Source organism: Homo sapiens, chromosome 17, assembly GCF_000001405.40.
Source record: "Homo sapiens chromosome 17, GRCh38.p14 Primary Assembly".
Lineage (NCBI taxonomy): Eukaryota > Metazoa > Chordata > Mammalia > Primates > Hominidae > Homo > Homo sapiens.
In genome coordinates, this window is record NC_000017.11 from 59,556,404 (window position 1) to 60,119,730 (window position 563,327).

General features: G+C 41.7%; 8 protein-coding genes, 3 long non-coding RNA genes, 2 other non-coding genes and 9 pseudogenes across 70 annotated transcripts, besides 51 other annotated features; 10 read left to right on the plus strand and 12 right to left on the minus strand.

Annotated features, from left to right (window-relative positions):
• Nucleotides 8,888-9,430: an enhancer, noted in NCBI's record as "H3K27ac hESC enhancer chr17:57642652-57643194 (GRCh37/hg19 assembly coordinates)". NCBI's record gives its function as "activates a minimal SCP1, AML or CMV promoter by ChIP-STARR-seq in naive H9 embryonic stem cells {active_cell/tissue: H9 hESC(naive)}" and the evidence as "EXISTENCE:reporter gene assay evidence [ECO:0000049][PMID:30033119]".
• Nucleotides 9,046-9,305: an enhancer, noted in NCBI's record as "active region_12509". NCBI's record gives its function as "activates an Ori minimal core promoter by ATAC-STARR-seq in GM12878 lymphoblastoid cells {active_cell/tissue: GM12878}" and the evidence as "EXISTENCE:reporter gene assay evidence [ECO:0000049][PMID:35858748]".
• On the plus strand, nt 9,207-51,942 carry DHX40 (DEAH-box helicase 40). Of its 6 annotated transcripts, NM_024612.5 has the most exons (18): nt 9,207-9,380; nt 10,224-10,391; nt 14,115-14,260; nt 16,713-16,832; nt 17,337-17,564; nt 17,785-17,851; nt 18,937-19,068; nt 20,863-20,962; nt 23,069-23,155; nt 23,294-23,476; nt 29,750-29,830; nt 31,493-31,650; nt 42,334-42,448; nt 42,972-43,080; nt 46,119-46,213; nt 48,712-48,781; nt 49,043-49,271; nt 50,630-51,942. In NM_024612.5, the coding sequence occupies exons 1-18, from the start codon at nt 9,269-9,271 to the stop codon at nt 50,767-50,769; spliced, it is 2,340 nt and encodes a 779-aa protein (NP_078888.4). In that variant the 5' UTR covers nt 9,207-9,268; the 3' UTR covers nt 50,770-51,942. The 6 variants fall into 6 exon arrangements, with proteins under 6 accessions (NP_078888.4, XP_006722146.1, XP_011523555.1 ...); XM_006722083.4 differs by lacking the exon at nt 29,750-29,830; XM_011525253.4 differs by lacking the exon at nt 23,294-23,476.
• Nucleotides 9,716-9,845: a silencer, noted in NCBI's record as "silent region_8781". NCBI's record gives its function as "represses an Ori minimal core promoter by ATAC-STARR-seq in GM12878 lymphoblastoid cells {active_cell/tissue: GM12878}" and the evidence as "EXISTENCE:reporter gene assay evidence [ECO:0000049][PMID:35858748]".
• Nucleotides 61,926-62,738: an enhancer, noted in NCBI's record as "NANOG-H3K27ac-H3K4me1 hESC enhancer chr17:57695690-57696502 (GRCh37/hg19 assembly coordinates)". NCBI's record gives its function as "activates a minimal SCP1, AML or CMV promoter by ChIP-STARR-seq in naive H9 embryonic stem cells {active_cell/tissue: H9 hESC(naive)}" and the evidence as "EXISTENCE:reporter gene assay evidence [ECO:0000049][PMID:30033119]".
• Nucleotides 61,926-62,755: a biological region, named in NCBI's record as "NANOG-H3K27ac-H3K4me1 hESC enhancer GRCh37_chr17:57695690-57696502".
• Nucleotides 62,576-62,625: an enhancer, noted in NCBI's record as "active region_12510". NCBI's record gives its function as "activates an Ori minimal core promoter by ATAC-STARR-seq in GM12878 lymphoblastoid cells {active_cell/tissue: GM12878}" and the evidence as "EXISTENCE:reporter gene assay evidence [ECO:0000049][PMID:35858748]".
• Nucleotides 62,636-62,755: an enhancer, noted in NCBI's record as "active region_12511". NCBI's record gives its function as "activates an Ori minimal core promoter by ATAC-STARR-seq in GM12878 lymphoblastoid cells {active_cell/tissue: GM12878}" and the evidence as "EXISTENCE:reporter gene assay evidence [ECO:0000049][PMID:35858748]".
• Nucleotides 63,206-63,555: an enhancer, noted in NCBI's record as "active region_12512". NCBI's record gives its function as "activates an Ori minimal core promoter by ATAC-STARR-seq in GM12878 lymphoblastoid cells {active_cell/tissue: GM12878}" and the evidence as "EXISTENCE:reporter gene assay evidence [ECO:0000049][PMID:35858748]".
• Nucleotides 63,206-63,579: a biological region, named in NCBI's record as "Sharpr-MPRA regulatory region 22".
• Nucleotides 63,285-63,579: an enhancer, noted in NCBI's record as "tiled region #22; HepG2 Activating DNase unmatched - State 1:Tss, and K562 Activating non-DNase unmatched - State 1:Tss". NCBI's record gives its function as "activates a minimal TATA promoter and a strong SV40 promoter by Sharpr-MPRA in HepG2 and K562 cells {active_cell/tissue: HepG2 | K562}" and the evidence as "EXISTENCE:reporter gene assay evidence [ECO:0000049][PMID:27701403]".
• CLTC (clathrin heavy chain) lies at nt 63,492-140,553 on the plus strand. Of its 2 annotated transcripts, none has more exons than NM_001288653.2 (32): nt 63,492-63,770; nt 87,873-88,092; nt 90,995-91,263; nt 91,837-91,998; nt 94,800-94,913; nt 99,451-99,624; nt 103,988-104,185; nt 105,040-105,240; nt 107,439-107,591; nt 108,384-108,506; nt 109,700-109,837; nt 110,077-110,241; nt 110,394-110,574; nt 112,374-112,537; nt 117,244-117,369; nt 118,298-118,440; nt 120,551-120,785; nt 122,994-123,116; nt 124,509-124,654; nt 124,892-125,075; nt 125,244-125,436; nt 125,868-126,025; nt 126,226-126,390; nt 126,504-126,611; nt 126,692-126,859; nt 126,984-127,133; nt 127,222-127,353; nt 127,472-127,582; nt 128,653-128,823; nt 129,184-129,405; nt 134,233-134,308; nt 137,325-140,553. In NM_001288653.2, exons 1-32 carry the CDS (start codon nt 63,729-63,731, stop codon nt 137,447-137,449), a joined length of 5,040 nt encoding a protein of 1,679 aa, NP_001275582.1. In that variant the 5' UTR covers nt 63,492-63,728; the 3' UTR covers nt 137,450-140,553. The 2 variants fall into 2 exon arrangements, with proteins under 2 accessions (NP_001275582.1, NP_004850.1); NM_004859.4 differs by having other exon boundaries at nt 87,873-88,080.
• Nucleotides 85,859-85,938: a silencer, noted in NCBI's record as "silent region_8782". NCBI's record gives its function as "represses an Ori minimal core promoter by ATAC-STARR-seq in GM12878 lymphoblastoid cells {active_cell/tissue: GM12878}" and the evidence as "EXISTENCE:reporter gene assay evidence [ECO:0000049][PMID:35858748]".
• Nucleotides 126,783-127,982: an enhancer, noted in NCBI's record as "CDK7 strongly-dependent group 2 enhancer chr17:57760547-57761746 (GRCh37/hg19 assembly coordinates)". NCBI's record gives its function as "activates an origin of replication core promoter dependent on BRD2, BRD4, P300/CBP, MED14 and CDK7 cofactors, with strong dependence on CDK7, by STARR-seq in HCT116 cells {active_cell/tissue: HCT116}" and the evidence as "EXISTENCE:reporter gene assay evidence [ECO:0000049][PMID:35650434]".
• Nucleotides 128,645-128,939: a silencer, noted in NCBI's record as "tiled region #12460; HepG2 Repressive non-DNase unmatched - State 17:Gen3', and K562 Repressive DNase matched - State 5:Enh". NCBI's record gives its function as "represses a minimal TATA promoter and a strong SV40 promoter by Sharpr-MPRA in HepG2 and K562 cells {active_cell/tissue: HepG2 | K562}" and the evidence as "EXISTENCE:reporter gene assay evidence [ECO:0000049][PMID:27701403]".
• Nucleotides 140,299-140,348: an enhancer, noted in NCBI's record as "active region_12513". NCBI's record gives its function as "activates an Ori minimal core promoter by ATAC-STARR-seq in GM12878 lymphoblastoid cells {active_cell/tissue: GM12878}" and the evidence as "EXISTENCE:reporter gene assay evidence [ECO:0000049][PMID:35858748]".
• PTRH2 (peptidyl-tRNA hydrolase 2) lies at nt 140,905-151,027 on the minus strand. Of its 3 annotated transcripts, NM_001015509.3 has the most exons (3): nt 150,968-151,027; nt 142,468-143,786; nt 140,905-141,575 (listed from the first exon to the last, which is right to left on the minus strand). In NM_001015509.3, exons 2-3 carry the CDS (start codon nt 142,468-142,470, stop codon nt 141,036-141,038), a joined length of 543 nt encoding a protein of 180 aa, NP_001015509.1. In that variant the 5' UTR covers nt 142,471-143,786; nt 150,968-151,027; the 3' UTR covers nt 140,905-141,035. The 3 variants fall into 3 exon arrangements, with proteins under 3 accessions (NP_001015509.1, XP_011523189.1, NP_057161.1); XM_011524887.3 differs by lacking the exon at nt 142,468-143,786 and having other exon boundaries at nt 150,977-151,027; NM_016077.5 differs by lacking the exon at nt 142,468-143,786.
• Nucleotides 146,878-147,382: an enhancer, noted in NCBI's record as "H3K4me1 hESC enhancer chr17:57780642-57781146 (GRCh37/hg19 assembly coordinates)". NCBI's record gives its function as "activates a minimal SCP1, AML or CMV promoter by ChIP-STARR-seq in naive H9 embryonic stem cells {active_cell/tissue: H9 hESC(naive)}" and the evidence as "EXISTENCE:reporter gene assay evidence [ECO:0000049][PMID:30033119]".
• Nucleotides 147,383-147,886: an enhancer, noted in NCBI's record as "H3K4me1 hESC enhancer chr17:57781147-57781650 (GRCh37/hg19 assembly coordinates)". NCBI's record gives its function as "activates a minimal SCP1, AML or CMV promoter by ChIP-STARR-seq in naive H9 embryonic stem cells {active_cell/tissue: H9 hESC(naive)}" and the evidence as "EXISTENCE:reporter gene assay evidence [ECO:0000049][PMID:30033119]".
• Nucleotides 150,841-151,496: an enhancer, noted in NCBI's record as "NANOG-H3K27ac-H3K4me1 hESC enhancer chr17:57784605-57785260 (GRCh37/hg19 assembly coordinates)". NCBI's record gives its function as "activates a minimal SCP1, AML or CMV promoter by ChIP-STARR-seq in primed H9 embryonic stem cells {active_cell/tissue: H9 hESC(primed)}" and the evidence as "EXISTENCE:reporter gene assay evidence [ECO:0000049][PMID:30033119]".
• Nucleotides 151,251-285,852, plus strand: VMP1 (vacuole membrane protein 1). 10 transcript variants are annotated; one of them, NM_001329395.2, is made up of 13 exons: nt 151,251-151,345; nt 175,018-175,119; nt 178,935-179,070; nt 181,050-181,140; nt 182,434-182,544; nt 208,568-208,735; nt 217,351-217,482; nt 252,393-252,473; nt 255,267-255,383; nt 261,309-261,370; nt 277,609-277,647; nt 281,892-281,994; nt 283,365-285,852. In NM_001329395.2, the coding sequence occupies exons 2-13, from the start codon at nt 175,044-175,046 to the stop codon at nt 283,506-283,508; spliced, it is 1,260 nt and encodes a 419-aa protein (NP_001316324.1). In that variant the 5' UTR covers nt 151,251-151,345; nt 175,018-175,043; the 3' UTR covers nt 283,509-285,852. The 10 variants fall into 10 exon arrangements, with proteins under 10 accessions (NP_001316324.1, NP_001316323.1, NP_112200.2 ...); NM_001329394.2 differs by lacking the exon at nt 277,609-277,647 and having other exon boundaries at nt 151,251-151,674; NM_030938.5 differs by lacking the exon at nt 277,609-277,647.
• Nucleotides 151,297-151,356: an enhancer, noted in NCBI's record as "active region_12514". NCBI's record gives its function as "activates an Ori minimal core promoter by ATAC-STARR-seq in GM12878 lymphoblastoid cells {active_cell/tissue: GM12878}" and the evidence as "EXISTENCE:reporter gene assay evidence [ECO:0000049][PMID:35858748]".
• Nucleotides 160,783-161,282: an enhancer, noted in NCBI's record as "H3K4me1 hESC enhancer chr17:57794547-57795046 (GRCh37/hg19 assembly coordinates)". NCBI's record gives its function as "activates a minimal SCP1, AML or CMV promoter by ChIP-STARR-seq in naive H9 embryonic stem cells {active_cell/tissue: H9 hESC(naive)}" and the evidence as "EXISTENCE:reporter gene assay evidence [ECO:0000049][PMID:30033119]".
• Nucleotides 197,807-199,006: an enhancer, noted in NCBI's record as "MED14-independent group 3 enhancer chr17:57831571-57832770 (GRCh37/hg19 assembly coordinates)". NCBI's record gives its function as "activates an origin of replication core promoter dependent on BRD2, BRD4, P300/CBP and CDK7 cofactors, and independent of MED14, by STARR-seq in HCT116 cells {active_cell/tissue: HCT116}" and the evidence as "EXISTENCE:reporter gene assay evidence [ECO:0000049][PMID:35650434]".
• Nucleotides 197,850-198,692: an enhancer, noted in NCBI's record as "amplified fragment containing the chr17:57831888-57832338 (GRCh37) CAGE region". NCBI's record gives its function as "low expression transcribed enhancer in HepG2 cells {active_cell/tissue: HepG2}" and the evidence as "EXISTENCE:reporter gene assay evidence [ECO:0000049][PMID:24670763]".
• Nucleotides 198,124-198,574: a CAGE cluster, noted in NCBI's record as "CAGE cluster; bidirectional CAGE region". NCBI's record gives the evidence for it as "EXISTENCE:cap analysis of gene expression evidence [ECO:0000309][PMID:24670763]".
• Nucleotides 211,913-212,414: an enhancer, noted in NCBI's record as "H3K27ac hESC enhancer chr17:57845677-57846178 (GRCh37/hg19 assembly coordinates)". NCBI's record gives its function as "activates a minimal SCP1, AML or CMV promoter by ChIP-STARR-seq in naive H9 embryonic stem cells {active_cell/tissue: H9 hESC(naive)}" and the evidence as "EXISTENCE:reporter gene assay evidence [ECO:0000049][PMID:30033119]".
• Nucleotides 226,949-227,762: an enhancer, noted in NCBI's record as "H3K27ac-H3K4me1 hESC enhancer chr17:57860713-57861526 (GRCh37/hg19 assembly coordinates)". NCBI's record gives its function as "activates a minimal SCP1, AML or CMV promoter by ChIP-STARR-seq in primed H9 embryonic stem cells {active_cell/tissue: H9 hESC(primed)}" and the evidence as "EXISTENCE:reporter gene assay evidence [ECO:0000049][PMID:30033119]".
• Nucleotides 230,038-230,517: an enhancer, noted in NCBI's record as "active region_12515". NCBI's record gives its function as "activates an Ori minimal core promoter by ATAC-STARR-seq in GM12878 lymphoblastoid cells {active_cell/tissue: GM12878}" and the evidence as "EXISTENCE:reporter gene assay evidence [ECO:0000049][PMID:35858748]".
• Nucleotides 273,376-273,565: an enhancer, noted in NCBI's record as "active region_12516". NCBI's record gives its function as "activates an Ori minimal core promoter by ATAC-STARR-seq in GM12878 lymphoblastoid cells {active_cell/tissue: GM12878}" and the evidence as "EXISTENCE:reporter gene assay evidence [ECO:0000049][PMID:35858748]".
• Nucleotides 278,207-278,706: an enhancer, noted in NCBI's record as "H3K27ac hESC enhancer chr17:57911971-57912470 (GRCh37/hg19 assembly coordinates)". NCBI's record gives its function as "activates a minimal SCP1, AML or CMV promoter by ChIP-STARR-seq in naive H9 embryonic stem cells {active_cell/tissue: H9 hESC(naive)}" and the evidence as "EXISTENCE:reporter gene assay evidence [ECO:0000049][PMID:30033119]".
• Nucleotides 280,807-281,266: an enhancer, noted in NCBI's record as "active region_12517". NCBI's record gives its function as "activates an Ori minimal core promoter by ATAC-STARR-seq in GM12878 lymphoblastoid cells {active_cell/tissue: GM12878}" and the evidence as "EXISTENCE:reporter gene assay evidence [ECO:0000049][PMID:35858748]".
• Nucleotides 280,807-283,185: a biological region, named in NCBI's record as "VISTA enhancer hs1656".
• Nucleotides 280,848-283,185: an enhancer, noted in NCBI's record as "VISTA enhancer hs1656". NCBI's record gives its function as "enhancer in: heart[6/8]" and the evidence as "EXISTENCE:transgenic organism evidence [ECO:0001131][PMID:17130149]".
• Nucleotides 281,012-282,211: an enhancer, noted in NCBI's record as "BRD4-independent group 4 enhancer chr17:57914776-57915975 (GRCh37/hg19 assembly coordinates)". NCBI's record gives its function as "activates an origin of replication core promoter dependent on BRD2, P300/CBP, MED14 and CDK7 cofactors, and independent of BRD4, by STARR-seq in HCT116 cells {active_cell/tissue: HCT116}" and the evidence as "EXISTENCE:reporter gene assay evidence [ECO:0000049][PMID:35650434]".
• Nucleotides 281,717-282,446: an enhancer, noted in NCBI's record as "H3K27ac hESC enhancer chr17:57915481-57916210 (GRCh37/hg19 assembly coordinates)". NCBI's record gives its function as "activates a minimal SCP1, AML or CMV promoter by ChIP-STARR-seq in primed H9 embryonic stem cells {active_cell/tissue: H9 hESC(primed)}" and the evidence as "EXISTENCE:reporter gene assay evidence [ECO:0000049][PMID:30033119]".
• Nucleotides 283,909-284,638: an enhancer, noted in NCBI's record as "OCT4-NANOG-H3K27ac hESC enhancer chr17:57917673-57918402 (GRCh37/hg19 assembly coordinates)". NCBI's record gives its function as "activates a minimal SCP1, AML or CMV promoter by ChIP-STARR-seq in naive H9 embryonic stem cells {active_cell/tissue: H9 hESC(naive)}" and the evidence as "EXISTENCE:reporter gene assay evidence [ECO:0000049][PMID:30033119]".
• MIR21 (microRNA 21) lies at nt 284,863-284,934 on the plus strand. Its single transcript, NR_029493.1, has one exon. It is a non-coding gene; the product is annotated as a microRNA 21 (primary transcript).
• Nucleotides 285,924-286,118: a silencer, noted in NCBI's record as "fragment chr17:57919688-57919882 (GRCh37/hg19 assembly coordinates)". NCBI's record gives its function as "represses an EF-1alpha promoter that drives an FKBP-Casp9 reporter gene in an ReSE screen in K562 erythroleukemia cells {active_cell/tissue: K562}" and the evidence as "EXISTENCE:reporter gene assay evidence [ECO:0000049][PMID:32094911]".
• Nucleotides 290,136-291,124: an enhancer, noted in NCBI's record as "H3K27ac-H3K4me1 hESC enhancer chr17:57923900-57924888 (GRCh37/hg19 assembly coordinates)". NCBI's record gives its function as "activates a minimal SCP1, AML or CMV promoter by ChIP-STARR-seq in naive H9 embryonic stem cells {active_cell/tissue: H9 hESC(naive)}" and the evidence as "EXISTENCE:reporter gene assay evidence [ECO:0000049][PMID:30033119]".
• Nucleotides 291,035-291,141, minus strand: RNU6-450P (RNA, U6 small nuclear 450, pseudogene; annotated as a pseudogene).
• Nucleotides 291,163-291,262: a silencer, noted in NCBI's record as "silent region_8783". NCBI's record gives its function as "represses an Ori minimal core promoter by ATAC-STARR-seq in GM12878 lymphoblastoid cells {active_cell/tissue: GM12878}" and the evidence as "EXISTENCE:reporter gene assay evidence [ECO:0000049][PMID:35858748]".
• Nucleotides 292,665-292,984: an enhancer, noted in NCBI's record as "active region_12518". NCBI's record gives its function as "activates an Ori minimal core promoter by ATAC-STARR-seq in GM12878 lymphoblastoid cells {active_cell/tissue: GM12878}" and the evidence as "EXISTENCE:reporter gene assay evidence [ECO:0000049][PMID:35858748]".
• Nucleotides 296,875-296,924: an enhancer, noted in NCBI's record as "active region_12519". NCBI's record gives its function as "activates an Ori minimal core promoter by ATAC-STARR-seq in GM12878 lymphoblastoid cells {active_cell/tissue: GM12878}" and the evidence as "EXISTENCE:reporter gene assay evidence [ECO:0000049][PMID:35858748]".
• Nucleotides 297,913-298,527: an enhancer, noted in NCBI's record as "H3K27ac-H3K4me1 hESC enhancer chr17:57931677-57932291 (GRCh37/hg19 assembly coordinates)". NCBI's record gives its function as "activates a minimal SCP1, AML or CMV promoter by ChIP-STARR-seq in primed H9 embryonic stem cells {active_cell/tissue: H9 hESC(primed)}" and the evidence as "EXISTENCE:reporter gene assay evidence [ECO:0000049][PMID:30033119]".
• On the minus strand, nt 303,076-336,540 carry TUBD1 (tubulin delta 1). Of its 11 annotated transcripts, none has more exons than NM_016261.4 (9): nt 336,294-336,540; nt 334,428-334,638; nt 329,680-329,827; nt 324,491-324,707; nt 321,700-321,931; nt 318,136-318,300; nt 310,206-310,346; nt 307,261-307,444; nt 303,076-304,021 (listed from the first exon to the last, which is right to left on the minus strand). In NM_016261.4, the coding sequence occupies exons 2-9, from the start codon at nt 334,597-334,599 to the stop codon at nt 303,919-303,921; spliced, it is 1,362 nt and encodes a 453-aa protein (NP_057345.2). In that variant the 5' UTR covers nt 334,600-334,638; nt 336,294-336,540; the 3' UTR covers nt 303,076-303,918. The 11 variants fall into 11 exon arrangements, with proteins under 11 accessions (NP_057345.2, NP_001180541.1, NP_001180538.1 ...); NM_001193612.2 differs by lacking the exon at nt 318,136-318,300 and adding an exon at nt 328,258-328,353; NM_001193609.2 differs by lacking the exon at nt 318,136-318,300.
• Nucleotides 328,595-329,246, plus strand: NDUFB8P2 (NADH:ubiquinone oxidoreductase subunit B8 pseudogene 2; annotated as a pseudogene).
• Nucleotides 336,466-336,745: an enhancer, noted in NCBI's record as "active region_12520". NCBI's record gives its function as "activates an Ori minimal core promoter by ATAC-STARR-seq in GM12878 lymphoblastoid cells {active_cell/tissue: GM12878}" and the evidence as "EXISTENCE:reporter gene assay evidence [ECO:0000049][PMID:35858748]".
• On the plus strand, nt 336,718-394,171 carry RPS6KB1 (ribosomal protein S6 kinase B1). 25 transcript variants are annotated; one of them, NM_001369673.1, is made up of 17 exons: nt 336,718-336,922; nt 337,393-337,521; nt 354,159-354,208; nt 356,281-356,401; nt 358,232-358,300; nt 370,032-370,179; nt 373,714-373,771; nt 373,955-374,029; nt 375,219-375,319; nt 377,767-377,857; nt 378,031-378,121; nt 378,790-378,897; nt 379,812-379,874; nt 380,061-380,138; nt 384,433-384,540; nt 389,003-389,115; nt 390,148-394,171. In NM_001369673.1, exons 3-8 carry the CDS (start codon nt 354,177-354,179, stop codon nt 373,989-373,991), a joined length of 465 nt encoding a protein of 154 aa, NP_001356602.1. In that variant the 5' UTR covers nt 336,718-336,922; nt 337,393-337,521; nt 354,159-354,176; the 3' UTR covers nt 373,992-374,029; nt 375,219-375,319; nt 377,767-377,857; nt 378,031-378,121; nt 378,790-378,897; nt 379,812-379,874; nt 380,061-380,138; nt 384,433-384,540; nt 389,003-389,115; nt 390,148-394,171. The 25 variants fall into 24 exon arrangements, 17 of the variants coding, with proteins under 17 accessions (NP_001356602.1, NP_001356608.1, NP_001356606.1 ...); NM_001369679.1 differs by lacking the exon at nt 337,393-337,521 and adding an exon at nt 374,397-374,649 and having other exon boundaries at nt 378,031-378,125; NM_001369677.1 differs by lacking the exon at nt 337,393-337,521 and adding an exon at nt 374,397-374,649.
• Nucleotides 336,936-337,135: a silencer, noted in NCBI's record as "silent region_8784". NCBI's record gives its function as "represses an Ori minimal core promoter by ATAC-STARR-seq in GM12878 lymphoblastoid cells {active_cell/tissue: GM12878}" and the evidence as "EXISTENCE:reporter gene assay evidence [ECO:0000049][PMID:35858748]".
• RPS29P21 (ribosomal protein S29 pseudogene 21) lies at nt 355,764-356,044 on the plus strand (annotated as a pseudogene).
• Nucleotides 395,837-408,337, minus strand: RNFT1 (ring finger protein, transmembrane 1). The gene is made up of 9 exons (NM_016125.4): nt 408,205-408,337; nt 406,424-406,881; nt 406,137-406,213; nt 403,665-403,765; nt 401,888-402,041; nt 400,821-400,979; nt 400,085-400,150; nt 397,642-397,743; nt 395,837-396,708 (listed from the first exon to the last, which is right to left on the minus strand). The coding sequence occupies exons 1-9, from the start codon at nt 408,258-408,260 to the stop codon at nt 396,574-396,576; spliced, it is 1,308 nt and encodes a 435-aa protein (NP_057209.3). The 5' UTR covers nt 408,261-408,337; the 3' UTR covers nt 395,837-396,573.
• TBC1D3P1-DHX40P1 (TBC1D3P1-DHX40P1 readthrough, transcribed pseudogene) lies at nt 405,960-462,649 on the minus strand (annotated as a pseudogene). The gene is made up of 14 exons (NR_002924.3): nt 462,539-462,649; nt 461,024-461,096; nt 457,897-458,006; nt 445,845-445,964; nt 445,267-445,341; nt 444,827-444,893; nt 441,735-441,834; nt 439,550-439,636; nt 432,861-432,941; nt 431,044-431,201; nt 420,253-420,367; nt 419,621-419,729; nt 406,424-406,881; nt 405,960-406,213 (listed from the first exon to the last, which is right to left on the minus strand). The product of NR_002924.3 is annotated as a TBC1D3P1-DHX40P1 readthrough, transcribed pseudogene (transcript).
• Nucleotides 408,278-408,407: a silencer, noted in NCBI's record as "silent region_8785". NCBI's record gives its function as "represses an Ori minimal core promoter by ATAC-STARR-seq in GM12878 lymphoblastoid cells {active_cell/tissue: GM12878}" and the evidence as "EXISTENCE:reporter gene assay evidence [ECO:0000049][PMID:35858748]".
• Nucleotides 408,438-408,707: an enhancer, noted in NCBI's record as "active region_12521". NCBI's record gives its function as "activates an Ori minimal core promoter by ATAC-STARR-seq in GM12878 lymphoblastoid cells {active_cell/tissue: GM12878}" and the evidence as "EXISTENCE:reporter gene assay evidence [ECO:0000049][PMID:35858748]".
• Nucleotides 408,693-440,569, plus strand: RNFT1-DT (RNFT1 divergent transcript). Of its 2 annotated transcripts, NR_110815.1 has the most exons (4): nt 408,693-408,785; nt 410,000-410,064; nt 436,485-436,576; nt 439,217-440,569. It is a non-coding gene; the product is annotated as an RNFT1 divergent transcript (long non-coding RNA). The 2 variants fall into 2 exon arrangements; NR_110816.1 differs by lacking the exons at nt 436,485-436,576; nt 439,217-440,569 and adding an exon at nt 416,432-416,698.
• Nucleotides 419,612-445,964, minus strand: DHX40P1 (DEAH-box helicase 40 pseudogene 1; annotated as a pseudogene).
• On the minus strand, nt 451,536-462,649 carry TBC1D3P1 (TBC1 domain family member 3 pseudogene 1; annotated as a pseudogene).
• Nucleotides 454,155-454,654: an enhancer, noted in NCBI's record as "H3K4me1 hESC enhancer chr17:58087919-58088418 (GRCh37/hg19 assembly coordinates)". NCBI's record gives its function as "activates a minimal SCP1, AML or CMV promoter by ChIP-STARR-seq in naive H9 embryonic stem cells {active_cell/tissue: H9 hESC(naive)}" and the evidence as "EXISTENCE:reporter gene assay evidence [ECO:0000049][PMID:30033119]".
• LOC105371848 (uncharacterized) lies at nt 462,743-463,608 on the plus strand. 3 transcript variants are annotated; one of them, XR_007065868.1, is made up of 2 exons: nt 462,743-462,820; nt 463,278-463,608. It is a non-coding gene; the product is annotated as an uncharacterized LOC105371848 (long non-coding RNA). The 3 variants fall into 3 exon arrangements; XR_007065869.1 differs by having other exon boundaries at nt 462,784-462,824; XR_001752958.2 differs by having other exon boundaries at nt 462,800-463,116.
• Nucleotides 480,618-480,747: an enhancer, noted in NCBI's record as "active region_12522". NCBI's record gives its function as "activates an Ori minimal core promoter by ATAC-STARR-seq in GM12878 lymphoblastoid cells {active_cell/tissue: GM12878}" and the evidence as "EXISTENCE:reporter gene assay evidence [ECO:0000049][PMID:35858748]".
• Nucleotides 483,465-483,759: an enhancer, noted in NCBI's record as "tiled region #13687; K562 Activating DNase matched - State 23:Low". NCBI's record gives its function as "activates a minimal TATA promoter and a strong SV40 promoter by Sharpr-MPRA in K562 cells {active_cell/tissue: K562}" and the evidence as "EXISTENCE:reporter gene assay evidence [ECO:0000049][PMID:27701403]".
• HEATR6 (HEAT repeat containing 6) lies at nt 484,605-522,518 on the minus strand. The gene is made up of 20 exons (NM_022070.5): nt 522,293-522,518; nt 519,727-519,834; nt 517,343-517,483; nt 516,761-516,876; nt 515,812-515,926; nt 514,303-514,404; nt 513,308-513,445; nt 511,031-511,329; nt 509,806-509,983; nt 503,487-503,693; nt 503,019-503,118; nt 500,645-501,000; nt 499,712-499,834; nt 499,112-499,198; nt 494,440-494,574; nt 493,177-493,299; nt 491,861-491,985; nt 490,906-491,002; nt 489,622-489,826; nt 484,605-487,731 (listed from the first exon to the last, which is right to left on the minus strand). Exons 1-20 carry the CDS (start codon nt 522,509-522,511, stop codon nt 487,160-487,162), a joined length of 3,546 nt encoding a protein of 1,181 aa, NP_071353.4. The 5' UTR covers nt 522,512-522,518; the 3' UTR covers nt 484,605-487,159.
• On the minus strand, nt 486,622-486,702 carry MIR4737 (microRNA 4737). Its single transcript, NR_039890.1, has one exon. It is a non-coding gene; the product is annotated as a microRNA 4737 (primary transcript).
• On the minus strand, nt 506,601-507,606 carry LOC100422693 (polypeptide N-acetylgalactosaminyltransferase 1 pseudogene; annotated as a pseudogene).
• Nucleotides 522,175-522,304: a silencer, noted in NCBI's record as "silent region_8786". NCBI's record gives its function as "represses an Ori minimal core promoter by ATAC-STARR-seq in GM12878 lymphoblastoid cells {active_cell/tissue: GM12878}" and the evidence as "EXISTENCE:reporter gene assay evidence [ECO:0000049][PMID:35858748]".
• Nucleotides 522,519-522,905: 387 nt separating the features above from the next.
• On the plus strand, nt 522,906-532,292 carry HEATR6-DT (HEATR6 divergent transcript). The gene is made up of 2 exons (NR_135648.1): nt 522,906-523,069; nt 531,758-532,292. It is a non-coding gene; the product is annotated as an HEATR6 divergent transcript (long non-coding RNA).
• WFDC21P (WAP four-disulfide core domain 21, pseudogene) lies at nt 527,163-532,064 on the minus strand (annotated as a pseudogene). Its single transcript, NR_030732.1, has 3 exons — nt 531,794-532,064; nt 528,652-528,800; nt 527,163-527,363 (listed from the first exon to the last, which is right to left on the minus strand). The product of NR_030732.1 is annotated as a WAP four-disulfide core domain 21, pseudogene (transcript).
• Nucleotides 532,679-532,748: an enhancer, noted in NCBI's record as "active region_12523". NCBI's record gives its function as "activates an Ori minimal core promoter by ATAC-STARR-seq in GM12878 lymphoblastoid cells {active_cell/tissue: GM12878}" and the evidence as "EXISTENCE:reporter gene assay evidence [ECO:0000049][PMID:35858748]".
• Nucleotides 532,939-533,148: an enhancer, noted in NCBI's record as "active region_12524". NCBI's record gives its function as "activates an Ori minimal core promoter by ATAC-STARR-seq in GM12878 lymphoblastoid cells {active_cell/tissue: GM12878}" and the evidence as "EXISTENCE:reporter gene assay evidence [ECO:0000049][PMID:35858748]".
• Nucleotides 545,357-546,516, minus strand: LOC653653 (adaptor related protein complex 1 subunit sigma 2 pseudogene; annotated as a pseudogene). Its single transcript, NR_027408.2, has one exon. The product of NR_027408.2 is annotated as an adaptor related protein complex 1 subunit sigma 2 pseudogene (transcript).
• Nucleotides 556,712-557,660: an enhancer, noted in NCBI's record as "H3K4me1 hESC enhancer chr17:58190476-58191424 (GRCh37/hg19 assembly coordinates)". NCBI's record gives its function as "activates a minimal SCP1, AML or CMV promoter by ChIP-STARR-seq in primed H9 embryonic stem cells {active_cell/tissue: H9 hESC(primed)}" and the evidence as "EXISTENCE:reporter gene assay evidence [ECO:0000049][PMID:30033119]".
• Nucleotides 557,661-558,607: an enhancer, noted in NCBI's record as "H3K4me1 hESC enhancer chr17:58191425-58192371 (GRCh37/hg19 assembly coordinates)". NCBI's record gives its function as "activates a minimal SCP1, AML or CMV promoter by ChIP-STARR-seq in primed H9 embryonic stem cells {active_cell/tissue: H9 hESC(primed)}" and the evidence as "EXISTENCE:reporter gene assay evidence [ECO:0000049][PMID:30033119]".

Below are 563,327 nucleotides of genomic sequence, written 5' to 3' on the forward strand. Positions count from 1 at the left end.
TGCTAAACTATACAGACAGAAAACAAATTAGTGGTTTTGAGGGCCTGGAGGTAAAGGAAGGAGCGGACCATAAAGGGGTACAAGGGAATTTGTTAAAGTTATGAAACCATTTTTTATCTTATATTTATAGTGGTGGTTACACAACCATATGCACTTGTCAAAACTGGTAAAACTCAAAAAACTGTAACCCTTTTCCAGGGTTTTCCTTTTCCAGAACACATTATGAAAAAGCACCCAGTTGTGCCGGGCGCGGTGGCTCATGCCTGTAATCCCAGCACTTTGGGAGGCCAATCACAAGATTAGGAGATCGAGACCATCCTGGCTAACATGGTGAAACCCCGTCTCTACTAAAAATACAAAAAATTAGCCGGGCGTGGCGGCGGGCGCCTGTAGTCCCAGCTACTCGGGAGGCTGAGGCAGGAGAATGGCGTGAACCCGGGAGGCGGAGCTTGCAGTGAGCAGAGATCGGGCCACTGCACTCCAGCCTGGGCGACAGAGCGAGACTCCGTCTCAAAAAAAAAAAAAAAAAAAAAGATAAAGAAAAAGAAAAAGCACCCAGTTGTAACTGCTGGAGTTTTTATTGTTTCAGAAAAGTTCAAGGGACCGGGCGCGGTGGCTCAGGCCTGTAATCCCAGCACTTTGGGAGGCCAAGGCGGGCAGATCACAAAGTCAAGAGATCGAGCCCATCCTGGCCAACATGGTGAAACCCCATCTCTACTAAAAATACAAAAGTTAGCTGGGCATGGTGGCGCGCGCCTGTAATCCCAGCCACTGAAGTGGCTGAGGCAGGAGAATCGCTTGAACCCGGGAGCTGAGATCGCCCCACCGCACTCCAGCCTGGGCGACAGAGGGAGACTCCATCTCCAAAAAAAAAAAAAAAAAAAAAAAGTTCAAGGAAGAAACCCAGCCACAGCAAAACAAAAACCAGTTGGATCCAGAGATGCCTGAGTTGGAGATGAACTTTGGAGATTTCTCCTCATTAGCATACTAAAAATCCACCCAGGAAGGAGCTATTCTCCATTTGTATGTAGAGGCGTGATCGCAGACTGGGCCTGAGCTGGCTCTACTCCACCTCTACATATGATAACTCAGCTAACCTGCCTAATAAAAGCCTTTTTATCACCTTTGTTTAGGGAGACACTGCTTTGGGGATTTATCCCCGATATCCTCCTTACTTATTGTAAGTAATAAAATCCCCTTGTTAAATCTTCCTTGGTTGTGGTATTGGACTGTCACTGGCTAAGTGATCAAACCCACCCATTGTGTGGGTAACAAAACTATACACTAAAACTATAACATTTGGAAATTATGCCCCAATAACCTGACCGCCCCCTCAAAAGCCTTCTCACAATGCTTTTCACAGATTTTTTTTTTTTGAGATGGAGTCTCGCACTTTCGCCCGGCTGGAGTGCAGTGCTGAGATCTTGGGGCTTTGCAACCTCTGCCTCTGGGGTTCAAGCGATTCTCATGCTTCAGCCTCCTGAATAGCGGGGATTACAGGCGCGCGACACATGCACAGCTAATTTTTGCATTTTTTTAGTAAAGACGGGGTTTCACCATATTGGTCAGGCTGGTTTGGAACTCCTGACCTCAGATGATCTACCTGCCTCAGCCTCCCAAAGTGGTGCTGGGATTATAGGTGCCAACCACCGCTGCTGGTCTTTCCTCAGATTTTAATGGTAATACTTGACAGAGCAGGAACATTGCCATCTTGGACAAGCACTGCTATTCTAAAGTTCCCCTTGATCAAAAACTGCCTAATCCAAAAGGCATCAGCCTAATGGCTAAGGTCAGCATGACCATAAACCGCAAATGACATCTCTGACCGGAAACCTTCCAACCATAAGATAAACCCCTCCCCGACTGGAGAGATGTCAGCCCCAAGATAACCTTCCCTCCAACCAGAGACATTCCAACCCCGCAATAAACTTCTCCCCGACACAGAAATATTACAAGCCTGTGATAAATTCTCTTGCCCTGAACTCTTAAATAATCTTAGTCTGTAAGAGAGGGCCCCTGACTGAAATCGGCCAAAAGCCCCTCTCAGGCTTATTCTCTAAAATAAACCTGTCTTTGACTGTTGAGCCGCTTTTAATGTTTCTTTCCTCTTTCTTTAATTCTTACAATACTTAAATATGTAAGCTCCTTTTTTTTCCTATGAAAAAATTGTATCATAACTGAGAAATCAATAAGGACAATAAAAATTAAGATATTAAAATAAGGCCAGGTGTGGTGGCTCACACCTGTAATCCCAGCACTTTGGGAGGCTGAGGCAGGTAGATCACTTGAGGTCAAGAGTTCCAGACCAACCTGGACAACATGACAAAACCCTGTCTCCACAAAAAATACAAAAATTAGCCGGGCCTGTTGGTGTACGCCTGTAGTCCCAGCTACTGGGGAGGCTGAGGCAGAAGAATTGCTTGAACCTGGGAGGTGGAGGTTGCAATTAGCCGAGATCTCACCACTGCATTCCAGCCTGGGTGACAGAGTGAGACTCCATCTCAAAAATAAATAAATAAATAAATAAATAAATATAAATAAAATGGAAAGAATTTGCAATACAAAATCTATGTGCCTTAAGGTAAGTCCTACTAAAGACATGCAGTAAATGTTTATTTATGTTTCAATCTGTTTCACTTTTTGATTTTATGAGTTAAATGTCAATGAAAAATTTTTTTCAGAGAAATAGTACTGTTTCATTTTTCTTTTAAATAATGTTGATCTGAAATTTCTCAAGTAAACCCAGCTTGCCACCTTCAGGTCACTGAAAGATTTACAGAGACTATAGTCAGAACACTAATACTGCATCTTTCTCAATAATCCATAATTAATAATATCTTGATCACTCTATTGTGCCTTTGTCAAATGCACTCTATCTAGAATCTTTCCCTAGCATTTACTGGAATCTTCCCAACTTTCAAAGCTCAGTTCAAATGTCACTAACTCCTAGAAGCCTTCACTGATCACTCTAGCTAGTTTTTCCTCCTCTAAATATTTTATTTCCTTGATTACTTGTAATCTCACTGAAGGTAATAACCATGTCCTACACATATTTTATGCCTCTGCGTGGCTATTAAAAAAGGTGCATATAAGAATTGTGCATTCTAGCTGGACGCGGTGGCTCATGCCTGTAATCCCAGCACTTTGGGAGGCGGAGGCAGGCGGATCACCTGAGGTCAGGAGTTTGAGACCAGCATGGCCAACATGGTGAAACCCCGTCTCTACTCAAAATAAAAAAATTAGCCAGGTGTGGTGGCAAGCGCCTGTAATCCCAGCTACTCAGGAGGTTGAGGCAGGAGAATTGCTTGAACCCGGGAGGCGGAGATTGCAGTGAGCTGAGATCATGCCATTGCACTCCAGCCTGGGTAACAAAGTGAGACTTTGTCTCAAAAAAAAAAAAAAAAAAAAAAAGAATTGTGCATTATAATATTTACTGAATGAACACATGAATGAATAAATAGGAAGCTAGAGTAAACATTGAGCTTTCACTTGGAAGAGGTCCCATTTTACTAGTAAATTAACGGGAATTCTACACATTTATTAAAGACTATATGCATACATATAAAAGCACAATTTTCATTGACAACTAGCAGTGTCTCAATCTCTATTAAGCTCTCAAACAATATTGTTGATGAATGATTTAATGACTATTTGGTGACTGGCTTTGTGATAACTACTCAAATCTTAATATCTAGACATTTAAAGAGAAGAAAGTGTGATGATATCTTTTACTTTTTTTTTTTTTTTGAGACAGTCTCACTCTGTCACCCAGGCTGGAGTGCAGTGGCATGATCTCAGCTCACTGCAACCTCTGCCTCCTGGGTTCAAGTGATTATCATGCCTCAGCCTCCTGAGTAAGCTGGGATCACCGGCGAGCGCCGCCACGGCTGGCTAACTTTTGTATTTTTTTGTAGAGATGGGGTTTTACCATGTCGGTCAGGCTTGTCTTGAACTCCTGGCCTCAGGCGATCTGCCCGCCTCGGCCTCCTAAAGTGCTGGGATTACAGGTGTGAGCCATAGCACCTGGCTGCTATTTTTTACTTTTGGACTGAACGTGAGATATTTCTCTTGTTTTGTGATATGGCCATACCATCTAATTATTTTCCTCTAAACCCCCAAGTTGCTAATATACTATAAGCTTATTAATAAAATATGTAACCGTGGCATGTAGTCCACCAATACATGACTCAGAAAAATTCCCAAATTTTTTGTCTAGTTCCATTTAGTTTAGGGCATGAGGTTTTCTTTCATGTTTACATTCTCTCTAGAATGAAGTTCCCCTCTCTCTCTTTCAAGGTCTACATGTATCCAGGACTACTAGATGAAAAACTGGTCATAGATGTTTGTTTCTGGTTTTTTAATGGAGAAGGGAATGGTCCACACTTGAGAATGGTTTATCTCCTTGAATTCCTTCCATTAGAATTTTCTTTCTTTCTTTTTTCTTTCTTTCCTTTTTTCTGAAACAGGGTCTCACTCTGTCACCCAGGCTGGTGTGCAGTGGCACCATCACAGCTCACACTGCAGTCTTGTCCTCCTGGGCTCAAGTGATCCCCCTGCCTCAGCCTCCCAAGTAGCTGGGAATACAGGCATGCACCTCCATGCCTGGCTAATTTTTGTATTTTTTGTAGAGATGAGTCTTGAGATGGGGTCTCACTATGTTGCGCAGGCTGGTCTCAAACTCCTGGTGTCAAGTAATCCTTCTGCCTTGGCCTCCCATCGTGTTGGGATTACAGGCATGAACCACCACATCTGGCCCCATTAGAACTTTCTAACAAAAGATGATCTTTCTCCTGCCCCCTAGAGGGCTGTTTATCCCTTCTGTCAGTCCTTCCTTTCTCATTATATCCTCTCCACTCTCTGCCCTCTGCCTAGGCCCAGCCTTATCCATCTGAGAGAGGAAGTAACCAGTAATTTGAGCATGCACAGAAGGCTCTGATTTGGGACCTCATGTCAGCAGTGTCTTTGGATTTTTGTTTCTGCTTTGTTGAGGGCTGAACAGGAAGATAGGCCCATGGGTTACCAGTGAGATAGAAAAAGGGGAGGAAAATACAGAGAAACAATCGGATTCACATTTTGGGATACAAATCCACCACAAATGCAAGTTTATAATACCTATGTGGGCTAAAAGTTTGTTCTCTCTCCTCCAGTCCTTTATCTTTCCTCAAAATGTGAACTTGGTATTTCTCCCTCATCAGTATCAGTTTCAACTCTCCTAAACAAATCTTCTAATTGTACCCCAATACTTTCATTGACCAAGTCTTCTCTTAATCACCACATACACACTGTAGTAGCGGCATCTTTTTCCAGCTATTCTTTTCTCTCCCTTTCATTTACCCTAGTTGATTCTAACCAGCCATCCCCAAGTGTATTAGGTACATTTTCAGTTTGCTCGCGAATTCTCATTTACTCACAATATGGCTTCTGTCTGCTTCCCTTTACCAAGACAAGTCTTGTTTTGGTCCAATTAATGAGCTTTTAAAAAATCCATGTAGCTTGATACCATTGCTCACTCCTTCTGTGAACAATTAGGTTCTGTTATTAATTAGGTTTGTACATATCACCATTTTTCTAGCATTTTAAACTTTCTGGTTCTGACTGTAATAATATCTTTGATAATTTTCCTTTTTTTTTTTTTTTGCTTTATTTACTCCTTTTAACCATCACAACAGTGGTCCTATACTTTTCTTTCTTTCCTGAAGATGATTTTAAAATTCCATTCCATTTTTGTAAATCTGTAATGTTGAGTCTCTTTTGGATGCTCTGAAACAGGTTGCTTGGATTGTGGAATATTTTGAAAGACTGCTTATGAGGCAATAGCAGCAGGGTGCAATTCAGACTTCTCACACTTCTTTAAATACCAGTTCTTTCAGGAGTTTTTTTTTTTTTTTGAGACAGAGTCTCACTCTGTTGTCCAGGCTGGAGTGCAGTGGTGAGATCTTGGCTCACTGCAACCACCACCTCCCGGGTTCAAGAGATTCTCCTCCATCAGCCTCCTAAGTAGCCGGGATTACAGGTGGCTACTACCACCCTAGGCTAATTTTTTGTATTTTTAGTAGAGATGGGGTTTCACCATGTTGGCCAGGCTGGTCTCAAACTCTCAACCTCAGGTGATCTGGCCACCTCAGTCTCCCAAAGTCCTGGGATTACAGGCCTGGTCTCAGGTTTTTAATGTAACCCAAAGATAAGAAATAGATTCAATGTCGTTAGGGACACTGACCTTTCTTCCCAGATTCAACCCATTTATTTTCTATTTTTACTCTGTACTTGAGTTTTGTTTGTCATTGTAATTTGTAAACTCACTGGGTAGGAAATAATTGTTGATCTTCTAATTTAGAATAGCCCCAAGCACATGGTTATCATGGTAACATGCTTTAAATGTCCTTGGTTATAAAATGAACAATGTTAAACATCACTTGAATTTTTCACTTTTATTTTTCTTCATTCTTTGCTTGCAGGTTTTATATTCTATACTCTCAATAGGTGGTTCTCATACAAGAATGGGGTCAGTTCTATTAGAGTTACAAACATTGGAAGAAAATACATTATTTTGGTACCAAAATCTAAATACTTCCATCTCCCAATGCAGTTTAGTGGTTATTAGTGTGACTTTGAATCTTGGCCCTCTTAGTTCTTTGTTTTGTCACCACAGGCAAGTTTCTAACACAAAAATTAGGGATAGTAATAACCTAACTGTATGAGTTTTTGTGAAAAATAGAGGAAATAATTTACAGTTGAAACCTGAACAAGGTGGGGTTAGGAGCACGAGCCTTTTGCACTGTAAAAATCTGCATATAACTCTTTTCTTTTTTTTTCTTGGAGACAGAGTCTCGCTGTCACCCAGGCTGGAGTGCAGTGGCGCGATCTTGGCTCACCCCAACTTCCGCCTCCCAGGTTCAAGTGGTTCTTCTGCCTCAGCCTCCCGAATAGCTAGGACTACAGGCACGCACCACCACACCCAGCTAATTTTTTTGTATTTTTAGGAGAGATGGGGTTTTGCCATGTTGCCCAGGCTGGTCTTGAACTCCTGAACTCAGGCAATCTGCCCACCTTGGCCTCCCAAAGTGCTAGGATTACAGGTGTGAGCCACTGCATTGGGCCAAAATCTGTATTACTTGACTCCCCAGAGCTTAACTGTTAATACCAACTATTGCCTGGAAGCCTTACCAATAACATAAACAGTTAATTAATACGTATTTTGTATATGTATTATATACTGTATTCTTAAAGCAAGCTAGAGAAAATAAAACATTAAGAAAATCATAAGAGAAAATATATTTACTATTCATTAAGTTTAAGTGGATCATCATAAAGGTTTCCATCCTGTTCAGTAGGCTGAAGAGAAGGAGGAGGAAGACAAAGGGTTGATCTTGCTATCTCCAGCTTAGCAGGTGCAGAAGAAAAAATCTGCCTACAAGTGGACCTGCGAAGTTCAAACCAGTATTGTTCAAGGGTCAACTGTATCAGAAAGATTTGACTACTATGAGCTAAGTGGTAATCATCATTGGTCTGAAATGATGATTTTTAGAAAGTGACTTTATTATATCACTGATAGAGATGCCCTATACTGAAATACTGAGATTACCAATACCTTGCCTGTACCACAAATGTATTTTTGCCATTTTGCTTTCTGTTTCTATAATATTTTGAATTCCTAACATGATCCAGAAGGCTGGGAGATGCTCCTAATGAAAGAGAGAAACCTGGAATGTTCTCCTATTTACCAGATTGCTTCCTCTCATACCCAGGTTTTGAGATATAAAGTTGTTACAAAGTTCCAACTTATTTGGTATCATTCAAAATCTGATGAGCTTGCATTTTAAGAAGTGTTGATCAGTTCCATTTAAAAGCAGTTGGTATGAGTTCACTTTATTTTTTGAGGTGGAATCTCGCTCTGTTGCCCAGGCTGGAGTGCAGTGGCATGATCTTGGCTCACTGCAACCCCTGCCTCCTAGGTTCAAGCGATTCTCCTGCCTCAGCCTCCCGAGTAGCTGGGATTATAGGCGCGTGCTACCACACCCGGCTAATTTTTTTTATTTTTTTATTTTTAATAGAGACGGGGTTTCACCATATTGGCCAGGCCGGTCTCGAACTCCTGATCTCAAGTGATTCATCTGTCCTGGCCCCCCAAGGTGCTGGCATTACAGGCATGAGCCACCATGCATGGCCATGACTTCACTTCAAATGAGCACAGAAAAATCTGGGGGCCCAACAACCTTATGGTACATCTTTTGAAGCCTGGTCAGACAAGAGGGTCTTTAGGTGATGGTGAAGTGACAGTTTTGAGTTGTCTTCTTTGGTAGTAAGTGTTGGCTAATTCTAACAGCAGGAACAATTGAGGAGTCCAACAAACAATCTTGTTCACATTGCAATGATTTTGTTACAGTTGACACTAATTTAAAAATTGGCAGGCTCTAGACCAGAAAGACCTGCCCCCAAAGTACCTTTTCTGAAAAAGTTGCCCTGCCTCAGATGCTGTGTATCTGTTGAACTTTTCAGCTACTGTGGTTTCCAAGGAATGCACCTCTATCAAAAATGAGCTTAATTCCTAAGGAAGTCAATTATTATTCCTCCATTCCAGCAAAGTCAACAAATATTGACAGCCCACCTTGAATCACTGTGCTGGGCCCTGGATGTAGCAGTGTTTTAATATTTCGACTCTTGTGGGGGGGGGCTTTACAATCTAGCTGGGCAGAAGAGGAAACATGCAAATAAATTAAAATGCAGGGTCCTATGAGGGAAATGAACAGCCTTGGTGACCTAAGTTTTGATAATAACATAACTAAAAGTTCGGCTCCACAACTCAGTAGCTGTGTGCCTTGGACAGGTCATATCAGATTAGGAAAGGTGAGAATGAGTTGAGGAACGCAGCACTCTGGGATCATGGTTCCAGCTCCGGGCAGAGGGTTACATCGTGTCAAGTGTGTGAAGGCAGAATAGCCTGCAGAGACCACTGTGGCGTTGAAAAGAGGTGTCGTCGCGACCTTCGGCGCCGGAGAGGCGAAACAAGAGGGGGTCTTCGGGCCCTCAGGTATGGCTCAGCCGCCCAAGGCGAAGCGCACGTGGCAGTTGGCGGGAAATCCCTGGGGGGTGGAGCCTCGGCTCGAGGTCCGGCCGCCCCGTACCACGTCATCGAGCAGCTCCCCCTCCCCTTGCTACAAGTCGCACGCGCGGAAGTAAACACCTCTACGTCATCAGGGCGCGTCCTCGTCTTTCCCCTCCCATCTCCTCAGATCGGTGGACGTGCTCGCCTCCACTCGGGGCCAGGTCTATGTCCCGGTTTCCCGCAGTCGCGGGCAGGGCGCCAAGGCGGCAGGAGGAGGGTGAGCGGTCAAGAGACCTCCAGGAAGAGCGGCTCTCGGCTGTTTGCATCGCCGATAGAGGTGCGGTCCGCGGGACGGTACGGAAGCCAGCGGGAGTTACGGCGTGGGGGTTTTGGTGGGGGGATGAAAGTACGCCTTTGGCAGGCTGAGAAGAGTAGTGAGGAAGCCGTGGCGTTCTCCTGGCTTTCCAAGCCCGAGGCGAACTTTGCGTCCAATGAGCACTTTGCCTTAGAGGGGGGCGGTCCCAGATTCAAGTTAGGCGAAAACCTTACTGGGGGGCGAAAAAGTGAACCCCAACGCCCGAAATGCATTCTGTTCTTAAACAGGCTCATAGACCCTTTGTTCTCTACCCATTCATCCCCCCCACCCTTCGTCGGGCCGCCAGCCTGCCTTTGGGTACAGTATGAAGGGAGCCAGTTTCCAGGAGCCAGTTTCCATGGTTACCCACCACTTGGCCTTCTGGGATATCAGTCGCTCTGAACAGGGACCTAACTTGAACCATGAATCAGAAGCAAACACAGGTGGCTTCTAATCCAGCTGAGAATTTTCTGCTGTGTTCCAGTTTTTGGTCTATTGTTAAATAAAATTGAGTTTTGTGCTTCTGTGTAAGTATGCATGTGTATACGTTGCCTTGAGCTATACTTGCTTTGAAAAGTACTTTGAGTTATGCGTGAACAAATGCTCAAGTTGCTGGATTTCACCAAAAAGTTGTTCTGGGCTCATTAACCCTCACTTACAAATTGCGCTCATTAACGCTCACTTACATGAGCGATTTAACTGAGAAGTCATGGATGATCCCGTCCAGCCCTAAAATTCTATTGCCTTTCTGGTTTTAGTCATGAGAAATTGAGTCAGAGATATCTTTACAAGTCTTTTAATTGACTTGTTTTTCTGTTATTACAGAAGAGAAAGGATGCACGTCCCAGGAGGGAGGAACTACTCCAACTTTTCCTATTCAGAAACAAAGAAAAAAGATTATTCAAGCTGTGAGGGACAATTCATTCCTTATTGTTACTGGAAATACAGGAAGTGGTAAAACAACTCAACTCCCAAAATATCTATATGAAGCAGGTGATTTTTTTCTGTTGTAATAATTGGAAATATTTTAAAAATATCCTCTTTTTAAAGGCCAGTAGGACTTCTGTACTCCATGATTGCCCAGTATTTGCTTTATAGTCCCGCTTCTCTTGGCACACCCCCTTCCCCTATGTCTCCTTTGCTTCTTTATGGTCTATTTCAGGTTCAAGAATTAGTTGGGATGGCAAATTTTCCCATTTTTAATTACCATAATAATCTCAAATAGAATTACATCTAGATATTCCATTTTATAGAATAAAGTTGTCTAGCAGTAGACTATTAACCATTGGATACTGAAATAATTTTGAGGGGTAAGAGATATGTGATATCTGTTGCTGCCATTAGTACTTCTTGGTTCTTTCTCTAGAGCATTATCAGGTAAATATTTATCCCCTGACTTTGCCAGCGCAAGCCAACTAACAAATTACCTTTAAAATACGTTAAGTAAAGTTAATAGGAGGCCTTTGGTTTGGACTGATCCCCCGCACTAGACCCAACAGACCAAACCAAAATGGAGTTACTCATACTGAAGTTCCACGCCACCAAGTCTAGAAACTAAATTTTTCATCTACTGAGAAATCAGGAGAAAGAGATAATAGCCAAATCCCCAAACAGACCAGTTTTAGGAGCATCAAGAAGTTTCCTCTGCTTTAACTTTGACAAGAAAAGTAACTTTGAAATGAGCAATCTGCTTTTTGTTTTCTGTTTCTGCTTTCCTCAGCCCTTTTCTGTCTATACAATCAGCCTCCTCTGCTCAGCTCATTGGAACACTGATTCTATTTTATGAGACGATGGGTTGATGTGATTCCAGAGTTAGAATCACAAAAGCCAATTAAAAAGTTTTGGCTGGGCACAGTGGCTCACGCCTGTAATCCCAGCACTTTGGGAGCCCGAGGTGGGCGGATCATGAGGTCAGGAGATCGGGACCATCATGGCTAACACAGTGAAACCCTGTCTCTACTAAAAATAGAAAAAAAAAAAATTCGCCGGGCGTGGTGGTGGGCGCTTGTAGTCCCAGCTACTCGGGAGGCTGAGGCAGGAGAATGGCATGAATCTGGGAGGCGGAGCTTGCAGTGAGCCGAGATCGTGCCACTGTACTCCAGCCTGGGAGACAGAGTGAGACTCCGTCTCCAAAAAAAAAAAAATTTTTTAGGCCGGGCGCAGTGGCTCAAGCCTGTAATCCCAGCACTTTGGGAGGCCAGGGCAGGTGGATCATGAGGTCAGCAGTTCGAGACCAGCCTGGCCAACATGGTGAAACCCGTCTATACTAAAAATACAAAAATTAGGCGTGGTGGCGGGCGCCTATAATCCCAGCTACTTGGGAGGCTGAGGCGGGAGAATCACTTGAACCCAGGAGGCAGAGGTTGCAGTGAGCTGAGACCGTGCTGTTGCACTCCAGTCTGGGCAACAGAGTGAGACTCTGTGTCAAAAAAAATAAATAAAAATAAAATAAATTTGTTGTAATTTTGTTTTTTGACAAGTGTCATTCAGTATGACAGAACTTTCTGTCATAAGGTTTGTAAAGAGCAGTATTATATTGGATATGATTTGCCTTAAAAAATAACAAATGTATTATTCTAATGCTTCAATCTAAGGTGCCATCTATTAAGATATATCACTATTTTATGTGCAGTAATCCCTTCTTATCCTTGGGAGATGCCTTCTAAGACCACTCAATGCCTGAAACTGCCAATAATACCAAACCCTGCATATACTATGTGTTTTCCTATACATACATACATACTTTTGATAAAGTTTAGTTTATAAATTAGGCATAGTAAGAAATTAACAACAACAACAATAAAATAGAGCAGTTATGACAATATACTGTAGTAAAACTTTTGTAAATGTGGTCTCTCTCTGTCTCTCAAAGTACTGTAACATTTTTGGACCTCCACTGACTGTAGGTAACTGAAAAATTGGAAAGCAAAACCAAAGGTAAAGAGGGACTACTGTATTAGTAAGAATGGAAATGCGCCATCGATTTTAAGATGCAGCTCCATTCCCAAATATATTAAAATGGTATATGGAAGGTGCATATATATATATATATAAATATAGATATATATATTTATTTATTTTTTTGAGATGAGATCTTACTATGTCGCCCAGGCTGATCTCAAACTCCTGAGTTCAAGCAATCCTCCTACCTCAACCTTCTGAGTAGCCAGGCTCCTGAGTAGCTGGGATTACAGGTGTGTACCACTGCTCCCAGCAGAAAGGTGGCATATTTAAGTCCAGTTTTAGGCTGGGTGCAGTGGCTCATGCCTGTGATCCCAGCACATTGGGAGGCTGAGGCAGATGGATCACTTGAGGTCAGAAGTTTGCGACCAGCCTGGCCAACATGGTGAAACCCCATCTCTACTAAAAATACAAAATTAGCTGGGTGTGGTGGCGCGCACCTGTAATCCCAGTTACTCAGGCGGCTGAGGCAGGAGAATTGCTTGAACCCAGGAGGTAGAGGTTGCAGTGAGCCGAGATTGTGCCACTGCACTCCCGCCTGGGCAACAGAGCAAGACTCTATCTCAAAAATAAATAAATAAATAAATAAATAAATAAATAAATAAATCCAGTTTTACTCTTGTGGCAAAAGTAAATTTATTTTGGGAAGTGTGTGGAATTTTATGAATTCTTATGTTTCAAAATTCTTGGCTTACCTTTAGAGTAGATTTTTAGACAGAAAAAAACAGACAAAGCCTGAATTCTAATTTAAAAAATATATTTTTTACAAAAAAATTAGCTGGGCCTGGTGGCAAGCGCCTGTAATCCCAGCTGCTCAGGTGGCTGAGGCAGGAGAATCGCTTGAACCCAGGAAGTGAAAGTTGCAGTGAGCCGAGATCGCGCCACTGCATTCCAGCCTGGGCAACAGAGCAATACTCCGTCTCAAAAAAGAAAAAAATATATATATATCTATATATATATATAGATATATATATAATTTTTTCTTTCTTTTTTTTTGTTTTGGCTGGGCGTGGTGTCTCAAGCCTATAATCCCAGTACTTTGGGAGGCAGAGGCAAGTGGATCACCTGAGGTTGGGAGTACAAGACCAGCCTGACCAACAGGGAAAAAACCCGTCTCTGCTAAAATACAAAATTAGCCCGGCATGGTGGCACATGCCTGTTATCCCAGCTACTCGGGAGGCTGAGGCAGGAGAGTTGCTTGAACCTGGGACGCAGAGGTTGCGGTGAGCCGAGATTGCGCCATTGCACTACAGCCTAGGCAACAAGAGCAAAACTCTGTCTAAATATATATAATATACATTATATTATAATGTATATTTATATATAATATATAGTATATATTATAATATATTATAATGTATATTTATATATAATATATTATAAATTATATAATACATATAATATGTTATATATTAATATATATAATATATAATATATTATAATATATATTATATATTAAATATATATTAGTATATAATATATATAATATATAAATATATATAATATAAACTGGATTTATATTATATATATTTATATATTATATATATAATATATTTTTGCATGGTTATTAATATGTATTATTTTAAATTAATATTTAAATTTCCATGATGCAAACATAGCAGTGTGTTTTTAATTTGCGAGATATTCTTTTGGAAACATTCAAGCAGTTTTGTGTTGATTGGCCAAAAACAATTTAGCTCTAATAGGAAGACAATTGCTAACATTGTTGTGTTTCTTTATCTCTGGTTTTGATAGGGTTTTCACAACATGGTATGATTGGTGTAACTCAACCACGAAAAGTAGCTGCTATATCAGTTGCTCAGAGAGTAGCTGAAGAAATGAAATGCACTTTGGGATCCAAAGTAGGATACCAAGTTCGTTTTGATGATTGCAGTTCTAAGGTACAAAAGTCTTGTTGGTATTTGTTTCTTTTCTTTTATGGGACAGGGTCTTGCTCTGTCGCCCAGCCTGGAGTGCGTGGCGCAATCATGGCTCTCTGTAGCCTCTACCTTCTGGGCTCAAGTGATCTCCTACCTCAGCCCCTTGGGTAGCTGGGACTACAGGAGCATGCCACCATGCCCAGCTAATGTTATAAACTTAACAGAAAGAGTGGAGAGAGTTCTGAAAGATTTTTAACTTCAAAGTTCAATATATATTTTAAAGAATTTATTTTTGTTGTTCATTGTTAATGCTTTAGCTCTCAAGTGTCTGATGTTCATCCCATTTTCTCCTTCCTTAGTTTATAAATGACAGTTTATTTTCTTAGGATTCTCTTATTTATGTTTTTTAACTGTAAGGATTCTTGACATGTAGGTTTTTAAAATGTTTTATTGTAGTAAAATATATATAACTTAAAATCGACCATTTTACTATTTTGGTATACAATTCAGTGCCATTAAGTATGTTCACAATGGGCTGGGCTCGATGGCTCACGTCTGTAATCCCATCACTTTGGGAGGCCGAGGCGGGTGGATCACCTGAGGTCAGGAGTTCGAGACCAGCCTGACCAACATGGAGAAACCCTGTCTCTTTTAAAAATACAAAATTAGCTGGGCACGGTGGTGCATGCCTGTAATCCCAGCTACTCAGGAGGCTGAGGCAGGAAAATGGCTTGAACCCGGGAGGCGGAGGTTGCGGTGAGCTGAGATCGCGCCACTGCACTCCAGCCTGGGCAACAAGAGCAAAACTCCACCTCAAAAAAAAAAAAAAAATGTGTTCACAATGTTGGGTAACCATCACCATTTCTACTTTCAGAACTTTTTTTATCATCCCAAACAGAAACTCTTATAGATTAAAACCCCCATTTCTCCCTCCCCCTAGCCTCTGGTAACTTCTTTTTTTTTTTTGAGACGAAGTCTCACACCATTGCCCGGGCTGGAGTGCAGTGGCGCAACCTCCACTCCCTGCAACCTCTGCCTCCCAGGTTCTAGTGATTCTCCTGCCTCAGCCTCCCAAGTAGCTGGGTTTACAGGCTCCTGCCACCACGCCCAGCTAATTTTTTGTATTTTTAGTAGAGATGGGGTTGGTCTCAAATTCCTGACCTTGTGATCTGCCCACCTCGGCCTCCCAAAGTGCTGGGATTACAGGGTAAACCACCGCGCCCTGCTGTATCTTCTGTTCTACTTTCTGTCTCTACAAATTTGCCTACTCCGGGTACCTCATTCAAGTGGAATCACACAATATTTTGTACTTCGTGTCACTCTTATTTCACTGAGCATGTTTTCAGGTTGATTTATTTTATGTGTTTGTATTCTTGAAGTCAATGGAAAGCTGAATTAACAAAATCAGCCAATTAACAAAATCAGCAAGTGTTAAAGCATCTTCTATATTCATGGCACCAACAAATTTAAAATTTTCTTTTTAATAGTGAATATTATAATTTACATTCCCTGTGGATTTCTTAATCCTGTCCAGCTACAAAACGATCCCTGGTTTACATATGTTCCCTAATGGGAATGGCCATCAAATGTGGCACAAGATGACTCCCCAAAATACTATCTTTTTGCCTTCCTAGTGGTCACTGTTTTTTCTTTCTTCTTTCCCTTGTTTTATGGATGTCGTTGCTGTTATTCCTACCCTTTGGACCTTTTTCTCACCCTGTTTTAATGCTTGTTGAGTAACACATTTTTATTTGGAGATAGTGTCTTACTAAGTCACCCAGGCTGGAGTGCAATGGCGTGATCTCAGCTCACTGCAATCTCCGCCTCTCAGGCTCAAGCAGTCCTCCCGTCTCAGCCTCCCAAGTAGCTGGGACTACAGGCGTGACCCACCACACCTGGCTAATTTTTATATGTTTATTAGAGATGTGGTTTTGCTATGTTGTCCAGGCTGGTCTCGAACTCCTGGACTCAAGTGATCCGCCCACCTCAGCAACCCAAAGTGCTGGGATTACAGGCGTGAGCTACCGTGTCTGACCTAAGTAACACATTTTTTAATAGAGAAGAGGAGAGAGTGGGTGGAAAGTATGCACCTACCATTTTCTCATTTCCCCCGAATCCTCTAAAATAGGGGCTGAGTCAGAAAGATAAATCTCATTTCACTGTTGTTTCCCACAACTTGCTTACCCAATGCCATTGCATCATCTTGCCACTTTCCTCTGACTTTATTGTATTTCCTTATTGGTGATTTTTGTTGCTTTGTCCAAGAATACCCAAGTGAGTTATTTGTCCCTTTTTCTGTATAGACAGCATGTTTTGTAACTTACCATCATTTTGTATACATAAGTTAGACTATTTTTATGTACCCTTTTGTTTAGTCAGAGTGGTTTGATCACTTAATGTTTGTACCTCTTGAGGAAAAATTTAGTTGGGAAAATAGTGGTGAATTCCTGTGACACTGCTGTTTGAACATTAGGAGACAGCAATCAAATATATGACTGATGGATGTTTACTGAAACATATTCTGGGAGACCCAAATCTTACCAAATTCAGTGTCATTATTTTGGATGAAGCCCATGAAAGAACTCTAACTACAGTGAGTATTTTAATTTATTATTATTTTTTTATTAGCAAGTAGTTTGTTTGGGTAGCTTTTTATTGTGTAGAGAATTGCCTCCTCTTACTTTTTAATTTAATTTAATTTTTTAGAGATGGAGTCTTGCTCCATCACCCAGGCTGGAGAGCAGTGGCACGATCATAGCTCACTGCACCCTTGAACTCCTGGGCTCAAGTGATCCTCCCATCTCAACCTCCTGAGTTGCTGGTACTGCAGACGTGCATCACCATGTCTGGCTAATTTTTAAGAATATTTTTTGTAGAGACAGTGTCTCGTTTTGTTTCCCTGGCAGGTCTCGACCTCCTGGCCTCCGACCTTGGCCTCCCAAAGTGCTGGGATTACAGGTGTGAGCCACTGCACCTGGCTCCTACTTATATTTTAATGTATTAAAATAGGAATTCCTTGGTTAGAATAGCAGTGTATCTAAAATAGTTTGGCTGTTAAGTGTACTTGTGACTTACTAGAAATTTACTTTTCTTTCAGGATATCTTATTTGGTTTATTGAAGAAGCTATTTCAGGAGAAGTCTCCTAATAGGAAGGAGCATTTAAAAGTGGTGGTAATGTCAGCAACTATGGAATTAGCCAAGCTCTCTGCATTCTTTGGAAATTGTCCAATATTTGATATACCTGGAAGGCTTTATCCAGTCAGAGAGAAATTCTGCAATTTGATTGGTCCACGAGACAGAGAAAATACTGCGTATATTCAAGCGGTATTACTTGGCATTCATTTAATGTCTTTTTTAAATATCTATGATTCTTACTAATTGGGTGGTTTGATAATTCATTTGTTCACTACTATTTTAATGACAGTCCTCACAGGTCCTAGAACTTTTAAGAACCAAATTTAATTTTTCTGTGGGGCAAGGGAAGTGGTGGTAAGGGAATGACTGTATTTCCACTAGCATATTATGCCTGCATTTCTTGCTTTAGATTGTGAAAGTCACCATGGATATCCATTTGAATGAAATGGCTGGAGACATCTTGGTTTTTCTGACTGGTGAGCATTCAGTATCAAGTTAAAAAACTTAAGTATTTGTAAGTAAGGAATGTGGCACCCAGATAGAGTGCTACCTCTGTTGGGAATTCTGTGCCCTTCTCAAGTGTTGCCCTAGCTTTTTCTGATTATCTGAATAATTTTAGGTAAAAGATAGATAAAAATTGTAAGCTAGCTGCCAAAGAGGATTATATATATTTATGTCAAAGACATATGTTTATGTCAAAGACATAATAGTATGTATATATATTTTATGTCAAAGACATAGTAGTATATGTCAAAGACGTAATAGTGTATATGTATATATACACACACATATATGTCAAATGTCAAAGACATCAGGCTCATTAGTAAATATATGTAAAACACACTGACCTTTTAATAGAAAGAAATTAAATAGTGAAATATTGTTTTTGTTGGTCTGTCTTAGATAGAAATGTAACCTGACTAAACAGACCTGAGTTAATTCCATTATTTCAAAGGACATTTCACCAGGTTCTTCTTTGGGTGGTGGCATTGTACTGTGTGATAACAACACATAAGGTGTAGAATCTATGTGTCGTAGACAAGCATGTGGCATTTTTGGAGATCAAAAATAAAATAGTTAAATCCCAAACTAGTGGCATAACTTTTCAAATAGCAGCACCCTCCTAATAGGAATTAGTAGTTTCCTTGTTTACCTTTTTCCTCTGCCTTGTACTAATGTCAGAAGTGAGGGATTGTCACAATCTTTGCCTTTTTGGAGATTACTTAAGTATTTTGAAATTTAACCAAATGCAATAGCACCTGGACTAGCTTTTCTCCTTTGTTAACAATTTGGTGAGTCTTCTCAAATACAGGGTGAAAAGCTTGACGATGATAAATATTTTTATTCCTTTAGAGATTTAGGTTTCTTAGAAACTGATGTTTCTTCTACTTCGAATTTTATTGTTGAAATATGGTACAGCTTATGTGTTCATCTCCTTTACATTAAATGAGAGATTTACAATAACTTTTAGGCAAAATTAATTTTAATCTTGACATTTTCTTTATTTTTAAATTAATTTTTCTGTTCAGTTGCTGAAGTTATTTTTTTCTTCCCATTTTAGGCCAGTTTGAAATAGAAAAAAGTTGTGAGTTACTTTTTCAGATGGCAGAGTCTGTTGATTATGATTATGATGTTCAAGATACCACCCTCGATGGCTTGTTAATATTGCCGTGTTATGGATCAATGACAACAGGTAATTTCTCATTAGAATAGAAAATTTGATTTTTTAAAAAAACTTTTTATTGAATAATCGTGTTTACAGAAAAGCAGTCAGATCTTAAGTGCTTAGGTAAGTTTCACAAACCAGTCTCACCTTTGTAACCCACATCCAGATCATGAAACAAATCAGTGAGAACCAGCATTCCTTGACAGTAGTGATTTTTGCCTGAAGTCTTTTTACATTCACTTTTTTGAGAGTCGTGGATATCCCCCTTATTATCGTTTAGAGTATTGTTTCTCCCAGCAAAACAAAACTATTGGTGAGAATTCTTTGAAATGAGGACAGTAGTTTCTTGCTGGTATTACTGTAAGTCAAAACCTAATTTGCCATTGCCACAGAATTTTTAGAAATTGTGTATATCCAGCTATATCTAAGTCTAAACACAGTGGATTGTTTTGTTTTTTTTTTGTGATGGAGTCTCGTTCTTGTCATCCAGGCTGGAGTGCAGTGGCGCAATCTCAGCCCACTGCAACCGCCACCTCCTGGGTTCAAGCGATTCTCCTTCCTCAGCCTCCCAAGTAGCTGGGATTGCAGGCGCTCGCCACCACACCTGGCTAAGTTTTGTATTTTTTTTTTTTTTTTTTTAGCAGAGATGGGATTTTGCCATGTTGGCCAGGCTGGTTTCAAACTCCTGACCTCAGGTCATCTGCCTGCCTTGGCCTCCAGAATTGCTGGGATTACAGATGTGAGCCACCATGCCTGGCTGTGGATCATTTTCCTTTTAAAGTAGCCATGCCTTAGTCTGCTTTTCAAGAATGATCCTGTTCTTTGGTGAATTCCAAGAGCAAATGCAAACTCTTGATTTGACATTTTGGTTATAGTAAATATTGTTGAATGAGGTTTAGAATTTGTTTTATAAAACTTTTATTATGGAATTTAACTTGTAAAGTTAAAGGGAAATTAACCTTAGCCTCCTATTTGGAGTTGGAATTAGCATTTGAATGTTTTTATATTTTACATGTATGCGTATTAACAGCTTTTGTTGATTGGGTGATTCTTATCCCTATATTAACAAAGTTTTGGAATATATGTGTCAGTAAAGAACATAGATGTGCTATTTTGGAAATCTTTTTTATGATGATATTAGCTTCTTACTCTCTATTGAAGCATAGATATCTATTTTAGATTTTGTCATCTTCAGGGAAATTCTTAGGATCATTGTTTAAGGTTCTCATTGTTTTCTCAAGATTTGGTTCACCGATGCTTTTATAATTTACATTGAAACTGATAAAAACCCATTATGTTTGGTTTGTTATTAATCATTAACTAAATATGTACATAGACATATATTATTCTATACAGAGTAAATAATTTCATTCTTTTTTACTGCTACATTGAAAATAATGTTCTGGATTTTCTCTTGCCTCTGTTTTTTTTTTTTTGTTTTTTGAGATGGAGTCTCGCTCTGTCGCCCAGGCTGGAGTGCAGTGGCGCGATCTTGGCTCACTGCAACCTCTGCCTCCCAGATTCAAGCAATTCTCCTGCCTCAGCCTCCCGAGTAGCTGGGACTACAGGGGCGCGCCCCCACGCCCTGCTAATTTTTTGTATTTTTCTTAGAGACAGGGTCTCACCATGTTAGCCAGGATGGTCTCGATATCCTGACCTTGTGATCCTCCCGCCTCAGCCTCCCAAAGTGCTGGGATTACAGGCGTGAGTCACCACGCCCGGCCTAGAAACATGACTTGTAATGAAAAATTAAGTTCTTCAAAACTCGAGTTTGACACATGCATGTTGTAAATTGGTATTTTCTTTTTATATATACTTCAGATCAACAGAGGAGGATATTTTTGCCACCACCACCTGGAATTAGAAAATGTGTCATATCCACCAATATTTCTGCAACGTCTTTGACAATAGATGGAATCAGGTAAAACTTTTGAACTTTCTCTTAAAGTCAAGGAAGCCTATCGTTACTAAACATTAGCTAAACATTACTGAGTTTGCTTTTCTGTGCCCTCCACTAATTCCCTTCTCTCCTACTTTTTGATGTTCTTAACATGTAATCACCTATTTTGTTTTGTAATTATTGATTGCTTTGAGCAGGAAATGGAGTAGGAGGTACATACTATATTCCTATTCACACTTTTTGTTTTTTTAGAGACAGGGTCTCATTATGTTGCTGAGGCTGGAATATAGTGACTATTCACAGGCGTGCAGTCATAGCACACTACAGCCTTGTATGGAGATCAGCCAATCCTCCCGCCTCAGTCTCCTGGGTAGCTGGGACCACAGGCATGTGTCACCGTACTTGGCTGTTCACACTTTTTAACTACTTGGCAACTTGAAGCTTCTTTTCAAATTTAAGATTATGTATAATGCTTTATGGGTTTCACTAAATAGGAAGCCAAACCTATTTTTCTGTACTCCCATTATAAGCATATACCTTAGATGATTTGATATTTCCTTCTACCTTGCAGCCTCACTCGGTAGAGTTAGTTTGTATATCCAGTGTTTATCTGGATGTATTGTCTCTGACTTTTTACCTTTTTGTGAAAATTAACTATGATTCAGGTCCCTTATCTTTTCTGGATGTAGTAAATAGTGCTATCAAATTTTTGGGTAAATTTAGTAAGGAAACACTAAGAAATTTTAAGTCTGGACTGACAACTAATGCAAAGTTCTTTAAGACTGGGTTATTTATCATTTACCGAATATATTTTATTTCTTTAGCTAAGTCTGATTGTCTGTCTCCGGAAGGCTGAACCTGAATCTCAAAGATCCTGTGTGTTTCTTCTGGGTAAAATGATCACCCAGGTCTGAGAGGAAGTCTAATTTCCTCTGCTTTTCTTCGTTACTTTAAAAATAATGGTTTCACTAAGGGATTAAGGGAGTGCTCTCCTGGGTAAATTAACCTCTGTAATTTTCTGTTTCCTGCACAGGCAAAAGCCATTAAATAGCATGTTTCAGAATGTTGTCTTGTTACTGCTATCCTACTTTGGTTCCTTACCTGACTTGTTCACCATTTAATTGGCTTAGAATGGCATGTTAAGGGCTAGTTGAAATTAGATTCTGAATCTGTTTAAATGGTCTGAAGCTGACTTTCAAGTTTGTGTATTTTTGTATTGAGGCAAAATTCACATAAAATTAATCATTTAAAATGAAAAATTAAGTAGTACTTAGTACATTTACAGTATTGCGCAACCACTGCTTCTGCTTAGTTCTAAAATATTTCAACACCTCAAAATAAAACCCCATACCCATTAAGCAGGTACTCCACATTCCCCTCTTGACCCCAGCCCTTGGCAACTACCAGTCTTACTTTTTGTTTGTACGTATTTTCTTTTTTAAAAAATTCTTTAGATGTGTCAGCAGGAAGCAGTAGGTATTTTCTATTCTGGATATTTCATACAAATAGAATCATATAATATGTGGCCTTCTGTGTTTGCTTTCTTTCACTTAGCATAATATTTTTGAGGTTCGTCCACATTGTAGCATGTATCAGTACTTCATTCTTTTTTGTGGCTGAATAATATTGCATAGTGTGTGTGTGTATATATATATATATATATTCCATTGTGTGTGTATATATGCGTGTGTATATATACTACATACATATATGCAAAGCAATTTGTTCATCCCTTCTTCCATTAATGGTTAATGGACATTTAGGTTGTTTTTACCTTATGGCTGTGATTCATAGTGCTGATATGAACATTGGTCTATAAGTATTTGTTTGAGTACTTGTTCTCAGTTCTTTTTGGTGTACACTTAGAAATGGAATTGCTGGATCATATGGTAATTTTGTGTTTAACTTCTTGAGGACCTCCGAACAATTTTCCACCTCGGCTGAACCATTTTACATTCCCACCAACAACATACGAGGGTTCCAATTTCTTGACTTTCAAGTTTTACACTTAACATAAAAGGCATTGTGTACCTGCTAGTTTGCTAGAAAAGGAGAAACCAAAGTGGTTAACAATTAACAAGTCTTCTTTTATTTTCCAGAAACTTAACTTGCTTTGATTCTTCTTAGATATGTGGTAGATGGTGGCTTCGTGAAGCAGTTAAATCACAACCCCAGATTAGGGTTGGACATCCTGGAGGTGGTTCCAATTTCAAAGTAAGTCTCTATGTCAAATCTTTTTATTCAAAGAACAACTGATTAGGTAATTTCTAGCTGTTTTGGGGAGACAAAGTAAATTACCTGAGAAACCCACAGAACATTTTGGGGAATTTTTGGGTTTTTTTCCTTTTGTAGGAGCGAGGCATTACAGCGAAGTGGCCGAGCTGGCAGGACTTCTTCAGGAAAATGCTTTCGGATCTATAGTAAAGATTTTTGGAACCAGTGTATGCCTGACCATGTGATCCCTGAAATTAAGAGAACTAGTTTGACATCTGTAGTTCTGACCTTAAAGTGCCTTGCCATACACGATGTCATAAGGTATGTAGACAACTAGAAAAAAAAGGAAAAACTTGTTAGCCTGGAACCAAGTTATTGGCTCAAAAATTATTTTGAAATATTTGACTGATACATCCCTGAGAGTTGAGGCTAACCTCTTTTACAGGTTGGTTTTTATATTGGTTGCTTTTCTTTTCTTTTTTTTTTTTTTTTTTTTTTTTTGAGATGGAGTCTTGTTCCGTTGCCCAGGCTGGAGAGCAGTGGCACGATCACGGCTCACTGCAACCTCCGCCTCCCGGGTTCAAGCAATTCTCCTGTCTCAGCCTCCCGAGTAGCTGGGACTACAGGTACCTGCCACCATGCCCAGCTAATTTTTGTATTTTTAGTAGAGATGGAGTTTCACCTTGTTGGTCAGGCTGGTCTCGAACTCCTGACCTCAGGCGATCCACCCACCTCGGCCTCCCAAAATGCTGGGATTACAGGTGTGAGCCACTGTGCCTGGCTCTATTGGTTGCTTTTCAACTAAACTAACACAGAAGACTTCCTTGCATTGCTTTAGTAGGATCTCTTGCTCATGTTTAACCTTGGCTTAATGGCGGGGTTAGGGGGTTGTGCTGATGTTTATGTGGATCACTTAGTGACCACTGTTTATTTGTAATGAAAGGTATATAATGAGCTGGGCATAACAGCTTATGCCTGTAATCTCAGCACTTTGGATGGCCAAGGTGGGAGGGTTGCTTGAGCCTAGGATTTCGAGACAAGCCTGGGCAACATAGTGAGACCTTGTCTCTACAATTAAAAAAAAAAAAAAGTCTGATATGGTGCATGCTTGAGTCCCAGATATTTGGAGGCTGAGACGGGAAGATTGCTGGAGCCGGGCAGGTAGAGGCTGCAGTGAGCCATGATTGCACCACTGCGGTCCAGCCTGGGCAACAGAGTGAGACCCTGTTTCAAAAGAAGGGGGCTGGGCGTGGTGGCTCACGTCTGTAATCCTAGCACTTTGGGAGGCCAAAGTGGGCGGATCCCTTGAGGCCAGGAGTTTGAGACCCGCCTGGCCATCCTGGCAAAACCCCGTAGCTACTGAAAATATAAAAATTAGCTGAGCTTGGTGGCACGTGATTGTAGTCCCAGCTACTCCGGAGGCTGAAGCACGAGAATCACTTGAACCCAGGAGGCAGAGACTGCAACGTGCCAAGATCACACCACTGCACTCCAGCCTGGTCAACAGAGCGAGATTCTGTCTCAAAAAAAACAAAACAAAACAAAAGGGTATACAGTTGGAAAGTGGAGTGTTTTTTTTGTATGGCCAGCATCATACTATATACCATGAAAGACAGAGTAATACTCTGTAGTTTTTTGCTTTCACTAAGCTTAAGTTATATTAGGAAAACAAGGTTCAGACACGTGAAATAAAGGAAGAACAGTTAAATTAGCCAAATATTAATATAATTTATTGGTATAAGATAGAATATTGTTATAGATAGAAATTTCTATCATACATGGTAGGGGAATTAATGGAGGAAAGTACTATCTTCTTTATTTTGGTCTTAATTGCCTTGGAATGTAAAACTGCTCAGGAATTTTGGGGGATGGTAACCGTGCAGTTTTTAAATTCATAGTAAGTGATTATTAGGTGCATCCAAATATGTATTGTAGGCCGGGTGCGGTGGCTCACGCCTGTAATCCCAGCACTTTGGGAGGCCGAGACGGGTGGATCACCTGAGGTCAACCTGGCCAACATGGTGTAACCCTGTCTCTATTAAAAATACAAAATTAGCCAGGATGGTGGTGCTCGTCTGTGATCCCAGCTACTTGAAAGCCTGAGGCAGGAGAATTACTTGAACCCGGGAGGCAGAGGTTGCAGTGAGCCGAGATTGCGCCATCGCACTCCAGCCTGGGCAACAAGAGCGAAACTCTGTCTCCAAAAAAAAAAAAAAACCAAAAAAAGCAAAAAAAAACCCCAAAACCCACAAATACTCATTGTATACTCTTGGAAAGCCAATTTGCCAATTTCAAAATGTTTTGATAGTTATCATTAGATTAGAGATTTTCTGAATGAGAATATGTAGATACTGGAAAGAGAAAAGCATGTAATAAATGAAATTCTGACTGTAGCAATAAATTATACCAATGAAAAGAAGGAAAGCGCCATTTAAAGAAATCCAAAGAGCCCAATAGAAAACTTTCAGATGAACCCAGATATTAAAATAATGTCTTGATTTTTTTCATTTGGGGAAAAAGGGCCATTTTTGGAAATAGCTGCTCAGTAAGTTTGACATTGACTCTTAGTATATTCACAAAGGATAGCAGAGCAGCCTCTAACCAAGAATGAGTATATATTAGAAAAATAGGAACAATAATTAATATCATCTGCATTGAATTATTTTTCCATCTTAAGTCTTAAAAGCCATAGTGTACTAAAAATCGCAAAATTATGTTTCAAAATGCTTGAAACAAAAAACAAAGACTTCCTTTTTAAAAAGTTGTATAAAGAATAAGGAGAGGTAGAGCCAGTGTTTGGGGTAGATGGTATAGGATTCATAGACGACAGAAAGAAAATGGATCTTCTCAATTATTATTTTGCTTTCCCTTTCTTTTCCATCAGGAAGAATAATTTTAAAGCTGAAAATGCAAGAACAGGTCTGAATAAGAAGGAATTGATGACTAAGGTGGAAGGAAATAATGAGGGAAAACCTACCACCATAAGTGATTTTGTCTTGAGCATTTAGACATTATTTCCGTGGTGTTAAAAGAACTTGCAGATTTAGCGTCAGAGTCACTGTAGGTCATCTATGAGAAATTATGCAGAATACGTTATCAGAAAATGGTGAGAAAGGCAAAAGTCTTAATTTTTTTCATTTGGTAAAAAGGGCGGGTTCTGGAAACAACTACCCAGTAAGCTTGACATTGATTACTAGCGAACTCTAGTACAGTTTATTGAAAAATGGTTTAAGGAAATTTAATGACGATTAATGAGTATGAATTTTAAAAGTTCACAATGAATATGTCATTTTTTGTTGTTGTTGTGTTTGGTTTTGGTTTTCTGAGGCAGGATCTCACTCTGTCACCCGGGCTGGAGTGCAGTGGCACAATCTCAGCTCACTGCAACCTCCACCTCCCAGGTTCAAGCGATTCTCGTGTCTCAGCCTTCTGAGTAGCTGGGATTACATGCGTGTGCCACCATGCCCGGCCAAATATGTCATTATAAGCCATTTCCTTTTCAGTTTGAGGACAGGACCGTCCACATAATGGGTGCTCCACAAGAATTTATTGAAATTTAACCTAATGTCTTTTATTTTCAGCACAGTATTTAACAATACTGCATTTGATATCTTGTGAATAAAAAAGTAGTCTGTAGATGACAGTACTGCTGAGTATAGTTGCCAGATAGCCCAGTCTAGAAAAGTATTAATTAATTGCTTAGTGTAGACTAGATGAAGTTTTTACTGGTATTGTGCTGAACTTAGTTTTTTCTTGATAAACATTTTTAATGATACTGAATAAAAATATTGAAGTTATGATTATATTTTTCTGGAAAATATCTTAATATCTAATAGGTAGATGACCAAGCTTTAAAATGACTTTAACAGATTAGAACCATGGGCAAAAATCAACAGGGTGTAAATTTGAAAGGATATATCTTATATCCTGTGTTTGGGATGTACAATAGCAAATACATGTGGTAGAGATCTGAAATTATCAGATCATCACAACCTTAATATTGGCTTATACGTATGGCTCTGTTTAAAAAATTTTTTTTAGGCCGGGTGCGGTGGCTCACGCCTGTAATCCCAGCACTTTGGGAGGCCACAGTGGGCGGATTGCGAGGTCAGGAGATGGAGATCATCCTGGCTAACACAGTGAAACCCCGTCTCTACTAAAAATACAAAAAATTAGCTGGGTGTGGTGGCAGACGCCTGTAGTCCCAGCTACTCGGGAGACTGAGGCAGGAGAATGGCGTGAACCCGGGAGGCGGAGCTTGCAGTGAGCCCAGATCGCACCACTGCACTCCAGCCTGGGCGACAGAGCAAGACTCTGTCTCAAAAAAAAAAATTTTTTTTTTAATTCCACTGGCATAGACTTTGGTTACATTAATAAACTAGGTGATGGGGAATTACAGCGTTCCTGTTATGTGTTGGTCACTCAACATTTGGAGTTCAGTTTTGGATATAATCAAGTTTTATGAGGAGTTTGACATACTAGTGTTTTTAGAGAATGGTACTTAGGTATGGTAGATCTCTTAGAAACCAAGTAACTTATAAGGAGTGGTTGACAGAATTGGTAATTGGAGGAATCAAGGGGGGAAATTAATTGCAATATTTTAGAATAAGTAGTTTTTCCTTTTATATAGAAGAAGCAGCTGACTGGTTTGGTATTGCTCTAGCACAAGGGTGGCAAACTGTGGTCTAATCTCACTGACTGTTTTTGTAAATAAAATGTTAGAATGCAGCCATACCCATTTGTTTATGTGTGGCTGCTTTCACTGTAATAGCATGGTTGAGTAATTGTGACAGAGACCATATGGCCTGCAAGCCTAAGCTATTTACTATCTGGCCCTTTACGGAAAATGTTTACCAATTCTTGCTGTAGAAGCTACCAGGACCTATTGGTACAAATTGTAGGAAAGCTGGCAGTAGAACAGTGTAAGAGATTATTGTTTGCTTATTATTTTTTCTTTTTATAAGAGATGGGATCTTGCTGTGTTGCCTAGGCTGTTGTCAAACTCCTGAGCTCAAGCAGTCCTCCTGCCTCAGCCTCCCAGAGTGCTGAAATTATAGGCGTGAGCTACCATCCTTGGCCTTGTTTTATTTATTTATTTTTAAATAGGGTTATCAATCCTGGAATGGACATTTTATATAAGGTATTGGACCTTTTGTCTTCTATTGGATTTTTTTCAAGGTGAGAAGTTGGAGTAGATGATTTTTCATATCCAGATTTAAGGTGGAAAAAATAACCCAGTGCAGATGATATCAAGTAATTATTTTTCCTGTTTTTAAAAAATATATATTCATGTTTGATGATGCTATCCCTTTTGAATATTATTGTTAATTGTTAATTTTATTATATTTATTAATAGCGCATTATGGTGATGTAAGAGAATGTCCTTATTTTCAGGAGATGCATGCCGAGATAGTTGTAAGTGTGCAATGGCATTGTATTTGCAACTTATTCTGAGATAGTTTGGCAGAAAATAAGTACATACACATGTACACATATGTGACACAAATATGGCTAAATTAATTGAATATATTTCCCCATTTATATGAAAGCATTTTGTCCGGCCGGGTGCGGTGGCTTACGCCCGTAATCCCAGCACTTTGGGAGGCTGAAGTGGGTGGATCACCTGAGGTCAGGAGTTTGAGACAAGCCTGACCAATATGGTGAAACCCCGCCTCTACTAAAAATACAAAAATTATCTGGGCATGGTGGCAGGTGCCTGTAATCCCAGCTACTCAGCAGGCTGAGGCAGGAGAATCACTTGAACCCAGGAGACGGAGGTTGTAGTGAGCCGAGATTGCCACACTGCACTCCAACCTGGGCAGCAGAGTGAGACTCCGTCTCAAAAAAAAAAAAAATTAAATTGTATTTAAGAAGCATTTTGAGGCTGGGTGCGGTGGCTCACGCCTGTAATCCTAGCACTTTGGGAGGCCGAGGCGGGCGGATTGCTTAAGCACAGGAGTTCAAGACCAGCCTGGGCAACATGGTGAAACCCTGTCTCTACTAAAATACAAAAAATTAGCTAGGCGTGGTGGCATGTGCCTGTAGTCCCAGCTACTCGGGAGGCTGAGGCAGGAGAATTGCTTGAACCTGGGAGATGGAGGTTGCAGTGATCAGAGATCGTGCCATTGCACTCCAGCCTGGGCAACAGAGCGAGACTCCATCTCCAAAAAAAAGCATTTTGAGGTACTATTGAACAATTTATAATTTTCAGTACTAATTAATATTTCTCTACTATTAATATTTCTCTACTATTTTTATAAAAGTTTGGAAAAAAATTATGGACTGCAGAAAAGAGTAGACTTGACAGGCTGTGAAGGATGGGTGGGGCAGGATTAGGATAAGTAGACTGGTGAGAGTATTTCAGCTAAGGGGAGTCAAAAAGAATCACTTCTTGAAGTAGAGGAGTGTGATTCAGAAAAAAATTATTTCCTCTTTTGCCAAATGCTGATCATGATCATATAATTTTTTTTTAGAAAAAGAAGATGACTTGAAAAATAGAAATAAAACCTTTTAAAGAAATTTTCGTCATGTCTATATAAAATCCTACCATGTTCAAGGAATGCCTCTCACTTCATATCTCATTTAAACACACAGGTTTCCCTATTTGGATCCACCTAATGAGAGACTTATTTTAGAAGCTCTTAAACAACTTTACCAGTGTGATGCTATTGACAGGTAAAAAAAAAAAAAAAAAATCACAATCAAAACAGATATTGATCTCTTTTTAAACAGGGCTCTAAATACCTTTCTCTAACAGTAGAAAATAATTTCTTTAAATTGAATGGATTGTTAGTCTTTCATCACAATTCTGATTGAAAAACCAGCCGGGCGCTGTGGCTCATACCTGTAATCCCAGCACTTTGGGAGGCCGAGGTCGGTGGATCATGAGGTCAGGAGATCGAGACCATCCTGGCTAACATGGTGAAGCCCCGTCTCTACTAAAAATACAAAAACAAAATTAGCTGGGCGTGGTGGTGGGCGCCTGTAGTCCCAGCTACTCGGGAGGCTGAGGCAGGAGAATGGTGTGATCCTGGGAGGCAGAGCTTGCAGTGAGCCAAGATCATGCCACTGCACTCCAGCCTGGGCAACAGAGCGAAACTCCATCTGAAAAAAAAAAAAAGGAGAAAGAAACTGCACGGTATAATCCCTTTTGTTTAATAAATATTGGTATTATTTAACAAGTAATTTCTGAGTACCATTTCAGTGCTAAGCATTATGCTGGATACATAAAAATGATAAGAGAGCCAGAGTCCTTGTTTTCATGTTTGTGTGATGGGGTGGTTAGGTTTGATATTAATAATTATTATTCTCTTGGATGTGCGTGGTGGCTCACGCCTGTAATTCCAGCACTTTGGGAGGCCAAGGCGAGCAGATTGCTTGAGCCCAGTTGTTCGAGACAAGCCTGAGAAACATAGTAAAACCCATCTCTACTGAAAATACAAAAATTAGCCGATGGTGTTGGCACATGCCAGTAGTCCCAGCTACTTGGGAAGCTGAGGTGGGAGGATCGTCTGAGCTTCGGAGGTGAGGGGTGCAGTGAGCTGAGGAGATTGCGCCATTGCACTCCAGCCTGGGAGACGGAGCAAGACCCTGTCTCCAAAAAAAAAAAAACGGTAAAATTGAAAAAATAAAATTATTATTCTCTCATGTCTTCAAAGACATCTTCTTTTTTTTTGTTTTTTGAGACGGAGTTTTACTCTTGTTGCCCAGACTGGAGTACAATGGTGCAATCTCACCTCACTGCAATCTCCACCTCCCAGGTTCAAGCAATTCTCCTGCCTCAGCCTCCCAGGTAGCTGGGATTATAGGCATGCACCACCATGCCCAGGTAATTTTTTTATATTTTGGTAGAGATAGGGTTTCACCATGTTGGTCAGGCTGGTCTCAAACTCCTGACCTGAAGTGATCTACCTGCCTCGGCCTCCCAAAGTGCTGGGATTACAGGTGTAATCCCCCTCAGCCTCCTTAGTAGCTTTGCAACCTTTGCCTCCCGGGTTTGAGTGATTCTCCTGCCTCAGCCTCCCAAGTAGCAGGGACTACAGGCGCATGCCACCACACCCAGCTAATTTTTGTGTTTTTAGTGGAAACGGGGTTTTGCCATGTTGGCCAGGCAGGTCTTGAACTCCTGACCTCAGGTGATCCACCTGCCTCAGCTTCCCAAAGTGCTAGGATTACAGGCATGAGCCACCACGCCTGGCCTAATTTTCTTAAATTGAATTGAACTTCTGGAGGTGATTGGAGGTAACGTAAATTATATCTGATTTATTCTGAATGATGAATGTTACATTTGTACTCTCCTAGTGTAGAAAGACTTACAAACTTTTTCTTTGTATTAAGGAGTGGCCATGTCACCAGATTGGGTTTGTCTATGGTGGAGTTTCCTTTGCCTCCACATCTGACATGTGCAGTAATAAAAGCTGCTTCCCTGGATTGTGAAGATCTACTACTTCCAATAGCAGCAATGTTGTCTGTGGAAAACGTCTTCATTAGACCTGGTAAGATGTTTATTTTAAGTTGTGTTTTTTAAAACTAATAGACTTGGCTGGGCACGGTGGCTCACGCCTGTAATCCCATCACTTTGGGAGGGCAAGGCAGGTGGATTGCTTGAGGTCAGAAGTTGGAAGACCAGCCTTACCAACATGGTAAAACCCCATCTCTACTAAAAAAAAAAAAAAAAAAAAAACCAAAAACAAAATTAATAGACTTTATTTTTTAGAGCATTTTTAAGTTTACAGAAAAATTTAGTAGGAAGTACAGAGGGTTGACATTCATCCCCTCAACCTCCCACAGCAATTTCTCCTATTAACATCTTTGATTTGTATGACATATAAGTTGCAATTGGTGAGCCAATATTGACACATTATTATTAACTAAAGGGATCACTCTTTGTGTTATATGGTTTTAGCTGGGATTATAGGCATGTGCCACCACGCCTGGCTAATTCTGTATTTTTAGTAGAGGCGCGGTTTCTCCATGTTGGCCAGGCTGGTCTCGAACTCCTGACCTCAGGTCATCTGCCCGCCTTGGCCTCCCAAAGTGCTGGGATTACAGGCGTGAGCCAGCACGCCCAGCCGGGTTGTTTTCTTATTGTTAAGAGGTCTTTGCATATTTTAAATAGTTATTTAACAGATAGATCTTTTGTAAATATTTTCTCCCAGTCTGTGGTTTATCTTCTAATTGTTTTGACATTGACTTTTGCAGAGCGGAAGTTTTTATTTTTGACGAAGTCTACCTTATCAATTATTTCTTTCATAGATTGTGTCTTTATTGTTGTATCTAAAAAAGTCATTGTCGTACCCAAAGTCATCTAGATTTTCTCTTCTATTGTCTTTTAGTATTTGGACGTACAGTTGTTGCGGTACCATTTGTTCAAAACACTGTCCTTTTTCTGTTGAAATGCCTTCGCTTCTTTGTTAAATATCAGCTGACTATTCTTATATGGGTCTGTTTCTGGGCTCTGTATCTTGTTCCATTTATCTGATTGTCTGTTTGTTCTTCCACCAATACCACACTGTCCTGGTTATTGGAGCTTTATAGTAACTCTTGAAGTTTTGTTCTTCCTCTTCAAAATTGTTTAGGCCATTCTGGGTCTTTTTCATATAAACTTTAGAACCAGTCTGTTGAAATCCACAAAATAACTTGCTGAACTTGCTGGGATTTTTTTTTTTTTTTTTTTTTTTTGAGATGGAGTCTTGCTCTGTCACCCGGGCTGGAGTGCAGTGGCCTGATCTCGGCTCACTACAAGCTCTGCCTCCCAGATTCGTGCCGTTCTCTCGCCTCAGCCTCCCGAGTAGCTGGGACTACAGGCGCCCGCCACAACGCCCGGCTAATTTTTTGCATTTTTAGTAGAGACAGGGTTTCACTGTGTTAGCCAGGATGGTCTCAATCTCCTGACCTTGTGATCCACCCGCCTCAGCCTCCCAAAGTGCTGGGATTACAGGCGTGAGCCACCGCGCCCGGCCCTTGCTGGGATTTTAATTGGGATTATGTTTTAATTAAGATAGATTAAGTTGCGAAGAAATGACATCTTGACAGTATTGTCTTCCTATCCATGTACATGGAATATCTCTTCATTTATTTAGATTGCCAGTAATTCATTGAGCATTTACTGAGGGTTTACCGTGCCTTAGCCCTAGGACAGAAAACTAAGGATAAACAAGTTTTGTTGTTGTTGTTTTTGAGATGGAGTTTCACTCTTGTTGCCCAGGCTGGAGTGCAATGGTGTGATCTGGACTCACTGCAACCTCCTCCTCCCAGGTTCAAGCGATTCTTCTGCCTCAGCCTCCCAGGTAGCTGGGATTACAGGCATGGGCCACCACGCCTGGCTAATTTTTGTATTTTTAGTAGAGATGGGGTTTCACCATGTTGGTCAGGCTGGTCTGGAACTCCTGACCTCAGGTGATCTGCCTACCTTGGCCTTGGGATTGCAGGCATGAGCCACCACGCCCAGCCCGGCGTTAATTTCCTTTCATTAGTAAAGGAAGATAGTGCTTTTATAGTACATTAGTAATTTACTAATTTTTTTTTTGTAGGATCAAAAGAAAAGGTAGTTTAGCCCTTGCATCCTTAGAGAATTCTTTTGAAGTTTCCAGGTCTTTAAACTTCTGCTTCTTTCTTTTCTTGGTGTGTCAGTATAGGACACAATTTAATTTGACATATGTTAGATTTGTTTTCATGCAGTGGAGTAATTTTTTCTTTCAAGGAGCTTCCAAGTGAACAGTATACCTTGTCTGCAGCCAGACAACAGAATGGGTTAGCTCACTGGCTTTATACCTTTGTAGGCTGGAAGTGTCGGGTCCAGATTAATTTATTATTGCCATGATTATAATGGAGGATACATTTTTCTATAAAAATACTCTAATCAATATACTGTTTCAAATAGTTTGCAGTCTTTTTTTTTTAATTTAAAAAATTTTTAAATTTTATTGAGACAAGGTCTCACTGTGTTGCCCAGGCTGGAATGCAGTGGCGTGATCTTGGCTCATTGCAACCTCTGCCTTCCAGGCTCAAGTGATCCTCCCATACCTCAGCCTCCCCAGCAGCTGGGACCACAGATGCTTGCTACTATGCCTGGCTAATTTTTTGTATTTTTATACAGATGGGGTTTCACTCTGTTGCCCAGGCTGGTCTCAAACTCCTGAGCTCAAGTGACCCACCAGCCTTGGCCTCTTAAAATGCTGGTATTACAGGCCTGAGCCATTGCACCCAGCAGTTGCAGTCTGAAATGTCAGAATTTTAATTCTGGTAATACCCCTAATTGCAATTTTTTGTTCTAATAAAATGCTGTATAAAAATAAGTAATGTTAACTGGTTTTCATGAGGCAGTATCAGAGCTAAAAATACCAGTGGGCACAGTGGTATCCCAGCTCCTTGGGAGACTGAGGTGGGATGATTGCTTGAGCCCACGAGATCAGGGCCAGCCTGGGCAACATAGCAAGACCCCATCTCTGATAAGAAATTAAAAAATAGGCCAGGTGTGGTGGCTCACACTTGTAATCCCAGCACTTTGGGAGGCTGAGGCAGGTGGGTCACCTGAGGTCAGGAGTTTAAGACCAGCCTGGCCGACATGGTGAAACCCTGTCTCTACTAAAAATATAAAAATTAGCCAGGCGTGGCGTGCACCTGTGTTGCCAGCTACTGGGGAGGCTGAGGCGGAGAATTGCTTGAATCCAGGAGGCGGAGGTTGCAGTGAGCTGAGATCGTGCCACTGCACTCCAGCCTGGGTGACAGAGTGAGACTCCATCCCCAAAAAGAAAAAAGAAAGAAAGAAATAAACAAGCTAAAATATTTCAAAACCTATTACAGAGTATTGAAGTAGGAGTTAAGAGTGCAGGGTTCTGTCCAGCTCCACTACTACCTAATTATCTGACCATGGCCCTAGTTTTTCTAGATTTCATTTTTCATTTGTAAAACCAAGAAGTTGGATTAAGGTGACCAACTCTAATAGTCTTTTAAGGCTAGAAAAAGAAAAATGTTTTTTCCATGTTGGAATATTTAAATAGATAAAATCAGTGTGGTGTTAGCCTTTTTTGGGTGACATTTATTCTTATATAATTTCAAATAAGAATAGCAAAGGAATTCCTTTATACCTTCTATGCAGTTTCCGCAATTTTTAACATTTTACCCCCTTTGCTTTATTACTCTGTCTCCCTCTATATATGTATATATAAATGGATTTTTTTCTTTTTCTGAATCATTTAAGAATAAATTGGAAGCATTGTGCTCCCTTACCACAAAATATTTACATCTGTATTAGGCAAGAACAAGGGCAATCTCTCATTTAACCATAGTACATTAATCAAAATTCGGAAATTGTTTTGTTTTGTTTGAGAGAGAGTCTCACTCTGTTGCCCAGGCAGTAGTGCAGTGGTGGGATCATGGCTCACCGCAGCCTTGACCTCCCGGGCTCAAGCAATTCTCCCACCTCAGCCTCCTTAGTAGCTGGGACCACATGCATATGCTACCATGCCTGACTAATTTTTAAAAATTTTTTGTAGAGATGAGGTCTCCCCATGTTGCCCAGGTTAGTCTCAAACTCCTAGGCTCAAGCAATCCTCCTGCTTTGGTCTCCCAAAGTGCTGGGTTTACAGGTGTAAGCCACTATGCCCGGCCTAAAGTTTGGAAATTTAACTTTGATACAATATTATTATCTAATCCAGAATCCATATTGAAATTGTCCATTTTCCCTAGAATCTACAGAAAGTAGTTTGAGAATTGGTAAGTTACAGTACTGTGAAAAACAACCCTATATAACTACAGTTTGATATTTGTTTACAGTTAATTTTAGGTAAAATTTACATATAGTGAAATGCATAAATTTTAGGTGTATAATTCAATGAATTCTGTAAAATGCTTATACCCATGTAACCCAAGCCCTGTCAATATATAGAACATTTTTATCACTAGCAAGTTCCCTCAGTGCCACTTCTTAGTCAGATATCACTCTACCTACCTTTGGTTAAACACTTTTCTTATTTTTTTCTGATTAGTTTGCCTCTTCTGAAACGTCATATAAATAGAATTTTTTTTTTTCTTTTGAGACAGAGTCTTGCTCTGTCATCCAGGGTGGAGTGCAGTGGCACAATCTCGGCTCACTGCAACCTTCACTTCCTGGGTTCAAGCAGTTGTCCTGCCTCAGCCTCTGGAGTAGCTGGGATTAGAGGTCCCCGACACCATGCCTAGCTAATTTTTGTATTTTCAGTAGAGACGGGGTTTTGCCATGTTGGCCAGGCTGGTCTCGAACCCATAACCTCAGGTGATCCATCAGCGTCGGCCTCAGCCTTCCAAAGTGCTGGGATTACAGGTGTGAGCCATTGTGCCCAGCCCAAAACTTCATATAAATAGAATTATACACTCTCCTTTCTTGTGTCTGGCTTCTTTCAGTCAACATAATGTATGTTAAGGTTTATTCATATTGTTGTATGTATGAATACTTTATTCTTTTTGTTGTTGACTAGTATTCCACTTTATGAACATACAGTTGTGCATTATCCTGTTGATGGACATTTGAATTGCTTCTTGTTTAGTTCTATTTTTGAGTAAAGTTGTTTTGAACATTCTTGCACAAAAATTTGAAGGTGTTTATTTTCATTTTTCTTAGATAAGGTAAATGCCTAAGAAAGAAATTTGCTGTGCCATCGAGTAGGTATATGTGAATCTTTAAGAAACTGCCAAACCTTTTCCCTGAACAGTTGTACCATTTAAAAATCACATCAGCAATGTTTGAGAGTACAGCTTGCACTAAACACCCCTCTCAACATTTGGTATTGCCAATCATTTTATTTTACACATTCTATTATGTACCTCTTTGTGGTTTTAATTTGCATTTTCCTGATGACTAATAATGTTGAGCACTTCTTCATGTGCTTATTGGCCATTTTTCTGTCTTCCTTTGTGATGTCTTTTAAAATATTTTGCCCATGTCTTTTTATTTTTGAGACGGAGTCTTGCTCTGTCGCCCAGGCTGGAGTGCAGTGGCATGATTTTGGCTCACTGCAACCTCCACCTCCTGGATTCAAGCAATTCTCCTTCCTCAGCCTCACAAGTAGCTAGGATTACAGGCTTGCATCACCATGCCTGGCTAATTTTTGTAATTTTAGTAGAGACGAGGTTTTGCCATGTTGGAGGCTGGTCTCAAACTCCTGACCTCCTGACCTCAGGTGATCCGCCCACCTTGGCCTCCCAAAGTGCTGGGATTACAGGAGTGAGCCACCATGCCCGGCCCCTTGTCTTAAATTAAAAAAAAAAACAAAAAAACTTTAATTCGTGGATTCTTTCTTCTGCCAGCCCAGATCTACTGTTGAGCCCCTCTATGGCAGTTTCCATTTTGTTTCTTGTCCTTGTCAACTCCAGCGGTCAGTCAGTGATTGGTCGGAGGTTGTACCTAGCTAAGCCTTTTAATTTAAGCCAGTGATGTTTTCACCTTTTACTGTTGAATCTGTGTTTCTGGTTAGGAGACTACTTTCATGGTTGAGGGAGTTGATGAATTTGTACTGTGTTCAGCCAAGGAGTCGAGGCTCAGACATTCCCTCTCTATTTACTTCTCAGAAGGCACAGCTTTGGGCATGAGAACAATCTTCTAGAACACCAGGAAGACTATGCTCTTAGCAGGTCTCTGTTTCCTTCATTGATTTCTTCATTGAATTTTTGGCTGGTCTGTCTCTATTGGTGTCACAGCAAGCTGTTAGTCTCCACTGATTGCTAGCTGCTGGCTCTGTTGTTTTTGACAGTGCCCAGAGCATAAATTGCTCCATAGTCTTGATCCAAATAAAGTTGGGCACCTCGGCAGGGGCAAGGTATTGCCCGTCTTTGATAATCCTTTCCCCATCCTTTCCTGGAAACAATCTCTGTGCTATGGAGCAGGAGTTGGAGAGGGTGGTGGTGGTAATGGGGGCCTGTTCTTCAGTGGCTCTCCTATCTGGGTCCTCCCTAAATAGCAGAAGCTTGGGGTTGGGGAGTTAGGAGCTGATACTGTGGCTCACTTTGCATCTTCCTCAGCACAAAGCCTTTTGAGATGCAATCTCTGGATGTTCACTAGTTGCAAACGTACAAACCTGGAATAGCTCTAGGAAACTGGGAGTAGTGGGAACTACCACTGAGCTGCTGAACCCATTGGAACAACTCTTCTGCAACACAGAGCTGTGGGGAATAGAGGACTGCGTAGGCTGTCATTATCTGTTATGCTTTGATCTTCCCTACCGAGTAGCATTTAGGAGTCAGGGAAAGGGTGCCGCTTTCAGGCTGCCTTGAAGGCTCTCGCATAGCCCTTCCACACACACAGCTGTTGAGAGTGGGGCATTCTTCCTACTGTCCTTACCGAATTCCATAGATTAGGCTTGTCTTAAGCATTTTAATCAATCTCCAGAGACTTTGAATGATTGTCTTTGGTAATTTTGACTAGTTTAATAGATGTCTCTCTAGAAAAGAAGTTTTACCTAACTCCTCACATCACCATTCCCAGTACAGTTGACCCTTGAACACACAGGTTTGAACTGTGCAGGTCTACTTATTTGTAGATTTTTTGTTTTTTGTTTTTTTTTTTTGAGACAGAATTTTGCTCTTGTTGCCCAGGTTGGAGTGCAGTGGCACAATCTCAACTCACCACAACCTCTACCTCCCAGGTTCAAGCAATTCTCCTGCCTCAGCCTCCCGAGTAGCTGAGATTACAGGCATGTGCCACCATGCCCAGCTAATTTTGTATTTTTAGTAGAGATGGGGTTTCTCCATGTTGGTCAGGCTGGTCTCGAACTCCCAACCTCAGGTGATCCTCCTGCCTCGGCCTCCCAACATGCTGGGATTACAGGCGTGAGCCATGCACTCGGCCAATTTTTTCAATAAATATATTGGAAAAGTTTTCGGAGATTTGTGACACTTTGAAAAAACTCACAGATGAACTCCGTAGCCTGGAAATACCAAAAAAATTAAGAAAAAGTATGTCATGAAAACATAAACTATGTGTAGGAAATGCTGCAGGATAATTAAGGAATCAGAGAGACCGAGGGGTTGAGGAGGAGTTATTTAATTATTTAGGTGCACCAACCCAGTTGGATTAACATCCAAAGGACTGAGCCCTGAACAAAGAGTCAAGCTACCTTTTAAGCATTTCGTGGGGCGGGGGGAGATCTGTGCAGGGGGAAGCATATTACAGAAGTGAGAAACAAAGACAGTTATTTAATTAAGACGTGCATTACATTATTTCTTACTTTTCAAGGAACAACATGTTTTACGACTTGAGATTATCTGTCTAGTGACCTTGAAGCTGCACAGCTCGAGAGTCTTCACAATGCCTGGGAAGGGGTGAGATAAGGCTCACTAGCCACAGAGAGAAAAACAGGCAGTTAATTTTAAAGGACTCCAGCTCTTTCTCTTCCTCGGGGAATTGGGTTTTCTTACATACAACTGAGTTTTTGCTTATACAGTCTTTAATTTCTTTTAATTCCTGTTCCAGTACTAGTCTGTTTTATAATTTACTACCATAAAATATACACAAATCTATTATAAAAAGTTAAAATTTATCAAAAATGCATGCAAACACAGACTGCATGGTGCCATGATTCTAGGGATTCCAGGAGGCACTGACTCACAGGTAGGCTTTTCTCCTGGTATTGCGAGCCAGGATGGGGTCGATGCTGGAGTCTAGGGCAATTTGACTTTTGGCATGATATCTTCTGGGGGATGGCAGTTAGGTGCTTGAAATGAAATATTTTGGGTTAAAAATTAGTATCCCTGGCTGGCGTGTTGGCTCAAGCCTGTAATCCCAGCACTCTGGGAGGCCAGGGCGGGCGGATCACCTGAGGTCAGGAGTTCAAGGCCAACCTGGCCAACATGGTGAAACCCCATCTCTACTAAAAAATGTAAAAATTATTTGGGTGTGGTGGTGTGTGCCTGTAGTCCCAGCTACTTGGAAGGCTGAGACAGGAGAGTCCCTTGAACTTGGGAGGTGGATGTTGCAGTGAGCCAAGATTGCACCACTGCACTCCAGCCTGGGCAGCAGAGCGAGACTGTCTCAAAAAACAAAACAAAAAACAAAATTAGTCTCCCGGAGCAGTTCAAGAAATGGAGATTAATAATCATTTATATCTTTTCCTTACCAGGGTCATTTGTATGTTTGTATGGTCTGAGATAAATCATATTCTTTTTTATTTTTTTGTCTCTAGCTGCTTCATTCAGTTGCTACCTAGGTAACATAGTTGGAAGCTACTTAAAGCATGGGATAGAAGACTTTATACCTTCATCAGTGTTTTCTTTAATCAAATTACTTTCCTCCTAGTAACAGGAACTGCTGCTTTGCAGATTCACATCGTATTCTATAGTAAATGCTGCTCCCTGGATTCAGGCAACATTGTGCCTCTGCTAGATCTAGCTGTGATAGGTATAGGGAATAGGAATTGTGATGTGACGTGTTAGATTGAAGGAAAGGATCCCTATGCAGTTTTGAAAAAATGGCACTCTGAAAGATTAGCCCTGGATAAAGTGCTGTATGGGGAATTTGGGCAATCAGAGAGCACATGAGTCCTGAATGGGATCAGGGGAAGTGGTATCGAAGTAATTAACAGATAAATCTCAAAAACGTAATGTTGAGCAAGAGAAAACAGACACATCAAGTACATACTATACGATTCATTTATACAAAGGTTAAAAATGGGCAAAACCCATCTGTAGGATTAGAAGTCAGGATATAGTTATTCTTGTGGAAGGGAATGGGTAGTTACTCGAAGGAGGGCATAAAAGGGGGCTGTTGAGATGCTGGTGATACTGTTTGTTGATCTGGGTACATTGGTATGTTGTGTTTGTGAATATTATATGAGCTACACACTTACGTCCTGTGTAATTTTCTGTATGCATATTATACTTCAATATTACATTAAAAAAGAAAATGTTCGTAGTAGGTCAGTTCTGCATATATGGAGATCATGTCTAATTGCCCATAATTGGGAATTGGATAAATAAGAACTGGTTAAATTGTGTTATGTTCCCCATACTCCTGGGGAATACCATATCATTGTTTTTTTCTTTAGACAAGGTTTCACTCTGTTGCCCAGGCCAAAGTGCAGTGATGCGATCACGGCTCACTGTAGCCTCAACCTCCTGGGCTTGGGCCGGGCACGGTGGCTTATGCCTGTAATCCCAGCACTTTGGGAGGCCGAGACGGGCAGATCACAAGGTCAGGAGATCGAGACCATCCTGGCTAACATGTGAAACCCCGTCTCTACTAAAAATACAAAAAATTAGCCGGGCGCGGTGGCGGGCGCCTGTAGTCCCAGCTACTCGGGAGGCTGAGGCAGGAGAATGGTGTGAACCCGGGAGGCGGAGCTTGCAGTGAGCCGAGATCGCGCCACTACACTCCAGTCTGGGCGATAGAGCGAGACTCCGTCTCAAAAAAAAAAAAAAAAAAACCTCCTGGGCTCAAGCGATCTTCCCACCTCAGCCTCCTGAGTAGCTGGGACTACAGGCATGCATCACCATGCCTGGCTAATTTTTGTATATTTTGTAGAGACAGGATCTTGCTTTGTTGCCTAGGCTTGTCTTGACCTCCTGGGCTCAATTGATCCACTTGCCTTGGCCTTTGAAATTGCTGGGATTACAGGTGTGAGCTACCACACCTGGCCCTATATTGCTATTTTTGAGAAAGAATAATTCTATATGTACTGATATGGAGTTGTTATTAAATAAACAAATTTTCAGATTATATATTCCATTTATAGAAAAATGAAACACTATGTACATATGCTTATATATACATAGAAATTACCTGGAAGGACACACACTAAATAATGAACAGTACTTTGTCTTGAGGATTGGTTTATGGGTAGTGTGACTGGGGAACATTGAACTTTTACATGATATTCTTTTATACCATTACATTTTTTTTTCTGTAAGCATGGATTACTCTTATAACAAAACTAATTTAAAAAGTAAATTACAAATACTATTTTTAAAAGGCAAATAGATTGGGAGAAGTAATGTTGCTATTCAGGTAAAATCTCCAAAGTGATATGAAAAGAAAAAAAGGAATTGTGGGAGAAATAGAGCTTCCTAAGAGAAGTTAAGAAGAGTTAATATAGTTCTACCTTACTTCACCCCAGAGGATGAGGCAGATTTTAATGAGTTTCTGAAAGCAAAGTGATTGTAGGCACTTAATGCAAAGTATAACTGAATTGCCTCTCCAATTCTTTTAGTTGATCCAGAGTACCAGAAGGAAGCAGAACAGAGACATCGAGAATTGGCAGCTAAAGCTGGAGGATTTAATGACTTTGCAACTTTAGCTGTCATCTTTGAACAATGCAAATCAAGGTATGTAAGGTAGTCCTTTGTCCTGAAAAATGTCAATTTGATGTATAGTTCCAATACGTACTTATGATGTGGCTTGTGACACTAACGTTCAGTGAAGATGATATTGACTTCAAGGTATTTTGAATTTCAGTGAAATTATCTATGTCAGATGACTATTGCTTAGTAGGCATTTATTATATAACATTGATTCTCTTCTTTTCTCCTCAAACCTTTACTGAAAATGACCTTATAGAATTTTGCTTCTATATAGGTAGCCTAGATTAAAAAATGATTGGATATTTGTTATTGCATATATAAGTAAAGAAATCCATTTACAAATTATTTTTTAATTTAGTCAGGGGCACATTCATTAATTTAAATGTTTTTTTCAAGTTTCCTAAAATTCTTTTTTAGTACTTGGACAGGTCTCCTGAAGGAACTGACAGTTGTTTATGGGTTTCCACTTTTGTAATAGAAATGAGAATTTTAGATTGTCTTTTACTTAGAGAAGATATTTTAAAGATACCAGTTTTTTGTTTTGCAGTGGAGCTCCAGCTTCATGGTGCCAAAAACACTGGATTCATTGGAGGTGCTTATTTTCTGCATTTCGTGTGGAAGCTCAACTTCGAGAACTAATCAGGAAGCTTAAACAGGTGATTGCCGTAATGTTTTTTTTCTTGAGTAGCATTTTGGACCTATATATTTCATATTGAAGTTTCATTGATGTACATTAGCACCCTTTCTATTCTACCACCCTTCCATTCTATTTGTTTCTATGACCTCCTTGACCCCATGAAACATTCCTAGTAGTGATAAAAGAATTGTCTTCACAGAAATGAAGATATTTAAAAATTGCTTTCCTGATATATAATTGACGTGTGATAACCTACACATATTTAATGTATACACTTTGATGAGTTTTGACATTTGCGTAAAACAACTATCAAGATAATGGTACATATCCATCATCTCCCAGTTTTCTCATCCTCCCCCCCACCTTTTTTTTTTTTTGAGATGGAGTCTCACTCTGTCACCCAGGCTGAAGTGCAGTGGCGTGATCTCGGCTCACTGCAATCTCCACCTCCCAGGTTTAAGCAATTCTTCTGCCTCAGCCTCCCAAGTAGCTGGGATTACAGGCTTGCGTCACCACACCCGGCTAATTTTTGTAGTTTTAGTAGAGATGGGGTTTTGCCGTGTTGGCCAGGCTGGTCTCAAACTCCTGACCTCAAGTGATCCACCTGCCTCGGCCTTCCAAAGTGCTGGAATTACAGGCATGAGCCACTGCACCTGTCCTCATTCCCTTTCATAATCCATTGTCTCACCTACTAGGCCCTCCTGCCCCACCAACCCAGGTAACCACTAATCTGCTTTCTGTCATGATACAGTAAGTCCTCACTTAATGTCATCAGTAGGTTCTTGGAAACTGTGAGTTTAAGCAAAATGATATACAGCAGGCCCTAGAAAAATATTGTTTTATTCACCATTGTTTTAACACTGATGAGAGAAAAAAAAAAATCTTAAAAATTTTGCTTAACTTTGCAGTTTTTAAGAACTTATCATTGACATTGAAGACTTACTGTATATAAGTTTGCATTTCCTAGCATTTTACATAAATGGAATCAAACAGTATATGCTCTTTTTTTTTTGGTCTGGCATCTTTTACTCCTCATGATTATTAGTTTTTCAATTTATATATCTTATTTTGGTAAAATAATTAATATAAAATTTACCTCTACTGGGCATTGATGATTAACCCCTGTAATCCCAATGCTTTGGGAGGACGAAGTGGGAGGACCACTTGAGGCCAGGAGTTCAAGACCAGCCTGAGAAACAGTGAGACCCTGTCTCTACAAAAAAATTAAAATAATTAGCTTGTTGTGTTGGCACACACCTGTAGTGCTAGCTACTCAGGAGGCTGAGGCAGAAGGATTACTTGAGTCCAGGAGTTTGAGGTTGCAGTGAGGTATGATGCCACTACACTCTAGCCTGGGCAACAGAGCAGCAGCACCCTGTCTCAAAAAAATTTTTTTTTTTTTTTTTTTTTACTGTTTTTATGCGTACAGGTCACTGCACACTTAAAACATTTACAATGTTGTGCAGCCCTTACCACTTCTCCATCTCCAGAACTTTTTTTTATCATCCCATACTATAATAAAACTCCATAACCATTCAACAATAACTCCCCATTCCCGACAGTGCATGGTAGCTCACGCCTATAATCCTAGCACTTTGGGAAGCCGTAGTGTGGGGATCACTTGAGCCCAGCAAGTTTGAGACCAGCCTGGGCAACACAGTGAGACCTTGTCTCTACTAAAAAAAAAAAAAAAAAATTAGCCAGGCGTTGTGGCACACACCTGTAGTGTCAGTTACTCAGCAGGGTGAGGTAGAGGATTGCTTGAGCCTAGGAGATCCAGGCTACAGTGAGCTGTGATCACACAACTTCACTGCAGCCTGGGTGACAGAGTAAGACCCTGACTCAAAACAAAAACAAAAAAACCTACCCATTATCTTCTTTCTCCAGCCTCTGGAAACCACTGTTATAATTTCTCTGTTTCGTTATGAGTGTTTTCTGTTTGCCTTATCTTAAAGTTCATTAATCTTTTCTCCTGCAGTGTCTAGTCTAATCTGCCATTAATCCCATCTAGTATATTTGTCATCTCAGGTGTTGTATTTTCATCTCTAGATGTTGGATTTCAGTCTTTAAATTTTTACATTTTATTTTTCAGGTCTCTACTTTTTGAACATATGTAATCCAGCTATACAGAAAATTATAATAAAATATAATTAGATCTGTGTCAGTTCTAGGTTGATTTTGATAGATGTCCTCATTATGGATTGTGTTTTTTTGCTTCTTTACATCATACCTGATAATTTTTCAGCGGATGCCAAACATTGTGAATTTCACCTTGTTGGGTGCTGGATATTTTTGTGTTCTAGTTACTTGGAAATGGTCTTTGGTCTTTCTTGTTGGGTCTTGCTTGCATGATTTGTTAGGTGGGATCAGAGCAGTGCTCAGTGCAGGGCTAGTTATTCCCCTCTACTGAGGCAAGGCCCATCTGAGTACTCTTCCTAACATCACATGAATTACTGTAGTGTAGTATTCTCATGTGGCTTATAGGAACAGGCGCCATTACTAGCCCTGTGAAAACACCATGCCCTTACTTATCCTTTTAAGAGGTTCTTTTCTTGGGCTGGTAGTTTCCTCACATTCATGTGCTAATCACTACTCAGCTCAACACTTGAGGAGGACCTTCTGCATCTCTCTGGAGTTGTGTCTTTGTGCACTTCTCTTCTCTCCTGAACTCTTGTCCTGTGAATTCTAGCCACCTTGGTCTTCCTGGACTCCCAGCTTTCTCTCCCTAACCCAGGGAGTTCTCTGAGTTCCATTTGGGCTTTACTTCCCTGTACCTTGGTCTGCAGTCTTTATCAAGGCTGAAGTTGGGGCAGTTGTTGGGCGTACTGCGTTTATTTCCTGTCTCTGTCCTTTATTGCCTGATATTACAGTGTTTTGGAAATCATTATTTCATGTATTTTTTCCATTTTTTTGGTTTCAGGTGGAAGGGTAAATCTGGTCTCTCTTAATCTATGTTGGCCAGAAACAGAGGTCTTTAGAAATGTGGATTTTTCAAAATAAAAGATTATTTCAAATTGTACTATGAGATTTACCACTCTCTACATATTCTTTTTATAGCAAAGTGATTTCCCAAAAGAGACCTTTGAAGGCCCTAAACATGAAGTACTACGAAGATGTCTTTGTGCGGGCTATTTCAAAAATGTAGCTCGAAGGTAAGCAATAAAGACTTGAGAGATGGATCAAGATATAATACTGTATTTGACTATAATATTGGACTATTTAATATTAAACATTGAAGATTTGATTTAAGCTCTGTGATGATTATGACATGAATTACAGTGACGAGGGAGAGCTACAGTGACGAGGGAGAGCTGCAGTGGCTCAGAATGTGGTATTAGAGCTCAAGTAGGGTAGGAGGGGTATGTTTGTAGGGTGGCTGTCCAGCATGGGTTATCTTCACTTAAGGCAAGTAACAAGAGTTTTCTTTCAGAGAGGTGGCCCTGTGTATAGTGTGAAAGCCAAGTAGGTTGAGCATAGCATCCCTGAGGAAGGGTAGCTTGGCATGGAGTGCTAGGGCTTGAGCAAGGTGGGGAGGGGTTATTTGGTTTGGGGCATCAGTCAGAGTGTAGTGAGGAAGGCATCTTTATAGAGAAAGGGGTAACAGTGATGGTGATGGAGATTCATTAAATACAGAGGAATTGAACACATAACTCTGTGAGTGATAATGGTGAAGGGAGTTAGAAATAGCGAAAGTGAGAAAATAGGAATGATCTCTGTGCTGTTGGATTGAAATTTCAGTGTATCATGATGAAGTTATGGGTTTCATTATAGATGGATGCATGGATGGACACTGGAATAAAAATAGATGTTAGTGTGTGTATATAGAATGTATTTGTATGTATGTAAATATTTATATGTATATATGCCCTAGCTCTGAGATAATAACAATGAATAGACATAGTGCCCAGATCTTGACTTGGGACATCCATCTGCCACTTAAAGGAGTCAGGGGTCTTTGGAGAAATGGGGCTGGGAAAATGCAAGATGAGCCCAGAATATCTTATTTTGCCAGCAAGTAAAGAAGTGATTAACAAAGGTTGAGGCCACGTCAGAAGAACATAGGAGCCAGCATGAAGAGGCCCCAAGTAATCAAATATGAGACACTTTAAGCATCAAAATAAGTAGTGATAGTAGCGGATTATTATGCACTTAATAAAATGTGAAATCGTGTCTATCGTGGTATAAATAAATGAGTAAAAGTTTATTGAGAAATGGAATTGTTTACAAGCACCTCTCCATAAAATTTTTGTTAATTACAAAAGCAAAAAGTAACTTTACAGTGGAGAATCCTGGCATATGTGACCTAAATCAAGCAATCAAAGTGAACATAATGAAATAAATAAAAATCATGTTCTTCCTGATAGGATACAATGAGAAAAACACAGCATTATGTCTGTGATATTCCTGCTAAAGATGCATAACCTGAATCTAATCATCCTGAAACAGACAAACTCAAACTGAGGGACATACCACACAGTAACTAGCCTTGACATCTTTAAAGGTGCCAAGATCATGAAAGTCAAAGACTGAGGAAGTATTCCAGAATGAAGGAGACCAAAGGGAAATGAAAAATAAAGGCAATGTATGATTCTGAATTACATCCTTTTGCTATAAAGGATATTATTAAGACAAATTGGTGAAATGTCAGTGGGGTCTGAGGATTAATTGTTAGTAATGTATCAGTGTTAATTTCCTGGTTTTGATGGTTATAGTCATGTCGGAGAATGTTCTTGATTGTTGATTGTAAGAAGTGCACAGTCGAGTATTTGAGGATGATGGGGTATTAGGTTGGCAGTTTGCTGTCAAATGATTCAGGTAAAAATTTTTTTACTCTCAACTTTTCTGTAAATTTAGATTGTTTCACACTTTTAAAAATATGGTATATCTTGGTTACCCTCTGTATGCCAAACACTGGGCAGGTACTAAAAATAGAAAAGTAGAGTAACATGAGTCCTTACATCATTCTTGATGATACCTGAGTCTAATGGAGGGTACAGATATGTAAGTGAATAATTACAGTGCAGTCTGATCTGGGTTATACTATGAATATATACAAAGTACTATAGGAAATAAATTATGACAAATGAACTAGGTTTATTTTTTTGACAAGTTTTTTGGAATGACATTTAGGTAGGGTAATGTAGAAGAAAATAAGGGCATGAATCGGAAAAATGATAGATTAATTGTCAAGTTTTAGAGTAGTGAAAAAATCATCCCTTTAAAAAGAGATGCAGCATAGTATAACATAAAGAAACCATATTTAAGTCAGAAGAACTGTTTAGGACTTGGTTTTACCATGCGTTAGCGCTGGTGATCTTGAGAAGTCTAGCTAATTTATTTGAATTTTAGTTTTGACTTTTTAATAAAGTTCCTGGCTCTCAAAGCTCATAGATTATTGTTAATATTTGTACTGATTCCTTATACCTAATTGTAGTGACTTATACCTAATTGTAGTGACTGTTTAACCTGTATAATTAATTTAAGATGAATTGGTAGAGAGCTTGTAGTGACAGTTGAATAAATGTAAACCTCTGCTTATAATGCTGTTTGTAGTAGAACATATTGTAATTGTTCATTGCTGAATGTAATGCTCCATTTACTTCATTGCTTTACTGTTGTAGTCTTTATCATTTTGTTTTTCTGTTTATAGATCTGTTGGGAGAACGTTTTGCACAATGGATGGTCGTGGAAGCCCAGTTCACATTCATCCTTCCTCAGCAGTAAGTACTTCATTTTTAATAAAGGGAAGAAATTTGTAAAGTTGTAGAAATAAGTAATATACAAATGTCTTCTACTTTTCACTTTGGAGTTAAATTTACATATATCTATATTACATAGATCTATAAGGGTATTGGTTGGCCTGTGCCTCCTGTTTGAAGAAGATAGGAATTAATTGAGAAGGATTTGGACTATTTGGTTGGTTTAATGTGGAATAGGGCAGGTTATTGAGTTACCATCATTAAAAGAAATGTTTTGTATAGCTTCATGAACAGGAAACCAAACTTGAATGGATCATTTTTCATGAGGTATTGGTTACCACCAAAGTCTACGCAAGAATTGTATGCCCAATCCGTTATGAATGGGTAAGAGACTTGTTACCCAAGTTGCATGAATTTAATGCACATGATTTGAGCAGTGTGGCCCGACGTGAAGTGAGAGAAGATGCAAGAAGGAGATGGACAAATAAGGAAAATGTAAAGCAGCTAAAGGGTGAGTAAATCATTTGTTCTACTCTTAACCACTATGCCATACTGCTTCCCAGTAGTACTTCACTATTTTTGTTTATAAAAATGTTGTGACCCACCTGGGCAATGTGGTGAGATCCCATCTCTAGCAAAATAAAAATAAAAATTAGCCAGGCATGTTGGTGTGCACCTGTAGTCCCAGTGACTTGGGAGGCTGATGCAGGAGGATCGCTTGAACCCAGGAGTTTGAGGCTGCAGTGAACTGTGATTTCACCAGTGCACTCCAGCCTGGGGGTGACAGAGTGAGACACTATCTCTAAAAAAAAAAAAGTGATGATTTATGCATTATTAACTCAGAATCCCCTTTGTTTCCAAGGGGCTTTTTCTTTCTTTCTTTCTTTTTCTTTCTTCTTTGAGACGGAGTTTTGCTCTTATTGCCCAGGCTGGAGTGTAATGGTGTGATTTTGGCTCACTGCAGCCTCTGCCTCCCGGTTCAAGCTATTCTCCTGCCTCAGCCTCCTGAGTAGCTGGATTACAGGCATGCACCACCACGCCTGGCTAAGTTTGTATATCCAAGGGGCTTTTTCTATGAAATAATTAGGACCCTGGTTGGGAGGCATAAATAGTTGTGGTACTGAAATAGGACAGAAAGTTTTTCAGCTCACATACACAGAAAACTTCTTAGTAAAGCTTTTTGAGGCTGAATGATGAAGCATATTGTATTTTCTTTATTTGACATCACTGCAAAATGGAATGGTGAAGAGTTTTGCCGAATAAATCATAGAAAAATCTTTAGAAATGTTAGCCACTAGGGAGGCCAGGCATGGTGGCTCACGCCTGTAATCCCAGCACTTTGGGAGACCAAGGCGGGCGGATCACGAGGTCAGGAGATCGAGACCATCCTGGCTAACACGGTGAAACCCCGTCTCTACTAAATATACAAAAAACTAGCTGGGTGTGGTGGCGGGCGCCTGTAGTCCCAGCTACTCGGGAGGCTGAGGCAGGAGAATGGCGTGAACCCAGGAGGCAGAGCTTGCAGTGAGCCGAGATTGCGCCACTGCACTCCAGCCTGGGCGACAGAGTGAGACTCCGTCTCAAAAAAAAAAAAAAAAAGAAAAGAAATCTTAGCCACTAGGTGTTCTATTACAGTGTAATAACACTGCCACATGCTTGAATTAGGGTCAGTTTTTCTGACTCATTGGCCTTGGTGCTCTTAATTTTGTAACCATAGACTACATTGCTTTTGAAAGGGCAAAATTTAATTTTTCTCTTTATTGTTTTTACTTTGTTAACACTGAAAAATCAGGGCTTCTCTTTCTCTTAACATTTCTAGTACTGAATCTCAAAGCTAAGTTTTATTGGATTAATTTGTAATGTTTTCAGATGGAATATCGAAAGACGTCTTAAAGAAAATGCAAAGAAGAAATGATGACAAATCCATATCTGATGCACGGGCTCGTTTCCTTGAGAGAAAGCAGCAGAGGACCCAGGACCACAGTGACACACGAAAGGAAACAGGCTAAGGTGGTGAACCCTCCAATTCAGGAAGTGGGAAAAGGAGCCAGGAAATGTGCTTCTACTTTGCCAGTTATTTCAGACAGCACTACCAAGAGGAGGTGGTCAGCACTTGTTATTGGCCTATGAACTAAAAGCAAATCAAAGCTCATAAATCAAAGCTCATCAGTTCCCATAAATGCAGTTGTCAAAGAAAAGATTTGGTTGCCATAGTCATAAGCAATGATACATGAAACCAATGAAAGACAGTACATGTAATAATATTTTCCTCAGTACAATTTTGCTGGCCTTAACTGGTATCAAACGCTGTCATTGAGATGTTTTCAAAGAACATTGAGTTGTATTTAATCAGCGTGTACTCCATTTGCATTGAAGCATTAAAAATTATTTTTCTTAAAATCTCTTTAAGGCCTTCTTGTTGCTGTTAGAATAGTGCTATATATCAGGTATGTGACCATTTATTTCAGAAGGCTGAACATAAGAGGTTTCTACTCAGCAATACTTAGATGTCTAACTGTTTAATTGCTACAGAGCTTTATAGATATTTAGAGAAAAGACTTAATCAATTAGTAAATAAAATTGCCTATGGCAGGATTCTTTCTTGAATTAATATTAATCCTTAAATTGATTTTTCTGGGATTATACAAATTCCTTTTTATATAAAAGTATATTGTTTAAAACAGTAGCTATAGCCATTAACCAAAGGACAGATGATATATATATATATGATATATATATATATATAAGTTCTTTTTTAGCTGTACCTACGTACTTATATCAGCACCATGTATGTAGGTGTGATAGTACTTTCAAACAGCGCCTCCACCTGGCCTACTCTGTTATTTCCACCTGTTTGGGTAGGGCCATTTAACTTCCATTATGCCAAACTTGGGATGGGATTTTCGAAGCAGACAACACTATTTCATCGTGTTTCAAATTGGAACCTTGAGGCTAGTTAGTATCACACTCAGGCCACACTCAGCACTTGCCCACTCTTGTTTACTGCCTTGTATTCTAGTTATTTGTGTATTTGTCTCCCTCACTAGATTATACGCTCCTTGTGGGCAGGGACTGTGTCTTTTTTCATCTTTGTATCTTTCATGCACCTAGCATAGTGCTTTGCACATAGTAGTCACTCAGTGTTTGTTAAATAAAGCTATTAGTGTCATTAAAATTCAAAAGACAGTATAATGTGTGTTTTTAGATATTTTGTGTAAAAATTAAGAATCTAAATTTTTTATCGGTAACTCTTCTAGTTATTTCCTTTGGAATCTAGTTTTATGTTCAATAATAGAAACTTGAAATCTTTATCAAAAATCACAAGGACCCAAATTCATGTATTTGTCCCTAAAGTAAGGTGAGTGATGATGGTTTCTCTAAACCTTTCCAGTGTTTTAATTTGTTAATTTTTTTTTTTTTTTTTTTGAGACGGAGTCTCACTTTGTCGCCCAGGCTGGAGTACGGTGGCATGATCTTGGCTCACTGCAAGCTCCGCCTCCCAGGTTCACGCCATTCTCCTGCCTCAGCCTCCCGAGTAGCTGGGACTACAGGCATCCACCACTATGCCTGGCTAATTTTTTGTATTTTTTAGTAGAGACGGGGTTTCACCGTGTTAGCCAGGATGGTCTTGATCTCCTGACCTCATGATGCGCCCGCCTCTGCCTCCCAGAGTGCTGGGATTACAGGCGTGAGTCACCGCGCCTGGCCTAATTTGTTCATTTTTATCTTTAGTGCTCTAGACACTGTTATTAGCACATATTAATCATTTAGTTCTGTCAGTTTCTCTTCTCAGGTGTATTGTATAAGGGCATATCCTCAGATGTGGTGGGAGTGTGTGGATTCTTGGAATGAGAGCTCTTCTAGTTTAGTAAATATTAAGCATATATTCTGAATCTACACCTCACACTCAAATTATATCTGTTGTTTCAGTAATGTCCTTTATGGCATTTTTCTGTAGTTCAAGATTTAGTCTAGGATCACGTATTGTATTTAGTCTCTTAATCTGGAAAAAGTCCTCAGTCCTTGTCTTTCACAACATTAACATTTTAAAATAATATAAGCTAGTTATTTTATAGAATGTTCTCAATTTGGGTTTCTCCAATGTTTCTTCATGGTTATGCATTTTTAACTGGAATACTGCATAAGTAATAGTGTCATGGTATCACGTCTGGAGGTACATGGCATTTTCCCCTTGCTGGTGTTATTAATGTTAATTACTTATTAGGGTGCTTTTTAAATTATATCAACCTGGTTATCCTTATAATTCATAAATAATTTGAGGGAGAGATACTTTGACATTATATAAAATATCTCGTTCCTCATAAAATATGACATTTTGTATTTACCATCAATTGATGATTCTTGCCTGAATCCATTTTATTCTTATGGCTGCAAAATGGTGATTTTTTTTTCTAATTCTTTTCTATATTTGTTGGTATTATATTGTAAGGAAGAGTTTTCCTTGAAGGATGAATGTCTGATAAACGGGTGGGTGCTAAGAAGAGCATGGATCAAGACAGAGAAGTATTTATAGAAAGCCCAGGGGGTGTTTGAGATGGTGGCAAACAGTTGAGTTTACTTGGTGCATAGAATATATATAGGAGAGTAGGTGGCTCAAACTGTTAAGGTCAGATTACAGAAGGCTTTGTAAACCAATCTATAGAATTTGGAATTATTTTATGGATTTGTTAGAAGGGAAGGACATCATTACAGTTTTGGGATAATTGTGATAGTGTTATTGATAAAAAATTTCTGTATCTCAGTTTGCATTGAGAGGACTGTGAGAGCAGTAGTATCAAGGGAATGCTGGATCTAGTTAAGGCAAGAACATGGAAGCAGCCTTGCAGGAAAGGTGGGTTTTATGGAGGAGTTTGTTCTTAGAAGAATGGGAATACACCTTCAAGTTACTAAATGAAACAAAACAGAATCAAAAACAAATTTTTTTTTGAGACGGAGTTTTGCTCTTGTTGCCCAGGCTGGAGTACAATGGTGCGATCTCGGCTCACCACAACCTCGGCCTGCCGGGTTCAAGCAGTTCTCCTGCCTCGGCCTCCCGAGTAGCTGGGATTACAGGTGCGTACCACCACGCCTGGCTAATTTTTTTGTGTTTTTAGTAGAGACGGGGTTTCACCAGGCTGGTCTTGAACTCCTGACCTCGTGATCTGCCCACCTCGGCCTCCCAAAGTGTTGGGATTACAGACATGAGCCACTGCATCCAGCTGACAAATGTTATAATAGAAAAATGGGCAAAGGACATGGTCGGTCCTTTTATAAAAGGGGAAACAGGAGGAAGGGTCAGTAAATAAAAGACAATGAACCTAACTTGTAATTAGGGAGACGGCATTCATTTCCATCAGATTAGCAATAATTAATACTCCTGAAAAGTGTTGGTGGTGAAGAATAAATTGCTTTTATTTAATTAATTAATTTTTCATACAGTTCTGTTGCCCAGGCTGGAGTACAGCATGATCATGGCTCACTACTTCTTTGATCTAGGCTCAAGCAGTCCTCCCACCTTAGTCTCCTGAGTAGCTGAGAGTACAGGTGTGTGCCAACACACCCGACTGGTTGTTTTAAAATTCATTTTTTGTATATATGGGGTGTCACTATGTTGCTTAGGCTGGGTCTCGAACTCCTGGGCTCAAATGATCCTCTTGCCTTGGCCTACCAAAATCCTGGGATTACAGACGTGAGCCACCATGCCCAGGCCAGCTCTTATTTTAGAGAACATTTTGGCAATATCTAGTAAAGTTGAAGCTGTGTACAACCTGATACCTAGTAAGTCCACCTCTAGACGTAGGTGGTCTTTGACTAGCGTATCACATCTGGAGGTACATGGCATTTGCCGCTTATTGGTGATACTAGTTTTGTTTACTTAGGGTGGACCCAGTAAGTCCACATTTAGACTTAGGGGTTTCTCTAGACTAGGAACTCTCAGACTATATACAATATTCTGTGCCTCATAAAATTGGACTCCTATAGATTTAGCGTTAATTGCTGATGATAAATACATTAAAAATGTTAAATACAGCATTCATTACAATGTGAAATACACCATTGTTGCTAATAGAAATCTGAAAACAGCACATATATATATAGCTATATCAGTAGGGAAAAGGTTTAATAAATTGTGATATGTTCTTACTGTTGAATCCTACAGCAGTGAAAGTGATTTCTGAGATTCCTGATGTGTACTCCTATTTAGCAGAACAGATGAACCAGTTCATATTCCAACCAGCAATATATGAAAATGCCAGTCTTACTACACCTCATAGTTCCTCAGTCTTCTAATTATTGACAAAAAGGTGCCTCATTATCTTAATTTACATATTTAGATATTTAATGCTTTTTCCATGTGTTCAAACTGTAGGGAATAATAAAATTATCTGATTTGAATTTGATAAGCCAGATAGTAAATATTTTAGGCTTTCTGGACATGTAATTTCTGTTGCAGCTACTCTGATGTTGTAGTATGAAAGCAACAACAGACAGTACATGAATGAATATCACTTTGTTCCAATAAAACTATGGAGAATGAAATTCAAATTTCACATGTCAGCAAATACAGTCAGCCCCCTGTATCTGGGGGCTCAGTATCTGGGGTTCCACAACCACAGATTCAACCAACCACAGATTTCAAATATTCCAAAGAAAATCCAATAAAAATAATACAATAATGAAAGATAAAGAAAAAAAGAGTATAACAACTATTTACATTGTATTAGATATTATAAATAATCTAGATATGATGTAAAGTATGCAGGAAAATGTGCATATATGCAGACACTACCCATTTTATATGAGAAACTTCAGCATCAACCAGATTTTGGTATCCTCAGGGGGAAGTCCTGGAACCAAACCCCAGCTGATACTAAGGAATGACTGGATTATTGTTTTGATTTCAGGTTTTTTTTCTTTGAGATGGAGTCTTACTCTGTCGCCCAGGCTGGAGCGCAGTGGCATGATCTCGGCTCACTGCAACCTCCGCCTCCCAGGTTCAAATGATTCTCCCGCCTCAGTGTCCTGAGTAGCTGGGATTACAGGCACGTGCCACCACACCCAGCTAATTTTTGTATTTTTAGTAGAGATGGGGTTTCCCATGTTGGCCAGGCTGGTCTCAAACTTCTGACCTCAAGTGATCCGCCTGCCTTGGCCTCCCAAAGTGCTGGGATTACAGGTGTGAGCCACCACGCCCACCAGTTTCAGTTTTTTACCACTTGTATTTGAATCTAGAAAAGCTACTTTTTAATATTCCCATTCTAACTTAAATGATCACTTCATTTGCAAGAAGAGGTCTTAATGAAATGTCAGATTTTTCTGGCTTTTACTTTTTCTTCATAGCAGAGTTGATGAGACTAAACATAATATCAAGGAATCAATAAATTTAAATAGTAATCTTTAATCACCCAAAGATTTTTAAAGTAATCCTTATTACTTGTTAGCTGTTCCTTTAAACTTAATACATGAATAATACAAAATTCCCTTGTGAAGCTGTTAAAGATTTTTCAAAGAAAATGATTAGTCACAGCTGGGCATGGTAGCTCACACCTGTAATCCCAGCACTTTGGGAGGCCGAGGTGGGCGGATCACGAGGTCAGGAGCTCCAGACCAGCCTGGCCAACATGGTGAAACCCCGTCTCTACTAAAGATACAAAAAATTAACTGAGTGCAGTGGTACGTGCCTGTAATCCTAGCTACTCAGGAGGCTGGGGCAGGAGAATCGCTTGAACCCATGAGGTGGAGGTTGCAGTGAGCCGAGATCGCACCACTGCACTCCAGCTTGGGCAACGGAGCAAGACTCTGTCTCAGAAAAAAACGACAATGATTAGTCACATTCTTTGTCCAGATAAAATCCACATATTTTTCCCACCTATTAATATTATTACTTGGTTCTCAGCTAAAATACAGGAAATGAGATGAGTGAACCCAAAATACAGCCTAGCACCCAGTTTGGTGCTTTGTATATGGGAGGTATTTATAAATGATTGTGCCAACTCCAGATGCGATTACTAACAACATAAAGTAGCCTAGGCTTCAAATTAAATGGGTCATGTAATCAATAAATGCTTTAATAGCTGGAGAAGTAAGGTAAATTGAATTTTTTTTTTTTTTTGAGACAGAGCCTCACTCTGTTGCCCAAGCTGGAGTGCAATGACGCCATCTTGGCTCACTGCAACTTCCGCCTCCCCGGTTCAAGCAATTCTCCTGGCTTAGCCTCCTGAGTAGCTGGGACTACAGGCGCCCGCCATCACACCCAGCTAATTTTTGTATTTTTAGCAGAGGCGGGGTTTCACCGTGTTGGCCAGGATGGTCTTGAACTCCTGACCTCAAGTGATCCACCCACCTCGGCTTCCCAAAGTGCTGGGATTATAGGCGTGAGGCACCGTGCCTTGCCGATAAATGGATTTTAAGCTGAGTCTTTGAGGGAAGAGTAGGACCTGCACTGAAACAAAAAGACAATTTGTGGGGTTGGGGAGAGGAACCAGATGTAAACAATGGAAAGGTTTTGGTGTCACTTTGAGAAGGATTTTTTGGAAGGGTTTTGCAATGTCCATTCTGTATCTTGGGTTAACACTAGTAAGTCAAATGGAGAATAATTTGAGTGTCACTCATTCCTACAGATAGAAAAATTTTAAAGTAGCTTGGGCCGGGATTTTCCTTTTATCATGTGCCATTGTGTACGTGTCTGCTACTTCATTTAGTTCCTTTTTTAAAAATGGAATTTTTATCACTTCTGTGCAAAGGTTAAATTTTTTTAATAAATTAATAATGGAATGTTTAAGCCTTCCTCAGTAATGAGTATAATCTTATCTCTCCATCTGATCTGATGGGTCAACTATATAGTAACTAAAATAGACTGTAACAGCTGTCTTCATCATTAGTTTTTATTTTCACCATGCATGTAGAATGCTTTATATTGTAGTCCCTTATTATCTGAGGTTTCATTTTCTGATGTTTCAGTTACCTGTGTTCAACTATGTCCAAAAATAGGTAACTACAATGATATTTTGAGAGACCACATTCACATATAACTTTTATTATAGTACATTGTTATAATTGTCCTATTTTCATTGTTAATATCGTACTGTGCCTAATTTATAAGTTAAACTTTATCATAGGTATATATGTATAGAAAAAACATAGTGTATACTGTATGGGGTTCAGTATTAGCTGTGGTTTCAGGCATCCTCTGTAGAGGTCTTGGAATATATCCCTTGTGGATAATGGAGGACTACATATTTGACTGGTTGGTGGAGTTAACCTAAGGAGACCTTTTCATGACTCTTTAAACTTTTAGGTTTAAAGGTTGACTCGGAAAAGAAAAACAATTTATATCAATAAATCTAAGGTAGGCTTATATGAATGCTGCATACTTTTCATCACTGCAGTGTTGTGGAATGAAAAGTAATTGTATGGATTTTATACTATACAACATTAAACTCATAGTTATTTGGAATATGAGCAACCAGGAAAAGAAAATAACCAGGTATTTTGTTTGATTTACATAGTAATCTACTTTTAGTAGTCATGACAGGATGAGGTATGGCATTTTAAAAAAAGTAATTCCTAGTATTGCCTAGGTTTGGTACTACTCAGATTAGGTTACATTTGCAGGAGTACTATACAACAACTGTTCACTTTGATGAATCTGAGGCCTTTAAGGTTCAGAACTGCTTTCCCTATATCAATTTTTTTTTTTCAAAAAAGGCTTTACAAAATAATTTAACATTGAGTATTTAATTTTACATTGCAGGTACTGGAAAATATTTGTTGAAGAAATTAATTATTCCTTAAAACTTTATTATTGAGTTAACCAAAACTTTACCAAATCTCAGTCCTTAGCTATTCTGTTGCGAAGAAGTGAGAGTTTACTACCATTAACAAGGCTGCAGATGTACACTGCTACTGGCAGAACTATCCCTAGAGTGGCAAAACTCTACATTTCCCAAGGGAACATATCTGTGGGTCATGTTTTGCTTTGGAGACAGTAGTAACTCTAGGAGGTGAACACAGAACGTTCTACATATTTAGAAATAGAAAAAAGAAATAGCCCTTAACAATTAATCCCACACTCTCACCCTCATTACCTCTTCATTCTATAGATGCTCTCAAGCTTCTTGTGACTTTTGTTGCAAGATGTTGTGACATGGCATCTGACTCCCTATTGATCAGCAGGGTTAAAATCCTCCTGGGTTTTCCTATCCACAATGTTCTGTGAATTGCTATATTTAAACTAGCTTTTTTTTTTGAGACGGAATCTTGCTCTGTTCCCAGGCTGGAGTGCAGTGGCACACTGTAGAGTGGCAAATGAAGACATATTTATCTGATCCTCTGATATGAAATCCCCTATTAATAAACACCTTTCTTAAAAGTGCTATATAAAAGTATGCTTATAATAGGAATGTTTCCTTTAATTTGTCTAGAATTGAAAGGGAAATAGGCAGGGGGGTTCAAAAAACAAAAGGGAAATTGAAGGCATCCAGAAACTTATTTTATTTTTGAGACCGAGTCTCGCTCTGTCACCCAGGCTGGAGTGCAATGGTGTGATCTCGGCTCACTGCAACCTCCACCTCCCAAGTTCAAGCGATTCTCCTGCCTCAGCCTCCCAAGTAGCTGGGATGACAGGCACCTGCCACGGTGCCTGGCTAATTTTTGTATATTTAGTAGAGGTGGGATTTCACCATGTTGGCCAGGCTGGTCTCAAACTCCTGACCTCAGGTAATCCGCCCGCCTCGGCCTCCCAAAGTGCTGGGATTACAGGCTGAGCCACCATGTCCTGCCTAAACCAACTTTTGTGAAATGGCTTTTTAAGGTAATGTCATGAACCACTTCATTCCTCTGCCAGGGTCTTATTTAACCCTTCAAAAACATGGGTGGGCCCTATATAATGTGACTTCATTCTACATTGGATCCCCACAAAGCTAGTCTTGGCTTTTCACTTGGAACATGCCCAATGCTGATACAAAGTAAAGATTCACTATAGATCTTATTGCTATCCATCGTACGTTATAAAACTTGTCTAAATATTTAAAGGTTTAAAACAAGCCTGCGCAGTGGATGTCAAGAGTAAAGTACGTTTCATAGTAAAATTAAAATGCCATTAAAATTTTGTTCTTGTGGGGCTGGGTGTGGTGGCTCATGCCTGTAATCCCAGCACTTGAGGAGGCTGAGGCAGGCAGATCACCTGAGGTCAGGAGTTCAAGACCAGCCTACCCAACATGGTGAAACCCCTGTCTCTACTAAAAATACAAAAATAAGCCAGGCATGGTGGCTGGTGCCTGTAATCCCAGCTCCTCGGGAGGCTGAGGCAGGAGAATTGCCTGAACCCAGGAGGCGGAGGTTGTGGTGGGCCGAGATCACACCATTGCAGTCTGGCCTGGGCGACAAGAGCAAGACTCCGTCTCAAAAAAAAAAAATTGTTCTTGCTTTGTAAATGCTGCTTTCTTTTCTTCATTTTGGAGCGGGGAGCCTTGCCGATAGTCAGTGACTTGTACATTTGTTTACTGGCATTTGATAGGCTGCTCCTTATCTTGCATGAAAAAATAAAGACCTAGCCAGTCTAATCCTGCTGGGATTCATATCAGTGGCCCCAGGGGGTTGAGATGCTTCAAAGCTACTGTTTAAATGGCAAAACCAAGTATCTTACTTGGATAATACTAAAGTATGTCCTTTATGGCTTTATTGGAATCTGAATTGTAAACATTTGGTACAGTGGATTAAAGTTCTGCTTTAAAATTAATTTCTGAGTATGTGAGATATGCCTTTTCTTTGTGACTTTTGCAGTGCAGTGAATTCAGGCTGTTTTTAAAAGGTCAAGTTTTTAAAAGGCAGGGGCATTAGTGCTAGGGCTGCTTGAAGATGAACAGCTAATGGAGAAATCCTACAGTGAAAGGGGTTGTTTTTTTTTTTGTTTTTTGTTTGTGTTTTGAGGTGTCATTCTATTGAGTGTTTATATATATATATATATATATATATATATATATGTATATATCTCCATCCTAATTGTTGGCATAACATTAAAATTAGTGACACAACACAGGTTTCTTGTATAGGTTTTCAGAAACTAGCAGTCCTCAAAATAACAGACCAAGCAATGTAGTTTTTGCTAATGGCACTTGCTGTGACTCATGATAGTCTACTGTTGATGAGCATTCCAACTAAAATAGCTTTCACTTCACCATTGATTAACATGGCTACCTTGCTAAAACATTTTCTGAAACCAAAAGCTAGAGTGATCATTCATAGCATTGTCTTATTAAAAGACTATGTCATACTGTATCGTAGAAAAAGCCATTCTGGGTAGTAGGATTTGCTTCCTGGTCTATTAGGTTATCTGTTCTCCCTTCTAACTTGAGGTAATGTCTGAAAACAGTGCCATTCAGGTATTGCTTAGGTAACTAAACCAGTGAAACCAGTGAAACTGCCTTTATACTGTTACCAAGAACAGCAGACTCCCATTAAAAAAAAAAAAAAACTCTTATTACCCTACTCAAATTATTCATCTTTAAAAAGGCATAGGGTTTTTTTTTAATGTTTATCATCTTGACTTTTTTTTTCTCTTGAAAATTTTTGGATTAATTTGAAGATCATTTCAAAATGACCCAGGATATCACGATCTATTTTTCCTCTTCCTAAATTATTTCTCAAAACAGTGTAATTTCTATGTGTGATGACGTAGCAGTCACTAACAACCTCAGCGCACTTTTTGGTTAGATATTCCACTCCAAATAGCTAAAATCAACTGCTTTTGGGATTCTAAATGTACTTAAAGTTACAGGGTCTGTATGAAAATGCCAGACACTAATTAAATTTTGGTGGCCCATTCATGATACGGCTCTTTTATCTCCGGATTCTGAGATTGAAAAGGTGACTTGATCAAGCTATTGAATTACTGTAATAAAACAATTACTCCCTTAGAATTTTAATTTAGAATTTGTCTACTTCCAAAAAGGGTTTAAAGCAGTTATTACTAGACTGGCATTAGGTTATTTCAAATGTTGCGGAACAGAGGATCTTCGTGTATTTAGCTTAACAATACAAAAAGAAATTTTGCAAGCATAAATATTCACTCTTACAACATGGTGGCAAGGCTTTTCTTTGCAGAACAATCTTTGCCCTCTTACCTGCCAGACTCTTCTCTCATGCTCAGTATGTGAGACAGTTAAGTAAAGGGAAAAACACTAAAAGCAACTAAAATGATTGGCAAACTTCTCACTGTAACCTAAACTGCTTAGCATACAAAACTATCGTCTACCCAATAGGGTTTTATGTCCTTTAACTGAAAAGGACACTAAAAATAATTATTGTGGACTTGAGCTTTTCTCTTTCGGCGGGGCGGGGGGTGGGGGGGGAGAATCACCTCTCTTACAAAGATAAAAGGCACAGAACTAACGTCTTTCATCCTTTATTGTATTGGTGCGATTATGAAATATTATTATGGCTTATACTTTAGCAAGAAAGTACCAGAAAGGTTATTATTAATCGACAATGAATGCCGTTGATACCTTCATGCTCTTTGAAGACAGGATGCTCCGGCTTTGAAGCGCTACATTTCTACATTGCTAACCTACAGGAACCTATGTTGAGGTGGTCCCACCGAAATACACGGCTAATAGTTCATCTCTTTCCTCCAGGAACCTTCAGGTTTTTTTTTGTTTGTTTTTTTTTTGAGACGGAGTCTCGCTCTGTCGCCCAGGTTGGAGTGCAGTGGCGCGATGGAACCTTCGGGTTTTACTAAGCATCCTTACCCTAATTATCTAAATCTTTGAGACGTAAATTATTTGATGTGGCTAAAAATCCTCCTGCTAGAATTTAGGTCCAATCCTTTAATGTTCGGATACTCAAATTCTTTAACGAAACTGATCACTGAGCTAGGCCGACACAAGTCCGCCAAAATGTCCGCAGAAACGTTAAGAAAAGCTGTCATAAGGCCAGCTTGAAAGACATCATAAAAGGCCTTCGCTGTCCTTTGAGTTAATTATCTAACACCCGAAGAGAGTGCCAGTTCTAGTTAGAATCCGCGCGTCAGGTTCTCCAACAGTCAGAAGGGCTTGTGTGAGGGCAGGGAAGATTTTAAACCCCGTTTCAGGCCCCCTCCCTAGGCTGTAGGAAACCACCCACTCTGAAGCCCGGCGGGGGAGGAGTGCTGCAGCCAGCTGCCGAGGGAGCGCTCTGCGGCGAGGCCGTTTCCCTGAGTCACGGAGAGGGCGGGAGGCTGCGCCCGTCTGCCCCCGCCACGTCCTCCTGTGAGGGGCTCAGTCGAAACAGGCAGCGGTCGCAGGGAAACGAAGCGGCACCCGTCATGCCTCAAGGTGGCCCAAAAGCCTCTTCACTCCCAGGAGACGCCGCATTTCCTTAAAACGAGCTCTCCATTTCTGGCAGCAATCAGCCGACCCTTCCCCATCAGTATCACGTGCACCTGGAAGTACGTGGGTGGGACCTAAAGCGCCCACGGAAGTGACGTCGGTCGCCCCGAGTCGCATGATGTGGCAAAATGAAAAAAAAAAAGTGGGGGGAGAAAGAGAAGACTGGCGAAAGTGATGAGTCTAAAAAAGTAGTCCCTCCGGTTCCTCTGTTTCCCCCCATGTGGCGTCAGGAAGCGAGGCACCGGGCGCACTGCGCCCCGAATTCCTGCGCCCGCCGCGCGCGGCGCTCCGTGGAGGGGTACATAAGGCGGAGGGGGTGAGGCGACTGGGCGGAGTTCTGTCGCCGGGATCCTTCCGCTGGGCTCAGCCGTTTCCGGAGTCTGCGCTGCGCCCGGTTCCGCCATTGCGGCTCTCCTGGCCCCTGGAGCCTCCGCCCCCGACCCGAGCTCTTTCGTCTGCCTGCCAGTTTCCTGCGTCCCCGGAGAGGATCCTGCTGAGCCCAGCCTCCCCCCTCCCCTTCTCCTCCTCTCCCTTGGAGAGCCCGGGCAGCCACTGCCCCGCAGCCCCAGTGACAGGAGGAGACCATAACCCCCGACAGCGCCATGGCCCAGATTCTGCCAATTCGTTTTCAGGAGCATCTCCAGGTGCGGCCGGGCCCGGGCTGGTGAGGGCTGTGGAGAAGGTGGTAGGAAGGATGGAAGACGCTGGAGTCTGGGCCCGAGCAGTATCGGAGCTGGAGGGGCGGGGGGGTTGTCGGTGATTGGGGTAGGTGGAGGAGGGGGCACTATCTTGGAAAGCTTAAAATATTAAATGATGTGGGGCTTGGATGGAAAGGACAGGAGTTGGGGTGCAAAGAGCTGCAAGGACCAGGCCTGGATCCAAAGGCCTCTCGATCTTGCTTCCTGGATGGCCAGAACTGCGCGTACAAACTCTCTCCCCATTTTATTCATTTCATTCATTTGGGTAGGGGAGTGGGAGGGGGATTCTCCCTTGTTTCTACCAGAGCAAGGATTCTTATCCCCTGGGCCAGTGCGGGGCTGTCACCTTCCATTGCTCTCCTCTTTCCCTCATCGTGTCTGCACCCAGGAGTTGTGGGGCGGGTGGGTTGGGGAGGAGCAACCTTTTTTTTCCCTCCCTCTGCGGCTCTCAACTGAGAAAGGCACCTTCTCCGGTGGTGGGGGTTGGGGGTGGTGGTGAGGCGGTGGCTTTTCTCTTGCCTTCCCTGAGGCAGTAGGGACAGAAGGTCACTGAAAGAACGGAACGAGGGTAGAATGGGAGAACGCATTTCTTAGAGCTATGTCAATCTCAGAGTGTGTGCGGTCAAACTCCCTAAGGAAACTCGCCTCCCCTTCCCCCTTTTTTTATTTCTCTGGGGATGTTGTGGCTCTTAACCCCTCTTTGGTTCTGGAAGGTAGGAAAGAGTGATACAGAGGTTATCTTTTAGTCTTCTCGAGTAGTAGCAGGTAGTTTTGAATATCTTCTTCAGGATCGCATGGAATTGAACAGAGCCCTGGGGACAGCACAGCTGCTCTGAGACCTGCAGGGCTATTTGGTCTGTGACTGGCTTCCCTTTAGTAAGTTCTAGAGTTCTTCCCCATGGTTCCTTATCCTGGAGGCAACATATTGTTATCTGGCAACATGCCAGTGGCGGGCCTAGGCAGGTGACCATTGGAAGGCTTCACTGAATTAAACCTCTTCAGAGCTTTTGATTTTCCTGTGTCACCAATCCTGTTTTTTACTGTAGCTTAAATAATTTATTCCTATTAATTTGCTTTCTTCCCAAATATCCCCTTAAAGAAACCTGCCTCAGCTCAGTCGTCTGAAGGGCTAATTCCATAATGACAGGGAATGCAGTGGTTTGACATGACACTGATATCAGTGACCTATTAGACACTTTACCATTGAAGACCATTTTTATTTACATTTCCCCATTGGCATAGCATACATAAAGGATTCTTGTTAATAAAAGGTTTTAACATTCAGGCTATAAGTAACATAATTTCATATTTCTTTGCAAGTATTACCATGTTTGCACTAGCAAGGACTTATTTTCCTTTAAGGCTTGAAATGTAAAGAATAATAAATTTTTACCCATAAAATGAGTTAAATAATGCACTTTCCTCAGTCATCTATAATTTTCAAATAACTCATCTGAAGTAATGGAATATACCTTGGCAATAAAAACACTTTTACAGAGGGTTAAAAATGTTAAATAACAAAATGGACATTTTTTTTTGATCAATCCAAGTTTAGTTGCTGTGGTTGCTTTTGTTAAAGTGGGGTGGCAAATGAATGTGGAGAGTTGAGGGGTGCTGTTCTTAAGTGTGAGGGGAAAACGCGGGCTTATTTTCATATTAAACTGCATCTGAAATATCTTTCTGCAGACAAATGTTTATAAACCACACAGAGAATCAAGTACAGCTGCTCTTTATTTTCCACGGCAGATGTGTAGCTCACTACTAAATCTTGTGGTGGTTGGAGTAATAGCTTTTCATTTCTTTTAAAGAGGAGACAAGAATTGTTAAATGATCCCAAAGATTCGAACCCAACCTTGTCACTTATTAAAGACAAATTTAATACATGTCTGTTTTGTAACTGGATCAAAGTTTCTGCAGATGCTTGAATGAAGCCATTTTCTTCTCAAATAATTTGAAGATTTTGAATATAAAGCGATTTGCAAATTGAAAAATTCAGTCCTCTGTGTTTTGGATTGCTATGTCATGCCTAAACTTAAGCTTGCTTAGCTAATATGACTGTGCTCCAGTTGATTAATTGTGGAGCCCAAATAACTACAGCCTCTTTCATGATAATATATCTCCTAACTTCATATCATTATCTCCTCCCTTTTTAAAAATTAATAAGCATTTTGTTTTTTTGAGGAGACAGGGTTTTTGCTGGAGGTCAGTGGCACCATCACAGCTCACTGCAGCCTTGACCTACTGGGCTCAAGCCATCCTCCCACCTCAGCATCCTGAGTAGCTGGGACTACAGCCATGAGCCACCACACCTGGCTAATTTTTGTATTTTTTGTAGAGATGGAGTTTCATGTTGCCCAGGCTAGTCTCGAATGCCTGGGCTCAAGCAATCCTTTGCCTTGACCTCCCAAAGTGCTGGGATAATAGGTGTGAACCACCGAGCCCAACTAATAAGGATTATTTTAATTGGCATCTTTGGTCTTTGACCTCTGAGCTTCTACCAGTTTGCTAAGTAGCAGAAAACTTTCTGAAACACGTAGGATAAAAACTGGAAACAAGAAATGGGGAACTTAAGTGTGAGTGTAGAGTTACCTTGTGAAACTGTAAATGAACTTATTTTTATACCCTTTAACTACATTGTCCAACTGAAGGATCTCTTGTCATCAAAGCTTGGACCTACAGCAAATGAATGTGAATATATGAAGATTTCTCTTTTCCTAGACTGTTTAGACTGATAGCAGTTAATAAATGAGTGCCTATTTGAGCAAGATACTGTTGGAATTGAAGATTCTATAAAAATCCTAGGCTACATATATAAAATATTGCCTGTGATTCTTAATTTTTTGGTGATTTTCAATTTTCTGGCACATTAAGTATCTTTAGGCCACTTGACACATTCCATTGTATTCCTAGATTCTTTGGGTCTTCAATTAAAAATCTCCCTACCCTGTTCTTTCCCCTTTGATCCATAGATGCAGGCATGGAATGTGTTGTTGAGTCAAATGTTAGGGGTTCTTGCTATAGTTAGTTCGGATTGTGAATAGAAAGCAATGCTAAGTACTGGGATTTACTACATGCTTAGTTGTACTCTCTGGAAGAGGTAGACTTCCTGGAATTATGCGGCAGTCTCCTGGGAATAGCTTCTAAGTTTAAAATGTATCATATTCTTCAGAATTTTCTTGATGGTCAGTTTACCCAGCTTAAAGTGTGTGGTTAATTTTAGTGAAAGTGCTTTCACTCTGATTAGGAAATAAGACACAGAATGGTGTGTATGTAGAACACAATCATTTTCATTTGAGTATTTAGGAAAATTCACATTTCAGGAACCATGGTAGTTGCTCTTGAACAATTGTTTCTGACCATAATTGGAATTTGTACCTTGCTTTTAAAAGATTCCATTTATATCGAATCCTCAGCTTCTTTGCAAAATTGTTTTTTCCATACATATGTTTATATGTTATTCAAATTATATTTAACAAGGTGTTTTCCCTGTCATTGTTACCGTTGTGGCTTTTTCTCTTTGAGTTATTGTCCAGTAGAACTTTCTTCAATGATGGAACTGTCTACCAGCTACATAGGGATATTGAGCACTTGAAATGTGGCTGATGTGACTGAAAAACTAAATTTTTGCTTTAATTTCTTTTTAATTTAAATGTAAATAGCCACATGTGACAATTGACTCCTACATTGGACTGCACAATTATAGGCCATGCTGATGTGTTTTGTAAGTTTGAAGATTTATCTCACCACTCATGTTTATGTATTTAGAATATTTCGTTAGCTAAAATTAAAACACTCATTGTTCAAAAGTTTTAACTGAATACTGTCTGTCTTGGAAAGTGGTGGTGATGAACAATGACTAGCAGCAGACTTCTTGAGACCTTATTATGTGCTGTAAATTTGGCTAGGTACTTTCAGATCTTCACTCAATCCCCCCAGACACCTTTCTAAAAAGTGAGACTCATAAAGTAGTGGGAATGCTGTCCGAATGGGATGTGTACCTGAGTCTTCTGACACAAAATATTTCAAAGAAATTGGATAATTGACCTTAAAAAAAGAAGTTATACAGTATCCTAGAGTGCTTTTTGTCTGTTGGACTTAGGCCCAGAGAGGTGAGTTCTCTCTACTTGTTTATAGATTAACAATGTGGTATAGTAGACAGAACAGGGAGGGCTTTAGGGGTTGTTGAAACAAATGCTGTCCAATAGAAAAATAATATGAGCCACATACTTTTTTTTTTTTTTTTTTTTTTTTTGAGACAGAGTCTCACTCTGTCCTCTGTCACCTAGACTAGTGTGCAGTGGTGCGATCTCGGCTCACAGCAACCTCCACCTGCCAGGTTCAAGTGATTCTCCTGCCTCAGCCTCCCAAGTAGCTGGGATTTTAGGTGTCTGCCACCATGCCTGGCTAATTTTTCCATTTTTAGTAGAGATGGGGTTTTACCATGTTGGCCAGGCTGGTCTTCAACTCCTGACTTCAAATGATCTGCCCACCTCGACCTCCCAAAGTGCTGGGATTATAGGCATGAGCTGCTGCTCCTGGCCTCATATAAATAATTTTTTAAGTTTTCTAGCAGCCATATTAAAAGTGAAAAAACATAAAATTAATTAATTTTGGGTTTTTTTGGTAGAGACAGAGTCTTGCTATATTGCTCAGGCTGGTCTCAAATTATTGGGCTCAAGTGATCTGCTCGCCTTGGCCTCCCAAAGTGCTGGGATTACAGGCGTGAGTCACCATGCCATGCCCAGATAAAATTAAATTTAATATATTTTATTTAACTTGGGATATGCAAAATATTATTTCAATATGTAATCAGTATAAAATTTACTAATGAGATACCTTACATTCTTTTTCATACTAAATTTTCTAAATCTAGTGTGTGTGGTTTTTTTTTCTTTTTTTTTGAGACAAAGTCTCACTCTGTCGCCAGGCTGGAGTGCAATGGTGGATCTCGGCTCATTGCAACCTCCGCCTTCCAGGTTCAAGTGATTCTTCTGCCTCTGCCTCCCGAGTCGCTGGGACTACAGGCGCGTGCTACCACGCCCAGCTATTTTTTTTTTATTTTTATTTTTTGGTATTTTTAGTAAAGATGGGGTTTCACCATGTTGGTCAGGATGGTCTCAATCTCTTGACCTCGTGAAATGCCTGCCTCGGCCTCCCGAAGTGTTAGGATTACAGGTGTGAGCCACCGTGCCCGGCTATGTATATTTTGTACTTAGAGCATATATCAATTCAGACCCTATTTTCTTTGGAAATCCTGGTCCGTATTTAGAGTTCATAAAATTTACAGTTAGAAAGGCAGATTTGGGGCTGGGGGTAGTGGCTCATGCCTGTAAACTCAGCACTTTGTGAGCCAAGGTAGGAGCATTGTTTGAGCCCAGGAATTCAAGACCAGCCTGGGTAACAGAGTTAAGACCTCGTCTCTATATTAAACAAACAAAAATGAAGAAAAAGGAAAGCAGATATGCAATACTTCAGTGATCCCAAACATACTTAAGTTTTCCAGTAATTGAATCACTTACTGGTTATTATTTAATTTTAATTACTTTAAAATTACGGTAACCACATTTCAAGTGCTCATTATGGTATGTAGGTTGTGACTTGTGGTTACCATATTGGACAACACAGGTTAAGTCTAACCTCTTGCTTTTTTTTCTCTGGGAAATGGGCATACTTATCTCACAAAGTTATTATGAGGATCTGAGATCATGTATGTGAAAGTACTTTACGTAGCATTTTAGGAGCATTAATTATTGGCTAAATAATTTTTGTCCAGTACATTTTATTCAGGTATCTCAACCAATGACACAATATTCATTTACAGATCCAGTGTTTTATGGTGTATAAGTATTTGGGGTTAACACATTTACCTAAGATTTGAGTACTTACTGCAGATGAGGAACTGTGTTAGACTCTAGGGACAAGGTGGTAAACAAGATGGACTACACCTTGCATTCATGCTTCCATTGATGAGTTGGCAAAGGCTGTACACTTGTTATTCCAACCATTGATGTTGTCTACTTGATTGTGGATCTTTTATGTGTTCGAACATTTGATATTGTGCACAGTTTAATACAAATATTGATATGATACAAAGTTGATTACACTCTGAAACTGCCCCCCAAAAAGAAACTTTTAAATAAATCTTTTATTATGTTCCACGAGTCTCATTGTGTGCCACTGGTACATTTTAAATTAGGGTTCCTTGAACAGACATATTTGAAAAAAAAACTTAATGAATCATATCGGATAAAATACCCATATGGAATGCCGGTCAGGCGATTGTTAGAGTTATTGTATGTGTTGTATGTGTCCTTTTTTAGGGTGGTAGTGTTGAAGTGAATCTTCTCACTTAGATGAGCAGTAGGTTCATGGCTGATATTTTAGTCCTGTATATTAGAATGAGGCTGTTTCTCTAAGTTCATGCACTATATGCCATGCCAAAACTACTTCATGAAATAAACCTGTCTTCTGAGCCACAGCAAAGTTTACAGCTCTGGGTGTCTTGTCTTTGCTTCTTGGTTAAGTGCCTATGGCTAATGCTCTTAACTCAAAAGATGGCTGAAAGCTTGGACCTAAATGTGTTATGCAAAACCCATCTGTCAGACTTTTGTGAGTCTCTTCTTTTGTATTATCTCCTTAAATTAAGACATAATTTAAGATATTTTTGTCCTACTTTTTTTGGGGGGTGGGGACAGGGTCTCACTCTGTTGCCCAGGCTGGAGTGCAGTGGCATGATCAAGGCTCACTGCAGCCTTGACCTCCCTGGGCTTAGGTAATCCTCCCACCTCTGCTCCCTAAATAGCTGGGACTACAGGCGTGCGCCACCAAACCCGGCTAATTTTTGTATTTTTTTTGTAGAGTCGGGGTTTTGCCATGTTTCCCAGGATGGTCTCAAAATCCCGGGCTCAAGCAGTCCACCTGCCACAGCCTCCCAAAGTGCTGAAATTACAAGTGTGAGACACCAAGCCTTGTCCTATTTTTGAGGCAGTAACTATTCAAATCTTAATTGTCCTGTAATCTAATCCATAAAATCAAAATACATGGGCCATTATAGTTGTTTGAGCACCTATTACGTGCCAAGAACTGTATTAAATATTTAATGTTTATTATCTCATTTAATTAGCAAGAGAACCCTTGTGCTTAGGTCAGATTAGCCTTATTGTAGAGATTGGGCAACTGAAGTTCATAGTAGGTAACTTTTAGAGTCACACAGCTAGTGAGCAGTCAGACTTTTAATATTTATTCTTTCATTTGGCTCATTGCCTCATTTGGTAAATGGTCTGTATCATTTGAATTGCAAAATGTACCACAATTGTTTATATCTATGCTGTGATGTTCTTTGATTCTAGTAGTACTGTCGTTTGTTTATCGTGAAATATTTTTTATATTATGAGAAAAGTAGGAGACAGCAAACTAACATCTGACTTTATGCCTTGAATGATTATTTAGCTGTATCTTTTTTAAGGACTTTATCCTGTTTCCTATTGGAAAATTGTGCAGGATGATTGGGATCCGGTTAACTTGTAACCAGGATTGTCTGCATCCCTCTCATAAGACTGAACTTGTCACACTTTTCTATAGACTTTTTCTTACTGAAAAGAATGAGTGTGTTCCAGTCTGAAGCCACTTGTGAAAGGAGGAAACTTCTGCTTTCTATTTTACTGTAAATTCATGTTTTTGTGTTTATGCCAAGAAATAGAAGCTTGAACTCAACGAAGGCAGTTGTGCATGAAAGGGATAGGAAATGAAGGTGACAATGGAATATATTTGCTCATTTTGAGTAGCATCATGGTAGAAAGGAAAATGGTTACAGACTTGTAGGGTTGTGCTTTGGAGGCAGACTGCCAGTACTGTTAATACTTCTTGTTCCTAATCCTTAGGTAAATAAGGATTTTCTTCAAGTTCTGAAGTAAGACGGTTTTAAAGATTATTGCTGAAAGAATAGGAACCAGATCCATTAAAGCCATATTTTGTCACATTAAAAAACTCTGCAGTGTGCTATTCTGGAAAATGTCTCAGATGTTTAATCTGGGCTTATCTATTGATTATGTCAGGTTTTCAACTTGTCTCAACTTCCTCATTTATTAAAACAATATTTCCTGGCAATTTTAAAGTTAGACTACAGTATGTTTTTGTATTTGTAGTATAATATTTAGCCCCTTAACCCCTTACAGGCACTCGAATATTAGTTCTTCCCCTCCACCCTGGAAGAGTTTCCCTTTGTCCACTTGAGTTGAATATATGTGCCGTACTAAAGGAGAAAAACTACCATCTACCCAGTTATTGAAGCCAAGATCTTGAAGTTACACCAGACTCTCTAATTTCTCATTTTCTGCATCCGTCGATTTCTGGAGTTCCTCAGTGATGCACACTGGGGGTCTCAGGGATGACAGTTTTTCATGACCCTAGGTTGAAACTGGGAGTCATAGAAGACGAAAAAACGAGAATTGGATTGGGAGTTGACTCTGTTGCCCAGGCTGGAGTACGGTGGTGCAATCTTGGTTCACTGCAACTTCCGCCTCCCAGGTTCAAGCAATTCTCCTGCCTCAGCCTCCTGAGTAGCTGGGACTACAGGGGCCCGCCACCAGGCCTGGCGAATTTTTTTTGTATTTTTAGTAGAGATGGGGTTTCACCATGTTGGCCAGGCTGGTCTCAAACTCCTGACCTCAAATAATCTACCCTCCTCAGCTTCCCAAAGTGCTGGGATTACAGGCGTGAGCCATCGTGCCTGGCCAACTTGCATTTATTTCTGATTAGCTGCTCATCTGAGAAAGGTGGCTTAAAAAAAACCACCAAAGTGGACAGACTGAAGCTAAAGACTGTCAGTATATATGCTCTGCTTGGCAAACAGCTGACTTTGGATAGATCTCATTATTTAAAGATGAATAATAAGGGGGAAAAACGTGTAGAGAGAACATGGTTTACAAAAACCCATCTCTTTCTCCAGTCTCTGCAATATTCTATATTTGGTCATATTGAACTATGAAAATCTAAGGCAGGTTTCTTTATTTTACCACAGATATCCTCAGGAAAGAGTCTCCTTATTAAAAGCCTTACTGAATCTCCATAGTATTGTGTCCTCTCACAGTTGCTTCTGTTCTGAGCACCAGAATGCTGTTTGGCAAAGGCTGCTGTAGGCTTGAAATCAACTGGATTAGTGAGAGACAAATTTTACACATCTAAAATTCTCCTGTGTATGGCCTCACAGTTGGAACTGTTGGATGTTATAAGCAGATGATTTAAATATCCCGTGAAAAGCAGTCCATTCGGGCATGTTTCTAGAGATCATAATTTTTTTTTTTTTTTTTTTTGAGATGGAGTCTTGCTCTGTCGCCCAGGCTGGAGTACAGTGGCATGATCTTGGCTCACTGCAACTTCTGCCTCCCGGGTTCAAGCGGTTCTTCTGCCTAAGCCTCCCAAGTAGCTGGGATTACAGGTGCCCGCCACCATGCCTGGCTGATTTTTGTAATTTTAGTACAGATGGGATTTCACCATGTTGTCCAGGTTGGTGTTGAACTCCTGACCTTGTGATCCGCCTGCTTTGGCCTCCCAAAGTGCTGGGATTACAGGCATGAGCCACCACACCCAGCCTAGAGATCATAATTTACATAGAAAGATAAGAGAAAAACAACTCTCCTGATAACGCAAATAGATTTGATGTTACAAAACTGCACCATTATGATTGCTCTGTAATGGATTTTTGAAAAGCATTGTGAAATGGAGATGACTTTCCAGTGCTGATGTCAAAAATGCATATGCAGAGTTTAAATATAATTTTGTGTGTTTTGTTTTTTGAGACAGGGTCTTGCTCTGTCTCAAGTGGAGTACAGTGGCGAGATCATGGCTTACCACAGCCTCAACTTCCCAGGCTCCAGCCATCCTCTCACCTCAGCCTCCCAAGTAGCTAGGACTACAGGCGTGTGCCACCACACCCAGCCAATTTTTGTATTTTTTTGTAGAAATGGGCTTTGGCCATGTTGCCCAGGCTGGCCTCGAACTCCTGAGCCCAAGCAATCTGCCTGCCTCGGCCTCCCAAAGTGCTGGGATTACAGGCAGGAGCCACTGTGCCTGGCCTAATTTTATAATTTTAAATGTCTGTAAAGTAAGCAAAATGACTAGTTGAATTGTACATTAAATATATCTAATCCCTAAGAGTTTATAATGAAAAGGGATCAAAACTTTTTCAATTGCGATAAAACTCACATAACAAAATTAACCATTTTAAAGTGAACAATTTAGTGGTATTTAGTGCATTCACAGTGTCGTGCAGCCAACACCTGTATCTAGTTCCAAGACATTTTCATCTCCCCAAAAGGAGACCCCATACACGTGAAGCAGTCCCTCTCCCATCCCCCTCCTCCCATCCGCTAGCAACTGCTAATTTGCTTTTTGTCTCTATGGATTTACCTGTTCTGGATATTTCACATAAATGGAATTATACAATAAAGGACCGTTTGTTTCTAACTTCTTTCACTAAGCATCCATGTTATAGCATATATCAGACTTCATTCCTTTATGACTGAATAATACTTTGCTGAATGGATATATCAGTGTTTTATTTGTCCTTTCATCAGTTGGTGGACATTTGGGTTCTTTCTACCTTTTGGCTATTGTGACTAGTGGTGTTGCAAACATTCATGTACAAGTTTTTGTTTGAATGCCTGTTGTCAGTTCTTCTAGATATATACTTAGAAGTGGAATTGCTGGGTCATATGGTAATTTCTCTGTTTCAACTTTTTGAGAGACCACGAAACCGTTTTCCACAGTGGTGGCACCATTTGACATGCCCACTAGAAATATATGAGAGTTCCATTTTCTTCACATCTTCTGACAGCTTTTTGGGGTGTTGGGATGATTCGTCTAATTGGGAAAATAAGTACCTTATTTGGGCCTATATGGTATTTTTAATTCTGTGTGTCTGCTCCCAAACTCTGTAGCCCTGCCCTCCCTTATATTGTGTATCCTGTTTCAGATTGTTTCCGTTTCTTCTGAGACACTGCATATACCCCTACATGTATCTGTGCTAGGCATACATCCCTGTAACTTCATGGCATTTTTGTAATTGCTGTGTACCTGTTACGTATACTGAGTGGGAGTGTCTCATTTGCTGTAGAACTCTCTGCATTAGTGTAGTGTCTGGCACACAGTAGCTGCTCAGGCATTTTTTAAGTATATGATTATTGGGAAAACTACAGAGCTAGGGAGAGATCTGAAGAAATACTAGAAATTTTTTTCTGCAAAGAAAACTTTAGAAAATTGTTGACATCATCTGTGGCATGCAGCAAAAGTTGATGTAAAAGGAACAGAAAGACCTATGGAGATAATGGGATGTAATAACAGAAAACATACATAAACAATTGGTTCTGAAATCAGTTAAGAGCAGAACTGGAATTCATACTCTGTGGAATGAATCAGCAATGTGGAAGGAGTAACAAGATTTTTTAAAAAGATTTTGAATTTAGGCTGGGTGCAGTGGCTCACGCCTGTAACCCCATCACTTTGGGAGGCCAGAGTAGGTGGATTGCTTCAACCCAGGCATTCGAGACTAGCCTGGACAGCATGGCAAAACCCTATCTCTACAAAAAATAAAAAATTAGCCAGGTGTGGTGGCATGCGCCTGTAGTCCCATCTACTTGGGAGGCTGAGGTGGATGGATCACCTGAGCCTGGGAAGTGGAGGTTGCAGTAGGCTGAAGTCATGCCACTGCACTCAAACCTGGCGGACAGAGTGAGACCCTATCTCAAAAAAAAAAAAAAAAGATTTTAGTTTAGAAGTAAATCCCAGAATTAAGTAAAAGTGGTGTGTGTGTGTTTGTGTGTGTGACAGAATAGGTTACAAATTTAAGAATTTTAGAAACCGGGCTGGGTGTGGTGGCTCACGCCTGTAATCCCAGCACTTTGGGAGGGTGAGGCGGGCGGATCACGAGGTCAGGAGATCGAGACCATCCTGGCTAACACGGTGAAACCCCGTCTCTACTAAAAATACAAAAAATTAGCTGGGCGCGGTGGCGGGTGCCTGTAGTCCCAGCTACTCGGGAGGCTGAGGCAGCAGAATGGCGTGAACCCAGGAGGCGGAGCTTGCAGTGAGCCAAGATAGCTCCACTGCACTCCAGCCTGGGCGAAAGAGCAAGAATCCATCTCAAAAAAAAAAAAAAAAGATTTTTAGAAACCAAAATAATTGGAATGGAAGCTCTTTTCAATGAAAGAAAACTTTTGTAATTTGAAAGAACCAAAATTAAAAGGGCTTAGTGTTTGGAACAGGCCTGAAGAAGTTGTAATACCATGAATTTAAAAAAACAAAACAAACTCGGGAGGCCAAGGCACAAGAATTGCTTGAACCCAGGAGCCGGAGGTTGCAGTGAGCCGAGATTGCGCCACTGCATGCCAGCCTATGCGACAGAGCGAGACTCTGTCTCAAAAACAAACAAAAAAATCCCTAAAACTATAAGCATCTAGGGCACATCCTCTTCCTGACCAAAAAAATCAAAGTAATACTAGTTTTTTAACCCTGAATTTTAGATAGTGAAGCAGTGTCTATAGTTTTTGAGATGGAAAGTGTCTTCACTTGTTTTTAGAAGACATGAATCACAATTTGAACCCCCAAAGAGCCTCTGAGAGCCTAAAACCTGTTTTTTCTCCTATAGGTTGTTTCCTCACTAGTAATGACAAAGTTATAATCTTAGCACAAAATAAGCAAAGGGGACAGTTTCACACAAAAATTGTACTTAAAATATTGAGTTTGTGTTAAGTTGCTAAATAATGGATGCTCAATATGTATTAATTGAAAGCAAATCATGGTGGTTGTCATTTTAATCATTTTAATGTCATTTTAATCATTTTAATGTCATTTTGAACTCCCTGAATTTGTTAATATTAAATCATTTTGAGATAATCTGTAACTCCTCATGCTGATTGTTAGTTAATTCATTCACTCATTTGAAAACAGTATTTGTGGCATTTAAGCTCACAGGAAAACACTCCAGGCTGGGTGCAGTGGCTCACTCCTGTAATCCCAATACTTTGGGAGGCCAAGGTGGGTGGATCACTTGAGATCAGGAGTTTGAGACCAGCCTGGCCAACATGGTGAAACCCCGTCTCTACTGAAAAAATACAAAAATTAGCTGGGCGTGGTGGTGCATGCCTGTAGTCCCAGCTACTCAGGAGGTTGAGGCAGGAGAATGGCTTGAACCCGGGAGGCAGAGGTTGTGGTGAGCTGAGATCATGCCATTGCACTCCAGCCTGGGCGACAGAGCGAGACTCCATCTCAAAAAAAGAAAAAAAAATACTCTAGTGACTCAATTGTAAAATAAAATGGTTCTAGTCTTATAACTTGTAGCACCTGGTAGACTGAGTATGCCTTAAATGATTGATCTAACTAGAATAATGTGGGATAGAGCATAATGTCTAATTTCCTGGCAGGTCCCTCAGTATAGGGTAGAAAGATAACATGAATATGTACAATAGTGATGGGGTTGACAGAATGTAACACTAGGCTCCCACTTAAATGTACATTTTGTGAAGTCGCTGGGAAGTTGTGTCATAGAATGAAGTTTATCAAGGATCTTTATAACTTGAATATTAAGGAGACTGTCCAGATGTTTTATTCATATCAGGAAACCAAGCCTTTAATGTCTCCCTGGTTACATTCATTTATAACATCCTTTATGCTAAGTCAGCAATAAGTATTATATATATTTTTTGAGATGGGGTCTTGCTCTGTCACCCAGGCTGAAGTGCAGGGGTGCAGTCACAGCTTGTTGCAGCCTCTGCCTCCTGGACTCAAACAATCTTCCCACCTCAGCCTGCCAACTAGCTAGAACTACAGGTGCACACCACCACGCCTGGACAGTTTTTTTATTTTTTGTAGGGACAGGGTCTCGCCATGTTGCCCAGGCTGGTCTTGAACACCTGGGCTCGAGAGGTCCTCCCACCTTGGCCTGCAAAAGTGCTGGGATTACAGGCATGAGCCACTATGCCTGGCCTTGAACCCTCAAAGTAAGCCCATTTGGTAGGTTTGGATATATTCTGCACAACTTCTCACCCCTGCCATTGAATGTAGCTGTGGTTGTTTTGTGCTGCTGAATTGCATTTATACGGGGGGCATAATCTTGGTAAGTCATATCCATCTCCAAGATTTGGGGCATAAAAACTCCTGTATTTCCCTGCAGCTTGGTTAACATTGGCCTAATTGATCTGATATCATCTAATTATTGGCTTATTTTTTAAGAATGCATTAAATATAAAGTTTTTGAAAATTTCCAATCAGCAGTTGATTACAAGTAGGAAAAATTCTTTGAGTCTCCTGGTAGTTTACCAAAGCTAATAATAGTCTGACAACCTCTCTCCAACTGTGGTTGCTTCCTGAATATATTGCTTAAATTTGGAGTTTGTGACCAGAATCAAAAATTCTAAGAGCCAGTGATTCTCTCAAAGGCTAACATGGAGTAGAAAAAAACTATATGTTTAAATGTGGGGACAGCAAGGGTTAAAGGCATTTTTATTTGTTGCTTGAAATCTGTGGAGCCTACAGAAAACAGTGGTTGGTATCCTGTTGATGGAAGAACTAAAGGAATGCTGCATTCTCAGCATTTCTTATTTCCTGTAGAATACAGCAACTGCAGTTTTTATTTGACATTCTGCTAGTTTCCAGGAAGGGCTCAATGAAGTGACTGCTGTCAGCATCTTTTTTCACCGCGACTGATACTAGAGAAGGTAGAGGATGTTTAGGAGCTTTTAAAGGAAATTATGTTTAGTGAAATACTTGGGTTAGGAAGTTAACCAAATCTTTAAGTACTGACTTAAAAATGCTTGTATTGAGAGATGAATGGTATCAGAATGACATACAAGTATCAGCAGGTCTCTCAGATTGTTGACCTATTAACTCTACAGTGGTAACACTTCTAAAGTCCTTGGTAAGATACAAGATTCATTTGCAGAAAATAGCTCCATCTGAAAAACAGTAGCTCATACATACTTCCTTTACATTTTCCCTATTCAGATGAAACAAGGAGGATCTGGAAAATGTGAAGCCAAGCAATAATTGTGAAACATAAGTCCTTAGTAATGCTGTCATAAACCAGTTTTCATGTAGTTTGATTTTCAGCTGATAAAGCTGGTAAATGAGTTATACTACAAATCTATGATTCATTAGGAAGCAAACTCCTTAGGTATACTTACAGAGAAGCCAATTTCCAATGAGTTTATTCTTAACTAATCAGATGTGAGAACTGCTGGTTGAAATTAGTAGGCTCAAAGCAAACCTATTACTCCTTTAATTATGTGGCGTCTGTAGGCACAAACAGATAGATTATGAATGATTGCTGAGAGTGTGCCTTGGTGCTAATGGAGAGTTGTCTTTAGATAGTTTAAGAATTGGGCCTTGAAAAAATTATGGTTTTATTTGGTTGTATGTCTTAAGCTAGCATTTTCTGCCCTTCTTAAGGTATATAGTATTGAATTAAATATATTAATAGGACCATGGCCTCTTTGGTCCTCTTAACAATATTTTCATAGTTTGATCACTAATATATTCTGTTAAGATGCTCATACAACACCATTAAGTTTCCTGATTCCTTGATGTATCAGGGTTTCCCCATTCTGTCTTTAGGAGCATGTGAACAAAGCGAATTGGCCCAGGTAAGGTTTGAGTATATAACAGTAGCATGATGCTAAAACCAGTCTGTTTAAGAACAATCTATATCGGCCAGGCGTGGTGGCTCATGCCTGTAATCCCAGCACTTTGGGAGGCCGAGGCAGGCAGACACCTGAGGTCGGGAGTTCGAGACCAGCCTGAGCTACTCCGGAGGCTGAGGCAGGAGAATGGCTTGAACCCGGGAGGTGGAGGTTGCTGTGAGCCGAGATCGTGCCATTGCACTCCAGCCTGGGCAACAAGAGCGAAACTACGTCTCAAAAAAAAAAAAAACAGTCTATATCATAATACCATAGTCCCAGAACTAGAAGTTCATCAAATAATGGAGTGCTCTGTGCTCCCACACTAAGTGCTTGATGTGTGTTAAATCACCTTAACCTTTCATGGAGCACCTAGGCATGCTGCTTTGCTCCCTCTCAAGTAAGGATGGATACTTTTTTTCCCTTTCCATTTTCCATATTTACAATCAAATGGAGTATATTTTTAAAACCAAGACAGGAAAAACAAAGTTTAAACCATTAAAAACTGATGAGCATTCAACGTAGATTTCTGAGTCTCATTGCTGATGTGTTTTTTATTTTTATTTTTTATTTTTTTGGAGACAGAGTCTTGCTCTGTCGCCCAGGCTGGAGTGCGGTGGCGCGATCTCAGCTCACTGCAACCTCTGCTTCCCTTGTTGCCCAGGCTGGTCTTGAACCGAACTCCTGGCCTCAAGCTATCCTCCCATCTCAACCTCCAAAGCACTGGGATTACAGGTGTGAACCACCATACCCAGTCTTGTATTTGCTTGTATTTGTTTCTTTTGCTTAAACATTTTAAATAAAGTCAGGCTATCATATTTTACCTGTAAACACTTCAGCTTGCATCTTTAGAAAATAAGGACATTTTCTTTCTTTTTCTTTTTGAGATGGAGTTTCACTCTTGTTGCCCAGGCTGGAGTGCAATGGCACGATCTTGGCTCACTGCAGCCTCTGCCTCCCGGGTTCAAGCGATTCTCCTGCCTCAGTCTCCCGAGTAGCTGGGATTACAGGTGCCCACCACCATGCCCGGCTAATTCTTTTTTTTTTTTTTTTTTTTTGTATTTTTAGTAGAGATGGGGTTTTGCCATGTTGGCCAGGCTGGTCTTGAACTCTTGACCTCAGGTAATCCACCCACCTTAGCCTCCCAAAGTGCTGGAATTACAGGAATGAGCCACCGTACCTGGCCAGGACATTTTCTTATAATCATAATATTATTTATAGCTCCCTGATATTTAAGAACAATATCAGAAAACCAGTCCATATTCATATTTTCCTCATTGTCCCTAAATGTTGTTTGGTTTAAATCAGAATCCAAGAAAGCTCATACTGCTTTCAGTTATGTCTCTGAAGTTTCTTTTCTTTTTTTTGAGACGGAGTCTTGCTCTGTCGCCCAGGCTGGAGTGCAGTGGCACAATCTCGGCTCACTGCAAGCTCCGCCTCCTGGGTTCACGCCATTCTCCTGCCTCAGCCTCCCGAGTAGCTGGGACTACAGGTGCCCGTCACCACACCTGGCTAATTTTTTGTATTTTTAGTAGAGACGGGGTTTCACTGTGTTAGCCAGGATAGTCTCAATCTCCTGACCTCATGATCCGCCCGCCTCGGCCTCCCAAAGTGCTGGGATTACAGGCATGAGCCACCGTGCCCAGCCTGAAGTTTCTTAAAAAAAAAAAAAAAATTTTTTTTTTAGCCGGGTACAGTGACTCATGCCTGTAATCCCAGCACTTTGGGAGGCTGAGGTGGGAGGATCCCTTAAGCCCAGGAGTTGGAGACCAGACTGGGAAACAAAGTGCTGCCTATCTCTACAAAAAAAAAAAAAAAAAATTAGCTGGGCATGGTGGCGTATGGGTGGTACCATCTATTTGGAAGGCTAATCTATTATCAGTAGTTAAAAGAAATTCACACCCAGAGTTTCAGCCAACCTATGGACAGCTGAATTAAGCAGCCCAGGAGGTTGAAGCTGCAGTGACCCATGATTGTGCCACTGAATTCCACCCTGGGCCACAGAGCAAGACCCTGTATGAGAAAAAAAAGAATTGGAAGTCCTAAAGTGTAATTTCCTTTTCTCCTCACTTCCCCAACAAAAACAAACTTTAAAAAAAAAAAGGCATTTCATAGTGTCTGAGGCAGTTAAGCACCCAGAGACCACTAATCTAGTATCAGTAGTTGAAAGAAATTCACACCCAGAGTTTCAGCCAACCTATGGACAGCTGAATTAAGCAGATAATAAAATGCAAATGCAAAAAAGCTAACCTTGAGCTGGCTTAAAGTACTGATATGTTGTATGTATTAATAGTTAATATCAGTGAGCTCTGGGTTGCTTGATCCCAGGAGTTTAAGGATACAGTGAGCTGTGATCACATCACTGCACTCCAGCTTGGGTGACAGAGCAAGACCCTATCTCTTGCACTCCAGCTTGGGTGACAGAGCAAGACCCTGTCTCTTAAAAAAAAACAGAAGGCAATATCTGTTGAGCTGTTAGATGTCAGGCATTGTTCTTTGCATTCACATTAAATCTTCACACCTCTGAGATAGATACTGTCATCTCAAATGTTTCATATGAGAAAACATAAACACAGCCTGTGTTCTCTAGATCAGTGGTCCACAACCTTTTTGGCGGCACCAGGGACCAGTTTTGTGGAAGAAAATTTTTCCACCGGTTGGGGGTGGGAGTGGGGGTGGGATGGTCTCAGATGAAATTGTTTCACCTCAGATCACAAGGCATTCGTTAGATTCTCATAAGGAGTGAGCAACCTAGATCCCTCGCTTGCACAGTTCACAATAGGGTTCGCGTGCCTATGAGAATCTAATGCCGTGGCTGAAATGACAGGAGGTAGAGCTCAGGCGGTGATGACTGCTCATTGGCTGCTCACCTTCTTCTGTGTGGCCCAGTTGCTAACGGAATACTGGTCTGCGGCCTGTGGTTCGGGATCCCTGCTCTAGATTATGGGGAAGCCGAAGTACTATTTTCTCATTATAAAAACAGAATCCTACCTTTTACTCCCCACCTCCCCCTGTTAATAGAAGTTGGAATGGAGAAGGAAGGAGATGCATTTTAAAATCATTTGTAACATGTAACTCCAGGGTACTTCAGAGTTTTAAAGAATAAATAGGGAATAAATTTGTTTAATTGCCTTTTTAGATCCAGGTTTAGGTGTCAAGTCCTAAAGTAGTGCCACTTGCAGACCAAAATCGAATCTGGAAACCAAATGAGTTACAAAGTTTGGGTGCTTTTCTGTAAAAACAAGGAAGCAGTTTATTTGTATACTTTTGTGTCTTGTGCCATTCTGTTGGAAAAGGGCGGAGGAAATACATACTTTCATATGCTACAGGATAACTCTGAAATGCAAAAGTATCTCTAATTGCTTAGGGGAGAAGGGTATTACTGGAAAGACGGGGTGGGTGACTTTTCATAGTATAACCTTTTGTAAGATTTTAGTGCTTTACTGTATGCACGTGATAACTATTCAAAAAAACAAGCCCCTTTTTTTGGACCCAGTTTATTGACTCCATATTCTTATAACAGCAAAATAAAAATTCTTTTAAGTTAAAAAAAACTTTATCATAGGAATTTCCAAGCATATGTTAAAATAGGATATCTCCAGCTTCAACACTAATGGCATTTTGCAGATTGAGAGGATAATAAAATGTAGCTGTAGTTTGGATACATGTATCCAGATATATTACATGTATTTCAGATATGTCCTCTGAAAATACCTGCAAGTTTATAGAGAATGTTGTATATGTCCTTTGACTTTATCCATGCTTAGTTCCATAGTGTATAATTCAGTTTATGGCTGGGTACAGTGGTTCATACCTGTAATCCCAACACTGGGAGGTCGAGCTGGGAGGATTACTTGAGCCCAGGAGTTCGAGACCAGCCTGGGTAACATAGGGAGAACCTGTCTCTTAAAAAAAAAAAAAAATTAGCCAGGCATGGTGGCGCCTGTAGTCTCAGGTACTGAGGAGGCTGAGGTAGGAAGATCACTTGAGCCTGGGAGGTCGAGGCTGCAGTGGTACCACTGCACTCCAGCCTGGGCAACAGGGCAAGACCCTGTCTCAATAAATAAAGAATAAAAATACAATTCAGTTTCTGTGGTATAGCTTATATGCCATCACACCTTTATAACTGACTGAGAATACTTTATGGTTACTATGTGCTGTTTTGAAAATAAAACCTGTTTAAAAATATGTTGCATTTTAAAAGTTTTAATCTATATTGATATTACTAGACATAGTTATATAGTTTGGCCACCCTGTTACATGCTCCTACTGTAAGGGTATACCTAAACCAGACTTGCAGTTAATAAGAGTGACTTGTCCTATTATTGTGTGCTTTGGCATATTTCTCTTTTGAGTATATAACAGGAAAATATGGGAAGAATTGCTGAGTGTTCTAGACATTCTCACTCAAAAGGAACATCAGTAAGGAAAACAATCTTACCTACCTTATTTGAAGAGGTGGAAGCAAATTTAACCTTCTCTTAGCCAATACGGTCACTTGAAGTTCTTTTTTTTTTTTTTGCCAAAGTCTTGCTCTGTCACTCAGGCTGGAGTGCAGTAGGGCGGTCTTGGCTCACTGCAACCTCCGCCTCCCGGGTACAAGCGATTCTCCTGCCTCAGCCTCTGGAGTAGCTGGGACTACAGGCGTGTGCCACCATGGGCCCGGCTAATATTTTGTATTTTTAGTAGAAACGGGGTTTCACTGTGTTAGCCAGGATGATCTCGATCTCCTGACCTCGTGATCCACGCCCCCTTGGCCTCCCAAAGTGCTGGGATTACAGGCATGAGCCACCACGCCCAGCCGAAGTTCCTGTCTTTTTTTCCTCACAATTAGGAAGGCTATATAGGAAGGAGCAGGGTCCTGTTCAGTTGTGTAAATGACCACCACTTAAGTGTGCTTTTTTAATATGTTTAAACATGTGCCATTATTAAGAATTTGACACGGCTGGACGCCGTGGCTCATGCCTGTATTCCCAGCACTTTGGGAGGCCAAGGCGGACGGAACATGAGGTCAAGAGATCGAGACCATTCTGGCCAACGTGGTCAAACCCCATCTGTACTAAAAATACAAAAATTAGCTGGACGTGGTGGTGCACGCCTGTAGTCCCAGCTACTTGGGAGGCTGAGGCAGGAGAATTGCTTGAACTGGGGAGGTAGAGGTTGCAGTAAGCCGAGATCATGCCACTGCATTCCAGCCTGGTGACAGAGCGAGACTCGGTTTCAAAAAAAAAAACAAAAAACTTGCAACTTCAGAATTATGTTCATGTTTGCTGGTGTTTTAACTCAAACTGGGACATAAATCCTAGGGAAGTAACCCATATCACTGTTGTTCTAATAACTGCATTCGTAGTAGAATAACACTACATTCACTAGTAGAGGCTGAGGGAGAGAGGAAAAGAAGGAATTACAGGTTACAGGCTACTTTTCTGTTCTTGTCTAGACTGAGGCTGACTGACTTGTCTAGACTGAGGCTGAGGCAGGTGGACCATGAGGTCAGGAGATCGAGACCATCCTGGCCAACATGGTGAAACTCCATTTCTACTAAAATACAAAAAATTAGCCGGGCATGTTGGCGCACTCCTGTAGTCCCAGCTACTCGGGAGGCTGAGGCAGGAGAATCACTTGAACCTAGGAGGCAGAGGTTGTAGTGAGCTGAGATCGAGCCACTGTACTCCAGCCTGGCTGGCGACAGAGCAAGACTCCATCTCAAAAAAAAAAAAAAAAAAAAAAAAGAGTTTGTCACTTGCCTCCTGTTTAATTTTGCATTTTTTAAATAAAGTATATCTATTCCACATGGACTATTTTGATTAGTACCAATACATTCCTGAAGGAGATCAAAGATATATATGCATAGCTCTCTTGGTAGCATATGTTTAATGAGAAAGTAATATAAGGATTACATAGATTAGGGTTGCAGGCAGTTCTGTCACTTTAAAGCCAGATCTTTTATTTACCTTATTTTTTAAAGTTTTTGCAGAGATGGGGTCTCATTATGTTGCCCAGGCTGGTATCAAACTCCTGGGCTCAAGTGATCCTCTCATCTCAGCCTCCCAAAGTGCTGGGATTATAGGTGTGAACCAAGGTGCCAGGCCAAATCTTTGTTGTTTTTTTTTTTTTTTTTTTTTTTTACAAGTAAAATACCCTGAGGCTGAAGGTCATTGCTAACTGATGCAGCGTGTTTTTCTTACTGCTTTTTTTCTGGGGATCTAACAAGGAATTGGAAACACAGGTTTTTGACTTTCCTTTTTCCTCCTCATTGTTTTCTGATAGTGTTTTCTTAAAGTCATCTTCCACCTGCCTCTGAAGTTGAGAAGTAGGAAGGAATCTGTTAGAATCACTTGGGGTTCAGTTAGTAGTGTCTGTGGTTTGCTTCCTTTTGTGGTTTTGAATTTAATTTCACTATTTGACTAACACTATTTTTACTCCGACTTCCTCAAACACTGTGGGACTTAAGCTGTGACAGGTGAAACTCAGTGCCTTAGATGAAGGCTTGGTAGAGACTTAGAAACATAGAATTCTTACAGGGTAGCTTAGGATTCTTACAGCATAACTTACTGCTTTTAGGTATATAGCTCTATGAACTTTATGAGCCCACTGGAATGTTTTCTCCAATTATCGGAAAGGATAATTATCAATTAAACTTAAGGAGTCTAAGGACCCTCTACTCAGAAAAATAGATGTGAGATCCTGTCTCAAAAGAAAAGTTAAAGTCAGGAAGAAGTTAAAATTAATGGTTTATAAGGCTTTACTATAACTAAATACATTATAAGTTACATACTTTAAAGCTAGTGTATTTGCCTTGCATTACAGCATATACTTGAGCTTGTAAAGCAGGTTAATCTACTTTATTACGATGTTTGTATTAATGGTTAGAGAGTTGTTTGACTTCTTGCCCCTATATTCAGTGACTGAGTTACTGTAACTACACTTTATAACTGAGTTATAACATTAATAACTTAATACCAGTAGTAATTGAGATAGAAGAGTGAAGAGAAAGTAAAATGTAGCCTTGTAGTCTTATGTTATATCTTATTCAGAGCCTGGCCTGGTTATGTTTAAGCACTATTAGCAGAAGAGTTTCAGAAGAGAATTTAAATAAAATACAGTTAACTTGGCTGGTTTAGTCCATAAGATAATAGTGACAGTGGTGGTGTTTGTGGAGGAAAACTGTATTGCTAGAGGACAAGGGTGACAGAAAGACTTGATTTTTTTTTTTCCATGCTTTTTCTTTTCTGGGGTGTGTGTGTGTGTGTGTGTGTGTGTGTGTGTGTGTATTTTGTACCATGCGAATTTATTATATTACCTTTGGAGGAAAGGGGGATAAAACTAGTCTGGCCAAGGCTAATAAAATAAAGCCTCCATGTAGCTTCTTTTAGTAGGACTTAATCTGTTACAACATAGTTAGTCACCCAGAGTATTAATAACCCACTATGGTAGAGATTTCTTCCTAGTAACAAGTGACTTTTGTTCTTACATACTTAATTGGTTTGCAAAGACCTACCATCTTTAGATCCACTATATTTGTTTAGCAGATACTTTAGTATTTTCTGAGTACACAAAGCAAATCTAATTCCATTATTTTCCTTGTTAAAATCCTTAAGTAGCTCCCTTCGCCTGTAGAATAAACTCAGGATTCTTACTGAGGTATGTTTAGCTTGTTGGTCTGGCCCTTGCTCATTTCTCTAACCTTAATTGTGTACTCCCTCAATCCTATAGTGTTACAAAAGTACTTGTAGTTCCCTTAGCCAACCACACTTTTACGTCTCTGTGCTTTACCACATGCTCTTTCTGTTGAGAATTCTCTCGCCTGCCTCCTTTGAACACATTGCTTTAGCTGTGTAGCCTTTGACAAGATCCCTCTTACATATCTTTGTTTTGGCACTTTTTGCACAGAATTAGAACTTGTTTGCTCTTGCTATTCAAGTTCCTTTATTTAGATCAAGAATTCTGTGACATTTTAGATCTTTTTATGCTTGTAACTTAATTTTTCAGCTTCTTGAAGCGTGAACAAATAACTGCTACATGTTAAGGGGGGTGAGAGAGGACTGGTCCAATAGTTCCAAGGTCTTAAAATAAATCAAGAAACTCAATTACCTCAAATCCCTTGAACCATGCATGCTACCTTGCAGATGTTGCTCTTTCCTTTAACTTCATCTGTATTTGTTCTGCCTCTTATTTGAAACAGTTGAATGGCATGTTTGTTTGAAGAAGAGAAGGTCCAATACTTGGCTATTAATAGTCTCTCTTTAATTAACATAATGTAGATGTTATTGTGACCTTGAAGCATTAATGTTAAGTGAGGATTTGTGTTGATGAGCATATATGAATGTCAAGTCTTTGGAATCCACTTGGTAACATGGTTTCTTATTATTTTTTCTAGCTCCAGAACCTGGGTATCAACCCAGCAAACATTGGCTTCAGTACCCTGACTATGGAGTCTGACAAATTCATCTGCATTAGAGAAAAAGTAGGAGAGCAGGCCCAGGTGGTAATCATTGATATGAATGACCCAAGTAATCCAATTCGAAGACCAATTTCAGCAGACAGCGCCATCATGAATCCAGCTAGCAAAGTAATTGCACTGAAAGGTATAAAAGAATGTGGGTTTTCCTTAAAACTCTTCCTATGTTTTTGTTTTTTTTTGTTTTTTTTTTGTTTGTTTGTTTGTTTTTGAGACGGAGTTTTACTCTTGTCACCCAGGCTGGAGTGCAATGGCACGATCTTGGCTCACTGCAATCTCCACCCCCCAGGTTCAAGCGATTCTCTTGCCTCAGCCTCCCGAGTTGCTGGAATTACAGGTGCCTGCCACCACAACCAGCTAGTTTTTTTGTATTTTTAGTAGAGATGGGGTTTCACTATGTTGGCCAGGCTGGTCTCGAACTCCTAACCTCATGATCCGCCTGCCTCGGCCTCCCAGAGTGCTGAGATTACAGGCGTGAGCCACCACGCCCAGCCAGCTCTTCCTATGTATTTATGCAAGTACAATAACTAGGGTTTACCTTTTTAAGTATATTGATTAAGTTTGGTTAAAGAAAATAGATCTGCTAATACCGAACTTGATTTAAACCACTTTAATTACTTTTACTTGGAATGTATCTGTGGAATGTCTTAACATATATCTACTTAGAATAATTTTAAGTTTTAGAATAAATGCATTTAAATTTTGTATCTGGTATAAAACTGTGCTAAACATATCTCTCTACAGAGGAAAGAAATTAGTGATTCATATTCTGGAATAGAACATACTTTACTAATATTAGCACCTAAACATTGCAGAATTTTGTTATGATGATAAACTTGCCTTTGATTCTGTGCTTTTTTTTTTATACTTCGGGCTTGTGTTTCACTTAGATTATTGGGTTCTAGAAATGGCTTGAATTTACAGTAATTGTTTAAAGTGTGTTTGTATTTAGGTGGATATTAAAGCTCTTGAGTGAAGGGTATTTGAGTTTATTCAGACTAACTTTTTAATTGTCCCAACAAGGGAACTGTGCAGCTTAAGTCTAAACAGAGTTCAAAGACTCTTAGACTGTCACGGAAGCTGTATTCCTTTGAACTTTAGAATGAGACTAATTGACCCTTTAAAACAGATGTTTTTAAGAGGGCTCGGTGACAAACTGACTCTTAAAAAGGCATTCGATTGCCTGCTTTGTTTTTCATTTTGATAGAAGAAAGAAGAGTTCAAGTTCGCAGTAATTTGTTGATAAATTTGTGACTAAGTTATTAGAGGTGCTGAACTTTGACTTTTCTTTACATGATTTAAACTTTGTATATAGTAATAATACTAGTTGGAGAGTGAATAGGGTTGGGTAGGACTAGGATATTCAAACAAATAAGTCACTATCACATATCTAAGATAGAAACTCATCTCATCTCGAGGAAAAATGGTCCAGCTTTCACATAGGACCAGATGTTTTGTGACAGTAAGTGTTTTACTTCTATTACTTCTATTTAGGGTATTAAGCTTCCTTCAGACTCTTTAAAGAATTTAAATTCAGGTCCTTAGCAATTCCCATGCCTCTCTATTAAAAGGCCATCATTTTAATTTTGCCAAAATTCTTTTCTATTTTTAATGTTATTGTTATCTTATCACATTTCTTAATGCTTTCTTATGTGTGCAGATGGTGAGTTATCTTAAATTAGATTGTATTAGTTATTGTCCTGTTCTATAAAAAGAATAAATTGAAAAGATTTTCGGAGCATTGTACAATAACATCATAGATTTGTCCCTATATGTCTGCACTATGGAGTCAAGCTGTCATCCCTTGTCCCCCTCCCCAAGACCACCCCACTTATGTATATATTCCAACCCCTAATAATCTGGGAGTTGAGGAAGGCAGCAAAGGAAAGTAAGTCATTCCAAAATACTGCTTCCCTCTGAAGCCAGTTTTGAACCCCTTGGCTTCTTTTTATAAACAGGACTGTAACTCTCACAATTTTTCAAGTCTGGTTGTGGTTTACATACTGTGTGGGATGGGAATAACATTCTTCATTTTATGAAAGAAATTTTTGCACATGTGTTACGGAGGGTTGTAGTACAAAGCTGTATGTTTTGCCCCCCTTCTTTGTCCCCCCAGCACCCGAATCTTAAAATTTTGGTCCTTCAGGAGCCAGATTCTCTGTGTCTCAGGAATGGTGTTTTTCTTAGTCTTTAAAGACTAATCTTGATAGCCTAGTGATAGTTGTAGGCTTTGGCCTCTATTAATTTATACCAAATCACATTTTGAACTGATGGATTTCAAACTACAAGTACAAGCCTTTGCATCTGACTCAGTGGACTCTTAACACTCAAGGCAAATTTCATCCTTTTTTAACTAAATGCTTGCTTTCTTAATTGGATGAAGCTTGCACTTTGTTCTTATCTCCAGTATATTAACAGCATCTGAAACTATCCTCTTCCTTTGTCTCCCTCTCCTTTCCTCCAGCACCTCTACCTTCCCTTTGTTATCTTAAGCCGGTTAAATGTAGCAGGCACTTCTCTTACGTGCTAGTGGCAACAAGACAGAATTGAAGCAGATCCTCTTTTTAAAAAGCAGTTTCCACAAGATTTATTTAGATGAGAGATGACTGCCTTTAAAAAAATACATTTTCTTTCCCCCATGTGTTTGTTATCAGAGTTGCTTTGTCTTGTGTACATGCAACTAAGTTTATGTGTAAAGTAAACATACTTAATTACAAGTATGAAGGTGACAGCTTTGTTTTCAATTATTGTTAAGAAAACTATTCATTAGGCTTATTTTCAGTTGGGATTTAGAATTCCATGGAAGTCATACTATCTGTTTAAAGTGTGTTTATTAGAGGTAATGTAGTTTTTGCTTAAAACGTAGATGTAGATTGTTTGCTTAGTCTTAGCTGTTACCTCTTTAATGGTTGCTGCTGTATCGATGCAACTCGTCTCGTAATAGAACTATTTTTGTTTGGAAGTGACAGAGCTAGTCTAGGTAGGTATTCATTCTAAACTTTACTCTTTTAATGATTTATAATTCTTGATTTTGTTTTTAGCTGGGAAAACTCTTCAGATTTTTAACATTGAAATGAAAAGTAAAATGAAGGCTCATACCATGACTGATGATGTCACCTTTTGGAAATGGATCTCTTTGAATACGGTTGCTCTTGTTACGGATAATGCAGTTTATCACTGGAGTATGGAAGGAGAGTCTCAGCCAGTGAAAATGTTTGATCGCCATTCTAGCCTTGCAGGGTGCCAGATTATCAATTACCGTACAGATGCAAAACAAAAGTGGTTACTTCTGACTGGTATATCTGCACAGGTAACATTTTAACTATTTTTTTATGAAGAAGAGGTTTAGAACACGGTTGTGCCCAGAATGCAGTTTGATTTTGAAATTAGGTCTTTCTATACTCAATCCTGTTGAATTTCACTTATTTTGGAAGACTTTTTTTTTCCTTCCTCCCATCCCTTCTCTTCTCCTTCCTCCCTCCCTTCTCTTCTTCCTCGCTCCCTTGCTATACTGACATATAATTTCAGAATGCTCTTACCAAGCGTTTTTAGCTCTTCTGTGGAGATTGAGTAGAAATTGAGTTTCTGTAAGAATGATTTGGGATTTATTATGGAGTATTTACTGCAGAATGAATGCTTCTATACCTTTTTGTTTAAGACGTATATGAGGCATATTTTAAACATTTATGTTAGGCTTTAACAAGATAATGTTTGGGGCTGATTTTAAGTTAAGAAGTATCAAATCTACAGTGAGAGATGAAGTGACAAATAATTATAAATCCTGCTAAAGATGACAAAGCATTCTAATTATTTCATTACTTGATGAATCTGAGAGTTTTTGATTTATGGGTCTTCAAACGTTATTCTCTTTGATCCTTTATAGCAAAATCGTGTGGTGGGAGCTATGCAGCTATATTCTGTAGATAGGAAAGTGTCTCAGCCCATTGAAGGACATGCAGCTAGCTTTGCACAGTTTAAGATGGAAGGAAATGCAGAAGAATCAACGTTATTTTGTTTTGCAGTTCGGGGCCAAGCTGGAGGGAAGGTAAGTTTTGGCTTTGGTAATTATTTTAATGAGAACTTGTATTTGGCTTTCTGCTATGAATTAGTCATCTAATTTCAAAATAGCCTTCTCCCTTCCTAAGTAATTTTAGTATTCACATTTGTGGTGACTTAATTTGTTCAAATTTTGCATCTAGTGATACTTGTCTAAAATGAATAATGTTCTTTCACAACTCGTTCTGTTGGCTGTTTATATTCTTTGATTGCTAAAGTGCACATTTATATGCTGTACATCTAGAGAGTTTGATTTAGTAGGTGTTGCCTATAATTTTTTTTGTTTATTTGTTGCTTTTTGAGACAGGGTGTCACTCTGTTGCCCAGGCTGGAGTGCAGTGGCGCAGTCATGGGCTCACTGCAGCCTCGACCTTCTGGGCTCAAGTGATCCCTCTGTCTCAGCCTCCCGAGTAGCTGGGACTACAGGCATGTGCCACCATGCCTGGCTAAATTTTGTATTTTTGTAGAGACAGGGTCTCACTATACTGCCCAGGCTGGTCTCAAACCTCTGGGTCCAAGTGATCCTCCCGCCTTGGTCTCCCAATATAATCTGCATTTTAAATACCTTATATGGCTTGATATAGAGGCAATGTAGACTACAGGTGAATAACACTGACTTAAGTTAGAGGTTTTCAACCATGACTACACATTGGAATCGCCTGGACAGATTGTAGTACTTTGTATATTAGACTTAGTTGCAGGTAATAGAAACAAGGTCTGGTTGATTAGAGCAATGGTCTGTTTAGTGAAGGATATTGGATAGTTTACAACAGCTGGGGAGGCTGTAAAACCAAGACTGGGAAATGAGGAGAAATAATGGAAAATGAGCAGTGGTCAGGGTCCCAGCCAACAACTATTCCACAGAACTCTGAGGACACTTCTGGATCCATGATTGCATTTCTGGATGCTTGGAAATTCGATTTGACTACTATTTCCACTACCAGAGTAGCATCTCTGAAATCCTAATACTTTTGTGTTCCTAGCTCCCTGTTCAAAGTCTAGTTTTAGGCAAGATCAGATGCCCACATCTTATGTCTGAGAGGTTTGGAAATAATTATTTGGTGTTTGGTGCTCCTAAAACAGAAGGCTGGTTCTACCACCAACAAAACTTGTAAAGAGTATCTTCCCTCTTGTTGTCCCATCAGGAAGAGGGTTTAGATTCTAGGCAGACCAAAAAATTTGAACTTCACTTTTGTTAGGACATGTGTCTCTCTCTTTGTAAGTAAGCAGTTTTTAAAAATTGAGATAGAGATTGCTTAAGATATCATCTGTAGCCTGTCAGGAGAGAGGAAACAGTAAGTAATGACATACAATTCTGCTTAAAATTTCACGATAGCCCCTGAATTGAGGATAATGCTACCAACACCTCAATGTGACAGTGGTAGAAAGCACTGATATTTAGATCTGAATAGATGAAATTTAAACAGAAAAAAACACATAGTTTTAGAAATTAGATATTATCCTTAAAACATAAGGCAGGACATTTATTGAAAAGTTCTACTAGAAAAAAGTTTCAATGTCATTTTGAACAGTATCTGGAAACCTGTTTATAGGTTATTGAGCCTATTATTTCATACATGGTGCTATCCTGTCTGCCATGGCTTTTGAAGGAAGATACCAAGTTTTTCAGTATGGCTAGTCATCCTAATGAAGGATGATGAGACCCTATAACATTCATATGGTATGTGTCTTGGAAACTGAATTTTTTTTTGTCTGAGTTCATTTCTGGCATGACTAAGGAAAATATATAGTACTTTTTCATTGAGATTATTTACTTTTCTCTTGCCTGGCTTATGTGCAGCATTGGATATTTTAAACCAAAATGTTCTCATTTAGTTTATGGGATGTTTGTGATTAGAGAGACAACTCAAATTAGGTATATACATTCATTCTGTTTTAGTGTATATGTATAGGTAGAGAAGAATTTAACAACTTAGGTTTCTATTTGGAAATACTAAATTAAAATTTAAAGCTAGGAGAAAAGTACCATTGTAGGTAATGTATTACCCTTCTATACCATTTATTTCAGGTAGATTATTTGAGGTATGATTATTTCAGATATTCAGATGACTTTTTTTTTTTTTTTTTTTTTTGAGATGGAGTCTTGCTCTGTTGCCCAGGCTGGAATGCAGTGGCACGATCCCGGTTCCCTGCAACCTCCACCTCCTGGGTTCAAGCGATTCTCCTGCCTCAGCCTCCCGAGTATCAGCTGACTTTTAAAAATGCATTTATCTTAAAATAATACAGATTTATAGGAAGCTGTAAAGACAGTACAGAACAGTCCCCTGTGTTCTTTACCCAGTTTCTCCCAATGGCTACATCTTACACAGCTGTAGTACAGTAGAAAAACCAGGAAATTGACATTGGTACAATTGTATAATTCTGTGTCATTTTATCATGAGTAGATAACTATTTTATCACCACAGTGATTTCCCTTATGACTGTAGCGTCACACCCACTCCCCCTCTCTCACACCATCCCTAGCTCCTGGCAACCACTAATTTATTCTCCATCTCTATAATTTTGTCACTTTAGAAATGTTACATAAATGGAATCATACAGTATGTGACCTTTTAAGATTGGCTTCTTTTTTTTCACTCACCATAATGTTCATGAAAGTTTGTTCCTTTTTATTACCAAGTATTCCATGGTATGGATGTAACCAAAACCATTTAACATTGATCTTCTGTAGAACATGTTGGTTGTTTCCATTTGGGGGCTACAAATAAAGCTGCTGTGATCAACTGCTAATGTATAGGTTTATATACATTTTGATTTTCTTTTGAACAGTTACATATTATTGAAGTTGGCACACCACCTACAGGGAACCAGCCCTTTCCAAAGAAGGCAGTGGATGTCTTCTTTCCTCCAGAAGCACAAAATGATTTTCCTGTTGCAATGCAGGTATTTTAAGCAAAATAAATGACTTTTTAAAAATCTCTCCTCTTAAAAGAAATTAACCCAAAGACTATTCATGGTAGATATAATTTAAGTGATGCTTAAAAGAATACTTTTTTAAAGTTTATTAGTGAAGCTTTGTAAAATAATACCTTGGCTTTTCATGTACAGGACTACCTTAGGCCTATTATGAGGTTTGGCTCCAGACCACCACAATAAAGTAAATACCACAACAAAGTGAGTCATAAGAATTCTTTGGTTTCCCAGTGCAGATCAAAGTTACACTTAACACTATGCTGTAGTCTACTGTAAAGTGTGAAATAGCATTGTCTAGAAAAACAGTATACATACTGTAATTTAAAAATACTTTATTGCTAAAAAATGTTAATGATTATTTGAGCCTTTAGTGAGTTGTAATCTTTTTGCTTGTGGAAAGTCTTTTCTCAATGTCGATGGCTGCTGAATAATCAGAGTGGTGGTTGCTGAAGGTTGAGGTGGCTGTGGCAGTTTCGTAAAATAAGACAGCAAAGAAGTTTGCTGCATCAATTGACTCTTTCACAAAAGATTTCTCTGTGCATTGCTGTTTGATAGCATTTTACCCACAGTAGATCTTTCAGAATTGGAGTCAGTTCTTTCAAACCCTGCCACTGCTTTATTAGCTAAGTTTCTGTAATAATCTAAATCCTTTGTTGTCATTCAGCAATGTTCACAGCACCTTTACCAGCAGTAGATTTTATCTCAAGAAACCTCTTTTCTTTGCCCATCCTTAAGAAGCAGCTCCTTTACTAGGAGATTACAGTAATTCAGTCACATTTTTAGGCTCTATTTCTAATTCTGGTTTTCTTGCTATTTCTACCACATCTCCACTTACTTGCTCCACTCAAGTCTTGAACTCCTCAGTCATCCATGAAGGTTGGAATCAGCCTCTTCCAAACTCCTTTTAATGTTGATATTTTGACTTCCTCCCATGAATCATCAGTGTTCTTAGTGGCATCTAGAATGATGAATCCTTTCCAGATTGACCGTTACTTAAATTTACTGTGGTGAATCCTTTCCAGATTCACTTAAATTTACTTTGCCCAGATCCATCAGATGAATCACTGTTCAGGGCAGCTGTGGTCTTATGAAATAATATTTCTTAAATAAGAAGACTTGTAAGTCAAAATTACTTCTTTGGTCCATAGGCTTCAGAGTGGATGCTGTCTTCGCAGACATGAAAGCAATATTAATCTCCTTGTATATCTCCATTAGAGCTCTTGGGTGACTATGTGCATTGTCGATGAGCAGTAACATTTTGAAAGGAATCTTTTTTTTTCTGAGCAGTAGGTCTCAACAGTAGGCATAAAAAGATTTAGTAAACCATGCTGTAAACAGATGTGCTGTCATCAGGGCTTTGCTGTTCCATTTCTATAGCATAGGCAAAGTAGATTTAGCATAATTCTTGAAGGTCCTAGGATTTTTGGAATAGCAGATGAGCATTGGCTTCACCTTAAAGTCACCAGCATCATTAGTTCCTAATAAGAGAGTCAGCCTGTCCATTAAAGCCAGGCATTGACTTCTCTGTAGAGAAAATCTGTTGTTTAGTGTAGCCACCTTCAATGATCTTAGCTAGATCTTCCATATAACTTGCTGCAGTTTCTACATCAGTACTTGGTTTTTCACCTTGCACTTTTATGTTATAGAGATGGTTTATTTGCTTAAACCTCATGAATCAACTTATGCTACCTTCAAATTTTTCTTCTGTTGCTTTCTCACCTCTCTGAGCCTTCACAGAATTGAGGAGAGTTAGGGCCTTAAACTAGATTAGGCTTTGGCTTAAGAGAATGTTGTAGCTGGTTGGATCTTTTATTTTATTTATTTGTTTATTTATTTATTTATTTATTTTATTTATTTTTTTTTTTGAGACAGAGTCTCTCTCTGTCGCCCAGGCTGGAGTGCAGTGGTGCGATCTCGGCTCACTGCAAGCTCCGCCTCCTGGGTTCACGCCATTCTCCTGCCTCAGCCTCCCGAGTAGCTGGGACTACAGGCACCCACCACCACCCTCGGCTAATTTTTTGTATTTTTAGTAGAGATGGGGTTTCACGGTGTTAGCCAGGATGGTCTCGATCTCCTGACCTCGTGATCCACCCACCTCGGCCTCCCAAAGTGGTGGGATTACAGGCATGAGCCACCACGCCCGGCCTCCTCTCCCTCTCCTTCTGCCTCTCCCTCTCCTCCTCTCTCCCCCTCTTTCTTTCCCTTTCCCTCTCCCTCTTTAAAGAGATAGGTTCTCCCTCTGTTGCCCAGGCTGGAAGGCAGTGCTGTGATCATAGCTCACTGCAGCCTTGGAACTCCTGGGCTCAACTGATCCTCTTGCCTCAGCCTCCAGAGTAGCTAAGAGTAGGTAGGACTACAGGTACATGCCAGTACGCCTGGCTACTTAAAAAATATTTTAGAGACAATGTCTCACTGTGTTGCCCTGGCTGGTCTTTTTTTTTTTTTTGACACTGAGTCTCTCTATTGCCCAGACTGAAGTGCAGTGGCGCAATCTCAGCTCACTGCAATCTCTGCCTCCTGGATTCAAGCGATTCTCATGCCTCAGCCTCCCGAGTAGCTGGGATTACAGGCACCCGCCACCACACCTGGCTAATTTTTGTATTTTTAGTAGAGTTGGGGTTTCGCCATGTTGGTCAGGCTGGTCTTGAACTCCTGACCTCAAATGATCTGCCCACCTTGGCCTCCCAAAGTGCTGGGATCACAGGCGTGAGCCACCATGCCCAGCCCAGGCTGGTCTTAAACTCCTGGCCTTAAGTGATCCTTCTGCCTCAGCCTCCTCTGTGGCTGGGATACAGACACATACCACTGCACCTGGCTAGTGTATAACATTTTTATTTGTATTTTTATTTGAGACGGTCTCGCTCTGTCACCCAGGCTGGAGTGCAGTGGCGCAATCTCAGCTCACTGCACCCTCCACGTCTCGGGTTCAAGTGATTATTGTGCCTCAGCCTCCCATGTAGCTGGGATTACAGGCGCGCACCACCCCACCTGGGTAATTTTTTTGTATTTTTAGTAGAGACAGGGCTTCACCGTGTTGGTCAGGCTGGTCTCGAACTCCTGACCTCAAGTGATCCACCTGCCTCAGCCTCCCAAAGTGCTGAGATTACAGGCATGAGCCACTGCACCCAGCTGTGTATAACATTTTTCTTTTAGAGACGGAATCTCACTCTGTCGCCCAGGCTGGAGTGCAGTGGCACCATCTCGGCTCACTGCAACCTCCGCCTCCGGGGTCAAGCAATTCTCCTGCCTCAGCCTCCCCAGTAGCTGGGACTACAGGTGCACACTGCCATGCCTGGCTAATTTCTTCCGTATTTAGTAGAGACAGGGTTTCACTGTTTTGCCCAGGGTGGTCTCGAACTCCTGAGCTCAGGCAATCCACCCACCTCGGCCTCCTAAAGTGCTAGGATTACAGGCATTAGCCACTGCACTTGGCCTATAACATTTTAAAAGAGAAAAAAACTGCTCATTTAGATAGTTACATAAATTCAAAAGTAGAATCGTTTTATTTCTCTTTGGCCTGCAAAACATTATCTCAATATGGCAAGTACCTAGAGTTTGACTTTGTCTGTGGTAGGTTTCTTAGATGTGAGAAAATGAGACTGGGATTACATTTGTAAGCCACTGCACCAGTGCACTTTCTGCATATCAGCAAGAAAGCTGTTAGGTTTTCTTATCATTCATGTGTTCACTGGAGTAGCACTTTAATTTCCTTCAAGAATTTTCCTTTGTATTCACAACTTGGCTAGGTCAAAAGGCCCACCATTCAGCCTATCTTGGCCTTGGACATGTCTTTTTCACTAAACTTAAAATTACTTCTAGCTTTCGATTTAAAAAGAGAGGTAGAACACATAGAGGCAATTGTAGTTATTATATTGGCCTAATATTGTTGTGTCTCAGGTAATAGGGAGGCCTGAGGAAAGGGAAAGAAACGGGAGAACAGCTGGTTGGTGGAGCAGTCAGAACACACACAATATTTATCAGTTCAGTTTGCTGTCTTATGTGGGTGCAATTCATCACACCCCAAAATAATAGTTACATCAAAGATGACTGGCCACAGATCAACATGACAGATACAATAATGAAAAGGTTTGAAATATTGTGAGAATTAATGAAAACGTGACACAGAGACACTGAAGAGAGCACATGCTGTTGGAAAATAGTGCCAATAGGCTTGCTCGATGCAGGGTTGCCATAAACCTTCCATTCGTAAAGATTCATCTGCACTGCAAAGTGCAGTAAAATGAGGTATCCCTGTAATACGTAAACTGTGCTATCTAAGTTTTGAATTGTCTTTCCTCTTATCAGTTTCATGTTATATAAGAGCTTGGGATATCCATATTTAAATGTGCTGTAGAAATGAAGGAAACTTTAAATATTAGCTTATAATTTTTCAAATAACCCTCTTGTTCTGGAATTTTACCATCTCTAAAATGGAATTAGACTGAATGTTTTTATTTTCTGTTTGTAGATTCATTATTTTACTAAAGTGTTGATTTTCTTTCTGTAGATCAGTGAAAAGCATGATGTGGTGTTCTTGATAACCAAGTATGGTTATATCCACCTCTATGATCTTGAGACTGGTACCTGCATCTACATGAATAGAATCAGTGGAGAAACAATTTTTGTTACTGCACCTCATGAAGCCACAGCTGGAATAATTGGAGTAAACAGAAAGGGACAAGTAAGGAAACCTTGAAACTTAAGCAATAAAATAAGATAACCTGATGAGTTGGGAACAATCCTGTCCTTTTGAGAAATTACTCCCCAAGATTAAAAAATAGAAAATAAACATATTACTGTTAGTTTTTTTCCAAAAAGTAAATAGTAACTTTGGATATTAGAAAATAATATATATCAAAGCACGATGTAAGCTGATAAAAAAGAAAATAATATATACCTAAAAATAGAGATGTGTATGAATACAAAGTCTCTCTTTAATCCTGTCTCAGAGAAACTGGTTTATAGCCATCTAGGACTGTATAGATGCATTACTGTCAAAAGAAGTGATTCCCCATGCAAAGAAACAATTTAGGGTCATATTTGACAGACTATTTTTTTAAGGAATTTTCTGTTATCTCCAAGGCAGAGCAATTATCAACTACAGGGAAAAGAATTCTACCTACATCCCTTTTCCTAGCTCCTTAATTAAGCATTACTATTACATGTTAGAAGGTGATATGTTTCAGTACCTCTTGTGGGATGCCTGGAAAGCTAATCAGTTTGGTAGGAAAAATATTATCCGTTCTAAATTTGTCATTTTTGAAAAACCTCTTCATACCATCTAGCAAGTGATTCTTTATCTGTCATCTTATTATTTTAATTTTTTTTTTTTTTTTTTTTTTCTTGAGATGGAGTCTTGCTCTGTCACCCAGGTTAGAGTGCAGTGGCATGATCTCAGCTCACTACAACCTCCACTTCCCGGGTTTAAGCAATTCTCTTGCCTCATCCTCCCAAGTAGCTGCAATTACAGATGTGAGTCACTGCACCCGGCTAATTTCTGTATTTTTAGTAGAGGCGGGCTTTCACCATTTTGGCCAGGCTGGTCTCAAACTCCTGACCTTGTGATCCACCCGCCCCAGCCTCCCAAAGTGCTGGGATTACAGGCGTGAGTCACGGCGCACAGCCTATTTTAATATTAATAAGAATATTTTACCAGGAGCTATGTTAATTTTCTGAAAAATGGCTAAACATTTTAAAAATACTGTTACTGGTCTTGCCTTTTACTCATTTTCTTCCAAATTAGTATTTTTCCCAGATAATAAGCAAAGGAAGTAGATAGATTTTGTTTCTCCTTCATTCAGTTAATTTTTGAAAAATGTTATGTATATGAAGAGACAATTCCTCTAGGGAAAGGGAGTGCATCCCTACCTACCCATGCCCCACCTTAACTCCAGACCTGGTTAGGTGCTTTTGCTCTGTACTCCTAGAACTTAGGGCTTTCTCCTCATAACATTTACCATACTTATTAAAATTGCTCGCTAAGCTGTTGCAGTCACTATTCATCATTAGAAAAAGGGATTGTCTTTAGTAAATTATATTTCTAGCACCAGTCAGTGTCTGGGACAAAAGCAGTTTTAAAAATTCAGTAGCTTTCAGATATTCAGTTATGAGTGTCTTGCTTAGAAAAATCAAGAATAAGGCTAGGCTCAGTGGCTCATACCTGTAATCCCAGCACTTTGGGAGGCCGATGCGGGCAGATTGCCTGAGCTCAGGAGTTCAAGACCAGCCTGGCCAACATGGTGAAACCCTGTCTCTACTAAAAATACAAAAAGTTAGCCGGCTGTGGTGGTGCATGCCTGTAATGCTAGCTACTCGGGAGGCTGAGGCAAAAGAATCACTTGAACCTGGGAGGCGGAGGTTTCTATGAGCTGAGATCGCGCCACTGTACTCTAGCCTGGATGACAGAGCAAGACTCTGTCTCAAAAAAAAAAAAAAAAAGAAGGAAAATCAAGAATATATTGGTCTTTTGGTGAACTAGATTAGTGATAATTTAATAATCATGAAGTTGTGAAGCCAGGGGCTTTTTTTTTTAAACTCTTAATTAATTAAAAAAATAAAAAAAAAGACAGGGGCTGGGCACAGTGTCTCACGCCTGTAATCCCAGTACTTTGAGAGGCTGAGGTGGGTGGATCACCTGGGGTCAGGAGTTTGAGACCAGCCTGACCAATATGGTGAAACCTCGTCTCTACTAAAAATACGAAAAAAAATTAGCTGGGTGTGGTGGCAGGTGCCTGTCGTCCTAGCTACTTGGGAGGCTGAGACAGGAGAATTGCTTGAACCCATGAGGCAGAGGTTGCTGTGAGCCAATATTGTGCCATTGCACTCCAGCCTGGGTAACAGAGCGAGACTCCGTCTCAAAAAAAAAAAGAGAGAGAGCGCCAGGGTCTTGCTATGTTGCCTAGGCTGGTCTTGAACTCCTGGGCTCAAGCGATCCTCCTGCCTTGGCCTCCCAAAGTGCTAGGATTACAGGCATGAGCCACCACGCCTCGCCACTTTTTGTTTCTGCTGTTGTGCTGTTTTAAGATAGCGCTTAACCTTAAATAATTTCATGACACATTCTTGGTGTTCATAACTCTAATTCTGGGAACTTGTTGATTGTTACTTTCCCTTCCTCCCAAATTTTATGTGCCAGCTACTTTGAGTAAAGAGATGAGTATTTACAGTAACCTTAGGGCTTTCTTCTACTCTTTGCTAAAGTCTACCAACTTGGCATATTCCCTGAAGGAATGAGTAAGTGGCTTCTATGGGTTGAAAAAGCAAAATCAATTAAAGTGATATTATAGTCAACATCTGACTTAAATTCTTAATTTGATAGAACTGAGTACTTTAGAAGACACTGGAGCCTTTTCTGTTTCCTGTAGCAGATCTTACTAAGGACTGGTTGCTAGAAATCTGCTAGAACAGTCTTTAAGTATGATAACGATAAAACTGTGGATTCAGTATGTGGGGAAACCTAAGGTAAGATTTGAGTTAAGGTTGGGGCTCAGGAATGCAAATAACTATAAAGAAAGTAATTATTACTTCCTTTAAATAAGCCTTGAGGATGGAGGTCGGACCTATAGAAGTAAAATCTTGGAGGTTGAAATTTCTTCATTTTCCCTGAAAGGAGTAGTAGAATTGGCAGGGCAGACTGTTACCTATCTATCTATTTGGTTCACTGAGTTCTCAAGTATTTTTCAATTCTTACTGATTTGGGGACAGAAATTTCCTATATTCATTTATTCAACAAATTAAATACGTTTTATGCTATACTAATTGCATATTGCTAGTAATACAGTTAAACAAAGACAAACCCCCTTTCCTCATGTGAACAGTAACTGAGAAAAAATTATACAATTATATTAGGTTGAGAAGTGCTGTTGGGGTAATATGAGTAGTTTATAAGCTAGGGCATATGACTAGTTCTGCACTGGGGAATGGGATGGATGGGTAGAGAAGGACTCCCTTTCTCTATGGCAGTTGACAGTAGTTCAGCTTTTGGGGCAAGCCAGAAAATATTCTGTGGCATTGAGAGGTTTGAGGGTAGGTAATTTTCCAAACAAGCAATTAGAAATTGGCCTTTACTGATATTATTATTATTTTATTTTTATTTTTTATTTTTAATTAATTTTTTTTTTTTTTTGAGACAGAGTCTCCCTCTGTTGCCCAGGCTGGAGTGCAGTCGTGCCATCTTGGCTTACTGAAACCTCTGCCTCCTGGGTTCAAGCGATTCTCCTGCTTCATCCTCCCTAGTGACTACAGGCGCGTGCCACCATGCCCGGCTAATTTTTATATTTTTTTTTTAGTAGAGGTGGGGTTTCACCATGTTGGTCAGGCTGGTCTTGAACTCCTGACCTCATGATCCACCTGCCTTGGCCTCCCAAAGTGCTGGGATTACAGGCGTGAGCCACTGCACCCGGCCTATTTTTTCAAGCACCTACCATGTTCCTTGTATTATGTTAGCTGCTTGAGGATTCAGTGGTCCCTCCCTTCATTGAGTATATAATCTGCTCTCTAGGAATGAAAATGTAATTAACGAAAATTACCAAAAAATTCTTGTAAAGAAAAATCCTAAAATTAAAAGGAGTATACCTTAAACAACTTGCAAGTGAACCCTAAATGTCATTTAGATATCATAGCTTCTTCAGTGTCATTTTCTGTAGGTTATCAAGATTGAAGTCCTCAAGAAGTTTTAAATTATGTGGAGTTGTCTTTCAGAGCTCAATTAAGTGGGAATGTTAATTTTTGATACTGACTGTGTTAAGAATGAATAGATGGTATCAAAGCAGTTAGTTTGGACAATGAAGTAAGTTATTTAGATTATAGAATAGCCATATTTTAGGAACCACATAATGGCCTAACACCCTATGACATTTGTTTTCAAATCTCCTTAATTTTTTTTCTCCTTGTCTTCCTTCCTTTCATTATTTTTTAATGGCAGCAAGAAAACAGCTGTCACAATTTCATTACCTTTGTGACTCAGTATTAACCTGTTCTAAACAGATTTGGTATCATTTGTATCCAAATGAACACATTGCAGCTACATTTTATTCTTTAAATTGCAGGTTCTGTCAGTGTGTGTGGAAGAAGAAAACATAATTCCTTACATCACCAATGTTCTACAAAATCCTGATTTGGCTCTGAGAATGGCTGTACGTAATAACTTAGCCGGTGCTGAAGAACTCTTTGCCCGGAAATTTAATGCTCTTTTTGCCCAGGGAAATTACTCGGAGGCAGCAAAGGTGGCTGCTAATGCACCAAAGGTAAAGAGTTATGAAAATGAAGTTGTCATGACATTAATCCATTGTTAATATTCTGTTTCTTATATTACTAGAAAAGGAACCAGCTTCCTACAGATAAACTGTTTTTAGATTACATTTGGGTTACATTTTCCTTTAGTAGAATTCCTTGTCAATGCCTCTAGATTTGGTTAATTTTCTCTGGATTTGATTAGTTTTTTAAAACCCAGATTGTTAGAAGGATATGTGGGTCTAGCAAGCTTTTGATTTACATAGATGTAGTAATGTTTAGTCATTTAGGTGTTATACTGTTTGACCTCATAAATGATAGTTACTGATTTTATTTCCATAACTTGGACATGAAATACATACTGTCCAATTTTATAGTGGGTAGAGCTGTCAAAATTAGGCTGAATTTATTCTTATCACTTTTGATGTTAGTTTATGGTGGACTGAATTAACACCTTACATTCCTGACCAATATTCATTATGAAATTTGTACTTAATTTAATATGAACTTGGGATAATACTTAGCTATAACTGTTTTATGATTATAACTATTCTCTTACACACTGACATTGTAATTTAAGTTGATGTATTTTTGATTCTGGATAATTTTTTTTTTTTTCCAAATTCTGGATAATCTTATAACATTGAACCAGGGGTATGAAAGACAGTGACTAAATATTTACTCCAGATGGTAAAGATTTGAAACTTCCTAACTTGATGTTAATAGATGGATTCATTCCTTTAAGATTGACCTAAGAGATTGATCTCTACAGGGTGTTTAGTGTGATGTTTGGATCACTTTCGAAGAGCGTTTAACATTTCTCCTTCTTACACTTTCGAAGAGCGTTTAACATTTCTCCTTCTTAAAGGGAATTCTTCGTACTCCAGACACTATCCGTCGGTTCCAGAGTGTCCCAGCCCAGCCAGGTCAAACTTCTCCTCTACTTCAGTACTTTGGTATCCTTTTGGACCAGGGACAGCTCAACAAATACGAATCCTTAGAGCTTTGTAGGCCTGTACTTCAGCAAGGGCGAAAACAGCTTTTGGAGAAATGGTTAAAAGAAGATAAGGTACGTTAAATTATGTTGACATAATCTTGCTTTGGTTGCATTAAATATGATATTGGCAAGTTAAAATCATTTAGGCTGCACCACAATGTCTCCATTACTGCTGGTAGAAACAGAACAAAAACACACATTGCATAAGATGGATTCACTTATTTCCTTTTGAAAAAATATATATTTTTTCGCCGGGCATGGTGGCTCAGGCCTGTAATCCCAGCACTTTGGGAGGCCATGGTGGGTGGATCACCTGAGGTCAGGAGTTTGAGACCAGCCTGACCAACATGGAGAAACCCCGTCTCTACTAAAAATACAAAAATCAGCTGGGCGTGGTGGCAGGTGCCTGTAATCCCAGCTACTTGGGAGGCTGAGGCAGGAGAATCACTTGAACCCGGGAGGTAGAGGTTGCAGTGAGTTGAGATTGCATCACTGCACTCCAGCCTGGGTGATAGAACGAGACTCGGTCTTAAAAAAAAAAAAAAAGTTGGATCTTAGTAAGACAGGATGGCTATCTAATTAGCAATGAGATACTGTTTCCCAGAGATTTCACAGAATGTTAGTTGGTGTTACATGGAAAAATATTTAACTTGGTTTCTTGAAATTTATTTAAATATGAACCTTTTCTAAATGTTAACTAGCTTTCTTTACTGTAGGTCTTCTCCATGCCTTTTATATTCACTCAGTACTTATTTCTCTTTACAGAGAGCATATAATGGTAGTATGTTTTCCTGAGCACATTATTCCTTATGTGGAATAGTGACTGAGAAACAGCCAAAGGATGTTGTTTGTTTCTAGGATAACAAACAAGTTTTAGCTGTCCATTAGTGTTAATTCCTTTCACACCACCACATAAAAAAGCCTTTCTCCTCAAAGTTGTAGTATGGAATTGCCATTGTCAAGAACTGAAGTAGTATTGTTTAAAGCACTCTGAATAGTGAATAACATTTAATGTTATTATTCTTTCAGCGTTAGTATATGTTAGGACTGTTTTTATATTATTAATTCTAAGTCCTTGTTTCTTGACCCAGTTTCTGGCAATCTTGTAAGATACCAGAGAATACTACATCAGATTTGGGATACTTGGACAGGAGTCTCTGATGAAGAATAGCCACACTAGCGAGTATTTGAGGTCCATCCTAATTGATTAAGATAAGGCAGGGCTGAGTTTGGTGGCTTACGCCTGTAATCCCACTACTTTGGGAGGCTGAGGCAAAAGGATCACTTGATGCAAAGAGTTTGAGACCAGCCTAGGCAACACAGCGAGACCTTATTAAATAAATACACAATATTTTTTAAAAAGATAAGGGAGGGTGAGAACAGCCAAGGTAACTGAGTTGACCTACGTAACAGGGTGAAAGCTTTTTAGGTATCATTATCCTTTTCTGTGAACAGTCATATGGGACCATTTGTGGTATTAATAAAAGAGACATTAATCAACTATTCATTAGCATGTTCAGTTAAGATTATCGACTCTGATACAACTTTTTATTTTTGGCACTAAATATCATTTATAAGAGCTAGTCCCCAAAGTAGAAAATCTACTATAGTATGTAAACCAGAACTCTTAGGAAATGAATTTCCAGATTGGGCAGCTGAATGAGTAAGGCAGACTGAATAACACAGAAGACAGTATCTGCCTGTATACTACCTAAAAATTCTTAAGAGTGTCCTTCCTGCCCTATAAGCTTAAATCCAAGTCAAGAAGATAGTGGTGCTTAGATCCCTCAGACATATATAGGTTACACTGTGAGTTTAATAACTGTCCTTATGGTAAACCTCATCTGGCTCCTTCATTATCAAATTTTCAGTTGATAACATTACATTAAAAGTTGCTTTTTGTTTTTGAAAAATTGGGGCCATGTGATGTGAGTCTGATATCTGAATATTCTTAGTAGCTAGAAGTACAAGAGGTACAAGATTGTACTTTGAAGTACTTAAATCCTTAACAAGGTAGTTGATAGTATCTATAAGATTGCAGTCTTGGTGAGCTTTTTATCGTTAAACAGGATTTGTGGAGAATTCTACTGAGACATTGCTGTGAACACAAGATTAAGAGTCTACCAACCACAACCCCTGCATATTTATAATATATTCTGTGAAACTAAGTACCTTTCATACTAGTTATTACTTATAGTGGACATAGTGTCAACTGCTCATTTCTAAAACAGTTCATGGATCACTAAACAATCTCTTTTTCCTTTGGACAGCTGGAATGTTCTGAAGAACTGGGTGATCTTGTGAAATCTGTGGACCCTACATTGGCACTTAGTGTGTACCTAAGGGCTAACGTCCCAAATAAAGTCATTCAGTGCTTTGCAGAAACAGGTCAAGTCCAAAAGATTGTTTTATATGCTAAAAAAGTGAGTTCAATGAAACACATTCTCAGCATGAATTCATTGAAGCATTGACAGAGAAATTAGCCTGTATTAACTCTTGATTACTTTAATAGTGAATTTCCTTTCATTTTGATTTACTTTGAAATGTATAAAAATTCTCTTACCCCTCATATCAAATTCATACTTGTTAAATTGAGAAAATTACTTTTGCATGGCTTATCAGAATTTCAGATAGCAGGCACGTTTAACATGTTAGAACAAACTTTTGAAATATTCATTTATTGAAAATGGATAAGCCAGGCCAGGTGTGGTGGCTTGCGCCTGTAATCCCAGCACTTTGGGAGGCCAAGGCAGGCAGATCACTTGAACTCAGGAATTTGAGACCAGCCTGGGTAACATGGTGAAACCTTGTCTTTACTAAAAATACAAAAAAGTAGCCAGGCGTGGTGGTGTGTCTGTGGTCTTAGCTACTCAGGAGGCCAAGGTAGGAGGATCACTTGAGCCCAGGGGGCAGAGGTTTCAGTGAATCGAGATTGCACCTCTGCACTCCAGCTTGGATGACAAAGCAAGACCCTGTCTCAAAAAAAAAAAAAAAAAGAAAAGAAAAGAAAAGAAAATGGATAAGCCAGTTATAAAAATTGACAGATGTTTGTTCAAATATGTCATCACCAAGGTCTAACTGGGCACCTTAAATTGAAAATGAATTTGTGCTTTCACCAGTAGTTCTATATTAGTGAGATTTTATAGTAGAAAAAGTCTTTAAATGCTATAAAATTGAAACTTAGGAGCAGCGTTTAAGTCTTTGTTTGTTTATAGGTTGGATACACTCCAGATTGGATATTTCTGCTGAGAAATGTAATGCGAATCAGTCCAGATCAGGGACAGCAGTTTGCCCAAATGTTAGTTCAAGATGAAGAGCCTCTTGCTGACATCACACAGGTAATGTGATTAAAATATATTTTGTAGAAGCTGATTGAAATGGAGAGTGGGGGCCAGCCATGGTGGTTGACTTGGGAGTCCAAGGTGGGAGTATTGCTTGAGGCCAAGAATTCAAGACCAGTCTGGGCAACATTGTGAGACCCTGTAACTACAAAAAATTTAAAAATCAGCTGCATGTGGTGGCACATGCCTGTCGCCCCAGCTACTCGGGTGGCTGAAGTGGAGGGATAGCTTGAGCCTGGGAGGTCGAGGCTGCAGTGAGCTATGATCGTGCCATTGGACTCCAACCTGGGCAACAGAGTGAGACTCTCAAAAAGAAAAAAAAAAAAGGAAAACTTACAGTTTGTAGAAATTAAAGCTTTGTCACTCTATATGGATAAACCTCAAATGCCTTGCAAAAAAAGCAAGTTGCAAAAGAATGGACAGTATGAAACCATCTGCATGTAGTTTTAATACATGCAAAACAAACATCTTATTTAGAGATGTATGTGTATTAAAAATATGAAAAATACATGGGGATGATAAAACAGGATAGTGGTTGCCACTGGGTGTGGGGAGAGGGAAGAGATGCATTTGTAAGTGTGAGTCAGAGTCCTTCATATTTATGCTATTGGTTTTCTAAAGTTCATAAAAATAAAGGTCTGTCAGGCTGGGTGCGGTGGCTCAGGCCTGTAATCCCAGCACTTTGGGAGGCTGAGGTGGGCAGATCACCTGAGGTCAGGAGTTTGAGACCAGCCTAGCCAATATAGCGAAACCCTGTCTCTACTAAAAATAACAAAAAATTAGCTAGGTGTGGTGGCAGACGCCTGTAATCCCAGCTACTCAGGAGCTGAGGCAGGAGAATCGCTTGAACCCGGGAGGTGGAGGTTGCAGTGAGCTGAGATCGTGCCATTGCACTCCAGCCTGGGCAATAAGAGCGAAACTCTGCCTCAAAAAAATAAAATAAATAAATAAAATAAAATAAAGGTCTGTCGGTTCAGTTGTATTCTGCTGTTATGTAATATCTTGAAATATTTTGTAGTTGTTTTTATCAGAACTCAAAATAACTATGATCCCTAGAGGACAAAAATTTGTTCTTAAGTGTTTATATTGTCCAAATAAAATTCTCAGGTAAAGAAAGAGTTCATGCATAATTTTGTCTACATACTCTCCATAGTATCTTAAAACAATTTCTTTTAAATCTTTTTTTGTAGATTGTAGATGTCTTTATGGAATACAATCTAATTCAGCAGTGTACTGCATTCTTGCTTGATGCTCTGAAGAATAATCGCCCATCTGAAGGTCCTTTACAGACGCGGTTACTTGAGATGAACCTTATGCATGCGCCTCAAGTATGTGTTTTAATGCTTTTTAGGCATGTTTCCAACATTGTTTTAGTAATTGTGCAGCGCCTCTCAGATTGTTATGCAAAGCTACTGAGGGGCCTACTCCTTATTAAAGAAAATGTAGCTATTATAATATTCTTTTGTACTTTAACAGTTCACTATTAAACCTTAATCTGTAATACGGATATTGAATTACTCATGTAAGTGGAGTGGACAATAAACTTGCCTTGTTTGTGGTTTTACAGGTTGCAGATGCTATTCTAGGCAATCAGATGTTCACACATTATGACCGGGCTCATATTGCTCAACTGTGTGAAAAGGCTGGCCTACTGCAGCGTGCATTAGAACATTTCACTGATTTATATGATATAAAACGTGCAGTGGTTCACACCCATCTTCTTAACCCTGAGGTATTTCAGTTTCTTACCTAATAGATGGTGTTAGTTGTGATTAATAGGTACACTGAAAATGTGTTTGTGGTACTAAATATTAATAATTTCATACCACCATGAGGTTCAACATTATTTCATTTATTCATTCATTCATTTATTTTGTCTTGTAGTGGTTAGTCAACTACTTTGGTTCCTTATCAGTAGAAGACTCCCTAGAATGTCTCAGAGCCATGCTGTCTGCCAACATCCGTCAGAATCTGCAGATTTGTGTTCAGGTGGCTTCTAAATATCATGAACAACTGTCAACTCAGTCTCTGATTGAACTTTTTGAATCTTTCAAGAGTTTTGAAGGTAATTAGGAGTTTTTGAGTTTTTAAAAAAAGTACTTAAGGTAGCCAAGAAGAGGTATGCTTATGATCAGGCTGTTGGAAATTTTGTTTTTCTAAAAATTTGGTTCTATGGGACATTTTAATTTTTTAAGTTTTATTCAATATATGTCAAGGCCCTTTTATGTTGGATTCTAAGGATATGCAGTGAACCAGACCATCTGTTTGGATATTTTATAGATGAATTAAAGGTAGAATTTTAAGAGAAAAATATGTAGTGGTGTTGAAATTGTATAAAATGAAAATACAGGTTGAGTGTCCCTAATCTGAAAATCCAAAATGCACCAAAGTCCAAAACTTCTTGAGCACCAACATAACGCTCAAAGGAAATGCTTGTTGGAGCATTTCAGAAATCGGATTTTCAGATTAGGGATGCTGATCAGGTAATTATAATGCGAATATTCCAAAGTTCAAAATCTGAAACACGTCTGGTCTCAAGTATTTTGGATAAGGGATACTCAGTCTGTACTAATGATCAGGTATAATAAAATTTTATGCTTATATGTCTGACTCTTATAATAGCAGGTGATTCTCACTAAGGGCATTTTGTGATTTGTTGCTATTTAGCAGGATTTCTTAACCTTAGTACTATAGACATTTAGGGCTGGATAATCATTGTAGAGGGGTGTTCCTGTACATGTAGAATATTTAGTAGAATATTCAGCAGCATTCCTGGTTTCTACCCACTAGATTCCAGTAGCGTCAGCTCCACCAGTTGTGACAACCAAAAATGTCTTCAGACATTGCCAGTGTCACCTGTGAGGAAAATCACCTCAGTTGAGAACCACTGCTATACAGGGTACTAACGTAATCACTGTTGGGTGTCTAACTTCTGGTCCCCAACTGCCTTTCTCTCCTCTCTGTACTAGTAGTACTCTATTGAGAAGGGGTAAGAGAGTCTAGTAGTTTTCTTAATTTTTTCTTAATTTTCCCAGTTTCAAAATGTTAACTGTGCACTAAATTTACACTGTTTAGTACAGTCACTAGCCACATATAGTAGCTATTTACATTGAAAGTTATTAAAGTGAAATAAAATTTAATATTTAGTTATTCAGTCACTCTAGCCACATTTCAAGTGCTTAATAGCCACATGTGTTTAGTGGCTATTATATTGGAAGGCAAAGATAAGATTTTCATCATTGCAGAAAGTTCTTCTGGACAATACTGCACTAAATTCTTCCCAAATTATTTTGTATGTTTCCTATAAATTGCATATTGAAAAACACCAGGTATTGGGGTCTTCATTTAAAATTTCCCATATAGGGGCACAATGGTGTATGCCTTTAATAATCCCAGTGCTTTGGGAGGCCAAGTGCTTGGGGCCACAAATTCAAGACCAGCCTGGCTAGCATAGCAAGACACCATCTCTACAAAAATTTTCTTAAAAATTAGCCTGGCATGGTGGCATGCATCTGTAGTTCTAGCTACTTAGGAGGTTGAGGTGGGAGGATTGCTTGAGCCCAGGAGTTTGAGGCTGCAGTGAGCTATGATCGTGCCACTGCACTCCAGCCTGGGTGACAGAGACCTGCCTCAATAAAAAAGAAAAAAAGGAAACATTGGGTTGAATTGTCTATTCTTCAGGATTAAAGTGCAATCCATTTTACTGATCTGATTAATGGAATAGTTAGTATTTTTATCGCGCTTTTTAAGCAACCAACTTATATTTGGGAGTATTCAATATAACAGTTTTTTAATTACATAAATGTTTTTCAGTCATTCTCAAAAGTGTGCCTATGCTTAATTGTAATTACTTGTTTCTTTAAGGTCTCTTTTATTTTCTGGGATCCATTGTTAACTTTAGCCAGGACCCAGATGTGCACTTTAAATATATTCAGGCAGCTTGCAAGACTGGGCAAATCAAAGAAGTAGAAAGAATCTGTAGAGAAAGCAACTGCTACGATCCTGAGCGAGTCAAGAATTTTCTTAAGGTAAGTGGTTTTGAGTAATGTGTTTTCTGGTTGGATTCCAGGTTAGCAGTTCTACAAGGGTTTGGTCATAGTTCAAAAATATTTTTTCCCTAAATGTGAAGTTGTTAGCATTCTTAAGTTGTGTGCTGGATTATTTCTTCCAAACATAATATTCTGTGGTTTCCTTTGAAATACGGAAGGAAATTGGTGAGTAAGAATGACCATCTGTTTAAAAGAAGAAAAAAAAAATAGCACTATTTCAAAGGAATTTCCTTTATTTTAATTTTGGATGGAAAAATTTAGAAAAGTGGTTGTATACTTTCAATGTCATTTTAGAATCATTTAGGCTTTTGAATATTAACATCAGCTTGCTCTTCATACCATTTTGAGGAGCCTCTATTGTAGGCAAAGGGATCTGTTGTCTAAGGAATGTATAGGTTTACCTCTTTCATCAAGTTTGCTCAACTCTAGAAACTAAAATATTGTTATTCATATATAATTCATAAAGGTAAGATCAAACAAAACGCTCAGCTTTGTGACACATTAAATCAGTTAGAGAGGAGTAAGGACCACCTGTGTTGCAGGGAGGAGTAATGGTTGAGAGATTCTGAACTCTAGAACATCCCTAAGGGCAGTTAATTTTGTTTAATGTTTAACTTAGCTTTAGCTTTATTCTTGTAACTGCCAGTTACTTTGTGATGGAAATAAAGCTTTAAAATTGATAGCTATCTATAAAAGGCTAGGAAAACTACAGAACACTTAGATTACTGCTCTCTCACTGCCTATTATGTGTGTGTGTGTACACTATATATATATATAATGATTCCTGAGACTTTATAGAAAGTTCTGAAGTATTTTTTGTCTTGGAAGAATTTTACATTACAAGTAAAACCAAAATGTTTTTGTAGAACACAGTATAGAAAGTAGGCTTTTCCTACTCCCAGATTATCATCATTTGTGTGTGTGGTTGCATTGGCAGATTGTTCTTTTGAAGAATTTACTACCTGGGCTCTAGATTAAATAGCAAAACCCTTAGGGGTTTTAGTGTAATGAAGTAGTCAAAATGTTGAAACTGCTCTACATTTTAGATTAAAAGATACACTTTTCAAAAAAGTATAGCTTTAAAATGTCTTGGCCATCATGAATATTCTGGGTAACCTAGCTGTGCTATGTTTGGACCAAAACTTTCTGGTGTCAAAAAACCCCTCCAAATGAGAAAGATTTGATACTCTGTGCTTGACTAGTGTACCCATACTACTGATTCACTTCCTTCTTTGAGTATCATTACTATTTCCTTTAAAAAAAACAACAACAAAAAAAACTACTACTAGATTCTTTTGGGGGCAGGGGGTGTTGGGTTTTTTTTTTTGTTTTTCTTTTTAAGCTTTTAAGTTCAGGGGTGCGTGGGCAGGTTTGTTATATAGGTAAACTGTGTCATGGGGGTTTGTTGTACAGATTGTTTCGTCATCCAGGTATTAAGCCTACAACCCATTAGTTATTTTTTCTGATCCTCTCCCTCCTCCCATCCTCCACCCTTCAGTAGGCCCCAGTGTCTGTTGTTCCTCTCTGTGTCCATGTGTTCTCATCATTTATCTCCCACTTGCTAGTGAGAACATGCAGTATTTGGTTTTCTGTTCCTGTGTTAATACTACCAGATTCTTAAATGATTTCTTTTTGTTTTTATTGAGCCCTCAGCTTCTATGCTTAAATTGTAACTTCTTTAGCTTTGGATTTTAATATTTGAGTTATATATATATGGAAAGCAAAATGAAATTAGCTATTATTTAATTATCACATTTTTGAGCTTTAAAAAAAATCCTCTAGTAAAGAAATGAAAAACAATCCTCTGGGTACTAGGATGGTACTGCCTTAGGTTTGCATAGCCCATGGGATCTAATCAGATGAAGATTTCCCCTCCACACTTGTGAACTGGGTACAAGCCTGATATAGTAGGGGTGTGGATGTGGATTATGAGCTTTTGAGTCAGTCAGACCTGTTTCAAATTCTACTTAGCCATTGTTTGTTCATTCAGTATATGTCTAGCTGTTACCTCAGGCAAGTTAATGAATATGCCTCAGCCTCAGTTTCTTCAACCATAAGCTATGTTTATTTATCAAGTACCTTGTATACTATAGATGTTTAGGCAGTAACTATTACTGATAAGTGATAAGCCTTGGAAAAAGGTGGAGTCAGCCTAAATGGGATTTCTGTCAGGCAAGTATTTATTTCTCTTTGATATCAATTTGTACTTGACTCTTTGAAGGAATTTACTTCCAGCCAGGATTAGAGGTGAATTTAGGGTCTTACGTCTACATAATTTGACATGGGAGCTCAATACTAAGATGCAACTATCACATTCATCCTCTGATGCCAGTGTTGAGAGTGAACTTATTAGATTCCTTGTTAACCTCCAGTACAGGGTTATGATGCCTCTTATCACTGTTATTAAACTTAATTTTAGAGGTACTAGCTACATGATAATTTACTGGTGTTGTAAGTAAACCCTGTGTCATAAGAAAAATACCCTGACTCTGATCTTGAATATTCAAGTGCCAATTGTGTGTTAGCCACCAGGAATAAAGAGATTGGTAGAACATAACTTCTCCTTTAAGGTACCCTGTGAGCAGGATAAAATTGTGTCATTAGCATCATTTGACTCATGCCCTAAGTTTGTAGAACTGTAAGCTCTCTGTAGAAAGCATATAACTGTTCATCAGACCCATGATCTGCTCCTTGCTACCTTTGATCTTATTTTCTACCTTTCTTTTTTTCTTTCTTTCCTGGTTTAGCTTCAACCACACTGGCCTGCTAGCTATTCCTGGAACTCCCCTAACCTTGTCCTGCCGAAGGGCCTTTGCTTGTGCCCTGTACTACTATTCTCTCATGACCTTCTTTCTCCTTTACCTTCTTTGGGTTTCTGATTGAATGTCAGAAGAGAGGATGTCTCAGGTTGCCTTGTGTAAAATAGAACCCATTCCTACCCCATTTTGCTTGTTTTTCTTTATAACACCACTATGAAACGTCTCCTCCCACTAGAATGTAAGTTCCTTGAGAGAATGGACTCTGCTTCCTTTGTTCCCTGCTGTATCTCCAGTACCTAAGAACAGAGTCTGATACTTGGGTACTCATAAATATTTGTTAAATGAACAAATTTATGTTGAAGAAAACCTCTGACTATGCTAATATAATTTCAAGTTTGATCTTAAAATCTTTAACCATTATAACTGGAGGTTAATTAAACATTTAGTAAGTAATTTAATATTATTAAAATGTTAACATTTCTACCATGTATAAAATCATGTGCAAATTTTAGCAATCAAGAAAATAACCTAGATTTTGTCTACTTTTTAAATCTGAAATTTTCTTTTGGAATACAGTTAGTATTCCACAAAAGTGGAATTATTTGCCACAGAAATTTTAACACCTATGCATGAAAACAGAATAAGTAATCCTAGATTATCTGTAAGTGATAAAGATAACAAAAATATTTTATATGTGTATAGGTAAGATGACTAGTGTGTTGATCCATACTTTTTTGATGTTCATTTAGTAGGAAAAACATGACATACTAAAATTTTTACATAGATAGATGCAGACAGATTCTAGAAATGATCGTAACAGCTATTAGTGCAGAGTTTCCATGGTGTTAAACAATACTTATTTTAGAAAACCTTCCTTAATGTGGAAAATCTGCAGCTTTACAGACATTTTTATTTTTTAATTTAGGATGGCTATATTAAAATTAAGATTTACCTTGGTGTTCTTGGGACACTTCATAGACTAGTCTTCGTATTATTTATAATCGAGTAACTAATATCCCCTAGTCTCAGGAGCCATTTAATTCTAACCTTGAAAATAATGTTCTTAGTGGCCATCACTGGGGAAAGTTCTACCCTACTTAGTTCTGCTTCCCTAGTAGACTGTGTTAGAGGAATCATTTATTGAGGAATGTTTCACTGTGTATAAATGAATTCCTGATGGAAACTGTTGTTTTTTGTGCTCTACCTTATGTCTGTGGAATGTAACAGGACATGTATCAGGTAAATGCCCAGTACAGGTTTTACTTACCTGTCTATAACATCTTCTATGTCAGTCTATAAGTAGGATTGTAGTTTGGTATCTGTAATGGAATGATAAAAGCAGTTGGCAATTTAAAGATATCTTTTCTTTAAATGCTGGGTTTTTTTTTTTGTAGGGGGTGGGTTTTCTTATGGCCACATGTGGTCACCATCATGCTGCTCCTTGTAGGCTTTGTTATAATAGAGTATTAGAGGCTGGTTGTATAGATTGGATGTGGGGAGGGATAGAAAATCATTAGTTTGAAACAAATGTAAGCCATTTATGCCATATGTTTGACAATGTGACTATAGTTATTAAGTTGATTTTAAATACGGTAGAAGTGTTATTACCAGTGAAAGTCCCAGTATGGTGAATTTATCATCTGAGAGCCACTGGCTCAGGTATCTTAATTTGTTACTCTTGTTTTTTGGTAAAGGGTGTGTATGGGAAAGACTTGGTATCTTGCTGTGTGAATCTAAGTATTGCTTAGTAAAAATTTACTGAAACTGGGATGTACACACTCAACTATTGGGACATTCTTTCTTTAACAGAAGAGCTATGTTTGTGTGAGCCTCTCTTGTTAGCGTAGAACAAATTCTCATATGTTACACAGATTTGATACCTCATAGAAGAAATTTAAAGTTTCCTTTTGTTTGTCTTTTTTTCAGGAAGCAAAACTAACAGATCAGCTACCACTTATCATTGTGTGTGATCGATTTGACTTTGTCCATGATTTGGTGCTCTATTTATATAGAAATAATCTTCAAAAGTATATAGAGATATATGTACAGAAGGTAAGTAATATGTAGGTAATGTAAAGGTATAATCTTACTATAGATTTTATTTCTCATATTCTGGAAATCCTTTTGAAACTCTGTGCTCAATAAGAGTGGTCTGCAGCTTTTAACGTGGGATTTTTTGTTTTTGTTTTTGTTTTGGAGACAGGGTCTTGCTCTGTCACCCATGCTGGAATACAGTGGCACAATCACAGCTCACTCTAACCTTAAACTCCTGGGCTCAAGCAGTCCTCCTGCCTTAGCCTCCAAGTATCTGGGACTGCAGGTGCATACTACCATGCCCAGCCTGCTTTTAATACTTTTTCCCCAGCAGAATCCTTTCTTGGAATAAAATTCTACGTGCTTCCCTAGCAAGCCGACTCAGGGAAGGGGGAAAAAAAAAACATGCATGCCAAGTGTGTAAAATATAAGAATAGAACTGCTATTATTGAAAAAGTTGGGTGGCCTAGGGCCTTACTAACTTGATAGACCCTGAGGTATCCATGTAGACTCCAAAGCAGAGTTTTCAAACCATCTTAAATACAGATATTAGATAATTCACCTTCTAACTGTAGAAACAGGCAGTATTGCTATAATGGGAGCCTTTTTATTAGACAGTCTTGCATAGTCATCTTTGACTGTATCTTCTTTGGACTTATTTATCATATGGAACAATGTTTCGGTAACTAACCAAACCGGTAGAGACAGAATATAGTATATGTGCTTTCAATACTTATTAAACCATGAAGTCTTGTTTTTAGCTGGACTTCCTGCTAAATTCCTCTATCTAGTTGCAAATTTAGACCCTCAGTTTATTACTGAATTTAAAAACTGAACTTAAAGAAAAAAAAACTGAGCTTAAAAGCGATAGAGATAAATGCTTTTTTAAAATTCCTCTTTGCTTTTAATAACATAATAACATTCTTCTACTTCTTTTTAACCACAGGTGAATCCAAGTCGACTTCCTGTAGTTATTGGAGGATTACTTGATGTTGACTGTTCTGAAGATGTCATAAAAAACTTGATTCTTGTTGTAAGAGGTCAATTCTCTACTGATGAGCTTGTTGCTGAGGTTGAAAAAAGAAACAGGTGTAGTACCATTTTAACAGGGATAAGTTACTCTTTCTTAACATGGCAATAGATAAAAATATAGGTAGTCATTTGTTCCAAAGCTACTAAATAACACATGGAGAATAATTTCCTGAAGACACCTAACATAGAGGTGATAAGCTAGCTAATAGCACTGGGAAAAAATCTGTTTTCTGAAACATTATAGCTGTCATAGGAGATCTGTTAACTTGGTTGATCATTTTTTTGGCATGTTTATAATTACAGCTATGTGGTTTGACTTTATATGTTTTTATATAAACTATGTACTAAGTCTCCTGTTTAGGTGTGATACCTGTGTATTTAACAACTAATTCTGTACTGATCAATCATGTGGTGTTTCCAACCTGAGAAAGCTGATTAAAAAAAACAGTGTGGTGTTTAAGTGTGAGGCAAAAGAGTTCCCTGTGCAACTCTTGAGTTCAATTGATATTTAATTTACAGTACCTTAACATGATAATATGGATTTCCAATAGAATATAGTATAAGTGCTTCTAAAACTTACAGACTGTGAAGTCTTTTTTTAGCTGGAACGTTCTGAGGAACTAGTGTTTAGGAAGTACTGATGTAAATGAGTTTGGTGAGGTGGTATGCTAGTGGGAAGTTCTGCTGTTTATGAGAAGAAATTAAGAAAGTCTGTGGGTTTCATTTTAACCTGAGTTGATATAGGTGATCTACTAATTATATTCTTAGAATTTATATTAGAATGTTTCAAACATGGAAAAATTTTGCATTTAAGGGTAATAGAGATATGCAGTTAATACTGACCTAAAGGTTTGAGCCTAGTTTCAAGTGATTTTATGTCATAACAATTTAACATTTAATAAGAGGTTCAGTTGAGTCTGAACCTATTGAATCTATTACCTGAAAATAATCTTACTGCATATTCCAAGCAAATGGCAGTTACAGTTAGATAATTTAGTCTTTAAGTGACAAATTATATTGTGAAAAGCTAGATTCACATCTAAGTCACTAGTCTAGACATGCCTCAGCTAATTTTTATTCCTTAAGTTGACATGGCGTATCTTGGATTGCACATGTTTATAGGAGCTGGATTTTTGCCTCTATTTATTAAAATTGTCTTCTCCCTAATGGGAGGGTTCATAATAACCATGTGAATTTGATATAGCCAAAATAACGAATAATGCTTTTTCTCTGGCTGCTTTTAATGTTTAAATCATTGGTAAAAGAGGCTTGGGCCAGGCGTAGTGGCTTGTGCCTGTAGTCCCAGCTTCTGGGGAAGCTAAGGTGAGAGGATTGCTTGAGCCCAGGAGGTCAGGGCCGCAGTGAGCCCTCCACTGCACTCCAGCTTGGGCAACAGAAGACCCTGGCTTTAAAATAAAAATAAAAGGAGGCATGGTCATCAGGACTATCGAAACAAGCTATAGTATAGCAAAACTGTGCTCCTTGATGGAGTGTTTATATGACAGCTGCAACTATTAAACCCAGAGCTTCTAAAGCTATCAGATTTTATTCCCAATATGTATTTAGGGTTTGGCTGTAGGTAATGCTGTATGTTAATTGTGTTAAAGCTGAAAGAACTCTCAGATAATCTGGCCTATGTAATATCACATCCCCATCCTATCCACAAACAAAATTTTCTGAAGTCTAGATATTTTGTGTGTTATAAAGAAAGGACACTGTATGAATCTCTAATCTTTTATTCAGATATAAGGAGGTAAGTATATCATATAGCAGATAAACCTGGGAGAGTGAAAAATAGCCTTATATACCTTCTTTTTATTCTTGGACAACTCAATCATATTTTGAGTCTTAATTTCCCAATTTATAATAGGATCACTGATAATTAAAATTAATGTAAAGCCAGGTACAGTGGCTTGCACCTATAGTACCAGCTACTCGGGAGGCTGAGGTACTAGGATCACTTGAGCCCAAGGCTGTAGTGCACAATGATTGTGGCTGTGAATAGCCACTGCACTTCAGCCTGGACAATGTAGCAATACTCGGGGGGCGGGGAAAAAGTATGTGAAAGCACATTATAGACCATAAGGTATTTACATAGTTAGCATGTCAAGAGTGTGTTATTTATAATACAGTATGTGTGTGTGAGGTTTTTTTCCTTTTTTCCTAGATTGAAACTGCTTCTGCCTTGGCTAGAGGCCAGAATTCATGAGGGCTGTGAGGAGCCTGCTACTCACAATGCCTTAGCCAAAATCTACATAGACAGTAATAACAACCCGGAGAGATTTCTTCGTGAAAATCCCTACTATGACAGTCGCGTTGTTGGAAAGTATTGTGAGAAGAGAGATCCACATCTGGCCTGTGTTGCTTATGAACGTGGCCAATGTGATCTGGAACTTATTAATGTGAGTACTGCTAGCTGAATATGTAGAGAAGCTGCATTTTTAAAAACCTGTTACATGAGAGTTTCAGGGTAATTTTAGGTAATATGGGACATTTGGGGACGGTGGGTGCTTTTTTAAAACTTTATTTGGAAATAATTGTGAATCTGAAAGTGGCCAAATAGTGGATAAAGTCTATATACCCTTTATTCTGATTGACTTGCTAATGTTTTAACCCCACTAGCCTTACCATTTGTGTTCTCACACTCTTACACTCAGGCACACCATTCATACATATGTGTATACACACACATACTATTTTTTAACCACGTGGGAATAACTTGAATGCATCATGGCCTTATACCCCTTCCGAGTGTATGGCCTAAGAATAAGGATGTTCTCTTTCATTAACCACATGAAAGATACCAGCTTCAGTCAGTTTGACATTGATAGGATACCTTTAAAAATCTGTTCTATTCTAGTTTTGTCAGTTACCCAATGATGTCCTTTGTAGCAGTTTTTTCCCCTCTAGTCTAAGGTCATATATGGCATGTAGTTTTCATGTCTTTAGTCTCCTGTACTTTGGAATGGTTCTTCAGTCTTTTGTTTTCTATGACGCTGATATCTTTGTAAACAATAGTTGCTTTTTCTATTTGTAACTATTTTATATAGGTGAAATTTCAAGCAACATCAAATTAACCATTTTAAAGTGAACAATTCAGTGGCATTCAGTATATTCACAATGTTATATAATCACCTTTATCTAGTTACAAGTTTTCATCACTTCAAAAGGAAACCCTGTATTAATTAAACAGTTCCTCCACATACCCCCTCCTCCCAGCCCCTGACAACCACCAGACTGTACTGTCTCTATGGATTTGCCTATTCTCTATATTTCATCTAAATGTAAAGTCTCTTTTTAAAAAACAGAATGTGTCTCACTTTGAGTTCCTCTGATGGTTCCCGATGATTAGATTTAGATTATACATTTCCACCCAGAGTACTGCTTCAGTGGTGGTTTGTTTTTCTCTTGGTATTATATCCGGAAGCACGCAGTGTTCATTTGTCCCCTTTGTCAGTTTTTATCAAGTTGTAACATGTCTTTATTACATAATTATTACCCTCTTGGAGATATTAAACAGTCTATAAGTAGTCTGTAGTAGACTATGCAAATATCCTCTTACCCTCTCCCTTAATTTAGCATCTGTTGATTCTTGCTTAAACCATTCTTAATGTGTTGGTTGCAAAATGAAAATTTTTCAAACTCCAGCAGTTTCTCCACATTTGTCAGTTAGCACTCATGCATTCATGAACTCTTGGATTTTATTCGATGGGCTACAATTCACTACTATTTATTTTGATGCTCAAATTGTCCCAGTTTTGACTGGTGAGAACCTCTTCAGTCTGTGTCTTTGTGTCATGGGCTCATTTTTCTTTGAGCACTAACTTATTTTCTGGCACACAATACACCAAGCTCATTTTGTACCTTCAGCAGCCCTGAAGTCAGTCATTTCCCTAGGGAACCTTTTACTGGGGCATTAGAAACCAAGATCTGGGCCAGGTGAGTGGCTCACTCCTAGAATCCCAGCACTTTGGGAGGCCGAGGCAGGAGGATCACTTGAGCCCAGGAGTTTGAAACCAGCCTGGGCAACATAGCGAGCCCCCCGTCTCTACAAAAAATTACATGATTAGCTGGGGGGAGGTGCCATGCACTTGGTTTCAAGCTACCCAGAAAGCTGAGGCAGGAGGATCACTTGAGCCCAGGAGGTCAATGTTGCAGTGAGCTATGATCGCAACACTGCACTCTCCAACCTTGACAACAGAGCAAGACTCCTACTTTCTGAAAATATTAGAAGTCAAGATCTGAGCTTTAGTGTATTTGCTTCTAAGATCTTTCAGTGGTCAGGGCTTAGTTACATTTATGTACATACATATGCTCATTTATGTACATACATGTGCATATACGCATGGAAAAATAAACACACAAGAACAGCTAGTAAAACACTGAAAACTGTAAAAGTGGACTAGTCCTACCAGATGTTGAACTGTGTATTACAAAGTCTATATAATTAAAACAGTATATTACTGGTACATGAATCAAAGTCCAAAACTAGATCCAATATCAGTAAGATTATCAATAAACATAGTTTAAAAGATAGGAAATACCCTCTAAAATGCTATAAAAAGTCCTTTACTTTTTACCTTGAAATTAATCTATCATATCTTCTTTAGGTTTGCAATGAGAATTCCCTCTTCAAAAGTCTTTCTCGCTACCTGGTACGTCGAAAGGATCCAGAATTGTGGGGCAGCGTGCTGCTGGAAAGCAATCCTTACAGGAGACCCCTAATTGACCAGGTAACATTGGCAAATGTGTTTATGGCTGTCAGTAAAAATTATACATTTTTAACTATGAATACAATCCTTTCCCTCATCATGTACTCAAATGGATCATATATAACTATGAGAGAAAGCAATACAAAGTAGAAGAAAATTAAAATTTATATATATTCAATTTACATTCATTTGTATATAATGAATGTAAATTGATTATATACATTATATACAAATGAATGTACATTTATATAAGTATAAATATGTATATAACATACATTAAGAAAAATAAGCCATGTGCGGTGGCTCACGCCTGTAATTCCAGCACTTTGGGAGGCCGAGGTGGGTGGATCACCTGAAGTCAGGAGTTCGAGACCAGCCTGGCCAACGTAGTAAAACCCCATCTCTACTAAAAATACAAAAATTAGCCAGGTGCATGTAATCCCAGCTACTCGGCAGGAAAATCGCTTGAACCCGGGAGGTGGAGGTTGCAGTAAGCCGAGATCACGCCATTGCACTCCAGCCTGGGTGATAAGAGCAAGACTGTCTCAAAAAAACAAAAAGAAAAAAGAAAAAGAAAATACATCCCAAAAGACCTGACTTAATTATATAAAACTCTCTTGGTTCATCATAGTTTAAAAGGAAAATAACAAACTAAACATTAAAGATTGCTATTATTAACACTTAAGTGGCTAAATTGATTGGAAACTTCAAGATAATAAGTCAGAAAAATATAAGGATAAGAGAAAATACAAAAGACCAAGTGCATCAGTGTTATATCTTACTAATAAGAAGTATAGAACTGCAAATGAGATGGGGTTTTATACCTAAATAAAATAGACAACATATTTTAAAAGTTCTAAAAATAGAAGAGTTGTTATAATGAGTCTTAAATTCTCCTGAGATAAGTATAAATAAAATATTTTGGAAACGAATAGGTTGAAGGCTATTAATATTTCATTCCTTTCCTAGGAAGCACTTCTAAGCAACATTCCCAAGTAGTTACAAAGCTTCCTAGGGGAAGGTTGTGGGGGTGGGGGCGATGGTTGGAAATCATTGCAGCATCTAGAAAACCAAGCAAATAGCCAAAACCAGACGAATTACCGATATTTTAATTCCACATCTGTGTAGCTGAATTTTGAATTATGTGTAGCCATTAAAGTGATAATGATGATTGCTAGCCTGGATAATGTTTTAATCAGGGAAAAGATAGAAATTATATAATTAGAGTAATTTTTCAACACAATTATACATATTGTATAGATTTGTGTAGAAAGACCTCTCTATGTAAATTTAAAGGTCTTTTTCCTACTTCATTCTTTTCTGCCTATTTCAAGTTTTCTAATGAGAGGCCAACTTACGCTTTTTTAAAACCAACTTGATTCTCAGTACTTATGTCCCATATATCCTCTGTAGGTTGTACAAACAGCTTTGTCTGAGACTCAGGACCCTGAAGAAGTGTCAGTAACTGTAAAGGCTTTCATGACTGCAGACCTTCCTAATGAACTCATTGAACTGCTGGAGAAAATTGTCCTTGATAACTCTGTATTCAGTGAACACAGGTATGCTTTCAGAGGGATCCATTGGCTATTTATAGTCAGTCTTTAATAAATTATGGCCCATCAGTTTTGGGAAGGAACAAAAAGATCAGAGAAAGTTGCCTGAATTCTCACTCTTCTAATATCCTCCCCCCTACCCTACCTCTTGAGACAAAAACCTCTCCGTTAGTCACAGTGGTTATTTTTTATGTCGGATAAACTTAAAATATTGCATTTAAAATATTCTTTTTTTTCTTAAAGGAATCTGCAAAACCTCCTTATCCTCACTGCAATTAAGGCTGACCGTACACGTGTTATGGAGTATATTAACCGCCTGGATAATTATGATGCCCCAGATATTGCCAATATCGCCATCAGCAATGAGCTGTTTGAAGAAGCATTTGCCATTTTCCGGAAATTTGATGTCAATACTTCAGCAGTTCAGGTAAATCTTCAGATTACCTAAGTTGAATTACTAAACACTGTGCTATGAGGGTGGGCCTAATTGGTTGCTACGGCAATAGAGCAGCAATAAAATACTAACAGCTTAAATGTAATTGCTTTGGGTAGGATTGATTTTACTCTAACCCTAATTTCAAACTTGGATACTTAGGTCTTAATTGAGCATATTGGAAACTTGGATCGGGCATATGAGTTTGCTGAACGTTGCAATGAACCTGCGGTCTGGAGTCAACTTGCAAAAGCCCAGTTGCAGAAAGGAATGGTGAAAGAAGCCATTGATTCTTATATCAAAGCAGATGATCCTTCCTCCTACATGGAAGTTGTTCAGGCTGCCAATACTAGTGGTATGACTTCTTACCTTATGTATTGAAACCTCATAAAATGATTAAGCTAAGCATTAAGATATCTGTCTATTCTGAATTTTAGAAGAGTTGGATACTGCATGGTTTCTTTTAGTGCTCCATCTTAGTCCAGATAAAAAGAGGCTGTATTTTGTGAATTTGTAAGTTCACAAAACTTACAAGTGGGGAAGATGAATCTTCTGTTTTTGAAGTCTCATAAAATCCTGATAGTGCTCTAATCTTAAAACTTTAAGGAAAAAGAATTCATCTATTCATTTGGTCCGTGATAATACAGAAGTGAAATATTGCACGGTTTACATTTGTCATTATCCATGTTTCCTTGAAAAGGAAATGAATGCAATTTTCATTTACTTGGGTGAAAGATAAACTAGGATGTTAGTGTTTGGATATATTTTTTCTTTTTCTATACTTAGGAAACTGGGAAGAACTGGTGAAGTACTTGCAGATGGCCCGTAAGAAGGCTCGAGAGTCCTATGTGGAGACAGAACTGATATTCGCACTGGCTAAAACAAACCGCCTTGCAGAGTTAGAAGAATTTATCAATGGACCAAATAATGCTCATATCCAACAAGTGGGTTTCCTTTTCAGATTTAAGAAAAACTAGTTGGGCTACTTGATTAGCTTGGTAGGATCAAAACATCATAACTGAAGAATTCCAAGGAAAAATCTATAGGAAAACAAATTCTTTCTCATTGTGAAGATATCAATTTGAAAAGAGGATTAAGCTCACACTAATATCTTGCTGAATGTGGGTTACCTTTTTTTTTCCAGGTTGGTGACCGTTGTTATGATGAAAAAATGTATGATGCTGCTAAGTTGTTGTACAATAATGTTTCCAATTTTGGACGTTTGGCATCTACCCTGGTTCACCTGGGTGAATATCAGGCAGCTGTTGATGGGGCTAGGAAAGCTAACAGTACTCGAACATGGAAAGAGGTAATCTAAACCCAAGTTTGAGTGAAGAATTAAAGAAACGCTATTTAAACATTAGTTTAAATAACTAGCCATGTTTTACATTTGAGTTCACAGAAAGGAAATGTTTATTCTAGGTCTGCTTCGCCTGTGTAGATGGGAAAGAATTCCGTCTTGCTCAGATGTGTGGACTTCATATTGTTGTACATGCAGATGAATTAGAAGAACTTATCAACTACTATCAGGTATTAACGAGACTTTTATATGACCTGAGATCTTTTACCATAGATATTCTTATCTTTAACTGCACATTTCTCTTGTTCAGGATCGTGGCTATTTTGAAGAGCTGATCACCATGTTGGAAGCAGCACTGGGACTTGAGCGAGCTCACATGGGAATGTTTACTGAATTAGCTATTCTATACTCTAAATTTAAGCCTCAGAAAATGAGGGAGCACCTGGAGCTGTTCTGGTCTAGAGTGAATATTCCCAAGGTAACCAGTCATTGTAACACAGTGAAGCAACTGTGTAGTTAAAACTAATGCTTCAAAATATCTTATTCTTTTTAAGGCTGTTAGCTAGACTCATATCTAAAGCAATTAAGTCTTTCTTATGCAGGTGCTAAGAGCTGCAGAACAAGCTCATCTTTGGGCAGAACTGGTGTTTTTGTATGACAAGTATGAAGAATATGATAATGCCATAATTACCATGATGAATCATCCAACTGATGCCTGGAAAGAAGGGCAATTCAAAGATATCATTACCAAGGTGTGTACTTTCTTCAGAAGATAAAGGATTCAGAAGGAGAAAGCTCATTAGGAAGTAACTGACTTATGTATGGATTTTCCCATTGTAGGTTGCCAATGTGGAACTATACTACAGAGCAATACAGTTCTACTTAGAATTCAAGCCTCTGTTGTTAAATGATTTGCTGATGGTGCTGTCTCCACGGTTGGATCACACTCGTGCAGTCAATTATTTCAGCAAGGTAAAGTAATAATTTTAAACCAAAGCTTCATAGCAAGGAATTAGGACATACTTCGATAACTTTTGTCCCTGGGACTTCAATAATGTGCTATATTTGTAACAAACTCTTTATTTTAAAGGTTAAACAGCTACCACTGGTGAAACCGTATTTGCGTTCAGTTCAGAACCATAACAACAAATCTGTGAATGAATCATTGAACAATCTTTTTATTACAGAAGAAGATTATCAGGTAAAACCTTTTGATTCTTGCACATAATCTCAAGACTCATAAAGTTATGTTTTCCCATTTTTTAAAAAAGCCATTATCCTTTAGGATTGTAAACAGTAGGTGCTTGCATACCTAGGATCTAAATTTAGTAAGATTTCAGGATTGATAAATCTTCTAATTAAGTGCCAAGTTTTCAGAATTTTGCTCAGATCTTGTATAAGATACTGCTTTTGAAAAAAATGATATGATTACTTTATCTCTAACATCTAGATTGTAGGTAGAGTCAAAAATGTCTTTGACCACTTAACTAATTCATAAAATTTATTTGGTATTAACTATATTTATTCACCATTTTTCTTGCCTACTGTTTTATTAGTGTTTGTATAAACTTTCTCTTATGAAGGATTTCACAAGCAAAAGTGAAGTAGAGTTAAGCTTAAGCTACTTGCCTTTTTTTCTCTCTCTTCATTTTCTTTGAGGCTCAGCGCATGCAGATCTGTACTGCTGCCATGCTGAGTTTTATCAGAAGTTTCTCTAGAGCACAGAATCTTGCCCTCCATGCCAGGCGTGGTGACTCACGCCTGTAATCCCAGCACTTTGGGAGGCCAAGGCAGGCGGATCACGAGGTCAGGAGATCGAGACCATCCTGGCTAACACAATGAAACCCCGTCTCTACTAAAATACCAAAAAAATTAGCCGGTTGTGGTGGCACGTGCCTGTAGTAGCAGCTACTCGGGAGGCTGAGGCCGGAGAATCGCTTGAACCCTAGAGGCAGGTTGCAGTGAGCCCAGATTGCATCACCACTGCACTCCAGCCTGGGCAACAGAGGGAGACTCCATCTCAAAAAAAAAGAAAAAAATCTTGCCCTCCAAATTAGAAATATTGTCCATTTCATAGCCATATGTTAGTCCTTGATAGTGAAAATCTTGGAGAAAATGGTATCTTTAGGTAAAATGAAAAATCATACCTTTTGATGCTTGAATCTAGGTGTCATATTACATGTTACCATCTAAGGGGCTCATTGATTGAGAACGGAATATAATGTTAAACAAAATACTGATCTGGCATTTGGATGGCTTTTTTTTTTTAAGGCTCTGCGAACATCAATAGATGCTTATGACAACTTTGACAATATCTCGCTTGCTCAGCGTTTGGAAAAACATGAACTCATTGAGTTCAGGAGAATTGCTGCTTATCTCTTCAAAGGCAACAATCGCTGGAAACAGAGTGTAGAGCTGTGCAAGAAAGACAGCCTTTACAAGGTTGATAAAGTTGCGGGGCAGGGGCTGTTTTAAACCAGGCCTAAAATGGTGTTACAAGTGATTATAATCTATAAATAAAAGTATTGGTTTTGTGAATATGAGAGCTGACTTTAAGGCAATTTAAGTTAATGGATTTCTTGATTCTAGGGGCTCTCTTATGTTAAGGTCAAACTTGTCTGGGGAAAAAAAAGCTTTTAGCTTATCTCTTCTTTGAAAATTTTAATTTAAATGATACAACTAGGAGGCTTTTTTCCCCTTGCAAAACCAGATTTATATTGGAAAGTTTCCATTGTTTTTCTTGGTTTACTAGTTCAGTATGTGGGGTCTAATGTTTTTGACTTTCACTATTTCTTTGAATAGGATGCAATGCAGTATGCTTCTGAATCTAAAGATACTGAATTGGCTGAAGAACTCCTGCAGTGGTTTTTGCAGGAAGAAAAAAGAGAGTGCTTTGGAGCTTGTCTGTTTACCTGTTACGATCTTTTAAGGCCAGATGTCGTCCTAGAAACTGCATGGAGGCACAATATCATGGATTTTGCCATGCCCTATTTCATCCAGGTCATGAAGGAGTACTTGACAAAGGTAATGACTCTTCTAAGTGTATTCAGAACTAGTTTCCTTGCATGTAAAATTCTACATGCACATTAATTTTTTTAAATGCTTTTTTCTTTAGTAGAAGTAAGTCATTTAGTCGATCATAAAATATTCCTGTTCTTTTGAAATTTTTTTTTAATAGCTGACAAATGACACTGATTGGAAGGGGAACTCAAATGTAGCTGTTTACCCTCAGTGTATTTATGAGGGTGAAAATAATCTATGTATTTTTTTATTTAAAAAACTTTGATAAATTTTATTTCAAAATAGTATTTTTCTCAAAATCAGTTCTTGTGACTCAAATATTCATGACTAGTATTGTAGATTCCCTTTTATTTGGTTGGTTCCTGACTTTAATGATGTCTATGCCTGTTTCCCCTGGGGAAGCTGCATGTATATTCTTAACATCCTTTTAATCTTCACAATTTTTTTGATAGTTTAACCCCTGATTTAAAAATACCATAGGAGGTGAACATGGGAAAAAAAAAACAAGCTGGGGGTCTAATTGCCTTATAACATTCACTATTCGTCTTAGTGTCCTTTTTTGATGTATGAATTTACTCACCCTATCTTCAGCAGTTACTAGCTGTCTCTCTGTAGAACATTTTTAAATGGTTTTAGAGGATCCTTTTCGTCAAAGCAAAAAACATGATTAAAATCAGAGTCTCACATCTGATTCCTTCAGCCTGCCTGAGTTGGGGGGATGGGAGGGTGAAGAAGCGCTACCAACAACCCCTCCCATACTGAATTTTTCCTCAGGATACCATTTAATTAGATACCATTGTGTCTGTTTAAAGTTTTTAAAGAATTAACATTTTCTGTATTCAATGTAAGAGAAAAAACATGTTGCCTTATCTTAGCCATAGATGAGAATAGCTTCTTAAACATAATGCCAACTTGTGAGACCTGTCTTTAAGCTGCTGTTAACCTAAGTGCTGTAAATTTTTCTAGTGATTAAGCTGCTTTCTTTCATACTGTAGCATAAATTCTTCTGCATTAAGCTTTGAAGTTACACAAAATTCTAAATTTTGCTTCCAGTATGCCCTTTATTTTCACTTCTCTCATACCTTTTTAGTGGTTAGATGTTTCTTCCCTAAACCTTTGTTGCTGATTCTACCTTTTTATGCTCAATATGGAATTGATTTTTTTTCTAAGCTGCACCTTCTGAATTCCTTTGCAGGTTGATGCAATAAAGGAAAAGGTGAAAGTTGATTCTTTAACATCTTTAAGTCTGGAGGACTAAGTCTAAGGAATTTGCATGATGTTTTTCCTTCCTCTTCTACACTGCTGCTGCTGCTTTTTCCCCCCAATAAATTTTCACTAAAGCCTCTGCAAGTCCCTTGAAACATAACTTTAATAGAGCTGTAGGACATTAGTAGACGTTTGCTACTAATCGGCTAATAGGCTTTAGGAAGGGCAGGAGGCTAATCAGTAGTTGGTTCACAGTCTCTCTTAAATATATTATGAAAAACTGAGTATGGTGAGTTTCCATATTAATTTCAAAGTAACAGGAAATTTCTCTTCCCTGTCAGGGTATCTGGACCATAATAGGACTGTCATAATCCTTGAAGTAAATTAAAACAGCCTCTGGTTTTACTTTGTGAGCTTGCCTGACAGTTGTCGAATTTATATATGTATATATACATGCCCTAAAAGGCTTTTTGGGGTTTTTTTTTTTTTGTATTGAAGGACTGTGATCCAGTTTCTGATCTCTTGATTCTTACTAATTTTTTGCTGAAAGTAGATACGAGAGATACTAGCTGCTTCCGAAGAGACTTTCCTCATGTTTCTCCAGGTGTCCAGTTCTTATGGTGCTAGTCCATTTTTAAGAGGAATCAAAACCTTTTTAATCATGAGAGCCAAGCTTGCTATAATTGTTGCTAAGCAACATGAATTATTTTTAACAAAGTATTAACTTCTACTTTCTGTAATAAGGCATACCTCTGAAGCTACCTAAAATTTGCTCTCCTATTTATCAGTTGGCTTGTCCAAGGATGTCAAATTCAGGCACCTTTTGGTTGCTGCTTCCTTCATTGGCTTGTCTCCATCCCAATATAAATGAAACAAACTTACGTCTGTTATCAAATTGTGGTTAGAAAAGGGTGGGAAGGTAAAGGAGAGTTGAAACAAATTTAAAAGAATTTGGGTGGGGGACAATGCCTTGGGATTATGTTGAACCAAACTGGAATCACCACTGGAACTTAGGGCAAACCTGAGTAAAATGCATTGTGTGTGAGACCCTTCAGCAGCTAGTAAGCAAGGCAGTTAGAAAGCGTGTGTGTGAAAAACAGGTAATTGAACTGCAGTGTTATGCATTGTTTTAAATGAAGCATGTACAACAGTCATTGCAATTACATCATACTATTTTTGAAACTCTTATAGCATTGCTGTGGGCTGTGTGTGTTTCTTGAGAGCCTGTATAGCAAGTCATCTTCAGACCTCACTTCTTGCTTCAGTACTTTTGCCTTTTTTTCATGCACACATACACCAAAATAACTGACTGCATGTTACTTTTCCTCTGCAGCACATTGCAGTCTTTGTGGAAAAGCCTTTTACATTTTAGTGAATTTTCAGTAGTACAGATGGAACTGAATTCATTGACATGCTTACCTGTAATTTTTCTTTTTAAATCCAAGGATCAGAAACTTTAGTTACAGCTCTTAACAAAAGCTTGTGTTCTTAAAAGACTTCTCTGCTTTTTTTTTGAGCAATCTAAATTGGATCAGTGGAAACAAAAATTGAAAGTCCCTGTGCCAGAGGCTGTCCCATTATATAGAAGAATCAAACTTTTTGCTTAGCTTGATGCTATTCCTTCAGAATTCTTCCCCCTACGCCCAAACTTCCTATGTGTATGCCAGGGCATTGTGATATTGCCAGCTCTTCTAAGTCTTCCATGTGTTTCTCTAATAGGACTTCTGTGTTCAACATCTGATTCAGACCTTAACTTTTAAACACATGTTCACTTCAGATTCTTTTCCCTGGAAGTCCGGAAATGTATTATGCAGTGGTGGCTTTTTGGTTGTTTCATTTTTCTTCTTTTTTCTTAGAAGTTACTAATATACAGGCATCCATGTATTTTTCTTTATAACTTCTGTAGCTCTTTCTTGAATACTGGTTAGTTAGCAAAACCCCATCTGATCCTTGATGGCACAGAGCTGTGCTTTAAGTTCTATAACTAATAATTTTTGTTCTAAGTGTGGATGCCAAAAAATGGACATTTCATATGGTACTTATACTACATAATAGTCTTTAATTTGATATTAGGGTAATTTGTAACACATCATTTAGACTATAAAGTAGGATAATAGTGTATAAAAGTAAACTAATCCATCTTCCTAGGCTAGAAATTAAACCACATTTCATCTGAAGGAGCCTACTTAGGCTTACTTTTCTCAAACTTTCAGTTCCCTAACAAATTAAGATGGATTAGACTCATATTTATGGTATTTAATATGAAACAATTAAATATAAAACAGTGCCCTAACCTTAATGGCCTATGTGAAGACTGAAAGATACTTTTTTAATAGTTTCAAACAGAAATGAGGTGCTGCCTTAATCTTTTTAGGACCTGGTTTTTAGAAACTTTTCCACTGAAGTCTACAATTTTTTTTTTTGAGTGATTTTTCATAATTTGCCTTTTTGAAGAACATGCAGTGAGCATTCATAAAGTGTTTCCCCCTGCACCTTGGCCCCCCGTCTCATGCAGCACATTTATGACATTGAAAACCACCAGTAATAGATAACATTGAGATTTGAAATTTAGTTTTACTTAGGTATAATGACAGACCAAGTATAAGGCTTTGGTTGAGAGACCAGCTTTTAAATATTGAAAGACAAATATAGTGTAAAAGGCGCAATGGAATTTGTATAGTGAAGGAGATTCTCTAGTCCCAGGGTTGTAATGTCACTTCTGTCTAATTCATTACAGAATTACAGAATCAAATCATGTTAGCCCTAGAAGAAACTGCAGATCATTTTGTTCAATCTTCTCATTATATAGGAAAGGAAATTTGAGGGCCAGTGCAATGGTTTGCCAAGGTCACACAACTAGTTAGTGGAAGGATCCAGGCATTCTAATTCCTTTCTTTCACTAATACATTTGGCCTGCTCTACAGAATTACTTCTGTCTGATACTATCCACTTTGAAGAGTAGCTAGCATATAGTAGCCATTTACTTTTGGCTCAATTAAAAGCAAACATTTTTGGGACAAAATCAGGCTTTCCTGATTACTTCTTAGATAACAGAGCCCACACAGTATTAAAACATGCAGCCTTTCTTTATGCAAAAAGATTGAATATGGAGCCACTTGAATCTTAAACTTCAGTCTGCAGCTATAACCAATATCATCAGAAGTTATACACAATTGGCAAAAGAATAGCTTATTCTGCCCAAATACTTGTCCAGTCACTAGGATCATTTCACTTTTTTGAATACCATTTGCTTTGGGGAGGGAAGTATTGCCAGACCATGAATTCATTATTACCTCTGATCAGTTTTAAACTTCATTTGAAAAGTGGTTCCTTCTCGTTTTCTCCCTCCCTCAGGCTGCATCCTAGCATGCCCAGTTTTAGTCTGGCATGAGCTTTTATGGCATTTTGAATCCCTCCTTCCTGAGGGTTTATAATGACAGTGCTGAAAACCACCTGGACTGAAGTATGAACATTGCCATTGAATTTGAGGGGGACTGAGAATGTTCTTTCTAGTCTGTTTTATTTTGACAGAATTTAACATACTAAGGCTTTTCCACTTTCTGCCATAAACCTAGGTTTATAATACTTTTGGGGTGCTAATTAACATGATGTGTTTTTCTCCAGGTGGATAAATTAGATGCTTCAGAATCACTGAGAAAAGAAGAAGAACAAGCTACAGAGACACAACCCATTGTTTATGGTAATCTCTCTCTGTAACCTCAAAAAATTCATTAGACAAATATTTAATTACTTAGAGACTGTGCCTCAAAATAGAATACAACAAGCTTCTAAAGTGCAAAAGGCTTTCTAAGAAATACTGCTCTCTACTGTCTGATTTTTTTTCTGAGAAGTCATAAAGCAGGTGTTGATATTATTCACTAAAATAATCTTAAATACAAGAAAACTCAAAAATAGTCATTTAAAATCATAACATGAATCTTTCCTATCATCTGGTCCCTCACGCATTACCTGCTCATAAATTACTGAAAAAGAAATATTGATGAATTCCATTTTCAAAAGAGCAAAAGGTGAGAGAACATGCCAAGGCTGTCTTTAGTATGCTTTACATAAAGAATACATCCTCATTTTAAATTCTAACTGGGGCAGAGAACTGGGTAGAGTTTCCATTTGAGAACTTTCCAGAGAGATAGGATCTTCAAACTCTCAAGTGAATATTTAAGACAATTTCATGTCTTCTTAAACCTACATGTCTGAATTACTGCTCCTTTCCATTTCATAGTTGGTGAACAGATTCATTTGAACAATCACTTTGAAGAGTATAGGTAGAAGCACAATAACCAGGTGAGGGAACATAAAAATATGACCATTATGGCTGGGTGCGGTGGCTCATGCCTGTAATCCCAGCACTTTGGAAGGCTGAGGCGGGCGGATCACAAGGTCAGGAGCTTGAGACCATCCTGGCTAACACAGTGAATCGCCGTGTCTACTAAAAATGCAAAAGATTAGCCGGGCGTGGTGGCACATGCCTGTAGTCCCAGCTACTTGGGAGGCTGAGGCAGGAGAATCGCTTGAACCCGGGAGGCAGAGGTTGCAGTGAGCCGAGGTCGTGCCACTGCAGTCCAGCCTGGGTGACAGAGCAAGACTCCGCCTTAAAAAAAAAATATATATATATATATACATATATATATATATAACCATTATATATCAGGCTACTGACACAAATAATAATATATACACTTATTATGGTTTTGTCTCCTTTTTACTGTAGATAAAAAGTACTTTAGGAATTTAGAGGACAGGATAGTTTTGATAAAGTGGGTTCTTAGAGATGGGAGCAAGATGTTTGACATGTTTGAGATAGGAAACACATCAAGTCCTTAAAGGTGAAAAAGACATAGGAAACACAGTAGGAACAAAAAAAAGATGGGTGTAATACTTTGGGGTTACCTACTGAATTTGGCTTGCCTTCAGGGTGTTTTCATGGGTAGTTGAAAATTGGGTTGGAATTTCAAGTAGATGTCATTATCAAGATTAGGGATGACTTTTTAAAAACTGGTTTCTGTTGGCTGGGTGCAGTGGCTCACGCCTGTAATCCCAGCACTTTGGGAGGCCAAGGTGGGCGGATCATGAGGTCAGGAGATCAAGACCATCCTGGCCAACATGGTGAAACCCCATCTCTACTAAAAGTACAAAAATTGGCTGGGCATGGTGGCATGCAACTGTAGTCCCAGCTACTTGGGAGGCTGAGGCAGGAGAATTGCTTGAACCTGGGAGGCAAAGGCTGCAGTGAGCCAAAATTGCACCACTGCATTCCCTGGGCGACAGAGCGAGACTCCGTCTCAAAAAATAATAATAAACTGGTTTCCAATAATAATTTGTTTGCTGAAGACAGCTTTGGTTGTTAACCACAAAAAGCAAAGACATGAAGTCCTTTGTGTAGGAGAAATCTTGATCTAGGTTTACACTGTAGTGGGATGTTAAAAATACTTTTGTAGGGGTAGAGAGAGGTGTTACTTGTTTTCGCTCTCTAAGCCAAGTTCTCTACAGGTCATGTTTTCTGTATATGGCCAACAACTATTTAAACTTTATAAGAAAGAGTGTCAACATAGTATTTGATAGAGGGTGTATGTTCTAATGTATTTCATACCTAAAGAATGTCTGAATATGTCTTTTTTTTTCCCCCAAGATGGGGTCTCGTCTGTCACCCAGGCTGGAGTGCAGTGGCGTGATCTCGGCTCACTGCAACCTTTGCCTCCTGGGTTCAAGTGATTCTCCTGCCTCAACCTGCTGAGTAGCTGGGATTATAAGCATGCACCACCACGCCCGGCTAATTTTTTTTGTATTTTTAGTAGAGACGGGGTTTCACCATATCGGCCACGCTGGTGTCCAACTCCTGACCTAATGATCCACCCTCCTCGGCCTCCCACGGTGCTGGGATTACAGGCGTGAGCCACCGCGCCCGGCCCAAATGTGTCTTATTTTTAATTTAACTGCTGTCTCTAAATTAGTACTGGATCTTCTATAAATGAATTTGGTTTCATTGCCATTTAGACATGTTTAAATCAGAAATTTAAATGTAACTCTAAAAGTTATGTTAAAAACATGTCATTTAGACCAAGCATGGTGGCTCACACCTATAATCCCAGCACTTTGGGAGGGCAAGATGGGCTGATCACTTGTGGCCAGGAGTTCAATACCAGCCTGGCCAACGTGGCAAAACCCTGTCTCTACTAAAAATACAAAAATTAGCTGGACATGGTGGCGCACACCCATAATCCCAGCTACTCGGGAGGCTGAGGCACGAGAATCACTTGAACCCAGGAGGCAGAGGTTTCAGTGAGCCGAGATTACACAACTGCACTCCAGCCTAGGCAACAGAGCCAGATTCTTTTTTTTTTTTTTTTTTTTAAAAAGTCTTTTAAAAAATTCTTTTATTGTGCTGATTTTATTGTGTCATGAAGTGTAATATGCATGTAGGTATGTGTCAAGTATACAGAGTGTCAGGCATACGGTGTTCAGTCATAAGCAGTTCTGGCCTTTGGCCCTGCACTGTTTGTTGGCTTTTTAGGTAGGAACCTTCTTAGAGTAAGACTGTCATGCTAAAATTGTAGCAATCAAATGTGCCCCCCATACAACTCATTTGAGGTTGAGATTATGTTGCTAGAGTGGAGGAGATTGGAGTGTTCTAAATGCTAACAGTTTGTCCTGCCTCCTTGCCCCTGCCCCCTGCTCCTTTTTGTTTTCTTCTACTGTAGGTCAGCCCCAGTTGATGCTGACAGCAGGACCCAGTGTTGCCGTCCCTCCCCAGGCACCTTTTGGTTATGGTTATACCGCACCACCGTATGGACAGCCACAGCCTGGCTTTGGGTACAGCATGTGAGATGAAGCGCTGATCCTGTAGTCACCTATTTTCGTACTGAAACATCGTCTTTACCCACTTCTCAGTTTATAATGGGGGAAAACAGGCAACGTGTTCTTGTAACCTTTATTTCATGAAGGACTTCTTTTTGTTTCTAACTATAAACTTGGATCACCTATGTTAAAACCTTATTTCACATTCCACATCATTTTAGAATTTATTTTCGAAGGGGAATAGTTTCAATGTTTTATTCACTTGGGCTTTTTTTCTTCCCCCTCTTTCTTTAAAGAACTGCTCAATATTCAATCTGTTGTGAAGAACCTGATTTGCACTCTGTAGTGTTTAAAGAAACAAAGAAACTCTAATATTGAATCTCTTAAATTTAGTGTATGTAAACAGCTTACAAATACGTATTGTCTAAATGCATTTAAATCTGTTTTATTCAAAGAAAAGCTAAAGCAAAAACACTGGCATATGACCATGCAAGACTGTCAGTGCCAACAAAGACAACACTAATCAGCACATCGTACACTGGATTGCAGTGCTTCCCAGATTATTGAAAAATGTTACAGACAACTTGCCTGATTTTTAAATGAGCGTAAAAGGCCCTCTAACCTATGCAGGTTTCCCCATTATGCATATAGAAAATGCTAGTATGTTTTGCTCACTTCATATGTAACAGGTGCCCTTATGTTGTGCTGTATCCTGTGCTTTTTCTGTGGGACCATTCCATTCAGGAGCAAAGAGCACCATGATTCCAATCTTGTGTGTGTTTACTAACCCTTCCCTGAGGTTTGTGTATGTTGGATATTGTGGTGTTTTAGATCACTGAGTGTACAGAAGAGAGAAATTCAAACAAAATATTGCTGTTCTTCAGTTTTGTTTGTGGAATTTGAAATTACTCAAATTTAAAATAAATTACTGGACTGTGGAAATAACATAGAATTGAAGTTTTAATTAAATACCACTCAAACGAAAAGAACAGTAGTTTTTGTAGTTTTATATTGGATACTGAGGCATTAGGGAGGCATGAAAGGAAGAGGAATGAGGATTGAGACATGTGAAGACATTGTGCATTATATCAATGTGCATTCCTGTAGTTCATTAACAAGGTACATGCAATAGTCTAAAGAACCAGAGTCACTACTATAGTGGCTTAACATTTAATCTGTCTCCAATATTTTAACCAAGTGACACCGAGGTTTTTATCGAAGCATTTCACTTAAATGAACAAATCATGGCTGTTATATTAACTTGAAATAAAATATATTTAAACATGTAGTTAACATGCTCTTTCTCATCATGAATTATAAAGGTGCCCAAATTATGGGTATCTTGATTTTTTTCAAAAATTGGTTGTGTGAATCCAGCTCTTGCTTATGGCTGAGAATGTTCCTAAAGTTCATTTCACTATCCCTTAATCCTCAATAGCTACACATACCCCCTTGCCTAGTTAGTCTTGCACTGCTTTACAACTCTCTTAGGCAAATTACCTAACATAAGCTCCACAGAAGAGTTTTTTAAAACTTAAAATCCCTGTCCCACCAGGTGTGGTGGCTCATGCCTGTAATCCCAGCACTTTGGGAGGCTGAGGCAGGCGGATTGCTTGAGGCCAGGAGTTCGAGACAAGCCTGACCAACATGGTGACTCCATCTCTACTAAAAATAAAAAATCAGCCAGGTGTGATGGTGGATGCCTATAAGATCCTAGCTGCTACTCAGGAGGCAGGAGGCTGAGGCATGAGAATCACTTGAACCTGTGAGGCAAAGGTTGTAGTGAGCCAAGATCACGTCACTGCACTCCATCCTGGGTGACAGAATGAGACTCTTGTCTCAAAAAACAAAAAAACCTATTTAGTTTCATCCAGGACATTAAGTGAAAGTGTTTAATGTGAGTGCAGGTCAGTGAAGAATACAATGGTGCCCCTGCTTTGATTTGTGGGAGGTGCCATCAGTTTTCCCCACCACTGCTTTTGCACCCTCAGTGCAAATATCAACACAGAGAAAAAAAAAATAATAATAGTATTATGAAAACATTGACTCTGTGGAGACCCTGTGGGTTCTGCAGAGTATACTTTGAAAACTATAAGATTATGAGTTCTATAAAATACCAAGTACAGATGAACTAGAAAACAAGCATATATCCACAATTACCAGAATTTTCATAGTATTCCTTTTAGTAGATATGCCATGACAGTTACTTAGCCACCCCATGCCATCCTGTTGGGAATGCCACTACCTTTGAATTTGGAGCCATCAGTCTATCTGAGGCAAACCTCAGAAATTACCTGAGCCAGAATCATGCACTTAGCACTGAGTTCAACTCAGTCTTAACGTTGCATTTTGTTGCATCACTTTTGCAGCCAGTAAACATTCTGTTTAGAAATAGTTGCTATTGTGGCATCATTCACAGTTGCAATTTTTCTCCTGTGCTGTCATATGCCTGTGCGAAGTGTATTAAATGAATCAAATATTAGAAATTTCAAGGCTGTCTTTAGTGTTCTGCCCACAATACTCCACCAATGACCTTAGACCTTGAGATGGTGCTATAACGCTGCTTATATTGCAGTTAACCATAGAGAGGTGGAGCCACTTAAAATGGGCCTATTACCAAAATTCTCCCTGGCATCATTACAGTTCTTGGGGATACACTGATTTTAGAAATTACTGTCAGTATCCTCCTAAAAGAAGGCTTAAATAGTTTCTAACAAGATGACTATCAGGAAGCTATGTGGCTTGGGGAGTTGGGACCCTCTGCCTCATATTCTGGGTAACTGGTATAACATAGTAATTATTAGGATTGTATCAAGTGTATCTAAAGATCAAAAGGGAAAAAAGGCACCCTTAATTGTCAAAGTTAGTTCTAGGAAAAAATACTAGCAGGGATGACAAACTACGTTCACTTTACAGTTACCATAAATTCTTACTTGGGCCCACCCATTTCCATCTGTTAAGGTCCATAAGGTTACTCAAGTTTCAGTGGCTTCATTGTTACAAGAAAGGGGGGAAGTGAGAAACTTTAATAGGCTGTGATTTAGAACCACTGCTGATTAACCTTTGGCCAGTATGGGTCAGGGAAGGTGAACATGAAACACTGCACAGTAGGTTGTATCAATGCTATAAAACTCAACCTGGAGACAAAATTTAAACAGGTTATAAACCATGGGACTCCATTGAGGGTGGCTGTATCAGTCACCCAAAAAGTGACAGCAGGGGAACAAACTGCAGCTTGCCTCTAGTGGGAATACCCTTGAACCTCGACCTCCAGGGGGACAGCAGCATAGTCTTGGGGAAGGGCTACCAACACAAAGGGACCTAACCATGTATAGGGAAATGCTGTTTCCTCCATTTTAATCCAATTGTATCATGACCTGTTTCTCTCATCTTAAATATCTGTTTCAGCCTCTCACTTGAACCACCAAGACCATTTAACCAACAGTACTGTTTTTAAGCCCAAGATGACAACTGCCAACCATAGAACATGGGAATAGGTTTTATTTTCATCTCAAGAACATTTAAGTTGGGTGAAGAAATTCAGCTTTTGTTGTTAGAATCTGACAGGCTTCAAACACTTGTGATGGAGGGGTTGTTGTCATATCAAAGTCCACCTAGTAAAGTTTTAGGTGACCAGTGACTTTGTCAATTAGGTCTGCTGGTCCTGGCCCAATCCCTAGGACAGTTTGAGAGCCTGGTGCAATCTGAGTACGTCCAGCATCTTGAATTAAACTTACAGTCAGTCCCAGCATTTTTGCATGGGCCAATAATGCAATCAGGGTTTCTTCATCAGGAGCTTTGACCACCACCTTGGGCTGGCCACAGTATTCCCATTGTTTGAGCATTTCAGGATTTCTTCTTTGAATCTGCTTGTAGGCTGAAACAGCAGCATGAGAGCACTGGGCAGCCACTTTCCCTTTTCCCATCTTTAAGTCATTTCGAACCACAAGAATCATCTTGTACTCCCCGCTGTCTCCCAAGATGCTTGCTTCACTTTCAGTATCTGTGTGTGTCTTGCTCGTCTTGCTTTTGGGGAGCATCCCAAAGCATACTCGAAGGCTCCAGCCCAGGCACATGCCACAAGCAACTCCAACAGCCAAGCCGAGTGTACTGGGATGAGCCAAATATTCCATAACCAAGGATTTGGAGGGCATCTTAAAGGAAAGGAAAACAGTTATCACTATCCGGCAGTAACAACTTACAGAGGTATAGGCTTATCAGAGAAACATTTTGACTATACACTTAATGGTCATCCAGAAAAAAGGCAAAACACACCTTTGATCTTATGCCTGCACCCTGTTTCCAACACCCTCTTGCCCACCACCAGTGTACTAGAAAAGATTCAAGCATCCACATGAAACAGTTTAGGTCATTTTGAATCTTGATGTAAACGAAGTTGCATAAAGTTCAAAAACTCTATTCCTCAGTCTTCCCTTAGTCTTGTGGAGATGTTCCGTTTTACCAAGATGCCTAAGATTTAAAGAAACCAAAAATAACCCTTTCCTGGAATACAGTGCTAATCGGTGTTTTCACAATGCAGTGGTTCTCAGTGGAGATGGTATCAAATCAGTTACCCTCAGAAGAACCTCACTGTCACATTAATGGGCCTGGAGTGAGGTGCACTACTGAAATTTACTAAGCCTGAGCAAGGATGCTAAAAACCTTACAAAATGAAGAGTTGTCCCATTGGACGTGAGTGCAGCTGAAAAACTTAATAACTGAGATGAGAACTCAACATCATTTTACTTAAGAACACAAAATATTTTTTGCATAGTTTTACTATGTACAGGTGCTCCTCAATTTTCCATGGGGTTATATCCCAATTAACCCAATTAATTGAAAATACTGTAAGCCAAAAATGCATTTAATACACCTACAGAATATCATGACTTAGCCTAGCCTACCTTAAATGTGCTCAGAACACTTACATTAGCCTACAGTTGGACAAAAATCATCTAACACGAGGCTCTTTTATAATAGTGTTGAATATCTCCTGTAATTTATTGAATACTGTAAGTGGAAAACAATGGTTGTATGGGTACTCACCATTAATTTACACAGCTGAAAGCACAGTGGTCCTGAAAAATGTTTGAAGCACTGAAATAGAATTAATTGCTGGATGATGGGGATGCAACAGGGTCCTCAATTTCTCTCTCTTCTGATGAACATCGAGAATAGGTGGTAGAAGGCATTGGGACATCAACACTAGTTGATGGTTTAGCAAGCATAGTGTTGTTCTTCAGGAAGATACCAAGTTTTGACCGTACAGCTTGTTTCTTCTTTTCACTATATATTTCTCTGTAGCAAGCAAGAGCATCCTGTATCTGCGCCTGTCAACTGTGGCGAATCTCTCGTAATTGACGTCCATTTCTTCTAACGTGTAGGCCACTGCTGATAGCAGCAAATGCCTCTGCCAGTTTCTTTGCTGTGAACTTTCTAGGTGCCGTGGGTGTAACTTCTTCCACTGCCTCAACGCCTTTACCTCTTTCTTCCTCCAGTGCAATCAGCTCCTTATTGCAAAGATCTTTAGCCATAATTATCCTATGCAGCTGTTCCTTAAAAGCTATGGCACCTTCATTACCAGCACGTGCTGCCTCACCAGTGATCTTTACATTGTGAAAATTATGACGCCTTTTGAAGCGCTGGAACCATCCATGACTTGCTTTAAACATTTGTGTATATGTAGGATCACTGGCACGGTCTTTTAGCATATTAAAAAGACTTCTTGCCTTAGCCTGGATCATCAGTAGGCTAAGTGGTATACGCTTCTGTATCTGGTCTTCCATCCACATAACAAGTAATTTTTCCATATCATCAATTGGTCCAGCCCTTTTCTTTGTGATGACAGTGGATTTAACTGATGCTGACGATTTCGCTGCATCACTGATTTGCTTCTTATCCCTTAAGATGGTTGAAATCGTGGATTGCCAAAGTCCTAACTCACGTGCAATGGCCATTACTGGCTTGCCACCTTCATGCTGGGCAATTATCTTGAGTTTCATTTCAAGAGTAATTGCCTTCCTCTTCTTCATCTCACCAGAAACAGGAGACACTGATGGACATTTTGTAGACATGATGGAATGTGAAAACACAAAACACAATATCCAAAAAAGCTGACAACACAGTACACGGTAGAGGATGGGTTGTTGATTCCCGTGATCACATGGGTGACTGGGAGCTGTGGCTCGCTGCCGCTGCCCAGCATCACAAGAGTGTACTGTACCACATTATCACTAGGCCAGGAAAAGATCAAAATGCAAAACTCGAAGTACAGTTTCTACTGAATGGGTGTCTCTTTCACACCATCCTAAAGTTGAAAAATCCTAAGTCGGAGACTGTCCATACTGAATTTTCCAGAAGTGTAGCTATCATAAAACAAAGGAATGTCATCCTTTATTATTTTAGAAAATCTTGCTACTTCGGCAAAGCTGTTCATAATATTTGAGTCACCAATAAGACACTTATATCAGTCTACAAATGAGGCTGCTGGATTCACAGTGCTTCTATGTGGCAAGCAACTATCAGTTTCTTTTTCTAGTGGAGTATTATCTAAGCATTTATAAACATGGGGCCACTATATTTGTAATGCACTGTATTTGTAATGTAAAGTGGTGCCCTTGGAATTGTGCACTGCATGATTGGCACGGCATAGATGACAGCCCTGGAAGTACTTATAAATTTCCTTTATGTTCTTCTTTAAAGTTAGGGCATTATATTAACATTCTTTCCACTAATTTTAACATAAAAGGGGTTACTGTCTTTGGTGGGGCAGAAATTCGTTTGAGGTGGGGTCAAGAGATAGAGCAAAAAGAAAAAGCAATGGATATAAGGCGACACAGAGGAAAGCAATTTTTTTTTTCTCCTAAGAAGAAAGGATAAGCATATTTAAATGTTAATAGGATGAAGCCAGAAGAAAGGCAGGTAAATGCTCAAGATAGAGAAAGACTTTATAAAGGGATGTGGTTTTGGAAAGGAAAAGGGACACCTTTCCCAATTTCAGTTTTAAATCAAGTAGGTCCACGGATTTGAAGGCAGGAAAGTATTCCCCCTGAGGGAAGGAGCTCAGACAGAAGTTAAAATGGAGTAGAGAAGAGAAAGGCGGAAATAAAAGGTGTGGCAAAATATGGCAGGATTGCAGAGGAATATTGAAAGCATGGTTAAGATTAATGATGACTTTTTAATGGCAACATACTATTTGTGATTTTCTCCAGTAGTACTTAGAAGCCAAAAGACTAAAACTACTAATCACTTCCTCCAGACATACAAACTAACCTCCATCCACACTCATCCTTTGCTCTCCCCTCCTACTGAAATGGTAGTTGGATGTATCCAAGTTTAAATTATGCCAGGAGCACGCCCCAAGACACAGTGGTACAAGGGAATTTAGGATAAGGGTAAGAATGTTTGACATGATAGACCATGCAACCTGTGTTATTACATTTTTCTCTTTTGGCCTACCTGATAAAAAGCAACCTGTATTATCAAAGACTGATTTATGGACAATAAAGTGATGCATGCTATTTATCTAGACATGCTGTTGAAGAACAGGTGTAATGAAAGTAAACTGGAAAGACTTAGAGCGATGCATAGGGTTTTGATTTTGGAGACGAACAATTACAAAGAACATAGCTATAGGAATGGGTATCTGAAATAGAAGTGTGACTACTTTCTACTTTTTCAATTCTTTTAGTTTTATGATATACTGCTTCCCTTCCACAAATACTGATTGACCCTGTTCTAGAATCTAAGGGATACAGGAGTGCACAAAGCAGAAAAAGTCCTTTCTCTAATGAAGCTTACATTTTAGCAATGGTTTTGAAATGGTCCAATCCTAATTTTGAATTTCTTTCATGCTGTTTTAAAACTTTGGGGTTTTTTTGTTTGTTTGTTTGTCTATTTGAGATGGAGTCTCGCTCTGTCGCCCAGGCTAGCATGCAGTGGCGCGATCTCAGCTCACTGCCAGCTCCGCCTCCCGGGTTCATGCCATTCTCCTGCCTCAGCCTCCCTACAGGCACCCACCATCACACCCGGCTAATTTTTTTTTTTTTTTTTTGTATTTTTAGTAGAGACAGGGTTTCACCGTGTTAGCCAGGATGGTCTCAATCTCCTGACCTCGTGATCCGCCCACCTCGGCCTCCCAAAGTGCTGGGATTACAGGTGTGAGCCACTGTGCTCGGCCAAAACTTTGTCTTTATAGCTCAAAATTTCCACAATACTTTGACATGTATTGTTATTTGATCCACTGAGAAGTGAGGATTACTGCCATATCAAAAATGAAGAAATTCAGACCAAGAGAAGTTAAGTTCAATAAAACAAATGTTTACTGGCTATCTATGTGCCAGCCATACACCCTGTTAAGCTGAGGATATAGTGATGAATATGGGCCACTGTCAGCTGTTCATAGATAAGTAGTGAAGACAAATAATTGCAAGACTGGTAAATGTTATAAAAAGGTGTTTGACAGTCCCATCGGGGGTGAGATGGGAGGCAGTAACAGATCATCAGACATTAGATTCTCATAAGAAGTACACAACACAGATCCCTCGCATGGGCAGTTCATAACAGGGTTCACACTCGCATGAGAATCTAATGCTGTCGCTAATTAGACGGAGCTCAGGAGGTAATGTTAGCGATGGGGAGTGGCTGCAAATACAGATAAAACTTCACTCAGTTGCCCACCACTCACCTCCTGCTGTGCGGCCCAGTTCCTAACAGGCCACAGGGACGCCTGTTCTAAAAGATACCTGAGCCTTGACTAGCAGTTGGCAATAGATACAGGGAGATCATTTCAGAGGCTGCTATAATGTAGTAATAGTTAACATTTATGAAGTGTTCTGCTACACACTGGCTAAACACTCTATAGGAATTGTCTTCTTTAATGTGCCTAACAGCACTTCAAGGTAAATAGAGCTGGTCATGGACTTACTGTAGTTTCGCTTAAGCTTTTTGGCTTTACAATGGTTCAAAAGCAACACATATTCAGTAGAAACTTTACCCATACAAACATTCTGTTTTTCACCTTCAGTACAGTATTCAACGAATTACATGAGATATTCAACACTTGTAGGCCTTATGTTAGATGATTTTGCCCTATTGTACGCTAATAAATTAAGTGTTCTGAGCACCTTTAAGGTAGGCTAGGCTAAACTACCATGTTTGGTAGGTTAGGTGTATTAAATTTATTTCCAACTTCTATTTCCTTTTCTAAGAGACAGGGTTTCACTCTTTTGTCCAGGCTGGAATACAGTGGAGTGATCATAGCTCACTGCAGCCTCGAACTCCTGAGCTCAAGCAATCCTCCCACTTCAACCTCCCCAGTAGCTGGGACTACAAGCACATACCACCACACACTGCTAATTTAAAAAAAAACTTTTTTTTTTAAGACACAGGGGTTTCATTATGTTGCCCAGGCTGGTCTCGAACTCTGGGCCTCATATGATCCCTCCCACCTCAGCCTCCCATGTAGCTACATTTACAGGCATGAGCCACTGTGCCTGGCTCTCAATTTATGGTACTTTCAATTTATGATGGGTTTATCAGGATATAACCCCACCCTAAGTTGAGAAGCATCTATATATAATTATGATCCCCATTTTTCGGATGTAGAAAAATGAGGTACACAAGTTATAGCTTGCCTAAATTCACCCAGCTCATAAGTGGTCGTCTTAATCCAGAGCCCTTGTTCTTTTTTCTTTTTGAGACAGAGTCTTGTTCTTGTCTCCCATGCTGGAGTGCAATGGCACAATCTCGGCTCACTGCAACCTCTGCCTCCTGGGTTCAAGTGATTCTCCTGCCTCAGCCTCCCAAATAGCTGGGATTACAGACACCCGCCACTACACCGAGCTAATTGTTTGTATTTTTAGTAGAGACGGGGTTTCACCAGGTTGGCCAGGCTGGTCTCAAACTCCTGATCTCAGGTGATCCAGCCACCTCGGCCTCCCAAAGTGCTGGGATTACGGGCGTGAGCCACCATGCCCTGCCGAGCCCTTGTTCTTTTTTTTGGAGACGGAGTCTCACTCTATTGCCAGGCTGGAGTGCAGTGGTGCAATCTTGGTTCACTGCAACCTCCACCTCTGGGGTTCAAGTGCTTCTCCTGCCTCAGCCTCCCAAGTAGGTGGGACTTCAGGCATGTGCTACCACACCCGGCTAATTTTTGTATTTTTAGTAGAGATGGGGTTTCACCATGTTGGCCAGGCTAGTCTCGAGCTCCTGACCTCAGGTGATCCACCCACCTCGACCTCCCAAAGTGCTGGGATTGCAGGCGTGAGCCACCATGCCCTGCCGAGCCCTTGTTCTTAACATTACTATATCAGGCCTCTCCCAGCAGTCTAGATGAGATGATGGTCATTTAGACAACAGTAGTGGGAATGAGAAATAAAAAAAGTGTCTAAGGTACACCTGTCTGATTTAGTGACTGACAGGAAGTCTGGTGGCAAAAGAAAGGGAGAAGTTAATAATGACAGCTAGATTTGAACAAATGGAGAATTTTGGTGAAATACCAGGTTTGAATGGAAAAGATAATGAATTAGTTTTGTTCTGAACAAAAGACATCTCAGAGATATCTAGAAAGAAGAAAAAAAAGGATATATCAGCTTAAAGGACAGAAAGGTCTAGGATATATCAGTTTAAAGTCAGAAAGGTCTGGGCTGGAAATATAGATTTGAGAGACCTTACCATATAATTGAAGTTACTGAAGAGATGGAAGAGTATGAGGCCACTTGGACAAATATGTAGAATGAAGAAAGGACTAAAACATAATCCTGAGGAAATGAACATTAGGAATCAAAGGAGACTGACATGGAGTGGCCAGGAGTAGGAGGGTCACATAGGGTAAGCTGTAGTGCACCTAGTTTCAGTGCTCTTCCACTCAAGTGCCTAAATACGGTGACAGGGCTGCACAGACATAGTATTTATGGTTCTAGTGCCTTTACAGCCCCCACCCCCTAAAAGAGACAAAGACAGAGAATTCTTTTTTTTTTCTTAAGACGGCATCTCACTTTGTCACCCAGGCTGGAGTGCAGTGGCGCCATCTCAGCTCACTGCAACCTCTGCCTCCGGGTTCAAGCAATTCTCCCGCCTCAGCCTCCCACGTACATGGGATTACAGGCACCCGCCACCACACCTGGCTAATTTTTGTATTTTTAGTAGAGACGGGGTTTCACCATGTTGGCCAGGCTGGTCTCGAACTCCTGACCTCAAGTGATCTGCCTGCCTCAGCCTCCCAAAGTGCTGGGATACAGGCATGGGCCACCATGCCTGGCCAAGTTTCTATTTGATGCTTACATATCAGCAGGACTTTTCTTTGATAATCTAACAACCAGACTCCAAACTGAACAAATATGCAATGTCAGCAATTAGGATTCTCTGAAATAATTTCTAGGCTGCAAAGTAACCAAATATCCCATACACTACATTCCGGTACTATCTGGAGAAGGAACTGCTCTACATAGAGAAGCTATTATGTGCTGGATAACATACTAAATCCTTTATATCCATTACCTCATTTATTGTTGCTATGAACACATAAAAAGGAAGATATATTAGCCTCATTTTAAAGATGAGAAATATGAGGATCAAACAGAGAAGTTGCCTTTTTCTTTATTTTTTTTTAAAGAGAAGGGGTCTCCCTCTGTCACCCAGGCTAGAGTTCAGTGGCATGATCATAGCTCGCTACAGCCTCAAACTCCTGGGCTTAAGCAATTCTCCTACCTCAGCCTTCCAAGTAGATGGGACTACAGGTGCATGCCACCACACCCTCCTGATTTTTTAAAAATTTTTTATTTTTGTATGGACTTGGTCTTGCTATGTTGCCCAGGCTGGTCTGGAACTCCTGGCCTCAAGGAGTTGCTTGAGGTCGAGGCAGCAGCATCTCGAGTCCAGTTCAAAACCAATCTGGGCAACCCAGTGAGACCTCATCTTTACAAAAAATTTAAATAATTAGCCAGATGTGGTGCCACATGCCCATACTCCCAGCTACTCAGGGGATAAGGTAGGAGGACACCTCAGGCTGGGAGGTGGAAATTGCAGTGAGCCATGATCGTGCCACTGCACCCCAGGCTGGACAACAATGCAAAACCCTGTCTCCAAAAAAAAAAAAAAACCCAATAAGATCAAAAACAGGACAGTGAAAGTTCCAAAAGTTACCAAGTTTATTTATTATGTCCCATATCTCAATGGAGTGTCTAATCATAAAAATGCTAAAATTAACACATATTTTTGTTCTTTAGGATGTTCTAATCTCATATTAATCTGATCAGATTATCATCTAACTCCTCTAAAACAACATGTCTGTCTCTTTTTCTGTACACTTACGACAAGCGTATCAATAAGCCTAGTGCCTAAGACTAAGGTAAAACAAATAACCATTCTTTGTCTCATAAATAATTCTGGGCAATGACAGCAGAACAAAATAAGTACATCCTATAAAATCTTCTTCTTGGTGCCTTCTAATTCCCCTGCCTCAGTAAACCCATTTCAGTAGTGCTCTTGATCCCATTACCTCCTTCTGCACCATGCTCCACCCGTTAATCTTTTTTTAAGAGACAGGGTCTCACTATGTGGCCCCCTATGTGGCCCAGGCTGTTCTCAAACTCCTGGGCTCAAGCAATCCTCCTGTCTCAGCCTCCCAAAGTGTTGGATTACAGGCTGAGCCACCGCGCCGGGTCTGCAGTTTACAACCGAAAAAAACAAACAAACCTTTCCCAAATCTTCTCTGACCCTTAAGCCACTGCCCCACTTTCCCTGTATAACATATTCCCAGAGTCTAGTATGGTGCCTGGGGTATGTCAGTAAGGATTAATACCTCTCTAGTTAATCTCTTTGTGTGAAAAAGGGGGGAAATTTTTTCTTTCTTTTTTTTTTTTTTCTGAGACGAAGTCTCACTCTGTCGCCCAGGCTGGAGAGCAATGGAGCGATATCGGCTCACTGCAACCTCCGCCTCCCGAGTTCAAGTCATTCTCCTGCCTCAGCCTCCCGAGTAGCTGGGATTACAGGCACGCGCCACCACGCCGGCTAATTTTTGTATTTTTAGTATAGATGGGTTTTCGCCATGTTGGCCAGGATGGTCTCGAACTTCTGACCTCAGGTGATCCGCCCACATCAGCCTCCCAAAGTGCTGGGATTACAGGCGTCAGCCACCGCGCCCGGCCCCAAATTTTCGACTATATTCTTAGAAACCAATTCTTTCCACGCAGAGCTCGACAGCTCGAAACGCTGGGGATATTCATAAGTGCCCAGCTGAGGGTATGAGGCCTGCTCGCTATTTTATCAATTTCGGAGAGAGCGCATCGATACTGCCTGCCTGGAGGCTTTGCTGGGAACTAGAAATTCTGAGTCTTCCCCTCCCCAGCAGCCTGTTCCTTTCCTCCAAAGGACGGTTCGCAGAACAGGAACAGAGGGCTCAGCGGCCCCTGGGCGGAAGACAGTTTATAAAGGAGAAAATGAAGAAGGTGGGTAATGCAACGAGGTGAAAAGAAACGTTCCTACTGGCGAGAAAATGAATAATGATATTGGTCTCCTTCGCCCTGTAAGGAGCCAACCAACCTACCTACAGTACCTCCTTTCCTCACTCGCGCCTTCCCTTCTTCTGGGCAGCGAACACGTTTCTATCGCGTGAGCTACCTCTTCCGGGGTTCCTGGGTGACAAGTTCCGGATCAAGAATCACAAAGCGAGCAGTCATTCTTCCTCTTGCCACACCCACAGGGCCCGCACTAAGAGCCTAACTGAAATCCCGCGAGGATCAACCGAGCTCGCCGAAAGGAGGGAGGAACGTATCCCTTCTGGAGGCTGTCTCAGGGGGCAGAGGGACCGGACCGGAAGTGACGTGAGCGGGTTCCGGTTGTCTGGAGCCCAGCGGCGGGTGTGAGAGTCCGTAAGGAGCAGCTTCCAGGATCCTGAGATCCGGAGCAGCCGGGGTCGGAGCGGGTAGGTAAACTAACTCAGGGAATTGGGGACCGAAGCCTGAGGCTGTCCTCAGAGCTTGGCGTCTTCCGGAGCTCTCCCACTTAGGCATTGCGGATCTGGGGCACTGTGATTCCGACTTCCAGCAGTGTTTTAGGACGCTGCTGACTGGATGTCTCACCCTGGATGTCTCACGCTGGCGGTAGCCAGGTTATTTGGGACACCTTCTCATGGTTGGTCACCCGGACATTGAACCCAGACACCGGGCTGTTCGTTCTCCTCTCCGCGTACTTGGAAGCCTTGCTAGGCTTCTTTAGAGAACCTCTTAGTCCCGGGATGTCCAGGACCTTGGAGTAAGTGGAGAAGGTCTTCCCTGCTGATGACTGAGCTATTTCTCAGGATCTGTCAGTTTGGTTTTTGCTCTCCCGAACCTCTGGCGCATGATGCTAGATGTATTCGCTCCTAAACGAAATCCAGGCGTGCAAGTGCCATCTAAAGCTCTGGTGGTACAGGGTAGCCAAGGGAATGGGCCTTCGCTCCGCAGAGCCCTTGGAGAGGAACTTCTCAGATTTTTCACTGCTTTAATGAAAAAGAGTTGTCTGCCTTTCCAAACCCCTGAACCCCGACCTCTATATCTTATTACAGTGGAGGTATTTGCAGTAAAACGTGAAGGTCGACTTAATCTCTAAAATTCCAGAAACCATATGTGGCCCTGTGTCACACTGCTAGATTACTTATGACCTCCAGAAGATTTTACACAATCATCTTTTATTTACCTGCAACTCCATGTAAAAATCTAATAATACACGTAGACTGGCCACTGTTGATGTGTTTTGGCAGCATCGCTCCTTATCCTAATGTTAACGTCTTTCATTTCTACTTTGGGGCTTGTCAGAGATTTTTGTGGACAGATTACATTGATCATTTGAAGAAGCTTGTACAAGTGTTTCTGGTGTTGTCATGATAGAATTTAATATTCCAGTTGCTACTACCTAGTAATTGTATTGTCATTAGCTCTGATTTTAGTTGTGTATTCTTAGCATAGATGATGAAAGGAAGAAACTTACTTACTAGGCATCATTGTATGCATTGTAGCTTATGTTTTTACTGTGGAAGAGGGATGGTGGTACCTAGACAAATGTGACTGATTTGTGTAGGTATGAAGTGACTCTCTCGAGTAGAAATTTTATATTTTACTACTTTGCCTACATTATCTTAAGGCACTGAAGGTTACTTTTTTCCTTTGAGGGATATATCCTACTTGATTACAATTGATTAATACAGTTTAATTTCTATGAGTCACATTCCAGAAGAAAATATACATAGAACCATGATGCCTTTTACCAGTTTACCTATAGCTAGTTAAATCAGTTTGTCAGTTTACATATTTTTCTTATTTTGAGTTTGAAAATTTGTTCACGCTTGGCTTTGAAACAAGGTGACAAAATTTGAGATATGGAATTATGATAGATGTATCATTAGTTTAACATTCGGTAAATTTGCTTCTTGATTATATAACTGCCAAATCTGATCTTATCTTCTTTATGTTCAATTGAAGGACTGATTATCCAGTTTTTCTCACTTTTCCAACTTCTCGCTTTTGGCTTGAATCACCACTTTTTAGGATTTTGGTAACTATTAAACTTTAAATCAGAAGACCTGGATTGAAGTCTGGGCTCCAACACTTGTTAAGTAATGGCTGATAGGTTACCTAACATTCTGAGCTGGTCTAGATTGTGTTGATAAAAATTCTGCTCACTTTCTTTCATACAACTGTCACAAAGATTAAATGAGCTAGTAAACATGAAATTATTAAATATGAAAATATGGTATCACTTTACTCTTAGAACTGGAGATATGTCAGTGTAGAATACTGTTACTTTGCATCATTATCTGAAAATATTATCACATACTTTTCTGAGATGATCTTTGCCCCACCTTTGAAAGTTAGCAAAGAATAGTTTGATACCGTGATCCATTGAATTAGTCACCATGGTTAATAAATAGGTTCCTGGAAAATGAGTATAGTTTTGCATTCGGGAGTTTAAATCTGATCCTTTTTGGTCGTCATGTATTGTCACTTCAGAACTTCCAAGTGCAGAAAAAGCTGAAGTTTTTTGCCTACGTATAGTTAACTAAAGAGTAGAAGTAGTCCTATCTTACTTACATTAAATAAGAAACCTTATTATTGGGCCGGGCGCGGTGGTTCACGCTTGTAATCCCAGCACTTTGGGAGGCCGAGTTGGGCGGATCACGAGGTCAGGCGATCGAGACAATCCTGGCTAATACAGTGAAACCCTGTCTCTACTAAAAATACAAAAAATTAGCCGGGCGTGGTGGCAGGCGCCTGTAATCCCAGCTACTCCGGAGGCTGAGGCAGGAGAATGGCGCGAACCCAGGAGGCGGAGCTTGCAGTGAGCCGAGATTGCGCCACTGCACTCCAGCCTGGGAGACAGAGCCAGACTCCGTCTCAAAAAAAAAAGAAACATTATTATTTCACTGAAACCAATATTTAGAATTAGAAGGAATCTCTGTGAATGTATAAGTAGATTCCCATTTAACAGAGGAGAAAATTAAGGCTCAGAAACAATCAGTAATTAGTAATTGGCTTGCTTGAGGTCATCTGGCTTAGGTAGTGCTAGAACCTGAACTGTAAGGTCTCAAGTGTTCTTTCTGTTCTAACAAGGTTGTATCCAGGCATCTTATTATGGTTTGGTAATATTTCCAAGTTCACATGAAAATAATTACTCTTAGGTATTAAAGGGATCTATCCACATACACACGTAAATACACACATACGCACATAAGCCTTATTTACAAACTTTTTTTCCCTCTTTAGCTAGTTTAGTCTTATAAATTGTAGCATAACAAAAACTGTGCTTGGCTAGATTTGAAGTGTAATAGATTAAGGAAAGAAAATCAGTTATATTCTTCAGAATAGTTTGTCTGAGTTCATGCTTCATGACTGTCATGTGTTGAGTTATCTTTCTGGCAAGTGGAAATGACGGAGGAGCCTTAACACGTGTCTACTGTGAATGTTGTTGCTAAAGAGTAGGAGAGAACTGGCCAGGCGCCGTGGCTCACGCCTGTAATCCCAGCACTTTGGGAGGCCGAGGCGGGAAGATCACCTGAGATCAGGAGTTTGAGACTAGCCTGTCTAACATGGTGAAACCCGGTGTCTACAAAAAATACAAAAAAATTAGCTGGGTGTGGTGGCAGACGCCTGTAATCCCAGCTACTCAGGAGGCTGAGGCATGAGAATCGTTTGAACCCGGGAGGCGGAGGTTGCAGTGAGCCGAGATCGCGCCACTGCACTCCAGCCTGGACAACAGAGCGAGACTCCATCTCAAAAAAAAAAGAGAAGAAAATAAAAGAAAAGCAGTAGGAGAGAACTGTATTATTTGCTCTTACAAAAAAAAAAACCTCCCCAAGCTGTTTGTAATTTTAATATTTTGTTATGTTAATTATCTATTATATATAGAGCCATTTCTCTAGTTATTTTATTCTGGGTAAATAGCCATTGTAGAAGAGTTAATTCTTTGCATTGTTGGGTACTCTTTTTTTTTGGTTCCATTGATTTAACAAACTTTTTAGTCTCTTTAGTCTTTCTCGGAGATGATAGTTCTAGGTGCTACTGTCATTCCTGTTTTTGCCCAAGTGCCCTTGCTGTGTCTCCCATTTTGGTGTGGAAATGAACTCTAGATTAGAGAATCCTAATAAACAGGACAAATTGAAGTGATAACTTTGTCGTGGTTTTGTAAATTGTTACTCTGCTTTCACAAAGCCTTGCAAATATTTTGAGGAATAGTAAATTGCTAAGAGCATATTGCCTCAAGAAATTCCTTATTTTATATGGGAAAGCAGCTTTGGATGGAGTTTGCTGAACTGAAGTTAGGTATTATGTAGGCCCTTATATAAAGCTTATTTTAAAATATGCTCCTTGATTTGCAGCATCAAGGAAATTTGAACAGGAGATAATTTTCTGTGTCAGATAAAAGGTGATACTTAAAGTTTAAGGCATATTTAAATTAAGCAAGGGCAATCTATTGAGTAATTATATCACAGCTAATATACCTATAATTGCTCAAGAGTTTGTTTGTATTCTTGAACTACTTAATCTTTTCAGTAGTTCATGGGAGTATTTTCTCTTGTCCTTGAGTTTTTTAATGATAACTTTGTTCTTTATAGATTACCTGGAAGGACTAGGCAGGTAGTGTTAAAAGCCAGGGCTATAAAGCTAGACTGCTTTTTTTCAAATTCTAGCTCTATTACTATGCAACTCTTGGATTAGTTACTTTTTACTTCTTGCTATCTCAGTTTCCTCCTGGACAATGAAGTCAATACCCTTCTTGTTAGGATTGAATGAATAGGTTTAAATAAAGCATTTAGAACAGTGTCTGTAGCATATAGTTAACCATGATTGTGATCATTATCATCATGTGGCCCCCTAAGCTATTGCCAAGAACTCTTTCCCAGCCCTCTTTTAAAAGCATAGCTTTATGTTGCTGCTTACTTAATTATTGTTTGCTCATTATTAATGAAGTTCCAGTAAATAAATATCTGAGTATACACTTCACTTTGTCTATATTTTACAACATATGTGAGATTCTTAACCAAATGAGGCATTCTTTTGGGCCATTCTGTTAACTTTTTGGTATTAACAGACTACATTATCTGTGTAAGCCATAACACAGAATTTGGCAATTGAAACTTTTGATGTTTCATGATGTCTTTTAGCACTTTCTTGGAATGGAAAGATCATTTTCCAGTGACATCTATTGCCTTATCTGTTCATTATCCAGTCAGTGAACAAACATTTTGTGTCCCAGGCCTTACACCAGGTTCTGGGGAAAACAATGGGAAATAAGAATTGTTAGGAAGGCAGCACATGAGGGTCTAAGAGAGAGTTAACAATGTGGATATATGCTTATTTGAGGCTGGAGCATAATAGACTTGGAATACATTGACATGAGATGATATAGGAAATATATACAGGATCCAGGTCATGCAGAATTTTGCAGGCCAAGGGAATGAGTTTGAATTTGATTTTGAGTGCAGTAGGAAATCATTCTACAATTTTAAGTAGAGGAGTAATAGGATTTATAAGAAGTTCATTGTTGTTCATGTGTGAAGGATGAATTGAAGCGGGCAAGAACAGAAATGGAGAGAGAAGTTGAGAGTCCACTGCATAGTCCAAGAAGAAGATGAAGATGGTCTGGACTAGAAGGGTAGCAAAGAAGATGGACAGTTGTGTGTGGATACCAAATATATTTGGTATAGGACTTGGTCCTGGGTTAGATGAGTGGTAAGAAAAAGGGAAGTGTCAGGGATGACTAAGCTTCTGGATTTAGTGACTGGGTGGGTGGTTGTGCCAGGTACTGGGAGAAGGGAGGTTTGGAGAAGACCAGGTTTGTTTGTTACAAGAAGGTGGGTAGGTGTAGGGAGAAAAGGACATGTTAATTTTGAGACACTTAAAGAATCATCTATGGACACAGGAGGGGGGACATCACACACCGGGGCCTGTTGTGGGTTGGGGGAAGGAGGGAGGGATAGCATTAGGAGATATACCTAATGTAAATGACGAGTTAATAGGTGCAGCACACCAACATGGCACATGTATACATATGTAACAAACCTGCACATTGTGCACATGTACCCTAGAACTTAAAGTATAATAATAATAATAATAATAAATCATCCAAGTCACGCACTTACATATATAAATCTAGAGGTCAAAACCAGAAATACAAATACGGGATAGTATTTTCAACCATGGACCAGATGAGTCACCTGGGGAGATAGGGAGAGGAGAGGGCCAAGGGCAGGTAAAAGAAAGATCTGGGCTGGATGCAGTGGCTCACTCCTGTAATCCCAGAACTTTGGGAGGCTGAGGTGGGTGGATCGCTTGAGTCCAGGAGTTCGAGACCAGCCTGGACAACATGGCAAAACCCCATCTCTCTTTTTTTTTTTTTTTTTTTGTTAAAAAAAAGAGAGACTTTTTTTTTTAACAAAACGGAGACTAAGAAGGTATCTTAGGGCTGGGCACAATGGTTCACACCTGTAATCCCAACACTGAGAGGCCAAGGTGCGCAGATCACTTGAGGTCAAGAGTTCAAGATCAGCCTGGCCAACATGGTGAGACCCCATCTCTACTAAAAATACAAAAATTAGCTGGGCGTGGTGGTGGGCACCTGTAATCCCCACTGCTAGGGAGGCTGAGGCATTAGAATCGCTTGAACCCGGGAGGCAGAGGTTGCAGTGAGCCAAGATCGTGCCACTGCACTCCAACCTGCGCAACTGAGCGAGACTCCGTCTTAAAAGGAAAAAAAAAAAAAAAAAAAAAGAAGGTTTCTTAGTCCGTTTTCTGTTGCTTATACCAGAATACCCGAAACTGGGTAATTTATAAAGAAAAGGAATTTAATTTTTATAGCCGTGGAAGCTGAAAAGTTCAAGATCGAGTGGCCACATTGGGTAAGGGCCTTCTTGCTGGAGGGACTCTGCAGAGTGCCGAGAGTATCACATGGAGGGGGAGCTGAGTGTGCAAGCTCAGTTCTCTTTTTCTCTGCTTATAAAGCAACCAGTCCTACCCCCATGATAACCCATTAATCCATTAACCCATTAATTTATGAATGGATTAATTCATTCATAAGGGCAGAGCCTCCGTGACCCAATCACCTCTTAAAGGCCTTGTCTCACTCTACTGCCACATTAGGGGTTAAATTTTAACATGAGTTTTGGAGGGGACACATACTCAAACAATAATAGGAGTGTTTGAAAGAAGAAAGGTCAGATACACAAAACTAATAAAAGTGGTTACATCTAGCAGGGAGAGTGGGGAGCAAGGTTTTTCACCTTTTTCAAATGTATATATATAATTATTTTAAAGCACATGAAAGTTGTTCTTGCGTTTTTGTTTTTGTTTTTGGTGGGGGGTGGGGGCGGTGCAGGGAGAGGGCTTTGAGCCAGGATCTCTGTCACCCAGGCTAGATTGTTAGATTGCAGTGGCACGATCACAGCTCTCTGCAACCTTGACCTCCTAGGCTCAAGCAATCCTCCCACCTCAGCCCCCTGAGTACCTGGGACCACAGATACCATGAGGTGCATGCCACCACACAGGAGTAATTTTTTAATTTTTTTGGTAGGGATGGGGTCTTGTTATGTTGCCCAGGCTGGTCTTGAACTCTGGCACTCAAGTGATCCTCTCACCTTGGCATCCCAATGTGCTGGGATTACAAGCATGAACCGCTGTGCCTGGCCTATTTCTGTATTCTCTATTCTTTTCCATTGGCTTCTAACTATCCTTTTACCAATATCACACTGTCATGATTACTGTAGATTTATAGTAATTGTTGACATCAGTTAGTGCAAGTCCTTCAACTTTGTTCTTTATCCCAATTGTTTTCGCTACTCTAAGTTTTTGCATTTCTATAAATATTTGAATTGCTTTTTTTATAAAGCTTGCTTGAATTTGATTGATCTTCATTAAGGCTATACATCACTTTGAGGGATTTATTAGTGTGTTTTCACACTGCTATAAAGGTACTACCTGAGACTGGGTAATTTATAAAGGAGAGAGGTTTAATTGACTCACAGTTCTGTATGGCTGAGAAGGCCTCAGGAAACTTACAATCATGGTGGTAGGGGAAACAGGAACCTTCTTCACAAGGCAGCAGAAGAGAAAATAGTGTGAAGGAGGAATTGTCAAACACATAACCATCAGATCTCGTGAGAACTCACTCACTATCATGAGAACAGCATGGGGGAAACGGCCCCCATGATCCAATCACCTCCCTCCCTCAACATGTGGGGATTACAGGACCCTCCCTGGACACATCGGGATTACAGTTTAGGTGGGGACACAGAGCCAAACCGTTTCAGGGGAAATTGACATAGTAACAATATCAAGTCTTCCAAACAATCAACAAAACATGCTAATCATTTATTTAGGCTCTGTATAATTTATTTTCTTTCTTTATTTCGTTTTAGATTTTGCTTATATTTTGTTAAATTTGTCTCTAAATATTTTATATTTTCAGATGTTACTGAATCTGAAATTTTAAAAAATTATTCCAAGTATGTAATAGTCCAATTTTTATTCCAAGTATATGGTGGAAAGTATTAGTTTTGATCTTTTATCCTGTGACCTTGCTAAATTCACTTTGTTCTAGTAGTTCTGAGCATTTAAAATTTTTCTTTTATTTTGGCCTGTGTTATTTAGGACTGTGTGCATTAACTTCTAACTACCTAGAAAATTTTTTATTTTTTTTTTGTACTAAAGGTTGACATAATTTCTGGCTTATCAGAGATTGTCATTTATAATGCCCATTCTTAGCAATTTTTTGAGACTTGTTTCTTAGCTTATTCATAAGTGTGGCTCATGAAAAAGTTCAGTATCCCTACAGTGGTGTTGCTTTAGAGTAGAAAGAATAGAGGATATAAATGTCAGAGCAAGTGTTCACCCAGACTTTTCCAAGTCCAAATTCGGTAGTTCTTCTACTTTAGTGTACACAACAGTCCAGTGAGAGTATTTTCACCCCAGTTATACAAGTGCAAATGCCCCAGGTATTTAGGGACAGTAAAGTAGGGAGTTTCAGATAGTTTCATAGATACTACGTGAGTTTCGTAGATACTTTAAGTACTAAGAATCAATAGGGATGAGTGTTCTGTTAATTCTAGTAATGGGGAACATTTGAAAATACTAGGACAAGCTAAACTTCTGGGACTGTTTTTTCATCTTGTGTGTATATGTGACTCTGGAATTCCTCAGTGACCACTGAAAATCCTCTCACTGGACTGTTTTGTATAGTAGAAGAACTATTGAATTTGGACTTGGAAAAGCGAGGTTGAACTCCTGCTTTGACATTTATATGCTGCCGACTTGCTATTTGGGGCCCTTGGAGCACTCAGTTTCTCATTTGCTAAAAGCAAGGATAAAAATAACAGTCCCTTACAGATGGCTGTTAGCATTATGTTTGTTAACCTATTTTTAAACTATAAATCACTATACAAAAGTAGTTGTTATTACATACATCCAAAACTCTACCCTTGTGCTAGTTGGAATTTTTTTTTACAACTAGAAAGGAAATTATTGCACTCATTTACTCCATGTGACTAATAACTGAATGAGGAAAAAGAGAATCAGGCATGTGAAGTGACAATGCCAAGGTCTCACTCTTAGCCAAATCTCCCAACTCTAGTCTGGTATTCCTTCATTATCTTAATTCTTGACCTTACTCTTAGTCCTCCAATTTTTATTTTTTTTTATTTTTTTTTGAGACGGGGTCTCGCTCTGTCGCCCAGGCTGGAGTACAGCGTTGCGATCTCGGCTTATTGCAAGCTCCGCCTCCCGGGTTCACGCCATTCTCCTTCTTCAACCTCCCGAGTAGCTGGGACTACTGGCGCCCACCACCACGCCCGGCTAATTTTTCATAGACACGGAGTTTCACTGTGTTGGCCAGGATGGTCTTGATCTCCTGACCTCGTGATCCGCCCGCTTCGGCCTCCCAAAGTGCTGGGATTACAGGCATGAGCCACCGCGCTCGGCCGGTCCGCCATCTTTTTGATGAAAATGTTTTGCTAAGATTGCATTGGTTATGAAAAACTGCAGGAACATTTAGAAGTAGATTAAGAGAAAATGAGAAATGGGATTTTTCTTTTTCTAATCTCTTTTTTTTTGGAGACACACTCTTGCTCTGTCACCCAGGCAGGAGTGCAGTGGCACTGTCTAGGCCCACTGCAACCTCCACCTCCCAGGCTCAAGCGATTCTTGTGCCTCAGCCTCCCAAGGAGCTGGGACTACAGGCCTGCACCACCACTCCCAGCTAACTTTCGTATTTTTGGTACAGACAGGGTTCCACAGTGTTGGCCAGTCTGGTCTGGAACTCCTGGCCTCAAACGATCCTCCTACCTCCCACCTCTGGTACAGTGGCTCATGCCTGTAATCCCAGCACTTTGGGAGGCCAAGGCAGGAGGATCACCTGAGGTAAGGCATTTGATAACAGCCTGACCAACATGGAGAAACCTTGTCTCCACTAAAAACACAAAAATTAGCTAGGCATGGTGGTGCGTGCCTGTTATCCCAACTACTCCAGAGGCTGAAACAGGAGAATTACTTGAACCTGGGAGGTGGAGTTTGCAGTAAGCCGAGATGACACCACTACACTCCAGCCTGGATGACAGAGCAGAGCAAGACTTTGTTTTAAAAAGAAAAAAAAAAATCAGACCCAGGGCAGTTTATAATTTTTCAACAATTAGAAACCTGTGATGAGTTGAGTGTATTTTATACATCACTAGATTTAAGTTGAGGAACTTTTTAGGCCAGAAATACCCTCTTTACCTGCTGATCCATTATTGGGAGATTAATGGAGATTCTGAATGTTTTTAAATTGCATCCTAATTTGGGGTTTTGTCTAATTCCCCAAGACTGACTGACTGACTTCCTTTCTTCCTTCCCTCCCTCCTTTTTTTTTTTTTTTTTTTTTTTTTTTTGTGAGACGGAGTCTCGCTCTGTCACCCAGGCTGGAGTGCAGTGGCACAATCTCAGCTCACTGCAACCTCTGCCTTCTGGGTTCACGCCATTCTCCTGCCTCAGCCTCCCAAGTAGCTGGGATTACAGGCGCCTGCCACCACGCCCGGCTGATTTTTTGTACTTTTAGTAGAGATGGGGTTTCACCATGTTAGCCAGGATGGTCTCAATCTCCTGACCTCGTGATCTGCCCGCCTCGGCCTCCCAAAGTGCTGGGATTACAGGTGTGAGCCACCGTGCCCGGCCCCTCCTTTCTTTTCTTTTCCTTTCTCTTAACACGGTCTTACTCTGTCACCCAGGTTGAGGTGCAGTGCCACAATCATAGCTCACTGCAACCTCAAGCTCCTGGACTCAGGCAGTCCTCTGGTCTCAGCCTCCCAAGTAGCTGGGACTACATGCACATACCACCACACCTGGCTAATTGTTTTTGTTTGTTTGTTTGTTTTGTTTCATTTTTTTCTTTTAAGAGATGGGGTCTCACTGTGTTTCCCAGGCTGGTCTGGACCTCCTGGCCTCAAATGATCCTCCTGCCTCAGCCTCCCAAAACGATAGGGTTATTACAGGTGTGAGCCATCACACCCAGCCCTCCCCAAGACCTTAGAAAGTTGAAAAAAATTCAAGAATTTTTTTTCATATATCCCCATTCACATTATTATGAATTTTCAGAGTACACATTCTTTAACTGGAACAACCACATGATAGATATACCACAGATAGACATATCAGATGACACTCTGATATGTCTGATAGTTACTCTGATATTGTGCATTTTATTTGAATTATCTTTGGCCTTATACCCCTGCACAAGTGGAAAACTATATCAAAGCCTCGTTTGTCAAGATATATTACTCAGATTAGTTATTTTGTTTCCAAGAGTAGATCACAATTCCTTAATCTTAACAGTTTTAGGGAAATCTACAGCTATTTTGGAGTAGTCTAATCCAATTAAGAAAAGATACTTCTGGAGGTTGAGGCCAGAGCATCGCTTGAGCCCAAGAGTTCCAGCCTGTGGTGACCTGTGACCATGCTACTGCACTCTAGCCTGAGTGACAGAGGAAGACCCTGTCACAAACAAACAAACAAACAAACAAATAGATACTTCTGAAAGCAAGAAAGGTTACTGAGAAGCATAATACTTATTGGCTATCTTTGTGTGCCTTGTATGAAGAACAATGTGTTTTATTGAGCACACTGACATAATTTTTTTTTGAGAAAGTAAAATTCATCTGGATAGATGATTTTTTTTTTTAAAGAAAGTATGTTCGTTTTATTTTGGGATGATGTTGCCAAGAAAATGAAAATCAATGGTTTTGTTACTCTCACTTTCTTTTCCTTTTCTACCTTGTTAACTGTTCCAATAACTCTTATGTTACTCAGGGAGATGCTTTTATCATGTTATCCATAAATGTTTTTTGTTTTGCTTGGTGGGGGACTCTCAGTAATTTACTTGCACATTGTTTCTGTATTACAAGTGTGACTAATGTTTAAAATGAATGGAGTATTATAGTCTTAGCACTGGATATACAGCCTACAAAGAACCTTTGTGAGCTGATTTTTGCAGTGTTTTCTAAGCACTTCTGCAGGAAACAAATAAAAAAAACCCCACATTTAATGTTAACTCTGTTTTAAATGCTTCAGCTGCAGTTAAGGTCTGTTACACTCTTTTAATGCATTTCTTGTATCTATATAAGTGTTCAAAATGAAAATTATTTGATGTTTGAGTTATGCTTCTGCCCGGTTTGTGTTCTCAACCCCATCCACAGACCTATAAGATTTGTTTCAGCAACCTCATTCTTACAAACAAAACTAACTTACATACGTGCACTCGGTGCAAAGTAGATGCCATTGAAGGTCAAGAATATGTGTTAGATTTCTGTTTGAGGACATTTCAACATTTTAAACAGACTAGGAATACTTGGATTTACTCCTACATCTAGGAATCTCACTGACATTGTATCATCACAGATTTCAAAAATTATTGCTACTTTATTGAATTTTGAAAAGTGGCTCTCATTAAAAATGATTATTTCATCTTACTTTAGCTATGTGGATAGACTAGAACCCTTTTACCTCATAATAATTTTTGACGGATTGTCCTTGTCTTACATTTCAAGATGTTTAGATTGATGAATAATAATTCATTTTTGTTATTCAACATAAACTAAGATTGTTCTAAATCTGTGGCTACTTCTGTTATGTAGGCTATGGAAACCAGTTACATAGGCTTTTGTATAGCATACTAATATGGAAAGGAAGTACCTGTAAGTGAATACTCAGGGCAGCATTTACCATGATTTTTTTGGAAAATTGTGACATTTGAGAAGCATGGAGATTGATGGGTATGATACTGCATTTAAAAATATTAAACAGCATGGAGAAACTAACATTAAGCGACTGCTATGTGCCAGTCACTGTGTAGTGCACTTATATATTATTTATCTTGGCTGGGCGTGGTGGCTCACACCTGTAATCCCAGCACTTTGGGATGCCGAGGCAGGTGGATCACCTGAGGTCAGGAGTTCCAGACCACCCTGACCAACGTGGTGAAACTCCGTCTCTACTAAATACAAAACATTAGCCAGGTGTGATGGCAGACGCTTGTAATCCCAGCTACTTGGGAGGCTGAGACAGGAGAATCGCTTGAACCCGGGAAGCAGAGGTTGCGGTGAGCCGAGATTGTGCCATTGCACTCAAGCCTGGGCAACAAGAGCGAAACTCCATCTCAAAAAAAAAAAATTATCTTAAAGTAGAGAAGCTAACTTGTTGAGAGTCCCCCAAAGCAAAACAAAAACATGATATAAAAATAGGGATGGGGGCCGGGCGCGGTGGCTCACACCTGTAATCCCAGCACTTTGGGAGGCCAAGGTGGGCAGATCACCTGAGGTCAAGAGTTTGAGATCTGCCTGGCCAACATGGTGAAACCCTGTCTCTACTAAAAATACAAAAATTAGCTGGGTGTGGTGGCACACACCTGTAATTCCAGCTACTCGGGAGGCTGAGGCAGGAGAATCGTTTGAACTCAGGAGCTGGAGGTTGCAGTGAGCCATGATCGCCCCATTGCACTCCAGCCTGGGCGACAAGAGCGAAACTCCGTCTCAAAAAAGAAAAATAAGGATGGGGATATTTTACAAATATGCACAAATGCAAATTATTTAACCTAAAACTAGTAAGTCAGGACGTATTGGCAGCTTTCAGCCACCAAGTTTTCCTTTTTCCCTATAAAATGGGTCATGATGAAGATGATAATAAGTAAGATTAACAGGGTATGTTGATGCTAGATTAGTCACTGTTGCAGTTTGAAGACACATACAGTAAATACATCAGGTTTTTCTGGATAAAAGGTAGTCTAGCTAGACAAGATGGCTCACACCTGTATGTAATCCCAGCACTTTGGGAGGCTGAGACAGGAGGAGCACTTGGTACCCAGAAGATCACTCTGGGTAACATAGTGAGACTCTGTCTCTACAAACAAAACAAAACAAAACAAAACAAAACAAAACAATTCTGCAATCTGGATACCCTTATTTATACTAATCAACATTGTATTGCTCTGCCAGGGTTGTCATAACAGAATACCACAGACAAAACATGGCAAAACCCCATCTATGTTTAAACAACAGAAATTGTTTTTCTCCCAGTTTTGTAGGCTGCAAGTCCAAGATCAAGGTGCCAGCAGGGTTTATTTCTGGTGAGGACTCTCTTCCTGGCTTACAGACAGCCACCTTCTCTCTGTGTCCTTACATAGTCTTTCCTCTGTGTCCAGGTAGAAGAGAAAGCTGTCTGGTACTTCTTCCAATAAGGACGTGAGTCCTTATTAGAGTACCACCCTTATTACCTCATTTAACTTTAATTACCTTCTTAAAGGCAGTATCTCCAAATTATAGTCACATGAGTGTTAGGACTTCACCATATGAATTTGGGGGGGCACAATTCAGCCCATTACAAGCATATACTCTCCTTATAGCTAATCAGCATGAGAAGTCAGATTATAAACAAAATACTATTTGGGAGCATGAACTCAAAGGTGGATGGTAAGATGATCAAAGCCGTTGGTAATCATGATGCTGTGTGCCCCAGTAGATAGGAGATTTATATAGGCTAACTTCTGCTGCACTGTGCTGGAGATAGACTTTCTATTTTGTTTTGTTGAACTTCTCTTTTATCATAAAACCAGTCCCCTTAAATTATTTTTTTCAGGCAGTTTAGTTAATAATTTTATGGTTATGAGCCCAGCCTAATAATGCCCCCCAGTGTAACATAAAAAACGTACAGCAACCTGTACTCCCAATTTGATTAGATTTGAGTCTTAGGCTGGGCACAGTGGCTTATGCCCATAACCCCAACACTTTGGAAGGCCAAGGCTAGCAGATCGCCTGAGGTCAGGAGTTGAAGACTAGCGTGGCCAACATGGTGAAACCCCATCTCTACTAAAAAATACAAAAAAATTAGCCGGGCATGGGGGTACATGCTTGTAATCCCAGCTAGTGGGGAGGCTGAGGCAGGAGAATGGCTTGAACCTGGAAGGTGGCGGTTGCAGTGAGCTGTGATAGCTCCACTGACGGTGGAGGTTGCAGTGAGCTGTGATTGCTCTACTGCATGCCAGCCTAGGTGATAGAGCAAGACTGTCTCAGGAAAAAAGATTTGAGTCTTTAACTCCTAAATCACATTTTGGGGCCAGCTCTTACATTACCTCACTTTTCTAGATTGAGCTTGTCCCTTTCAAAATTCTCAGAAAAATAATTTTTGACTTAGTTTGGAGGGTGGGGTTGTCTTCCCAGTAGGTCAGTGTACTCCTAAGATCACCATTGTATCTGGGTCCTGCCTCCAGGTTTGTCACTAACTTGTTCTGTGACATTATACAAGTCCCTTACCTCTGAGATGTTTATCTGTGAATAAGTAGAATAGGCTTGATATTCTCTAAAGTTCCTTCTGTGATTCTAATTATTCTTACAGCATATTCATAAAGCACTTTCATAAAGCAGTATGGCAACATCATTTTGCCTTTGAAAGAAAGAATTGTCAGTATGTAGAGGGTATTTAAGGCTGAGTGAATAGGTGACATCATTAGGGAGAGAATATAAAGGAACATAAAAAGGAATCTAGGACCAGGCTTTGAAGAACCCCAGGACATAGAGCAGGGGGAGCCGTCAGAGAAATAGGAGGAAAAATGAAAGTATTTCAAGAAATAGGGAGTGGATACTTGTGTTCAGCGAAGGTAAGAGATTCAGTAAGACATGTCCTTTGGATTTGGCAAATGGAGGTAATCGATAATCTTCACAAAAGCAATTTATTTTTATTTGTCGGAGCAGAAGTCATATCACAATGGATCAGGCAGAAATTTGATGATGAGTAAGTGGAGCCTGTATATGTCGGCAACTCTTTTGAGCACTGTTTATGAAGAAGGAATGAAAAATGGGAAATACTGAGTACTTAATTTTCTGGTGAGAATAAAGGGGTAAAGATTGATTACACAGTGAGAACAGAAGGAGCAAAGTCCCTGAGAAGGAGGAAGGAAATGATATATATATATTGACATAATGGCCTTTGGTAAGTAGAGGACACTGCCAAGTCATAAAGAGAGAAAAATGCTGACATGGGTGAAGTGTAAATATTTTAGTAGGCTTAATAGTAGTGGGATTGGTGAATTCTCTCACTGCTTTTGTTATTTAAAAAAATGTAACAGGGCTGGATATGGTTCATGCCTGTAATCCCAGCACTTTGGGAGGCCAAGGCAGGGGGATCACTTGAGCCCAGGAGTTCAAGACCAGCATGGGCAAAATGGGGAAACCCAGTCTCTACTAAAAATACAAAAATTAGCTGGACATGTTAGCATGTTCCTGTAGTTCCAGCTGCTCGGGAGGCTGAAGTGGGAGGATCACTTGAACCCAGGAGGTCGAGGGTGCAGTAAGCCATGATTGCACCACTGCACTCCAGCCCGGGGGACAGAGTGAGACCCTGTCTCAAAAAAAAAAAAAAAGAAAGAAAAGAAAAAGAAAAAAGAAAGTCAATGTCTGAAAATAAGAAAGGAAAAAGGAGGGTAAAACGTTTTGGGAGCAAAAACAAAGAATGAAATAGTTGTCAAAGTAAAAAAAAAGTTTATTAGCAGGAATCATCAATTTTAGGTTTGAGCTTTGGCATCTTAATAACTGGGCTAGGCACAGTGTCTCAAGCCTGTAATCCCAGTACTTTGGGAGGCTGAGATGGGCAGATCACTTGAGCCCAGGAGTTTGAGGCCAGCCTGGACAACATGGCGAAACCCCATCTCTATAAAAATTAGCCTGTCGTGGTGGTGCACACATGTAGTCCCAGCTACTTGGGAGGCTGAGACAGGAGGATTGTTTGAATCCGGGAGGCAGAGGTTGCAGTGAGCCAATATTGTGCTATTGCACGCCAGCCTTCGTAACAGAGTGAAACTTTGTCTCAAAAATAATAATAGGCAGGGCACGGTGGCTCACGCCTGTAATCCCAGCACTTTGGGAGGCCGAGGTGGCTGATCACGAGGTCAGGAGATGGAGACCATCCTGGCTAACACAGTGAAACCACGTCTCTACTAAAAATACAAAAAAATTAGCCGGGCCTGGTGGCGGGCGCCTGTAGTCCCAGCTACTCGGGAGGCTGAGGCAGGAGAATGGCATGAACCCGGGAGGTGGAGCTTGCAGTGAGCCGAGATGGTGCCACTGCACTCCAGCCTGGGCGACAGAATGAGACTCTGTCTCAAAAAAAAAAACAAAAACAAAAAACAAAAAAAACAACAAAAATTAGCCAGGTGTGGTAGTGGGTGCCTGTAGTCCCAGCTACTTGGGAGGCTGAGACAGGAGAATCACTTGAACCTGGGAAGCAGAGGTTGCAGTGAGCCGAGATTGTGCCACTGCACTCCAGCCTGGGCAACACAGCGAGACTGTCTCAAAATAATAATGATAATAATAATAATAACTGGCACATAATGGACCGTTGGTATATATTTGTTGAATTAAGAATTTGAAGTGGCTTTGTAATTGTGTGATTTTCTTCAGTTATGTTCAGCTTCTTAGACAGATCATAAGAATGCAGATGATTCTGGAGGCACTGCAGTTTTACAAAGTTTTACAGTACGTATGATTGGGGGAAGAAGAGGCAAAGTGAGGATGTTTTCAAGGGAATTTTGAAAGGCAAGGAAAAATGTTAAATCCTTTAGAAAATGGTTAAAATGCAGAAAAGCTTTGAAGTTTTTATAAGCTTAACTATTAAAACACTAGTGGGTCTTTTATTTTGGCTGTTTCATACTTGGGATGGTTTTAAATCATGCTAAATGGTCAAAATGCCAAAAAAAAAAAAAAAAGGGTTTTGATGCTTTTATAAGCTTAACTGTTTAGAACCTCAGTGGCTCTCTTGTTTGGCCTTATGCTATATTTCCTTCTTTTGGGAATGGCAAGAAGGTTTTGAAAAGTTGTTTTTTAAACTGCAAATTTATTTTGTTTATGAAGAAATAGACTGATGAAAATAACTTAGTTCCCTGGGTTATTTCTTACAAAACAAAATTTCAGACTATTATGTTTTCCAGAGAGAATTTTGGAGAAGGAAATGTCAGTATGCTGTTCTTTTTTAGCACGTTGTGTAAGAGCACATTATTTGCTCAAATGAAAACCCCTGTTGCAATAGCTTAAAAACAAAACCTTCAAATAATTGTGCAATACCATTGTTATAAGTACGCACTCATAGACCCAAAATGTTTTGGGTAAAACAATGACACTATGGGAAAGAGTAAATAGGGGCAAATGAGTTCAATTATCAGTGTTTTGTAGGAGAAAGGTTTTAGAATGTTATTTATAAGGCAAACCTTTTTGTGCCCTGTTTATCTTTTCATCACAAATTAAATAAATTTTACTTACTGTGATAGAGATGAATGGCTGGCTTTAAAATATCTTAAATATCCTTAAATATCTTATTTGTAAATATTTATCATATATTTAGATATTTACAAATGTTTAAATATCTTCAAAATATTTTTTAAAAGATATTGCCTATAGGATTTGGCTGAATATGAACACACATAGTTTTTTTTGTTTTTTTTTTTGTTTTTTTTGAGATGGAGTCCTGCTCTGTTGTCCAGGCTGGAGTGCAGTGGTGCAATCTCGGCTCCCTGCGACCTCCACCTCCTGGGTTCAAGCGATTCTCCTGCCTCAGCCTCCCGAGTAGCTGGGATTACAGGCGCAAGCCACCACACCCAGCTAATTTATGTATTTTTAGTAGAGACGGGGTTTCGCCATGTTGGCCAGGCTGGTCTCGAACTCCTGACCTCGGGTGATCTGCCCGCCTCAGCCTCCCAAAGTGCTGGGATTACAGGCATGAGCCACCACACCTGGCCAAACCCACATAGTTTTAAGTATTTGCAGAACTTAAGTATAGCTTCAAGTTAAATGACTGGCAGATGGAAAATCATTAACTTTTTTATATGGTTCCATTTCAAACATCCTCAGTTGATTTTTTTATTAATAAAATTCAGATTTGTGAAATAGATTTCCATTTTGTAAACCTATTGTGATGCTCTAGCATCTTTGGTTTTTGTTGTTATTGTTTTGTAATTGCTTGGGCTACATTATCTTTTGGCTGAATCTTCACACAAGTATGACTTAAGTTTGCAGAGTCAAACTTTAAGCTTCTATGAACTGGTCTGAATATTTTGTCCTGTGAGCTCCGATAGTGCTTTCTACTTCACGATCTTCATAATAGCTAGTATATATTGAGGTCACGTGAAAGGTGAGGCAATATGTTAGTATTTTATGTACATTATCTTGTTTAATCCTCAACCCTCTGATGTGTGTCATGTTATCTCTGTTTTACAAATTAAGAAAAACTGATGTTTAGAGAGATTTACAAATTTCTCCAGTCTGTTAGACTTTTTGTTTTTTTTTGTTTTTTTTTGAGACGGAGTCTTGCTCTGTCTCGCCCATGCTGGAGTGCAGTGGCGCGATCTCCGCTTACCACAAGCTTTGCCTCCTGGGTTCATGCCGTTCTCCTGCCTCAGCCTCCAGAGTAGTTGGGACTATAGGCGCCCGCCACCATGCCTGGCTATTTTTTCGTATTTTTAGTAGAGACAGGCTTTCACCGTGTCAGCCAGGGTGGTCTCGATCTCCTGACCTCGTGATCTGCCCGCCTCAGCCTTCGAAAATGCTGGGATTACAGGCGTGAGCCATCATGCCTGGCCCTGTTAGACTCTTAAGACCTGACTAAAACATTGTCTTTTCATCTAATTTTATTAAAATGCCTATTTCATCCCATTCTGTTATAATTGATTTCTTGTGTTCATTTGGCTTCTTTACCAGACTGTGATCCTCTTGAGGACAGGGACCTCCTTATCCTATTAATATTTGTATCCTCAGTGCCCATTGGAGACCCCCGAACTTTTAAAATGAGAGCTGAATGAACAACACTGGCATCACTGATACAATAACAATGAGGCATGTGCTGTGAAGTTGTTTTTTATAGTTTAGGCATTTTGTACGTTTATTACCTCCTACTCTTTTGATGTATTGGTATTTATAGTCACACATGCATGCGTATCAACAAACATACACATGCATACATAGATTATTTCATCTACACATCAATCATTTGAAAGTGGCAATTATTGTCCTCATTTTGTGAATCCAAACAATGAAGGACTAAAGAAAATGAAACTTTGCTTAAGATCACACAACTAATCAGTGGCAAATCTGGGATCAAATCCAGATTTTTCAGATTTTAAATCTTATGATTGTCTACTTAAGGCTATCTATACTAATAGAAACCTATATTTTATTTCTTGATGTGTTTATTTGCTTATTCAGCATTGAAGACAACAAAACAAAGGTATACACAAATGGATTGTATCTTAAAAAGGAGAATATTACAGTGATGAATGTGTGCTTTTTTTTCTAGTGATTTTTATAGGCTTTCACTTGTTTTCCTTTATGAGGCATAAATTTTGAAAATAGTTACAATAGTTAGAGTTTAGACAAGGAATAAATTAGCACCAGCTATCAAACTACAGGAAGATTGGACCCATGACCATATCATATTCTGATCAGCTAAATATAAATCTAGCATGACTCTTGGCACATACAAAGTGTTCAGTTAGTATTTGTTCAGTGAATAGGTAAACAAACCTTATACAAGCATCTTATCAAGTGACTTCATGAATTTTCTTTCTTAATAATATAACCCCCTAACTCATATATCTGACTTTGAATTCTAAATTGTCACTGAATCCGCTCATAAAATATAAAAATTTGAGCCACTTGGCCATGAGAATACTCCTAATACTCTTGGGTCTTCTATTAAATATAGAGACGCGTGGGTAGTGGCTCATGCCTGGAATCCCACCACTTTGGGAAGCTGGGGCAGGAGGATCGCTTCAGGCCAGGAGTTCGAGACCAGCCTGGGCAACATAACTAAATGAATGAATGAATAAATGAGATTATTTATTTATTTATTTATTTATAATCTATGAATATATTATTCATATGTATTCATAACATATATTTCCTATGAATATTTGGAAGTTTGGATAGTTCCTGCTGGTGACTATTCTTAAACAGCTTTATTGAAACATAATTCACATATCATATAATTCACCCATTTAAACGGTATATTCACATCTATGCAACTATCAAAACAATTTTAGAACATTATCATCACCCCAGAAAAAAACTCACAACTCATTGGCAGCTACTCCCCATTTTTCTCCAGCTCATCTGCTAATCCACTTTCTGTTATCATGGATATGCATATTCTGGAAATTTCATATAAATGGGAATCATAACAAGTAGTCTTTTGTGACTGACTTCTTTCACTTAGCATATTTTCAGACTCCATTGATGCAGTAGTATGTATTACTACTTTATTTCTTTTTATGGCTAATATTTCATTGTTTGGGTATACCATATACCGTATTTCCTATATCCATTCATCAGTTGATAAGACATTTGGGTTATAGGCTGGGCGCAGTGGCTCACGCCTGTAATCCCAGCACTTTGTGAGGCCGAGGCAGGCAGATCACAAGGTCAGGAGTACAAGACCAGCCTAACCAACATGGTGAAACCCCGTCTCTACTAAAAATACAAAAATTAGCCAGGCATGGTGGCGGGCACCTGTAATCCCAGTTACCTGGGAGGCTGAGGCAGGAGAACCACTTGAACTCGGGAGGCAGAGGTTGCAGTGAGCCAAGATCATGCCACTGCACTCCAGCCTGAGCGACAGAGACTCCATCTCAAAAAAAAAAAAAAAAAAACCTTTGGTCTGTTAACAGTGTCACTATGAACATTCCTGAATTGCTGAGTCATATGGTAACTGTATTTTACCTTTTGAGGAACTGACAGATTGTTTTCCAAAGCAGCTGAACTCTTTTGCATTCCCACCAGCAGTTCCGATTTCTCCACATCCTCACTAACACTTGTTATTATTATCTTTTTTTTGTTTCTTTTTTTTTTTTTTTTGAGACAGAGTCTTGTTCCTGTCACCCAGGCTGGAGCGCAATGGCACGATCTTGGCTCACTGCAACCTCCGCCTCGGGGGTCCAAGCGATTCTCCTGCCTCAGCCTCCCGAGTAGCTGGGATTACAGCCACCCACCACCACGCCAGGCTAATTTTTGTATTTTTAGTAGAGACGGGGTTTCACCATGTTGCGCAGGCTAGTCTTGAACTCCTGACCTCACTATCTGCCTGCCTTGGCCTCCCAAAGTGCTGGGATTACAGGCGTGAGCCACTGCGCCTGGTCTATTATCTGTCTTTTACTATAACCATCCTAACAGGTATGAGATTGTATCTCATTGTGGTTTAATTTGCATTTCCTTGATGGCTAAAGATGTTAGACATCTTTTTATGTGCTTATTAGCAATTTGTGTATCTTTGGAGAAATATCTGTGCAGCTCCTCTGTCCGTTTATTAATTGGATTATTTGCTTTTTATTACTGAGTTGTAAGAGTTTGCAGGCCCGATACACGCTTCTTATGAAATATATGTGATTTGTAAATACTTTCTCCTGTGGGTTGTATTTATTTTCACTTTCTTTTTTTTTTTGAAGCAGGGTCTCCCTTTTGCCCAGGCTGTAATGCAGTGGTACAATCATACCTCAGTGTAGCCTTTCACTCCTGAGCCCAAGCAATCCTCCCACCTCAGCCTCCTGAGCAACTAGAACTACAGGCATGGGTCATCACTCCTGGCTAATTTATTTATCTTATGTAGGATGGGATCTCACTGTGTAGTCCAGGCTGGGCTCAAACTCCTGACCTCAAGTGATCATCCTGCCTTGGTCTCCCAAAGTGCTGGGATTATAGGCATGAGCCACTGCACCCGGCCCCAGTTGTCTTTTTATAAGTGTCTGGGCAAGTTTTAATATTGTATTAAGGACTCAGCATTTATTGTATTAAGGACTCAGCATTTTAGCCTTTTATTGAAGTGATGTGCTTTTTGAGTAGAAAGTTTTGCTTTACTAACACCTGAAGAATGATACAATCACAGGCAATCTGGTTTTTATATGTTGTATTACATTAAAGTAAAAGCACTGATACCTGTAGTATGAAATGAAGCATGTTATAAATAAAGTACATTTAACTATCTTAAACATTTCAAGTTTGGTTTTTTTTTTTGCCCATATCATTTTATTCAGTAGAATTGTTTCCTAAATAAAACTGGTCTATGATCTTAGATTTATGTATCAACAGTTGCAGCATCTTTTGTAGTATATTCTATTTTTATATAATAATGTTAAAGGGAATATGAAAGAAAACTGTAAAAAGGTAAAATGATAAGATTAATTTTGAGTACACAGTAGTATGATATTTAATTGTAAATTAGAAGGAGTTAGACTTTATAGTGTGTTAACATTTGGAGTTACTAGTGCTTGATATCCTCCTTCTGTGGACAGATTACCTCCAAATTTCAATCTGGAAGATCCCTGAAATAACTACTAGGAAAAGGTTTACAACTATATGGCTTTTATATTTTTACTATTTGTATTAGAATATCTATATAAATTGTTCAATAGAATAACTAAATTGTTCAAATTTTGGTTATAAAAGAAAAAAAGTGTAAACACATCATACATATCATGTGGCTTATTACTGTGATGTTATTCCTGTATTCAGTTTTATTCAGTCACAGCTACACAGCAGAAGTTTGTAATGTATTGCTGGATTTTATTTTGCTGTATTAGCTCCTCAAGAGTTACTGATCTATGAAATGGCAGAGAATGGAAAAAATTGTGACCAGAGACGTGTAGCAATGAACAAGGAACATCATAATGGAAATTTCACAGGTAAATTTTGATGGTTTGCAGGGAGGAGTGCTATGGGTTTAAATGATATACTTTTCATTGGAATAAAATAGAGATATATTACTTCTTTTATTTTTAATCTTATATTATCTTCTTAGTAAATTAAATTATGGGTCAGTCAGGGCCTGTAAGGTGATATTTCACAGTGATGGCAGAAGGAGCCTGGCCACAATCACATAAACAGTGTTCCAAGTACAAGATTATTACTTGTTAATCTTATAGTATGGTCAGTGTTTATTTGGCTTTGCTCAGTGCTCAATTTTATTGTGCTATTTTGTAATTCTAGAAGTAGATTATAAACTTACTACACTGTTCTTAAATATACAGTTATCAAAAAAGTTAGAATGTGAATATTATTTAAAAATTTATTTTAAAATTATCGTTTGAGATGAATAAACTCATATTTTAACCAAATTGGAATTTGTGGTAAATTTCAGTGTATTTGACTCCTGTTTATACAGTTACCCTGAAAATGATGACTTTTATTAATATGGATGATTTAAGTAGAAACTTTCCTTCATGCATTTAAAGGAAAATGAAAAAAAAGTTTTACTTTTGTTGTAATCATACTTTTTTTTTAGCTTTTGAATTGTTTGACATCTCAAACACATGGCAAATAATACTCTAGTGTGGTAATATTTTCACAGCAATCCTCTACTTTTAGAGGAAGTGCAAGGAATCTGAAATAGTAGTTTTCATTTGTTTGTTTGTTTGTTTGCTTTTTGAGACGGAATCTCACTCTGTCACCAGGCTGGAGTGCAATGGTGCGATCTTGGCTCACTGCAACCTCCGCCTCCCAGGTTCAAGCAATTCTGCCTCAGCCTCCCGAGTAGCTGGAATTAAAGGCATGCGCCACCACGCCCAGCCAATTTTTGTATTTTTAGTAGAGATGGGATTTCACCATGTTGGCCAGGGTGGTCTTGAACTCCTGACCTCGGGTGATCCACCCACCTTGGCCTCCCAAAGTGCTGGGATTACAGGCATGAGCCACCGCGCCCGGCCTCATTTGTTTGTTAATCACCATATTGCCTTGCAGAGGACATTTTGCAGCACTGATCTGACTTTTGGGTTACTTTGGTTGTCAGTAAACTTGGCAATTTCACCAAGAGTTTCAGGATTCAGAGATGGGCATTGCATACATCATAGTGTCTTCCCATTAGGAGCTTTTGTGTGCTATTTTTTTCTTTCCTTTTAGAGAGCACATACATTTGTATATTCTTCCTCTTCTGCTCACCCCATTGGAATTTAAAATTAACATTAGCATGTCAAACTTACTCTTCTGTACCAGGTGTTTTTTAATATTTTAGAGATTATGCTATAACTGTACATGAAAAACTGATTCTTAGGCTGGGCGTGGTGATTCACGCCTGTAATCCCAACACTTTGGGAGGCCAAGGCGGAAGGATCTCTTGAGCCCAGGAGTTTGAGACCAGCCAGGACAACACAGGGAAACCTCATCTCTGCAAAAGATTTTAAAAATTTGCTGGATGTGATCGTATGCGCCTGTAGTTCTAGCTAGCTACTCAAGTTCTAGCTAGCTACTGGAAAGACTGAGGTGAGAGTATCGATTTAGCCCACAAGGCTGCAGTGAGCTGCGATCACACCACTGCACTCCAGCCTGGGTGACAGAGCAAGACCCTGTCCCCCAAAAAAAAAAATTTATTCTTTATTATGGCTGCTTAGTTTTTCTTTCCATTGTACGAGTGTGCTGTACTTTAATCACTCTTCTGTCCTCTATTGGTAATATATAAGTTATTGATTATTTTTTGCTAGTACAAATAATGCTGTGGTCAATAAAGTTGTGCAAGTCATTTCACCTTATACCTAATCATTCCTAGAAATGGAATTACCGGTTTACAGTGTATATGCATTTTGTGCTGGGCGTGGTGGCTCACATCTGTAATCCCAGCACTTTGGGAGGCGGAGGTGCGTGGATCACTTGAGGTCAGGAGTTTGAAACCAGCCTGGCCAACATGATGAAACCTCATCTCTACTAAAAATACAAAAAAAAACTAGCCGGGCGTGGTGGCAGATGCCTGTGATCCCAGCTACTCGGGAAGCTCAGGCAGGAGAACCGCTTTAACCAGGGAGGTGGAGGTTGCAGTGAGCCAAAATCATGCTACCACTGCACCCCAGCCTGGGCAACAGAATGAGACCCTGTCTCAAAAAAAACAAAAACAAAAGCATTTTGTAATTTCAATAGATGGTGACAATTAATAGCTAAACTTAATTGGGCACTTACTAAGTGTTAAACTCTTCTGAGAACTTTACATATATGAGCTCATTTAATCCTTAAAATGACCCTGAAAAGTATGTACTATTGTGATCCCCATTTTACAGAAGAGAAAACTGAGTCACAAAAGTATTAACTAACTTGCCCAAGATCACGTGACTAATAGAAGGCAGAGCCAGGATTGGAACCAACTAGTTTGCCTCACCATTTTTGCGATCTAAACCACTTTGTTCTGTAATATGATCCTAGGTTGATAGAATGCCCTTCATAGAAGGTGGACCAATTTAGACTTATTTCAGTAATTTTCCCAAAATCTATAGCTCTATCCCAAATTCAACTGCTGGAATTTTCAGTACCATTTCTTTAGGACATCCTCTACAAAAGATTCTGATGTTTATCAAGGCAGGGAGTTGGTTTTGCCTCAGTTGTTCTCTAGGTAACACTGATTAAGAAATGGCAACTATAATATAGTAGCCCCCTTATCCATGAGGGATACATTCCATGACCCCTAGTGGATATAGGAAAAAACACTGTGTTGTTCTGTATATAGTAATGGGGTAACATATACAACGCGGATGTACTAAACAAAGGGATGAATCAGGTCTTAGGCTGGATGGAGCAGGACTGGCAAGATTTTATTATACTACTCAGAACAGCATACAATATAAAACTTAGGGGCTTGGCTGCAGTAGCTCACACCTGTAATTCCAGCACTTTGGGAGGCCAAGGCGAGCTGATCACTTGAGGTCAGGAGTTTCAGATGAGCCCAGGCAACGTAGTGAGACTGTGTCTCCACAAAAACCAAAAATATTAGTTGGGTGCGGTGGTACACACCTGTAGTCCTAGCTGCTTGGGAGGCTGAGGTGGGAGGATCACTTGACCCCAAGAGTTGGAGTTTAAAGTGAGCTGTGATTATGCCACTGCATTCCAGCTTGGGCAACGGAATGGAGACCCTGTCTCTTAAAAAAATAAAAATAAATTTAAAACAATAAAACTTATGAATTGCTTATTTTCAGAATTTTCCATTTATTATTTTCAGACCATAGTTGACCATGTGTTACTGAAACTGTAGATAAGGGGGAACTACTGTCATTCATCTTCTTTCTATGCTGAGTTGGGACTGGTTGCCTTTTTTTTTTTTTTTTTTTTTTTGAGACAGAGTCTCTTTCATTCTGTTATCCAGGCTGGTCTTCAGTGGCACAATCTCAGTTCACTGCAACCTCTGCCTCCCAGGTTCAAGGGATTCTTGTGCTTCAGCCTCCCGAGTAGCTGGGATTACAGGCGTGTACCACCATGCCCAGCTAATTTTTGTATTATTAGTAGAGACGGAGTTCCACCATGTTGGCCAGGCTGGTCTTGAACTACTGACCTCAAGTGATCTGCCCTCCTCAGCCTCCCAAAGTGCTGAGATTATAGGTACTACTAGTTGCCATTTTTCACAAGACTCTAGGACTTGCTATTAGTTGTTATTTGGGAGATAAAACTCTTTTCATCTAAAGTGATTGAAGAGAATAAGCATAAATGTTAGAAATTCTGTTTTAATCTCTGCACTATTGTTTTTCAGACCCCTCTTCAGTGAATGAAAAGAAGAGGAGGGAGCGGGAAGAAAGGCAGAATATTGTCCTGTGGAGACAGCCGCTCATTACCTTGCAGTATTTTTCTCTGGAAATCCTTGTAATCTTGAAGGAATGGACCTCAAAGTAAAGAGTCTTCTCCCACTACCTTTTACATACACCTCATTTACTCATTTAAAAAATCCTCAGTAATCTCTTACTTTCTGCCCTCTACTCCATCAAAATGGATTAATTACCTTTAGAATATTACCATAGGAACATATTTATTCTCCTTTCTTTAGGTTGAAGAAAAATAGATTAGGGAAAGACATTGCTATTTGCTGTTTGCTTACTGGATTATCACAGTTGTCCACTGTTTTTTCATGTTGAATCTGCAGTGGAGAACACTGAAAAATACGATTTTTATTTTCTCTCCTGATTTTACCATTGGGAGAAATCAGGTCTGTGTAATTTAGATACACTGATTCTTTAGCAGGGCAAGGTTCAGCATATGTGGCAGTTTTACTGATAGTTTGAGCCAATGAAAAAGAACTCTGCCATGGAAATGTGTTGTCTTTAAATTTAGTACTTGTAAGCCCTGTTTCAAGTACCATAAAGAACAAGTTGAACTTTTACATGCCTTATCTTCTGGCATGCCCTTCCAAGTTATTCTCTGTACTATTATCTTAACATTTTTATTGTACTAAGAGTTTATAAAGTATTTTGTAACATTTTCAGCTGATTTTGATCCTTAGGGCAACTCCATAAAGAAGGTAAAACAAGTACATTATTATAAACATTTTAGGCCAGGCGTGGTGGCTCACACCTATAATCCCAGCACTTTGGGAGGTGGGTGGATCATCTGAGGTCAGGAATTCGAGACCTGGCCAACATGGTGAAACCCCGTCTCTACTAAAAATATAAAAATTAGCCGGGCGTGGTGGCATGTGCCTGTAGTCCCAGCTACTCAGGAGGCTGAGGCAGGAGAATCGCTTGAACGTGGGAGGCAGAGGTTGCAGTGAACCGAGATCATGCCACTGCACTCCAGCCTGGGCAACAGAACGATACTCTGTCTCAAAAAAAAAAAAAATTAGCCGGTCGTGGTAGTGCATGCCTGTAATCCCAGCTACTCAGGAAAATCACTTGAACCCAGGAGGTGGAATTTTAGGCCATTTGGGAGGCTGAGGTGGGTGGATCACCTGAGGTCAGGAATTCGAGACCACCCTGGCCAACATGGTGAAACCCCATCTCTACTAAAAATACAAAAATTAGCCGGGCATGGTGGCGTGCGCCTGTAGTCCTAGCAACTTGGGAGGCTGAGGCAGGAGAATAGCTTGAACCCAGGAGGTGGAAGTTGCAGTGAGCCAAGATCATGCCACTGCACTCCAGCCTGGGTGACAGAGCAAGACCCTGTCTCTGAAAAAAAGAAACAAAGCCCGGGCATGGTGGCTCACGGCTGTAATCCCAGCACTTTGAGGGGCCGAGGCAGGCAGATCACTAAGACAGGAGTTCAAGACCAGCCCGGCCAACATAGTGAAACCCCGTCTCTACTAAAAATACAAAAATTAGCCGGGCATGGTGGCACACACCTATAGTCCTAGCAACTTGGGAGGCTGAGGCAGGAGAATAGCTTGAACCCGGGAGGTGGAGCTTGCAGTGAGCTGAGGTCGCACCACTGCACTCCAGCAACAGAGTAAGACTCCATCTCAAAAAAAAATAAAAATAAGTAAATAAAGATTATAAAAACAAGAAACAGAATCAGGTTGGTTAAGTGTCTGGCTGAAAGTGCAACATGAAGGGTCTCTGACCCAGGTCCTCTGACTTGAAGGCCAGTGCTCTTTCTATTATACTATAATGCTTCTCCATATTATAAGTTGAGGTTTAATAAGATCAGGCTTTGGGTAAGGAAAAGGCTACAGTGGGGGTTATGATAAGAACTTGGGTTCTCTGCCTATGTATCTTCCCTTGACCCCCTTCTGTTACTCCAAGAGGCCATGATGTGTAAGGAAAAGAGCTCAGCCCAGCTGAGCTAGGTAACCTAACTGTTTCAGCAAGAAATTGTTCTGAGAATGATGAATGCTGAAAGTGAGACTGTGAGATATTTATTTTTTTTATTTGTTTTTAAGATTATGGCATCGTCAAAGCATTGTGGTGTCTTTTTTACTGCTGCTTGCTGTGCTTATAGCTACGTATTATGTTGAAGGAGTGCATCAACAGGTGAGAGGTCGAGCAATTCTGTTTCTAGTCTTGCACATTCTCTAATTCTCTAATCTCAGTTTCAAATGGGATGAATGTGGGTTTTATAGAATTTCTACCCTCAACATTATCTCATAACTAGTATCTCAAATGTTTTACTTTTAAAGGCATACACTAAAAATATTCTTGTGATGTTTTATGGCTGCTGAGGATTTATATGTGGTGTGTGTGATTCCTTTTACCTTCAAAGATTTTTTTTTTTTTAAAGACAGAGTCTCGCTCTGTCACCCAGGTTGGAGCGCAGTGGTGTGATCTGAGCTCACTGCAACCTCTGCCTCCTGGGTTCAAGCAATTCTCCTGCTGTAGCCTCCCAAGTAGCTGGGATTACAGGCACCTGCCACCACACCCAGCTAATTTTTTTTGTATTTTTGTAGAGATGGGGTTTTGCCATGTTGGCCAGGCTGGTCTCAAACTCCTGACCTCAGGTGATCTGGCTGCCTTGGCCTCCAAAAATGCTGGGATTACAGGCCACTCTGCCTGTAATCAAAGATTTAAATGTAACTTTCCTGAAGGTTTTCCGTCACAGCAGCATGAATCCGTTAATCACTGCCAAAGTTTTCTTATTTTCTCTAACATACTTTTGTGACCCATCCAAATAGGTAGGCCTCTCATCCAAGGTTGATGATTACGTTTTATTTGTATAAAAAGACAGGTTCATTTGCCTGTAGTCTACATGTACAACATTACTGATGGGAAAATAGGATGCTTTGTTAACCTCTTTTGTTAAAATAGCAAAACATTAATGTATTTTAACAGGAAATGGTTCTAGAATGGTATTTTAAAGCAGTTTACTGCCAATCACAGAAATGACTCTAGAATGGTATTTTAAAACAGTTTACTGCCAATCACTGAAATGACTCTAGAATGGTATTTTAAAACAGTTTACTGCTAATCACAGAGAAGTTTTTACAGTTCTAAATGCATTTATTTTAAATATATCTAAAATTATCCTCAAAATTATCTTATTCATAATTTGCTTTTTCCTGTGTCCTGTAAATAGTAGGACTTTAAAAGTTTAGAAACAAGGCTTTTATTAAAGGTTTAGAAATAAGACCTTTATTCCAGTTAGATTAATTTTTTTGTCATCTTTGCCATTGTGTATTAAAGAAATTAGGCCTCTTCAATGGGTTTTTAATCTTATTAGTTTTTTCCTATTTGAAACTTACTTTAGTTGATTTAATTTTGATGATGGTTTATAAATACCGCATTTCTGTATAGAGAATTCACGGTTTTCACCTCATCCCTTTTTTTCAGTATGTGCAACGTATAGAGAAACAGTTTCTTTTGTATGCCTACTGGATAGGCTTAGGAATTTTGTCTTCTGTTGGGCTTGGAACAGGGCTGCACACCTTTCTGCTTTATCTGGTAAGAATAATTTTATTTTAATAAGCAAAAATGATATTTCCTATCTTTTTATTGGTGCTTTTATGTCAGAAGTAAAAATTCTAAGATTTGTTTTAATTACCTTTGTGTTTTGTAAGCATTCTGATCCTCCAATCAGTGCTTTAAGTTTGACTTAGAGTTCTGTTTTGTTTTTCCTTTAGGGTTAGTATTTAAAAAGCAAAGAGAAAACCCCAGTTAAGCAAATAAGGTTGTTTATTTAAATTAGTTTAGCGTGGAAGGTTTTTCTTTTCTTTCTAGATTTAATTGCTTAAGCAATTGTTATTTTAATAAATGAAGTCCATTTAAATATGCAAAATTCCATGTGAGAAATGTCTTCCCTTACATCCTCTAACATCATTTACATACTTGGATATTTATTTTGGTATTCTTGTTGAATGTAATTGATGGAGTATTAACATGTAGAACTAAATGCTTTCTTGAGTCCTTTGAACCAAAGTATAAAAAGTGCCCCTTCTGGGCTGGGCGTGGTGGCTCACGCCTGTAATCCCAGCACTTTGGGAGGCCAAGGCGGGCAGATCATGAGGTCTGGAGATCGAGACCATCCTGGCTAACATGGTGAAACCCTGTCTCTACTAAAAATACAAAAAATTAGCCGGACGTGGTGGCGGGTGCCTGTAGTCCCACATACTCAGGATGCTGAGGCAGGAGAATGGCCTGAACCCGGGAGGCGGAGCTTCCAGTGAGTGGAGATGGCGCCACTGCACTCCAGCCTGGGCGACAGAGCAAGACTCTGTCTCAAAAAAAAAAAAAAAAAAAAAAGTGCCCCTTCTGAAAAATATTCTTTTACTAGTGGAAATAAGAGAGAATGGCCAGGTGCAGTGGCTCACACCTGTAATCCCAGCACTTTGGGAGGCCGAGGCAGGCGGATCACAAGGTCAGGAGATCGAGACCATCCTGGCTAACATGGTGAAACCCCGTCTCTACTAAATATACAAAAAAAATCAGCCGAGCTTAGTGGCAGGCGCCTGTAGTCCCAGCTACTCGGGAGGCTGAGGCAGGAGAGTGATGTGAACCTGGGAGGTGGAGCTTGCAGTGAGCCGAGATCACGCCACTGCACTCCAACCTGGGCGACAGAGCAAGACTCCGTCTCAAAAAAAAAAAAAGAAAAAGAAAAAGAAATAAGAGAGAATGAAGATCAATTTTCCTTTGAACATTCACAAATATACTGGAATAATGTCAGAGCTAGAACTAGGGAGAGGTTGAGTTAGATACTGAGGGCACAAAATATAAATAGGCACTCTCAGGGTCATGCAGATACAGAATGGATGAATAAGTGCCTCATTAAATTTTGTGCCCCATGTGCCTTGCTTGTTCTTGCTGTTCCTGTCCCTAGATAATAAATTGAAAACACTTCCATATTTGAAAGCAGTTTGATCTTCATTGGGGAAAAACAGGTGAAAGATTGTCAAGCAGTACCCATTGCTGAATAAAATTCATCACTACAAGCACTTGCAATCTCTGTGCTATAATGAATTCATCTCTGAAGCAGCTAGGATAAGTATTAAGGAATGATTGTCTGCTTGGCTCAGAAGGGTACTGGATTAATGATCTGACGAATGCTTTGGGAATTAATCTATAATATATCATTTCTCCAAGTTTATGGGAGTTTAAAACTTGGAACTTTAGAATTATGTTCATGTTTGCTTGGTGATTTAACTCAAACAGGGACATAAATCCTAGGGAATTAACTCATATCACTGTTTTTCTAATAACTGCATTCGTAGTAGAATAACACTACATTCACTAGTAGAGGTTGAGGGAGAGAGGAAAAGAAGGAATTACAGGTTACAGGATACTTTTCTGTTCGTGTCTAGACCTGTCCTCATATTCCTTGGGAAAACCAGATTAAGAAACTCATTTGTAGCATTTAATTAATTTGGAAGCCTCTGAAAAGCAACCCAGATAGCAGACTCTGCTGAATGTCAAAAGAGATTGAAATTATGGCTCATGCCTGTAATTCCAGCATTTTGAGAAGCCAAGGCGGGCTGATCACTTGAGCCTAGGAGTTCAAGTCCAGCCTGGGCAACACATCTCTACATCTCTATAAAAAATACAAAAATTAGTCGGGTGTGGTGGCACAGGACTGTTAGTCTCAGCTATTCAGGAGGCTGAAGCGAGAGGATGGCTTGAGCCCAGGAGATAGGGGCTGCAGTGAGCTATGATTGCACCATGCACTCCAACCTGGGTGACAAAGTGAGACCTTGTCTCAAAAAAAAAATTATTTTAAATGCCCTAAAATTAAGTATATATAAAACAGCCAGATCTGCAATTTATGAATATATAATCCTGGCTATAGTGTGGGAGATAGATTGAAGGTGGAAGAGAAGAGGAGCAGTTAGGATTATCCTTATGAGAGACACAAGCTTCCCAGGAGGTGATAGGAAGAATGGATAGCAAGGAGTATTTATAAAGAGAACTTGTAGAGAGAAGTCAAGCAAAATGAAGACAAAAGATGGTATAGATCTTTGATGTTTTAAAAGATTGCTTGGAATGGAAATAGCATTTGGGATGAAAAAGGACAAATATGACAGAAATTTTAGAAGTACAATCAAGAGTGTGGTACGTTATTATGGAGGAAGAAGGAATGAAAGATAACTCTTGGATTTCCTTTTGTTTTGTTTTAATATATTTTATGTGTATTTAAGGTATATAACATGATGTTATAAGATATAAATATATATAGTAAAATGGTTACTATTGTGGAAAAAATTAACATATTCTTTATCTCATGTAGTTACCCATTTTTACGTTTTTACTCCTCATGGCAAGAACAGCTATAATTTACTAGTTTAGCAAAAACTCTGAATACAACACATTGTTATTAACTATAGTCCTCATAGTGTATGTAGAGTACATTGGATCTTTTGACTTGTTCTGCCTGTATATTTGCTACTTTGTATCCTTTGATCTACATCTCCTCCCATCTCTATCTCTATAAATGAGATCTTGCAACATTTTTCTGTGTAGTTACTGGTTTTTTACTGAGTGACTGGGTAGATTTTGATGCCATTAACTGTATAGAAAACAGTTATTTGTTCACTTGTTCACATTTATTACATATTATGTGAAAGTATGTGAAAAGAGAAATTTAAAGGTATACTGTAATTATGCTGCAAGTTAAATGAGATCCTCACTTTATCCAGGTAGGTTGCTGGTGCCCGTAGTTGAATGGAAAGAGAAGGGAAATTTATAAAGGACTGAGAACGCCTACAAAACAAAACAAAACAAAAAATTATTAGAGCTGGGCACAGTGGCTCATTCCTGTGCTCCCAGTGCTTTGGGAGGCCAAGGCAGGAGGATCGCTTGAGACCACAGGTTCAAGAGCAGACCTAGCAAGACCCCGTTTCTGAAAAACACATAAATAAATAAAAGATAAATAAATTAGCTGGGTGTGGTGGCATGTGCCTGTGGTCCTAGCTCCTTGGGAGGCTAAGGAGGGAGGATTGCTTGAGCCCAGAAGCTCAAGGTCACAGTGAACTGTGATTGCACCACTGCACTTTAACCTGGGAAACAGAGCAAAACCCTGTCTCAAAAACAATAATAATAATAATAATAATAATAATAATAATAGGCTTTATTGTTCAGTGTAGTTTTAGGTTTACAGAAAAATTGAGCAGAAAAGACAGAGGATTCTAATACACCAGGGGTCCCTAATCCCCAGGCCACAGACCAGTACTGGTCCCTGGCCTGTTAGGAACCAGGCCACACAGCAGTAGGTGAGCAGTGGGCTGGCAAGCAAGTGAAGCTTCATCTGTATTTGCAGCCGCTCCCCATCACTCGAATTACTGCCTGAGCTCTACCTCCTGTTAGATCAGCAGCAGCATCAGATTCTCATAGGAGCTCGAACCTTATTGTGAACTGCACATACGAGGGATCTAGCTTGCATGCTCTTTATGAAAATCTAATGCCTGATAATCTGAGGTGGAACAGTTTCATCCCAAAACCATCCCCCACCTCAGGTCTGTGGAAAACTTGTCTTCCACGAAACTGGTTCCTGGTGCCCAAAAGGTTGGGGACCACTGCCATAACACCTTTCCCCACCACACAGTTTCCTCTACTATTAACATATTGTATTAGTGTAATTTATTTGTTACAATTGAGGAACCAATATTGATACATTATTAACTAAAACCCATAGTTTATGGGATCTACTCTGTGTTATACAGGTCTATGGGTTTTGACAAATGCATAATGTCATGTATATACCTATAGTATCATACAGAATAGTTTCACTGTCTTAAAAATGCCCTGTGCTTCACCTGTTTTTTCCACTTCCCCACCTGCCCCCAAACCTTTCACAACCACTGATCTTTTTACTGTTTCTATAGTTTTGCCTTTTCCAGAAGACACTATAGTTGGAATTATAGGGTATGATCCTTTTCTGACCGACCTCTTTCACTTTGCAATATACATTTAAGGTTTTTCCTTGTCTTTTTCTGGTGTGATACCTCATTTCTTTTCATCACTATTTAATAATATTCCTCTGTATGGATGTACCACCCGTTTGTGTATCCATTCACTTACTGAAGGATATCTTGTTTGTTCCTGTTTGGCAATTATTTTTAAAAAACTGCTCTCTCTCTCTCTCTCTCTCTATATATATATATGCTATATTATATATATGCTATATATATGCTATATTTATAAATACATATATTTTCTGATAGATCCTGAGTATAATATATACTCTATTGATAGAACATGAGTATTAATTACTAATATATAGAAAAAACTTGGCTTTTTTAAGGTTGTTTACTAACCTTATATCCTGCAACATTGCTGTAATTGCTTAATAGCTCCAAGACTTTTTTGATGATTCCTTATGATTTTCTACATAGATAATTATGTCATCTGTGAACAAAGACAGTTTTTCTACTTTCCCAATCTGTATACCTGTTATTTCCTTTCTTGTCTTATTGCATTGGTTAGGTTTTCAAAATAATGTTGAAGAGGAGTCATGAAGGGGCCATCCTGCCTTGTTCCCAACCTTAATGGGAAGGCCTCTAGTTTCTCACCCTTAAGTATGATGTTAGCTGTAGGTTTTTGTAGATATTATTTACCAGGTTGAGGAAGTACCCCTCTGTGCCAAATTTGCTGAGGTTTTTGTTTTTTTTTTTTAAATCATGAATCTGTTGGATTTTGTCCCCCAAAACCCACTGTTTTAGATGATAGTGACTAGAAAGCCAATATTTGACCAGGCGCGGTGGCTCATGCCTGTAATCTCTGCACTTTGGGAGGCCGAGGCGGGTGGATCACCTGAGGTCAGGAATTTGAGACCAGCCTGGCCAACATGATGAAACCCCGTCTCTACTAAAAACACAAGAAATTAGCCAGGCGTGTTGACAGGCACCTGTAATCCCAGCTACTCAGGAGGCTGAGGCAGGAGAATCAGTTGAACCCAGGAGGTGGAGGTTGCAGTGAGCCGAGATTCCACCACTGCACCCCGGCCTGGGCAACAAGAGCGAAATTCCATCTCAAAAAAAAAAAAAAAAAAAAAGTCAATATTTAAAAAAGAAATAAAGTCCAGGCATGGTGGCTGATGCCTGTAGTCTCAGCACTTTGAGAGGCCAAGGAAGGATCCCTGCTTGAGACCAGGAGTTCAAGACCTGCCAGGGCAACATAATGAGACCCCATCTCTACCAGAAAAAAAAAAAAAAGAGAGAGACAGAAGGAAAGAGAGAGATGAAAGAAAGAAGAAAAGGAAGGAAGGAAAGAAATTGAATATTTAGAAGCTTGGGGAGAAATCTGTTAAATATAAAAGAAATATAAAGAGAGATCTAGTATATGCCATTTCCATTTGACCAAATGACCTTTAGTTCTTAGACCTTTTTGATCCTGACTTCCATTTAGGATCCCCTGGGTTTAACAGAAAGAATGAAGAAGAAAGAGCATTTATAAAATATAATTTGCAGAAAAGCAAAAGGAAAACAAAAGATATCACTAGTCTTTATTTTTTAATTGACTGGTTGGGGTGGAAATCAGTTTGCAAGAGGTTAAGCACTACTAACAACAAAAAAGGCAAACATCATTGTCATACTCATGCTAATACTAGCTGGTCAGTTCTTTTATTTTTATTCATGTTTGGTGGCCATTTTGTGGTACCCATTCCTATGGGAAGATTTTGCATCCCTACCTTACTGAACTCCAGCCATATTATTTGCTTTGACCAATGAAATGTGAGCATAAGTGATAGATGTTGCTTGAGATCTTTGTGTTGTTTGTTATTACGTCATAATCTAACCTATCCTGACTGATAGGCAGCTAACATTTATTGAATGTTTACTAGGTGGTAGTCTCTGTGAGCATCACTTTAAATGAATTATCTCACTTAGGCCTCCCAAGAGCCAAGCTAGTCAATAACCAATAGTGTGACAAGTGTAAAAATTTTAATTAATAAGCGTAAACTATTTACTTGTGAACTTTGGCAATTATAGAAAAGAGTAAAATAAGAAACCAGAAGCAAAGCAGAGTCAAAGGTTTCAAAATCTGATCTGGGTTTTTACTTAATAGAAACAATTTCAAATAATCTCTGGTTTTTTTAAGCTTATGCCATTTTCTTGCTGATTAGTGATCAACAGAATTTTATCCTTATTGGTCACCATTTCTTTTCTTTTATATGTAGGAAATGCAGTTGTGTTTAGGATATCCTAATTACACTTACTTTCATTTTCCAGGCTTAACATAATCCTCACTTAGGGAAATGTGACATTCTCATGTTCTATTATGTGCTGATGAAACAGGCACCTCTGCAATATACCCATATAACTAACCCTCAACAAAGAGAATAAATGATCATATTGGGAGAGTAGTCTGGTGAAAAATATGGGCCTCCTTTTGATAACAGTTTGTGGTGAAAAAGAAACTAATTTTAACAGAAAAAAATGTAATTCATTATTTATTATGGCTCTCTTTACTGGAAATCGTAGCTTAAAAGTGAAATATGAATTTTTTTTCTGCATAGGCAAAATTTCCCAATTAGGTTTTTGAAATTTGTGTTTAGAATGAATGATTCCTAGAGTGTGGAAGGTATCTTTTTTGGAAGTATCATTTAGTAAGTTATAATTGGTTGTATACTAGTCACCTAAAAGACTTACTAAATTTCCTAAAATATTAGATACCTACGTGTTTGGCTTTAAAATGGAGAATTTGTCTTAAATTTATCCGTAAACAGTTTCATTTATATTTTTATTTATTTATTTATTGAGATAGCATCTCTCTCTGACACCCAGGCTGGAGTGCAGTGCTGTGATCTCAGCTCACTGCAACCACCGCCTCCCGGGTTCAAGCAATTCTAGTGCCTCAGCTTCCCAAGTAGCTGGAAATTATAGGTGTGCACCGCCACACCCAGCTAATTTTTGTATTTTTAGTAGAGACAGGATTTTGCCATGTTGGCCAGGCTGGTCTTGAACTCCTGGCCTCAGGTGATCCACCCGCCTCAGCCTCCCAAAGTACTGGGATTACAGGCGTGAGCCAACATGCCCGGCAATATTTTTAGATATAACTGAAAGGTTATAACTTGAAATTAAGATATCTTAGAAGTCCTCATCACTTCTTTAAATGTTACAAATAAAAGTTACTGTTTATTTGATCATTAAATTTAATGAAAATCATCAGGGAAAAATTACTAACCATCAAGTTTTGTAAATCGATTTGAGTAAAGTGTAAATCAAGTAATTTGCAGAGACCAAGTACCTAGCCCAGAGGGACAAGTTAAGATACTGTTTATGCAAGAATAGTGGTTGCTAACCAGAAAGGAGGAGATGAAGGGGAAATAAATAAATTTTTTCTGCTGATGGCTTACGGAGAGTTGGTTGGGCTACTAGGTTACTTGCTTTGTTCTATTAATTTTAATAGTTAAAAGGTGGGTTTCAGGAGGCCTGTTAATTTCTGAAAGCACTGTACTTGTTATGTATCATTGCAAATAAGCTTTTTTTCTAGCAAGAAAGAACCTGTAGTATTCATCAGGTTCTCCAAAGACTGTGAAATGTTAAGAACCATTCTTCTACAACTTTTTTCAAAATATATCTATATTTGGCTGCCACTAGGTGGCATTGCTAATACAGCCAATATACTGTTGTATTTGCAGTTTCTAGTCTGGATAAATATATGTGTGTAGAGCAACTTCACCCAAAAACCAAGCCATCAAATGGCTCTACTAAGCCAGGAGACATATTCTGTTATTTACTTGTATTCATGCCTACCTAAAACCAGTCTACGCATGTAAGTAAAAAGAGCATTTCTTAATAGTTTCTCGCATTCGTTCATTAATTAGTTCAGCAGTTAATAGTCTACCTTTCTGGCCAGCTTATGCCTGTAATCCCAGCACATTGGGAGAGGGAGGCAGGGGGATCACTTGAGGCCAGGAGTTTAAGACCAGCCTGGGCAACAAAGCAAGACCCCGGGTTTTTTTCTTTCTTTCTTTCTTTCTTTTTTTTTTTTTTGAGATGGAATCTCACTCTGTTGCCCAGGCTGGAGTACAGTGGCACAATCTCGGCTCGCCACAACTTCTGCCTCCCAGGCTCAAGTGATTCTCCTGCCTCAGCTTAGCAGGTAGCTGGGATTACAGTCGCGTGCCACTACCGCCCAGCTAATTTTTGTATTTTTAGTAGAGATGGGGTTTCACCATGTTGGCCAGGCAGGTCTTGAACTCCTAACCTCAAGTGATCCACCCGCTTTGGCCTCCCAAAGTGCTAGGATTACAGACATGAGCCACAGTGCCTGGCCAAGACCCCATTTCTTTAAAAAAAAAATTATTTTAATTAGCTGGGTGTGGGGGTGAACACCTATCGTCCTAGCTACTCAGGAAGTTGAGGTAGGAAGACTACTTGAGCCCAGGAGTTTAAGGCTGCAGTGAGCTATGATTGTCCCACTGCACTCCAGCCTGTGTTACAGAGCGAAACCCTGTCTCTTAAAAAAAAAAGCCTTTCCAGCCAGGCGCGGTGGCTCACGCCTGTAATCCCAGCACTTTGGGAGGCCAAGACGGGCGGATCACGAGGTCAGAAGATCGAGACCATCCTGGCTAACACAGTGAAACCCCGTCTCTACTAAAAATACAAAAAATTAGCCAGGTGTGGTGGCGGGCGCCTGTAGTCCCAGCTACTCGGCAGGCTGAGGCAGGAGAATGGCGTGAACCCAGGAGGCGGAGCTTACAGTGAGCCAAGATCATGCCGCTGCACTCCAGCCTGGGCAATAGAGCGAGACTCCGTCTCAAAAAAAAAAAAAAAAAAAAAACCTTTCCTTTCGTTTTGATACACATATTTACATGGAGGACATAACTCCTATGGTATGCCCAGTGTCAGGTGTAATACCAAACATACTAACTTTAAGTCCAATCTTTTCTTTAATATTCAGGAATATGCAAGTGATTGAAACCGATTTTGTTAAAAGAATAAAATCTTTCATTAAATCCTTCATTCCTATGATAGGAAATAGGGCCTCTTCAGAGTAAAACAGCTAGGTTTGAATGTCTAGTACAATATTACTAGCTGTGTGATATTTGGCAAATTTCTTAACTTTTAAACCTCAGTCATTCAACTGTAAATGGGAGTGATAATAATAGTACCCATCTCATAAGACTGTTTTGAGGATTAATGAAATTACTTGTACAGTTTTCAGCTCAGTACCTAGTAAATGCAAGGTATTCAATAAATGATTGCTGCTATTATAATTAGCAATATCACTACGCTTACTCTGATTTATTTTTGAAATGTAATAATTTTCAATTTATATGCTTTAGCTGGTCTTAACAAATTAGGAACATTTCCCACAATTGATTTCAGTACAGTGTTATAGAATAATTGAAAACCACTGATCATTTCATTTCCAACAATGATGACTAGGCAATTTGGACCAACTCTCCCATAAAAGTTTCTTAAAAGAGTGGATAAATTTATTATTATTATTATTTATTTTTTTTTTTTGAGACAGAGTCTCACTCTGTCTTGAGTGGCTGTCACAGGCTGCCTCATGCCTGTGATCCCAGCACTGGAGTGCAGTGCTGGATCCCAGGCTGGAGTGCAGTGGTGCGATCTCGGCTCACTGCAACCTCTGCTTCCTGGGTTCCAGTGTTTCTCCTGCCTCAGCCTCCCCAGTAGCTGGAATTACAGGTGCCCGCTACTACGCCTGGCTATTTTTTTTTTTTTTTGTATTTTTATTAGAGACGGGGTTTCACTGTGTTAGTCATGCTGGCCTTGAACTCCTGACCTCGCGATCCGCCTACCTCAGCCTCCCAAAGTGCTGGGATTACGGGCGTGAGCCACCATGCCCAGCCAATAAATTTTTAAATATATGTTTAAAGGTGAGTATATGTATATATGAGTATTTGTATATATGTTTAAAGAGAGTAAAAGAATTATAAGACCAAGATCTAAGTTATACAGAAAACCCAAAGAAGAGAGACTGGCCAAGGATAGGCCCTGATAAACCTGCAGGCTTTGAATTTGAACTCTAAAGGGCCACACTTTAAAAGATGTGATGAACTAGATATAAATCAACTTTCACCGGTACTGAAGCTCAAGTTTAAATAATCTTTTTTTTTTTTTTGAGACAGAGTCTTGCTCTGTCACCCAAACTGGAGTGCAGTGGTGTGATCTCAGCTCACTGCAATCTCCACCTCGTGGGTTCAAGTGATTCTCATGTCTCAGCCTCCCAAGTAGGTGGGATTACAGGCATGCACCACCACACCTGGCTAGTTTTTGTAGTTTTAGTAGAGACGGGGTTTCACCATGTTGGCCAGGCTGGTCTCGAATTCTGACCTCAAGTGATCAGCCCCCCTCAGCCTCCCAAAGTGCTGCGATTACAGGCATGAGCTACCATGCCCTGCCTCAAGTTAAAATAATCTTATTATCTTCTTAGAACTGTGAGTGGCCCAGCCCGTCTACCCACTAGAAGCAAACTAGTCTGGAGGAAAGTAAAATCATCCTAGGTTTTACATGATCTCTACTTAACTTACTGTTGTATTCCAACTGTCTAGAACAGAGCCTAGTACTCAATAGGTGCTCAACAAATATATGTTGAATATATTAATGTAAAATAGAATCTTTGCAAAGCCTATGAGAGATAAAATAATTCGACTTCTTTTATTGGCAAAACAGTCTGTTCCTAACATCTGAGTCTTATTTGTGACAGTTGATGAAAAATGACCTAATCTATATATAGCTTTTTCTTAATTTGCATAACAGTTTTATATTAAATATTAGTAAATCGTTTTATTTCTCCAGCAAATAAGTGCATGTACTTCTTGCTGTGTAAACATTTTATTATGCTCTTTGCATTCAATTTACTTAAATTTAGACAAAAAATAGGCACAATGAATAATTTTTTTTTTTTTTTTGAGATAGAGTTTTGCTCTTGTTGCCCAGGCTGTAGTGCAGTGGTGCGAACTCGGCTCACTGCAACCTCTGCCTCCTGGGTTCAGGTGATTCTCCTGCCTCACACTCCCAAGTAGCTGAGATTATAGGTGTCCACCACCACACCCGGCTAATTTTTGTATTTTTAGTAGAAATGGGGTTTCACCATGTTGGCCAGGCTGGCCTCGACCTCCTGACCTCAGGTGATCCACCCACCTCGGCCTCCCAAAGTGCTGGGATTACAGGCATGAGCCACCACGCCCAGCCCACAATGAGTGATTTTTAAAATAATTTTATTCAACATATGCTAATATGCTTGTCTCTGGTTTATCTTTATAGTGAGGTATATTGTACTTTGAAATAAAGAATATTAAATAAATTAGAAATTAATAGCATTTGTAAACTGCATTTCCTCTGTTTTTAGTTCTTATGCAGGCATATTTTTGTTCATTCATTTGATATCTACCTTGAACAAATTTTGCCTAGCAAGTAGTGCAAGTTACAAATTTCATTCATTTACCTTATTTGAGTTTGTATGTAGATTAGGTGCAAAGAAGCTTCTGGGGCTGGCAGATTTTTCCAAGATAGCACCTTTTTTTTTTTTTTTTTTTTTTTGGAGACAGAGTCTAGCTCTGTCACCCAGGCTGGAGTACAGTGGTGCAATCTTAGCTCACTGCAAACCCCGCCTCCTGGGTTCACGCCATTCCCCTGCCTCAGCCTCCCGAGTAGCTGGGACTACAGGCGCCCACCACCATGCCTGGCTAATTTTTTGTATTTTCAGTAGAGACAGGGTTTCACCGTGTTAGCCAGGATGGTCTTGATCTCCTGACCTCGTGATCGGCCAGGTAGCACCTTTTAAGCACTCTTTTATTGCATATTAATTCCCCAAAATCCATTGACAGATTTATTTTAGTCTTAGCAAGCATTCAGGTTACCTTTTAGAAGATCCAGTACATGAGCGATCAGGAATGCTTATTTATTCTCTCATGTAGCGGAAATTATATCCAGAGTAAGAATAGTAAGTCAATGTTTGCATAAAGAGAACATAGCTGCTGTTGACCTCTTTGGTTCATCTCTATGCAGCCAGTTTTTGTGAGTCAAAATTTCTATCTTAATAATGGTCTAGACCGGGCTCGGTGGCTCATGCCTGTGATCCCAGCACTTTGGGAGGCTGCGGTGGGTGGATCACCTGAGGTCAGGAGTTTGAGACCAGCCTGGCCAACATGGTGAAACCCTGTCTCTGCTAAAAATACAAAAATTAGCTGGGCGTGGTGGGGGGGGCGCCTGTAATCCCAGCTACTTGGGAGGCTGAGGTGAGATAATTGTTTGAACGGGGGAGGCAGAGGTTGCAGTGAGCCGAGATTGCGCCATTGCACTCCAGCCTGGGCAACAAGAGCAAAACTCCGTCTCAAAAAAAAAAAAAAAAAAAAAAAAGTCTAACCTAGGGCTACAGAGCATACCTTCTCTTTTTCATTTTCTTTTATCTTCGTTTCTTTTTTGAGACAGGGTTTCTCTCTGTTGCCAGGCTGGAGTACAGTGGCATGAATATGGCCCGCTGTAGCCTCAGCCTCCTGGGCTCAAGAGATCTTCCCACCTCAGCCTCCCAGGTAGCTGGGACTACAGGTGTGCACCACTACACCAGCTGGGTTTTTTTTAGGGGTAGAAACGGGGTCTCTCCATGTTGCCCAGGCTGGTCTCAAACTCCTCGGTTCAAGAGATCCTCTCGCCTCAGCCTCCTAAAGTGCCGGGATTACAGGCATGAGCCACTGTATCCGGCCTCACTTTTTCTGTAAAGGATCAGATCCGTAGCTATTTACACATCGTGGGCTATCCAGTCTCTGTGCAACTACTCAGATCTGTCACTGTAACGAGAAAGCAATTATAGACAGTACATAAATGAGTGAATGCGGCCGTTTTCTGGTAAAACTTTATTCATAAAAACAGGTAGCAGGCTGGATTTGGTCTGCAGTTTGTAGTTTGTTAACCCCTGCTCCAACTCATTGAATGACAGTAGTACACCGGAAGAGACATAGTGAGCCTGGGAGCCTTAATGAGAGAGCTAGCTGTCTTCTAAGGATTTTTGTATGACATCTGTGTATTTGGTTCACCCATTTGCCAAATAAGTACTATCATTTCTCTCTTCTTGATCAAGAAATAACAGGTTTCACATGATGCTTTAGAAAAGAATATAGTTGTGCATATATGAGTTGTATAAAAAAAATTAAGAGTAAAAAGAAAAAGCTTTTTTGAAGGGAAAAGCAGAAGAATTTCTTCTAAATGAGCTGTCTGATGACAGGAAGATTTGGTTCCAGTTTCATGTAACCACTGGTATGTTCAATTCCTCTTAAATACCAGATTTTACAAGATTGCAACCATTTTGAGGAATAAATAACTTATGGATTAAGTTTAGATGTCATGTGTAGGATGAACAGGTCTAAAGATCTAAGGTACCACTGTTGTAAAATTACAATGGATTAGGGATTTTTGTTAAGTAGATTTTTAGCTGTTCTTATTTTTAAAAAGTAACTATGTAAGATGATAAACATGTTAATTTGCTTTACTATAGTATAACCATTTTGTTATCTGTATGTATACTATAACAACATATTGTAAGCCTCAATTATGCACAATAAAATTTATTTCTAAAAAGCTTAGGCCAGGTGCAGTGGCTCGCACCTGTATTCCCAGCACTTTGGGAGGCCAAGGCAGGAGGATCACTTGAGGCCGGGAGTTCAAGACCATACCAGCCTGGGCAACCTAGTGGGACCCCGTCTCTACGAAAAAAATTTTTTAATTAGCCAGGTGTAGTGGCATGCTCCTGTAGTCCCAGCTACTCAGGTGGAGGTTGAGGCCAAGGTTGGAAAATCACTTGAGCCCAGGGAGGTTATGATCGCGCCACTGCACTCTAGCCTGGGCGACAGAATGAGACCCTGTCTCAAGAAAAAAAAAAAAGTTTAGATGTTGTACACAATTAGGAGAAGTGATGGGGTTATTTCATTAGCCACCTTGTAATTATTTCCCACTAATAGAAATATGATTCATAATTCTGTAATTAACCAGGTTAACAAAAACAGGAACTTTGGTACTTGATTATGAGAAATGTATTCTGGACATGCTCCTTATATGCATGTACATTATGATTCATCAAGTTACAAGACAAAAAGATGATTAAAGAACCATTTGTAAACTGTATGTAACATTAAGGATTTATAAAGCCTGTTCTTAATAGCAAAGGAGTCCATGGGCTACAATTTACTCTCCTATATAATGTGATGTATGTACAATTTTTGACACTAGGTGGAGCAGTTTCCTGGCAAAAGACTTCACAAAGCCCCATATCCCTTTCAGTTAAGCCCAGCTTCTAGACAAAGAACTGTAAAGAGAAGAAAAACGATCGACAATCATTTTATAATTTAAAAACATACCCAAATATTTAGCTATAAGTAGAAGGCTGAATATATTTTACAATTTTTCTGTTTGCCATATATTTTAACCATTGGATTTTCTCATGTTTAAAGTGTTAGTTTTACTTTCTAGAAGCAGTTTGGAAGTAGAAAAGTTGGGAACTATTCAGTTACATTGTAGAATAGATCAGGTTTTATTAGAAGCTGTAACATCAAGGTGTTATCCTTTGAATGATATCTGTGAGCCATTTTGTTTCATATGACCATTTTTATAGAAAAAAAGTACTTTTTGTTATAAATTAGATACAAAGAAAATTGTGAGATACGTGCCCCTGTGTAAGATTCAGAGCCTGTTTCTGCTTTAAAGTTTGGGATTATTTCATTATTAAAATATGTGTTAAAAATTGTACATTTACCCTGAAGTACAGGTCAATTGATGACTAAAAAGAAAACAAAAAAAATTATACATTTAAAAAATCTGACATCTTAATTGCTTTTTCATATTTATGACCTCCTCTGTATATGGCACCCTAAGGAGGAAGTACTGTATAGTATTCTGCACTTTTTAAAAGCTGTTTTTTCCTTAGTATAGACATTTCTGATACTTTTTGACTCTTGGCTATTGCTAAAAGTAAATATTATTTGGAAAACTGCATTCATATGGGTTGAAATAAAATAGTGAAATAGTTTCAGTAAGTGAAATATTGTAGTAGTTAATACCATAAAGTGGAATCATTCTTTTTTTAAAAAATTGTTAGCCAGCTTCTTCCCTATCAATTCAGCTTGACTTCTGACTATTGCTTTATTGCTCATTTGTCTATCCTCCTTTTAAGACAAAAAAGAAATTACCAAAAGTTAAGGCTGTGGTGTGACTTGATACCAGATGCTTATAACTATGGCTATAAGCATGCAGTGACTCAGTGCTGTTTCAGGAAGACCAACAGACCCTTCTTAGAAAAAAATCTATTTGCCTTTTGTTTGATGAAGGCATGAAAGCTCTTCTCCCTGTCTTTCCCTAAGGAATGACTCATATATTAACTCTGCTGAGCATCACCACATCAAAAGAAGAAACCAAGGTCTTCAGGACATCAGGCTGGGTTTTTGCCAAGGAAAAGGGGTATGCACAGACTGGGTAACTTCCTGCCCTTAAGTTTATTAATGTATGCTTAAATGAAAGCCAAGAAAATTTAGTTTAGCTTAAATTTGTTGTTGAGCATACATTTTAAACAATTTATACTAGCCCCCCCCGCCCTTTTTTAACAGCTCTCATAAATATGTAGTTCATTTCTCTTGAATACTTAAGTCAACTGTATGATCAAAAGTTGCTTGGGTCTAGAGAACAAAGGTGAAACATGCCTTCTTTTTCTTTTTCTTTTTCTTTTTTTTTTAGACGGAGACTCACTCTGTCTCCCAGGCTGGAGTGCAATGGCGCGATCTTGGCTCACGGCAAACTCCATCTCCCACGTTCAAGCGATTCTCCTGCCTCACCCTCCCGAATAGTTGGGACTACAAGCATGCGCCACCACACCCGGCTAATTTTTTGTATTTTTAGTAGAGACAGGAGTTTCACAATGTTGGCCAGGCTGGTCTCGAACTCCTGACCTCAAGTGATCTGCCCGCCTCAGCCTCCCAAACTGCTGGGATTACAGGCGTGAGCCACCACACCTGGCCAAACATGCCTTTTAATATGGATTAATTCAATATAATAAAAATAGCTTCAAAGACAGTACCTTATAACTTGGAGCATGAACTAATACTATAGAGTTCATATTTCTTTTGTTTTGGCCAGCAATTTTATATTTGCACTTTTATAGTATAATCTCATATTTCTACCCTGTGACCTAGGTAACAAGCATTATTAGGCTTTTTGTTAAACAAAGGAAGAGATAGAAGTTACCAACAGTAATTTACCAACAGATTTAGAAAACTGAAATCCACATTAATGCATGCCCCGGTTACTGCTTTTTGACAGTTTGTTTCTTTGTTTTTTGTTTTGGTTTTTGGTTTTTTTTTTTTTTGAGACAGGGTCTTGCTCTGTCGCTCAGGCTGGAGTGCAGTGGCATGATCATAGCTCACTGCAACCTTGAACTCCTGGGCTCGAGTGGTCCTCCCATCTCAGCCTCCCAAGTAGCTGGGACTACAGGCATATGCCACCACACTGGGCTAATATTTTTTCTTAGTAGAGACGGAATCTCACTGTGTTGTCCGAGCTAGTCTCGAACTCCTGGGCTCAAGTGATCCTGCTGCCTCGGCCTCTCAAAGTGTTAGGATTTCAAGCATGAGACACTGTTCCCAGCCTGTACTGCATTTTGTAGAGACCAGAGGCATAACTTGGGACCTTCTTCACAAAAAGAATATAAACACTGGTTAAACTTGTCAGTGCCCATTGGGAATCGATATTTTACACTCTAGCCTTCTAGAATTATTTGCTGTAGACCATAACCTTGTTTTCTGACTCTAATGAGAAAAACAATGATTAAAAAAATTCTGAAGAGAATTCCTGTGTTTGCAAAAGGGTTTCTGAAGTCCCCTGAAAGAAAACAAAGGTTTTGCAAGTCATACAAACAACCATTTTTCATCTTTTTTTGTTTATTTATCACCCAGATATTCCTAATGAATCACATTCCAGACTAACCACTGACTGCTTTTGTTCCTTAGTGAAGAAGTATGGCAAATAAATGTTTTCCCAGTGAATCAGCACAGGATTCTTGATTTTATTACCTTTGCCCTAAACTTTCCAGACAAAACTAATTGGAAATTTTGCCTTTGGGATCTCACTTGACTTCTGTGTATAGATGATGGATTAGGCTATGAATTGACATTACAGATGTTGTCCAAACAACTCCAGTCTTTAGGAATGTTTTATCAGTTCTGAGGGAGCCGTCTAGAGTGGAAGAATGTCTGTCTGTCTGTTTTGTCTGCTTGCCTTCCTTAAAAATACTCATACACACACAACACACATTCTGCACTCTTAATGTGATGTTGTAGTCTTCATCTCGGTTGATAAGTATACTTGCCTGAATTAGGCTAATAATTAATATGAACATTTTAGGTCTTTCGTTTTTAAAAGATATCTCTGTAAGACAGGACCCTAAAGTAAACCCAACAGTATTCTGTCTCTGGTCTTTTGGATGGTATACTGTTTTTCTTGATGAAACATAGACATGAGTATAACCTTTTCAGTCCTTTAAATGCTACAAAGTGTGTGAAGAAGGTACAATTATAGTAAATCATGAGCCGCTGTAGTATAAATCCAGAAAACTTGAAAAGTTCAAAATCCAGAAAATGTTTTACTTAATATTAAGCAGCAGTGTACATACTGATTTATCATTTTACTAATATGATTTTTTCACAAATTCAAGTATGAATATATTCACCCCTTTCTTACTATGACCCTAATTAGTGTTTGTGGCACAAGGATTTCTTTCTCTGGGCTTAACATAGATACTATATTATTATCAGAAAACTACTTAAAACTCTTCACTACCAGATTAGGATGGAGATAGATAGATAGATAGATAGATAGATAGATAGATAGATAGATAGATAGATAGATGTGGTTTTGTATAATTTTACCCTTCTAGGACAATTTTTTTTGAATTCTAAGTTTCTCTTAATTAGAAGAACTAGTAGTGTATTGTTATTCTTAAAGCTAGAGTAAAAATTGATTACATAGAATTAGTTTGGTTTTTTTCTAATCACTAAAACTTTTCTAATCACTAAAACTCATGAAAGAATGTAAATCATGGAAATGTAACTTTTTAAACTTATGTAAAAAGAGTTTTTAAAAGATAAAATATCTTTTTCCACAGACAAGTACCTACATCTGCTCTTACTAGAAATCTTACCCTTTCATCTAAGTATAGTTTGCTCTCACCCAGACATACTCCTGCCTGGCCAAGCACTACATCTTTTATCCTGGACAAGGCAAAATTATTCCATTACCAATCTTTGGAAAATATAATGTAATACAGCTCATGAGACTAGATATATGGAACTCTGAAATGAAGCAAATCCAGATGTCCAATATGTTGCAAATAACCAAGCTATCTTGTTGATTTAACTTCGTCTAGAATAACTATACTGAGTTACCAAAAATAAAACAGACCTTTATTTGCCACTTTTTTTTTTTTTTTTTTTTTTTTTAAGACAGGGTCTCATTCTGTCACAGTGGCGTGATCTCAGCTCACAGCAACCTTGAACTCCCAGGCTCAAGCAATCCTTCCACTTCACTGGGACTACAGGTGCACACCACCATACCCAGCTAATTTTTTGTTTTGTTTTGAGAGAGAGGGTCTCTCCATGTTACCCAGGCTGGTCTCAAAACTCCTGGGCTCCAGTGAGTGTCCCGCCTCAGCCTCCCAAAGTGCTGAGAATACAGACATGAGCCACCCTGCCTTGCCTATTTGCCACTTTAAGATGTACTCCCTGTATTGATCTTTACCTTGCCACATGTCACATCCTTTTAAATGTGTTCACACTCATTTTATAGCACAGCAGATGGTCTGTCTTGGCAAATATTCCATGTGTACTTGAAAATAATATATATTTGGCTCTTGCTGGGTGGTATTTTCTATGTTATTCAAATCTTCTGTGTCCATACAATTATCAGTGTAGTTGTTCTATCAATTAATGAAATATAGATGTTGACGTTTTCAACTATGTATGTGCCAGGCATGGTGGCTCACCTCTAATCCCAGTACTTTGGGAGGCCAAGGCAGGAGGATCCCTTGAACTGAGTTTGAGACCAGCCTGGACAACATAGGCAGACCCTGTCTCTACAAAAAATAGAAAAATTAGATGGGGCCAGGTGTGGTGGCTCACACCAGTAATCCCAGCACTTTGGGAGGCCTTGTTGGGAGAATCTCTTGAGCCCAGGAGTTTGAGACTAGCCTGGGCAACATAGGGGGACCCATCTCTAAAAATAACAAAAAAAAAATTATCTGGGCCAGGTGCGCCGGCTCACACCTGTAATGCCAGCACTTTGGGAGGTGTTGGTAGGAGGATCCCCTGAGCCTAGGAGTTTAAGCAACACAGGGAGACCTGTCTACAAATAATGAAAAAAAATTAGCTGGGCTGGGCACTCTGGCTTACACCTGTAATCCCAGCACTTTGAGAGACTGAGGTGGGTAGATCACTTGAGCCCAAGAGTTAGAGACCAGCCTGGGCAACAGGCAAAACCCCACCTCTACAAAAAATTAGCCAGGCGTGGTGGTGTACACCTGTAGTCCCAGCTACCCAGGAGGCTGAGGTGGGAAGATCACCAGAACTCTAGAGGTTGAGGCTGCAGTGAGCCAAGATCTTGCCACTGCACTCCAGTTTGGGTGATGGAATGAGAGACCCTGTCTCAACAACAACAACAACAAAATTAGTTGGTTGTGGTATCTTGCGCCAGCAGTCCCAGTTGGGTGGATCACCTGAGGTCAGGAGTTCAAAACCAGCCTGACCAACATGGTGAAACCACATCTCTACCAAAAATACAAAAATTAGCTGGGTGTGGTGGCGGGTGCCTGTAACCCCAGCTACTTGGGAGGCTGAGGCAGGAGAATTGCTTGAACCCCAGAGGCGAAGGTTGCAGTGAGCCAGGATCGTGCCATTGCACTCCAGCCTGGGCAACAGAGTGAGACTCTGTCTCAAAAAAAATAAAATAAAGAAATTTCTAGCTATAATTGGGGATTTGTTCATTTCTGTGTTCTGTCAGTTTTTGCTTTATGTATTTTCACACTCTGTTATTGGTTGTATACACATTTAGAATTGGTCTGACTTCCTGAGAATTAGACCTTTTATCATTTGTTCCTATGAATCTCTGTTAATATTCTTTGTCATTAAATCTACTTTGTCTAATATCAATTTAGCTACTTTATCTTTTTTATGGATTTTTTAAATGGTTTTTCTTTTCCCATTTCTTTACTCTTTCTTTTCTGGGTTCTTAATATTTAAAGTGGGTTTCTTATAGACAGCGTGTACTAATCCAGTGTGACAGTGTCTGCCTGAATTTATACATTTGGTCCATTTGCAATTAATGTAGTTATCAATATGATTGGGTTTAAGTCTACCCTCAAACTGTTTGTCATATCTAATTTTTCATTCCTTTTTCTTTTTTCTCTGCCTTCTTTTGGACTGAGGATTTTTTTGTTTTGTTTTGTTTTGTTTTGTTTTTTGGTGTTTTTTTTTTTTTTTTTTTTGGTATTGAATTTATTTGCTTGTTTGTTCTACTTCTTTTAAAATTTTTAGTGGTATAGCTAGGTGTAGTGATGCATGCCTGTGGTCCCAGCTACTCGGGAGGCTGAGGTAGAATCTCATGAGCCTGGGCAGTCAAGACTCCACTGAGCTGTGATCACACTACTGCCCTCCAGCCTGGGCAACAGGGTAGGACCCTTTCTCAAAAAAAAAAAAGAAAAAAAAAATTAGTGGTTGTCCTAAGGTTTGCAATATGCTCCATTAACTTACAGGGTGAACAATGAAGTATTGTTTTCTCATTTTGTATAAAATATAACAACCTTATAATAGTGTTCTTCATTTCCTCCTCCCATAATTTATAATTTATGCTTTAGTTGTCATACATTTTACTTCTTGTATATTTTACTTCCTCATATGTCGTAAATCCACAGTACTGTTTTGAAATATATTTTTTTGAAATATATTTTCCCTAGCTCCCAGATTCACAGGTATTTTTTTCTTTGACATTTTAAAGAAGTAATTCTGATGTCCTGTGGTTTGCATTATTTCTGATGAAAAGTCTGACCTATTTTTCCCTGTAGATGTTTTATTTTTATCTACTCTATTGTTTTTAAGACTTTTCCTCTTGTCATTGAATTATAGCAATTTCATTATGACATGATTGTGATGATTTTTAGCAGTTTGATTATGTTTTATTTTCTATTTTCTTTTTTCTTTTTTTGAGATGGCATCTTGCTCTGACGTCAGGCTGGAGTGCAGTGGCGCAATCTCGGCTCACTGCAATCTCCGCCTCCCGGATTCAAGCCATTCCCCTGCCTCAGCCTCCCGAGTAGCTGGGATTACAGGTGCGCACCACCATACCCAGCTAATTTTTGTATTTTTAGTAGGGATGGGGTTTCACCATGTTAGCCAGGATGGTCTCAATCTCCTGACCTCATGATCCACCCACCTTGGCCTCCCAAAGCGCTGGGATTACAGGCGTGAGCCACCATGCCCGGCCTATATGTTTTCTTTTCTTTTCTTTTTTGTGCTGGCATGCAGTGTTGAGATCTCAGCTCACCGCACCCTCTGCCTCCTGGGTTCAAGCGATTCTCCTGCCCCAGCCTCCCCAGTAGCTGGGATTATAGGCACTTGCCACCATGCCCGGCTAATTTTTTGTATTTTTAGTAGAGACAGGTTTCACCATGTTGGCCAGGCTAGTCTCGAACTCCTGACCTCATGATCCACCCACCTTGGCCTCCCAAAGTGCTGGGATTACAGGCGTGAGCCACCGCACCCAGCCCATGTGTTTTATTTTCTTTGTGTCGATCCTGACTGGATTTGTTCAGTTTCTTAAGTCTGTGGATTGATACTTTTCATCAAATCTGGGTCTGTTTCTATTGAGCAATATTTCTTTTGGTTATGAGTTATAATTTGCTGCTTCGCATATCTAGTAATATTATATTGAGTGCTAGTAATTTTTAATTGAATGCTAGATATGTAGTATTAAATTGTTGATTGTATGGATTTTGTCTTCCACTATAGAACATTGATGTGGGGGGAGGGTGAAGGGGACAATTAAGTTACCTGTGGATCAGCTTGATCTTTTTAAGACTTGTTTTAAACCCTGTTAGGGTCAGACTAGAGTAGCTTTCACCTTAGGACCAGAAGGAAAGGTCGTACCTACCCAGGCATGACCTTTCTGGGTTGAATGCTGAGTCTCTCTACTCTAGCTGGTTGATCACAAATGTTTCCCAGGCCTGTGTGAACTCTGGGAATTGGTCAGTTTACAAATCCCCAGTAATTATTCTTTTCCCAGTAGTTCTTGTAGTTCTTTGCCTGGACTTGTGGTCTCACCTTAGCATGCAATGCAGCTTTGTGTGCCAGAGTCTGAAGGGGACCCCTGTGCAGATTTCTAGAGTTCCTTCTCTGTGTAGCTTTCTCTTTTCTGGTATACTGCCTCATAAATTCTGACTGCCTCAGCCTTCTTGAATCCTGAACTCGTGAACCCCAATCTCATTCTCAACTCGGCAGGAGCAACATGCTTTGTTTGGGCTCTTGCTCTTTTGACCATGGAATTTTTGGCAGGCATGGAATGTGTCTACAGACAAGAAGCCAGAGTCAATGTATGGTTTCTTCATTTTTATCCCTTCTCTTAGTAATCAAAGCCCTGTACTGCCTGTAGTACAATGTCTAAAAAGAATTGTCCCATATATTTTGTCCAGTTTTCTAATTGTTTGCTATAGAAATGAAAGTCTAGTATCCGTTACTTCATCCGCCGTGAGACAGAAAACCTTCAGCCATAGACCAGGATCCCTAACCCATGCTCCCACAAGAGTTGGAACCTGCTGCTCAGTAAATATATAAATTTTATATCCTGTGGCAGGTTTTATCCAGTTAGGCTTTTCAATTAATACTATAGCTGTTTGGGTCTTTACCCTCTTGTTTCTTTGTTTAGTATGGTTAAAAATGTGACTCATATTTGCTACATTGTAGTGAGACTTGTAGTTTTTAGAAAATATACTTTAAAAGTAGTTTGAATTATGTGTAACTTTTAAAACTTTTAATCAAAAATTTTTTTATTTGAATTTTTCATATAAACATATTTTTTCATTCAAATCGGTTATATTTAAAAACCATTAAGCTAAAATGTTGAATAGAACTTGTGAGGTTTCCTATCACTTAATATAGTTTAAACTATGAACAAAGGACAAGAAACTGAGTTGTTAATGTTCATTTTGTCTGGGAACCACCACATCTGCCTCAAAGGCTGAGTAATCATGACTTACTAGTGTGGTTATGGAAAATATATGTCAGTTTAGTTGAGTGAATGAACAGACTTCTTTAGAAGAAAGAATTCTCAAATCAGAGACTTGAAAAAACATTCTCAAATCAGATTGTTGAAAATTTCCCTTTTCAGAATAACTAAAAATGAAAACTATAAAGAACTTTTATTTTATTGGATAATGTGTTTAATCTGTTAGGATACATTTTTTATATTTCTGGAATGCAAATATAGCTTTTTCTTTCCTATCTATCCCAGAAATCTCATTATTTTAGCTCCCAGAGCAATTTATTTTTGTTCACTTGAAATTCATTTCTAACTTTAGCTGTAGACTACCTGTAGCCAAAGAGGACAGTAACATGGGGACAGCATGGACAAACTCTTAAATTTTCTTCTTTTTCACTTATTGGCATTCATATGTCTCTTTTGTGTTTTCTAATAGTAAAGGTGGAAGTTACAGCTGATTTCTTCTTTTTTTTTTAATTATGTCTGATAGCTATAATTGTATGAGGAGAAATGTTTCACAAACTATGCAGTTATTCTGAATATCACAAACTTTGGGGTTTTTTTGTAGTATCACAAAATAATTCTTTTTTCCCCCAAGTGTGAAATCTCTTGTGTGCACCTGGCATTTAAAGAAATGATTGTAGATTTCATGGTTAATCATAAGTTTTCAAAAACCTAAGTAGTCAAAGTATTTTCAAAATCTTATATAATTATTTTAATACTTTAATATTTCTGCATTTCCAAGAATTAAAAGTCCCCAAAAAGAGGAACAAAGGCTAAAACTTCACATCGATTTTTTTGATCCAGAAAAAACTAATAATTAACTGATTCAGTTCCAAGGATTTCATTTTTTAGGTATTATTTTAACAGAAAATGCCGATTCTATTTAGAGATAAATATCACATATGTGTGAACAACTTTGTATATTAACATCAAACAAAATTTTATTATCTTGATAGTAGAATGTCTTAGTTTTATTTTTATCACTAGATTTTATGTACTTTGAACCACAGATTCTTTCATCAAGTGATCTTAAAATACTTTCTTATACACAGAGCCCACTTACTTTTCTGTGGGACTGTCTCATTTATGAAAAATCATTGGAGAAATCTTTAATAGAAACCTTCAGATTCAGAAATACTTGCACAATATAATTAGTAATAAAATCTCGTGTATATATATGTAAATAATTTTATTCTACAAATAAAGTATTTATCTTCATAATAGCTGATGGCTGCTAGTTACTGTATGCTAGAGGACATCTATCAACCTATGCTTAAGGGACCCAGGAATTTATATTTTAACCAACTCCCTAGTATGCAGACACCTCATCTTGTGCTTTTAGGAACCATTGTGTAAAACTCATTGATACTGGTTTCACAGTTACATTTTTGCTTTATGATCTCACTGGGAAAGGTTACATGAGGTGGTAGATCACCAGCTGTTTTTAAGTAAGGACGTAAAGTGATATTCTCAAATTGTGCCTAAAAGAACAGTGGCTCAGGAAGTTTTTTTTAATAAAAGGAATTATCTAACAAATGAGAAATATAGATAAATAAAATAAAAGTCAAGCAAGGAATTAGATCAGTGGTTGCCGGGGACTAGGACTTGAGGGAGGGAATTGGCCACAGAGGAACACAAGGGATTTTTTTTTATAAGGGATGGGGCCTTGTTCCGTTGTCCAGACTGGAGTGCAGTGGCACAATCATAGCCCACTACAGCCTCCAACACCTGGGCTCAAGCAATGCCTCCTACCTCCTGAGTAGCTGGGACTACAGGCACATGCCACAATGCATGGCTAATTTTTTAAATTTTTGTAGAGATGAGGTCTTGCTTTGTAGCCCAGGCTGGTCTTGAACTCCTGGCTTCAAGCAGTCATCCTGGCTCAGCCGCCCAAAGTGGTGGGAATACAGGCATGAGCTGCTGTGCCTGGCCAAGGGATCATTTTTGCAGTAATGGAAATGTTCTGTATCTTGATTGGTGTGGTTATATGGCTGAATATGTTCGTCAAAGCTAATTGAAATGTAGACCTCAAATAAGTGACTCATTATGTGTAAATTTTACCTCAATAAATCTGATTTTTTTTTAAGTCAACCAGGAAGAGATTCTGGGAAGGATTATTTTCTTCATATTACTAACTGCATCTTGAAATTATTTAGAATTATTTTTGTTCTTTGAAAGCTAAGATTTTTCTTACACAGTAATTAATATATTTTTAAAATAATGTGTATTGATAATTTTTTAATAGTTCTTATCAGAAGTTTCTTGTATTTGTTTTATAGGGTCCACATATAGCCTCAGTTACATTAGCTGCTTATGAATGCAATTCAGTTAATTTTCCCGAACCACCCTATCCTGATCAGATTATTTGTCCAGATGAAGAGGGCACTGAAGGAACCATTTCTTTGTGGAGTATCATCTCAAAAGTTAGGATTGAAGCCTGCATGTGGGTAAGATATGCATTTTCATATTTGTTTAAAACTAACCTCACCATCTTGATAGTGTGTGTACCTTATTGAAATGGAATCTAAACATATTCCTTGTCAGTAAATGATTCAGTCAGTAACCAGCTACCTACTTCCAAGGCAAAAGAAACCTTTTAGAGCATCTCCTATTCATGAATGGCATTGAGAAGAAAGGCATGAACCATATGTATCACAAAGCAACTGAGGCCAAGTAGACTCCAGCAGGGCAAGGGAGTACAGATGATGGAACCACAGTTGAGCCTTGAACCATGTGTGGGTTAGGGGTGCCAACCCCCTGTGCAGTAGGAAATCCACATATAACTTTTGACTCCCCAAAAACTTAACTGCTAATAGCCTACTGTTGAACGGAAGCCTTAATGATAAATAGTAGATTAACACATATTTTGTATGTGTTAATACAGTATTGTATACCATATTACAAAGAAAATTATAAGGGAAAGGAAATATATTTATTATTAATTAAGTGGAAACGGATCATCATTTCCACTCCATTTTCATGTTGAAGAGGCTGAGGCTGAGGAGGAGGCGGAGGGAAAGAAGGGGTTGGTCTTGCTGTCTTAGGGGTGGCACAGGCAAAGGAGGTGGAGGAGGTAGATGGGGAGCCATGAGAGGCACACCCATTATCACTTGTACTGGCACAGTTCAAATCCATGTTGTTCAAGGGTCAACTGTATACTACATTATAAAATTTGTTCTAGTATTTCTATACCTGATAAACTTTTAGAATTTATCTAAGAGTTATATAAAATATATATAAATATTAGATTGGTAATATATAGTTATATATAAATATTAGATTGGTAAATGTCATATGTCTTACTTTTTTTAATTTAAAATTTTACTTTTATTTATTTGGCAAATAAAAATTGTGTGTGTGTATATGTATGTATGCATTTATTTATTTATATATTTATTTACTGAGACAGGGCCTTGCTCTGTTGCCCAGGCTGGAGTGCAATGGCGCCATCTCGGCTCATTGCAGCTTCAACCTCCTGGGCTCAAGTGATCCTCCCGTATGTCTTACTTTTAGATTAAAATACTGTGCTCTGGCTGGGCCTGGTGGCCATCCCTGTAATCTCAGCACTTTGGGCGGCCAAGGCAGGCAGATCACTTGAGGCCAGGAGTTCGAGATCAGCCTGGTCAACATGGTGAAACCCTGCCTCTACTAAAAATACACAGATTAGCCGGGCGTGGTGGCGCATACCTGTCATCTCAGCTACTGGGGATGCTGAGGCATGAGAATTGCTTGAACCCAGGAAGTAGGGGTTGCAGTGAACCGAGACCCGCCACCGCTCTCCAGCCTGGGCTACAGAGCGAGACTACATCTCAACAACAACAAGAAAATATTATGTTCTTAGAGAACTCATTTCATTTTCTGAGTTATTATAATGCTAACTAAAGTAAGGTCAGACATTTCTTAATATAAACCAAGCCTTATTATAGTGAACGTATCAGGCTGTATGATCGTATATGGCAATTTTACTTTCAGTTGTTCCAGTTATTCTTTTTGTGGTTTGCTTAAGTTTATTTTACAAAATTCTTTGGACAGCATGTTAAGTGGCAGATGGATTCTAATCCACACAATTTTTTTTGTGTGCCTAAATTTTTTTTTTTGCTTTTTTTTTGAGACAGTCTTGCTCTGTCGCCCGGGCTAAAGTGTGGTAGCGCAATCTCGGCTCACTGCAACCTCTGTCTCCCAGGTTCAAGCAATTCTCCTGCCTCAGCCTCCCCAGTAGCTGGGATTACAGGCACCCGCCACCACGCTCGGCTGATTTTTTTGTATTTTTAGTAGAGACGGGATTTCTCCATGTTGGGCAGGCTGGTCTCGAACTCCTGACTTCAGGTGATCCACCAGGCGTGAGCCACCTCACCCAGCCCTGTATGCCTAAATTTATTCAGGCATCCGTAGGAATAATTCATGGGTTAAAGATTTCTTTTACCATTTGAGGTTTTTTTTTTTTTAACTCATTGGGATTTGTTATGTTCCTGTAATTTTTTCCCACTAACAATTTCTTAGGAAATTAAAGATTATGGAACAGATCACTTACAAATCTTAACTCATTAAAATGAGCATGAATACCATACCCTCAGGAGAAGCAGAGTTTTGAAACACAGTTAAGTGTTAGCAATTGTGTTCTGCTTTAAAAGAATTATAAAGGAAATACCATCATGTTGAATTTGTTGAATATGAAAGACAGGAAAAATTGTCATGTTTCCTGTTGCTCTTTTATAAACACTGGAAACAAATTTATTATACTAGTTGCATATGCTTTATAAATTTGATGACATTAGTCTTTTGATGAAAAAAATGTTAGAATAACAGAAGATACTTGGAACATGCTAGAAAAGGGACTTTGTATGTAAATTTGTCTTTTTTTCTTAATATTATACTTTTGTTCTTCAAAAATTATTTACATTGCTGGATTAACCTTAAGGCCAACAAATGAAAACCACTATCTCGGCTGGCTGTGATAACTGCCTCCTCCAAATTTCTGTAGTATATATTGTCTGTAGTGCTTATTAGGCCTGGCTTTACACATGCTTTAAATTAGTTAATTTGGCTGGTATGGTGGCTTTCTTCCCCAAATAATATTTAGGATCCTAAAAAATATTAAATATACCTTAAAAGTATTAGCATCATAGTAATCAGCATTAAGTTTTGCACATAGGGCTGGGCATGGTGGCTCACTCCTATAATCCTAGCACTATGGGAGGCCGAGGTAGGTGGATTTGAGACCAGCCTGGCCAACATGGTGAAACCCCATCTCTACTAAAAATACAAAAAATTAGCTGGGCATGGTGGCTCACACCTGTATTCTCAGTGACTTGGGAGGCTGAGGTAGGAGAATCACTTCAACCCGGGAGGCAGAGGTTGCAGTGAGCCAAGATTGCACCTCTGCACTTCAGCCTGTGCAACACAGCGAGACTCCATCTCAAAAAAAAAATTAATTAATTTTTTTGAAAAAGTTTTCCATGTAGTATAGGAATGTCAATAAATACTGATTAATAGGTCAAATGTTTGCTCTTCTTTCCTTCTTTGTAACTGTCTCGTTATATTAAAAATACAGCACACACTAAGTTATGTTTAAATTTGTTAATATTGTTCTCAACATTTACAAGGACAGTCTTCAACAAATGGTGCTGGGGACTGGGTGTAGTGGCTCACACCTGTAATCCCAGCACTTTGGGAGGCCAAGGCAGGTGGATCACCTGAGGTCAGGAGTTCGAGACCAGCCGGACCAACATGGTGAAACCCCATCTCTACTGAAAATATAAAACTTAGCTGGGCATGGTGGTGGGTGCCTGTAGTCACTGCTACTCGGGATGCTGAGGCAGGAGAATCGCTTGAACCCAGGAGGTGGAGGTTGCAGTGAGCTGAGATCACACCATTGCACTCCAGCCTGGGCGACAGAGCAACTCTCCATCTCAAAGAAAAAAAAACAAGGGGGATGCTGTAAAAACTGAATATCCACATGCAAAAGAATGAAGTTGGACCCTTACCTTACACCATATATAAGAATTAATTCACCGGGCGCGGTGGCTCACGCCTGTAATCTCAGCACTTTGGGAGGCCAAGGCAGGCAGAGCATGAGGTCAGAAGTTCAAGACCAGCCTGGCCAAGATAGTGAAATGCTGTCTGTACTAAAAATACAAAAAAAAAATTAGCTGGGCATGATGACAGGCCCCTGTAGTCCCAGCTACTTGGGAGCCTGAGGCAGGCGGCTCACTTGAGGTCAGGTGTTCAAGACCAGCCTGGCCAACGTGGTGAAAGTTCATCTCTACCAAAAATACAAAAATTATCCGGGTGTAGTGGCGCAGGTCTGTAATCCCAGCTACTCAGGACGCTGAGGTGGGAGAATTGCTTGAACCCGGGAGGCAGAGGTTGCAGTGAGCCAAGATTGTGCCACTGCACTTCAGCCTGGGCAACAGGGTGAGACTCTGTCTCCAAAAAAATATAAATAAATAAATAAAATGAAAACTTTTTTTTTTTTTTTTTAAAGACAGAGTTTCGCTCTTGTTGCCCAGGGTGGAGTGCAATGGCACAATCTCACTCACTGCAACCTCCGCCTCCCAGGTTCAAGTGATTCTGACTCAGCCTCCTGAGTAGCTAGGATTACAGGCATGCGCCACCATGCCCAGCTAATTTTTTTGTATTTTTAGTAGAGACAGGGTTTCTTGGTGAAAAAGATAGATTTTTTTAATTCCTGCTCTCCAGATTTTTATCATTAAACTTACATTTCTTAATATAAAAGCACCTTGCTGCAGATTTGCTTGTGAGTTCACTTGACAAAATGTTTTTTCCCTACCTCACCTGACAAAACTTTTTAAAAGTACAAATTCAGAATTTTTGTCTTTGAATAAATCTTTGAATGAATCTTTGAATAAAATTAGCACTCCAAGAAGATGCTGTGTTATCAGTTGGTTTGCATATTTTGTGCATATTAAACTCTTCTCTAGTTTAAGAAGGATTTAAGGGTAATAAATTTGTATGTAGTAGATGGTTTGGAGGAGAGCTTTCTGAATTATTGCTTGACTGTACATACCACTTATTTTGCAGTAAGGAAGCCAGTCATTCTCTCTCCTTAATTAAACTTAGGCTGACAGTTTTCAGTGTTCCACAATTTATGTTTTGTTTTGAATATAAACAAATGTAAAGAATTTTGTATCTTATACAAATATATATTTGAATTTTATAGAGAATCATAAAATTGTAAGGATTATGAAATGATGAGACTTCAGTATCTAATTTGAGATAAATAAATGTCTGTGTCTAGGGTATAATGTGTTTTGGGACACCTGCCTGGATGACTAAATTCCCTTGTTATTTATTTGCATAATAAGAGAGTACTGACTCATGATTCCCATTGTTTCTTGCTAATATGGGAAAACACTAGGAGAATTAAACTAAAATATAACAGTAAATATAGTCAACTACGTATAAGACAGTATACAGCCCTTGATTTCATTTCAGTCCATTATGTTACTTCCTTCTTAACTTTTAGGAAATTTGTCATGAGCTTCAATCACATGATTGCTTTAAGAACTGTTGAACATTTGACTTAACATTTGAACTTAGGAGAAGTTCATGTTTTGAGTAAGATGTTACACTTTCTGTCCTACTTTTTTCTATGGAAGATTTTCCAAAGGTGCAGAGAATTATAAAATGAATTTAATATACTCTCACTCAAGTTCAGCTAGTATTAACTAATAGTTTATATTGTTGTATCTATACCCTTTCTCATTCTCTTCTCAATTATCTTGAAGCTGATCCCAGATATCATAATACACATCATCTGTAAATATATCAGCCTTGGGGCCTAAAATGCATTATCACACCTAAAAGAAACTGTAGTAGTCTCTTAAAATTCATTATCCAATTAGTGTTCAAATTTTTCTGATTACGTTTATTTCTTTTTTTTTTTTTCTGAGGTGGGATCTTGCACTGTCACCCAGGCTGGAGTGCAATGGCACAATCTCATTTCACTGCAACCTCCTCTCGTATTCCCACAATTCTCCTGCCTCAGCCTCCCGAGTAGCTGGGATTATAGGCGCACACCACCATACCCGGCTAATTTTTTGTATTTTTAGTAGACATGGGGTTTCACAATGTTGGTCAGACTGGTCTCAAACTCCTTACCTAGTGATCCTCCTGCCTCAGTCTCCCAAAGTGCTGGGATTTTATTTCTTTTCACATTTATGCTGAAGAAACTGTTAAATAATTTCCCATGGTCTGAATTTTACTGACTAAATTCTAATTAGTATAATTTAAGCATGTTGCTCTGTTCCTTGTGTTTCCTTTGAGTTGATAAATTGTGTTTTTTTTTTTTGTAAATAGGAATACACTCCATAGCCTTGTGTATTTCTATCACGAGATACAATGTCTGTTTGTCCTTCCTTTTTGTGATATTAGCACCATGGATGATTTTTTATTATATATGTCCATTATTTTATTAGAGGTTATAAAATATTAGTATCCCAGTTACATTACACCTTTTTTTTTTTTGAATTATTAACTGGAGACAGGGTCTCACTCTGTCACCAGGCTGGAGTGCAGTGGCACAATCACAGCTCACTGCAGCCTTGACCTCCCAGGCTTAAACAATCCTCCCACCTCAGCCTCCTGAATAGCTGGGACTAAAGGCACAAGCTACCATGCCAAGCTAATTTTTTGTAGAGGCAGGGTTTTGCTGTGTTGCCCAGGCCGGTTTTAAACTGCTGGGATTACAGGCATGAGCCACTGTACTGGGTCTGAAATAATACTTTGATGAAGGAAAACTTTTCCTTGTCACTAATTTAGTTACCCCGAGATATAGTTTATATCAGAAAAAGATAAATACTTGATCTTTATTATACCAGTTTTTAAAATAATAAGTTGGTTCTCTAGCATCCTCCAAAGTTGGCCAACATTACAGTGTTTTTTGGTTTTTTTGGTTTTTTTTTTTTTTTTTTTGAGACAGAGTCTCACCTGTCACCCAAGCTGGAGTGTAGTAGCATGATCACAGCTCATGGCAGCCTTGACCTCCTGGGCCCAGGTGATCCTCCTACCTCAGCCTCCCAAGTAACTGGGACCACAAGTGCATAATTTTTTGTAGAGACAGCCTCATTATGTTGCCCAGGCTGTTCTTGAGCTCATGTACATAAGCAATACACCTGCCTCAGCCTCCCAAAGTTCTGGGATGATAGGTGCGAGCCATGACGTCTGACCAACTTTTCTTATTTAGCAATATATATGATTTGGTTTTTGCCTATATCCATGTATATATGTCTCTCCTGCCTTCTCTGTCTGTTTTTTGACTAAATGTAGGCTTAATCTTTTGGCAGTTAAGTATTCTTTTTCTCTTTTTTCTTTTTTTTTGGAGATAGAGTCTCGCTTTGTCACCCATAAGCTTGCTGCAACCTCTACCTCCCAGGTTCAAGCAGTTCTCATGCCTCAGCCTCCCAGGTAGCTGGGACTACAGTCACGCACCACCATGCCCAGCTAATTTTTTGTATTTTAGTAGAGTTGGGGTTTCGCCATGTTGCCGAGGCTGGTCTCAAACTCCTGAGCTCAGGCAGTTCACCCACCTCGGCCTCCCAAAGTGCTGGGATTCCAGGCGTGAGCCACTGTGCCTGGACTCTTTTTCAAAATTCTTGTTTCAAGTATGGATAATGTAGTTACACGTGGAAATTGTTGGTTCCACCCATTGTGAATACAAAATATTTGAATTTGATTTGGTCCCTTGGGAATTCTTTTCAGAGCATTTGGAGGCAGAACCATAAGACAGAGCAAACTGAAATGCTTAACATTGCTTTTTAAGAACTAGCAGAGCTTGGCTGGGCGTGGTGGCTCACACCTGTAATCCCAGCACTTTGGGAGGCCGAGGCGGGTGAATCACCTAAAGTCAGGAGTTCGAGACCAGCCTGGCCAACATAGTGAAACTCTGACTCTACTAAAAATACAAAAATTAGCCAGACGTGGTGGCACACACCTGTAGTCCCAGCTAGTAGGGAGGCTGAGGCAGGAGAATTGCTTGAACTTGGGAGGCAGAGGTTGTGGTGAGCCGAGATCGTGCCATTGCACTCCAGCCTTCGTGACAGAGTGAGACTTCATCTCAAAAAAAAAAAGAAAAAGAAAACTTATTCATCCTAATGTTTAGTTTTCAAAGGGCTTTCTGACTACAATTTGTTAAAAGTTTTAACTCAACAGAAGAAAAGTTGTATTTAAATTAAAGCAACTTCTGAAGTTCCAGAGGATTTCCTAGAGAATTTTTATCTAACACATATACTGGTGAATTCTTTTTTTTTTTTTTTTTTTTTTTTTTTTTTGAGACAGAGTCTTGCTCTGTTGCCAGGCTGGAGTGTAGTGGTGCGATCTCAGCTCCCTGCAACCTCCGCCTCCCAGGTTCAAGCAATTTTCCTGCCTCAGCCTCCAGAGTATCTGGGACTGCAAGTGCGTGCCACCACACTCAGCTAATTTTTGTATTTTTAGTAGAGATGGGGTTTCACCCTATTGGCCAGGATGGTCTCGATCTCTTGACCTCGGGATCCGCCCGCCTCGCCCTCCCAAAGTGCTGGGATTACAGGCGTGAGCCACCATGCCCAGCCACTGGTGAATTCTTATTACCAGATCATTTAGATATCAGAAGCGGTGGGGGGGGGCAAATGATAAAAATAACAGAGTCTAAGTAGAGATTCTAGAGAACTAAAATTTACTTAGTGTCTACAATGAGCCAGGTGTTGTCTCAAGATTTTTTTTTTTTTCATAGACAGGAATCTCAGAATGTTGCCCAGGCTGGCCTCAAACTCCTGGGCTCAGGTGATCTTCCTGCCTCAGCATCCTGAGTAGCTATGGCTACAGGTGCGTGCCCACTGTGCCTGGCTTGTCTTAAGGGTTTTATGTGATGCTTGCCAAGCATCAGATAGGTCAGAATTAGAGCCAGGATTCAAACTTTTATTATTTTGATTATGTAGCATATGCTTTCCCCCAATATATTGCATCTCAAAATGCTTCTGGTGATATAGAAGAGTATGGGTTTGATCTATTAAGTGTCACTGTTGATAACAGAACCTCATTGTAAGTATTTTGGTTTTTCACCTAGGGTATCGGTACAGCAATCGGAGAGCTGCCTCCATATTTCATGGCCAGAGCAGCTCGCCTCTCAGGTGCTGAACCAGATGATGAAGAGTATCAGGAATTTGAAGAGATGCTGGAACATGCAGAGTCTGCACAAGTAAGAACAGTGGGGATAGAAAATAGAACACTTTACTTCTTCCTAAAGAGGCTATTAAGGTAAAATTGTTAGTAGTTACTCTGAAGAAGAAAACTGCTAAAGTAAAAAAAAAAAAAAGAAAGAAAAATATTGCTTGAGATAGAATATTTAGAAAGGTCAAAATATAAAAGATAATCTTGATCTTAGAATAGAAAAATGCAATAAGACAACTCTTAATACACTAAAACACCTTGTCAGAAACCAGGGTAAATTAATGTTGCCAATGATGTTAAGGAGCTGAAACTTACTTTCTCCATTATTTGTTTAGAGGTATTACCAAGCAGACTGCTGCTCTGAGTCCAAAATAATAGAACTTCTGAATTAATTGTTAAACATAACATCAAAGGACAGATGTGGTGGCTCACTCCTGTAATCCCAGCACTTTGAGAACCCGAGGCAGGAGGATTGCATAAGCGCAGGAGTTTGAGGCTGCAAGTGAGCTATGATCATCCCACTGTACTCTGGCCTAAGCAACAGGCCCTCTCTCTAAAAAAAAAAAAGAAAGAAAGAAAGAAAGAAATCTTATTTTATGGCTATATCTATAGTGGCCCTTTCCTCCCTTGAAAGCAGCTTCATTCTGTATTCCACATAGTGTGCAGAGCTGCTGAAATGTTTGCTAGGGAAATACATGAATTATATCAAATTCTTAAGTAGTTACTAAAACTTTAAACTAGTAAGCAATATGTAGTAGTATATATGACAATAGTAATAGTAGAACTTTTTCTTTCTTTGCTTCTTTCTTCCTTTTCTTTGTTTTGTTTTGTTAGTTTGTTTTTGATTTAGGGTCTCACTCTGTCACTCAGGCTGGAGTGCAGTGATAGAAACATAGCTTACTGCAGCTTCAAACTCTTATATAAACATAGCTTACTGCAGCTTCAAACTCTTAGGCTCCAGCCGGGGGTGGTAGCTCATGCCTGTAATCCCAGCACTTTGAGAGGCTGAGGTGGGCAGATCACTTGAACCTAGGAGTTTGAGATCAGCCTGGGCAATAGTGAGACCTTGTCTCTACAAAAAAAATTTTTTTTTTTTTTTTTTGAGATGGAGTCTCGCTCTGTCGCCAAGGCTGGCGTGCAGTGGCCTGATCTCGGCTCACTACAAGCTCCACCTTCTGGGTTCACGCCATTGTCCTGCCTCAGCCTCCCGAGTAGCTGGGACTACAGGCGCCTGCCACCACGCCTGGCTAACATTTTGTATTTTGTTTAGTAGAGACGGGGTTTCACCATGTTAGCCAGGATGGTCTTGATCTCCTGACCTCGCAATCCACCCGCCTTGGCCTCCCAAAGTGCTGGGATTACAGGCGTGAGCCACCACGCCCGGCCTACAAAAAATTTTTTAAAAAGCTTAGCTGGGCCTAGTGGCGTATGCTTGTAGTCCTAGCTACTTGGGAGGCTGAGTTGGGAGGATCACTTGAGCCTGGGAGGCAAAGATTGCAGTGAGCCCTGATTGTGCCACTGCACTCCAGCCTGGGTGACAGAATGGGAGTATCTCAAAAAACACAAAGTTATTCCCCAGCCTCAATCTCTCAAGTAGCTGGGACTACAGGTATATACCACTATGGCCAGCTAATTTTTATTTGTTGTAGAGACAGGGTCCCACTATGTTGCCCAGGCTGGCCTCAAACTCCTGGGCTCAAGTGATCCTCCCACCCTGGCCTCCCAAAATGCTGGGATTATAGGCGTGAGCCACCACACCTGGCCTGAACTTTCTTTTTGAATAATATTTAACAGTTCAAACTATTCAGCAGTTCAGACTTGCCTTTGCCTCAGTCAGATTAATGAATGCCCTGGAGTATTCTAGACAGTGTCCTCAAGATGAGCAAGGTAAACTTTCAAAACAGAAAAATATTAAATGCTAGGCCTAGGCAAGCAGTAACATAATTGGTTGAGGCTTTTTGACCTAATCACAATCTGTGTATCAGCCTCTATCTCAGTTATCTCAACAGAGTGTTTTGTTTTCAGGAAAATTCCTAAAAACCTTGTTGAAAGATTGAATCTCCATCTTCAAGTCAGATAGGCTTTTTAAAAATGCATTATTACCGAGAACTTTGGGAGGCTGAAACAGGAGGATTGCTTGAGGCCAGAAATTCAAGACCGGCCTGGGCAACATGGCAAGATCTCATCTCTACAAAAAATGAAAAATTAGCTGTATAGGGTGGTGCATTCCTGTAGTCCCTGCTACTTGGGAGGCTAAAACAGGAGCATTGCTTGAGCCCAGAAGGTGGAGGCTGCAGTGAGCTGCATTTGCACTACTGTACTCTACCCTGGGCAACAGAGCAAGACCCCACCTAAAAAAAAACAAGAAGCATTATGAAATAAAATTCAACCAAGTATGGTTATAGTTTTTAATTAAATACAAAACTTTCAAATATGAATTTAGAATAGCCAAATATAAACCAAATGAAATAAAGAGCCATGAATATCTGCTCTTTGTGGAAAGAGCAAATTGCCCTGGTATCTGCTTTGCCTTATCTGCCAACCAAATATTATGCCTCTCATGACATCATAATGCTTATATTAATGCTAATAATTATTACAAATATAAACTTTTAAAATTATTTTTAACATTTTAAAAATCCAGTATTTAATATGACCCTTGTGTTAACTCTGAGGGAGTTTGGAAAGGTACCATTCTTCTAACTTTATAGAAAACAGTAGATTTAGTTGTTACTTCCCAAATTTCACATACTTATAGGTAGAACAAAAACTCAGAATGCCAGCATTACTGGTATATTCCGATTACTGAAACCAGTCTGTCCACAGAAGCAGATGGGTGAGACTTGTGACAACTGATAGTTCTTTGAGTTATGGCACTAACTAATGTATGTCATTTAACATCTCTAAAATTCTTTTTTTATCTATATGAAATCAGCAAGTTGAAGTGGAATAAATATAAGGTGGCTTGCAGCTATACATTTTTTTGCTATGACTTGGATTCCAAATGGGTATGAGAGTTGTTCTCTCATAAGTCAACTAATGTACTATGATTATTTCTCCTTTTGTTTTTAAACCTTTTTTTCTTAGAATTAACATTTTCAAATTTGCATAGTCTTTACATCTCTGGCTTGCCTTCTCTCCCCTCCAACAGCCCTGTAAAAACATCTCATGATACCACTTTCCACTCGGTAACACAAATAAGATTATATCAATTCCATTTTTTTTCATGAAGTCATCTCTCTGGAGCCCTCCATGCTCCCACTCCATTCTGGACTTGCTGTTCAGTTGCCCTTCTGCACAGTTGCTTCTGTCTTGGTTTAGATTTCTTGTCTTCCTCTTTCTTAATTTACACCTTCGTTTTGCTTGAACATATTCTGCTGTAGCTTTCTGTGAAAGGGTGAGTAAATGGAAAATGTGATACCATACATTCTAAACTAGCATGTTCTTCATTCACAATTAATTAACTGAATATAGGATTGTGGGTTGAAAATCACTTTTTATACTTAGAATTTGGAAGGCATTGTTCAATTGTCTTCAAGTTTCTGTAATTGGTATCCAGAGGACCGATGCCCTTCTGAGTCCTCTTTATAAGCAGTCTACTTTTTTTTTTTTTCCTCTCTAGAAGCTTTTAGGTTCATTATCTGAGGTACAGTCTTTTTAAAATGTATTCTGAGCTTGGCACAGTGGCTCACGCCTGTAATCCCAGCACTTTGGGAGGCCGAGGTGGGTGGATCACCTACGGTCAGGAGTTCAAGACCAGCCTGGCCAACATGGTGAAACCCCATCTCTACTAAAAATATAAACAAATTAGCTGGGTGTGGTCGTATGCGCCTGTAGTCCCAGCTGCTTGGGAGGCTGAGACAGGAGAATCGCGTGAACCCTGGAGGCAGAGGTTGCGGTGAGCCAAGATCATGCCACTGCACTCCAGCCTGGGCGACACAGCAAGACTCCGTCTCAAAACAAAACAAAACAAAACAAAACAAAACAAAACAAAACAAAAAAACAAATAAAGTGTACTCTGATAGGTGCTCAGAAAACTTGTTCCTTAGTTTGGGGAAATGTTCTTGTATTTTTTATGTGAGTTTTCCCTCTTTAGTCTCTGTTCTTGCTTCCTGGAATTCTAGTTGCTTCAATGTTAGGCCTCCTATGCCCATCCTTTTAATTTTTTAAACCTTTTTGCTTCTAATATTTATCTCATTTTACTATCTATGAGATTTCCCAAGTTTATCTTCTAAGTCTTATATCGAAATGTTTTTCTGCTGTTAACATATTTATTTTCAAAAAGCAATTTGTATGTATTTTTCAGGCATCGTCTTTTCTGTTTGTTCAATTTGGAGTTCGAGGCTTTCCTCAAAGCCTGATAATCCTTATTTGTATGTTTATATAAGAATAAGGCACTTAAGGCCGGGCGCAGTGGCTCAGCCTGTAATCCCAGCACTTTGGGAGGCAGAGGCAGGCGGATCATGAGGTCAGGAGATTGAGACCATCCTGGCTAACACAGTGAAACCCCATCTCTACTAAAAATACAAAAAAAAATTAGCTGGGCATGGTAGCGGGCGCCTGTAGTCCCAGCTACTTGGGAGGCTGAGGCAGGAGAATGGTGTGAACCTGGGAGGTGGAGCTTGCAGTGAGCCGAGATCGCACCACTGCACTCCAGCCTGGGTGAGAGCGAGACTCTGTCTCAAAAAAAAAAAAAAAAGAATAAGGCACTTAAAAGCTAAGTGGAAGCTATGTGCGTACAGGCCAGGTGTAGTGATGGTGAGGCTTCCCTATTGTACAGTCAAGTGGCATCCAGGCTTAATATTTACTGAGAACCTCCATGTATCAGTGTCTATTGATCTTTTCTTGGGGATAGTTCAGTTTCTCCATGATGGATCCTTCAATTTCTTGCCTAGGCAATGCAGACAGTCCCTAACTTACAGTGGTTTGACTTATGATTGTTCACCTTTACAATGGTATGAAATTGATACACATTCAGTACAAACCATAGGTCGAATTTTGGATTTTGATCTTTTCCCCAGCCAGCGATATGTGGTACCATACTCTCACACAATGCCAAGTAGCAGCAGTGAGCCACAGCTCCCAGTCAGCCAGGTGATCATGAGGGTAAACGTCCATACTCTGCAGTGTACTGTAATTTTGCCCAACTATGGGCTAATGTAAGTCTTCTGAGCATGTCTAAGGGAGGCTAGGCTAAGCTATGATGTTTGGTAGGTTAGATGTATTCAATGCATTTTTGATTTACGATATATTCAGTACGAAGGGGTTAAGACACGTCACCCGTTGTAAGTCAAGGAACATCTGTATCAGCCTTGCTGCTGACACACTAAAGCTAGACTGGGGAAGAGTGGTTAGAGATCTCCATTTAGTATGTGGACTGTTGCTCAACTCACTTTCTGTTCTATCTGTGAATACCTACACAAACACAAGCACAAGTATGTCCTGAGCCCAGAACATTCACTTTTGTCTAGAGACTATGTCTCCCACTGATATGGGAGAGAGACTTGCCTGGCTGTGCTGAGTAGGGATGGGACCTGGGAGTCTTTTGCATTCTCCTTGTTTTCAGACCTATGCCAGCCTCTTCTGGCAGTTCTGCTGAAGAGCTCTTTTGGAGTTTTGTGGGGCAAAGTATTTTGCTTCTCTTACATATCCCTCACCTGTACGCTCTCAGGTATAATCTTTTCTTCTGTTTGTCCTGTCCTCATTTATTAATGCTAACTTCATCAAAGATTGAGTTCTCATTTCTGTTTTCTATGTTTTGGGGTTATTTTTAGAACAAAGAGTATTCCAGTTGTGTATTACTGAGTAACAAATCACCCCAACATTTAGTGGTTTAAACTAAGAAAAGTCATTCGTATTGCTCACAGAGTGCAGTGAGTGCCTTGTTTCTGTGTGATATCTCTCAAGGATCCCATCCATAGCACACCCTACATTGGCTAGAATATCAGAGTAGAAGACTTATTTCATTCTTTGCAGGGTTTTGATTTTGGAATTTTAAAGAATGAATTTCATAAGCTTATTGCCATCTAAAAGCTCAGTTCCTAAAACTAAGATCTTCTAGAATTTGATGAAGAATTCTTTATTTTATCCATGTAATTTGAGCTCTTGAAGACTTTGACCATTTCTTTTCTCAGTCTTTATCTATCTACTGTTGGGGTAATAATCTTTTTCTTTCATCTCTTATGTCCCTGATTAGTTACTTTTTGAGGGGATCTTCTCTGATACCACTTTTTCTTTGAGTCGTGGAAACCAGAATGCACACAATACTTCTGTTGGTTATGAGGTTTGGCTATTTTCATCCTGTAAAGCCAATAATTAAAATCACTATTTTAAGATAAACTGTACATTTCTCAGTACCTAATTTCATATTTGCTTATTTATATTGAAAAATCAAGTGAGCAAAATGTACACACATACTGTTTCATGTTCTTTGTTAGAAATCATATACTGTTGCCTGCTGCAGTGGCTCACGCCTGTAATTCCAGCACTTTGGGAGACCAAGGTGGGCGGATCACTTGAGGTCAGGAGTTCGAGACCAGCCTGGCCAATGTGGTGAAACCGCATCTCTACCAAAAATACAGAAAATTAGCTGGGCATGGTAGTAGTACGGTGCTTACCATATCATACTGTAGCAATATTTTCATCCAGGTTAATGCAATAAAAAGTGAAGAACTAGTTTTTTCCTCCTATATTGGATTTTTCGTGTTGTTTGTTTTTGTTTTTGTTTTTTGTTTTTTGTTTTTTTTGAGACAGAGTTTCACTCTTGTTGCCCAGGCTGGAATGTAGTGGCGCCATCTCAGCTGACTGCAACCTCTGCCTCCTGGGTTAAAGCAACTCTCTTGCCTCAGCCTCACAAGTAGCTGGGATTATAGGCGTCCACCACCACGCCTGGCTAATTTTTTGTATTTTCAGTAGAGATGGGATTTCACCATGTTGGCCAGGCTGGTCTCGAACTACTGACCTCAGGTGATCCACCCGCCTGGGCCTCCCAGAGTGCTGGGATTACAGGTGTGAGCCCCTGTGCCCAGCCTGATTTTTCTTTTCTTCATTCCTTTTCATGATTTTTTCACCAGTTTCCATCAATTTTGTGGCTTATGATAGATTTCAGTGGATGTGGATATAATTTTCCTTACATACTTTTTCCCAGTTTCAGATAAGGTGTATAAGATTTTTAATTTTTATTTGTTTATAGTTGTTTTGCAGTTGAAGGGGTGAGGGAGAACAAGTGGAAAGAGACTGTTGCCGGTTTTCCATGTTATAAATTATCTGAGAGAGTACTAATGTTTTAATTCTTGTTCAAAGGAGAGTTTCTTGCTATGGCTTGGCAAAGAGAAGATTTTTAATGCTTTCAATCATGAATTTGTTTTAGGCCCTTTGCTTATTTTATGTTTTACAGATCTGCATATTTTTTAATTATACAAGTAATTTTAGTAATAAGATTCTTACATTCCAAAAGTATTATAAAGTAAAAAGTGAAAGCTCACACACCTTCTCCCCAGTGTAGGGTAATAATCACTGTATTCCAGACTGCTTTCTTTGCATACATAACTTTTTATAAAAATTAGAATCATACCATAAATTTTAGTCACAAGTTCCTTTTTCACAGTATCATAGACATGTGATACCAATGTTATTATAAAATTATTTTTTATTACGAAGTGATACATCTCATTGTAGAAAATTGGTGAGTGCCCTTTAGTCTTTTCTCTATAAATATTTATATACCTAAGAGTGAAATCATATTGTTTGTTGTTTTGTGACTTGATTTGAATCTAAAAACGTGAACATTTTTCCACGCCATCAAATATTTTCACATCTTTGCTATAACGGGTTTTTTTCTTACTACAAAGTAAGTTTATTATAATGAAATGCTGAAAATACAAATAAAGAAGAAATAGAATGTTCATCTAACAGGTGCATATATCTTTTTTATGATATATTTTTCATTTTCTTACTGGTTTACATATTTAAGAAGATGCTCTTTGTCATATGCTGCCAGTATTATTCCTTATTCCCAGTAGTTTTTCCATGTCATTTACTGGGTATGTTTTGTTACATGTTACTTTTTTTAGACAGAGTCTCGCTCTGTCGCCTATGCTGGAGTGCAGTGGTGTGATCTTGGCTCACTGCAACCTCTGCCTCCCGGGTTCAAGTGGTTCTCCTAACTCAGCCTCCCAAGTAGCTAGGATTACAGGCACATGTCACCACGCCCAGCTAATTTTTGTATTTTTAGTAGAGATGGGGTTTCACCATGTTGGCCAGGCTAGTCTCGAGCTCCCGACCTCAAGTGATCTGCCAGCCTTGGCCTCCCAAAGTTCTGGAATTACAGGCATGAGCCACCGCACCTGGCCTGTATTTTCTTTTAGTACTTTTATGGTTTTATTCTTTTAAGTCTTTAATCTATGAAAATATTTTTACATATGATATGATGTAGGAATCTAACTTTTTTCTTTCTTAGGTAATTAACTAATTGTATATTGTTCCAACACTATTTTCCAAGTGATTTTAATATGTTAGTTTTGTCTTATATTTTGTTGTTCTAATTTGCATCTTTTTTCCTATTATATTTTTATAAATGTTAGAAATGGTATATTAAAAAGATACTGGGTTCTTATTTGCTAAGCTATAACTTTACTGACATCTTTCTAGTCACATCTTATTGGTTATGATTTACAAATTCTTATAGTAATCAGTTTAGCAAAGATTCAAAGTTTATCTGACTTTGTTGCTGGGATCTGCTCGTAGATAACATGTATTTGGTAAAACCTCCAATTTGATAGAAGCAATAAAATACGGAAAAGTTGAATCAACTGTAGCTAAAACGGCAAATTAAGTAAAATCAATCCGTAACTATGAGTGGAAATTTAAATTTTAAGATTGCATGAGAATGAGTTAGAAAATATGGGTTTTTATTTTTGAAGGTAAAGCCCTGTAGTAGAGTAAGTTTATCAGCCAAAAAAGTAAAAACAAACAAACAAAAAAAACCACTTGGCTTTCATTGCTTTGCCATGTGCTTTCCAACTAGGTTAAATGGTGTATGTGATTTTACTAAGAAATTGTTGTGGCCGGGCGCGATGGCTCACACCTGTAATCCCAACACGCCCAAGGCAGGCGGATCACGAGGTCAGGACATCGAGACCATCCTGGCTGACATGGTGAAACCCCGTCTCCACTAAAAAATACAAAAAGTTAGCCGGGCGTGGTGGCGGGCGCCTCTAGTCCCAGCTACTCCGGAGGCTGAGGCAGGAGAATGGCATGAACCTGGGAGGTGGAGCTAGCAGTGAGTCAAGATCGCGCCACTGCAATCCAGCCTGGGCGACAGAGCGAGACTCTGTCTCAAAAAAACAAAAAGAAATTGTTGTTATGAAACAATTTTATTTACTTAAATTCCATTCTTGACTAATGGTTGGATGTCGTACTATAGATGTTTTAAGGGGGAAAAAAGATGATTAAAGCATTTATTTGTATTCTGATTTATTATGATACCTGCTGTATTTTTGTGAGTACAATGTTGAGATTAGGCAGTATTTTTCCACTAAGCTGACTTCCTTTTGCTCTTGGCTTTCTATCGTGTTTCCACTAGATGTCTGTGAGAGGTACACATGAATGAATGTAGCTTCCTCTGACCTTGAGCAATTTTAGCATCATTAATAAAAGTTAGGTCTAGATAGCTGTTTATGTGCTTTGTGGACTGTTTTATGCAAGGTTTAATTATTCTCTTTATGATCTTCTTTTCCTTCTTTGTTCCTGTGTTCTGTTAATGCTATCACCATCCTAACAATCGCTTTGGGTCAAAATCTGAGTCATCTGACTCCCTCCTTTCCTCCCATCCCCAGTAATTAATTCTTTAAGGCCTGTTGATTCTATCTCCATAGTATCTTACATGCCCTCTCTTCTCCCTTCCCGCTACTGTTTCAGGCCTTTATCAACCCTTACCTAAATATTGCCAGCAGCTTGCTAGTAGGTCTACTCTTTACTAGTTTTTTATCCCAATCTTTTCCCACACAAAGTAACAAAAATAATTTTCTGAAAAATATCTCTACTTATGAAACATTGCTGCTCAAAAATCTGTGATGCCTCCCACTGTGTATAGAGTGAAATCTAAACTATTTAACCCAGTTTTCTTCATTACTTGGCCCCAACCTACGACTACTTCTGATTTCCCTTTAACAGTTTTTTATCCTCTGTATTGATGGTTTTCAAGTTGAACTTTAAAAAACTGCCAGAATACCCATCAAAAAGAGTGTGTGTGTGTGTGTGTGTGTGTGTGTGTGTGTGTGTGTGTGAGAGAGAGAGAGAGATTGGAGGGAGGAAGGGAGAGGGAGAGAGATTTCTTTTAATTAAAGAACTCTGAAGTTTTTAAGTTTAAAAATTACTAGCCTGATCATTTGGAATAATTTAACTTTTTCCTCCACCACTATGCGGTATTGTTCTTTTTCGTAACTTTGCCTAGTGTGTCATTTCTTCCCATCTGCATGTCTACTTTTTCAGTTTTCTTACCTTTCAATTTATGTGCTGCTGGCTTCTTTGTGAACTATTTTATGATTCCCTTCCTACCCCTACCTCACCCCCTTCACTCCTCTCAAATTGTCTCTGAATTCCTATCTCAGCCCAGCTATGTCTTTCTTGTGTCACTTATCACATTCTACCTTCTTTTAAAACTATTTATAGACTTTTCTTATCTCTCCAGGAGTCTAAACTCCTTAAGAAGGGGGCTTAAAAATGTTTGTATTTTCAACAATGCCTGCCTACTGTTACACATACTACTCATGCAGTGGATACTTTGAATAGATGATGAAATAACAGTAAGAAAAAGTGTAGCATTACATGAAACATGTCCATTAATATTCAGTCTTATTTTGCTGTAAAATGTAATTGAACAACAGTAATTTTACAAAGAAAGGAAGATTTAACTGTATTGCATCTTTGAGTTTAATAGTCATCTGAGAGCAATTGTCATCTGAAGATAATATAAAAGACACCAAGTTAAATGACTTGCAAATTTTTTTACTTTTTAAAATTTTTTTATTTTTTTAGACTTGCAAATTTTAATTCACATTGAGTAAAACAACTTTTGTAAAATTATATACTTTAGAAACAAATGAAGATTCTTGTGACTTGTTTATTCTATAAGCTGTATAACCAAAAAGAAAAATTAAAGATACTTTAGGAATAAAATAATTTGAAAAATAAAAGAACTTATTTGCATGATGTATCCTGAAAAATTAGGGCAGCCAGTATTACTGAAATAATGGAGGAGTCCGGGAGTGGTTGTGGTATTTTTGTATTTAAAGCTTACACAATAGAGTAGAAACGTTGTGGTACATATTTACTTACAAGAATATGTTTTGAATAAGTTTACTTTCCTAAATGTCATCTGTTTTAATGACCTGCTACTTGGATTCTTTCTCACAGTGTTAGGTTGCTGACTATGTGAAATTTCCTACTTCTTATTATTGCTATCAGAATAGGAAATTTAAAATTAAATCAGAAATGTAAAAGTCTTAAAACTTCACCTTTTCAAAGAATATCGGGGCCTGGCATGATGACTCATGCCTGTAATCCCAGCACTTTGGGAGGCCAAGGCAGGTGGATCATTTGAGGTCAGGGGCTAAAGACCAGCCTGACCAACATGGTGAAACCTTGTAAAAATACAAAATTTTTTGTACTAAAAATACAAAAATTAGCTGGGCATGATGGCAGGCATGTGTAATCCCAGCTACTTGGGAGGCTGAGGAACGAGAATCGCTTGAACCCGAGAGGCAGAGGTTGCAGTGAGCTGAGATCACACCACTGCACTCCAGCCTAGGTGACAGAGTGAGATTCCATCTCAAAAAAAAAAAAAAAAAAGATAAAAAAGAATATCAGTTTTTTTCCTCTATTTTCATATCAATTAGCTTGTCTTTCTGTTGAGTATCGTTCATGAGTCTGCCGACCATTTTAGGTTGAATATTTCCTCAAAGGCTATTTTATAGTTTCTGAATTTAATCTTTTTTTAAGGGAACATTTTTAGGTTCTATTTAGGACTATAGTAATTAATGTAATTAATAATCAATAATTGCTACCTACTCTGTATGTTGAAGCTAAATCCCCAAATTAAGTTTTAATACTAGTATCTTTTACCTTACTAATTTCTATTAAATTTAAGGCTGAAAAAAATCTTATTTTTTAGCTTAATAGGATCTTTGTCCTATTCAGAAGTTTTGAGTTATTTACATTATTTTACTAGTGAAAATATAAAACCAAAAAACAGTTTATTAGTTGTAATGGTAGTTCTCATTCTTATGGCCAATGCCTTTTTTTTAATGCAGTAAAACAAAATAGACATTTATCTAGCGAACATCCCTTTTCAAACTATAGGGTCAAAGTGAAGGATTCTTTTGATAATGATAGAATATGTGTTTGATCATTTGAGTTTAAAGACTATGGGAAAGGAATTGATAAGATTATTTAAATACTCACGAAAGTGCTTTGGCATTCCACTAATGCTATTCTCTTTTAAGCACATTTTCCTATGAAGTGTGTGCGGTTGCAGTTGCCTACACCATGTCAATGCCTGCTGGTTTTTCCTGCTGTGAAGTTTTTCCTTTACATACACAGATTCATGAAAGAGTTTATGGTGTAGATGATCTGAAACTAAACAGGACACATTTTCATACACTTTAGTACCATTTGAAGACTCTGGGTGTCAGTTGTTGCTGGGACCTGTTTTTGACTCTGATGAACCTTTACTGGTTGTGGTTTGTCTGGCCATCACATGACTTCTCTGAAAATTCCCCCTCCCCTTCATTTCCAGTAAACTGTTTGAGCAGGAGTGAGTCACAGTGAAACCAGCTTCCCTGTAACCACAGGGCTTGTTAAAGAATTTGTCAGCGTGGACTCTAGAGGGTTTGCATTAAGCTTTGCAGTAACTGTTATGGTTTGTGTTGCGTCAGGAGTTCCACAGAAAAGCTTCCTGCTTGCAGGATCTCTTGCTTGTTTGCAAAGAGTTAAACTGATCAACTTTACCATAGTGAACATGAGAGACACATGTTAAACACACTTCTTTATCATTAAAGGCGTTGTCAAAACTACCAAGAATTAGTGTAGTTTCTCTTTTCATAATCAACCAACCACACCCAATAATGTTTAGTTTTTGAAAAGGCGGGCCTGGTAGATAGTCTTTCACAGTTGGCTCATGATTTTATCACAAAGTACCATCAAAATTAAGCAATTTTAAGTGGTCTTGATGGATTCTGTTACAGGATATTTTGACTATTCGCACAGTTAGGTGTCGGTACCAAAGGTCACTTACTTGCACTTTGTTCATCAAGAAAAGGTAGCACTTAGAGTAATTCTGGAGTTGTGATGTCTAAGCACACTTAGCATGATTTATAGTGGAATTCTTCGTGCCCCCTTTTACTTGCTTTCTCTAGAAGCATTTACTTTATTTTGAACTCTTTTGCCACCTCACTCGCAGACTTTAATCTTTCTCCCTTTTAATTTCTTCTATTTCTTTAACTCATTCCCATATTATCAACAAGGAAAGATAGTTGCAATGTGATGCAAGCTGTTAAATGAATGGCCAGTGGGAAACTTGTCTTCTCAACATACATTCCCAAGTGCATTTCTTTTTACATGCGCATTTCTGTATTTAGCCTTGTCACCTTTAGCTAGACTTACTTATCTAAAAAATAAATTTAGGCTGGGCACAATGGCTCACGACTGTAATCCCAGCATTTTGGGAGGCTGAGGCGGGTGGATCACCTGAGGTCAGGAGTTTGAGACCAGCTTGGCCAACATGGTGAAACCCCATCTCTACTAAAAATACAAAAATTAGTGGGGCATGGTGGCAGGTGCCTGTAATCCTGCTACTCAGGAGGCTGAGGCAAGAGAATTGCTTGAACCAGGGAGGCAGAGGATGCAGTGAGCCGAGATCGTGCCACTACACTCCAGCCTGGGTGACAGAGTGAACTTTGTCTCAAAAATAATTAATTAATTAGTTAATTAATTAATTTAGTGAAAACTTTTAAACTCGACCTCCTAAAAATTTCTTTTATTCGGCTTACACTTTTGTAACAAAATAAGAAAAACATTCTAAAAAATGTGGAAGCTAGTTATTCCTCACAGGAAAAAATATACAATAATGAAGTTTGAAATTGTTTATGTTTTAGCCATGCTGTCAGTCATCAAACTAAATTTAAAAAAATTATTTGTTTTGATGACAAAGCAATTATCATTGAAACAAGATGATTTTCAAATGAAAATACGAGGTTAATGCAGTCCAGTCATTAGCAGGGAAAAAAAGAATAAATATTTAAGGTTTTTCTTGTTAGGTTGCTTTGCACATTGGAGTAGAAAATAGTTTTGGGCTTGGCGCGTTGGCTCAGGCCTGTAATCCCAGCACTTTGGGAGGCTGAGGGGGACGGATCACAAAGTCAGGAGCTCTAGACCAGCCTGGCCAAGATGGTGAAACACCGTCTCTACTAAAAATACAAAAATTACTCAGGCATGTTGGAGAGCTCCGGTAGTCCCAGCTACTCAGGAGGCTGAGGCAGGAGAATCGCTTGAACCCGGGAGGCGTACATTTTAGTGAGCCGAGATCCCACCACTGCACTCCAGCCTGGGTGATGGAGAGAGACTCAGTCTCCAAAAAAAAAAGAAGAAAAAAGAAAATAGTTTTGTGGCTGGGCATGGTGGCTCACGCCTGTAATCCCAGCACTTTGGGAGGCCGAGGTGAGCGGATCACCTGAGGTCGGAAGTTCCAGACCAGCCTGGCCAATAATGGCGAAACCCCGTCTCTACTAAAACTACAAAAAAATTAGCTGGGTGTGCTGGCGGGTGCTTCTAGTCCCAGCTGCTTGGGAGGCTGAGGTAGGAGAACTGCTTGAACCCAGAGGCAGAAGTTGCAGTGAGCTGAGATCACACCACTGCACTCCAGCCTGGGCAACAGAGCTAGACTCCATCTAAAAAAAAAAAAAAAGAAAGAAAGAAAATAATTTTGTGTTATGTCTGCTTGTTCTTTTCACTTCCACACCTGTTTGCAGATATGGCGGTGGAAAAAGCACTGGGTAAGCATTAGGTTACCTTTGTTAAACTAAAGTCTTTTTTTTTTTTTCAGGTTTGTGTTTCAAACACCTTTTATAAAATGCCTTTAGAAAGGCCCCTTTTGGGCCGGGCGCCATGGCTCATGCCTGTAATCCTAGCGCTCTGGGAGGCCGAGGAGGGTGGATCACGAGGTCAGGAGATCAAGACCATCCTGGCTAACACGGTGAAATCCCGTCTCTACTAAAAATACAAAAAATTAGCCTGGCGTGGTGGCACGCACCTGTAGTCCCAGCTACTCTGGAGGCTGAGGCAGGAGAATCCCTTGAACCTGGGAAGCAGAGATTGCAGTGAGAGAAAAAAAAAAAAGATAAAAGAAAAAAAGGCCCCTTTTGGCTGGGCGCAGTGGTTTACGCCTATAATCCCAGCACTTTGGGAGGCCGAGGCGGGCGGAACCAGTCTGGCCAATATGGTGAAACCCCATCTCTACTAAAAATACAAAAATTAGCCCGGCGTGGTGGCTCGCACCTGTAGTCCCAATTACTCGGGAGACTGAGGCAGGAGAATCGCTTGAACCCGGAAGGCGGAGGTTGCAGTGAGCCAAAATCGCTCCACTGCACTCCAGCGTGGGTGACAAAGCAAGTCTCAAAAAAAAAAAGGCCCTGTATTGAAACTTGGACCAACAGACTACTTACGCTTCGTTTTTGCTTATGAGTCTGTAAATCAGTAACATGCTAAATACAAACCCACCCTTTGTTATAAGTGCTGAGTGCTTTGAGGGGTACATCAGAGTTTAATGGAAGACCTGGACAGCAGAATAGCTATTATGTTCATTTCCTATTGCAAAGGTGCCTTTATTTCTAATTAGCCAAGATATTTTGTTTGTCATGATCAATCTGCAGTTCTTTCTCTTTCTTTTCTTTCTTTCTTCCTTCCTTCCTTTCTTTCTTTCCCTTTTTTTTTTTTTTTTTTTTTTGAGACGGAGTCTCCCTCTGTCACCCAGACTGGAGTGCAGTGGTGTGATCTCAGCTCACTGCAACCTCCACCTCCCGGGTTCAAGCGATTCTCCTGCCCCAGCCTCCCAAGTAGCTGGGACTACAAGCACACGCCACCATGCCCGGCTGTTTTTTTGTATTTCTAGTAGAGACAGGGCTTCACCATATTGGCCAGGCTGGTCCGGAACACTTGACCTCAGGTGATCCGCCCACCTCAGCCTCCCAAAGTGCAGGGATTACAGACATGAGCCACCGTGTTTGGCTCCAATCTGCAGTTCTTTCTTGCTTATTATTTAAGGAGATTTCTCTCAATAGAGTCTCCTTCCCATTTTTGCTATCTCAGGTCTTACAACTTCAAAATATGACTATCATGCTTTTAAACTAAGGCCCTATGAAGAGATCTAAAGAAATGGGCATGATAATTCATTCAGTGCTCCCCTCAAAAGTAGGGATATATTTTAGATTTTTTTGCCCCATTCCCTGACATGGGTCTGCATCAATTAACTTATCCAAATTTCTAAAACTTTGTATTTTTACTACTTGTAGTAAAGACTCAGTAAGTTTATAGCCCATCATATAAAGCAGTGCTTCCATTTTGTTTTAAATTTACCTCTCTGAAGGTATAAAGTTTGGCCAGGCGTGGTGGCTCATGCCTGTAATTCCAGCACTTTGGGAGGCCGAGGCAGGTGGATCACTTGAGGTCAGGAGTTTGAGACTAGCCTGGCCAACATGGTGAAACTCCATCTCTACTAAAAATACAAAAATTAGCCGGGCAGTAGTGGCATGTGCCTGTAATCCCAGCTACCGGGGAGGCTGAGGCAGGAGAATCACTTGAACCCAGGGGGCAGAGGCTGCAGTGAGCCATGATCACGCCACTGCACTCCAGTCTGGGTGACAGGGCAAGCTCCATCTCGAAAAAAAAGAAAGTTTTAAAGTTTACACTCAAATTATTCTGATATTGTAAAATTTGTCAAATACTTCTCATTTCCTCTCATATTTTTCATAGCTTTATAGATTTCACTTAGCTTCCTCTTCAAGCCTTTCTAGAGAATGTAATTATTCACTTTTTATATCCAACAGCCCCCAAATCTCAATTGTTTTTTCCATGGATCTTTATCTAATCCTTTTATATCTCTCCTAGCATGAAATCATAACTTCGCATGATGAAAGTCACAACTGCACATGATTTTCCAGAGGCAATTGCCACATAACTGTACTCATTTTTCATATTTCTAAAATCATGGGCCTGTTTAGCAATGCATTTTGCTGACATTTTTAATAAACAATTTAAGACTGCTCCCAGTTCCCTTTTTTTTTTTTTTTTTTTTTAAGATGGAGTCCCGCTCTTGTTGCCCAGGCTGGAGTGCAATGGCACAATCTCGGCTGACTGCAAGCTCCACCTCCCAGGTTCAAACGATTCTCCTGCCTCAGCCTCCAGAGTAGCTGGGATTACAGGTGCCTGCCACCGCGCTCAGCTAATTTTTTTATATTTTTAGTAGAGACGGGGTTTTAGTATGTTGGCCAGGCTGGTCTTGAACTCCTGACCTCAGGCGATCCACCCACCTCAGCCTCCCAAAGTGCTGGGATTATAGGCGTGAGCCACCGTGCCCGGCTCTTTTTTTTTTTTTTTTTTGAGACAGAGTCTCACTCTGTCACCCAAGCTGGAGTGCTCACTCCTCTGCCTCCCTGGTTCAAGTGATTCTCCTGCCTCAGCCTCCCTAGTAACTGGGATTACAGGCCACCACGCCCGGCTAATTTTGTATTTTTAGTAGAGACAGGGTTTCACCATGTTGGCCAGGCTGGTCTTGAACTCCCGACCTCAAATGATCTGCCCACCTTGGCCTCCCAAAATGCTGGGATTACAGGCATGAGCCACCATGCCTGGCCCCATTGTTTTATATTTAAATAAATTTTCCCCAAACATTTTATCTTGCCGTTGTCTGTATTGAAGATGACCTGCCACTTGCTTGCTGAAGTGTGCAAAATCTTTCAGTTTACTGTCATGAATTTAGCATCTCCTAGTTTAGATATAATTTCAACTGTAGATTTGGAACTTAAACTCTGCATTTCTTTTTCCAGGGCCATTTATAAATTTGTTAAGATTGGTTCTATTGGCCGGGTGCCATGGCTCATGCTTGTAATCCCAGCATTTTGGGATACTGAGGTAGGAGGATCACTTGAGCCAAGGAGTTCAAGGCCAACCTAGGAAACATAGTGAAACCCCATCTCTAAAAACAAAAAAGTTAAAAAATTAATCATACATGGTGGCATGCAACTGTAGTCCCAGTTACTTGGAAGGCTGAGGCAGGAGGATTGCTTGAGCCCGAGAGGTCATGATTGTAATGAACTATGATGGCACCACTGCACTCCAGCTAGACGGCAGAGCAAAAGTCTGTCTCAAAATCAAAAAAAGATTGGTTCTACCTCAGAAAAGAATGTCACTGTTGACATTTCCCATAATAGAGAAGTTCCCATTTATCTTTTTCCTTTGTTTTCAGTCTCTTAAGTTTCCTGTCTCTGACAGTTTTGTGAATTCCATACAGACTTAGTTTTCATAGCTTTGCTTGCTTAAGTCAAGTTACCTCACTATTTTGACTTTTTTCTTTTTTTCTTCACAGACTAGTATTATTGTTATGTTTTATACATAGCAGATTGTCATCTACTGATTTTTTTTATTTCAGTTTGATCTAAATAATTATCAGATGAGGCTGGGCACGGTGGCTCATGCCTGTAATCCTAGCACTTTGGGAGGCCGAGGCGGGCGGATCACCTGAGGTCAAGAGTTCGAGACCAGCCTGACCAACATGGAGGTCTGTACTAAAAATACAAAATTAGCCGGGCACATGCCTGTAATCCCAGCTACTCAGGAGGCTGAGGCAGGAGAATCGCTTGAACCCAGGAGGCGGAGGTTGCAGTGAGCCGAGATCACGCCATTGCACTCCAGCCTGGGCAACATGAGCAAAAACGCCATCTCAAAAAATAATAATAATAATAATAATAATTATTATTATTATTATCAGATGAGTGGCTGGGCATGGTGGCTTATGCCTGTAATTCCAGCACTTTGGGAGGCTGAGGTGGAAGGATCACTTGGAGCCCAGGAGTTCAAGACCAGTCTGGGCCAAATAGTAACACCTCCATCTCTTTTTTTTTTGAGGCGAGTTTTGCTCTTGTTGCCCAGACTGGAGTGCAATGGCACAATCTTGGCTTACCACAACCTCTGCCTCCCGAGTTCAAGCAATTCTCCTGCCTCGGCCTTCCAACGTGCTAGGATTACAGGCATGTGCCACCACACCCAGCTAATTTTCTAATTTTTTTTTTAGTAGAGATGGGGTTTCTCCATGTTGGCCAGGCTGGTCTTGAACTCCCGACCTCAGTTGATCTACCTGCCTCAGCCTCCCAAAGTGCTGGGATTGTAGGCGTGAGCCACCATGCCCAGCCTCTATTAATTTTTTTAAAAAGAATTTTCAAAAATTGTCATATGAGGAGTTACTGGCTTCAGACAGGAAAAAGAAAAAGGAAATTACTTGTGTAATATATCCGTTTACTTATTTCTATGCAGTAATAAATCTTGCATACTCAGATATTTTCCCTGAGTGTCTAGAGCACTTGTCCTTCTTGGGCTACAGAGTCCGTTCTTATTTCTAGTAGGAGTTAGGCAGGCACCCACCTGAGTTTGAGTGGATGCCAGCTGCCTAAGAATTACCATGTTTGTGCGTGTGTGCACGCGTGCGCATGTGTGTGTGTGTTTATTTATTTATTTTTTTTGAGATGGAGTCTTGCTCTGTCGCCCAGGCTGAAGTGCAGTGGCGTGATATTGTCTCACTGCGGCCTCCACCTCCCGAGTTCAAGCAATTCTCCTGCCTCAGCCTCCTGAGTAGCTGAAATTACAGGCGAGCACCACCATGCCCGTTTAATTTTTGTGTTTTTAGTAGAGACAGGGTTTCACCTTGTTAGTCAGGCTGGTCTCAAACTCCTGACCTCGTGATCCGCCTGCCTCGGCCTCTCAAAGTGCTGGGATTACAGGCGTGAGCCACCGCATTTGCCCTTTTTTTGTTTTTCAAGACAGAGTCTTGCTCTGTTGCCCAGGCTGGAGTGCAGTGGCACAATCTCGGTTCACTGCAAGCTCCGCCTCCCAGGTTCATGCCATTCTCCTGCCCCAGCCTCCCGAGTAGCTGGGACTACAAGCACCTGCCACCACGCCTGGCTAATTTTTTGTATTTTTAGTAGAGACAGGGTTTCACCGTGTTAGCCAGGATGGTCTCAATCTCCTGACCTTGTGATCTGCCTGCCTCAGCCTCCCAAAGTGCTGGGATTACAGGTGTGAGTCACCGCACCCGGCCTTTTTTTTTTTTTTTTTTTTTGAGACAGAGTCTCACTCTGTTGCCCAGGCTTTAGTGCAGTGGCAAGATCTCAGCTCACTGCAACCTCTGCCTCCCGGGTTCAAGCAGTTCTGCCTTAGCCTCGTGAGTAGCTGGGATTACAAGCGCACGCCACCACGCCTGGCTAATTTTTGTATTTTTAGTAGAGACGGGGTTTCACCATGTTGGTCAGGCTGGTCTTGAACTCCTAACCTCATGATCTGCCCGCCTCGGCCTCCCAAAGTGCTGGGATTACAGGTGTGAGCCCCCGCGCCCTGCATTTTTTTTTTTTTTTTTTTTTTTTTTTTTTTTTTAACGAAAATCTAAGTAGGGAGAGAGACAGAGGGAAAGGAAGCTGCAGATACTGGCCAATCTTAATGCTGGTAACTGGGCTGGAATAAGAAAAGGAGGGCGAGAGAGCACTGTATGTTTGTGTGAACTTCTAAGAATAATTTACTTACTTTATATCTGAACATGGTAATAAATACTGGAGTCAGCCCCCGAGAAAGCCTCCTGAAACCGTATTTCTTCCATCTCATCTTTCTTCCTAGACTATACAAGAAATGTTTTATGTCTAGTAGGTTGTTTGTGAGTTTTAAGATTAGTAATCATAGTGAAATAATCATTACAGGTGTAAATAACTGAACAATTTCCTCCTAAAGAACAAGCATTCAGGAGAAGTAATAGCACCCATTTCTACCTTCTTGTGTTGAAGGATTTGGTAAACTAATCGTTGGCACTAAAAGGCAGATTTGATCTTTTTTTTTTTTTTTTTTTGAGACGGAGTTTCGCCCTTGTCGCTCAAGCTGGAATGTAATGGCGTGATCTTGGCTCACCACAACCTTCTCCTGCCTCAGTCTCCCAAGTAGCTGCGATTACAGGCATGCGCCACCACGCCCAGCTAATTTCGTATTTTTAGTAGAGACGGGGTTTCTCCATGTTGGTCCGGCTGGTCTGGAACTCCCGACCTCAGGTGATCTGCCCACCTCAGCCTCCCAAAGTGCTGGGATTACAGGCATGTGCCACCATGCTCGGCTGAGTTTTGTATTTTTAGTAGAGATGGGGTATGGGGTTTCACCGTGTTGGTCAGGCTGGTCTCGAACTCCTGACTTCAAGTGATCCATCCGCCTCAGCCTCCCAAAGTGCTGGGATTACAGGCGTGAACCACTGTGCCTGGCCGATAATTTTTTGATTTTTGATATATTTTCCTTCTTTCTCTCCCTTCCATTTTACAGCCCCCTTACATCTTTGATATGAACATGTTTCTTTTGTTTTTTAAAATTAAAAACAATGGTCGGGCATGGTGGCTCATGCCTGTAATCCTAGCACTTTGGGAGGCCTCCCAAAGGATCAGCTGAGCTCAGGAGTTCAAGACCAGCCTGGGCAACATGGTGAAATCCTCTCTCTACCATTTAAAAATTATAAAAATAAAAAATAATAATAAAATTTAAAACAAAACAAAAATCTCTTATTTTCGTTGTAAGATTGCAGTAGTAATTGTGCTTATCATAAGGTCTGATTGAGTAGATAAAATAAATCAGGCAAGATATTTTACTTCATTGGGTATCAGGTGTTTTTTGTCTCTTGACATTTACTAAGCAGTATAACTTCAATTTAAACAATTTTGTCTCATACTCAGTTTTGTTTATGGTGGTAGACATTATTATCATCATTTTACAGAAAAGATGAACAAACTGCGATTCAGAGAACCTAAAAGATTTAGTGTTATCAATGCTGTGTCATTTTAATATCATTAAAAACCATAGAATTGCTGGTGTTTGTATTGTTTCTCTCTATAGCACTTTTTATCTTTCTTGTTTTTGCTCTCTCTTGCTTTGTAGGTTTCATCCATCCTTCTTTCATCTTCCCTTTTACTTACTGCACCCTCTGCTTCCATACACATACCCTAAATTAGGTATCTCCCAAGGGAAAAAACTCGCCAGAACTCTCTTCTCATAGATTGTCAGCATGACCTACTCTCTCACCTCCTTGAGAATTTTGATGTTTTGGATCACCTTTTCTCTGAAGCCTTTCCTGACTGTCCTATTTAGTTTTCATCTCCTCCCACTAGAATATAAACTCCATGAGGTTCCAGATTGTTATCAGTGTGATTTAGCGTTGTGTTCTCAACTTCTACAATATTTGGCATGTAGTAAACACTTTTTAAACATATACGGAATGAATGTATGAACGAATCACTATGTTCTCATCTTTGGATTCTTTATTACCTTGCACATAGTAGTTATCAGGTTTATTCAGTTAAATGTAATTGCTTTTAAATAAGAATTCTGATTTCTGAAAAAGGTTTCAATTTTGTCTTCCCAAATTGAGTGTGCACAAAAAGTACATTTTTTTCTAAGCAATTATCTCTGTTTTCCTAAGGAAATTGGAAGTAACTTTCAAAATGTTATAAGTTGTTTTTCTAAAACTTAGCATTTAAAATATTTAAAGCTATTCATTCCTCGTTTTCTTGCTTTAACTTACTCAATCCTCATGCTAATTCTGACAAACACATTCTTTAGAACCATCTGTACAAAAGGAAAATCATTTAGATTTTTTTCAATTGACAGTTATTATCAGTTGGCAAAATGGAAGCAATATTAAGAATAATTTGATTGACAGTCACTTTTGGAAACTGGCACTGTCTACTACAGTTAAACATACACATACTGTATGATCCAGCAATTCCATTTGTAAATCTATACTCACCAGAAGGATATGCCAGAAGACATGTACAAGAATGTTCATAGCAGCATTATTTATAGTAACTCAAAATTTCCTTCCTGTAGGAGATAGCTTAAAAAGGAAAAATAAGGCCTGGCACTGTTGCTCAAGCCTGTAATCCTACCACTTTGGGAGAGCAAGGCAGGCGGGTCACAAGGTCAGGAGTTCCAGACCAGCCTGGCCAGCATGGTGAAACCCCCCCCCCGTCTCTACTAAAAATACAAAAATTAGCCAGGCATTGTGGCACACGCCTGTAGTCCGAGCTACTGGGGAGGCTGAGGCAGGAGAATTGATTGAACCCGGGAGCAGAGGTTGCAGTGAGCCGAGATCACGCCATGCCACTGCACTCCAGCCTGGCGACATAGCAAGACTCTGTCTCAAAAAAAAAAAAAAAAGAAAAAGAAAAAGACTTTTTAAATAATAGTTCAAAAGCGGAAGCAACCCTAATGTCCACCAACAATAGAATAAATTGTGATATACCTATACAATGGAATAATATGTAGCATCTGCAACAAATTGATTACTGCTACATGCAACAGCATGGATGAATCACCTGGACATAATATAATGTTAAGCCAAAGAAGCCAGACATAAAAGAGGACATACTGTATAATTCCATTTATATAAAGTTCAGGCCAGGCACAGTGGCTCACGCCTGTAATCCCAGCACTTTGAGAGGCCAAGGCAGGCAGATCACCTGAGGTCAGGAGTTTGAGACCAGCCTGACCAATGTGGTGAAACCCTGTCGTTACTAAAAACATACAAAAATTAGCTGGGTGTGGTGGCATGGGCCTGTAGTCCCAGCTATTCAGGAGGCTGAGGCAGGAGAATCACTTGAACCCGGGAGTAGGAGGTTGCAGTGAGCTAAGATCGCACCATTGCAGCCTGGGCAACAAGAGCAAAACACCATCTCAAAAAAGTAAAATAAACTATGATAAAATAAATTTTTAAAACGAAGTTCAAAAATAGGAAAAGCTAAATCTGTGGTAATGGAAGCCAATGTTAGTGGTTATTTTGCAGGGAGTAATTACTAGGAGTGCCACCAGCAGGGTTTCTGGAGTTCCGGTAATGTTCTGTATCTGGATCTCAGTAGTGGTTACATGGGTGTGTTGTAAATTTCCATTAAGAGGTATATTTTAGATTTGTATGCTTTACTGTATACGTTATGCCTTAGTTTAAAAAACTACTCATACTGTTTTCTCCTGCAACCTGCCCATGTAAATTTGGTAACGGAAATACATCTATACATCGAGAAATCCACTTAATCCTGATCTTGACCCAGAAATAGTTGATAGCTCCCTATTTTTGGCACAACACTCTGAAATGTGTGGTGTTCACAGTGGATTATGTATTTCCTGTGTGTATACATGAAAAAAATTTGTGTTGATCAGTTCTCACGTAACTTTTGAAAAGTGTAATTTGGATAAAGCATCATGAGACCTACTACAGTCACAGCTGCCTCTAGATCAATGACTTTTTTACTTCTTTTTTTAAACTGTAGCCAACAATACAAAATACATTGTACTTAGCAACCCAGAGCCAATTTGTGTGTAACTAGAATAAATGTTTCGTGAAATAGTATTTACTTCCATTGCTTGTGAGGTCTCACCATTTTATTCTGTTCATTAAAACACAAGATGTAAGGCCGGGCACGGTGGCTCACGCCTGTAATCCCAGCACTCTGGGAGGCCAAGGCAGGCGGATCACCTGAGGTCGGGAGTTCCAGACCAGCCTGACCAACATGGAGAAACCCCGTCTCCACTAAAAATACAAAATTAGCCAGGTGTGGTGGCGCATGCCTGTAATCCCAGCTACTCGGGAGGCTGAGGCAGGAGAATTGCTTGAACCCAGGAGGCAGAGGTTGCAGTGAGCCGAGATTGTGCCATTACACTCCAGCCTGAGCAACAAGAGCGAAACTCCGTCTCAAAAGAAAAAAATAAAAAGAAAAAGCAAGATGTAATTTGTTACCAACTAAATTTTCACACCGCATTTTAATTTAATGAAACTGCCCTAGATAATATAAATATGAGTATAAACAGAAACCCAAACTGAATTTTGTTTTCAGATTTCTAGTTACATCTAGTTTTTGAGTACTTAATAAATTTAGCTAGTTGCCAAAATAAATGTTTCTTACTGTTTCAGAGAATAGTCAGATCCTTCTTTGCTTCTGGTAGTTTTTAGTTATGCCTGCATTGATTTTGATAGATATGAGAACTTATGTTTATATTGCATGTTTTACATATAATCTCTTCTTAAAACTTCTAAATCTCTAAGTTACTTTCAGAATAAAATATCCTTGCTTTTATGAAATGTGTTCATGTGATGTATTCTGCTTGCAGTATTATAGAGTTTTACCCTAATTTCTAATATATATAGAAATACCAGTGACCATCTCTGATTTTACAGTTGGCTTTATCTAACCGTGTAAGCCATCAGCTGGATGTTAAAACGTTTCATTTTCAGGAATAGTTACACAACTCAGTTCTCATCACTTTTTGTTCTTAAATGGGTTTGCATTTTGTTATCCAACATCTTATAGCTAGTAATTTAAAATTTATTAACTATTTTCTTTGTTTTACAATCACTTTATTTCAACAATATCCCTACTTTTTTGGTAATTCTAGAATTTATTTCCTAACCACAGTCTTTATCCCGTGACCTTATTATGTTATAATTCAATAACAATAAATAATGTGTGACTTAAAAATATGCTTCACTTGGCCGGGCGCAGTGGCTCACGCCTGAAATCCCAGCATTTTGGGAGGCCAAGGCGGGAGGATCACCTGAGGTCAGGAGTTTGAGACCAGCCTGGCCAACATGGTAAAACCCCATCTCTACTAAAGATACAAAAATTAGCCAGGTGTGGTGGCAGGCCCCTGTAGTCCCAGCTACTCGGGAGGCTGAGGCAGGAGAATCACTTGAACCCGGGAGGCGGAGGTTACAGTGAGCTGAGATCCTGGGGGATAAGAGTGAGACTTCCTCTCAAAAAAAAAAAAAAAAAGGCTTATTTAAAGAGGACCTACTCAAATATGCAAAATTAAAATATAAGCAATTACTTTAGTGATATTGTTGAGGAAGTCAACAGTAAGAATATTTTGTTCACTTTGAATTCAATTAATGCTCTATATTTTTAAAATAACTCAAAGAGCCCTGATAATGGGTAGAAAATAGTTATTAAGGCACTTTTTACTTTGTGTTCAAGAAAGATTTGAAGTTATAACTGCATTACAGAAAGTTTTACATTGCAGTTTCTATAAAGATAATAGTTAATTGTATAATGTATTTCATTTTAGAAAATATTTAATGATACGTTATTAGGGTCTTAATAACAAGTTATTGTTTCAGACTCATTGTCTACTATGCTGAAAAAACTTAAATTATTAAGTCATCATGACAAGTCATTCCATTTCTGCTTAATAGAGTTTTCATTGCTTGGCGTGCATATTTGACTAGCACGCAGAAACCAGCAAGTAATTTTTAGGTGGCACAAGAGCTTCACAAATAGACTATATTTTAACATAAATTTCCATTACACATGAGGAATCAGTATTGAAACAGTTGCTCTGAGGCTTTTAATATTGGCTGTGAAATCACTTCAGCTCCAAATCCAAAAGAAAGCATTATTAGCTCAGTAGTTTTAATATATACAGTCATATGCCACATAACAGCCTTTCAGCCAGTGATGAACTGCATGTCTGACAGTTCATAATGGGGCTGAAAAATTCCCATCACCTAGTGACATGGTAATGTAGCACAACACATTACTCACATGTTTGTGGCGATGCTGGTGTAAACAAACCTATTACGCTGCCAGTCATATAAAACTATAGCACATACAGGCTGTGCGCAGTGGCTCATGCCTGTAGTCCCAGCACGTTAGGAGCCTGAGGTGGGCAGATCACGAGGTCAGGAGTTCGAGACCAGCCTGGCCAGCATGGTGAAACCCCATCTTAACTAAAAATACAAAAATTATCTGGGCCTGGTAGCGCGTGCCTGTAATCCCAGCTACTCAGGAGGGTGAGGCAGGAGAATTGCTTGAATCCAGGAGGCAGAGGTTACAGTGAGCCAAGATCGTGCCATTGCACCCCATCCTGGGCGACAGAGCAAGACTCCATCTCGAAAAAAAAAAAATATATATATATATATATATATGTGTGTGTGTGTGTGTGTGTGTGTGTGTGTGTGTGTATGGCACATACAGTTATATATAGTACATAATACTTGATAGTAAATGAAATGTGTCATTGGTTTATATATTTACTATACTATAGTTTTATCTTTTGTGTGTGTGTATGTTGAAGGGGGAGATCATCTTGCTCTGTTGCCCAGGCTGGAGTGCAGGGGTGTGATCACCGCCCACTGTAGCCTCAACTTCCTGGGCTCTGGCAATCCTCCTGCCTCAGTATCCCGAGTAACTGGGAACACAGACTTGCATCACCACACCCAGCTAATTGTTTTTTTTTTTAATTAGTTATAGAGACTTGGTCTCCTTATGTTACCCAGGCTGCTCTGGAAGTCCTAGGCTCGAGTGATCCTCCCATCTCGGCTTCCCAAATTGTTGGGATTATAGGCATGAGCCACTGTGCCTGGCCCAAAATATCTTATATACCATATTGTATTTGTACCTTTTTTATATTTAAAAACATATTTAGGCCGGATGAGGTGGCTCATGCCTATAATCCCAGCACTTTAGGAGGCCGAGGCAGCCGGATCACCTGAGGTTAGGAGTTCAAGACCAGCCTGGCTAATGTGGTGAAACCCCATCTCTACTACAAATACAAAAATTAGCCAGATGTGGTGGCAGGTGCCTGTAATCCCAGTTCAGGCAGGAGAATTGCTTGAACCTAGGAGGCAGAGGTTGCAGTGAGCCAAGATTGCGTCTTTGCACTCTAGCCTGGGTAACAGGAGCTAAACTCCATCTCAAAAACAAAACAAAACAAAACAAAAAACATATTTAGGCCAGGTGTAGTGACTCACGCCTGTAATCCCAGCACTTTGGGAGGCCAAGGTGGGCAGATCACTTGAGGTCAGGAGTTCGAGACCAGTCTGGCCAACATCGCGAAACCCCATCTCTACTAAAAATACAAAAATTAGCTGGGCATGGTGGCACGCACCTGTAGTCCTAGGTACTCTGGAGTTTGAGGTGTGAGAATCGCTTGAACCCAGGAGGTGGAGGTTGCATTGAGCCAAGTCACGCCACTGCACTCCAGCCTGGGCGACAGAGCGAGACCCTGTCTCAAAATAAAATAAATAAAACAAAATAAAATAAAAACATGTTTAGATACACATATACTTACATTGTGTTACAATTGCCTACAGCATTTAGTACAGTAACAGGTTGTGTAGGTTTGTAGCCTAGGAGTGGTAGCTATACTAGATAGCCTAAGTGTGTAGTAGGCTATATAACATCTAGGTTTGTATAAATACACTGCATGATGTTCACACGACAATGAAATCGCCTAACAACTCATTTCTCAGAATATATGCCAGTTGTTAAGCCACACATGACTGGAATGGGTTATAAAGGCAGGTAATTTAAACTTCCATAACATATTAACCAAGTATACATTTATCTTCGGTAACATTGCATTGGTTTTACATGTTTAGGGATTTTCTGTTGCTTTTATTTCATTTTTTTATGTCGCCCAGGCTGTAGTGCAGTGGCACGATCTCTGCTCACTGCAACCTCCGCCTCCCGGGTTCAAGCGATTCTCTTGCCTAGGCCTCCTGAGTAGCTAGGATTACAGGCGCCAGCCACCACGCCTAGCTAATTTTCTGGGTTTGCTTTGTTTGTTTGGTTTTGAGAAAGAGTTTAGCTCTTGTTGCCCAGGCTGGAGTGCAATGGCACGATCTCGGCTCACCACAACCTCTGCCTGCCGTGTTCAAGCAATTCTCCCACCTCAGCCTCCCAAGTAGCTGGGATTACAGGCATGCGCCACCATGCCCGGCTAATTTTGTATTTTTAGTAGAGATGACGTTTCTTCATGTTGGTCAGCCTGGTCTGGAACTCCTGACCTCTGGTGATCCACCCGCCTTGGCCTCCAAAGTGCTGGGATTACAGGCATGAGCCACCGCATATGGCCTTCTGTTGCTTTTAAAGAGATCTTTTCATATGGCTTCCTCGTGAAAATGAAAATGTTTACTGTTACTGTTTGAAGATAAAAGTTACTTCGTATATTTACATTCATGTTGACATCATTAGATTCAAAGATCAATATTTTGCAGACTGTTATTAGCCTTGTAGTTTCTCTTCTCTCTCAATCATAAATATCTTTCTTAAGAAAAAGAAATGTGAAGCAACAATGGTACAGGCATATTCATAGTTTAAGGCTTTGTCTTTCTGTATTTAATCTTGAAATTCAGTGATAAGGAATTGCTGTGACTTTTTTTTATTAGTCTTGTAGTGCTTGGGAAAATGTTTCTTGCGTCTCCTGTTTCAGAAGCGTGATTGGTTTACATATATAATCACTATGGGTTGTGGTAGGAAAGGTAATTTATTTACCTATAATTGGTTTTATTTTTGTGAAAAAAGAAAAGTAGAAAATGATTTGTAATTGCTAATTGTAAATGCATGCTTCATATTTAAGTAGACTTAGAGAATGAAACTATCATCTCAGGCACTTAAGTTGTGAAATAGGTAAAAGTTGTGAAATGTAAATACAGAGAAATGGAACTAATAAAAGGTGTTTGTTTTTAGTTTATGGATTTTTGAAAAAGTGAAAAATGACATGTGAGGAAGTAATCAAATTGGTCATGCTACATTGTTCCCCACAATACTCCAAAACTATTCAAATGAAATATTAATTTTTTTAACTTTTAATGGGAACATTGAATACCTAACATACAATTTGTTTGTAATCTTTTATTTAGTTTTTCTTAAAAATATTGTTTATTATTGGTGTGTATTTGTACTCAGCTTTTTTATTTTACTTGGACTAAAAAGAACAGCAAAATTTGTTTAAAATTTTTTTTAATTTTATAAAAGGGATTTTTTTTGTTTTGGTTTAGCTTTTTGGTGGTGTTAGGTGTGTGAGTAATAGAGTCAAGTTTATTAACAATATACGTAGAATAAAATTCTCATTATAAAGGCAAATGAGAATATATATATTTTAGTTCATAAACAATATTATTCTAAAATCACAATAAGAGCCGCCAAATTATACAAATAATTAAAAAATATACTGAAGTTGTTTTTAGAAAAACAAAGAACTTTTAAAACTACAGAGCAACAAGGAAAGCAAAATTGCACGTAACATATAGAACATTTTGAACAATAAAAGAATAATGTTTTCAATAAAATTATTACATAAAGCTGTTAAAACTATATAACTAAGTTTTATACATGTGGCTTTGAAAGTAAAATAAATTTGGGCCTGGCGCACCGGCTCAAGCCAGTAATCCCAGCACTTTGGGAGGCTGAGGCGGGTGGATCGCCTAAGCTCAGGAGTTTGACACCAGCCTGGGCAACACGGTGAAACTCTATCTCTACTAAAAATACAAAAAATCATCCGGGCGTTGCGGTGTGTGCCTGTAGTCCCAGCTACTCAGGAGGCTGAGGCAGGAGAATCACTTGAACCCGGGAGGCAGATGTTGCAGTGAGCCAAGATCGCACCACTTCACTCACTGCAGCCTGGGCGACAGTGAGACTCCAGCTAAAAAAAAAAAAAAAAAAAAAAGTGAAATAAATTTAAAATAAGAAACAATAAAATATGTTCGTGTTTATCAAATCTAAACATTAAACTTTAGTTATTTTACTATTTTAAAATACCAATGCAGTGCTTTCCTGGTTTTGTTTTCATTACACTGGCAAGGAAAAAAATCAAGAAAATACTGTCCATCAAACTGCATATTATGCTAATGTTTATTTTCTTGAAATAAAAACAACTGTGCAGACTTCATATTAATATAATTTCAGTAAATGTTTGTAGATTATTTGATATATAATGTAATTTAAATTCTGAGAATATTGTGAAAGACCTGGAAAAAATTATGGGAACTGAAAGTAGCATGGTCACTGTGTATGTTAAATACATAATAAAATTTGTGAAATCCTTTTTCAGTAGATGACTTTCACTCTTTTTAAAAAGTAAAGCTCTCCATTAAAAAGGCACTTTACTTGTTTTCCTTATAATACATGCCAGCTTCAAATTTAAAAATTAAAAAAGGTAAAAGGAGGTTTCAGCTTCACGTGTTCGGATAGATTAACTCTTTGTGCTCAAAAAAAAGATTGTTGAAGCTCCCTTAAGGATAACTAATGAGGAGCACCCAGGCATCTGAAAGAACGAGAAGTCTGTTTTTCGTTCTTGCCTAATTGCCGTTAAGCAAAGATACTCTTCCCTAAAAGGGAAAAATGGCTCCTTACGTGTTATTCCTCTTTGTTAGTAATGATCACTGTGTTTTGACCTCTTTTCAGGATGTTTTTTAAACCATGTTTTCTGGTTCTTCTGTAGTCTTAAGTATGTTTGATATTGTTAGGTGATCTGCATAATGTTTAATCATTTTTTTCTTTATATAAACCAGTTGGTATAATTATACCTCTTTTCCTATTTAAGTTTGTATGTGTATATGTGATTCTATAGAGTAGAAAAATGCCATCAGTTTGAAATGATGGCACAATCTTAGTCACTTGGTTTAAATAAATAGAAAATTCTAAAGCCTTAAAATTAAGATAATGCTCTTTGGCAAACTCAAAATAAAAGCAAAAAAAAAAAAAGGAAATTAATATAAAAGAAAGCAGGACACCAGACCTTCTAAATACAATACTTGTTGATCTTGTCTATACCATTTAATGTAGAAAAACTAATTTTCTATAATTGTGTCTATTAAAGGTGACATTAATGCTGATAGAAAAATATTCCCACATATATCTGACTTGGAAAACTTATAAAAATTGTGCTGTCTTTAAAATAAAATTTGTATGCTTTTTTTGTTGTTTACTTTACCTTTTCTTGGCAATTGAATACAATCTTCCCTCTCTTAAAAGTGGATTTGCTATGAAAATTTTAAGGGCTGTAAAGGAAGGCATTTTCCTGATTTTATATATTTAATTCTTGTGCTATAGTAATTAAAATTTCATAACTAGTTTTTAATTTAATAGTATCTGTTGATACTTTAGACAATTAAAACATTTTTTACCAGTTTTTATTTAGTGCTTCAAATGGATTATAAACTTAGTAATTTGGGGACTAATTGTATAAATTGTTAAAAATAAATGGATTTTGCAGAAGGATAGGATTAGTGAAAAGGAGCAGTAAATAATAAAATGTAATAGAAATAGAAATGTAATTTGTTTTTAAAATAAGCTATATAGGAAAACTGATTGATTATATATTCTTATATGGTTTTAAATCAATAAAACTCAGTATTTCACATTTAATGCAATAGATGCTAAGAAAAAAATTAACCTTCAGCTAGAAATCTAAATAAAAATAGAAAATACCCTTTGCTGCAGTAGTTCAGTTGTTTAAAAATATTAAATCTGAGGCCTGGGGTGGTGGCTCAATGCCTGTAATCCTAGCACTTTGGGAGGCCGAGGTGGGAGGTCAGGAGTTCGAGACCAGCCTGACAATATGATGAAACCCCCTCTCTATTAAAAATACAAAAATTAGCCAGGCATGATGGCGGGCGCCTGTAATCCCAGCTGCTCAGGAGGCTGAGACAAGAGAATCGCTTGAACCCGGGAGGCAGAGTTTGCAGTGAGCCAAGATCATACCATTGCACTCCAACCTAGGCAACAAGAGTGAAAGTTTGTCTCAAAAAAAAAAAAAAAAATTAAATCTGATATAACTGATTTAGTGAAAAAGTAAGTCTAATCCCAAAAAGAAAAATTAATAATTATCTCTTTGGAAATAAATTATAAAATTGCTAAATTTTGTTGTAGAGTTTAGCTAATGATTAACTTTGAGAGCCTATGTATTTGGACTTGAAAGTGTTTATATTGACTGATCATATTTTTTTTTAATATAGTTTATTGGTTTGGTTTCTTTGACTTTCTCATCATCTTCAACAAGTAGAGTTAGGTTTTTTGTTTCTTTGCTTTAATTTCAGTATTAACTACTGTGGTAATTTGGTAGGTCTATTCTACACAATATTATTTGTCAAAATGTTTTTGTAAGTGGGGATACACAGATTCTGTGCCAATTAGAGAACTATATTTTTCAACTAGTTTGCTTTTCTGGCTTTAAACTTTGTTTCTCCTCTCTATGATAGATCTGTCCAGCTTCTTTTTTGTTTTTTTGTTTTTTTTTTTTTTTGAGACGGAGTCTCGCTCTTGTTGCCCAGGCTGGAGTGCAGTGGTGCGATTTCAGCTCACTGCAAACTCTGCCTCCCGGGTTTGCACCATTCTCCTGCCTCAGCCTCCCGAGTAGCTGGGACTACAGGCGCCTGCCAGCACGCCCGGCTAATTTTTTGTATTTTTAGTAGATACAAGGTTTCACCGTGTTAGTCAGAATGGTCTCGATCTCCTGACCTTGTGATCCGCCTGCCTCAGCCTCCCAAAGTGCTGGGATTACAGGCCTGAGCCACCGCGCCCGGCCGGATCTGTCCACCTTCTATATTCTCTTTATTGTCTTTTAGAAAGTTGAACTAAAGGCCGGGTGTAGTGGCTCATGCCTGTAATCTTGGCACTTTGGGAGGCCGAGGCGAGCTGATCACCTGAGGTCAGGAGTTCAAGACCAGCTTGACCAACATGGTGAAACCTCGTCTCTACTAAAAATACAAAATTAGCTGGGCGTGGTGGCAGGTGCCTATGATCCCAGCTACTGGGAAGGCTGAGGCGAGAGAATCACTTGAACCCAGGAGGCGGAGGTTCCAGTGAGCCAAGATCGCGCCATTGCACTCCAGCCTGGGCAACAAGAGTGAAACTCCGTCTCAAAAAAAAAAAAAAAAAAAGAAAGTTGGACTAAAGAGAGTGGAAGAGGTTCTATGATATGAAGACTTATTAATAAAGCATTTACACACATTCAAAAAATAAAGCATTTACACATTAGCTCATTTTTTGTCTTATGAACTATTTTCATTGGAATTTGGATTTGAATATATGCCATTTCAAAACCAGAAAATAATTAAAGTCAAATATTTGTAGCATCAACATGCCGAAAGAACTAGCCAGCCGAATGCATGTTTCAGCATGGGAGGAGGTAACAGAGTGAAGTAAAAAGCACTGATTTCACAGTCTGAATATTGAATCATGTCCTATCTTTGTCCCTAACTGACATTATGATCTTGATCACTTACCCTTTCTGGGCTGCAGTTTTGTGGTCTATAGATTGGTTATAATAATATCCACTATACCTACATACCAGAATCGAAGGCTCAAATAAAATCATGGTGAGAATGTTTTACAAAACTAGCACAAGCTGTGCAAATGTAGGATGTTCTTTTGCTTCTGGGATAATGAATGCTTACTTATTGCCACATAACTGTTTTTTCCATCTTCTGGCTAGTGATCGGCAGAGATGTATTCATGAAGTCTGGCAAATTATAGAAGAAAGGAAAAGGTAGATGTTGTAGGCCAGTGTTTCCAAAATAATAAATTGGTTCATGGTTAGTTTACAGTATTTTGTTAATCCCTAGAATATCCAGAGAGAATACTAAATTTAAATTTACAGTGTTTTGGTTTATTCTTAAAATGTGGTAAGAGCTTAACTTTAAGGATGTAATAGTCTATCATTATTTTACTTGTGTTTCAGTGAACAACCTACTGTAATTTTTTTCATCATTCATCTTATTAATCAGTGTCATCAGATTGGGAGATCTTTAATAAACTCTAGAAAGAACCATCTTTCCTTCTTTTCCTACTTCTCATTAATGTTTCTAAATTTGCCTTTTTACAGGACTTTGCCTCCCGGGCCAAACTGGCAGTTCAAAAACTAGTACAGAAAGTTGGATTTTTTGGAATTTTGGCCTGTGCTTCAGTAAGTGAATTGTATTAAAACAGAACTTTTACTAAGTGGTAGTGTTATATTTTGATCCATATATACTCCTGAATTAACAAAAGTGCTATCACTTTTATTGGGTATGTAATTTTGTGAATCATTCACCTTTTTTTTTTTTTAAGACGGAGTCTCCCTCTTGTCACCCAGGCTGGAGTGCAGTGGCATGATCTCGGCTCACTGCAACCTCCATCTCCTGGGCTCAAGCAATTCTCCTGTCTCAGCCTCCCTAGTAGCTGGGACTACAGGCATGCACCCCCACGCCTGGCTAATTTTTATATTTTTAGTAGAGGCAGGATCTCATGTTGCCCAGGCTAGTCTCAAACTCCTGGGCCCAAGTGATCCACCTGCCTCGGCCTCCCAAAGTGCTGGGATTACAGGCATGAGCCACTACACCTGGCCCATTCAACTTTTTTTTTTTTTTTTTTTTTTTTTTTTGAGACAAGAGTTTCACTTTTGTGGCCCAGGCTGGAGTGCAATGGCACAATCTCGGCTCACTGCAACCTCCACCTCCCGGGTTCAAACGATTCTCCTGCCTCAGCCTCCCAAAGTAGCTGGGATTTCAGGCGACTGCCACCACACCCAGCTAATTTTTTTTTTTTTTTTTTTTTTTTTTTTTTTTTTTTTTTTGAGACGGAGTCTCGCTCTGTCGCCCAGGCGGTAGTGCAGTGGCGGGATCTCGGCTCACTGCAAGCTCCGCCTCCCGGGTTCACGCCATTCTCCTGCCTCAGCCTCCCAAGTAGCTGGGACTACAGGCGCCCGCCACTACGCCCGGCTAATTTTTTGTATTTTTAGTAGAGACGGGGTTTCACCGTTTTAGCCGGGATGGTCTCGATCTCCTGACCTCGTGATCCGCCCGCCTCGGCCTCCCAAAGTACTGGGATTACAGGTGTGAGCTACTGCACCCAGCCCAATTCAACTTATTAAATGAGCTGTTTTCTGTTGAATAGGTTCACATCTTGTTTATTGGCTTTTAAGTATTTCATCATGTAGTGATGACTTCAGACCTAAATGGCTTAAATCAGTAAGAATAAAAGAGACAAAATCCATTCTTCCAATGAAGAATATACTACATTTAACCAAATTAAACTACATTTAACCAAATAAGGATGACTTCATTCTTTCCTCAAATTTATAGATAAGAAGTCTTTTTCCAAAGTTTCAAGTATTAGTTACAAGGAAGAATTTATATAAAACCTGTTTAAAGCGATGTTAGCTCAGGGCTACTCTGATTTACGTATCTTAAATCCTTTTTTTGTGTTTGTTTTTCTTTTTTTGAGACAGAGTCTCCCTCTGTCACCCAGGCTGGAGTGCAGTGGCGAGATCTTGGCTCACGGCAACCTCCACCTCCCAGGTTCAAGCGATTCTCCTGCCTCAGGCTACCCAGTAGCTGGGATTACAATCATGCACCACTACACCCAGCTAATTTTTGTATTTTTAGTAGAGACAAGGTTTCACCATGTTGGCCAGGCTGGTCTCGAACTCCTGACCTCAAGTGATCTACCCACCTCGGCCTCCCAAAGTGCTGGGATTATAGGCATAAGACACTGCGCCCAGCCTACATATCTTAAATACTTTAAATTCATTTTCATTTCAACATGAGTTGGAACCTTATGATAAAGGAAAAAAAAGTTATAACTCATAGAATTATGAGAGTCACATGAGCAAATATAACAAATAGCAGGTGTGATGCTGTGTAAATGATATTATTATATGGTTGTAAGAGATGAAATAATCCTAAAGCATTTGAATTTGGATGAGAAAAACAAAAATGAGTCATTGAATCCAAGTGTTACTAACAAAGGAATACTTGAATTCTAATTTAGTCATGTCTTTTTTAAAGATCATATGTGACAAGTATTTTTTAAATAACTAGGCTTTTCTTTCAAAGTTCAAAAATGAAATTATATAAATTAATTGGCTTATTAATGGTTCAGCCAACAGCCACAAGGTCAGAGTACTTTCATAGGAGAAGAAGGGATGAAGTGCTCAAAAACAGCTTGTGGCTTCTTTGCATTTTTACATGAAATGTCTTTTAGCATTCTTAAAATGTGGGAATGTTTGGGAAAGGTATTTGTTGTGAATTACTTCTTTGTCTGGGACTGAGTATTCAAAACATCTGAATCTGTGTGATCTCATATTTCCACACTTGATCTTCTTTATAAATTGTGTCACATAGCCCTCAGACTTGGTCTCTCGTAAAATAAAATACAAATTATTAATATTTTATGTTGAGAATAACAGCACATCCACCCATAAATGTATTTGAGAATTTATTAAAATATTTGCTAATGATATGAGTGCTTTCCAGATAATATTCACATTTCAAGCTAAAGATTTTAGAACCCTAACTGCTGAAACAATCTTAAGGCTCTTTCTTCACTCATACCTCACCTTAGAAAACAGCCACCAAATATCCAGGAATCAACTGAACGGGATTAAATTCCTGCAGGTCCACTTACTTTATCCAGTTCTCATGTGATGGGCACACACACAAACACACACACAGTGCCTTAGCCATGAGTAATATAAGCAAAAGGACACCTTGGTTTGCTGTGAGCAGATTGAACACCTAAGGTGAATATGAGACCCAGCTTCTAGACACATTAGGATGTTTGCCTAACCTCCTTTTGAACAATCCAGTAGTGATCAAGGAACCCATATATTGCTTTGCAGTGTAAGCAGGCTGAAAGCAGAATACCACATATCAATGGGTGATAAAATTAAATTGTTCTTTGGATTATAATATGGAAGTCCTTCTTTTTCTCTCTATAGATTCCAAATCCTTTATTTGATCTGGCTGGAATAACGTGTGGACACTTTCTGGTACCTTTTTGGACCTTCTTTGGTGCAACCCTAATTGGAAAAGCAATAATAAAAATGCATATCCAGGTAATTATACCCCCTGATTCACTGCCTAATGATGATGAACCCATTACAAGACAATGAAACATGCTCATTCCTAAGTGAATTATTTAGTTATTCTTTCTGCTTTTTTGGTTGGTAGCTTACTTAGGTAATACCACATAGAATGTCATTTGGAATTAGTGATCTCCTTGTTTTCTTTCTTTTCTTCTTTCTTCCTCCCTCCTTCCCTTTCTTCCTTCTTTCCTTCCTTTCTCTCTTTCTTTCTTTATTTTTTGTCCTGTTTAACTATTTATCCAGGACTTTCACCAAACAAAAATAGTGTTTGTGTGCAGAAAGATGCACATCATTTTTATATACACAGCCCAAAAAATGTAGTTTTTTGTTTGTTTTGTTTTGTTTTACCAACCACAAGCTGAGAGAATATTGCCATTCACTAATTCTTACTTTCTTTCACATACTCTATATATATAGAGTGTGTAAAGCAGTTCCTCCCATGTTACCAATATCCTTTACCGAAAAACAGCCAGATGTTAGTGTGGGAGGAGAATGGGGAAGAAGAGGGTCTCTGAAGAGGCGAGGAGATGTGGGTTGTGGTCAGAGAAGTGAGAATCTGCTAGTCCTCAAAGCCACTCTTAACAAAATCTTTAGGATGGAGGGTGTGTGCATGTGTATGTGTGTGTGCACACATATATGAATAGAGAGGAGAGAAAAGGTTAACAATTTAAACGAAGGGAAAATGGATATGTGCTTCTAGAACTGTGATATGAATTACTTCCTTCTAAGGGCAGATCTCAATAGAATAAAATAAAAATTAACCTGGAAAGAATTTGTTTTATATCAGTATGGTTTGTAACAAAGAACGTTATTAACCAAAAGAAAGGAAAGAACAACCAAGCGTGGTGGCTCACGCCTGTAATCCCAGCACTTTGGGAGGCTGAAGTGGGCAGATCATGAGGTCAGGAGATCGAGACCATCCTGGCCAACATGGTGAAACCCTGTCTCTACTGAAAACGCAAAAATTAGCTGGGCGTGGTGGCGCACGCTTGTAATCCCAGCTACTTGGGAGGCTGACGCAGGAGAGTCTCTTGAACCTGGGAGGTGGAGGTTGCAGTGAGCCAAGATCACGCCACTGCACTCCAGCCTGGCAACAGAGCAAGACTCTGTCTCAAAAAAAGAAAGGAAAGAACAGTGAAGTTCTCTGCCCTTGTATGATTCCATGATAATTACAAGTGTGTCTATCCCCAAAGTTTCTATGTTAATACCTCTCTACTTCCAGTTCTTAGAAGGGAAGAATGAAACAGGAAAACTTCGGCTGCTTCTACTTATCCAGTTTATAATCTTAGATTTTGGCATTTGGGTCAAGTTTATTGCGTCTGTCCTCTATTTTCCTGCCATAATCACTCAGAATTTCATGATGTTTTTCCTACTTCAAAGAATATATTTCCTCCCATTTAAATTAAGTATTTTGTTCAATCAACGAACACAGGTTTTTTAATATTACAGTGCTAGTTACTATGGTTAAGATTTAATACTGGCCAGATGCGGTGGCTCACACCTGTAATCCCAGCACTTTGGGAGGCCGAGGCGGGTGGATCACCTGAGGTCGGAAGTTCCAGACCAGCCTGACCAACATGGAGAAACCCTGTCTCTACTAAAAATACAAAATTAGCCGAGCGTGGTGGCGCATGCCTGTAATCCCAGCTACTCAGGAGCCTGAGGCAGGAGAATCACTTGAACCTGAGAGGTGGAGGTTGCGGTGAGCCGAGATCGTGCCATTGCACTCCAGCCTGGGCAACAAGAGTTTGTCTCAAAAAAAAAAAAAAAGATTTAATACCATACAGGATTTTTTCAAATAATAAAATATGGTGAATAATAAATTATTTTCAATGTATCTGAAAATAGGTTTTTCTTTAATCTTTAGAGTTGTTTCTAGAAGAGAGCTGTCATTTAGCTTCTTGCAGTCCTTAATACCTAAGGAAAAATAACAGATTATTTTATTTCATAACAAGAACTTCTCTAGTAATCCATAAGTTTTATGTGTCCTGCTTTATACCTCTTGAATGCAGTGCCTTTCTATAAATTATAGTAAAACGTATTATGCCATAAGTACCCTATCTGTAGTGGTAAGATATGCAACTTATCAGACCTTTCATTTCAGAAAGATTTAAAACTAGTATATATTTAAACATACTCAGATTTTTTCAATTTATGATGATTGATTGATTGATTGATTTTTGAGATGGAGTCTCTCTCTGTCACCCAGGCTAGAGTGTGGTGGCGTGATTTCAGCTCACTGCAACCTCCGCCTCCCAGGTTCAAACGATTCTTTTGTTTCAGCCTCCAGAGTAAGTGGGACTACAGGCGCATGCCACCACACCCAGCTAATTCTGTATTTTTAGTAGAGATAGGGTTCACCATATTGGCCAGGCTGGTCTCGAACTCCTGACCTCATGATCTGCCCGCCTTGGCCTCCCAAAGTGCTGGGATTACAGGCATGATCCACTGCGCCTGGCCGATGAGTGATTTTTTTATGGAACTTCACACTTTAAAGCACTTATCTATATGATTTAATTCTTATAATCCTGGGATAGAGGAATTACTATACCCATTTTGTAATTCTCAGAGGTAGGGAGGTTAATAAGTAATAGTTGCTTAAGAGAGTAAGTAACAGCTGGAATTTGAACCCAAGTCTTTTGACTTCAAGTTCAGTGTTCTTTCCATTCTTTTGCATTGCCTTCTTAACTTTAATGTATTGATATGATTAAGGAAACTGAATTGTTTAATGCCTGCTATTGATCAGGACCTGTGCAAGGTAATTTGCAGTAGTTATCTCATGGCAGACAATCTTGAGAGGTTGTTATTAACCACATTTCATAGATGAGGGAACTGTGTTAGAGAAGGTAAAATACTTGCCTAAGGCCCTAGAATCCAACCAAGCTCTGTAAAGATAAAGCTCTTTCCCTGTATCTATGTGGAAGCAAAAAAGAAAAAGAAAGCTAAAATCCATTTATGTTTCTGAAAGGAAAGAATCTGAGTTCCTTCACTAAACTAAGACCGTGGGATATGTTTGCTGTGTTCCATCGTATCATAGTGACATGCTTTGTAAAGGCATGTCACTTGATGTACATCCAGATGTAGCTTAGGGTAACAAACATTTCTCATTCTGTGGGTAAACAATATTAGTAATATAAACATTTTAACCATTCTGAAATAATAGTGGGAAAGCCACACACACACCGATTTTTTTCTACCCTAATAGTAAACCTGTCTCCTTGTCTGCTTTTCTTTCTTCCCTTTTTCCTCAGCTTAAAATTAGACAACCTTCTTTAATAAATATTGCTATTTTTATTGATGTCTTCCTCTTAACCTTCCCCTAAAAGATTCAAATCAATCTACCTATAATGTTAGATCAGATTTCCCCTTCCACTGCACAGAGTCAAGTACTCTGTCTGTAGAAGTATCCTTAGATAGGAAAAGGCATGAGAAGAGTATCTTTTTAGAAAAAATTTTTTAAGAAGTAGTATCCTTAGAGACATTACCTTTGTCCCAAATAATTAAGAAAAGCAACATACTCATTCATGTTATTTCATGTACCATTTAACTTACTTATTGTACCCTTAAAATACATCACTGTTCTTTATCTCTCTACCTTCACACTCACCAGCACACACACAGTATTATAAACTCCCAGGAGGGCAGAGATTTTTGTCTGTTGGTTCACTGATGTATTATAATGCCTAGAATAGCATCCAGGAGATAGTAGGCACTCAATATTTAATAACTGAATCTGTCTTAAGATTCTTCTTTCTGGCCGGGTGCGGTGGCTCACGCCTGTAATCCCAGCACTTTGGGAGGCCGAGGCAGGTGGATCACAAGGTCAGGAGATCGAGACCATCCTGGCTAACACGGTGAAACCCCGTCTCTACTAAAAAAAATACAAAAAAATTAGCTGGGCATGGTGGCGGGCGCCTGTAGTCCCAGCTACTCAGGAGGCTGAGGCAGGAGAATGACGTGAACCAGGAGGCGGAGGTTGCAGTGAGCCCAGATTGAGCCACTGCATTCCAGCCTGGGCAACAGAGCGAGACTCCGTCTCAAAAAAAAAAAAAAAAAAAAAGATTCTTCTTTCCAATGAAGGACTTCTTTTACAGATGGTTCCATCTTTGTTCATTCTAGCACAATTAGTTTCTCCCTCCCATGTCTTTTTTCCTCCTCCTCTACCCTTTCCTTTGTTTCTTCTATGCATGTGGTTAAGAGGGCTCTTCCGTGGTCTGTGCCTTTTATTTATTTTGTAGAATTCCCACTCAGACCTCCTGCCTGAAAGACTAAGACATATGTTCTTAAATGTGTGACACATTTTTTGTCTAACCCAGAACAGTGACTTTTCAAGCTGCTACATACAAAAAGAAAATCTTGTTTTGCTGTTTTGCATTGAAATTGTGCAATTATTTAGGCATTGGCTTATTTTGATTGTTAAGAAATGATAGTAGGGAAAGTTCATGGTGATGAAATCACTGGAAGGCAAGAACTACTAGCTCTGTTGATTAATAAAAGATTTATAGCTCTAAATAACTGGTTTTTGGTATAGACCCCCTGCTTTTCTTCACAAATTATCTGTAATAATAGCCTTGCTAGCTTCATAATATTCACATACCAATTGTATACCTTTGCCTTATTAGTCTTCTTGCCAGAAATAATGTACGTTAGTCTAACCTGTCCAGGTTCCTGAGATTCATAGTGAGTGGATAAAAAGAAGACTACTGTTGGCTGGGCACAGTGGCTGACGCCTGTAATCCCGCACTTTGGGAGGCTGAGGTGGGCAGATCACGAGGTCAGGAGATCGAGACCATCCTGGCTAACACAGTGAAACCCCATCTCTACTAAAAATACAAAAAATTAGCCGGGCATGGTGGCGGGCGCCTGTAGTCCCAGCACTTTGGGAGGCTGAGGCAGGTGGATCACCAGGTCAGGAGTTCGAGACCATCCTGGCCTCCTGGCCAGCATGGTGAAACCCCATCTATACAAAAAACACAAAAATTTGCTAGGCGTGGTGTCGTGCGCCTGTAATCCCAGCTACTTGAGAGGCTGAGGTAGGAGAATGGCTTGACCCTGGGAGGCGGAGGTTGTAGTGAGCCAAGATGGCGCCACTGCACTCCAGCCTGGGCAACAGAAGGAGACTCCGTCTCAAAAAAAAAAAAAGAAAAAAGAAAGAAAGAAAAAAAAAAAGGGCCGGGCGCAATGGCTCATGCCTGTAATCCCAGCACTTTGGGAGGCTGAGGCAGATGGATCACTTGAGATCAGGAGTTCAAGACCAGCCTGACCAACATGGAGAAACACCATCTCTACTAAAAATACAAAAAAAAATTAGCTGGGCATGGTAGCGCATCCCTGTAATCCCAGGTACTTTGGGAGGCTGAGGCAGGAGAATCGCTTGAACCCGGGAGGCGGAGGTTGCGGTGAGTTGAGATCACGCCATGGCACTCCAGCCTGGGCAACTGGGCAATAAGAGTGAAACTCTGTCTCAAAAAAAAAAAAAAAAAAAAAAGGAATACAAAGTTGATAACATTTGAATTAAATGTTATCTTTTATTTTATTTTATTTTATTTTTGATATGGAGTCTCCTCACTCTGTCATCAGGCTGGAGTGCAGTGGTGCAATCTTGGCTCACTGCCACCTCCGCCTCCTGGGTTCAAGCAATTCTCCTGCCTCAGCCTCCCAAGTAGCTGGGACTACAGGCACATGTCACCACCCCCAGCTAATTTTTGTATTTTTAGTAGAGACGGGGTTTCACCATGTTGGACAGGATGGAAATGTTATATTTTATTTTTAAAGAAATTTAAAAATTGCAATTAGGGGCACAATCTTACCTCTTTAGACTATTACCAGAATTGTGAATTTATGTTGGTTTTTTGATGACTAAATAATTTATTTTAACTGGTGTTTTCTTTACAGAAAATTTTTGTTATAATAACATTCAGCAAGCACATAGTGGAGCAAATGGTGGCTTTCATTGGGTAAGTAATTCTTCAAGGACTAATATTAATATAATTACTCTTTAAATGGGAGTAAATGTGTACAAGACTGAATTGAAATAGAATTTTTGACATAGTTCTTTATTTTTTGAGGAGCAAAAATAACTTGCTGTTATTAGTAAATGAAGAATACTTTCTTGTTCTATAGTAGGGAAAGATAAAGCTTACATTATCCCTGTTTAATTGTAAACCAAACATCTATCAAGTCATATAATTCTGGGTTTAAAAGAAGCTTTGGGGTTTGAATCTGTAGCCCCACCAAAGAAATAAGAAATTGTCTTTATATAAAAGATATGTGTATATCATTGCAGTTTAATGGTGCTTTAGTACAATGCTGTGATTTTTGGCCAAACTAGATGCCAGATACACAGCTGCATTTAATGTAAATGTAAATCTTACATAAAATTTTAGTATTTTATATAAAACCTAGCCGGCCGTGGTGGCGGGCACCTATAGTCCCAGCTGCTCAGGAGGCTGAGGCAGGAGAATCGCTTGAACCTGGGAGGCAGAGGTTGCAGTGAGCCAAGATCATGCCATTGCACTCCAGCCTGGGTGACAGAGCAAGACTCTATCTCAAAAAAAAGAAAATTTAGTATTTAATTAAGTAAGTCATGTTAGATGGCATAATATTAACAAAATTTGTCAGGTCTCTATTACTTCACTAGAGAAAAATTAGGTTATTTTAAAAGGCTAAACTGGCCAGGCACGGTGGCTGATGCCTGTAATCCCAGCACTTTGGGAGGCCAGGGCAGGCGGATCGCCTGAGGTTGGGAGTTCAAGACCAGCCTCACCAACATGGAGAAATCCCATCTCTACTAAAAATACAAAATTAGCCGGGCGTGGTGGCACATGCCTGTAATCCCAGCTACGAGGGAGGCGGAGGTTGCGGTGAGCTGAGAGCGCGTCATTGCACTCCAGCCTGGGCAAGAAGAGCGAAACTCCATCCCAAAAAAAAAAATTAATTAAAATAAATTGCAATAAAACCAAAAGTTGTTAGGTTTTTAAATCATTATTATAGGGGAGAGGTTTTCTTTTCATTCAGTAGTACAGCTGCCCCACGGGGGAAATGTGTCAAGTTTAAGTGCCCTTTGTTTAGTTTTAATGTAAATCTTTATCTTAAAAGCCACTTACAGAGCAAACATTTATGGAAATTTTTGCTATTTAAAAAAAGAATGCCACTTGATGCTGAGTTTGTGACTATTGATTTTTTTGGTCATATATATGTTCATTCTTTTCTATGTATTGTAATAAAATAGTTTTTAATATTTGCTAGTTCAGCTTTAATAAGGAAAAAATATATTCTTGAGATTGTACTCAGTGGAGCCAGTCATTAGTTTCATTAATTCCTGAGCTTATCAGTGTGGATTATAACTTGTACACTAAAATTTACATTTAAAATTAAAATTAAATTTACTCTAGTTTTTTGCTGCCTGAATCCTTACAAATAAAGTATTTTATATGTGACCATATATCACATAAAGACAAAAAATATTCTTGTCCCTTATTTTTTATTTATTTATTTATTCATTTTTGTAGAGACGGGGTCTCGCTTTGCTGCCCAGGCTGGTGTCAAACTCCTGGTTTCAAGTAGTCCTCCCACCTCAGCCTTCCAAAGTGTTGGAATTACTGGCATGAGCCACCATGCCTGGCTTCCCTTATGTTTTTGGTTTTTTTTGTTGTTGTTTTTGAGACAGAGTCTCGCTCCAGGCTGGAGTGCAGTGGTGCAATCTCAGCTCACTACAACCTCCGCCTCCCAGGTTAAAGCAATTCTTCTGCATCAGCCTCCTGAGTAGCTGGGATTACAGGTGTACGCCACCACACCCAGCTAATTTTTGTATTTTTAGTAGAGTTAGGGTTTCACCACATTGGTCAGGCTGGTCTCAAACTCCTGACCTGGTGATCCGCCCATCTCGGGCTTCCAAAGTGCTGGGATTACAGGCATGAGCCTCCGCTCCCAACCCCTTATTTTTTAAATGTAAGGAAAACATTTCATTTATTCTTAGAGACTACTACTCTACCTTGAGACTGCAGAGCGCAGTGCATATAACACCATGCATTATTTGTTCTTTTCTTATACTGAACATTTATAGAAAGAAGTTTTTCAGCTACTCCTGCATCCTCACCATGAGTACCTTCTGTTTCCCCAGCCTTTGGAGTTTCTAGGAAGTTACATTACTTAGCTACTTGTTTCATCTACCGATATATCCAGTTTCACTCTCTTCCAATCTGTTCACCATATTGCAGTCAGTAACCTTTTTGAAATTTTAATCTGAGCATATCATCACCACTGTCTTCACTCCCTTTCTCCTCCTCTTCTTGAAACCCTTCACTTACTTGTTTTTCCCTTCATTCTTTAGATAAAGCCAAAACTCCTTACCAGGGTTTATAAGCCCTCTCTGTGTTATCTGTCCCCTCTAGTTTCCTCTGCTCAAACTACTTTGTCCATATTTGAGTCTCCCACCACTGGTCTTTGCTTGTGCTTTTCTCTTTGCCTAGTTCAAGATTTCTCAGCCTTGGCACTATTGACTTTTTAAAGACCAGATAATTACTTGTTATGGGGAACTGTCCTGTGCATTATAAGAGATGTAGCATCATCTTCCTCCTCTACTCACTGCATGCTACTAGTACCTCCCAATCATGACAATCACAAATGTCTCAGACATTGCCAAATGTCACATGGGGAACAGACCACCACCCTCATTGAGAATCACTGGCCTAAACAGTGTCCTTTAGATTTTAGCCATTGCATTCTCAGAAAGCATTCCCTGACTTGATCTAATACCATCTTTACCAGGGGCCTTTCTTCACAGCAACGTATACTACATGCACTTATAGTTATATTGTTACACTTATGTTTGTAGGAGTGTGTGATTTACTGTCTTTTTACTGTTAACCTGTAAGCTTCTCAAAGGCAAAGATTGTGTCTATTTTTGTTTACTGTTATGTCCACTGGTCCTGGCGTCTTGACTGACATATAGCAGACACTTGGTAAATCTGCTGAATAAGTGAACACATGACCAGTACAAATTAGAAAATCATTGGTATAGCCCAGATTCTTCTATTTCCGCAGGCTTTAGAGTTTTTATGAAATTATATTATTTATCTATGGTAAATAGAAATGCCTTTAAGCTTAGGCCAATGTGGTTAAGTCAGAATATCTTATGTCTTTCTTTCTTTTTTTTGTTTTTTTTTTTTTTGTGACGGAGTCTCACTGTGTCGCCCAGGCTGGAGTGCAGTGGCGCGATCTTGGCTCACTGGAAGCTCCGCCTCCTGGGTCCATGCCATTCTCCTGCCTCAGCCCCCCGAGTAGCTGGGACTACAGGCGCCCGCCTCCATGCCTGGCTAATTTTTTGTATTGTTAATAGAGACAGGGTTTCACGGTGTTAGCCAGGATGGTCTCGATCTCCTGACCTCATGATCCGCCTGCCTAAGCCTCCCAAAGTGCTGGGATTACAGGTGTGAGCCACTGCACCTGACCTATCTTACGTCTTTCAAAGTCAGTAATTTATTTTAAACCCCACTGGCATGGCCCCTCAAAAAATTCCAGTGATCCTTTACTCTTAAAGATAAGATGGTTTTGAATATAGTTATGCTAAAATATTCAAGACCTACTGGATTCAGATTTGTATTGAATTAAATGAGTTGTGTCGTATTTGAAAAATTATTTTTAGGAGACAGATGTTGGAATGTCCTGATGTCCTTATCATTTTCCTAGCACTGTCTACAGGGATTACCTCAGCTACTTTTCTTTTTTTTTTTTTTTTTTTTTTTGAGGCGGAGTTTCACTCTCGTTGCCCAGGCTGGAGTGCAATGGTGCGATCTCAGATCTCGACTCACCGAAACCTCCGCCTCCTGGGTTCAAGCAATTCTCCTGACTCAGCCTCCCGAGCAGCTGGGATTATAGGCATGTGCCATCATGCCCGGCTAATTTTTTATTTTTAGTAGGGACAGGGTTTCTCCATGTTGGTCAGGTCACCTGAACTCCTGACCTCAGGTGATCCACCTGCCTGGGACTCCCAAAGTGCTGGGATTACAGGCGTGAGCCACTGCACCTGGCCTTTTTTTTTTTGAGATGGAGTTTTGCTTTGTCGCCCAGGCTGGGGTACAGTGGCACAATCTTGGCTCACTGCAACCTCCGCCTCCTGGATTCAAGTGATTTTCCTGCCTCAGCCTCCCAAGTAACTGGGATTACAGGCGTGCACCACCATGCCTGGCTAATTTTTATATTTTTAGTAGAGATGGGCTTCCACCATTTGGCCAGGCTGATCTCAAGCTCCTGACCTCAGGTGGTCCGCCCACCTCAGCCTTCCAAAGTGCTGCGATTACAAGAGTGAGCCACTGTGCCCGGCCATTCTTTTCTAGATAATATATTAAACAGTATAAATAATTAGACTCAGCAGATGCTAGTAAAGCTTTATTATCAGATCCCAAAGGGTATCCTTTTAGTCTTTGTCATTAATAACATTATCTTTTAATCAGATTCTCCAATTGAGCATGACATGATTGGTTTTTTTATGTTTTGAAGTAGGAAATACTTTTTTTTTTTTTTTTTTCTGAGACAGAGTCTTGCTGTGTCGCCCAGGCTGGAGTGCAGTGGTGTGATCTCAGCTTACTCCAATCTCCGCCTCCCGGGTTCAAGCAATTCTCCTGCTTCAGCCTTCTGAGTAGCTGGGATTACAGGTGTGCACCACCACACCTGGCTAATTTTTGTATTTTTAGTAGAGATGGGGTTTCACCATGTCACGCTGGTCTTGAACTCCTGACCTCAAGTGATCCACCTGCCTCGGCCCACCAAAGTGCTGGGATTACAGGTGTGAGCCACCATGCCCAGCCAGAAATGCTTTTAAATACAAGTGTTCAATTGAAAATTAATAAGTAGCCTCACCAAACCTAAAATGGAGATTAAGTTCAATAAAGAGAACAAATTTTTAGTAGACCCAAATATATGATTTCATATCATAATTAATAGAGTAGTACTTTATTTCAGAAAAGAGGAGGTGAACAGCTGGATTTCCTCACTAGATACACTGTCTCTAACCTGCTGTAGAAACATTCTCCTTTAGATCATTTGAAGCTAGGAATTCAGGACTAGCCTGGAAACATAGTAAGACTCTGTCTGTCTCTACAAAAAAACGCACTAACAAATTAGTTGGGCATGGTGGTACCCGCCTGTAGTCCCTGCTACCCAAGAGGCTGAGATGGAAAAATTGTTTGAGGCAGGAGGTTGAGGCTGCAGTGAACCATGATCATACTACTGCACTCCATCCTAGGCGACAGAGTGAGACCCTGATTCTTGAAAAAAAGAAAGGAAGAAAGAAAATAAACATTCTCCTTTAATTGTTAGTTCTCTCCTTCACACTGTTAAAACCCTGAATGGGCCAGGCATGGTGGCTGACGCCTGCAATCCCAGCACTTTGGGAGGCCAAGGCGGGTAGATCATTTGAGGTCAGGAGTTTGAGACCAGGCTGGCCAACATGGTAAGACCCCCATCTCTACTAAAAATACAAAAATTAGCTGGGCATGGTGCCGCATGCCTGTAATCTCAGCTATTTGGGAGGCTGAGGTAGGAGAATTTCTCGAACCTGGGAGGCGGAGGTTGCAGTGAGCCGAGATCACACCACTGCACTCCAGCCTGGATGACAGTGAGATATGTCTCAAAAAAAAAAAAAAAAATCGGGCCGGGGGCAGTGGCTCATACCTGTAATCCCAGCACTTTGGGAGGCTGAGGTGGGCGGATCACAAGGTCAGGAGATCAAGACCATCCTGGCTAACATGGTGAAACCCAGTCTCTACTAAAAATACAAAAAAAAATTAGCCGGGTGTGGTGGACGGCACCTGTATCTCAGCTACTTGGGAGGCTAAGGCAGGAGAATGACGTGAACCCGGGAGGCGGATCATGCAGTGAGCTGAGATCACGCCACTGCACTCCAACCTGGGTGACAGAGCGAGACTCTGCCTCAAAAAAAAAAAATCGCTGAATGGTATAGCAAATCATCAAACTAAATTAGTAAACTTCAGAATGCAGTCTTTTGAAGGATATTTAAAACCTTGCAGTCACAAATAAAGGAGAGATAACTTGTCATGGTAGAGAACAAAATCAAAAGACAAGCAAGAAAAAAGCCAGCAGCAGTTGAAATTTAAAATAAAATTATGAGATAATAAGGCAAGGAAGAATGAAAAATGAATCCCGGGCCGGGCGCAGAGGCTCACGCCTGTAATCCCGGCACTTTGGGCAGATCACCTGAGGTCAGGAATTCGAGACCATGCTGGCCAACATGGTGAAACCTTGTCTCCACTAAACATACAAAAATTAGCCGGGCATGGTGGCAGGCACCTGTCGTCCCAGCTACTCAGGAGGCTGAGGCAGGAGAATCACTTGAACCCAGGAGGCAGAGCTTGCAGTGAGCTGAGATCACACCACTGCACTCCAGCCTGGGCGACACAGCGAGACTCTGTCTCCAAAAAAAAAAAAAAGGGTATCAAAAATCTTTTGGCTGGGGCCGGGCATGATGGCTCACATCTATAACCCCAGCACTTTGGGAGGCCAAGGCAGGTGTATCACCTGAGGTCAGGAGTTCAAGACCAGCCTGGGCGACCTGATGAAACCTCATCTCTACTAAAAATACAAAAAATTAGCCGGGCGTGGGGGTGGGCGTCTATAATCCCAGCTACTCGGGAGGCTGAGACAGGAGAATCACTTGAACCCGGGAGGTGGAGAATGCAGTGAGCCAAGATCGTGCCAGTGCACTCCAGCCTCAGTGACAGAGGGAGACTCCTTCTAAAAAAAAAAAAAAAAAAGGACCAGGCGCAGTGGCCCACGCCTGTAATCCCAGCACTTTGGGAGGCCGAGGTGGGCGGATCACCTGAGGTCAGGAGTTCAAGACCAGCCTGGCCAACATGGTGAAACCCCATCTCTACTAAAAATACAAAAATTAGCCAAGCGTGGTGATGGGTGCCTGTAGTCCCAGCTACTCAAGAGGCTGAGGTGGGAGAATCTCTTGAACCCAGGAGGTGGAAATTGTAGTGAGCCGAGATTGCGCCACTGCACTCCAGCCTGGGTGACAGAGCAAGACTCCGTCTCAAAAAAAAAAAAAAAAAAAAAATTGGCTAGGCATGGTGGCTCACGCCTGTAATCCCAGCACTTTGGGAGGCCGAGGCAGATGGATTGGTTGAATTCTCAGGAATTTGAGTCCAGCCTGGTCTCGAACATGGCGAGACCCAAAGTCAGGTGATAGAACCAAAGAACTAGGGAACTTCTAGCTCAAAAGGCATTATGTTAGTTGTGATTTTTTTTTTTTTTTTTTTTTTTTTTTGAGACAGAGTTTTGTTCTATTGCCCAGGCTGGAGCGCTGTGGTGCAATCTCGACCCACTGCAACCTCTGCCTCCTGTGTTCAAGCGATTCTCCCGAGTAGCTGGGATTACAGGCACCTGCCACCATGCCTGGCTAATTTTTGTGTCTTTAGTAGAGACAGGATTTCACGATGTTGGCTAGGCTGGTCTCAAACTCCTGACCTCATGATCCACCCGCCTTGGCATCCCAAAGTGCTGGGATTACAGGCATAAGCCACCGTGCCCAGCCCTTTTTGTTTTTTTAATTACGATTTAATACTAATTTTTATTTAATTTTAGACTTTCTCCAGTGGGAGAGACCTGTGCATATTTCTTAAAGAGCATAACCAAATCTAACTTTTAAAGTTATGATTAAAATGACATGTTCCCATATTCTCACCAAATAGGGGATGTGAATTCCCAGAAAATAACATTAAGCATATGACTCGCAGCAAACCATATGCAGAACATTGGCTCATTGTCATGTTGCCAGGGTCTTATTGGAAGACAAAGTCCCCAGTTTTACCACACAAGAAAAGTTTCCATAACTCAATCATTGAACTTGAGGGCTGGGGGATGGTGTTGGCTGGAACAGGGACTTTTTACCAGATACAGAATGTTCCATGCTCTTCTTTGCTGTCTCCTATTTCTGAGCTAACTTGATGCTTGACCTCAGAGTCAGGCTTGCCTGTGGCAAGAGAGATCATTTTAACCAGTGAGTAATAAAGTGCTTGAATCCGAATGTTGTTTCTTATCCCTCACTCTATGGAAAGTGGTCAGAATGAGCTACGTGGGCCTGGACTTTTTCTTCTACAGAAAGAAAATCTGTCCTTTCATTTTAGAGGATAAAATGGTCCATGTATTTGATTCTCTTTGACTTTGATCATTGAAAATAATCAGAAAAAGTTATGGAAGTGTGGAACCCCAGCATTTGTATTATCTGATGAAAGGATAGAATTTAAGGCTTAACACAGGGTTTAAACCCCAGCTGCCGAGACTCAGTTATACAGTCTAACATAACCTCTTTCTGCAGCTTGGGAAAACCCCTTTCTCTTCTTGTCCGTGGTAGTTTATATATCCTTCTCTTTTGACAGTTAACCTTTCTATATGTTTGTTATGGATATTGGGAGACCACATAAAGGTTAAAACAGGAGTTCTGGAGTTAGACTGTTAGATGAGAAATGGGTACATTGTATTTGGAAGTTACCGTTGACCATTTAATGGAGCATTTTAGTAGCATGATGAAAATTAAAACCCAAATATATTGGATTACATGGAATTGTGGGCTAGAGGAAAGGTCAAGCGAAAGTCATGTCTGACACATTTTAATTGTTTTGTAAATATTTGTTGACCAGATGAATTAATTCATTCATTAAATAGGAGGGACCAGTGTGTATTTTAGGCTGAGGGAAAAACTCTAGTAAAATGCTAGAGATAGAAAATATAAATGAAGAAAGGGAAGGATGTGGGAAGGAAATTAACATTCAGTAAGCACCCACTGTGCCAGATGCTTTACATAAATATTCATTTCATATCCATAACAAAACCTGTTAGGTACTATTACAGAGAAGTTAAATTCATATAAATGATAAGAGATGATTGAGATAGGATCAATTCTGGAGTGGATTGATTATCCTCATGAACCAGTTCTTTCTTGAAAACTGGAGTGAAGACTCCAAGATGTTTTGAGGCAGAGAAGGGGGACACTCCTGAGGGAGCACTCTGGAAGCCAGTGAAGTCATTTGCTGGAAGTTGGAAATTTAGACTAGAGCACCAGTTTCAAACAGCTGCTGTGTGAATTTGGTAGGGATGCAGCATGAATTCTGTCTATTCTCCTGTGCACACGTGCATCCACCTGTGTGCAGCTGTAGCTAGTTACTACTGTGGTTACTTTCAATGAAAAACCTACTGGTTTCTGTAGTGTACATTTAAGTGCATTTTTTCCCCTCTCCCAGCATCCTTCTAGATAGAGTTCCTTGAGGACAGAGATCATAACTTTTTTTTAAGTGAGATTGAATTTCAATCAATACTGTCACTTTTTTTTTCTTTTTTGAGACAGGGTCTCGCTGTGTTGCCCAGGCTGATCTTGAACTCCTGTGCTCAAGTGATCCTCCTGCCTCAGCCTCCCCAAATGCTGGGATTACAGGCATGAGCCACTGTGTCCTGCCAATACTATCACTTTTTTGGTTTTTTTGTTTGTCTGTTTGTTTTTTGAGACCAAGTCTTGCTCTGTCGCCCAGCCTGGAGTGCAGTGGCGTGATCTCAGCTCACTGCAACCTCTGCCTCCTGGGTTCAAGCAATTCTTCTGCCTCAGCCTCCCAAGCAGCTAAGACTACAGGCATGCACCACCACCCCCAGCTAATTTTTGTATTTTTACTAGAGTCGGGGTTTCACCATATTGGCCAGGCTGGTCTCAAACTCCTGACCTCAGGAGGCCTCGGCCTCCCAAAGTGCTGGGATTACAGGCATGAGCCGCTGTGCTGGCCTGATTTTTAAGTTTTAGAACTCAGTGAGTCTTCAAACCAGTGCAGATCTGTCACTATAAAAAGCTGCCACCAGGCCCACTCACACCTGTAATCTTAGAACTTTGGGAGGCTGAGGCGGGATTGCTTGAGCCCAGAAGTTTGAGACCAGCCTGGACAACATGGTGAGACCCCATCTCTTGAAAAAAATTTAAAAATTAGCTACTGTGGCCCCAGCTACTCGGAAGGTTGAGGCAGGAAGATTGCTTGAGCCCGGGAGGTCAAGGCTGCAGTGAGTCGTGTTTGTGCCATTGCACTCTTGAGTGGGCAACAGAGCAAGATCCTGTTCCCAAAAAAAAGCTGCCACTGGGGCCAGGTGCAGTGCCACTCGCCTGTAGTTCCAGCTACTTGGGAGGCTGAGGCAAGAGACACAACCTCTTTAAAAAAAAAAAAAAAAGCTGCCACCAGTCTGTCATTTTCTATAAATGCAATCAGTTGATTTTTAACAGAGTTTTGTTTTGGCAACCAATCAGTTTTACCTAGTCCTTATAGACCACTCCTTTAGCTCTGGCCACATTCATCAGCACAAATGCCTGCTTTTCTCCTGCTGCTCAAGTCTGCCTTCTGAAATGAGGTTTTGTTCTCTAGAGCTTCTCTTTAATGTTAGCTTATTTCAAAGAGTAGCTGCTAATGATAAGGAAGTCTAACCTCCAATCTGATTCTTACAGAAAATAATGCTAAATCTCCAAAAGCTAGGGCAATTGCAGATTATTTTGTGATAAAATATGCTGTAAGGCAGTAGAAACAATGTACCTGATAAAATACACCTGGAGAAAGCATGGTCTTCCTTCTACACAGCCAGAAAGAAACCCATGGTGTCATGTGTTCATAATACCACTCTGCGTACAATGGACTAACTTAAGTACAAAAGAAGTTTTAATCATTTGAAAGGGCACAGATGTGAATGAAATTCAAGATGTTTTAATCCCAGATCCTGGGGTCAAATCACAACGAATTTTAGAAGGTGCCAGGGACTGTCAGTCCAAACTTGTATATATGAGAAAGCCCTAGATTTTCTAGTATAGTGTGTGATTTTCATCCTGAATTTATTTTATGTTGGGGTGCCATTCCAAGATCCTGGATGTAAAGAAACATGATTAGGGGGCTACCACATTTCAGATCCAAAGCAAGTAGAATACATCAGTTACCAGTTTTTTCTTATAGTATCAGCTTCAAAGATTCATATACTGAGCCAGGCACAGAGGCTTATGCCTGTAATCCCAGCATTTTGGGAGGTCAAGGCAGGCGGATCACTTAAGGTCAGGAGTTTGAGACCAGCCTGACCAACATGGTGAAACCCTGTCTCTACTAAAAATACAAAAACTAGCAGGGTGTAGTGGTGCCTACCTGTAATCCCAGCTACTCAGGGGGTTGAGGCAGGAGAATCGCTTGAAGCCGGGAGGTGAAGGTTGCAGTGAGCCGAGATTGCGCCACTGCACTCCATCGTGGGTGATAGAGCCAGACTCCGTCTCCAAAAACAAAACAAAACAAAACAAAAAGATTCATGTGTTCTATTCAGTTAAATGGTAAAGATAATAACACTTTCATTCCAGTCACACAGGATAACTAGATCCTTTTTTACTAGGTTAAATATGTGTTTATTTTCAGTTAGCACCTGTTCATTTACTTATTCTGGATTAATAAAGGGCTGAAAGGCTGTAGATATTAATGAGTCAGCATGATGGCCTTTGGCTTCTTCAGAAAGATTGCATGATAAACTCCCCCACCCTTTTCCGAGCAGTCTACCTTACTAGGAAAGGCAGTTTCATGTGGAGGGCAATCTGTCATTTTTGAATAAGGGCAAGAGTCTGAGGTCCATTCTGAGTCACTATGAATAGAGCTCTAGTATTGGTTGGTCCCCAGGGAAACTGGTGGTTAAATACTGTGAGAATCTTTATCAGACAGGAAATGACAACTCATTAAAATACTAGCCGTTAAGCCTGTTTAGATCACTGCCTAGGGGGTAGGAAGGAAAATTTAACTCTATAATGTTTGACTAAAATGTGCACATTTCTGAAGATGGAGAATTATTTACAAGACTGTTACCGAGAAAGGGAATTGCTAGGCTGTCTTGTTGCTGATCTTCTCCCACACCCTCTTTTCCTCTTTTGTACATATAACAGATCAGCTTGTAATGGGAGTAGGATAGGGAAGGGCTTTAATTTCATTCCTGAAAGTGTATCCTACTATTGCCTTAAATGTAAAATTCAGTCTCTTCAGCAGAAGAGGCGGTTGTTGGCTTCAGTTAGAACAGGATCATTTTCTATATAGGAGTCTACTCCTGTGCTCCTGGGCCAAATCTCAATTGATAGAACTCTCTGGGGTCAGAGGATAAATTTGATGTATTGATTTACATACAGTGGTCCTCATTCAATCAAGAAAATTCTAAAGATCCTGATATTCATTTAGAACATAATTAAATTTTATAACTCTGGGCACAGGTTTTCAGTCTCCTGAAGTTGGGCTATCCAGATTTGGTGGGGGCGGGGACAGGGGCTAGCTCTGTTGCCCAGGCTGGAGCAACATCTGCCTCCCAGGCCCAAGTGATCCTCCCACCTCCTGTCGCATGCCAGCATGCTCAGCCAATTTTTAAATTTTTTGTAGAGAGGAGGTCTCACTATATTGCCCAGGCTGGTCTTGAACTCATAGGCTCAAGTGATCCTCCCACCTTGGCCTCCCAAAGTGCTGGGATTACAGTGAGCCACCAAGCTGAGCACTCTTTTCTTTTTATAAGTACCCTGACCTGAATCTTCTCCTGAAAAATTTTTTTTTTCATTTATAAGCTTTCAGGGATCTGACTTATGACACCCTGAGATTCTTTAGACTTTGTGATTAATCATCAGAGGGAATACTAACCCAGCACAAACAATGAAATAAAGGTAAAAAACTGTTGTGCCCAGACTTTTTTCTAAGACAAAAGGCTTATTACTCTTTGTAAAGAGGCTATCGCCTCCTTACTAGAATTTATGTCAGAATGTTTTTCAGGAGGGTAAATATAACCTATATGCTCACATTAATGCTGAGATCCTCAAAAAAGTATTTGAGAAAGGAGCAGAGCCTATATTAAATAAAAAATTTACTTTATTAATGCTGGTAAAATATTCTTAGGCTTAGAGACTTCAACTGCTTAGACTTTAAGTATACACTCTGTAAATAGGGCTAAACAAGGTGAATCAATCTTTTTTGTTGGTGTTTTAAGAAACAGGTTCTCCCTCTGTAGCCCAGGCTGGAGTGTAGTGGTGTGATTTTAGATCACTACAGCCTCAACCTCCTAGGAGGGCTCAAGCAGTCCTCCCCACTCAGCCTCTTGAGTAACTAGGACTACAGGTGTGCACCACACCTGGTTAATTTTCTGTGTGGGTGTAGAGACAGGAGTCTTACTGTGTTGCCCAAGCTGATCTTGAACTCTTAGACTCAAGCAGTCCTCCCACCTCAGCCTCCCAAAGTGCTCGGATTACTGGCATGAGCCACCCTATCCTGCCTGGCCAGATTTCAGATCTTACTTATTTATTATCTATCTATCTAATCTATTGATTTATTGAGAGAGAGACAGGGTCTTGCTCTTTCACCAAGGGTGGAGTGCAGTGGTTCAATCCTAGCTTACTTTAACCTTGAACTCCTAGGCTCACAGGATCCTCCCATCTCAGCCTCTTGAATAGCTAGGACTACAGGCACTTGCCATCACACCCAGCTACTTTTTTAAACTTTTGTAGAGACAGGGTTCTCACTATGTTGCCCAGGCTGATCTCAAACTCTTGGCCTCAAGTCCTCCTGCCTCAGTCTCCCAAAGTGCTGGGATTACAAGCATGACCCATCACACCCAGCCTAAAATACAGATTTCTTGTCACATAAGTGATTTCCAGAAGCAGAGTAACATATATATTAAAAACCATAGAAAAATAATAGATTTTGTTTGCAATTTGGCAAGGGCTCTTGGCAGAATTTTGCCCAAATGTTATTTTGAATGGATTTTTTTTTTTTTTTTTTTTACAATATTTAAGCTTGCCAAGAAGTTTGTCTTAGGTCTGTTTAACAGATTCTAGGTATGTAAGCATGGGAAAATATTGTTCCCATGAAACCAATTTTGAGCTCTGAGTAGGTTTCAAGTCTGTGTTTTTTTCTTTAAATAAAAAAAAAAATTTTATTTGCATTCCTGAGTTTTTTTTTTAACAGAAGTTAACAATAACAAAAGTGTAAAAATTGCCACTAGCATCATTTGTTGGAAATGTGTTTGTTTGTTTCGGAGACAGGATCTCACTATTTTACCCAGGCTGGAATGCAGTGGCTATTCACAGGCGTGATTATAGCTCACTAAGCCTCCATCCCAACTCCTGGGCTCAAGAGAGCCTCCTGCTCAGCCTCCAGATTAGCTGGGACTACAGGCATGCGCCACCATGCCTGGTGGAAAAATTTTTTTTAATCTTACATTTGCTGTTATGTTTGTGCCAGGAATAAAAATATGAAGATACTACTACCCACTAAGATTTTTCTACCCACTGTGTTCAAGGTTCACAGCAAGGAAAAGCAAATGAGATCAACTTTTTTTTTTTTTTTTTTTTTTTTGTCACCTAGACTGGAGTGCAATCTCAGCTCATTGCAGCCTCCACTACCCAGGTTCAAGCAATTCTCATGCCTCAGCCTCCCGAGTAGCTGGGACTACAGGCACGTGCCATCACACCTGGCTAATTTTTTTATATTTTTAGTAGAGACAGGATTTCGCCATGTTGCCCAGGCTGGTCTCGAACTCCTGAGCCATGGTGCCCAACCTACTTCTTTTTTTGTTTTTCTAAGGCTTTCTCACCTAGAGCAAGTACCTACTTACATAGCTAGTTTAGGTATATTTTAGTCCTGCAGTTGACTGAAAAAATAGTTCTATGTCCATTTGTTCTCCTTCTACTTTATGTTCTTCTATGTCACAAAATTGTAGTTATTTGTTTTGTTTTGTTTTGTTTTGTTTTGTTTTGTTTTGAGACAGAGTCTCGCTCTGTCGCCCAGGCTGGAGTGCAGTGGCACAATCTCGGCTCACTGCACCCTTCGCCTCCCGGGTTCAAGCGATTCTCCTTCCTCAGCCTCCCGAGTAGCTGGGATTATGGGCGCCCACCACCGTGCCTGGCAATATTTTTTTTTTTTTTTTTTTTTGTATTTTTAGTAGAGACAGGGTTTCACCATGTTGGCTAGGCTGGTCTCGAACTCCTGACCTCAGGTGATCTGCCCACCTCGGCCTCCCAAAGTGCTGTGATTACAGGCATGAACCACCATGCCCGGCCGAAATGGTAATTCTTTGAATTTAATCAGAGCTTAAGGGCAAATTGGAGGACTTCCCCAACTTAACTATGGGATGAGATTAGCATCTTTAGCAAGGTGCACAGGGTTGCAAGAATGTAATGGCTTAGGGAGAATGGCATTTAGGGTATTTCCTAAACCAACTATAGAAAGCCTTTGAACTGTGTTGCAAATTATTACTCCCACCGTGTGTGCACTTTAAATTAATCTTAAGTGTCAGAATGGACTCTTGCTTCTGGTCTGCTGCTTGAGAATAACTTGACACATGAGATTTAGAGCTGGCATTATTGTTTGCCTTAAATGCATGTTAAGAGTGAGAGCTGTAATTTCTATTTTTATCTAGTCCGTTACTAAAATAGCTTTAGTGATAATTAAGCAAACTATAGTATAAGAGTACTTTGTTGAAGCTGAGGCATCAGTAGCCTAAGTCATTGTAGAGGTAGAGAAATGAAAAACAGAAGTAACTAAAATTTTGATGACAGTTTGGGAAACCAAGGTGGGAGGATCTTTTGAGGCCAGGAATTTGAGACCCACCTGGGCAACATAGTGAGACTCCATCTCTACAAAATATAAAAAGAAACATAATAATAATAATAAATAAAACTTTTAACCTCTTGTCTGTTTTCAACTGTTTTCCTAGTCTTTCATGGAAACCTCCATAGAGACACATAACAAATTGGTATATTAATCTCAGCATTATCCTCAAGATAAGTTATACATCATGTGAATACACATCATATGATGTACTCTATCAGCTAAAATGTATCTATCAGCTAAAGTGTATCTCTTTTTAAAATTATTATGGGTACATAAAGTGTATCTCTTAATGGACTTACAATGGTAAATTATTTACCTTTTCAAATTATTTTGAAGGGAATCTAGAATTATTATTTCCAGTCCCTTCCTCATTTCCCTAAACAACAAAAACATACTCTTTGTAACATTTGGGTCTTGGTTCTTAATTTTCTCTTAAATAATGGCTTGACTATGGCTATCCCTGGTAGATTTAAATGACAATTTACAGTACTGTTTTTTATTTTTGTTTTTGTTTTGTTTTGAGACGGAGTTTCCCTCTTTTTCCCCAGGCTGGAGGACAATGGCGCACTGCAACCTCCACCTCCCAGGTTCAAGCGATTCTCCTGCCTCAGCCCCCCGAGTAGCTGGGATTACAGGCGCCCGCCACCAAACCTGGCTTATTTTTTGTATTTTTAGTAGAGACGGGGTTTCACCATGTTGGCCAGGCTGGTCTCGAACTCCTGACCTCAAGTGATCCGCCTGCCTTAGCCTCCCAAAATGCTGGGATTACAGGCATGAACCACCGCACCCAGCCTTGTTTTTGTTTTTGTTTTTGTTTGAGATGGAGTCTCACTCTGTTGCCCAGGGTAGAGTGCAATGGCATGATCTCAGCTCACTGCAACCTCCGCCTCCCAGGTTCAAGCGGATCCTCCTGCCTCAGCCCCCACTAGTAGCTGAGATTACAGGCATGTGCCACCGTGCCTGGCTACTTTTGTTTTTTGGGGGGGTTTTTTGTTTTTTTGGTTTTTTTATTTTGAGACGGAGTCTAGCTTAGCTGCCCAGGCTGGAGTGGAGTGGTGCGATCTAGGCTCACTGCAACCACCATCTCCCGGGTTCAAGCGATTGTCCCATCTCAGCCTCCCAAGTAGCTGAGATTACAGACACCTGCCACCATGCCCAGCTAATTTTTTTTTTTTTTTTGAGACGGAGTCTTGCTGAGCTGCCCAGGCTGGAGTGGAGTGGTGCGATCTGGGCTCACTGCAACCACCATCTCCTGGGTTCAAGTGATTCTCCCATCTCAGCCTCTTGAGTAGCTGGGATTGCAGGCACTCTCCATCATGCCCGGCTAATTTTTGTATTTTAGTAGAGATGGAGTTTCACCATGTTGGCCAGGCTGGTCTTGAACTCCTGACCTCAGGTGATCCACCTGCCTCGGCCTCCCAAAGTGCTAGGATTACAGGTGTGAACCACCGAGGCTGGTCTAATTTTTGTCTTTTTGGTAGAGACAGGGTTTCGCCATGTTGGCCAGGCTGGTCTTGAACTCCTGACCTCAGGTGATCCACCTGCCTCGGCCTCCCAAAGTGCTAGGATTACAGGCGTGAACCACCATGGCTGGCCTAATTTTTGTCTTTTTGGTAGAGACAGGGTTTCACCATGTTGGCCAGGCTGTTTTGTTTTTTTGCTTTTTTGTTTGTTTTTTTTTTTGAGACGGAGTCTCACTCTGTCGCCCAGGCTGGAGTGCAATGGCGTGGTCTCAGCTCACTGCAACCTCCACTTCCTGGGTTCAAGCGATTCTTCGGCCTCAGCCTCCCGAGTAGCTGGGATTACAGGCGTGTGCCACCACACCCAGCTAATTTTTGTATTTTTAGTAGAGACAGGGTTTCACTGTGTTGGCCAGGCTGGTCTCGAACTCCTGACCTCGTGATCTGCCCACCTCAGCCTCCCCTGGTGCTGGGATCACAGGTGTGAGCCACTGCACCTGGCCAGAGTACTGTTAAAGTGAAAACATTGATTTATGAGAAGGAAAGTTCTTATAAATATGCAGTTTTTTGTTTTTTTTTTTTTTGAGACAGAGTTTCACTCTCGTTGCCCAGGCTGGAGTGCAATGGCATGATCTCGGCTCACTGCAACCTCTGCCTCCCAGGTTCAAGCGATTCTCCTGCCTCAGCCTCACTAGTAGTGGGGATTCTGTGCATGTGCCACCACGCCTGGCTAATTTTGTATTTTTAGTAGAGACGGGTTTTCTCCATATTGGTCAGGCTGGTCTCGAACTCCCGACCTCAGGTGATCCGCCCGCCTCGGCCTCCCAAAGTGCTGGGATTACAGGCATGAGCCACTGCTCCCGGCCACATAAATTTGCAGTTTTCAAAGTCAACCTTTTTGTGCATATATTTATATACACAAAAATACATATATTTAATTATATATATTTAATATATTAAATATTTAAAATATTTTATATATTTGTTATATTCATGTCATTTATTTCTAGTCTAAATGGATGAGCTATTTGCATTCCCACCTGTAATATATAAGGAAAGATTACTAGTCTGCCTCCCTAATATAAGTCTGCTTAAAAGTCAGGGCCAGGAGCGGTGGCTCAGTGAGAGGCTAGTCTGAAGGTAATGAGTTTTCTCGATTGTTCACAGCATCTTTTATGTCTGTCACAGGTCTTCTAGTCTGATCAGTGCAGTATTCACATTTATTATATATGTCTGTTCAGGCCTTTTGTACCTCCTTCAGTATTCATTAAAGAATCTTTTTTTTATTTTTTTATTTTTATTTTTATTTATTTATTTATTTTTTTGAGGCAGGGTCTCTGTCACCGAGGCTGGAGTACAGTGCAGCCCTGAGCTTCCTGGGCTCTCACTGTAGCCTCCTGAGTAGCAGGGACTACAGGCACATGCCACCATTCTCAGCTCATTTTTGTATTTTTTGTAGAGACAGGGTTTCACCATGTTTCCCAGGATGGTATTGAACTCCTGGGCTCAAGCCATCCTCCCATCTTGGCCTCCCAAAGTGCTGGGATTACAAGCGTGAGCCACCACACATGGCCTAGAGGACCTTTTTAACAACTTCACCCCTCACTGATCTCTCTTTTCTCCCTCCAATTCCTTCGGTATATATCTTCTGTACCAAAAACTTTAATATTGAATTGTAAATTATTTTGTTCACAGATCAGTTCGTGTGTGTGTGTGCGCACACATGTGTGCGCATCTGCCTATGTTTTGAATCCAAATCCCCATAAATGATTTTAAGTTCCTTGTGGGCAGTTTGGTTTTTTTTTTTTTTGGCTTTTTTCCCAGCAAAAGGAATCAATTAAGTATTTGGTGACTGATAGATAAAAAGGATTAAAGAAAAGAATCAGCCAGAAGTTAGGGATATGTTAGCATCTGATAAAATATAATAGCAAAAACTCTTCTATTCCTGCTTTTTGTTATAAAAAGCAGCAAGGAATTGTTCTAGAAAAGAAGTGAAGGCCAGTCGCGGTGGCTCACACCTGTAATCCCAGCACTTTGGGAGGCCGAGGAAGGGGGATCACGAGGTCAGGAGTTCAAGACCAGCCTGGCAAAGATGGTGAAACCCCATCTCTACTAAAAATACAAAAAAAAATAGCCAGGCATGGTGACAAGCGCCTGTAATCCCAGCTACTTGGGAGGCTGAGGCAGGAGAATCACTTGAACCCTGGAGGTAGAGGTTGCAGTGAGCCGAGATCAGGCCATTGCACTCCAGCCTGGGGGACAGAGTGAGACTCTGTCTCAAAAAAAAAAAAGTGAAGTGAAGTGAATTTGAGTCAGTGTACTTAATAGGACAAGCATTAGGCAGTGTTGCAAGTACATATCGGAATCTCTTTGGCTGGCTCTAAGAAAGAGTTTGAACTTATTTACCTCCTTAGCCCTATGTAACAGGTAAGAAACTAAAAGGTACAGAAAATAGAGATGTTTGATTTTTCTAAGTTGCCCCAAGCTACCGTTTTTAAAAACGCCTGCAAGCATGTCTAAAACAGGAGCCTGTTAGCTACAGTTGCCAAACCGGTTTAACAGCACTGCCTCCATGTATTCTGGGTAAGAAGGAGCTCCGAGTACATAAATTTATCAAAGATCACTATCCCAATCATCTCAGAACAAGCTGTTACTAATGTACTGGAGTTTCTGTGCAAACTGTCTACCATAAACCATGAAAGGATTCAAAGTTCATAGTTCCTTCTTTGTTCCTTTGTTAATCACTGACTTCTGACTAGTGGGAGGTGCCTCCCAAGTTTGCTAATGCATTCTTTTTGGATAAGGATGACGCACAGATTGTCCTAATAAGGACTTAGATTGAGAAAGACCGCCCCCTCTGAGAAGAGGGGACAAGTCAGAGAGAGGGCGGGCAGTTTCTTTTTTAACTAGGGATGACACAAGCATAAGTCATTTCCTTATTAATTGGTTCAAACCAGTTCTTACAGGAACTAGTGGTGATAAATGTGGGACTTCTGAGAAGTCATTCATTTTATTCTTTGTGCCATACCAGAGTACAGTATCAGCTGAGCTGACCTTACTCTGAGGACTAACTCTTTTGCTGGAAGCGGTTTCTGATTTACAGCTCTTGGTTTCTCCCAGACATGTTGGTGGGAGAGATTTTGGTTTTTAAGGGGTTGTTAGATGGAGTAAATTTTCTTTTTTTTTTTTTTTTTTTTTAACTAAAAAGGGGTCACAGAATTTCAGCAGTTCTCTGATTTTTATATTTTATTCCTCTTCCTATCCAATCCCTGCCTTTTGAGTCCAGGTGGTAAGTACATTTTCTTTAACGTTTTTCCTGCTTTTCTTCCCAAATGTGTCTTTTTCTTTGGGCTACTGTACCCTGCTTCCAGTGCTGTCCCCGGCATAGGTCCATCTCTGCAGAAGCCATTTCAGGAGTACCTGGAGGCTCAACGGCAGAAGCTTCACCACAAAAGCGAAATGGGCACACCACAGGTAAGACTTTAATCCGGTTTCTTCTCCCCTCTGGGAAGTTTCGGGCTGAAATTACATTCACAGCTCTCACTCACATTTTTAGGCAAATAAGTGAAGTTGGTTTGCCAGTGTTCCTTGACAGAAGTTGAGCGTCTGTGTATGCTCTACTGGGAAATTTGTCTTTGTCTTAGACTAGAAAGTGTAACTTCTGTACATCTTCTCCTAAAAACAAGGGTAGAGCCAATGGAAAGTAATGGTTCTGTTACATAGAATGAGTTGTTGCCTTGATCTTAAATGATGTATTGGTAGATATACTTCCCAAGTGGATTAAAAAGTTAAAACTTACAGCATAACAAAGTATTAGACTTACTGAGGTGACTTGAATATCTCCTTTTGATTTTCACTCTATTTTTCTTTTCACCCATGGGAAAATGATAATTTTTTAATAAACCAAGGCTCTTACCATAGCTGAACTTTAAAACTTAGACTGTCTTTTCTGTAAACGATTCTGAGGCAAAGGGAAATGACTAGAAGAGGATGAGTAAACAATAACCTGAAATGGGAAACTCGAGGGAAGCACAGGTTTTTTTTGTTTTGTTTTGTTTGGTTCGTTTTTTGTTCTTTGGGGTTTTTTTGAGACAGAATTTCGCTCTCGTTGCCCAAGTTGGAGTGCAATGGCGCGATCTTGGCTCACTGCAACCTCCGCCTCCCGGGTTCAAGCGATTCTCCTGCCTCAGCCTCCCAAGTAGCTGTGATTCCAGGCACGTGCCACCACACCAGCTAATTTTTTGTATTTTAATAGAAACAGGGTTTCACCGTGTTAGCCAGGCTGGTCTCAAACTGACCTCAGATGATCCGCCCGCCTTGGCCTCCCAAAGTGCTGGGATTACAGATGTGAGCCACCGCGCCCGGCCAGAGCACTGTTTTTTTTAATGGCCTTGCACTCTTCTTATGGACCTTTGCTGCCCTCAGTTGACCAAACATGACATCAGAAACAGATACATTTGTGTGTTTTAAAAACAGCTCCTAATACTGGAACAAAAATATTTAACTGTCTTGACAATACTCATGAGTATCTGCATGGCGACTTCAGAGTTGAGTTTAATCAAAGAGTTTATTCTTAGGTCCTAGTAGAAGAGCTAACCTCACACTCATCCCATTCTAAACTATGTGATTCAACACTGATTTTACATCCAACAAAGTGAAATCTTGATAGTTGGGTGTAAAAAGGAGAGTAATGGAGATTTCAGAGTAGTTGGGGTTGCTTACTTTTCATTTTTAATTCTTTAGGTTTTGTAAGTTACACACTTCAAGCATTATAGATGATCCTCTTTTTACTACTGAACTAATGAAGCCTTTTTCATTGCATTGTTCTGCATTTATTTCTACAGGGAGAAAACTGGTTGTCCTGGATGTTTGAAAAGTTGGTCGTTGTCATGGTGTGTTACTTCATCCTATCTATCATTAACTCCATGGCACAAAGTTATGCCAAACGAATCCAGCAGCGGTTGAACTCAGAGGAGAAAACTAAATAAGTAGAGAAAGTTTTAAACTGCAGAAATTGGAGTGGATGGGTTCTGCCTTAAATTGGGAGGACTCCAAGCCGGGAAGGAAAATTCCCTTTTCCAACCTGTATCAATTTTTACAACTTTTTTCCTGAAAGCAGTTTAGTCCATACTTTGCACTGACATACTTTTTCCTTCTGTGCTAAGGTAAGGTATCCACCCTCGATGCAATCCACCTTGTGTTTTCTTAGGGTGGAATGTGATGTTCAGCAGCAAACTTGCAACAGACTGGCCTTCTGTTTGTTACTTTCAAAAGGCCCACATGATACAATTAGAGAATTCCCACCGCACAAAAAAAGTTCCTAAGTATGTTAAATATGTCAAGCTTTTTAGGCTTGTCACAAATGATTGCTTTGTTTTCCTAAGTCATCAAAATGTATATAAATTATCTAGATTGGATAACAGTCTTGCATGTTTATCATGTTACAATTTAATATTCCATCCTGCCCAACCCTTCCTCTCCCATCCTCAAAAAAGGGCCATTTTATGATGCATTGCACACCCTCTGGGGAAATTGATCTTTAAATTTTGAGACAGTATAAGGAAAATCTGGTTGGTGTCTTACAAGTGAGCTGACACCATTTTTTATTCTGTGTATTTAGAATGAAGTCTTGAAAAAAACTTTATAAAGACATCTTTAATCATTCCAAAATTGTGTCCGTTTTCTTGAGCGTTTTGATTTTTTACTTTTAGCTTATACCAGCTGAATGGCAGCCTTGCCTAATCCACCTACAACAAGAATTTCTTAAGCTTTCTTTTATTTGCATGAGAGAGCCACTACCAAGGCATGTTTTGTTATGCTGAAACTGGGCTGCTGCATACTGCTAAATGGCACCTCTGGGATTGGCCTACCTGGGGATTTCTTGGTTTGTGAAAACAGGAGAGGAGAAATATCTCATACAAGTGAAAGGATACTGGAGAGAGAAATTACCCATTTCTAAAAAAAAACCACACTCTGTCGTATCTGTGTTAATGTTTTCTAGCATGTACTCTGGTTTCAACAGACACAAATTTATATGTTAACCCAGTTTTCTTGCCGTTCTGTAAGTGTTTTATTCTTAGTGTGATTTTTTTCCATTGGGATGTTTTTGATTGAACTTGTTCATTTTGTTTTGCTTGGGAGGAAAATAAACAATTTTACTTTTTTCCTTTAGGAGCATTATGAGCATTATGTCAGAATAGAATAGAATTGGGGTTCGATCTTAACAGGCCAGAAATGCCTGGGTTTTTTTGGTTTGTTTTTGTTTTTGTTTTTTTATCAAATCCTGCCTGACTGTCTGCTTGTTTTGCCTACCATCGTGACATCTCCATGGCTGTACCACCTTGTCGGGTAGCTTATCAGACTGATGTTGACTGTTGAATCTCATGGCAACACCAGTCGATGGGCTGTCTGACATTTTGGTATCTTTCATCTGACCATCCATATCCAATGTTCTCATTTAAACATTACCCAGCATCATTGTTTATAATCAGAAACTCTGGTCCTTCTGTCTGGTGGCACTTAGAGTCTTTTGTGCCATAATGCAGCAGTATGGAGGGAGGATTTTATGGAGAAATGGGGATAGTCTTCATGACCACAAATAAATAAAGGAAAACTAAGCTGCATTGTGGGTTTTGAAAAGGTTATTATACTTCTTAACAATTCTTTTTTTCAGGGACTTTTCTAGCTGTATGACTGTTACTTGACCTTCTTTGAAAAGCATTCCCAAAATGCTCTATTTTAGATAGATTAACATTAACCAACATAATTTTTTTTAGATCGAGTCAGCATAAATTTCTAAGTCAGCCTCTAGTCGTGGTTCATCTCTTTCACCTGCATTTTATTTGGTGTTTGTCTGAAGAAAGGAAAGAGGAAAGCAAATACGAATTGTACTATTTGTACCAAATCTTTGGGATTCATTGGCAAATAATTTCAGTGTGGTGTATTATTAAATAGAAAAAAAAAATTTTGTTTCCTAGGTTGAAGGTCTAATTGATACGTTTGACTTATGATGACCATTTATGCACTTTCAAATGAATTTGCTTTCAAAATAAATGAAGAGCAGCTGTCCTTCTTTCCTCTTTTAAGTGTTCAGCTGTGGCATGCTCAGAGGTTCCTGCTGGATTCCAGCTGGAGCGGTGTGATACCCTTCTTTTTCAGCTGTTCGTGCCTTCCTTTCTTGTATCCACCAAAGTGGAGACAAATACATGATCTCAAAGATACACAGTACCTACTTAATTCCAGCTGATGGGAGACCAAAGAATTTGCAAGTGGATGGTTTGGTATCACTGTAAATAAAAAGAGGGCCTGGGAATTCTTGCGATTCCATCTCTACTTTGTATAAGTCTCATTTTGTGCCTTACACATCTGCAGTATTTATCATGTTCCAACTTGGTGACTGTCAGGCAGTGCAATACATCAGCAGTTTATCACCGAAGAGCTGAGGAATACCTCCCTTAAAACAGACAATGTCGGCCGGGCGCGGTGGCTCACACCTGTAATCCCAGCACTTTGGGAGGCCAAGGCGGGCAGATCACCTGAGGTCAGGAGTTTGAGACCAGCCTGGCCAACATGGCGAAACCCCATCTCTACTAAAAATATAAAAAATTAGCCGGGCGTGGTGGTGCACGCCTGTAATCCCAGCTATTCAGGAGGCTGAGGCAGGAGAATCCCTTGAACGCAGGAAGCAGAGTTTGCAGTGAGCCGAGATGGCGCCACTGCACTCCAGCCTGGGTGACAGAGCAAGACAAAAAAAATAACAGATGATGTCATATGAAAATGTGCAATGTCCAGTTTTCCCATAGTTTTCTGTATTCTCTGTGTGCATAATCTGGAGTATGAGTCTGGGAAGAAAAAGGTTTTTAGTTTCATTTGGATAGTGGCCACCTCTCCATTCCCTACGAATGCTAGAATGAAGTTACTTTTTTTTTTTTTTTTTTTTTTTTTGAGACAGAGTCTTGCTCCGTCGCCCAGGCTAGAGTGCAATGGTACAATCTCGGCTCACTGCCACTTCCGCCTCCCAGGTTCAAGCGATTGTCCTGCCTCAGCCTCTGGAGTAGTTGGGATTCCAGGCGCCCACCACCACACCAGGCTAGTTTTTGTATTTTTAGTAGAGACGGGGTTTGGCCATGTTGGTCAGGCTGGTCTCGAACTCCTGACCTGAGGTGATCCACCTGCCTCGGTCTCCCAAAGTTCTGGGTTCACAGACGTGAGCCACCATGCCCACGTAGAATGAAGTTTCTTAAATACACTAGTTAATTATTGAAACATATGCAGTATTGAGTGCTCCTACACAAACACGCTCAGCCTCTGCCCCCAGTGTGCTCTGTGCTATCCACAGCCTTAGTAGAACATGAGGCTTTTTGTCATTTCACCAGTCATTCAATAATGACTCATTTGAGTATGGATCATGCACTAGCTAAATAACCAGTTGCGCTCATGTACCCTGAAGCAAATTGTTTAGCCTGACCCATGTGTAAGAAGATCACAGAGATTCCCAACCTTTCAGTGTCAAAAAGCCTTTCCATATATATTACTTTAAAACCCATTTTCCCCCATGTGTAATAGTCTATGTTAATGACGGTTCGGGTTTCTTCTACATTGTTTGTGACCTGAGAAAGTTTAAAAGAGCCTCAGTTTCTTTCATCTATAAAAATAAAAGAGATAGAAGGACAGTTTACCTAAGGAATAAATCTGGTAACATGTAAAGTACTGAAATAGGCTGGGTGCAGTGGCTCATGCTTATAATCCTAATACTTTGGGAGGCCAAGGCAGGAGGATCCCTTTTAGGCCAAGAGTTCAATAAATAGGGCCGGGCATGGTGGCTCACGCCTGTAATCCCAGCACTTTGGGAGGCCAAGGTGGGCAGATCACCTGAGTTCGAGACCAGCCTAACCAACATGGCGAAATCACATCTCTACTAAAAATACAAAAATGTAGCAGGCACGGTGGCACATGCCTGTAATCCCAGCTACTCGGGAGGCTGAGGCAGGAATCGCTTGAACCCAGGAGGCAGAGGTTGCAGTGAGCCGAGATCTTGCCATTGCACTCCAGCCTGGGCAACAAGAGTGAAACTCCGTCTCAAAACAAACAAACAAAAAAGAGTTCAGTAAAAGTACAGCAATAAAAGTTATCCACCTCCACCACCCCAGCTTTTTTTTTTTTTTTTTTTTTTTTTTGAGAGTGAGGTTTTACTGTGTCACCCAGGCTGGAGTGTGGTGGCACAGTCATGGCTCTTTACAGCCTTGACCTCCCAGGCTCAAGAAATTCTCCTACCTCAGCCTCCCTGGCAAGGACCAGCATGAACCACCATACCTGGGTAATTTTTTAATTTTTTGTAAAGACAGGGTCTCAATATTTTGCCCAGGCCAGTCTTGAATTCCCAGGCTCGAGCGATCCTGCCGTGGCCTCCCAAAGTGCTGGGATGACAGGTGTGAGCCACCATGCTGGGCATTCCCAATGAAAGACTGAGGCCAGGCACAGTGGCTCACGCCTGTCATCCCAGCCTTTTGGGAGGCCAAGACAGGATCACTTGAGGTCAGGAGTTCAAGACCAGCCTGGCCAGCATGGTGAAACCCTATCTCTACTAAAAATACAAAAATTAGCCAGGCGTGGTGGCGTATGCCTGTAATCTCAGCTACTCGGGAAACAGGCAGGAGAGTCACTTGAACCCGGAAGGCAGACGTTGCAGTGACCTGAGATCGTGCCACTGCACTCCAGCCTGGGCAACAGAGCAAGACACCATCTCGCAAAAAAAAAAAAAAAAAAAAAAAAAAAGTGAGCATCTGATACACATGCAAGAATTTCACAACATTGCATTCACTCCTCCAGAAACAAAGATATATTTTAAAATGCTTTCTTAGCATATGTGCTCTGGTTTTCTAGCAGATACTCTGTCAAACTTTTGATAAGTGAAAAATTTACCGAAGAATTTAAAACCAAAAACAGTTTTTTAACTTTCCCACCTGAAAATATTGACCATTTTCTAATTTATTTTCATTATAAAGAATATTGGTTATCATGGTTGCTCATGCCTGTAATTCTAGCACTTTGGTAGGCCAAGGCAGGCAAATCACTCCTGAGCCCAGGAGTTCGAGACCAGCCTGGACAACATAATGAGACCTCCCTACAAAATATTTAAAAGTTAGCCAAGTGTGACAGTATGTGCCTATAGTCCCAGGCTGAGGTGGATCACCTCATTAGTGAGCCGTGATTGTGTCACTGCACTCCAGCCTGAGTGACACAGACCCTGCCTCAAAAAATATATATATAAATACTAAAACATCTGGAAGGAAAGAGGAGAAAAGGGAGTATCAGCTTTTAATACTTGTTACAAGGTCAGTCTAGAAAATACAGTGAGATTTGCTGGGTAAATAGGTTTTGAACCATGAAAAAATTGATGGCATGCAAGATCTTCCTCAATAGACCTAAGAGTCTCATTTCTATTAAAAAATACAAACAACTGCTTCATTTTATTCATAAATAATTTTTTGAGGTGCTACAAAAAATTAAAACTAAGCAGGAGTTTAAAGTTTTTGAAAAGCCAAGTAACATTTTATCTCTAACATTTATTGAATCCTCTCCAGTATTTACACAACGTAAATGAGATACTACACACAAAACCCTTGTGTCTGAAGGTAAATTTATTTATTCTCAAAGACAACAAGAAGAGAAAGCACATCATGTATTTTAAACTTTAGAAGCAACTGAGTCATTAGTGTCTGGTGGACAGGAGCTAGGGATCCTATCCCTTCCCAACAAGGCCAAGAGTTCACCTGAGGTAATGCATTTGCCTTGGGGGCGAGGCCTTGAATTGCAGCAAATAACCTGTGTGTATTTGCATATTTAACCAGTACTCTTAAGAAGGATTATACAAAAACCTGTTCCAGACAGCTGCTTACTCATTGCCTTTAAAATTGCGTGGTGCTGGGATTGGCAGGTGCCAACTGTTTGCTCATTCTCTTTGACCCACTAGCCTTGCAGTTTGCTGTGTGGGTGTTGATACTCCTAAATTAAAGCAGGGAAGGGGTGGTTTTAGATGGCTTTTAACACCTGCTCTCCACCCAAGCACCCTGGATTCATTTGATATCTGGATTCTAATTCTGTAGTCAGGAGACTGGCCCAAACTGTGGCCCAGAGAGAAGTGAGTCAGTTGCAAGTGGCTAGCTGACTCTATGGGAACAGAAATAAAATGCAGCTTAGAGAGTTTGTCAGCCAAATCCACAAATGTGTGGCTTTTTGAAACATTGGACATCTGTTCCTCTTAATTTAAAATAAACTTTTTTTTTTTTTTTTTTTAAGCACAAAGTTGCTTGGCTCCTTGTTTCTTTGTGTCAGCAGCAGTTGCTGCTCTAATTTAGGAACCCTAGGATCTGATTTAGGACATTTGGAATCTTTAAGGCACATTCGATCTAGAAAGTGGAACTGAATTGCTTTGGGAAGGCAAGAGGATGATTTTACAGTATAGGGTTTGTGTGGAAATCCCCTTCAGCAGTAATCAACCCAGGTGTCCAACCTGTTTGTTAACCATTTCCAAATGACTCAGAGGACCTAGAGGGAGGGCTTGAACACACTCCAGCACTGTTTCTACAATTTAGCCTTTATTTGCATTGGAAACCACATTCCTGAATTCTTGAGGGGGCAGGCTCTGGCTTATTCTGGGCAACTGACTTCAAGTGGGACCCCTGAGCTACCTATGTAAGCAAAGAGTCAGCCATCTCTGGAGAGTTACCAGGGAGGAGGATCTTTCTGTGAACTTGCTTTGATGACCTCCACCCAAAGCCCTTTGAGGAACAGTTTTGTTTATTCAAGGAGCCCTTGGCAGGTCACTCCTCCCCTACCACAAATCTAATCCAAATGCGACATTTTCCTTTGAGGCCATCTATCCCTTTTGGGGGACAAAACACATCAGCTTTTCCCTTCAGACCACTTTTGACTGAAGCAGTGATCAACATTGCTTAATTGTGTTCCAGTCTGTTTCCAGCGGGGAAAAAATGCTTTAGGGGAGTGAGGCAGTTAGGGATTTGAAAACAGGGATGGTGCCGCCTGAAGGTGGGGAATGACTTAGATCACTGTCTTCCTTTGGCTCCTCACCATGTTGTGTGGAGGAAACGAAAAGCAGCTCAAGTTCACTCCTCTTGGCAGTAGTGCAGAAGCCTGGCTTGCCACGGCCCTGGAGAACCATGTTTTTCCCAACTTTTTTTTTTTTCTTTTGAGACGGAGTTTCACTCTTGTTGCCGAGGCTGGAGTGCAGTGGCGCAATCTCGGCTCACTGCAGCCTCCGCCTTCCAGGTTCAAAGCGATTCTCCTGCCTCAGCCTCTCAAGTAGCTGGGATTACAGGTGCATGCCACCACACTCGGCTAATTTTTTGTATTTTTTTCAGTAGATACGGGGTTTCATCATGTTGGCCAGGCTGGTCTCGAACTCCTAACCTCAGGTGATCCACCCGCCTCGGCCTCCCAAAGTGCTGGGATTACAAGCATGAACCACCATGCCCAGCCTTTTTTTTTTTTTTTTTTTTTTTTAATACAGAACACAAATTTGAGTGTCATTCTTGTGCAGGGGCCATGCTAATCTTCTGTATATTGTTCCAATTTTGGTGTATGTGCTGCCAAAGCAAGCACCCAGCTTCTTTTCATTAGTTAAGAAGATGAAGGCCAAGACTAAGGCAGGGAGGCCTTTCTCTGCCTTTCACTCTTTAGTGCACCTCACAGTCAGTTGCACTTGAGTAAGGACTGCTAAACCTCTCTGAGAGCTGCCAGATGTTCCTGCCTAGCCTCAGGTTGTTGGTTCTTCAGACACCTCTTCATTCTGCCCATTGCACCAGCCCTTTCCCATCTCCATGTTCCCTCCATGGTAATTTCTTTGTACACAACAACCACACGGAGCACCAGCAATCAAGATTAGCTCCCGGGAACTCTGGCGTGCCCTGTACCAGGAAGCACAGTGGATTACTACAACTTTTGATAATGATTGTTTGCTTTGTACCAGGCATTATTTTCAGGGCTGTTTCACATGTGTTGTACTTAACAACCCCATGAGGAAATTAAGGCAGGGTGGTTCAGTAATTTGTCAAGGGAAACAAGGAAGTAGAGCAGGCAGCAGAGGCGTTCTGGCTCTGAACTACTCTGTTCTGTAGAAATCAGTGCAAAAGTCCAAGCTTCAGCATACTTGTTTCATCTTGTGATCACAGGTAGTTTTTTTTGTTTTTTTTTTGTTGTTGTTGTTGTTGTTTATTTGTTTGTTTTGAGATGGAGTCTCGCTGTCGCCCAGGCTGGAGTGCAGTGGGGCGATCTCCGCTCACTGCAGGCTCCGCCTCCCGGGTTCAAGCCATTCTCCTGCCTCAGCCTCCCGAGTAGCTGGGACTACAGGCGCCCGCCACCTCGCCCAGCTAATTTTTTGTATTTTTAGTAGAGACGGGGTTTCACCGTGTTAGCCAGGATGGTCTCAATCGCCTGACCTCGTGATCCGCCCGCCTCGGCCTCCCAAAGTGCTGAGATTACAGGTGTGAGCCACCGCGCCCGGCCCTGATCACAGGTAGTTGATGGAGAAAGGAAGATAACAGAAAATCAAGGCCACAACCTCAAATTTTGCTATTTAAATAGATAAGCAGACTTTACTCTTCCCTGTATCACAGGGTTGGAAAAGCAAGCTCCATTCTTAGCCATCCATGTGGGCAGATTCCCAGAGTGGTGTTTGCTATAATTATGATTTAAAAGCAAGGTTTTTTGTTTGTTTGTTTTAAGGAGATGGGGTCTCCCATGTTACCCAGGCCGAACTCCAACTCCTGGGCTCAAGTCATCCTCCCGCCTCAGCCTCCCGAGTAGCTGGGACTACAGGCACTCACCACCACACTTGGGTAAAAGTAATTTCTATTTCTACAGCCTTTTTTTATTTTTCAAAGTATTTTAATGTCTTGAGTTTGGGTTTTGTTTTGAGACAGGGTTTCACTCTGTTGCCCAAGCTGAAGTACAGTGGCGCAATCACAGCCACAGCTGACTGCAACCTCCACCTCCCAGGCTCAAGCAATCCTCCCGCCACAGCCGCCCCACTCCCCACCAGTAGCTGGGACTACAGAGCTGCACCACCACACCCAGCTAATTTCTGTAGTTTTTTTTTTTAGTAGAGACAGGGTTTCACCACGTTGACCACGCTGGTTTTAAACTCCTGAGCTCAATCAATCCACCTGCCTCGGCCTCCCAAAGTGCTGGAATTACAGGTGTGAGCCACTGCACTCGGCTAGGAAACCCTTTTCTGATCTTTCCTTGTCAGCAATGATCTCTTCACACTTCCTTTCTTACGGCCCTCACCTCACTCTGTATTATAGTTATCTGCATATATGAATAAAATCCCTAAGAAGACTGCAGGGTCCTGGAGGGAGGAGATCTGTATCGACAACTTTGTCTCTTCTTCACAGCACCTTACACCAGTGGGGATTTAAAAAGTGAATACAGGGCTGGGCACCGTGGCTTATGCCTATAATCCTAGCACTTTAAGAGGATGAGGTGGGAGGATCACCTGTCGCCAGGAGTTCAAGACCAGCCTGGCCCAACATGGCAAAACCCTGTCTCTACTAAAAATACAAAAGTTCGCTGGGCGTAGTGATGCATGTCTGTAATCCCAGCTACTTGGGAGGCTGAGGCATGAGGATTGCTTGAACCCGGGAGGCAGAGGTTGCAGTGAGCCAAGGTTGCACCACTGCACTCCAGCCTGGTTGACCAGGTGACAAAGTGAGACCCTGTCTCAAAAAAACAAAACAAAAGTTTCCTGAGGGGAGTAGTATTTGAATTGACAAGGTAGAGGGAGTGAAACGAAAGGTATTCTAACCAGAAAAAAACTCAGACACCAGGAAAGAACAAATAAGGGGCTATGTGTAGGGTGGGGAGAAAGACAGCATCAGGTTTTCCACTCGAGTCCTCTGTAGCTCTGCCTTAGCTCGCTGTTTAGTTTCCTTAAAGTACCGACCAAATTCACAACTAGTTTGTCTATTTTCTTGCTAGTGCTTGCGACACTAGAACATAAGCCCGGTGAAAGGAAAATAAATCTTGGGACCCCAAAATCACTAAGCCAAAGAAAAGTCAAGCTGGGAACTGCTTAGGGCAAACCTGCCCCCCATTCTATTCCTTAAAAAGATAGCTACTAAGATTTTTTTTTTTAAAAAAACTGCATACTGGGGCTGGGCGCGGTGGCTCATGCCTGTAATCCCAGCACTTTGGGAGGCCAAGCAGGCAGATCACAAGGTCAGGAGATTGGGACCATCCTGGCTAATACGGTGAAACCCTGTCTCTACTAAAAATGCAAAAACTTAGCTGGGTGCAGTGGCGGATGCCTGTAGTCCCAGCTACTCAGGAGGATGAGGCCGGAGAATGGCATGAACCCAGGAGGCACAGGTTGCAGTGAGCTGAGATAGTGCCACTGCAGTCCGGCCTGGGCGAAAGAGCGAGACTCCGTCTCAAAAAAAAAAAAAACAACTGCATACCGGCCGGGCGTGGTGGCTCACGCCTGTAATCCCAACACTGGCAGGCAGAGACGGGCGGATCACCTGAGGTCAGGAGTTTGAGACCAGCCTGGCCAACATGGTGAAAACCCGTCTCTACTAAAAATACAAAAATTAGCCAGGGGTTGTGGCGGGTGCCTGTAGTCCCAGCTACTCGAGGCTGAGGCAGGCGAATTGCTTGAACCTGGCAGGCAGAGGTTGCAGTGAGCCGAGATAGAGCCACTGCACTATAGCCTGGGTGACAGAGGGAGACTATCTCCCCCCCCCAAAAAAAAAAGAAAGAAAAGAAAAAGAAAAAAATGAGAAAGAGAGAGAGAGAGAGAGAAAAAAAAAGCATTAGAAAAACAATGGGTGACCGGGGTGGTAGCTCATGCCTGTAATCCTAGCATTTTGGGAGGCAGAGGCTGGTGGATCACCTGAACTCAGGAGTTCAAGACCAGCCTGACCAACATGGTGAAACCCCGACTCTACTAAAAATACGAAAAATTGGGCCGGGTGCAGTGGCTCACGCTTGTAATCCCAGCACATTGGGAGACCAAGACGTGCAGATCACCTGAAGTCAGGAGTTCGAGACCAGCCTGACCAACATGGAGAAACCCCATCTCCACTAAAAATACAAAATTAGCCAGGCATGGTGGCACATGCCTGTAATCCCAGCTACTTGGGAGGCTGAGGCAGGAGAATTGCTTGAACCTGGGAGGCAGAGGTTGTGGTGAGCCGAGATCGTGCCATTGCACCGTAGCCTGGGCAACAAGAGCGAAACTCTGTCTCAAAAAAAATAAAAATAAAAAAATAGCTGGGCAGGTTGAAACTCTACTGTAGGTCCAGCTACTTGGGGGGTTGAGATGGGAGGATCATTTGAACCCCGGGAGGCAGAGGTTGCAGTGAGCCGAGATTGCGCCACTGCACTCCAGCCTGGGCAACAGAGAGAGACGCCATCTAAAAAAAAAAAAAAAAGAAAGAAAATGGCGAGGAAGGACCCAAAGAACCCCTGAAAAGACAGCAATGCCCATCCCCAAGCCAGGAATATAAAGGAGGCAAGTCTGAGGAAGACAGACTATTCTGTTTTGAATATGTGGAGGGGCGATAATGACCAATAGGATGGTGGGGCCTGTAATATTCTCTATCTTAGGCTTCCTAACTCCTAAACTCCTAGTGAATATGCCGTTCTTTACACCACACTGTAACTTCTGTCAGTGAATAAGCTGGACTTCTTCAGAGAATTCTCCAGGGTAACAGGTCCTTAAGCCGTGTTATGTGGTGGTGCTGTTAAAGAGATGGCACTGTGACTGGACCTTAAGGCCACAGTAAACTTTTAAAATTCCTCTCCCCAGTATCCCGCTGGCTTAACCAACGGCCCCTCCCTTTGAGAACTGAGAGGATGGTAGTTCCTGGAGAGATCATCTGTCTTTATAAGGAGAAAAGTTTGGCAATGTGATTTCCTGTATGTTTCTACCGGAGTCCAAGATTCCAGCAGTGCTAGCCTAGACAGCAGCGGCTGCATCCTAGAACCCAGAGGTCAGGAGTGCTCCCAAGTCAGTGTGAGGGCATCTTCCCAACTGCCTTTGCCAAGCCAAAAGGCAGAATCACGACTTTGTTACACCTTCTGGAGCATGTGGTCGAGGCGGCTTTCCATGTGGCTGCTTTGGTGCTGAGCCTGTTTACATGTTTCAGTAAATGAGTTATTGCTTATTGAAGTTGGCTGGCTAGGAGCTCGGAATAAACAACATATAACCACAATGACACCACTCTCCAGAAGTACCAGAGTTCAGAGGGAAAGATCTGCTTGTATGTTCCACTCCCACGTGGATGCGTAGTTCTCAAAGCCTGGGAGGACTGGGGTGTCACTGTTCCCGGCTTTCTGATGGAATCAGACATAATGAGATGTCTTCCTGGTAGAAAGTGTATATGAAAGTACTTTGCACAATCTCAGAAGGAAAAGGGAGGGCACTGCTTTTAGAAAAATGTATGAGATCAAAGAAGTTTTCAGATGTTCTGCATTTTCTTCTTCAATTATAAAGAATTCATCTGAGCATAAAAGACTCCCTGGTCTCTGTAAGAAGTAAAAACTTCTTTCATACACAAAAGTTTTCCTACTTTATATACTTCTTTTTAGACTGTTTCATTTATTTTTTGTGGTATATTTATTAGTCTTCCCTGAAGTAGGCAGTGTTCATTAGAAGAACATGTTGAGACAATTAAGACCCCAAAGTTAATCTTTAATTTCTCCCTTCTTCCTGTGCCACCTGGATGACCTTGGAGTGTCCAGGAGTTCCTACACCCCATCTATGTGACAATTTACAGAATAATTTTTTTTTTAAGACAGAGTCTCACTCTGTTGCCCAGGCTGGAGTTCACTGGCACGATCTTGGCTCACTGCAACCTCTGCCTACCCCAGGCTCAAGCAATTCTCATGCCTCCACCTCCAGAGTAGCTGGGATTACAGATGCATTACACTTGGCTAATTTTTGTATTTTTAGTAGAGACAGCGTTTCGCTATATTGGCCAGGCTGGTCTCAAACTCCTGACCTCAAGTTATCTGCCAACCTCAGACTCCCGAAGTGCTGGGACTACAGGCGCATGCGCCACCATGCCCAGCTAATTTTTGTATTTTTCATAGAGACGGGTTTCACCATGTTGGCCAGGCTGGTTTCAAACTCCTTGCCTCAAGTGATCTGCCCACCTCAACCTCTCAAAGTGCTGGGATTACAGGCATGAGCCACCGTGACTAGCCCAAAGATGTTTCTTACTACTACTTATTACCATCTTCTGATTTACCAGACATTCCTCCACTCTTCAAATTGTCTCATAATGGGGGCTTTAACGGGCTTCATTCACTGTGTGACTGTAGTGTTGCAGCTTTACCTGTCTTCCAGAGTTTTAGACATTGATATGAATCTGTTCAGTAAACATGGAGTCTTTACCATGAGTCAGGCGTATGCTCTGCAGCAAACAATATGCCAAGCGGTGGCCTCCTAGTGGCCGGAGGCCAGGTCTAACTCATTATTACCCCGCCCTAGCACAGTGTCCTTCCTTGCAGGTGTTCAGTCGATGTTTGTTGAATTAAGCTCACATCCTGCCTCTTTCATACTCATCGCATGAGTCGAGCTTAAGCAAAGGCCTTTTTTTCATCAAAAAGGAAACTCCCATCTTTTGCCTTTTGTCATGTTTCTTACCATCATGTTCCCATGACCTCTCACCTAGTAAGGACAAATTCTGTTCAACTCCAGTTTCTACAATTCCCAGCAGTTTGCTCCTGGAATGTTTAGAACAGCCTGTCTCATAGAAATAACACTGCAACCCATATACCTCATTTTAAAACAATGTACTGCCAGGCACGGTGGCTCATGCCTGTAATCCCAGCGCTTTGGGAGGCCGAGGCAGGTGGATTACCTGAGGTTGGGAGTTTGAGACCAGCCTGACCAACATGGAGAAACCCCGTCTCTACTAAAAATACAAAATTAGCTGGGCGTGGTGGCGCATGCCTGTAATCCCAGCTACTTAGGAGGCTGAGGCGGGAGAATCTTTTGAACCTAGGAGGCAGAGGTTGCAGTGAGCCTAGACTGCACCATTGCACTCCAGTCTGGACAACAAGAGCAAAACTGTCTCAAAAATGACAATAACAATAAACAATTTACTTGCTATGTTTCAAAAAGTATAAAAAAGGGCTGGACACAGTGGCTCACGCCTGTCATCCCAGCAGTTTAGGAGGCTGAGGTGGGAAGATCACTTGAGCCCAGGAATTTGAGACCAGCCCGGACAATATAATGAAACCTCGTCTCTACAAAATATTTAAAAATTAGCCAAGCATGGTGGCGCCTGCTTTCCCAGCTACTCAGGAGGCTGAGGTGGGAGGATTGCTTGAGCTCAGGAGGTGGAGGTTGCAGTGAGCCAAGATTGTGCCACTGCATTCTAGTCTGGGTGACAGACTGAGACTCTGTCTCAAAAAAAAAAAAAAAAAAGGAAAGAAAAAGTGATGTCAGGCACAGTGGCTCATGTCTGTTATCCCAGCACTTTGGGAGGCTGAGGCCGGTGGATTGCTTGAGCTCAGGAGTTTGAAACCAGCCTGGTAAAAATGAAGAAAACCCTGTCTGTGCAAAAAATACAAACATTAGCAGGGCGTTGTGGCACACAGCTGTGGTCCCAGCTACTCAGGAGATAGAGGTGGGAGGATGGCTGGAGCCAGAGGAGGTCAAGGCTGCAGTGGGCCATGATTGCACCACTGCACTCCAGCCTGGGCGACAAAGTGAGACTCTGTCTCAAAAATAATAATAATCAAGGCCAGGCACGGTGGCTCACGCCTATAATCCCAGTGCTTTAGGAGGCCCCGTCTCTACTAAACCCCATCTCTACTAAAAAAAAAAAGTACAAAAATTAGCCGGGTGTTTTGGCATAGGCCTGTAACCCCAGCTACTTGGGAGGCTGAGGCAGGAGAATCGCTTGAACCTGAGAGGCAGAGGTTGCCATGACCCAAGATTGCACCACTGCGTACCAGCCTAGGTGACAGAGCAAGACTCTGTGTCAAAAGAAAAAAATTTTTTTTTAATTGGCTGAAAGAGTTACGTTATCGTCTAAAAACTTTGGAACATCTGGGTTGAGATAAGGGGTTGTGGAGACCAAGGTTTTATGCAGGTGAAGCCTCCAGGTAACAGGCTTTGGAGGGAGAGAACAATGAGTGTAAATGTTTGTTACCAGACGTAAAAGAGTCTGTTCTGGCTGGGTGCGGTGGCTGACGCCTGTAATCCCAGCTCTTTGGGAGGCTGAGGCGGGCGGATCACGAGGTCAGGAGATCGAGACCATCCTGGCTAACATGGTGAAACCCCATCTCTACTAAAAATACAAAAAAAAAAATTTGCCGGGCGTGGTGGCGTGCGCCTGTAGTCCCAGCTATTCCGGAGGCTGAGGCAGGAGAATGGCATGAACCCAGGAGGTGGAGCTTGCAGTGAGCTGAGATCGCGCCACTGCACTCCAGCCTGGGAGACACAGCGAGACTCAGTCTCAAAAAACAAACAAAAAAAAGAGTCTGTTCTATCAGGAATTCCAAAAGGGAACAGGGTATAAATCTGTCCGACCCTACCCCCTTTCCATCATGGCCTGAAACAGTTTCTCAGGTTAGCTTTGGAATGCCCTTGCCGATAGGAGGGATCCATTCAGATGTTCGAAGGCTTAGAATTTTATTTTTGGCTTATATTAGGTAAAGTTTATAATTCAAAACCCATCAAGTTTCTTTTTTAGCAGTTCTTTGGGGGCATGATCAATTCCCCTGACCTTTCTTTTCATCTCTTCCTGTTTCACTGGCTCCCTAGAGTCAAATGATTAGGACTTTGTATCTTTTCCCCTTTTCCACAGCTGGAATGCCATACACTGACCTGACATTGTTTCCCAGAAACTTGAAATATTTACGTTGTTTATCTTAACTCCTTGTGCAAGCATTCCTGCTTGCGGAAATGGTTTTCCATCTATTAATAAGATTGACATTGCATCATCTGAGACATTTCAGGGTGTAGGAGTAGGAAGTTATTTAAAAATATAAAGCCAGTTTTTTGCTTTTTTTTTTTTTTTCTTGACATGGAGTCTTGCTCTGTCGCCCAGGCTAGAATGTAGTGGCATGATCTCAGCTCACTGCAACCTTGGCCTCCCGGATTCAAGCGATTCTCCTGCCTCAGCCTCCCAAGTAGCTGGGATTACAGACGTGCATCACCACACCCAGCTAATTTTTTGTATTTTTAATAGAGACGGGGTTTCACCATGTTGGTCAGGCTGGTCTTGAACTCCTAACCTCAGGTGATCCACCCGCCTCAGCCTTCCAAAGTGCTGGGATTACAGTCGTAAGCCACCGTGCCTGGCTAAAGCCAGTTTTTTTAGCTCACATTCCTCAAACCCATAGGAAACAATATGATTGATACAGTTGAGGAAATATCTCTTAACATAAATGACTGTTGGTTGGCCAGGTGCAGTGGCTCACACCTGTAATCCAAGGAGGGAGGGCCATTGGGAGGCTGAGGTAGGAGGATTACTTGAGCCTCAGAGTCTGAGACCAGCCTGGGCAACATAGTCAGACCTTGTCTCTACTAAAAATAAAAAAAATTAGCCGAGTGTAGTGGTGTACCACTGCAGCCCCAGCTACTCAGGAGGTTGAGGCAGGAGGATCACTTGAGCTTGGGAGGTTGAGGCTGCAGTGAGCCATGATTACACCACTGCACTCCAGCTTGGGCAAGAGAGTGAGACCCTATCATCTCAAAAATAAAATAAAATAAAATAAATGATTGTTGGCCCAAAATGACAAGCTAGTGGTTAAAGCCATATTTGGTGGGTAGGTGGCAGAACAAGAAAGGGGTATCTGCTAAACTTTGGGCTCATGAGAGAAGATAGTGGGTTAGGGACATATGCAGTATGTTTTAAAAGAAAATTTTGGACAGGAATTCAAGTGTGATACACATGGTGGTCAGGAGAATCACTAGTATGTATACTGCAAAGTAGAGTTTATAGAGCCTACAGAGCCAGTGAAGAGACATTTCAACACTTAAGCCTAGCCCAGACCAGAGCTCTGAGTTCATTGTTCTTTCTTTCTTTCTTGGACCACATTCTTTCCTGGAAAAAAGGTGAATATGCACACAGGCAAGATAACAAGCAATAATTAGGAAGCTAGAATTGTAGCACTAAACATCCCAAAAAGCTTCTTCAGACAAGGTAGCATTGATCCCTGTATCCTTAACATCTTCCTCAGTGCCTGGCACTGAATAGATGATACTGGTTGAATGGATGAATTGGCTGATAATAGTGAATTGTTGGCATACTTAGTGAGTTCTAAGTGATGGGTAAAATATAGGAGAAAGATGTTGAAAGATGTTGTAGATTGAATAGTAAGGGTGGATAGGGGAGGGGAGTTTTCGGGGAGATCCCAGGGCTGGAAGTGGCGAATGCATGGGAAAAAACAGGTTCTACAGCTTAAGCTCTTGAGGAAAGATTGGGGAGGTAAGAGAGAAAGAGCTTGACAATAAGAAACAGTATGCATTCACACTGTGCTCATTGTCCACAGGGGTGCATTCTGGCTCTGCAGGATAATGTTTGACAACGTAATGTGCCAGTTATCCCATAATCTAAGAAATTACACTTTCAAAGTTTTCTGGATCTGTATGCCCAGGAGCTAAGGGAGCCAATGTTGTCCTCCTGGCTGACTGGCCATTATCTCCACACAAATCAAAGCACATTTCCAATGCCACTCCATCTGAAGTTTTGACATCAGCATCTTGGTGTTAATTTTTAACTTAAAATCACAACTTTAAGAGCAAAAATTTTGTTATTCCAAGTAGACAAGAAAAAATTATTTTCCATGTGAATGTTTTAACCCAAGCTTTAAAATATTTAGGCATTGGCCAGGTATGGTGGCTCACGCCTGTAATCTCAGCACTTTGGGAGGCCGAGGCAGGTAGATAGCCTGAGCCCAGGAGTTTGAAACCAGCCCAGGCAACATGAGGAAACTTCGTCTCTACCAAAAATACAAAAATTAGCTGGGCATGGTGGTGCACACCTATAGTCCCAGTTATTAGTGAGTCTAAGGTGGGAGGATTGCTTGAGCCTGGGAGGTTGAGGCTGCAGTGAGCTGAGATCATGCTACTGCACTCTAGCCTGGGTGACAGAGCGAGACGCTGTCTCAAAAAAAAAAAAAATACATACACACACACACACACACATATATATGTAATAGGTAACCATACATATCAAATAATGCAGTTGTGGATCATAAAAAAGGGTCAAATAGCATAAGTAAATGGACCCAGAGCTCTGTCTAGTTGGGATTTGCTTCTAATGTTCACCTGCTAATGATTCCACGAGTTGCCAAATTAGAAATATACTTGCCCCTATTGGTACCTCATGAATTTTCTCAAATATCAAATGATTTCAACTTACGACTTTCTTTCAAGTTAACTTCTAGTAAGGTTCCTCAGAATCAGATTAACCCCTGGTGAGATACTCAGTTACAGATCTTCATGAATGCTGGTTTAGTCTGGGAAATTGTTTCAGTCTGTGGATCTCTTCAATGCTTAAACAATTACTTTAACTTGTTTGGTAAAAATTATGATCTAATTATTTTTCAAGTGTACTTGGCTTAACGAAATGCAGCAGCGGGGTGTGCCTTTTAGCAGCAGAACCGACCACTTTTTACATTCCTTACAAATAAGATATGGTTCAGTATTTTAAATCATAGCAACAGTTGATAAGAAAAACAGCAAAAAGGTAATCATTTCCATATGGAAAGAAAAAGAAGAACCAGTGAAGCTGTGAACTGTCATTTTTCCATATAAAAGTCACTATTGGTAGATTTGGCAGAAAGGGCAAATGTTCCTATTTGTTAATCATTTTACATTTGTTAATATATTGCATGTGATGTGTTTTATGGAAATACAACATTCCCTTCAAACTCAGTTGTCAATTTCCAAGCACGTTTTGTCTTGGGTGAAACCCGTATCTTGTGCGTCAATTTCATCAAGTAACTATATTTCCTTGGTGATAATTTTCTCAACTTAGTGAAAAATTTAGGTGAAAATTCTTACCCCTTTTACTGAAAAGCATATAACCATCATCTGTACCAGCTGAATACCTATAAGTAATTTCATTCTTTTTTTTTTTTTTTGGAGACAGTCTTACTCTGTCACCCGGGCTGGAATGCAGAGGCACGATACCAGTTCACTGCAGCCTCGACCTCCCAGGCTCAAGTGATCCTCCCACCCAAACCTCCAAAGTAGCTCAGACCACAAGTGTATGCCACCACACCCAGCTAATTAAAATTTTTTTTTTTTTTTGGAGAGATGGGGGTCTTACTGTATTTCTCAGGCTGGTCTCAAACTCCTGGCCTCAAGTGATCCTCCCACTTTGCCCTCCCAAAGTGTTGGGATTACAGGTGTGAGCCACCATGCCCAGCCCATTATAAGTAATTTTAAAGCAATAATTGAATAAAATCAATATCTGCTCTGGCATTCCAAGATCCAAAACAAAATTTGAGCCAATTTTCTCATGCCCAAAAAGTTTAAGAAAAGCACACTAAGTACACATTTACCTATTTACTTTTGTACTTAAGCATAAGCATTTATTACCAAAATCCTCATATTTATTTTTAAATAGCTGCTTAGAGTGGAAACTTGCCCTGTTACAGAATATTCAAAATACATGTTCACACTGTAGCATTTGACAACATCTCCCTCCTGTGGTTCAAAGCATTCATTTCAAACATGAATATATTAAGTACAGAATTACAATTCCTTAGCTTGAAATTATGCTGTGAAAGTTTGGTTCATGCTTTGTGAGTTGTTTTTGGAGTTGTTTTGGAGTAAAGATTTAGGAACATGTAGACAAAGAGAATATTCTCTTTTCTTGGCTAGTTCCAGAGTCCCAACATTTCAGCAAAGTGTTTCCCCAAAGTTCTTTATAAAAGCACCATTTTTTTTTCTTACAAATGAAATACCAAGTGAATGTTTTCATTGAAAACATGCGATTCTCCATTTTAAAAAGTTTTCTTCCTTTTCTGTGGGCATAGTATGCAGAATAGACTCAGCATTCTACGTGGTTACTTTAACAGAATGGAACTTTGAAAACATTTTTTTTTTTTTTTTTTTTTGAGACGGAGTCTCGCTCTGTCGCCCAGGCTGGAGTGCAGTGGCGCGATCTCGGCTCACTGCAAGCTCCGCCTCCTGGGTTCACGTCATTCTCCTGCCTCAGCCTCCCGAGTAGCTGGGACTACAGGCACCCGCCACCGCGCCTGGCTAATTTTTTGTATTTTCTGGTAGAGACGGTGTTTCACCGTGTTAGCCAGGATGGAGAACTTTGAAAACTTTACAGAGAAAATAGTATTGAAAATATTTTAGTCCAGAAATGCCTTAAGGTATACTTTTCCCATTGTTCAAGATCAGAGATTACAGTAACTGGCAACAACCTGCTCTAATGACGTGAAACTGTCTAAAAAGTCCTCTTCTTCGATTCCAAATTTTGTGTACTGATGAATGTAGGCTCTGGTAGAAAAAAAAAAAAAACAGAAATTACAAAATAAAAAATGTCTGGCAAATGAGTAACTCTTAAACAATAAACAGACCTTTTCTAGCTGATGAACATTTGAAGATCACACAATCGTTCAGAAGTCTTACATTTGCTTTGTTTACTCCAAAGATTAGTGAACTTTCTTTTTTTTTTTTGAGACAGAGTCTTGCTCTGTCACCTAGGCTGGAGTGCAGTGGCATGATCTCGGCTCACTGCAACCTCCACCTCCCAGGTTCAAGCGATTCGACTACCTCAGCCTCCCGAGTAGCTGGGATTACAGGAACGTGCCACCACACCCAGCTAATTTTTGTATTTTTAGTAGAGACGGGGTTTCACCATAATGGCCAGGCTGCTCTGGAACTCCCAACCTTAGGTGATCCACCCGCCTCGGCCTCCCAAAGTGCTGGGATTACAGGTGTGAGCCACCACGCCCAGCCTGAACTTTCAAAATTTATGTCAAGCTCCCTGTTTTTTCAGTGTCCAAAAAACTGGCAAAGGAGAGGCACCCGGGAAAGAGCAGCATGTTCAGATTTGGCTATCTACTCAGTATATATATATATACATATATAACACCCTATATTCAGTATAAACTCTGAAAAGTGCCTGAAAAGTTTCATATAAGCCTTGAAACTAGAAAACACATCAGTCCAGTTCTAGGAATGGAGTGAAGCCTCCCAGGTGCTCCCAGGACATTTAATTTGTAGTTATGCCAGGGTGGTCCTCTCAATCCCTCCCACCCCACAAAATTTTTTTTTTTTTTTGAGACAGGGTTTTGCTCTGTCTCTGTCACCCAGGATGGAGTGCAGTGGTGTGATCTCGGCTCACTGTGACCTCTGCCTCCTGGGGTGAAGCAATTCTTGTGCCTCAGCCTCCCAAGTAGCGGGAATTACAGGTGCGTACCACCACACCTGGCTAATTTTTGCATTTTTAGTAGAGGTGGGGTTTCACCATGTTGGCCAGGCTGGTCTTGAATTCCTGGCCTCAAGTGATCCACCTGCCTTGGCCTTCCAAAGTGCTGGGGTTACAAGCGTGAGCCACCATGCCTGGCTGCTCCCTGCAAATGTTCTGAGGCACAAAAATCATGTGCAAAAAGAATATCAAGGGCAGACATGAATTAAATTGACATAATAATGGCTGCTACCATTTAACGAGAGTAGGAAGGGAATGACACCAGAAGAGGACAGACTTCATGGCCCTGTGGAGTGGGTTTTTTTGTTTGTTTGTTTGTTTGTTTTTGAGACAGAGTTTTGCACTGTTGCCTGGGCTGGAGTGCAGTGGCATCATCTTGGCTCACCACAACCTCCACCTCCCAGGTTCAAGTGAGTCTCCTGCCTCAGCCTCCCAAGTAGCTGGGATTACAGGTGCCCGCCACCACGCCCAGCTGTTTTTTGTGTTTTTAGTAGAGACGGGGTTTCACCATGTTGGCCAGGCTGGTCTCAAACTCCTGATCTTGTGATTCGCCCACCTTGGCCTCCCAAAGTGCTGGAATTACAGGTGTGAGCCACTGCACCCAGCCTGAGTGGGGTTTTATGGAATGGTCACATGCAGGATGGCTGGGCCCTGGGGTATCCGAGCTAATGAAAGTTATAGGTGGCTGGGCACAGTGGCTCACACTGGTAATCCCAGCACCTTGGGAGGCCAAGGTGGGCGGATCACCTGAGGTCAGGAGTTCGAGACCAGCCTGACCAACATGGAGAAACCCTGTCTCTACTAAAAATACAAAATTAGCTCGGTGTAGTGGTGCATGCCTGTAATCCCAGCTACTTGGGAGGCTGAGGCAGGAGAACTGCTTGAACCCAGGAGGCAGAGGTTGCAGTGAGCAGAGATCATGCCATTGCACTCCAGTCTGGGCAACAACTGCGAAACTCCATCTCAAAAAAAAAAAAGAAAAAGATAGTTAGAAGCCTTGTCCACTCATTTGAAGAATTTTGCTTTGACTTAAGTAACTGTGGTAGAGATCAAGAAATCTGCTAAAACATGTTAGTATGAAGTAGACATTTCTTAGTATCAAACCAAGTTGAATTTAATCATAATCTTATTGAGGAACATAAGGATCTTCCACTCTCCCAAGAATCTTATGTTTTTTAATTTAATTTAATTTTTTTTTGAGATGGAGTCTCGCTCTTGTTGCCCAGGCTGGAGTGCAATGGCATAGTCTCGGCTCTCTGCAACCTCCACCTCCTGGGTTCAAGTGATTCTCCTGCCTCAGCCTCCCAAGTAGCTGGGATTACAGGCACCCACCACTATGCCAAGCTAATTTTTGTATTTTTTTTTTTTTTTTTTTTTTTTTTTTGAGACGGAGTCTCGCTCTGTCGCCCAGGCTGGAGTGCAGTGGCGCGATCTCGGCTCACTGCAAGCTCCGCCTCCCGGGTTCACGCCATTCTCCTGCCTCAGCCTCCCGAGTAGCTGGGACTACAGGCGCCCGCTACCACGCCCGGCTAATTTTTTGTATTTTTAGTAGAGACGGGGTTTCACCGTGTTAGCCAGGATGGTCTTGAAATCCTGACCTCAGCTGATCTGCTCGCCTCAGCCTCCCAAAGTGCTGGGATTACAGGTGTGAGCCACCATGCCCGGCTGATGTTATTTTTGAAAACTATCTTATTGTCCCTGCTTCATAATAAAATTCTACTTTAATAATGTCAAACAATTACTGAGCATTTACTAGCCAGGCACTGTACTAGCTGTTTTACAAGATTATCTTATCTAATCCTCGTGAGAAATGTCCTCAGTTAGGACCCACTTATACAGATGAGGCAATGAAGCCTGAAGTCACGTGCCCAAGGCTTCATACCTTCACACCTACAAAGTAGTAACTATGCTTCCTGCAGATCGGACCTCATGCTTTAACGCTACAGTATCTGCTTATAAGTTAGAAAGGCTGCAGTGCATGGTGGCTTACGCCTGTAATGCCAGCACTTTGGGAGGCTGAGGTGGGCAGATCCCGAGGTCAGAAGTTCGAGACCAGCCTGAGCAACATGGTGAAACCCTGCCTCTACTAAAAATACAAAAATTAGCTGGGTGTGGTGGTAGGCGCCTGTAATCCCAGCTACTTGGGAGGCTGCAGCAGGAGAATCACTTAAACCCGGGAGGCGGAGGTTGCAGTGAGCCAGTGAGCCAAGATCGTGCCACTGCACTCCAGCCTGGGCAACAGAGTGAGACTCTGTCTCAAAAAAAAAAAAAAAAAGAAAGGTTTGTAGACTTATTTTATACTTACTTTGAAGCAAACATATTCCATGCCTTCCCAACAATCATATCAAGTGGTTTTACTAAGAACTGGCTGTTGCTGACCAACACTGCAGACTTCTCATATTTGCTAAAGGCCCGCTGGGTTTTCCACACGTTGAAAGCATTAACAGGCTTCAACCAGGAAGTATACAGAGCTGGATCTTTAAATCCCTCTAGAGTAAAAACAAGATAAGCCGTCTTTTTATAGCATAAATTAGTAATTGTGAAAACAAACAAACAGATATTTTCTTGTCTATTTCATCAGAGATCTTTTATTTTGCCTTTTAAAACTTGTGATGGCTGGTGCAGAGACTTCCAGAAATTTAGGAGGTGGAGGAGGGTAGATTGCTCGAGCCCAGGAGTTCGAGACCAGCCTGGGCAACACAGTAAAACCCCATCTCTACTAAAAATAAAAAATATTAGCTGTACATGGTGGTGTGCATTCTTCTTAACACTTTTCTGAAAGGTGTGAATTATTACTAATTTTTTTTTTTTTTGAGACAGCCTGTTGCCCAGGCTGGGGTGCAGTGGCATGATGTTGGCTCACTGCAACCTCTACTTCCTGGGCTCAAGCAATCCTCCCACCTTAGCCTCCTGAGTAGCTGGGATTACAGATGCCCGCCACCATGCCTGCCTAATTGTTGTATTTTTTGTAGAGATGGGGTTTCACCATGTTGGCCAGGCTGGTCTCGAACTCCTGGCCTCAAGTGATCCACCTGCCTCAGCCTCCCAAAGTGCTAGGATTATAGGCATGAGCCACTGCACTGGTCCCTTTCTTTTCTGTACAATGAATATGGATCATTTATTCGAAAATAATATACTGCCAGTTTTGTTTTGTTTTGTTTTGAGACAGGATCTTGGTCTGTCACCAGGCTGGTGTGCAGAGGCACTATCACAGCTCACTGCAGCCTTCACCTCCTGCCCTTAAGTGATCCTCCCACCTCAGCCTCCCAAGTAGCTGGGACTACAGGCACACGCCACCATGCCTAATATTTTTATTTTTTGTAGAGATGGGGTCTCACTATGTTGCCCGAGCTGGTCTCAAATTTCTGGGCCCAAGCAATCGTCCCACCTCTGCCAAAGTGCTGGGATTACAGGTGAGAGCCACTGTGACTGGTCCTATTTTAAATTATTATTTGTTCTTTCTCTAAGGGGCATTACAGGGACTAGATTGTTCGGTTTTCTTTTTTCTTTTTGATAATGGATCTCACTCTTGTCGCCCAGGCTGGAGTACAGTAGCACCACCATCATTGGTCACTGCAGCCTCAAACTCCTGGGTTCAAGTGATCCTCCTGCTTCAGTCTCCCTAGTAGCTGGGACTACAGGTGTGCACCACTATACTTGGCTAAAGTTTAAAATTCTTTGTGGAGATGGGGTCTCGTTATGTTGCCCAGGCTGGTTTCGAACTCCTAGCCTCAAGCGATCCTCCTGACTTAGCCTGCCAAAGTGCTGGGATTACATATACGTGCCACTGTGCTGGGCCTTGGTTTTCTTTGCATCACAACAAGAAGTAGCAAACATGATACTTGCTGAAGTCATGATAAAATGAACCTGGAAACTTGCCATAGAAAAACAAAGCTAGTAAGAATAATGCCCTTTCAGCTGGGCGCAGTGGCTCACACCTGTAATCCCAGCACTATGGGAGGCCGAGGCAGGTGGATCACTTGAGGTCTGCAGTTTGAGACCAGCCTGGTCTGCAGTTTGAGACCAGCCTGGTCAATATGGTCAAATCCCATCTCTACTAAAAATAAAAAAATCAACCGGGCATGGTGGCGCATGCCTATAATCCCAGCTACTTGGGAGGCTGAGGCAGGAGAATCACTTGAACCTGGGAGGCAGAGGTTGCAGTGAGCTGAGATTACACCACTGCACTCCAGCCTGGGTGACAGAGTGAGACTCTGTCTCACACACACACAAGAATAATAATGCTCTTTCAACTTCCTGAAAAATTTGTAACAAAATGCTTTTCACAGATACCACTGGTTGTCCAGCAATTCCTGCTCCTTAGCAATTCCCGTTCACCCCTTCTTCCTTAGTATCAATTCCCCTAAACTTTAACTGAACTTGCAGTGAGGTGTGTCACAGAACTCAGTACCAGTCAATGGGACAGAAATTCAAGTGTGATATGTGACTTTGAGAAAAGGAGGCAAGCCTAGCTGGGCGCAGTGGCTCACGCCTGTAATCCCAACACTTTGGGAGGCTGAGGTGGGCAGATCACCTGAGGTTAGGAGTTTGAGACCAGCCTGGCCAACATGGAGAAACCCCGTCTCTACTAAAAATACAAAAATTAGCCAAGCATGCTGGCATCTGCTTGTAATCTCAGCTACTCAGGAGGCTGAGGCAGCAGAACTGCTTGAACCTGGGAGGCGGAGGTTGCACTGAGCCAAGATCACACCACTGCACTCCAGCTTGGGCAACAGAGTGAGACCCCGTCTCAAAAAAAAAAAAAAAAAAAAAAAAGGAAAGGAGGCAGGTCCTTCTCTGCTCATTTCTATAAGGAGGCAGCCAGATGGTAAAGTAAGGGTGACAGGGCAGCCAGATGTTCAGAAAACAATTCTTTTTTTTTTTTTTTTTAATAGAGACAGGGTCTTGCTCTGCTGCCCAGGCTGGAGGGCAGTGCCATAATGATGGCTCACTGCAGCCTTGACCTCCTAGGCTCAAGCTATCCTTCTGCCTCAGCCTCCCAAGTAACTGGGACTACATGCGTGTGCTACCACACCCGGCTAAAGGAATTATACTTTTATCTTGTTTAAACCACTTCTATATTGGTGTCTAGTCACATACTAACTGATGCCATGGTCAAATTTTGCCACTAAAACACACAGTTATTACTTTCCTTTCTCCAAGAACACAGGGACTTTTTAAAAACCATTTGTACCATATAGCATGTACAGGTACAAAATGTAAATCTTAATTTTCACCTGAATTTCTTACCCACATCTGCACTTTGCACATCTTTCCCACGAAGAATGACCAAGTTAGCAATGGAAGTGTTAAAATGCAGGTCCTTGTTGAGAGACATTTTACTAAGAGGAGGAAGTCCTGATAAAGGAGGCCATACATGCCTATCAATACCTACCAAAAGAAAAAAAAAGCAAGAGGTTTTATTTTATTTACTTAGTTTTTTGAGATGGAGTCTCACTCTGTTGCCCAGGCTGGAGTGCAGTGGCATGATCTTGGCTCACTGCAACCTCCATCTCCCAGGATCAAGCGATTCTCCTGCCTCAGTCTCCCCCAGTAGCTGGCTAGACAGGATTAGAGGTGTGTGCCATCACGCCCAGCTAATTTTTTTGTATTTTTAGTAGAGACGGGGTTTCACCATGCTGGCCAGGCTGGTCTCGAACTCCTGACCTCGAATGATCTGCCTGCCTCAGCCTCCCAAAATGCTGGGATTACAGGCGTGAGCCACTGCACCCAGCCCAAAAGCAAGAGATTTTATAAATGGCTTTGAACAAGAGGAGAAAAATGGTCTTGTGGTATGTGTATTTTAGGTTTTTTTTTTGGACAGGGTCTCTCGCTATGTCACCCAGGCTGGAGTGCAGTGGCTATTCACAGGTGTGATCATACCTCACTGCAGCCTCAAACTCCTGGGCTCAAATGATCCTCCCGCCTTATCCTCTGATGTAGCTGGGACTATAGGCATCATTTTTCCTGTTTAAAAGGGAGGGTCTACCAATTCTCCTATGCCTACTCCACTAGACTTTGTTGGGGCAAAAAATTGTACTCAAAGGGCTATACTCAAGAAATCTTAGGATGGGTGTGGTGGCTCATGCCTGTAATCCCAGCAGTTTGGTAGGCTGCGCTGGGAGGATCTCTTGAGTCCAGGAGTTCGAGACCAGCCTGGACAAAATAGCAGACTCTGCTTCTTAAAAAAATTAGTCTGGCATCTGTGGCATGCACCTACTTGAGAAACTGAGTGGGGAGAATTGCCTAAGCCCAGGAGGTCGAGGCTACAGTGAGCCGTGATACTGCCACTGCACTCCAGCCTGGGTGACAGTGCGAGAAATACCACTTGAGGAGTATAAATCCATGCTGCTTTTGGAGGATAAGATTTTGGACCGATGTGCTAATGGGATGTAACTTTTGGGGGCTTTGGGAGGGGAGGAGTGTACTGTGCATGTGGGAGGACATGACTTAGGGACAGCGCAGAGAACAGTAGTCAGCCTCCAAAATGACCCCAATCATCTTTGCTTCCTGGTATTCAAGCCCTTGGGCAGTATGCTCTCACACTGGAGAGGGCTGACCTTAACCAAAAGGATGTTGCAGAAATAACATCACAAAAGGTCACAAAAGGTGTTAACTTCAAGGCTGGGCATGGTGGCTTATGCCTGTAATCCTAGCACTTTGGGAGGCTGAGGCAGGCGGATCACTTGAGGTGAGGAGTTTGAGACCAGCCTGGCCAAAATGGTGAAACCCCATCTCCACTAAAAATACAAAAAAAAAAAAAAAAAAAAAAAAAATTAGCTGGGTGTAGTGGCAGGTGCCTATAATCTCAGCTACTTGGGAAGCTGAGGCAGGAGAATCGTTTGAACCCAGGAGGCAGAGGCTGCAGTGAGCCAAGATCATGCCACTGCACTCCACCCTGGGCAACAGAGCAAGACTCCATGTCAAAAAAAAAAAAAAAAAAAAAGGCATTAACTTCTGCCTTGCTCCCTCCTGGATCACATATTCTCCCTAATGGTAGAACATGCAGAAACAGATACTGATGGTGAGAGAAATAGGGTAAATCTTTACGTAGAGGCCAGGCGCGGTGGCTCATGCCTGTAATCCCAGCACTTTGAGAGGCTGAGGTGGAAGGATCACTTGAAACCAGGAGTTCAAGACTAGCCTGGGCAACATAGTCAGACCCCATCTCTACAAAAATAAAAGAAATAACAAAATTAGGCCAGGTGCAGTGGCTCATGCCTGTAATCCCAGCACTTTGCGAGGCAGAGGGGGGGGATCACGAGTTCAAGAGATCGAGACCATACTGGCCAACATGGTGAAACCCCATCTCTACTAAAAATACAAAAATTAGCTGGGCGTGGTGGCACACGCCTGTAGTCCCAGCTACTCAGGAGGCTGAGGCAGGGGAATCGCTTGAACCCGGGAGGCGGAGGTTGCAGTCAGCCAATATTGCGCCACTGCACTCCAGCCTGGCGACGGAGCGAGACTCCATCTCAAAAAATAAATAAATAAATAAATAAATAAGAAAATTAGTCACTTATGGTGGTACACACCTGTAGTCCTAGCTATAGGAAGCTGCGATAGGAGGATCACTTGAGCCCAGGAGTTTGAGGCTGCATTGAGCTATGATTGCGCCACTGCACTCCAGCCTACGTGACAGAGTGAAACCCCATCTCAAAAACAAAACAAAACAAAATCTTCCCACAGAGCAAAGAATATATGAAGAGTTATAAAACTAGATCCTTCAACCTGGTTTGTGCCATATATATATATTTATTCATATACTATTCATACATGTGTATGAAAACATTTATATGTTCAAACTATACAACTGTGAAAAAATGCTGACACCCGGCCGGGCATGGTGGCTTCTGCCTATAATCCCAGAACTTTGGGAGGCCAAGGCGGGCAAATCACAAGGTCAGGAGTTCAAGACCAGCCTGGCCAATATGGTGAAACCCCGTCTCTACTAAAAAAATACAAAAATTAGACGGGCATGGTGGTGCGCACCTGTAGTCCCAGCTATTTGGGAGGCTGAGGCAAAAGAATCGCTTCAACTGGGAGGCAGCGGTTGCAGTGAGCCAAGATCGCGCCACTGCACTCCAGCCTGGGTGACAGAGCAAGATTCTGTCCCCCCCGCCAAAAAAAAAAAAGAAAAAAGAAAAAATGTTGACACCCTAAAAGTTCCACATGGGAACTCAGCAAACTGTGGTTTATTGACCTAAGAGAGCTCAGAGCAGCATGTCTCACATGACTCTAAGGAACATTGTGTTCCTTGTGGTATTAACAGGTATTGCTCGAAAAACAGGTACTATGGCCAAAAAATTCAGGAAGCACTATTTTTACATGTAAACTTTCTACTTATCTCCAAACCTCTGGCACTATAATCTAAAATCCGTAAGATATTACAAATAAATGTTGAGAAAATCTACTCTCATAGTATAAAAGCCTAACTTAATTTGTGGTATAATATATGCTATTAATACCTAGTAGTGATTTCTAGTTACACATGACAGACTGAGCATATCAGTTTCCTGCCACTCTCTCTCCAGATCCTGCTTAATCACTAAAAGGATAAGCACAAACAAGAAAAAAAGGAACAGGAGAGAATATAACAGCAACAAAATTTTGGAGCTGGAGAGCAAATGGTTACTGACTGCACAACAAGAAAAAGCTAAAAATTTTGCCCACAATTGAGGTCCTGGAAGTAGACCAGACACTTTTCAAAGTGAAAAAAAGGCTGGGCACGGTGGCTTATATCTGTAATCCCAGCACTTTGGGAATTTGAGGCATGTGGATCACTTGAGGTCAGGAGTTCAAGACCAGCCTGGCCAACATGATACAACCCCATCTCTACTAAAAATACAAAAATTAGCTAGGTGTGGTAGTACACATTCATACATTGGTAATCCCAGCTACTTGGAATTCCGACTAAGGTGGGAGGATCACCTGAACCTGGGAGGTGGAGGTTGCAGTGAGCCAAGATGATGCCACTGCATCATCTTAGGCGACAGAGTGTGACTCCATCTCACAAAAAAAAAAAAAAAAAAAAAAAAAAAAAAAAAAATCAAAGTGTAAAAATACAGGAGGATTAACTAAAAATCTATTTGAGAAGCAGTGAGAGCCCCTTCCCCACTCCCTGCAGTAGGAGGAGTGCGCTCTTCCACCCTAGAAGGTTTCTGCTGTGAAAAGGCTAAACCTGGGAGGCTCTGGCCTCAGTGACACCTGGCACAGCCCTGTAGAGAACCTTTGGAAAACCAGGTCACGAAGTAGCAGCTTTCGCAGGAAAGTGTAACAGTCCATGTCTTCCCCGTCCAGCTCTGAAAAGGCTGGCAGCCAGGCTTATCATGCCTTCAGGAAAGAGATGGAGGAGGAAGCAACTGATCAAGAGATAAGATACGCTGAGTATGATATTTGGAAGTCCAGCAATAAAATGGCCAGGCAGATCACCTTACTGTGAAACCCACACAAGTCTGCAATGTCCGTAAGGGTCCATTCAGTGCCCGGAGCAACTAACTCAGCAAATAATCACTGAGCGTTTACCGTTCCAGGCTCCAAAGATGCAACAGTAAACCAAATAGATTAAATAAAGCTTACCTTCTACTGAGATAAACCAAAGACCCATGTCAAGTACTTTCAGAATGCTGGGGACAAAGAGAAAATCCTAAAAGCTTCAAGAGATAACAAAATAGGATTGGGAATCAGAACAACCTGAGACTTCTCAACAGCAACGCTGCAAGTGAGAAGATGATAGAGCAATGGCTTCGAAATACTCAGTAAAAAGAAAATGATTCCCAACCTAGAATCCTATCCCTGGCCAAACTATCATTCAAATGCAATGGCAGAACAGAATTATGATATTTATTTATTTTTGAGACAGGGTCTCGCTCTGTCGCCGAGGCTGGAGTGCAGTGACACGATCTCAGCTCACTGCAACTTCCCTCTGCCTCCCAAGTTCAAGCAATTCTCCTGCCTTAGCCTCCTGAGTAGCTGGGACTACAGGCGCCCGCCACCATGCCTGGCTAATTTTTTGTATTTTTAGTAGAGACGGGGTTTCACCATGTTAGCAAGGATGGTCTCGATCTCTGACCTCATGTTTCACCTGCCTTGGCCTCCCAAAGTGCTGGGATTACAGGTGTGAGCCACTGCACCCGGCCAGAATGAAGATATTTGTAGCCTCAAACATTTTAATTTCCTTGTACTCTCTTAGGGAGCTCCTGAAAGGTATGGTCCATCAATATGAGGGAATAAATCAAGAAAGCAGATTTGAAATCTAGGAGGTACAGATATAAATCAGGATGAGGCAAGCAGAGATGCCAGGGCTGGCTGCTTATCAAGCCTAGAGAGCAGTCAGTCCAGAATGGAATGGGAAGATAAATGCCTTCCAGAAGATGTCTCTAGGCAGATAATGGAAGTAATCACTTACCTGATGGGTTTAAACATATTAAGAAAGAATTCTTTTTTTTTATTTTTGAGACAGGGTTTTGCTCTGTTGCCCAGGCTGGAGTGCAGTGGCATGATCACAGCTCATTTTAAACTCAAATCCCTTGGTTCAAGGGATTCTCCTGCCTCACCCTCCCAAGTAGCTAGGACTACAGGTGCATACCACTATGCCCAGCATTTTTTTTTTTGAGACAGAGTCTCGCTCTGTTGCCCAGGCTGGAGAGCAGGGGTGTGATCTCAGCTCGCTGCAACCTCTGCCTCCTGAGTTCAAGCCACTCTCCTGCCTCAGCCTCTTGGGTAGCTGGGATTACAAGTGTGTGCCATCACGCCTCGCTAATTTTTTGTATTTTTAGTAGAGATGGGGTTTCTACTACATCCGTGTTAGCCAGGATGGTCTCGATCTTCTGAACTTGTCCGCCTCGGCCTCCCAAAGTGCTGGCTCACAGGCGTGAGCCACCCTGCCGGGCCAGCTAATTTTTTTAAATTATTTTTTTAGAGATGGGGTCTTGCTTTGTTGCTCAAGCTAGTTTTGAACTTCTGGCCTCAAGCGATCCTCCTGCCTTAGCCTCCCAAAGTGCTGAGATTACAGGTGTGAGCCATCACATCTGAGAAGGGATTCATTTTTTTACAGAAAAGTTTCAGGATAAGTTGGTAATAGGTACAGAAAATATCAACTGAATAAATATAATGATTAACAACTCCAGGAGGGAAAAATAAACTGTACACACAAAAAAATATAATCTATGTACACAAGGCTCTACTCTGAATAATATTTAGATAGCAAAAGTAGTACAAACATTGAAAACTGATCTAACTCCCAAGTATGTTAGAAGAATGAAGGTAATTGTGTTTGTATGTGTGAGTATGTGTGTGAGTGTGCACATGTGTCAGTATATATATGAAAATGGGAATGTGTGTGTGTGTGTGTGTGTGTGTGTGTGTGTGTCTGTGTGTGTAGAGGGGGTGTAAGATGATTCAATTCTCAATTTTTTTTTTTTTTGAGATGGAGTTTCACTGTTATCACCCAGGCTGGAATGCAATGGCACTATCATAGCTCACTGTAACCTCTGCCTCCCGGGTTCAAGCAATTCTCCTGCCTCAGCTTCCCAGGAATTACAGGCGACTGCCACCACGCCCGGCTAATTTTTTTGTATTTTTTAGTAAAGAAGGGGTTTCGCCATGTTGCCCAGGCTGGTCTCGAACTCCTGACCTCAGGTGATCCACCCACCTCAACCTCCCAAAGTGCTGGGATTACAGGCGTGAGCTACTGCGCCCAGGCCAATTCTCAATTTTCACACTAGGAATGCAAGAGATAACAATATAAGTAAGACATTTATAACTATGGAGGCAAATTGTAGATGAAATAGCTAGACGTTGAAAGTAGTTTCATCTGTGTAATGGGGAGGTGTAGGATTGCTGTTTTTCCTTGTCATAAATTCATACCAGACATTACTTAAGTTGTTTTTTGTTGTTGTTTTTTTTTTGAGAAAGGGTCTCACTCTGTCACCCAGGCTGAAGTGCAGTTGTGTGATCACAGCTCACTGCAGCCTTGACCTCCTGGGCTCAGGTGATCCTCCCACCTCAGCCTCCTAAGTTGCTGGGAATACAGGCCCATGTCACCATGTCCAGATAATTTTTTATATTTCTTGTAGAGATGGGGTTTTGCCATGTTGCCCAGACTGGTCTCGAACTCCTGGGCTCAAGCGCTTCTCCTGCCTTGGCCTCCCAAAGTGCTAGGATTATAGGTATGAGCCACCATACCTGGCCCATTACTTGACCTTTTAAAAAACTGAGATATAGGCCGGGCGCAGTGGCTCATACCTGTAATCCCAGCACTTTGGGAGGTCGAGGTGGGTGGATCACAAGGTCAGGAGTTCGAGACCAGCCTGGCCAATATGGTGAAACCTCATCTCTACTAAAAATACAAAAAAATTAGCCAGGCATGGTAGCACACGCCTGTAATCCCAGCTCCTTGGGAGGCTGAGGCAGAAGAACTGCTTGAATCCGGGAGGCAGAGGTTGCAGTGAGCCGAGATCGCGCCACTGCACTCCAGCCTGGGTGACAGAGCGAGATTCCATCTCAAAAAAATAAAATAAATAAAAAATAAAATACTGAGATATAATTGGCCGGGCACGGTGGCTCACTCTTGTAATCCCAGCACTTTGGGAGGCCAAGACGGGTGGATCACGAGGTCAGGAGATTGAGACCATCCTGGCTAACACGGTGAAACCCCGTCTCTACTAAAAATACAAAAAATTAGCCGGGCGTGGTGGCAGGCGCCTGTAGTCCCAGCTACTCGGCAGGCTGAGGCAGGAGAATGGTGTGAACCCGGGAGGCGGAGGTTGCAGTGAGCTGAGATCACGCCACTGCACTCCAGCCTGGGCGACAGAGCAAGACTCAGTCTCAAAAAAAAAAAAAAAAAAAAATTGAGATATAATTTAAATACAGTGCAATGTATGGATTTAAGTATATATTTAAATGAGTTTTGGCTACTTGATTTTTAAAACTATGTTCACTTATTTGATTAAAATAAAAATTTAAAAAAAATCTGGCACTCATTTGAAATGTCTTTTGGTAATGAAACTGTGAAGTGATTAAGAAACCCTCCTAAGATGTCCTGGTGAGTTTCTGCCGGAGTCTCTCTAGCCAGAAAAAGGGACCATTATTTAAACTGGTCCAAGCCAGTTTATATTGAGACTCCAGGACAGACATTTTTTCCAGCTTGTGGGCTGCATATTTTTGGACTACTCTTTACCTTCTTCCATCTTTGCATTAGAAATGAGCATCTGTCTCAAATGCTTGAGGAGGCCAGCCCAAGTAAATGTGGTGTATGCCAATGAATTCTCAGACATGTGAGGAATGTTACGAACACTCAGCATCTTGAATTCAGGATGGGGAACTAAATGCTCCATTAAGTCTCCTGTAAAGAAAAAAAAATCTGAACTAATTTTTTTTTATTCTACATTGTTGCCAATAGTCTATATATAACCATGATTTGAAGGTTTTCTGGGCCAAATGTTTTTTCTCTTCTCAGACCAGAATTATTTAATCTTTAATATAAATACAATTTCAGAGACAATGTCTATTACACACCACCTCTTTGCTTCATTTTAGCACTGACTTGAGCATGAGTGAGAAAATACACTTTGCCAAAAAGCAAACTACAATTTAGAAGCTGAATAACTGGAAATGTGAATGAAATATTTAGGTAAACTCCAGGCAAACAAAGTAAACATGAGAACTGATATGCTTTTCTTGTCATTCTATGTTCACTAAATATTGTTATATTCTTTTTTTTTTTTTTTTTTTTTGGGATGGAGTCTTGTTCTGTCGCCAGGCTGGAGGAGTGCAGTGGCGTGATCTCGGCTCACTGCAACCTCTGCCTCCCACGATCAAGCGATTCCCGTCTCAGCCTCCTGAGTAGCTGAGACTACAGGCACGTACCACCAAGCCCAGCTAACTTTTTGTACTTTAGTAGAGATGAGGTTTCACCATGGTGGCCAGGATGGTCTCGATCCCCTGATCTCATGATCTGCCTGCCTTGGCCTCCCAAAGTACTGGGATTACAGGTGTGAGCCACCGCACCCACCCTACTAAATACTCTTTTAGAAATGTTACTAGATTTTTACATACCGTATCTGGTTAGGTGATAATCAAACCCTGTTAACATGAAAGTTAATATAAGCCAGGCACGGTGGCTCACGCCTGTAATCCCAGCACTTTCGGAGGCCTAGGTGGGCAGATCATGAGGTCAGGAGTTTAAGACCAGCCTGGCCAACATGGTCTTGGTCTTAATAGAAACACTGTTTCTATTAAAAATATGAAAATTAGCCAGGCGTTGTGGCAGGCACCTGTAATCCCAGCTACTTGGGAGGCTGAGGCGGGAGAATCGCTTGAACCCGGCAGACAGAGGTTGCAGTGCATCGCACTCCAGCCTGGGCGACAAAGCAAGACTCTGTCTCAAAAAAAAAAAAAAGTTAACATGAAACTCTATTTGGAAAGAAGACAAGATTAGATATTCCTTAAGATAGGAATGTGCCTATCTTTAGAAACTTGTATTTACAATGAAATAGAATTAAGGAGAAAGGGTACTTTCCTTTACATTTACAGCTGTCTCATATGTTTATAGAAAATACCTTGAGGATAGGGAAAAATATATTACCATAATATGAAACAAACTTTATAACACTGAGTACAAACTCATAATGTACATCCTAAAGAAAAGAACAAATTTTGACACAAACATCTATAAGATGCTACACAGGCGGGCTTGTGCTAATGGAGTGTCCTCTAAATGTAGAATTCTTTTCTGTAAAATACCTAGAGTTGAATTCTATTGCATAGCACAAGTAAATATAGAATAGTCAGAAAATAATTCATGAGCACTAAGGCATGAATTCTTTTTTTTTTCTTTTTAGACAGTGTTTTGTTCTGTTGTCCAAACTGGTGTGCAGTGGCGCAATCAAAGCTCTGCAACCTCGAACTCCCAGGCTTAAGCAATAGCCCCACTTCAGCTTCCCTAGTAGCTGAGATTATAGGTGCACACCACCATGCCTAACTGTTTGTTTTTTTTTTGTTTTTTTTTTTTTGAGATGGAGTTTCGCTCTTATTGCTCAGGCTGGAGTGCATTGCATGACCTCAGCTCACTGCAACCTCTGCCTCCCAGGTTCAAGCAATTCTCCTGCCTCTGCCTCCCAAGTAGCTGGGATTACAGGCATGTGCCACCATGCCTGGCTAATTTTGTATTTTTTTTAGTAGAGACAGTGTTTCGCCATGTTACTTAGGCTAGTCTCGAACTCCCAACCTCAGGTGATCTGTCCGTCTTGGCCTCCCAAAGTGCTGGGATTACAGGCATGAGCCACCACACCCGGCCACTTTTTAAATTCTTAGTAGAGATGAGGTCTTGCTATGCTGCTCAGGCTGGCTTCGAACTCCTGGCCTCAAGCGATCTTCCCACCCTGGCCTCCTAAAGCACTGGGATTACAGAAGTGAGCCATGGTGCCCGGCCAATGCATGAATCACTAATTGTTGCAATCTGTTCTCCCTTCCAGCTTTCTTGTTCAGCTACTCTTACCTTAACCATTCTTTTTTTTTTTTTTAAATGGAGTCTCGCTGTCGCCCAGGCAGGAGTGCAGTGGTGCAATCTTAGCTGACTGCAACGTCTGCCTTATGGGTTCAAGCAATTCTCCTGCCTGTCTTCTGAGTAGCTGGGATTACAGGTACCCACCACCATGCCTGGCTAATTTTTGTATTTTCTGTAGAGCTGGGGTTTCACCGTATTGGCCAGGCTGGTCTCAAACTTCTGACCTCAGGTGATCCACCCTCCTCAGCCTCCCAACGTGCTGGGATACAGGCGTGAGCCACCACGCCTGGCCACCTTGACCATTCTTAAACCTCCTTGAGACTTTAATCCATGGAGCACCTGCCTTTCAATCAATCAGTCTTCCTCTTTCTGGCAAAATCCCAGTCTTCGGCCAACCCTGCTCCTCACCTTCTCTGTCAGAGCACAACTACGGAAAGTCATGCCACATGGCAGACTCGGACCTCTTTGAATTCCCAATCACCAAACACAATGCTGACGCGCACATTGACAACTCTGGATGAGATGGGAAACCTCAGGAAGGTTCTGAAAAGGGGAGCAACAGGATCTGACTTATGCTTTTAAAAACTGCAAAGCCAGAGTTCAGTCTGGCTGCTGTACTTAAGAAAAGGCTAGGGCCGGGTGCGGTGGCTCACGCCTGTAATCCCAACACTTTGGAAGGCCGAGGCGGGTGGATCATTTGAGACCAGCCTGGCCAACATGGTGAAACTCCGTCTCTACTAAAAATACAAAAATCAGCTGGGCATGGTAGCACGTGCCTATAGTGTAGTGTAGTCCCAGCTACTCAGGAGGCTGAAATAGGAAAATTGCTTGAACCCAGGAGGCAGAGGTTGCAGTGAGTCAAGATCGTACCACTGCACTCCAGCCTGGGCAACAGAGTGAGACTCTGTCTCAAAAAAAAAAAAAAAATCATTGACTTGCACACTTTAAATGGGTGAATTGCATGTTAGGTGAGTTATATCTCAACATGGTTTCTATTAAAAAAAGAAAAAAAAGAAGAGAAAGAATCCTGAAGAGCAGTGGATACCCACTGCCCTTTAGCAACTTCTCAAAGCTTTTCAATAAGACAGTTCAGAGAACTAGCAGATGTGAAGAAAGGGTTTTGAGATGAGCAAGACTTAAGTGTATCTTCAGGCAGAGGAGGAGACAGAAAGAATAAACTTTGAAGCTTTCAGAACATAAGGCTTTCCTATAATTAACGTATAGAGGGACAAATACCTAGTGGATTTCGTCTGTAGTGAAATGAGCTTTCTGCAGAATAAGTAGGCTGGAACACACTTCCCAGCTGATGTGCGAGGACTTGATTGATATCACTAAAGGAGATCTGCTTGATATTCATCAGTTTTGCACAGATCTTATGGATGGCATCATTCTCATGAAGAAGGAGGGCGTCTGAAGATCGGTACAAGTGAGAAAGTGTCAAAATGGAGTTGTAGTTTTGAACAATAACCTGGAGAGGAAAAGGTCAGAAAAAAGAAAGGTAGGAGAGAATAATGGTTAAGATTACAGATTCTCAAGGCATCCTGGCAGGGTTCAAATCCGGGCTCTGTCACTTTCTAGCCGTATGACCTTGGACAAGTTTTTTAATCTCTATGCTCAGTTTCCTTTTTTTTTTTTTTTTTGAGATAGAGACTCTGTCGCCCAGGCTGGAGTACAGTGGCACCATCTCTGCTCACTGCAACCTCGGCCTCCCGGTTCGAGATTCTTGTGTCTCAGCCCCGAGCAGCTGGAATTACAGGCTTGTGCCACCATGCCCAGCTAATTTTTGTGTTTTTAGTAGAGACAGGGTTTCACCATGTTGGCCAGGCTGGTCTCAAACTCCTGGCCTCAAGTGATCCACCCCCTTGTCCTCCTAAAGTGCTGGGATTATAGGCGTGAGCCACCGAGCCCAACCAGTTTCCTCATTTGTAATGGCTTCCTAGAACTGTAAGGATTAATGATATAATGCAAGTTAAACACTTAGAACAATGCCTTGTATGGGCACAACAAAAATTGGCCATTATTATCATACTTATCTCCTATTTCATTTCCTATAGTGACTTGTCTCACCTGATTTGTTTCTTCAGCTAGGTTGATCAACAGGAAATTGGCTTATATAGAAATTTTCAAGCTGGGAGCGGTAGCTCATGCCTGTAATCCCAGCACTTTGGGAGGCTGAGGTGGGTGGATCACCTGATGTTGAGGGTTCAAGACCAGCCTGACCAACATGGAAAAACCCCCCACCTCTACTAAAAATACAAAATTAGCCGAGCGCATGCCTGTAGTCCCAGCTACCCGGGAGGCTGATGCAGGAGAATCACTTGAACCCGGGAGGCGGAGGTTGCGGTGAGCCAAGATCGTGCCATTGCACTCCAGCCTGGACAACAAGAGCAAAACTCTGTCTCAAAAAAAAAAAAAAAAAGGAAAGAAATTTTCTCCCAATGGAAAGAAATAAAAATTACTTGAGGGTGGCAATGGCACCATGAATCCCAACATGAGGTCAAGGTGTCTGCTTTATGTACTGGAGTGAGAGACATTCTCAGCAATCAGTTCCTGAAAGAAGCACAATCATCTTCTCTGACTTTTTTTTGAAACAGAGTCTTGCTCTGTGGCCCAGGCTGGAGTACAGTGACATGATCTAGGCTCAATGCAACCTCTGCTTCACAGGTTCAAGTGATTCTCCTGCCTCAGCCTCCCGAGTAGCTGGGACAACAGGCAGGAGCCAAAACACCTGGCTAATTTTTGTATTTTTAGTAGAGAAGGGGTTTCGCCATGTTGGCCAGGCTGGTCTTAAACTCCTGGCCTCAAGTGATCTGCCCATCTCAGCCTCCCAAAGTGCTGGTATTACAGAAGTGAGCCCCAACTGCCTGGCCATTCTCTGAAAAAAAATTTTTCTTTTTTTTTTTAAGACGGGAGTCTTGCTCTTGTTGCCCAGGCTGAAGTGTAGTGGCTTGATCTCGGCTCACTGGAACCTCTGTCTCCCGGGTTCAAGAGATTCTCCTGCCTCAGCCTCCAGGTACCTGGGACTACAGGTGTGTGCCACCACACCCAGCTAATAATTGTATTTCTAGCAGAGATGGTGTTTCTCCATGTTGGCCAGGGTGATCTCGAACTTCTGACCTCAGGTGATCCATCCGCCTCGGCCTCCCAAAGTGCTGGGATTACAGGTGTGAGCCACTGCGCCCAGCCATTCTCTTAAAAAAATTTTTTTTTGAGATGGAGTCTCGCTCTGTCGCCAGGCTGGAGTGCAGTGGCGGGATATCAGCTCACTGCAGCCTCTGCCTCCCAAGTTCAAGCGAAATCTCCTGCCTCAACCTCCTGAGTAGCTGAGACTACAGGCCAGCGCCACCATGCCCAGCTAATTTTTGTATTTTTAGTAGAAACGGGGTTTCACCATGTTGGCCAGGATGGTCTCGATCTCTTGACCTCATGATTTTTCCACCTTGGCTTCCCAAAGTGCTGGGATTACAGGCGTGAGCCACTGCACCCAGCCTCTCTGAAATTTTAAATGCAAGGATACCTCATCTGTTTGGAAAAGTTTAAGGGAAGATATATATATACCATATATAATATGGTACTCATATTAAATAACCATTCTGGAAGCCATAACTTAACATTTCCAATGAAAGGGTGAGCACAATCTTTATTTTTATTTATTTATTTTTTTTTGAGACGGAGTCTTGCTCTATTGCCCAGGCTGGAGTACGGTAGCGCGATCTTGGCTCACTGCAAGCTCCGCCTCATGGGTTCACGCTATACTCCTGCCTCAGCCTCCCGAGTAGCTGGGACTAGAGGCGCCCGCCACCACGCCTGGCTAATTTTTTGTATTGTTAGTAGAGACGGGGTTTCACCATGTTAGCCGGGATGGTCTCGATATCCTGACCTCACGATCCGCCCGCCTTGGCCTCCCAAAGTGCTGGGATTACAGGCATAAGCCACCGCACCTGGGTGGTGAGAGCAATCTTTTACCCATATTTATTTCTATTGCAAAGAACATAAAACATAAACTTTTCAATTAACATGTCCATACCTCACCAGTTCCATAAGGCCAAATAATCTGATTCATTTTCAATGAGTTTGAGTACTGATCTTCTAAATTCTGTGTAACGAAAGCTCCTAATCCTGATCCTGTGCCCCCAGCCATACTCATTATGATGAAAAAACCACTGAAAGAGTCACATTTCTCCACTTCCTTCCGGATTATGTTCATTATAGATTCTTCATGCCTGGGTCCATGAACAGAGTAACTATGCAATGGCAAAAGAAACAAACACAAACACTTTTCAATTTAACCACAGATATGTAATTCAGAGAGAAAGATACAGGATAGAGAGGTTTTTTCAAAACTACGGAAGTGAAGGAACTCTCATGAAAGGTACAGGTACCCTGACTGACAAAATTTTAAATACATAAGTTGAATATATTTAACCCACTTATGCCTAGTGTTCCATTATTGGAACGCTAAGCATGTGGGAGTTATTTATATCCTATTGCTCAAGGTTATTGCTAAGGTCGGATTTTTCACTCATGCAAAAATTTAAAAAATTGCAACCTCTGGCATAAATGGGTTAACAGGCGAACAGGACTGCTAGCAGAGGGAATTTACAGAGTATAGAAAGTTCTCTTTATTTTTGAGGTTTTAATCAGATACTTTAATATTTGGGGTTTTCATAGCTGTACTTATTTTGGGGGTACATGTGATATTTGGATATGTGTATACATGTGTAATGATCAAATCAGGGTAAATGGGATATCTATCACCTCAAACATTTATTTTTTCTATGTGTTGGGAACATTACAATTCTTCTCTTTAAGCTATTTTCTTTTTCTGAGACAGAGTTTCACTCTTGTCACCAGGGCTGGAGTACAATGGCGCGATCTCGGCTCACTCCCCCTCCCGGGTTCAAGAGATTCTCCTGTCTCAGCCTCCTGAGTAGCTGGGATTACAGATGCCCGAACCACACCAGGCTAATTTTTGTATTTTTAGTAGAGACGGGGTTTCACCATGTTGGCCAGGCTGGTCTCAAACTCCTGAACTCAGATGATCAGCCTGCCTCAACCTCCCAAAGTGCTAAGATTAGAGGTGTGAGCCACTGCGCCTGGCCGCTTTTACTATTTTGATATATACAATAAATTATTGTTAACTATAATTTCCTAACTGTATTATTGAATACTAGAGTGTATTTCTTCTAACTGTATTTTTGTACCCATTAGCAACTTCTTTTTTTTTTTTAAACAGGGTCTCACTATGCTGCCCAGGCTGGTTGTGAACTCCTGGCCTCAAGCAATTCTCCTGCCTCAGTCTCCCAAAGCGCTGGAATTACAGGCATGAGCCACTGAGCCCAGTGAGCAACTTCTTTTAATCTTCCTCTAAAAGCTCTCTTTTGTAGGCTATTTTCTCCTTTTTTATTTTTTTTGTTTTTGTTTTTGTGTTTTTTGAGGCGGAGTCTCGCTCTGTCGCCCAGGCTGGGGTGCAGTGGCACCATTTCAGCTCACTAAAACTACCTCCGCCTCCCAGGTTCAAGTGATTCTCCCACCTCAGTCTCCCGAGTAGCTGGGATTAAAGGTGCGCGCCACCACACCCGGCTGATTTTTGTATTTTTAGTACAGACAGGGTTTCACCATGTTGGCCAGGCTGGTTTCAAACTCCTGACCTCAAATGATCTGCCCACTTCAGCCTCCCAAAGTGTTGGGATTACAGGTATTAGCCACGGCACCTGGCACCCCCCATCCCACATCTTTTTTCCTTTTTGAGTTAGGGTCTTACTCCGTCACCCAGGCTGGAGTGAAATGTGAAGTGCAGTGGCAAAATCACAGCTCACTGCAGCCTTGTCTTGACCTCTCAGGCTCAAAAAATTATCCCATCTCAGCCTCCCAAGTATCTAGAACTACAAGAGCATGTAACCATCCCTGGCTAATTTCTTTCTTTTTTTTTTTTTGAGATGCAGACACGCCCTGTTGTCCAGGCTGGAGTGCTGTGGCATGATCTCTACTCACTGCAACCTCTGCCACTTGGGTTCAAGTGATTCTCCTGCCTTAGCTTCCCGAGTAGCTGGGACCACAGGCACAGGCCGCCACGCCCAGCTAATTTTTGTATTTTTAGTAGAGACAGGGTTTCACCATGTTGGCCAGGCTGGTCTCAAAGTCCTGACCTCAAGTAATCCGCCCTCCTTGGCCTCCCAAACTGCTGGGATCACAAGCGAGAGCCACCATACCCAGCCGCCCGGCTAATTTCTTTTTTCTTTTTTTTGAGGCAGAGTCTCACTCTGTTGCCCAAGCTGGAGTGCCGTGGCACAATCTCGGCTCACTGCAACCTCTGCCTCCCAGGTTCAAGTGATTCTTCTGCCTCAGCCTCCCAAGGAGCTAAGGCCACAGGCACAGGCCACCACACCCATCTAATTTTTTTTTTTTTTAATATTTTTTGAGATGGAGTTTTGTTCTTGTTGCCCAGGCTGGAGTGCAATGGTGTGACCTTGGCTCACTGCAACCTCTGCCTCCTGGGTTCAAGCGATTCTCCTGCCTCAGCCTCCCGAGTAGCTGGGATGGCAGCCATCACCACGCCCAGCTAATTTTTTCTATTTTTTAGTAGAAACAGGGTTTTACCATGTTGGCCAGGCTGGTCTCAAACTCCTTTCCTCAGATGATCTGCCCACCTCGGCCTCTCGCAAAGTGCTGGGATGACAGGCGTGAGCCACTGCAACAGGCCTAATTTTTGTATTTTTAGTAGAGATGGGGTTTCATCATGTTGGCCAGGCTGGTCTCAAACTCCTGACCTCAAGTGATCCACCTTGGCCTCCCAAAGTGTTGGGATTACAGGCGTGAGCCACTGTGCCTGGCCTCACCTGGCTAATTTCTTTTTAAAATTTTTTCGTAGCGATAGGGCCTCCCTTTGTTGCCTAGGGTGGACTTGAACTCCTGGGCTCAAGCGATCCTCCTGCCTTGGCCTCCCAAATTGCTGGGATTACAGGCATGAGTAGTGGCCATTCCTTTACCTGGTAGGTACCAGGTAGTTCTACAAGTTTTGATACCAGGTAGTTCTACAAGTTTATGATACAGTATAACATTTAATATTCCTAACAGTCCTGAAACAGTGGTTCTCAAACTGTGCTGCACATGGCTGGGCACAGTGGCTCATGCCTGTAATCCTAGCACTTTGGGAGGCGGAGGTGGGTGGATCATTTGAAGTTAGGAGTTTGAGAGCAGCCTGGCCAACATAGGGAAATCCAGTATCTACTAAAAATACAAAAATTAGCCGGGCGTGGTGGCATGTGCCTGTAGTCCTACCTACTCGGGAGACTGAGGCAGGAGAATCACTTGAACCCGGGAGGCAGAGGTTGCAGTGAGCCGAAATTGCACCACTGCACTCCAACCTGGGCAACAGAGCAAGACTCTTGTCTTAAAAAAAAAAAAAAAAAATTTTGCTGCACATTAAAGTCACCTAGGGACCTTTAAAAAATCCCAACATCAGGCCAGGCGCAGTGACTCACGCCTGTAATCCCAGCATTTTGGGAGGCCAAGGCGGGTGGATCACCTGAGGTCAAGAGTTCCAGACCAGCCTGGCCAAACTGGTGAAACCCCGTCTCTACTAAAAAATACAAAAATTAGCTGGGCATGGTGGCAGGTACCTGTAATTCCAGCTACTCGGGAAGCTGAGGCAGGAGAATCACTTGAACCTGGGAGGCAGAGGTTGCAGTGAGCTGAGATTGCGCCACTGCACTCCAGCCTGGGCGACAGAGCGAGACTCCGTCTCAAAAAAATAAAAAATCCCAACATCAGGCTGGGTGCAGTGGCTCATACCTGTAATCTCAGCACTTTGGGAGGCCGAGGCAGGTGGATCACTGGAGGCCAGGAGTTCCAGACCAGTCTGGGTAACATGCTGAATCCTTGTCTCTACTAAAAAAATACAAAAATTAGCTGGGCATAGTGGTGCACACCTGTAGTCTCAGTTACTCAGAAGGCTGAGGCAGGATAATTGCTTGAACCCAGGAGATGGAGGTTGCACTGAGTCGAGATCATGCCACTGCACTCCAGCCTGGGTGACAGAACGAGACTCTGTCTCTTAAAAAAAAAAACACCAAAAACCCAACATCAGGGCTTTACCCCAAACCACTTAAATCAGAATCTCAGCAGAAGGGAAATGTGAAGGTGAAGATGGCAGTGGCCAGGGCCAGGGTCCTGGGAGTCCAGTGGATGCAAAGGGCATCCCAGAAAGTGGTGCCGCTGGGCGCAAGGACAGCCTCCCGCATAACCAATGACATGCTCTCAGGGTCCTATCCTAGGACGCCAAAAGGACAGGCCACTGCCCTCAAGAAGTATAACATGTGTGTGGGAGACTACGAGCCTTACCCGGATGATGACATGGGGTATGGCGACTACCCAAAGCTCCCTGCATGAGAGGGATCCATGGTATAGCTGGGACCAGCTGGACCTGAGATTGAACTGGGGTGAACCGATGCACTGGCAGCTAGACATGTATACCAGGAATATGTCCCCCACACCTGTTTCTTGGAATGTCATGTGTATGCAGCTGTTCGGCTTCATGGCTCTCATGATATTCATGTTCTGGGTGGGGGATATGTACCCTGTCTACCAGCCCGTGGGACCAAAGCAGTATCCTTACAATAATCTGTACCTGGAACGAGGCGGTGATCCCTCCAAAGAACCTGAGTCGGTGGTTCACTACTAGATCTGAGGAGGCTTCGTGGGCTTTTGTGCCCTCTAACTAGGATTCCCTCATTCCTAGAAATTTAACCTTAATGAAATCCCTAATAAAACTCAGTGCTGTGGTTAAAAAAACAAAACAAAACAAAACAAAAATCAGAATCTCTCAAAGTGAGCCCTAGGCATCAGGACTTTTCCAAAGAACCTCAGGAAATTCTAATGTGCAGCAAAGTTTGGGAACTACTGTCTTGTAGTATTCTCTATCATTGAGATATCTGCCAGATATGGACATTACATTGGTAAGTTAGTTTGCAGCATGACAGTGAGAAGATGGAAAACCCTGCTGAAAGATATCCTTCATTTCAACATTACCTGTACCTTAAGTACAGACATAGGCATGGAATGAAAGTTTCTTCTGGGTAAAATAAAATTCTAAATCTAAAACAGCAATTTCAAGATTATGTGCTTGGTATATCAACTATACAGTTCTAACTTTGCTATCTATTAATTGACTGTGTAGCTGTCACTAAACTGAAAATCACAAGAAATTATTCTTACCCATATGCCCAGTTGTTTCCAGAACCTTGTTTTTGACAGAAGCATGCATGTTGACCATATTTCCATTGGCCAGACTGGGCAGCCTTTGACAGCATTTGATTGATAACTTTGGGTTCCATGTCAACAAGAACAGCCCGGGCAATTGGAACTAGAGGGGGAAAAAAACCCAAAAACATCGAAAGAAAAAAAGATTTATTATGTCTTATTTGGGTAACTCAGAGCATCTAAGTGTCCAAATCCAAAAAAAAAAAAAAAATTCCAGGGGTTGTGGTTAGAAAGATCTGTCGTACTGCTTAGAAATCTCAGTGGGCAGCAGCAGGCATATGCAGATGTTCACCAAGCCCAGCATTTGCTAAGCAGGCTGAATCAGTGTGGGCCTAAAAGAGTACCTGGGTCAGATTAGCCGGCGTGGTGGCATGTGCCTGTAATTCCAGCTACTCGGGAGGCTGAGGCAGGAGAACTGCTTGAACCTGGAAGGCGGAGGTTGCACTGAGCCAAGGTTGCACCACTGCACTCCAGCCTGGGAGACAGAGTGAGATTCTGTCTCAAAAAAAAAAAAAAAAAAAAAAAAAAGAGTACCTGGGTCAGGTCTACAAACATATGCTGAATGCTTATGATGTGCCATGGACTGTGCTGGGAATTTGGAGATGAAGACATCAAACTAGCCTTAGAAAGGGCAGGTGGGAGGCTGGGCGTGGTGGCTCATGCCTGTAATCCCAGCATTTTGGGAGGCTGAGGCAGGTGGATCACTTGAGGCCAGGAGTTGGAGACCAGCCTGGCCAACATGGTGAAATCCCGATCCTACTAAAAATACAAAATTGGCCAGGTGCGGTGGCTCACACCTGTAATCCCAGCACTTTGGGAGGCCGAGGCGGGCGGATCATCTGAGGTCAGGAGTTCAAGACCAAACTGGCCAACATGGTGAAAACCCATCTCTACTAAAAATACAAAAAATTAGCTGGGCGTGGTGGCAGGCTCCTGTAATCCCAGCTACTCCGGAGGCTGAGGCAGGAGAATTGCTTGATCCCGGGAGGTGGAGGTTGCAGTGAGCCAAGATTGAGCCATTGCACTCCAGCCTGAGCAATAAAAGCAAAACACTGTCTCAAAACAAACAAACAAACAAAAAACAAAAATACAAAATTAGCAAGACTTGGTGGCGTGTGCCTGTAATCTCAGCTACTCAGGAGGCTGAGGCACGAGAATTGCTTGAACCCAGGAGGCAGAGGTTGCAATGAGCTGCAATCACACCACTGTGCTCCAGCTTGGGCAAGAGTGAGACTCTGTCTCAAAAAAAAAAAAAGACTTGTGGGAAAGATAAATACATCAATACTTAATCACACTGCAACGTGATATGACCAAATAAATCCACACCAAAGGAACATCATATTTAGAGGTACAAAGTACCATGGGTACAACATCCAGCTCAGAATTGTTGGAGCAGAGGATGGAGAAGGAGAGGGTAGAAGTGATGGATGGGGATGAAAAGCAGGTAGGGCTCAATCTTGGAAATCTTTATAGGCAATGCTAGAAAAGCCTGAACTTTATCTTTTAGGCCATGATTAACCACCAAAAATTTTCAAGCAGGCGAGGAATAGTTAAATGTCTGTCAATCATAATTCACTGCAGCCTCAAACTCTTGAGCTCAAGCAATCCTCCCACTTTGGCCTTCTAAGTAGCTGGGACTTCAGGTGTGTGCCATTACACCTAACTAATTTTTATTGTTTTTTTTTCTAGAGACAGAATCTTGCTCTATTGCCCAGGCTGGTCTTGAATTCCTGGCCTCAAGCAATCCTCCCACCTTGGTCTCCCAAAACACTGGAATTACAGTGAGACACTGTGCCCAGCTGTTAGATGTCTTTTTTTTTTTTTTGAGATGGAGTCTCGCTCTGTCCCGCAGGCTGGAGTGCAGTGGTGCGATCTCAGCTCACTGCAAGCTCCGCCTCCTGGGTTCACGCCATTCTCCTGCCTCAGCATCCCAAGTAGCTGGGACTACAGGCACCCGCCACCACGCCTGGCTAATTTTTTTGTATTTTTAGTAGAGACGGGATTTTACTGTGTTAGCCAGGATGGTCTCGATCTCCTGACCTCATGATTCGCCCGCCTCGACCTCCCAAAGTGCTGGGATTATAGGCATGAGCCACTGCACCCGGCCGATGTCTTTTTAAACACAGCAGTACGGAGGATGGATGTGATAGACAGTAGACTCCAGGCAAGGAATCCTAAAAGGAGTGTCTTGAGACAGTCCAGGTAAGAAAGAACAAAAGCCAGACTAAAGCAAGTCAGTGAAGGTGGAAAGGGAAGAACAGTTTCAAGGAGTATATAGGAGGTCAAATAAGCAGATCTTGTTTGATGGTATGTATGCAGCAAGAGCACAAGGAACAATAATGAATGCCTTGGGAATAGAGATGTTGAGTTTCAGGTTCATATGAGAGATGTGGGTGGAGATATCCACTAATCTGTCTAGAGCTTTTAAGAGAGGCTGGGCTAGAGGTCTGAAAGTCACAGGTGTAATAAATGTAGCAAACTATGACAGTGAAGTTGCCCAGAGAGAACTATGCAAGTGAGGACAGGGGAGATGCAACAACTGGAGAAGAAAAGTGGGGTGACTAGGAGAAGGAGGTTCAAGGAGAGAGTTGTTTTTTGTCTTTTTTTTTTCTTTTTTGAGACGGAGTTTCGCTCTTGTCACCTAGGCTGGAGTACAATGGCACACTCTCCGACTCCCGGGTTCAAGCGATTCTCCTGCCTCAGCCTCCCAAGTAGCTGGGATTACAGGCACGCACCACTACGCTCGGCTAATTTTTGTATTTTTAGTACAGATGGGGTTTCACCACGTTGGCCAGGCTGGTCTCGAACTCCTGACCTCAGGTGATTCACCCACCTCGGCCTCCCAAAGTGTTGGGATTACAGGGATGAGCCACCATGCCTGGCTTTTTTTTTTTTTTTTTTTTTTTGAGACGGCATCTCGCTCTATTTCCCAGGCTGGAGTGCAGTGGCGAGATCTCGGCTCACTGCAACCCCCCTCCCGGGTTCAAGTGATTCTCCTGCCTCACCCTCCCGAATAACTGGGATTACAGGTATGTGCCACCATGTCCGGCTAATTTTTGTATTTTTAGTCGAGACGGGGTTTTACCCTGTTGGCCAGGCTGGTCTCTAACTCCTGACCTCAAGTGATCTGCCTGCCTTGGCCTCCCAAAGTGCTGGGATTATAGGCGTGAGCCACTGCGCCCTGCTGGAAAGAGTTTTTATACGTTACTGTTATCAAACGCAGTAGAGGAGTAAAGTGAATTAAGAAAAGAAAGAGAGGCTGGGCACAGTGGCTCACGCCTGTAATCCCAGCACTTTGGGAAGCTGAGGTGGGCAGATCATTTGAGGTCAGGAGTTCGAGACCAGCCTGACCAACATGGTAAAACCCCATCTCTACTAAAAATACAAAAAAATTAGTTGGGCGTGGTGGCGCATGCCTGTAGTCCCAGCTACTCATGAGGCTGAGGCAGGAGAATTGCTTCAACCTGGTAGTCGGAGGTTGCAGTGAGCCAAGATCGCACCACTGCACTCCAGTCTGGGTGACAGAGCTAGACTCTGTCTCAAAAAAAAAAAAAAAAAAAGAAAAAGAAAAAGAAAGAGAGCCTGTAATCCCATCACTTTGGGAGGCCAAGGCAGGCGGATCACTTGAGATCAGGCATTCGAGACCAGCCTGGCCAACATGGCAAAACCCTGTCTCTACTAAAAATACAAAAATTAGCCAGACATGGTCGTGGGCACCTGTAATTCCAGCTACTTGGGAGGCTGAGGCAGGAGAATTGCTTGAACACGGGAGGTGGAGGTTACAGTGAGCCAAGATCACATCACTGCACTTCAGCCCGGGTGACAGAGCGAGACTCTCTCAAAAAAAAAAAAAAAAAAAAGAGAGACAGAGAAAAGAAAGAGCCAGGCATGGTGGCATGCACCTGCAGTCCCAGCTACTCAGGAGACCTGTGAATAGCCACCGCACTCCAGCTTGGGCAACATAGTGTAGTAAGAACCTGTCTCTACAAGAAAAAGAAAAAAAGAAAAGAAAAACAGTAGTTGGATCTGGTGATTCGGAGGTCACTGGAAACTTTTCTTAGAGCAGCTTCAATGATGCTATGTGGGGCAGAAGCAGGATCATAGGTGGTTAAGCAGGGTCCTTTTATTTTTTTTGGAGATGGAGTCTCGCTCTGTCACCAGGCTGGAGGGCAGTGGTGCGGTCTCGGCTCACTGCAACCTCTGCCTCCTGGGTTCAAGTGATTCTCCTGCCTCAGCCTCCCGAGTAGCTGGGATTACAGGCACATGCCACCACGCCCAGCTAATTTTTGTATTTTTAGTAGAGATGGGGTTTCACCATGTTGGTCAGGCTGGTCTTGAACTCCTGACCTTGTGATCCACTCGCCTCGGCCTCTCAAAGTGCTGGGATTACAGGCGTGAGCCACCACGCCCAGCCAGCAGGGTCCTCTTTTGAGAATCTTAGATGAAAGGCAAAGAGATAAGAAGAAGAAAGCCAGTCAATAGATGAGTTTTGTTTGGTTGGTTTTAAATTGGTGAGATCTGAGCATGCAGAAGGGAAAATGCCACTGGAAAAGCAAAGATTATTAACATAGAAATGAAAAGCAAAAACAAAGTAATTCCCTAGTGAGATGGGAAGGAATGGGGTTTAAAAACCATGTGGAAGGCCTGGCTTTGAAGGGGTTGGTTAGATCAGAGTAAAGGAGAGGACTGTGGGCCACACCTACCTCCATTCTCCTCCTCACTGAAGAATCTTTCTTTGCAAGATGCTTGATATGCCTCATTCTCTCTCATAGAGCAGAGTCCCTGGGAACTGTGTGAGTCACTAAGCAAAGCATCAAAAACTTCAAAACCAATCTGATTGCCACACTGACCAAGTTGCACTGTTACAATTGACATGCTGAGCCACAAACTAGGTGTATTACCTCTAAAAACAACCTGTAATCGAAAAAAATACGCTTTGAGAACCACTACATTACTAATAAGAACAAATAAAATGCCATGTATGTTAATTATACATCAATAAAAAGTCTTTTTTCCCCCCTGAGACGGAGTCTTGTTCTGTCACCCAGGCTAGAGTGCAGTGGCATGTTCTCGGCTTAATGCAACCTCCGCCTCCCAGGTTCAAGCGATTCTCCTGCCTCAGCCTCCCGAGTAGCTGGGATTACAGGCACGTGCCACCACGCCTGGCTAATTTTTGTATTCTTAGTAGAGATGGGGTTTCACCATGTTGGCCAGGTTGGTCTTGAACTCTTGACCTCGTGATCCACCTCCACCTACCTCAGCCTCCCAAAGTGCTGGGATTACAGGCTTGAGCCACCACGCCCGGCCCAAAAAGTCATTTTAAAATGCCACATACGTATATAATATTGGAGATAGAACAGCTGTGTTGTCTAAGGAGCTAGTCATTCAAGGAAGTTCTCATACTCTCTACATGGTTTTGGGATTTGTGATTTACTGTACCTGAATCCATTCATACACAGCTCAATAGTTTCCAAAATCTGATTTGTAATCACTTTTTTCCTAAACATATGTTTAAAACAAAACATTCTCCTCAGTTGAGGAGTGATAAAAGAAAAAAAGAGGCTGGGTGCGTGGCTCACACCTGTAATCCCAGCATTTTGGGAGGCTGAGTTGGGAGAATCACGTGAGCCTGGCTGTTCCAGACCTGGTCAACATGGCAAAACCCTGTTTGTACAAAAAATACAACCATTAGCTTGGCGTGGTGGTGTGCGCCTGCAGTCCCAGCTACTCGGGAGGCTGAGGTGGGAGGATCCCCTGAGCCTGGGAGGTCCAGGCTGCAGTGAGCCAAGATCTTGCCACCGCACTCCAGCCTGGGTGACAAAGTGACATCCTCCTGTCTCCAGAAAAAAAAAAAATTAAAATTAAAAAAATAAAAACAAGACAAAACAAATGCTGATTGAAGAAATTAGTAGTACCACCCTTCACACCACATGAACATGTAGAACACAGAAGTGTGCTCAACATTGTACATTCAATTAACATTAATTTTCTCTCTTCTAAATAATAGCTTACGCTTTCTCCACTAGTCTAGCCTGGTAACTTTAGTAAGACCTGTAAGAAAGATTTTGTGTTTAGCTCAGGTAGGACAGCAAGAAAGATGCAGCTTGGAGAAAGAAAACCAGATGAAATATTAACCGGGCGCAATGGCTCATGCCTGTAATCCCAGTACTTTGGGAGGCCGAGGCGGGAGGATCACCTGAGCCCAGGGATTCCAGACCAGCCTGGGCAACACAGCGAGACCCTGTCTCCATTTGAAAAAGAAAGAAAGCAAAAGAAACATTAGAGCAGTTCCTCATTATTTTTACCTAGGAAAAGACAAGTTTTGATAAAGACTTCACATCAGGTCTATGCAGCACTGGAAATGAGCCGTGGGTTGTGAGACAGACTCTGTGCTTAAAATGTCAAACCGGCAAAGTAGGTTTATTATTATCCTCATTTTACAGATAAGGAAACTGAGGCTCTGAAAGGTTATTGACTTTTCCAAGGCCACAGAACTAGTAAAGAGCAAAGCCAAAAGGTCCCCCGTTCCCCACGGGCCCCAGGAGTTCTCCACACGTAACCCGACTCACCGCCAGACGCCGACCAGCGCTTCTGTCCGGTTCAAACTTCGGACCAACCTACTCACCATGCGCATGCTCACTTTCAAAACGAAAAACTTACTGAGAACAAATGCGCATGTTCCATAAACGGAGAGTTTTGTTGTGTATATATTTTTTCCTATTCAGAAAGATTAATTACGCATGTTCAATTTCAATTTACGAACTTCAGATATGGTACGCATGCTCACTGTCCACCGAACGCTCCAGCTGACAATGCGCATGCTCTAGTCCTCCAAGCGCGACTTCGGCTGGTGTTTTGCGCATGTTTCTGCCAGCGCCTGGATCCTGCCGATAGTTCTGCGCATGTCCACTGCCCACTGTTTGGCTTCACGGAACCCTGTACGCATGCTCCTACGCTGAACTTTAGGAGCCAGTCTAAGGCCTAGGCGCAGACGCACTGAGCCTAAGCAGCCGGTGATGGCGGCAGCGGCTGTGGTGGCTGCGGCGGGTCCGGGCCCATGAGGCGACGAAGGAGGCGGGACGGCTTTTACCCAGCCCCGGACTTCCGAGACAGGGAAGCTGAGGACATGGCAGGAGTGTTTGACATAGACCTGGACCAGCCAGAGGACGCGGGCTCTGAGGATGAGCTGGAGGAGGGGGTGAGGCCCGGGGTCCCCGGGGGCCCGAGGTGACAGGGCCGGGGCGGCGGCGCGGGCTCAGGAAGCGCGGTGTGTCCTAGAGCGTGGAGACCCAGGGGGGCTCCTGAGGAGCTGAGGGTCGCGCGGCCTGAGACAGGGGAGCGGGCGGGGCGGTCATGGCCCTAGGTGTGAGGCCTCTGCGGGGCTCGCAGGTGCAGGTCGCACCCTTAGCCCCAGGTCAGCGCAGCCCCGAGCGATCTGAAGAGGGAAAGAGAACGGGCGCGTGGTCGATTCCTCGAGCTGTTGGACTTGAGTGTGGCGGGGAGCGGGTGGCGTGAGCGTGTGTTGGGGAGACGGGGGCTGCTCTTGCTGGGTGTCCCGTAAGTGCAGGCGAAGTGTGGAGGGTTTCCCTTCGAGTCTAGAATTTCAAGTATTGAATCTTCAGACCTCCCACAACCACCTCTCTTCTCGGCCTGTCGCTTCTCTCCTAGGAAGCGCTCAGCTGTTAGAAGTGACAGCTGAAAACTTCTGTCGGGAGTAGCACTGCCGCTGCTGTTACAGCCACCAGGAGTTTTATTTCGGGAGCAAGGGGGCTCTGCTGCATCTTCCAATCTTCCAGGGTTTGTTTGTTTGCTTTTTTTTTTTTACCCCCTTCCGTGTGACTTTTTAAAATAAGCATTTATAAGGACACACGGCACTTGTAACCTTTCCCCAAGTTGAAGATGTCTGTATTTTTTTCAGAATAATTAATGTAATTTTGAGGTGGAAAAAAAAACCAAAAACCAGTTGACAGCCTTGATTTAGCTTGCCAGAAATAAGTTGCCTGAACAGAGACTTGTGAATGGTGGTATGAGGGCTTTCCTTGCTGTAATTTAGGGTGCTAAATTTAGAATTGTATTTCCTAATGCATAGCTTGGTTTCACCCTGCTGGCTTAGTGGTTTGTTAATCTTTATGGAATAACTTTTTTTTTCCCTAGATAAATTTATCAAAAAATGACAAATTGCACCTGAAGTTCAAAAATGTTGTCATACTAAATCACTGATCCTGGACCAAATGATCATCAGTTGATAACCTCTTGGTAGTTTAGCATCTAAATTCCAATGTCTAGTTGAATACATGGGTTAATGACGTCAGATGTTTGCTCTAATTACACAGGGGCTTCCTTTCCCTTGCCTCACCCTCAGTTTTTCTCCTCTGGCACCTGCCCTACTGTTGACAAAAGATTGAGATGATGTATATAAAGAATTTTGAACACTTTAAGAAACTAAGTGGCCTAAAATAATACTGTTCTTCTTGTTTGTTTCTTTTGTTTTGTTTTGAGTTGGGTCTCACTCTATCACCCAGACTGGAGTGCAATGGTGCGATCTCAGCTCACTGCAATCTCAGCCTCCTGGGTTTAAGCGATTGTCATGGCTCAGCCTCCCAAGTAGCTAGGATTACAGGCATGCGCCACCACATCTGGCTAATTTTTGTATTTTTAGTAGAGACAGGGTTTCACCATATTGGCCAGGCTGTTCTCGGACTCCTGACCTCAAATGATCCACCAGCCTCGGCCTCCCAAAATGCTGGGATTATAGGCATAAACCACCATACCTGACCAATACTGTTCTTTTCATAATCAAATAAGACTAAATCAAAATCACACGGTTTAGAAAGTGGGTATTGAGTTGTGTGCTTTTTCTTTTCTTTTCTTTTCTTTTCTTTCTTTCTGGTTTTTTTGTTTTGTTTTGTTTTTGAGACAGTCTTGCTCTGTCACCCAGGCTGGAATGCAGTGGCGTGATCTCAGCTCACTGCAACCTCTGCCTCCTGGGTTCAAGCGATTCTCCTGCCTCAGCCTCCTGAGTAGCTGGGACTACAGGCGCGTGCCACCACACCTGGCTAATTTTTTGTATTTTTAGTAGAGATGGAGTTTCACTGTGTTAGCCAGGATGGTCACGATCTCTTGACCTCGTAATCTGCCCGCCTCGGCCTCCCAAAGTGCTAGGATTACAGGTGTGAGCCACTGCGCCTGGCTTTTTTTTTTTTTTTTTTTTTGAGACAGGGTCTTCCTCTGTCACCCAGGCTGGAGTGCAGTGGTGCGATCTCGGCTCACTGCAGCCTCTGCCTCCCAGGTTCAAGCGATTCTCCTACCTCAGCCTCCCAAGTAGCTGGGATTACAGGGGCGCGCCACATCACCTGGCTACTTTTTTTGTATTTTAGTAGAGATGGGGTTTCACCATGTGGCCCAGGCTGGTCTTGAACATCTGACCTCAGGTGATCACCTGCCTCAGTCTCCCAAAGTGCTGGGATTACAGGTGTGAGCCACCCCACCAGGCTTTTTACTTTATTTTATTTTAATTTTTTTTGAGATGGAGTCTCACTGTGTAGCCCAAGCTGGAATGCAGTGGCCTGATCTCGGCTCACTGCAGCCTCCGCCTCCTGAGCTCAAGCGATTCTCGTGCCTCAGCCTTCCGAGTAGCTGGGACTACAGGCGCGCACCACCATGCCTGGCTAATTGTTTGTATTTTAGTAGAGATGGGGTTTCACCATGTTGCCCAGGGTGGGCCTGAACTCCTGAGCTCCAGCAATCTGCCAGCCTTGGCCTCTCAAAGTGCTGGGATTACAGGCGTGAGCCACTGCATCCGGTTGGTGTGTGCTTTTTCAATGATGTTTTCATGCAGAATTCCAATTAGCCTCTTAATCGAACATAATGGTACACTAGTTACAATTGGAAACAAATATGAGATTACTTTCATTATTTATACCATATACCATACTCTTTATCAGTTATGTTGGTTCTCTATGACAGTGGCTTTGGAGCAGGGCAGGGGAGAAAACTGGATAGGAAGGTGCTTTATATCTTCATTAGTTGAACTGATAGAATTTCCAGACTGGGTTTATTTTATTTTATTTTTTTTTCTTTTCTGAGACAGAGTCTTGCTCTATTTGCCCAGGCTGGAGTGCAATGGCGCTATCTCGGCTCACTGCAGCCTCCACTTCCCGGGTTCAAGCGATTCTCCTGCCTCAGCCTCCCGAGTAGCTGGGATTACAGGCACCCGCCACCAGGCCCGGCTAATTTTTGTATTTTTAGTAGAGACGGGGTTTCTCCATGTTGGTCAGGCTGGTCCGGAACTTCCAAACTTGGGTGATCTGCCTGCCTTGGCCTCTCAAAATACAGGTGTGAGCCACCGCACCCAGCCAGGTTTATTCTTTTTTGAAAGTACAGTACTCTGTTAAAATTCCTGTGTAAACTGGGACTTTTCTTTTCACTTTCTTGTGTTTCAAGAACAGTAGGTGTTCCAGGGCTTTTGTCCTGCTGGGTACAAGCAAGTAGGATTTTGAGAAGGTGTGAGGAGGAGGTCAGAAAAATTGGTGGAAATAGGAAAGAGAAAGAAATATGGCCCCGATTTTGGGGAGAGAAAGTCTGGGGAAAGAGCAAAGGCAATTAAAGAGGATTTTGAGGAAGAGACTTCTGTAAAATATGTCTTAGCAACACTTTTTGGAGTTGAAAATATTTCTTTTTAGTGTGTTATTTTTTCTAAGAGGTGCCTCAAGATGGATAATGGAAGATTTGGAGTACGATTGGGTTGACAATCCAAGGAGATTCGGTGACATCCAGATTACCCTGAAATAAAAAAAAAAAAAAATTCTGGAAAATGAGAGAAGTTTAGATTCTTAGAAAATCTTCTGATAGTTTCTATTTGTGAATTTATAGACTTTAATTTATTACACAAAGTTTTTAAACATTGGTGCATATCAGTTTTCCTCATTTTATAGTAAGGAAACTGAGGCATAGGCCATATGATAGCCAAAGATCACATAGTGGTAGTGTCTTCTGACTTAATTCAGCAGGCTTCATTGCACAGGTTCTTCATTGCATTTACTAGTTGTGTTTATAATGTTCCTCTTTGTGGTATGTCAAAAGTGAATTCAGATTCCTTTGGCCATACTCACTCTGTGACCTGGAGTAAATTCCTTAATCTCTAATGTTTTCTATAACATGAGGGTTACATTAAATAAGTACGTAAAGTACAGTACTCTCAAAATATCCTGGCGTATTAAGCAATTAGCTAGTTCACAGAAATTCAGCTTGTCTTGTCATTGCTAAGGAACCAATCATTCAGGTTTAACCTCGTATACCTAGAGACTTAATAATTGCAGTTAAACTCGAGGTGCTGTATTTTTACAACTGTAGTATCATAGTGTGTATTTTTTTTTAAAACTAATTGATCCCGTTTAGAGAGATGTGCCTTTCAAGGTACGTTACAGAGTGACTATGCGTTAGTAAATATAGGTATTTCCATAGTTTATTTAATTAGAGATTAAAAGATGAGACTAAATGATACATTTATGGACAAAGTTGAATATCTGCCACCTAACTTAAAAAAGATCCTGTTTAAGGCCGGGCACAGTGGCTCATGCCTGTAATCCCAGCACTTTGGGAGGCCGAGGCAGGTGGATCACGATGTCAGGAGCAGGAGACCAGCCTGGCCAATATGGTGAAACCCAGTTTCTACTAAAAATACAAAAATTAGCCAGGCATGGTGGTGCACACCTCTAGTCCCAGCTATTCAGGAGGCTGAGGCAGGAGAATCTCTTGAACCTGGGAGGTGGAGGTTGCAGTGAGCCAAGATCATACCACTGCACTCCAGCCTGGGCGACACAGTGAGATTCCGTCTCAAAAAAAAAAAAAAAAGATTCTGTTTAAATATCTCAGAGGAATATAATCAAAGCCTATTGGTAAGAGGGGAGTTTTTGGGCGGAGGGTGTCTTTTTTGTTTGTTTTTTTGTTTCACTGTTGATGATATCATTTGGGGCAGTAAATTGAAACTAAGGAAAAGTTTTCCTTCAGAGAATTTAGATTGCAAAAATGTTGGAATCTTCTCTGCTCTCTATAGCATTAAGAGTAGTAGAAAACTGTAATGCAATTTAAAAAATTCTCACTTTGTACTCTAATTCAAAATTTGAAATAATCACGCAGGCTTACTGTACAAGTTTCAGATTGGGACATCAGATTTTTATTGAGTAAAAGGTTTAAAATTTTTGAAAACCAAAGTGCTATATAGATAGTATATACTCAAATATTCATGATTATGAAAAATTATAGAAAAAATATCAATACTTATCTTGCTTTGTAATATATACTTACTATAAAGCAGCAACTTTTTTTTATTTTTTATTTTTTTGAGACGGAGTTTTGCTCTTGTGGCCCAGGCTGGAGTGCAGTGGTGCGATCTCGGCTCACTGCAACCTCTGCCTCCTGGGTTCAAGCTATTCTCCTGCCTCAGCCTCCCGAGTAGCTGGGATTACAGGTGCCGACTACCACACCCAGCTAATTTTTTGTATTTTTTTGGTAGAGACGGGGTTTCACCATGTTGGCCAGGCTGGTCTCAAACTCTTGACTTCAGGCGATACACCTGCCTCGGCCTCCCAAAGTGCTGGGATTACAGGCATGAGCCACCGTGCCCGGCCAGCAGCAACTATTTTTAAATAGCCCAAGAGTTTAGGCAAAGTTCTACCCTTTCTTCCATTTCCTCTAAGTTACTGAATCTTGTCAATCCTAATGAACACAGCAGACATTGGATAGGCCATAAAGCTTAAGGCAGCAGAAAAAAATTAGGAGTAAAGAGTTTCCTGGCCAGGCGGGGTGGCTCATGCCTGTAATCCCAGCACTTTGGGAGGCCAAGGTGGGCAGATCACCTGAGGTCAGGGGTTCGAGACCAGCCTGGCCAACATGGTGAAAACCCCGTCTCTATTAAAAATACAAAAATTAGCCGGGCCTGGTGTCAGGCACCTGTAATCCCAGCTACTCGGGAGGCTGAGGCAGGAGAATCACTTGAACCTGGGAGGCAGAGGTTGCAGTGAGCCAAGATCGCGCCATTGTTCTCCAGCCTGGGGGACAAGAGCAAGACTTCGTCTCAGAAAAAAAAAAAAAAGGAGTAAAGAGTTTCCTGTGAAAGAGAGTTGTCAGTATGTATTACATAATGTTATTTGACACTTCTTGTGTGAGCCTTCTAGAGGTAACACTGAGTAGCAGGAAAGATTTGTGCCTCAAATGCTTCTGTCCTAGACAGTAACGGTAGAAGTTATTAGCACAATATGCAGGTGCCAGCATTATAGGTCTGGCCAGCTTAGGAAATGAAACATAGCTACAGGGCGTATCTTGTGAGGTGGCTTCAAAATCATGGTCCAGTCTTAACTACTCTGTAGTCTTTAATTTAGAATTAAGTAAAACTAACATTAAAGAAAAAACAATTATGTAATACCAGTTTTATCACATCTGGAAGAAGTTAGTCTTTTGTCATAAAAGTGAAGCCATCCTAGGCGATTACGTAGAGCAACAAAGACAAAAAAAACCTTTAACCATGACCACCCCCATATCCCACACATAAAAGAAACTGTATCCAGTTAAAATGGTGAGAATTGGTTTTTTCCCCCTTGATACTGCCCCATCTCTTTGCCTGGGTATAATCATGAAGTGTACATTCCTGGTATTACATGTTATCGTGATTTGGTCACACCATGAGTGAGTTATGACTAAAATTTTGTGTTTTGGGGGCATTTGAACATTTATTCTATAAGAATACTATCAGTTTTTGGCTGGGTATGATAGCTCGTGCCTGTAATCCCAGAACTTTGGGAAGCTAAGGTGGAAGGATCATTTGAGGCCAAGAGTTCGAGACCAACCTGGCCAACAAAACAAGACCCTATCTGTACAAAAAATTAAAAAAATAAATAGTGGGCATAGTAGCACACAGCACACGCCTGGCACTAGTGACTCCAGAGGCTGAGAAGAGATGATCACTGGAGCCCAGGAGTTTGAGGATGCAATGAGCTATTATCCTACTACAGCACTCCAGCCTGGGTGACAGAAACCTAATTGCTAAACACACACACACACACACACACACACACACACACACACACACACACACACACACACACACCCCTATGTGTTTTTGTTGTGTATGTTGGCTGTGTACTGGTAGTTTTGAAGAAAGATATATTCACTTTAATATCTTAACTACTCTAAAGTTTTGACATGATTGCTTAAAGACTTGTAATGTTTTAGAGTCTATTTTCTTTTTCTTTTTTTTTGAGATGGAGTCTCACTCTTGTCATCCAGCCTGGAGTGCAATGGCGCGATCTTGGCTCACTGCAACCTCCACCTCCTGGGTTCAAGCGATTCTCTTTCCTCAGCCTCCTGAGTAGCTAGGATTACAAGTGCCCGCCACCAGGCCTGGCTAATTTTTGTATTTTTAGTAGAGGCGGGGTTTCTCCATGTTGGCCAGGCTGGTCTCGAACTCCCAATCTCAGGTGATCCGCCTGCCTTGGCCCCAAAGTGCTGGGATTACAGGCGTGAGCCACGCGCCTGGCCTGGAGTCTATTTTAAATTAATTAGTATCCTTTCGTGTAAACTGAGAGTTCATAATCAGATTAGATTGATTTTAAAGCTATATATTATAATGTCAGTAACTGAAATTCTGCTGCCAAGTTTTTTGTTGTTTTTTGTTTATACAATTCAGTGACTTTGAGTATATTTACAGAGTTGTGCAGCCATCACCAAAATTAGGTTTTAGAAATTTTTACCACTCGGCCGGGCGCAGTGGCTCAGGCCTGTAATCTCAGTACTTTGGGAGGCCAAGGCAGATGGATCACTTGAAGTTGGGAGTTCAAGACTAGCCTGGCCAACATGGTAAAATCCTGTCTCTACTAATAATACAAAAATACCCAGGCGTGGTGGTGCATGCCTGTAATCCCAGCTACTTGGGAGACTGAGGCAGGAGAATCACTTGAACTTGGGAGGTGGAGTTTCCCATGAGCCGAGATTGCACCACTGCATTCCAGCCTGGGCAACAGAGTGAGACCTTGCATTTTTTTTTGAGACGGAGTCTCGCTCTGTTGCCCAGGCTGGAGTACAGTGGCGCGATCTCGGCTCACTGCAAGCTCCGCCTCCCAGGTTCACGCCATTCTCCTGCCTCAGCCTCCCGAGTAGCTGGGACTACAGGTGCCCGCCACCACGCCCGGCTAATGTTTTGTATTTTTAGTAGAGACGGGGTTTCACCGTGTTAGCCAGGATGGTCTCGATCTCCTGACCTTGCAATCCGCCCGCCTCAGCCTCCTAAAGTGCTGGGATTACAGGCGTGAGCCACCGCGCCTGGCCGAGACTCCATCTTAAAAAAAAAAAAAGGAAATTTTTATCACCCTATAAAGAAATTTTGGGGCTGGGCATGGTGGCTTACGCCTGTAATCCCAGTACTTTGGGAGGCCAAGGCAGATGGAGCGCATGAGCCTAGGAGTTTGAAATCAGCCTGGGCAGCATAACAGCACCCTGTCTCTGAAAAAAAAAAAAAAAAAAAAAGAAAAAAAAAGAAACAGAGTTTTGGCCAATTTAGTTACTTCTGATTCTCACCCTCAGCCCCAGGCAACTAACCTATTTCTCATCTCTATAGATTTGGCTTTTCTAGGCCCAGTGTGGCTCATACCTGTGATCCCAACACTTTGGGAGGCCGAGGCAGGAGGATCACTTGAGACTAGCCTGGGCAACATAGTGAGACCCGTGTCTCTACGAAAAATAGAAAAAAATTATCCGTCTTGGTGGTGTGCGGCTGTAGTCTCAGCTGCTTGGAAGGCTGAGGTTGGAGGATCGCTTGAGTCTCCAAGGTTGAGTTTGCCGTGATCCTGCCACTGCACTTCAACCTGCGCAACAGAATGAGAACCTGTCTCTAAAAAAAAAAAAAAAAAAAGCTTTTTCTGGACATTCCATATAAATGGAATCATATAGTGTATGACCTTTTATATTTGGTGGCTTTCACTTTTTTTTTTTTTTTTTTTTTTGAGATGGAGTCTCACTCTATCACCTAGGCTGGAGTGCAGTGGTGTGATCTCTGCTCACTGCAACCTCTGCCTCCTGGGTTCAAGTAATTTTCCTGCCTCACCCTCCTGAGTAGCTGGGACCACAGGTGTGCGCCACCACACCTGGCTAATTTTTGTATTTTTAGTAGAGATGGGGTTTTGCCATGTTAGCCAGGCTGGTCTCAAACTCCTGACCTCAAGTGATCCGCCTGCCTTGGCCTCTCAAAGTGCTGGGATTACAGGCGTGAGCCACAGCATAAAGTTTTTGAAGATCATTTATGTTGTAACATGTATCAGTACTTCATTTCTTTTTAGGGCCAAATAGTTATTCTGTTTTATGGCTACAGTGCATTTTGTTTATCCATTTACCGGTTGATGTTCATTTGAGTTATTCATTCAGATGTTCAACTGAATTGTGAATAAAGCATTTTTTGTTTCTTTTTTTTTTTTTTTTGGAGATAGGGTCTCACTCCGTTGCCCATGCTGTAGTGCAGTGGCGTGAAAAAGCTCGCTGCAGCTTCACCCTCCTGGGCTGAAGTAATTCTTCTGCCTCAGTCTCTCATGTAGCTGGGACCACAGGCACGTGCCACCATTCCCAGCTAATTTTTTGATTTGTTGCAGAGATGGGGGTCTCGTGATTTTGTCCCGGTTGGTTTTAAACTCCTGGCCTCAAGCAATTCTTCTGCCTCTGCCTCCCAAAGTGTTAGGATTATAGGCATGAGCCACCTCCTCGCCTGGCCTGAATAAACCTTTTAGAAGGCTGGGTGTGGGGGCTCATGCCTATAATCCTAGCACTGTGGGAGGCTGAGGCAGGTGGATCGCTGGAGTCCAGGAATTCCAGACCGGCCTGGGCAACGTGATGAAACCTGTTCTCTACAAAAAATGAGCCGATGCTGGGCATGGTGGCCTGTATTCCCAGCACTTTGGGAGGCCGAGCTGGGTGGATCATGAAGTCAAGAGTTTAAGACCAGTCTGGCCAAGATGCTGAAACCCCATCTCTACTAAAAATACAAAAATTAGCCGGGCGTGGTGGCGGGTGCCTGTAATCCCAGCTACTCAGGAGGCTGAGGCAAAGAATTGCTTGAACCTGGGAGGCAGAGGTTGCAGTGACCCGAGATAGCACCACTGCACTCCAGCCTGGGCAACAGAGTGAGACTCTGTCTCAAAAAAAAAAAAGAAAAAAAAAGAGCCGAGCATGGTGCTATGCACTTGTAGTCCCAGCTGTTCGGGAGGCTGAAGTGGGAGGATCACCTGAGTCCAGGAGGTTGAGGCTGCAGTGAGCCATGATCGCACCACTGCACTCCAGCCTGGGTGATAGAGTGACACCCTGTCTCAAAAAGAAAAAAAAGAAAAAAAAGTTTTTATGAACATTATTGCCCAGATCTTTGTGGAGCATATACTTTTCATTTCTTTTGAGTAGATACATTGGAGTAGATTTGCTGGGTCATGCAGTAGTAAGTCTATGTTTAATTTTTTAAGAGACGAACTTTTCCAACACGGTTGCACCATTTTACATTCTCACTAGCACTGTATGAGGGTTCCAGTTTCTCTCATCCTCCCCCAACTTACTTTTCCTCTTTATCATCTATTATCCTAGTGGGTGTGAAGTAGTTTCTCAGTGTGGTTTTGATTTGCATTTCCCTAACAACTAATGATGTTGAACATCTTTCCATTTGCTTATTGTTCATTTGTATATTTTCTTTGGAGAAATACCTATTCAGATCCTAGCTCATTTTTCAAAAATTGGGTGTGTCATCTTTTTCTTTATATATTTTATTTATTTATTTTAGAGATGAGATCTCACTTTAGAGTTCTGCTGTCAAACTCCTGGCCTCAAGCAGTCTTCCACCTTGGCCTCCCAAAGTGCTGGGATTACAGGCATGAGCCACTGCGCCTGGCCTATTTATCTTTTTATTGTTGAGTTGGAGTATTTATTTATTTATTTATTTATTTATTTTGAGATGGAGTCTTGTTCTGTTGCCCAGGCTGGAGTGCAGTGGCGTGATCTCGGCTCACTGCAACCTCCACCTCCCAGGTTCAAGTGATTCTCCTGCCTCAGCCTCCTGAGTAGCTGGGATTACAGGTGCGCACCAACACGTCCGGCTAATTTTTGTATTTTTAGTAGAGACAGGGTTTCACCACGTTGGTCAGGCTGGTCTCGAACTCCTGACCTCATGATCCGCCCTCCTTGGCCTCCCAAAGTGTTGGGATTTCAGGCGTGAGCCACTGCGCACAGCCCGGAGTAATTCTTTATGTATCATTTTTGTTTTTTGAGACGGAGCTGCCTCTATTGCCCAGGCTGGAGTGCAGTGGCGCCATCTCTGCTCACTGCAACCTCTGCCTCCTGGGTTCAAGCAATTCTCCTGCCTCAGCCTCCCTAGTAGCTGGGATTACAGGTGCCCATCACCACGCCCAGCTAGTTTTTGTAGTTTTAGTAGAGATTGGGTTTTGCCATGTTGGCCAGGCTGGTGTCGAATTCCTGTCCTCAAATTATCCTCCTGCCTCGGCCTCCCAAAGTGCTGGGATTATAGGCATGAGCCACTGCACCTGGCATTCTGTTTTTTTTTTTTTTTTGAGGTGGAGTCTCGCTCTGTTGCCCAGGCTGGAGTGCAGTGGCGCGATCTCAGCTCACTGCAACCTCTGCCTCCCAGTTTCAATCAATTCTCCTGCCTCAGCCTCCCGAGTAGCTGGGACTACAGGCACTCGCCACCATATCCAGCTCATTTTTGTATTTTTAGTAGAGATGGGGTTTCACTATGTTGGCCAGGCTGGTCTCGAACTCCTGACCTTGTGATCTGTCTGTCTCAGCCTCACAAAGTGCTGGGATTACAGGCCTGAGCGACTGCGCCTGGCTGCATTCCTTGCATATTCTTATTCTGTGGTTTTTATTTTCTTTTTTGAGACAGGGTCTCAGTCTGTCACCCAGGCAGGAGTAGCGCAATTTTGGCTCACTGCAGCCTTGACCTCTTGGACTCAAAGCAATCCTCCTACCTCATCCTCCTGAGTAGCTGGGACTGCAGATGTGCGCCACTATGCCTGGCTAATTTTGTAGAGACCAAGTTTCACCATGTTGCCCAGGCTGGTCTCAAACTCCTGAGCTCAAGTGATATGCCCACCTCAGCCTCCCAAAGTGTTGGGATTACAAGCATTAGCCGCTGTGCTCAGTCTCTTTGAGCTTTCTTGATGGTGTTGGTGTTTTTGACATGCAAAGGTTTTACATTTTCAGTAAATCGATTTATTGATTTTTTAAATTGTTTGTGCTTTTGGTAATGTATATAAGAAACTATTACTTTCCCCAGGATCATGAAGATTTACTCCCTCCTATGCTTCTTTTAAGAATTTTATTTTGTTGTTAAGTTTTGGGAGGATTTTTTTTTTTTTGAGACGGAGTTTTGCTCTTGTTGCCCAGGCTGGAGGGCAATGACACGCTCTCAGCTCACTGCAGCCTCCGCCTCCTGGATTCAAGCAATTCTCCTGCCTCAGCCTCCTGAGTAGCTGGGATTACAGGCTCCCGCCACAATGCCCGGCTAATTTTTTATATTTTTAGTAGAGACGGGGTTTCACCACATTGGCCTGGCTGATTTTGAACTCCTGACCTCAGGTCATCCACCCGCCTCAGCCTCCCAAAGTGTTGGGATTACAGGTGTGAGCCACTGCGCCTGGCCCTTGGGAGGACCTTTTTTTTATTATTATTTTTTTGAGACAGAATCTTGCTCTGTTGCCCAGGCTGGAGTGGAACTCCCAGGCTTAGGTGATCATCCTGCCTCAGCCTCCTCGATAGCTGGGACTACAGGCATACAACACCACACTCAGCTCGAGTTTTATAGTTTTAGCTCCTGTATTTAGGTCTTTGCTCCATTTTGAGTTAATTTTTGTGTATAGTGTGAAGTAGCATATAGATATCCAGTTGTCCTAGCATCATTATTTGATTTGTATGTGGATATCCAGTTGTTCCAACACATTTATTGAAAGATTGCCTCTTGCCTAATGAATATTTTTGGCAGTTTTATCAAAAATTAGTTGACAATATAAATGTAAGAGTTTATTTCTGGGCTCTTAATTCTATTCTGTTGATCTATATGTCTTTCTTTATGCCAGTACCACACTGCCTTGATGGCTGTAGCTTTGTAACATGTTTTGAAATTGGGAAGTGTCAGTCCTCCACCTTTGTTCTTTTTCAAGATTGTATCAGTTATTTTGGGTCCCTTGCCTCCCTTCCCCTTCCCCTTCCCCTTCCCTTTCGACAGAGTCTAGCTTTGTTGCCCAGGCTGGAGTGTGCAGTGGCGCGATCTCGGCTCACTGCAACCTCTGCCTCCTGGGTTCAAGCCATTCTTCTGCCTCAGCCCTGAGTAGCTGGGATTACAAGCATGGATGACCACTCCAGTTAATTTTTGTATTTTTAGTAGAGATGGGGTTTCACCATATTGGCCAGGCTGGTCTTGAACTCCTGACCTCGAGTAATCCACCTATCTTGGCCTCCTAAAGTGCTAGAATTACAGGTGTGAGCCACCACACCCGGCCTGGCTCCTTTGCATTTCTTTCTTTCTTTACTTTTTTTTGTTTGTTTGTTTTGAGATGGAGTCTCGCTCTGTCACCTGGGCTGGAGTGCAATGGTGTGATCTCGCTCACCGCAACGTCTGCCTTACGGGTTCAAGCAATTCTCCTGCCTCAACTTCCCGAGTAGCTGAGATTACAGGCGCCCTCCACCACGCCTGGCTAATTTTTGTATTTTTAGTAGAGATGGGGTTTCGCCATGTTGGCCAGGCTGGTTTCAAACTCCTGACCTCAGGTGATCCATGTGCCTTGGCCTCCAAAGTGCTGGGATTACAGACGTGAGCCGCCTTGCCCGGTCCCTTGCATTTCTTCTTTTTTTTTTTTGAGACAGAGTCTCACTCTGTTGCCCAGGCTGGACTGCTGCAGTGGCGCGATCTTGGCTCACTGCAAGCTCCGCCTCACGGGTTCACGCCATTCTCCTGCCTCAGCCTCCCGAGCAGCTGGGACTACAGGCGCCCACCACCACACCTGGCTAATTTTTTATATTTTTAGTAGAGGCGGTGTTTCACCATGTTAGCCAGGATGGTCTTGATCTCCTGACCTCGTGATCTGCCTGCCTCGGCCTCCCAAAGTGCTGGGATTACAGGCATGAGCCACCGTGCCTGGTGGTCCCTTGCATTTCTATATGAAATTTAGGATCAGCTTGTCAATTTCTGCAAGAAAGGAACCTGGGGTTTTGATAGGATTCAGTTGAATCCGTGACCAATTTGGTTAGTATTGCCATCTTAACAATGTTAAATCTCTGATCCATAAACATGGAATGCCTTTCCATTTATTTAGGTCGTCTTTAATTTTATTCAGCAATGTTTTATTGTTTTCAGTGTGTAAGTCTTACACTTTGGTTAATTTTTTTTTTTTTTTGAGACAGGGTCTCACTCTGTTGCCCAGGCTGGAATATAGTGGCACAATCACTGCCACATTGTAGCCATGACCTCCTGCACTCAAGTGATCCTGCCACCTCAGCCTCCTAAGTAGCTGGGACTACAGGCATGTGCCACCACACTCAGCTAATTTTTAAAAATTTTTTTGTGGAGGCAGGATCTTACTGTGTTGGCCAGGCTGGTCTTGAACTCCAAGTAATCCTCCTGCCTTGGACTCCCGAAGTTATTTATGCCACTGTACGTGCCATAAATTTTTTTCTAAGCTACTTCTTAGTGATGGTATTATAAATGGAATTGTTACCTTCATTTCATTTTGGGATTGTTCATTGCTAGTATATAGAAGGTTATTTAAATTTTGCACTCATTTATTCAATGGTCAGAATAAATGTGTGGCCAGCATGACTTCCAACTGTTTGACAGTGTTGCTTAATTATTTTGTCTCGATCAGCCGCATTTTACACTAGATACCCTGGACTAGTTGTGGGTACCTTAGGCTTAGTTTATAGCATTATGTTACTCTGTGTATTAAAAGCACATCAAAATAGCACTGTGTGTAAATCATTTGATTTAAGTCATATTCAGAATGTAGTGCCTTTAATTTCATAATACACAAAATATACATTTTTTTTTTTTTTGAGATGGAGTCTCACTCTGTCACTTAGGCTGGAGTGCAGTGGCGAGATCTCGGCTCACTGCAACCTTTGCCTCCCGTATCCAAGAGATTCTTCTGCCTCAGCCTCCCGAGTTGTTGGGATTACAGGCACCCACCACCACGCCTGGCTAATTTTTGTATTTTTGTATTTTTAGTAGAGACGGGGTTTCACCATGTTGGCCAGGATGGTCTCAAACTTCTGACCTCAGGTGATCCACCCGCCTCGGCCTCCCAAAGTGCTGGGATTACAGGTATGAGCCACTGCACCCAGCCGAAAATATACATTTTCGAATAGATAAATGTACATTTTGAAGGAAAATTCACTTGGTTTTATTTTTTGATTAGTCATGAGTAGCCTCTACAGTTAAGTTGTCATGTAAAAAAAATTTTTTTTTTTTTTTTTTTTTTTGAGACGGAGTCTCGCTCTGTCGCCCAGGCTGGAGTGCAGTGGCGCGATCTCGGCTCACTGCAAGCTCCGCCTCCCGGGTTCACGCCATTCTCCTGCCTCAGCCTCCCGAGTAGCTGGGACTACAGGTGCCCGCTACCACGCCCGGCTAATTTTTTGTATTTTTAGTAGAGACGGGGTTTCACCGTGTTAGCCAGGATGGTCTCGATTTCCTGACCTCGTGATCCGCCCGCCTCGGCCTCCCAGAGTGCTGGGATTACAAGCGTGAGCCACCGCGCCCGGCCAAATTTTTTTTTTTTTTTTTTTTTTTGAGACAGGGTTTCGCTCTTGTTGCCCAGACTGGAGTGCAATGGCGCGATCTCGGCTCACTGCCATCTCTGCCTTCCAGGTTCAAGTGATTCTCCTGCCTCATCCTCCCGAGTAGCTGGCATTGCAGGCATGGGCCACCACGGCCGACTAATTTTGTATTTTTTTAGTAGAGATGGGGTTTCTCCATATTGGTAAGGCTGGTCTCGAACCCCCAACTTCAGGTGATCTGCCCGCCTCGGCCTCCCAAACTGCTGGGACCACAGGCATGAGCCACCGCACGTGGCTTTTTTTTTTTTTTTTTTTTTTTTTTTTTTTTTTTTTTTTTTTTTTTTTTTTTTTTTTTGAGATGGAGTCTTGCTCTGTTGCCCAGGCTAGAGTGCAGTGGCGTGATCTCGGCTCACCGCAACTTCTGCCTTCTGGGTTCAAGCAATTCTCCTGCCTCAGCCTCTTGAGTAGCTGGAACTACAGGCATGCGACACCGCACCCGTCTAATTTTTGTATTTTTATTAGAGACTGGATTTCATCGTATTGGCCAGGCCGGTCTCGAACTCCTGACCTCGTGATCTGCCCGCATCGGCCTCCCAAAGTGCTGGGATTACAGGTGTGAGCCACCATGCCCAGCCTGTCATATAAAATTAAAAGCAAAAGCTGGGGCCGGGTGTGATGGCTCACGCCTGTAATCCCAGCACTTTGAGAAGCCGAGGAGGGCGGATCACCTGAGGTCAGGAGTTCGAGACCAGCCTGGCCAACATGATGAAACCCCATCTCTACTAAAAATGCAAAAATTAGGGCCGGGAGTGTTGACTCACGCCTGTAATCCCAGCACTTTGGGAGGCTGAGGTGGGCAGATCACAAGGTCAGGAGATCAAGACCATCCTGGCTAATATGTGAAACCCCATCTCTACTAAAAATATAAAAAATTAGCCAGGCATGGTGGCAGGCACCTGTAATCCCAGCTACTCGGAAGGCTGAGGCAGGGGAATCACTTGAACCTGGGAGGTGGAGGTTGCAGTGAGCCGAGATGGCGCCACTGCACTCCAGCCTGGGCAACAGAGCAAGACTCCATCTCAAAAAATATATATATATACACAAAAATTAGCCAAGCATGGTGGTACATGCCTATACTCCCAGCTACTCAGGAGGCTGAGGTAGGAGAAACACTGGAACCTGGGAGGCGGAGGTTGCAGTGAGCTGAGATGGCACCGCTGCACTCCAGTCTGGGTGACAGAGTGAGACTCCATCTCAAAAAAGAAAAAAAAAAAAAAAACCCGGGTGCCTATAGTCCCAGCTACTTGGAACGCTGAGGCAGAAGAATCACTTGAGGAGTTTAAGGCTCTGGTATGCTATGATCATACCCCTTCATAGCTATTGACTGCATTCCAGTCTGGGCAACATAGAAAGACCTCATCTCTATTTGTAAAATAATTTAGAGTGAAATTCCCATAGTGTTGTTTGTGTACTGTGTTTTGTTCATTACCATATTTGCCTGTTGTTGAAGTATAAGAGAATTGTTAGGCTGGTTTATTTCATTCATTCTCTTTCAGTTATGAGACAAAGAATTAAACCTTTAAATTTTATGTTTATTAGATTATTTCTGAAACTTTTAACATATTTTTCAGGGTCAGTTAAATGAAAGCATGGACCATGGGGGAGTTGGACCATATGAACTGTAAGTTTATATGAAGAGATTTTCATTGTGTTGTCTTTCTTACAAGTAGGTTTTATCAGTTCTATTTCGTAGCAATCATGTGATTCCTGTAACCTGTTCTTAAATATGTAGTCATATTTATCAACTCGATGTATTGAATTTGGCACCAAAATCTGATCAATATAACCTATCAGAGTTTTGAGATTATGTATGGATTTTGAGGAAAAGATATTAATTCAGATTCAGAGTACTAAATATGAATCTGAGTTGTTAGTTTAAAGAGCCACAGTTTTAATCTTTTCTTACAGAAAAATTTGTAGAAATGCCTCAAAAAGTCAAATGCTTTCTGTTTTGCTTAAATATACAAACAGAAATTCATACAGTCATTCAAACAGAAATTCATGCAATCCGGCTGGGCACAGTGGCTCACACCTGTAATCCCAGCAGTTTGGGAGGCCAAGGTGGGCGGGTCATTTGAGATCAGGAGTTCGAGACCAGCCTGGCCGACATGGCGAAACCCCGTCTCTTCTTAAAATTCAAAAATTAGCCGGGCGACATAGCGAGACTCCGTCTCAACAGCAACAACAAAAAAGAAATTCATGTAATCTTAAGTCATTTTAGACAAGCTCCATTAGGTGAGTATGGTGATTAATCTGCTCTGTATTGTACTCTCAAGTAAAAAGCATTAGTGTAGGAGGAGAATGAGAAGATAGATCACTCATGTAGAAAGCATTTAAATGACAGAGACAATTGCTACCCCTTTTGGATTCTTTATTTTTATTTTTTTGGAGATGGAGTCTCCCTCTGTCACCCAGGCTGGAGTGCAGTGGCACAATCTCGGCTCACCACAACCTCCACCTCCTGGGTTCAAGCGATTGTCCTGCCTCAGCCTCCCAAGTAGCTGGGACTACAGGAGCGCACCACCACACCTGGCTAATTTTTGTTGGGTTTTTTTTTTTTTTTTTTTTTTTTGAGACAAAGTCTCGCTCTTGTTCCCAGGCTGGAGTGTGATGGCATGATCTCGGCCCACTGCAACCTCTGCCTCCCAGGTTCAAGTGATTCTCCTGCCTCAGCCTCCTGAGTAGCTGGGATTATAGGTTCCTGCCACCACGCCCAGCTAATTTTTGTATTTTTAATAGAGACGGGGTTTCACCATGTTGGCTAGGCTGGAATTTTTGTATTTTTAGTGGAGACAGGGTTTTACCATGTTGGCCAGGCTGGTCTTGAACTCTCGACCTCAAGTGATCCGCCCACCTCAGCCTCCCAAAGTGCTGGGATTACAGGCATGAGCCACCACGCCCATTGGATTCTTTAAATCAAGCTAATAACTTGAAAAAACAGATACAGAGAAGAAGTTTTGTACTATGATGTGAACTAATTGGGTAGTTTTGGAAAGATCCCTGATTTTCTGCTGACATTGCCAAATGAGGTTGGATAATACCTAATTTCATAGATATTTTCAATGAAGTAAATTTGAATAACTGCAAGACTTTTTTTCTTTGTCAACTTAATGAACTTTTTCTAACTTACCTTAGCTTTGGGGTGCTTGATGCTTATGAAAATAAATAATTGTCTTCTTTTACTTTGTTGCACTCCTAAGAGCAAGATGGGTCACCAGCAGCTGTATTGGAGTCACCCATGAAAATTCAATCAGGGTTCTTGCTCTTGTTGTGTCTGCTCAAACTGGCAAGGTCTGATCCAGAAATACGGCCTCAATATGTGCGCCAGTGTTTCTATCAGTAAACGAAGGATATAGATTTCATTAAGTTGGACTAAGTGATCTTACTTGAATGGATTATCCAAGGCATCTACCCAATGAAAAACCATAGTACCCCTTTATGCATAAAATAAACAATTATAAAAATAAGTAAATAATTGATTGCCCATTCTATGAACAAGGAGGCAAACGATTATCAGGCCACCCTCCTCTTGACCTGCTGTTCTGTTTGTTTAGAGCACAAATAATTTGGTGTCATGTACTTTTTTACTTTTACTTACTTAGATTACATTTCTCTGTCTCCTTTTTCTTGACTATATGCTGAAAGTAATTTAACTTTTTGCAAATTTATTTTTGGTTTTGCTTTTCTTCCCAGTGGCATGGAACATTGTGAGAAATTTGAAATCTCAGAAACTAGTGTGAACAGAGGGCCAGAAAAAATCAGACCAGAATGTTTTGAGCTACTTCGGGTACTTGGTAAAGGGGGCTATGGAAAGGTAGGCAATATTTTTGAAATGAGAGCTGTTGTCTGTCTTGAATAGATTGATTTTTATGCCCTGGTTCCAGCAGTCATCTTCAGTCTTTGTCAGCTATCAGCAAAGGATGTGATCATGACCACTTAGCTGGTATGTTTGAGGGATGTACAGAAGTTCAGTTTTCCCTTCTTTTCATACCACCACACATGTAAAAGCCTGGCACATAATAGGTACTCAGTCAAGGTTCATAGAATACATAAATAGACAACTGTACCAGGCAAAGTCTATTATTAAAGGGTTCATTCTTTACTTTGGTTAAATGGTATCCTCTTTAAAAATAAAGCCCTCCTTGCTTACAAGAGACATGGCAGTCTGAGTTGTTATCTGTTACTGAGACCTTAATCTCAACTGGTTTTCTGGAGCAATAGAATTGGGGAAGCTGAAGGAATATAAAAAGGGGGAAGAAAACTATTTAGTTTCACAGTTTTGCCCAAGGCTTTACAACTTAAGACGTCACTTTTATGAGTTCTGCCCACAAAACTTTTTACCAAACTATTCTCTTATCAAAATAATTTAGATAATAACTTGGTTAGTATTAAGTTTTAAGAATTATTTTTGCTATTGTGTAGTGTTAATTTTTGCAAAGCAGACATTTGTAGCCTATTCTTATGCTTAAGAACACATTGTAATTTCTAATCATCCTGAATGTGCAACACATGCACTTTGAATCTCACATGTTTTAGGTGTTGCATGAAAATGTTTATAGTTGTCTTTCAGTATGGGGGAGGGGTAAGGGAGAACTGATTCCAAGACCTTTGCAGATAACAAAATCTGCCGACGCTCAAGTGCCTTATATAAAATGGCATAGTATTTGCATATAAGCTACACACATCCTCCCATATGCTTAATTTTTTATTTTATTTTTTATGATTTTTGAGACAGAGTCTCGTTCTTTCCCGCAGGCTGGAGTGCAGTGGCACGATCTCAGCTCACTGCAACCTCTGCCTTCCAGATTCAAGCGATTCTCCTGCCTCAGTCTCCCGAGTAGCTGGGATTACAGGTGTGCGCCACCACATCCGGCTAATTTTTGTATTTTTAGTAGAGATGGGGTTTCACCATGTTGGCCAGGCTGGTCTTGAACTCCTGACCTCAGGTGATCCACCCGAGTTGGCCTCCCAAAGTGCCGGGTTTACAGTTGTGAGCCACCTCACCTGGCCATATTTGTGTTATTTTTTATTGTTTGTATTGTTTATTGTTTTTTCCCCCAAATATTTTCATTCTGCGGTTGGTTGAATCCACGGCTGCTGAACCTGTAGATTCAGAGGGCCAAGTATTAGTACAAACTATTTTAAGTAATAGGTAAACAGTAATTTCCTGCCAACTATTTTTAAATAGTTTTATGTGAAGCAAGGGCAGTGGCAAGCAACCTTGAAAGAAATTTATGAAATATTTTATAATTTTTACTGCCAACTATTTTTAAATAGTTTTATGTGAAGCAAGGGCAGTGGCAAGCAACCTTGAAAGAAATTTATGAAATATTTTATAATTTTTAAGGTGGTATTATGCCTCTGGGAACACTGTTTATAGCTTGTTCTAAGTAGGATTTTATATATTAATATAAAGTAACAGTGTTTATTATTAGATGGTCATTGTCCAACATTACCACCAGATGGCAGCAGAACAAACAGGAAAGTCATGATCATTAATGTGGTCTGTTCTTTTAGCTGATCATTTTTGCACATAGTTTTTATAATATAAACTGCTGTGGCATATGTTTCTTATAACTAGGAATTAAGGGAGTATGCCTGACATAGTTTGCCTTTGAATAACACACACTTTTTTTTAATCCAGGTTTTTCAAGTACGAAAAGTAACAGGAGCAAATACTGGGAAAATATTTGCCATGAAGGTGCTTAAAAAGGTGATTTCCACTCCCCCTTTTTAGTCCTCACACACCATATTTTTACACTTGATCTCAGCCAAAAGGCTGGGAAGCAATCATATCATATTTTTAATTGTTGTAACATTTTGGCCTAAAATTTGCAGTCAAAAAAATGTATCTCAAGCCAGGTACAGTGGTGCACACCTGTGGTCCCAGCTACTTGGGAGACTGAGTCAGGAGGATTGCTTGAACTTAGGAGTTCAAGGGTAGCCTGAGCAATGTAGTAAGACCCAGTCTCTTACAGAAAAAATGTATTTATTTTCTTTTCTTTTTTTTTTTTTTGAGACGTAGTCGCGCTCTGTCGCCCAGGCTGGAGTGCGGTGGTGCGATGTCGGCTCACTGCAACCTCCACCTCCCGGGTTCAGGTAATTCTCCTGCCTCAGCCTCCCGAGTAGCTGGGACTACAGGTGCATGCTGCCACGCCCAGCTACTTTTTTGTATTTTTGATAGAAACGGGGTTTCACCATATTGGCCAGGATGGTCTTGATCTCCTGACCTCAGTGATCCACCTGCCTCGGCATCCCAAAGTGCAGGGATTACAGGCATGAGCCACCGCACCCGGCAAAAAATGTATTTCTAACACAGTTGCAATACTTTTTAGAATGTGAGGTATGTTTCATTACTGTTATTCCTATTTTTATTTCTGCTTGGTGAGTGTGGAAAAGAGAGCTCTTGCAATTCTTTGCTGAGGTAACTCTTCACTGTTTCTGATCTCCTTATTTCTAAGTAATAAGCATGTACTGCCATCTCTTTTTTTTTGAGATGAACTCTCACTCTGTTGTCCAGGCTGGAGTGCAGTTGTACAATCTCAGCTCACTGCAACCTCTGTCTCCCAGGTTCAAGTGATTCTCCTGCCCTAGCCTCCCTAATAGCTGGGATTACAGGCGCCTACCACCACGCCTGGCTAATTTTTGGATTTTTAGTGTAGACGGGGTTTCACCATATTGGCCAGGCTGGTCTCGAACTCCTGACCTCAGGTGATCCATCTGCCTCGGCCTCCCAAACTGCTGGGATTACAGGCACGAGCCACTGCGCCTGGCCTACTGCTATCTTTTTTTTTTTTTTTTTTTTTTTTATTGTGACAGAGTTTTGCTCTTGTTGCCCAGGCTGGAGTGCAGTGGAGTGATCTCGGCTCACCACAACCTCCGCCTCCCAGGTTCAAGTGATTCTCCTGCCTCAGCCTCCCTAGTAGCTGGGATTACAGGCATGTGCCACCACGCCCGGCTAATTTTGTATTTTTAGTAGAGATGGGGTTTCTCCATGTTGGTTAGGCTGGTCTCGAACTCAGGTGATCTGCCCGCCTTGGCCTCCCAAAGTGCTGGGATTACAGGCATGAGCCACCATGCCCAGCCAACTGCTATCTTTTTAATTCAGCAGTTTTCAATTTTTTTTTTTAGACGGAGCCTCACTCTGTTGCCCAGGCTGGAGTGCAGTGGCGTGATCTCAGCTCACTGCAACCTCCACCTCCCAGGTTAAAGCGATTCCTCTGCTTCAGCTTCCTGAGTGTCTGGGATTACAGGCGCCCACCACCACACCCGGCTAATTTTTGTATTTTTAGTAGAGATGCGGTTTCGCCATATTGGCATGCTGGTGTCGAACTCCTGACCTCGGGGGATCGGCCCGCCTTGACCTCCCAAAGTGTTGGGATTACAGGCGTGAGCCACCGAGCCTGGCAGTATTAACTTTCTTTTATGCGAGTTAAGGATTTGTTTCTTGTTTACTTCACCCTCCTTTATCCTCATCCTCTCATTTTGTTTTGCTTTCTTTGAATCTACTATTGTCCTCTGATGTCTTCCAACAACTTTGTAAAACACCTTTCAGTCTAATGTTCTTTGATCAGGCTTATAAGATAATCTATCAGTTCCATTTATTTCCCAGAGGCATATCTTAGGAACTTTCTATCCACCTGTTCCCATCTGGAGTGGTAGCTCTTTAGTCACAACTGTTATGACTGGACTCTTTCTTCACCACAACCCTGGAATCCTCTTGGCTCCTTCAGTGTTGGATCTTTTGTTTCCTGGATCCCATATCTTCATTTTTTCCCTTTTTCTTAGTTTATGTCCTTGTTTTGGTGACACTATACTAGTGGCTCCCTCAGACAAGGTATATAAAGATACATTTATAATAAAAATATATCCATATTGCATATTTGAGAATTTCTTTACATTTTTATTTACTTGATTGTTTATGTTATTGGAGTTGAAAATTATTTTCACTTAGAATTTTGCTCAGTTTTCTTCTATTCTTGAGAGTTTCTGTTGAAGTGCTTTGGCATTCTGATTCCCAGTCGTTTACACATGGCCTATTTTTTCTGTGGAAATATTTAAGATTTTCTCTTTATTTCTGATCTAAGTTTTTATAGTGATGTGTGTTGCTTTGACTTTGATTATTATTTTTATTTAGTTAGTTTTTGAGATAGGGTCTCGCCCTGTCACCTAGACAGGAGTGCGGTGACACAATTATAGCTCAGTGCAACCTCAAATTCCTGGGCTCAAGCTATCCTCCCACCTCAGTCTCCTGAGTAGCTGGGACCACAGACACGCACCACCAGGCCTGGCTAATAAAAAAAAATGTAGAGATGGGCACTCACCATGTTGCCCAGGCTGGTGTTGAACTCCTGGGCTCAAGTGATCCACCCGCCTCGGCCACCCAAAGTGCTGGGATTGGATTACAGGTATGGCCCACTGCGCCCGGCCTATTTAATTAAATTAATTAATTTATTTATTTTTAAGAGACAGGGTCTCACTCTGTTTCCCAGGCTGGAGTGTGGTGGTGTGATCATACTTCACTGTAACCTGTAACTCCTGGGCTCAAGCGATCCTCCTGCCACAACTTCTGAGTAGCTAGGACTGCAGATGCATGCCACCACGCCCAGTTCATTTTTAAAATGTTTCGTAGAGACAAGGTCTTCCTGTGTTTCCCCGGCTGGCCTGGAACTCCTGGCCTCAAGCAGTTGTTCTGTTTTGGCTCCCAAAGTGTTGGGATTACAGGCATGTGCCACTGTGCCCAGCCTATTTTTATTCTTTTAATCTTAAAGCTTTAGTCTTTCAGTTCTAGGAAATTTTCTTATGTGATTTATTTGGTAATTTCCTTCCCACTGTTTTCTCTTCTTGGAATTGCAATTAGTTGGATGTTGGATCTCCTGGACCGATCATCTAATTTTTCTTATCTTTTCCACGTTTCCATTTCTTTGTCTTGTTTACTTTCTTCTACTCAATTTTTTTTTGAGATGGAGTTTTGCTCTTGTTGCCCAGGCTGGAGTGCAATGGCGCAATCTTGGCTCACCGCAACCTCCGCCTCCTGGGTTCAAGCGATTCCCCTGCCTCAGCCTCCCGAGTAGCTGGGATTACAGGCATGTGCCACCATGCCCGGCTAATTTTGTATTTTTAGAAGAGACAGGGTTCCTCCATGTTGGTCAGGCTGGTTTCGAACTCCTGACTTAGGTGATCCGCCCGCCTTGGCCTCCTGAAGTGCTGGGATTACAGGCGTAAGCCACTGTGCCCAGCCATTTGACTAAATTTTTTTTTAAAGCTGTTGTATTTGTGATTCTCCAGAATTCTTTCTGTTGTTTTTGTTTTATAGCAACCTGTTTAATGAGTATAATATCTTCTCTTACCCCTCTGAGAGTTTTATTTTTTTTTAATGTTTATTATTATTTTTTTGAGACAAGAGTCTCACTCTGTCGTGCAGGTTTGAGTGCAGTGGTGCGATCTTGGCTCACTGCAACCCCTGCCTCCTGCGTTCAAGCGATTCTCCTGCCTCAGCCTCCTGAGTAGCTGGGATTACAGGTGCCCGCTACCACACCTGGCTAATTTTTGTATTTTTAGCAGATATCGGGTTTCATCATGTTGGCCAGACTGGTCTTGAACTCCTGACCTCAGGCAAAACGTCCACCTCGGCATCCCAAAGTGCTGGGATTACAGGTGTGAGCCACCACGCCCAGCCTCTCTGAGAGTTTAATTATAATTATTTGAAATGTTCTTTTGTTTTACGCATGTTCTTTTTTGACTTTCTGTTTTCTTTGACTTTGATTTAGTCAGTTTTAGTCACTTTGTTCCATGTTAGAGGCCTTCTTTAGATGTCTGGTGTCATTCACTGATTATTCTTTTTTTTTTTTTTTTTTTTGAGTTGGAGTCTTGCTCTGTCGTCTAGGCTGGAGTGCAGTGGCACAGTCTCGGCTCACTGCAATTTCCACCTCCTGGGTTCAAGCGATTCTTGTGCCTCAGCCACCCAAGTAGCTGGGATAACAGGCATGTGCCACCCTGCCTGGCTAATTTTTGCATTTTTAGTAGTGACAGGGTTTCGCCATGTTGTCAGCCTGATCTCGAACTCCTGACCTCAAGTGATCTGTCCACCTAGGCCTCAATAACCCATCCACTGCGCCTGGCCTGATTATTCATATTTAAGAGTAGAACTCTGAAAAGCTGATCAGAAGTTCTGTGTGTGTAAGCTTCTCTGCAGGGTAGTCAAGTGGTTAGCTGGCACTTGATCAACAACTTCAAATAATAGTGTCTGTAGGGCTGGGTGTGGTGGCTCACGCCTGTAATCCCAGCACTTTCGGAGGCTGAGGCAGGTTGATCACCTGAGGTCAGGAGTTCAAAACCAGCCTGGCCAGCTGGTTTGGGGGCGCTGAGGCAGGAGAATCGCTTGAGCCTGGGAGGTGGAGGTTGCAGTGAGCCAAGATTGCACCATTGTGCTCTAGCTTGGACAACAAGAGCGAGACTCCATCTCAAATAAATAAATAAGTAAATATTGTCTGTAGATCTTTTTTTTTCTGGGGAGGATCAGTTGGTGCTAAGAAAGTTCTGCCATTCATTTGCCTGGAAAAAGCATTCTGGAGCTGAGTGAGAGAAGATGGAGATCTTACCTCTCAACACGCGGACTTTCACTAAACTCGAGTTTTTACATTAGTACTTTACTCTGTGGATCTAATCTTTCACTTTTTTTTTTTGTCCCGGGGAATTTAACTCTCCTAGGGTTAGTTCTTCGACTTAGTATGGAGATGGGAGCCTTTTTGGTCTGTCTGTTCCTTACACAGACTTGTAGATGATCTCCCTGTTTTTAGCACTCCACCTTCTGCCTTCTACAGTCTTCAGTTCCTTTAATTTTTTCCCTTCCTTCTAATTTTTCCTCTAATGTTTGAACCTTGCTGGGGTTCTATAGATAGATTCAACTTCTTTTGTGTATTCCCCTTTGCAGGCACTTAGGTTTGATCTTACCCCACTCTGCTACATCATGGACCATTGCTTTATCCCCACTCTGTCTTTTCAGGTGTGGGATTCCACATGTCTTCTAGTTTTACTGATGGATTATGTGTGTGTTTGTTTTCTTATTCTTGTTTGGGATTGATTACTGAAAAGATTCCACTGTCTTTTTTTTTTTTCCTGGGTTCAAGTGATTCTTCTGCCTCAACCTCCTGAGTAGCTGGGATTACAGGTGCCCGCCACCACACCCAGCTAATTTTTGTATTTTTAGTAGAGACAGGGCTTTGCCATGTTGGCCAGGCTGGTCTCGAACTCCTGACCGCAGGTGATCCACCCTTCTTGGCCTCCCAAAGTGCTAGGATTACAGGCATGAGTCACTGCGCCCGGCCTCCACTGTCTTAAAACAAAAGTTCCAGTGGAGAACTACTTTAAAGACAATCAAAGTGACTTTTTAAAAAAATTATAAGACTTGTAAAACTTTGGTCCTTCTTGCTGATTTTTATTTAAGCAGTATAAATGACTCCTCAGTTTGAAAGCTGAGGAACAAATACTGTGACCACAATTTTATTGGTAATTGTCTTTAAAAAGCCATCTAGCTATTCTTCACATCAGTTTCTTCTTCAGTGGGTTGACATTGATATCAGCTATTTGACTTTCCTGTTGGAATTGTTTTAGATTAATGATTTTTTAATCTGTAAAACATGTTAGGTATAGAATTGAAGGCAGCATAATAGTGCTTGTCCCAGAAATGTGAAAAGAAGTACTGGTCAAGATTTCTTCTTTTATTTGAAACAGAGTCTCACTACATCACCCAGGCTGGAGTGCAGTGGAGCGTTCTCAGCTCACTGCAACCTTTGCCTCTTGGGTTCCAGTGATTCTAGGGCCTCAGCCTCCCAAATAGCTGGGACTACAGGTGTGTACCACCACGCCTGGCTAATTTTTGTACTTTTGGTAGAGACAGGGTTTCACCATGTTGGCCAGGCTGGTCTCAAACTCCTGACCTCAAGTGACCGCCCACCTCAGCCCCCTAAAGTGCTGGAATTATGGGCGTGAGCCACTGCGCCCAGCCTCTGGTCAAGATTCTTAACTGATTCATTCCTTGTGATGTGTTATTTATGTCGGATAATCAGGCCTGACCATATTAGGCATAATTAGATCTTGGGTGAAGTATGTTTTTGGCACAGGTATCTAGTGAAAAAAAGAGTGCTTGTTTTTTTTCCCCACTCATGGTGGGTGGGGTGGTATATTGGGAAATCCATAGACTTAATTACTGCTAAGTGTCAGGCCTCATTCTGGGGCCCAGGGATCCAGGACCTAAGCTGTTTGCCTCTGCTTTTGCTTGGTTGCCATTGTTTCCCATTCTTGGGGTTCTTTTCTTAATCCTGGCTAGAGGATCTGATACTGTCTCCTTCCTTGTCCTTGAAAGCAAGCTCATAGCAAAAATAATGAAAATAAAGATGTCATTAGGGTTAAGTTCAGGGCTTTCATTTCTAAATCCCCAAGTAAGATGACTATAGGCTCCCTTTGAGTTCCTTCCTTCTGATTTTAATTATCCTGGAGGCAGAGTACTAACCCCTCTGACCTGAGTGTGTGGTAAGTGTATACCTCTTCCCCCAGACTTTAAGATGAAATCAGAGTAGAACCAGGTATCCCCTTAAGTGAGTTGTTTCAATCTGGACATTCTGTCTGGATTTATTAGTTCTCCTGGGACTGTTTACTTCTTATAGGAATGGTACCATTCAGGTATTTGCTTAGAGTGGAATAGTGAGGAAAAGACTATCAACAGCCATCACCCGACCCTACCAGTTGCAGCAAAAATATACCATGGAAGCAAAATACTATTGCCTACGGCATTAGTTCACCTCCCACTGTACATTTTAGAACCTTTGGCCAAAGGTGTTCTCCACCTCTGAAATATTGCGGTTTCATAGAACAATAACTTTCTCACTTTTGACTTACTTGATTCCTACAATGCCTGTTTTTTGGCCCTAAGCCCTTTAGTTAATAAATTTTAGTTAATAAATTTTCCTCATGTACAATTTGAGAGTTAACTGCAGATTTCATAGCACTTCACCCCTAATTTCATCTATACATCTCCTAAGAATAAGGGCATTTTTTTTTTTTTTTTTTGAGAAGCAGTCTCACTCTGTTGCCCAGGCTGGAGTGCAGTGGTGCAATTTTGGCTCACTGCAACCTCCACCTCCTGGGTTCAAGCGATTCTCCTGCCTCAGCCCCACAAGTAGCTGGGATTACAGGTGCCTCCTACCACGCCTGCCTAATTTTTGTAATTGTAGTAGAGACGAGGTTTCACCATGTTGGCCAGGCTGGTCTCAAACTCCTGACCTCAGGTGAGCCGCTCTCCTCGGCCTCCCAAAGTGTTGAGATTACAGACTTGAGCCTCCGTTCCCGGCCTCTTTTTCCTTTTGTAGTTAACAAGTGATCTGTGGAATGATAGAAACGGTGTGAATATTCTGTCCTATAATAATCTTTACTTAATGGTTTTATCTGGATTGTTTCTTGCCCAAATATTACTGTACTGTAGTGATTATAAAATGGAGACTTTTCTATTTTTTCTGTATTTTTTCTATATTGTCATTAGTCTGTAAAGATTTTTTTATACTCCTTTTTTTTTTTTTTTTTTTTTTTTTGAGATGAAGTCAGGCTGGAGTGCAGTGGTGTGATCTCAGCTCACTGCAGCTTCTGCCTCCCGGGTTCAAACTATCCTCCTGCCTCAGCCTCCAGAGTAGCTGAGACTACAGGCGTGCGCCATCGCGCCCAGCTAATTTTTTGTATTTTTAGTAGAGATGGGGTTTCACCATGTTGGCCAGGATGGTCTCGATCTCTTGACCCCGTGATCTAGCCACCTTGGCCTCCCAAAGTGCCAGGATTACAGACGTGAGCCACTGCGCCTGGCCCTATACTCTCTTTTAAAAAAATTTGTTTGTTTTTTTTTTTTGAGATGGAGGTTCACTCTGGTGCCCAGGCTGGAGTGCAACGATGTGGTCTTGGCTCACTGCAACCTCCATCTCCCAGGTTCGAGCAATTCTCCTGCCTCAGCCTCCTGAGTCGCTGGGATAGGTGCGTGCCACCATACCCAGCTGATTTTTGTATTTTTAGTAGAGATGGGGTTTCACTATGTTGGCCAGGCTGGTCTTGAACTCCTGACCTCATGATCTGCCCGCCTCAGCCTCCCAAAGTGCTGGGATGACAGGCATGAGCCACCGCACCTGGTCTTTTTTTTTTTTTGTGAGACAGGTTCTTCCTCTGTTGCCCAGGCTTGAGTGCAGTGGCATGATCATGGCTCACCACACCCTTGGACACCAGGCTGCCTCAGCTCACTGCAACCTCTGCCTCCCAGGTTCCAGTCATTCTCGTGCCTCAGCCTCTGGAGTAACGGGAGTATAGGTGTGTACTATCACACGTGGCTAATTCTTGTATTTTTAGTAGAGATGAGGTTTCTCCATGTGGGGCAGGCTGGTCTCAAACTCCTGGCCAACATGGTGATCCGCCTGCCTCGGTTTCCCAAAGTGCTTCATATTGTTAGCCCTAATTCTAGTCCAATTCCATAGCGTTCTTTTTTATTTTTATTTTTTTATTTTTGAGATGGAGTCTCGCTTTGTCCCCCAGGCTGGAATGCAGTGGTGTGATCTCGGCTCACTGCAGCCTCCACCTCCTGCGTTCAAGCAGTTTTCTGCCTCCGCCTCCTGAGTAGCTGGGATTACAGGTGCCTGCCACCACGCCCGGCTAATTTTTGTATTTTTAGTAGAGACGGGGTTTCATCATCTTGGCCAGGCTGGTCTTGAACTCCTGACCTTGTGATCTACCTGCCTCGGCCTCCCAAAGTGCTGGAATTACAGGTGTTAGCCACCGTGCCCGACCACATTCTTCTTTCAGTTCATATTTGGATATCCTTTTTTTCTACAGTGAGAAGAACTCTGGTAACAACATAAACGCACTCATTTGTTCAGTTGTACAATATGTGCATAATGAAAATTGTAATACCAATAGTATTTCCAGCTACAAACCTACTAAGTTTGATTTAATATTTCTTTGCAATTTTTTGTGTGCTTACATATAGGCCACTAAGGGTGTGCAGTCTAAAATTACTTAAATATCTTTTTCTCGCTGGGTGCAGTGGCTCACACCTGTAATCCCAGCACTTTGGGAGGCCAAGGCGGGCGGATCATGAGCTCAGTTCGAAACCAGCCTGGCCAGCATGGTGAAACCCCATCTCTACTAAAAATACAAAAATTAGCCAGGTGTGGTGGCAGGTGCCTGTAGTCCCAGCTACTTGGGAGGCTGAGGCAGGAGAATCACTTGAACCTGGGAGGCGGAGGTTGCAGTGAGCTGAGACCATGCCACTGCACTCCAGCCTGGGTGACAGAGTGAGACTCTGTCTAGAAAAAAAAAATCTTTTTCTCCTATATCTTTTTTCTCTTTCTCTTTCTGTGGTAAAGTTATTGGTGTAATAGTCAATTAAATTTGTGTATTCCTATTGTATTCAGTTGTACTTCCTACCCCTCATCCTTGTTGATTTTATTTTATTTTTGGAACTCATTAAACATTAATATGGTTCAAAAAGAAAAATCTACATTTTATAATTACAGTAATATTTGATTTAGGGAAGAAAAAAATGGATGATAAAACCATTGGGGTTTTACTCAGAAGGTATTCTCAAAAGTCTTATTTCTTTTCCTTCCCTTCCATTATCATTAGCTTTTAGTTTATCTTAGTTGTCTTCATTTTTGCAGGCATAAGCAGATACATATTATATATATTCTCATTTCCCCTTTCTTGTACAAAAGATAGCATAGTATCCATGCTGCTGTACTTTTAAGTACTCTTTTGTATCTTGTTTTTATAGAAATTTTTCTTATTTTTATTTTATTTATTTATTTATTTATTTATTTATTTTTTTGAGACGGAGTCTCACTTTGTCACCCAGGCTGGAGTGCAGTGGCGTGATCTCGGCTCACTGCAAGCTCCGCCTCCCAGGTTCATGCCATTCTCCCGCCTCAGCCTCCCAAGTAGCTTGGACTACAGGCACCTGCCACCATGCCCGACTAATTTTTTTTTGTATTTTTAGTAGAGATGGCGTTTCACCGTGTTAGCCAGGATGGTCTTGATCTCCTAACCTCATTATCCGCCCTCCTCGGCCTCCCAAAGTGCTGGGATTACAGGCGTGAGCCACTGCGCCCGGCTGATTTTTCTTATTTTTATAGCTTTGTTACATGTTGTGTAGATTCCATAGGTTTTGGGCCAATATCCTATGTCTGAGCATTTAGGCTGTTTCTAGTGTTCCACTTTCACAGATAATGTTGCAACCAATTACCTGTGTATTTGCTTTCCATATTACTTATGGAGATGTACCATCAGGGTAACTTCCTGGAACTTATACCTGGCATGTCTAAAACAGGGCATCATTTTCCCAAAACTTTTTCACTTTCTTTTGCCAATATTGAATGGCACCATTATCTGTCCTATTACTTATGCAGAAATAAAGGTATCATCATTTCTTCTCATAACTAGTTTGTCAGCAAATGCAAATTATGTATTAGCCTTTCATTTTTTTCTATCTTCATTTTCTTATAGATCTTCTTAGTTGGTTTATTATACTAGCCTCCTAACTAGTCTCATTTCTTTCCTAATACTCCCTACTGCTACTAGATGTGTCTTTCATAAAGCCAAAGGTGTGTTCATTTCACCCAGACCTTCCTTTGCCCAGACGTTCCATTTCCTGGCCTTTGCCTACTTCTCTAGCCTAATCTCTAACCACTTCTAACCATACCAAACTACTTGTAGATTTCCCAGACGTATTCTGTCCTCTTTTGCACTGGAATGCCTTTTTTTTACCTTCTACATTTCTTTCTTTCTTTTTTGTCTTTTTTTTACCCTTTTTGTGGAGAATGGGGTCACGCTTGTTACCAGGCAGATCTCGAACTCCTGGGCTCAAGCGATCCTCCTGCCTCTGCCCACCTAAGTGCTGGGATTACAGACATGAGCCACCACGTCCAGGCCACATTTCATTTTAATAACTTTCAAGCGAGACTTTCTGCTAGGTCAGATGTGGTTCCCCTGTTTACCCTTACCATCCTGCACTTGCCTACATTGACTTGTCTTTTTTTCCCTGAGACTTTGGGCTCCTGTCGACTTTTAGACTCCTATGGACAGGGCATTCCTTCTATTCTGCTTTCTTGGCACAGCCTGGAGGATGGTAGACACTCAATAGTTTGTGAATATATGAATAAACTTGATCTGATTACAGATTTCTTTTTTAAAAAGTCTCTTTAGGTAATTCACTTACGTGTTCACTGCAAAAAATCCAAACTGCACAGAGGCATATATAAAGTGAATGTTTTCCATTACCCCATCTCAGTTTCTAGTGGGAACTATGGTTAATAGTTCAATATTGGCAGGAAAAACACAAAATAGATTTTAGAATAAAATAGATTATAGAATAAAAATGTTCACTATTTTGTTCTTATAGATGATCTCTTTTCCTTTAGGCAATGATAGTAAGAAATGCTAAAGATACAGCTCATACAAAAGCAGAACGGAATATTCTGGAGGAAGTAAAGCATCCCTTCATCGTGGATTTAATTTATGCCTTTCAGACTGGTGGAAAACTCTACCTCATCCTTGAGTATCTCAGTGGTCAGTACACAGAGTTTGGTGTAATTATTTGCATTTGCTCCAGAAACTGGGTCAAAATGTTATTTTTCAATGGAAGAATACTTTTTCCCATTATGATCAAATAGTGCTTAAAATTGATGAGTACACTGAAGTACAAAATTCAGATGTGACCAAATGTTTCTATTGGCAGACAAATATGGAGGAAACTAAAGATTTTTTTCCCTCATCTGTAAAATTTTATTTTAATTCCTTTGTAATCACTCACTTAACAGAAAAACGAATACCTAAGTGATGCAGAGCCATCAAATTGTAGTGGGGTAAGATACTGTAATTTAAATAATTGGGAAGATTATTTAACATACTGACTATTTTTGGAATTGGGTCTTTAAACAAGAGTTTTTAGTTTAATGTAGCCTTAGTGATGGGGTATGTAGCTTATAATGGAAATCATCCATATTTGCCAGGGCCTACCACCTCGTAGGAACTTGTTGATTCCATATCATTTCTAGATCACAGGTGTCTATTTATTTTTTTTTTTGAGATGGAGTTTCACACTGGTCGCACAGGCTGTAGTGCAATGGTGTGATCTTGGGTCACTGCAACCTCTGCCTCCTGGAGTTCAAGCGATTCTCCTGCCTCAGCCTCCCGAGTAGCTGGGATTACAGGCATGTGCCACCACGCCTGGCTAATTTTTGTATTTTTAGTAAAGATGGGGTTTCACCATGTTGGTCAGGCTGGTCTCGAACTCCCGACTTCAGGTGATCCACCTAACTCGGCCTCCCAAAATGCTGGGATTACAGGTGTCAGCCACTGCACCCGGCCACAAGTATCTATTTCTAGCAAACACAGTTCAGTTCTCTGAGAAGGATTTTGCAGTAACGTGTAACATGGAACAGAAAGCTACAGAATGTAGCAACTGTTTTGTGACTATTGCCATTGGAAAAACTTTTTTTTTTTTTTTGAAGATGGAGTTTCGCTCTTCTCTCCCAGGCTGGAGTGCAGAGGCGTGATATCGGCTCACTGCAACTTCCGCCTCCCAGGTTCAAGCGATTGTCCTGCCTCAGCCTCCTAATTAGCTGGGACTACAGGCATGCGCCACCACACTTGGCTTTTTTTTGTATTTTTAGTAGAGCTGGGCTTTCACCATGTTGGCCAGGCTGGTCTTGAACTCCTGACCTCAGGTGATCTGCCCACCTTGGCCTCCCAAAGTGCTGGGATTACAAGTGTGAGCCACTGTGCCCGCCCGGAAAAACTTTATTTTGACATAATTTCATACTTAACACAAAAAGTTTTAAGAGTAGTATAAAGAATTCCTATGCCAGGCTCAGTGGCTCATGCCTGTAATCCCAGCACTTTGGGAGGCCAAGGTGGGCGGATCATGAGGTCAGGAGTTTGAGACCAGTCTGGCCAACATAGTGAAACCCTGTCTCTACTAAAAATAGAAAAATTAGCTGGGTATGGTGGTGTGCTCCTGTAATCCCAGCTACTCGGGAGGCTGAGGCAGGAGAATCGCTTGAACCTGGGAGACGGAGGTTGTGGTGAGCTGAGATCGCGCCAGTACACTGCAACCTGGGCAACAGAGCAAGACTCAGTCTCACACACACACACACACAAAATAAAAGAATTCCTATATATTTCTCACCTAGATTCCCCAGATGTTACCATTTCACCACATTTATTTTGTTTTATCCTATGTATATGTATATATGTGTATACATATATACATGCATGCATACATAATTGTTTTGAACTGTTTAAGAGAGTGTTACAGACATGATTTCCCTTTACCCCTAAAATTTCAGTGTATGTTTTCTTTCTTTTCTTTTCTTTTTTTTTTGAGATGGAGTCTCACTCTGTCGCCCAGACTGGAGTGCAGTGGTGCAATCTTGGGCTCACTACAACCTCTGCCTCTCGAGTAGCTGGGATTACAGGCACCCACCACCACGCCCAGCTAATTTTTGTATTTTTAGTAGAAATGGGGTTTCACCATGTTGGCCAGGCTGGTCTCGAATTCCTGACCTCAGGTGATCCGCCCACCTTGGCCTCCCAAAGTGCTGGGATTACAGGTGTGAGCCATTGCACCCAGCCTATTCAGTGTATATTTTCTAAAATCAAGGACAGTATCTTACATAACTATACTAAAATGATCAGAAATAGGAAATTAACATTGATGCAATTATAACTCTTCTTAGTTTCCTTTAATCTGGAACATTTCCTCAGTCTTTCTTTGACTTTCATAATGTTGACATTTTTGATTAGGACAGGCCAGTTAGTTTGTAGAATGCTTTGGGTTTAGCTGATGTTTCCTTAGTATTAGATTCAGGTTATGCAATTTTGGCAGGACCATTGAAGTGACATTGTGTCCTCCTTAATGCATCAGATCAAGAGGTACATGATATTTATATCTTTGTCCCATTACTTGTGATGTTAACTTTGGTCACATGTATAAGGTGGTGTCTGCTGATTTTTTCCATGGTGACGTTTTTGTCTTTGTAATTAATAAGTATCTTTTGAGGAGATACTTTGAGATTATTTAAATATCTTTCATCAAGCTCTCATGTTCAGTTTTGTTGTTTTTTTTTTTTTTGAGACGGAATCTCACTCTGTTGCCCGGGCTGGAGTGCAGTGGCACGATCTCAGCTCACTGCAACCTCCACCTCCCAGGTTCAAGTGATTTTCCTGCCTCAGCCTCCCAGGTAGCTGGGATTACAGGCATGCACCACCACACCCAGCTAATTTTTTTATTTTTAATAGAGATCACCCCTGACCTCAGGTGATCTGTCCGCCTCGGCCTCCCAAAGTGTAGGGATTACAGGCGTAAGCCACTGCGCCCAGCCCACATTCAGTTTTGACATCCATTGAATCTTGCCTGCAACAATTAATTGTGATGTTTGCCAAGTACTTTTTCTTATTCCGTCACGTCTTCTTCATTTATTACTTGGGATTCTACTGTAATAAAGAACTTTCTCTTCTTCCCCCTTTAAAACATTTATGTATTCATTTATTTATGTCATTGTGGACTTAGGGATCCTAATATCATTCAATGTGATATAACCTTTTATTATCATTATTTATTTTGATACTCAAATTGTGCCATGTTTTTTACTAGGCCAGTGCCAGGTTTATTCTGTTTATTTAAGGGTTCTGAAAATACGAAATATGAGCATTCACTAAAATTAGTGAGGGTGATTTAATTGTAGACTATCATTTTTCTACCTATGGGTAAAATGTTAAAGAGTCTTTAATCAATATATATATTTTTTAACCTCAGGTCTGGAATCTACAGATATTTTAAAGTTTGTAGATATAAAACCTGGAATTCCAAGCCAGTTCTAGTTTTTAAATATATGTGTGTCACAGAAGAATAAGAATGCTACTAAAAATAGAATCCTGAGGACTTAGTTTTAAAACCTATAATTTTTAGGATCTGTTTTTCATTTTTAAGGGGCTGATGTCTTTTAATTATGGTTAGAAGGAAAGCACAAACTCTCTCATTAGAAGTGGGTTGGAAATAAATATTGTTTTATTTATAATGTTTTTTCTTTTTCTTTACAGGAGGAGAACTATTTATGCAGTTAGAAAGAGAGGGAATATTTATGGAAGACACTGCCTGGTAAGTGAACTTTTTGTGGTTGCATAGATTCAGGTAATTACAAGCAAAGCCCCATTCCCACTATGGGCAGCCACATGATTCAGTAAATTGAGCTGGAGCCAGTCACTCACTCAGGACCTCAAGGGGGAGAAGCAGTTTTGGGACTGGGCAGCTATGGAGGTCACATCATTCCTTTGCCCTTAGGCTTGAGTGGAACGCTCTTCACACCAGTTGTTCCTAACAGAACCATTCTCATTGCGGCTTTCTTTCCTTGAATTGGTAAGCTGCCTGCCTTGGCTGTGGGTGAGTGTGGTTTCCCAGTGAACCTTTATGTGTGGAACAATGGAAATTATCAGAAATCATCCCTTTTTTTTTAGGCTTTCTATTTCTCAAGGTACAGTCTTAGGGAGGTGATAAACCTGGGCATATCATCTGTAGATTGATTATGTAGTCAGGGTGGGATTTACCCTCCTATTTCTAAACATGTCATCTGCTTCAAATTAAAAATATGCACATCCTTTTGTGAAGCAACAATATTGGGTCACAATAAATCAGTTTATCCTACACATTAATTTAATAGAAAACAACACTTAAATGTTTTTTTCTACCTTGATTACCAAAACTGCATTCCATTGTTTAATTTCAGGCCTTTTCTAACAAAGAAGCTGCATTTAAGAGCCTTAGGGATGAAGTGCCCTTTTTTGGAGGAGGCTCACTGAGCCGTGTTGGAGGCTGTGTTTGTGGTCGTGCTGGCTGTGAAACTGCCTCAGTCCTCTAGGACACACCCTCTCCATCCTGGAGTAATCTGCAGGATTGCAACATTGTTATGCAGCCAGTATTGCAGTGCCTTGTGCTTTTCGAATCCAGACAGGGTTGATTCAGCCCTTTATTCTTTTGAGGTAGATAAATTTGGGTGTCACACAGTTTATAGTTGTGGGCTGGCTGGCAGGTGGGAGGGCAGATACTGTGGGCCTCAGCTGTCTATAAATATGTAGCTGTATTAAGTAAGGGATGAGTGGGCTTCTAAGGGTCAGGTTATAAGATACCTTTTGAAATCAAGATGTGATCTCTGAGAATAACAAAGTTCCTATTTCCTATGGGATTTTAAAGTTGGGTGTGGATGGGAGAAATTTGCTTGAAATGAATGGCTATTAGCTTAATTCCTACACAGACAGAACAAAACATGACCAATGGCAGTTTAGCATATTCTGGACATCTTTGCAATTTTAGCAATATATTCTAATGGCAAAATAAAGCACTTTATAGTTTCACTAAAATGAGTGAAACATAAATGTCCCCATGCCTTTTGGCAGCATCCTATGCCATCTCTTTTTCCAATACATCCCCCTACCCCACTAATTTGGTCTTTGGTGCATGTCTGTTTCTTTCAAGGAATTTTGCTCCATACGTAAACTGCTTTGGATAGATTACACTCTTTTTAATTTTATTAAATCACTTTTGTTTCCAGCTTTTACTTGGCAGAAATCTCCATGGCTTTGGGGCATTTACATCAAAAGGGGATCATCTACAGAGACCTGAAGCCGGAGAATATCATGCTTAATCACCAAGGTGGAGACATACCGTAAACAATTCTATAGTAAATAATCATCTTAAAATCCTCCCACATAGGTCGTGGCCATTTTCAAAGCCCCAAATTCATCTCTCTATTTTGTATATTTCCTCCCTCAGAATTCATGGCATCATAGTACTTGCTGATATTTTAAGTCTTTAGGTAATTACGCTTGGTGAGAGTAAAAGAAGTTGAGGATAATAGTCGCTCAACTGCCTTTTTTAGTTTAATCCTTACTCTTTATAGTTTTTCATGTTTTTGGAATCTTTACATCAAATGTTGTATAATGTTTTAGACTGTAAAAGCCAGTCTAAACATTAATTTTGGCTTGTTACTTAAATTGAAAAGTGAATCTCAATTATATAAGTTGAGTTTTAATAATGAAAATATGTAAATATTGGCTGGGCACAGTGGCTGACACCTGTAATCCCAGCACTTTGGGAGGCTAAGGTGGGTGGATCACCTGAGGTCAGGAGTTCAAGACGCCTGGCCAACATGGTGAAACCCCATCTCTACAAAAATACAAAAAAAAAAAAAAATTAGCTGGGCATGATGGTGGGTGCCTGTAATCCCAGCTACTCAGGAGGCTGAGGTGGGAGAATCGCCTGAACCCAGGAGGCGAAAGTTGCAGTGAGCCAAGATCGCGACATTATACTCCAGCCTGAGTGAAAAGAGCGAGACTCCGTCTCAAAAAAAAAGAAAATATGTGAATATTAGAAGCTATGCTTCTTACAGTAGGTTTTATTAATGCTGGGAAAAGGATTGAAATTGAACCAAAGTATTTGATAAAACTTTGGAAATATGATGTTTAGTAGGCATCAGGTTACTTTTTTTTTTTTTTTTTTGAGATGGGGGTCTCACTCTGTCATCCAGGCTAGAGTATGGTGGCATGATTACAGCTCACTGCAACCTCCGCCTCCCAGGCTCAAGTGATCCTTCCACCCCGGCCCCTCAAGTAGCTGGGGCCACTGTGGCACACCACCACGCCTGACTAATTTTTGGTATTTTTTGTAGAAATGGGGTTTCATCATGTTGCCCAGGGTGGTCTCAAACTCCTGAGCTCAATTGATCTGCCTGCCTTGGCCTCCCAAATTGCTGGGATTACAGGCATAACCCACCTTCCCCCCAGCCAGAATCAGTTTATTCTTGCTGTTTGTTTGTAACAACAAACATAAACATCAGAGAGACTGATAATCTATACAACTATAGATATAGCACAGTGAGCCTTGACTACAACTGCATGCTGCTAAAGACAGCTCAATTTATGCTAATCTGGGCTGTAGGTAGACTTGGCAATTCACTCGTACCCCAAAGGAGCAACCAGCTGACCCAGGGTATCTAGAAGGTGGTAGCAGCTGCTAATCCTTAGATGTCTACAGAATAATCCATGAGGTAGTTAATTGTTTCAAACTCTTAGAAAATGATGTATGAACAACTGAGGCTCATATAAACATTCCAGATTATACTCCTCCACCCACCTTTTTTTTTTTTTTAAGGAGAAATGATATACTTAACTGAATATATCATGGGAATCAGTGTCTCTTCCTTCCTCTCATCAACACCTCCTCACTCCCCAAAACGTGGATTCTGATCTGAATTATAAGTCACAGGATAGAATAGGGGAGCGATAGAATAGTTAACTTCTTTGATTTATAAGGTTGAGTGTATCAGATGGTTCTGTGAAAATAAAGGCCATACTTCTTCTGTATCAGAGTGTAGTATATATTTACATTTGAATCAATAGGTCATTGTGCCTTTTCTGTGAAATGAACCTCAAATACTAGAGTCCCTGAGATTGTTGAACCACTTGTTATGACAGTCCAGTAAAGAAAGCTAAACTTGAACTGAAATGATCTTTGTGTAAGGTGGTAAGTTTTTTACTTTCTGGATCAGTGATGATTGATTCATACTATCTAGCAATTTTCTTTCTTTCCCCTAATTGGTAGCATTGGGCAGAATGAGCTACCTTGTTATAATGAGTTTCTGAGACCATTTTAAGGACTCTTCACAGTTCACTGTGATAAAAGCTATATATTTGAAGTACTGTCTCACACCTTTGTTCAAAAGGTACAGAGTATGTTTATTGGGGTCTGTGTACGTAAACTAGACTTCATAAAACAGTTTTCCCAGGATTTTTCTTTTTCAGGATGGTAGAGAATTTTGTATATACTTAAAGCTAGAGCCTTAAACAGGTTATTTCACTTTTTTCTCTATCTTTATTTTCTCTTTACTAGATAGATTGTATCATTGGCAAAAGGTGACTTTGCCCTAGCCTTAAACAGTTAGCATCCCATTTTATGGATGGTACCTTGTTCTTGACATCTGCAAGAAAATTTGAGGCAAGAAAAGTTAAATGGAAGGATAGATTAAAGTATTATGTGACATGTTCAAACACTGCACATACTTATAATTCGGAGAATAATCATGCTGTAATCTTTCATTGTAGGTCATGTGAAACTAACAGACTTTGGACTATGCAAAGAATCTATTCATGATGGAACAGTCACACACACATTTTGTGGAACAATAGAATACATGTGAGCTACATGTTAAACATAATTGGTTTGGGGGTAATAGCTAATTTTACCTGTTTTAAGGAATAGTATCTGTTTTCTGTACCCTCATTGACTCTGTATATTGTTTTTAAAATTCTAATTCAGATGATATGCAAATGGGTGAATTTTTAAGCATATTATTTTCCTCATTGTAGGGCCCCTGAAATCTTGATGAGAAGTGGCCACAATCGTGCTGTGGATTGGTGGAGTTTGGGAGCATTAATGTATGACATGCTGACTGGAGCAGTAGGTGCACAGTTAAAAGCTGCATGTATTATTGGTCTGTGCTGAGTCACTATAGCAAGAGACCTGTCCTGTGCTTTCTGAACATGTTACCAGTGGAGTTTTCAAAGCCCAAAGATTTGTTATTAGCAGTTTAACACTAATAATGCTGTATGATTATATGGGATCCCATACTTTCCGAAACATTTTCTTTTAAATGATCTATGTCATGGCAGGCCTGTGAAATAGATGTTGAATAGATAATGCCCTTATTTTATAAATGGAGAAATTGAAGCATAAAATCACATAGCTCACTTATCACACAGAAAGTTAATGGTGGAAACACAGGCTTCCTTCCAGGACACTGCTACTTCCTCTGTCCTGTTGCTTAAAAACTGCACGTCTGCCGGCCACAGTGGTGCATGCCTGTAGCCTAAGCTACTCAGGAGGCTGAGGTGGGAGGATCATTTGAGCTAAGGATTATTAATAGAATCTAGCCTTGACAACATAGTTGAGACCCTGTCTGTAAAACAAAATAAAGGTCTTTAGCAGTTAGCCCATTTCACAGCATACATTTCTGATCTCCATGTATAACTAATTTAGGAAATGGATAATATTATTCAAAATTTGTTTCTTATATGCTAATATTTTTCTCTCCCTGCTAATATTTTTCACTTGTCTTCTACTCTTAGCCCCCATTCACTGGGGAGAATAGAAAGAAAACAATTGACAAAATCCTCAAATGTAAACTCAATTTGCCTCCCTACCTCACACAAGAAGCCAGAGATCTGCTTAAAAAGGTAAGGTTCTTAAATGGTCACTGACACTACAAGATTCAATGACTAGGATTTAACTAGATAGAATTTAATGTATATTTTGAATAAAGAGTCATATATAAATATTGAACAAAAAAGTCTTCAATTTTTGAAGGCGAAGTACAGATTTGTTTAAAGACTTTCTTTTCATATTCTTTTTTTAAATTTTTTTTTTTTGAGACAGGGTCTTGCCCTGTCACCCAGGCTAGAGTGCAGTGGTGCGATCTTGGCTCACTGCAACCTCAGTCTCCCAGGTTCAAGCGATTCTTCCGCCTCAGCCTCTCAAGTAGCTGGGATTACAGGCACCCGCCACCACGCCCGGCTAATTTTTGTATTTTTAGTAGAGACAGGGTTTCACCGTGTTGGTCAGTCTGGTCTGGAACTCCTGACCTCAGGTGATCCACCTGCCCTGGCCTCCCAAAGTGCTAAGTGCTGGGATTACAGACCCTTAAACAATATTAAGTAGTAATTAGTAAACTATATTTTCTTTTCTTTTCTTTTCTTTTTTTTCTGAGATGGAGTCTTGCTCTGTCGTCCAGGCTGGAGTGCAATGGCATGATCTTGGCTCTCACTGCAACCTCCACCTCCCAGGTTCAAGTGATTCTCCTGCCTCAGTCTCCCTAGTAGCTGGGATTACAGGTGTTCACCACCACGCCAGGCTAATTTTTGTATTTTTAGTAGAGAAGGGGTTTCACCATGTTGGCCAACCTCGAACTCCCAACCTCAGGTGATCCACCTGCCTCAGCCTCCCAAAGTGCTGGGATTACAGGCATGAGCCACTGTGCCTGGCCAATAAACTATATTTTCTCAAGCCAAAGTAGACAAGCACAGTCTAAAAAGGAAAAAAAAAAATCAGTTTGACTAAGGTTCTTTATCCAAGCTTTTTTTCCTCTTTAAAGCTGCTGAAAAGAAATGCTGCTTCTCGTCTGGGAGCTGGTCCTGGGGACGCTGGAGAAGTTCAAGTAGGGATTGGCATCTTTGGTGTTTTGTGGGGAAGATAATGCTAGTTTTATGTATTTCTGAGGGTTATATGTAGTTGCTTATAAGTTTAGCTTATTTTGTGACTTGTAACTTCAAAAAGGTGATTAATTTATCAATCCAGCAAAGTCTAGTCCCCTCAACTTTTCTTCCTGCTTTTTTTTTCCTAGGCTCATCCATTCTTTAGACACATTAACTGGGAAGAACTTCTGGCTCGAAAGGTGGAGCCCCCCTTTAAACCTCTGTTGGTAAGTATACATGAAAGTGTATAATTGGGTGCAGTGGCTCACGCCTGTAATCCCCAAACTTTAAAGGGCCAAGGTGGGAGGATTGTTTGAGGCCAGGAGTTCAAGACCAGCATGGGCAACATAACAAGACTCCATATCTACAAAACATTTAAAAGTTAGCTGGGTGTGGCGGCTTGTGCCTGTAAGTCCCAGCTACTTGCAAGGCTGAGGCAGGAGGATCGCTTGATATTTTTTTAGAATAAGAAAAATCTCAGAGCAGACAGAAACATTATTTTTATTAGCAGTTCAAAGATCTCTGGTCTATCCTCTCCAGCATCTTTATTTTATTTTATTTTGAGATGGGGTCTCACTCTGTCACCCAGGATGGAGTGCAGCAGCACGATCACAGTTCAATGCAGCCTTGACCTCCCCAGGCTCAGGTGATTCTCCCACCTCAGCTTCCCAAATAGCTACGACTACAGACACGTGTCACCATGCCTAGCTAATTTTTTTGTATTTTTTATAGAAATAGGGTTTTGCCATGTCACCCAGACTGGTCTTGAACTCCTGGGCTCAAGTGATCCACCCACCTCAGCCTCTCAAAGTGCTGGGATTACAGGTGTGAGCTTCTGCACCCAGCCAAGCATCTTTTATTTTTGTACTATCTTGTAAAGAACTAAACCCAGTGGCAATTGACTGTATTAGCTATTTTTAAGTCAGTTACCTAAGACAAATATTTCAGGTAGTTGGGACTTTCCTTTTTTTGGTTTGTTTTATTTTGCTTAATTTAACCATTTTAAATATGATTCTCTGGGAATTTTTTCTTCAAAGTATAGAATATGTGTGCATTCGTTTGCTAGGCTTGCTGCAACAAAGTACCACAAACCGGGTGGCTTAGACAACAGAAATTTATTATCTCATAGATCTGGAGACTAGAAGTTCTAGATCACATTGTTAGAGTTGGTTTCTTTGACTACTGTGAGAAACTGTATGTTCCATGCCTCTCCCCTGGCTTCTGGTGGTTTGCTGGTAATCTTTGTCATTCTTTGGCTTGTAGGTGCATCACCCGGATCTCTGCCTTCATGTTCACATGGTGTTCTACCTGTGTGCATATCTGTGGCCAAATTTCCCCTTTTTATAAGGATACCAGGCATATTGGATTAGGGTTCCTCTCTACTCCAGTAGGACCTCATCTTCACTAATTACATCTGCAATAACCCTTTCCAAATAAGGTCACATTCTGAGGAACTAGAGGTTAGAATTTCAATGTACGAAATTTTTTGGGGGTGGGTAAGGCACACGATTCAACCCATAACAATATGTTTGTGAGTAAATCAGTTAGTGTGTTAGTTATTGTCCTTCTCCCACCTCAGAATCTGAGAAAATACAGTTTCTTTTTCCATTCCTTAGGATGTAGTTGGAGAAGGAGGAGGATGATGATGGTGATTATTTTTTGGTCATGGAGCATAATGTCCCCACTTTAAAAAACAACAAACAATTGTAAGGAAGTTAACTGTCATATACCTACTGCCCAGCTTAAAAAATGATTAGGTCATCTTGTTTAAACATAACTGCCATCCCATCATCACACCTCAGAAGTTGACAGTTTCCTTAGTTGTTTTTTTTTTTTTTTCCTTTTTCTTTTCTTTCTTTTTTTTTTTTTTGGGGGGGGGATAGGGTCTTTCTCTGTTGCCCAGGCTGGAGTGCAGTGGCATGATAGTGGCTCATGGCAGCCTCAACCTCCCAGGCTCAAGGGCTCCTCCCGTATAGCTGGGGCCACAGGGATGCATCACCACATCCAGCTAATTTTTAAATTTTTTCTAGAGATGAGGTCTCCCTGTGTTGCCCCACCTAATTTTTTTTGTTGTTGTTGTTTTTCCATTTTTTTTTTCTCCTGTTTGTAAGGATTTAATCAAGGTCTGTATATAGTTTGGTTACTATGTCTCTTAGGTCTCTTTTCATTTATAGATTCCCCTTGTGATTTATTGAAGAAACTGGGTCATTTGTCCTGTAGAATTCTCAAATTTTGATTTTGCTGATGTTATCCCCATAGTTTCATTGACCATGTTCATCTGTTCTCTGAATTTCCAAAAACTGGTAGTTAAATTTAGGTGGTTGATCTAATTCAGATTAAACTCTCAGTATTGCATGCTTTGATCAGGAGGCATAATGTGTAGTTTGTGTGTGTGTGTGTGTGTGTGTGTGTGTGTGTGTGTGTGTGTGTTTAAGTGATGTTAGTGGTCACTGATCATTGCCTATGTCAGCATTTCACTACCAGGGTAATTTGGCAATGTCTGGAGATACACTGATTGTCACAGGTTGGGGGAGGGAATGCTATAGGTACCTTCAGGAGTAAGAGTCAGCACAGCACAGCCCCCTACAGCTAAGCGTTAATAGGCCTAAAATGTCAGTAGCACTGAGGTTGAGAAACTCTGGCCTACTTTTATAATTTCATCAGGTGTTTGTGAAATGGTCTTATTCTAACTGTTATTTCTTCTTTCTTTGTTAGCTGGAATTCTTTCATAAAGAGAAACTCTTTGATCAGTTAGTTACCCAAGGTATAGTTCATACAGTAAAGGCAGGATGTATGTTTGATTCTTTCCTAGTTTTCAAAATAATGAATTAGTTCCCTAGCATCTTCCAGAATTGACCAATGAACTTTGTGTGTGTGTGTTTTTTTCTTTTTTAGTATATTATGAACTTATATGTTTTAACACATTTGTGTTTCATTTCATCGCAGTTATTTTTATTTTATTTTTATTTATTCATTTATTGTTTTGAGGCAGGGTCTTACTCTGTCACCCAAGCTGTAGTGCAGTGGTATAATCTCTGTCTACTGCAGCCTTGACTTCCCGGCCTCCAGCAATCCTCCCACCTCACCCTCTTGAGTAGCTGGGACCACAGGTACACCACCATGCCCAGCTAATTTTTGTGTTTCTGGTAGAGACGGGGTTTTGCCGTGTTCACCAGGCTGGTCTTCAACTCCTGAGCTCAAAAGCAATCCACCTGCCTCTGCCTCCCAAAGTGTTGGGATGATAGGCATGAGCCACTGCACCTAGCAGTTATTTTTATTGATGCTCAATTTTTCCCTTCGTTGAATGCTGGTGCAGTGAATGCTGGGTGCATCTTCATGTTGGTTTCTGAGTCCTTTTGACATGACCACATGGTCTGGTGTTGTACGAGAGAGCAAAATAAGGAAACTGGTGTTCTATGCTTATCTTGTACATTTTCCCCACACTTGGAATCAGCCATTCCTCCAGGGAGTGCAGGTTCACAGTCTGGGCTCTAAGAGAATTATAAGGTCAATGTGGTCATCTTTTAGTATTAAGTCAGATATTCTAAATTATTATTTACTTCCTACATTTGGCCCAAGAGTCTAACCAGATATTTTGGGAAAGAGAGAAGGAATTAAATAAATAAATCTCATGGTTAGAACTGAAGTGATAACTATACTTTCACAAGGAAATATAACTTATAAACCATGCAGAATAGAAAATTATTTTTGTTCCTTTAGATTTCTAAAGGAATGAAATAAGCTGTGGGAAGAAACTTTAACTGGAGCATCTTACCAGTGTTATTCATGTTTTAACTCTGCTTCAGTAGTTTTTCAGGTTTATTACAAACCTGCAGTAGCCAACTGAACTAATTATCTCTAAACAGGGATTTAGCCAGTGGACTAGGCACACTGAAGCTTTGTGAGAGGGGAAATTGATATTAACATTTTTTCCAGCTTGTTTTGAGCTCGATATATTCACTTTTTTTTTTTTTTTTTTTTTTTTTTATTGAGACAGACTCTCGCACTGTCATCTGGGCTGGTGTGCAGTGGCACGATCTCTGCTTGCTGCAACCTGTGCCTCCCGGGTTCAAGCAATTCTCCTGCCTCATCCTCCTGAGTAGCTAGGATTACAGGCACACGCCACCATGCCTGGCTAATTTTTTGTATTTTTAGTAGAGATGGGGTTTCACTATTTTGGCCAGGCTGGTCTCAAACTCCTGACCTCATGATCCGCCTGCCTCAGCCTCCCAAGGTGCTGGGATTACAGACGTGAGCCACCATGCCCAGTCGATATATTCACATTTTTAATAGGAATAACTGTATACTAAAATCTATTTTAGTGCATGTTTAAGATTTGAAGATGTAATTTGACTCAGTACTTTCCACCTACATTTTTTTCTTCATTCTGTGCCTGCTAAGACTATTCTAATACTTTATTATAGTTAACCCCCGTGAAAAGAGCTCCCAGAGCTTACAGTGCATTTGATTGATGTAACATGGACTATTTATTATTTTCTAAATTATTTTGTTTGTATAAAGCAATCTGAAGAGGATGTAAGTCAGTTTGATTCCAAGTTTACACGTCAGACACCTGTCGACAGCCCAGATGACTCAACTCTCAGTGAAAGTGCCAATCAGGTCTTTCTGGTAAGTGAAAGAATTTCCATGTAGTCATGGGAAATTTTAGTGTGAGGATGGGCTCTTCAAAGAAAATTCAGTTTGCTTGCTTTGCAGTTCATGTAGGTAACCTGGCCCACTTTTTTTTTTTTTTTTAAATAAGCCATGCCTTTATAACTTATTGATGCCTACAAAATTTATTTTCATAATCCAACATTTTATTTTAGCAATTAGAGTGGGAATGTACAAATCTTTGGAAAGTATGATTCCCTTTTTTTTTTAGGCCACAGACTTAAAATGATGTTTGGCTTAGCATCTCAACCAAAAATTAGTCATAGCAGTCGGGGAGAAAAACCTCACTGACTACATGTATTTTATTCCTGAAACAGCTATAGATTTTTGGTACTTTTTTTTTTTTTTTTTTTGAGACAGGGTCTCACCTTGTAGCCTAGGCTGGGTGTAGTGTAGTGGTGTGATCACAGTTCACTGCAGCCTTGACCTCCCAGGCTCAAGTGATCCACCCATTTCAGCCTTGTGAGTACCTGTACCACAGGTGTGTGCCACATGCAGCTAATTTTTTATTTTTTTGTAGAGACAGAGTCTCACTATTTTACTCCTGGACTCAAGCTATCTTCCTGCCTTGGCTTCCCAAAGTGCCAAAATTATAGGCATGAGCCATCGTTCCTGGCCCTATTTTTGGTACTCTTAACATAAGTAGGGGATTTTTTTTTTTTTTTTTGAGACGGAGTCTTGCTCTGTCACCAGGTTGGAGTGCAGTGGCGCGATCTCAGCTCACTGCAACTTCTGCCTCCTGGGTTCGAGTGATTCTCCTGCCTCAGCCTCCCGAGTAGCTGGGACTATAGGCGTGCGCCACCACGCCCAGTTAATTTTTGTATTTTTAGTAGAGACAGGGTTTCACCATGTTGGCCAGGATGGTCTCGATTTCTTTTTTTTTTTTTTTTTGAGAAGGAGTCTCGCTCTGTCGCCCAGGTTGGAGTGCAGTGGCGCAATCTCAGCTCACTGCAAGCTCCACCTCCCGGGTTCACACCATCCTCCTGCCTCAGCCTCCTGAGTAGCTGGGACTACAGGTGCCCGCCACCACGCCAGGCTAATTTTTTGTATTTGTAGTAGAGACGGGGTTTCATCGTGTTAGCCAGGATAGTTTTGATCTCCTGACCTCATGATCCGCCCGCCTTGGCCTCCCAAAGTGCTGGGATTACAGGCGTAAGCCACCACGCCCAGTCGATGGTCTCGATTTCTTGACCTCGTGATCCACCCGCCTTGGCCTCCCAAAGTGTTGGGAATACAGGCATGAGCCACCGTGCCAGGCCAAGTAGGGGATTTTTTTAACATTAATTGTGAATATTTGACATCAAAACATATTGGTTCATATGTAATAGTGAATTCTCATTGTAGAAATGTCTGTATAGATTTATAGCTTGTCTCCTCAGAAAAGTAAAGGTTTTTGATGTTGGCCAACAGAAATGATGGATTTATATCAGAAGACCATGAATGCATACTATTTTGCTCAAATAGCACATATGCTTGTTGATTTTATTACTGTACTTAATATGTCACATGAACATCTATCTCATTTTGTATCCTTTTTTTTTCTTTTGTCATTTGTTTTTGGACTACTCTAGGGAGAATAGAATATGGGGAAAATAATTGTTTGGGAGTGTTTTTTCCCTGTTTTTGAGTTCACTGGATTTGTCACTAACTTAATTCTTAAGCTTTTCTTCCCCACATTGCTCACTATGTAATACAAGTAGTGTTGTATCTTATGGGATGGGAAATAAGCTCTAAAGTTAGCATGGAGTTGGGGCATGGTGGCTTATGGCTATAACCTTGAGGTCAGGAGTTCAAGACCAGCCTGGCTAACATGGTGAAACCCCATCTCTACTAAAAGTACAAAAATTAGCCAGGTGTGGTGGCATGCACCTGTGGTACCAACTACTTGGGAGGCTGAGGCAGGAGAATCACTTGAACCCGGGAGGCAGAGGTTGCAGGAGCCAAGATTGTGCCACTGCACTCCAGCCTGAGCGATAGAGTGAGTGAGACTCCGTATCAAAAAAAAAAAAATTAATTAAAAAAATTAAGTTAGTATGGGATGCAAAAGTTGTGTATAGTACAGTATGGTTTTGAGTAAACAACACTGAATAGTAATAATCCTATAAATTAATATAGAGCACATAGGCAAAATATAGTCTTACAGTATTACATAAGAGATAAAAGATGAGTGAGTGCATGCATGTTTTTAAATTCAAGTTTGATGTGTGCATGATCAAAGTTACGGCATCTCTGTTAGTAAAATCTTAGGTTCAGTTAGGGAAGTGGGCATGAATCACTTTAATTTTGGCATTTTTTTTCTCTCATGTACTACAGATGTGGAATTTATACCTTTGATTTAACATAGAGACCTTTTCCTCAATTGGACATTGCAGAATTTCAACTTATGTGACAGTTTTCCCCCCACAAAATAGAAGCATTTTATTTAGCTGCCAAGAAATCCAAAGTTGTGGTGGTAAAAGTGAGATATTGAAGCTTTCGTTGCCAGTTAAAGTATTGTTGAGCTTTTCACAATTACTTAAATTGGCTAATGAATAGAGCAACTCATTTGTTAGGTTGTAGCCAGAATTCTCTACATAAAGTGGATCTCTTTAAACATTAATAAAAAAAAATAGGTCAGGTGCAGTGGCTCACGCCTGTAATCCCAGCACTTTGGGAGTCTGAGGTGGGCGGATCACAAGGTCAGGAGTTCCAGACCAGCCTGGCTAATATGGTGAAAACCCATCTCTACTAAAAATACAAAAATTAGCCAGGCATGATGGCTGTAGTCCCAGCTACTCGGGAGGCTGAGGCAGGAGAATCGCTTGAACCCGGGAGGAGGAGGTTGTAATGAGCTGAGATCACGCCCCTCACTGCACTCCAGCCTGGGCGACAGAGCTAGAATCCATCTCAAAAAAAAAAAAAAAATTATATATATATATATACACATATATATATATACACACATACATACACACACACATATAGTGACATCCCACTTATCTGGATAATGTGGTTCTAGCAACCTCATTTCAACAAATATTTTAATTCCTGTTGTAAGACCCCATCACAGAATTAGAGGAAATTCAAAGATGATTAAGGCACAGCCTGTACCTCTTGGTAGTTACAGCTTTAGTCCACCAGAACGTTTGTAAAATTATTCTCTGAAGTTCACATATAACTGTCACAAATCATATGCACTTCAGAATTGCACCTCACTCTTTGGGACTTCACTCAGAGCTTTGCTGAGTCTTATTTATTGTAACACATAATGCTTACTCATAGATTTTGATAAATAGAAGATAGGTGAAGATGGTTAAAAGAATGAACATTGACAGCTAGAGAAATGACAGCTGGTAGCCTAATAGTAAGATCCAAGAGAGAACTAAAATGAACAAAACTGCATTTTTGCCTATTACAACTGAAGGTTTTTGAAATGTTGATACTTATTCATCAAGAAAACACCAAATTCTAGCTGGGCAGAGATCACACGTGCCTATATAGTCACAGCTACTTGAGGGGCTGAGGTGGGAGAATAGCTTGGGTCCAGGAGTTTGAGGCTGCAGTGAGCTATGTTATCACCACTGCACTCCAGCCTGGGCAATATAGGGATACCCCATCTCTTAAAACAAAACAAAAAACGAATTCTGTCCAATCATTGGCGTAAAACCAGAAAGATCACAAGATCTGACTTTGATGCCAAGTCAGAAAATTGTTTTTACTTTGGTCTGATTATAAGAAACTGTTTTAGGGTGATAAACTTAATTGCTTATATGCCTGTGGCTAGAAACACTAGAAGTTTCTTTACATTTCTCCTAGTATTTAACATCTTTTTTTTTTTTTTTTTTAATTTTTGAGATGGAGTCTTACTCTGTTGCCCAGGCTAGAATGCAGTGGTGCGATCTCTGCTCACTGCAACCTCCACCTACCAGGTTCAAGTGATCCTCCTGCCTCAGCCTCCCGAGTAGCTGGGATTACAGGCGTGCACCACCATGCATGGTGGTGTATTTTTGTATTTTTAGTAGAGACGGTGTTTCACCACATTGGCCAGGCTGGTCTTTAACTCCTGACCTCAGGTGGTCTGCCCGCCTTGGCCTCCCAAAGTGCTGGGATGACAGGCGTGAGCCCCCGTGCCTGGGCGTATTTAACATCTTCATATGGAGCCTGAATTTTCCTGTTTTTTTTTCTATTCCTGTCAGTAGGGTAGAATTTTGTTTGCTAGCATATCAGGCTCAATGGAATTCTGCTTTCTTGAAGTGTGTGCCTCACGAAATGGCTGGAAAGAAGTTAACGGGTCTAAAAATGAGGTTGAGGACGTGGGAGAGTGTACACATTGGTGGTTTTAGGTGTGCATCATTGTGTAGGTATGTCAGACTGAACAACCCCATTCTCTTGAGATACATGACAAAATGCCATTCTGTAGTCCACTGTTACTGTCTTTCAGGGTTTTACATATGTGGCTCCATCTGTACTTGAAAGTGTGAAAGAAAAGTTTTCCTTTGAACCAAAAATCCGATCACCTCGAAGATTTATTGGCAGCCCACGAACACCTGTCAGGTATTTCACACTCTTATTTTCACTTTTTTTTGTTTTTAAACAACCTACAAGAGTGTTTGCTTAAGAAGTTTATGCCAAGTTATATAAATGAAAGACTGTCATACTCTCTTTGGTTGACATAAGCACAGCATCTATATCTTACATTGCAAAGGACTAGTCTGACTAATCTATGATGTTATATGGTTTACCTTCCCTCCCAAAAGTAAGCAGCCATACTGGCAAATGTCCTCTTTATCCATTCACTCAGCATTTATTGTGCACCAAGAGCACCAGCACTACATACTGCATGTTATGTGTGTGTATCTATATAGTACTATAATACAGGAATTGTCCCTGTCCTGATGAAGCTTACAATTTAGTGGGAAAGTCACAATAGACAAAGGATATACAAAAATATAATTACAAGTAGTGCAAAGTGCTATAATTTAAAAGGGGAAAAAAAGAATGTACTGGTAGAGAGCAGAGGAAAAACAAGGGGGCTTCTACTCACAGTGATCAGAGAAAGGCCTCCCTGGTGTAGTAACATCTAGCAGTGAACGGAAAGAGCCAGCCCTACAAAAATAGGAGGTATAAGAATGTTGCAGGCAGAAGAACAGCAAATGCAAAAACCCTGAGGGAGGAGAAAAGTTGCCCTTTTCCTGGAAGTGAAAGGGAAATCAGTGTTCCTGGAGTGTGTGGTGAGTGAGGAGAAGGGCAGAGGTTTGGAAAAGTATTTTATTTTAAATGCAATAGAAAGCTGTTTTGAGCAGGGGAGAGTAAAATGATATATATAATACGCATTTAAATGTATATATATCTCATTGAGGGTTTTGGGGGTCAGGTGTAGAGGTAAAGAGACCAGTTAGGAAATTCTAGCAGTTAATCTAGGTGGGGGAGAGATGGTTCAATTTTTGCCTTTGTGCTAATCCACGTGAAAATAAAATTAAATGAAAATAAATGTCATGTTACCCCACTCCCTTTAAACGTAAAGGAAATATGTCTTGTTGAGATGACCCTTAAGCAAATGAATGATAGCTCTTCCTTGTCTTAAAGCCCAGTCAAATTTTCTCCTGGGGATTTCTGGGGAAGAGGTGCTTCGGCCAGCACAGCAAATCCTCAGACACCTGTGGAATACCCAATGGAAACAAGTGGCATAGAGCAGATGGATGTGACAATGAGTGGGGAAGCATCGGCACCACTTCCAATACGACAGCCGAACTCTGGGCCATACAAAAAACAAGCTTTTCCCATGATCTCCAAACGGCCAGAGCACCTGCGTATGAATCTATGACAGAGCAATGCTTTTAATGAATTTAAGGCAAAAAAGGTGGAGAGGGAGATGTGTGAGCATCCTGCAAGGTGAAACGACTCAAAATGACAGTTTCAGAGAGTCAATGTCATTACATAGAACACTTCAGACACAGGAAAAATAAACGTGGATTTTAAAAAATCAATCAATGGTGCAAAAAAAAACTTAAAGCAAAATAGTATTGCTGAACTCTTAGGCACATCAATTAATTGATTCCTCGCGACATCTTCTCAACCTTATCAAGGATTTTCATGTTGATGACTCGAAACTGACAGTATTAAGGGTAGGATGTTGCTTCTGAATCACTGTTGAGTTCTGATTGTGTTGAAGAAGGGTTATCCTTTCATTAGGCAAAGTACAAAATTGCCTATAATACTTGCAACTAAGGACAAATTAGCATGCAAGCTTGGTCAAACTTTTTCCAGCAAAATGGAAGCAAAGACAAAAGAAACTTACCAATTGATGTTTTACGTGCAAACAACCTGAATCTTTTTTTTATATAAATATATATTTTTCAAATAGATTTTTGATTCAGCTCATTATGAAAAACATCCCAAACTTTAAAATGCGAAATTATTGGTTGGTGTGAAGAAAGCCAGACAACTTCTGTTTCTTCTCTTGGTGAAATAATAAAATGCAAATGAATCATTGTTAACCACAGCTGTGGCTCGTTTGAGGGATTGGGGTGGACCTGGGGTTTATTTTCAGTAACCCAGCTGCAATACCTGTCTGTAATATGAGAAAAAAAAAATGAATCTATTTAATCATTTCTACTTGCAGTACTGCTATGTGCTAAGCTTAACTGGAAGCCTTGGAATGGGCATAAGTTGTATGTCCTACATTTCATCATTGTCCCGGGCCTGCATTGCACTGGAAAAAAAAATCGCCACCTGTTCTTACACCAGTATTTGGTTCAAGACACCAAATGTCTTCAGCCCATGGCTGAAGAACAACAGAAGAGAGTCAGGATAAAAAATACATACTGTGGTCGGCAAGGTGAGGGAGATAGGGATATCCAGGGGAAGAGGGTGTTGCTGTGGCCCACTCTCTGTCTAATCTCTTTACAGCAAATTGGTAAGATTTTCAGTTTTACTTCTTTCTACTGTTTCTGCTGTCTACCTTCCTTATATTTTTTTCCTCAACAGTTTTAAAAAGAAAAAAAGGTCTATTTTTTTTTCTCCTATACTTGGGCTACATTTTTTGATTGTAAAAATATTTGATGGCCTTTTGATGAATGTCTTCCACAGTAAAGAAAACTTAGTGGCTTAATTTAGGAAACATGTTAACAGGACACTATGTTTTTGAAATTGTAACAAAATCTACATAAATGATTTACAGGTTAAAAGAATAAAAATAAAGGTAACTTTACCTTTCTTAAATATTTCCTGCCTTAAAGAGAGCATTTCCATGACTTTAGCTGGTGAAAGGGTTTAATATCTGCAGAGCTTTATAAAAATATATTTCAGTGCATACTGGTATAATAGATGATCATGCAGTTGCAGTTGAGTTGTATCACCTTTTTTGTTTGTCTTTTATAATGTCTTCAGTCTGAGTGTGCAAAGTCAATTTGTAATATTTTGCAACCCTAGGATTTTTTTAAATAGATGCTGCTTGCTATGTTTTCAAACCTTTTTGAGCCATAGGATCCAAGCCATAAAATTCTTTATGCATGTTGAATTCAGTCAGAAAAGAGCAAGGCTTTGCTTTTTGAAATTGCAACTCAAATGAGATGGGATGAAATCCTATGACAGTAAGCAAAAACAGAACCATGAAAAATGATTGGACATACACCTTTTCAATTGTGGCAATAATTGAAAGAATCGATAAAAGTTCATCTTTGGACAGAAAGCCTTTAAAAAAAAAATCACTCCCTCTTCCCCCTCCTCCCTTATTGCAGCAGCCTACTGAGAACTTTGACTGTTGCTGGTAAATTAGAAGCTACAATAATAATTAAGGGCAGAAATTATACTTAAAAAGTGCAGATCCTTGTTCTTTGACAATTTGTGATGTCTGAAAAAACAGAACCCGAAAAGCTATGGTGATATGTACAGGCATTATTTCAGACTGTAAATGGCTTGTGATACTCTTGATACTTGTTTTCAAATATGTTTACTAACTGTAGTGTTGACTGCCTGACCAAATTCCAGTGAAACTTATACACCAAAATATTCTTCCTAGGTCCTATTTGCTAGTAACATGAGCACTGTGATTGGCTGGCTATAACCACCCCAGTTAAACCATTTTCATAATTAGTAGTGCCAGCAATAGTGGCAAACACTGCAACTTTTCTGCATAAAAAGCATTAATTGCACAGCTACCATCCACACAAATACATAGTTTTTCTGACTTCACATTTATTAAGTGAAATTTATTTCCCATGCTGTGGAAAGTTTATTGAGAACTTGTTTCATAAATGGATATCCCTACTATGACTGTGAAAACATGTCAAGTGTCACATTAGTGTCACAGACAGAAAGCACACACCTATGCAATATGGCTTATCTATATTTATTTGTAAAAATCCAAGCATAGTTTAAAATATGATGTCGATATTACTAGTCTTGAGTTTCTAAGAGGGTTCTTTATGTTATACCAGGTAAGTGTATAAAAGAGATTAAGTGCTTTTTTTTCATCACTTGATTATTTTCTTTAAAATCAGCTATTACAGGATATTTTTTTATTTTATACATGCTGTTTTTTAATTAAAATATAATCACTGAAGTTTACTAATTTGATTTTATAAGGTTTGTAGCATTACAGAATAACTAAACTGGGATTTATAAACCAGCTGTGATTAACAATGTAAAGTATTAATTATTGAACTTTGAACCAGATTTTTAGGAAAATTATGTTCTTTTTCCCCCTTTATGGTCTTAACTAATTTGAATCCTTCAAGAAGGATTTTTCCATACTATTTTTTAAGATAGAAGATAATTTGTGGGCAGGGGTGGAGGATGCATGTATGATACTCCATAAATTCAACATTCTTTACTATAGGTAATGAATGATTATAAACAAGATGCATCTTAGATAGTATTAATATACTGAGCCTTGGATTATATATTTAATATAGGACCTATTTTGAATATTCAGTTAATCATATGGTTCCTAGCTTACAAGGGCTAGATCTAAGATTATTCCCATGAGAAATGTTGAATTTATGAAGAATAGATTTTAAGGCTTTGAAAATGGTTAATTTCTCAAAAACATCAATGTCCAAACATCTACCTTTTTTCATAGGAGTAGACACTAGCAAGCTGGACAAACTATCACAAAAGTATTTGTCACACATAACCTGTGGTCTGTTGCTGATTAATACAGTACTTTTTCTTGTGTGATTCTTAACATTATAGCACAAGTATTATCTCAGTGGATTATCCGGAATAACATCTGAAAGATGGGTTCATCTATGTTTGTGTTTGCTCTTTAAACTATTGTTTCTCCTATCCCAAGTTCGCTTTGCATCTATCAGTAAATAAAATTCTTCAGCTGCCTTATTAGGAGTGCTATGAGGGTAACACCTGTTCTGCTTTTCATCTTGTATTTAGTTGACTGTATTATTTGATTTCGGATTGAATGAATGTAAATAGAAATTAAATGCAAATTTGAATGAACATAAATAGAAGTGATTTATTTTTTTATTATCTTAAAGATAGGAAGGAATTAGTATACGTATCAGGTGTATAAATGGTTTAAATTTATTTTAACATGTCAGATGTGTTCAAGTTGTCATATAAATAAACTATGTATGTAAGGAATGGGTTAAAAGCTGTTCTGCTGAGAAACTGAAGCTATTTAAGTATATAACAAGTTTTAGTATTGATTTTTAAGTTAGATGTTACACATCTTTGATTTTCAAGTTATGTCAGATAGTAGATATGAATTGTTTACTTAAAAAAATACATGTAACAATCTACGTGAAAGCTAGCTTCATAAAAAACTCTAGGAAGACCTTCTTGTGCTAACAATCAACAATCTGTTCAGCTACACTTGGTCAGCTACATTTGATAATTTGATATGTATGCACAAAATAACGTAGTGAACAAATGTGTTTTAACTAATGTCTCAATATATCTAGTGTAAGCTGGGTATTTTGCATTAACCACTTCTTTTCTGTGAGGTAATTATACCACACTTGCCAAGGGGATTTCTCTACAGAAGCTCTCAAACTGATCTTACCTTGCTATACAACATAGTAGCCTATCAATACTGGTAAAACAATCTTTTAGAAGCCATGATCTGAATTCACAGAGTAAATGAGTTTCTGAATCTACATTACCTGTTTTTGAGGTGAAGGAATAGAGGGATGGAAGAAATGCTTCCAGTTCATCAGCATTTTTATTGGATGGCATAGCTCCATTAGATTTTCTCCCTTTTCAATTTATAGGTAAACTGCATTCCAAAAAAAAACCCCACCATGCACCTCCTTGGTTATGTAATCACATTCATTAAGAAACAGTGCTGTCTGAATAGTTACAGAGTAAGCAAATGTATTAAATAGGTATTCTAATAGGGCTGAAGTAAAATGCTATTCTTGTATTTGAACAGGAAGTCATCTTGGCTATCCTTCACAGCCGAATTGTAATCCCACATTGCTTTTCTCACCCATCCTCTGCCGTATACCTAAATAATACAACTATTAGCATCACCACAAAGCCATTTAAATAATATTTGTAGTGGGTCTCAAAGTAGATAACAGAGTAAAATATACTGTAATTGAATATAGTTGTACTTACAACCTGGTAGTATTTACCTGGAGAGAAAAAAATGGTACAGGCTTCCTAATGTTTGTTTGTCAATTTGGATGGCTGTACAGTCATGGAAGTGCCTTCTATAACCAGTTGGTCAGTTTGCTAAACTAAACAATTCATTTGCTAGTTTAGCTTTTGTCTTATCAGTACAGCAAATCTGTTTTCTACCTCTGCTTCCTAAGTTCTTTCTACCACCTTTTCCTCGACTACAAACTGATAGATGTACTCTAAACTTGGATATAAGCACTAGCAGCCCTTCAGACATGTTTTAGATTTCAGATTCCTCCTTAGAGGTAACAAGGGGAGAAAGTGCTTCATTCTCTTTTCTAGCACCCTGCACAAATACCTAGAGGCGAACAAACCACACTATCAAAACCTCATGACCACCTCTCAGTGCGAGCTTCAATCTTCCAATTGATGGTGATTCAAGCATAAAATTCCAAAACTTTTATGGAGAAGACTAATTATAAGGGCAATTTTTTATAAGATTTTAGGGCATCTGTCTTGAAACTTTTTTCTTTTAAATAGAGATGGGATGTTGCCCAGGCTGGTCTTGAACTCCTGGGTTCAAGCAGTCCTCCTGCCTCTGCCTCCCAAAGTGCTGGGATTACAGGTGTGAGCCACCATGCCTGGCCATTTGTCTTGTTTTCTATACTATTCAAATCATCAAGTAAGCCAGCTGTTTATAATCCACATGAATTATTTTAATAGTTACTTCGAGATACTCCATGGTACTATACAAAAAGCATGATCATGAACATTAAAGCTGATGGCAGGAAGAATTTATGACGTCCAGAGACAAAATGAATTTAAATCATTTATTTTCACTTATTACTAATCTTACTACAGAGAATAATACAATACTATAATGTATCATCCTCAGTAAATTAATCTTCACTTAGAAAATGTTACTGATAAAATACAACATTTAGAATTTTCATTTAAAAATACAAATTTTATGAAAATATTAAGAATTTTTAGGATGGGAATTATAAAAGTCAATGCTGAACAAAATTCTACTTTTAGATAGTATGTATCTTAAAATATTATGAAAAATATTCTTTATTCTGAAAACAATGTCAGGAAAGAATACCTGAGTTCTCTAAAACCACTAGTTCTAATTTCAAATTGCTGTTTTGGTAACATAAAGAAAACACATTTACAATTTAACACTGCAGTTACCTGTCAAATAATTAGAATAGAATAAATGTTGCATATACATTAGGTTGAACATTATATATATTTTAAAACACAGGGTGGTTTCATTTAATCTTTTGGTGAATTGGATCATAAGTCCTACATTCTAAAACCATCTGGAAACATTTTTCTGGTAGCCCTGAAAATCCATTCTGATGCCTTATCAGTAGTCATTATGACCAAATGACATTAGTATTTTGTGGCCTTGATAGTTTATACAACTTAATATATTTGAAGGTGTGATGAAGTGGCTCCATCCTTCCATTTGTTTATATGGTCTGAAATCACAGTTCTGCAGAGTGGACATGTTTTCTCTCTGTTAAACCATAAGGTCATGCACTCTTCACAAAATATATGCTGTAATGGAATTAAGAATTAGATTTGATATTTGATAATCATTTTAAATCCATCACATTGTAGGGAATGAAAGGGATTCTTTTTTTTTTTTTTTTGAGATGGAGACTGAAGTCTTGCTCTGTCACCCAGGCCGGAGTGCAATGGCACCATCTCGGCTCACTGCAACCTCCGCCCCCGACTGGTTCAAGTGATTCTCCTGCCTCAGCCTCCCAAGTTGCCGGGATTACAGGTGACCACCACCACCATGCCCAGCTAGTTTTTTTATTTTTAGTAGAGACAGGGTTTCACCATGTTGGTCAGGCTGGTCTTGAACTCCTGACCTCAGGTGATCCACCCACCTCAGCCTCCCAAAGTTCTGGGATTACAGGCGTGAGCCACTGTGTCCAGCCTGAAAGGGATTTTGAAGAGCACTAATCCCCTCATTTTACAATTGTGAAAATGGAGAACGTATGAGACATTCAAGAAGACAAAGAGCAGTATGATTGGTAGAGCCACTAGTGTTCTGGCTGTACCATCCATTTAACCATAAAAGCTATCCTTAGGTGACACCTTTAAGATTAAGTATGATAACTGCTTAAGGTCTTTGAGTTACTAGTAACTGCCATAAAGTATAGGAAAGGGCCACAATCCAGTAACAAATGTCAGTATTGTTCTACATGGCTAGTATCCAATTATAAAATAGCCTGTTTTTTAATCACTTTGGTATTCAATCTGCCAGTTGAATTATTTTTTCCCCTTCATACGCTCCTCTGCATAAAAATTATCAGAACATAAGGGACAAAACTTAGCCAATCCACTAGTATGTACCCTGAATGCTACCTTCCACTAAACACTAGATTTTTTTTTTTTTGCCTTACAGCAAACATAAATTTGACTTTTGCAAGTCACAGAGAACTGTTGTATTTAGGTTTTTAAATTTAAAAATGTAATTACCTGACAAATGAGAAGAATTGGCTTCTGAAATTCAGCTTGACATATTGAACAAATATCATCCACATCTGAACACTGTCTCTTGCTGGCAGCCACTCCATAACTCTATGAAGATAGTAAGTTCTGTTCATCTACAAATTTCTTTCTTTCCTGTTCCTCAAATTACATAAGTAATGCTGTACTTCTCAAATCTCCCTGGAACCAGGCATTTGAAAAACTTCCCAAAGGATACAAACATCTCAAAGCTGAGCCATATACAGAACCACCTCTTGAGTGCACCAAAATGAAATCATTAAATAATACATAATAGGATTTTGAAAGATTGTTAGATCTACTAGCTTTACAAAGGATGATAGTGCTTCAAATTCAACATAACTGGCTTAAGAGACTAAGCAATCTGAAATGTAACTATTATAAAATCTATAGCCATGTATTATTTGACCCAGGACTGCCAAATTGAGCTTATTACCTGCAGCAGTGGTTCATAAAGTCAATCCAGCCAGAGGTTGGCTGGTTGAATGTAACTCATGTGGAAAGCTTGCTTTAAAAATAGATTTCTCTGTTCCACACAATATCAATTCACTAGGACCAGACATATTGGGATGTGACCCAGTAATCTATTATTTGAAAGGTCTCCAAGTGAGTGCAATATGAAGAAGACTTAGGGACCACTGAAGAATTTTCTGCCACTAGGTCTAAAAATTATTCGAAATTATAAAAAGCATTTAGTGCTAAACATAAAAAAGTTTTACGGAGAAACTGCAACTGTAAATGTCGCTTTGGTAGAATAACTACTGTCAAAACTAACTGAACAAAAATGCAATTATTTGAATTTTCTTCTCTTCTAATGTCCTAATAACAAGTTACTCGTCTCTAAGATTTTAACCTCCTCACCAGATTCAGAACTTAGTCATTAACTAGATGTGATGTCAATAACCCTCAGTGAAATTTGGAGAAATCAAAATGTTACAAATGAAACCTGCTTTCTGTAGAAATGATGGGGAAGAGGTAACTAAAGAGATGTAAGAACACCCAAGTCAGTCACGGTCATGAGGGTAAAGCATGACTTAACATAGCTGAAGTTATCTAAACTTCTTGTACTAAAACGTCTCAGGCTAACAACATCAAAATCAAAGTAAAACTCAAAGGATAAAGATATTAAAAATTGAGGTTTTTTGAAACTGGTAATAAAGATTTCAGAAATAAGTCAGGATACTGTTAGATGATCTTGGTGTCAATTTCCCTTCAGTAAGGTGTCATTTAGCAAAGTACATTTGCAGATAATTATGCTGACAAGCTTTTAAGACGTTACTCATCTGGCATCTTGGAGACTCCCTCTCCAGATAGTAACTGCCATTTCCCTGGTAAAGGAGACTTGAACAAATCCAAGTATTGATGACTGATATCCTCTCTGTAGTTTGTCTCAGAGAAAGAATATCAGGGTATTTTCTTGAGAGTATTTCGGCACAAATCTTACAAGACCAATTATAGTAAAATGGTTGATGCTCACATAATCATCAGTTGAACTGACTTGGACAAAGCTGAACTCTCTGAATTTTATTATGTCTTGTCTAGAGAAACAAGCTTGCATAGGATGTAGCAAAGTTTGTTTCTACATTGCTAACTCTATCTTAGGGAAAAGGCCCTGGCCAGTTAGTCTCGTTTACTTTGTAGACATAATTCTTTTTTTATTTTTACGGTATATTATTCGGTTGGCATTCTTTTAAGTCAGTCTCCTTGGGCCCTGATGAAATGACTGCAAAATTGAGAATCAAACCCTGAAGTCTGCTGACCACACATAGGTACTAGGAACCTTTCAGGCTACTAAGTGGTAAATTAGGGTTCTCTATGACATCCTTTCACTGCAATTTGCAACATCAATAGAATCACACAATAATGTTATAAATGACACCAGAGACTCAATTAATTGTTAAATTTCATGCCATGAACGTATTTATGCACATATAATTGAGCAATGGGGAAATCTGCTCCAGTAAGAAAACTGCAAGAGACATGATTTTTGGCAGTGAGCTTTCTAAACAATAAATTACAATGGAAGGATTTTCACAGGTGAATAAGGAGTTAATAGGAACAAACAAAGCCCCCATTTGTGGATTAAAAAAGAGGAACACAATTTCATAAGATTGTTAAGGGTTTACAAGCCTTAAAAATGTCCAGTGGATTGAAGAGGCAAGAGACAAGTTCAAATATATAAGCACTGCAACAATTAGCAGGTGGTTGTCAATGTGTGATTCAAGAATCTGATCACAGAGATAAAACTCCTAAATTATTATAGCCCCAAGTGCCAAAGTACTAGAAAATAATCAAAGTAAAAGAAAAGGATCATCTATTTATGAAATCCATTCTTGTAAAACTGCTGAACTAAAAAAATTTTTGCAGTGAAGAAAGGTGAAGGTGTTTTTCTTAACTGATAAAAAGTACTTACTGGTTGTGTAAAAAATATTCGTAAAACCTGTCTGAAAGTTCTCAGATGCCCAAAAAATTCCAAAAGCTGAAAAGAGAAATAAGAGATCATTTATTAATTCAAACAGTCCTATTTGCTAAACCCAAAAACCAAAGCTGAAATCCCATAACATCAAATCCTCATATTAACTTAATGTTCATTATATGTCACATCTAATCATTTTGTGCTGAGTATTTTATTCAATTTATAGATTTGAGCCATCTCAGCAAGCTGAAGTACATTTAAACACCTAGAGTAACAATTTGATCAAGACAAATACAACTATGTCAAAGTCAAAGCAATTTTATCTGATTCACCTGTTTTTAACATTTAGATTTTAAAGTTTCATAAAGTGATTATTAGGTTGAGGGGTGCAGGCATGGAGAGAACAGGACAAGATACTCTACTAGTTTAAGAATTATGTGTATGACAATGTTACTGTTGAGGATGGGTATGTTCTATTCCACTTGTTTTCCCTACTTAGATAATCCACGCTATGTGAAGGTCGACTCCCCTTCCCTCCAGTGAAACCTGAGGACCGCTGGATTAAGATAGTCTATTTCCGTTTCTCCATTTCTAAACAAATATAGAACCTGCTATTACTTCAAACTAGTGATATGAAGATAAACTATAAAACTGTTAAAAGAGGAAAACAGTAGTATGTATCAGTAATCATTAATGTGAATCATGCAGTGACAAGATTTGTAATGTTACCTACTTTTAATATGAGGTAGAGTAAAGCCAGCAGTATCCCAAGACTCCATCTAGTTACGTTACCAAACTCCCCATAGCTTATAAGGTAGCGAAACCAAACTGGTATGGGAACAAAAGTTCGGTAGTATTGACACAATTCTTCTAAAAGCATATACCAGTAACCCTAAAAAATAAGAAGAAAACAAATAGAGCTACCCAAACTACTTAACTACATAGCACAAACAATATTAGACTGAGAACACTGAGTATATTATACAATAATATAAATAACTATAAAATTAATCTTCATAATGATTATGACTGAACCTCAAGCTGGTTCTCACATATTACAGTCACTGAGTGGCCTGCTTTGAAAGAATTTCTAGGTTGGACGCAGTGGCTCCCAGCACTTTGGGATGGGCAGATCACCTGAGGTCAGGAGTTCGAGACCAGCTGGCCAACATGGTGAAACCCCGTCTCTACTAAAAATACAAAAATTAACTGGGTGTGGTGGTGGGCACCTGTAATCCCAGCTACTCAGGAGGCTGAGGCAGGAGAACTGCCTGAACCCAGGAGGCGGAGGTTGCAGTGAGCCAAGATCACACCACTGCACTCCAGCCTGGGCAACAGAGCGAGAGACAATCTCAAAACAAAACAAAACCAAAAAAAAAGATACAATGAGAATGTTTTATGTATACTGCAAGTAAAACCTATGTGAGTATGTTTTTGCTGATTATAAGAATTTAAAAGTTTTTAGTGCATATGGGAAACCACTGAATAATTGTACATAGTCAACTGTCAATTGATAATGCCCTGGAGAACAGAAGTACACATCTAAATAGTTTCCCACATATGATGTGGGGACTGATTTTAAAATTATTCTGAAGCAAATATAATTCTGATTTTATCCAAATAGGTTAATAATCAGGTTCAAGTGCCTGAACAAATGGTTGCTAAGCTGAAATAATACAGATAATTAAGCTAGTTAGCAAACTGAAAAACTGCAAAAGGAGGATTCATTTAAACAAAGACTAAATAGCATTAATGTGATTCGATAACATCACTCCAATAAAGCATAAGTGAGTTTCTTACCTTAGATTTAAAAGGCATGATGAAAGAAGGCACCAATAAAATAAGGCATTTTAAGCCCATGAAAAAGAATTTCAGAATGAAGTCTGTAATTCCAACAATCCAAAATACTTCCCAGAAGCTCAAATGGTCCAAAGTAGGATTTAAAAAAATTAAGCTACCAAAAGAAAAACATCAAAATTTATCAGAGCAACATACAAAGATAAAGTATTAATAAAGGGTTTTAATTTGCTACAAATATTTTATTTTGATATGTAAAAAATATGAGTTTGGCAGGATGTCAGAGTTCACAATAATGGAATGGAGGATCATTTTGCTTAAAGAGACTTTTTAAACCTGTTTGGATTTTAGATCTTCCCTTCATAGAATAAGGAAAAAGTCTTCACGGTTTGTCATAGTTGACACCTTTCTAGCCTGTAAATGAAAAAAACTCATCAATACCAGACATCTGCTGTGTTTTTCTTAACCAATTCCAATCAGGATTCCATCTCTTCCTTTCAATGAATTGCTTGTCAAGATCATCAACTCCCTCTGTATGGCTAAATTTCAAGGTCACTCTCTTTTTCCATCTTCCCTCCCTGAATAATTTTCTTTCTAGACTTTTAACACAACACTTTTCTATTTCTCATATTTCACTGCTGGTTTCTTCTTAGTCTCCTTTGCTGTTTCTCTTCTAATTGTGGTCATGTCCAGTACTGGGCTCTCTATCTACACTCTCTTTCCTGGGTTAGTTTTGTCCAGTCCTGTGGTTTTTAAATATCAACCATATGCTCCTGATACCAAAATTTATTGCCTTAACCTCTACCCTGAGTTCATGACATATATTTGGAACCACTTTCTTATCAATTCTACTTAGCCTCTCAAACTTAACATGTTCAAAACAAAATTATTGATTTTTCTCCTCAAAATCAGTTCCTTCCTCAACCCAATGAAATGACACCACCATCCAGCCAGCTGCTTAGACTAAAAACCCAGAGGTCATTCTTGCTTCTCTCCACCCACCTATCCAATCCAGTCCATCTGAGGGATACTGGCTCCACCTCCAAACTATATCCCAGATTTGCCCATCTCTCCAACTCCAGTGAAACCAGGTCTTCTAATATTCTAATAAAAGCTGAAAATTCAGAATACTCCCATTTGACATGGAGACTTATCAGCTACTGTCATTTAGTAAGTGTTCTTACTTTCAGAAACAACGACCAATAATAACAACCTAATGGTACTTTAAAAATACGAAATATGTAAACAAAAACTCAGGTATCAAAAAATTAAATATTTATTGAGCATCTGTTATGTGCCAAGGCACTGGGGATACAAAATCTGAGTAAGTCACTTAAAGCTCTCACTTATGAGGCTGGGTGCAGTGGCTCACACCTGTAATCCCAGCACTTTAGGAGGTGGAGGCAGGCAGATCACGAGGTCAGGAGGTCTGACCAACATGGTGAAACTCCGTCTCTATTAAAAATACAAAAATTTGCCAGGCGTGGTGGCGTGTGCCTGTAATCCCAGCTACTCAGGAGGCTTAGACGGGAGAATTGCTTGAACCTGAGAGGCAAAGGTTGCAGTGAGCCAAGATCAAGACACTGCACTCCAGGCTGGGCGAGAGAGTGAGACTCCGTCTCAAAAAGAAAAAAAAAAAAAAAGCTCTCGCTTATGAAAGGAGAAAGTTAAAAACTGAACTGAACTGAATACAATAAGTACTATGTGAAGTAAGATACAAAGTGCTATGAAATATATGATTACATTAAAAATGTAATTGTGTATTTGGACCTCTAATTACCTGTAATAAAGTGACTGAGAATGAAAGGTGTAATATAAAAGAACAGAAGATCCTGCTAAGAATACCAGTAACCAAGCACACTGAATCTTTGAGGACCTTTCCTGAAAGATAAACAATTTTATAATGTTACTTTGATTTTGCCAGAATTTTAAATATCATTAAACTGTTTTACTTTAATGACTATTAACTTAGAATATTTTTCTAAATCTTAATATAGAATATGTTAAACTGTACATAATCATCACAGTTACTGTTTTATACTACTTTAGTGACCAAACAGAACTCTTATATTAAACAAATGTTTAAAATACAAGTTTCTTCACTGTATGAAAAACATTACCTATGTTTCAAAGAAGCCAAGTCTTCTCTCAAAAAAAAAAAAAAAAAAAGAAAATTAAATTAAATTAAAAAAAAAAAAAAGAAGCCAGGTCTTCTACAAGCTGACATAAAGGACCCACCCAGGACGGGGGCAGTGGCTCACACTTGTAATCCCAGCACTTTGGGAGGCCAAGGTCGGCGGATCGCTTGAGGTCAGGAGTTTGTGACCAGCCTGCCCAACATGGTGAAACCTGTCTCTACTAAAAAAAGTACAAAAGTTAGCCAGGCGCCGTGGCACGTGCCTGTAATCCCAGCTACTCAGGAGGCTGAGGCACGAGAATCACTTGAACCCAGGAGGCAGAGGTTGCAGTGAGCCAAGATCACGCCACTGCACTCCAGCCCGGGTGACAGAGCAAAACACCGTCTCAGAAAAAAAATGGACCCACCCACAAAAGAAAATTTCAAAATGCATTTTAACCTTGACTCACTTGTCAAGGTTTATATTTTTTAAATTCTCAGATTATAAGAATTTAATAAATTAATGTTTTAATCTCACTTTTTTAATATATGGGGTCTCGACACATTGCTCAGAATTCCTAGGCTCAAGCATTCTTCCCAACTCAGCCTCCCAAGTAGTTGTAATCTCCCTTTTTTTTTTTTTACTTTTTTGAGACTGGGTCTCACTCTTTCACCCAGACTGGAGTGCAGTGGCATGATCACAACTCACTGCAGCCCCAACCACCTGGGGTCAGGCAATCCTCCCACCTCAGCCTCCCAGATAGCAGAGATTACAGGCACGTGCCACCACGCCCAGCTAATTTTTTGTATTTTTTGTAGAGATGGGGTTTTGCCATGTTGCCCAGGCTCGTCTTCAATTCCTGGGCTCAAGCAATCTGCCCATCTCAGCCTCCCAAAGTGCTGAGATTACAGGCATGAGCCACTGTGCCTTGCCTGTAATCTCACTTTTAAAGTCAAGTTTAATGAAGTTTTACTAATTTTAAATCATTAAGATTTTTCTAGTTTGATAGGTTTAACTATAAATTTCCAGGTCAGAATGCATGATACTTTACACAGACATAGCCATTTAAAGTTGCCTTAAGGTGAAATTTTAGAAACTCATCCTCTTTTTCCCAATGATTTATATGACGGGCTCGTGTAACTTATGTTATGGAAAAATTCCTTGGGTTTCATTTTCTCTCTTTTTTTTTTTGAGATGGAGTCTCACTCTGTCGCCAGGCTGGAGTGCAGTGGCACAATCTTGGCTCACTGCAACCTCTGCCTCCCGGGTTCAAGCAATTCTCCTGCCTCAGCCTCCCAAGTAGCTGGGACTACAGGCAAGCGCCACCACGCCCAGCTAATTTTTGTGTTTTTAGTAGACATGGGGTTTCACCACATTGGCCAGGCTGGTCTCAAACTTCTGACCTCAGGTGATCTGCCTGCCTGGGCCTCCCAGAGTGTTGGGATGACAGGCGTGAGCCCCTGTGCCTGGCCCAGGTCTTTTTTTTTTTTTTTTTTTTTGAGATGGAGTCTCGTTCTGTAGCCCACGCTGGAGTGCAGTGGTGCGATCTCAGCTCACTGCAACCTCCACCTCCCAGGTTCAAGTGATTCTCCTGCCTCAGCCTCCCGAGTAGCTGGGAATACAGGCACATGCCACCACACCTAGCTAATTTTTTGTATTTTTAGTAGAGACAGGGTTTCACCGTGTTAGCCAGGATGGTCTCAATCTCCTGACCTCATGATCTGCCCGCCTCGGCCTCCCAAAGTGCTGGGATTACAGGTGTGAGCCACCATGCCCAGCCACTAAAAGTTTTTCATGATGATGGTCTTACTTACTATGGTCAAAGTAACTGATACAACATGAAGGGACTTGCCAAATCAGATCAGATACCGTGTTCTAACTCTTTTAATCCTTTTTACTACTTTAACAGTAACCAATTTTTTTTTCTTACAAAGAAGGTAAGGTGAAGGAATTCAGCATTAGGAGAGATAATTTATTCCAGGATTTAGATAACAAATTTAACATAACGTGGATGTTACAATATATCCTATTACTTCCTATTTCTTTCAAGTTATTTCCTATTTCTCTCAAAATTATTTCTCTAAAATCTATGGAGAGAAACAGTTAATAATTTTTTAGTTGCTTGTTATACTTACTCTTAGAAAAACCTGATTTACAATGCTTTTGTTTGCATACATAAAAGTTGTTAGCAGCCCAATTCCAAGAGAAATTCCTGTTAGAAAATAAGTTCCAGTTAATTGAAAGAAAAAAAAATCAAAGAGGATTATATAAGCTAACAATGACACAAATTAAAAATAAACATATACAATAATAAAAGCTCACAGAAAATAAGTAACTGGATGCATTAAGTAGATTACCAATAATGAAAGAAAATTAACTGAATTTAGGAATGAAAACAAGTCAATGTTTTATTATGTCCTACCTGTTATATGCTGCATAACAAGTTTGACGCTCAGAATCAAAATATATGGAAGACTTTTTTGCAGCCACTTGAAGAGATAGCGGAATTCTGAGAAGGAGCTACTACCATGATCTCCAGATTCTGCGGCAGTATCATCAGTCAGCCTTGCTTCACTGTGGGAGTGACCCCGTAAGCGACTGTGTACACATCCATGGGCACAGCTATGGACACCTGACCTTATATTTCTGGAGCTTGCATTTTCTGCACATTCTTTAGGTATGGAGTTTATCTGGATATGAACATCTCCAGAATGAGGGCAAGAACCCTCTCCTGTCAATCTTGTGTGGACACACTGAGGGGTTGAGGCATCCTCACTGCTTCCAGTTCCTGGAGGACTGTGCAGTTGGCTACGATTGGCTTGCATGGCCCTTAAATACTTTTTCTCTGACCCAGATGTCTTTGCTTCAGGCCTCTGTCTCCTAAAAAATCAAATAAAAGATATTCTAAGTAAACAGGCAGTTAAATACCAGCAGTATATTCCTCACTGGGTATCCTTTATTCACTAAAGGAGTAGCAAATAATCACAACAGATGAATTTTCAGGTTATTTATCACTGGACTCCTCCCTTCTCCCTTAATGCCAAGGCTCTGCTGCCCTACACAAATGATCTTTTAGGGAACATTTGCACCAAAAAAAAAAAAGTTGAGCTGCAAATGCTTCCAGTTCTCTAATGGCAGAAGGCATCCGCAAAACAGTCATGAAGTATGGGTACCCAGCAGATGTTAATGAGCACCAGTCCTCACTGGGTACTCTGGTACATTTACTTTTCCCAAATGGTGCAGTTTCATCTCTGATGTAGATTCTACATCAAAGAAGTTTCATAAGGAAGAGTGAGCCAGTATTTTTTAATGGTTGGAAATGTTAGGAAAAAAAACAACATTAAATCTTAATGCCTTATTATCATCATAGGTAACTAATAATAAACACTGCACTTAGGTGACCTACAAATTAGATTTTCTGCTCAAGCAGCTTTCCCAAAGCTCATAAAGTTTCCAATAATTAATGGTGCCACCAATAATATTACCTCCCCGCGCAAAAGAATGTTACCTAAATACATTTAAAGCATAGATACTTTGGAGAGTCACCACGTAATTGCTAGGTAACTCTTTAGTCTGAATAAGCAGTTACACAGTCCGCCCAATAAAATGCCACCGTCGGTGGTGTGTGTATTACGGAGGGAGGGGTGTGAGGAAAGAGGACTCTAGCAGAGAAAGATCTCTCTAATAAATGATCCAGTGTGGACCTCCTAGAAACAGAAGAACAGAGTCGGAATCCCAGCTGACAAAACGCAGAGGCTATCCCACACTGCCGTGCTTTTCCCGTTTGTCTAGGAGGAGGCTAGAGTTAACGTCAGGGAATGTTCTGTGTCATTCTATTTCACTCCCAGGACTGAACAGTGGTGCAGTCACCGTGTCTGGCGGTTTGGGTTTCAGTGCTTTTCACTAAAGGCTTTCACCGAGGCCCCGACGCCACGGGTGTTATTTCGTCAAAACTGAAGAGCGACGTTGGACAGCAGGCTTTCAGTGTCTTTTCTATAAATAACATAGAACCCTCCCACTTTCCTTCATGCACAGACAAGAAAGAGGAGAAAAAAGGGAAGAAAATTCAACACAACTCTTCCGGAATCTCCGAGGGCAGAGTTCTCCACCCACGTCCGAGCCTCGAGTGCCTATTCTCCCCAGAGCCCCCTGCGCCGCGGCCCCTCGCCGCCTCCTCCTCTGCCCGCTTCCCCCAGGCCTAACCTCTCATGACCAGAAGCGGACGGAGGTGTCGGGAGCGACAGCAAGAACAGCGGCATACACCGCCTCCAGCCCTTCAGTCGGGGCCATCAACCGCAAACCCCGCAAGCTCTTCTCTCAGCCCGGCGGCAACGGCGGCGGCGCGCGCGCTCCCCGGACGTTCTCACGCGCGCGCGCGCGCCCTGCCCCGGCTCCACCTCCTAGCCCCGCCCCCGCACCGCGCCGAGTGGAGAGCTCACGGCTGCCGGGGTGTTTTGGCAGCGAGAACAAGCGAGCTGCGCCTGAGAACGGCCTTCAGGCCTGGCGCTAAATAATAAGTCGTTGTTATGTGTTATGTATTTATGTGGCATCCACCACACGCCTCCGAGATCCTGGGCGTTTTGAGGTTAAAAATGTTCAGGCTTGGAGAACCTACCCCTGGAGGAGTGTTAGGGTTTCCGGGCTCGGATGTCCGCGAGCTTGACGCCTGACCTAGTTGTGTCTGTCTGGGCGGTGACGTTTGGTCTGAGCTGACCTTTCCTCACAATCGTGAATTTGGGCTGTGAGGATCAGGCCTTGTCAGAACCCGAGATGAGAGGAGAGAGGTGCGGAGAGTCTGCGTGGGGTGGAAGTAGAAGTTAGAGTTGAAAAACCTGTCTTGCGTGGGGTATAGAGGACCCTACTGCCCTCAAAATAATTATGTTAATCTAAAACTGTTCTAAAATTAAAAGGTTATTAAGAAAACGAAGTTTAGGTCGGGCGCAGTGGCTCACACCTGTAATCCCAGTATTTTGGGAGGCCGAGGCGGGCGGGTCACTTGAGCTCAGGAGGTAGAGACCAGCCTGGCCAACATGGTGAAACCCGTCTCTATTAAAACTACAAAAATTAGCCGGGGGCGTTGGCTCACACTTGTAATCCCCGCTACAGATACTCGGGAAGCTGAGGCATACGAGAATCACTTGAACCCGGGAGGTGGAGTTTGTAGTGAGCCAAGATCGTGCCACTGCACTCCAGCCTGGGCAACAGAGTGAGTGAGACTCGGTCTCAAAAAATAAATAAATAAAATAAATTCTGTTAATCTAAAACTGTTCTAAAATTAAAAGGTCATTAAGAAAACGAAGCTGAGGAGGGGAGTGGTAGCTCACACCTGTAATCCCAGCACTTTGGGAGGCCAAGGCGGGTGGATCACAAGGTCAAGAGATCGTGGCCACATCCTGGCCAATATGGTGAAACCCCGTCTCTACTAAAAATACAAAAATTAGCCGGGTGTGGTGGTGCGTGCCTGTAATCTCAGCTACTCGGGAAGCTGAGGCAGGAGAATCGCTTGAACCCGGGAGGCGGAGGTTGCAGTGAGCCGGGATTAGCCACTGCACTCCAGCCTGGCAACAGAGCGACACTCCGTCTAAAAAAAAAAAGGTTTAGGCCTGGCGTGGTGGCTCACCCCTGTAATCCCAGCGCTTTGGAAGGCCGAGGCGGGAGGATCACTTGAGGTCAGGAGTTTGAGACCAGCCTGGCCAACATGGCGAAACCCTGTCTCTACTAAAAATACAAAAATCACCCGGGCTTGGTGGCGGGCGCCTGTAATCCCAGCTACTCGGGAGGCTGAGGCAGGAGAATCCCTTGAACCCAGGTGGCGGAGGTTGCAGTGAGCTGAAATCGTGCCACTGCACTCCAGCCTGGGCGGCAGAAGGAGACCCCCACCTCAAAAAAAAACACATTGGCTTTCTTTTTTTGTTGGGGGTGGGGGTAGGGGTGGTCGGCGGTGGTAGAAGGCATACTTAAGTCTCTCTGTGCTTACTAATTTAAATCTTTCTGACAGATTTCTGGTTCAGTAAGGGTGAGAGCCAGGCTCCAGACTATAGTGAATTTTCCGAGGAGATATGTGTAAGTATTCTAACATTTCAACTATGTCGTGGATATTTTTAAACTTCAAAATGTGTGAACATTTAGGAAACAGGAAAAAAAACAGAATATAACATAATTCAGCCACAGCCACAATGCAGCACCAATATGTATTAGTACACTGATAATTTTAGTACATTTGGTACATTTGTAAATTTAGAATACCAAATGTAGTGTTTAAATTCTCATCTTGGCCAGATACTACGGTTCATTCCTATAATCCTAGCACTTTGGGAGGCTGAGGTGAAAAGGTCGCTTGAGCCCAAGAGATCGAGAGCAGACTGGACAACATAGAGAGACCCTGTCTCTAGAAAAAAATGTTAAAATTAGCTGGGCACTGTGGCAAGGGCCTGTAGTCCCAGCTACTCAGGAGGCTGAGGTGGGAGAATCCCTTGAGCCAGGGAGATTAAGGCTGCAATGAGCCGTTATTGCTCCAGTCTGGGAACAGAGTGAGACCCTGTCTCAAAAAAAAAAAAAAAAAAATTCTCCTTTTGACATACTCATAACACTGCAGGTATATTAGTCCATATTTAAAGTTTATTAGTGCACTTGGAGCTGCATTTCACCCAAGTAACTTGACTGAAAAGTGACATATTTGAAGAAAGAAAGGACTGAATTGATGAGAAGATTTGACTTGGTGACAGGCTATTATCTGATAAATTTTCTTTCCACTGGCATCTGGACTGTTGGAAATAGACATTTTAATTTTAATTGGTTAATTCAAAAAGCATTTTCCAAGTACTTACTGAGTGTTAAGAATAATACTAGATGTTGGAGAGAGAGACATAATAAAGAGTCTCGGGCCAGGCATGATGGCTCACACCTGTAATCTCAGCACTTTGGGAGGCCACAGCAGGTAGATCACTTGAGGTCAGCAGTTCAAGACCAACCTGGCCAACATGGTGAAACTCCATTTCTGCTAAAAACATAAAAATTAGGGCCAAGCACAATGGCTCACGCCTGTAATCCCAGCACTTTGGGAGGGTGAGGCAGGCGGATCACCTGAGGTCAGGAGTTCAAGACCAGGCTGGCCAACATGGTGGAACCCCGTCTCTACTAAAAATACAAAAATTATCGAGGTATGGTGGCACGCGCCTGTAATGCAGTTACTCAGGAGGCTGAGGCAGGAGAATTGCTTCAACCTGAGGCAGAGGTTGCAGTGAGCCAATATCATGCCACTGCACTCCATCCTGGGCAACAGAGCAAGACTCCATCTCAGAAAAAAAAGAAAAAGAAAAGTTGCCATCTCATGGTGATGGAAATGTTTAGACCTGCAAACAAATAATTACAGTATTTTGGAGAAAACACTATAATTGAAGGTTCTGTGAGATGCAATGGAAGCAAAAGGTAGAAGCATTTAACTTTGTCAGGGAAGAAATCTTTTATTAAATTTGTGATATTTAAGATGAAATCTTTTTTTTTCTTTCTTCTTTTGATAGAGTTTTGCTCTGTTGCCCAGGGTGGAGTACAGTGGCGCAATCTTGGCTCACTGCAACCTCTGCCTCCTGGGTTCAAGTGATTCTAGTGCCTCAGCCTCCTGGATGAAATCTTAAGAATAAGTTGATATTTACCAGGACAGAAGCAGTAACAGGGCAATGCAGATAGAAACATTATATGGAAAATGGTGGTATTGAAATACCATGGTCTTTTAAAGAGTGTTTTTCGTATTTGGAAGAGTAGAGTGGATAGAGTAGTAAGAGATAAGTCAGGTAAGTATGAGCTAGAAAATGAGTTTGTGGGCCTCACTTAGTTTATTCTAATGGCCAAAAGGAAGCTATTGAGTTTTAAGCAACAGAATTGTGTGACTGGATTTGTGTTTTTCAGAAAATTCATATGCTGATAGTAGCAGTGCAAGCTCCATTAGGAGACTATTATAAGTAGTTCAGGAACAAGATGAGGTCTTGAACTTGTCAGTGAAGTGGGATTCAAGAAGAAGAATGAGATTGGAGAGGTTATGAAATAGAATCAGTAGGGTTAAGTGTCCTAGATTGTTGCAGTTAAGCTCGTCACCCCCTCTACTACCCACACAAATTTTTCACACCTACCAATGTCCATATGCTTGGGTAGTCTCCTCGCAGACTGATTTAAGTGATTTGCTTTGATCCTTGGGACAATAGCAATTGTAATGTTAATAGAGACTTGAAAAATTCTTCTCCATTGGGATTCACACTCTTACTGTTGGCAACCCTTTGCCACAATTTGATTAAATTAAGGCTGGCCTCCTAGAAGATGAGACCACTTTGAGAGTGTCCCTAGCTCTACCAGCCTTCCCAGTTGTCTCAGCATTCTCTGTTGAAGCCCCAAACATATGTGTGAAGCCATCCTAGAGTGAGCCAGTCTACACATAGAATTATAGGAAATACAGATTCTTTTCTTTCTTTTTGTTTGAGATGGAGTCTCGCTCTGTCACCCAGGCTGGAGCGCAGTGGCATGATCTCAGCTCACTGCAACCTCTGCCTCCTGGGTTCAAGCTATTCTCCTGCCTCAGTCTCCCAAGTAGCTGGGACTATAGGCACCTGCCACCATGCCCGGCTAATTTTTGTATTTTAGTAGAGACGGGGTTTCACCATGTTGGCCAGGCTGGTCTTGAACTCCTGCCCTTGTGATCTGCCCGCCTTGGCCTCCCAAAGTGCTGGGATTACAGGCATGAGCCAGCGCACCCGGCCTATAGATTATTTTCTTTTAAGCCTCTAGGTGTGGGGCAGTTGGTTTCATAACAAGATTAACTGATAGCCTAACTGACCAAGCATATGGGGCAGATAAGAGAAATAGTCTAGGACAAATCTTCATTTTTTAGCATGGATGGATGGATAAATCAATATTAGGAAGCTATGTTAGAATAAGTAAACTGGTGGCATTACCAGATGAATAGGGAATTTTTTTGAAAGACCAAGTTTGGAGAGATATCAGTAAATTTGGCTTGGAAACACTGAGTCTTAGGAGTTCCTGGGAAACACACAGGTGAAGATATCCAGTTGGCGATTTGATATAAGGATCTGGAGACAGAAAATTTGAAGTAAAAGCTGTGGCTTTGAATAACATTGCCCATTCCTCATTTATGCATTTTCAGAGCCTTTTTTTGTAGATTCTTTGTAGACAGTGTTGTCTACAAATAGAAACAGCTTCTTCCTTTCTGATGCCTATGCCTTTTATTTCTTGCTTTATTGTATTAACTGTAACTGCCAATGTGATGTTATGAATAAATTAAATAGGAATGGTGACAGTAGACATCTGTGCCGTGCTCCTGATTTTAAGGGGAATACATTCAGCCTTTTACCATTAAGTATGTCAGTTGTAAGTTTTGCTCATTTGTTTGTTTCCTTTTTCCTTTTTTTTTTTTTTTTTTTTTTGAGACAGAGTCTCACTCTGTTGCCCAGGCTGGAGTGCAGTTGTGTCATCTCAGCTCACTGCAACCTTTGCCCCCAGGGTTCTAGCGATTCTCCTGCCTCAGCCTCCTGAGTAGCTGGGATTACAGGCGCCTGCCACCACGCCCGGCTAATTTTTTTGTGTTTTTAATAGAGATGGGGTTTCTCCATGTTGGCCAGGCTGGTCTCGAACTCCTGACCTCAGGTGATCCACCTGCCTTGGCCTCCCAAAGTGCTGGGATTACAGGTGTGAGCCACCACGCCTGGCCTGTTTGTTTCTTTTTTTTGAGCTGGAGTCTTGCTCTGTCGCCCAGGCTAGAAGTGCATTGGTGTGATCTCGGCTCACTGCAATTTCCACCTCCCAGTTTCAAGCAATTCTCCAGCCTCAGCCCCCCCAGTAGCTGGGATTACAGGTGTCGGCAACCACACCTGGCTAATTTTGTATTTTTAGTAGAGATGGGGTTTCACCATGTTGGCCAGGCTGGTCTCGAACTCCTGAGTTCAGGTGATCTGCTGCCTTGGCTTCCCAAAGTGCTGGAATTACAAGTGTGAGCCACCGTGCTTGGCCTCTAGTTTTTTTTGTAGGTGTCATCTATCAGGTCAAGTAAATTAATTCCCTTCTACTCCTAGTCTGCTAAGAATTTTTATCATGAGTGGATACTGAATTTTGACAAATCTTTTTCTGCCTTTATTAAAAAATCATACAATTTTTCTTATTTAGCCTGTTGATATGGTGAAATTTTCTTTTGTCTTTTTTTTTTTTTTGGATGTAGAGTCTCCCTCTGTTGCCCAGGCTGGAGTGCAGTGGTACGATCTTAGCTCACTGCAACCTCTGCCTCCTAGGTTCAAGCAATTCTCATGCCTCAGCCTCCCGAGTAGCTGGGATTACAGGCATGCACCACCATGCCCGGCTAATTTTTATATTTTTAGAAATTTATCAATTGATTTTTTTGTTTGTTTGTTTGTTTGAGACAGAGTCTTGCTCTATCCTCCAGGCTGGAGTGCAGTGGCATGATCTCAGCTCACCACAACCTCCATCTCCCAGGCTCAAGCAATTCTCCTGCCTCAGCCTCCCGAGTAGCTGGGATTACAGGTGTGTGCCACCATGCCTGGCTAATTTTTGTATTTTTAGTAGAGACAGGGTTTCACCATGTTGGCCAGGCTGGTCTCGAACTTCTGACCTCTGGTAATGTACCCGCCTTGGCCTCCCAAAGTGCTGGGATTACAGGCGTGAGCCACTATGCCCAGCCTATCAATTGATTTTTAAATGTTAAGCCAGCCTTGCAGTTCAAGGATAAACTCCACGGAGTTGTAGTGTATTACCCTTTTTATATATTGCGTTCATTTTACTAATATTTTGTGGGAGATTTTTGCATCTCTGTTTATGGGAGATACTGGTTTTCTTACAATGTCTTTAACTGTTGTTGATGTCAGGATAATGCTGGCCTGAACTGGAAAATGTTTCCTGTTTGTAGAAGAGATTGTGTTGAATTGATATCATTTCTTACTTAAATGTTTGGTAGAATTTGCCAGTGAGGCCATCTGGCCTAGAATTTTTTTTTTTTTTTTTTATGGAAAGGTTGTAAACTACAAATTTCAGTTTCTTTAATCACTGTAGAATTATTCAGGTTATATATTTCTTCTTAAGTGAGCTTGAAGGAATTGGCATAAAGTTATTCATAATATTCTCTTATTAGCCGTTTAACATCTGTAGGTTCTGTATTGACATTAGCACTTTCATTGCTGGTATTGGTAATCTATGTCATCTTTGTTTTTTTCTTGGTCAGTATCACTAAAAGTTTATCTATTTTATTGGTATTTTCAATACAATTTGGTTTCATTTATTTTAGTTTTATTTACTTTCTAATATAAGCATATCATTTAATTTGATTAATTTATTTTGAGACAGAGTCTTGCTCTATCACCCAGGCTGGAGTGCAGTGGTGCAGTCTGGGAATCACTGCAGCCTTGAACTCCCAAGCTCAAGTGATCCTCCCTCCTCAGCCTCCCAAGTTTCCGGGACTACATGTGCATGCTGCCACACCCAGCTGAGTTCTAAAATTTTTTGTACAGATGGGATGTCACTATGTTGCCCAGGCTGGTCTTGAACTCCTGTGCTCAAGTGATCCTCCCACCTTGATCTCCCAAAGTGCTGGGATTACAGGCATGAGTCACCACACTCAACCAAGCATATAATTTTATATATGATCCTCCCACCTCGGCCTCTCAAAGTGCCAAAGTGCTGGGATTACAGACATGAGCTACTGTGCCTGGCACCTTTGATATTTTCTATTAGTATAGGTCTGCTGCCAATGAATTATCTTAGTTTTTCTTCATTTGAGAATATCTTTAGTTTTCCCTTCATTAATGAAGGATATTTTCATTGATATCTAATTCCGGGTAGACAGTTTGTTTTAGCAATTTAAAGATATTCCACACCGGGCACGGTGGCTCACACCTGTAACCCCAGAATTTTGGGAGGCCGAGGTGGGTGGACCACTTGAGGTCAAGAGTTCTAGACAAGCCTGGCCAACATGGTGAAACCCCATCTCTACTAAAAATAAGAAAATTAGGTGAGCATGGTAGCATGCGCCTGTAATCCCAGCTACTCTGGAGGCAGAGGTGGGAGAATTGCTTGAACCCAGGATGCAATGAGCTGATATCGTGCTACTGCACTTCAGCCTGGGCGACAGAACGAGACTCCGTCTCAATTTAAAAAAAAAAAAAGATATTCCACTGTTTCTACTCCTCAAGGTTTCTAATAAGAAATCCACAGTCACTCAAATCAATGTATGTACAATACATACCTTGTAATGTATTTTTTTCTGCAGGTATCTCTCTCTGTCATAGTATCTGAATAATACCCACCCAAAGATGTCAAGTTTTAATTCCTGAAACTCATAAATATTATTTTATTTGGAAAAAGGGTCTTTGCTGATGTAATTAAGGATTTTGAGAGGAGTCGGTTACCTTGGATTTTTCAGGTGGGTCCTGAATACCATCCCAAGTGTCCTTATAAGAGAGAGGCAAAAGAGGCAATAGAGACACAGAAAAGAAAGCCATGTGAAGATGGAGCAGAGAGATATATGGCCACAAGCCAAGGAATGCTGACAGCTGCCAGAAGCTGGAAGAAGGCAAGGAATGGACTCTCCCCTACAGCCTCCAGAGGCAATGCAGCCCTGCCAACACTTTGATTTTAGACTTCTGGCCTATAGAACTGAGAAAGAATAAATTTCTGTTCTTTTCAGCTACTAAGTTTGTGATCACTTGGTGCAGCATTTACAGGAAACAAATACACCTCTCCTTCTAGAACTCCAATTATGTGAACATTAGACCATCTAATATTGCCCCACATGTTCCTGAGGCTCTCTGTTCATTTTCTTTTTAATCTATTTTTCTCTGTTCTTCAGATTGGACAATTGCTCTCTTTTTTGTTTGTTTGTTTTTTTGAGATGGAGTTTCGCTCTTGTCGCCCAGGTTGGAGTGCAACGGCGCAATCTTGGCTCATTGCAACCTCCGCCTCCCGGGTTCAAGTGATTCTCCTGCCTCAGCCTCCTGAGTAGCTGGTATTACAGGCACCCACCACCATGCCCAGCTAATTTTTGTATTTTTAGTAGAGACAGGGTTTCTTTTTTTTTTTTTTTTGGCAGTTTTTACTTTTATTTAAACAGAAAACATGCACACGAGCTGTCTACTCATTTTCTTTGCTGCGCAGCCTGGCATTGGGGTTGGTGACTTTGATGGCCAGTTGGGCAGCTCTTTCCACGATGGCTTTGCGGTTCTTGGAGGAAACATGGTGAGTGATCTCGGCACAGTAAGATTTGTTGCACATCAGCAGCACTTCCAGCTCCTTGACGTTGTGGACCAGGAACTTCCGGAAGCCACTGGGCAACATGTGCTTTGTTTTTATTTTTATATTTTTGCAACGGAGTCTTACTTTGTGACCCAGGCTGGAGTGCAGTGGTGTGATTTTGGCTCACTGCAACCTCTGCCTCCTGGGTTCAAGTGATTTTCCTGACTCAGCTTCCCAAGTAGCTGGGATTACAGGCATGTGCCACCACTCCTGGCTAAGTTTTGCATTTTTAGTAGAGACGGGGTTTTGCTGTGTTGGTCAGACTGGTCTCAACTCCTAATGTCAGGTGTTCTGCCCGACTCTGTCTCCCAAAGTGCTAGGATTACAGGCATGAGCCACTGCACCCGGCCTGGCTTTGTTTATTACTGTATCTAATGCCTAATATAGTTCTTGGCATATACTAAGTGGCCAATAAATATTTATGGAATAAACGAATGAATGGACACTTTTCAAACCTCATCCTGCTTGACATTTTTGCAGCATTCTACGCTATAGGTTGTTCCCACCTCCTGGAATCTTTCTTCCCTAAACTTTCATATTCTACTGATTTCCCCACTTCTGTAGGCTTTCTTTACAGGCAAGCTGCTACTTCTTTATGAATCTTACAGCTTCAGATATTGCTGTGAAAATGGGGACACCTATATAGTCACCCACATACGCACAAGTACAAACTTAAGAGAATAATAAATGCTCAGTCACCATTTCCTCATCCGAGAAGGGAGTGGATACAGTCATCCCTTAGTATCTCTAGGGAATTGGTTCCAGGACCCCATGTGGACACCAAAATCCATGGATGCTCCGGTCCCTTATATACAATGATGCAGTATTTGCATATAATCTATGCATACCCATATGCTTTAAATCATCTTAGATTACTTAAAATATTTAATACAAAGCAATTGTTATATAAATAGTAATTATACTATTATTACTTAGGGAATAATAAGGAAAAAAAGTCTATACATGTTTAGTTCAGACACAACCATCCTTTTATCCACTCCCCCAGTTTTTTTTTTTTTTTTTGAGGTGGATTCTCACTCTGTCACAAGGCTGGAGTGCAGTGGCATGATCTCAGCTCAGTACAACTTCTGCCTCCCAGGTTCAAGTGACTGTCCTGCCTCAGCCTCCCGAGTAGCTGAGATTACAGGTGTGTGCCACCATGCCCAGCTAGTTTTTGTATTTTTAGTAGAGACTGGGTTTCACCATATTGGCCAGGCTGGTCTCGAACTCCTGACCTCAAGTGATCTGCCCACCTCGGCCTCCCAAAGTGAGCCACGATGCCTGGCCTGCCCCTAAATATTTTCAGTCCTTGGTTGGCTGAATCCACAGATGCAGAAACCACAGATGTGGAACCCATGGATACAAAGCACTATTTGTGGCCAGGTGCGGTGACTCACACCTGTAATCCCAACACTTTGGGAGGCCATGGTGGGAGGATTGGTTGAGCTCAGGAGTTTGAGAGTGGTCTGGGCAACATGGTAAAAGCCCATCTCTACTAAAAATACAAAAATTAGCCGGGCATGGTGGCACACACCTGTGGTCCCAGCTACTCAGGAGGCTGAGGCATGAGAATCACTTGAATCCAGGAGGCAAAGGTTGCAGTGAGCCCATATTGCATCACTGCACTTCATCCTGGGCAACAGAGTGAGACCCTGTCTCAAACAAAACAAAACACCAACAGGCTGAGCACGGGGGCTCACACCTGTAATCCCAACACTTTGGGAGGCCGAGGCAGGTGGATTACTTGAGCCCAGGAGTTTGAGACCAGCCTGGCCAACACGGCAAAACCCCATCTCTACTAAAACTACAAAAATTAGCCGGGTGTGGTGACGCAAGCCTGTAATCCCAGCTACTTGGGAGGCTGAGGCAGAAGAATTGCTTAAACCTGGGAGGTGGAGATTGCAGTGAGCCGAGATCACGCCACTGCACTTCAGCCTGGGTGACAGAGTGAGACTCCATCTCAAAAAAAAAAAAGGGTGGGGGGGAGGATGAGAAAACTGGGAGATGATGGATATGTACCATTATCTTGATAGTTGTTTTACGCAAATGTCAAAACTCATCAAAGTGTATACATTAAATATGTGTAGGTTATCACACGTCAATTATATATCAGGAAAGCAATTTTTAAATATCTTCATTTCTGTGAAGACAATTCTTTTATCACTACTAGGAATGTTTCATGGGGTCAAGGAGGTCATAGAAACAAATAGAATGGAAGGGTGGTAGAATAGAAAGGGTGCTAATGTACATCAATGAAACTTCAATATGAAATATATAGGTCCAAAATGCTACTCAAGAAAAAAAACATTATGGCAATCACCTGTTTAAGCTTCCTGATTAGTTCTCGAAGTTGAGCTTCCACACGAAATGCAGAAAATAAGCACCTCCAATGAATCCAGTGTTTTTGGCACCATGAAGCTGGAGCTCCACTGCAAAACAAAAAACTGGTATCTTTAAAATATCTTCTCTAAGTAAAAGACAATCTAAAATTCTCATTTCTATTACAAAAGTGGAAACCCATAAACAACTGTCAGTTCCTTCAGGAGACCTGTCCAAGTACTAAAAAAGAATTTTAGGAAACTTGAAAAAAACATTTAAATTAATGAATGTGCCCCTGACTAAATTAAAAAATAATTTGTAAATGGATTTCTTTACTTATATATGCAATAACAAATATCCAATCATTTTTTAATCTAGGCTACCTATATAGAAGCAAAATTCTACAAGGTCATTTTCAGTAAAGGTTTGAGGAGGAAACAAGAGAATCAATGTTATATAATAAATGCCTACTAAGCAATAGTCATCTGACATAGATAATTTCACTGAAATTCAAAATACCTTGAAGTCAATATCATCTTCACTGAACGTTAGTGTCACAAGCCACATCATAAGTACGTATTGGAACTACACATCAAATTGACATTTTTCAGGACAAAGGACTACCTTACATACCTTGATTTGCATTGTTCAAAGATGACAGCTAAAGTTGCAAAGTCATTAAATCCTCCAGCTTTAGCTGCCAATTCTCGATGTCTCTGTTCTGCTTCCTTCTGGTACTCTGGATCAACTAAAAGAATTGGAGAGGCAATTCAGTTATACTTTGCATTAAGTGCCTACAATCACTTTGCTTTCAGAAACTCATTAAAATCTGCCTCATCCTCTGGGGTGAAGTAAGGTAGAACTATATTAACTCTTCTTAACTTCTCTTAGGAAGCTCTATTTCTCCCACAATTCCTTTTTTTCTTTTCATATCACTTTGGAGATTTTACCTGAATAGCAACATCACTTCTCCCAATCTATTTGCCTTTTAAAAATAGTATTTGTAATTTACTTTTTAAATTAGTTTTGTTATAAGAGTAATCCATGCTTACAGAAAAAAAAATGTAATGGTATAAAAGAATATCATGTAAAAGTTCAATGTTCCCCAGTCACACTACCCATAAACCAATCCTCAAGGCAAAGTACTGTTCATTATTTAGTGTGTGTCCTTCCAGGTAATTTCTATGTATATATAAGCATATGTACATAATGTTTCATTTTTCTATAAATGGAACATATAATCTGAAAATTTGTTTATTTAATAACAACTCCATATCAGTACACATAAAATTATTCTCTCTCAAAAACAGCAATATAGGGCCAGGTGTGGTAGCTCACACCTGTAATCCCAGCAATTTCAAAGGCCAAGGCAAGTGGATCAATTGAGCCCAGGAGGTCAAGACAAGCCTAGGCAACAAAGCAAGATCCTGTCTCTACAAAAAATACAAAAATTAGCCAGGCATGGTGATGCATGCCTGTAGTCCCAGCTACTCAGGAGGCTGAGGTGGGAAGATCGCTTGAGCCCAGGAGGTTTGTTTTTTTTTTTGAGACGGAGTCTCGCTCTATCGCCCAGACGAGTGTAGTGGGCGATCTCGGCTCACTGCAAGCTCCGCCTCCCGGGTTCACACCATTCTCCTGCCTCAGCCTCCCGAGTAGCTGGGACTACAGGCGCCCGCCACCGCGCCCGGCTAATTTTTTGTATTTTTAGTAGAGACGGGGTTTCACATGTTAGCCAGGATGGTCTCGATCTCCTGACCTTGTGATCTGCCCGTCTCGGCCTCCCAAAGTGCTGGGATTACAGGCATAAGCCACCGTGCCCGGCCCAAGCCCAGGAGGTTGAGGCTACAGTGAGCCGTGATCGCATCACTGCGCTTTGGCCTGGGCAACAGAGTGAAACCTTGTCTAAAGAAAAAAACAATGATACGGTATTCCCCAGGAGTATGGGGAACATAACACAATTTAACCAGTTCTTATTTATCCAATTCCCAATTATGGGCAATTAGACATGATCTCCATATATGCAGAACTGACCTACTACGAACATTTTCTTTTTTAATGTAATATTGAAGTATAATATGCATACAGAAAATTACACAGGACGTAAGTGTGTAGCTCATATAATATTCACAAACACAACATACCAATGTACCCAGATCAACAAACAGTATCACCAGCATCTCAACAGCCCCCTTTTATGCCCTCCTTCGAGTAACTACCCATTCCCTTCCACAAGAATAACTATATCCTGACTTCTAATCCTACAGATGGGTTTTGCCCATTTTTAACCTTTGTATAAATGAATCGTATAGTATGTACTTGATGTGTCTGTTTTCTCTTGCTCAACATTACGTTTTTGAGATTTATCTGTTAATTACTTCGATACCACTTCCCCTGATCCCATTCAGGACTCATGTGCTCTCTGATTGCCCAAATTCCCCATACAGCACTTTATCCAGGGCTAATCTTTCAGAGTGCCATTTTTTCAAAACTGCATAGGGATCCTTTCCTTCAATCTAACACGTCACATCACAATTCCTATTCCCTATACCTATCACAGCTAGATCTAGCAGAGGCACAATGTTGCCTGAATCCAGGGAGCAGCATTTACTATAGAATACGATGTGAAACTGCAAAGCAGCAGTTCCTGTTACTAGGAGGAAAGTAATTTGATTAAAGAAAACACTGATGAAGGTATAAAGTCTTCTATCCCATGCTTTAAGTAGCTTCCAACTATGTTACCTAGGTAGCAACTGAATGAAGCAGCTAGAGACAAAAAAAAAAAAAAGAATACGATTTATCTCAGACCATACAAACATACAAATGACCCTGGTAAGGAAAAGATATAAATGATTATTAATCTCCATTTCTTGAACTGCTCCGGGAGACTAATTTTGTTTTTTGTTTTGTTTTTTGAGACAGTCTCGCTCTGCTGCCCAGGCTGGAGTGCAGTGGTGCAATCTTGGCTCACTGCAACATCCACCTCCCAAGTTCAAGTGACTCTCCTGTCTCAGCCTTCCAAGTAGCTGGGACTACAGGCACACACCACCACACCCAAATAATTTTTACATTTTTTAGTAGAGATGGGGTTTCACCATGTTGGCCAGGTTGGCCTTGAACTCCTGACCTCAGGTGATCTGCCTGCCCTGGCCTCCCAGAGTGCTGGGATTACAGGCTTGAGCCAACACGCCAGCCAGGGATACTAATTTTTAACCCAAAATATTTCATTTTAAGCACCTAACTGCCATCCCCCAGAAGATATCATGCCAAAAGTCAAATTGCCCTAGACTCCAGCATCGACCCCATCCTGGCTCTCAATACCAGGAGAAAAGCCTACCTGTGAGTCAGTGCCTCCTGGAATCCCTAGAATCATGGCACCATGCAGTCTGTGTTTGCATGCATTTTTGATAAATTTTAACTTTTTATAATAGATTTGTGTATATTTTATGGTAGTAAATTATAAAACAGACTAGTACTGGAACAGGAATTAAAAGAAATTAAAGACTTTATAAGCAAAAACTCAGTTGTATGTAAGAAAACCCAATTCCCCGAGGAAGAGAAAGAGCTGGAGTCCTTTAAAATTAACTGCCTGTTTTTCTCTCTGTGGCTAGTGAGCCTTATCTCACCCCTTCCCAGGCATTGTGAAGACTCTCGAGCTGTGCAGCTTCAAGGTCACTAGACAGATAATCTCAAGTCGTAAAACATGTTGTTCCTTGAAAAGTAAGAAATAATGTAATGCACGTCTTAATTAAATAACTGTCTTTGTTTCTCACTTCTGTAATATGCTTCCCCCTGCACAGATCTCCCCCCGCCCCACGAAATGCTTAAAAGGTAGCTTGACTCTTTGTTCAGGGCTCAGTCCTTTGGATGTTAATCCAACTGGGTTGGTGCACCTAAATAATTAAATAACTCCTCCTCAACCCCTCGGTCTCTCTGATTCCTTAATTATCCTGCAGCATTTCCTACACATAGTTTATGTTTTCATGACATACTTTTTCTTAATTTTTTTGGTATTTCCAGGCTACGGAGTTCATCTGTGAGTTTTTTCAAAGTGTCACAAATCTCCAAAAACTTTTCCAATATATTTATTGAAAAAAATTGGCCGAGTGCATGGCTCACGCCTGTAATCCCAGCATGTTGGGAGGCCGAGGCAGGAGGATCACCTGAGGTTGGGAGTTCGAGACCAGCCTGACCAACATGGAGAAACCCCATCTCTACTAAAAATACAAAATTAGCTGGGCATGGTGGCACATGCCTGTAATCTCAGCTACTCGGGAGGCTGAGGCAGGAGAATTGCTTGAATCTGGGAGGTAGAGGTTGCGGTGAGTTGAGATTGTGCCGCTGCACTCCAACCTGGGCAACAAGAGCAAAATTCTGTCTCAAAAAAAAAAAAAAAACAAAAAAACAAAAAATCTACAAATAAGTAGACCTGCACAGTTCAAACCTGTGTGTTCAAGGGTCAACTGTATTGGGAATGGTGATGTGAGGAGTTAGGTAAAACTTCTTTTCTAGAGAGACATCTATTAAACTAGTCAAAATTACCAAAGACAATCATTCAAAGTCTCTGGAGATTGATTAAAATGCTTAAGACAAGCCTAATCTATGGAATTCGGTAAGGACAGTAGGAAGAATGCCCCACTCTCAACAGCTGTGTGTGTGGAAGGGCTATGCGAGAGCCTTCAAGGCAGCCTGAAAGCGGCACCCTTTCCCTGACTCCTAAATGCTACTCGGTAGGGAAGATCAAAGCATAACAGCTAATGACAGCCTACGCTGTCCTCTATTCCCCACAGCTCTGTGTTGCAGAAGAGTTGTTCCAATGGGTTCAGCAGCTCAGTGGTAGTTCCCACTACTCCCAGTTTCCTAGAGCTATTCCAGGTTTGTATGTTTGCAACTAGTGAACATCCAGAGATTGCATCTCAAAAGGCTTTGTGCTGAGGAAGATGCAAAGTGAGCCATAGTATCAGCTCCTAACTCCCCAACCCCAAGCTTCTGCTATTTAGGGAGGACCCAGATAGGAGAGCCACTGAAGAACAGGCCCCCATTACCACCACCACCCTCTCCAACTCCTGCTCCATAGCACAGAGATTGTTTCCAGGAAAGGATGGGGAAAGGATTATCAAAGACGGGCAATACCTTGCCCCTGCCGAGGTGCCCAACTTTATTTGGATCAAGACTATGGCGCAATTTATGCTCTGGGCACTGTCAAAAACAACAGAGCCAGCAGCTAGCAATCAGTGGAGACTAACAGCTTGCTGTGACACCAATAGAGACAGACCAGCCAAAAATTCAATGAAGAAATCAATGAAGGAAACAGAGACCTGCTAAGAGCATAGTCTTCCTGGTGTTCTAGAAGATTGTTCTCATGCCCAAAGCTGTGCCTTCTGAGAAGTAAATAGAGAGGGAACGTCTGAGCCTCTACTCCTTGGCTGAACACAGTACAAATTCATCAACTCCCTCAACCATGAAAGTAGTCTCCTAACCAGAAACACAGATTCAACAGTAAAAGGTGAAAACATCACTGGCTTAAATTAAAAGGCTTAGCTAGGTACAACCTCCGACCAATCACTGACTGACCGCTGGAGTTGACAAGGACAAGAAACAAAATGGAAACTGCCATAGAGGGGCTCAACAGTAGATCTGGGCTGGCAGAAGAAAGAATCCACGAATTAAAGTTTTTTTTTTTTTTTTTGTTTTAATTTAAGACAAGGGGCCGGGCATGGTGGCTCACTCCTGTAATCCCAGCACTTTGGGAGGCCAAGGTGGGCGGATCACCTGAGGTCAGGAGGTCAGGAGTTTGAGACCAGCCTCCAACATGGCAAAACCTCGTCTCTACTAAAATTACAAAAATTAGCCAGGCATGGTGATGCAAGCCTGTAATCCTAGCTACTTGTGAGGCTGAGGAAGGAGAATTGCTTGAATCCAGGAGGTGGAGGTTGCAGTGAGCCAAAATCATGCCACTGCACTCCAGCCTGGGCGACAGAGCAAGACTCCGTCTCAAAAATAAAAAGACATGGGCAAAATATTTTAAAAGACATCACAAAGGAAGACAGAAAAATGGCCAATAAGCACATGAAGAAGTGCTCAACATTATTAGTCATCAGGAAAATGCAAATTAAAACCACAAAGAGGTACATAATAGAATGTGTAAAATAAAATGATTGGCAATACCAAATGTTGAGAGGGGTGTTTAGTGCAAGCTGTACTCTCAAACATTGCTGATGTGATTTTTAAATGGTACAACTGTTCAGGGAAAAGGTTTGGCAGTTTCTTAAAGATTCACATATACCTACTCGATGGCACAGCAAATTTCTTTCTTAGGCATTTACCTTATCTAAGAAAAATGAAAATAAACACCTTCAAATTTTTGTGCAAGAATGTTCAAAACAACTTTACTCAAAAATAGAACTAAACAAGAAGCAATTCAAATGTCCATCAACAGGATAATGCACAACTGTATGTTCATAAAGTGGAATACTAGTCAACAATAAAAAGAATAAAGTATTCATACATACAACAATATGAATAAACCTTAACATACATTATGTTGACTGAAAGAAGCCAGACACAAGAAAGGAGAGTGTATAATTCTATTTATATGAAGTTTTGGGCTGGGCACAATGGCTCACACCTGTAATCCCAGCACTTTGGAAGGCTGAGGCCGACGCTGATGGATCACCTGAGGTTATGGGTTCGAGACCAGCCTGGCCAACATGGCAAAACCCCGTCTCTACTGAAAATACAAAAATTAGCTAGGCATGGTGTCGGGGACCTCTAATCCCAGCTACTCCAGAGGCTGAGGCAGGACAACTGCTTGAACCCAGGAAGTGAAGGTTGCAGTGAGCCGAGATTGTGCCACTGCACTCCACCCTGGATGACAGAGCAAGACTCTGTCTCAAAAGAAAAAAAAAATTCTATTTATATGACGTTTCAGAAGAGGCAAACTAATCAGAAAAAAATAAGAAAAGTGTTTAACCAAAGGTAGGTAGAGTGATATCTGACTAAGAAGTGGCACTGAGGGAACTTGCTAGTGATAAAAATGTTCTATATATTGACAGGGCTTGGGTTACATGGGTATAAGCATTTTACAGAATTCATTGAATTATACACCTAAAATTTATGCATTTCACTATATGTAAATTTTACCTAAAATTAACTGTAAACAAATATCAAACTGTAGTTATATAGGGTTGTTTTTCACAGTACTATAACTTACCAATTCTCAAACTACTTTCTGTAGATTCTAGGGAAAATGGACAATTTCAATATGGATTCTGGATTAGATAGTAATATTGTATCAAAGTTAAATTTCCAAACTTTAGGCCGGGCATAGTGGCTTACACCTGTAAACCCAGCACTTTGGGAGACCAAAGCAGGAGGATTGCTTGAGCCTAGGAGTTTGAGACTAACCTGGGCAACATGGGGAGACCTCATCTCTACAAAAAATTTTTAAAAATTAGTCAGGCATGGTAGCATATGCATGTGGTCCCAGCTACTAAGGAGGCTGAAGTGGAAGAATTGCTTGAGCCCGGGAGGTCAAGGCTGCAGTGAGCCATGATCCCACCACTGCACTAACTGCCTGGGCAACAGAGTGAGACTCTCTCTCAAACAAAACAAAACAATTTCCTAATTTTGATTAATGTACTATGGTTAAATGAGAGATTGCCCTTGTTCTTGCCTAATACAGATGTAAATATTTTGTGGTAAGGGAGCACAATGCTTCCAATTTATTCTTAAATGATTCAGAAAAAGAAAAAAATCTGTTTATATATACATATATAGAGGGAGACAGAGTAATAAAGCAAAGGGGGTAAAATGTTAAAAATTGCGGAAACTGCATAGAAGGTATAAAGGAATTCCTTTGCTATTCTTATTTGAAATTATATAAGAATAAATGTCACCCAAAAAAGGCTAACACCACACTGATTTTATCTATTTAAATATTCCAACATGGAAAAAACATTTTTCTTTTTCTAGCCTTAAAAGACTATTAGAGTTGGTCACCTTAATCCAACTTCTTGGTTTTACAAATGAAAAATGAAATCTAGAAAAGCTAGGGCCATGGTCAGATAATTAGGTAGTAGTGGAGCTGGACAGAACCCTGCACTCTTAACTCCTACTTCAATACTCTGTAATAGGTTTTGAAATATTTTAGCTTGTTTATTTCTTTCTTTCTTTTTTCTTTTTGGGGATGGAGTCTCACTCTGTCACCCAGGCTGGAGTGCAGTGGCACGATCTCAGCTCACTGCAACCTCCGCCTCCTGGATTCAAGCAATTCTCCTGCCTCAGCCTCCCCAGTAGCTGGCAACACAGGTGCACGCCACGCCTGGCTAATTTTTATATTTTTAGTAGAGACAGGGTTTCACCATGTCGGCCAGGCTGGTCTCAAACTCCTGACCTCAGGTGACCCACCTGCCTCAGCCTCCCAAAGTGCTGGGATTACAAGTGTGAGCCACCACACCTGGCCTATTTTTTAATTTCTTATCAGAGATGGGGTCTTGCTATGTTGCCCAGGCTGGCCCTGATCTCGTGGGCTCAAGCAATCATCCCACCTCAGTCTCCCAAGGAGCTGGGATACCACTGTGCCCACTGGTATTTTTAGCTCTGATACTGCCTCATGAAAACCAGTTAACATTACTTATTTTTATACAGCATTTTATTAGAACAAAAAATTGCAATTAGGGGTATTACTAGAATTAAAATTCTGACACTTCAGACTGCAACTGCTGGGTGCAATGGCTCAGGCCTGTAATCCCAGCATTTTAAGAGGCCAAGGCTGGTGGGTCACTTGAGCTCAGGAGTTCGAGACCAGCCTGGGCAACAGAGTGAAACCCCATCTCTATAAAAATACAAAAAATTAGCCAGGCATAGTAGCAAGCATCTGTGGTCCCAGCTGCTGGGGAGGCTGAGGTATGGGAGGATCACTTGAGCCTGGGAGGCAGAGGTTGCAATGAGCCAAGATCACGCCACTGCACTCCAGCCTGGGCAACACAGTGAGACCTTGTCTCAATAAAATTTAAAAATTTTTTAAATTAAAAAAAAAAAGACTGCAAACTATTTGAAACAGTATATTGATTAGAGTATTTTTATAGAAAAATGTATCCTCCATTATAATCATGGCAATAATAAATTAATCTGGACCCGACACTTCCAGCCTACAAAGGTATAAAGCCAGTGAGCTAACCCATTCTGTTGTCTGGCTGCAGACAAGGTATACTGTTCACTTGGAAGCTCCTTGAAAGAAAAAATTACTCCACTGCATGAAAACAAATCTAACATATGTCAAATTAAATTGTGTCCTATACTGACACACCAAGAAAAGAAAGAAGCAGAAGTTTAAAGACCTGGAAACTTCAAAAGAATTCTCTAAGGATGCAAGGGCTAAACTACCTTTTCTTTTGATCCTACAAAAAAAAAATTAGTAAATTACTAACGTACTATAAAAGCACTATCTTCCTTTACTAATGAAAGGAAATTAACGCCGGGCTGGGCGTGGTGGCTCATGCCTGCAATCCCAAGGCCGAGGTAGGCAGATCACCTGAGGTCAGGAGTTCCAGACCAGCCTGACCAACGTGGTGAAACCCCATCTCTACTAAAAATACAAAAATTAGCCAGGCGTGGTGGCCCATGCCTGTAATCCCAGCTACCTGGGAGGCTGAGGCAGAAGAATCGCTTGAACCTGGGAGGAGGAGGTTGCAGTGAGTCCAGATCACACCATTGCACTCCAGCCTGGGCAACAAGAGTGAAACTCCATCTCAAAAACAACAACAACAAAACTTGTTTATCCTTAGTTTTCTGTCCTAGGGCTAAGGCACGGTAAACCCTCAGTAAATGCTCAATGAATTACTGGCAATCTAAATAAATGAAGAGATATTCCATGTACATGGATAGGAAGACAATACTGTCAAGATGTCATTTCTTCGCAACTTAATCTATCTTAATTAAAACATAATCCCAATTAAAATCCCAGCAAGGGCCGGGCGCGGTGGCTCACGCCTGTAATCCCAGCACTTTGGGAGGCTGAGGCGGGTGGATCACAAGGTCAGGAGATTGAGACCATCCTGGCTAACACAGTGAAACCCTGTCTCTACTAAAAATGCAAAAAATTAGCCGGGCGTTGTGGCAGGCGCCTGTAGTCCCAGCTACTCGGGAGGCTGAGGCGAGAGAACGGCACGAATCTGGGAGGCAGAGCTTGTAGTGAGCCGAGATCAGGCCACTGCACTCCAGCCCGGGTGACAGAGCAAGACTCCATCTCAAAAAAAAAAAAAAAAAAATCCCAGCAAGTTCAGCAAGTTATTTTGTGGATTTCAACAGACTGGTTCTAAAGTTTATATGAAAAAGACCCAGAATGGCCTAAACAATTTTGAAGAGGAAGAACAAAACTTCAAGAGTTACTATAAAGCTCCAATAACCAGGACAGTGTGGTATTGGTGGAAGAACAGACAATCAGATAAATGGAACAAGATACAGAGCCCAGAAACAGACCCATATAAGAATAGTCAGCTGATATTTAACAAAGAAGCGAAGGCATTTCAACAGAAAAAGGACAGTGTTTTGAACAAATGGTACCGCAACAACTGTGCGTCCAAATACTAAAAGACAATAGAAGAGAAAATCTAGATGACTTTGGGTACGACAATGACTTTTTTAGATACAACAATAAAGACACAATCTATGAAAGAAATAATTGATAAGGTAGACTTCGTCAAAAATAAAAACTTCTGCTCTGCAAAAGTCAATGTCAAAACAATTAGAAGATAAACCACAGACTGGGAGAAAATATTTACAAAAGATCTATCTGTTAAATAACTATTTAAAATATGCAAAGACCTCTTAACAATAAGAAAACAACCCGGCTGGGCGTGCTGGCTCACGCCTGTAATCCCAGCACTTTGGGAGGCCAAGGCGGGCAGATGACCTGAGGCCAGGAGTTCGAGACCAGCCTGGCCAACATGGAGAAACCGCGCCTCTACTAAAAATACAGAATTAGCCAGGCGTGGTGGCACATGCCTATAATCCCAGCTAAAACCATATAACACAAAGAGTGATCCCTTTAGTTAATAATAATGTGTCAATATTGGCTCACCAATTGCAACTTATATGTCATACAAATCAAAGATGTTAATAGGAGAAATTGCTGTGGGAGGTTGAGGGGATGAATGTCAACCCTCTGTACTTTCTACTCAATTTTTCTGTAAACTTAAAAATGCTCTAAAAAATAAAGTCTATTAATTTTTTTTTTGGTGTTTTTTTTTTTTTTTTTTAGTAGAGATGGGGTTTTACCATGTTGGTAAGGCTGGTCTTCCAACTTCTGACCTCAAGCAATCCACCTGCCTTGCCCTCCCAAAGTGCTGGGATTACAGGCGTGAGCCACCGTGCCCAGCCAAGTCTATTAGTTTTAAAAAACACAACTTAAAATAAACATCTTACCAGGTCTAATGAAGACGTTTTCCACAGACAACATTGCTGCTATTGGAAGTAGTAAATCTTCACAATCCAGGGAAGCAGCTTTTATTACTGCACATGTCAGATGTGGAGGCAAAGGAAACTCCACCATAGACAAACCCAATCTGGTGACATGGCCACTCCTTAATACAAAGAAAAAGTTTGTAAGTCTTTCTACACTAGGAGAGTACAAATGTAACATTCATCATTCAGAATAAATCAGATATAATTTACATTACCTCCAATCACCTCCAGAAGTTCAATTCAATTTAAGAAAATTAGGCCAGGCGTGGTGGCTCATGCCTGTAATCCTAGCACTTTGGGAAGCTGAGGCAGGTGGATCACCTGAGGTCAGGAGTTCAAGACCTGCCTGGCCAACATGGCAAAACCCCGTTTCCACTGAAAACACAAAAATTAGCTGGGTGTGGTGGCATGCGCCTGTAGTCCCTGCTACTTGGGAGGCTGAGGCAGGAGAATCACTCAAACCCGGGAGGCAAAGGTTGCAAAGCTACTAAGGAGGCTGAGGGGGATTACACCTGTAATCCCAGCACTTTGGGAGGCCGAGGCAGGTAGATCACTTCAGGTCAGGAGTTTGAGACCAGCCTGACCAACATGGTGAAACCCTATCTCTACCAAAATATAAAAAAATTACCTGGGCATGGTGGTGCATGCCTATAATCCCAGCTACCTGGGAGGCTGAGGCAGGAGAATTGCTTGAACCTGGGAGGTGGAGATTGCAGTGAGGTGAGATTGCACCATTGTACTCCAGTCTGGGCAACAAGAGTAAAACTCCGTCTCAAAAAAAAAAAAAGGAAGATGTCTTTGAAGACATGAGAGAATAATAATTTTATTTTTTAAATTTTACCTTTTTTTTTTTTTTTGGAGACAGGGTCTTGCTCCGTCTCCCAGGCTGGAGTGCAATGGCGCAATCTCCTCAGCTCACTGCACCCCTCACCTCCGAAGCTCAGACGATCCTCCCACCTCAGCTTCCCGAGTAGCTGGGACTACTGGCGTGTGCCAACACCATTGGCTAATTTTTGTATTTTCAGTAGAGATGGGTTTTACTATGTTTCCCAGGCTTGTCTCGAACAACTGGGCCCAAGCAATCTGCTCGCCTTGGCCTCCCAAAGTGCTGGAATTACCGGCGTGAGCCACCACGCACATCCAAGAGAATAATAATTATTAATATCAAACCTAACCACCCCATCACACAAACATGAAAACAAGGACTCTGGCTCTCTTATCATTTTTATGTATCCAGCATAATGCTTGGCACTGAAATGGTACTCAGAAATTACTTGTTAAATAATACCAATATTTATTAAACAAAAGGGATTATATCGTGTAGTTTCTTTCTCCTTTTTTTTTTTTTTCAGATAGAGTTTCGCTCTGTTGCCCAGGCTGGAGTGCAGTGGCATGATCTTGGCTCACTGCAAGCTCTGCCTCCCAGGATCACACCATTCTCCTGCCTCAGCCTCCTGAGTAGCTGGGACTACAGGCGCCCACCACCACGCCCAGCTAATTTTGTTTTTGTATTTTTAGTAGAGACGGGGCTTCACCATGTTAGCCAGGATGGTCTCGATCTCCTGACCTCATGATCCACCGACCTCGGCCTCCCAAAGTGCTGGGATTACAGGCATGAGCCACAGCGCCCGGCTGGTTTTTCAATCAGAATTGTGATGAAAGACTAACAATCCATTCAATTTAAAGAAATTATTTTCTACTGTTAGAGAAAGGTATTTAGAGCCCTGTTTAAAAGGAGATCAATATCTGTTTTGATTGTGATTTTTTTTTTTTTTTACCTGTCAATAGCATCACACTGGTAAAGCTGTTTAAGAGCTTCTAAAATAAGTCTCTCATTAGGTGGATCCAAATAGGGAAACCTGTGTGTTTAAATAAGATATGAAGTGAGAGGCATTCCTTGAACATGGTAGGATTTTATATAGATATGACGAAAATTTCTTTAAAAGGTTTTATTTCTATTTTTCAAGTCATCTTTTTCTAAAAAAAAATTATATGATCATGATCAGCATTTGGCAAAAGAGGAAATAATTTTTTTCTGAATCACACTCCTCTACTTCAAGAAGTGATTCTTTTTGACTCCCCTTAGCTGAAATACTCTCACCAGTCTACTTATCCTAATCCTGCCCCACCCATCCTTCACAGCCTATGTCAAGTCTACTCTTTTCTGCAGTCCATAATTTTTTTCCAAACTTTTATAAAAATAGTAGAGAAATATTAATAGTAGAGAAGTATTAATAGTAGAGAAATATTAATTAGTACTGAAAATTATAAATTGTTCAATAGTACCTCAAAATGCTTTTTTTTGGAGATGGAGTCTCACTCTGTTGCCCAGGCTGGAGTGCAATGGCACGATCTCTGATCACTGCAACCTCCATCTCCCAGGTTCAAGCAATTCTCCTGCCTCAGCCTCCCGAGTAGCTGGGACTACAGGCACATGCCACCACGCCTAGCTAATTTTTTGTATTTTAGTAGAGACAGGGTTTCACCATGTTGCCCAGGCTGGTCTTGAACTCCTGTGCTTAAGCAATCCGCCCACCTCGGCCTCCCAAAGTGCTAGGATTACAGGCGTGAGCCACCGCACCCAGCCTCAAAATGCTTCTTAAATTCAATTTAATTTTTTTTTTTTTTTGAGACGGAGTCTCACTCTGCTGCCCAGGTTGGAGTGCAGTGTGGCAATCTCGGCTCACTACAACCTCCGTCTCCTGGGTTCAAGTGATTCTCCTGCCTCAGCCTGCTGAGTAGCTGGGATTACAGGCACCTGCCACCATGCCCAGATAATTTTTGTATTTTTAGTAGAGGCGGGGTTTCACCATATTGGTCAGGCTTGTCTCAAACTCCTGACCTCAGGTGATCCACCCACTTCAGCCTCCCAAAGTGCTGGGATTACGGGCGTAAGCCACCGCACCCGGCCGGACAAAATGCTTTCATATAAATGGGGAAATATATTCAATTAATTTAGCCATATTTGTGTCACATATGTGTACATGTGTATGTACTTATTTTCTGCCAAACTATCTCAGAATAAGTTGCAAATACAATGCCATTGCACACTTACAACTATCTCGGCATGCATCTCCTGAAAATAAGGACATTCTCTTACATCACCATAATGCGCTATTAATAAATATAATAAAATTAACAATTAACAATAATATTCAAAAGGGATAGCATCATCAAACATGAATATATATTTTTTAAAAACAGGAAAAATAATTACTTGATATCATCTGCACTGGGTTATTTTTTCCACCTTAAATCTGGATATGAAAAATCATCTACTCCAACTTCTCACCTTGAAAAAAATCCAATAGAAGACAAAAGGTCCAATACCTTATATAAAATGTCCATTCCAGGATTGATAACCCTATTTAAAAATAAATAAATAAAACAAGGCCAAGGATGGTAGCTCACGCCTATAATTTCAGCACTCTGGGAGGCTGAGGCAGGAGGACTGCTTGAGCTCAGGAGTTTGACAACAGCCTAGGCAACACAGCAAGATCCCATCTCTTATAAAAAGAAAAAATAATAAGCAAACAATAATCTCTTACACTGTTCTACTGCCAGCTTTCCTACAATTTGTACCAATAGGTCCTGGTAGCTTCTACAGCAAGAATTGGTAAACATTTTCCGTAAAGGGCCAGATAGTAAATAGCTTAGGCTTGCAGGCCATATGGTCTCTGTCACAATTACTCAACCATGCTATTACAGTGAAAGCAGCCACACATAAACAAATGGGTATGGCTGCATTCTAACATTTTATTTACAAAAACAGTCAGTGAGATTAGACCACAGTTTGCCACCCTTGTGCTAGAGCAATACCAAACCAGTCAGCTGCTTCTTCTATATAAAAGGAAAAACTACTTATTCTAAAATATTGCAATTAATTTCCCCCCTTGATTCCTCCAATTACCAATTCTGTCAACCACTCCTTATAAGTTACTTGGTTTCTAAGAGATCTACCATACCTAAGTACCATTCTCTAAAAACACTAGTATGTCAAACTCCTCATAAAACTTGATTATATCCAAAACTGAACTCCAAATGTTGAGTGACCAACACATAACAGGAATGCTGTAATTCCCCATCACCTAGTTTATTAATGTAACCAAAGTCTATGCCAGTGGAATTAAAAAAAAAATTTTTTTTTTTGAGACAGAGTCTTGCTCTGTCGCCCAGGCTGGAGTGCAGTGGTGCGATCTGGGCTCACTGCAAGCTCCGCCTCCCGGGTTCACGCCATTCTCCTGCCTCAGTCTCCCGAGTAGCTGGGACTACAGGCGTCTGCCACCACACCCAGCTAATTTTTTGTATTTTTAGTAGAGACGGGGTTTCACTGTGTTAGCCAGGATGATCTCCATCTCCTGACCTCGCAATCCGCCCACTGTGGCCTCCCAAAGTGCTGGGATTACAGGCGTGAGCCACCGCACCCGGCCTAAAAAAAAATTTTTTAAACAGAGCCATACGTATAAGCCAATATTAAGGTTGTGATGATCTGATAATTTCAGATCTCTACCACATGTATTTGCTATTGTACATCCCAAACACAGGATATAAGATATATCCTTTCAAATTTACACCCTGTTGATTTTTGCCCATGGTTCTAATCTGTTAAAGTCATTTTAAAGCTTGGTCATCTACCTATTAGATATTAAGATATTTTCCAGAAAAATATAATCATAACTTCAATATTTTTATTCAGTATCATTAAAAATGTTTATCAAGAAAAAACTAAGTTCAGCACAATACCAGTAAAAACTTCATCTAGTCTACACTAAGCAATTAATTAATACTTTTCTAGACTGGGCTATCTGGCAACTATACTCAGCAGTACTGTCATCTACAGACTACTTTTTTATTCACAAGATATCAAATGCAGTATTGTTAAATACTGTGCTGAAAATAAAAGACATTAGGTTAAATTTCAATAAATTCTTGTGGAGCACCCATTATGTGGACGGTCCTGTCCTCAAACTGAAAAGGAAATGGCTTATAATGACATATTTGGCCGGGCATGGTGGCACACGCATGTAATCCCAGCTACTCAGAAGGCTGAGACACGAGAATCGCTTGAACCTGGGAGGTGGAGGTTGCAGTGAGCTGAGATTGTGCCACTGCACTCCAGCCCGGGTGACAGAGTGAGATCCTGCCTCAGAAAACCAAAACCAAACACAACAACAACAAAAAATGACATATTCATTGTGAACTTTTAAAATTCATACTCATTAATCGTCATTAAATTTCCTTAAACCATTTTTCAATAAACTGTACTAGAGTTCGCTAGTAATCAATGTCAAGCTTACTGGGTAGTTGTTTCCAGAACCCGCCCTTTTTACCAAATGAAAAAAATTAAGACTTTTGCCTTTCTCACCATTTTCTGATAACGTATTCTGCATAATTTCTCATAGATGACCTACAGTGACTCTGACGCTAAATCTGCAAGTTCTTTTAACACCACGGAAATAATGTCTAAATGCTCAAGACAAAATCACTTATGGTGGTAGGTTTTCCCTCATTATTTCCTTCCACCTTAGTCATCAATTCCTTCTTATTCAGACCTGTTCTTGCATTTTCAGCTTTAAAATTATTCTTCCTGATGGAAAAGAAAGGGAAAGCAAAATAATAATTGAGAAGGTCCATTTTCTTTCTGTCGTCTATGAATCCTATACCATCTACCCCAAACACTGGCTCTACCTCTCCTTATTCTTTATACAACTTTTTAAAAAGGAAGTCTTTGTTTTTTGTTTCAAGCATTTTGAAACAAAATTTTGCGATTTTTAGTACACTATGGCTTTTAAGACTTAAGATGGAAAAATAATTCAATGCAGATGATATTAATTATTGTTCCTATTTTTCTAATATATACTCATTCTTGGTTAGAGGCTGCTCTGCTATCCTTTGTGAATATACTAAGAGTCAATGTCAAACTTACTGAGCAGCTATTTCCAAAAATGGCCCTTTTTCCCCAAATGAAAAAAATCAAGACATTATTTTAATATCTGGGTTCATCTGAAAGTTTTCTATTGGGCTCTTTGGATTTCTTTAAATGGCGCTTTCCTTCTTTTCATTGGTATAATTTATTGCTACAGTCAGAATTTCATTTATTACATGCTTTTCTCTTTCCAGTATCTACATATTCTCATTCAGAAAATCTCTAGTCTAATGATAACTATCAAAACATTTTGAAATTGGCAAATTGGCTTTCCAAGAGTATACAATGAGTATTTGTGGGTTTTGGGGTTTTTTTTGCTTTTTTTGGTTGTTTTTTTTTTGGAGACAGAGTTTCGCTCTTGTTGCCCAGGCTGGAGTGCGATGGCGCAATCTCGGCTCACTGCAACCTCTGCCTCCCGGGTTCAAGTAATTCTCCTGCCTCAGGCTTTCAAGTAGCTGGGATCACAGACGAGCACCACCATCCTGGCTAATTTTGTATTTTTAATAGAGACAGGGTTACACCATGTTGGCCAGGTTGACCTCAGGTGATCCACCCGTCTCGGCCTCCCAAAGTGCTGGGATTACAGGCGTGAGCCACCGCACCCGGCCTACAATACATATTTGGATGCACCTAATAATCACTTACTATGAATTTAAAAACTGCACGGTTACCATCCCCCAAAATTCCTGAGCAGTTTTACATTCCAAGGCAATTAAGACCAAAATAAAGAAGATAGTACTTTCCTCCATTAATTCCCCTACCATGTATGATAGAAATTTCTATCTATAACAATATTCTATCTTATACCAATAAATTATATTAATATTTGGCTAATTTAACTGTTCTTCCTTTATTTCACGTGTCTGAACCTTGTTTTCCTAATATAACTTAAGCTTAGTGAAAGCAAAAAACTACAGAGTATTACTCTGTCTTTCATGGTATATAGTATGATGCTGGCCATACAAAAAAAACACTCCACTTTCCAACTGTATACCCTTTTGTTTTGTTTTGTTTTTTTGAGACAGAATCTCGCTCTGTTGACCAGGCTGGAGTGCAGTGGTGTGATCTTGGCACGTTGCAGTCTCTGCCTCCTGGGTTCAAGTGATTCTCGTGCTTCAGCCTCCGGAGTAGCTGGGACTACAATCACGTGCCACCAAGCTCAGCTAATTTTTATATTTTCAGTAGCTACAGGGTTTTGCCAGGATGGCCAGGCGGGTCTCAAACTCCTGGCCTCAAGGGATCCGCCCACTTTGGCCTCCCAAAGTGCTAGGATTACAGACGTGAGCCACCACGCCCAGCCCCCTTCTTTTGAAACAGGGTCTCACTCTGTTGCCCAGGCTGGACTGCAGTGGTGCAATCATGGCTCACTGCAGCCTCTACCTGCCCGGCTCCAGCAATCTTCCCGTCTCAGCCTCCAAATATCTGGGACTCAAGCATGCACCATATCAGACTTTTTTTTTTTTTTAATTGTAGAGACAAGGTCTCACTATGTTGCCCAGGCTTGTCTCGAAATCCTAGGCTCAAGCAACCCTCCCACCTTGGCCATCCAAAGTGCTGAGATTACAGGCATAAGCTGTTATGCCCAGCTCATTATATACCTTTCATTACAAATAAACAGTGGTCACTAAGTGATCCACATAAACATCAGCACAACCCCCTAACCCCGCCATTAAGCCAAGGTTAAACATGAGCAAGAGATCCTACTAAAGCAATGCAAGGAAGTCTTCTGTGTTAGTTTAGTTGAAAAGCAACCAATAGAGCCAGGCACAGTGGCTCACACCTGTAATCCCAGCATTTTGGGAGGCCGAGGTGGGTGGATCGCCTGAGGTCAGGAGTTCGAGACCAGCCTGACCAACAAGGTGAAACTCCATCTCTACTAAAAATACAAAAATTAGCTGGGCATGGTGGCAGGTACCTGTAGTCCCAGCTACTCGGGAGGCTGAGACAGGAGAATTGCTTGAACCCGGGAGGCGGAGGTTGCAGTGAGCCGTGATCGTGCCACTGCTCTCCAGCCTGGGCAACGGAACAAGACTCCATCTCAAAAAAAAAAAAAAAAAAAAAAAAAGAAAAGAAAAGCAACCAATATAAAAACCAACCTGTAAAAGAGGTTAGCCTCAACTCTCAGGGATGTATCAGTCAAATATTTCAAAATAATTTTTGAGCCAATAACTTGGTTCCAGGCTAACAAGTTTTTCCTTTTTTTTCTAGTTGTCTACATACCTTATGACATCGTGTATGGCAAGGCACTTTAAGGTCAGAACTACAGATGTCAAACTAGTTCTCTTAATTTCAGGGATCACATGGTCAGGCATACACTGGTTCCAAAAATCTTTACTATAGATCCGAAAGCATTTTCCTGAAGAAGTCCTGCCAGCTCGGCCACTTCGCTGTAATGCCTCGCTCCTACAAAAGGAAAAAAACCCAAAAATTCCCCAAAATGTTCTGTGGGTTTCTCAGGTAATTTACTTTGTCTCCCCAAAACAGCTAGAAATTACCTAATCAGTTGTTCTTTGAATAAAAAGATTTGACATAGAGACTTACTTTGAAATTGGAACCACCTCCAGGATGTCCAACCCTAATCTGGGGTTGTGATTTAACTGCTTCACAAAGCCACCATCTACCACATATCTAAGAAGAATCAAAGCAAGTTAAGTTTCTGGAAAATAAAAGAAGACTTGTTAATTGTTAACCACTTTGGTTTCTCCTTTTCTAGCAAACTAGCAGGTACACAATGCCTTTTATGTTAAGTGTAAAACTTGAAAGTCAAGAAATTGGAACCCTCGTATGTTGTTGGTGGGAATGTAAAATGGTTCAGCCGAGGTGGAAAATTGTTCGGAGGTCCTCAAGAAGTTAAACACAAAATTACCATATGATCCAGCAATTCCATTTCTAAGTGTACACCAAAAAGAACTGAGAACAAGTACTCAAACAAATACTTATAGACCAATGTTCATATCAGCACTATGAATCACAGCCATAAGGTAAAAACAACCTAAATGTCCATTAACCATTAATGGAAGAAGGGATGAACAAATTGCTTTGCATATATGTATGTAGTATATATACACACGCATATATACACACACAATGGAATATATATATATATACACACACACACTATGCAATATTATTCAGCCACAAAAAAGAATGAAGTACTGATACATGCTACAATGTGGACGAACCTCAAAAATATTATGCTAAGTGAAAGAAAGCAAACACAGAAGGCCACATATTATATGATTCTATTTGTATGAAATATCCAGAATAGAAAATACCTACTGCTTCCTGCTGACACATCTAAAGAATTTTTTAAAAAAGAAAATACGTACAAACAAAAAGTAAGACTGGTAGTTGCCAAGGGCTGGGGTCGAGAGGGGAATGTGGAGTACCTGCTTAATGGGTATGGGGTTTTATTTTGAGGTGTTGAAATATTTTAGAACTAAGCAGAAGCAGTGGTTGCGCAATACTGTAAATGTACTAAGTACTACTTAATTTTTCATTTTAAATGATTAATTTTATGTGAATTTTGCCTCAATACAAAAATACACAAACTTGAAAGTCAGCTTCAGACCATTTAAACAGATTCAGAATCTAATTTCAACTAGCCCTTAACATGCCATTCTAAGCCAATTAAATGGTGAACAAGTCAGGTAAGGAACCAAAGTAGGATAGCAGTAACAAGACAACATTCTGAAACATGCTATTTAATGGCTTTTGCCTGTGCAGGAAACAGAAAATTACAGAGGTTAATTTACCCAGGAGAGCACTCCCTTAATCCCTTAGTGAAACCATTATTTTTAAAGTAACGAAGAAAAGCAGAGGAAATTAGACTTCCTCTCAGACCTGGGTGATCATTTTACCCAGAAGAAACACACAGGATCTTTGAGATTCAGGTTCAGCCTTCCGGAGACAGACAATCAGACTTAGCTAAAGAAATAAAATATATTCGGTAAATGATAAATAACCCAGTCTTAAAGAACTTTGCATTAGTTGTCAGTCCAGACTTAAAATTTCTTTGTGTTTCCTTACTAAATTTACCCAAAAATTTGATAGCACTATTTACTACATCCAGAAAAGATAAGGGACCTGAATCATAGTTAATTTTCACAAAAAGGTAAAAAGTCAGAGACAATACATCCAGATAAACATTGGATATACAAACTCTACCGAGTGAGGCTGCAAGGTAGAAGGAAATATCAAATCATCTAAGGTATATGCTTATAATGGGAGTACAGAAAAATAGGTTTGGCTTCCTATTTAGTGAAACCCATAAAGCATTATACATAATCTTAAATTTGAAAAGAAGCTTCAAGTTGCCAAGTAGTTAAAAAGTGTGAACAGCCAAGTATGGTGACACATGCCTGTGGTCCCAGCTACCCAGGAGACTGAGGCGGGAGGATTGGCTGATCTCCATACAAGGCTGTAGTGTGCTATGACTGCACGCCTGTGAATAGTCACTATATTCCAGCCTCAGCAACATAATGAGACCCTGTCTCTAAAAAAACAAAAAGTGTGAATAGGAATATAGTATGTACCTCCTACTCCATTTCCTGCTCAAAGCAATCAATAATTACAAAACAAAATAGGTGATTACATGTTAAGAACATCAAAAAGTAGGAGAGAAGGGAATTAGTGGAGGGCACAGAAAAGCAAACTCAGTAATGTTTAGCTAATGTTTAGTAACGATAGGCTTCCTTGACTTTAAGAGAAAGTTCAAAAGTTTTACCTGGTTCCATCTATTGTCAAAGACGTTGCAGAAATATTGGTGGATATGACACATTTTCTAATTCCAGGTGGCGGTGGCAAAAATATCCTCCTCTGTTGATCTAAAGTATATATAAAAAGAAAATACCAATTTACAACATGCATGTGTCAAACTCGAGTTTTGAAGAACTCAATTTTTCATTACAAGTCATGTTTCTAGGCCGGGCGTGGTGGCTCACGCCTGTAATCCCAGCACTTTGGGAGGCTGAGGCGGGAGGATCACAAGGTCAGGATATCGAGACCATCCTGGCTAACATGGTGAGACCCTGTCTCTAAGAAAAATACAAAAAATTAGCAGGGCGTGGGGGCGCGCGCCTGTAGTCCCAGCTACTCGGGAGGCTGAGGCAGGAGAATTGCTTGAATCTGGGAGGCAGAGGTTGCAGTGAGCCAAGATCGCGCCACTGCACTCCAGCCTGGGCGACAGAGCGAGACTCCATCTCAAAAAAACAAAAAAAAAAAAACAGAGGCAACAGAAAATCCAGAACATTATTTTCAATGTAGCAGTAAGAAAGAATGAAATTATTTACTCTGTATAGAAAAATATATGTCTATGTACATATTTAGTTAATGATTAATAACAAACCAAACATAATGGGTTTTTATCAGTTTCAATGTAAATTATAAAAGCATCAGTGAACCAAATCTTGAGAAAACAATGAGAACCTTAAACAATGATCCTAAGAATTTCCCTGAAGATGACAAAATCTAAAATAGATATCTATGCTTTAATAGAGAGTAAGAAGCTAATATCATCATAAAAAAGATTTCCAAAATAGCACATCTATGTTCTTTACTGACACATATATTCCAAAACTTTGTTAATATAGGGATAAGAATCACCCAATCAACAAAAGCTGTTAATACACATACATGTAAAATATAAAAACATTCAAATGCTAATTCCAACTCCAAATAGGAGGCTAAGGTTAATTTCCCTTTAACTTTACAAGTTAAATTCCATAATAAAAGTTTTATAAAACAAATTCTAAACCTCATTCAACAATATTTACTATAACCAAAATGTCAAATCAAGAGTTTGCATTTGCTCTTGGAATTCACCAAAGAACAGGATCATTCTTGAAAAGCAGACTAAGGCATGGCTACTTTAAAAGGAAAATGATCCACAGCCAGGCATGGTGGCTCACATCTGTAATCCCAGCAATTCTGGAGGCCAAGGCAGGCAGATGACCTGAGGTCAGGAGTTTGAAACCAGCCTGGCCAACATGGCAAAATCCCATCTCTGCTAAAAAAAAAAAAAAAAATACAAAACTTAGCCAGGTGTGGTGGCGAGCGCCTGCAATCCCAGCTACTTGGGAGGCTGAGGAAGGAGAATCGCTTGAACCCAGGAGGTGGCGGTTGCAGTGGGCTGAGATTGCGCCACTGCACTCCAGCCTGGATGACAAGAACGAGACTCCATCACAAAAAAAAAAGAAAACAATCCACTGTGTTTAGACTTAGATATAGCTGGATATACACAATTTCTAAAAATTCTGTGGCAATGGCAAATTAGGTTTTGACTTACAGTAATACCAGCAAGAAACTACTGTCCTCATTTCAAAGAATTCTCACCAATAGTTTTGTTTTGCTGGGAGAAACAATACTCTAAACGATAATAAGGGGGATATCCACGACTCTCAAAAAAGTGAATGTAAAAAGACTTCAGGCAAAAATCACTACTGTCAAGGAATGCTGGTTCTCACTGATTTGTTTCATGATCTGGATGTGGGTTACAAAGGTGAGACTGGTTTGTGAAACTTACCTAAGCACTTAAGATCTGACTGCTTTTCTGTAAACACGATTATTCAATAAAAAGTTTTTTAAAAAAATCAAATTTTCTATTCTAATGAGAAATTACCAGTTGTCATTGATCCATAACACGGCAATATTAACAAGCCATCGAGGATGGTATCTTGAACATCATAATCATAATCAACAGACTCTGCCATCTGAAAAAGTAACTCACAACTTTTTTCTATTTCAAACTGGCCTAAAATGGGAAGAAAAAAATAACTTCAGCAACTGAACAGAAAAATTAATTTAAAAATAAAGAAAATGTCAAGATTAAAATTAATTTTGCCTAAAAGTTATTGTAAATCTCTCATTTAATGTAAAGGAGATGAACACATAAGCTGTACCATATTTCAACAATAAAATTCGAAGTAGAAGAAACATCAGTTTCTAAGAAACTTAAATCTCTAAAGGAATAAAAATATTTATCATCGTCAAGCTTTTCACCCTGTATTTGAGAAGACTCACCAAATTGTTAACAAAGGAGAAAAGCTAGTCCAGGTGCTATTGCATTTGGTTAAATTTCAAAATACTTAAGTAATCTCCAAAAAGGCAAAGATTGTGACAATCCCTTACTTCTGACATTAGTACAAGGCAGAGGAAAAAGGTAAACAAGGAAACTACTAATTCCTATTAGGAGGGTGCTGCTACTTGAAAAGTTATGCCACTAGTTTGGGATTTAACTATTTTATTTTTGATCTCCAAAAATGCCACATGCTTGTCTACGACACATAGATTCTACACCTTATGTGTTGTTATCACACAGTACAATGCCACCACCCAAAGAAGAACCTGGTGAAATGTCCTTTGAAATAATGGAATTAACTCAGGTCTGTTTAGTCAGGTTTCATTTCTATCTAAGACAGACCAACAAAAAACAATATTTCACTATTTAATTTCTTTCTATTAAAAGGTCAGTGTGTTTTACATATATTTACTAATGAGCCTGATGTCTTTGACATTTGACATATATGTGTGTGTATATATACATATACACTATTACGTCTTTGACATATACTACTATGTCTTTGACATAAAATATATATACATACTATTATGTCTTTGACATAAATATATATAATCCTCTTTGGCAGCTAGCTTACAATTTTTATCTATCTTTTACCTAAAATTATTCAGATAATCAGAAAAAGCTAGGGCAACACTTGAGAAGGGCACAGAATTCCCAACAGAGGTAGCACTCTATCTGGGTGCCACATTCCTTACTTACAAATACTTAAGTTTTTTAACTTGATACTGAATGCTCACCAGTCAGAAAAACCAAGATGTCTCCAGCCATTTCATTCAAATGGATATCCATGGTGACTTTCACAATCTAAAGCAAGAAATGCAGGCATAATATGCTAGTGGAAATACAGTCATTCCCTTACCACCACTTCCCTTGCCCCACAGAAAAATTAAATTTGGTTCTTAAAAGTTCTAGGACCTGTGAGGACTGTCATTAAAATAGTAGTGAACAAATGAATTATCAAACCACCCAATTAGTAAGAATCATAGATATTTAAAAAAGACATTAAATGAATGCCAAGTAATACCGCTTGAATATACGCAGTATTTTCTCTGTCTCGTGGACCAATCAAATTGCAGAATTTCTCTCTGACTGGATAAAGCCTTCCAGGTATATCAAATATTGGACAATTTCCAAAGAATGCAGAGAGCTTGGCTAATTCCATAGTTGCTGACATTACCACCACTTTTAAATGCTCCTTCCTATTAGCAGACTTCTCCTGAAATAGCTTCTTCAATAGACCAAATAAGATATCCTGAAAGAAAAGTAAATTTCTAGTAAGTCACAAGCACACTTAACAGCCAAACTATTCTAAATACGCTGCTGTTCTAACCAAGGAATTCCTATTTTAATACATTAAAATATAAGTAGGAGCCAGGTGCGGTGGCTCACACCTGTAATCCCAGCACTTTGGGAGGCCAAGGTCGGAGGCCAGGAGGTTGAGACCTGCCAGGGAAACAAAACGAGACACTGTCTCTACAAAAAATATTCTTAAAAATTAGCCAGACATGGTGATGCACGTCTGCAGTACCAGCAACTCAGGAGGTTGAGGTGGGAGGATCACTTGAGCCCAGGAGTTCAAGGGTGCAGTGAGCTATGATCGTGCCACTGCTCTCCAGCCTGGGTGATGGAGCAAGACTCCATCTCTAAAAAATTAAATTAAATTAAAAAGTAAGAGGAGGCAATTCTCTACACAATAAAAAGCTACCCAAACAAACTACTTGCTAATAAAAAATAATAATAAATTAAAATACTCACTGTAGTTAGAGTTCTTTCATGGGCTTCATCCAAAATAATGACTCTGAATTTGGTAAGACTTGGGTCTCCCAGAATATGTTTCAGTAAACATCCATCAGTCATATATTTGATTGCTGTCTCCTAATGTTCAAACAGCAGTGTCACAGGAATTCACCACTATTTTCCCAACTAAATTTTTCCTCAAGAGGTACAAACATTAAGTGATCAAACCAATCTGACTAAACAAAAGGGTACATAAAAATAGTCTAACTTATGTATACAAAATGATGGTAAGTTACAAAACATGCTGTCTATACAGAAAAACGGACAAATAACTCACTTGGGTATTCTTGGACAAAGCAACAAAAATCACCAAGTCCAGAAGGATAGACAGAATTGAATGGAAATGAACCCTTCATAATCTAACTTCATCTTGCCTTTCCAACACATTGTACAATACAAAATTATTAGAATAGATAAAAGCAGTCTATGGCCATACCAACCTGAACATGCCGATCTCATCTGATCTCAGAATAAAAACAAATTAGAAAAGAAGCTTAGTGCAGTGGCTCACGCCTGTAATCCCAACACTTTGGGAGGTTGCGGTGGGTGGATCTCTTGAGCTCAGGAGTTCAAGACCAGCCGGGGCAACATAGCAAAACCCCGTCTCTACAAAAAAACACAAAAATTAGCAGGGCATAGTGGTGCACACCTGTAGTCCCAGCTGCTAGGGAAGCTGAAGTAGGAGGATGGCTTGACCCTGGGGAGTTGAGGCTGCAGTGAGCAGTAAATGTGCCACTGCACTCCAGCCTGGGTGGCATAAAAAAGTCATTCCAGATAAGAGAAATCACAGAAATATGAAATAAGAAGAGCATACTAATTAGCCCACTTAATGCTTGTTGTAGAGAAGTGGTTAAATATTTTACATAGGAATACACATGTCAAATTATATAAATTACATGGGAGAAAAAACGCTCCAAAAATTACATGGAATTTTGACATGACTTTCCAATGTACCCTATTCATACCCACTACTCATTTGCTATTTGAGAGAAATGTCTCAGAACCAGTCAAACCAAGGCTTACCTTCAAAACCAGGTGGGCACCCAAATTATAACAAGAATTAGAACTTTGTGCTTGTCCTTGCATATAAGGCTGTGTTTCATTTTTCCTTCATATTTACTACTGATTGCTTCATGAATTCAGATAATTTCAGAGCCAGGAGGCATTATTTATAACCCAAATTTTAAATGTTTATATTCCTGAAACATTTGAATATTTGCATAAATGTCATGAGACAAACAAAATTTACTCTGTAGAAAGCACAATTTACCAGATTATTACTGCTAGTTTTATTCTGTCAGCTTTCTCCTTTAAGGAGAAAGCACAGCACTAGGTAGTCCCATTTATTACATCAACATTTTAATAAGGCCAGGCACTGTAGCCCACACCTGTAATCCCAGCACTTTGAGAGGTCAAGGCCAGAAGATTGCCTGAGTTCAGGAGTTCAAGACCAGCCTGGGAAACAACAGTGAGATTCCCGTCACTACAACAAAATAAAAAAATTAGCCAGGTGTGGTCCGCACATCTGGAGTCCCAGACACTTGGGAGGCTGAGATGGAAGGATTGCATGAGCGCAGGAAGTAGAGGCTGCAGTGAGCCATGATCGCACAACTGCACTCCAGCTAGGGTGACAGAGGGAGACCCTGTCTCAAAAAAAAAAAAAAAAGGTCTTCATCTGTCCCTTGGACTATTTGCCTCCTACTCCTCCAATTCGTTCTTTATATTTCCAATAGAATAATCTTTGAAATGCACCTCTAGTCATTTCACTCAGGTGCTCTTCTTCAGTGGAAGGTATGTATGCCCTATGGTTTGAAGTCAGTCGTTTCAGCATGGCAAGCCCTAGTAGTTTCTATGATTTGGTCCCTGTCTGAACACTGTGTACCCTTGCAAATGTTGCTTTCTAGATCTTGAAATGTTCTGCTTCTCCACAGGTTCCCCCTCTTATCTCTCCTATTACTTACGTAAACTGTACAAATCTTACTACATAGCTTGACTGAATTTTTAGGGATGCATCCAAGGAATTATCCTGCAAAATTAAGATACAGAACATTTCCAGCACCCCAGTAGGCTCTCTTCTGTTCTCTCCCAGTCGATACTGACCCTCAGAGGTCACCACTATTCTGTCACCATAAATTAGTTTTGCCTATTTTGGAACCTCATATATACAGTAATGCAGTATTTACTTTTTTCGTGTGTATGTGTGCATGGTGAACTCATTTTTAAGACCAAATTTTATGCATCTTCTCTGTGAAGCAAAACCCTGTCTGTTCCACACAGACTTAGAGTGGCAGAGGAGTACCTTAACCTATCAAAGGCTATTTTGAGCAAAAGCCACTTTTTGTCATTGAAGCTGTAGAACTGAGCCACAAGAGGGAACTGTTAAAGTCCCAGGGTCAAGGACCAGGTACTTACGTTATCCCCACAGCGCAGAAGCACAGCCTGAGTCTCTTCTTTGGCTGAGCCAAGGGTGTGCTGGAGAGGCCTGAGAGAAGGAGCGGCCCTTGTGACCAGTGCCCTTTTGGTTCACAAGGAACGTCTCCTCTTGTTTAAGTGACTTGGCTGAGCTTGCTACTTCTGCTTTGAGAGCCCAATATCAGGATCAAGACTTCGATTATCCCCAATTTACAGATGAGGAAACCATATTGGGCAGGAAAGAAAGTCACCTCAGGAGAGCAAGTTGGACCTGGGCACTGGCTGAGGACAAAGGGGAATCATAATTTGGGATGTAGCTTGTTAAGGGGCCTCCCAAGTGTTCTTGTGATCCAGGTGTGGAGAGGATAGAGCAGAATGGTTGCCAGGGAGACGAGGGTAGGGTGCACTGCCAGAGTGGGAGAAATTAAAGAGAACACGCAACAAAGCCTTGGGACAGCGGGAGGGGGATGGACCACCCAGTTTTGTGCTACGGGAGAAGAGAGCAAGAAAAGGAATCTGTGTTAAATCCCGACAGCCTGCAGGAGAAGCAAATGCCCTTCATTTTCTTCATCAGCGGCGAGACTGGCATCCCTGTAGCTTTGAGAAACCATGCTAGTGTGGATGCCAGCTCCCTCCAGCGGGCCTGACTGGGAGACCTTGGGCTGGGGTTCTGGTCCGGGGCTCCTAGGCCTGATGGGAGGAGAGTTCAGCCCAGCTTTCCTGTACTTCAGCTCGTATGCAGATGATGGCCATTGTTGAAATGAGAGACTCAAAGGAAGCTGGAATCTGAACTTTTTTGTTGTCTCATGTGGACACCTGTGTTCAGTTTCGGGTTCTACCTCTTGCTGTCTGTGTGTTCTTAGGTGACTCGCTTAAACCTTTCTGAGTCTCATTTTCTTCATTTATAAAATAAAAGACATAACATTTATGTCAGATATTGTCCTGAGCATTAAATGGGAGAATAAACAAGCCTCTTCTGCATTCCCCTGGCTTCCAGTGGGTGGAGGCCAGAGAAGCTGCTAAACATCCTGCCAGGTGCAGGACAGCCCCCATCGCAAAGAATCGTCTGGCCCCTGATGTCAGTAATGCAGTATTGAGGAACCCTGGTGCGGGGGAAACAGAATAAACTCAGAAGCTTGGCAGATCTCAATTCAAACCCTGGTTGTACCGCCTCCAGCAGGCCTTGGTCAGGGAATAGCATCTAGCTAAAGTTCATTGACTTCATTTTGTTTTCATTGAATTTATGTTTTGCTGGCTTTCCATTTGTGAGAGTGATACAAATTTCCTTTAAACATGAAGTTGTAAATATAAACAGGTAGGCCATTCACAGGAATATCTAAATTATGTCGCAGGAAAGGTGGCACTCTCATATGGCAATAATTACGACAGAGGCCAGCAAATGACCTGCGTGACCTGGAGTGACCTGAGCACTGACTCCCAAACGCCCTCTGTAGAACGTCCTGCATCCCCCAGACCCTTTCCTGGGTCCTTCTGTGCCCTATCACCCCCTAGACCATCCAGACCTCAGGCCACCCATCTCTCCGTTACCAGAGCAGTCTCCGTTCCCGAACGTGCTGGTCACCAGCAACAGCAGCTGCTCCTCCTCCAGGCAGCTCAGCCTGAACTTGTTCATACAGCGAACGCGGACAGCATTGAGGTAGACATAAGCCTTCAGCTCCCAGTAGACGCTCTGGGTTTCCTACCCTGCCCAGACACTCTGGGCTTCCCCCCACACCTCCCCCAGCCTGGTGCTCCTGTGCTCATCTGTCTCTCCCAGTGCCCAGCACAGGCGTGGCACGGAGGAAGCGAATGGACCGATGTGAACACATCATCCTGGATTCTCCTTCCCCGCTCAAGCCCTGCAGCTAACCCATCGGCAAGCCCTGGGGGCTCTGCCTCCAAAATCCTGCCTATCCCATGTCCAAACACCTCTCACCATGTCCACTGCTCTTTGCAGTTCTGTGTATGTGGAAATATTTCCCCAAAATTGGAATGAGCAGGTCACAGCTGTGCCTGGAGGGAACGGCCAGGGAAATGTGCCCTCGCCTTGCTGTTCTATCCAGGCCCACCCAGCTGAGGATGGGGGACCTGCCACCACTCTCCTGGCAGTTCCGGACTCCTGGGAACCAGCAGGTGAGGACCCAAGAGTGTTTTCAGTGACCCGGCTGACCTGGTCATCCGTCAGTCCCACCTTGGCCTAGGCCTCTGTGCAGCACAGATCACAGCTCATTCCATCCTGGCATTACACTGGCCTGTGCCCTATCCTCAGGGTCACATCCGTCTCCCAGAAGCCGTGCAACCCTGGAAAACCCAGGTCTAACAGTCAGGTTCCTCCTCTGTGCATTAACAATGGCGTTGACGTCTGCTTTGCGGGACGCTGGGAGGGGAGAGGGAGGTGTATGCTGGAGAGCTCCCCAGGGGCAAGGCCTGGTTCTGCGTCACTCACTGTCAGATCCTGAGAGCCTGGGGCTGGCCCAGCACGTGGCCACCGTTCCCTAAGAGTTGGATTTCATCCCTCAGTGCTGAAGGCAGGGGATAGAGCTTAGACAGACCCCCTGCGTCCTGTCTTCTTTATCTACAGCTTACTCATCCTTGCCCCTTTCACGTGCACCCGGCAGAGCAGGTGTTCACTGAGCTTGAGCAAAATTCAAGCTAGAGCAGCTGATGGATCCTGAGGCCTAGATTCACTGTCAAAGTGTTTCTCAACGGTGCTCTCCAGAACACCAAGGAAAACTCATTGACTGTATAAGTCTGAAAATCCCTGCCCACCGGTCTACCTTTGTGTATGAGCAATCAGCTCTACCATTCAGCCCAGGTGTGTGTTTGCTGGACCATGTGAAGGAAGCTGAAGAGACATGAGTGGAAGGCAGAGGGTGAGTCCAAGGTGGGATCTTGGGACAGGTACGAGAAGTTAGGCAAAAATGGGATAATTCTAGCCTTCATAACCTTAGATAATAGTTCACATTATTATTTAGTTAATAGAATTGTACCCACATTAAATTTCTTAAATTTTTTTAAGAGATAAAGTCTCACTCTGTCACCCAGGCTGGAGTGCAGTGGTGCAATCATGGCTCACTGCTTCCTGGAACTCGTGGGCTCCAGCAATCCTCCTGCCTCAGCCTCCTGACTAGGTGGGACTATAGGCACGCGCCACCATGCCTGGCTAATTTCTTTGACTTTTCTCTAGAGACCGGGTCCACCTAGGTTTCCCAGGCTGGTCTCAGACTTCTAGACTCAAGTGAACCTGCACCTCCCGCCTCGACCTCTCAAATTGCTGGGATTACAGGTGTGAGCCACCACACCCGGCCTAAATTTCTTATGTGCCATGGGACTGCAAAACATCATTATTAGGGGCAGCTGGATGGAAGGTATAGGAGGACACTATAGTGCCTTTTCAATATTTCTGTCTAAAATCTAAAATCATTTCAACAGGAAACATTTATTTCAAAACGTGAAGGTGGTTATCCTTCCATGAGTTTAAAGTACAAAGGCAGGCTCACGGCGTCGTCAGAATTCAGAACGATGGTCGTGGGGCTGGGGGTGTTGGGAGGGGCTGGGCATGGTTGGCTTTGTGATCTGGGGTCTGGTGTGTTCCATCTCTGAATGTCTCTCGAGCTGCACTCTTTCTTAACACATTCTCATAAGTTTAACAAAAAATAAAACGAGGAGGCGAAGCTTGCTTGGGTTGTTAAGCCTAGGGAAATTATCCAGCCATGAGCCCTGGCCCAGATGCTTCTAGAAGCCTGGAGGGAACTGAGAACTTTCCAAGTGGAGGCCGCAGAGGCAAGGTCCTGAGGTGGGAGCACACTGCTGTTCGTCCCTAGCTCTGAAGGGGGTGCCCTGGTCGGAATCAGTGCTGGGCGCACTGCAGGGCCGGGAAGTCCATGCCCACGTTGTGGCTCAGTGCAGTGAAAGCCGATCTCACCCGCTCCGCAGGGTGTTCAGCCTGCCAGCAGGTGGCCGGCTGGTCCTCCTGGGATATGGCACGGACCCAGCAGCTCTGTCTGAAATCATAACGGCGGAACCAAGGGTCCCCTACGTCCAGGTCCGTTGGGAGGCGGGGCATGGAGTTCCACTGCAGGAATCTCCAGGAACCCTGAGGTCCTCCCTGAGCCAGGGCCGGGCTGGGCACACCCTGAGTGCCCACAGGGTAGGTGTCTTCCCGGACAGCCCCACCAGGACAGGGTGTGGAAGAACGAGGTGCCCGTGGCGGGGAAGCTGACCAAATGGGCCATGGGAACCGGGCTGGTGGGCCTGGAGGGGCCTGCCTGTCCCCCTTGCAGAGGGTCTTCCCGCCACGTGAAGCTGGCACAGGCCTGGATGCCGACGACCCTTGCTCGGGTTTGGCTGAAAGGAAAACAGACGCGGTCAGCATCTCCAGTGAGCCCACGCAGGCCTTTCCGGGCTGGGCCCCACCTGCCTGCGTCTCTGGAGTCCTCGGGGTCTCTGTGTGGCCCCCGTGGCCTGACACTGAGGACACGCCTGTAGTCTGCTGATCCCAGAGGGAGGGGTGCGTGCTGCCTGGCGTGGGGAAGCTGTCGTGGCATGGCGGGTGGCTCCTGGGACTGCCCCCAGGGTTCAGACTGGCTGGCGGCTTCCTGCCACACACCTTCGTCCCAGGGCTGTTGGGCCTGGGATACGGCCCCCAGTCAGAACTCAGGTGGGAGGGGCCTTGGATGTCACCCAGCCCCTTGCCACCTCAGGTGGGGACCCCTCTCCGCAGTGGGTGATTGGGCCCGGACGTGGGTCACCCTCTGCCCTCCTGGGCTGCCCAGTCCATGCCAGGACTGACCGTTCCCACTTCTGGCTGAACTCTTGGCTCTGGCCCTGGGCCCGGGGTCCCGCCTGCGCCCTCTCCCTGAAAGCTCCGTGGGTCAGGGACACCGATTCCCTTGTCTCCCTGGCTCCAGGCTCGTTGTCCTGGCAAGCTTGGAGGAGCGTGCAGGAGTGAGGGGCCTCTGCTGCTCTCTGAGGCTGTGGGTGCTTGCAGGGAGGGGCGGGGTCTCCCACAAATGGGTCTGGGCTCGGCTAGTAACTTGGAGGGCCCTGCGAGGGGGAGAGGGAGACACCGCAGAAAGTGGGAGGGGGCTTGTTGGAGGGTCTCGCCCACATCCCCCTCCTGCGTGCACAGCATGTCCAGTATACACGCACTGAGCGCCTGCCCTGAGGACCGGTGGGCCTCCTGTACTTTCTTAGAGTCCAGGAGGAAGAGGAGGAAGAAAAGGTGAAGAGGAAGGCCCAGGTAGTAGGGTTGCGGGTCCCGGGCACTCCCCTACTATTGACTACCCCAGAGGGTGACATGGGAGGGGACATGGCACTGGAGCCCACCTGGGGGTGGCAGGTCCCCCTGCTTTCTTGTTAGTTTCTTCATAGAGGCCCTAAGATGCTTGAGCACAGTGTCATCATCCCTGGCCCAGGCATCAACGAACCGGTTCCAAAAACGTGCCCACGGGCCACACCTGGACGTCTTCGTGAGGCGCTCTAGGGACAGGGTGGATATCAGGCCAGGGGAGTTACCTGGGAATGGTCACAGCTCATACCCCGTGGCCACTTCAGTCTCCCACTGGGCGGTGCCGGATCCTTTTGTGGCCACCCCAGGCGTCCAGATATACACAGGAGACTGTGGCTGGGGGGTGATCTGGACAGGGAAGTGCTCACCACACTCTCGACTTTCATCTGGGTCATGTGGGGAATGGGCTCGGTGTCACAGTGTCCTGCCCAGCCCACCTGGCCAGACCTCCCTCTGGGCCAGAACAGAGGATCATGAGGACAGTGTGAGGAAGCTGCCCTCGGGCCAGTCGGGGTCTGACCCCAGGGCTCCCCAGGCCCCGCTGGGCACACGTAGACTTACTCTACTGAACCTTAAAGGCGATTCTTGTTATCGGCATCAACGCCTGTTCGCCTTCTACCAGATACACGTCCCACAGGCGCAGGGTGAGCCCGAGAGAGATCTGTGGGGACAGCAGGTGTGAAAGAACCTGGTCCTTCCAGGCTGGGGCTGGTGGCTCGAGCTGCGCACACTGGGGCTTCAGTCTCCTGAGTCAGTGACCTTCCTTCCCCATGAGGGTCGCCTGAGCCCTCCAGGACGCTGGGTCAGACAAGGTCTTGAAGCTCCTCATGGGAGGCACTCATTTGAGTGGGGATGTGGCTCCTGGAGAGAGGGGCTTGCCCAGGGCTTGAGGCTTCCCTGAGCCCTCTCAAGTCGGGTCCTGGCCCAGTCTGCCCATGAGGCTGGGCCTGAGCCCCAGCCATTGCCCTGGGATGACCCCTCTTGGGCAGAGGGTTTTGCTTGTGTGTCCTTTGGGGACCCGCCTGAGCCTCCTGTGGGCTGGGAGTGAGCCAGACCCCCGGGCTGGGGAAGCAGGGCACTGCAGGGCAAGGAGGGTCCCTGAGCCAGGGTCTCCCTATGCCTCCTTACCCCGTCAATCAATATCCGGATGAGGCAGCCTAAGGACGAACACTGCCCACATAGATCTTTCTTGTCCTGATGGAAGCAACAGAGGTGCTCAGGCCACTGGGCTGCCCTAAAAACCTCCCTCTTCCAGGGCCTCTGAAGACCCTTCCCCTAGTGCAGAACACTGGGCGGTGTCCAGAGCTCCCCACAACACTGTCACCTTCCCACACTCCCGGTGGACACGCTGCCCTTTGCCCTGCTCTGCGGGAGCTGGGCCCCCATCCCTGTGCCTCTGTCTCCTCCAGGGCAGGAAAGGAAACCAACTCCCAGCCCATGGAGAACCCGACGTCCCAGGTCAGGCCCTGGCTGGGACTCAGCCAGTCACCAGCCCCACGAGGGGCTCCAGCCCCCCTGCTCCTACAGCCCCACGGGAGGCAGGGCCTCTGGGAAGAGCTGAGGGGACCATAAACTCACCTGATGCCACATGGTGTTGGGTAGTGACGTGGCTACCACATGCTCCTGTTGGTCTTGGAGCCCCTGGACGGTCCCGCCATTTGGGCTGTGAAATCCTGAGAAGCCCCCAGCCCATCGTGAAATCAGAGCCTTCCCCCAAGATGTGGAGCCATCAGCTGCAAGAGCTGGGCAGCTGGAGAGGCCCCCAAACCCCAAGGCCTCCCACCCTCCCATCTGGTGACCCCAACATGCGGCCTTTACCCTGGGGAGGTGGGGCGGGAACAGTCCCTGGAGCCTGGCTGGAGGTTCCCCTGGAGGCCTCCTGGGCCAGGGTGCAAAAAGGGCAAGCCTGACTTTCAGGCCACCACAGGGCGGCTGGAACTGGGTGGGTGCTGGGCTTCCTGGTCATCTCCTGGTAGTGGGGTCGGGCCAGGGAACAGGGGATGGGGAGATGCTGCCACCTGGGCTTGGTCGGCCCATTCGTGGGCACCGATGGCAGCAGGAGCCCGGGCAGCTGGAGGGCAGGAGGACTCTCAGGGAGGGGGAGAGTCAGCTGCACAGAATCAGAGCCGGAGGGCGTGGCTCCAGGACACAGAGGGTGGCCACGGGGAGGATGAGATGCCCTCTGCTGATGGGGATGAGAGGCGTCTGATTTGGGCTTTGGGGGTCAGCCGTGGACTCCTGTGGGACCCTCAGCAGAGACATCCTAAAGTCTCCCAACAAGCTGGTGACACAAGGAGGGTGCCTTGGCTGAAAGCTGTGATCACCTGGCCAGGGTGGCCATCCCCAGGTCTGGCTGCAGGAGGTCCCCGGGGCAGCTGTTCACTTACCCTGCAGGGAGTGCCTCTCACTGGCCAGCAGCTGCACCAGTGCCCAGAATGCATCCTCCTCAGGAAGATAAAGGAGGAACAAGGCGGCGATGTGGCTCAGGTCCCTGCAGTAGCCCACCTCCTGCAAGAGCCAGAGTCACCATGGAAGGACATCAGCTGGGAGGGCTGAGCTCACCTGGGAGGACTCATGTCATTGGAGAGGGCAGAGGTGACTGGAGAGGCTTCCTCTGAAGGAGAGGCTTCCTCTGAAAAAGAGGCTTCCTCAGGATGCACATTCATTTCATGACAAGAGCCAAGTCCATCAGGCACTTCAGCACCTTGTCCAAAATGTCTGCTGATAGCACCATCCTGTGTGCGATGCTGCCAAGCTCCTGGGCTTTGGGGCAGCCCCAGGAGGACGGCGTCATTTCTTGTTCTGAGAAGTGGTGGTCAGGCCCAGGTGACACCAGGAGTCCAGGCCCTGACTCCTTTGTGTATCAGCTTGACCCCTTGAGACCACCCCCTTCCTTGGAGGTTTATGCCAGCAGTGAGCTGACATCCTACTTCCTATATCCTGGTGGGTCACAAATACTAATTTTAAAAGAAGCAACGACACCCCCACCAGACACCCACTCCTGTGAATATGGAAATATGGCCCGGGAACCTCACTGCCGGGAATACTCACCGGGTTATACTCCTCATACGCCAGGAGGATGTAAAGTAGTTCCCGCTGCCTAGGAAACAGAGAAAGGGGGCTTTGGTTTGTTTTGTGCAGATGTTGTTAATTTCACTTTGTCTACAAAGCCTAACAGCAAATCCCATTTCAGGTTCAGATGATTCACCGGATAAGCAGTGAGCTCTTCAGGGCCTGAGACTCTTGAAGAAATGTTTCAGTAAAATCCACATCTGTGACATGCAAATAGCCCAGTTGTACAGTGCCTGATCCTTTTCACTCTGAATGATTTTTTTTTTTTTTTTCAGTTTGCACACACCCCAGTTCAGTCTGTGGGTGTACAGTTCCTCCACGGTTCCAAACCAATGTGCAGAGTCTCCCGGCCACCGCTCCAGCCCCTCCTGGGGCGACTCCTTCATCCTCCAAGTCTCCAGGGTGGCCCCTATGCACCCAGCCTCTCCCCGATCCGTCAGCCCCTGGCCACCCAGACTGCTTCTCAGTCCCTGTGGTTTGGCCTTTTCCAGAATGGCCTAGGAATGGGAATCCTACTGTGGTAGCTTATTGGGTCTGGCTTCTGTCCCTCAGCAAAATGCATCTAGGATCCACCCACGTTCGTGCGGGCATCACTGGCTCGTTCCCTTTTCTCACTGGGTCTTCCGTTTGAAGGGAGGACCAGCCTTGCTCTCCCCATTCCCGTGTTGAAGGCCGTCCCCGAAGGCTCCGTGTGTGAGTGACGAGGAGTCAAGCAGTGAACCTGGCATGCAGGTTTCATGTGGATGTCAGTTTCCAAATCAGTGGGTTCAATCTCTGTGACACTTTGGGGATGCGTGGTTCAAGTCCATCGAGCTTTGTGAGCCACTGCCCAACTGGCTGCCAACGTGGCTGTGCCATGTCATGTTCCCAGCAGACCTGGATGAGAGTTTCCAGGACCCCTAATTCTCCCAGCATTTGGTGCCCTCTATCCTGCCACCCTCCCGTGGCTCCTACCATGGGTCCCCATGGGTCAGGGAGAGCACCTTTCACCATTGTGCATGATTTTGTTTGCTGCCTTCCATCTCCTCAGGATCCTCCTGGGTTCTGGCCCCACATGTTCCAGTCTGGCCCAGGGCTTGGAACCAGGGAGGTGCTCGGTTCATGGTGCCGGCTGCTCCCTGGGCCAGGAGAGCTCTTGGCAGCTGTGTCATCCCTCCTGGGTGACCCTGGCTTCTGCTCCGGGGAAGCCCCCATCCCTCTCATTCACCCCATCTCTGCTGGGACCCTGTGGCTTACTTGGTTCCGTATCGATCCCTGAAGAATATATGCCTCCTTAATGTCCCGCTTACGTCCAGGTCCATCTGCTGGATGTGTTCAGATGACCTCTTGCCCTTCTCCTTCATGATCTGTAGGGCAGGGCCAAGAGGAGGAAGCAGTCTCAGAACAGATGGAAGACTCCCTGCCCCCAGTGGCAGTCAGCCCACAGTCAGCACTTCGGGAAGGAAGGACAGAAGGAAGGTTTCCTTCTGCAGAAAGCTGCATTTTGGCTTGTTACTGAAGCCAGGGAGGGTCACCAGAGCTGAGTTTGTCTGTGGTGACTGTGTCACCATCTGTGCCCAGGGTGTTCATCTGACCTTCACCCCCAGCTCCCCAGGGTGGTCTTGACGTTCCCTCCAGCTGGAGACCTGGGCCCCTGACACGGCCTGTCCTGTTGGTTGTGCTCTGGCTGAGCGTACCTGGTATCTTCCGGGGTTTTTCAACTTGATTTCCTCAATGTTCAGGAGGACTGACCACATCGGGCCCCGGATGTTCATGGGAATTCCCTGGTACGCTCGATCTATGAGCTGTGGGCAGAAAACAATCTGGTGTCGCAGGCCACGGGGTGACCCCAGTGAGGACCAGAGCCCGGGGATTCTGGAAATTGTTGGTTTTGGCCCCATGATTCCTCAGTAGAGGTGAGATCAAGCTGGGACAGGGTCTCCCTTCCCAGGACTGAAAGAGTGGATGGACACTCAGAGTCGAAACTCTGATCTGAACCTTTTCCTTCCTTCAGGTCACCAGGGCATCCCTAGCCTTGAGCTCCGGGTAGTCCCAGCCCTAGATTCAGATTCCCTCCCAGCAAGGTGACGCTTGCACGAATAGGCAGGAAATCTGGCGACCAGGCCTGCAGTCCTCTGGGCGAGGACAGCGTGCCACCCACCCTCTGAGAGGCTGACGGCGCCAGGCCACAGCCATGGGTGCCTGTCCCCTGTCTCTGCAGAGAGTGCTTCCTCCCTCCACACATTACCTTTCTGCTGTTTTTGTAGGTGTCCCATTCTCCCAGCATTTTCACCCACTTGCTCTTTCGGCTGATCTCCCGCCGAATTTGCTGTCAAATGAGGCATGTTGGAGTTAGCGGAGCTGCCAGGCTTCCCAGAGCCGCCCGCGGATGCTGGGTCTTGGGCTCTGGAGCCCTGGTGGGAGCCAGCTGGAAGGAGCCAGGGAAGGGCAGACCTCAAGGGCTGAGAGCCTTTGAGCAAATGAGCACCAGTGGGCTGGCTTTGGGACCCCGGGATGTACCATCCTCAGGCCACAGCCACACCAGTCTTAGGTCCCAGCCTCTAGGTGGGATCCTGACACAAGCGCGCAGCCACCCCCAAGCCAGGACTGTGGTTCTCCTTTTGGAATTTTATCAAACTGCCAAAGTTAACAGCAACCTGGGGTCAGGTCCAGCAGGGACTGCTGCCCCTCCCAGTGACAGCGCGTTGCCCTCACCCGCCACCGCTCAGGCCAGCTGCTTCCTCTGCCTCACTGACCACCCGCCCAGTCCCTACGTCCCTGGACCAGCCCCTCCATGCATCAGGCTCTTACCTTCACCTCCCGCGCAGTCAGAGGAGGCAGCTCCGTCTCACTGTAAGGCAACCCAGGCAGAGCTGAGGAACTGCACGGGGCCTGGAGCGGCCCCAGCCTGGGTGCCGGCCCCCAGAAAGGACTGGCTCTGTCCCTTTCCAGCTCAGGGCTCAGCCCAGGAGAAGGCACAGGGAAGGGAGGACAAGGGCCTTCCTGTGGGGCTGACTCCCAGGAGGGGCAGGACCTGGGAGAAGAAGGAGTGTAGGGACAGCCTGGCCGGGGTTACTGGGGCCCCTGGCGTGGGGGGCGGTCAGGCTGCCCAGTGGGGCTGCCCGTCCTGGACTCGAGGTGGTGCTTTCTGCTGGAGCTGAGAAAGGTTAGCCCTGAGATGGGATGGGGGCCGCCCAGGGTGGGTGACCGGGCCCTGACAGGAGTCCCTCAGGGAGTGACCACATCACCCCGCCAGGGTCAAGGGAGCCTGCCCTGAGACCTGCCCCGTGTACTCTGGGTGCACCAGGGGCCCATCCCACTTGACAGCCCCAAGGCCCTTGCAGGTTCTGACCTCCCAGCATCCACCTGCCTCTCCCTGCACCCGAGCCACACACCCTGCGTTTCAGAAGTGGCACGGCTCATCAGCTCCCTCCCGCCCTACCTCCCCTGGGATCCTCTGTCTCTCCATCCTGTGATCCCTGAGGGATGGGCTCCTGGCTGGGCTCCTCTTACCCGGCCCCAGATCCCTTCCCAGCACCAGACCCAGGTCTTTAGCCGCGAGCCCTGCTGCCTCCCCGGCCTCACCGTGAGATGCCCAGAACGGGGCCCTGCCCATCTTCCCCCCGTTCTCCTAGGGCTACAGCCCCCATTGTCACCATGCCTTTTCCCCTCACGGGACAGTGAGGGCCATAGCTCTAGGGGCATGGGGGAGAACAGGGGCAGGTGGGCCCTCAGAGACCTGCTGGACAACAGCCCTGAGGCCGGGCCAGGCGTCCCCTCACCCTGTGGCCATAACCCTTGCATCTCACCGGGGTTGTCTCCAAGTAGACAGGGCCAGACCCTCAGGCTGCCCAGCTCCTCTTGTGCTCACTTGCCGACAGAACTGCTGAGCGCCCAGGGGCCTGACCTAGCCCAGTCTCCATTCCCACCAGCTCCCTAGATGGGCCCCACACCTCTGGCCTAACAACAACCTCGGGCTGGACCTGCAGGGGAGTCAGGGAGGAGTTCTGTCCCTGGAAAGGAGGTTGACCCGACCTGGTGAGACATGTCCTGCATCAGAAAGGCCTTTCTAAAAGCAAACCCATCCCTGAGCTGAGACAGGTGCTTTAGGGGTGAGGGGAGTGCAGAGGACTCACTGTACAATCCCCAAATGATCGACGTTGTTGTTGTAGCTTCCAAAAGACTTAGGCCCCTTGTCCTCTGGCAGCCCAGCTCGGTGTCCCTGTAGCCCAGAGGGAGCCTTGGTGAGGGGTCCAAGGTAAAGGGTGCAAGGGCCTGGGGGCATTGGCCACCCGTCCCTGCCCTGTGCTCCTAGGGAGCCCAGGACCCTTTGACCAGGGCACACTGGAAGAGGCCTCCCTCCAAGAAGCAGACCGACTTGTACCTTTTCGTATTTCATAATGATGTCCTCTCGCTCTTGTGCCCACCAACTACCCGCGACCTCTACCACGTCCATCCTGTGAGACAAAATTGTCTAAAGGTTACACTGTACGCGGCGGCTTCGGAGAACACCTGAACCGCTCTCGCCGGGCTCCCAGATGCTGGCTGGCTGCGTAACCCCCATTCCACCGCCGCCCCCAGGGAAAAAGGGGCCAGACCCAGTGGCCCACAGCTGCTCGAGTCTCTGGAGTCTCAAGTCCCAAGCAGGGGTGGGCATCTTCCCAAGGACTTGAGTACAGTGGGACCTAGACAGAGAATCCTGTTGTCCCCCAGTGCCATGAAATGGGGACACACCGGCCCCAGCAGGTTGAATGGTTTCCACCTGCCAAGGGTGAAGGGCCCATGATGGGCTATTCCAGGGATGTGGAGGCAGACTGGGGTCAGCGACCAGAGGTCTCTGTACAATCGGCCTCCTGGGATGCTCAGGGCCTCAGAGATGCCCAGTTTCCTACAGGGAACAAGATCTCTCCTGACTGCTCGGTTCTACTCCGCTCATCACTTTGGCTACCGTGGCTCTTCAGTCTGAACAGTGAAGCCACTTCAGGAATAACGCCTGTTGAGCAGGAGGGTGTTCGGTTTGGGGGATGAGAAAGATCTATTGTACGCATGGAAACCACGTCTCTTGCGGAGGGACTGTGGAGTCCACCATTCTGAGCCGTCCCAACAGGAGGAGGCTTCATTTTCCTGGGTCACTGAGGAAGAACAGTGGGTCCTTGGTCCTGGAGAACACCTGGATGGACCGTCCCTCCTGGGAATACTCGAGGCAAAAGGAGGGCGAGGCCTCAAGAGGACCACACAGAGCAAGAAATGCCTGGGGAGAACCCTAGTGCCCGGACCCCTTTGAACAGAAGGGAAGATAGTCTCCCCTCAGCCAGCCCTCCAGGGCTCCTTCATTTTCCACAGCTGCCCAAGGGCAGCAGGCTCCCCCGGACAAGGGACCATGTGTGTTCAGTGGGGCCCACAGCGACCATCGGGACCCAGCTTAGGGCACAGAGGTGTTCTGAGGACCGTCAGTGGATCTATACCAGTGGATCTGTACCAGTGGATCTGTACCAGTGGCTCTGCCAGGACCAGGCTCTGCCCCATCGGGATCGGAAACCTGGGCAGATTTGGGATCTAGGGCAGGGAGGTCACAGGGTTCAGGCCTGAATTCCAGCACAGCACACGGCAGGGCTGAGAGCAAAACTCAGGGTCATGTCCGGATTCCCAGGCCGGTTACTGCCTCTCTGACCCCAGACGTCTCATCTGTCGAATGGTTACATTTGGGAACAGCACCCACTCTACGAAGCCACCATGGAGACGAAAGAGCCAATCGTCTACACGGGCAGTGTAGAACGGGCGCCTGGTGAGTGCTCAGGGATGACCCTCCTCGGTAGCTGCCCCACAGAGGCCAACACCGCCCGCACCGTAGCCACTGTCTCCAAGTCCGCCTGGAGGGAAGAGAGCAGGTCACGCTCACCTGACTCTGATGAATCAGCTGGCCTGGGTCATGCCTCTCAGGGAGAAAACCTTTGAGTCCACAGAGCTGCTCACAGATACCACTGCCTGTGTGTAACTGCCGTAGAACACTGAGGCAGGCCAGAGAGCGGATAGGTGCTAAGCACCAGTGACATTCTGAGGTCATGGCACGCATCACAATGGGGCCTTGCCCGGGTCAGCAGCGCCCAGAGTCAGGGTCCTCCGCTGCCTGAGGCGTCAACATGCCTGCCTGCAATGTGTTTGTGCACGTGCGTGCACACGTGTATGTGGCTAAACATGTCTGTGCACATGTGTGTTGCTTCTCTGGCCAGGCCCGGCTGCCCCACTCATGTGTGCACCCAGTTCCTCATCACTGTCACCCCCGAGGCCCAGGGCCAGCATCAGAGCGCCCAGGGCCAGCATCAGAGCATCCATGGCTGCTCCCTAACCTCAGCCCTCCCTGCCCAGGGTGGTCCTGGGATACACATAGGGGTGGAGGGAAGTGACTGCTGCTGCTGCTGGATCTCAGAATACAAAAGCTAATACTATTACCTAATGGTCTTTTTAGTGTCTCTAATGGTATCGCTTTTTCATTTCTGATATTTTAACTGGGTATTTCTCTCCATGACCCTTGGATATTCTAGCTAGAGGATCCTGTGAGGAAAGTGCCGGGCACACAGTAGGGGCTCACTCTTCTAGACATGTTATCTAAAACCTGATTCATCTGTCCTTCCACGCAGGGCCTAGGGGATGCCAAATTCCAGGGTCCAGAAAGAGCTTGGGATAAAATGAAACTTCAAGGGGACGGCTTTGACCTGGGCTGAGTCTGCCTGTGCCGAGTCTGCCTGTGCCATCCAACTGGAGTCTCAAGTCCTGAGGCAGGACGTCCAGATGCCCCAGTGCAGGGTCCTCCTGATCAACACCTGTCCCCCTGTACTCATTAGCAACCTCACCCACCCTACTCTCAAAGCACACTTGGCTCTCATATCCAGGAGCTCTGCATCTGTAGATTCAGCAACAGCAGATGGAAAATATTCAGAAAATAAATTGGATGGTTATATTTCTATTGAACATGTGCAGACTTTGTTCTTGTCATTATTCCCTAAAGAATACAGTATCATGACCATTTATGTAGCATCTGCATTGTATTACACATCCTGAATAATCTAGAGATGGTCTAATGTCTACAGGAGGATGTGCATAGCTGATATGTAAATACTAGGCCATGTTATGTCAGAGACTTGAGGATCCATGGATTTTGTCATCCCCGGGGACCCTAGAACTAATCCATGGATACCAAGGGATGACTGTAGAAACTCACTCAGGAAGGCTTCTCATTGGAGGAAGGGCCCAGTTCAGGACACACAGGGACATCTCCCTGGACTACTGTCCATTCATCCATCCATTCATCCATTGTCTCCCCCCACCCCCCCATCTCGGACTGTCCCAATGACAGCCCTAGCAAGAAGAGACAAGCAACAAGATAAGTTCACGTTGTCCAGTTTTGAGGTATTGGAAGAAGTTGCACCGGTATGAGAATAGTGGGTCAGTTTTCTACAGGATCCAGAAAGCATATCGGGCAGCCTCGGGGTGCGGAAAGGAGCCTGGCCTCTCCAGCAGCCACACAGGCCTGCAGTAGGATGGGGCTGGGGCTGGCCATGTGGATCACTTGGGCCTCATGAGGGGAAAGGAAATACCAGGGGGCAGAAGAGGAGCATGGGGGCAGCTGGTTGCCTAAGGGGAAGGCACCTCAGGGAAGGGGACTGTATTCATTTGTTTTCACACTGATGTAAAGAAATACCTGAGATTGGGTAATTTATAAAGGAAACAGGCTTAATTGACTTGCAGTTCCGGAAACTTACAATCATGGCAGAAGGGGAAGGGGAAGCAGGCACCTTCTTCACAAGACGGCAGGAGGGAGTGAGTGGAGAACCAGTAAGTGCCACACTTTGAAACTATCAGCTCTCCTGAGAACTACCTCACTATCCGGGGAGCAGCACGGGGGAAACTGTCCCCAAATCCAATCTCCTCCCACCAGATTCCTCCCTTGACACAGGAGGATTACAATCCCAGATGAGTTTTGGGTGGGGACACAGAGCCAAACATGTGAGGGTCTCAGTCTATGTTGCAGCTCCCCTGGGGCTGAGGCTGAGTACAGACCTGCCGGCCTTGCCCTATAGCACGCGAGGGCTCTGCCAGTGTGCTCCCATCTCCTGCTTCCTGGGGATGGTGGTGACTTCCTCCAGAGAAGGGTGTATTTGTTCTCCTCCTGCCCCTGCAGGGCATTGTGGAGCCCTGGCCAAGTTCTCCCAGGATAAGGGCAGGAAACAGGGCTCCTTGCCCTTCTTGTTGCTTGAGTGACAACCCTGGGGTCATCCCTAGGCCCCGTCACTGCCCCTGCTTCTAAACTGAGAACATTTTGGCAAATCTTCCTGGTAGAGGCTGGGGGCTCATCCCTGCTATCTGTTCTAGCTTGGTAGAGCCAGGTTAAGACATCTGGGCAAGAAGAGAGTAGAGTGTACCCCAGGAAGCGTGGGTGGAGGGCACTGGCCTTTGGGCTTCTCTGGACCAGGGTGGGAAGGGGGAAGTTTACCAGGAAATAGAGCTCTCAGGACTATGTTTAGGAGGAGGTGGTAATGCTGGTGGGGGGACGTCCATTCATCCATCCATTCATCCATTGTCTCCCCCGACCCCCCATCTCGGACTGTCCCAATGACAGCCCTAGCAAGGAGAAACAAGAAGGAAGACAAGTTCATGTGGTCCAGTTTTGAGGTCTTGGAAGAAGTTGCACCAGTATGAGAATAGTGGGTCAGTTTTCTCCAGGATCCAGAAAGCATATCAGGCAGCCTCAGGGTGAGGAAGGGAGCCCAGCCTCTCCAGCAGCCACACAGGCCTGCAATAGGATGGGGCTGGGGCTGGTTTGGGGTGGAGGATAAGTGACAGCCAAGGTTTGTCAGCATGCAGAGGGGTGGCTGACTCATGGACTAGGGGCTGCGGAGCCCAGTGGTTGCCCTTAGTTCTTGGATCCTAGGAGACTTCTGGAGCCTGGATCTGGACAGCCTAGGGGTGGAGGTGGTGAGGGGCAGGGCTGGGGGCGGGAGGAGAGGCCTCGCATGGCAGGGTGCGGGGCAGGAAGCCAGCCAGGGACTGCTTTGCAGTGTCTGCTCCCATCGCCCTTCCCACCCCCAAACCCACCCCTACCCCTACCCTGGTGCAGGGTCGGTCCGGGGCAGGTGTCTTCTGCTTTGGCCTCAGCAGATCCCAAGATGGAAGCCGGCAGCCACGCGGGCATGTCACTTGCGCCAGCTTTGTCCTGCAGTTTCTGCTTCCTGGAGCGTGGGACGCCCACCCAGGAGAGCACGGGCAGACCCCACACCTCTCATTTTGAGGGTGCTGGGAGGTGGGGGACCAAGGTCCTGCAGCCCTGTGCTTGTGCCGTGAAAATTAGCCTAGGAGTCCCATGTCCACCTGTCTACGTGGAGCCCCAGGAGCGTGAACAGTGGCATGCAGCGAGATGAGGAGGGAGAGAGAACTGGAAAAGAAGGAGAGAGAAAGAGAGATGAGGAGAAGGGAAAGTGAGAGAGGAAGAGAGATTTGGAGAGAGACAGAGGAGGCTGAGAGGATAAGGAGGGTGAGATGGGGAGAGAGATACAAAACACAAAGAGACAGAGAGAGACGTGCAGGAGTAGGAGGTCGAGTTACTCTTGATCCCAGTTCCCAGTGAAAACTGTAGGTCGCCATCACCTAACCACACATGCAATAAAGTCTGCCTGCTGCTTAGAGCCCTGAGAACCCCTTCTCATGGAGCATAAAACCTTTGACTACTGCCCTTCCTCACCGCATTTTTGTTGTCTCTTCTGGTGAACCATGATGTCTTGTCTATTGCCTTCCTGGGCTCAAGGATCCATCAAAAACTGATGCTTCTTTGGGGAGAGTCTGCAGTGCCTTCCACTCACTAGGCTCCCCAGGAAGCTTGCACACTTGGCTTGGGCCCCAAGCAGCTGGGTACATGATGGGACTCTGCTTCTCTCTTTCAGTAAGAAGGAGAACTAAGAAAGAGACTGAAGCATGGTCTGTGGAGAAGGCACTTGTGCAAACACCAGGAGAATGAGGGGCCTGAGTTGTCTTCGTTTCTCCTAAAAGCATGCATTCCCGGCTGGGCGCGGTGACTCATGCGTGTAATCCCGCCACTTTAGAAGGCTGAGGCAGGCGGATCACCTGAGATCGGGAGTTCGAGACCAGCCCGACCAACATGGAGAAACCCCATCTCTATTAAAAATACAAAATTACCCAGGCATGGTGGCACATGCCTGTAATCCCAGCTACTTGGGAGGCGAAGGCAGGAGAATTGCTTGAACCCAGAAGGCGGAAGCTGCAGAGAGCCGAGATTTCGCCATTGTACTCCAGCCTGGGCAACAAGAGTGAAACTCCATCTCAAAAAACAAACAAACAAACACACAAACAAACAAACAAACACATTCCCTCCCAGGCCACCCAAGTGAGGGCATGAAGCACAGCGTGTGTGTGTGTGTGTGTGTGTGTGTGTGCACGCGTGTGTGCATATGTGTGTTTGTGTGTTGCAGGGGTTACAGTGGACAGGATGTGGGAGGGCAGCTGCAGCTCCAAGCTGCAAGTCTTTCTGATAGAATGCTTAAAACTCCTTGGACCACAGCAAGAGAGTGTTTTCATTTGCACCCATTTTTATTAGCGTTTGAACCTGTACTTTTTGTAGCATGTAAACCTTAAGCTGCTTAACTATTCCTTGAAGCATTTACACCAGCGGTTCCCAACCTTTTTGCTACCTGAGACCAGTTTTCTTGAAGACAATTCTTCCACGGACCCGGGAGAAGGGGAAGGGATGATGTGGAGATGATTCAAGCCCATTACATTTATTGTGTGCTTCATTTCTATTATTTCACTGTAATATATAATGAAATAATTACACAACTCACCATAATGTGGAATCAGTGGGAGCCCTGAGCTAGTTTTCCTGCAACTGCATGGTTCCATCTGGGGGTGATGGGAGACAGTCACAGATCATCAGGCATTAGGTTCTCATAAGGAGCACGCAATCTAGATCCCTGGCATGCGCAGTTCACAGTAGGGTTCACGCTCCTATGAGATAATGGCACCGCTCATCTGAGAGGAGGCACAGCTCACGTGGTAATGCAAGGGATGGGAAGTGGCTGTTTCTACAGATGAAGCTTTGCTCACTGGCTGGCTGCTCACCTCCTGCTGTGTAGCCTGGTTCCTAACAGCTGGGGATCCCTCATTTACCCAGCAAGATAAATACATTATTATGTCAATTGAAATTCTTCACCTTGAACCACCCCAAATTACCTTGCATACCTACACCCACCCAAGGGTCCCGGAGCACACTTTGGGGGCTGCAGACAGTAAGCCTGGAGCTCCATGGAGCATTCCATCTCTCCACCATCTGTGGGCTAACAGGCTGTGTTAGTTTCCTAGGGCTGTTTTACAGTACCACAGACTGGGCACCTTCAACAACAGAACGTTACTGTCTCACAGTACTGGAGGCCATGAGTCCAAGATCAAGGTGTCAGCAAGGTGGGTCCCTTCTGAGGCTGTGCAGGAAGGCTCTGTTCCAGGCCTGTCTTCTCATGCGCGGGTGGACGTCTTCTCCCTGTGACTCTCCATTAAGGGTGATTCTGGTGAGGGCTCAGAAGAGGAGACTTGGACAGAATGTTGGTAGGTAAATGTGTCAGTGGAAACCAGAGGGTAGACAGGACTCCATCCATGCCCAGGGCTTTCTGGGGACAGACCTGTCCAAGCAGCAGCGATTCCCAACCGAGTTCTGTTTCTGGAAAGCCAGGCAACAGCTGGGGCTGGGCCCTCTGGGATTTGTTTAGTGACCCGATGATGTGGGAGGCCTGCAGTGGGTGGTTGGGTGGGGGGTGGTACTGCCCAACCTCATTGCATCACTCACTTCCCAGGCCCTGCCCTCAACCCCTCCTGACCAGGCCCTGTCCTGGTTCTCAGCCACCCTGTCCCAGTGGGTGCTTCAGCCCACTCACTGACCAAGTGAGGGACTGACTCCAGGTTACAGAGTGCTGTGTTTATGTGACCTGAGAATATGTGTGCGCAGAGTGTGCCCGCAGTGTCCTTGTACAGTTGAGCATATACATGTCCTGCCCGTGTGTAGGCAGCCTGTCCACACATGCCTAGGAGTGTGACTCCATGTCCTGGTAGATGGGGAAGGAGAGAGGGAGTTGTGCCCAGGGTCCCCTGATTACTTCTATGGGTGCATGTTTGTGCATCTTGTTAGGGGTCCTTGGGGGTATGGAAGATTCTCCCCTGGGTGCCCTTGATCACCTGTGTGTGCGTGTGTCTGTGTGTGTGTGCATTAGGGGGTGTACTGTGTTACAGCATCCTCAACCAACTCTGTATGTGTGCATATGTTTGTGTGTGTGTGTGTCTTACAGGTATGAGCGAGTGGATGCTTCCACTACGTGTCTGCACACGTGTGCGTGCACTTGCATTGTCCTTGCACACCTTCGTGTGTCCCGTGAGAGCGAACGGAGCCCCGCATGTGCTGGCACCTGCAGGAACGTGTGAGTGAGTGTGCGATCCGTGGGTCCCTGTCCTGCTGGCTCCCCGCTTGTCCCGAGGGAGTGCGCGCACGGGGTCCCAGGCCGGCGTGTCCGCCGGTGTGAGTGCGAGTGAGTGTGGCCCCACGCAGCTCTCTCCGCTCCGCGCTGCCTGGGCAGCCCGCACACTCACGCTGCGTGGTTGCTGCCGGGTGACACGGGCTGGGCCGGCCCCCTGCCCGCCCGCCCCTGGCACTCACTCGCGCTGGCCTTCGCGGAGGCCCCGCCGCGCCATGCCGGGCCTGCTGAGCCGCCCCCGGCGGGGGTCGCTCCGGGCCAGGCCGTGCGGGGGCGGCGAGGCGCTGCCTGTATGACCCCCGGCGGCGCGGGGAAAAGGCGACCGTTTGCATCCAGGAGCATGTGGCCATCGACGTGTGCCCCGGCCCCATCCGCCCCATCCAGCAGATCTCTGGCTACTTCCCCCACTTCCCGCGGGACCTGCCCCATGACGCCCCCGCGCGCCCAGCCACTGCCAGCGCCGGCCGCCGCCGCCCCTCTGACGGCGCCCGCGACCACGACAAGGATGGCGACCATCTCTTCGGAAGCCTAACGATCCAGCACAGGTCCCAGCCCTGCGCAGCCGCCCGCCAAGCCGCCAGAGGACCAGCCGAACGCCAAAGGCTAGGAGTGGACGATTGCAGGAAGTTTCCAACTCGCCGACTTCGCCCCACTCCACTGGCTCCGGCTTGGCGGTCCCCGGCTTCGGGGTGCCCTCCGTCCCTCCCCCTCGCGTCGTCGCGTTCTCCCTTGGCATAACCCCCCGCCGCGGGGCCGCAGACCCCCTAAGCGCTTCGTGCGCTCTCCGCGCCCTGCCCACCGGCCCCGACCCCTCCCCCGACCGGACGGGAGAGGTGGGAAGTTTGGGGGCACCCGCTGTGGGTGTCCCATTTGCGGGGCTGGGCTCCGGGGAGCCGGCGCGCGGCGCCCGCTCCCTGCCCGCCAGCCGTTTGGGAGCTCAGGCGCGGGCAGCCGCTTTTGTTCCCGGGAAGGGCGGAGCTGCGTCCCGGGGAGACACGCGTTGCAGCCGGCAGCGTAGTTGCTCCCCGCTGGCCGGCCGCTCCGGGAGGGCCCCGCAGCGGAGGGTCGGGGCTGGGGCGGGCTGGGGAGGGGGCCCAGGGCTGGGGCCGGTTCGGCCTCCCGGGTGGCGCGCGGGCCGAGGAGCTAGGAGGACCGCCGCGCCGCTTGTCCTTTGGATAAACCTTGGCGGTTCCTCCTCTGGTGTCCGTGGACCCCGCCGCGGCGTTCTCCAGGGCCGCGGACCTTTGCCCACCGGTTGCGCCCGCTGCCCCGGGCAGAAAGGACCCCCCTCCTCCCGGACCGAGCCCCGAGCCCCATGGAGCAGGCAAGGGCCAGAGTCCCGGGGCCGAGGCCCGACCGGCGGACGCTCCGGGACCTTTTCCCGCCCCCGAGGGTGCATGTCCGGCCGGGGCCGGGACTGGCTGGGAAACCGAGGCCAGAAGAGGTCGCAATCCAGCGAGGAATCGGTTTGTGTGGGGTGGGGGTGGGATGGGAGACCCCTCCCCAACCCCACCAGCCCCAGCCCAGCTGTGGCCTCAGCCATGTCACTCAGAAAACCAGCGTCAAACCCCACCCTGCCCAGGATGTGGACCTTGCCTGGTGAGAGTCCCGCTCGGATTTCCCCAGGGCCCCTCCACCGCGCAGCAGGGGTGTCTGCGCTGGGCCCAGGCATTCACCAGGGCCTGCAGGCTGCCAGCCTGGAGTTTCCCTAGGATCAAATGTGCCACCGGAAGCTGAAGGTGGGGACGACCAGTGGCCCCCCCCGGAGCGAAAACCCCCGCATCTCTCCAGGATGGGGGATCTGCTTGGGGGTCCACTTAGGGGTGTATCCCTCAGGCATTGGAAGTGCGGATGGGAGGCCCCGAGCCATGGTGGCTCCCCCAGTCCCCAGTTCTTTCTCTGTGTGAATCCAGCTTTGCAGGGACGGGGATGTGGTGCATTTCCCGGAAGAGCCGGGGTCCTGGGGTGTGGGGAGCTGGGGCTGGGGTGTGGGGAGGGGCCCAGGGTGGGCAAGCAGAAGCAGGACTGGCACAGGCCTCTGGAGGGCCTGGGGGAGGCTGGACGCCCCGGGGTGCACCCTTGCCTGTCCGCTCTTCTAAGGGTCCGTCTCGGTTTGCCCATCTGTAAATAGGGTTGATTGTCCCTGCTCTACGTGGCTGTTGTGAGCATTCAATGAGCACTGCCAGTCCTCGGAGACTCTTGGGTTTTTTTATTGTGCTAAAATATACAAGTATAAATTTCCCATTGCAACCATTTCTTTTTGCTCCTTCACTCCCCACCCACCCACCCACCCACCCATTTTTAGGGTACAGTTCAGTCATGCTCAGTACCTTCTACCTTCACACTGTGTGCAACCCATCTCCAGAAGCCTCTTCATCCTGCAAAATTGAAACTGGACCCATTAAACAGCAGCTCCCCATTCGTCCTCCCCCGGCCCCTGGCAACCGCCTTTCTGCTTCCTTCTCCATGGATGTGACTGTTCTAGGAACCTCATATAAGTGCAATCACCCAGTATCTGTGCTTTTGTGTCTACCTCCCTTCAGTCGGCAGAATGTCTTCAGGCTTCATCCATACTGCAGCCCGTGTCAAAACTTCCTTTTTCAGGCTGAATGATACTTGAGAATCAGAATCTCCTCTCCTGAACACTTCACCAGCAACAGCATCTGAGAGGCCCAGGGAGGGGCAGGGCTGGGGTTTGGGGGAGAGGCTCTCCTCTCAAAGCCAGATGCCCCCCAATCTATCCCCTCAGTGCCAGCACCAGCCAGGGCCTCCTCTCATGGCTTACTCCTCCTGTCCCTCCCGTGGGAGCCGCCCCTAAACCATGGGGTCAGTTTCTGTCTCTTGCCAACTCACTAGCTGGGGAGGGTCTATCCAAGAGCCCCCCTAACAGCTCCCTGACCTGGAATCAGCCTCCTGCCCTCCCCCTTCTGTGGACAGAGGTCAGACTCCATGGGAGGGCAGCCCCACAGAGGGCTGGGTGGAGGCACTGGTGGGAACCCGGGGTCAGGGCCAGGGAAGCCACCTGTTTGGGCACAGAAGCTGTTGGCAGCACGGTGACACGGCCTCAGGCAGTGCCCACTGGTCTTTTTGCTTCTGGCCAAATGTGTGGCTGTTCAGGGTGCTCAGGGGCCTGCCGGGTGAAGGAGAGGAGAGGCGGCAGCAGAGGGCCCATCACAGTCCAGGGGTCAGAAGGACAGAGCAGGCATCACTCCGTCCCAGTGTGGCAGTGCCCCCAGCCTAGCCCCCACGGGTGTCTTGGGGTACAGAGGTGGGACAACCAGAGCCACTGGACAGACATGCCAAAACTTCTGGTGGCCCAAAGATATGCAAGTGAAATGTGTCAAGAGACAGGACCCAGTGAAAACATTTTGAGCTACAACAAACAAATGTATACGAATTGTAAGAATAAGACACAGTGGTCAGGGACCCCCTGCACAGGGTGGGCCACCAGATTCCCAGAACTCTGCACTCCAGGCACGTGGTGGGAAAGGCAAGAGGCCAGGGTGAGGGAGTTGGGTTTGGAAGAGCAGCCATGTCACTGTGGGTGCACATGGGGCTACTGAGCCAGGCCCTGTCCCAGAGGCAGCCCCACAGTGCAGGGCACAGCTCACGTATGCCCACCTGACCTCAGCCACTTCTCTGGCATCTCACAGGGGCCTGGCGTGCAGGGAAGGGGAGGAAACGCTCTGCCTGCCAGGCCCTGTGTCCACGTCGTCTCCCTCCCTCTCACTCCAGCCCTGGGAAGATGGGACTCTTACATCCTTGCCCGTTTTTTTTGTTTTGTTTTGTTTTGTTTTTTTAATTTTGAGAAACGGTTTCAGTCTGTTGCCCAGACTGGAGTGCAGTGGCATGATCATGGCTCACTGCAGCCTCTGCCTCCTGGGTTCAAGCAGTCCTCCTCCCTTAGCCTCCCTAATAGCTGGGACCACAGGCATGTGCCACCACACCCAGCTAATTTTTAAAGTTTTTGTAGAGACAGTGTCTCACTATGTTGCCCAGGCTGGTCTTGAACTCCTGGGCTCATGGGCTGGGATTACAGGTGTGAGCCACTGCGCCCGGCTGAGGCGCAGATGATGATAAAGCTGAGGCTTCGGGTGAAAAGTACTCATCCACTTCCTAGCGAGTGAATACAGGGGCTGAGCCCAGAAACCATGCCAGCCAGGCCCCCAAACTTCTGCCCTCTTCCAGTGGCAGAGAAGTAGGTGGTTGGGAGCCCCCCGATCCCCCGGAGCTCTGCCAAACCAAGGTGGGGTCGGCCTGGGAGGGAGACTCAGCCTCCCCTTGGAGATGAGCCTGGTGTGAGCAGCCAGGCTGCCTCCCTGACCCGGCTGGGTAGAGGCCTTGCGGTGCATCTTTGAATAATGTTCTGGGGTTACCGGCTGCGCCCCACAGATGCCACAGCTGCCTCCCTACAGCCCTGTGCTCCAGCCCAGAAGAAAAAAAAAATGCGGTTTTCCGAAACAAGAGCCTGCTGAGGTCAGCGAAGCCCCTATCTGCCCATCCTTCTGTGTGTCCCTGGGTCTGCACGCTTGGCTGGGTTTTCTAAGGGAACGGAAGGCAGAGTGAGTGAGGGGCGCCGTCTTGTGGAGGAACCCTCTGTGGCCGATCAGCTTGTGTGACCTCTGTGGACTGACTGGGAGTTGTGACAAATATGGCCAGAAATGGGGCCTCTCCGACGGTGACCCGGGGTTATGTGGATTTAGGGTCAGTGAGGGACGTGGCCTCTCAGGAGGCGGTGCTGGGAAGATGGGGGAGAGGAGTCAGGACGAGGGAAGGGCCTGACCAAAGCAGGGTGGGGAGGGAGGCTCAGAGGAAGGTGAGCCACCTGGCTTTCAGGATGGCGAGGAGAGAAAGTCTGTCCTGACAGAGGCCCCCTAACAGCTGCCCTGGGCCAGGATGTTTGTGGGAGGGGAGATTGCACCGCGATGCCACCCTCACTCCCTGTGTCTGGAGGTGTGGGGCCAGGGGCTTCTGTGACAGGGGCCATGAATGCACCCAGCCAGGAGACCCAGGGGACAAGGGCATCTGCTGGCCCAGGCACCTGCAGGCCCTGGCAGCTCCATCCCCCGATTTCCCATTCACACCCTTTGCTGTTCTCTACCCGGGACCTGAAGCCCATGGACCACAATGGGCTGGCAGACCCCTGTGTCAAGCTGCACCTGCGGCCAGGAGCCAGGAAGGTGAGGGAGTTTCACCCAGGCTTGCCCACCAGCTGTGCCCACCTATGGGGCCTGGACCAGTCCAGGGAAGCCCACAGCTGCCACTCCCCCTCAGAGCCCAAGCAAGCTGAGGAGACCTCAGCCACTCACCTCCATGCAGAGCGCCCAGTCTGTCCCACACCCGGGATGCCTTCCAGCGTTACCTACCTGCTGATCGGGGGAAACCCCTGGAGAATTTCCAGGCTGGCATTTTATAAGAAGCATTCTCAGCTGGAGGTTACTATGATGTGCAAACAAAGACTGTGGTCAGATCACACTGGAAAACATTGTTAAACCAGTTTCTTTACTGTAGGACTTACCAGAGCCTTTAATGTGCTGATGGGCTGCTCCTCGACTCTCAGTAAGGGGGATGAAGTAGGCAGCATCTGCCCAATGTATTTGACCACAGAATCCTCATTCCCATGAGAGATGGGCCAAGAGGCCAACCACAAATGCACTTAAGGCACCAGCACAACAGTGCATCTAGGAGAGGAGAGAAAAAAATGCTATTAAATAAAAGCATCAAGGTGACCTTGAGCCATGAAAAATCAGAACTTCTTAGACTTCCTTCCTTCTGTGCATCCTACACTTCAGTGTTGCTTTATTTTTAGTTTCACAGGGCAGAGTCTGAGTTGACTTGGGGACCTAAATGTGTATGCCTGGGGCCCACCGCAGTCCAGGAGGACCACCCCAGAAGGGAACATTGCGCCTTCTCTGGGGAAGGCAGGGCTGTAGGAGACACGGCAGTGCCCCACCACCTACTCCTGGGGAAGAAATGGCTCCCCGCACCAGGCCTGGGTGTCCTTATGCTGCAGGTGGAGCTCAGGGATGTGAGAGCCAAGAGTGAGTGTAACCAGGGAAGTGTGCCCAATGCGGGAGCTCAGTGACCCCTAACTCGTGGGACTGGAGCCGGCAGGGCCTGTTGTAGGAAGTCCCCGGGACTCTCCCCGGTGTTTTATAAAGAGCAGTCTCCTTGTAGACCAGCTCCTGAAAGCAGTGCGAGAGAGGGATTCCTGTGTCCTTTGCACGGTGGGGAACCTGACGCTGCCACAGAGCTGGAATTGAAACCCCGGGCTGCCTGACCTCCAAACCTAGGCCGGGGTGGCGGGCATCAGACTGAGTCAGACACGGAGCTCAGAGTCGCTGGCACAGGAGGAAGGAGTGGTGGCAATACTCCCGCTCAGAGAGGCCACTGCACGAGCATGCCTGAGGCCAGGATGGGTTCCAGGCAGAGGGGACAGTCCGCAAAGGCAGGGCATGCCCTGGGAAGGAGACTCCAGTTCCACACCAGGTGTCCTGCAGAACCCACCCCAGGGCACCAGGGGCTGGAGCTGGGATCCTCCTTGGATGAGCCTCCTATGGCTGCTGCAGCAAATGACCACAAACTTAGAGGCTTAGAGCAACACACTTACTATCTCACCGCTCTGCAGGTTAGAAGTCTGACAGTGGTCTCCCTGGGCTAATGTCAAGGTGTCGGCAGGGCTGCGTTTCTTCTGGAGCCTGGGGATTCCACCCATTTCCTGGCTCTTTCCAGCTTCTAGAGGCCGCCCGCCCTCCTTGGCTGGTGGCCCATTCCTCCACCTTCACAGCCGGCCTGGTTGCATCTCCCTGGCCTTCTTCCTTGGTGACATCTCACTCTTCTCTTCTCTGTCCTTTCTTCTGCTTTTAAGAACCCTGTGACCACATTGGGCCACCCAGACAGTCTAGGATAATCTCCCTAATTAGTCAGCTAATTAACAACCTTAACCCCATCTGCAGCCTCAGTTCCCCATGGCCACGTCAATAACATATTCACAGCTTCGGAGATTAGGACGTGGCCATCTCTGGGGGCCATCGTTCTGTCTACCACACCCTTTGGTGCTAATAAGATCATTTTTTCCTTTCTCCAGGCAAATAAGCTTAGAACAAAAGCTCTCCGTAACACTCTGAACCACGTGAACAAAACCCTCACTTACTACAGGATCACTCGTGATCCACAAGACCCTGCAGTGGGTGAGGGCCCTCGGCTGCCTGCTCCCTCCCCAACCCCCACCCAGAGAAACCGATGCGGGTGCAGGGTCAAGTTCAGACCTCAGACCCAAGTCTCCCACTTTGGTCCCTTTCTCCCCTCCTGAGGGACCTGGAGGACGGAGTCTGCCCCTCCTCCTTCCCGGCATAAGCATCAGGTCAGCTGCAGTGGAGAAAGTGGTCCCTTGTGCTTGGAAAGAAAAGCAAGCATTCCTCCTGGTTCTCACTCTGCCCTTCCCCTTCCCTTCCACTACCTGGTTCACGCTGAGTACTCGGGGCCTCCAGGTGGTTGCTCATGGCATCCTGGCCCTACCACCACCACAGATGTCCCTTTCGGGAGGACTTGGGGGCAGTCCAGGGCCTTGTCTCTGGGGAGGCCTGTGGGGCTGGCTCTACACTGTGACCACAACTTTGTAGATTCCCCACGATGTAGATTGGATTGTGCACATGTGCACACACACACATTTGGAGCACGTGTAAGCACACACTTAAGAGTGTATACCCATACATACGTACACATATCATGAAAAAATCTATAATGAAACATATCAAAATAACTGTGATTATCTCCATGTGGCAGGAGAATAGGTCATTTTTTCTTACATGTGTGTCTTGTTTTGTTTTTTCCAAATGTTCCACAATGGAGATTCATTACTTTTATGATATGGAAAAACAACAAATGTTATTTAGAAACCGAATCCATAATAGCTGTAATATTACAATAATTTAGTCTGGGCACAGTGCCTCACACCTGTCATCCCAGCAATTTGGGAGGCTAAAGCAGGAGGATGGCTTGAGACCAGGAGTTTGAGACAAGCCTGGGCAACATAGCGAGTCCCCCATCTCTACAAAAAAAAAAATCAGATTAAAAATTAAAATAAATAAAATAATTTAAACACTTTGATAAAAGAGAGTGAAAACAAATTTGGGGAGTAGACTACATGAAGGCTGGGAATCCACCGGGCTGAGTGGCCTTTTTCTTAACATCCCAAAATGGAACAACCAAACACGGCTTTAGAAACTCTTCCAGCACCTGCCAGCATGTGTGGCCTATACTTCTCTGGAGAGGAAACCCGCTGTCCCAGTTTGGAAAAGAATCTAGTATGAGACTGTATCTGATTTATCTGTTTATTGAGACAGGGTCTCACTCTGTCACCCACGCTCGGTGCAGTGGCATAATCTCAGCTCACTGCAGCCTTGACCTCCTGGACTCAAGCCATCCTCCCGTCTCAGCCTTCCGAGTAGCTGGGACTACAGGCATGTGCCACCATGCCCAGCTAATTTTTTAATTTTTCTTTTGTGGAGATGGGATCTTGCTATGTTGACCAGGCTGGTCTTGAACTCCTGGCTTCAAGCGATCCTCCCACCTTGGCCTCCCGAAGTGCTGGGATTACAGGTGTGAGCCACCACACCTGGCCTTGTATCAGATTCAGTACTGATTATTTTTTTTAACTATTGTTAAGTTTAGCATGTCATCATTTCAGAATACACTGCTTCTCAAAAGAATGAAGGCTACAACAGCCTGAGTCTCTGTTTTTCACGAATTCCCCAGATGATTCTGAAACACACCAGCTCGAGACCCTCCACTGTTGCATGTTTGAAAGTAGTGGTTCTCAAACTTGTCTGCAACTAGAATCACTTGTGCAGCTTTTAAAACTCTCAGTGGCAAGACCGTACTCCAGACCACAAAACTCAGGGGTGGGGTGAAGGGGGCTGTTCATCAGTAGTGTAAATGTCCCCAGGTGATTTTAATGAGCAGCCAGGTTTGAGAACCAGCGTCCTAATGGGAGCAACCTCATATCCAGGTGTTGTGCCTCCTGAGCCTGGGAAACAACTCTGGCAAAAACCTTGCGTCTGAATAACTTTGTGTTCTCTGTCTCCATCTGGTGGTCATTCCGCTACATTGCTATTATTTACCTGTGCAACTTGGGCTCTTGTACTTTTAAGAAAGTTTGCCAAAAGAATCAAAAAAACCAAAAGACTTGAAATTTCAAGAAATAGAAATGGCTACGAAATATGCCATTATAAAGAACAGAATGATCTAAGAGTTATAAATGCATTTGAATAATGCATCTCAATCTTTGGCAGTACTTGGCAAATTAAAAAGCAGTCAATAAGTGCTACTTATTCCCATTATAATTAAACATAAGTTAGACCCCATCTTTTGGGTACCAGTGATTCATTTTGAATGAATGGCTTTAATTCAACAAAAAAACATATTTAGTCTTATTATACCTGGCATACTGTTGGCAGTGGTGAACAGACACAGCCTGCATGGTGAGAAACATTGTGTGCGTGCATGTGTGTATGTGTGAGAGATCGAGAGAGAGAGAGAGAGAGTGAGAGAGAGATTATTATTTTAATAAAAAGACTGTTTGTGAGTATACCGCTCCATGAGTTTTGTAACCCCACCCCAATCAGGATTCCAAACAGTGAGAGATTATCATTTTAATAAAAAGGCTATTTGGGGGTATACTGCCCTATGAGTTTTGTTGCCCCACCCCAATCAAGGTTCCGAACAGTTTGATCACTCCCACAAATCTGCTTCATGCTCCCTGTCGTGGCATCCTTGCCTCACCCCAATCCCTGGCCACCAACCGATGTTTTTTGTCCCTGTAGCTTTGCCTTTTCCATAATGTCATGTGTTCATACAATATGTAACCTTTTGAGAGTGGCTTCTTTAACTTACCAAAACTTCCTTCCTTCTGCTTGTTTTAGGTTTATTTTGCCCTTTTTTTTCTTTAGTTTATTAAAGCTGAGGTTTAGATTGTTGACTCGAGCCTTCCTTCTTTTCTAAAATAAGCATCAAATGCTATAAATTTCCATCTGAGCTCTTCTTTAGCTGCATCTACACATTTTGATTTATTGTATTTTTGTTTTTGTTCAGTTTTAAGTATTTTCTAATATCCTCATTTCCTTTGAGACTACCTCCTTTGACCCATGGATTACTTAGAAGTATATTATTTAATTTCCAACTATTTAGAGATTTTTGTCAGTTATCGATCTCTGGTTTAATTCCATTATGCTCAGAGACCTTGCTTTGTATTATTTCTGTTCTTTTAAATTTGTTAAGGTTTGTTTTATGGGCTTGGAGTGGTGGCTCATGCCTGTAATCCCAGCACTTTTGGGAGGCCAAGGCGGATGGATCATTTAAGGTCAGGAGTTCGAGACCAGCCTGGGGAACATGGCGAAACCCCATCTCTACCAAAAATACAAAAATTACTCAGGTGTGGTGGCACAAGCGTGTGGTCCCAGCTACTCGGGAGGCTGAAGTGGGAGGATCGTTTGAGCCCGTGAAGTTGGGCTGCAGTGAGCTGAGATTGCTCTACTGTACTCCAGCCTGAGCAGCAGAGCAAGACCTTGTCTAAAAAAGAAAAAAAATTGTTGTTTTATGATCCAGAATGTGATCTATTTGTTCTAGGGATTACTGAGAAAGGCAGGTTGGGGTGTCCAACTGTAATTGCTGATTTGCCATTTCTCTTTTCAGTTCTGTCAGGTTTTGCCTCATGGATTTTGAAGCTCTGTTGTTAGGTACATAGATGCTTAGGATTGTTAATGTTTTCTTTGAAAATTGACCTTGTTATCATTATGTAATGTCCCTCTGTATCCTTGGTAAATTTCCTTGCTCTGAAGTCTGTTTTGTCTGATGGTATGTAATTACTCCAGATTTCTTTTGATTAGTATTTGTATGATATATCTTTCTTTTTTGTCCTTTCATTTTTAATCTATACTATTTACTTAAAATGAGTTTCTTAGACACATATAGTTGAGTGTTGGGTTTTTTGTTTGTTAGTTTTTTACATTCAACAATCTATCTTTTTATTAGCATATTTCAACTTTTTAAATTTAATATAATCGTTGGTATGTTTGGATTTACATTTAATATTTTATTGTGTTTTCTATTTGTTCTCTATTTTTCCCTGTGTTTTTCATTCCTGTTTTGACTTTTCCTGCCTTCCTTTGGATTATTTGAATTTTTTGGAATTCCATTTTAATTCACTGATTTTTTTAACCATATCTTTTTGTGTAAGTTGAAAATGTAGTTGCTTTAGGGATTACAAAACACCTAGGTTTTCATAGTCTATTTAGGTTATATATTTAGTGCTTCACGTGAAATGTAGAAACCAGCCTGACCAACATGGAGAAACCCGGTCGCTACTAAAAATACAAAATTAGCCGGGTGTGGTGGCACGCACCTGTAATCCCAGCTACTCGGGAGGCTGAGGTGGGAAGATTCCCTTGAGCCCAGGAGTGTCTTCAGGAAATTAAGGTTCTCTCTGTTCTCTACAGGTCAAGTAGTTATGGACGGTATCCTGAACATTCTAATTTTGTGTTATGAGAATCTGGGCCATGTTGGAATCCTGTGTTTTTGCTTTGGCAGGCAATCGTCCTGGTTAGGTTCAGTCACAAGTTCCCACCTGCCTCCTGCGGGTTGTGGTTCAATATCAATTAAGCTTCAGAGCCTTTGCCGCGCTGTTCAGATCCGCCCCGTGTGTGCGCCACCCAGTGGCGGGTACGAGACTGGACAGTGCCTTGTCCCACCGTTCAGTTCTCAAAGCCTTTGTTCAGATCCACACATGGAATGCCTGGGCATGAGCCCAGGAGTTCACATACAACTTTAGGGTATTGCCTTCTTGCGTTCCCTCCTCTCTGAAATCTCAACACTTTACAGTCTCAGGGGTCCCTCTTTCCGGTCCTCTGGCTAGAAAGTCAGGGTTTTAACTGTACTGCTCTGCCCTACAGTTTCTGTGACTGTCTGCCTCCACGGCCAAGCATGGAAGGTTGTGTAAAGAGAAAAAAGCCATGGGCATGACTCCCTTGCTGTTGGGACCATTCTTCCTCTGGCAGAGAGATGAGTTTCCTTCCCTTGAAGTTCTAGGCACCTGCCTGGCTGCCACTGCTGCAGTGAGATTGCCTAGGGGCTGGTGTGGGGAGAAAAGAGACAGCAAACACAGGATTTCCCCGCTTTTGCTGACCTATAGGGGTGCTTACCTCTCTCCTAAGGTCAGAAACAGAGGCTCAGAGCTCTTTCTATCTGCATCTGGTATGCAATTCCAGGTTTTGGTTCATCTTTGAGTCCAGGCCAGGAGACCCCAGAGGGGGAATAAAATGGCAGACTTACTGCCACTTTGGTGGTGTTTAGAGTTCTCTTTTCCTTCCCTGATCTTCCTGCTACCACCTTGTTTTCAGAGCTAGCTGCTCCATGCCTGTGGTCCAGGATTCATAGTAACATTCAGTGGGAAAGACAGGACGGAGTATGACTGGAATGAGAATGGGAGAAGAATTTTTATTTAAAAAACAAAAGCATGGATTTTTAAAGGTTGAAAAATGCACACTAATTGGGGGAGAAATTTCTCTTTCCCTCCACAGTGTGGTAGCTGTAAGCCTGATTCCTGGCTTGAATTTTTTTATTCACTTTTCCAGATGACCTTTAGAATCATTTTGTCCTTAAATTAGCCAGGTGTGGTGGCACACACCTGTAATCCCAGCTACTTGGGAGGCTGAGGCACAAGAATTGCTTGAACCCATGAGCAGAAGTTGCAGTGAGCCAAGATAATATGACTGCACTCCAGCCTGGGTGACAGAGTGAGATTCTGTCTCGAAAAAAAACATCATTTTGTCCTTTAAAAAATTCTAATTTTGATGGGAATTTTATGAAATGTATAGATTTGGAGGAAAGTAGCCTTTTAATAGATTGAGTCCTTCAGTCTAGTAATGATATATCTTCTCATTTAAAAAAATCTTCTTTTATGACCACTGGTAAAAGTTTTTATTTTTTTTCCTCAGAATCCTTGCATAAGCTTGGTTAAATTTATTCTCAGGTATTTTTATTATTAAAATTTTTATTAAAAATCAAATTGGTTATTGCTGATATATAGAAGAGCTACTGATTTGGCATGTTTACTTTGTAACCAGCTGCCTTACAGAACTTTTATTGGTTTTTTTACTTTCTGAATATTGGTTTAATTACTTTCTGAATTTTGGTTTTATTACTTTCTTGGTTTTCTGCACACAAGGATTTGTGAATCCAATCACTCAGACTGGTTTTCTGCAAATAATGATAATTTGGAACCTCTTTTTGAAAAAAAACTTTGAAAATTTTGATTTTTGGTTTATTGAATCACATTGGCCATTAAAATTTCTTGTACAGTATTAGGTAATATTGGTGATATCATTCTTGCTTGTCTTGGTTCTGAGTTTTAGGGAAGTCCCTATTAAGATAGGTATATTTCATTATGCTAATGAATTATCTTTTTGAATTCTTTTTTAAAAATAATTTTGATCAGAAAAGGATACTGCATTTCGTCACTCTTCCAGCATCCATAAAGATGACCATTTGTATTTTCTTATTTGACCCACTAATGTGATTGCATTTTATTAATAGGACTTTCCTGCATTCCTACAGCAAATCCTGGTTGGTCATGGTGGAGACTGTAAAGCAATCATTCTCAAGGAGGGGCTTTTTCACGCAGTATGCCTGGAGAGAGGCTGCACCACCACCGCGTTCCTCCCCGATGAGTCCAGTGAGCCACGGCTGCGGGCTACGGTGTTGTGGTGCTCGGGTGTGTTGGAAGGAAATGGTAATTGAATGAGTGCTCATTTTCCAAGACTTTGGCCCCACCCCTAATATAATGTCCATGTTCCTGGAGCTGAGGATGCCTTCAGCCTAGGCTTGAGGACTCAAGGTGTGTACTAGAACCAGACAGACATTCTCCAATATCCCACTCTAGGGATCTTACTCCAATGAGAAGCAGAGAAATGCTAGCCCCGGGAGAAGACCTAGGAAAAGTGTAACAAGAGGCACCATCTGTCACTGAGCCCCTCTCTCTATGCCAGGCTCCGAGCCAGGTGCTTTACATTATGGGAGCTACTCCTGAACAACTGTGTGAGATACTGGTATCCCTTTACAGATAAGTGGTCAAGTGACTGCCCAAGGGTGTAGTCATTAAGTAGAGGAGTTGCCCTTTAAAACCAGGAGTAATTCCTGAGCGTGTGCAAGCTGGAGATGTGATTCCTGAAGACTGGCTCGCAGAGATGGGTCATGAGGCAGAACCAAGACCTACTCCCCTACTTCCCTGTTCAGTTTGTGTGGCCTCTCCCACTTCTAGTCCCTTCTCTTTCCTGGGAGGGACCCATGGGGGCTAGACAGAGGGCTGTTCCTAGTAGGATAGAGAGGTCCTGCAGCAGCGCCTCTTCCTCACTGCTTATCTTTCTGATCCAGGTTCCCGAGGCATGCCAGCTAGCACCTGACCTACAAGATTCCAGCTGTTTAACTGCCATCACAAAGGCTCATGATGTGTTGACAGTATTTCTGCCTGCTGCTCTGAAAATTCAAGGAAATAAATACCTGACATTTATTGAATGCCAGAAGCTGTTCTAAGAACTTTCTATGTATTATCTATTTTAGTCATTATAATATCCTTATGAAATAGGCACTTTTATCCCCATTTTACAGATGAATAAAATAAGGCACAGAAGGGTTAAGCAACTTTCACAGGTAGAAAGCTGCACAGCCAGGATTTAAGCCCAAGCTCTTAACCACTGCACTACATCAATGCAGCAAAGGCTGAATGAACCAGAGTATTTGATTTACTTAGCTCTTATGCTGGAAAGATGGTGAGGCTTTTGCTCATGGTCTGTATTCAAGCACAAATACCAAAATCAAGGACACCTTTGCATTGGTGCTCCATAGGAGGTTTCCTTTTTTGTTGTTTAGAGAGAAGGTCTTACTCTGTTGCCCTGGCTGGAGTGCAGTGGTGCGATCACAGCTCACTGCAGCCTTGACCTCCAGAGCTCAAGCAATCCTCCACCTCAGCCTCCTGAGTAGCTGGGACTATAGGTGCGCACTTCCACACCCAGCTAATTTTTAATTTTTTTTTTTTTGTAGAGACCGTCTCCCTATATTGCCCAGGTTGGTCTAGAATTCCTAGGGCTCAAGTGATCCTCCCGCCTTGGCCTATTGGGATTACAGATATGAGCCATGGCACCCAACCTCAGAAGAGGCGCTTTTCTTGAGTTCTGGAAGGGGATAGGAATTAATGTTTTGTTTGTTTGTTTGTTTTTTACTCGTCACAGAAAAGGTTCAAAGAGTAAGATAAGCAACGTCTCATAATGCTGTAGTCTAATGGACAAGGGCCCTAGCCATCTGTGCCTGGATGACTCTTCCTCCCAATTTTTAAGTGTCAAAAGATAATTTAGAATCTGGCATTCTGCATTAGAAATCTGAACCAGTGGAGCTGTGTGCTGATTTTCATCAGCTTAAGTTGTCTTTATTGTCAGTGGCTTCCTTTCCCCACAGCAGCTTTATGGAGGCACGTGCCCAGGCATATGAGGAGCTTCTGTCCTTTAGTGTATGTACACCCACAATGCTGCAGAGAAGAGAATCAGCATACTGTTGGGACACAGCAGGTACCACTGCCTTCTGAAGTTTCTAGAGGTGCTATGCCTTCATTGTTTTCCTGCACATGAACATTAACATCCACATCAGGATCTGGAAACCTTTACAGAAGCTGAAGTTTTAAAAAGAAAATGAATGGGATTTTATTCAAGATAAGGAAAGGATAAGAGTGAATCATCAAATGAAACCATGAGGCCACTTCACAAATATTTTATCAAAAAACTCACCTGAGAAAACTCAAAGAATCACAGTAATAAGCTGTCTATGCCATATTTTTTTTTTCCTTTTTTGAAAATGCCAAGAAGCTACTACTAAGAATGTATTCAAGAGACGGAAGTTCCAAGATTCATCACAGGGTCAGGTGGGCTCAACTTAGTTTCCTGGGCCCTCTATAACACTTCATGTTCAGAATTGTCTCCAAATAAAAGCAATTTAAGGGAACATTCAATATGGGTGTCTTTGCTGTGCTTGCAGTCTTAATTCTGTGGACACTGATATTCTATCAATGGAAAATTGAGCCTTTAGTGAACTTGAATACCCTGTTCCCCAATCACTGCCCAGAGAGCAGTTTCTGAGCAGCCAACATGTCAGAGGCAGGAAAACAGCAGCTAAAAGGCAAAGGAGAAAAATGGAAGACACCTGCCTTTACACGTGTATTTTAAGCTAAATAACCATGATAAAATATCACCAACACCCATTTTTTGTAACTTCTTAATTGTCCCACATCAAAGATAAGTATGGACAACTGTAATTGGTTCTTATATATCCCTAAATTCCTAATTGAAATCAATTCCAATAAATCGTTGGTGCTCAGTAGAAAAATGCAAAATTTAAATATATATATTCAGTAGAAGTTACCTTCATAACTTGTGGGGCATTATCAAAATATAATTGGAAACCCCTCTTTGTAACCAACTAACCAAATGATCTTTTCTTAAAGGCACAAATTAAAAGGTGGCAAAACAACCATATATTTAGTGTGTGGGATCACATTCTCCTAAAGAGCATCAGGAAATGTAGGTAGAAGTCAATGTTGTAGCCTAGGTTAGAAGGCCCTGCTTGCTGGGAGTTAACTCTGGTTATTGGATTGTGGGGAGGTGTGGCAGGGAAGGTGGTCAGGGGAACACGGGCACTCCAGAAGCTCGGAGCAGCAGCTCATCAGCTGTGAGGCACCGTCAGCATCCTTGCGTCCTGTGTGGCTGTGAGGCACTGTCAGCATCCTCGCGTCCTGTGCGGCTGTGAGGCACTGTCAGCATCCTCGCGTCCTGTGCGGCTGTGAGGCACTGTCAGCATCCTCGCGTCCTGTGCGGCTGTGAGGCACTGTCAGCATCCTCGCGTCCTGTGCGGCTGTGAGGCACTGTCAGCATCCTCGCGTCCTGTGCGGCTGTGAGGCACCGTCAGCATCCTCGCGTCCTGTGCGGCTGTGAGGCACTGTCAGCATCCTCGCGTCCTGTGCGGCTGTGAGGCACTGTCAGCATCCTCGCGTCCTGTGCGGCTGTGAGGCACTGTCAGCATCCTCGCGTCCTGTGTGGCTGTGAGGCACCGTCAGCATCCTCGCGTCCTGTGCGGCTGTGAGGCACCGTCAGCATCCTCGCGTCCTGTGTGGCTGTGAGGCACCGTCAGCATCCTCGCGTCCTGTGTGGCTGTGAGGCACCGTCAGCATCCTCGGTCCTGTGCGGCTGTGAGGCACCGTCAGCATCCTCGCGTCCTGTGTGGCTGTGAGGCACCGTCAGCATCCTCGGTCCTGTGCGGCTGTGAGGCACCGTCAGCATCCTCGCGTCCTGTGTGGCTGTGAGGCACTGTCAGCATCCTCGCGTCCTGTGTGGCTGTGAGGCACCGTCAGCATCCTCGCGTCCTGTGTGGCTGTGAGGCACCGTCAGCATCCTCGGTCCTGTGCGGCTGTGAGGCACTGTCAGCATCCTCGCATCCTGTGCAGCTGGGCCAGGACAAACTGGCTGAACTGCAGCTCTGCTTGCAGCTTGCTAGAAATACAACTTGGTAACAACAGGAGATTGTGGACACACTATTTTTCGTTAGTTTATTACAAAACTACAGATACAATACACAAAATTCTAATTCCGAAATCCTTCTACATTTTTTTTTTCTGAGACTAAATGCCCTCAAAGCCCGTCTGCTTGGCCTGTATTACAACCTGACTCCTCGGCTCCTGGATGCACAGGTCAGATGTTCCAACAACCCTGACCATGGCCAGTGCTATGGAGTCACTCCAAAGGTGGTTGAGCCCTCTGTGAAAATTTAAATGGCTGCTAAGTCATTCTAAATAAATAGTGAACGGATTGTTTCTGCCCCTAAGATGAAATCCCACAGATCTTATGCTCAAGCTCAGGTCTTCCTACTGCCGCCTTCGACATCTAGAAAGTATGGTGGGATCTTCACTGATTTGTTAACCCTGGGAGTGCCCCTTGTGATCCAGATGAGTCAAAACAAACGGCCAGGATCTCTTCTAAAAAGCCCATGATGGCCCTTCTGGCTGTGTCTCCAGTTGGTGCCTGGATGCTGCCCATGTGTTTAAGGGCCATTCTGACCATCTGGTCTCTTTCCTGTGGGCTGTGGGGTGCTCCAGTGTCATCTCCCTCTGCTCCTGATTTTAAAAACTGTAGAATATAGGACTGGACCATATTCCCACTCAGTTCAAGGGTTTCTTTCATACAAGGGAGGTCCGAGGCACTGGCCAAGCTCAAGAGGTGAATCAGTGCCTGGCAGATTTGGGTCCGTAGGCTGACACAGTACTTGAATTCCAAAAAGTCTATGGTGTCTTCACTCTTCTGTAAAGCGGTGACCAATGCATTCCAGATCCGAGCATACTGGTCAACAGACCCGTACTGCTCTCTCTTCCCCGGGACGGAAAGGGCAGCTGCAGATCTGATGCGCACTTTGAAGTTCTTGCATGATGTCACGACCGATGTCAGGGCATTGTAGGCCTGGGAGGTCCATGGGGCTGTCCCTAGAAAGAATCCACAGTCACTAAAACAAATGCAGGCTTAGAACTAGGTGGGGTGAGAGGGAGAGGGGTGGAAGGAAGCTTAAACACTAGTGCTCAAGACACTCATTTTATGTGTTCACTTCATTCTCACAATCATCCTGTAAGACAAGGGTGGTGACTGACTGTAGGATCCTAGGTAAGTGGCCAGGTGCCAATCCCCAAACCTCCCTCTTTCCCTACCTCAGCCTGCCACACGCTTAGAGCCTCTGCTACCCAATATAAAGCCTTTGGTGACTCAGAAAAAGGCTTCTTCTCTGGGAGGATTCTGTCCCGTTGGGGTATGGCTTTGTGGGCAGAGCGTGGACTGAACTGCAACCCCACCTATCCTCTCAGCTGGGCACTTCTGAGCTGTGTGCAAGCCACACACTGCATGCTCACCTGCAACAGCATCCAGACACTGCTCTGGCCATAGCCAGTCATGCATTTTATTGCAAAGAAAAAGAAAACTTACAATTTCAAGAATAAGATGCCCAGATTTCTATCTTTTCTCCACACCTGTAGGCCCTAGGAAATCAGCCTGCTTTCCTCCTTACCAGAGCTACTGCTACCCACTCCACTTTGGGGTGTCCTTACTCAAGATGGGTGACAGAGTAGAATGCAGCTTCTCTTAACTCTCCCAGCCCTTCCTGGCTTCTCTGTTGCCTCTGAAGACCGGCAAGCAGGCCCTTTCCATTTGGTGGATGCCAGTGCCATTGACAATGGGCCACTGCTAGAGCTATGAGACACTCACAATCCGACCCGTCAGAGTCCTTTATCAGTTTCTAGCTCCCTTTTCTTATGTGGCTCTTGATAGCTCTGCTACTGGATGCTTTCTAGTTCTCAAACTTCCTGCCTCTTTGGAGCTTCCCTTTCCCTCCAAGTCATGCAGGTAAACTTCTCTCTCTAGTAGGCTGAGGGCAAGGGCCATACAGGAAGGCTGGTAGGAGCCAACCACCACTGAGGTGCCCTGGTTTCAAGGACTTCTTGGCTCTCCAGAAGGCGGATAACCACCTCAATGGGCTCCAACCCAAAAGGTCACCCTTAGGTGACTTCCTCAATGGAAGAAGCCGGGAAGCTACCTTACATACTCCCAGCTGACTGGTCTGCCTGGACGCTCTGGGCAATAAAGGGGAGCAGAGCCAGACTCCCCTCACTTGATGTGTGCTCTCCTCTCCAGGAACACATCCTTAGGTCTCAGATCTGAGAGAGAGAGATGCAATAAAGCGAACGCTGGCATTCAAAGTGAGCGAGGTTTGGAGGCTCCGATCCATACACCTAAGCAGCTACTGGTCCTGAATGACATATCAAGGTGCATGGCATGCCACTACTTAGAGACAGATGCCCTCCTTACATTTATTAATGGCATCCACTTCTGTACACAGCTCATAGGGGATTTCCAGTTTATATTCCCTCTCATTCCAGTTTTTTTCCTTCCTGTTTTCTTGACCATTAAAGTAATATATGCTTATTGTAGACAACTGAGAAAATGAAAACAGAAAAAATCCTACCCATCCAGAGGCAATCACTGTTAATAATTAGTCCAATTTCCTTTCAGTCTTTTTTCTACCCATCTATTGAGATCATTCTGTAGAAATTATTTAATACCTGCTTTCATTTGTTTAACATCAGAAGTATTTTTCCAGATTATCAAATTCTTGTAAGTAATTTTAAATGGCAACAAAATATCCCATTATATATCCCATTGTATAGGTAATGATGTATTTCAATGTCCCCCTAAACTTGTCTTCAGTATGTCTCCATTTTTTCCTAATACTATGACAAATAACATGTGACAAACATCTTTAACAACAACGTAGATTGGTGTGTGTCCCAAGAGGCTTTCCACCAGGGAGTGAAGGGAAACTTTCTTACCTAAAGGAAGGGCAGGATTTTTAAATACATTTCCCATTGCATAACAAGCATTCCATCGGACTTTCATGGCAGCTTCTGTTAGAACAGTAGAAATTAGGGCCTGGATAGACTCCTCAATGATTTCTGCAAATGTGGGTTTTTCTATATGAGAGGGTTGCAGAAAATGAAGCAAATTTCCAAGGGCCCGGACTGCATTGCTTTTTACCTAGAAAAAATGTAAATGCTTTAGAAATCTGTTTGGCCAAAGAGATGTTTCCAAAAGTCTAATTTCAGCTTTAAAAAAACCCAGGAGGTCTTCAACTTCTTAAAGCAAGTCCTTGGAACTCACAAGGTCTGCTCTGGTTAACATCCTGAGCCATCAGAAATGTGAGGTTCTACAGAACTCCTCTCTCTGATTATTTATTTATTTATTTTATTTAGTGCTAGACAGGACCTCAGAGAGGTCCATCTTCCTTGTTTTACTGAGATGGAGTATAAGGACCGGGAACAACAGGACAAGGCTGATTGATAGCAAGACAATGAGGAGAAGCTAGGTTCCATAATTCCAGTCCAATACTTTTCTACTAGACTAGAGTCTCAACCTCTGCAGCCCATCAGAATCATTTGGGGAGGTTTCTCCTTTTGTTTTAAAACCGATTCGGAGGCCCTAACCTCAGAATTTCTGATTGAATTACTCTGAGGTAGGGCTTCCTGGGTGATTACCAGATTTTCAGAAGTAGTATTAAAGTGAGCACATGGTATGGGTCAGGTACTGTGCTAGGTGCTTTAACATAAGGCATCTTCATATCCAGTGAGGTATATAACTTCCATGTTACATGTGAGGAGCTGACCTTCAGAGAAGTTATGTAATATACCAAACTTACCCAGTTACTAAAGGGCGAGCCAGGGCTTGAATCCATGTATGTCTGACCTAAAGCCCAGACATGTGCTTTTTAAACTTATTAGTTTAACAGGTAATATTCAAAGCCAAGAGCTACTCATCTTTCTGACTTGTCAATTTTTTTTTTTTGGAAAATAAAAAAAAGTTAATTTTAAAAGGAATCTGAATATGTCATGTAGTATTACAATGGGCACTGATATTTTTCAGGAGGCAGGAGACAGTAAAGAAACCATACACGTGTGGAATGGGCCATTTATACCCTGAGCACACCCTCAGTCTCTTTTGAACAGGAGTACATTTGGTGGGACAGTCTGAGGAACATCAAGCCACACTGAACTACCACACTGCAGCTACAATACATTAACTATCTGTTTGGGAGATACTGGGTTTTGTTGTGAGTCTACCTTGTCTTTATCCTTGGATGCTTCTATAGCTGATCGTAACATTTTCAAGAGCAGGAGACCAGAGAACTCTTCCTGGAAACTTGGGTCTGGTGTTTCCCTGTTCCACCCAAAGCAGACAACACATGTTAAAAGGTAAATACACTTAAATATATACATATAGAAATATATTCAATTAGTATAAGCCTAAAAGTTTAGGAAAACAGTTTAACAAATCTGCTTAGATTATATCAAGAAACTTACATTATATATCTTTTGACCCAATAGTTCCCCACATAGGAATGTCTCAAAAAAAAAAAAATCTCAAAATGCAGATTTCATGCACAAAAATATTCCCTGAATATAAAAGCCTACAAGCCTAAAGACTAAAACAAATGTTCAGTAATAGAAAAATGGTTAATCATCACACAGTGATAATTATGTAATCATAAATAAGGATTTCTAACAAGTCAATAATAGAATGCTTACACATTTTACATGTTGCTTATACGCTGAAGTGACAAAAAGCAGGACACGTGCACATGAATAACCAGCTACCTCTGGGGAGGGGAACTAAGGTGTCAGGGTAGAAGAAAGGCTTCACACTGAATGCTGCTTTGTACTATCTGGATTTTTTTTAGCCTGTGAATATACTACTTTAAGAAATTTTTTTAAATGCATTTTAAAAGTACAGTAACCATTACTAAGGTTTTGCTTTTATGTTTTCTATAATGTAGACATATTACTTATATCGGCATACAGTATTTTTAATACATATATATCTTAATGCATTCCTAATATATATTAAGAACAGTTTATTAATTTTATTTTCTGAAGGAATATCAAACAAAAAAAGCAGGAAGACTGACTGCATAATATGCGGGAACTACTGCTGATTCTTTCATGGTAGAGATCGAGGACATTCTCTTGGGCCCTCAATCTCAGAAGTCAGCTGGGGAAAGCAAGCTCAGTCACCTACATGTTGACAATCAGAGTGTCTGTCAGGTTGCCCAGGGACCAGGCTGCTTTGGCTCGAACATTCAGAGACTTGTCTTCAAGTGACATCAATATTGCATTTGCTGCGTCTGCAACAAATATGACATCCTGTAACACAAAACAAAACACTGCAGTTACTTTAGCAGGTCATGCTGCTACCTTTGAAATTCTCACTTATTTTCAGATAAAGCTAGAAGCCTTCATGCACATTTCTACTTAGAAATAAAAATTCATCTACTCAATCAATTTACTGTTCTTATATTTTACAATTTGGACACTCAAAAAAATCCCAGGGGAAGCTCCCATAATTTTGGTATGTGCCATGGACACCCGAGGAGCCTATGGATTTTGCTGTTATGAACATCGAATATATAAGCTGGCCTGGGACAGTTATCTGTGAATTCTGTGCTTGGTTGATTTCCGTCTCGGGAAATAATGTTCTGAAAAAGAAATGCATTTCCAAAACACATCCTATGTACTACACATCACTCAGTGAGATAAATGTCACAAGTAAGAGTGAAAGAGGACATTATTTCCTTCTTAGTAAAAACTATGTCAGCTTTCTAAATGATGACTACCACCTGGTAATGACCCATTTCATTTTTATTAGATCATTCATTAATTTAAGCATTTATTGGGTGCCTAAGGTCCCAGGCTGTGTGCTAAGTAATTAAAAATTAAAAATAAATAACATATATATATAATATATATATATATATATATATATATATATATATATGGTAATGCCTTAGTTCATTTATATATATGGTAATGCCTGTAGTTATATATATATTTATGTATAACACTACATATATATATGTAGAGAGAGAGAGAGACAGAGAGTGTGTGTGTGTGTGTGTGTGTGTGTGTGTGTGTCTGGCTCTGCCACCCAGGCTGGAGTGCAGTGGTATGATCTCTGCTCATTACAACCTTCACATCCCAGGCTCAAGTGAGCCTCCCATCTCAGCCTCCCAAGTAGCTGGGACTACAGGTGCATACCACCATGCCTGGCTAATTTTTAAAATTTTTTGTAGAGACAGGGTTTTGCCAAGTTGCCCAGGCTGGTCTCAAACTCCTGAGCTCAAGCAATCCACCCGCCTTGGCCTCCCAAAGTGCTGGGATTACAGGCATGAGCCACCATGCCTGGCCCATGACCATATTTTAGTAGCAATTACAGATATCAGATTACAAAGCAATTTAGTTTCCTTTACCATCCAATGCAGGAGCTCTATATCCACAAAATAGGGGTGTCATGGACTACAAAAGGGGCACAGAAGAGCTAAATAGGCTCACTCTGACCTGTCTGAGACAGGGAAAAAGCACATAGACTCCCAGGGCCCGTGAAGTTGCAGCTTTCACTAAGCGATTCTTGCTGTCATTCAGCCCGAGCAGCACTGTGATGCACAGCATCTGCCTGTCATTCTGCAATGAGAAGGTTGACAAGGGAAAAATGAGAATGAAATAACTACAAGCCAAAGGCTTCCATAAAAGATGTGAAATATCTGTGTCTGAGACCATAATCAGGAGTTGAACACCATTGCGACCTTGAGGCTACCCTGGTAAAAAGCAGGTTCAATTCAGATTCCATAATTATCTGAGCACCCACTTTGTGCAAGACACACACAGCATCTCATCACATTTAACCTTTATTAAAGTTGCCTTCTTTATAGAAGCTCATTTATGTAAATAAGAATGGAGGCAAATGTCACTGAGGACCAAAGAAAAAAAGCAGTCTGAATACTGCTATTCTGAATAGCAGTATTCTGAATGCTTATGCTCCCCCAAAATTCCTATGTTGAAATCTTCACTCCCAGGATGATGGTATCAGGAGGTGGGGCTTTGGGAAGGAGATGAGGTCATGGGAACAGAGCCCTCATGAAAGAGATTAGTGCCCTTATGATTGAGGCCCCAGAAAGCTGCCTGCCCCTTCCACCACCTGAGGACACAGCTCACATGGTGCCATCTGTGAGCCAGAGAGCGAACCCTCCCAAGGCACCAAATCTGTGTCTGTCAGTGACTTGATCTTAATTCCAGCCTCCAGAACTATGAGAAATACATTTCTGTTGTTTAGAAGACACCCAATTTATGGTATTTTATTATAACAGCTCAAACAGACTAAGACAAATACCATATGTGTTGGACAACAAATCTAAGTATTTTCACATACTTGTTATTTTTCACATGACTACCATCTTATTGATGATAATACCAAGTCTTAGAGAGGTTAAGAGTCAGCTAGCAAGTCGAAGAGCTGGGCTTTAACTCAGGCCTTTTAAACTTTGGATATGAAATCTTCCTGAAATCTCTCTGCCTTCCAAGCTTCTTCTACCCTTGCCTCTACCACCTACACTCTCATGCACAGGGGGAAACAGCTTTCCTGATATATTAAGGCTTCAAGTTTTCCTATTTGCTGTTCCCCAGTGCCCTCATCCCCAACTCAAGTAGAACTAGCGCCTTTTCATCAGAGATGATGCTGAATACTGGTTCAAAATGCAAAAGCATCAAATTCTAGCTCTGGTGCTCCAGCCATGATTTAAGGGTGAGAAAACACCCTCACATTACCGGCAGATTGCTGAAGGCCTCTGGCAAGATGGAAGACAGGGCATCACAGGCGCTCGCCTGGAGAGTTGGGTGTTCTGAATTCTGCAGGGCTCTGGGTAAAGGACCGTTCAGCATCATAGTCCAGAACATCACCACCTGGAACGGAGGCAAAGTAAAAGCTGCAGCCCAAGACATAACAGGGGAACCAACTTGGAGCTAAGCCTACCAGAAATGGCCTTAGTGAAACATTTTCCCTTAAAGTAGCAGCTTTCTGTAAGTGTTTTCATTGGTTCTTCTTCCACAGTGATGTAAGGACTTTGGTTTAAGCCTCCCGTTCAACTCCTGTTGATTAGGAGACTGCGGTCTGATAAAGTTACGCAGCAACAGTGATAATAATCAAGAGGAGGCTGAAGATGATGATGACAGTAACAGCAACAGCAGCGGCAGCTAATGTTCTTCAGAGAGCTCATGCCATGCCAGGCATTGCTCTAAGTATTTTACAAGTATCAACTTATTTTATTCCTTGGCACAAATAAATGGGGTCTGTAGCATTATTCCTACTTTTTCACACAAGGAAACTGAGGCACAAAGAGACAATACAACTTGCTAATCTGCAGCAGGGGTGAACTAGAATCCAAATCAGTTGACAGTCGGCTAGGGCTTTTTCAACTACTTTGCAGAGTCTGTGTGATAATAAAATGTAATATTCTGTGTAAGGTTTCTAGTGCAGGGCCTGGTACACAGTGGACACTCTTAAATTGGGCAGTCGGTTCTGTTTTCAGCACTTTGAAGAACTACCTCACTTCACAGCCTCTAAAGTAGCCATGTCAACAGTTTCTTTTCCATGCTTTATACATATCCTGTGATTTCATGTTCATTTGTGAATCTCTGTGGTTTTGGTATGTTTTATTTCTGTTCCATGGACCTAGTCCTGGGTTTTGCTGTGTATGTCATGCACCAGTTCTGTCTTTCTCCTACTTCAGCTCCTGGAAACCCAGTCTGGGTCCTCCCTGCCCCACTCCAGAAGAATGTGGACAAAAAGTGGTTGCCAGTCTCCAGGATGGCACACAATTACAGTCACCTACTAATATTTACACCCTTGTGTAGTCCCCTCCCATACTGAACAGGCTGACCTGTGTAACCAATAGGATTGTTGTGGAAATGACAGCACGAAACCTCCAAAGCTAGGTCATAAAAAGCACCACAGCTCTGTCTTGCTTTCTTTCCCTTGGATCACTTGCTGTGAAGGAAGCTGGCTGCCATGTCAAGAGGATACTCAAGCAGCCCTCTGGAGATGTCCTCATGGGGAGGAAATGAGTTGAGGCCTTCTGCCAGCAGCCAACACTAATTTGCTAGGTCTATGGGTGAGCCACCCTGGAAGAGGATCCTCCAACCCCATCAAGTCTTGCAACCCGTCAGTTGACTGCAACCCTGGGGGCATCTTGATCCCAACCTCATGTGAGAACTAAGCCAGAATCACTCAGCCAAGCCACTCCTAATTCCTGACCCACAGAAACTGTGAGAAAATAAATGTACATTGCTTTAAGCTGCTAAATGCTTAATTTGTTACTCATTAATAGACAAGCAATGTAGAAAACATGACTTTTTTTTTTCACAGATGAACACTACCTGAGTGTGAACAGTTAAGAGGCTTGCCCAAAGTCATCTATCTAGCAAAGGGAGAAGTTTGAATTCAAACCTAGTTCTGTCTGATAACAAAGCTCAACTCACTTCCCTGCACATGTTATATGAAAGCTTTAGTGGCATTCTAAGGCAGGGACTAGGGTTAGAATCTTTAATTCACTGCAAGGATGACAGAAATTGTGAAGGGAAAAGAATAGGCAGAATGCAAAGGGCAGAGGGAGCAAAGACCACCAACACTGAGCTAATTTTGCTTTTAGCACTAAGTAGAAGCCTTTTTTGGTGTGGTCACATGCCCTTCATCCATCTTTGGAACTGGCACAGTGTAGGGGTAGCAGAAACAACCTGAAATCACAGGAATTGAATAGAATCGTGGAGGGGCTGGTGAGGGGCGGCGGGGACACGGGTAACGGAATTACCTCCTATGTGTTAGCATCTTTACATGTCATTTGATTTTTCAACAGCCTTGTGACTGAAGGGTTATGGTTTATTATTCCTTTTTTACAACTAGGAAACCATGCCTATAACCACATATCCATTAAGTGGCTGATATGGTTTGGATGTGTGTCCCCTCCAAATCTCATGTTGACATGTGACCTCCAATGTTGGAGGTGGGCCTAGAGGAAGGTTTTTGGGTGATGCAGGCAGATCCCTACTGAATGGCTTGGTGCTATCCTTGTGGTAATAAATGAGTTCTTACTCTGTTATTCACACGAGAGCTAATTGTTTAAAAGAGCCTGGCATCTCTTGCTTCCTCTCTCGCCATGTGACACACCTACTCCCCCTTCGCCTTCCACCATGACTGGAAGCTTCCGGAGGTCTCACCAGAACTAGATGCTGGCACCATGCTTCTCGTATAGCCTGCAGAACTGTGAGCCAGACGAACCTCTTTGAAAAATAAATTGTCCAGTCTGAGGCATTTCTTTACAGCAGCAGAAAAGAGACTAATACAGAAAATTGGTACCAAGGAATGGGGTGTTGTTATAAAGAGACCTAAAAATGTGGAAGCAGCTTTGGAACTTGGTACTGGGCAGAGGCTGAAAGAGTTTGGAAGGCTCAGAAGACAGGAAGACAAAGGAAAGTTTGGAACTTCTTAGAGACTGATTAAATGGTTGTGACCGAAATGCTGATAGAAATATGGAGAGTGAAAGCCAGGCTGAGGAGGTCTCAGATAGAAATAAAAAAGTTTGAAGAACTGGAGGAAAGGTCACCTTTGTTACACCTTAGCAAACTTGGCTGCATTATGCCCATGTCCTAGGGATTTGCATAAGGTTGAACTTAAGAGTAATGACTTAGGGTATCTGGTGAAAGAAATTCTAAGCATCATTCAACAGGTGATGTGGCAGCTTCTCACAACCTATAGTCGGATGTAGGAGTAAAGGAATGACTTAAAGTTGGAACTTATCATTACAAGGTTAGCAGAGCATAAAAATTTGGAAAACTTGCACCCTGGCCCTGTACTAGAGAAGGAATCCAAGCTCGGAGCAACCACTTGCTAGACAGATTAGCACGACTAAAAGGGAGCCAGGTGCTAACAGCCAAGACTACGGGAAAACAGCCTGGAGGGCATTCTAGAAATCTTTGAGGCAACCCCTCCCATCACACACCCAGAGGCCTAGGAGGAAAGTGGTTTTGGAGGCCAGGCCCAGGGCCCCACTTCCCTGCACAGCCTTGGGGCACTGCTCCCAGCATCCCCAGCCTTGGCTCAAAGGGCCCCAGATACTGCTCGGTTTTCTGCTTAGTGGGTACAGGCTGTAAGCCTTAGCAGTTTCCATGTGGTGTTAAGCCTGCAGATGCACAGAATTCAAATGCGAAGAAGGCTTGGGAGCTTCCACCTAGATTTCAGAGGATTCCCTAAGCCTGGGTGCCCATGCAGAAGCCTGCCACAGGGACAGAGCCCCCACTGAGAGCCTCTACTAGGGCAGTGCCAAAGAGAGATGTGAGGTTGGAGCCCCTACACACGGTCTCCACTGAGCACTGCCTAGTGGAACTCTGGGAATGGGACACAGCCTACACCTAGCAAAGCCAGAAGGGCAAGGCTGCCAGAAGCCTTGGAAGCCCACCCCTTGCACCAGTGTGCACTGGATGCGGGACATGGAGTCAAGGACTATTTTGGAGCTTTAAGGTTTAATGTCTGTCCTGCTGGGTTTTGGATTTGTGTGGGGCTTGTTGCCCCTTTCTTTTGGCTGATTTCTCCCTGTTGGAATGGGACTGTTTACCCAATGCCTGTACCACCATTGTATCTTAAAAATCAGTAACTTGTTTTTGATCTTACAGGCTCATAGGTGGAAGGAACTTGCCTTGAGTCACAGCTGAGACTTTGAACTTTTGAGTGATGCCGTAAAGAGTTAAGACTTTGGGGAACTATTGGGAGGAGGTGACTGTATTTTACAGTGAGAGGAACATGAGATTTGTGGTGGCCAGAGGCAGAATGATATGGTTTGGATGTGTGCCTCCTCAAACCTCATGCTGAAATGTGACCTCTAACACTGGAGGTGGGCCTAATAGGAAGTGTTTGGGTCATGGGGGTGGATCCCTCTTGAATGGCTTGGTGCTGTCCTTGTGGTAATGAGTGAACTCTCACTCTATGAGCTCATACGAGAGCTGGTTGTTTAAAAGAGCCTGGCATCTCCCTCTTGCTTACTCTCTTGCCATATGACATGCCTGCTCCCCCTTTGCCTTCCACCAGGATTTAAAGCTTCCTGGGGCTTCCTCAGAGGTAGATGCTGGCACCATGCTTTTTGTACAGCCTGCAGAACTGTGAGCCAGATAAACCTCTTTTGCATAAAAAACTAGGTTTTATGCAAAAGAAATATTAGTTTTACTATTGCTGGTTATATGTTATACATAAGCCTACCACAAACTAAACTGCAAATAAACTGAAATGTAAAATAAAACCAATTTATACTAGTTTCATGTTTTCCTGGATTATAAAACATAATTTTTGACACTGGAAGAAACCATATCATCTACTCCATTTATCACTGAGCTTCAAAATAAAACTGCAACTGAAGCATTAATAAAAGAAAACTATGAATTGACATTTATTTACCAAGAAGACTGGTGCTCTCTGATCAGGTGCTGCAGTGGAGTCTGGTTTATACTGCTGTATTAAGCCTGTGCCCAGTTCTTCCAGAAGCTGCCAAGAAAAAGAATTACCGAAGTGGAGCATCAGAACTAATGAATGACTTCACTTGAGTAACACCTTCACTCTAGTAACACCTTCACTCTAGTAACACCTCCACTCGAGTAACACCTTCACTCGAGTGACACCTTCACTCTAGTAACACCTTCACTTTAGTAACACCTTCACTTGAGTTTGGAGATCGCCTCAAATCAAGGGGAAACATAATTTGCAACTAATTTTCTTTCTTTTTTCAGTCACTGTTAACAGAGGCATTCTTTCAAGGACTGAAATCAACAGCTATATCTTATTAATTTGTTACTGAGTCAATGCGTGGGGTTTATATGTAAGAGCCGAAAACAGAAGAATGCATGTCCTCCTTACCTGAAATCTCTTTAAGAAATCTCAGAATTGAAGGACATGTGGCAGAAGAATATAAAGTGAAGAAAAGGAAGGATATAAAGTGAAGAAAAGGAAGGATATAAAGTGAAGAGAAGGAAAAAGCATTGTGGTTTTGATGAAAATTACCTTTGCTCCATGAAGCTGAATGGATGGATCTGCTTCCCCCATGCACTTGCAAATCACCTCTCCAAGCTCCATCAAGTAGGCTTGAGTCATTGAAAAGTAGCCCCTTGCCAGAAGAGTCAATACCTGCAAAGAGAGCATGGAATTAACCCTCTAAGACCTGAGTGCAAGGCTGCAATATCCAGAAAAGTGTTACAATATTTCAGAAATCGCTTACATTTAACAGGGGCTGAAATCTGTTGAATGAAATTAAGAACCATAATCTTTATTTTGTGACTAACATCAATAAACTGTATCATAGTTTTATGGTGCTTTAGTATATGATTGCTTTTCATTAACAGAATCTCATTTAAGTCTTGGAACTATTCTTTAAAGTAGGTATTAACTGAATTTTACAACTAAAGAACCTAAGCCTGACAAGATGAAAGGACATGCTTCATGCTGCCCAGTTAATCAGCAGCAGACCTCAGGACCAGGCCTAGTCTCAGATCATATTTGTATAGAAAAAGTAAACTCTTTTATCTAGGATTGTTTTCTTCCTTTGAAGGAACAATTATTTTGTTACTCTAAGCAGGTACAAGACCAAGGAAAAGCTTATAGAGAATTAAACATTTAAGTTGCAAAAATCAAAAATTAACTGTACAATTTCACTCAGAATTATTCTACAATCTATTACATCCACTTGTCATATAATACCTGAAGGGACTAAAATAATTTGCAATCAAAGAACAAAAAGGAATGAATCTGCTATTTTACAACCAAAGAACACCTCCCCAAAACAAAACAACAACAAAACAATACACCACCCATACCTAAAATACAATTCCCACGAACACAATTGACATATGGCTTGGTTTTACCTGCTCGCTCCTCACAGTCACTCTGAAGGAGGAATGGTTACTTCCATTTCAGAGATGAGGAAATGAAATCTCCTACCTGTAAGGCCTCCAGTCGCATGGGGGATGGTTCGTAGGTGCTTCCTGCTGCAGAGCCAGCATCGCTACCTGAACAGGAATCCTCCTTGGGCAGTACGACAATGGAAATGCAGAGTCGAATGAGCCAGCAGGGCTCTGAAGACCCCTTAGGTGAGCTAACTGACGTTTCTTCCAGAGAGGGTCCTGCAGGGGCTTTCTTCCACCAATCAGGAGGGCTGAGGTGAGGGGTTGCTGAATTGCTATTACCGAGTCCAGAAGAACATGGCTGTTGCAGAAGTAGTTGGACTTCAGGTAAAGGTGCGTGGGTGGACACTATAGCTCCCAAGAGTGTGAGACTTGACACACGAACATTAACATCTGTCAAAGGAAGCAGTAAGAACTTATCATCATGGCAACAACTACTGTAAAGATGGTAGTTATCCCAGCAGGCAATTAAAAATTAGTAGTTCCTTGTGTAACCTGAATCTAATCAAACTTCTAGACCTCATTTCCAGTTTGGAAATACATGGGACAGGAGAGTAAGTTAACACCATAAAGAAACAATCTGACAAATTGAGAATGTGATTTATTTTGTTATCTTTGGTGACAGAGCTTAGAGTTCACATTCTATAAGACAATTGGGTTGGATTCTTTCCTAAGTCAGTTTGATATAAAAAAGATGGGTGGGGGGACTCTACATTTAAAAAGACTACAGTGACATAATAACTAAATGCAATGCATGTACCTTGAATGAACCCCGGATTTTAACAAGAAATATTTTTAAAAAGCTAAAAGGTCTGTGTCTAGACTCATTTTTTTTTTTGCATGTGATGTCCAGCTGTTCCAGCACCAATTGTTGAAAAGTATCTGCTCCTTTGTTGTAGATCAGTTGACTATATTTATGTGGGTCTATTTCTGGGCTCTCTATTCTGTTCCATTGATCTGTTTGTCTCTTCCTTGGCCAGTATCACACTGTCTTAATTACTGTAGTTTTATAGTAGATTTTGAGGTCAGGGAATGTCAGTCCTTCAGTTTTGTTCTTCTCTATCAATATTGTGTTGGCTATTCCAGGTCTTTTGCATATCCATATATATTTCAGAATCAGTTCATTGATATCTGCAAAATAACTTGCTGGAATTTTGATTGAGACTGCACTGAATCTATAGATCAAGTTGGGAAGAAGTAACATCTTCACAATATTGAGCCTTCCTATCCAGGAATATGGAATCTCTGTCCATTCATTTAGTTCTTTATTTGATCAGAGTTTCACAGTTTTCTTCATATAGATCTTGTACATATTTTGTTAGGCTCATACCTAAGAATTTCAGGGTTTGAACATTTTAATGAAAAAAAGTTACTTGAGGATAAAGTCAGATACTTGAAAGGAAACTTTGAGGCATGGTGCACTCTCCTCAGCTGAAGATGCAGATAATGAAAAGTTGGTACAGTGGAATGAGCAGGGGTTGTTCTCATCTTATTTCTGCCATGAATGTGATGGGAAACCTTAGGGTAAGACTTATCTTTCTGGGTCCCTTTTTTACATATTAGTGTAAGTAGTGAACTGGACTTAGTTACATCTCATTATCTCATTTGAGCCTCATAAAAATCTTATGATGTAGTTATAATTCTTGCTGTTAGGAAGAAATTAGGGTTCAGAGAGGGTCATGGCCATGAGATGGCAAAAATGGGAGTGGGATCCAGACCCTTGGATTGACTTCAGGTCCCATGCTCTTCCCACTATGTCACAGAAAACATCCACTATTCCTTCCTTGTTACAATTCTGCCTGAAAAACTGAACTCATCAGAATGTGGTCCGATCTGAAAGCTTGCAAACAAAAGAAAGGCAAATCTACAAAAGGCAAGTGTTTATAGCACAAATACATTATGTGTAGGAGGAAATAATAAGACTGCACTTAGTAAAGATTTGAAGTTCTGGGGTTTTATCTGAACTTCATAGGAAATAACAATAAAGAAGTTAAATTTTGTATTCCAGTTTTTCTTTCCAAAAAGTAGATAATATCTATCTGTCCGTCTGTCTGTCTATCTAACCATCCATCCATCCTCTACCTATGTGTAAGGGATATAAACAATCATACTCCTCAGGGGGGCTGCTTGCACCTGGCTCAATCTTAATTCTAAAGGGATACTCTGGTCACTGCCCTGAGCATTAAACAGGCAAACTTTACAATTAATCCTCTAGCTCACTTCCACTGGGACTTGAGGGGTCAATTCTTGCAACAGCTTATACCCCTGAAAAGTTGAGAAGAATAAGCAGAGATCTCTTAAGAGTTGTAAAAATGCTTTGAATATATACATATATCTATATCTGTATATTTTTACTAATAGTCTGCATCTGACTGATACAAAGAAGCCATCAGTTTTAAGCCACTACAAACCTTTGTGGCGAATATAAGGCTTTATCTGGTTCCAGACTTTGGTCAGCAGGCTGAGTTTTAGACGATCATAAGGTGCATTTGATACTAAATTTGCAAGGCACTGTAAAACACAAAAAGTAGCTCATCAAAAGGCTTGATTAAACCACAGCATAGAACAAATTTTGCAGCATTTAATTAAAAAAGAAAAGTTTTCACACAACTAAAAATTAGCCCCCCTTTTTTTTAATAACACTTGTATTCTCATTGGTACAACTAAAGATAAAGAAGTATTTTTAGCAAATCATTTATTGGGACATACAGAGATTATAGATAAGATCAGACGAGTAGGTACAGACTTCCAAATAGTGTATTTTTAATAAAACTATTACTTAGTTATATTCTTAAGTCAAGTTACTTTTGAGCTATGTAAAACAGTATACAAAATTAAAACAGAGAAGCCTGCTCTGGAACCCACAGTTGGTACATTACCTTAATTATCTGAGTAACGGTCTGTGAGGATGACTCCGCCACCAAAGCTAACAAAAGACATCTGTGCAACTCTCTAATGCTGCAAGCGATCATTACGGAGAAGGGGGTAAAAGCCCTTCTGTGGTCACTGGTATCTTCAGCAACAGAAAGAAACTGCTTTGAGCCTTCCAAGATGGCAGATAAAACTTGCAGAGCACAGGCACGTGTCTGAAATTTCGGGATGATTCACATTGATTAGTTGAAAATTAGGAGTCAGATTCCCTTCTTCCTATACATATTTAATGTTCAAAGTATTTACAATCATTTTAATTGGAAGAATAAAGGCAATGGGATTATCTGTTAGTTCCTAAAAACTAGGCCACTTGCGTCCCACACCTAAAAAAAAATCTTTATTTTATTTTTATTTTAGAGACACAGTCTCGCTCTGTCACCTAGGCTGCAGTGCAGTGGCGCAATCATAACTCACTGCAGCCTCAAACTCCTGGGCTCAAGCAATCCTCCCACGTCAGCCTCCCAAGTAGCTAGGACTACATGTGTGCCACCACACCTGGCTAAAAAAAAATCTAGAAACCCATTGCTGTTAGGTGTTTTACAGTAAGAAATAAATCTAAGCTACACCATAGCACAAAAATCTGAAATCCTAAGCATGAGAATAAGAATTAGAGGCCTGGTTTATTCAAGCAGAATGCCAACTGAAAAGTTAGAACTAAACAGCCCATGGGGTAGAAAAAACACATGTGCCTAGAGTCTGTTTCCTATTAAAGTTCCTGAGAACATTATGCCTCATATTCCACTCTGAAGTATGTGTGTTCAATGTTAACTTAAATAGGACTTTAGGAACTTTGTGTACATACTGCTTGGCAGACATCATTAGTGATCCAACTTTCAGAAACAGTCTTAGGTACAGGAAATAACACTGCCTGCAGTGACAGTATTTGACAATTCAAAAAAGGAATACCATTAAGTACAATCTTATGAATGGAAAGGACAAAAAGAACATCTTTGTCATGGACTGCTGTATTTGTTAGGAAAGGTGTCACTGGCACCAAGATTTTCTTTATAAGGTTGAAAGATTACTTTCAATTGGTACTCAGATGATTTTGTAGTATTAGAAAGGAAAAGAAAGCCCAACTTTACAAAAATGGGATATAGGTAATAAGCATAGGACTATTAATACGGAATAATATTGTACTCTCTTAGGCCAGCTCATCCAAAAATGATAATTAACATTTTCAGTCAAAAAATTTAAAAGCAGGGAACCAACATTACAATTCTAGAATCTAACCTAAATAGTTACTCAATATGAAGCATATCTGAGTTTGGAGCAAAAAAGGTTTTCCCAAAAGCCTTCAATTATATTATCTCCAAACAACCAGGTAATAAATCACCAGGCAGGCCTTTTATAGAGTGGAGTCGTAGAAATCTAGACTTATTGCTCTGAAGAGAAATTTGAAGTACAGTAGCATCAGACTTCAGAATTAAGCATAATCCCCTAAGGTGGGAAATTGACAATGTATTAGGAAACCGTGTGTATATGTGTGAAAAAACGAGAGAGCGAGAGCATGAACACAAGTCAGCTGATCCAAAAAGGACTTAGATCAGGGGCTGGCAAACTTTTCTGTAAAGAGCCAGCAGTAAACATTTTATATTTTAGACTTTGTGGGCCAGTTTCTGTCACAACCACCCAACTCTGTGATTGTAGCATAGACATGTAAAGGAATAAACGTGGTTGCGTTCCAAAAAGACTTGATTTACGGACAATGCAATCTGAATTCCATATAATTTTCACATATCACGAGATATTATTGTTTTATTTTAAAACCATTTAAAAGTGTAAAAACCATTCTTAGCTAACAGGCTGTACAAAAACAGGTGGTGGGCCAGATTTGCCCTACGGGCCACAGCTGGCCAATCCCTACTAGAGGCTCGTCCGAACTCAACAAGATAGATCTTATGCTAAACCTTCATTTCTTTAGAAGACAATTAAAAATCACAATTCCAACAGCTCACAAACTGAATGAAATTAAAAATCGAATGGAAAGAAATGAACTAATGTTCCAAAAGTCAAAAATTTTAGCACAATTTTGGCATCTTAAGGGGAAAATCATGACTATCACAGATGAAAACAAATGTCATTGAAATTGGTTATTTTTTTCCACTAAGTTACAAAATCTATATAGAAATTTGATACTATATCAAATTGTACTTCTCACAGTTCTGAGTTAATTTCCTTTAAACTCTGTTTAACATATCTTTGTTGTTATAATTGTTACTTAAGATACTGAATCTGGTACAAGTTTTGCTTCTTTTGCTCTTATATCAATATTTAATATCTGGTTTACCAGTCCTAATCAGCACTTTCAGCAGAAATTACTAACGTGCAAGTAAATCATAACAGGTGTAGCTCTTCAGAGAGCTCATTTTGTTAAGTTTTCATTGTCTGAATATTTAAAATGATGAATGAAAGGCTTTTCAGTCTTACAGAAGTCAGTGTGCTTGGTTTTACTAGTGTATAGTTTCACCTCCTTGGACATGAAGACTTGTCTAAAGCTAATAAAACAGAAAAGTACTTTTCCTTTTTTGCTACTTAAGAACGTAGCACAAATGTTTGCTGAGGTAGCCTAGTCAATCCTAATTTTTTTCCTCTTTATGTGTGTTTGGTCTCAGAATATTTCTGGAAGGGTGACAAAGAAGTCCCTGCTGGGAGTAGGTACATTGAAGTTTCCATGCAGGGCACATGACTGTTCACATGTTATTTTATTGGATCTCACTTCCAAAGTCAGTTGTCTTTTACGTAACAGCATTTCAACATTGTGTCAGGGACTCTGGGTTGGGAGGTATCTAAGTGATATGGTTTAGCTGTGTCCCCACCCAAATCTCAACTTGAATTATATCTCCCAGCATTCTCACGTGTTGTGGGAGGGACTTGTGAGAGGTAACTGAATCATGGGGGCTGGTCTTCCCCCTGCTATTCTCGTGATAGTCTCACGAGATCTGATGGGTTTATCAGGGGTTTCTGCTTTTGCTTCTTCCTCATTTTCTCTTGCTGCCACCATGTAAAGAAGTGCCTTTTGCCTCCTGCCATGATTCTGAAGCCTCCCCAGCCATGTGGAGCTGTAAGTCCAATTAAACCTCTTTTTCTTCCCAGTCTCGGGTATGTCTTTATCAGAAGCGTCAATACAGATACACTAATTAAAGACTGCCTGTTCTTTGCTAATACACTAAGCAAAGATTGCCTGTTCTTGGCTGGCCATATGAGAGAAAATCTACCATTCCATAACAGTTAACAATTCCAACCTTTTCATTCTCTTTTCTAGTTATACCACTATTATCTAGATTTCGATTTGTTTTCACTTTTTATAGTTATCTGAAACAGCAATAAATCATCATCATGAAATTTGTAAATCAGGATAATTCTCAAGGTACCAAGACAAAGGTTTGCCCTGTAGTTTGTTTCTTAAGACAAGTCTTGATGATATTCTCCATAATATGCGTTTATAACACCTAAGGAAATCATATCCAAGAAATTCTTAAATTAGTCTTGTTATTTTTATTGATAATTTGTTCTGTCCCTTTTGGAAGTGTATAAGATGTGCTCTATGAAGCACATTTCCAACATGGAAATGTGATCATTTCCCAAGTACCACAGCACTGCCAAATCCGAATGGACATTTCTAAGTTTTCTTCTCCCCAATTAACCATTCTAGCATATTATGTTTCAATTTCCTAAAAGTAGCCTCTGTTTATTGTTGGCATTCTGACTGGAAGAGTCTAATCACCTTTCCTTCTGTCCATTTGTCTTTAGAAAATTTCTTAGTACACCAGTTAAAATTGTGCTTCCAGCTGAGTATGCCATGGGTCATATCAGACCTGCCATAAACTCAAAACTAATCACTAAGCACTTCAATGACAAGATAAACTACAGTTGTCTTATTTAATCCTGGCTAAGAGGAACTCCAGCCATCTAACTCTATATGCACAAGGAGCACCTGAGATGACCACTTGGCCTGGAGTCATGGCAGCTCTTTTAACCTGGTCAATCCAGAATGCTGTTCCATTCTAATTACATGATCTGTTATTTTTAATTTTAATGCACATAACTTTCTAGAAGTCTTTATTTTAAAAGCCTGTCCCACTGGGCCGGGTGCGGTGGCTCAAGTCTATAATCCCAGCACTTTGGGAGGCCAAGGCAGGCACATCACCTGGGGTCAGGAATTCCAGACCAGCCTGACCAACATGGAGAAATCCCATCTTTACCAAAAATACAAAATTAGCCAGGCATGGTGGTGCATGCCTGTAGTCCCAGCTCCTCGGGAGGCTGAGACAGAATTGCTTGAACCCGGGAGGCAGAGGTTGCAGTAAGCTGAGATCTCACCATTGCACTCCAGCCTGGGCAACAAGAGCAAAACTCTGTCTCAAACAAACAAACAAACAAACAAACAAAAGCCTGTCCCATGACATCACCTACCACAACACTTTTTTCTAGCATATGTCTTGGTGCACAGTTAATCACACTATGGACAGACTGCAAAGGTATGCTCCAAGCTCTGTTGTAAACAATAATTACCACACTTATTTAAACCCTTCCAAGCTAACACTTGATTAAAAGAATCTCTTAAGTACGATCATTTCACTTGCCATTACACTGAACTAATTTAATTTCTTTCATCTTTTAAAATCCACTTTAAGTAGGATGACTTTTTTTTTTTTTTCTCTAGGATTTTCTTGTGGCTTTTTGTACTGGATCTACAACATCTCCAGAAGGAAGTTCTGTATCTTTTTTCCTCAGCACATCTCTTGCATTCACCAAAGTTAAACAGCAAGAACAAGTCTAAAAGGTACCTAAATCAAGGAGATGGATAAGACCACTTTGCAATAGGTGAAATTTCTCATGGCACTTTAAGTGAAATGTAAACATTTAAAAATATATGAAGATATAAACATCATGAAAATTATTCCAATTCATTTTCATCAGCTATGACCTCATAACCTTTTTGTATTCCTGTTCTAAACCCCCGTGTCCCACATCCCCTTGGCTGGGCAGCTGTGATAAAGGTGATAAAGCTGGGCTGCTTCTTGCTCCACAGCACCATCTCGTTGGCCACTGCTGGCAGCTCCCCTAGCTGGAGGGTCTTCAAATATATATTTTCAATATTTTTAGTAGCTTTTATTTCAATTACTCTAATGGCTTCATTACTGATTTATTTGCCACCACTCATTTTTCCATTTTTCTCCTAGGTTCTCATTCACTATTGATTTAGTTAATTTGTAAAATTTCTGCCAGTTTAATTTCCTAGGATAAGGAGTATTTGAAATACCCCACAAGTCATTTTTTTGCGTGTATATAAAATTGAGGCTAATTTATTTTTCTTTACCTTGTAAAAGCTTCTGATGGGTCATCCAGAAATTTTCTTATATAGTAAGTTACTCAAGGAGATGACTCATATGGAATTCCAACGTATTGTGGGTTACCACCCCTGACCCCTTAAGGAATAATCTTAAAAACAGAAAAGGAACAATATGCTGTTGGCCTAATTAAAACTCCTCTTTGTGGGTAGCTGGTTACCTGAGGACACCCAGATGCCATTCAGCATGACTTTTTAATGTTCATTATTGTAAACAGCAGGCTATTTTCCTTACTTGGTTAAGTGGCTAAATTCTGGAGAAGAATTAACATATTCAAGCGAGGCAAATATTTGATAAGCCATGAGATATCTTGCTATAGCTATCCATGCCTGCCAATCATTTTTTTCTTCTTTTTAAAAATAAGTTTTTCTCATTAAAATATGTAAATATTTATTACACATGATTTGAAAACTAGAAAAGTTGCAAGAAAAAATCATGTTTGGGATCCTACTGTATACATAATTCTATATCCTGTGTTTTCACAGAACATTTTGGGCATTTTTCTAAGCCTTATGCATCCTTCATAGCCATTATGTACCATGATATTCTACTGAGTTGTTTAAGCCATTTCTGATGTTTTCTTATTATAAATACCACAGCAATCAACATTTTCATAAAAGGAAGAGAAGCACAGCTGCTTCAGTGCAGTTCAAGGGAGACACCAAAGTTAGAATTCAGTGTGCTCAGGCTTCAAGCAAGCCCTGGGGCAGGAAGCGATCCTACATGATCAGCCTCAGTGTATTATTCACATAAGCCCACTTCCTATTTTCCTGTCTGTCCAGTGGTCAAGTCGGAACTTGGGTCAGTGTTACTAAGAGCTATATTCAGATCAGACAGGATAAGGCAGAGATAACAATAAGGATCTGTAAATTTTTTCTTCCTATTATAAAGCTTAGAGTTTAAATTCTCTTACCTTTGGAGAAGGGTCTTTCAATGTAAGAGTCATCAAGGACACTGACTGTGGGCTGCCAAGTTCAGGCGTATCAGGAATAAAAGCTGACCAGTAGCCATAAAGAACTTTTTTTTCTATCGATTTTATAGTAGAAAGAAAACAAACTAAGGCTCCTTGGCGAACTTTAGCTTGGTAAGACCTTTCATAACCAAGAGAAAAAAGAAAAAACACTTAAAAAATCATTTTTTTAAAAAAAATGCAAACATGAAATGGTATTTATTTCCACCAATTCAAATGATACATTCAAAAATTAAACATTCTAAATAATTCCTAAAGATGTCAATGTGTTATTAAAAATTTTTCTTTCAAACTACAATCAAAACATGTTAAGACAATTTGTCTCTATAACAAGTTATTAAGGCTGACAATTAAAAAACACAACTGGAGAACAAGAGGGCAACATTTTGATATCAGGACACTGGTGTTAGACATGAAACACTGCCGAGTATCCATCCATCCATTCAACGAATATCTACTGAATGACCTATGTATGTGCCAGGCATCATGCTGAGGCTGCCAGACATAAACAAAGCCCCAGCCTTGACAAGCTAGGCAGCGAGGGACAGTTAAGGAGATAACTATCACATGTTACGAATAACACCAAGGCAGAAAAGGCTTCCCGGGGAATATGATTTCTGAGCCCATATCAAAGATGAGTAGTGGTTAGCAAGACGAAAAGGCAAAAAAGAATATTCTAAGGAGAGGAATGACATGTGCAATGGCAGATCAAGAGAACAAGTCGGCCGGGCGCGGTGGCTCACGCCTGTAATCCCAGCACTTTGGGAGGCCGAGGCGGGCGGATCACGAGGTCAGGAGATCGAGACCATCCCGGCTAAAACGGTGAAACCCCGTCTCTACTAAAAATACAAAAAATTAGCCGGGCGTAGTGGCGGGCGCCTGTAGTCCCAGCTACTCGGGAGGCTGAGGCAGGAGAATGGCGTGAACCCGGGAGGCGGAGCTTGCAGTGAGCCGAGATCCCGCCACTGCACTCCAGCCTGGGCGACAGAGCGAGACTCCGTCTCAAAAAAAAAAAAAAAAAAAAAGAGAACAAGTCATGTTCTGAATAACACCATGCCCCCCAGAAATCAGGCTCTTCAAGTTAAATCACATGCAGCATTCAGGTTAAGTTATAAACTTACATGCAACTTAGAATACAAGGTATAAAAATGTAACAAAATACTACTACCTCATTTTACTCTGCATGCCTCCTTCAGCATCAGAAAAGTCTGACTCACTACTGCTGACCCTTTTCCAACTGGAAGAACTGAAGGATGAGGAGACTCCATCTTTTTCTGCAGCTCCACTTCCATCTAAAGGCAAACTCTGGACACCCAGGGAGGAGGGACACCAAGTGTTCCCTTCATGCAGGTTCACTCTGCCTGTGCCAGTGACTGGGGCTGCCTCTATTTCACCACTGGATTCCTTTTCCTCCTCCTCTCCTTGCTGGATTTTCTTTGGTTTTACTTTGGATTTTTTCTTTTTATTCTGATTGTGGGAGCAAATGAAGACATATATAATAACTACTTCAGAATGGCTTTTCACTGAATCGTTACTTCTTCATTTTAAAGTGACTAAATATGTCCCCAACATGTAGTTTAAAGAAAGAAGAAAAGAGAAAAGAAAAAAGTGTAACTTCATTAATACCCTAAACATCAGGCATGATGCTAAGTGCTTACTGTCTACTATAAGAAAGAAGGAATGAAATACATGAGACACAGTTAAACACGTGGCCTGGGTTTAAATTGTACCTCTGTGCCTTGGGGCAAATCATTTAGCCTCTCTTGAGCTTGACCTTGCTTATCTGTAAGTATGCGGCTAATACCTCCTACCTTGCACATGTGTTGTGAAAGTATTCAGCCTTCTCAACTGGAATTTCTCAAGAGCATTAAAGCCTATAGAAAATGACTTGAGTGTCTATTTTATCAGTTCTCCGAGTAAGATACATAGCTAGTACCACTCCACATGCCTGCACAGAAGAGACGGTAGTCTATTACATACAATGCTCATTTCAGGGCTTTGGGTCTCTGTAGAAGTAGATACTAAGTAGAAGCCAGTTTCTTTCTTTCTCCCTGTTACTTTCTTTCTGATATCCAAGTATATCTGGAATCTGTGTCTTCCTCCACGTTCTCAAAGTCTGTGGCCTTGAGGAAGGAAGTTCCCATTACTTCTATCTTGGACTACTTATTGTGGCCCCCAGATCCATATTCTTTTATTTGCTATCACAGTGATTTTTCTGACACAAATCTGATCACATCATTCCCCTATATAAGATTCTTTAATGAATCTCTATTGCCTACGAGATAAAAACCCAAACTACTCAGCCTCCTGTACAAGAATCTTATCATTCGGCCTCTGCTACACAACGGCTCCACTCTTTCTCTCCCCGCACTGAAACTCTAGTCCTACTAGTTAACAAATGGGCAATATATACTCTCATTCTCTATGTCTATGCACCTTTTGGTTTATCTGCTTGAAACACTCATTCCTCCTTGTCTGTACTGCTACTCACTCTGAAATCTCTGTTTAGCTACCACACCTTTAAAAAGCCTCCTCTTCCCCCTCCATTTAGACTGAGTGTCCTCAATGTGTTCCCAGAGTACTCTGTGAATATTCTAATGAGAGAAACAATAATATTGCATTGTAGTTGTTTATTTATCCATCTTTGCCTTCTCCCTCAAACTCCTAAAAGCAGCCAGAGTCTATATACTTAGTGCTTAGCACAGCGTCTGGAACACAGCAGATGTTGGGTAAATGCTGAGTGAGTGAATGAGTGAAATAATTTCTAATAAGAAGCACTTTGATCAGGTATGACATTTCTGGAAGTGAATCCTTGGCCATACATCTGTATGCTCCAGGTTCTCCAACCAAAGCACGAGGGAGATGGCAGCTTCTGGAAAGGCTGGGAAATCAGGTGAATGTAAGGTGTGGAGATGGTGCGCTGACTGGTAGGTGGGCTTCTAACAGTCTAGAGTGGGGTTGGCAAATTATGGCCCAAAAGCCAAATCCAGCCCAGCACACAGCCTGCTTCTGTAAATAAAATTTTAGTGAAACACAGTCATGCCCATTCATTTACATAGTGTCTATGGCTGCTTTTGCACTGTTACAATAGAGTTGGTAGTTATGACAGAGACCTGAAGTATTTACTAGCCTAGTAGAGAAAGTTTAGAGAACGTTTGTTGACTCCTGGTCTTGAGCATCATGGGGATGAGAATGCTTGGTTTGGGGTATAAAGTGAATGCTCATTTTTATAGCTGTTATACTGACTACACCTCTAAGAAGTATAAGATGCTTTAATTGGTATTTTGAGCATCAGATGAGTTTAAATTTACTATGCTAACAACCCTAAACTGAAATAAAATTCAAGGTAGGCTTTTAGGGTAGTAGTGATGCAAATCATAGAAAACACACACAACAATCTATTAAAAATAAGCCACAACTTAAATCTAAATAAACATAAATGTACCAAAGTTGGTCGAGAAGCACTGGATTCTGATTGCTGTGGTTTGATAGGTGTTCGCCCATCATACTGAGGAAGCGGAGTTGGGTATAACACCGTGGGCATCTCTATGTTTAGTCCAGGGAGTCCGTGAAACATGAATTTCTAATAATGATGAATAAGGACACACACACACACACGAAACCAAAAAAACCATTAATCATAAACCATTAATCATAAAATAGAACTATTTACCATGTCTGGATCACAACACTCATAGATAATGTTCAAAAGCCTACTAAGGAAATATAAATGAGATAGAAAATAGATACCTTGAAGGCATAGGGCTTAAAGAAGAGCTGAAGTTTATCTGGCCTCCAGCTGGATTTGGTTTGGTCAGATCAAATCAGGTCTGGTTTTAGTTTCCTTATTTATTTATAAAATTTATCCAATTACTTTATCTGTCTATAATTTTTTAAACAAATTTATCATTTTTATTTACCTATCTCCACCTATAGCTATCTCTCTATTTGATGTGGGAGCAAGAGAATGCCACAAGGAAAGAATTACTTCTTACTTTGCTGGCTGAAGAAGCTGGGTCCCCAGAGATGCTGGCCTGACTTTCCGACTGACTGGCACGCTCGGAAGCTGCCCATTGACACACGTCTTGGTTGGCCTGTCTACTACTTGGAGGAGAAAGCCAAGGAGAAGCACTGGCTCTTCTTGTACAAACAAGTACAACATAGTCTATAATTAAATATTCTATAGGTCATACTCCCCTACCGATTCCCTTCCTAAGATTCATAAATAATTTTAAAATTTTGATGCATTTATTAAATGGAGATTTATTTTCTGTTCTTAATATTAAGTGTCTTTGAATATGAACATTTTTGTCTACTCTCTCAAAATATATGTAAGAACTTTTAATACCTCAAAGTTAGCCTTAGAATAAGGATGTAAAGTGGTCCTTGTACCATGGGTTGAAACAGGAAAGACAATGATCATATGAAGACTTGCCTTACCTTTAGCACAGCTAAAAGTGCTCCAAGTTCATCAGTCTGTGTTAGTTTCATTCTCCCACCATTTAGAAGTGACTGTATACCTTTTAATGCATTTTGCAATAACTAGGGGGAAAAGGGAGACCCAGTTAGAAGGCAGAATAAAATCTGGTTGTCCAGGAATCAACTTACTAGCACCACTTAGGATGGAAGAGAGACAGTCTCTAGATGATGAAAAAAAACTTTATTATAGACACACATATACACACACAAAGCAGAAATGAAGATCTAAGGAGACCTAATAAACTACCATGAATTCTTTTCTAGAAGAAAAGAATAATGAAGTGGTCTTATTGTACATGTTTATAAACCACTATGTACAAATGGTGAGCAAGAAAAAAGAGAGAAGATGTTTAGCAAGAAAAATGTGACAAGGGATAAAAAAGATAGCACAGATCAGAATTGGGAAAGCTCTGTAATATGGCAAACCCAGCCCTCTTAAAAGCAAGGGGATGTATGTGGGAACTGCTGATAAATTATAGAAACTTGGTTTCTGGAGGGCAATTCTGACCAAGATTGATTTCTTGACTCAGTAATCTCATTTCTAGAACTCTCTCCTTAAGAAACACTTCCGACATTGGGATGATGTGAACTGTAGCCTTGTTTGAAATAGTGGGAAAATTTTAAAAACTTCAATTTTGATGATTATGATAATGATTATAAAAGAAGCTAACCCTCTGCTAAATGTAAAACTCAACAACAATAACAGTAGGCCCTTTGAATGCTTTATTTCATATACTTCTCATAAGAACCCCACAATGTGGTTATATCAGTCCCTTTTCAGGGAGGAACACAGAGGCTCCAAGAAGTTAACTAACTTGTCCAAGGTCTTCCAGCCATAGCAGTTAGAAACTATGAGGTATATTAACAGGAACCGAATAGATGTCCCAGAGATATTAAGTTTTAACAAAACAAGAAAGTTACAAAACAGCATGTTAAATATGATCCCACTTAAAGCTGTAATTATGCTCATTTACATATAGAAAAAAAAATCTGAGGGCACACAGCACAAATTGTCTTCAGTGGCTATATCCGAGCAGGAGACTAGAAGGAACTTTATCTCAGCTATATAACATTTGAAATGTGTTACTCTAAATTTAAAAGATGTTAATAAACTGTCGTTTGCATCGTATTTTTAAAAAAGAAATAAAATATTGCAGATATATTTGGTGAAATCTCTCTTTACTTTCATCTTAAAGATAGTCACTAGCCTGCAACTATTGCTTTTATACTCAGAAGGAAAAAGAATAGTTTCCTCTAAAAATCTAGAATTGCAAAATATAACAAATAAAAAGCTTCTTATAATTTAAACCGAAATGGTATGATTTTAGTCTTTTTAGGTTACAAACATTTCATATATGTGTATTTCTCTAGACGAAGCTAATGGTGCAAATTAAACTCGTTAGTAACACTTTTCCAATCTGCTTCTAGACACATCCGCAACATTCACTACGTCAATGATAGTCCACTTACCATGCAAAATGTGATATCATCCATATCAGATGATTTTGGAGACTGTAAAATAGTCAGAAAAGCTTGGAAACAGACATTTTGGTAGGGCTCCTCCAAATACGGCTGTCCTGGCACACTAAACGCATACAGAGAAAACAACTCAAACTCAGTCTCCTTTAAAATGAGGCTTGCAAAAGACTAATTAAAAATAGCAGTAATATAGACTATTAGAGTTGGAATATACCCTTGAGTGCAACTATGCTATGGAAAATTATTATTTTGGTTAATTAGTTACTGCTGGGGGACAGGCACAGGGCTAGAATGAATATAGAGGAAGGGTGGTTTCCATACAGAAAGGTTACAGAAGTTTGTGGTAGAAGAACTATGGAGAAAGAAAAATCTTGTTTTAGTTCTGCTGTTCAGTCCTAGGAGGGAAATAATCCAGACAGGTCCTGTCAAGCTAGAATCACACATCTGTACCTGCCTTCCTACTCGCTGGACAGCACTGTGCTATGCAGAGACGAGTTCACATTTGTGCTGCTCATTGTCTACTGCCTACTGTGAGAATCGAGGGTGAGCAGCTGGGGCTGTTTCCATCTTCTTCAAAGAAAAGAAATTGCCCTTTACAGATACATCTCACCAGCACTTAAAATTTGCATGAATATATCCTTCTAAAAACTTAATATGCTTAGAATTTATATCAATAGAAAACAAAATTTTGACATACTGCACATTATGTCACTATTACCACATTTTAGGAATATGGTCCTAGTCTATTTTTTCCTTCTTTACAAGCAATACTAAAATTAACAAACAACATAAGATGATTTTATTAGTAAAGTACATGGGAAATGCAAAGTTAGTTATTTGTCTAAGTTGGCTCTGGCTTCAGGCACAGGGAACTACCTACAAAGGGCCCAATAGAGGCACTATCTTATTACCATTGAGAAACTTGACTGGAGCCACATACCTGAGACATAAGTTTGCCATACAATGTACTGCAGCTCTCCTGACTTCAGGATCAGACTGAGCCAAGTCACTCAACTTCATTAAGAGTCCGGTGTTGCCTAGCAGCTCTGGGAGGTACTAAGAAAAATAAGAGTCAATGTAGGTCAAAGAAAAGCTTCTAGGAAAATATTATGTTTTAGACAGATTTCTTCTTTCTTTTTTTAACTAAATGGCAGTTAAGCACCAAAAGACTAGCTGTTAGATAAATGTCTCCGATGGATATGCAAAGATATGCCAAAAAGCATCAATAATGATCATTACTCCCAGCCTAGGTAGCTGCTGATGCTCTTTAGTGTGGCCGTATGGCTGATGGGTAATGATAATATTAAGAATAATGTTTACTATTTACCGAGGGCCATGAACTTGACACGTATTGTCTCACTTCATCCTCAGAGTAACTATTTTATACATGAGGAAACAAGGCCCAGAGTGGTTGAATAAGAATTGCTAGAGATTAGTGGCAAGATAGAAACCTGAACACAGTGTTGGCACCAGAGTCTGTGCTCCTGGCCTTTCAAAGGAAGGATAAAGCACTTTAAACTACCTTTTGACATTTGGAGCCATTGCAGTACACCAGAGCTGCCAGGGCTTGAAGAATTTCCCTGTGTGTCCAGGAACTACACTGATGAATAGCCGAAATAGTATATGCCAACAGGAAATCCAAGTGCTGTTCATCAACAATTACCTAACAGGACAGGAAAAGATATATTCTGATCTAACTTTTAAAAAATATTATGCTTTTATGGACATGTATGCTCACCTGAATCAAGCTGTATAAAAGAGAGAGTGTGTGTCTGTCGTTTATGTGTCAAAAGGATCACCTCTAAAGGGCCTGAAAGTTTGATCAACGTAGGGGCCTTCTCCCCACCCCAAGGTCTTGCTCACTTCTTCCTCTTTAGTAAAGTAGAACTTGATGAAGTCCTTGTAACTTTTCCTTGAACTAACCAGACATTGGCAGCTGTGAATACACAGATATGAGTATTTCAACGCACTGAAATTTAATTAAACTGCCTTATACATAATAAACACTCAATGAATACACAGTGAACCAATATAACTGCTAAATACCTACTGCATCTCTAACATGACATGAGGAATACACCATGAAGAGAGGGCATATCCCTGCTGTCAAGGAGCTGATAATCTTGTTGGGACAGACCAGGCTAATCCAAGTGTCAATTTATGGACAATTGAGACAAACTGTCACCAAGTGCTGGAAAGCTGGTAAAGGGTTATAGGTGCCACAGGTGATCAGGAACATCTCCAATTGCCAGTGTTACAAAGATGATACACCTGAGAATAGTAAACATACAGAAGCTACCTCATGTTAGTTTCAAAGATTCTAAACTGAAAACAGCCTTACTCCATGCAGCAGACACTGTTGGTTACCTACTAGCATCCATTTCTTCCTTCCCTGCTGGCAGAGTACTAATTTAATTGGATGTCCACCTCTCCCATGTGAGACCTAAGGGTAAACGCTAATTAGTTTAAGAGAGTGGGGCAACCTGGGGCAACCTTAACCCCCAAGGAACATTTGGCAATGCCTGTATACATTTTTGACTGTCACAATTGGAGAGGTGCTACTGGCGTCTAGTGGGTAGAGGCCAAGGATGCTGCTAAACATTCCACAATGTGCAAGACAGCCCCTAAAACAATGATCTGAGCCAAAATATCAATAGTGCTGAGGTTGAGAAACCCTGATGTAGGCTAACTGTGGCTGCACATTGTAAGCATCAAGGGAGCTTAAGTCCTCCTCCAAGTGATTCTAATGTGTAGTGAAGGTTGAAACTACTAGCTGGAGCCATTCACAATAAGACCATCCTCCTGCTTAAAGACTGGTTTAGAGAGGTATTTATATGACCTAAGTCTCTCCAGCAAGATATTGGGGAGTCTACTAGAGAGTTCATGGGACACGTTTCCTTACTGTTAAGTACAAGAGACACAACATAAAATAAAGTTAATTAGCTTCTGCTGAACAGTAATCATTTCTTTGGCATGGGATGTCCAGAATTGGCACAGCCATCTTATGACTGTGAGACATGCTAGCTGAGGATAACCCACATGCTGAGGACGGTGAAGGGAAAGATGAGCCTCTTATTATTAAGGGGCTACAGATGCGTCCCTTGGGACTTGGGACATGGAGTGATTCCTTTTTATTTTTTTAAAAATTGTTTAGTGACTCTGGGATGGCTTTTCTGCTTATTGCAGCCAAAAGCATCCTAATTCACATAATGCTAGTTGATATGTTTTGTGCTCTTAAATATATTCACATACTCATGTGGTAACAGTCTTAAATAAATAACTGGGGTCTTTTTATCCTGCTGTCCCCTTGGCCCCAAGCTACTTCTTATATTTTAGAAGCATCAAAAGTAGACCATAAAAATGGTAGCTTCAGGAAAGGGGAAAAATATTGGTGGGAAAGAGGCAGGGGATTATTTCAATTTATTCTTAGATATATTTTGTTCAAATATATCTTCCATAAGAAATTATAAATTAGCCGGACGTGGTGGCGGGTGCCTGTAGTCCCAGCTACTTGGGAGGCTGAGGCAGAAGAATGGTGTAAACTCGGGAGGCGGAGCTTGCTGTGAGCTGAGATCGCGCCACACTCCAGCCTGGGCAACAGTGTGAAACTCTGTCTCAAAAAAAAAAAAAAAAAAGAAATTATAAGGTTGGGGGGCCTGAATGATATTGGTTTACTGAACCAAACAGAAAGGCATACTTCTAATAAACAAACTTCTAGAATTCTACAGAATAATTTTTTTGGATCAGAGTTATATTTGCTTTAAAAGCATTCTTATTTAGGCATTTGCTTTTCCTATAGCATCTCAAAAAACAGCCTATCATACCTACTACAGATGTAGTATTTCAAAGGTATTTACTTACTCTCAAAGTTCATGATCTGAATTCTAGAGTTACATACATGATTACCTGTAATCTGTTAAGTAAATGGTGGATAAGCTGGCTCACTTTGCTGACAAGATGATTCTGATTAAGAGGTACCAGTCGGCAAGCCTGGACAAGAAGAGCACTAACGTCCTACCAAAAAAAAAAAGATAAGAGGTAAAATACTTATTAGTCAAGTGAAGATCCTCAAAACACAGCCAAATGGGAAAATAAAAGTAAATATTCACATTCAAAATGGGGAAAGAAAATGTGAGGCAGGAAGGAAAAAAATGAAGTGATAGCACAAAAACAGCATGTGCTAAAAAAGAAGGAAAAAGCCAGGCACAGTGGCTCACACCTAATCCCAGTTCTTCCGGAGGTCAAAGCGGGAGGACTGCTTGAGCCCAGGAGTCCAAGACCAGCTTGGGCAACATAGTGAGACTCCATCTCTACAGAAAAAACTTTTTTAAAAAAATTAGCTGGATATGGTGGTATGTAGTCCCAGCTTCTTGGGAGGCTGAGGTGGGAGGATGGCTTGAGCCCAGGAGTTTTAGGTCACAGTGAGCTATGATCTTGCTGCTGCACTCCAGTCTGGATGACAGAGTGAGACCTTGTCTCTTAAAAAAAAGAAAAAAGAAAAAAAAAGGAAAAGAATCAGTACGGTTTTGGTCAGGCTGAAGACTCTGTGCTCTCTATATGTAAAGACAGTATAATTAAATAACCAGAAAAAGGCTTCTAGGGTATGAAAGCACAAACTGAAGCTAAAAATATCAAAAGGTAAGTGAACCAGATTTTCAATGCCATTGGGAAAAATCAGACCTAACACTTCTATGGATTTTATGCATAATTAGGGAATTCTTAAAAAAAAAAAAAAAAAAAGAGGGACCTATTTGCAAGTCACACTCTTCATCCATCGATGTTTATAGAATGACAAGGTTCTGAGCACCTACTATGTGTCATAGTGTGCTAGGTCTTTGGGCTCCAAAGGTAAAACAAACATGTTCCTGAACCTCAAAGAGCTCACAAACTAGTGAGAGAGAAAGAAACACAACAAATAATTAAAATAAGGTGAATCAAGTGCTGAAAGAATAAAGTACAAACTCTGTCCAGAAACAGTAATTAGGGAGGCCTTGTGGAGGTGACTGTAAAGCAGAATCTGGAATGATTTGAAGGATGAGGAGAAATTTGCCAGATAGGGCATCAAAAAACACTGCAAGCAAAGTGGACAGAGTATGCAAAAACCTGGAGGTGTGAAACACTAGTAGGTGCCTGAAGAACAGCAAGTTTTAAATGGCTGCACACAGGAACAAAAGGGGGAGTAACAGGAGAGAATGGAAGTTTTGTTGCAAAAGTATCCAATTACACAAATACAGCAAAAGTCCCCGACTACTGCCTTAATCTCACTCTGCTTCCTAATGACATACACTATTATTCTGTAGTCAATTCTTTCAGACCTTTTACTTTGCATATATAAACACACATATTTTAAAATCCCTCCTCCAGCTTCATACTGATCTCATTCTGTATGAATTGTCCTGCAACTTGCTTCAACCATTTACCAATACGTATTGAAGACTTTTCCAAAGCAGATTTTAAAGTTTATGAACAATTTTTTTTCCTCCTAAAGAAAAGATCATTCTGGCATTGGAGGAATGACTGGCTTGGAGAGGAGCTAGACAGGAGGCAGGAGATCAGTCAGAGGGGATCAGCGAACAGTCCAGGCATAAGTCGCCTTGCCTGAGGTCTAAGGCACTCGCTATGGGAATAGACAGGAGGGGATGAACTGAGAAATATATATGAGACACATTCTGAAATACCTGAGTTGGTCAGGATCTGGGATGAAGGAGGGAAGAACCAGTGTTTGTGTCTGGTGTGACTTGGTGGATGATGCATGTGTGTTGGAAGGTGGGATGGACTGGGGACGGGAATGCGTGTTTGGAGCTAATGAATTTCATCTTTAGGAACTGTCTAGTTTGAGATGCCTGTGCAAGCAGGCAACTTGCACCACTTCCCTCTTTCCTACGTAGGGCCAGAAGGCCATGGTGTCAACAGTTCAGAGAATTCATTAATTTAAGGCCTGATGTGTGTAAGATTACTCAGAAAGACGGCAGAGGGGAGGAGCTAGTGTGTAGGAACAGAAAACATAGGGGCTTTGTGGCAGAGTTTTGTATACTGTATTTTTACGAGCTTCAGTATTTTCATTAGCAAACAAGCCCTAATACTACGCAAGTTCTAAGATTCCCACGTGGTCCGTGTACCATGTACGCAATAAACAGTAGTAATGCATTTTGTCAACCAAGTGTTCTGGGTGCACAGAGAGGGAGTGAAGGAGGGTGCGGGCGGATGGAAAGTTGGTATCAGAGAGGAAACCCGAGGCATTATCAGAGCAGGAGTCGTCAAGTTGGGTTTTGAATGACTCGAGCGTGCCAAGCACTGCAGGGTCTTCCAAATGGAGAACTAAGAATGTGCCAAGGTTGGAGGGGGCACGCCATCCTGAAACTAAATCATCAGGCGCGAGAGTGGGAAGATCAGGGAAAGGCAGGCAGAGGCCACCAGCTGGGTTCCCGGAGGGGTGGGGCCGGGGCCGGGGCCAGCAGGGCGCGCCGCCTACCTCCGGGGCCACGCCACTGCCCTCGCTGTAGTTCTCGGAGATGAGCTGATCGAAGAGCAGGTGGATCTCGGTGCGGGCGGAGCTGCTGTCATCCGGGCGCAGGGCGCAGAGCCTGGCAGACAAGAGGCGAAACCCATTGCCTCGCTCAGGGATTGCTTCCCGCGGTGCCTCCCGCGGCTGCACGGAAGGCCACGAACCGACAACTTGCACAGCAGCCATCTTTTCTACGGGCGGGGGGGGTGGGTGGGGTGATCCCAGGGAAATACTTCCGGGACATCCTCCCGTTCCGCGCGCTCTAGTTCCGAAAGTACCTTTTTTAGACCGGACTGGGGCTCAGAGGGGTTTCCATGACTACGGGACTCCTCCGACCGGTACCCTGCAGATGCTTGTCAGAAATTGGCTTGGAGGCCGGGCTCGGTGGCTGACGCCTGTAATCCCAGCACTTTGGGAGGCCGAGGCGGGCGGATCACGAGGTCAGAAGATCGAGACCATCCTAGCTAACACGGTGAAACCCCGTCTCTACTAAAAATACAAAAAAAAAAAAAAAAAAAAAATTAGCCGGGAGTGGTGGCGGGCGCCTGTTGTCCCAGCTACTCGGGAGGCTGAGGCAGGAGAATGGCGTGAACCCGGGAGGCAGGGCTTGCAATGAGCCAAGATCGCGCCACTGCACTCCAGCCTGGGCGACAGAGCGAGACTCCGTCTCAGAAAAAAAAAAAAAGAAAGAAATTGGCTTGGAGATTTTTCGCCGGCCACTCCTTCTTGAGCCCTGACTGAAAAGTGAGTTCTCAATTTGTGCTTCCAGAAAGTTTGTCCTCCCAGAGTTTGTTCCTGGACAGGGCTGAAGGTACTCTGTTCCGTACTAGAGTTTCAGATTCGGGCTGGAGTTGGAGAGGGTATGCTGTGGATGGCAGTAGCAGAAACCGCTAGTTCTAAGGCACCCTTCTACTCTTCTAAAATCTTTCCCCAGGCACAAAACCACCCGGAATAAAGGCTACGTTCCCTAGCATTCCTTGCAGTTGGCTGTGGCTCTGTGATTGCAATCTGGTCAGTGGAATATAAGGCAGCTTTCCCTACTTAAGTGACAGCTGGCTGTACTCTTGGTTCCTTTTTCTCCCTTTTTCCCAGTGTGAATCCTCTCATGGATCATGAGGCACCTCGCCCCACTAGAAGAGTAATTTTGGAGTTTAACTGAATCATGTAAAATATAATCTGCCTAAGAGTGACCGGGTTGAAATGAGACACCCCAAGATTTTCTGAAACCTTGAAGTCAAGAAGCTGGAGAATAAAATGGCCATTTAAAAATCTGTGATCACTTTTCAGTCATCCAGGAAGTGAAGGCTTGACTTTCACAGTTGGGCAGATTGGGAAAACCATCTCTAGGGCCTTTGAGTTATGCAAATATAAAGCAAATCCTCACCCTTGGCCCTTAGGGAAAACCTTGAAGTCACCTGAATGTATGTTTTATCCTGAGAACAAAACATTTCTGTTCAGCAGTGAAAATTGGGGGTATGCTTTAGCAGAGGTAGTTTTCTGAAGACTTTGGGCTTGGGGAGAAATGTTAATTTTTTTGTTTGGATTTAGATTCCGTTGTGCTGGTATATTATTTCTTATTCCTAGTCTGTGTACATATGTGCGTTATATATGTGCATGTGTGTGTGTGTATTCGTGTAAAGAAATGTATTCAAGCATTTGTTCAGAGAAGATCAGGAGCTGAAACCTAGTCGTTGGATATTTTAATCTGGGTTCCCTGATAGCAGAGCCTCAGATGAGGTTGATAGGTGAGGGATTTATCCAGAAATGAACAGGGAAGGAAGGAGAATTAATACCAATATGTGCTATTGAGTTGGCCATTGCAAGGGGTGACTGATTGTTCAGTCCTCAGGAGTTTCTGAGAAGCCTTGTGAAGCTCTCAAAACCCTTCTTCTGAGGAACAGAGAGGAAAAGCATTTATCTGTCAGCTTTTGAAGTCTATTGTCAAAAGTTGACCACAAGGCATTAATTCACTGGTGTTCCTGTGTTGAGCATGCATCTGTGCTTGGTTCCTGGAGGAGTCCTATGTTGCATAGTCAAAGAAGCCCTGAGGCAAAAGTGAGGAAACTAGGTGCATATCTGAGGCAAGGCTCTCACCAGTTATACCTGTGCTAAGCTAGTAGATGCCTGTGATAAACTAGTTGCTGTAGCAATGGCTAGAGTAAGAATGTAAGACCAAGAGTATGTGAAGTAGTACTAAAGAGCTGTCTTACACATTGGGCTAGAAGGATGTGAGGCCTGGTCATTTCCACAATGCACGTTCGAAGAGACTGGAAAGGATCTGGGTTTGGTGTGGTTCACTTTAAGTTGCAATATGGATGACCTACATATTGTGTTATTCAGGGTGGAATGGCCCAGGAATTGTAAAATACAGTATACTGATGCCGGTCTGTTCAGTTCTGGTAGAATATACTGTTTTGGATCAGTGTGGTTCCTTTAAGGAAATGGACATCCCTACTCTGCAGTGATCACCAACTGAAGGAAACGTATCTCAAGCTCTGAGGGAGGCCTTTGAAGGCACCCTGCATTGGCTTGAGTTTAGACAGTAGCACTCCTGCTCCCACCTCCCACCCTGAAACTGTGGAAACACAGCATGGCAAAAGCTCTCTTCCAAGAAAATCTTCTGTCTCCTCCTCAATTCTCTGCATTTTCATAGTCCTGCAGTGACTGAGGGGCTTTAAGGGGTGCTAAGCACGTTCACAGCCATTTCCTTTGTTAGATTCTGCATCGGATGATCTGGAACCTCAGTGGAATTTCACTCCTTTCATGTGTGGAAACCTCTCAAGACTTCACTTTTATCCCTTCATGAGCGTCTGGGTCATCCTAACTCACGTAGGCTTGCATACCCCCACTTCACTCTAATTCACATCTTTGATTATTTCCTTCGGAAAATTTACCATAACCTGCAGTTATCTTGTTTATTTGATGACTTTATCATCTGTTTTCCCCTCTAGAATATTAACTTTATGAAGGCACAGTTCCCGTTTGTCTCATTCGCTGTTGTATCCCAGGGCTAGCACAGCCCCTGGGATGTGGTAGATGCCCCACAATATTTGTTAACAGAATGAATGAATTCACTAATTTTTTATTCAGGGTCCCCTATTTGCCACCGGTTGATGTGAAAATCGAATGGGATTTTTGTGAAAATGCTTTGTAAACTATAAAGTTTTATAAGTCTTAGTATCAAATGAGGTAGATATTATTTCCCCCTTTTATAGTTGGGAAAATGGTGCCGAAGAGTATAAATGGTTGGTCAAGGCTGCACAGGCAGCAAATTGGTTGAAATCAGATTGCAGCCCAGGCTGGCTGTGATTGTGAAGAACATAGACAAGAAATTATAAACCCATTGTTTTTTACCTCCCACATTTTGTAATGGGGAAAACCAGAAGACAGGAGCTTGATTTCGGTATCCAGATTACACTTTGAACCAGGAGAGGCTAGGAAGGAGGATTGGCCTTGAGTTCTGTTTCAGGGTCATCAGCCTATCTATGTGATTACATAGGAGTCCCCCCTTATCAGTAGTTTCACTTTCAGCCTTTTCAATTACCCGTGGTCAATCACAGTATGAAAATATGAAATGCGCTGGGCGCAGTGTCTCATGCCTGTAATCCCAGCACTTTGGGAGTCCGAGACGGGCTGCTCACTGGAGGTCAGGAACTCGACACCAGCTGACCAACATGGTGAAACTCCATCTCTACTAAAAATACAAAAATTAGCCGGACGTGTTGGCACACGCCTGTAATCCCAGCTACTTGGGAGGCTGAGGCAGGAGAATCACTTGAACCTGGGAGGCAGAGATTGCAGTGAGCCGAGATCACACCATTGCACTCCAGCCTGGGTGACCAAAGTAAAACTCCGTCCAAAAAAAAAAGAAAAAAAAAACGAAATGGAAATTTCCAGAAATAAACAATTCATACATTTCAACTTGCTGCTGTTCTGAGTAGCGTGATGAAATCTTGCGCCATCCCACTTCATTCTGCCTGGAATGTGAATCATCCCTTAGTCAAGCATATCCACGCTTTATATGCTACCCACCCGTTAGTCACTTAATAACCATCTCAGTTATGAGATCCACTGTCCCAGTGCTTGTGTTCAAGTAACCTTTATTTTGCTTAGTGGTCTCAAAGCATAAGAGTAGTGATGCTGGCATATTGTTATATTTGTTCTATTTTATTATTAGTTATTGTTAATCTCTTACTGTGCCTAATTTATAAATTTACTTTATCATAAGGATGTATTTATAGGACAGAACACATATATAGAGAGTTTGATACTATCCACGGCAGTATATGTAGAGTTTGATACGATCCACGGTTTTGTGCATTCACTGGGGGTCTTGAAACATATCCCCCGTGGATTAGGGGTACTACTGTGTTAATAATCATTGTAGTTAACACTTACTGAATGCTTTCTATGTGTCAGCACTTTATGTGACCCTCTTTAATCTTTGTAGTTTCATGAGGTACTATTATATATATGAGTCGAATCACAGAAAGATGAAGACTCTCACTGAAGGCCACATGGCTGTGTGGTGTGCCTGGGTTTGAAATTCAGAGTCAGGGCTCCTGACCACCATGCTATAATGCATAGGACTTATATGGCGTTCGACATGAGATTATAGTTTAGGCCCTGACACTTACCTGCTATATGACTCTGCCCCAAACCTCAGTGTCCTCAAATGGTAATGATAAGAAGTGCAGTCAAAAGGTTGTTAAGGTTACTTAGATAATGCCTGGGGAGAATTTAACATGGTCCTTGTTGATAGTCAGTACGCAACAAATGTCATCTGTCCTCCTCCCCCTCCTCCTCACCTTTAACCAAATAACTCAAATAGTATGAGTGCTTTTAACAATGATGATTTATTAAAAGAAACAACCCCTCTTCCCTGCCTCCCATATCCCCTGTAGTCTCCATCCACAGGCTTGCTGTTTTCATCCATCTTCCTAGTCAAGGAACTCCAGACAGTCACATCTTGGAAGATAGGAACTCCAGGAAGGGATGACGATCTTAGGGAAAGATGATCCTTAAGATAACTCTTCATCTGAGAAAAAGACAAAAAAAATTTTGCCCGAGACCTGCTGTTTTGGGGACCTGGATCCACAGAATACAATCAAGAGGCAACAGTTCCCAATTTGGGAAATCAATCACACCTGCAAAGAGCCAGCCAGGCCCTAAGCAGTCCAAGGATTGCAGGTGGATTGGCCAAACAATACATTCTGAACACAAAGGGTTTTTATTTAAAGTGTATGCTGATTCTGTTGTGTTTAGTGCAACTTAGTTTATAATCAAAACTGGTAGCTTTTTATTATGCATTTTTCAACTAATGGCTACTGAAAACAAATAAATTATCCTGTGAGGCCCCTGAGATATTTTCACAGAAAAGGGGTTCTCATAAGTCAACATGGCAATGTACATCACAGGGTTAAAATGAACATACTCTTTATTTTTATTTTTATTTTTATTTTTTGAGATGGAGTCTCCCTCTGTTGCCCAGGCTGGTGTGCAGTGGTGCGATCTCGGCTCACTGCAAGCTCCACCTCCCAGGTTCACGCCATTCTCCTGGCTCGGCCTCCTGAGTATCTGGGACTACAGGTGCCCCCACCACATCTGGCTAATTTTTTTTGTATTTTTAGTAGAGGCAGGGTTTCACCATGTTAGCCATTATAGTCTCGATCTCCTGACCTCGTGATCCGCCCGCCTCAGCCTCCCAAAGTGCTGGGATTACAGGTGTGAGCCACCGGGCCCGACCAATGAACATACTCTTTAGTCATCAATTTTACATCTTAGAATTTGTCCCAAGGAAGTTAATAAGTGTGTGTATGCCAATTTAGTATTTGTTACAATCATATTCATAATATCAAAATAAGAAATATCTTAAACATGTATTACTAAAGGTTGCTAAGTATCTGAGCATAGCTGATGAACTTCTATAGGTTATCAAAGATGATGGGATAGAAGCATTAGTATTGACATTAAAAGTTGTTTGGTAGCTACTTTTAAGTGAAATAAAAAATAAAAATAGGCACATGATTATCTCATTTTTATATAAATATTACATATTTGTGTATGTTTAAAATATGCACCAAAGTGTTAAGCAGACATTGTTTTGGGGTGGGGGATTATGTGTGATTTTTATCATTTTGCTTAAGTAAATAGTCCAATTTTTCTCCAGGGCATACTGGGTTAGGGAATTATTTTAAAGGTGTGGAAACCACCAGCCTGTGATGGATGCATCTTTTTCTTGGGAAGGGTGGGGGAAGAGGGAGACAGGTAGGTTTCTGTCCTACTCATTTCTGGAAAGTCCCACTGAGACCAAGTGCACAACCTACCTAGACTGAACAACGTTTCAGAAAGCAGGGAGGGCCTGGTGTTTTTACCTGTCCTTACCCTGCAACACACTCATGGCCACACCCATTGCTGACACAGTGGTCTCCGGGGTTGCAGTCCCAGTCACCTGTGCAGAGCTCGACGCAGGTACCTATGGAAGAACGGATGTGCTGAAAACCACCGTACTTTTGGGACAGATGCTAGGGAGAACAGCCCTTGATTAAGAAGTCAGTTCTACATTTTTCTTTTCATTCAATATGCAATATGATTTATTACTTGAAGAATAATATCATTAACATCTTATATATTCTAGTTAAAAGCAATGCATTCACATAATCTCAAAACAGTAAGGCCGACTTTAGAGATGGGGATAATTGTGTTTGTGGAGGGGAAGTGCAGAGAAACCCACTTAAATGTCTTCACTTTCCCCACTCTGCAGGGAATAGAGTGGAGAAGAAGAGACTCACATTTACCATGTGCCATCGGGAGACACTTGCAGTCACCCCATGCAGTGAGTCTTACTAGGCCCACTTTACAGGTGTGGCAGTTGGGGCTCACAGAGGTGACTTGCTAGCCAGTGGGTACAGAAGTGAGATTCAACTGAGATTTGCCTGGCCCCTCAGTCTGAGCACCTTCTGCTGTCCCACATGGTGAAGCTCATCCTGACCTAGGTACATATCTCCAAATTTCAAGGAGTCATTCTGGACCTGATTGGAGGCTCCCAAGTTCCCAGAACATCAAGCTCTTTGAGGACCAATGAAGTAGGCTCAAAGAGTTGGTTAAGATCGCACAGGCTTTTAGGAAAACATATGCAGAACTCTGGATGAATATGTACTGTACTTTGATTGGCTACTCAGCTATTAGCAGGAATTTCTTTACCTGATTATGTCTCTGGGTCTTTCTGGAACTTTTCTCATCTGTAAAAAGGGGCCCCTGGATTCAGCAGGGGTAATGAGTTTTATTCTCCATTGTCAACTTCAGTCAATAGAGGTGGCTGTCTGATGCTGTGTTGAGAAGGGTCAGACACCTTGTCCAGGTTCAAAGAGAAAGAGTGCTAGGACTGATTAGCAGTATCTGAGGGGTATAAGAAGGGGACCTGGTGGGATATCTTCAATGTAGTTGTAGACCTCAGAGAAAATCAGTACCATCCCCCCATGCTTCCCGTAGCTTTTGTTGATTTGTGGTGAGCAGGCTGAAGATTCCTCTTCCCCACTCACAGCAGTTTGACTTATTAAGTCAATAATATATACTTATTAAGTATATGTTGATTTCTTACTATGTATAAAATAGAGGAAATTATCCAGCAAATACAAAGATATAAGACAAACAAGCTTAGAGTCTAACAATATGGATAAAACATATTCAAAGTACTAAAAACAAAGCAATATGTAACAAGTGTCCTAAGAGAGGTATATCTGAAGAATTAAAGAGTCTCAGCTAGGCATGGTTGCTAATGCCTGTAATCCCAGCACTTTGGGAGGCTGAAGTGGGAGGATCACTTGAGCACAGAAGTTTGAGACCAGCCTGGGTGATACAGTGAGACCCAGTCTCTACAATTTTTTTTTTTTTTAATTAGCCAGGCTTAGTGTCACATGCCTGTTGTCCCAGCTACTTGGGGGACTGAGATAGGAGGATCACTTGAGACCAGGAGATTGAGGCTGCAGTAAGCCATGATCATGCCACTGCACTCTGGTCTGGGCAACAAAGCAAGATCCTGCCAAAAAAAAAAAAAAAAGGCTCAGAGAATATGACATTACTTCCAATTAGATTAATCAGAAAAGGTGAGTTTTGAAGTGCAGGAATCTTTTTAAGGCAGAACTGAGGGGCATGGGTGGAGTGTTGTGAGAAGAAAGAAGAATTACTAGCAACAGTTCACAAGGGGAAATGCAAAAGGGCTGGGATGAGGGTGAGGCAAGTGAGGTGCCTTGCACAATGCTGGCGGTGAGCACCCATTTCATGTTTGCACCCTGGGTGCCTCATCCACTTCACTCCTCACCGTGAAACACAAGGAACACAGGAGGAGTGGCAGATGGAGGGCTGGGTAAGTGTTAGGGAACAGCTGGAAATGAAGCAGGAAAAGTAAGCAGGGGATAAAGTTACGGGGGTTGGGGGGCAGATCTCGAGGGCCTCAGGAGTTTGGATTTCATTTGATAGATCAAGAGAGAGATGTGATTGCTGTTTAATTAGGAAGATTATTCTGGTGTGAGAGCCTAGAATGGAACAGAATTCAACAAGCAAGCAAACTGCTGCAGAAAGACAGGGGCAGGGAGAGCTATTAGGAAGCTCCTTGGATGGCCCAGACATGAGGTCATCGGGGCTGGAAATACTGCGTGACAATGGGAGATGGCAGGGTAAGGAAAGAACATATGCAAGAGACACTCTCAGAGAATGGACAGTATTTGGCAACCAGTTTAATGTCAGGGGAAGGAGAGCAAAGAAGAGAGGAAAGTAATAACTGAATCCAATAATGTTTAGAGAGAAGAATAAAATACCATGAAGGATAATACAGGAGAAAAGAAAGTTTGAGAACTGAGGAGGTGGCGAGCAGTGTCGGACACTACAGAGGTTAAAGACTTGGTGACTGAGGAGTCATGAGATTTGTCCACAGGATCTGGGAGAGAAGTTTCAGGAGAGTGATGGGGCAGGGATGGAGGCTGTAGGCCATCTTCAAGGGGTCAAGGAATAACTTATGGGGGAATAAGGGCAGAGAATTAAGATTACTCCTTTGAGAATGTTGGTAAAAGGAAAAGAAGAGATTGAGATGATTAATATTTAACATGATTCAGAAAATATTTTCTCTAGGTGATCCAATTTACTTGTAGCAAGAGAGGAAGAAGCTTATGGAGAGGGAGAGGGCAGGAGTCAGAGGGTGGCTGATGAGGGGGTAAGAGGGGAGGTACAGAGATTCCAAATGGAGCGGTGACCCAGGGAAAGGAGTGCGGGAAGGTGGAGGTAGAAGAAAAGAGATTCTGCTCTGGGGAGCTGAGTAGCGGCAGTTGGAGGGTCCCTGCAGTGGCCTTTTAAGACCTTTTCTTCTTTCCTTTCTTCCCCTCTCCTCCCCACACACACTGGTCCCTGATGTCCTACTTTCTGGCCCCCTCATTCAAGGAAAAATGAACAGGGCTACCTTCTGCCTGGACTCACCCAAAAGCCGGTCTCCTGCAGCCTGAAGCTCTTGTACCTCTAGGCTGAAGATGATGAGGATCACAGGAGGAGGAAGGCTGCCAACTTCATGTTGCTGTTGGAAGGCTTTGGAAAAACACAGCAGGGCTGAGAGCAGCTGAAATTTATACCTTCCACCCGCTGAGCTGGAATGCAAGGCCAGGGGTGGGACTAGGGACTGCAGACACCTAAGCCCTGCCCAGAAACTGACATTTCTGGAGAATAGCCACCCACCCTGTGTACCCTGGGTCCTTCTACATTACCTAAGCAAGGCTCTGAGCCAAGGGAACGCCCTCCTCTGACAGAAAAATAAGACTCCTACACCAGGCCAGTTGCAGTGGCTCACATCTGTAATCCCAGCACTTTGGGAGGCCAAGGCAGGAGGATCATTTGAGCCCAGGAGTTCAAGACCAGCCTGGGTAACAAGAGCAAGACCCTGTCTCTACAAAATTAAAAAAAAAAAAAGTTAAATAATGAAAAAGACTCCTAAATCAAAAAAGCTGTGAGTGACTGAGAAAAAGGGGCTGGCGTGGGGAGGGTGGAGGGATGAGTATTAACTTTTATTATGTATATTCATTCACTCATTCATTTTCAACATAAGTATTGAATGTCTGCTCTGGGCCAGGCGTGGGCTAGGCATGAGAGAATCCCAGAGAAATTACAGTCTGGGAGCTAGGTGCCAGGTAGCAAGGGTGCAGTCTGCTCTTTCCCTTCTTCCCCCGACCCACCACACCCGCCCACCTCCACCCCCAACTTCCAGGCCTAGCACCTCTGGAAATGAGGGCAGGGAAAAGCAGTACAGAACAGGCAGGGGTGCTCCCTTATCACCTGCTGGTGGTAGAGAGGTGGCCTCAGTCTCCCACTGCCTTGGTCTGATTCTGTTGCTGGATACCTAGGCAGATGTGATGGTCTTTGCCTATAGGAGCTATGTAATTTTCTTGAGATAAAGCTCTGCTTCATCTCATCCAACTTCATTTCTGAGAACCCAAACTCAAGTTATGCATATTAAACTCTTCTAGGATATCTCTCGTCCTGCAGCTCTGGGGTGGGAGTGGGGGCGGGACCATAGTAACCAACCAGCTGGGGAGTGAGGTTTCATTTCCCCCTCCTTGTAGCACTCCTAATCTAGATGAATGATTTTCTTAAACACACACTCCCGTTGTTTTTTTTTTTGCAGGGGAGTGGGGATGTTGTCAGGGGTAGGGAGAAATATACCCTCTTCCCTCTCCAATGGCAAGGATGCAGGGAGACATGTATAACTTTTGGCCATGTGTCGTGTGTCCCACAAGATACCTTATATAATGTGAGATAAGGAGGATACCTGGGCTAGTTGAGGGTAGTGAGACAAGTTTGCAACCTTGTGATAGGCCCCCTGGGCCACTTTCTAAAGTGAAGTCAACTTTAGACTTCACTTGTAAGTCTAAAGTACATGATGTTTCACTTCTGGTTCCTAACTCTGAGGTTACAGGGAGAGACCCACTCTGTTCTACTTCATGTATCACAGTTCCTGAAATGCCATTGGTTAGAAGTCCTTTGGGCAAACAACTGACCTTTTCTGCAAATCCTTCTTATCTAACAAGGCCCAGCCTAAATGTCACCTCCAAAACCTTCCTCAACTTCCACCCCTAGGAGAGTAACATTCTCTTTAGTACTTATTTTGTCATAGGACTTGTCAGACTCTATTGTAATTAATTATTATGATCATTTTACATTTCTCTCCTGTATCTTGCTGGCTAGCATGGGGTCTTACTGATCTTTCATCCTCAGCTCTCAATAATGGGCATTTATTATCCTCAATAATGTGTGTTTTGGGATGATGAGGAGCATTCAGAGAGCCATTGTAATTAGGAAGACACTTCACGTGGTTTCCAATACAGACAGGCATTATTATTGCCACGTTACAGTTGAGAAGATTAAGCCACAGAAAGTTTAACTAGCCCCAAGTAATAGTTAAATGGCAGAACCACAGTCAAACTCCAAAGACAGTGGTCTATACTAGTACACATTACTGTCAGGCTACATCCAAATTCTTAGAAAATAATTTGGACTCATCTCTGGGTACAGATAAATGAGCTTTTGAGGTCACAGAATTCTGCTTCATCTAGTGTGGCACCCGTAATCACAATTTCATTAGCACAAAATAACTGCTTTGAGCTAAGCAACTCACTCTAGAGGCTTCTGAGTACTCAATCAGATTAAAAGTAGGTGCCATCCACCCAAAACTGTTACTTCGGTTTTAAGTGAGTTGAGGAGCAGCATGTGGCCCTTATTGCTGGCTGTTTACTAAGGCCGTTTCGAGGTTGTGAAAACAAGCCTGATCCGAGTATAGCACAGTGGCCTGAGAGTGAGGACCCCGGAGTGTGACGGGTCTGGTTCGCATCTGCTTCACTACTTGCTAGCTGTGTGACCTTGGGAAAATTAACTTCCCTTTCTGAGCCTCACTTCTCTTTTCTGTAAAGTGGGGAGTATAATTCCTACTTCAATGTTGGACAGACCAAATTACAATATGTGTACACATACATACCCCTGGCACAGGGCCCTCAACACTAGCAGCTACTATTGTGAATTTCTGAGAAAGAGGATGCATGTCTTTCTATTCCCTAGAGCAGGGCATCTACAGACAGCTCATGCAAAAGTGTATAATTTAATTAAGGAAATATTTCAAGATAAAGAAAACTCAGAACCTGTCCCTATTTTATTCTGCTGGATATTGTAAACTGAACCATGAAGAGACTCCAAGGCTGAAGCTAGTATTACTGTCACTTCCATGGCTCTATGCGGGCTCATGATTCCCATATGGAGGTCAGGAAGCTTAGTATGTGACCAATTCTGCCTAAAGAGTCATTAGCAAGGGAGGGTCAATAAAGTCACAATCTTATATAAGGCATGCATCCTTCCACCTACACCTCTTCATCTTGTACCAGATCTAGATAGTGTCTCAGGTAAGCCTAAGAATCTGAGCTCAGAAATCAGATCACCTGGACTCAGATCCTGACTCCAACTTAGTAGCTGCATGACTGAGGACAAGTTATTTAACCCAACATCATGTTGCTTGGGGAAGTTTCCTTTGATGACAACACAGATGGGCAGAGATGGGCTATGATTTATGTCTTCCCTCCCAGCATGTGCATCCTGGGTCATGACACAGGTATTTGGAAGCTTAAGCCCCAGTAGGAAGCTGACCTTTCTGGATTCTATAGACCTGTGTTTAGCATTAAGTATTTTCAAAAAAGCTCTCTAAGCCAAGGGAAACAGCTTCTTCTGCCTAATAATTAAGACTTCTAAAGAATGGTGGCCACTTTGAATGACAGAGAGAAATGGGGCAGGGAGAAAGGAACTGGCATATACTGGGCCAGTTCCTTCTGTGTGCCAGATTTTACCCCCCACCCCACATGCAGATCTCCTATCGCTACCCCCTTTAAAGATCAAAAACATTCTCAGAGGTTGTCTTCATTTCACACACGAAGAGACAGTAGTTTGCCCAGGTTTACACAACTTAATTCCCCAAGTCTTTCTGATTTCAAATCCCAAGCTCTCTCCTTCACATGACACTGTTTATGACTTTTCCTTACACACCCCTGTTTACCTGATTTTAGATCCAAATATTAATATTACAGGGCTCAGGTCTTGGCCTAGGAACAAGGACTGGCATCCTCTTTTCTTCTTCCCCCAGTCTTCACAGAACTATCTAGAATTCCTCATTCAGTCACACTGTCTGAAATGTTAACAAGTAGAGACTTCCTAGGGTAAAAAGCCTCCTGGCACATTCAGATGTAGGGAAAATCCCATATTTGATTATAATAACATTTTACTTCCTCTTTCCAACTTGAAAAAAAAACTCAAGCCTTCTTGTATTACAGGTTCTCAGAAATGTTGATCCATCTTTTGTATCTAAGTTTTTATTTCTCCTTTTGCAAAAGCTGCTCTAAATACCAGCTTTGCTGCTCCGTAGGCTCTGAATGGTCAGAAGAACATTCACATTACGAGGATGACTCTGTGGAATGCTTGACCACTAAGTTTGGTAAATAGCTGGTCAGTCTTTTTCACTTTAGCCACAGCTGGGGAGGAAAGCCTCTATATGAGTGGCAGAGGCTGGCTGGCTGTTTACCAGACTCATTTCTTCTTTCTGAGGACACAGTAGCTTACATTTCCTAGCTTTCTTTGCCATTGGTTTGCTACAGCCATGCAATTGAGTTCTAGCTAATGGAATATGAGCAGAAGTGATCCACTCCACTTCCAGTGTGAGACCCCTAACTCCCCTGCTCCCCATGCACAGCCTTCCACTGTCTTCTTCCTATTGCTGGCATGAAGCACATAAGCAAGCTATCTTGGAAGCCATGTGTTGAAGCTGGTGAAGACTACAAGATGGAAGGAGCCTGGTCCCAGAATCACCACTTGGAGGAAAGCTGCTTGCTGTTCAAGTACTCCAGTTTTGGATTTCACACAGGGAGGGATAACCAGTAAGGGATAACAAGTTAAACCAGCAAGATTTGGGTTTCTGACCCCCTAGTTGACCAACAGATCAGCTGACCCCCTTCTGATCCCCTAGCTGACTGACAGATTCATGAGAACTACTGGGGGAACCCGCCCCCAGTATTTCAGCGTTGGTTCTTTCTATTTTCCATAAGTATCAGCCGGCTGAGAAATAATGAGAAAGAGTACAAAGAGAGGAATTTTACAGCAGGGCTGCTGGGGGTGACATCACATATCGGTAGGACCGTGATGCCTGCCCAAGCCTCAAAACCAGCAAGTTTTTATTAAGGATTTCAAAAGGGGAGGGGATGTATGAACAGGGAGCAGGTACAAAGATCACATGCTTTAAAGGGCAAAAAGCAGAACAAAGATCACATGCTTCTGAGAAAACAGGACAAGGGCAAAAGCAGAACTCCTGATAAGGGTCTATGTTCAGCGGTGCTTATATTGTCTTGATAAACATCTTAAACAACAGAAAACAGGGTTCAAGAGCAGAGAACTGGTCTGACCATAAATTTACCAGGGCCGGGTTTTTCCCCACCCTAATAAGCCTGAGGGTACTGCAGGAGACCAGGGTGTATTTCAGTCCTTAACTCAACCGCATAGGACAGACATTCCCAGAGCAGCCCTTTATAGACCTCCCCCCAGGAATGCATTCCTTTCCCAGAGTATTAATATTAATATCCCTTGCTAGGAAAAGAATTTAGCGATATCCTTCCTACTTGCATGTCCATTTATAGGCTCTCTGTAAGAAGAAAAATATGGCTCTTTTTGCCCAATCCCACAGGCAGTCAGACCTTATGGTTGTCTTCCCTTGTTCCCTAAAAATCGCTGTTATTCTATTCTTTTTCAAGGTGTACTGATTTCATATTGTTCAAACACACGTTTTACAATCAATTTGTACAGTTAACACAATTATCACAGTGGTCCTGAGGTGACGTACATCCTCAGCTTACGAAGATAACAGGATTAAGAGATTAAAGTAAGACAGGCATAAGAAATTATAAAAGTATTATTTGGGAACTGATAAATGTCCATGAAATCTTCACAATTTATGTTCCTCTGCCACAGCTCCAGCCGGTCCCTCCGTTTGGGGTTCCTGACTTTCTGCAACAGAGAACAATTGTTATTTCAAGCCACTGAGCTTTGGGACAATTTACTTTTGTTGCAGCAGCTAATTAAGACAATGCAGATTCTCATTGGAGAATCTAATGATTCAAAAGTCAGTTAGAATGGCTGACATTGACAAGTCAGCCTAACCTCTTTCTTCTACCAACACCATCACTACCACCACTGCTGCCGCCCTCCACTGTACTCCTAAAGAGAGTGGCTACTTTTGGGGATTCTTAATTTCTTGAAGTCACTGTGTGAAGGCCAAAGCAACTCCATGTTGTAATCTGCCATGTTGCCTTCAGATTAACCTCTGCTCTGGGAAGGCCATTAAAATTTCCAGTTTGTGGCCGGGCGCCGTGGCTCATGCCTGTAATCCCAGCACTTTGGGAGGCCGAGATGGGCAAATCGCAGGGTCAGGAGATCAAGATCATCCTGGCTAACATGGTGAAACCCTGTCTCTACTAAAAATACAAAAAAATTAGCTGGGCATGGTGGCAGACGCCTGTAGTCCCAGCTATGCGGGAGGCTGAGGCAGGAGAATGGCGTAAGAGAATCTGGGAGGCAGAGCTTTCAGTGAGCCGAGATCATGCCACTGCACTCCAGCCTGGGCGACAGAGCGAGACTCCATCTCAAAAAATAAATAAAATTTCTAGTTTGTCTGTTATTCCTTGTGTAACAGCACATACTTACTGTAAATTCTGCTCTTAGGTCAAAACAACTTTGGTGTTATCATACTTTAATTGTTCTACACATCACTTCTGAATCATGTATGCCCTTTTCCTGTGGTATATCAGCCCTGGGTCTGTGGGGTAATGGTGCAGGGATCCACCATCTCATCTCTCCACCACCAGAGACACAGACATGGCTTCTGTTTGTAGGTCCCTATTAAATGTTACCTTCTAAGAGATAGGATTTGTCAGCCTCTTTCTTCAGCCTCTCAGCTTCCTTGTACTTTGGGGGTAGGTTTGCATAGACCTGCCTGCCATGGAACAATTATAAATTTTTTTCTGAAAAAATGGCAGTGTTATAGTTGTGGAATACTATAGTCATGTTACATTTAGGAAGTGCCAGCCCATGGTGTATTTCAGATGTAATTTCATTCCTTCCTATTGGCTGGTGAGGCCGGAAGACTTTGGGGTGACATCATTGTGCACTTTGTTGGCATAGAAGAAGGTAATATTTGTGAGTCTTGGGGTTTCAGCATGAAACTGAGAAAGGGAAGTTCAGTGAAGAGGAGAAAAAGGGTAGAGTGGACACTTTTTTTTTGGAGTTGGACCAGCCTGAAGTAAGTAAAGATTTCTGGGCCACCAATGACTGTCCATTGCACAGATCCAAGCATACCAGTCAGAAAGCAGCCACTTCCCAGGGAGCATCATGTAGATTTTAGACTCCAAGGATACCACAAGCCACTATCAGGTGAGAGGTGCAATTGTTACAACCCAGCATAGAGGTCCCCTCTTTATTTCTCAAAGTTTTGGGAGAACCCAAGACCCATAGCCTTTATTTTAGGGACTGTTTAATCATCTTGGCAGAGAAAGAGACTACGTAATTGACTCAGGTCATTTGAGATCTTAGCATTAACCAAGATCCTGTAACACAGGCAGATTTAGCCCTTTTGTTTCTATTTCTATATTTAATATAAATTTATATTAAATTCTTGCAAAAATTTAGCTTTTGGCTAAAGTCAGCTTTTGGCCACAGCTGTTGATCAGCAGGGAAACAGAAGGAGAGGCCTCTGATGTCAGTAAGGGATTTTCACACTTAGCAAGCAACTCTTGTGGCCAGTTGCACAAAAGCAGAGTTGTAGTGAGATATCCAATTCCCATTAGAGAAATAAGGGAGCTGGAACTCAGAGAACATAAGTGATTTGCTCACAGTCAAGGCTTGTGAGTGGCTGTGCTGGGACTGGAGTCAGGCGAACATGGCCCTGAGGTCCATATTGAATAGAAACCTTCTCTATGATTCCTCAACAGACACACATACCCATGCTGTTTCAGGTCCACTCTCAGGTTGCTTCTGCTGGGGCCTTATGTGCCTGAGGGCAGAAACTCATAATCATTTGAGGACCCACAAGGTGTTGCAGTCCAGCATGACCATTTCAGACTCCAGCATGATATTTCAAACCATATAGGGTAGCATCCTACCCTATATGATTCCTAGCTGGGGCCCCCATCACCAGGGAAATGGTGCTGGTTCTCACCCAGAAATAGATAAAGAGGAAGTGTCTCTGCTGAATAAGAACAGGTATGCATGCCTATCCCGACTCCCTGCTCCCTGAATGAAGCAGGGCCTCCTGGCATCGCTTGATGTTTGTGATGCTATCCCCGGTTGCATTGGCAGCAGCCAACACCAGGGTTTTCCAGTGGCTGAGGTCCAACACGTGGTTAATGTCATTGCCTTTTCCTCCCTTCCTTGGGATCAGGGGAATAAATGTCTCTTACTTAGAACTGTTCCACACAGACTTAGAGTGACAGAGAAGTAATTTAACCTATTAAAGGCCATTTTGAGCAAAAACCACCTTGTGTCACTGAAGCTGTAGAACTGAGCCACAGGAGGAAACTGTTAAAGTCGCAGGGTCAAGGACAAGGTACCTATGTTATCCCGATGGCATAGAAGCACAGCCTGAGTCTCTTCTTTGGCTGAGCCAAGGGCGTGCTGGAGAGGCCTGAGAGAAGAAGGAACGGCCCTTCTGACCAGTGCCCTTTTGGTTCACAAGGAACGTCTCCTCTTGTTTAAGTGATTTGGCTGAGCTTGCTACTTCTGCTTTGAGAGTCAAATATCAGGATCAAGACTTTAATTATCCCCAATTTACAGATGATGAAACCATATTGGGCAGGAAAGAAAGTCACCGCAGGAGAGCGAGTTGGACCTGGGCACTGGCTGAGGACAAAGGGGAATGATAATTTGGGATGTAGCTTGTTAAGGGGCCTCCCAAGTGTTCTTGTGATCCAGGTGTGGAGAGGATAGAGCAGAATGGTTGCCAGGGAGATGCAGGTAGGGTGCACTGCAAGAGTGGGAGAAATTAAAGAGAACATGCAACAAAGCCTTGGGACAGCGGGAGGGGGATGGACCACCCTGTTTTGTGCTACGAGAGAAGAGAGCAAGAAAAGGAATCTGTGTTAAATCCCGACAGCCTGCAGGAGAAGCAAATGCCCTTCCTTTTGTTCATCAGCAGTGAGACTGGCATCCCTGTAGCTTTGGGAAACTGGCCAGTGTGGATGCCAGCTCCCTCCAGCGGGCCTGACTGGGAGACCTTGGGCTGGGGTTCTGGTCTGGGGCTCCTAGGCCTGATGGGAGGAGAGTTCAGCCCAGGTTTCCTGTGCTTCAGCTCGTATCCAGATGATGGTAACTATTGAAATGAGAGACTCAAAAGAAGCTGGAAACTGCATTTTTTGTTGTCCCATGTGGACACCTGTGTTCAGTTCCTAGTTCTACCTCTTGCTGTCTGTGTGTTCTTAGGTAACTGACTTAAACCTTTCTGAGTCTCATTTTCTTCATTTATGAAATAAAAGACATAACACTTATGTCAGATATTGTCCTGAGGATTAAATGGGAGAATGAGCAAGACTCTTCTGCATTCCCCTTGCGTCCAGTGGGTGGAGGCCAGAGAAGCTGCTAAACATCCTGCCAGGTGCAGGACAGCCCCCATCACAAAGAATTGACTGGATCCTGATGTCAGTAAGGCAGAATTGAGGATCCTTGGTGTGGGGGAAAAAGAATAAACTCGGAAGCTTGGCAGATCTCAATTCAAACCCTGGTTGTACCACCTCTAGCTGAGTGACCTTAGGCAGGTCTATGAACTCTCTGAGACTTGGCCTCCTCATCGATAAAATGAGGGAGATAAAACTACCAAGCTCACCAGAAATAACCCCATGCATATATGGTCAACTAATCTTTGACAAGGTCATCAAGGATACACAATGTAGATTCTTTTATTCCTTTACTTTCTTAATAGGCTTCCTTTCACTCTACTTTTACAAAAAAGAATACACAATGTAGAAAGGAAACTCTCTTCAATGAATGGTGTTGGGGAAAGTTCCTGCAAAAGAATGAAATTGCACACTTGTTTTACATCATATACAAAAAATTAGCTCAAAATGGATTAAAGATTTAAATGTAATATCTGAAACCATATAACTCCTAGAAGGAAACATAGGGAAAATATCTTCTTGACATTGGTCTTGGCAATAATATTTTTTTGCCATAACACCAAAGCACAGGCAACAAAAGCAAAAATAAATAAATGGGACTATATCAAACTTAAAACGTTTTACATAGCAAAGGAAACAATGACAAAATGAAAAGGCAACCTATGGAATGGAAGAAAATATTTGCAATCCATATATTTGATAAGGGGTTAATTATATAAGGAATTCACACAACTCAATAGCAAAAATTAATAAATACATAAATAACCCAATTAAAAATAGGTAATGGACCTGAATGGACTTTTTTTTCCCCAAGGAAGACATACAAATGGCCAGCCAGCATATGCAAAGGTGCTCAATGTCACTAATCATCAAAGAAATGCAAATCGAAACCGCAATGAGATATTGCCACATAGGATAGGACAGCTATTCTAAAAAAGAGAAGAGATAACAAGTGTTGGTGAAAGTGTGGAGAAAAGAGAACCCTTGTACACTGTTGGTTGGAATGTAAAGTGGTATAACCTTTATGGAAAACAGTATGGAAGTGCCTCAAAAAATTAGAAGTGAAAGTACCATACAATTCAGCAATCCCACTTCAGGATATATACTCCCCAGAATGGAATTAGAATCTTGAAGAGAGATCTGTGCCCCATGTTTATTGCAGCATTATTCACAATAGCTAAGATATGGAAACATCCTAAGTGCCCATCAACAGATGAATGGATAAATAATATGTATATAAACCATGGACTATTAGCCATTAAAAAGAAGAAACTCCTGTCATGGATAAACCTGGAGGATATTATGCTGAGTGAAATAAGCCAGACACAGAAAGACAAGTTTTGTATGATCTCACTTCTATGTGGAATCTAAGATAGTGAAATGCATAAAAACAGATAGTAGAATGGTGGTTGCCAAGGGCTGGGGGTGGGGAAAATGGGAAGCTATTAATCAAAGGCTATAAACTTTCAGTTGTAAGATGAACAAATGCTGGAGATTTAATGTACAGCATAGGTGATAATGGATGTAATAAATTTGTGATAATTAGTACACAATATATACATATATGAAATCATCATGTTGTATGCATTAAATATATACAATCCTTGTCAACTAAATTTTTTTTAATTTAAATGCCTAGGTCATAAGAATTCTGAGAATTAAATACAATAACATATATGAATGGGCCTGCTATACAGAAGGTGCTAAATAGGTTTGTTTTGTTTTGTTTTATTTCAACTCTGGCAGATGTAGACTTATTGGGAAAGAATGTAGAATACCCTTGTGCACAAGGATTATCTATATGATGACTAAATATCCTGCATACATGCCATGTCATTTCTTTTTTTTTTATATGCAATACTTTTATTTTAGACATGCAAGGAAAGCTATTTCAGAATCTACTAATTTAAAGCAAGCAGCTGTATACAGACAGCAAAAGAAGCAACATTTTGTTACAGCTTAGCACAAGGCATCCAACGCAAACAGACATGAGACAATGCATATTTATGTAGCATTAAAACCAGATGAATAATATATTATGGGGCAGGAGGAGGAAAGGAGGGGAAAAATAGAAATGAAAGACCAATGTTTCTCAATGCTTCCAATATATAATGCTAAATTTCCCACCTGATAGCACATCCAGGTGCTTCAAATGTAGTGCATTACAGTGAGAATGTTAAGAATGGAAAATCTTATCTGTGTACCTGCCTAATACTAAGTTTGGTCAAAACACATTTTCATAGATCTTCTTTCAGTGGTAAATCGATTTGAACATCTTGTGAAGTTATTGTTTAATAACTTACTTAACTTAGGCTTTATGCTGTCTATATATAAACAATGAATTCTTTTCCTTTTATAAAAAAATATGCTGCATGTTTTATTAAAAGAATATGCAATAGTTACCAATATTAAAGGTTTTAAAATTCAGAAATATAATGCCACAGTTAACAAAGTATTAAGTATTTAAATGAGGACTTAATATATTAGAATGCCATCACTAGTAAAATATAAGTATTTAGGTATTAAAACTGAATGAATATTAGAATTTTTGAACTATATAAACTCAGCATTAATGCTTTGAAAGAGTTATTATTCAGCAACAGATACTGCAGAACAGACTTCAGACATAGCTCTCTAATAAGTTCTTAAAGGGATTGTTTGATATTATTATATAGCACAAATGTGATTCAATAAATGTGGCACTACAAAATTTCTTAATACTGAATGTTTTAACCTTAAATATTATATAATGGTACAAATTAATTTTAGTTTCTTGTAATATTTTCACATATACTTTTATGTGATACATTAGAACACATTAGCTCATACAGATTGTAAGATAATCACACAAAATAGTTTCTTTTTTTAACCTCAATATTTGAAGACCAAACCACACTATATATTATGGCACTGCTTATTTTGACCTAGCACTTCAGCTATATTTTCTTTGGTAAACATTTTAATGATTGTCATGTTTTCCTCTTATAAGATAAATCACAGATGGTTCATTAATAATATGTATATGTTTAAGATTTAATATTACTCAAAACACTTCTAGGTCATATTTTATCAAGATGAGATTAAATCAGTTGCAGAGAGGAATGAGCTGTATCAAGATCACATATAGAATGAAAATACAGAAAAGTTTGGAATGTGAACAGGAAAAAAATACAATCATAAAAGTACTAGTTCTAAAATGTTCTACTATTATTATACAAGACAATAAATCACCATGCTGAGGATATTTTCTTTCATATGTATATCAGCATTCTATTTCCTCTGTGAAATTCTGCATACTCGATGAGTAGTCATTTAGTACACAGGGACATTAAAATATTCATGACGTGGCTACAAAAGAAATGCATATATTCTTACACACAGTATACAAACTGACACAGACACAATCAGATTTCTAGAACATTTAGTTCACAGTAAAGATAACTAAAACTTAAGTTTCTGTTTGCTTTCCTTCTTTGGTTTAAGGCTGAATATTTAACTTCTAAACAATGCCCAAGACTTTAGATTCATTTTTTTCTAACTTTACTACATACAGTGTTCAAAATGATGACAGACATCCTCCAGAAATTTTACAAAATCCTAAAACACTATATTTACTACTAATATTATGAAAAGATTTTCAGTGTAAGTCATCTGGTCAATACTGAGTTGACCAAAAATTCAATTAGAATATTTCCCTTCCACCAGTGTTTAAATTCATTAGTACATTTGTATTACATAAACTAAAGAAACTAGAGAAAAATCTTTCCCAAAAAAACTGGAAAAGTAGTCACTCATCTGGTATTTTAAGTAGCAATGAAGGTTTTTAACTGTTTACTTATACCTACAAAAGCAAAAAATCCAAAGAATTTGACTGAGACTGAGGATATTACTTTTTTAAAAATCCTCAAGACAGATTTTAACAAACTCTCCAGATTTGAGTGTCTACAGAAGGACTTCTAGGGGCTCCGAGAGTTCCCTGAAATTAGAAACAAAATGATGTACAAATTTTCCTGGGGTGACGGCCCATCATCTTTCGGACTCTCAAAGGGATTATATCCCCACCAGAAAGCAAGTTTAAAATTGCTTATTTGAGTGTCTTTAAAGTATCCTCATTTTAATATTTATTCAATTTGAAACTTTGAAATATTGAACTACAAAATCATGTAAACTGTTCCAAGAAAAATATCTAACAAATCCCTAAACTTACACAACCATTAATTACAAACGTATCTGAGGACAAAAGCCAGTTACATTTTAATCCTCAAAGAATTCCTAAATATTTTAAAGAGATAGCTGCCCTTTTCCCCCAACTCAGAATATAGTGGAATGAAGCAGCAAGTTAAAATCATATTAGTAAGAAATTAAACTCCCAACTACTTCATTTTCTCACAGAAGCTCTCATTTTCATAGGGAAATTCTTCTGTATCAATGGCATTAGTGATTCACAGTATTTAATGAATGCTTTTTTGTCAATGAACCTCTGAAGCTATTTCCATATTCTGTGTAAAAAATAAATTATAAGCCCCAATAATGGATCATTATCCAAGCAAAATTCCCTATGAAAATACCAGTTTAATGAAGTAATTGGGACTATCCCTTGGGATTTAATGTAATTAGACTTTTCAGGTAATGCTAAAATATAAATAACAAACTTGACAGAATTGTCATTACAAACTGAATGTATATACCCTACTACATTTCGATGCGTGTCAGTACTCCAGCAGGTATTCTAGTACGCTTTCTTAAACCCAGTGAAACTCTTGCTGTGATACATAGTCTCTGTTTTCTCCTGCAGTAGATCGGCCTGCTCAATTGCTTTAAGGACATTTTTCTTGGATGTTTCCTGAACTTCCCCTCCCAAAAGAAACTCATCCAAAATAAAATAAGCCTTCTCAAAATTAAAGATGATATCTAGTTCACAGACACTGCCGAAATACTTGTCAAGTAATTCCACATAACGATGAATTATTTCCAGGGTAATTAGTTCATTGTCCTGATCCTCAATAGCACAGCAAAAATACAGACTAGCATATCTTTTGTAAACAATCTTCAGATCTCGCCACTCAAGGAAGCTGCACATTTTAGGTTTCCGTGCTAAAACGGTCTGAACAAGTTCTCTTGTGATCTTTTTCTTCTCTTTGTCCGATAGTGGGACATACCATTTTTGCAGTCGAAGCTTTCCCTGACGACTAAAAAGCAACATAAACTGCATGGCGGCCGCGGGCCGCGGGCGCGGCGGAGCTTGGCCGGTGGCGGCGGAGCTTGGCCGGCGGCGGCGGCAAAGGGGAAGCCCCTGTCGCCGTGCTGAGGAAGAGAAGCCGTGGTGCTGTGGGGAAGGGCCATGCCATGTCATTTCTATTTCTCATTCCATGGGTAATAAAAGCAGAACCAGCCTTCTGGTGGTCACAAAACATTTTGACATGAGAAAGGCTCATGATGAGCAATCTGGGAATGTACATCCCAGAGCATGCATGCCCTTTGACCCACAGCTACCATGATGTCATGTCTAGTAATTAGTCCTAAGGAGATCATCAGAGATATGTAAAGAAATTTCATTCTAACAGCATCCTCTGTAGTGTTATACATCAGGGGCTGGCAAACCATGTCGGGAAGAACACAGTCATGCCCATTCATTTACAAATTGTGTATGGCTTCTTTCCCTGCAACAGCAGAGTTGAGTGTTGCAACAGAAACCTATGGCCTGCAGAGTTTAAAATATCTACTCTTTGGCCTTTTTTTTTTTTTTTCTTTTGTGACAGAGTCTTGCTCTGTCGCCCAGGCTGGAGTGCAGTGGTGCGATCTTGGCTCACTGCAACCTCTGCCTCCCGGGTTCACGCCATTCTCCTGCCTCAGCCTCCCGAGTAGCTGGGACTACAGGTGTCCGCCGCCACACTCACCACACCCAGCTAATTTTTTGTGTTTTTAGTAGAGACAGGGTTTCACCGTGTTAGCCAGCATGGTCTGGATCTCCTGACCTCGTGATCTGCCCGCCTTGGCCTCCCAAAATGCTGGGATTACAGGCGTGAGCCACTGCGCCCGGCCTACTCTTTGGCCTTTTATGGAAAAAAGTTGCTGACTCCTGGTGAATATATTAAGAAAAAGTTGGAAAAACCTAAATCTTCAAGAGTGGAGAATTAGAAAGTAAGACACGTTGTATATAAGACAGATAGTGTGTGTGTGCATTTATTTGTAAATACATTGTTTGGAAGTAATGTTGTCAACATATGTTGCAGGTCTTAAAAATTGTTCAATATATAGTGTTAATCAACAAACAGGCAAATTATAAAATGTAGACAGAATGTGATTGTGCATTTTGTGCATACACCAACAGAAGAGGGTGCTAAGAAGCCTGTGGACCAACATGCTAAGTGTGGCTCTTTTGATGGTGGTATTATGGGATTTTAAAAATCCTCTTGGTTTTGTATAGATTCTGACCTTCCTGTAATGAGTGTGAATAAATATGTGTTTCTTTATAAATGTAAAAATAACTTTATCTTCCCAGTTCTCATAATTGAAAATGTTGGAACAAATGGTCCTGGGACAGATCTTTCCTTTGAGAAGGGCAGAGGAGGGGATTCAGCTGGGTTTCTGTTGCATTTCTAGTAACACACAGTTGTGAAAGGCCAGTGTTGGCCATTCCCCAGGACAGACTGGGGTAGAGGAGGTCAGGATTTAATTACTTGAGGGACCAGGGAATGGACGTGGCCACAGTCCTTCCTGACTCGCTGTTTTCCCTTCCACAGTCCCTGTCTTCTCCTCACTGATGCACATAGATGCCTGACCAGAGGAGAGATTTAGTTTTCATCCGAGGATTATTTGTTATGTTGCAGTTCTGAAATTCCCATAATGTTTAAACTAGAACACAAGTGATTTCATTATCTCTAATGTGTACGGCTTGATAGAAATATATTCCATTATGTATCACCTTAAATCCAGATAAAACATAAGGAATTTCTATTCCATGTTTGTATGATCAGTGCTAATAATATAAAAAGTCTAAAAAATAGCTATTTCCTATATTACAGTATGAAATAAATATGCTGAATGATTTGTTTTGGGGGGTGGAAAGGTGTAAGACTGAGGAGGGTGCCTGTGGGGAACAGTGATAGGAATCCTTTCTTAAGGGTTGGGTTTTACATATGTCTTTTAAAATAGATGATATCATTAATAAATTATCTGTGGGCATCATGAAAAAAGTGGATAATGTACAACTTTTATGAGCTTGACAGTTGGTGAAACGCTTTTCTGTTTAAAATTTTATTTGACCCTCCCCAAAAGAAATGTTTATTCATGAGTATTAGGGTAGTTCCAGTAGTAATGCCTCAAAAGAACCAGGAGGTATAGTGTTGTCTAAAATGTGGACTCAGGAGCCAGACTGCCTGGCTGTGCAACTAGCCTTGTCACTTCCTAGATATGTGGCAAGTTAATTAACTCCTCAGTGTTCTTATCTGTAGAATGGGGATAATCATAATATACATCTCAGGGTTATATTAAAAATTGAAAAAGTTAATTTTGTAAAGCATTTAGAATGATATCTGACAAATAAGTGTGTTTATAAAAGCAAACCCTATAAAAGTGTTTACTCATTAAATACAATAATCTGAAGCCATTAGTGATTTAAACACTTGTGGCTGACTTGATAATATTTATGAAAATAAATACTGTATTTATAATCTTTGACCTGGTTTTACTCCTAGGAGTTTATTGTACAGTAAACATTTTCACAGGCAGACAAAAATATTACTATAAAATCATGTTTATTACATCTATCTGTGCAAAAGGAAAAAACATTAGGCAAATAAAATGACAATCAAAAGTGGTATTAGTTAAATGAATTATAGTAAATCCGCTGATTAGTAATCATATAATCCAAAAAGAAGTAGGCATATTTATGTGATGTGGGAAGATCCACAACTAATGTTAAATGGTAAAACATATAAAATGTTATGCCCAATAAAATACTTTCTGTGAGAGAATATGTTAATTTATTCAAGTGGCACCAATGTGGAGGGTTTATGCTAATTTCATTATACCTCACAGACAGACCTGGGCTCTCCCACTCATTATCTATGTGGCCTGGGATAAGTCATTTAACTGCTGTAAGCCTCAGCTTCTTCATCTGTCAGGCAGTGATACCCTGACTACTCTGCAGGGTAACTCTGAGATTTAAACGTGATCATCTCAGAATATGCCTGGCAAACAGTAGGAGCTCAGAACTTGATGTTTTTTCCTACAGCAACTGCATGTCTTTTGGGGATAGCACTTAATGCATGAGGTTGGTAAATCCTTATATACATAAAATATTGTGAAAACATAAGTACGTGCTACCATTTTTTCAAACCTCTTTTTTTTTTTTTTTTTCCTGAGACAGAGTCTCACTCTGTTGCCCAGGCTGGAGTGCAGTGGCACCATCTCAGCTCAGCTCACTGCACCCTCCAACTCCCGGTTCAAGTGATTCCTGTGCCTCAGCCTCCCGAGTAGCTGGGATTACAGGCATGTGCCATCATGCCAGGCTAATTTTTTTTTTGTATTTTTAATAAAGATGGGGTTTTGCCATGTTGGCCAAGCTGGTCTCCAGCTCCTGGCCTCAGGTGATCCTCCTGTCTGAGCCTCCCAAAGTGCTGGGTCAAACCTCTTATATCCAGTAAAACAGCCTCACTGGGTCAATGGATATCATGTGGTTGCCTAACATTTTTACTTTATAAAAGGTCCTCATGAGGCCATTCGAAAGTATGAATCAAAACGCTTTAAGATGAACAGGGCCATAAGTTTGTATGAGGCTTCTCAGTGGACCTCCAGATGAAGACCAAAGTAATTACAATTTCACATTTCATTTGTGAACATGGCCAGCAGCTACGTTCATACATGAAACAGGACAATGACAACAGCACCAGGAATAGCTGCCCCTGGTCAGATGCCCTCATGAGCCCAGCTCCACAGGACAGGGCCACCAGGCCCTGCTTAGGGGAAAGCGGGGGCGGGTTTGTAGAGGAAGCCCAGCCAGCCAGCCAACCAGAGATGGGAAAAACCCATTGGGAAGAAGTTGCTTGCTCTAGCTGGACTTTGCAAAGAACAGGAAAAGATGAATCTGGACAGACAAATGGTCCTGAGTGGGGGAGCTTGGCCGTGAGCGTGACTCAGGATGTGGTCAGCAGCTGCCACACCAGGACACAAGATATGCAAAGATGCTGGGTGGTTGGTTCTTAAAGATTTTGTGCCTTGAGAAAACTAAAGGATGCAGACGTAGGCAGAAGGTGGCTCTTTAAAAGTGCTTCAGGCAAGGAGGCAGTATGGCATGGTAGAAAGTGGTCTGGTTTTTGAGTTGAAGAGACCAGCCTTGCCATTTATTTTTCAACAGATCACTTCACCTTCTGGGCCCTAATTTCCATGTCTGTGCAATGAGAATGACATTATACTTAAGATGTAACAGGAAATGAAAGCACAAGTATAAGATCTCCCCATACTTTCATCTCATCCACTCTAACCAGGGCTGACATGCATGATTTTCCAGGTTGTGCACTGAACAACTATGTCTGGTGGCCAGGATGAGTGGGACCATCATCCATCTCCAGTGTCATTTCTGAAGTGCTCCACCCTGGCACTGCCTACACCTAGAGGGAGGGACACTTTTCCTAAATAGGATACAGGTGCTGTCTGTTTACCCATGGGACTCTGTCTACTGGAAGGGGGCGTTTTTCTAATTCTCAAAGAAGCATCTTTTGAACTAGTGGTGGTCTTCATCCAGCCTGCCATGACTATCTGCATTCGAATGCAGGCTGTTTATACACACATTTCTCACCCTCTATAGAGTGGAGGCTATGGTTTTCCTGTCTGGAACCAACTACTCTTTAGTACAAATTGGGGACAATTGTAGGCATGAAAACCTAATGGGACTCTGTTTATTCTGGGAATAGGGTAGAGATGAATCCTGCCTGGGATGTGGGAAAGGAAGAAAGCCTTTGACTCATCCCTTTAAGAGAAGGGGCTTTTGGCAGTCTGGAGTCTTTATCTTTTCTGAGTTCCTGGCTGACACTGATGTTTTAAAGGCTAACACAATGTGGAAGTTCCAACTCCCAGGCTGACCATTAACTCCATCCCATGCCACAAGCACCCCAGGAAGCCAGGGTTGGAACCCAGAGTCAGGGAGAGGGGTGGCAGCCCAGGCTCGCAGGAGCCAGTTTCCTAAGCCTGGAGCATGTCAGGCAGAATCAGGCATAGCCTGTCCTGAGTGTGCTGGAGCTGGGCTGTCCTGGAGGTGAAGAATCATACACAGAAAGGAGCACCCGAGAAATGCCCTCAGGCTAGGAGGAGAAATCCACATGACTATTGTGGAAAGTGTGGGTTTTGGTGTAGAATTTTTACTCTTTGATGATTTGAGCACTTTTCATCACCATGGTGGGCCGAGGACCTGCCCCAGTCCCCAGATATTGCTCCAGACAATGAGTTCTGCAGCCTGCAGTTACTGTTTTCCCTCTTCAGCTGCTCTACTTGGGAGCCTGGCTCTGTTAGGAAGGTGCGGGCAACCCTGTTCCCCCGCCCTAGGATTGAACCAGGATGAAGACATATCCAGGAAAGCCGCTGTGGCCAGCCTGAGCGTAAGAGAGACTGCGACTCCCTGCCCAGTGGAAATACACTATACTGCAAGATGCCAAAATGAGCCACTTGAATCCTTTTTTTCGGGAAGTCAAAAGTACGGTGAGGCATGAGAAGAAGGATCTCCAGCTCCAAGTTGTTCTCCCTCTTGTGGCTGAACACACTGTTACCATATGCTTATGAAACCATTTGCATATGGTACAAGCCCATGTGGGAGAAATGAGAGCTCTGACAACTTCTACCTGTCTTCTGTCCTCTCCTGACAATGCATCTCCATCACTAATAGTGGCCTCTGGGTTTTACTTTCTTCTGTGCACAAAGAAAACAACTGGTGGCACCTGTACATAGAGAATTCCAGAGGCAGGAAACTCTCCTTACTTTTGGACAGTGCACAGCAAAGAGAATGTAGTTGGAAGTTCAGCCAACCTGGATTGCAAGCCACCTGGAGCAACATGGCCTTACATGAGTCACATGACTGCTGGGAGCAACTCTCTAAAAGAGAGTGGTGAAGAAACCTAGGTCATCAGAAGGTTAAATAGAATAACGTGTGTGACTGGGCAGAGCACACAGAAGGCACCAAATATGTGTTTTTTAGATTCTTTCCCAAATCTAGGAGGTGGAACTTAGCAATAAAATGCCTTAAAACCTAAAAAAAAGTTATAAAAGTGCATTCAAGGTCATGGAAAAATATACATTAGGTATAAAAAGGAAGGTTGTAAATGTATGTAAGATGTAACATAATAACTAGTTTGCACACACCCTTACAAAATAAAAGTTCTATAAGGATATGCACCAACCGATTTACTATGGCTAACTCTTCTAGGTTCTAGGCGCTCCGACAGGTTTCTGTTGCATTTCCCAGTGACCATGACCCCTAATCCCCTAAGCCCCTAAGCCTCCCTCTTTTCTGCTCACAGAGAACTGATGAGAGGAGAGACTCAGCTCAAAAGTGTTAAGTGAATGAAGTCATTTCTTAAAATATTGGGTTTATAGTTTCCTTTTTTTAAAAATAAAACAAACGATATAGTTTATAAGCTTTTTGCTAGAAAAATAATAAAATCTTATTTAAAAACATATACTGTTAACATTAATGAGATATTTTCCCACTTAAAATCTCATTTGATACTCCCATCAAATAAGATTTATTCTTTAGGATTTGAGTAATTCTGGGAATAAAGCCTTAATAAATCAGGAAGGACAACATAGTCATTAAGTGCCTGGGCACTGCAGACCCTGGTTTCCAAACCAGCTACTTTCTGTCTGACTTCTGCCAAGTTACTTTGCCTCTCTGAGCCAAAGTCTTCTCATGTATGAAACAGAATCATTACAGTTCTCCCCTCAGGATGTCATGAGGAGTCAAGGTCTAGGAGCAGTACCTAGCACAGCACAAGCACGATGTAAGTATTTGCTAAGTGAATGAATAAAAATATGATGATCTTTTATTATGCTGCCTGATTTGGTAATATGTGTTAGTAAATGTTTGTAACTAATTTTATCATCTCACTCTTAGGAATTTTAAAAAATCACTTCTAGAGGTGTACAAAAACACTTGCATATGATCCTGTTCATTTCAGCATTCTATGCAAGAACAAAAAATTGCAAACAATTAAAGTGTTCACTAAAGGAATGTTGGTTAAATAGATTACAGTAAATTCACTTAATGAAGTATGACATAGTCCTTTAAAAGCATGAAGTAGGTAGATTTATAGGTTGATGATAGAAGTATCTATTCACAATTATTATTAAATGAAAAAATATGTAATAAAATGTTAGGTATAATATACTTTATATAGCATTAACACAGTATCTGTGAATATTTTCAAATACAGTCCACAGTGGATATTTCTCTCATGCTACACAGACAGATCAGGGTCAGGATCTTGGCTCTGCCCCTTATTAACTGTAGAACTCTGGGAAATTCATTGAGCCCCTTGGAGCCTGTTTCTACATGTATAAAGTGGTGATAATATCAATTATTCTGCAGAGTTGTTTTAGGTTTTCTTTTCTTTTCTTTGTTTTGTTTTGCCTTTTTTTTTTAGATGGAGTGTAGCTCTGTTGCCCAGGATGGAGTGCAGTGGTGCGATCTCAGCTCACTGCAACCTCTGCCTCCTGAGTTGAAGCCATTATCATTCCTCAGCCTCCCGGGTAGCTGGGATTACAGGCATACGCCACCACACCCAGCTAATTTTTGTATTTTTGGTAGAGATGGAGTTTCACCATGTTGGCCAGGCTGGTCTCGAACTCCTGGGCTCAAGTGATCCACCCACCTTAGCCTCCCAAAATGCTGGGATTACAGGCATGAGCCACTGTGCCCGACCCTATTTCAGGTTTAAATGCCATAATCTCCATGAAAATCCCTAGCAAGCAGCAGGTACTCAGGGTGGTGTTTGTTCCCACAGTGACTGTATGTATCTGGGGGACAACACGGGTAATGCATGAGATTCACAAGTCCATATGTAACCCACACATTGTCTGTAAAATTAATAAGTGATGTGTTACTCTTTTCAAATATAAGTAGAGACTGCTGTAAATAACACAAACTCCTATTAAGTGACATTACTGAATCCATTAGGCGTGTAGGCAGATACTTTATTACTACAAATTTAGCTATCTTATGAGTAATTCAATGTTTCTGATGTTTTAAAAGGGCCCTCATGAGGCAATTTGAAAATATGTCTCTAAAGCCTTAATATTAGGCAGGACCCTGGGCATTGAATAAAGACTTGTTTTGAGGTCCACAGAGAGGAGACACAAGGTCACAAGATGGTCCCATGGCCAGCAAGTGGCAGAGTCCAGATCCAAAGGACGTCTGTCTGACTCCAGACCTCAGGATCTTAACCCCCACACAATAAAACAAAATGTGTAGATGCAGCTAAAGAAGAGCTCAGATGGAAATTTATAGCATTTGATGCTTATTTTAGAAAAGAAGGAAGGCTCGAGTCAACAATCTAAACCTCAGCTTTAACAAACTAAAGAAAAAAAAGGGCAAAATAAACCTAAAACAAGCAGAAGGAAGGAAGTTTTGGTAAGTTAAAGAAGCCACTCTCAAAAGGTTACATATTGTATGAACACATGACATTATGGAAAAGGCAAAGCTACAGGGACAAAAAACATCGGTTGGTGGCCAGGGATTGGGGTGAGGCAAGGATGCCACGACAGGGAGCATGAAGCAGATTTGTGGGAGTGATCAAACTGTTCGGAACCTTGATTGGGGTGGGGCAACAAAACTCATAGGGCAGTATACCCCCAAATAGCCTTTTTATTAAAATGATAATCTCTCACTGTTTGGAATCCTGATTGGGGTGGGGTTACAAAACTCATGGAGCGGTATACTCACAAACAGTCTTTTTATTAAAATAATAATCTCTCTCTCACTCTCTCTCTCTCTCTCTCTCTCTCGATCTCTCACACATACACACATGCACGCACACAATGTTTCTCACCATGCAGGCTGTGTCTGTTCACCACTGCCAACGGTATGCCAGGTATAATAAGACTAAATATGTTTTTTTGTTGAATTAAAGCCATTCATTCAAAATGAATCACTGGTACCCAAAAGATGGGGTCTAACTTATGTTTAATTATAATGGGAATAAGTAGCACTTATTGACTGCTTTTTAATTTGCCAAGTACTGCCAAAGATTGAGATGCATTATTCAAATGCATTTATAACTCTTAGATCATTCGGTTCTTTATAATGGCATATTTCGTAGCCATTTCTATTTCTTGAAATTTCAAGTCTTTTTGGTTTTTTTGATTCTTTTGGCAAACTTTCTTAAAAGTACAAGAGCCCAAGTTGCACAGGTAAATAATAGCAATGTAGCGGAATGACCACCAGATGGAGACAGAGAACACAAAGTTATTCAGACGCAAGGTTTTTGCCAGAGTTGTTTCCCAGGCTCAGGAGGCACAACACCTGGATATGAGGTTGCTCCCATTAGGACGCTGGTTCTCAAACCTGGCTGCTCATTAAAATCACCTGGGGACATTTACACTACTGATGAACAGCCCCCTTCACCCCACCCCTGAGTTTTGTGGTCTGGAGTACGGTCTTGCCACTGAGAGTTTTAAAAGCTGCACAAGTGATTCTAGTTGCAGACAAGTTTGAGAACCACTACTTTCAAACATGCAACAGTGGAGGGTCTCGAGCTGGTGTGTTTCAGAATCATCTGGGGAATTCGTGAAAAACAGAGACTCAGGCTGTTGTAGCCTTCATTCTTTTGAGAAGCAGTGTATTCTGAAATGATGACATGCTAAACTTAACAATAGTTAAAAAAAATAATCAGTACTGAATCTGATACAAGGCCAGGTGTGGTGGCTCACACCTGTAATCCCAGCACTTCGGGAGGCCAAGGTGGGAGGATCGCTTGAAGCCAGGAGTTCAAGACCAGCCTGGTCAACATAGCAAGATCCCATCTCCACAAAAGAAAAATTAAAAAATTAGCTGGGCATGGTGGCACATGCCTGTAGTCCCAGCTACTCGGAAGGTTGAGATGGGAGGATGGCTTGAGTCCAGCAGGTCAAGGCTGCAGTGAGCTGAGATTATGCCACTGCACCGAGCGTGGGTGACAGAGTGAGACCCTGTCTCAATAAACAGATAAATCAGATACAGTCTCATACTAGATTCTTTTCCAAACTGGGACAGCGGGTTTCCTCTCCAGAGAAGTATAGGCCACACATGCTGGCAGGTGCTGGAAGAGTTTCTAAAGCCATGTTTGGTTGTTCCATTTTGGGGTGTTAAGAAAAAGGCCACTCAGCCCGGTGGATTCCCAGCCTTCATGTAGTCTACTCCCCAAATTTGTTTTCACTCTCTTTTATCAAAGTGTTTAAATTATTTTATTTATTTTAATTTTTAATCTGATTTTTTTTTTTTTTTTTTTTTGTAGAGATGGGGGACTCGCTATGTTGCCCAGGCTTGTCTCAAACTCCTGGTCTCAAGCCATCCTCCTGCTTTAGCCTCCCAAATTGCTGGGATGACAGGTGTGAGGCACTGTGCCCAGACTAAATTATTGTAATATTACAGCTATTATGGATTCGGTTTCTAAATAACATTTGTTGTTTTTCCATATCATAAAAGTAATGAATCTCCATTGTGGAACATTTGGAAAAAACAAAACAAGACACACATGTAAGAAAAAATGACCTATTCTCCTGCCACATGGAGATAATCACAGTTATTTTGATATGTTTCATTATAGATTTTTTCATGATATGTGTACGTATGTATGGGTATACACTCTTAAGTGTGTGCTTACACGTGCTCCAAATGTGTGTGTGTGCACATGTGCACAATCCAATCTACATCGTGGGGAATCTACAAAGTTGTGGTCACAGTGTAGAGCCAGCCCCACAGGCCTCCCCAGAGACAAGGCCCTGGACTGCCCCCAAGTCCTCCCGAAAGGGACATCTGTGGTGGTGGTAGGGCCAGGATGCCATGAGCAACCACCTGGAGGCCCCGAGTACTCAGCGTGAACCAGGTAGTGGAAGGGAAGGGGAAGGGCAGAGTGAGAACCAGGAGGAATGCTTGCTTTTCTTTCCAAGCACAAGGGACCACTTTCTCCACTGCAGCTGACCTGATGCTTATGCCGGGAAGGAGGAGGGGCAGACTCCGTCCTCCAGGTCCCTCAGGAGGGGAGAAAGGGACCAAAGTGGGAGACTTGGGTCTGAGGTCTGAACTTGACCCTGCACCCGCATCGGTTTCTCTGGGTGGGGGTTGGGGAGGGAGCAGGCAGCCGAGGGCCCTCACCCACTGCAGGGTCTTGTGGATCACGAGTGATCCTGTAGTAAGTGAGGGTTTTGTTCACGTGGTTCAGAGTGTTACGGAGAGCTTTTGTTCTAAGCTTATTTGCCTGGAGAAAGGAAAAAATGATCTTATTAGCACCAAAGGGTGTGGTAGACAGAACGATGGCCCCCAGAGATGGCCACGTCCTAATCTCCGAAGCTGTGAATATGTTATTGACGTGGCCATGGGGAACTGAGGCTGCAGATGGGGTTAAGGTTGTTAATTAGCTGACTAATTAGGGAGATTATCCTAGACTGTCTGGGTGGCCCAATGTGGTCACAGGGTTCTTAAAAGCAGAAGAAAGGACAGAGAAGAGAAGAGTGAGATGTCACCAAGGAAGAAGGCCAGGGAGATGCAACCAGGCCGGCTGTGAAGGTGGAGGAATGGGCCACCAGCCAAGGAGGGCGGGCGGCCTCTAGAAGCTGGAAAGAGCCAGGAAATGGGTGGAATCCCCAGGCTCCAGAAGAAACGCAGCCCTGCCGACACCTTGACATTAGCCCAGGGAGACCACTGTCAGACTTCTAACCTGCAGAGCGGTGAGATAGTAAGTGTGTTGCTCTAAGCCTCTAAGTTTGTGGTCATTTGCTGCAGCAGCCATAGGAGGCTCATCCAAGGAGGATCCCAGCTCCAGCCCCTGGTGCCCTGGGGTGGGTTCTGCAGGACACCTGGTGTGGAACTGGAGTCTCCTTCCCAGGGCATGCCCTGCCTTTGCGGACTGTCCCCTCTGCCTGGAACCCATCCTGGCCTCAGGCATGCTCGTGCAGTGGCCTCTCTGAGCGGGAGTATTGCCACCACTCCTTCCTCCTGTGCCAGCGACTCTGAGCTCCGTGTCTGACTCAGTCTGATGCCCGCCACCCCGGCCTAGGTTTGGAGGTCAGGCAGCCCGGGGTTTCAATTCCAGCTCTGTGGCAGCGTCAGGTTCCCCACCGTGCAAAGGACACAGGAATCCCTCTCTCGCACTGCTTTCAGGAGCTGGTCTACAAGGAGACTGCTCTTTATAAAACACCGGGGAGAGTCCCGGGGACTTCCTACAACAGGCCCTGCCGGCTCCAGTCCCACGAGTTAGGGGTCACTGAGCTCCCGCATTGGGCACACTTCCCTGGTTACACTCACTCTTGGCTCTCACATCCCTGAGCTCCACCTGCAGCATAAGGACACCCAGGCCTGGTGCGGGGAGCCATTTCTTCCCCAGGAGTAGGTGGTGGGGCACTGCCGTGTCTCCTACAGCCCTGCCTTCCCCAGAGAAGGCGCAATGTTCCCTTCTGGGGTGGTCCTCCTGGACTGCGGTGGGCCCCAGGCATACACATTTAGGTCCCCAAGTCAACTCAGACTCTGCCCTGTGAAACTAAAAATAAAGCAACACTGAAGTGTAGGATGCACAGAAGGAAGGAAGTCTAAGAAGTTCTGATTTTTCATGGCTCAAGGTCACCTTGATGCTTTTATTTAATAGCATTTTTTTCTCTCCTCTCCTAGATACACTGTTGTGCTGGTGCCTTAAGTGCATTTGTGGTTGGCCTCTTGGCCCATCTCTCATGGGAATGAGGATTCTGTGGTCAAATACATTGGGCAGATGCTGCCTACTTCATCCCCCTTACTGAGAGTCGAGGAGCAGCCCATCAGCACATTAAAGGCTCTGGTAAGTCCTACAGTAAAGAAACTGGTTTAACAATGTTTTCCAGTGTGATCTGACCACAGTCTTTGTTTGCACATCATAGTAACCTCCAGCTGAGAATGCTTCTTATAAAATGCCAGCCTGGAAATTCTCCAGGGGTTTCCCCCGATCAGCAGGTAGGTAACGCTGGAAGGCATCCCGGGTGTGGGACAGACTGGGCGCTCTGCATGGAGGTGAGTGGCTGAGGTCTCCTCAGCTTGCTTGGGCTCTGAGGGGGAGTGGCAGCTGTGGGCTTCCCTGGACTGGTCCAGGCCCCATAGGTGGGCACAGCTGGTGGGCAAGCCTGGGTGAAACTCCCTCACCTTCCTGGCTCCTGGCCGCAGGTGCAGCTTGACACAGGGGTCTGCCAGCCCATTGTGGTCCATGGGCTTCAGGTCCCGGGTAGAGAACAGCAAAGGGTGTGAACGGGAAATCGGGGGATGGAGCTGCCAGGGCCTGCAGGTGCCTGGGCCAGCAGATGCCCTTGTCCCCTGGGTCTCCTGGCTGGGTGCATTCATGGCCCCTGTCACAGAAGCCCCTGGCCCCACACCTCCAGACACAGGGAGTGAGGGTGGCATCGCGGTGCAATCTCCCCTCCCACAAACATCCTGGCCCAGGGCAGCTGTTAGGGGGCCTCTGTCAGGACAGACTTTCTCTCCTCGCCATCCTGAAAGCCAGGTGGCTCACCTTCCTCTGAGCCTCCCTCCCCACCCTGCTTTGGTCAGGCCCTTCCCTCGTCCTGACTCCTCTCCCCCATCTTCCCAGCACCGCCTCCTGAGAGGCCACGTCCCTCACTGACCCTAAATCCACATAACCCCGGGTCACCGTCGGAGAGGCCCCATTTCTGGCCATATTTGTCACAACTCCCAGTCAGTCCACAGAGGTCACACAAGCTGATCGGCCACAGAGGGTTCCTCCACAAGACGGCGCCCCTCACTCACTCTGCCTTCCGTTCCCTTAGAAAACCCAGCCAAGCGTGCAGACCCAGGGACACACAGAAGGATGGGCAGATAGGGGCTTCGCTGACCTCAGCAGGCTCTTGTTTCGGAAAACCGCATTTTTTTTTTCTTCTGGGCTGGAGCACAGGGCTGTAGGGAGGCAGCTGTGGCATCTGTGGGGCGCAGCCGGTAACCCCAGAACATTATTCAAAGATGCACCGCAAGGCCTCTACCCAGCCGGGTCAGGGAGGCAGCCTGGCTGCTCACACCAGGCTCATCTCCAAGGGGAGGCTGAGTCTCCCTCCCAGGCCGACCCCACCTTGGTTTGGCAGAGCTCCGGGGGATCGGGGGGCTCCCAACCACCTACTTCTCTGCCACTGGAAGAGGGCAGAAGTTTGGGGGCCTGGCTGGCATGGTTTCTGGGCTCAGCCCCTGTATTCACTCGCTAGGAAGTGGATGAGTACTTTTCACCCGAAGCCTCAGCTTTATCATCATCTGCGCCTCAGCCGGGCGCAGTGGCTCACACCTGTAATCCCAGCCCATGAGCCCAGGAGTTCAAGACCAGCCTGGGCAACATAGTGAGACACTGTCTCTACAAAAACTTTAAAAATTAGCTGGGTGTGGTGGCACATGCCTGTGGTCCCAGCTATTAGGGAGGCTAAGGGAGGAGGACTGCTTGAACCCAGGAGGCAGAGGCTGCAGTGAGCCATGATCATGCCACTGCACTCCAGTCTGGGCAACAGACTGAAACCGTTTCTCAAAATTAAAAAAACAAAACAAAACAAAACAAAAAAAACGGGCAAGGATGTAAGAGTCCCATCTTCCCAGGGCTGGAGTGAGAGGGAGGGAGACGACGTGGACACAGGGCCTGGCAGGCAGAGCGTTTCCTCCCCTTCCCTGCACGCCAGGCCCCTGTGAGATGCCAGAGAAGTGGCTGAGGTCAGGTGGGCATACGTGAGCTGTGCCCTGCACTGTGGGGCTGCCTCTGGGACAGGGCCTGGCTCAGTAGCCCCATGTGCACCCACAGTGACATGGCTGCTCTTCCAAACCCAACTCCCTCACCCTGGCCTCTTGCCTTTCCCACCACGTGCCTGGAGTGCAGAGTTCTGGGAATCTGGTGGCCCACCCTGTGCGGGGGGTCCCTGACCACTGTGTCTTATTCTTACAATTCGTATACATTTGTTTGTTGTAGCTCAAAATGTTTTCACTGGGTCCTGTCTCTTGACACATTTCACTTGCATATCTTTGGGCCACCAGAAGTTTTGGCATGTCTGTCCAGTGGCTCTGGTTGTCCCACCTCTGTACCCCAAGACACCCGTGGGGGCTAGGCTGGGGGTGCTGCCACACTGGGACGGAGTGATGCCTGCTCTGTCCTTCTGACCCCTGGACTGTGATGGGCCCTCTGCTGCCGCCTCTCCTCTCCTTCACCCGGCAGGCCCCTGAGCACCCTGAACAGCCACACATTTGGCCAGAAGCAAAAAGACCAGTGGGCACTGCCTGAGGCCGTGTCACCGTGCTGCCAACAGCTTCTGTGCCCAAACAGGTGGCTTCCCTGGCCCTGACCCCGGGTTCCCACCAGTGCCTCCACCCAGCCCTCTGTGGGGCTGCCCTCCCATGGAGTCTGACCTCTGTCCACAGAAGGGGGAGGGCAGGAGGCTGATTCCAGGTCAGGGAGCTGTTAGGGGGGCTCTTGGATAGACCCTCCCCAGCTAGTGAGTTGGCAAGAGACAGAAACTGACCCCATGGTTTAGGGGCGGCTCCCACGGGAGGGACAGGAGGAGTAAGCCATGAGAGGAGGCCCTGGCTGGTGCTGGCACTGAGGGGATAGATGGGGGGGCATCTGGCTTTGAGAGGAGAGCCTCTCCCCCAAACCCCAGCCCTGCCCCTCCCTGGGCCTCTCAGATGCTGTTGCTGGTGAAGTGTTCAGGAGAGGAGATTCTGATTCTCAAGTATCATTCAGCCTGAAAAAGGAAGTTTTGACACGGGCTGCAGTATGGATGAAGCCTGAAGACATTCTGCCGACTGAAGGGAGGTAGACACAAAAGCACAGATACTGGGTGATTGCACTTATATGAGGTTCCTAGAACAGTCACATCCATGGAGAAGGAAGCAGAAAGGCGGTTGCCAGGGGCCGGGGGAGGACGAATGGGGAGCTGCTGTTTAATGGGTCCAGTTTCAATTTTGCAGGATGAAGAGGCTTCTGGAGATGGGTTGCACACAGTGTGAAGGTAGAAGGTACTGAGCATGACTGAACTGTACCCTAAAAATGGGTGGGTGGGTGGGTGGGTGGGGAGTGAAGGAGCAAAAAGAAATGGTTGCAATGGGAAATTTATACTTGTATATTTTAGCACAATAAAAAAACCCAAGAGTCTCCGAGGACTGGCAGTGCTCATTGAATGCTCACAACAGCCACGTAGAGCAGGGACAATCAACCCTATTTACAGATGGGCAAACCGAGACGGACCCTTAGAAGAGCGGACAGGCAAGGGTGCACCCCGGGGCGTCCAGCCTCCCCCAGGCCCTCCAGAGGCCTGTGCCAGTCCTGCTTCTGCTTGCCCACCCTGGGCCCCTCCCCACACCCCAGCCCCAGCTCCCCACACCCCAGGACCCCGGCTCTTCCGGGAAATGCACCACATCCCCGTCCCTGCAAAGCTGGATTCACACAGAGAAAGAACTGGGGACTGGGGGAGCCACCATGGCTCGGGGCCTCCCATCCGCACTTCCAATGCCTGAGGGATACACCCCTAAGTGGACCCCCAAGCAGATCCCCCATCCTGGAGAGATGCGGGGGTTTTCGCTCCGGGGGGGGCCACTGGTCGTCCCCACCTTCAGCTTCCGGTGGCACATTTGATCCTAGGGAAACTCCAGGCTGGCAGCCTGCAGGCCCTGGTGAATGCCTGGGCCCAGCGCAGACACCCCTGCTGCGCGGTGGAGGGGCCCTGGGGAAATCCGAGCGGGACTCTCACCAGGCAAGGTCCACATCCTGGGCAGGGTGGGGTTTGACGCTGGTTTTCTGAGTGACATGGCTGAGGCCACAGCTGGGCTGGGGCTGGTGGGGTTGGGGAGGGGTCTCCCATCCCACCCCCACCCCACACAAACCGATTCCTCGCTGGATTGCGACCTCTTCTGGCCTCGGTTTCCCAGCCAGTCCCGGCCCCGGCCGGACATGCACCCTCGGGGGCGGGAAAAGGTCCCGGAGCGTCCGCCGGTCGGGCCTCGGCCCCGGGACTCTGGCCCTTGCCTGCTCCATGGGGCTCGGGGCTCGGTCCGGGAGGAGGGGGGTCCTTTCTGCCCGGGGCAGCGGGCGCAACCGGTG

Bases quoted from the DNA above. Each gene is read 5' to 3' on its own strand.
- DHX40 (NM_024612.5), top strand. From the start codon at position 9,269: ATGTCCCGGTTTCCCGCAGTCGCGGGCAGGGCGCCAAGGCGGCAGGAG. The intron at 14,261-16,712 runs GTACAAAAGTCT...TTTGAACATTAG, and splicing joins TTGATGATTGCAGTTCTAAG to GAGACAGCAATCAAATATAT. The intron at 29,831-31,492 runs GTAAAAAAAAAA...CTTTGTATTAAG, and splicing joins CAGTGTGATGCTATTGACAG to GAGTGGCCATGTCACCAGAT.
- CLTC (NM_001288653.2), top strand. From the start codon at position 63,729: ATGGCCCAGATTCTGCCAATTCGTTTTCAGGAGCATCTCCAG. The intron at 126,391-126,503 runs GTAATCTAAACC...TGTTTATTCTAG, and splicing joins GTACTCGAACATGGAAAGAG to GTCTGCTTCGCCTGTGTAGA. The intron at 128,824-129,183 runs GTTGATAAAGTT...TTCTTTGAATAG, and splicing joins AGAAAGACAGCCTTTACAAG to GATGCAATGCAGTATGCTTC.
- VMP1 (NM_001329395.2), top strand. From the start codon at position 175,044: ATGGCAGAGAATGGAAAAAATTGTGACCAGAGACGTGTAGCAATGAAC. The intron at 208,736-217,350 runs GTAAGATATGCA...TTTTTCACCTAG, and splicing joins GGATTGAAGCCTGCATGTGG to GGTATCGGTACAGCAATCGG. The intron at 261,371-277,608 runs GTAAGTAATTCT...CTTTTTCCCCAG, and splicing joins CAAATGGTGGCTTTCATTGG to GCTGGAGGACAATGGCGCAC.
- TUBD1 (NM_016261.4), bottom strand. From the start codon at position 334,599: ATGTCAATTGTAACAGTGCAACTTGGTCAGTGTGGCAATCAGATTGGT. The intron at 310,347-318,135 runs GTAAAGAGTAGT...TTCTTTTGGTAG, and splicing joins TAATGCAAAGATGGAAGAAG to GTATTGATAGGCATGTATGG. The intron at 304,022-307,260 runs GTAAGTATAAAA...TTTTTCTACCAG, and splicing joins TGGAATATGTTTGCTTCAAA to AGCCTACATTCATCAGTACA.
- RPS6KB1 (NM_003161.4), top strand. From the start codon at position 336,782: ATGAGGCGACGAAGGAGGCGGGACGGCTTTTACCCAGCCCCGGACTTC. The intron at 375,320-377,766 runs GTGGAGACATAC...CTTTCATTGTAG, and splicing joins TATCATGCTTAATCACCAAG to GTCATGTGAAACTAACAGAC. The intron at 378,122-378,789 runs GTAGGTGCACAG...TTCTACTCTTAG, and splicing joins ATGACATGCTGACTGGAGCA to CCCCCATTCACTGGGGAGAA.
- RNFT1 (NM_016125.4), bottom strand. From the start codon at position 408,260: ATGCCGCTGTTCTTGCTGTCGCTCCCGACACCTCCGTCCGCTTCTGGT. The intron at 402,042-403,664 runs GTAATTAGAGGT...TTCTTTTGGTAG, and splicing joins TCTCAGTCACTTTATTACAG to CTTAATTTTTTTAAATCCTA. The intron at 400,151-400,820 runs GTAGGTAACATT...TTCTCTTTTCAG, and splicing joins TACTCTACCTCATATTAAAA to CTTTTGGAATTTTTTGGGCA.
- HEATR6 (NM_022070.5), bottom strand. From the start codon at position 522,511: ATGGCTGCTGTGCAAGTTGTCGGTTCGTGGCCTTCCGTGCAGCCGCGG. The intron at 509,984-511,030 runs GTAGTAGTATTT...TGGTTATGAAAG, and splicing joins GGCATGCAGAGTAAAATGAG to GTCTTACCAAGCTAAAGTTC. The intron at 494,575-499,111 runs GTAAATAAATGT...CCTCCGTTCCAG, and splicing joins AGAGAGCACCAGTCTTCTTG to GTGGTGATGTTCTGGACTAT.